This window comes from Triturus cristatus, chromosome 2_1 (genome assembly GCF_964204655.1).
Source record: "Triturus cristatus chromosome 2_1, aTriCri1.1, whole genome shotgun sequence".
Taxonomy (NCBI): domain Eukaryota; kingdom Metazoa; phylum Chordata; class Amphibia; order Caudata; family Salamandridae; genus Triturus; species Triturus cristatus.
The window spans coordinates 232,960,953-233,537,668 of NC_140581.1; the positions used below are offsets into that span (position 1 = coordinate 232,960,953).

A 576,716-nucleotide genomic window follows, 5' to 3' on the forward strand; every position below is an offset into this window, starting at 1 on the left:
AACTGTTTAAAGCTCAACTCATCAACAACGAAAGTCATGCTCCTTGGCAACCCGCCTCTAATCTGGTCAGAGAGCTGGTGGCTGACTCATATGGGTCCTCTTCTGACACCCACAAACAAAATAAAAAATCTTGGAGTTTTCTTTGACAATAAGTTGTCCTTCGAAACCCAGATCAATCACACTACAGCGGCTTGCTTTTTTATTCTCATCATTTTGAAAAAAGTACCTCCATTTATTCCATTTGAGCTAAGAAAAACAATGGTCACAGCGCTAATTGCATCCAGTCTCAACTACTGCAACCACCTTTTCACCAGTGCAAGTAAGCGCAGCTTACATTAACTTCAGTTGATTCAGAACGCTGCAGCTAGAGTCCTCTTTGGGTGCACTCGCTATGACTCAGTCTCCAGGGCTCTCACAGAGCTAAACTAGTATGCTGCAACCAAACCAGTGAAGCACAAACTTGTACAAGAGCTCGAAAAAAACCTTTCATCTGAAGAATTTCAATTCAAAAAGGTGTCCCCATTGAAAACTGCTGTTGTTGTGGACTATATATCACAATTGCGAATGGTCAAGATTTAATTCATGCAAAACGTCTGAGAGGTTGTTTAGACTGTTCTACAGATATCAAAGTCAGTGTGCACCTCGCAAGAACTGCACATTGTCTTTGGCAGTTATCCTGATCTATCTGTCAAAGAGCGTGAGAGAATCAGATGAATATCTACAAGTGGATCAATTGACTTTGCCTGCATCCAAAATTCAACAACTATACATGTGCAACTTGATAAATTCTGGTCATCAACATTGAATAAGATGAACTTAGAGATGTTAACTTGCCAAAACATTGCTGATGCTTCAGTGAACACTGAATTTCCAATTACTGCAAGTGGAATCATTGTCAAAGAGGAGTTGGTGCCTGCAGAGAGATATTCAAAAGGTACGGGCCATATGGTTCAAGAACCTAACAGCAAATTGAAGGAAGCTGAATGGTTCCAATTGAATCATTTCACTGTCAAATGACACAGATGTTATTATTGTGCTACTTAGTTGCAATTTTCATAAGTCAAAGATTGTCAAAGTTATGGATACGTTATGTAACAGGTGAGAAAAGACAATTAAGCTTCATCTTCTCTACATAAAACTTGACCCAGCGATACCCAGTGTTCTTATCAAGGCACATATTCCTTTTGGTGATGAGACTATGAGCAAAATTGGAACACATCTTGGAGCTTTAACTGCTGAACCTGTGAAGTTTCTAAAAGGCTTTGTTGATATAGAAGAAGAATGTGACTTTAAAGACGTAGAAAAATATCTTCTGCGTGTGTGGATAATAAGTTCTGATTGTCAGATATTTGATGATCTTCTGTACAGTGAGTTCAAGAGATCAGTCCCGCTAATTGACTTTCCACCGACGTCATATTCTGTGCCTGGACACATTAAAATAGCGTTCTACTTGATTAGAAGATATATAAATGTTTTGGATCATGCATATGTAGAGAAAAATCTCTGTGAATTTGGTTGGGAAGATATTGAGGGGTGCTAAAACCTATAATTTTTTTTGTCAAAGAGTACGTTTATTAAAGATAAGTTAAGACACAAGTATATAATGCAATACAGTAGGAAATAATCATAAAGTTGAATTTATGAAACAAAATAGATTTTTCAGGGAAAGAGTGGGCTATACATGGTTTAGGATGAGAAAACTCTGGTGTATACATAGAAACATTTAATACACTGCATATAAAAAATCATAATAATAAGCATATTAAGAGATTTCTATTATCAATTAGGGAGAGTTCAAGGAAGTTGAAAACCTCCTGTTGAGCAGGTGTACATGTAAAACAGCACTTTGCATTGTCATCTAAGAACTTTGTAACTGGAGACCACAAGATTAAACGTTTCACAGCAAGAGATACAGGGTGTACGTATGCTGTATCCAGTCTATGTTTATGGCAAACTGTATACCACCATGCTTGGAAAGATAATTTAGTCCTTCAAATCGTTGGTGATCTGCTGAAATGCAACTGATAATAGTAAATCTAAACGTCACACATTAAGTGAGTTTGTTATCCCATCACCAGATAAGCTTCCCAAGAAGAAGTTAACAATTGAAAAAGGTACTATGGAGTGAAAAATTGAGATAATCTGGGACCAAATTTGTTCCCAAAAAAGAAAGGAAAAGTGAAAAGCAAGTGTTTTAAATCAGCATGTTCTAAGGAACACTTTTCAGCTTGTGTCAGGAAGATCAGAATGTATCTTATGTAAGACCATAGGTGATAGGAGAAGTCTATTATATATAAAGATAAGTGTTTGTGTGGTGTTTGCTGCTCTAGAGGACTTCCTAATTTTGGACCAAAATGTATTAGAGAGGGGAATAGACCACTCCATTCCTAAATCATGTTCCCAAGATATTTCTACATTTGTTTTATCTCCATCAGTAATGGAAAAAAGTAGATAAGAAAAGATAATAGATGCTTTAGATTTGTGAGCAGAAGGGTGCGTAATTGATTAGTATAGGATAAAACTGAAGGTAAAGAAAATTGATATTGCCCATATGCAGCGTAAAGAGCATGTTGTGAGAGTAGAAATATATGCTGATAAGAACAAGGAAGGTCAAAGAGAGGAGGAGCTTGTGAAAAAGGTATGAGAGTATTATGGTCAAAAAATTGATCTACCCAAATTAAGCCTTTTGTCCTCCAGGGTTTCCAGTAAATGGGTTTGTTATTAATTAGCATGAATCTATTATGCCAAATGATAGAATTAAGACGTTTTGAGATCTGTGGGAGTATAGGGCAATAACCTACAGAATTTCTAAACCCTCTACATACAGAATTTACACGTGCGTGTACTTGCAAAACATGTGCTGCAAAAAGATATACCTGTCAATATGCTCTTCTCAAATGTGCAAAATTCTGCAAATGTACCATGAGCGATTGGCATAATAAATAAATAAAGTAACATATAAAAATGTGTCCAAAACAGGAGTGATAAACATTAGTTTTTTTCTTATTCAGATCATAAACATTGTTTGATGCATACATAGAGGGATTACAAACATTATTATTTGTTTCATTTCTTGATATGAGTCTCTTCTTCCGCTATTATAACTGTAGTTTTGGAAAATGGCAGAAGAGTTGCTCTGAGGAGTTATTTTCTGTTTCTATCAGACTACTTAATCCCCATAACCTATGTTTTGACACCAAAACTAATTATATGGGTCTCGTAATTTCTGAAATATTACATCATCACTGCAACACATCTGCCATTTTTTTTAAATGATGTCCAGAAAAATTCGGCCTGGAATAGCAGTGTCTACCCACTCCAAATGAGTTCTCTAATGATCCAAAAACACAAATGAAAAATGAAAATCTTTGGATAACAACTTTTTATGGAGTTATAACAGGGGGCCAATTTTATAACCTTGAGAATAGACTATGCAAACTCTTTCTGTCCAGGGGTGCCACCTGGCCTCATCAGCGAGCTTCAGTTGGGATAGAATGCGGCTGCAAGGCAGATTTCTAATGTGCCCAGGCGAGAGCCTATCTCCCCACCTCTCCCCCACCATTGGTTGCCTGTAGGTCAAAGGATTACATTTATATCCCTACTCATCATTTTTAGAGCAATGCAGAACAAAGGGCAGGCTTACGAAAGAACTAAGGTTAGCGGGCATGGGCCAGATGTACAAAAATTATGAATTTCAATTTCCAAGTTGTGATTCGTACCAAAGCACAATTAGCAAATCACAATTTCTAATATAAGAACATTTTGTACTTCTAAACAGCAATTCCTAGTGAGTTACAAATCAACCGAGCTCATGAATATTAGAGAAGTAGGTTGCAGTTTGCTACCCATTAGGAATGACATCTTTCACAGGGATGGTGGCCAGCCTGGGTCAGCAGACCACTGTCAAACAAAACAGCAAATGAATCTTTTAAGTTTCATTTTTAAATAGTAGGCAGTGATCAATGGGACCACTACCTGTTCTTTTTTTTTTACATTCTCAAAGGGAAAAGGGTCCCTTGAGGACCCATTCCCATTGGCAAATGGGTCACCATCCCCTTCGGGAAGGTGGAAAAACATTAATGTTTTGCTACCTGAATTCTGTCGCAGAACATTAATACACCCCACTGCGTTTCTGAAATTGAAAGGTATGCCCAAATCCACCCCTTCCAAATACCAAATGCCAAAACCAAATTGCGATTCAGCAACAGGTTACCAAATCACACTTTCACTTCGGTGCATTACAAAATGCTTTTTTTGTGGTCACAATTGAATGCTTCACTCAGGCAATCAGGGTCTCCTATTTATCAAAATTTCTGGAAAGCTAGAAGAAGAGGCCAGTCCTTGTCTTCTTTTTGGCCACACTTTGGAACGATCCTCCCCTGGTTTTGAGAAATTCTTCCTCTAAATCTTACTGTAAAAAGGCTCGAAAGCCTTTCTTTTTAACCAGGCCTTTGTACGTGTTTCTATCACAGTTAGCAGCACCTGGACAATTCTCTGGGAAGCAGCTGTTGCACTTTACAAATGGCAATCAATCCATCAACCTAGAAGTTCATTGCAAATACCTCAGAAAAGTCCTACGGAGTTTAAGACAGCACTCTATGTCTGATAAACACATATTGGAAACCTTTTTAGGTTTTGTAAATCGAGGAATTCAGATTGGTCCTGACAAAGTAATACGAGTAAATGCGCGGGCTGCTCAATTAAACAGTTCCAGGACTTCTTGGTGCTTGCCAGTTTCTAGTAACACTTTATCAAAAAGTTCTCACAGATTATCAAACTCAAAACCAAACTTTCTACAAATAATCATCCTTTTTGATTGGGAAAGGAGCAGGAAGAAGCCTTCCAGACTTTAAGGACTTATTTCAATGCAGCTGCCATCCTGAGACACCCTGGCTGCCCTATTTGTGTGGAAACAGATGCCCCCTCCTTTGCCATCAGAGTTATTTTATAATCCGAGACCCAAGACCTTCACCCAATAGTATTCTTTTCTCCCAATTTGTCAGGTCTGGACAAAAACAATACCATCTATGGCCGTGAAATCATAGCAATTAAGGAGAGATTTACACACTTTATTTAGAGGGTTTGCCACATCCCATCACTGTCTGCACTGATTATAAAAACTTAACCCGTGACAGCGGTCTCAGGCAACGCATATTACTCTGTGCTATGGAACTGCTGAAGCAGGGCACAGCCCTGTGGCACAGAGTAATCATTTTTTCTTTTCAGAAAGAAAATCCCGAAACTGTATTTTCTTTTTGAAAAGGAAAAATATAATGCTCCCCTCTCCATAGGAGTTGTCTCCCATGGGGGGGTAAGCATTATAAAAATTAGCAGTAAGAAACAGTAAAAAATTGCTCTATGTCCTCCCATCCAAATTGATTGAGCAGTTGGTAGCCATTTCTTCAACAAACTTTACTCCCCAGGGCCGTTGGAGAAGTTTGGCCATGGCGTAGACAGAGTAGTCTCCACATTTAAATCGGGTGGGCGGACAATATGTTTAATGGCGACAGAGTATACATACCACCATTTTATAAATAGGGCCCAAAGTGTCCATATTTGTTTCCTGGGTGAAAAGCTAGAACTAGTAACAGTGAAATCCTATTGCACCGAACACCCCTACCATGCATTGACTCATGGAAAGGAACAAAAACATGGCATAAAGCTTTTCAAGATCTTTCTACAGGGATGCTAGGATACTATTCTTGCAATAATTACAGATGAAGTAAACGTATTGGATGCAATTGGTTTGAATCATGCTCAAGAAGTGTATTTTGTGTCTCATGCCACTGAAGTTAATCAGAAAATTATCACTAAATGTTGTTGCAAATGTAGGGGTCAAAAAATGAGGACATCGACTCATAAATCTCAGCCTAACATTTGAGCAGATTTCTACCTATTTTAGCATTATCAAAATATCAATTAGTCGACCTTGGAAATCTCAAATAGTCGTTGATATCCTGGCTTTTTCTAACTACCTTACAATTACTCCTCCAGGTGTCTGCAGTGCTGAGTAAGAATTGTGGGTGTATTGCCTACATACATTTTTTTCTCCACTGAAAAAGTCTTTTCAATGTGGAGATAATTATTAGGCCTACGCCCCTTGAAAATATTGTGGGGTGTATTACCACCATAATTGCACATTTACCTAAACCTTTATAGAGAAGCAGGATGGTATAACTTTCAAGAATATTTGTGACTACTCTTATGGTTATGATGTTGTATACTTTTCCAGTATCCCCAGTGACCAATTCCACGTAACACACATTTTCTCACTTCTTCACAAATATCACGTCTGTGCAGAATTCCTAAAGATTGGTGGCTTTTTAACCATATTAAGTAGAATTTGGGGACAGAAGATGCTGCACATCCTGAACCAGTGAATCAGTGTCTGCAGAATTATGGCAGTAAAATACCCTTTTCGTGGTCATAACATCACCCTAGTTATCAAGTAAGCTATATGCATGACTGCAAACAGGTTTGCTTATCACGCCTATCATTTTCCCAAAATATACTTATATATCGGTTCATGCTGGATAGCATTGAAGTGTTTTTAAACTGTTAATATTGTGTTAAAATCATTTTAATGGAAAAAGTCCTAAAAACGGAACCTGGAATGTAAAGCATTACTCACATATTTAAATATTTTACATGATAATGTTTGTTGTAAATTCTAATATATCCAGTGAATCTAAACTCACTGTCAAAATCTTAGTTGTGCAAACAACATCTAACATTCTGAAAAACAGTAAAAAAATGTAACAAAACTGAACGCCATTCAGCCAACTAACTTCGAAAAAAGATTATTATTTTTGTGTGAAATGAGAGTGAGGCGACCTTCTGGCTTCAGTAGTCACAAGGCGCTAGAAGTGATCCCGCATAAGAGTCTGGATTTTGAGTTTCATGAAGTAAAGCTATGTTAATACAATCCTGCTTTACTTGTTTTCTAATTAGCCTAATTGAATTGAGATTGCCTGAGAGTGGGAACCACAGCTTGATGAGATGACAGCCTGAGCTCCAAAGATCCTATTAGCTGTAAGAGTGTAAATCCCAGTTACCTTCCATGGCCCCATGTGACAGCCTCAGCCATAGTTTCCTCTTCTCTCTAGCTGCTGCTGGGAATTAACTTGATGCAATGTTTGGTTTTTATATGGAATATGATTAAAGGCTTTCGGTTTTCTTTGTAATTCACAAAGCGGAACAAACTTGTGAGGCATGTGCGTTTCCGAAGGTACATTTTTATTTATTTAGCTATTTTATAGCGCCACTTATCCGAATGTAGGGAGTCAGACCGCTTTACATCACACAGATAAGTATAAAGAAAGGACTAAGTGCTTGCACGCCTTTACTTTGTGAACAAAAAAAGCTTTAAATGAAACAACATTTAATAATAACAACAAAATAAAACAAAAGAACACACAATGGCAATTAGTGGGTAGCACTGTGTGTTTATTTCAGGCTATGACATGCAAACAGCAATACCTCCTAAACACAAAAGAATAAAAAAGCTATTAAAATGTCACGTGTCAACAAAATAAATACATTAAAGAGCACACACTGGCTTTAGTCTAAAAAAGGTATATTGATCACAACCACCAAAACCTAATGGTAATACAATCAGACAAAGCAATTATCCACAAAATGCCATAGCCTTATTGAACCACCCATCTAAGCAATGGCACACCATGAAAGACACAATAAAACTGGTGCCCACTATTACTCTCTGTACTTCTTACTGAATGGTTAATTAATAGCTTACTTTCAATTAATCCATAGACACACCGTGGGTAATATAATTGAAGGTGACAGTATCATTATCTTTATTGTTACAGAGCACCATCGATAGACAATGATGCATTATTCTGCAACGCAAGATAATTTTAATCAAGAATGAAATCCCCATGTATCCACCAGCATGTGAAATAACAAGTTGGAGTATCCTATTCAGGAGAGAAATCTTATTAACTTCCAAGAGCCTCCTTTATTCATGTATATCTATCTGTGCTGCATGCTGAAAGTTCCTAGAGCATATTTCAGCATGCACATGAAACTGCATACATAACTCTTATGCTGACTACCAAACCTAAAAGGGAAACTTGACATTATGGGCCATATGTACAAGGGAAGTGGCGGAGCGTGTCTTTAGCCTCCTTGGCTTAACGCCTCGCTCTGCCACTTCTGAAAAGCAGGGCTGCACCATATTTAAAAGAATATGTTGCAGCCCTGCGCCAGCGCAAGCACCCTTGCACCATAGTGTAAGGGTGCCTTCGTGCAGGGGAAGATTGTTTATGTACAGGAAGGCCCCCCTTCCTGCACATAAACAATCTTGAAATGCCGTTTTGCAACTTCTATGTGTGCTGTTTAATGCAGTACACACAAAAGTTACAAAACGGCATTTTTGGAAAATGATTGTTTATGTGCAGAAAGGGGGACCTTTCTGTACGTAAACAATTATTGGACTTTTGCTGTTTTCATGTGTGCTGCACAACACAGCACACATGGAAACAGCAAAACATTTTTCCTTACTTCGCCAGGTTAAGACCAGGTTTTCCCTGGTCTTAATTCTGGCGCTGCCTCCTATTTATGCCTCTCTTGTAAATAGGAGGCAGCGTCTGGATCAATGGGTGTTGCGGTGGAACGCCCACCGCAACACCCATTGCCCTCCCCTTTCATGCTAAGCACAGCCTAAAAGGGTGCCTTATTTACAAGGCAGCATTAAGCCATGTTAAGTGGCTTAATGCTGCATTGTAAATAAGGCGACGCCCCTATCGTCTCAGGAACGTCGAAAAAAGTGACGTTCCCGTGGCGATAGGGGCTTGTACATATCCCCGAATGTCTCATCCTTGTCCTAAAGCTAGTTCAGTAAGGCACATATACACCTTATAAACAGACACCCTGCTTGCTTAACCTTCCAACCCAAATCATACACACACCCATGTATTTTTCAATAAAACATCTCCATTTCCAACAGGGCCTATAAGCAGGAGCACCATCCCACTGCCAATCTGCTATCTTGTTTGCTCACACCGGCTGCCCTAGTGAAGGAGGCACCTGTAATGCAAGTGTGGTCATAGACACATCAAAGCACTATAACTAAAGTTAAGAAGAAAACAAGGAAAAGAGACTAAAACATTTAACTAGACCAGTGCATCTAAACCTTTTGGCTTCAGTGCACCCTCCCTTAATCATTACTGTAATCCAGGGACCCCCACTGTATTCATTATTGGAATTTAGAGAAACCCAACTGAGTCATGTTTGGAATCTGTGAACCCGGCAATTTAAATAAATTGAACCTCAAAACAATACACAAAAATACGGAAATAAGCATTCATCGAATGAATACACAAATATTGAAATATTTAATTTAAGTTAATTCACAAATAAATATAATAAATCACACTTTAAATTTTGGGAAGTTTGTGGCTTTTCTAAATACATTTGATACCACACATTGTCCATAGTATAACTGTTGGATGCACTTGGTCTGCTCCCATGCAACCAATTACATTTTTAGCCTCTATTTAGCAAATTCCTACACATATACAGACTGGTTTAAAACTTTCAATTTTACATTTAACTTCTTATTTATATACACTTGATTAAGCTGTTAATATGAATTAATTTTCTAAGCAATCGCAGACCCCCCTGCGTAGGTGTCTCTAACCCCCAGGGGTCCCTGGAGCACAGTTAAGAGCTAGGGGTGGGCGGAAAATTCTGTTCCACCTGTGGAAATGGTGGAATTTTGATGACTCCACGCTACTCTTGTAATGCGGATTTCCAGGCAAATTTGTCAATTGGTGTGTGGTAGAATCTTTTCTTACATGAGGCTCCAGAATGGTAAATTGGTGAGGGAGAGCGAGATGTGGTGTCCTTTTGGTTGCTTGAAGGACATCTGTTGCGAATTTTCTAACACGTGCAGTCACAGACGGTTGCGACCGATCATGATCAGAAGGTTGCAGCTCCAGTGCTTAATTTGAGCTGGTGCTTTCCGGTGATGAGCACCGGCACTTAATTGGTTTCCGGTGCTCGACATCGGCACCTTATTGTCAACACCACACTTAGGGCAGTCTGCTACAAGGTGGCGCTGCTCATGTAATTTAGAAATGAGCAGTATAACAGTTGTTCAGGAAAACAATGTACATTAAAAAATTGCTCAGACCTGACTCCCCAGCCATTCCTTTAGCTTTGGGAACCTGGAATAATCTGAACTGTCGCATTTACATGCTGGATAGATGGTTAGTAGTTTTTTGGCAGCAATGACTGGGGCGATGAGGGGTGCAAGCTGCAGTGGCCTCCTGGCCAGAGCCCTGGCACTTCATATTTTACAAATTAAGCACTGTGCAGATCGAGTATAAAATCTACTCAAGCGTCAGCAAAATCAACTCGAGTAGTTGCCCCGTTTGCTGCACTGTGTAGAGCCATTCATGCATGATTTTTCAGTGCTGAAAGTGCTACTAGAGCTAAATTACAGCACGAGCAGCGTGACACACCTATATCTGCCCGTTGACGGATCTCCGTGGAATCTCCCAGAGTTTTGAAGTCATTCTGCAGAATTCCACTGAGTCTAATTCCATGAGTTCCGCCCACCCCATTAAGAACCACTGAACTAGACGAAGGTTCCTATGAGACCCTATCATTTTAAATAGTCTTCTGAATTACCAATCTGTGGAAATTATACAGAAATACATAGAGAAGCAAATGGTTAGAGAAACACTGTCTGGCAGATTCATAACAGCCTGCTGGGTCAAGATGAGAGTTGTAAAAAGCAGATGTTGGGCCACCATGAAGCAGTAAATATTTCTGAGCCATTTAAACACCTGGTTACATTTCTGAAGGCCAAAAGGCATCTACACCCCCATAGTGTGGACCTGTTGCAACTTCGTGACAGTTTGACAAGGGCAGAACCAGGTATCAAGCAAAAGTATGCATCTACCATAGGATAACCCATAACTTGAGGAAAACATGGCAAAATCTTCCTCAAGAGGTGAAGTTGGGGAAAAAGGCATATACAACATGATTAGTCTCCTCAGACAAACAAAAAGCTGGGCTACAACATGTAGCCCGACCTAAAACTAAGAAGCCACAGTTTTTTAAAACAAAAATCTAGAATGCTGTCCCTAAGCACAGGTCTCCGACCAAATAAGACAGACTCCCAGGCGCACTATTTTTTCCTTCACGTAGTAAAATCAAGCTAGTGCCAGACCACTTCAACATGTACTTAATAAATTCCTTTTTCAATTAAAGCACAGACAAATCTTGTCCAATACAATTCAGTGTTACAGCTGTTACTGAGCACCACTGCATTACACGTCACAGCACAAAGATGGATTAAGAATGAAAATACAGGTTAGTCTACCAACATGCGAAGCAACGGGTCGGAGGTTACCTAAGTTCAAAAGTATCCCTTAATAGTAGAAATCTCATTTATTTTCCAAGCCTCTTCATATATGTACCTCAATGTTATCTTTTGGGGGGGCGTGGCCAGCAGCCAAAGGAAAAGGCCGCACACTGGTGCGGCTCCGGAACCTGAACCCCATATTCCCACAATATCCGTACCAAATCCGGACAAAAAGCAACGTACCCAGCGGTACCAGCCCATGAAGTCACAGGCGACAGCGTGGCGGATTGAGATCACCGAATCACCAAGGGAAAGCGCTGAGAGAAGCATTCCTGTCTCGGCAGAGGCAACGAAGAAAATGGCGGCGCCAGGAAAATCGTTCAACAGACAGTGGAGCGAAAGGGAAATTGAGACGACAGCACCCGAGTCAACAAACCACTGTGAGCATAATGCATCATGGTGAGTGCAGGCCGCAGTGAATATGAGCTCAGTGCAGCAGGAAAAGTGCCGGAACAACCCGCAATAAAGAAAAGCAACTGTGGACAGGAGGAAACAGCGCTCAATCAAGAGGACAGCACAAGAACCCACAAACAGCAGCCAACATAATGCGTGGCTGTGAGTGTGGACCACAGTGAATACATGCCCAGCGTACCGGGAAAAGTGCCAGAAAAACCCGCAGTACAGAAAAGCAACGGCGGCCGGGAGGAAACAGACGGAGCTAAAACAAGCCCCGGCCGAGGGAAGGTAAGCGCGCCCAAATATCGCGCTGACACACAGGCGGCCCAAGAGGGAAATTAACAGCAGTTTGCCACAGAAACAATACGGGTAGAGAGGAGGGGGAGAACAGCAGCGCAAAACTCGGCAAGCAGGCCACAAGAGCCACCGAGGCAACAACGAAAGAAAACGCAGGCAGAGGCCCACACTAAAACCAGGCCTGACACAGATAAGGGAGATCCCATATGTGGCTTAGCCCTCCCCCCCCCCCTCAGAGAACAAACGGGCAAGACACCATGCAATTAGCCTGATGGGAAAGTGGAGAAAGCACCATCTGCTTCTAGAACCCCATAAAAAAGACCCACGTAAGGAAGGAATCACTATACAGTGACTGCACAGCTTGTGTGTTGAAGTAGGGAAACCCAACAGGCCAAAAAGGGTGAACTGCTCCAAAGCAGGCAGCGGGGAATACCACGCAAGTGCCACAATCGAACAGCCACTAACAACCCACAGAAAGATGGCAGGTGGAAAAGGTGGGAAGGCCACACTACACATCAAGCTTGATAAATATGCATGGTCAAAAAGTGGGGAAGACCAAGCGACTGCTAATGCGATTGCTTAAGCTCAAGCCCAGACTCCTACCCGGCAATCCAAACTCACCCTCCGAGACATAATGGCGGCCAATAATAATGTACGCACTGTTCTGGAATTGAGACTGGACACAGAAAATGTTGACATTTCACTCATTAGAGCAGATTTGCACAACACGGACGCCAGAGTTAAAGATGTGGAAGAGGCAACCAACGCAATATTCACCGACACAACCAGTCTCAAGCAGCAAATACACGTACTACAAACCAAACACCAACTGATGGAGGCACAACTAGACGACTACGAAGGCAGGGCATGCTGGAACAATGTACGCATCCTAGGAGTGCCAGAACGTGCAGAAGGGCTAGCAACAGACCTCTTCGTAGAAGAATTAATCACAAAGTCCCTTCAACCGAAAGGCCTTTCACATTACCTCACAGAGTACTGGGAGGAAGGCCAAAGCCTGGAGTCCCCATGCCAATATTGGCCAGAGTTTTTAACTTTCGAGACAGACGCCATCTTACAAATGGCCCACAGCACCCCACCAACTAAGATATTGAAAATAACACGATAACATTTTTCCCAGACTTTACAATCAGAGTGCAAAAGCAAAGGCGTAGTTTCCTGGAGGTGAAGAAAGTGCTCAGGAAAAAATACATTAAATATGCAATGCTACTACCAGCTAAACTACGAGTGGAGGCAGAATGCAAGACATGGTTTTTCTCAACCCCGGAAAGACGTGGAATTGATTGGAAGAATGGCGTCAAGCAGAAACTCACAACAAAGATGGACTTATGAGGCAGAAATGGAACCAGCCAAAACAACCTCACAACACTTTTAAAGAATCAGATCCAGGGACTGCAGACTCAGGAACGAAGTGAAAAGGGACTATGAAACTCCAGACACGAAATAGAGCAGATCGGATAAATGTATAGACAATCTGGCACCCCCGCCATTACTGAACTAATATACAATGTTGCGTGGCAGGTGTGATAAACACCCGAAGTACAACCTGAAAACCACACTGAGACTAGCAAGGATCAATAGACTAAGCCACAAAGGTGGGAGAGTGACTCGGGGTTATCGATCGGACTACAGTCAACATCATTGTTGTAAATAAAGGGTATGTAACGGGATCGGGGAGGGTCCAGCATGTCTACGGACTCCTGTACTTTTTGTGGGGTTGACAGGCACTCTGCAATGTTGAGGAGGCGGGTAGTTCAAAGTCCTTCAAGCAGGGAAGCAGGGAAGCAGGGAAGCAGGGAAGCAGGGAAGCAGGGAAGCAGGGAAGCAGGGAAGCAGGGAAGCAGGGAGGGGTATGTTGGGGACTAGGGAGGGACAGTTTCAAGCCTGGGTGGGTTTCGGGTCACAACCCACCAACTTCAATAGTAAAGTTCTTACAGACACTTGCAGATCATGAAACATCTACACCTAAAATGAGGGCCCCATATAGAGACACAGGCACTGCTACCAAGAACGACACCAATCGTACCCCATTTAACAAAGAAACAGGAAACAATAGAGAAAAGGTGATTGCTAGAAACCTCCACTCGAAACTTGATGACAAAATCAGTAGAGAGCACATTTAAAATCCTCACTTGGAATGTCAACGGGCTGGGAGATAAGCTAAAAAGAGGGATAGTCCTGCACTACCTCAAACGCCAAACCCCTGAAATAGTATTAATGCAGGAAAACCACCTAGTAGGGAACACTTGCAGGGCCATATATAGATGGGGGTACAAATTAGTTGTGCATGCCTGTTTTACATCTGGCTCCAGGGGAACAGGCATACTGATGCGTACAACTCTCCTGTTAATGACACAGAGGACATGGGCTGACCCACAGGGTATATTTGCTGTATTGGAGGCAATCTGGAAAGGAAAGCTGATCAGCCTATGCCCCCCCGGCGCTCCATAAATCAGCCCTCAATGACCTAAGTAAACTAATCCTGGAATTGCCACTTGGAATTTTAGCACGATTTATTGTGATCAGCAATTCAGATCCTTGAAGGATACAGCATCACTCTGATCCTGTGCCCCATGGCCTTGGCGGGAAGGTTGCTGCGGAACTTGGCACGGACCATGCCGCTGTTACCATGGGCACGAGCTACCTTTCCCCAGATCACACAAGTTTTGTTGGGTTTGCCACCAGGAGTTACGGTGTTGTTCTTGACTTTGTACACGTATGCGCATTGCTTGCCCAAGTAGAAGTCTGTCTCATCTCGTGCATAAAGCCCCTCGATTTTCAGAAGAGCGGTGTGCTCCCTCTGGTTTCTGAGACCACTTTTGTAGTCAGCAAAAATGGCCTTACTCCACAATCTTCCAGACATTCTGTAACTTTATAGTCCGGCTGTTGACAGTCCGCAACCGGTTTCCAAGATGGAGGGAAACAAATTGCCACTTGGAACCCTAGTGCTGGGAGGAGACTTCAACATGACGCTGGATGACCACATAAATAGGTGACCACCACGAGCATAGCCCCGAGATTATACGCCACCAACAGACTTTCTTGGCACCATGGGCATGACACATGTATGGCGCCATTTCAATTGTGTGGCTGCTTATTCACTTTGATCACTGCCTACTTAGTTATACCTTACTTCAGAATCGAAATCACTCTCACCTCCTTGAGCACGTAAATTGGTCCCCCTTCCTCTTCAATAACCGCCGCTGGCCTTTCTCAGAATGGAAATAAGTCCAGACCCTACAGGATCCAATGCTTTCACTATCAATTATCAGCCTAATCTCTCAAAACATGCGGCAAAAAAACACAAACATCGCCTACTCAAATCTAGACCGGAAGCATTAATCTCCGATGTCAACCACTGCACATAAAAGGGTATTGTATCTAATGACCTCATCTTCTACACCAGAAAACGGACTTGCTGGTGGAATGTCCTATACTCCATGCTTCGAATGAATGACCCTAGGAAAACCTTACATGGTCTCACATTAACAACTGCACCCTCGCTTTTCCTCACAGCTAATGTCACCATCACTCTCTACAATAATGGTATCATTCTAATCTAAGACTCTAAATTCAATCTAGCCAAGATGGATTATATTTTCCCAACCCTCAAGAAAGCAATGTATGGTAAATCTTCTGATCCCTTTCCACACCCTTCTAATTCATTGGACTTATCCAGCTCACCTCCCCCCACTTCCGGGAGTATTCCAAGTTCTCATAATTCCACTCACTCTACAGCGGATTTCGGTGAGATTCAATCCCCTGCAGTAGTCTTGCATTCCAATCGACACATCAGGATGGCGGGCTTAATGTATTACCTATCTCGCAGATCGCAAGCCAGATTCTCGGTGTTTCCCCAATCGGGATGCCCTCTCATGCCTTAACCTCTCTTCTCTCTTTGCATGCTCTCCCATCCAGTGTTTCACTATCTACGCCTTCTCTATTGACAGAGCACAAAAGACCTCCCTCAATGGTATCTTCTCAACCTAACACACTCAACCTCCATGGGAACACCTCCAATACACAACATAACTGGCCCTCCACCCTCCTTCCTTCCCCAGCCACTCCTTCCAAACAAGCAGGGACAATGTAAGATTCTAAGGATGCACCCCCTCCCCCGGACCATCGCATTTCCGCCTCGCTGCATCCAGACATCCCTCGTGGCCCCTCCTCTCCCCCAGATCTCTCCCCTCAGCTTCTATCCTCGAACCAACACTCAGACCTGGTTGCACATCTGGACAAGTTATCTCTCCAATTGCACCTTTTCTTGCACGAACTCCATGAACTGAAAGCCCTCTCACTTGACCATCTACCTCTGCTCAGTTGTCTTATTTTCTTAAGAAACCTACCCACAATTCACGCTAGCGCACCCACTGACCTTGATCAGCACTCCTCGCGCCTTATCTCTAAAACCCTACCCCTCCCTAATGCCCCCTCCTACCCTAGAAGAATGAAGGTCGATCTTGCGACCAGTGATATTGAGGATCTACTCCTTTCTTGCTCTATCACTCTAGACACTGACAAGATTCCGACGGCCCAAATTCAAGCCATTCATGCCAACCCGCACAGGGTTGTCCTCAAGGAAACATGGCTAAATCCCTTTTCCACCCCTATCTTAGAACTCTTAGTGCCTCCTAGTCATGACAAACCATTGAGACAGATCTAAGAAGCAGGGCAGTGGGCTAGCTTGTATAAACCAGAATACATTACCTGTATACCTCATAGAGACCTCCACCTCATCCGCAGTTGAATACCTTTGCCTCAGCATCTCTCGCAATCACCTCCCGGTGTGCAAACTTAATACTTTCTACCACCCACCAGGTGATAACCTCCTCTTCATTGAACAACTAATGGAAATCTCCTCCAATGACGACCCCTCAGTGTCCCAAATCTACCTCGGTGATTTCAACCTTCACTGGTCTAACCCTAAGGACCAAGCGGTAACCTGCCTACATTCATTCTTATTGGATCTGGAACTTACCCAATTCTGTGCCTGTCCAACTCACAACTAAGGAGAACTGCTGGAACTCATCATCTCAAAAGGTAATACCATCACACTGGAGGACATTACTCCTTGTTATTGGTCCGACCATTACAGCATCTCCTTCTTTATTAACAGGGAGGTGATCCAGAAAAGGGACCAACTAAAGAAAATCAAACAATGGAAAAGGAACCTCAGGAATATTGACATGGAATGTCTAGCAATTGAATGTAAATATGCCTTAACTTCCCAAGATTACATGTCTGATGTACATGATCTCACTGACTTCTATTACTCCACTATCTCTGATATTATGGATTCCATAGCACCTCTACAACAAAAAAATGCCTCCTCCAAATTCTTCTAACCCTGGTTCAATGACAACCTAAACTCTGAATGCCGCAACCTAAGGGCAGCTGAACGTTTCTGGCGATCCAAACCTTCCTTAGATCACCTAAAAGTCCTTAGATAGGTGAGGAGCTCCTATATAAAAAAAATTGAAACTGCTAAGGCCGATTACTTCAGATCCCAACTTATTCAAGCCTCAAATCGCCCCAAGAAACTTTTTGAAACTGTCAAACAACAATCTGTGAAAGCACCCAACCACCTTGAATCAGGTGACAACTCTCCTTCATGAGAAGATCTGGCTGCTTTCTTTATGGAGAAAACGAAACTCATCAGTATTGACCTTGAATCTAAGAAGGCCCTTCTTCCATCATATGAGATAGCAGAACCTCCTGCTCTCTTGGAGAGGTTAAAGCCACTTAGTATTAACACCAAGAACAAGGTCACTTGGTACTCTTTCACTCCTCTCAGTGAAAAAGACATCTACAAAACCCTGCTTAGTATCAACCCTTCTAATCACTTCAGCTACTCGTTGCCACTGACTGTCTTCTAAGAAATCAAGGATGCCTTCATCCCTCTTTGGACAAAGGTTGTCAACTCTCCTTTATCACAAGGCAAGATCCCCAAATGTCTAAAAGCAGCTCAGGTATCACCCATTATTAAAAAACCTAATGCAGACAGAACTGATCTCAACAACTTTCGCCCCATCTCCATCGTCCCCACTCTGGCTAAGCTCCTAGAAAAATGCATGCAATCGGAACTTTGCACGCACATTGAGAATTTCAAACTCTTGGATCATCATCAATCTGGATTTCGGAGCGGCCACAGCACTAAATTAGCCCTCACTCACATTATGGATGACATTTTAAAAAGGCTTGACCAAAACAAATCCTGCCTCCTTGACATTTTTTCTTCCGCATTCCACACGGTTAGCCATTCTGGAACACAGGATGGGTCTTTCAGGTCTGGTATTGCAAAGGTTCTCGTCCTTCCTTCACAATAGATCCCAAAGAGTCAACGTGAATGAATCCCTATCCCAGCCTTCTACAATCTTCATGAGGGTCCCTCAAGGGTCTGCTCTTTCTCCCATACTCTTTAATATTTTCCTGGATCCATTAGCGAATACACTTAAACTCCATGAACAATCTTTTTCATATGTATGCCGATGACACACAACTTTACCTAAAAATCACCTCCTCTGAAGACTTCACTTCACTCAACTATACCCTGATGAATACCCAAAATTGGCTAACTGAGAACCACCTACTGCTCAATACTGCCAAAACAGAATTCCTTCTTATATCTCCTCCTAATCACACCCCCAAGATAGACCTCGGATGAAACACCTCACTGCCTTCAACTGCACCCCTCTTATCATTGATTCAGCTGAATCTCTCGGAATTGAAGAATCATAGTAGTAAGATGTGCCAGGGTACTAACTACCAAATGAGGATTCTTAGAAATCTAAAACCATTCGTTCCACAAGAGGACTTCAAGCAGGTGGTTAAAGCACTTGTCCTGTCGAGGCTAGATTATGGTAGCGCTGCACTCTGTGGCCTTCCCAAATATACTTTGGCCCCACTCAGGGCTTCCTTGAATGCCGTTGCCAGATTGATTATGGGTACAAAGAGAAATGCTAACATATCCCCAGCCCTAAGATCTCTAAACTGGTTACCCTACGAAGCAAGAATACAGCTAAAGATTGACTGCTTGACGCACCAAGCCCGCTATTTCAAACCCCCTGTTTACCTGGCTCAAAAGCTAGAACTGTCTGGAGGGGGTAGTCCATCAAGAAGTGCAAATTCCCTCCTATTGAAACATCAGACCTTTTCGCAAAAAGAGAATGAGGTTTAGAGCTTTCTCTGATTTGGCACCAAAGATCTGGAATTCTCTCCCACTGGAAGGCTGCAGAATCCCATCCACGGCTGCCTTCAAACATGAAGTAAAAATAATCCTAATGAACAAGTTCTTGCCTTAAATGGTCATGGCTTGTCTGCTTTCTCAATGACTCTCTGACTACATTCTTCTTGGTCTATCAACTGTAAAGCTCAGGGTTGTCTGTTATACCCTATTAAGTAATGTTTTTTTCATCTTGATACTTTATGGTATTAGCTAAATATGTTATTCTATGTTACCCCCTTTGTCAGTTTCCCTGTACTGTGTTCTTCCCTTCCAAAATGTGAAGCACTCTGATACCCTTTGGGGTCATGTTTGGGACATACAAAACTTTATAAATAAAATAATTAAATCCCTATTCATTACAATTTACATTCCACTCTGGAGCACAAAACAACCTATCCCGCATTGATTGTATACTGACACACACAACAGAAATCAATAGCTATAGAGACGCCCGATGCCTAGCATGCGGTATATCAGATCACTCCCCGGTCTGGGCTACTCTCACTTTCGAAAAATATTGACACAGGACAAATCTAACACTCAATCCACTGCTCTTCAAAATCCCAATTATAAGGGAAAAACTGATGCACCACACAGATCTTTATTTAAAAGAAAACAAGGGCTCTGTCGAATCAGCACAAACACTATGGGAAGCCTTTAAAATGGTGGTAAAGGGCCAAGCACTTGCACTCAAGGTGGGACATAATAAAGAACGGAAGGGAAGAATAGAACAGGATATCACAAAGGACGAAGACGATTACTTACAGGCCTGCAATGAGTCCAACAAACATAAACTAGACATCAAGAAACTCAAATATAATCTAGTGGCAGAAGGCAGCCAAGGCCAAAAACAGAGCAGTCCAACACAAACTATGCGAAACAGGGGATAAAGGGGGCAAACTCCTAGCCTGGTTAGAAAAGCGAGAACAAGCCCAGCGTTGGGTTCCAATGATGAAACTACAATAATCACAAACCCACAAGAGATGTCAGAGGCCTTTGCTGGCCACTTTGAAAGGCTGTACACTTCAGCCGTTGAAACTGCTGCCGAAGACTCCCGACAACTATTAGGTGACATCCTCCTGTTGGCTCTGTCCCCTGACGACTGGGACTCTCTACAGGGAGACCCCACAGATGAGGAAATCTGCTTAGCAATCAGTAATATGCAATCTGGGAAAGTGATGGGACCCAACAGAGTCCCAATTAAATTCCTTAAACTCACGGCATCCCAGGTAGCACCATATCTGCAAGATAGGTTTTCATAAAGCAACAAGAAGGAGGCCCTGCCAGGAGATCAAAGACTAGCCTCCATAGTAGTAATACACAAAAAAGATAAACCCGCCGTTAACTGCAGCTCCTACCAACCGATCTCATTAATAAATGCAGAGGGCAAAATCCTTGCAAAGATACTGGAGTCCTGCCTTGTCCCTATCATTACAAAAATAGTACACGGGGACCTGTCAGGATTCATGCCGGGCTGCAACACGGCCTTGAATATACGCCGGCTACATAATGTCCTAGGTCGAAAAGACACAATCGCTGAAGACACTGTGATACTCTCGGTATACGCAAAGATGGCATTTGGCACTATTGAGTGGCCATACCTCTTTAAGGTCTTGGAGTGCATGGGCATCATCCCTACATTCTTAAAGTGGGTCAGGCTCCTTTACAAAAACCTCCAAGGACAAGTAAGAGTAAATAACCACACCTCATGGACATTCCCACTGAGGAGAGGAACACAACATGGGTGCCCTCTATCACCGCTGATCTTCTCCCTGATGTTAGACCCCCACGCAACCTGGGTGAGAGGTCACCAACTAATTAAAGGGCTAAAATGGACAGAAGGCCATTAGGACAGAATATCCTTATACGCTGATGACATCTTACTATATCTAGCATCACCAGCGAGATCAATCAATAGAATCCTCCACATGTTCATAAACTTCGGCTAATACTCAGGCTATACCATTAACTGGTCCAAGTCCGTAATATATATTCTTCATGGACCGAACCCGAAATTACCATCCGAATGTGCGGTGTCAGCCGTAGTGGAAGAATTACGCTACCTAGGGATCTACATTACCCCCGAACCAGCGCTTTTCTATACCAAAAATCTCATGAGCTCCCTAAACTGATTGCAGAATGATGTGCGACACTGGAGAGAACCACCACTGTCTCTATTAGGGCGAGCAGCTCTGTTTAAAATGCTGGCATTGCCGTGTTTCCTATATATCTTACGGAACAGCCCATTTAAAGTCCCGAAAACAAAACCCAATGCATCACTAAACACAAGTTAACAAGAAGCTGGTACGATGGTGGGATAGCACTGCCTGACATACGGCTATACTACAGGGCATCTCAGCTAGTGGTCATCAACCACTGGGTCTACCACTCGCAGACTGAACACGCATACCTGATGGATAGGCTACTCATAGGAAAGGAAGGTTACAATGGGGCCTTATACTCAAAACCCCAAAAAGGACATTACACAGGCCCTATGGCCCTCACAATTGATATATGGCACCAAAACAACAAAACACTAGGATGACAAGGGAAAATAACTCAAGCTACGCCACTATGGACAGCTCAACAACTAGGCAAATTGGGCACAGAGCCAGTTTTGACAGATGGAACACCATTGACAGCTCCACTGTAGGGAACCTATGGAAAAAAGGAAACATTACCCGCTTCTCAGAACTACAAAGAGTTTGACCTGGCCCATCAGGAAGTGTTCCGATACATGCAAATCCGGCATGCACTTATTACAGCTATTCTCAAAGAGGGTGGGGTGGCAGAGGCATCCCCTCTGGAAGACAGGCTACTGTCAGAATCCATGACAAAGAAAGCAATCTCGATGACGTACCTTTGGTACGTGTGAGATCGGGCCGCTGGAGGACGATGAGCGGCAATCCGCATTGATGTCCCCCTGAGAAGCAGCCATACCGCTAAGATTTTGTCTCGTTGAACCTAAAGTATTACATAGGACATAATTCAGAGGCGCAACTAGAGCCAAATTTTGGGGGGGGGCTAACCAAAATTTCGGGGGGGGGCTGAATCTTTAAGCAATAGGCAGAGTGGAGCTGCAGGGGCTCTTAAAAGGGGTGAAACAACAGCAAGGCCTCATTAACATGCAAATGGTCTTTTAAAGACCTGTGAAGTGCTCGGGTGGGGCTGTGTGTGTGCCCGGGAAGCTATCTCATCCCGGGCTGCCACACACGACGGGGGCGGGGCTGAAACCCTTTGAGTCCAATGGGTGTTGTGCACCTGGGGCATATCTATCAGGGGCCGCACTGACCAAAATGGGACAGAGGGAGGACTTGCGGTATCTTAGAAATTGTACGGAGGAGGGAACACTTCACCATGTGATATGGGGCTGCCCGAATATTGCACCATTCTGGGAAAACGCCACACTACAGATGCCAAAACGCGATCGAAAAAGAGATTCACCTGACACCCAAGCTAGGCCTACTCAACATATGGGACGCCACAGACCTCACAGCCATAGAACAAGAATGGGTCACACTAGGATTTACACTAATCAAACACAGTATTGCCATACCATGGGGGCACGCGAAACGCCAACAGTGAAGGGATGGGCGAATGATATGGCTAAATGTATGATCCCAGAGGAAATTTGGGACAAAAAATGGGGAAAATGGAACATCTACAAAAGAGAGATCTGCATCTCCACAACAACCAAATTAACAGGGGGTGGCTGGGGCATGGGCCGGCCGAGACAAGATGATGTACCGAAAAAAGATCACTGGCAAAATTGTCTGCATAAAAGATCTGACTTGATATACCATGTTATCATGTAAGAAATCATTGTGACCTGTAAGATAAATAATTGAAATGTTTAATAAAAATAATTTATTTACAAAAAAATACTACCTTTTGAAAGTCCATAGAGCCTATTTGAGCATGTATGTGAAACTGAACATGTAATCAAAAGCAAGGGGTCCAACAAAGGAGATGTGACACCTCGTCCCTTTTATTCATCATAATCCGAATTCAGTAAGAAGCATCCGCACCCTAGACACACCCCAACAAGACTTTTTTGTGCAAAACTACTCACTTTACAGGATGCCCTGTAAACAGGACCACTGTCGCAATACCAATAACATAGATACTTATTCAGTACAGCTGCTAACAGCAACGTAGATGGGATACTGAGTGTGATCACGGTAGGATACAGGATAGTTTATCATCATTCAGAATAAATGAGTGTGTTGATTCATATCGTTTAGAGATATAATGCTTTCCAGAGTTGTAAGTCTTCAGATCCTTTCTGAACTGCAGGAGTGTTTGAGAAATTTTGATTCTGAAGTGAAGCTTCCAGTTTGTGGGGACTTAGTTGGTGGAGCTGTGTTTAATTTGAGCACGTGGTTTCCGGTGCTCAGCACCGCCACTTAATTGGTTTGCAGATCTGGCAACGGCCCTTCAATGTCAACACTGCACTTGTGAGAGTCTACCACATGGTGGCGCTGCTTATCTAATTTAGAGATGAGCAGAACGACCAGTGTTTATGAATACAATACACATTGAAAATTATCCATACCTGCCTCCCCAGCCATTCCTTGTGCTTTTGGGACCTGGAATAATCTGAACTGTCGCATTTGCAGGCGGTAGAGATGGTTAGGAGTTGCTTTTGCAGCAATGACAGAGGAAATGTGTTGTGCAAACTGCAGTGGCCTCTTTGTCAGAGCCCTGGCACTATGGTGGAGGCAAGTCTTCCGGCCTTCTCTGTTTTGCAGTTTTTAATTTCTGGTTCGGCAATGTGCTTATTACTGGTGTGGCACCTACTGACTGGACCGCGTGGGTATTTTATTGGCCAGGTATTGCAAACCTTTTTCTGATGGCTTAGCAGTTAGTTTTGTGGGTGATGCAGGTGTGGAGGTAGAGCCAGTGTTGCTCCTTCAGGTTTGTGGTGATATGATCAGCGTGGTTCAGGTCTTTTATGAGATATACTGCAGATTGTTGGATGCCGCTCAGTGTGCCAGTGTGATCTTAAGGTGTCTGTGGAGCAGGGCACTGTACCAGGTTCACAACTCTACTGCAGAGATGTCTGAACTTCAATGCTGCCCCGTCTCGCCCACCTTGTAGGTGGAGACCAGTTTGGCGAAGGCCAAAGGGCTCCCTGACCTTTGTTTCTTTGGGTTCCCCTTGGCTTCATTATGCTGCTTAACTGAGTCTGTCTCAGGGCTGCGGTCTTTGGTCAGAACACAGCAGAAAGGGAAATTGGGAAAGAAAAATGTCACAGTGTAACACCTTTTCTTGTACCTGGTATGGGTTTGTCTCATGTATTTGAGTTCTAAAAGAATAAACAAATAACATATACAATATTGTCTTTTTTTTAAGGGAAAAATGCTTATTTAGAAAATGGTATTTGATATAATATTACATTGCAACTTATACAGGTTGGCATTTGGAAATAAAATACAACTGAAAAAAATCACTTAAATAAATAATATTCAATAATTAAAGAGTATGAGTATGAGCAAGGAAGAGCAATACAAAGTCAAAGAAAAAGAGTTTTGAAGAAAGAAGAGAAAAGAGAAAGGACAGAAGTAGCATGAAATAAATTAGAATAAGAAATAGCATCATTCTTAACAGTATTGGACAGCTAAGTGGTAAGTGGCAATCAAAATCAATTACGTTTGACTGTTACCTGCAATGTGCTGAGAGTATATCTATCTAGCCTGTGATGATTACATACTAGATTCCACCAACATTGAAGAGCAATATTATCTAAGGACTGCCAAACGTAAGAAATAACATGATGGGGGATTGAAATCAGAAGATCGACAAATTGTTCTATTAGAAGGCCAGACATTTTATAGGCTTCCCAGAAAAAATAGTCATGTGAAAGGGGTGTGCGAATCTGAGTGATGTTATTAATGTGTTTCCACACCAAAGACTAGCAAGTGGACAGAGATGGACAGAAAAAAACCATGAAAATATGTTCCTGGATGAGTGTTGCATCACCAGCAAGTATCTTGGTGTGCGAGTTTATCCTTGAAAAGACGAACTGGAGAATAAGAATGTTTATTGTAGAAAAAGTATAATGTTTGGGTGAGACTAGCGGTATGTGCAGTGGAATGTACTTTGCACCAGACTCCATCCCACAAAGATGTGGGCCAAGCAAAGTGTAAATGAGACTCCTATAATGTTTCTGTGATTGTTTTGGGCCTATATGGGTCAGGTAATCTAAGGTGCTTATGGATGAGAGCAGCTCCGGGGTAGATGGATGATGCGATCGGGTGGGGAGAAGAACTAAAGTGGGAGGTCGCAAGAGAGGAGTGATGTGTGAAGGCATTGAGTAACAGGACGGAAAGTTCATTTTACTGGTTGTACATGGTAGATGGGAGGTTCAATGAGGAGGAAAACTTGGCAAACAGAATGAGAGAGTCTAAATGGTAAACCTATCAATGCCGTCCATAGTAAAGTCTTTCCATTTTTCTTAAGCAGCTTAATATGCCAAATTGGGCTGTCCAATAACTAATTGATAGGGGTCAGAGGTGAAATGAAAAAGGGTTTTAATAAGGTGCAGGGGTGAGGCACAATAACATGCAACCAGAATTTAGGAGGGGTGGACATGAACAAAAATATGTTTTTTAGAGAAGGGTGATAACATGGTATGTTCCAGGGAGAACAATAATTTTTGGGGAGAGTGTCCAGAGGTTGGGACAAATAACATTGAATTTGCTTGATGAAAAAGTCTTACGATAGTGTAAGAGCGCAAATTTTACTCTTTGATTTGTAGGGGTGCATCATAATCATGGGTATTCTGCACCTACCTATAGGGGGATATTCTCAAGAACGTGTGATAACTATAACAAAAGTAGCTTAACTCGACTCTTCACAACGCGTCAAATGAACGCGTTAAAATCAACACAAAGTCACAAAAATGGGAAACACCAACACGAAAAAAGTGGCGATTATGCCACTCACGATACAAAAATCAGCGAAAACCAGCCACAGGCCTGCAATCCCCACGTGACATGCGGGAAAATGCACTATAAAAGTTGGAAAAAAAACACATACAGAAGCCAAACAACAGCGAAGCACAATGGAGTCAGCCGGAGTAAGAGCAGAGGACAACCAGAACCCCACAAGCCCTCCGGAGGACCAGCCTGGGACCTCGGGGTCAGGGAAGGAGAAGAAGAGTAGGAGGAATCGGTTCAGTCAGCAGGAAAACAGGATCCTGATAACGGAGGTGATAGAACACCATTAACTACTGTTCAACACCTCCCCTGTGTCACGGGCAACTAAAAATGGAATATGGCAGACCATCGAGGACAAGGTGAATGCAGTCAGAGTGCTGAAGAGGACAATGGAAGAGGTCATGAGGTGCTGGAATGATGTCAAGCGCAAAACCAAGCACAAAATCGCAAACAACCGGAAGGCAGCAATGCAGACTGGAGGTGGAGTCCAGCACCACAGGAGGAGCTGGATGAGATGGAGGAAATGGTGCCCACAGTCAACAGTGGGGAGAGGGTGGCAGGAGTTGGGGGCCCGGACACTGCTCAACATGACCGGACACAACAGGGTGAGTAACGACCAGGGACTGGGGGATGAGGGGAGATGGGCACAATGGCACACATGCACAAGTAAGCATAGCACATCTGTGGACAAACCATGCCCCAGACCCCCAACTGCCACCAAGAGAACAATGCACCCAAGAATGCAACATCCCAGCACTGTATAAGCACAGAAGTCAGAGGCACACCGCATGTAAGGGATAAGGGTCAGCCAAATCAGAGCTGCAGGGGCGACTCCCCCAAAATGCAGCACACACACATTACATGCAGAGCACATCAACAGTGACAACGATGTGGCACAATCCGTAGCACGTCCACAACAGAACAGAGGACACAACTGGTGCCACTTGTGTGCAGAAACTGGCCAATGACATATGGCATGGCAGGGAAATGTGAGTTGACAATGTAGAAGTACAAACACACATCCGTGATGTTGTCAAAATGTCCACTGTTCCACATCATATAGTCAGCTCCCCACAAACAGTCACAATGTACACTGTCATTCAGTCTGCATGTAAACATGTACAATGCATCAACATACATGTGAACACAATGTTAAACTGCATCTCCCCTTCACATTGCAGAGGGAAATTCAACACCTCCTGCAGAGCAGTCCCAACCTCTCTTCTCTGATGACGAAGAGGACCACCACACTTTCGACTCCGACGCCCTCCAACAGCTTGTGGTGAGCCTCCTCACCCCACCACCAGGAGCAGGGCAGCCCAGCTTCTATGAGGAGAACCCACACCCTGCACACTACACACAGCAGGCGGCATCCACCACCACGGCTGCCTCCCAGGACCCCCACGACGAACACACGGCCTTCCAATTCCATGTGTTGGGGTGCCAGGAGAAGCTGGCTGAACAGGTGCAGGTGGGGTTCGACCGGATGGCAGACAAACTAGATGCCATACATGGGTGTCTAAGTCCCATCAGGGACCACTCACAGTCCCTAACAGACACCCACAGTCTGCTCCAGGCCCTCCAATGAACCATGGCTGACATCGCCAGAGTCCTGAGACAAGAACGACTGTCCAGTCAGAGCTACTGCCACGGCTGAACACCAGCGAGAGGTAGCTGGGTCCCTCAATGCCATAAAGACCCTCCCCATGGCATTGCTGCCACAAGGCCTGGCGCCACTGCATGCTGCTGCTACCACTCCATCCATATCTCCGGCCCCTGAGGTGTCACTGACACACAGTGCTGGAGACAGAACACCACTTCCCACATGTGAGGCACATTCAGTAGCAGAGGACGAAGATGCGGATGAATCTGCCTCCGTGGTAAGAAGGACGCAGTAGCATGCATCTCCACCATATGGCCTGTTTCTGCTTGGTTCTGCCCTCTGCATCATCATCTTTCACTGTCCCCCGATGTACTCTGCGACACTCACCTCGGACCTCGACATGGACTGCCATAATCTGTTTGGTCACCAATGACACAGCTGTCAGACTGCGGTCTGCACTCCTCCTCTTCTGATGTACTTGTCATTCCCTGAAGGACTCTGGCAGGCCCTCCACGGGCCAACGCTGCAAGGAGTGGTTTGCATGGCCCTGTACTGCTCCAGCTACAACACTCCATTGAATGTGCATTAAACATTCATTGTCACACCGATGTGTCATGTCTATGATCTTGCAAGTGTGGAGGTATGGATGAATGTAGGGTCAATGATTCTCCCTTACGTCCATGTTGCTCATGTTGTGGGACCTGGGTCACAGGGTGACACATTGCCGAATGCGTTCCGGGTGGCGCCGACACTAGAACGGAGACACACGCATTAGTCACTTCCTTGTCTAGCCCAGTACGGAAGCCCACCCAGAGCCCCGGGGTCATTGTTCACACCCTTACGCTGGACTGGCATACGCTAGGCCAGCCCACTCCGCTTACGCTCACAGGGGGGGAAGACAACGCTACATGTTCCAGGTCTACCCTGTAGGGATCTGCTGCTCACAGGTCTAGTTGTCAGCATGCCACAGCCACTCCCTCATGGCTGGTTTACACCCACACCACACCCATCCAGCACAGCCATCACAGGACATGTGACCCTGCCAATAAAAAGGGCCTGGCGCACGTGCTGGATGCCATTTCCACTCTGCAACTGGGTCTCGCTGTGTGGTTATCATTTCTGCCTGAGGGCCTAGGGCCCGGCCACGGCCATTGCCCGGTGCCAGGGGTAAAATGATGGCGTCCGCACCACGGGACTCAATCATAAAGGGTCCATGTCTTGCGGGGCACAGACTTGGTGGCACCGGATATACTGCGGCAGGCACAGGCACACCGCCACAGGACGGTGTCTTTCAGTGCACTGAGGTAGGGGCACCTTTAGTGCTGAGTGGATGTGCAGCCTGCGATGATGCGCTGTCCAGGTGGTCCGGAATTGTGGCATTATTGTGAGCCCTGCTGGACTGCAGTGTAGGCCTGAGCCATCGGGCAGTGCAGGCCTACCGCCACGGGGCGTCGCCTCGCTGTTCACAGAGTTAGTGGCACCTCTAGGGCTGAACGGGTGTGCAGTCTGCGATGAGGCCGGGTGCACTGATTTGTTCTCTGCCATAGCGAAATCAAGACCCAGACTCAGGTGTGTGACCTGGTGGCCCGCGGTGCGGTGCTGCATGAGGTGGAGGGTGCCATGGTCATGGGCCCAAGGCTTGGAGCTCCCACTGGCACGTGGTGGGCGCTCTTGGAGACACGCCGGTGGCGGCAGGTGAGCAGTGAGGCCTGGTTGCACAGGGGCAGGCAATCTCCGCTGGGTGGCGGGAGGGGCTGGAGTGCAGCTGCCTGTGTGCGCAGTGGCGAGCAAGCGATGATGGCGTGTGCTAATGTATGGACTCAACCATTCATGTCTCTGGCAACTGTTTCAGATGAGGGACCTGGGGGACTGCAGTGTGTGCCGGCACGTGGTTGGAGACACACCGGTGGCTGCAGCTGACCAGTGAGGCCTGGGTCTGCATTGTCGGCACTCTCTCTCCCTCTCTCTTTCTCTCCCTCTCTTTCTCTCTCCCTCTCTCTCCCTCTCTCTTTCTCTCTCCCTCTCTTTCTCTCTCCCTTTCTCTTCCTCTCTCTCTCTCCCTCTCTTTCTCTCCCTCTCTCTTTCTCTCTCTTTCTCTCTCCCTCTCTCTTTCTCTCCCTCTCTTTCTCTCTCCCCCTCTCTCTTTCGCTCTCTCTGTACTTTGATGGGCACATGACACACCTTCTTATCTGTATTTCTGTCTTGCAGGCTGTGACTTACAGAATGCCCAGAGAAGACCCGCCGTGCATCTTCAAGATTGTTGTTTTTTTGTTTAATCTGTAATAAACGTTTTATTTGGATGATATGATATGAATGTATGATCTCCATTTTTCTGGCCACACCTGTATGTTAGGTGTTGTGATTGTGTGACTTCAGGCAATTTTTTTTTTTTTTTTTAATTTAATTTTGTATTTTAAATTTACACAGAGCATACAAAACAAATCAAAATCAAGAACAAAAAAAAAATAACAGCAAATAAAAAAAATAAAAAAACAGTGGTGTGTAGTGGACCTCTCTTGTAATCAGAGCATGTTACAGAACATTTTTCCCAAAAACTTAATCAGCAAAATAGTACACAATAGGCTCAGCGATGCACCATAAAACAGACACAGACGACCTCTGCCGTCTAATAAAAATCACGTAGAACTATACAGATTCTGACAGTACTAGACACTCGATTACCACAATGTCCACATGTAGTGCAAACATGTTACCCCTTTCCAGTACGACATAAGGGACTACGTCCTAGTGCCTGTACACAATAGATCATCCAGGGCCGACAGTGCCTCAAACTTCCGTGTCAGCCACCGAGTTAGTAGATCTGGCACGAGCCCAGTCAATAAATGGTTCCCAAATATCCCTGGGCCTGGAGGTAGATGGCATTAATTCCCAAAATACAGTTAGCTGAGTTTTTCCGTATCCCCCCGAACCCAGTCCTCGACCGTGGGTTTCCTCTTCCTACCCCAACATATAGCTATCTGTCATTTGGCAAACAGCAATAACAGCGCATGGAGTTTGCGTTTTCTGACATGTGTGTCTTTAACATATCCCAACAGACCGAGCAATGGCGATAGGCCCAGTGCCAGCCCCAAGATTTGATTGATGGCTTCAAAAATGTGCGACCAATATTCAGTAACAGCCGGGCAAGCCCACGCCATATGGAGAAAGGAGGCCTCAGGAGCTCCGCATCACCAGCAACAGTCGTCGTCTCTAATGCCCATTTTAAATAAACTAATCAGCGTTCTATAGTAGCGATGAATACATTTGAAGTGGATTAGCCGAAGTTTATAGTTAGGCGACAGTTCCTTCATCTGGGCGCAGCAGTATGCCCATTGGTCATCAGACAAAGGGGGAGCCAACTCTGTATTCCATTTAATGCAAGCATCGGAAACAATCACAGGTGCGTCTTTCTGCATATGAGTATACAGTCTGGTGATCAGTTTACGTGGTGATGGCTTGACCAGTAGATTCTCTAGGGCAGTCAGTGGGGCGGGCTGAGATGGAAAATCAGCGTGTAACTCCCGACATGCCGCAGGTATTTTATGATATAAAAACATCTCTCCAAAAGAAACCTCCTGACCCTCCACCGCACTCGGGGGATCCCGGAGTACTCCGCCTGGGTATAGACTTGCAAAGGTGTGAAGCGACATAGTTTGCGCCACTTTGGCAGTGATTTCATCCCTGACATTGGGAAGCATGGGATTCTGCGCTAGGGGGATGGAAGGTGCGTACAAACACAGCGCGCCTGCCCTTCTACGTAGTCCATCCCAGGCCCATCTGAGAGTCTCAGTAGTATCTATGCAGTCAGTGGGTCGCTTACATTTTTGATACACTGCCACCTTAAGTGGAACAGGTGCAGCTGCATCTTTCTCGACCGCCACATGAGGTTGAAATGGCGTCTGGTGGACCCAGTACTGCAAGAACTTCGCCTGTGCACAGAGCGCATATAGCTTCATGTCTGGGGCACCCAGCCCTCCCTGCCCGGTGGGTAAAGATAACAGCTCCCAGGACACTCTAGCTTGGCCTCCAGACCATACCAAGGAGATTAGCAAAGAGCGCAGTGTCTTGAAAAAGGATTGAGTAAGTATAAGTGGGAGGTTAACAAATAAATACAAAAATTTTGGGAGGACAATCATTTTGGTCAATGCAACTTTCCCCGCCAAGGAAAGTGGAAGCTTAGCCCATAAGTGCACCTTGTCCTCCAGCCAGGCGATGGCTTTGCCATAATTTAACTTCCACAAGTCTTGTAAATCCCTGCTTATCCAAACTCCTAAGTACTTTACAGCTTCATTTTCCCATTTCAACGGGAACTCTGAGTTAACTGCCCTGGTACTGTCAGTAAGTGGAAATATCACCGATTTAGACCAGTTAATGTTTACTCCCGAGAGGCCCCCGAATTTGATGAGCTCCCTTAGCACTACATCCAGATTGTGCTCAGGTCACAGAATATACAGTGTGATATCATCTGCATTCAGCGAAATCAAAAGGCTCCGAGCTCCAAAGCCTATGCCTTTGTCGGTATGGTGCTGCCTAATGCGGGCTGCCAAAGGCTCCATCGCTATGGCAAATAATAAAGGGGACAGCGGGCATCCCTGCCGAGTGCCTCGCGTTATATGGAACAGGGCTGAGAGCAGTCCGTTCACCCTTACCCTAGCCAACGGCTCAGTGTATAGCAATTGTATCCATTTAATGAACAGAGGGCCAATGCCCATTCGTGCCAGAATTCGGAAAAGATACGGCCATTCAAGCGAATCGAAGGCTGTTGTAGCATCCAGGAACACAACAGCCGCCTGAACATCAGGGTGCAGATAATGCAAGACCGAGAAAACCGTCCTTAGGTTGTGGGATGTAGACCTGCCAGGTATGAAACCCGATTGATCCGGTAGCGCTATCATCGGAAGTAAAGGCCGCAGCATATTCGCTATCAGTTTCGCCCAAATTTTGACATCTACATTAATAAGAGACAGTGGTCTATATGAGTCTAAGTCGGTTTCTGGCTTGCCCGGCTTTAGTAAGGTGATAATGATAGCTTTGCGCATTGTCTGAGGCAGAATGCCCGTTTCATGCGCCTTCCCAAATACCGCAAGGAGTTTGGGCGCCAGTTCTTCAATGTATGTTTTGTAAAATGCGGTCGTCAGACCATCTGACCCGGGGGCCTTATCCAAAGGCAGGCTATTAATAACATCTTTGACATCGTCCACTGTGAATGGCAGGTGCATATATTCTCTGTGTCTATCATTAAACCACACCAGTGCCACTGAATCTAGAAATGCCTGCATACCCTCCGGACACGCAGTTTGTGTGGCTGTGTAAAGATTTGTATAAAATAATGAGAACTCATTTAAGATCTCTGATGAGCCCCTGACTACGTCACCCTGTGGACTCCTAATTTCTGGGACAAAGGCCGCGGCACGGGGGGCACGAAGCATACCAGCCAGCGTCCTCCCCGGTCTATCCCCCTCCCCGTATCTCCGGGCTTCCGCGTATTTCCCTAGAAACTTTACCTCCCTCTGTGCTTCCTCTTCATATTCCAGCAGCTTGACCTTCAACTCAGCCAAAAGAGAGACTTCCCCATCCGCTTGTATACGCGCCTCCAAATATTTAATTTGTGTCTCACTACTGCTCAGCGTTCTAATGGCCTTGAGGACGCCCGCCTGTCTAGAGATACCCTGACCCCTAATGACCACCTTGAACGCTTCCCATAGTGAGGCCTACTTATCTACGGACCCCGTGTTAAGTGTGAAGTAGTCCACAATGTCGGTCCGTATTTCTTCTTTGAATGCCTCATCTAAAAGCGCCTGTGAGGGCAGCCTCCAAGCGAACGCCTTCCGTGTAGTGTTAGGCAAGGAGAGGGTCAGCAGGCAAGGCGAGTGGTCCGACAGGGTCCTCGACAGATGCTTAACGACCACCACCCAGCTGGCCACATCCTTCGACATTCACCAATAGTCCAATCTGGACCAGGCCCGATGGTGTTCTGAGAAGCATGTGCCCTCTTTAGTCAATGGATTGCGAAGCCTCCATATGTCCACCATATCGCCTTCGTCCAAAAGGGCATTTAATACCTTGCTTGCCGCAGGATGATGTGTCCTAGCTGTGCCCTGCCTGTCCAGGTCATCGTGAAGAATGGCATTGAAGTCACCTCCCCAGAGGGACGTGGTACATCCCGTGGCCCTAACCTTAGCCCAGACGTCCTGAAAGAACCCAGGGGAGTCTAAATTGGGGCCATATAATGCTACCACTGTCAGTAAAGTGCCACCCAAATAGCCCAGAAGTATGACATAACGTCCGTCAGGTTCAGTATAGGTCTCTCTTTCCCTCCAATCTATGCCTCTCTGCACCAGCACAGCCACTCCCCTAGAGAAATTGGAGTACACTGACACATATGAAGAGCCTCAATGCCTATGTCTAAGTTTCGTTGAGTGCCGAGATCGGAGATGCGTCTCCTGCAATAAACATATGTCAACATTGTGGCGTGCGAGATATGCATGGACCAACCTCGTCTTCTTACTGTCATTAAGACCTCTAATGTACCAAGTTAAACAATTCACCGTAGTCTCGTGATCCTCAACAAAGGTGCATGCGCATCGCTCCCCCACCCCATCTGACAAATAGTTCTGTCTTTACAGCTGGGAACAGTCCTATCAATCGACAACCACACACCAACAAACGCACCCCAAAAGAACCCCCCCTTTTCCCCCCACCCACATCAACCCCCCAATAAGGTTGAAGCATTTCCCCCCCCAAAACATACGCAAAACGGAACATATTAGGGAAACTTCCCATGGGGACGTATGAGTACCGGCTAACTTCCCTACCGTAGCAGGGTGGCCGAGATACTGCAAGAGAGCAAACCTGCACTGCATCAATCCAAACAAAGCATGTGATCTTAAGGCGACATTTTCTAGAACCATCTCACAACATGTGGTTACGATCATCCAACCCACTTAGACTATCTCACCCCGCCAAGTTAAAAAGGCACAAGGTGTGGGCGCGGCAGGTATCTCACATCTCAAACGGGGAAACATCCTTTACCACGCAACCATTACAACGCGGTATGGTTACATCGTGGTTTTTACAACGAAAGTCGTTACACCGACTTGCACTGGAGGGCGCTCTAGACTAAGGAATAGTGTGAATTACTATTCCAACACCTTCCCTACTGTACGTAGACTGGAGTTGGAATAGTAATTCACACTATTCCTAAATCCAGCGCCCTCCAACGCAAGTCGATGTAACGACTTGCGTTGTCAAAACCGCGATGTAACATACCGCGTTGTGATGGTACGCGTTGTACCATCATACATCCCTCAAACGGTATCAACCATGACCAATTCTTAGAACAATATGTAATACAATTCACATTGTGTGTATCATAAAGCAACGTAGCACAGACATCTGGGGTCTTAATATATAGAAGGACAGTTTGCGGAATTAGGAACAGTTGTGCATGGAAAAAAGGAAACACATGTATCAGAAAAAATACAAATGTCTATTAGTTAGTCATTATCACTTAGCTGCTGTTCTTCTGCCGTAGCTGGACCCGGACATTTGTTGTTCAGCTTGCCACCCACATGTTTGGCAAATTTCAAGGCCGATTTGGCATCAGTGAAGAAATGAGCGGATCCGTCGTGGGAGACTTTAAGTTTGGCAGGGTAAAGTAGAGAGTACGGTATCTGTGCCTGCAGTCGGATTCCCTTTGCTGGTAAGAATTCTCATCTAGCAGCCTGCACCGCAACATGTGGTTACGATCATCCAACCCACTTAGACTATCTCACCCCGCCAAGTTAAAAAGGCACAAGGTGTGGGCGCGGCAGGTATCTCACATCTCAAACGGGGAAACATCCTTTACCACGCAACCATTACAACGCGGTATGGTTACATCGTGGTTTTTACAACGAAAGTCGTTACACCGACTTGCACTGGAGGGCGCTCTAGACTAAGGAATAGTGTGAATTACTATTCCAACACCTTCCCTACTGTACGTAGACTGGAGTTGGAATAGTAATTCACACTATTCCTAAATCCAGCGCCCTCCAACGCAAGTCGATGTAACGACTTGCGTTGTCAATACCGCGATGTAACATACCGCGGTGTTTGGCAAATTTCAAGGCCGATTTGGCATCAGTGAAGAAATGAGCGGATCCGTCGTGGGAGACTTTGAGTTTGGCAGGGTAAAGTAGAGAGTACGGTATCTGTTGTGCCTGCAGTCGGATTCCCTTTGCTGGTAAGAATTCTCGTCTAGCAGCCTGCACCGCCGGGGTGAAGTCCGGGTAGAAGGCGATCTGGTTGCCCTGGTGAGTGATTGTGCCCATCGTACGGGCCTGCCTCAGCACCACATCCCGATCCTGATAGTTCAGTATTCTCGATAATATTGGACGCGGAGGAGCCCCCACCGGTGGCCGCGCTCCCAGAGTACGGTGGGCCCTCTCCACCGCAAAGACCGGTGACAGATTTGCTGCGAACAGCTCCCGAAGCAGATCCGTCACATAGACTTCCATTTTCATGTTTGCCGTCGTCTCCGGCACTCCCGTGATGCGTAGGTTGTTGCGACACGATCTGGCCTCTAAATCCTCATTCTTGGCGCGGATCACGTGGAGGAGTTTGTCCATCTGAGACACTTGTTCTTTGGTTTCCACCTGAAATTCGTGTAGGTCGGTATGTCTATTTTCTAATACATCTAGCCTGTGTTCATGCGATCCGATCTGTGCTTTCACTGACTCCATCTGCGATGTTAAGGTATCTAACTTGGCATCAATAGTGCCCAGACTCAAGCGCATCTCCAACATGAGTGCACGCATATCCTCACCCTGATCTTCACGGTGTCCATCAGCAGACCCCCCTGCAGTAGTCTCCGAGTCCGACTCTTGCTGTCTCGTGGACCGACGTTGATCAAAAGTGAGCTTGGTCTGCTTGGGGTCGTGCTTACCCATTGTGAAACGGTCCAGGTAGCCCCACCTCGTACTGCAGGTGCTTAGTAGCTCAGCAGATATCACCTCTTCGCAGGCGTCACAATCCACCCACCACGAGAGGGAAACTCCAGTGACCCAGGGCGACCAGGGAATAACAGGGCCCACCAATGGGTGCCGCAACTATCTTCCTAGACTCCTGTGCCAGGGCTCAGTCAGGGTCCCACCGCAGTCACGCACAACAGCCAAACCCCTTCACGTCAATGAACCCCGCACCACTGCCCCGATGTGCACCTCTTCCGGATCCCAAGTGGAAAGGCAGGGGCTATGTTGGCTCCTAGGCTCACCAGTTATCTTGAGTCAACCTTAGACGCTTCGGGATTCCGGCATTTCAGCCCACCTATCGCCATGTAATCCAACACGGCCACAGGGGACAACTCTGCAAGGGCACCGTGGCTCAGAATCAACAACACCCACGGCGCGGCGTCTGCAGAACTGCAGCGGACCGTCTCCACGCTCACAACCGCCTCCCACTTGCGTCTGCCTCTCCCGCCGCGTTACAATAGTCGGGGCACTTTTCCATCAAATTGAGCGTATGTGCACATCATGCTGACAATGGCGTCCTAAATGTGTACAAACATCAACAGTTTTCTCAAATGACGAATTCAGGCAGTGTTCGTGAGTGCAGCCCTTCAAGTAGCTGCTACTCCCCTCTCATCATATCCCAGCCGGACCCGATTGCTACTCCACAGTGCACCGCACCGGCCCCAGGGCAGACAGTGGATCCGGAGGCCGCAGACTGGCCTAACGCGAGTCTTGCCTCACCTCGCAGATCGCGCCTCCTCCATGTCACCAACAGGCGGCGCGGCTCCGCAGTCAAACCGTCCACCTTCTTCAAGCACCCGCGGAGATCACAGTGCTCCCCCAGGGGGACCGACGTCAGCAGCAGCACTCGGAGGATGTAGGCCCACACTGGAACCACGGCCTAAAGTAATCAGAGCGTCCGGCCGCCGCCTCCAAGCCCAGCCACCATTCACCACCGCATCTCACTCCATAGCTCGGATCTCAGCGAGCGGGTGACCAACGGATCCCAGATCTTCACCGGACTCGACCGTAAGGTAGGCGGCTTCAGAAATACAGAGACTGCAGGAGGTTGTCTCTTTTGATGTGCGGATTAGTAAACGTTTGGTTCTCGGCCGGCGGAGCTCTCTTACAGAGCAGCCATTCCGCAGCTCAGCAAGCCACGCCCCCGGCAATTTGTTTGGTTCATGGATTTGTGGAGTTGATGTGCATTCTCTTTGTCCAAAGGGAGGGGGGTGGCGGTGGGTGTTGTTGCCCTATTGGGGCTCCGGGCTGCATGTCCAGTTGCTCTGGGGCATCTGTTGTTCTTCATGTTTGGCTCTGGGCTGTGCTCTCTTGTCTGCTGCCGGTTGCTGTCCTAATTTACACCAGGTCAGAGCAGGTGTTAGTTTCCTGCAGCCAACTTGCCTTATCGCCTATTTTGTGTTCTTTTCGCCGATCTGGCTGGTCATTGAGAATGTTGTGGAGTGGTGTTGTCGCGGCTTTCTGCTCGGGAATTCCTATTCTGCATCTCATTAGCGATAGTTGCCGGGGTCATCCGTGGCGTTGTTTTTTGAGGATGCTATCGCCGGTAAACTGGTGATATGGGTTGTTAGCACCAGCTTGTGAATGGGGCGATAAATTTATCGCGACTTTGGTTGCGCTAAAGTGCCGATAAGGCAGCGATAGATCCTTGAAAATATGCCCCATAATCTTTTATTGTATTAGTTTAGGCCATTAGAACGTGAACTGTAATAGTGTGAACGGTGATGTGTTCGTGATATTTTCAATGTGAATGTGAAGAAATTAACATTGCAACTACATGTGGTGAGACCAAAACATCAAGATGCAGTATTTGTACAAGTCGCTAACAAGTATTTACACAATTGATGTGCTTATGTTATGCGTTAATTTAGAGATGCTCAGTAATAATGTTTACTTTATATGTGTAACTTCATGAGGCCTTTGTGCTATTTCTTATATTGGCCGATTTCGGTGGGCCTGAATTGTATTTTTCCCCTGGAAGCTCTCGCATTAGACTTCATTGTGACTTTCATGTGCATGCTGGAATTGTTCTTTCTCACATTTCTGTTGCAGGTGGAGAATTAATCCTTGTTAGCTAGAATAATGTCTTTGTTTTAGGAGTTAGGCTTAGGGAGGACAGGATACATTGAACGTTGACAAAACACTGAGATCCAGCACTCCACAGAGTTATTTTATAATCATGCAATATATCAGTCCATTCAGCAGGTGTGATTTCAAAATTATTTCTTTATTATGTTCTTCTTCTCTTTACAAATGTAAAAGACATAAACAGCGTAGCCGACGCGTTTCGTCCCAGCGGACTTCTTCAGGGCCAATTACTCAAGTGTAAAGAAGGTTTCAACTTGTTTCCCTCCAACTTCAAGAAATATAGCTATGCCTCCCTCTAGAAGTCCGAGTCAAATACGTTTCCTTATTTTTTGTTTGATCAGGTTTAGTTCTTCAAGTGTGTTTTTTTCATTAGTATATAGTTAAAATGATATCCGTATGTAGGAGCAGATTCCCTCCATCTAGAGGTCCCGCGGAGGGAATCTGCTCCTACATACGGATATCATTTTAACTATATACTAATGAAAAAAACACACTTGAAGAACTAAACCTGATCAAACAAAAAATAAGGAAACTTATTTGACTCGGACTACTAGAGGGAGGCATAGCTATATTTCTTGAAGTTGGAGGGAAACAAGTTGAAACCTTCTTTACACTTGGGTAATTGGCCCTGAAGAAGTCCGCTGGGACGATACGCGTCGGCTACGCTGTTTATGTCTTTTACATTTGTAAAGAGAAGAAGAACATAATAAAGAAATAATTGTGAAATCACACCTGCTGAATGGACTGATATATTGCATGATTATAAAATAACTCTGTGGAGTGCTGGATCTCAGTGTTTTGTTGACATATTGTGGGATCTTTTGATCCTAAGGGGGTTTAGGGGTATTTAACCTCATGATCCGTGGCACCTGAAGAATATTGATAATTTTGACCTAACTAAATGATTTGGTGCATTCAAGTACCTACCTTATACCCCGCTTCGTTTGTGTATTGTGATTTACATTGAACGTTGATAATGATAATAAAGAACTGTTGTACTTTCTTATCGGAGTAAGCCTGGGAATCAAGGTCCTCTTGCAGAGGCCAGGGAGCATCGCTGCCGATGGAAAGTTACCTACAAGGAGGTGGTTTGACTGGATGGTGTGATTTTGCAATGCATCTTGGGATACTACCTGCAAGTGAAGTATCACAGTTAGGGACAATCTCCAAGGATCTTCTGCCTTGCTGTGAGAGAGAGAGCATCTAAGAACGAGCTCTGTAGCTTTATGCTACTTGACCCATCTACACGTGAATAGACTTCTTAGGAAGACTTGAAGCGCTGACACCTTTTTGGATCTTGCCTTGGGAAATGCTAAGCAGGTTTGTCATGCTAGTGGAAGAGCAAAGATAGATTAATGCTTTATACCTACGAATCTCCAATGAAGGGAAATCTCGACGTTGGTGCAATTATTTTCTGCATCTTGATTCTTGAACTTATTATTCTTTTCATGTTGCACCGCCTTAACTTCACCCGTAGGTTCGGCTTTGTATTAGTTCCGATGTATTTCTACACCCTCATTTTGAGGTGTTAGTATGTCCAACTGTTCTTGGCTTTGTAATAAACTAACTAAACTTTAGTGGGAGTCTGTGATTCTTCGGAGTCATAGTTCATTGGAACTGTGCAGATTGATTGGCTAATAACTTTCCTCCCCTCCACGCTTTCAGGCTGACAAAAAGAGACATCGGCTTGGGGTTCCAGAGTAGATCTAGAATGTGGAACCTGGCCCCTTCAATAGTTAATAAAAATGGGGAAGTTAACACTTAAGGTCTTAGGAAGCTTTAATTTTGACCAAGTGATTCAAGATGTTTTACCATTCTGTGAGCACGCTCGGGAACAGGAACCAGACAAGATTATATACTTACCTGTGACCCGTCGACTGCCTGCTCAGAGTCCGTCTTGCTCCTCCTTCGTCAAAAGAAAAAATACTAAACTACGTTAGGGGAAAACAAAAGACTGGCACTAACACAGGACAAACATAGAAAATGGACTACCATTTTCTCAACAGGAAGTTGTACGTGAGAAAGAAAGATGGAAGTCAGGCAAAGAGAAGCAGATAGAAATGAGACAGCACTGAGAGGAGGCTGAGGAGCGAACCAACGAGGAAACAGAGGAGATGCCACCATAGAGGGAAAGAGCCACCCAAAACCCTGACCACTGTTGGTGGTAGAAGATGTCTCAGTCTCCATAGAGAAGTGGAGACCAAGGGAGCAGAAGGTCGAGCTGCTGGTCTAAGGACCCCAAGGAAACCGAGATGGCAGTGGGCTCCGACACCAGGACACCACTTCATTCTGCAGTTTCTTCCTTGTGCCAGAAGACCGGCACAAGCCAAGCTCACTGGGGCGTGTATCTTGACTTGGTGGGTTCTAACATATGGGAATGGCGAAGGCGTTTTTGGCAGAGAGAGGAGGGAATCATTAAAAGGAGGGCCACTTAGGTTTCTTTTTGCTGAAAACCTACTTTCTTTTGTATTCCCATGAGAGACCAGGGTGAGGTTTTTTTTCCTCATAAAGCTGTGAAAGGTACATTTAAGTTGTTTTGTTTATTGGTGAGTATTTGAGTAAGTTGAGCGAGCAAGATGAAAAAGATAGAAAAGAAAGGAAGGACCAGCTGAAGGTAAAATAAAGCAGGGGCCAAAGATAAGAAGGACAGCAGGAACACTAAGGAAAAAGAAAAGAATAGAAGTACTATAAGAAGGAAGAAAAAATAGAGTGTCACACATACAGATAGGGCACATACCTATGTGTAATTTCCGTGTTCTTGTCCAAGGCATCCGGTCCCGAAGGCAAGGCATCCCTGCAAGAGAAATGAAGAAAAGGGGTCCTCTGACATACCAGAAGCAAATATTAAGACTAGAAGGGGAAAACCACATGAAGTATGAACTGAGATTTTGATTGGGCAATACTGATGTTAAAATAATAAAGACTCCGCTATCCTGGCATTGCCAAAGTCTGGTTATTTTCTTCCATGTATCACATATTCCAAAGAGTTTTAAAAATGATCTGGTCAATAGGACAGAAAGCAAGGACAGAAAGCAGGGACAGAATGTTCTGGGTGTGACATAGGTAAAAGAAAATCATCTGCCTATGCAGTTAATTGTTTGTGAATGTCCTTCATTTTAAATCTGGAAATATTGTCTGAACTCCTTCGTGGGTGAAGGACGAATTCCAAAGCTAAAAAAAACAGCAAAGAAGATAAGGGGCAGCCCTGTTTTGTACCGCTATTAAGAGGGAAATAAGGGGATTGAATACCAGTAACTATAACAGATGAATGTGGTGAGGAGTATAGCAAGGAGATAAATTGTAAAAAATGAGGACCAAATCCATGCCATTGCAGAGCCTTCATTGAGAAGCGCCAATTGACCCTATCAAAAGCTTTATCTGCATCTAGAGATTGTGCCGCAGGAGGATCTTTTATTGTATGAGCTTTATTAATGATGGTTAGGAATGTACGAGAATTATCTGCAACATTCCTGAAGGGATGAAACCAGATTGCTCAACATCAATGAGATCAGGTATTAGAGGAAGTAAACAGAGAGCCAGTGCCTTAGCACATATCTTAAATCAGTGTTGGGGAACCCTTCGCATTTGCGATTACCACCAACTGGAAGTTGGCTGGTGGTAAAAAGCCAATGTTTTGCTACTACATTCACGGTCACAAAACATTCATGCATACCACTTCAATTCGGTATTTGGAAGGGACATCCTAAACACGCCAATTCAAAATACCAAATCGCAAACCCATTTTGCGATTTGGTAACAGGTTACCGATTTGCAAATGAGGGTTTGATACAATGGAAAAACCTTTTTTGCATTCGCAAATGGGCCAATTCTGTGAATCGGCCTGTTTGCGAACACAAAATAGGTTCACACATATGGCCCTCTATTTTAATCAACACATTGTAAAACTGAGACAAACATCTTTTCATTCTGTATTTTTTGGGTGAGTGTAGCCAGTTATTCAACCCTCACCCACGTCCTCCAAATGGAATGAGAGTAATGTTAGTGGGTTGTGTGTTGGTTTACAAATTAAGGGGCTCATTTACTGTTAGTGGGTGGGTGTTGTGGTAGCTCTGCATTGTGGACATTTTTCCTACATGGAAGTGACATACCAGCCGTCCTGTGAAGGAAATATCATTGGCAGTAGATTCACTCTACATATTGTCATGATAAGTCCAGTGGATAGGCCACAAAGGTCAAAGGTAGCTGAGGCTCAGATGTCAGAAACCCAGCGGTTCCTCCGACTCTAAATGGGGCAGGGGAATGGCAATTACCGCAAGGAGGAAGAATCCACCACTTTTTAGCAGAGATCCTACTCTGGTGAACACTATGCGACCCCTAAGTCATGTGGAGCCTCTACCAGGATTTTAGAACTCCAGACACTGCATCACCATTTGGTCCACTGAACATAGACATGCGACGAGAGACTTTTGTTTGTGTATTTACGTAAATAAAATTACAATCACTTTTGCGATCTAAGGTCACGCAGCATAAACATCCTGGAAGGGAGATACACATTCATGCTAGCTCTAGAGCCTTAAATCCTTTAGGTCTTAGTACAGAGAAAGAGTGGACTACTCCATAGGCCCACTGGGTTGTTGTATTGTCAGCAGCCCAGACTAGCCTAACTCCTACTCTCTATAACTTTCCAATTGGACCTTCACAGGTGTTTGTGGCATGACCAAATTTCACAAGAGATTAACTGTACGGGACCAGTGTATCTATGTTGGCATCCATTTACAGACCTATCTGGTGATGCAATATGGCTTGTGCCCAGGCAGTACAGGTGTAATACTATCCAACTCAAAACTTTGCATTATAGTGTTGCTCTCAGGGGGGTCAGATTTACACGCCCATTGCGCCACTTTTGCACCACTTTTCCCATGGTAAAAGTGACGCAAAAGTGGCGCAAGGGGCTTGTAAATTTTCCCCAGGGTCTTTAAGAATTAGCATCCCTATCCTGGGATAATATAAGGTATTTTCTCAGACACATAGTGCTGATTCCCAAAATCATGTGTGAGTATGGGAAAAAGTACTACAGGAGTACTCTTTTATGTACTCTTGCAGGCCATTGTTATTCACTGACCAAAAAACGTCCAATTGCCTAATAGTAGAAGTGTAATGAGGTCACAGTCCTGTCTATTGTACTAAATATATATATGACTATTCCCTAAATATTCCAATTTACCTCATTTGTAGATGTATTTGGGCCAATTCACAAAGACATTTAAGAGTACATAATAAAGTATTATATAGTGCAACTTTACGTACTCCAAAATGCCTTTGTGAATACGCCTCACTAGGGGTAAAATTGTGCAGCTCTCATGAAGGTGCCTTTTTCAGGTAAGTAGAGTCCAACCCTTCAGTAATATGTGACCCATTCTCCGGGACCTCTCAGGACAACCGATGCTTAGCATATTTACAGATTTCCCTGAGAAAATATGCTGTCTTTTTCCAGGCATTGCAGATGAAAGCCATGTAGCTTCAGGGTGGTGAATGTTTATAATATTTACATACCTACCCTTCTATAATTAAAGCTTATTGCAAGGATTATAACTATGCATCTCCCAGTTCGGTCAATCAATCAGGGTTGGTAAAGCGCAACTACTCACTCGTGAGGGTCTCAAGGTGCAGGGGGGGGAGGCGGGGAGCTCCGTTTAGTGCTGGGGTCACCCAAAAAGCCAGGTCTTGAGGTCTTTCCTGAACTGGAGCAATGTGGGAGATTGCCAAAGGTGGAGGGGGAGGGTCTTCCAGGCTTTGGCTGTGATGAATGGTTTGGTTAATGACAGACTACCGTGAGGTAATGTGCTGCCTGTTCCCAGACATTACAAGGGTAAGCATTGCAGCTTCATGGAAGTGATACATAACTATCTTATAGAACTAAAACTTGTTTCCAGGCTTTTAAGAGTACAACCAGGCAGCTGTCACTGCTGGATGGTGACTAATATGTCTATTTATAAACTTACCCTACTGTAAGATAATATGCGCCCAGCTCCCAGGCAATATTAGGTATCAACAGGGCTTTGAGGGTGGTGAATGCTTTGGGTATTTACAGATCTACTCTGATATAATATATGGCCTGCTGCCCGGCATTATATATGTATACCCCTTAGAAGAATTTAAGCATACACCAGGATTTGTCAGGAGGTATCTTTATTTAAAATACAAGTAATTGTAGGGGGGTGACTTTTCTGCAGCCGGTCGGTTTGCCCACCTTTGAACAAAGCCAACTGAAGAGCACCTCAAATCACTAAAGCATCGCTTCACTGAGGGCCCATGCTGCTCTCCTGGTACTGATGCTTTCGGTAATTACCCTCTAGGGCTAGCCAGGGCTTTGAAGCAGTGTGGTATTGTGCTGAAATCCGATTATAGAGGAGGGATTAGAAATACTATAGAATACTCAGTTTTTACTCCATGGAAACAATGTTTTGAAGGTTGTGGTTTTCCAAAAACAGTAGTATATTGCTGAGGCATGGAGGTAAAGGACGGACCCATGGGGATTGAGGGACAGGCTGGTTAGTTGGAAACCGGTTTGGCGAGGGCCAAAGGGCCCCCTGACCTTTGTTTGTTTGGGTTCCCCTTGGGCTTCATTATGCATCTTAACAGAGTTTGGCTCAGGGCGGTGGTCTTTGGCCAGAACAATTTTGTGATATCTAGTAGACGATTGACAATACTGTCGGAAACATGGACCTGATCTCAGTACTGACGTTGGTGAGAAGCAGCAGAAGCCACACCAAGTCTTACTGCTTGTACAGTCGTGTTTAGGTAGTAGGGACGTCTGAATGCAGCTTAAGATACAGCTTACCATGTATGCCTTCAAGGAGGTGCGGTTGCAGGGCCTGAGACACTCATACTAACCAATGATGTCAGTACACAGTGTGAGACCTTTTACCACAGCTGAGTCTTCACTTGGATGGCTCTCTGGAGTTCCTGTGAATGTTTAACAATAACCTTAACATCTGCTCAATGTAATTCTATATGTTATTCTGTATTGAGCAGGCCCTGGAACACTCTACCTCACTGTTGGCCCACTAGGGTGCACAAAGGAATCCTAAACACCACAGCTCTTGCACTTACTTTTCTGATCTCCCTCTCAGCCCTCTAGTGCATTGCTTCAGTGCGCTGAAAGGAAACACCCAGACTCAGTGGCAGGAGTGTCGCCCCACTGCTCATTGAGCAGTAGAAAATAAAAATAAAAGGATAATAACAAGAAGTTATTAGCATTTTATTTTCCTTAGCGACTCCGGGCGGGGCTGGATTGCTGCAGAGAGAGCAGGAGTGGTTTGCAATTCCTCCCTACATTCGCATGTCGCTTTGACTGGCCCTCTAGGGCCGGCCAAACAGTCATGCGTATTTGGTATGTTCTCCATAGGGCTGTGTTGCACAGCCCTGCGGAAAACATGCCCAGCTTCTCCCGGTACTGCCTGAGCGCTCAGACCAATCACGACACTGCTCCTCCAGCGTCATGATTGGCTGGCAGAGCCAGAAGCCTGAGTGCAGCAGCTGGGAAGAAGGCGGAGGGAAGGCATGTGGCACATGCGGCGGCAAAGCAGGTACGTTTATTTATTTATTTTTTAATACTGACTGCCTCACCACCCCGTTCAGAGGCAGCCGCCACTGCCCAGACTTTCACCCCTTTCACCCCTTTCTCCTTCTCCACATCCCACTCTGGGGTTATCACTGTATCGTTAGTTCAGAAGCACCCATTCCACACCTCTCACCTTCAACTGCCCACTATGCGTAACTCGGCATCCTCCTTTGCATCCTAGCGGCTTGTTGTGGGGGAAAATGACCACTGTTCATGGTGGATGATGGAGAGGCAGGCTGGACAAGGAGGTTGGGCTGGACTTTTCCCTCTTTTAAAGTGAACGGCCTGGCCAGGTTCATTTTCAAGTGTGACCTCATTGTTCTCATTGGTTGGAAATATCAGAGAACATTAATGTGACTCTCAACAGCCCCTCACCAGAGACAAAGTAGGATGAACCTTCTCTAAACGCCCTCAGTTTGATGCTATTCAGGGAAGCCCTTGGTATCTCACAAAAGGTGCTTAACATTTGTACCAGTCCTTCCTTGCTAAAGCGACAAAGCAAATTACATTTAGAAGTGGGCACCATTCTTATAATAATGTTCCAGTTTGATGTCTGTTTAATAAGGCAGTTGCTTAGTTCTTATTAGGAGTAGGCAGGTGATGGAGCAGGTAAAACAAAATTTTGTATACCTCCTCTAAATTGCATGAAATTAATTACGTAATCATTCTAAACTTAACTTGCAATAACCGGTTTGCAATGAAATTTTACTAATCAACTTTTGCACCTTGATAAACACGGGATACACCTGGGACTAAAATGCTGATTGCATGGCAGAATAATTAATTAATTAATTATGAAACGCAAACTAACCTTAGATTGTGGTATAATAGAAAATTGCATGATTTATGTTGCTATGTGATTGTTTGTGCTTTCAAAATCATGAAATGGTGAGTATTATCGCTTTAAATGTTGCTATAGCTAGGGAAATACTAATATACATTGGGATTAGTGTGGGTTTAAACATTAGAATCTCCATTTCTATATCTTAATTACTGTTATGTCTGTTTTTGCTTAAGTTGGCATTCGGGCCTACTAGGCCGCAGTACCCAAGATGGAGTCTCTGAAGAAGATGCCACCATGTGAGCGCAATGATTTCTGCGCAGAATCGGTTGGCCCTGGAGATCTCCAAATGACCCCAAATCTCTGACACCGTGTTCCTTGTCAAGGATAGGAACTTGTTTGCCTGCCAACTGATGACGGTGTGGGAACAGTGGGAAGGACAATACAGAACCTGTGGAGAAATGACTAATTGTTACATTTGCAGCTTTCGCCTGGGAGCTAAATGAACATTATAAAATGTGCACCTTCCTATGCCAAGTCTTCACGAAGACCCAGTTTATCCTGGGAAACTTTTAGAAAACTTACAGATAATCCCGAACTGTCCAATCAGAACATTTCTCTACCCCTAAAATGTTGCATGTTAATATGAAGTAAGAGGGAAAAAGGGGTATATAAAGCCCTCATTCGCCAAAGGGGGGTGGACATCAGGTTGATCTTTCATGGCACTGGGTCTGCATTGAGCTGGTGGCATTTTCAATGGTTTGCCTTGGGTTTGTTTGGTTTTCGGGAGAGAAGTTTGCAGTGTATCTTATATTTCGTCTGACGGTTTGATCTATGCTGTGGGTCGGACAGTCTATCCTGGAAATTGTACCAGAGAATGCAGATAACTCTCTGTTTACTCAGAAAGTCGTCGACGCTTGCTAATTGGTAAATAATTAACTGCGCTTTCTAAATTCATGCTTATTTACTAAATGTCTGATTTTGCTTTAAAATAAAACTGAATTTATATTATGAACTGTTGTGCATAAATGCCAACGCAGGGAAATTATTATTAGATAAACAAAGTTTAAATAATACGAAATGAGTTTGTGGTTCTTTAATTAATTACTGAAAATATCAAATGTTTCCTAGGTTTTAATTGTGTTTTAGCTGGTTCTAATTCACCATCAACCAGTCCAACTAATTGGTCCATCGACCAAGTGGTGGAGTGCCTTGATGTTAAGGTCAGGATTCTGTAGGTGCATATGTATAAAATGTACATAATGTAAAGAAGAGTTTATCCTGATAGGTAATAAGGTACCCACATGTCCAGCGCTTTTCTCCTATGTACGGATTCGAGTGAGAGTTATTGAATGACGAGTGCGTGTTGGTGTTATGGGCCTCACCAAGGAATGAGTGTATGGATGAGTTGTCATGATTACGAATCTGTGACATAGGGAGAATATGTACATGTTGCCCCTTGCGCTGCATCACAGGTCATAGGGCAAAGGGGTATTCTCCCCAGAACATTATCACAAGTTACAAATCGTTAATACTCATTGAAGTCAATCATAGACTTGCACCTTACATGGTAGTCATCCTATGAGACCGAAGTAATGAGCGTGCAGGCATAGGCGCTGGACAGCTGCAAACAACTTTCCTGTAACAGGCAGAATTATTGTATTTGACAGAGCTGGGGGCTGGGCATCAATTTCATAGGAACAATACTTATGCCAACTGGAAGCTTGCATGAGGTCACCTACAGTTTTTGACCAAGCTCCTATTTGGCAAAGTCCCAGGATGGTGGCTGAGTGTCTGCTGTTCGGATACCTAAGCCTGGGAGCCCTCAGCTGGATAGAAGGCATTGATCTTATCCTGTGTCTAGTAGAGGTCAGATAAAAATGCAAGGAATGCAAATATGTGTGAGATCAAGGAGAAATCTATTCCACATCAAAGAGCTTGTGAGAAATAGTCACTGCAAAAACTGGGACTTTACGTCAACAAAATTTCCGCTGTGTGTTTGAACCAACCTGTTCAGCAGTAACTGCGAAGCCTGCCCAAGACTCCACACAACGTGTTCAGCTTGGATAGTTTTCATCCTTGTAGAATAACAAAGGCCCACTTTATCGTCCGGGCAGGGGATGGGTGTTAATCCTTTTTCAGGTGGTTAGGGGTTTACCGGTCAAGTATTGCTATACATCACACTTCAGAGTTCCTTTTCCCTTGGTTACGTCACCAGGAAATACATGGCAAAAATTATGAAGTGGAAAAGACCTGAAACGAGGAGAAAGATAGTAGGAACTTGAGCTTTTATTGTTTGTTAGAAGGGAAAACTTGGAATGGTGCTATCATTACTCAGCCCTTGAATAACTTGAACCCTGCGGAATCTGCAACTGAGGCGTTCCCGCAACAGATAGAGGGATCAGTTAAAAAAACAAAGGCACTCGTGCATATTGGAAGTGGAACTACAGCAGCCATCTTTTACGTACTCTTACATGTCTTTGTGAATCTGCATTTGAAAAGTCAACTTCTCTTGTAGTAAAATTAAGGTCACAGTCCTCTCTATTTGTACTAATTTTACATAAGGATTCTAGGAATGTTCCTATTTTATTCAAAGGGGTCCCGTTCAGACACAGCATCTCCCGGTCCAGGAAGGACCGCAACGCCCAGCCTGCTTCACCCCTTGGCGCTGTAATGTTCGGCATGCGCGAGGCGTTCTAGCCTTCCGCGCTGCCGAGGTGCGCTAGCGCTGACGCGTGACGTCAGACGCTAGCTAGATATAATAAAGAGGCGTGGCCTCGGCTCGGCAGTCGGAGCCGCGTGTGTAATCACATAAGACCGGCTCCCGTGTGTTTATTTAGCGCGATCGCGCTGCCATGCTAATTAGGCATTTACAAATATTACACTGGCGACGAGGGGTCAAGTGAGCCCTGCTGTGCTATGTTGGCACCCCACAATGCTTCTGGTGCCCTCTCAGGTTGCCTAAGCCTGTGCATGCTGCTTCCCTCATGGTGTCTCGGTTGAGCCTGCTGGGAGGCCTGGTGAAGACAACTGCAGGTGCCAGGAGGGCCCTTCCTAAGATCTGCTGGGTGTGCCCTGGAGCCCCAATCCACGGCCTGGAAGGGATATGTCTCGCCCAGGTGCTGTCGCACATGCCCCCACGAGGAGTCTGCAGACCACCGTGCCCTCCTCCGATCCAGGCCCATGCCAGGTGTGATCGCCGTGACCCAGAAGCGCCGAAGAGTCCCACGGACGACGTCCGGAGGTAGGCGCGTCCCCGATTGGTGCAGCAGCGCGAGGGAGGTCACCGACCAACGCCCGGGGGAGTGCAGGCCAAGTGGCGTCGACGCAGAGGAGAGGTAGCCAGCGTTCACCGCGTGCTGCGCACGTGCCAAGATGGCGTCGATTCCCGCCATCGAGCCGTTTGTCGTGGATGGTGCCCCGTCGTCCCTCGCCCCGCGATGGAAGGATTGGACAGACCGCCTGCAATTCTACTTCGAGGGGGCTGGCATCGCAAGGGAAAGACGCAGAGCACTGCTGCTCCACCTGGGAGGTAAAGACATCCACCGCATCTACAAAACGCTCGTGGAAGCCACGCCGAAGACGTACCACACATTGCTGAACGCGCTCAACGCCCATTTTGAGCCCATGGCGAACAGAGACTATGAGAGGTTCATCTTCCGTCAGGCCAAGCAAGAGGCGGACGAGTCTCTGGATGCGTTCCATGGCAGGCTGAAGGAGCTAGCCAGCACGTGTGGGTTCCGTGATGAGCAGGAGGAGATCCGAGGGCAGATCATACAGGGGTGCTACTCGTCTAAGCTTCGTGTCACCGTCCTCCAGGAAGAAGGAAAGCCCCTGGCGGACATCCTCACCCTCGGACGGTCAAAGGAGTTGTCGCAAGCGAGAGCCTCGCACATGGAGGCAGCCCTACATCGCCCTGTGAAGACGGAGCAAGTGCAAGTGGCGGAAGCGGTGAACGTAGTGCGGCCAAAAGGGAGGCAAACCGGAGGGAAACGGCAGCCGGAGGCCAAGAAGAAAGACTGTGGGTACTGTGGCGGCCAACCCCACCGCATGCAAGACTGTCCGGCCAGAGGGAAAAGGTGCGGCGCCTGCGGGTGGATGAACCACTTTGCGGCGGTATGCCGGTCCACCAAATCCAAGAAGGAGGCGGCCCATGCGGTACGCGAAGAGGCAGACAGCGAAGACATGGACGACGACACCGAAGAATACCCAGTCCACTACGTGTTTGCAATCCACCAACCACAGAAGAAGAAGCGCAGACTTCCGAAATGTCGCATACTAGTCCAACAACAGGAAGTAAAGGCGACGATTGACACTGGGGCCTCCATCGAGCTGATGGCCGCCAATGTCTACCACCAACTGCGGGCCAAACCCCCGCTCAGAGGGGCGAAGATTAGAGTGTTCGCATATGGCCAGAAGACGCCCATCCCCCTCATTGGGTGCTTCCAAACAGAGATACAACATGGCGAGAGGAGCATCAGCACCACCGTCTACGTCACGGAAGAGGGCAGCGGGATGCTGCTGAGCGGGCAATCGGCCGAAGAATTGAGGTTGATATCGTTCGCCATGGCGGTCCTGGAGGAAGAACTAGACACCATCCTAGAAGAGTTTGGAGAGGTCTTCAACGGCATTGGATGCCTGAAAGGAAAGGAAGTATCCCTACACATCGACCCGTCGGTCCAGCCAGTGGCCCTGAGGCACCGACGAATTGCTTTCCACCTGCGGCAGAAGGTCGAGGAGGAGCTAGAGGCCCTGGAGAGGCAAGGCATCATTGAAAAGGTCAGTGGGCCAACCCCGTGGGTATCCCCGATCGTCATCGCCAGGAAGCCGAAGCAGCCAGGACAAGTCCGCATCTGTGTAGACATGTGCCTCCCCAACGCCGCGGTCAAAAGAGAGTGACACCTGACGCCCACCATTGATGACATCCTGGGAGAGCTGAACGGGGCCAGGTGGTTCTCGAAAATGGACCTACGGTCAGGCTACCACCAGCTACCCCTCCATCCGGACTCGAGGTACATCACCACTTTTTCCACCCATGTGGGCCTCAGACGGTATCGGCGCCGGAACTTTGGCATTTCAAGTGCCGCCGAGGTATTCCAAAATACCATCAGAGAGGTGCTCAGTGGGCTCCCTGGTGTGCTCAATGTGAGTGACGATCTGCTCATATATGCGTCAACCATAGAGGAACACCATCAGCGGTTGAGGGGGGTCCTCAAGAGGATCCAGGAGTCAGGCCTGACCCTGCACCGAGAGAAGTGCCAGTTCCTGCAGAATAAGATCAGTTTCTTCGGGTATACATTCTCGGACCAAGGGGTGGCCCCAGACCCGGACAAGGTGAAGGATGTACAAGACGCCCCAGCTCCGACGAACATCTCGGAGGCCCGGAGTTTCCTGGGCATGGTCAATTTCTGCGGCCGTTTCATTCCGGACCTCTCCAACCTCACCAAACCCCTCAGGGAGCTGACCAAGTCGTCCACCACGTGGCAGTGGGGCCCGGAACAAGAGCAGGCGTTCCAAGCGACGAAGGCGGCCCTGTCCGCAGACACTACCCTTTCATATTTCGACCCGGCCAAGCTCACCAACGTGGCAGTGGACGCGAGTCCGTTTGGGCTGGGAGCGGTCCTGACACAACTCCAGGACAATGAGGAGTGGGCCCCCATCGCCTACGCCAGCCGGTCCCTGACCGAAACAGAGCAGCGGTACTCTCAAATTGAACGAGAAGCCATCGCCATCCACTGGGCATGCCGGTATTTTCACGTATATGTGTATGGACATCATTTCACGGTGACAACCGACCACAAGCCACTCATCCCTCTCTTCCAAGGGTCGTCCTCGAAGCCGCCACCCCGAATTGAAAAATGGATACTCCAGCTACAAGGGTACGACTACCGGGTGGAGTATAAACCAGGGGCCACGAACCCGGCGGACTACCTATCACGACACCCGCGGAAAGCCACGACGGAGGAGAAAGAGGAGGCCGAGGATACAGAGGAGTACGTCCGGTACGTGACAGAGCGGTCACGGCCCCTCCCAATGAGCCTGGCCGCAATAAGAGAAGCCTCAGAAGGCGATGAGTGTGTGAGAGCAGCAGTGGAGGCTGTCAGATCGGGGGATTGGAGGACAATTCAAGCCTCGCTCAACAGACGAACGCCCCAAGCCAAGCTAACACTAGAGTCGTTCCTAAAGGTGAGAAGTGAGCTGTCCATTGACGCCCAAGGATGTCTTCTGCGGGGTCCGAGACTAATCATGCCGGCCAGCCTCGCTCAACAAGCGGTGGACCTCGCCCACAGGGGACATCAAGGAGTGGTGAAGACAAAGGGCAGGCTCAGAGCCAAAGTATGGTTCCCAGGAATGGATGCGATGGTGGAACAGACGGTGAGAACCTGCACGTGGTGCCAAGCCGCAGGACCGCCGGAGCGCCCTCGCCCAGTGGCAACCGAAGACAATCCGCTGCGACCATGGGAGTGCGTGAGTGCCGACTTCGGACATCTCCCCGATGGGCGGTATGCGTTGGTCATCATCGACGATTTCACCAAATACCCAGAGGTCGAGATCGTGGGGAGCCAGACAGCCACGGAGGTGATCGCGAAGTTTGAAAAAACCATCGCCACTCATGGCATATTCGGGGTGGTTAAGACCGACAATGGACCGCCTTTCCAGGGGCAGGAGTTCGCAGAGTATCTCAAGAGCTGGGGGATCGCTCATCGCAAGATAACACCGCGGTGGCCCCAGGCCAATGGAGAGGTGGAGAGGTTCATGAGGACGCTCAATAAAACCATTCGCATCGCTATGGCTGAGGGATCTCCTCTAGAGAGAGCAATCTACAGCTTCCTGCGGGAATACCGTCTGACCCCCCATGTCACAACCGAGGCAGCGCCCGGGTCAGCCACCATGGGGAGAATCGTAAGCGACACGATCCCGCACCACCCTACTTGGGTTCCGGCACAAGCCACCAATGAGAGGACACTAGCCAACCGGAGGCGATCAAACGACCACGCCAGCCTGCGAAGGGGAGCTAAGGAGTCCAGGATACAGCAGCAAGACCGAGTGTACGTGAAGGACCGCTACCCAGGCAGCAAGTTCAGACTTCCTTTTGAACCACAACCATGGGTGGTCACCCGCCGGACAGGCACGATGGTGACCGCTCAAAGAGGTGCGGAAACGGTCACGCGAGATGTGTCCTTCTTTAAGAAAGTCCACCCAGGAACACCGCCGCGTCCCGGGGCCGAGTCTGAGAGGCCGGATCCCGACCAGCTGAGAGAAGATCAGGAGGTGGAGGACGGTCTGAGCGAGGATGGGGGTGCACAACCCGTCCCAACCACCCCAGGGGGTAACCCGCCTGGCAGCTCCCCAGCCCGGGTCGAGCCGAACACCCCAAGGCGCAGAACCCCCGAGGTGGTCCCTTCCAGAGGCGGTCCGTCCCGCTACAACCTGAGGAAGAACCCTGCACCCTCATCCCAGCTGGCGGACTATATGGTGTGACCTGTAAGGACTGGCGAACTGGTAACAGATCCATCGTTTTGTTTTCATGTTGTGCTTGATGTTTTATGAAGGTTGGAAGGAGTGTAATGTTCGGCATGCGCGAGGCGTTCTAGCCTTCCGCGCTGCCGAGGTGCGCTAGCGCTGACGCGTGACGTCAGACGCTAGCTAGATATAATAAAGAGGCGTGGCCTCGGCTCGGCAGTCGGAGCCGCGTGTGTAATCACATAAGACCGGCTCCCGTGTGTTTATTTAGCGCGATCGCGCTGCCATGCTAATTAGGCATTTACAAATATTACAGGCGCCACCTACCACATCATGCCGCAGCGCCTGGAGACGCTTGAAATTTTGCGCGGGCTGCGGGTCCCGTTCAGACACAGCATCTCCCGGTCCAGGAAGAACAGCAACGTCCAGCCTGCTTCACGCCTAGGCGCCACCTACCGCGTCACGCCGTAGCGCCTAGAGGCGCTTGAAATTTGGGCGTGGGCTCCCGCAGCGCGGGTCCCGTTCAGACACAGCATCTCCCGGTCCAGGAAGGACCGCAACGTCCAGCCTGCTTCACTCCTTGGCGCCACCTACCGCCTCACGCCGTTGCGCGGGCTCCCGTCAGAGGCAGGCAGAGGCAGGGCAGGGCAGGGCCAGGTCTCTTTGGTCCTGGTTATTGGGTGTCTATATCTTTTGACGTCTGGCCATACAACACGGGATACCAAGAACAATATCTGTGACTTTCAGCATCCAAGTAAGCATATACATTTTTTCTTAAGTTAATTCATTGGGGATGGCGGCCAACTTGAAACCAGGGGATGGGAAGATGGCCACTCCAAAAACTCTGGCAAATTTCACACTTGATAGTTTTCTTCTTCGGGCAGCCAAAGCTATTGATAAGGAGATTAAGGTTACAGAGCAACGCTTGTCGGTGGGAGGTGGGCCGGTTGGTATTATTACTGACCTATTGACTGTGGCTGAAACTTGAATTACTCAAACGAGTGACATTGAATGTAATAACTCCTCTGTGACAAGAGCTCCAGACATTGTACACACTACCCACAACCCCTGCCTACCATCCCCAGTTCCTCCAGTGTGCGAAGTAGCTGCTAAAAGGAAAAAAAAGGTTAAACACTTCGACCCACCACGCTGTGCATGTACTAGATCCAATAAAAAGGCCAAGGATATAATTACAGAAGTTACTGATGTTTTATCAGAAAGTCAATCCCCTATTATAGGTCCAACTGGCCCAAATACAATTGTAAATCAACACCCAGATGTATCACCCCCCCGAGATGGTGTGGCATTAACTGCCTGCTTAGAAGAAATCCTAGCCAAAATCTTTCTTCCTATACTTACTAGACTAGAGAAACTGGAGTCAACTGTGGCATTACTTTATAATCTAGTCTTGGATAATTCCTTAGGGGCAGGGGTAAAAAGGAAAGAGGGGTGGAGGCACAGGTGAGGGGGTAGATGGAGGTGCGGGCAACCAGGGGGGCATGAACATTGGGACTTTGGCTCCAGGCGCCGATCAACTTTCCCGCATAGCGTGCAATGGCCAACGAAGAAGTGCTACTAGTGTCACTAGAGCAGAGCAGCAAAAACAAGCAGGGCCCACGCACATGAACTATGCAGGGAATTTAAGTTTGCCTCCTGTAATTGCAAGGCCAAGAATACCACATGCAACTCCTGCGGGGGGTTTGGTAGATTGCACTATCACAATGCCCGCTATAACACCATCAATTACACGGCCCAAAAATGATTCAATCAGCCGAGATGACAGGGTAACCTTGCATCTTCCACCAGAGTGTTGCCCTTATGTGGAAATTCTCACTAGTGTTCCCCTGCTGCAGGATGGTCAGAAGGAATCACAGACCGAGTTGAAAAACAAAGTTGGGCATTGGTTAACACAGAACACTAACTTTTCTAACAATCATTATCATGATATTCTGTTCTTAAGGTGGGTAGGCTGGGTTGGTCCGCTCACAAAGTCCCTCAATGGAGACTGTATTGTCATAAATTGTAGATCTCCATCTCTGGCAGGATATCTGGTTGGTAGGGGGCCACAATCAGTAAATCAGAGGCTGGGCCCGGGGATCAAAATTTCATCACTTGGGTTCTTTTATAGACATCTAGACTGCAGAGTAGTGGGTATCCTAGCTAACAGATGTCTACCACACAGATGACCGCTACACATAGGGAGGTTCCCGATCTGGAACTTAGCAACAGATATCAAGTACTGTCTGATTTAGGCTCCCAAGACTCACCACTAATAGTATCTATTACACCATCTATAATCCCTGAGGAGCCGCATGCTACACAGCTGGAGGAAACCCCCGAATATCTTAGTAACAGTGTTGTTCTATTAGGAGATTCCACAAGAAAGAATAGATATTACCAACAGCAAAATGAATCTAAGGAAGAAACAAACAGGTACCCTCACCTAATTTCCAAGATATGAAAATCCTATCATGGAATGTGGCAGGTTTAAAATCTAAGCTAATTGATCCTGACTGGTGCAAATTAGTAGATGATTTTCACATATGCCTACTGCACGAGACCTGGTCTGTAGGGCAAGTGCACAGGGTGGGGTTTACCTCATATAGCATCCAAGCTAATAAGTCAACAGTTGGTCGCACCTCCGGCGGCCTTTTGATATGGGTTAAAAATACACTGGCATGTAAAATTAAGATGCTAAACATCGGCTCTGAAGAAATACTTGGGCTTGAATTGTGTTTGCTGAAAGGGAACATTCAAGTTAGGTTATTTAATATATATAACCGCTTTAGTAGTGCCCACGAGTTTTCTGGGACTATAACAACACTTACTAATTATCTTGACACTCTTAAGGGGAACCACCGATTGATAGTTGCAGGTGATTTTAATATAACATATAACCCTGTTGACTACATACAGGAGTTAATAGCAGAAGGCGATGAAGCTAGAGGGATCACAAAGCTCCAGATACCACCGGTCAAGAAGTGTACTAGGGTTGGACAACATATTCTCTCACTCACTATTGATTATGGGGTATGAGCCTGCAATGGTAGGACATGCTCTGATGAAGAAGCATGTTATACCTTTAAGAGGGGTGATAGCAAAAGTAGAATTGATTACATTCTTGTTGACCTCAAATTATGGGCAAATGTCAAAGACATGGTCGTAATAATCCGGGAAGACAGCGACCACAACGCCTTGGTACTCACACTGTCTGGTTTATCAATATTATATGGCCAGCCCCAGTACAAAAGTACTCCAGTAATTACTAGTAACAAGGACAAAAGGGTCAAATGGCCAATGATACTTACTGATCAAACAGCTCTGCCAAAAATATATTCAGAAGTAGAGCAAGTCCTTCCTGATAATAGTAAAGATGACATTTTGGCCATATTTTTACAATTAACTGCCACACTTAGACCTTTCTTTTATAGACAGTGTAGTAAAGCCCAACCAGCTCGGAGAACTGCTTTATGGTTTCACGAGGCTTGTAAAACAGCAAGGGACGATTTATTTACAGCAGTGAAGTAAAGATCCCAATCTGATATTAGTGATTATAGGAAGCTTTATAAAATCGCCCAATATAAGGGCAAAAGAGACTGAGTATCTGAAAATTGGCCCCTGCTTGTGGAGGCATCAAGACAGAAGAATAGCCAATTGTTTTGGCATCTCCTGTCAAAAGGGTCACCCAGACTGGAAGCAACAAATGACTTCCACATACAGGCCCATGTGCAGGAGGAGTATTTTGAGTAATTCTATGCAGGGCGGGCGTAGCCTCTGATCCGGGTTTACAAAATAGATTTCTAAATCTGACATCAACTGAGGAGACTGCTATTACTATAGAGGAAACCATAACAGCAATAAAATCACTACAACAAGGGAAAGCCTGGACAAACTTCCGGGAGATTTGTATAGGGCTGAGCCGAAAATATGGGGACCCCTACTACAAGTGGTTTTTAATGCCATTTTAAATGGAGGTGAGATACCGGCGTCCTGGAGAGACGCTGAAATGATCCCCATATACAAAAAAGGGGACAAAGGCTGTCCTGAAAATTATAGGCCAATCAGCCCTATAGATGTGTCCCAAAATTATTTTCGTAAAATCGGCCTGAATAGGATCCAAAATTGGATAGAGGACAATATTTTCCTGTCAGATCTGCAGGCAGGCTTTAGGGCATCCACCAGCACAATAGATCAAGTCTTCAGATTTCTTATGCTCATATGGAAGGAAGTGACTGTGGGCAGAGGTCATCTGTACGTTGTGTTTGTGGACTTAAAAAGAGCTTTCAATTCGATCAATCGTACCCAACTGTGGTCTACCCTGAAAAATATTGGTCTCCCACCGTACTTACTTAATATTCTGATTCGATTGCATCATAATACCTTTGCAAAGGTTAGGTGGAATCTGGATGGAAGTCTCTCCAAGGATTTAGTGATAAATAAAGGCCCCAACATTGTTTACCCTTTTCATCAATGGGTTAATAGGGGAGCTGTTCAATTGTGGCAGTGATCCTCCAAAATTAGCAGTCAGTGTATTGCCCTGTCTGCTTTACGTGGATGACACTCTACTCGTATCCAGAACACCAAAAAGGATTCCGAACCTCCTGAACAAATTTGATAAAGGTTAGTCATAAATTGTTCAAAGACCAAATGTATGACATTTAATCCGTATAAATCACACAAAGGTAAATTAATGCTACATACTCAAGCCCTGGAGCAGGTTAGGGAGTTTGATTACCTAGGAGTACGCATTAGTGATAAGCTGGCTTGGTCACCACAAATTGAAAAGAGCACCTTGACCCTTCAACATGCCAATTGTGCAATAGTCCGGAGGGCTAGAGCTTCCCCGTTTCGGCCACTTTTGCCCATTTTAGAACTTCATAGGGCAAAAGGTTTAGGAGCAGCCCTCTGAGGCCGAGCTATGGGGGCTGGAAAATCTGAAATACCTTGTCCTTGCTGAAAACAAATTCATCAGGGCAATACTGAATCTTCCTATAAATACTCCCCTCCTGCTGCTTAGACTCGATCTTGGCCTCAGACCCATCAGCCATTTCGCTATTCTCAGGGCCTTATGTTCTGGGTTAGGATTTGGACTAGCGACACTCGGGTCCCGTTGAGGAAGGCTTTGGAAGATCTAATTGTTCTGCAAAGACAAACAGGTCGCATTCAATGGCTTAATATGATTAAGGATTGTTTTTTAAAACTAGGGTTGGGGCCCCTATGGGAGGATCCAGGGTCTATAAAGAAATCAATGGTCCCCTACTTAAAAAAAGATTTGGAAGTTTACAGACTCGCAAAGTATAGAAAGCTACATGCCTGGCACTTTAACCTCTAGTTTCCTAGACTTCAAAGGATGGGTTGGTTTTCAACCGTTTATGGATGCTATTGAACCACCCCAGGCAAGAGCCCTATATATCCAATTTAGATATGGATCCCTGCCCCTAAATTCAAGAAGAACCACCTGGGAAAATGCATCAATACTGCCAGTATGCCCCACCTGTCATACTTCCCCTGAGACCCTTGTACATTTTCTCATTGTTTGTCCAACCTACGCTGATCATCGGAAAAACTGGATTATACCTGCATGTCGGTAATTATCTTTCACACGTCCAAATGATGCACTAAGAATTTTTATGTCTAATACTACCAGATGGCTGGTTTTTGCTATCTCAAGATACCTATTGTTCGCTTGGTAGAAGAGATCAAAAATAGCCAAAAATGTCACTGCGAACCACTCATGACAATGAATAACAAACGAATCCTATGGAATTGTGCTATGTATTGTTCTTAATATGACAAATACTGATTGTTTCTTAAAACCTATAATGCTGCTACCTATGTTATGGAACGTTTTAAAGCAATTTTATTCTAAATTGATGTATTGCACTGTAATTTTAACTCTTTTACTTATATGATGTGTTTTTGATATCTATGATATAAATGATTATATATTTGATCGAAATGTATATATATTTTATTCAAATTTTAGATGTTTTGGGGCTGATTCACATACGTTTTTAAGAGTAAATAAAAGAGTACTACAGGGAGTATTACTTTACAAACTCCAAACTACATTTGTGAATAGGGGCTTACTCCAATGGCAACTTTCCATCAAGGGCCTTGCTTACCTCCCCACACCCATTCCACAGGGCTGGGTCAGCCTCACATAGTTTCCTATTGGAACTCTGTGAACATTATTTGAATATTTTTATTCTGAAACATTTTTAGAGACATTTTGGATCTGCTCCATTTAGTCCTAGCACTCACTTCTAAATTACTTTGTCCTAAGGGTCTTTACGCATAAACCCCTTTGACTAGTAAACTTTGTTTATGCCAGAGAAGTGTAGCTGTTATTGATTTATTTTGATGGCTCTTATATTTAGTGAAGACTTTATTTCAGCTTTTAGAAACTCATGTCTTTTAGGTTAGGTTTACGAGCACAATTCATAAAGTAGTAGGTGCCTCATTTACAAGAAACTAGCGCAGCACCACAAGCCCTTTTGCTGAGCCACGCTGCAGCACTTTCAAAGCACAGGGATGCAACATATTTACAATAATATGTCGCATCCCTGTGCTTTTCCCAGCGCTGGTGCACAATTGGCTGCCATGTGCTGACGCAGGCACCCGTGCACCATGGTGCAAGGATGCCTGCATCATAGAGATGATTGTTTATGTGCAAGAAGGTGTTCCTTCCTGCACATAAACAATCTGAAATGACATTTTTCAACTTCTTTGTGTGCTGCATTAGCACACCTAGAAGTTGCAAAAAAGTAATTTTTCTAAATGATGGTTTATGTGTAGGAAAGGCCACTTTCTTGTACATAAACAATCATAAGAGGTGATTTCCTCGCTCTATGTGTGCTGCCAAATGCCGTACACATAGAAAGAGGAAAAAACGAGGAGACATGTATTTCTCCTCCTCGTTGCGCCTCCCTTGGGGAGGTGTAGCATTCAGATGCATTTCCAGGTTTGCGATTTCTCATAAATCTGGAAATGAGTCAAGTTCCATAGGTGGTGCGTGGGAACACCCATAGCAACACCCAAGGAGCGCCCCTCTCATGCAAAGTGTTGCTTGTAAAGGGGCCATATTCACAAGGGCTTTTCATGTCCTTGTAAATGTGGGGCAGAAAAATGCGCCGCCGGTGCCTCACAAAAAGCGACTCACCAGTGGCACAAGGGGCTTGTAAATAGGCCCTCAAGATGGCTCTACCGGTTTATTATTTTGCATGGGTGTACATATTCTACTTTCTGGAGTTCACAAAACTTTCCAGAAGTACAACTGGAAAGCTGTGTCACTGTTCCTATGCAGACTTCTAGAAAACAGCTGGGAATTCCCTGTGTCCTAGTGCGCATTGTGGGGCAGATTTACTAGCCCCTTGTGTCGCCGGTGTGTCACGTTGTGTAACGTGCCCCTTCCTGCACCAAAACAATCTCCACACAATGCAGGCATCCTTGCACCATGGTGCAAGGGTGCCTGCACCAGCTCATGGCAGCAATGTGTGCGCCAGCGCAGAAAGAAGCACAGAGATAAGACATATTGTTGTAAATATGTCACATCCCTGTGCTTCGAAACTAACGCAGCGCAGCAAAATGACTTGCAGCACTGCGCTGCGTTAGTTTCTTGTAAAACTGCCCCAGTATCTATTGTGCAGTTACCGATAGTAGCCCTTGAACAACCATCTCTTTTCTCACAGAATAAATGAGAATACTTATCCATAACATTAGCAACTAATATAAACAAATTCGTCCTTTCTTGGTTTCTGGATCAAAGTTATTCTAACACTTTTTTTCACGACACAAACTGATTTAGTGTACATTTCTTTTTTCTTCCACATTCCCTTCTTATCACAATTTATTTATTTGACTTTCTTTCATAGAACATATGAATAATGAGCAGGATTCTATTTTACTCGCAGTTATTATATAACCCCCACACTTTATGCTCATTAAATGCGCTAGCTAGTTTATAGTAATTAGGAGCTAATCTCTTTAACTTAATCCCTCAATCACGTATTTAAATGGCCGGTTCATTCAATTCACTATAAATGTCATACATAAAAATACTGTATGAGAGAAAAAAGCAACAGAAATTGGGTATAAGGAGATATTATCTGGGAATCCGAAACCACTCCTACAGGATGATATCTGTGAAGCTGCTTATCACTATCTGATGATCTATCCAATAGTGAAAAGCATATCTATATATTTGTCATTTTGAAGAGATTCAGTTCCATGCATTTGCTGGCCTGATTAAGTCATGCATCACTCATGCTACCGCCAGGATCACAGCTGCTTAAACAAATGGAAGCAATTTCCTGGTGCCTCACCTCTTGTCCAGTATATTGCATTTGCACAACACGTTCCTGATGGAACACTGGAACACTTTTAATTATACCAGTCCAAATTCTTCCTTGTGGGGTTGATAAGAAAAGACCCTTTCATGAGTACACTTGTGTGTGTGGACTTACAGGACAAACCTAGCTAGGAAGCAAGGCGGGGCTGCAAAATTTAGAGGTGTAGTCAACAGGGACTTATATCGTTCATGTGCTCCTCTTTCTGGAGCCGCTTGACCCTTGGAAAGTGGCTGTATGCTGGCCGGCCGGCCGGCAGAGCAAACCGGCAGCTAAAGCAAAGTTACAAGTCGACACGCTCTCGGGACACAGTACACAAAATCCAAAGCACTTGCTGGAAACTGTTTAGTACATTGCGCTTTCAGCTCTGGAAAGCCTTGATCACATGTAAAGCAACCACCAATTAGTGTCATATTTAAAATGCAAGGTAAAAGAGGAAAAAGGACATGGCGGGACCGCAAATATATGTCTGCCATTTTGTAGGGTGCAAGTTATCAATGAAAAGTTTGCAAGGGCATTCGATGATATAAACCACAAAAGTTGTGCTGTTCGTGAGGAATGGGAGATAGGTTTGTTACATTTCCCCCTGCAGAAGTTTCTGCGCATAAAACTGTTCCTACACGCCTTGCATAATTTTTTGCATGGTGATTTCATAGATTCTACATAGTGGGGACCATCAGACACTGTATCTGAGTTTTTGACAGGATACGCCGGGGCACTTGCCCATCATTTCCGTTTGTTCTTGCGCATATGCAGGTTCCACTTCCCTGGTCAAAAACGAAGATCATCCTGGAGCCATTCTGAAGTCATTCGATGACTTCAAGCAGGCTATTCCTGCAATTATCTGGGGATGTCATCCCAAACCATCCTGAAGTATGCTTATAGGGGGAAATATTTAAATGGGATGACTCTTACTGTAATCACAAAAACTACTCTAGGATGGTGTTCTGATGACTTCCACAGGCAGGGAGTGATTACCTTTTACAACTCCACGAATACTAATTGACAACTTTGGGATGAGTGTGAATTACTCCAGGATGGGCTCCAGACAATTTAAGGATGATTGTGGATTATTCCTGGATAATCCTATTACCGCTTTAGGATGGAAGTTGATTACTCTGGAATGATCCCATGATAATTTCAGGATGAGTGTGGATTACTGCAGGATGATTTAATGATAACTCAAAAATTAGCATAGATTATTTAGGATTATATTAGGACAACTACAGAATGAGCGTGGATTACTAGATAATGACTACATAAGGTCTTTAAGATGGTTATGAAATACTTTTGCAGGATTTTATGCCAACGGCAGGCCAAGTGTAGATAGCTCCCAGGTGATTTAATGAATAAATCAGAGTGGCTGTGGATCACTAATAAATCATTACGGGCTGGATTACACCTTAAAATTTCCATGTTACAAGCACATTAGCTGACTGCCAGTATTCCCTTGCAGGGTCCCACTATTAGTTTAGGAATATGGATGTTCTGGTAGGGAAATATTTAGAGGATCACCTCCTCAATGAACCTTCCTGTCAAAAACAAGCCTCTTGAATGCAATATGCCTTCTTTATACAATACCATGAATTATTTGCAATTCCATGAGTTCTAAAGTAAGACCTAGATTTATAAAAGTGTCACTTAATGCAGCGCAACACCCAAATTTGCTGCGTTGCATCACAAGGTGAGAGCAGGAAAGTGCCATATCTACCCCTCTCCCTTGCAACACTGCACCATTAGGCAGTCGAACACCATGCACACACATTTGCACTATGGTGCAAAGGTGTCTGCGAGAGTCTAGCTTTGGATTTGTACTGGAAGGGCCCCCTTGCAGTTCAAAAAATGCTATGCCTAGAAAAACCTGAAAATGTTTCCCATTGTGGATGAGTGTTGTAACAAATACCGATTTGCTCTGGTTTATAAATCCTGAAAAGATTTTGCGTCAAGTCCGCATTATAAAACTTAAGCAAAACAAAACTTCCATAAATCTGGTCCCAATTATAAAATTCATATTCTCCTACTCTGGAAAGATTACTTTTTAAACTCTACCTAAGACGAGGGCACTGTACAAAATAAATCTCAGAAACATACCTTTTGGCAAGCTTTGTGCTGTAGAAATACCACATGCATACAAAAGTAGTGGCTTCGACAATGTTATACTTTGCATTCAGATAAGATTAACAACTTGTGCAGCTACTCCCATACTCCTGACTCACTGGGACTTGCCTTACTTTGAGGTACAGAGCATTATCTGAAGCTGTTTAATGTGGTGACCAGTGGCAAAAGACTGAAAAAAGTAATAGTTAACACATCCCCTTTGGTGCTTTTTCATTTAACATGTAATTTTATTGATCTAAAACACACCTTTGGCCCCATAGGAGCCAGGATACTGAACAAGAGAACGTAAAGTCCAGGACACTCTTCAAGAGGGGGAAAAAAATGCCAGAATACTACAAAAAGAACAAAAAGGCTCAATGAAAGCCAGCAACTTCAATGTTTGTTTTTAGATTCAGAGTTTTCTTTAGTCCTCTTCCAGTATTGCCCCCTGGCGCATTGTAAATTGGGGGATTAAGTCCCATTGAATCCTGAGTGTCCCTAGGAGCCAACTAGCCCACCAGGTACCTCCAGTAAGCGCCACAGAGCTGCGTTGCAGAGAAGTGTAGAAAGGGGTGTGGCCACAGACCACCTCTCTGCAACGCAGGGCCGGCTCCTGCAGTGTCCCGGGGTACCCACCCATGGGACACTGCTGTTTGCTATGACAGGGCGGGAGCCGCGCTCCCCCCCTGTTATAGCAAACACTGGTTTGGATTTTGTAAGCGAGAGCAGGTTTCCTGCTCTCACTTACAAAATCCAAACCAGATTGCTTTTTCACAAGGGGAGCTGCATGTCAGCAGCTCCCTGTGTGGAAAAGCAATGCTGACTCCCGCTGGAGGCGGGGAGGCAGCGGGACCGTCGGGGCATTGGGGCTCCCCCCACGGATTCCCAACGGAAAGGCCAGGCCCTGGGGGATGGGGTCTCCGGGTCCATAAGTGGCCTAGGAGGGGGTCACGCGACCCCCTCCCTCAATTAGAAAAAAAAAAATATATATAAAAAGAGGCACAGCCCCGGGGGATGGGGTCCCTGGGGCTAACAGAGGCATCAGGAGGGGGCCACACAGCCCCCCTCCAACATTTTTAAAAAAAATAACAATTATGGCCATGCCCCGGAGATGGGGTCCCCGGGCTGAAATTGGCCTCAGGAGGGGGGCCACGTGGCCCCCTTCCCGTTTATATATATATTTTTTTTAAAAAGGGGTCATGCCCTGGGAGATGGGGTCCCCAGGGCCCACCCAATTATTATTATTTTTTTTTTAAAAAAGCCGGCATAGCTGCTAGGCCCCGCCCCCTCCCTGCAGCACTCAGCAAACGCGCCCCCCTGGCGCTTTGTAAGTTGGTGAATTAATTCCCCTGGAATACTGAGGGTCCCTGGGGGCTAACTAGCCCACCACATACCTCCAGTATGTGCCAGAGAGCTGCGTTGCAGAGAGGCCACGCCCCTTTTTACATGTCTCTGCAACACAGCTCTGTAGCGCTTACTGGAGGTACCTGGTGGGCTAGTTGGCCCTCAGGGACCCTCAGGACTCAAGGGGAATTAATCCCCCAATTTACAACGCCCCAGGCGCGTTTGCACAGTGGTGCAGGGAGGTGGTGGGGCCTAACATAGCAAGTGTGCAAACGCACCCCCTGGCACATTGTAAATTGGGGGATTAAGTCCCCTTCAATCCTGAGGGTCCCTGGGCGCGAACTAGCCCACCAGGTACCTCCAGTATGTGCCAGGGAGCTGCGTTGCAGAGAGGTGTTCAGAGGCCATGCCCCTTTTTACACCTCTCTGCAACGCAGCTCTGTGGCGCTTAATGGAGGTAGCTGGTGGGCTAGTCACTACCCATGCACTGACCCATGCACTAACTCTTGCACTGCTACAATACCCTAAGAAGTACCCATGCAGTCCAGCCATTGCCCTGTCACTACCCATGCACACCTCCAATCACCCAGCGAGCACCATGTACTTATCCAATCACTTCGCCAAAACCCAGGTACTTATAAATTCACCATGCACTGTCCTTGCAGTACTCTAACCATCCAATCAGTACCCATGTACTTATGCAATAACCCAGACACTAACACATGCACTGCTACAATCCTCTGAGCACTACCCATGCAGTCCAGCCATCGCCCTGCCAGTACCCATGCACTTTTTAAATCACCCAGCCAGCACCATGTACTTATCCAATCTCTCAACCAAAACCCAAGCACTTATAAATTCACCATGCACTCTCTTTGCAGTACTCTGATCTTCCAGTCAGTACCCATGTACTCATGGAATGACCCAGGCACTAACACATGCACTGCTACAATCCCCTGTGCAATACCCATGCAGACCTCTAACCACCTACACCGTACTGATTCATGCAATGACCCAGGCACTAACTCATGGTAAATGCAGAGGAGGTCATGCTAATTACAGGGGTACCCCAGCGCATAGTGTTCCCTAGTGTATGTAGGTGTTTTCACTGTATTCTAAGTGTCTTTTAGGATAGCACTGGCTCGGGTCCTGGTTTGTCAGTCAGTTACCACCAGTAACCATCACTAAAAAGTTGGGGGCACAGGAGGACTTTCTGCTCCTCCGTTTGATTTGATTTCAGATTTGTAAAGCGCGTAGTTACCCTAGGGCGTCCCAGCGCTGTCGGTCAACCTGTAGCCTTCCGAGAGGGGGAGCTGTATGGGGGGTTTTATGCGAAGAGCCAGGTCTTTAATTGCCTACGGAAGGCCAATAGGTTGTGTTCTCTTCGAATGGGGAGTGGGAGGGAATTCCACAGCTTTGGAGCATTATATGAGAACAGTCGCCCCCCTGAGCGAGCCTTTCTTATTCTGGGGACACTGGCTAGGGAAAGGGAGTCTGATCTGAGCTGTGTGTTGGAATGATGTGGTTTGACGAGAGATCTCAGAATGGGAGGGCCTCTGCCTTGAAGTATTTTGTGTGAGATGCAGAGGGTCTTAAAGGTGATCCTTTCCTTGATCGGAAGCCAGTGTAGTGATCTGAGGGCCGGTTTGGCTGAGCATCTAGATTTGGTCCCGGTCAGAAGTCTGGCTGCGGCATTTTGGGCACATTGCAGTCTGAAGATGACTGATGCGGGAGCACCTAAATATAGGGCATTTCCATAGTCCAGTCTAGAGTTCACTAGCCCCTGTATTAACAGTTTCCTGGACTGAAAGGGGATTAGATGGAGGATTTTTCTAGCTATCTGAAAGAGGCCAAAGCACGTGCCGGCTGTTTTTCTGGCCTGGACTTTAAAATTGAGGTCCTGGTCCAACCAGATACCCAGGCTCTTGACTTCGGTCTTAGGGGAGGGGGTTGCTCCCATGCAGGGTGGCCAAGAGAGGGATGGAGGGAGTCTGCGTGGGTCCCCCAGCAGAAGGATCTCAGATTTCTCTCCGTTTAGTTTCAAACGAGAGTCGCACATCCATTGGGATATATTCTGGAGGCAAGATGACAAGTTGTCCAGACATTTGGTCGACTGGTTTAGAGAGACGACCCGCTGGGTATCGTCGGCGTACATAACAGTTTTTATGCCAAATGGGGTTACGATGTCTTCGAGGGGAGACATGTATACGTTAAAAAGTGTGGGGCTCAGGGAGGAGCCCTGGGGGACCCCACACTGGAGGGGGAGAGCTCTGGAGTTAACTGAGCCGTCGGTCACCTGGAAGGTTCTGCCTTCTAGGAAGGATTTGATCCAAGACAGGGCGGTACCGGAAATTCCTGCCATGCTGAGACGGTGGATAAGGATGGCATGATCCACCATGTCGTAGGCGGCGCTCAGGTCCAGGAGGATCACTACCACTGATCCTCCCGCATCTAGGATGGATCTTGCCTCTTCGACCACGGCAAGGAGTGCGGTGTCCGTACCCTGTCCTGGTCTGAACCCTGTCTGGGATTGGCGAAGAAGGTTGTTGGATTCTAAGAAGAGGGATAATTGCTGATTGGCAATTTTCTCGGCCACTTTGCTGATGGCCGGGAGGAGTGAGATAGGTCTAAAGTTAGACAGGTCAGCAGGGTCAAGGTGGGGCTTTTTAAGAAGCGCACGGACTGTGGCGTTTTTCCAGTTGGTTGGGACGGTGCCTTGTGCAAACGATGCATTAATGAGATTGGTGAAGGGGGAGGAAATCGTGGAAGCAACCAATTTCAATTTGCTCATAGGGGCCGGGTCTGTGGGAGCTCTACTCTTCACTGTATGAAGGATGGTCAAGAACGATTCTGTGGACACCTGGGAGAATGCTTCGAAACACGGGGCCTCCGGACAGGTGAGAGGAGTCGGGGGGTGTAGGGGGATGTTGTGGGTAGGAAGGGTTTTTAAAATGTTGTTGATTTTTGTTGAGAAAAACTCAGCGAGCTGGTTGCATCTAGTGCCAGATGGGTCTGGAATGGTCAGTGGTTCCGGAGTTTTTGTCAGAAGACGGACAATGCGATAGGTTTCTTTGGCAGAGTTAGCTGCAGCTAATATTTTTCCCTCGAAAAAAGTTGCCTGGGTGTTTTTTATGCAAGTTTTGTAATCCTTCACGGCAGACCTGTACTCAGTTTTGCTTTCGTTAGCCCAGTCCTTTCTCCAGAGGCGCTCGAGCTTTTTAAACCTTTTTCTGAGTTCATGTAGTTCCGGGGTGAACCAAGGAGATTTGAAGGTTCCCTTTTTAATGGGGAGAGGTTTGACGGGGAGAACTACTTCGAGGGATTGTTCAATCCAGGAGAGGAGTTGGGCATCTGCTAGGGAGGGATCTGGGTCGAGCTCAGGTGTAGTAGAGGCTAATTCGTGGATCCATACTGCCGTGTCCAGTTTTTGCCAAGGGCGGGCTGGTGCTGGGGGGGGGGGGGATCTATCCGGTGCTTTGCTCGTAAGTTGAAGTTTAAAAGAGATCAAGTGATGGTCTGACCAAGGAATAGGGAGGGGTTAATTCACTACTAGGCTGGGGAGATTAGTGAATATGGGGTCCAGCAAGTGGCCCTTAGAGTGAGTGGGCTGACTGCCTTTTAAATTAATATTGAGGGCAGCTAGGTCTTCCTTAAGGTCTTCCGTTATTTTATTTGAAGAGTCGTCAAAGTGGAGATTTAAATCTCCTAAGACCGTAAAATTGGGTGACAGGCAGGCGAGAGAGGAGATGGTTTCCATCAGGGATTTGCAGAAAAGGCTATGCTGTCCTGGAGGGCGATAGACGAGGATTCCCAATAGGGTTTTTGATGGTGATAAGTGGATGGCGAACCGAACGTTTTCACAGTCCTGAATTGGGCTGTCTTTGAAGTGACAGGACAAGTTGCTTCTGTAGATAATTGCTATTCCGCACCCTGTCCCGGAGAGTCTATCCTGATGTTTGATTAGGTAACCGGGGGGGGAAGTGTTTGAACTATGTCAGGATCTGAAGTGGGGTTGATCCATGTTTCAGTGAGGAAGAGAACCTCAAGTTCGAATTCCAGCAGAAGCATATTGATTTCTGCTCGGTGTTTCGGGAGGGACCTGCAATTGAGTAGAGCCATCTTAGTCCATCGTGTTTTCGGGAGGATTCGAGGTGTCAGCCTGTATGGGCAGACCAAGCAGCAGGATCGTCCTTCCTCTAAAGAGATAATGTTGCGGCAAGGGGTAGGAAAAAGCTTCCCGAGTTGGAGGAGAGTGTCTTGGGAGTACCTCAGTGGGGAAGGTGTTGGAGTTCCAGGGGTTCTGGGCTCAGGGCTCGGCCTGGCGCGGACGGGCGCAGACGGGCTTGCCTTTGGCGCCCGCAGCACGCGTCCGCTGCGCGTCTGACCGAGGCACATCCTTATGGGGCAGAGGGAGGGGGGCGTGGCCTCGGGATAGTGGGCGTGGCCTCGTTACCGGCTAATGGCGGCAGGAATAGGCTAGTACCCGCGGCAGCGTTTACATCGGCTGCGCGGGGGGGTCACTGCTGGTTTGAAGGAAGGGGAGTGCCCAGAGTGAAAAGTGCAACAAGCAGGTAAAACAATTCTTTATGATCTTACACAAGTTTTAAAAAAGCGCTACGCGATCCTCCCGGCTTCCGCCTCAGGAGCGATGTGGTTGGTTCTTTCTGCACATCTCTTGCTTCTTCCTGCACTTTTCTTCATCTTTCTGGACTTCTGTTGCCTCTTTCTGCATTTGGTGGGGCGATGAGGTCCTCATCGCCCCACCAGCAGTGCACCAGAAGCATCGTTTGCAGCGTGGTGTAAAAAGGGATGTGGCCTCGGAACACCTCTCTGCAATGCATCTCTGTGGGGCTTACTGGAGGTAACTGGTGGGCTACTTGGTCAAGATTCAAGGGGACTGAATCCCCTAACTAACTAACAACCCACCAGGGGGTGCCTTTGCACAGTGGTGCAGGGAGGGGGCAGACCTGTTATAACAAGTTATCAATCCTGCTCTGTGGGATTTACTGGAGGTAATAAAAGGGGTAGTTGGCCCCCAAGGTTGATGTTGGGGGCTAACTATCCCTCCTGTTAGTTCCGCTAAATCCCACACAGTGGGGTTCCTAAAAGGTGTTTGGAGGCCACACTTCAAAACGCGACTGGTATGTTATAAATCGAAATTAGCATTTAAAAAACATTTGAAATTCACTGAAAAAACCCATAGGTTTCAGGAACGTTATAGTTAGAAATTAGCATTTAAAAAAGCTTAGAAATTCACTGAAAAAACCATAGGTTTTAGGGACGTTATAGTTAGTTGGATATTTCACTCATACAAAACCTAAGAAATTCCGCTGTTATAGTTAGTTCGGCTAACTATAACTCAGGGGGGCCCCCCCGCAATGCACTGCTGATGACATCACATATTACATCATTCATGACATGGTCAGTGACATCACTGATGACATCACTGATGACAACATCCACATGAAAATCTGATGCACCTCCTCAGACCCTAATATAACTTTTGATACACCCACTCTAAAATACAGACTACCATTTTCGAAACCATAGACACACCAATACCAGTTACTACATATGCACTCACTGATTCCTAGGTCTACACACACATCTACTCATTCACCCATACAGTCACTCATACATGCATTCACTCATCAATACAACACTATCATATGCACTCCTACACCTATACAGACACTCACACACAGCCACTCATCCAGAGTTACTCACGCACCTAGTCAGTCATGCAAAGAATCGATCACACTTCCATTTACTCACCTATACAGTTATACATACACCATCTCACTCATTCATACCAATACTAATGCATACTTGCTCTCTTATACAATCACTGATACACGTACACACTCATCCATACAGCCACTCTCACAATCATTGGCTTTTAAGTATAGTCATTTATATACTCCAACTCTCACATACACTGCCTTTTAGATATGTAGTTACTTATACATGTACCACTGAGACATTCATTCACTCACCAACCCACCCATCTACATACTCTCCCACCCATATAGCTGTTTCCACATGCACTTTTGAACTCATATACCCAGTGACTCAACCACTCACACATCTATGCACAGTCGCACACCTCCCACCCACCCACACACACACTCAGGCACCCCTAAAAATACTCAGGCAACCAATCAATAACCCATATAGATACTCATGTAGCTACTCACCAACCCATGCAGCAGCTTACACAACAACAGACAGACTGATACAGATTCCCACACAGTTTAGTCACAGACCCATGTATTCAGTAAGACACATTTAATCACTAACTTATGCAGTCAGTCAAGCACCTACTAAATCTTCCATCCAGACACTTATACACCCACTGATTCTTCAATACACCTTGGCATATATATAAAACATATTTAAACTTTATAGAAACACACATTCACTGGATGATGTCATCAGTGATGTCATTTGAGATGTCCTCAGTGATGTCACTGACCATGTCATGAATGATGTAATATGTGACGTCATCAGCAGTGCATTGCGGGCGCGCGAGTTATAGTTAGCTGAACTAACTATAACGGGGGAATTTCAATGGTTTTGTTCGAGTGAAAATGTCCAACTAACTATAATGTCCCTGAAACCTATGGTTTTTTCAGTGAATATATATATATATATATATATTCACTGAAAAAACCATAGGTTTCAGGGGTGTTATAGTTAGCTGGACTTTTCACTTTGTACAAAACCATTGAAATTCCCCCGTTATAATTAGTTCAGCTAACTATAACTCGCGCGCCCGCAATGCACTGCTGATGACGTCACATATTACATCACTCATGACATGGTCAGTGACATCACTCATGACATCTCAAATGACATCACTGATGACATCACTGATGACATCCTCCAGTGAATGTGTGTGTTTTCCGAAAATTAAATATGTTTTATATATGTATATCTCAAGGTCGATGGAAGAATAAATGGGTATATAAGTGTCCAAATGGATGATTTGTTTTTGAAAAATTGATTGTGTAACTGACTGATTAAGTGTATCATAGTGAATACATGGCTTAGTGAGTAATGTTTAAATATGTAAATATCTGTATCAGTCTCTCACTTTGTGTATAAGTGGCTGCATGGGTTGGTGAGTAGCTACATGGGTGTCTATATAGGTTATTAGTTGGTTTTTTGAGTATCAGTCTGAGTGTCTGCATGGTTCGGTGGGGGGTATTACGTAGTGCATAGTTGCATGAATGAGTGACTCACTGTTTGTATGTGTTGAAGACAGCATGTGTGCAGGACTGTATGGGTAGATGAGTGTGTGGATGGGTGTGTTAGTGAGTGAATGACTGTCTCAATAGTGTCTTTATGAGTAACTACATATGTTTTAAACTAGTATATGTGACTATTGGTGTATATAAGTGAGTATATGTGAGAGTGAGAGATTGAAAGAGTTCCTGTATGAATAAGTATGTGTTTCTGTTTAAAAGACTAAGTATGTGTAAGTTTCCGTAGAAGTAAGTGTGGTGGTGTGTGTATAACTGTATATGCAAGTAAATGTATGTTTGATTCTTTATTAGCATGAGTGACTATGTGTGTGAGTAACTCTATGGATGAGTGGCATTGTGTAACAGGATGTATAGGTGTATGGGTACATATGATGAGTGAGTACATGTATGAGTGACTGTATAGGACTGTTGGTGAATGAGTGGATGTGTATGTGGATCTTAGAATTACTGAAGAGGTTGTTGTAACTGGTATTGGTATGTCCATTGTTTTTAAAAGTGTAGTCTCTATTTTTGACTGTGTGTATCAAAGGTTATATTAGGGTGAGAGGAGGTCTGCCACTCTATCACAAGGATGATGTCATCAGTGATGTCATCAGTGATGTCATTTGAGATGTCATCAGTGATGTCATGAGTGATGTCACTGACCATGTAATGAGTGATGTAATATGTGACATCATCAGCAGTGCATTGCGGGCGCGCGAGTCATAGTTAGCTGAACTAACTATAACGGGGGAATTTCAATGGTTTTGTACAAGTGAAAAGTCCAGCTAACTATAACACCCCTGAAATCTATGGTTTTTTCAGTGAATTTCTGAGGTTTTTTAAATGCTAATTCCTAACTATAACGTGCCTGAAACCTTTTTTGTGAATTTCAAAGGTTTTTTAAATGCTAATTTCTAACTATGCCTACAGAGATAGGACATGTGAAGAAAGAAGAAAAAATGCACAGAAAGGAAAAAAAGAAGTGCAGAAAGAAGCAACAGAAATCCTCAAAGACGAAGAAAAGTGCAGGAAGAAGGATAACGTGCAGAAAGAACAAAAAGAAGAGCAGAAAGAAGCCTTGTTGCAAAATCATCCTGTACCCTCAACTTTTTCAGACAGATACTGGTGGTAACTGAGTCTGACTAACCAGTCCTAGAGCCAGTGCTATGTTAAAAGACACTTAGAATACAGTGAAAACACCTACATACACTAGGGAACATTATGCGTTATGGTCCCCCTGTGATTAGCATGACCTCCTCTGTAAGCCCCTAGAATATAATAGGGCAGGGGGATTAAAACTACCTCTTAAAACAGGCCACAGGGCTTTTTTTGCACACGTTAACTCAGGCCCCGTCCCCTCCCTTCACCACTGTGTAAACACGCCCTGTGTCCGTTTTTAGTTGGGAGATTAAGTTCATTTGAATCCTGAGGGTCCCTAGGGTCCAACTAGCCCACTAGGTACCACCAGTAAGTGCCACAGAGCTGCGTTAAAGAGAGGTGTAAAAAGTGGCACGGCCTGGACCACCTCTCTGCAATGCAGCTCAGTGGTGCTTACTGGAAGCACTTGGTGGGCTAGTTAGCCCCCAGGGGCCCTCAGTATTGAATGGAAATTATATCCCCAATTTAAAACGTGCCATAGTGCGTGTTTGCACACGTCACCTCATGCCCCGTCCCCTCCCTTCACCACTGTGTAAACACGCCCTGTGGCTGTTCTAAGTTGAGAGATTAAGTCCCCTTGAATCCTAACGGTCCCTAGGGTCAAACTAGACCACTAGGTACCTCCAGTAAGCGCCACAGAGCTGCGTTGCAGAGAGGTGTAAAAAGGGGCTTGGCCTCAGAACACCTGTCTGCAGCGCAGCTCCCTGGCGCATACTGGAGATGCCTGTTGGGCTAGTTGGCCCTCAGGGACCCTCAGTATTGAAGAGGAATTAATTCCCCAACTTACAACTCGCCAGTGGGCACGTTTGCAGAGTGCTGCAAGGAGGGGGCGTCGCCTCCGGCACGATGCCAGTCTTTTATTTATTTTAATTTTTTAAGAAGGGGGGCTGTGTGGTTCCCCTTCTTATTCTAATGTATTGGCCCTGATGACCCCATCCCCCAGGACCTGTCTCCTAATTATATTTTTTTTACCCCAATCCCCAGGGCCGGCCACTGTTTTTTATTATTTTAAATATATATTTATAGACACACCTAGGACATGCTGGACAAACCGTACGTACCTATCACCATGACGATTTGCGTGATATTCATTAAAAGGCGACTATGCATACAATGAATCCACGTGGAATGTATTTACACCACTAGTGAAGCTCTGACATGTCTGATGCCCTACCGTGCCTAATCCCGGTAGATACCCTTGTCGTTTATTTATACAAACATGGGTAGCTATTGACGGGCACATTTAATACACATGCACACCAAGCCATTCAAAGGGGATTCGACAAAAATTCGACCAAAACTATGCAAGAAACCCCCCTCACGATTAATAAAACACACATCCACTGCCGGATGTGTGATACTTTTTATTTTACTCTCTGGAAAGGGGACGAACATCACTTGAGAGTCACAGCGCGCTTCTGGCAGAGCCCAATGCTTTGTTACACCCACCATTGCCTGCTGAGTGCCACACACCTCTGTGTTGTATTCCACTAGCTAGTGCATATGCTATGACACTCTCTAGCCCATGTGCACTGTAACACCACCCCGTGAATATGTCATGCCACACTTGTCTTCGCACAGGTTATATTGCCCCATCTAACGTGCCTTCCTCGATGCCTATGTTATAACGCACAGTGCTATGCCATACATATTACAATCTGGGATCCATATCTTTGTCACAGTGCATATACAACGTTACACTCCCCAGCACATATTTTATATTACAACTTTAGAGACTGGTTAGGTTACACAACACTGCCCTGTGCATATTACACTCCAAGGCACATATCGCATAGCACGCACTAGTGCCTGTGCTATCTCGCGCTCTCCAATGAATCTGTCATTGCGCACAATGTGTTGCATATTATATTTCACGCCCGGTTCATCTTAAATCACACTTTTTGGTGCATAGTTTATACCATACACTATATCTAGTTTTCATTTTCAATCGTGCTCTCAGGACTATGTTCTATATAACACTGTGTTCACCTACCCTTTTCACGGGCATTACATTTTGCGATAGGGGGTGGAGGGTCAGGGGGTGTTTCTGCCAAGTGAGCCCGGAGTCACAGTCACAAACGTCCTCTTCTTCCTGAATAAAAGTGAGATTATGCTGCATACTTGTTCATATTTTAAGTAGTTCGCAAAGACACCCGTTTTAAAAACAATAAAGTTCCTAATACCCGCCTTCTCTGAACAGTTAGCTTGCTGCCCCATCCCCCTCCTCCCTATCCTCTGTTGTGTGAATCCATGGACTAGCCTCCTCCCTCCTGCCATGCATGGTCTGATGTGCTGCCACTGCCCTCAATTTAGTATGATGTACCAGTCCACTCCTCCTGCCCTCCATTGCCCAATTCTATGTCCCATCATTGACCTCCTGCTTAAACTCTGTGCTTAGCTTGCTGCCCCTATTCTCCTTCCCCCTGCCCTCCGATGTCTTTGTGCATGCCCCTGCTCCGTCCTTTTTGCCCACCATGTTCCATGGACCTGCCACTCCTATCTACTCTGAGTGTTCTGTTGAGCTGCCACTCCCCTCCCACCTGCCTAGCATTGTCAGATAACTGTAACCTGTCCCTGCCACCTCCACCCTGCCTGTCCACATGCCATGCCCCTATCCTCTTCCTCCTGTCCACATGGTCCATTGTACTGCCACACCCTTCTGCCCTCCCTGGTCTGTTGTGCTGCAACTGCTCCTCCTGCCTGCCCCGTGCGGTCTGTTGTGAGGCCCCTTCCCCTGAACTTTCTTGTCTGTGCACAGGTCCTGACCCTCCCTTCTATCCTCCATCGTCCTTTGTGCATGCCCCTGCACCCTCCTTCTTGCCCATCATAGCCATTGTGCTGCCATTAACCCTCCCACTTGCCATGTATGGTCTTCTGTGCTGCCATGGCCCCTCCCACCTTCCCTGTGTGGTCAGTTAGCTGCCCCTGACCCCCTCCCACCTTCCCTCCATGGTCTGTGTGTATGCCATCACAGTCTCACTGTTGCTCTTCATGGTGTGTCTTGCTTCTAGTGCCCATCCTGCCTGACCTCCATGGCTATCTTGCTGCTCCTGCCCTGCCCCCTTGCCCCCAGCCCTCTGTTTACATGTGCAGACCCCTACTCCCTCCCTCCTGGCTTGTCTGTTCCATTGTAATGCCCCTGGTCCGTCCCTCCTGCCCTTTATGGTCTGTTATGCTGCAGCTTTCTCCCCTGTCTGTCCATTATGGTCAGCTAGCTACCATTGCCTCTTGCCCCTCTGTTCTCTGTTGTCCATGTGCATGGTCCTGTCCCCTCCCTCTTGCTTTCTATGGATTGTTGTGCTGCACTCCCGTCCCGCATGCCCTGTGTGGTGTATTGTGCTGCTGCAAACCCTGATGCCTGCCCTGCAGGGTCAGTTTGGTGCACCTCTCCATGTCCCTCCTGTCCTCTGTTATCCAAGTCCATGTCTCTACCCCATTTCCTTCCACGATCCAATGTACCATACTTGCGAACATTTTGAACTTGGTAAGAGGGAGATTTTGAAAAAAAAACTGGGGTATTGATTTTCCCCTTTGAGTTACATTGAAAAAGAGGAGATTGTAGACAGGAGACAGATCAAATAAAGCCCATTTGAGCTTAAAAACATTGGACGTTTCCTGGTTGAATCGGGTCTGTTGGCATGTATGGTTGCACTACCATTGCCTCTTCCTTCTGCCCACAATGGTCTATTACATTGCCACAGCCTCTCTTGCAACTCCTGTATTGTTGGTTTGTTGCCCCTGCCCCCCTTTCCACTGCCCTCCATAGTCTGTTGTGCTGCCACGGCCCTTCCTGCCTGCTCAGTGTGGTTAAATTGTTGCCTTTGCACCCTCCTACCTGCCTTCAATTTTCAGAGTCTGTGCCCCTGGCCTCTGCCTCTCAACAGTATCCTAATGAACAACTAGATTGCTAACATTCTATATTTATTACAAAAGTGTGGAACGCCTGACGTCATCTTGATGTAATCAAAACTGTAATACCTAGAGCATTTCCTTTAGAAATTACATATATGAGAGGGTCTTATTGGCATCAAAATTATGGTTAGTGCTCTAAAAGACTAAAATAAGGACATATTTTCTGAGTTTTCAAATAGCGACAAAACACTTTTAAATTATTTGTTATCTTTATGTTTTTTTATCCAGTTGACCACTTGATTAAATGTTGCACTTAGGGGAGAGGATGTGGTGTTACTTCTGTGCTTTATCAGCAACTGGATGAGCTCAAACCATCTGAAGCTCAACCCCGACAAGACCGAACTCGTTCTTGTCGGGGGTCCCCTCAACCCTTGGGATTCTTCTTTTTGGCCTCTCAGCCTTGGCAGTCCACCTAGCCCCGCCAACTGTGTTAAAAGTCTGGGAGTCGTCATCAGTAGTAATCTCTCCATGACGCCCCAGATTAGCGCGGTAGTCTCCTCCAGCCATTTCCAATTAAGGAAAATTAAGAAAATCTCCCGGCTACTTACTTCCGAGGCTCTTACCTTGGCCCTGATGGCGCTTGTAATATCGAGGTTAGACTACGCCAACGCGCTCTATGTAGGCATCCCAGCCTACCAACTCAGGCGGCTTCAGCTGATCCAGAATCAGGCTGCCCGCCTGATCCACTGCCTCCCTAGAGATCATCATGTCCGTCCCCTCCTAAAGAGCCTTCATTGGCTCCCTGTAGCCGCCCGCTGTAAGTTCAAGCTGGGTTGTATCATTTACAAATCTCTAGCCGGCCAGGGCCCCCTCTTTATTTCTTCCCTTCTTCAATCCTACGTCCCTTCCCGCACTCTCCGGTCTTCCCAAATGGTCTTGCTTTCCATCCCTAGATATAAGAGGAAGAAACACGGCGGGCTCAAGTTCTCCTTCCTGGCTCCCACTTTTTGGAACTCCCTCCCCTTGTCCCTGAGATTGACCACTTCGTACCCCAGCTTCATATCTGCCCTTAAAACTTTTCTTTTCACAGAATCTTATCAATAAACGGCCTTTGCGCTATCTTCTGCTCTCTTTACTTTGGCGCCAAGAAACCTAATGGTGTTAGTTGCGCCCCTATAAATTTATTTAACATAACATAACATAACAGAACTGCAGACTTTGCAACTGGGGACCAGGTTGGAGTTTCTGCTTCAGCTCGACATTCTGTGATTCTGGTCAAATCACTTAGTCTCCCCATGTCTACAACCAAAATGAATTTGTTCTTGTGTGATGTAACCAATGCTCGTGTAAAGCACTCCAATACCTGATAAGTCTGCACTATATAGCACTGCAAAACACAAAATAATAAGTGTTTTGCACACTTCTGTCATTGGGCTATATTTGGGCTACATCTGGGTGATTTTGGGCTACATTTGGGCTCTTTTGTCTCCGGTGGCCATCTTGAGAGGTTTATTTGTTATGAAGTTTCCTAATTTCCTCATGTACTGCAGTCTCCTCAGTAGGAAATGCTTTCAGTTTTTTACTTTGATTCCATCATGAAGATATTCAGATATGTCCCACATTTGCCATAAATTCTGAATGTTAGCACTCTAGTTGCTCATTAGATCACTGTAGTAAAACTACTGTTCACCATGGAAGTCTGCTCCTGGTATTAAAAGTGCATGTTTCAGTCTGCATGTCAGATTTTTTTTTAATGAAATAGAAGAGGATTTGAGAAGTCACTCAAAATGTGCCCTCATTTTCTTTCTTCAGCATTAATCATAATTTCTATGGCAAAATGAACCCCCTCATTGTGTTCCTTTTTACATTAAATGTTTTAAGTGTTACCAGTTTATTCCAATCAAGATGGCTTCAGGTGTGCCATACTTTTGTCATAATGAAGACAGTAAGCGCTCTAGTTGTTTTTAAGAACACTCTGGGACATTCTCTCATTGGGCTATACTTGGGCTACATCTGGGTGATATTTGGGCTACATTTGGGCTCTTTTGTCTCTGGTGGCCATCTTGGGAGACTTATTTGTTATGAAGTTTCCTAATTTCCTCATTTACTGCAGTCTCCTCAGTAGGAAATACTTTCAGTTTTTTACTTTGATTCCATCAAGAAGGCATTCAGATGTGTCACACATTTGCCATAAATTCAGAATGTTAGCACTCTTTTTGCTCATTAGATCACTGTAGTAAAGCTACTGCTCACCAGGGAAAACTGCTGCTGGTATTGAAAGTGCATGTTTCAGTCTGCATGTCAGAATTGTTTAATGAAATAGAAGAGGATTTGAGAAGTCACTCAAAATGTGCCCTAATTTTTCTTTCTGCAGCACTAATCATACTTTTTACGGAAAAATGAACCCCCTCATTTTGCTCCTTTTTAAATTAAATGTTTTAAGAGTTACCACTTTAATCTAAGCAAGATGGCTTCAGGTGTGCCATACGTTTATCATAAGTAGGACTGTTAGCGCTCTAGTTGTTCTTTGGAACACTCTGGGAAGCTGCAGTAGAACACAAAGGAATCAACTGACAGTCTCTGCCCTTGTTGGATGTACATGTTTTACTGAGAATGTCAGACTTCATTCTCACAAATGACCCCTAAATAAAAGCGCCGGGACACTCTTTTTGAGTAGCCGTGCGCTCTATAAAAGCCATTTTAACATAACATAACATAACATGACTGAGAAAGATAATGTGAATTTACAGAAAATATGCTCTCAGTTTAGCTTATAGATCACCTTCCAAACCTCTGTGGGAAAAGCATGAGAAAATATTTTTCTCTCAATCATGATATCCCAGCAGAAGGCTTTTTCACATGGTGAAATCACCTTAGAACATACCACAATTCCTAAAATGAGTATGGTACCACCAACAAATGATTTATAATGTAACTAAAGTCTTAAAACCTTCTATTAACTGCAATGCTTTTTAATGAGGTGCTATCATGTATATTGGTCCCAAGATGGCTGCCAACACTGCTTGGATGAAGTGCTGACAGCCAATCAGATCTCAGGATGAGATGTGTGGTTAGGCTCCGCCCACATATATATATGATTTTACTTTTGATTTTCTCAGGAACTACTGAACAGATTGACACCAGACCTGCAAAAGGCACTTCCCTGACCTGAGGACTACCTCTCTGCCAAATTTCAAGTAATTCTGTTCAGCAGTTCGGGCTGTACCTTGGACTAAAGGTCCCTATGGAAAAATGCATGGGGAAAACGCGTTTTGGGACCCAATAGCGACAAAGAACTTTTAAATTATTTGTAATCTTTGTTTTTTTATCCAGTTGACCACTTGATTAACTGTTGCACCTTGGCGAGAGGATGTGGTGTTACTTCCAGAGCTGCAGATTTTGCAACTGGGGAACCAGGTTGGAGTTTCTGCTTCAGCTCAACATTCTGTGATTGTGGTCAAATCACTTAATCTCCCCATGTCTTTTTTTTTATTTTTTATTCCTCATAAACCAAAGCGGGCATTCTAGATGGGGAAACCCGCCCCCTCTCCTCTTCCCGAGTTGTTCCAATCCCGATATTTTAGGGTCTGAGGAGAGATGGGAAGGAAGTACCCCTCTAGTAGCAACTGTTTTCTTATTCCACTCCATTCCGTTCAATCCATTTGTTTTGGAGATAAAGAACCAACAGTGCCCAGGTGAAAATCATTGGAATATACTCATCTGTTCCGCCATGCCACAAGGGCCGCCCAGATCTTATCGTGGCTTGTGCTGTCACAGGCCATATCAAATTCACTTATGTAAATGAGGTACTTCAGACAATCTGCAAAATTGGGGGCATTTTCACTCTTCCAGGCCTTACATATTTCCCGTCGTGCCAGGATGATAACATAAAAAATAAATTTAGAAACCAGATCATTCTGTTCAAAATGCGGTGTTAATCCGAACATAATCATCCCAGTAGTCACTGCTAATTGTCTGCCTAGTACCTCAGCCAGGAACCCTTGTATTTTAAGCCAATAGTTCTTTAACATTGGGCATTCTACAAACATATGCAGATCGTCTGTGGCTAACAGTTTGCATCTCGGGCAATAGTATTCTAAGCTTGTAATTTTAACTAATTTTTTAGGTGATACGTATACTCTATACAATGTAAAAAGGTGATTTCTTTTTAGGGGGGCAGACTTAACCACCATGTGGAGCATCGTGAAGGAATCCACCCAAAGATCTCGCAAAGTGTTAACGTCCGTACCTATGACATTGCCCCACAGCTTTTGGAGTTCGGACTCCGTTACACCCTCCACCTCTATCAAAGCCCAATACCAGTAAGAAAGTTCTTTTAGCCATCTGCCCTTTTTATTTACTAGATCAAACTTCGGGTTTGGGATGTTAATATTCCATGGAATGGTGGCCCACCAACCCGAAAGCTGATAGTATTTGAATCTAGTAAGTGTTCCCCCGGTCAAACTCGAGAGGGATTCCCAATCAAGGAGCTCCGAGTCTCTCTGTACATCACTCCAGTATACTAATCCTGCTGTTTTGAGGGGGGATGAGAGCTTGTCCTTAAGGCAGTCCGGTGTCCCCGGTGAATCCCATATCGGGGCATTAAGAGTGTAATAAGGGATGCCCAATCTTTTCCTAATATACATCCAATTTTTTAATGCCGTACTTAGAATTTTTAGTCTCACCCTTTTGTAGTATTTGGGATCTCCAAATTTGAACAGAAAGCATTCCTGTCCTTGTGGGATACCATGAAGAAGTGCGTGAAACAGAAGACCCAAAGAGGAGGCGTCTGTCTTATCCGCCAGGAGTCTAAAGTTTTTAAAATGAAAGGAGTGGCAGTATATAAGTAAGTCAGGTAAGGCTAACCCTCCCATTTTCAGGGATCTCCTCATTTTCTTCCAGGAGATTCTTGAGGTCTTTGTGTTCCAAATAAAGGAACCTATTTTCCCCTGGAGTTTGGCTATATCTAATGGGCTGAACATTAGTGGAATAGAATTAAACTGGAAAGTGATTTTAGGTAATATAATCATTTTGATTAGGTTCACTCTCCCAAAGATGTTCAACGGGAGGCCTGACCACCGTAGCAAAAGGTTACACACCTCCTTATGGACTCTACTTAGATTTACTTTCGGTATCTCTGAGATATCCTGAGCTAGATGGATTCCAAGATATCTCGTACGTAGTTTTACGTCTGGGGCTGCCACCCCCTGATTCCATTGCATGATCTCAGTCTTTTCCCTATTGATCCTATAACCCGAGATCTTCCCAAAGGACTCTGCCTGGTTGAATAGCCTGGGGATGGCTTCTACCGGGTTAGATGTAAACAATAGAAGATCATCGGCATATAAGGCTAGTTTTAAGGTGAGATCTGCTATGTTGAAAGGTACCGGGTCAACTCTCAGCTGACAGACAAAGGGCTCAATATAAAGATTGAACAATAGGGGGGGAAAGAGGGCACCCCTGTCTTGTTCCCCGCGAGATATGAACCCAGTCAGTAAGTGACCCATTTATCAAGATTTTTGCCCTGGGAGAAAGATAAAGTGATCTGACTGCTGTTACATAATTTTATGGAATTCCAAACCTGGACAGAGCCAACCATAAGTATGACCAATTCACTTCGTCGAAGGCCTTAGCTGCATCGATAGCTACAATAGTCAAGGGAAGTTTTTTTATCTGTAGCGACGTCTATGGCAGCGATAGCCTGAAAGGTTAATTCGTTTAGCTGCCTGCCTGGGATAAAGCCTCTCTGGTCTCCATGTACTATGGATTTTATGACTTTAGCCAGTCTTGCCGCCAGGACCCCTGCAAAAATCTTATAGTCCACGTTCAATAGTGAAATTGGCCTATGCGACTCAATTTTTGCTGGGTCCTTGTCCGGTTTCAGTATCAGCGTGACTGTTGCTTCTGACCAGGTTTGTGGAGTTACCTCACCTAATATCAGTATCTTATTAAACAATAAAGTGAGGGCCGGGGCAACGTTATCTAGACCTAAATGGTAGATCTCTGCGGGAAGTCCATCAGGACCCGCTGCTTTCCCTTTTGCCTTTTTTTTGATCTGGGTATAGACTTCCCCCTCTTGTATTTCAGAGCTCAGGTAGCCTCTATCGGCCTCTGATAGTTGTGGTAGTTCAAGCCGATTTAACCATTCTTCGGCATCGTGTATTGAGGAACCGCTCTCTTCCGTATAGAGATCCTGCATGAACCGTTTTGCCTCCCCAGAAATTATATCATTGTCATGGGAAATGACCCCAGTGTCACATATAGTTAGACCCTTGATCAGGTTTCTGGCCCTATCTGACCTGGCCTTCCAGGCAAGTAGTCGGCCGCATTTTTCCCCATACGAGAAGTTTTGCAGATTACTTGCGTCCCATCTGTCTTTGACTATTTTGTCAACACTAGCCTGATATTCAGCTCTCAAAGCGTCAAATTCATTCTGTATAGTGGCTAGATTAGCCTGATGGTCTAGTGAGGCCTTCTGCAACTGTTGTTCTTTCAGTTTAATTTTGGTGAGGCGACCTTCTTCCTCTCTACTTCGTGATTTGTTTCTCCTGATCATTAAGGAGGTTAAATAACCTCTCAACCAAGCCTTAAAGGTTTCCCAAACCAATTGATCTGTCGCAGTACCACTGTTTATCTTAAAGAACTCAGCAACTTCGGCCTCCAACTCCATTCTCATTTTCTCTTTTAAGAGTATTGACCTATCTAGGGTCCACCTCCTTACTTGATCTTCTTGCTTAAGCCTAAACCTTAACTCCACCATGGAATGATCTGAAAGTATGGCAGGGATATAGGATACGGTGACTACCCCAGATGTTAATGTTTGGTCTAACAGAAAGAAATCTATTCTAGAGTGATGTCTATGTCTACGGCTATAGAACGAATACTCTCTACTACTACCGTTTCTGACCCTCCAGATATCAAGTAAATTGAAATCCTTCATGATATTTTTAAGCTCTGTTTGTGTTTTACGTGGGGGGGGGTAAATTTGACTCTTGAAGTACGATCCAGATCTTCATTGAAGATCAGGTTGAAATCCCCTCCTAAGATAACAGGTGTTTCATAGTTTAGAAGACTCATTTTTAGACTAGAGAGAGCCCCTGGGGAGTCAGAATTGGGTCCGTAGTAAACTGCGCAAGTAAATCGTGAACTATCTATCGCAAGGGATGCGGTCAACCATCTACCCGAGCAATCAGTCTCAGACTTCTCCACCCTAATCCTACTGTTAGCTCGGACTATAATTGCCACTCCCCTAGTGTTTCCACTCTGGTTGGAGCAGCGGAGATCCTGAATCCATCTTTGACTCCTAAGCGCTATCCTACATTCTTGTTGCTCCAGGTGGGTTTCTTCAAGAAGGCAGATGTCGGCCTTTGATTTGTTTAAAAATTCACAAATCCTAAATAGTTTCCTCCTTTCCCTTAATCCATTAACATTCCAATTTACTATTTTTATTATTTTTCTAGCCGTGTCTGTCATGTAAAGGGAAATTCTGGAATGAGAGGGTCAAAGATACCCCATATCTTTTTACTGAAAAAGAGTAGTTTCAAGTTACTCTCAGGTGCTATGGTTACATGAGGAATACTTTTTTCTTTTTTTGCCACCACCCCCCCTGCCCCCTCCCCCCACCCTTGAGGAACCCTCCCTTGTGAGCCTTGGCGATCATGTCGCCATTTGGGAGCCTGGGTCCCGAACGTGTGAGCTACCTCTAAATTCAAAGCGAGAATAAAAAAAAGAAAACTGAATAATAATTAAACCTCCTACAGCTATCTATAACCCCCATATGGATATATATATATATATATATATATATATATATATATATATATATATATATATATATATATATATATATATATATATATATATATATATATATATATATATATATATATATATATATATATATATAATTTATTTATTTTCCCTTTTCCCTTCTCTTCCTTCCTCTTTCAATTTTCTAGCTGCCCTATGTCCTATTTCTTACATAATGGGAATGGGATAATAGAATGGGATAGAGATAGCGCAAAATCCCATTTGCCCCAAATGAGGTCCCAACACCAAATTAATCAAAAACAACTAACATTGGGACTCCTTCATACCAGCCAAAAACGTGTCCACCTCCTGAGGTGAGGTAAAGTTATACGTTTTATTTCTCCAGACCACCCTCAGTGACCCTGGAAATTTCATTAATACTTGACCCCCTAGGCTTCTTATATCAGCCATACGTGACCCCAGCTCCCACTGCCTTTGTGCTGTGACTCTACCTACATCAGAGCGTATAAGGTATTTGGTGGACTCTATCTGCAAGGACGTGTCTACAAGAGCCCTACTCAGTATCAGCTCTTTCACTGCGTAAGTATGGAAGTTCACCAATATCCTTCTAGGCGCTTTCCTATCGGGGTGCTGTCTAAACGGGTCCCTGTGCGCCCGCTGTATTTCACTCTTGATATCTAAATCGGGCTTATCTTTCAATACTCCCTCTCTCAATAGTCTACATACTAGGGACTTTACATCACTGTTTTCCGCCCCCTCAGGAATTTTTAAGAATTTTAAGTTATTCCGCCTGGCATGAATCTCCAATCTTTCCATGTCCATCTGTAGAGACCTATTTTGAGCTTTTAGCTCCGATATATCTTTTATTTGAGCCTGGGAAACTTGGGCAAGAGCGGCTACTTCCCCTTCGAAGGCCTCTGTTCGGGAGCAAATATCATCTAATTTACTCTCCAAATTGGAGCACTTCTCATTGATCTCTTTCTGATTGCCCTCCGAAATTTCAAATCTAGGCAATAATTTTGAAAGAAGATCTTCACGTAAGGACTGAAGGAGCAGCTCAAGCTGAGATTGGCTAGTTCCCTTTTCCGTGGCATGAGTCTCCCGGGCAGATGATGGTGGAATGTCCGAGATTGGGCTGGCTCCTAGCATTATACTTGGACCCTCCTCTACTGCAGACGGAAACTCTGTTTCTGCAACACAAAGGTCTGTCTCCGGGTCTGAGAGCAATGGGGAATATCTATTTACCTGGGTGACCTGGGTACCCGGGGCCTGAGTTATGGGGGGGGGGGGGTCTGTTTGCCTGTCTTAGCCGCCTAACTTCTACAAACGGCAGCATTGGGATTGGTGTTTACAGGGGTCTTTTGAGCCGTCATTTTTTCCATTATCCTAAAATAAGATTTTAGTGAAGGACTGGGCTTGACTGTGCTTGAGCTAGCTTTCGATCTCTTAGCTTCACCAATCTTGCTTTTCTCACTCTTTTTCTGACGGGGGACAATAGGAATAGGTCTCCCTATCCTACCAGAGTGGGAAAGGAGCTGCTCCTTCTCAGGCTGGGAGCGAAGTGAGTATCTGTTTCTCGCCTCTAGTAGAGCTGCTCGGGGCTGAGGTGGTTGTATCTGTGTATTATCTGTCCAGCCTACTTCAACTTCCCCAGCCTCGTCTGCTTTCCCTCCCTGGTGGGGTATTTGCTCCACGAGGCGCTCTTTAGGGGAGATTGATTGGGGCTGGTCCGACACCAAGTCCATCCCTCTACTTCCCCCGCTTCCCTCGTACCTGCATCCAATCTCTGTCAGAGCCCCAGACCGTCCCTCGGGCCCTTTAAACACAAAAACTTTATCCCTTCTAGAGTCACCTCTCCCCCAGCCAGAGACGACTATCTTGTGACCCCTCAGCACCGACCTCGTTTCTGCTGTCCGTGATCCCAATCCAGATCCAAATTCAAAACTGCTTACAACGCCATGTTGGGGCCGAAAGTCGAGCCTTCTGACCGCTGCGCGAACTCTGCACCAGAGCCTTGCACCTCGTCCGCTACAGACGCCGGCTCCTGAGCTCGCTCCAGGCCAGTCCCCTTTCGCTGACGTCGACTGCAATGTCTCAACACCCATCGACAACTCCTCCTCGATCCCCACCTTCTCCGATCTCGCAGGTGAAGCAGTTAGGGGTAGTTAGGGGCACCACGGAGGTTTCAAAAGAAAGAAAGAACGAATACAAAGTAAGCTCATAAATCTATTTTTGTTTTGTTTCAAAACTCCGCACTCTCACCGCATCGTGATAACTGTGCTTCACACGGTCCGGGACAGAGCTCCTGCAGCCGGCGTCTGCCCGCCGCCATGTTCCTCCCTTCACGTCTCATTTTCTTCATATTGTCCAATCTCCCCATGTCTACAACCAAAATGAATTTGATCTTGTGTGATGTAACCAATGCTCATGTAAAGCATTCCAATACCTGACAAGTCTGCACTATATAAAACTGCAAATACTCAAAAAATAAGTGTTTTGCACACTTCTGTCATTGGGCTACATATGGGCTACATATGGGCTACATCTGGGTGATATTTGTGCTGCATTTAGGCTCTTTTGTGTCTGGTGGCCATCTTGGGAGATTTATTTGTTATGAAGTTTCCTAATTTCCTCATTTACTGCAGTCTCCTCAGTAGGAAATGCTTTCAGTTTTTTACTTTGATTCCATCAAGAAGGTATTCAGATATGTCACCAGTAGATACTCGCGGTCGCCAGTAGATAGTTATAGTTAGGACCGAGTTCCCATAGGAAATCTGAAAATTCTATTTTGAATAACTTTGGCGCCGGTTGACTTATTTTCGTGAAATTTTCAAAACTAATGGGGCGCTCAGCTCAGCTCCTAACCTGAAAGTCTCGGGGTGATTCGTCAAGCGGGGGCTGAGAAAAAAGGGGGGTCCCAAATGCGTTTTCCCCATGCATTTTCCCATAGGACTTTTAGTCGAAGGTACAGCCCGAACGGCTGAACAGAATTACTTGAAATTTGGCAAATAGGTAGTCCTCAGGTCAGGCATGTGCCTTTTGCATATATGGTGTCAATCTGTTCAGTAGTTCCTGAGAAAATTGCAGTTAAAAGTACATAAATATCTATATGCGCGCACGGTGCGGGCACCAAATGTCCGCGAGCGTAATTCTGATTGGTGGTTAGATGTCAGTCAACATTCCAATCGGTCGAAATCAGGAAGTGTCGGACGCCATTTTGTGTGTGACAGTGAAAAAGAAAGGTGGAGAACGTGAAAAGGGGGCAGGGTAGAGAGTTCCTGACCCCCTAGCCTTTGTCAGGGGGTCCCTGAAGGACCCCGAAGGGTGAAAAAAACATTTTATTTTTGTTCAAAAAATCACGGGGTGTGCGCACGGTGCGCGCACCGTGAAAAACCCTTAAAAACAAAAAAAAAAACATATTAAACTGTTTAGAAGTATATAGAAGATATTAACTATGCTGTTCAACTTTATCCAAATTCAAAAAAAAAGAGCTGAGCCATTCCATATTACAGGATACAGTCAATCTATAACTATATACATAGGTAGTTTATTGTAAAATAAATATATAAAAAATATAATAATACATACATAAATTAGCATTTAAAAAAACCTTACAAATTCACTAAAAAAACCATAGGTTTCACACACGTTATAGTTAGAAATTAGCATTTAAAAAACCTTGCAAATTCACTGAAAAAACCATAGGTTTCACACATGTTATATTTAGCTGGACATTTCACTCGTACAAAACCATTGAAATTCCCCCGTTATAGTTAGCTGAACTAACTATAACTCGCGCGACCGCAATCCACTGCTGATGACGTCACATATTACATCACTGTATTCACTAAGATACTGTTAATAAGTCAGTTATACAATTAATTTTACAAAAAAAACCATCCATTTAGACACTTATTTACCCATTTATTCTTCCATTAACCTTTAGATATACATATATAAAAAATATTTATTTTTCAGAAAGACACATATTCAGTGGATGATGTCATCAGTGATGTCACTGACCATGTCATGAGTGATGTAATATGTGACGTCATCAGCAGTGGATTGCGGTCGCGCGAGTTATAGTTAGCTGAACTAACTATAACGGGGGAATTTCAATGGTTTTGTACGAGTGAAATGTACAGCTAACTATAACAGGTGTGAAACCTATGGTTTTTTCAATGAATTTGCAAGGTTTTTGAAATGCTAATTCCGAACTATAACGTGTGTGAAACCTATGGTTTTTTCAGTGAATTTGCAAGGTTTTTTAAATGCTAATTCCTAACTATAACGTGTGTGAAACCTATGGTTTTTTCAGTGAATATATATATATATATATATATATATATATATATATCTATATATCAGGCTCTTGCTTGCACCAACGAGCAGGAGGAACTCGAACACGGACACGGGCCTCAAGCTGCAGCCCAATCTTCGATCTAGAAGCTGCCTGCTTGTAAATCCTTTTAGCAGTCCCAGTCACCACTGCCTAACGCTTTTCAAACAATCTTCATCAGAGGCTTAGGAGAAGGAGAAAACACGCCTATGCCAGACTTGCGGTATTTAAACTTTATTGATTGCGCGCCATGAATCAGCTGCTCGTATGAGTCTGCGCATTGCATGTTGGTACCTGCAGTCCGGAGGGATATGGATATCCCCTTTCAAAGTCCGTGAAAATGTTCTGCTGGCAATTGAGGCCCTCCGATGGGCCTTAACAAACAGGTAGGTTCCGCATTCGTTGTCCGTGGACCACAACTGAGGCTAGCTGGATGCACACCTCCGTGGCCCCCAGGTTCTTGGGGTGGTTCTCTCCCAGCGGCATGGCGGCCGCTAATAGATCAGGCTCTTGCTTGCACCAACGAGCAGGAGGAACTCGAACACGGACACGGGCCTCACGGACTTTGAAAGGGGATATCCATATCCCTCCGGACTGCAGGTACCAACATGCAATGCGCAGACTCATACGAGCAGCTGATTCATGGCGCGCAATCAATAAAGTTTAAATACCGCAAGTCTGGCATAGGCGTGTTTTCTCCTTCTCCTAAGCCTCTGATGAAGATTGTTTGAAACGCGTTAGGCAGTGGTGACTGGGACTGCTAAAAGGATTTACAAGCAGGCAGCTTCTAGATCGAAGATTGGGCTGCAGCTTGAGGCCCGTGTCCGTGTTCGAGTTCCTCCTGCTCGTTGGTGCAAGCAAGAGCCTGATATATCTATATATATATATATATATTACCTACTGGCGGTCGCCAGTAGGTAGTTATAGTTAGGACCACGTTTCCATAGGAAATCCGCAACATTCTATTTTGAATAACTTTGGCGCCGGTCGACGAATCCTCGCGAATTTTTCAAAATAGGTGGGGCGCTACGCTCCGCTCCTATCCTGAAAGTCTCGGGGGGATTCATCAAGCGGGGGCTGAGATAAAAGGGGGGTCCCAAAACGCGTTTTTCCCATGCATTTTTCCATAGGACCTTTAGACAGGGCTACAGCCCGAACGGCTGAACAGAATTACTAGAAATTTGGCAGAGAGGTAGTCCTCAGGTCAAGGAAGTGCCTTTTGTAGGTTTGGTGTAAATCTGTTCAGTAGATTCTGAGAAAATAGCCTTTAAATCAACATATATATCTGAGCCAGCTTACGGTGCGCTTACGGTACGCTTACCGTACGCGTACGGTGGTGTGCGCGAGCGCGATTCTGATTGGCTCTTAGATCTTAGTAAACATTCGAATCGGCCGAAACCAGGAAGCGGCGGCCGCCATTTTCTCTCTCGCACTGAGAGTGATGTTTAAAATATAAAGCACAAAAACATGTAAAGGGGCTGTTTAGACAGCTCCCACACACATAGCAATGTTGAGGGAGTCCCCAAAGATCCCCCAAGGCCAAAAACGGAATTTTTATTTTTTCGCTAATTTCGCCGATTACGCTTACCGTACGCGTACGGTAAAAAAATTTAAAAAAAAAAAAATGATCCACACTCTCCCCACCCCGTGTGCAATTGGTGCCCGAAGAGCACCATTTGTGCATGGCTTATTACATATTGAGATAAACTAAAATATTAAAAAAGAAAATAATAAAAAAAAAAAATTATCCACACTCTCTCCACCTCGTGTACAAATGGTGCCCGAAGGGCACCATTTGAGCATGGCTTATAACATATACGAAAAATTAAAATATTACCTTTCAAAACGAAGTGCATCATATGTCCTCCATGTGCGCACGGTGCGCGAAGCGCATCGAACGAACTGCGTTAAGTGGGCGCGCACGCCACGAATGGCGTAAAGTAACTTAGCATTTAAAAAACCTTGCAAATTCACTGAAAAAACCATAGGTTTCACACATGTTATAGTTAGCGGAAATTTTACTGATAAAAAACCAATGAAATTCCCCCGTTATAGTTAGTGCAGGCAACTATAACTCACGCGACCGCAATCTTCTGCTGATGACATATGTGTCTTTATGAAAAAAAAATATTTGTATTATATGTATAGCTAAAAAGGTATGGAAGAAGACATGGGCAAATAAGTGTCTAAATACAGTATTAGCATCAGCAGAGGATTGCGGTCGCGTGAGTTATAGTTGCCTGCACTAACTATAACGGGGGAATTTCATTGGTTTTTTATCAGTAAAATTTCCGCTAACTATAACATGTGTGAAACCTATGGTTTTTTCAGTGAATATATATATATCTGTCTTCCAAACGCTACAGCATGCGAGCAACAGCAGATCCACGAGCCGACTCGATCAGGTAAGCAGAATTATTGTTTAATTCTCGGTGACAAAAATACGTGTTTCAACCACGTCCGTGGTCTTGATCATATATAACCTACTGATGGTCACCAGTAGGTAGTTATAGTTAGGACCTAGGTTCCATAGGAAAAGCATTTTTTGACTTGCTTATAACTTTGGCGCCATATTACAAATCTTCATGAAATTTTCCTAAAAAGAAGTGGCACCATTTGTCTAGCTCTGCATGGAGGGGGGAGGGGGGGAAGAGAGTCAAAAAGTATACTTTTCCCATCCAATTCCCCATAGGGATTTCAAACATGCTTACAGCCCAAACTACTGGACGGAATTACACTAAATTTGGCAGAGATATAGCTCTTGGTCCAGAAAGAGCCCTTTTTGCAATTTGGTGTAAATCCATTCAGTAGTTGTGGAGTTCTTAAAAGAAAAACAAAATTGTGGGATGCAAACCCTCTGCAGATCTCCCACGGTGGATCCGCAATGTCACGCGCCACCAGCAATGCCATGATTGGCTGACCACAACCTGATTAGGAGGTTGCGGCTGTCATTTTAAGTATTGGGGAATGGTCCTGGAGAGTTAAAAAAAATTCTACACAATGGGTAGAGCTATCTGAACCCCATGAGCATTGTTGAGGAGTGTCACAGGGATCTATTTTGGGTACGAAATTGAGTTAAATCATTTCTTTTTTCCACTTTGGAGATCAGCAGACCCTTCGCGAGGCTCAGCGAGGCTACCGTGTAAATCCACAACAGATCCATGAATCTTGACACACGGTCTGAAATAAACACTTTCAGACCCACGCAGACACCCACACAGCCATTAACCGACCCACACAGGCAGCCATGCACCCACTCACAGACCTATGCAGGCATTCACAGCCCAATCACAGAGCCATGCTGGCACTCTCAGGCTCACTCACAGACCTACATAAGTACTCACACACCAAATCCTAGACCTACAGGCATTGACACACCCATTCAGAGACCCATGCAGGCACTCAGACACCTACTTTGTGCCCCACACAGGCACTCACAAACCCACTCACAGACCCTCTCACACACTCACAGACCCACTGACAGCCCAATATAGACATTCACACACCCACTCACAGATCCTCACAGTTGCTCACACAACCACTGACAGACACATACAGACACTCACACACTCACAAACCCACTCACAGATCCACACAGGTGCTCTCACAGCCACTCACAGACCCATTTAGGTGCTCATACACTGACTCACAGACCCATATAGGCACTCACAAACCCACTCATAGACCTATGCAGGCATTGATACACCTAATCGGAGACCCATGCAAGCACTCACAGACCCACTTACTAACCCAAGTAGGCACTCACACACCCACTCATAGACCCACACAGGCACTCACACCCACACACAGACCCACGTAACCATTCATAGACATACTCACAGACCAATGCAGACACTCAAACACCGATTCACAGACCCACTCAGGTACTCGCACACCTAATTACAGACTCATACAGCCACTCACACGGCCACTCACATATCCACTCTTAGACCCACATAGGCACTTTTACCCCACTGATTCACAGACTCACACAGCTACTCGCATACCCACTAACAGACCCACCGAGTCTGTCTCACACCTACTCAGACCCATGCAGGCACTCACTGATAAAACCATTCACAAACCAACACAGACACTCACAGACCCAGGCACAGACCATGCAGGTACCCACACACACCTATTATTTATAGACCCATGCAGGTTACTCACTCACTTATAGACACACAACCACTCGCACACTCACTCACAGACCCACACATGCAATCTAATACCCACTAACAGAACCACAAAGATACCCACAGATCCATGTAGATACTCACAGACCTACTCACATACACACACAGGTACTCATAGACCTATGTAGGTACTCACTTACCCACACAGACCATGCATCCACTTACACATCAACCTATAGATCCACAGACACACTTACACACTCACAGACCCATATACTCACACATCCACTCACACACCCACATAACTCACCAACCCACTCACAGACCCATACAGACACTCGTACACCCACTCACATACCCATAAAACCATTTACCAAACTATACAGCCGCTCACACATCCACTTACAGACCCAAACAGCCACTCACATACCCACTCACACACCAGCCCATACAGCCCCATACACATCTACTCACAGACCCATAGAGTCACTCACAAACCCACCCACACACATACTCACACATCCACTGACCCATAGACCCACTCACAAACCCACTCACACACCCACTCAGAGACCCATACAGCCACTCAGACATCCACTCACAGACCTGAACAGCCACTCACACATCCACTCATGGACCTATACAGCCACTTGGCTGTGTGACTTGTTTCCGTAACAGCACCAAGATGACCCCAGGTGATTTGTGCGCTACATTAAACATAACTCTCAAAGGCTACATGTTACAGTTAGGACCTAATATTTTTTTTAATGTAGATAGTCAATAAAAAAAACAGTGGTTTCAGGGATGTTACAGTTAGGAAATTACATTAAAATACCATAGAAAGTCACTGAAAAAAACAAAGGTTGCAGAGACATTAGAGTTAAATATATATATTTTTTTAACTTAGAAATTCACTGAAAAAAACCCAAAGGTTACAGGGACGTTATAGTTAGGCTCAAATTTCACATGCACAAAACTATAGAAATTCAGCAGTTATGGTCATCTTAGCTAACTATACCTAGGGACACTGGAATTATGCGATTGTGCGGCCGTGATGATTATTTTCACATATTTGTTGATTTGCATCATTTGTCACATAATCCATCACCGGTTGCCGCACATTGGAAGGTTCATTGCAAAGGGTGAATGCTCACTTTTCTGTACCTTATTGCTATATTTGGTTGTTAAACTGGTACTAATGAGGTGCAAATAATGCTCAGACAGTGTAAACAAGTTTGAAAACAGTACATTGGTTGAAACATCACTCCGATACTAATCCAAGGATGTGAAATTGTGGCATGCCTCAGGAGTATCACTCTCTGGCCGAAGAGTGTGATTCAATGGATAAGAGGCAGAGTCTCCTGCATAGGTGACGTCCCCCTGAGCACAGTCCAAATGACAAAATAATGAAGTAATACTATGACAATATGTGTCATATAATGCTGCATAATTTGCCTTTTCTTGCTGCATAAGTTACTCAACTCTGCCACATTATTTGACTCTCTCATGCCACATAATTGCAGTGGCTATAACTTACACCCCAGCAATGCACTGCTTATGACCTCACATAGTGATGACATCACTGAAAACATCTCAAATTACATCACTAATGACATCATGCAGTGATTGTGAGTTTTTTCTAAATGTTTATGAATGTTAAACCTATATACTGAGCTACTATAAAAGTTAAATGAGTGTACTTTGTGTAATACTAATCAATGATACGACTTCTCACATATATTATGTGAGTGGCTGTGTGACTGTATCTTTGTGTGAGTGGGTGTCTGAGTAGCTCTATGGGTGAGTGTGTGGCTGTGTGAGTGACTGTATTGGGGAGTGAGTGGCTGTATGGGTGTGTGAGTGGTTGTGTGAATGGCTGTATGGGTGAATGAGTGGATGTTTGAGTGGTTATATGAAAGAGTGGTTGGGTGTGTACATGGCTGTATGGGTGAGTGGCTATTTGGGTGGGTGTTTGGTTGAGTGAGTTGGTGTGTGAGTGGCTGTACTGGAGAGTGAGTATCTGTGAGAGTAGTTGATAGGAGAGGGAACGGGCATGTGAGTGGTTATATCGATGTGGGTTGGGTATATACGTGGTAGTGTGAGTTGGTGTGTGAGTGGTTATATAGGGGAGTGAGTGGCTGTGTTGCGAGGCTGTATGGTGAATGAGTGGATACGTGAGTAGCTGTATGGGTGAGTGAGTGGTTGTGTGAGTGGCTGCATGAGTGATTGGGTGTTTGAGTGGCTCAATGGATGAGTGGGTGTGTGAGCAGTTTTATGGGTCTGAGAATGGGTATGTGAGAGGTTGTGTGAGTGTGTGAGTAGGTATATGAGAAGTTGCATGGGAGTGTGAGTGGGTGTGTGTGGTTCTGTGGATGATGTCATGAGTGATGTCATTTCAGATTTTATCAGTGATGTCACTGACCAGGTCATGAGTGATGTAATATGGAAAGTCGTAAGCAGAGCATTGCAGGGGCGTGAGTTATAGTCATCTCAGTTTAATATAACTGCTGAATTTCTATGGTTTTGTGTGTGAAATCTGAGCCTAACGATAACATCCCTGTAACATTTGTTTAGTTTTTTCAATAATGTCCATTTATTGTGTGCTCATTTTACTCCGAAATCCCTATTTTCAGATTTTTGACCATATGAGTAGTCTCTGCATGAATTTTCACTATGAATATGGCAAGGGGCTACACATGCATCCAAAATGGACTGTGCCTACATTGGCTTAATACCTGTTGGACTTTGCTTTACATCATTCCATATGTTGAAATTCGTCATTTCTTATTGTGCATTGATCAAGTTTGACAGTTTACATTTGCATACTGTTTTTCTAGTTACACTTGGTATAGAGGCATTTATATGCACAATTTAAGGTTGAACAATACGTGTTGGCCCACTAGGGCTTGATTGAAATGAGGCATTCATGGCCAAATGTGGGTTTCAATTAATATCATCAGATCAGCACTAGGCAATTTTATATTAATTTATTTTTCTCTTCCTACACATTTGGCACTAAGACATTCCTGGACATTAGAATGTTGAATAAGCAGTATGTGTCCTCTAGGCCTTGAATGAAATGAGATATTCATAGAAAACTGTGGGCCCCCACTAATATTATCTAATTTGCACAAGACACTTAAAGTAATGAATTCTGTATGAGCAGCATTTGATTGAGACAGTATTTTATAATGTTCACACAATGTTTGTTTTGCCTGTATTATATTTTATTTTCAGTCTAAAAAATGTTTACTTTTTAATTTTATAGGCACTTACAAACTCTGTAATGAATTATTGGTGTTTTCTGGAATTACTGCAATTATGTACACACAGTATGAGTTAGTGTAGATTTGTTTATATAAACATATATACATATATACACACATATTGTTTTCAATGAAAAACAATGGTTAAAGATTAGTTTTAGTCAGAAAAACGTTATTTATTATTTCTATACAAACCAAACTTAAACAACAAACTTTGGAAATTATGAAGTTACATGTATACCTTTAAATTCTAAGTTATGCACAACCTTCAAATTATTATAACTTGCACAGTGTAGTGAACTCGGTGGCAACACTACATTAGCTATTACGCATCCCTTCACCATGCACTGCTTATTATACCCTTTCAAATTACATCACTTCTACCATCTCAAATTATACCATTCATCAGTACACGGTGCATGCTAGAGTGGCGAGTTATAGTTAATGTAGTCTAGCCACTGAGTTTACTTCACTGTGCATGAAAGTGCGTAAATTATATTAATTTGAAAGTGGTGCACAAATTTTAAATTTAAGATATAACTTTAGAATTTCTAATATTTCTGTAATTTGTTTGGTTAGTATAGAATAATAAAAACAATTTTCCTAACTAAGCTTTAACCATGGTTTTTGTCAGTGAATGTCAATGGTTTTTATATTTTAATAAAAACGTGTTTCAAATCGTAAAGTGGAGTATCGTTTATTGGAGCGTCATTAATTGGAGGTGTCATAGAGTATAATGGAGGAGATTGTCGTAGGGGGAGTGGTGTTGATTAGAAAGCGTAGAGTGAAGTTGTGAACAGTGGCGTAGAGTCGAGTGTCATAGAGTAGACTGGAGTGGCATAGAGTGCAGTAGCGTGGAGTGCCATAGAGTGGAACAGAGTACAGTGGAGTGGCATAGAGTTACTTTCAGTCGAGTGACGTTTACACTATTTCGCTGTACACCATTGGACTGGAGTGGATTGGCGAAACAGTAGAGTGGCATAGAGTTGAATAGCATAGAGTGGAGAGACATACGGTGGAGTTGTGTAGAATGGAGTGGTGTAGAGTCTAATAGTGTAGATTGTGTGGTGTGGAGTGATAGAGTTGCATGGCATAGGGTAGAATGGCATAGAGTGTAATAGCGTAAAGTGGAGCAGCTTGCAGTGCATTGATGTAGAGTGGAATAGCATAGAGTAGATTGACATTGAGTGTTGTAGAGTTGAGTCACATACAGGGGAATAGCATAGAGTGGTGTGGTGTGGAGTGTCATAGAGTGGAATGGGATAGAGTGGAGTGGTGTAGAGTGGCATACTGTGGGATAGCAATCAGTGAAGTCACATAGAGTGGAGTGGAATGCAGTAGAGTGATAAAAAGTAGAGTGCTGTGGAGTTTAATATATTTTCAAGAGACAATAGAACCCAAGGGGTCTGTAAGGGACCTGGGGTACAAGTAATTATAAAGGACCCATGGTCCCTCACAAAATAACTTATGAATAGTAATTAGCAGTAGAGTTGAATAGCATACACTGGAGTGATGTAGAGTAGAGGGGCATAGAGTGGAGTAGAGTGGAATGGTGTAGAATGTAATAGATTAGAATTGAGTGGTGTAAAATGGAGTGGTGTAGAGTGGAGTAGCATACAGTTGAGCGATGTACACTGCAGTGGAGTCCAATGGAGTGGCATAGAATGGAGTGGCGTAGACTGAAGTGGCATGGAGTGCAGTGGTGTAGAGTGGAATAGCATAAAGTGGAGTGGCATAGAGTGAAGTAGTGGGAAGTGGAGTAGGGTAGAGTGAAGTGGTGCAAGGTGGAGTGGCATTAAGTTAAGTGGCATAGAGTGTAGTGGCAAAGAGTGGAGTGGCGTATAGTGGAGTGGCGTACACTGGAATAGTGTAGAGTGGAATAGCATGGATTGGATTGGAGTACAGTGGACTGGAGTGCAGTGGAGTAGCATACAATGGAGTGGCCCACAAAGGAGTGGCAAAGAGTGGAGTGACATACAGTGGAATAGCATAGAGTTAAGTTGTGTACAGTGGGATAGCATAGAATGCAGTGTTATACAGTGGAAGGGCGTAGAGTGGAGTGGCATTCACTGGAGTGATGTATCATAGAATGGCATACAGTTGAGTGGAGAAGAGTGGAGTGACATACAGTGCAATTGCATAGAGTGGAGTGGTGTAGAGTGGAGTTGTGTACAGTGAAATAGCATAGAGTGGAGTGGCATAAAGTGGTATAGAGGTGAGTGACATACAGTGGAACAGCGTAGATTGGAATGGGTGCACAGACGAGTTCATACAATGGAATAGCATAGAGTGGAACAACAAACAGTAGAATAGCATACAGTGGACTGGTGTGTAGTGGAATGGTATACAGTGGAGTGGCACAGAGTGAAGTGGTATACAGTGGGATAGTGTGGAGTGTTATTAAGCGGAGTGACGCACAATGAAATAACGACAAGTGTAGCGGTGTACAGTGAAATGGTATACTGTGGTGTGGCACTCACTGGAGTGGCCTGGAGTCGAGTTTCAGTGTGGAATAGCGTTGAGTGGAGTGGCATACACCGGAGTGGCATAGAATGGAGTGGCATGTAGTAGAGTGGAGTGAAGTGCATAGGCGGTAGTATCTATAGACTTGAATAGTGTTTCGTATAGTAGAGTGGAGGGCCATAGAGTTGATTACTGTAGAGTGGAGTGGCGTAGAGTGGATTGGCTTAGAGCGGAATACTGTACAGTGGAGCGTGTAGAGTGGAGTGGTATATAGTGGAATGGCATAGAGTGGAATCGGGTACAGTGGGGTGAGTGGAGTGCCGTAGAGTGGGATACCGTAGAGTGGAGTGGCATAAAGTGGAGTAGCATACAGTTAAATAGCCCATAGTGCAGTGGCATAGAATGGAGTGTGGTACAGTGGAGTAGTGTGTCGCACAGTATAGTGGAGTGGCATAGAGTGTTGTGGTGTGTCTGTCTTTACAGAACTAAAAGGCAGCCATGTTGATTTTACTACTCTTTGTATGTGTTCTGGGTAACAGTCTTAGATCTAGGTAAGTAGTAGGTTTTATTGTTGTTCCTACCTATTACCACTTTATTTAAGGATTAAAAGAGAAATATATTTATATTTTTATATATGTTTTTTAAAAGTTTATGCACTACTGCGCTAGTGCCTAAAAAGTCCCACAGTACTTAAAATACATTTTTTCAAAGGCCACACTGTCTATCCAGAAACTCTGAGCAAAGCTATTAGTTGTGCTTAGTGCCTTCTTGGGCTGTGTGATAGGACAGAGGCATCATCCTGCAATCATCTACAATTAAAGGACATGCCCCTCGAGCTTTAGGGGCAGGAGTTCCAGAGTACTTGGCAGAAGGTATCATGACCAGGACTCACAGGCTACAGTTGAAGGCCAGGTCATGCTTCCACAGAGTTGAGACAACTGGGCATAGGGTGTGGGTTGAGGCCCCACACTGTGCTACAAGTCTGCTCTGCACAGCCATAGGGCATGCACAGCAGTTCATTTTTTAAAGGGCAATGGGCAAATGCAAGAAGCGTGTCCTCACTGGAGTTTTAATGTTATCACTACAGGGGAAATTATGATCAGTGCATGAGTCGTGATGGCTATATGATACGTAGGTTACTAGCTAGTCTTTGTATTACACATACTGTGGCCATGTTTTTAAAACAAGACAAGTTATTGATTATTGTGCCTCTTTTATTACCATATGATATGTTTCACCCAGATTTTGTAGTTTTTATAATTATTTATATGGAATCTATGTATTTCTATCTTTTGGGGTTTTTGCCCCTAAAAAATGGTTCAATTATTAATTTCTTATATAAATAAAAAGTGAGGCAGAGACACTTCATGTTCTTTGAATTACCACAAAGATTTTTTGTCCTCACCACATCTACCGGAAAAAGAGTACTGTGGTCATTGCAAATGTAACCTAACATATGCATTGCATATCATTCTAAAGCTATCATAATAAAAACAAGAGTCTCTTTGAAATTTCGCAGTTGCCATGGTGAATGAAAACCAATGACCTAGGCAGCTTTGATTGATTTTCAGGCTATTCAGTAGGAGATGAACAACTACAATATATTGCTTTAAAGTGCAAAATAATTAACAATATAATGTGAGCCTTGCATCTTTTACACAAATAGTTCATTCATAGTAAACACAGTTCCATGTTCCTATCTGTTCCCAGCTGGTTTTTGGTCGCATTCTGTTCTGTTCATGAGTCTTCTGACGAGCTTTGTTGCACATCTGATTTTTGAAAATCAATTAGAAAAATGTCTTACAGGATATAAAAAGAATGGAAAGTATCCCTTGGAAGTAGGAGGTATTTTTACTTTTCTGCTTTAGACCCCTGTTTTCGAGGTTTCATTTAATTATTATTTTTATTTATCATTTTTATATTTATGTGTATTTGTGTCATACACTCTACTGCCTTGAATCGCCTTAAGGGGCCTACCTGTCCTCGTCACAGTGACCGGCCGATGCCTAGAAAAGCAGCAATTAAACTTACACGTACAGCAGAATTAATTCATGTATTCATGTATTTATGTACTTCTGAAGTTATAAATAACGCAAACGTGACCCACATGCGTTACAGTGCTTTACGATGAAGAGCACAGACAATATGGAGAAAAAGTAAGGCAAACACAGTTTTGGCACAATGAAAACCTACTGAAAGATTAAAGTGGGCAACAATCACAGAATGTAGCAAAATCGTCACATGAAAGAGAACTTCCTAATCTTCAAAACCTATAAATAGTTTCAAGAAAGAATTGAAGACTAAAATGAATGTGGAGTCCCAATAGGAGAACAGGGAGACAGTAGGAGGAAGGGTCGTCAGCGTCTATAGCGGGAGTAAAATATTGTAGTAGGTGTGGGGTGGGATGAAGAGAAAGGCAGACAAAATTCCAGACATTAACACATTGAAAAGGTTAATTGCGATGGGGGGGGAGGGGGAGGTGGGCAGTTACAGTTAAACGTTGCATACCTACAGAAGTTACCTTGGTGGTCAGCATAGGCGGTTGCTGTGAGAGTGCCCATAGGTGCAGAAGGGTGGTGCGGAAGGAAGTGCTGGGGGTGGCTGGTAGGGTGGGCCCGAGGTGATGATATGTGGGCTAGCTGACAATGCGGTGAAGAGGAGGGAGCGCTAATGTTGGAAAAGGTTTGCCTTGAGTTTGCTCCTAAGCTTAGTGATTGGTGTAATGCTGTGGTTGTTTGTGGAATCAGCCAATCGGTAAATTGAAAACAAATATAGAGACAAATAAAAAAACTTGAGACAAATAGAAGTAATTTGCAACAAAACTAGGAAAGCTTACGCCATTGGAAAAGAATAAGCATGGACACATCAGGAAGGAGGGTAGGGTGAGGTTTAAAATATAATGTATTGTGAAAGGGAAATATAGTATAATGTGAATGGGAATGAGGGGTAGGAAAATCGGTCCAAGTGGAAAAAGGAATCGCAAGTATTAAGGTGGAGAGTTTGAGAACGATGTGTACCTGGGAATATTTTCCTTGGGTTGTAGGTTTCTTTTGCCACAGCCATTGGTTACACAATTCATCAGTTGACTCCAATGCTGACTTCCCATATGTTCTTTTTTCATAGCTATTGTCTCAACCTTGCCTAAACCAATTTTTCCTCCATGATCTCTTGAAATCCACCCTTCGAACACTGGTACCTGTATGTGTTTTTGGATGGCTATTGGAGATTTGACTCAGCTACCAATTTATTGACCTTGCTACAGGTATCGACTGTATTTTGGCTTAGTCAAGTAGGAGCTGGTTTTGTATTTCACGTTTTGGTTTTCCAACTACTATTCAGTTTTCTGGTGGACTGGAACACCACTTATCTTTGGTTCTCAGGCAAGCTTCCGAATTTGCCTTGGGGCTATTTACAGCCAAGCTTCACCTCACATCTGCTAGGTTGCCACTTGCATTTCCATAGTTCTTACCTGACATAAAACCCTTCTTACATTGTTTGATACTTAATGTCTTCTGTTTTCTCTCTTGACAGTGTGTCTCTCTTAGTCAGTTCCTGCTGGAAACGAGTGTTCTCGCTGTCTAATCCCAGAGCTTTCTTCCACTTTTCAGATTCAGGTGCTCCCTACTTTACTGGAATGTTATACAGGAAGTAGGATCACCTAGAAGGGGAGAAGGCAGGATTGACTTTGCTGCCCTTCAGCCTGAGATGGGAGGGTCTATACATATTGCCAGACCAATGATGTGGGTACAGTGGTTAATCCCTCTCAATTATGGTACAGATTAATTCAATGAAAGGGGAACTGGAAACAGTTTGTCTTGTCAAGAGTGTTCCTTTTTGTTAGAGAAACGTAACCAGTTATCAGTTGAAAATATTTAAAACTGAAATCCCACCGCATATGAGGCCTACTACAACTGCAATAATTCAGGCAGGTTTGGCAGAAATTTTATACCAGGATTTCTTTGTTCCCCTTTTGCAACAATAGCTATTGTTGCACCTGCAAGATTTTCTGGAGATCCCGAGCATTTTCAGCATTTTATTGCACAAACAACGCAATCTAAATGTTTTGGTAAAACCACAAAAGGTTGATACTAATCAAGCCAAGGGGACATTTTCTCTTTTCTTTTCGAGTAAAGATGCATTATTGTGGGTGACACCCTTAATACTGAATCAAAGTCCCTGGTTTTCTAAGTTTCAAACATACAATTTATGACTATTTTTGGTTGGATTTAACTCAGATCCTTGTGACTGGGAATTAATGTTTGCATTGTTCAGCACTCTTGACTTGGTAAGAGTATTCTGCATCATTCAGAAGCTCTGTCCATCACCACCCCCTTTTTCCCAAATCGATTTTATCCACACTCAGTGTGGGAGGGTATGCTCAGACGTGAGTCCCTTGCTCATTGCACCATCAGGATTCAGGCAAGCCGGGCCGACAAAGGCTGTGATGCCAGAAACCGGTCCCCGGAAGCTTGTTTCCTTCCCAGTATAAGAATTGGCTTGGTAGTTTGGTTTGCCCTGTTCCCATCATGCACTGGGACAGGTACAGACTAATTTGCATGTAGCCTGGTTCTGAGCTGGGATGGTGCAGTGAGCTAAAAAACGGTGATGGATTAAAACCATGACCTCTTGACTTGGTAAGAGTATTCTGCATCATTCAGAAGCTCTGTCCATCACCACCCCCTTTTTCCCAAATCGATTTTATCCACACTCAGTGTGGGAGGGTATGCTCAGACGTGAGTCCCTTGCTCATTGCACCATCAGGATTCAGGCAAGCCGGGCCGACAAAGGCTGTGATGCCAGAAACCGGTCCCCGGAAGCTTGTTTCCTTCCCAGTATAAGAATTGGCTTGGTAGTTTGGTTTGCCCTGTTCCCATCATGCACTGGGACAGGTACAGACTAATTTGCATGTAGCCTGGTTCTGAGCTGGGATGGTGCAGTGAGCTAAAAAACGGTGATGGATTAAAACCATGATCTCTTGACTTGGTAAGAGTATTCTGCATCATTCAGAAGCTCTGTCCATCACCACCCCCTTTTTCCCAAATTGTTCAGCACTCTGTCCATCATATGTTTCTTTTGTTTTTGTCACCCGAAATTGGAAGGCTATGTCCAAACGTGGGTCTCATGCTCACTGCACCACTGGATTCAAGTTAGCCGGGCTGCTGAGGGGTGATGCCCCAAACCCGGTCCCAGGATGCTGTTTCTGGTCCAGGAAGGAGGACCTGGCTTGCACTTCAGGCTAGATTGTTCAAGGCTGATTTGCATTTGGCTGGGTCCAAACTGGAGTGGTGTGGTGAGCAAAAGAACAATGGATTAAACCCAGATCCTTGTGACAGGGGGTGAATGCTTGCATTGATCAGCATTCTGTCCATCATTTGTTCCTTTTGCTTTTGTTGCCCTAAGTGGGAAGGGTGTGCCCAGACATGGGACCCATGCTCACTGCGTCACTGGATTCAAGCTATCCTGGCTGGTTATGCCCCGAAACCAGTCCCGGGATGCTTGCTTCCGGTCCAGGGAGGACCTGGCTTGGCAGTTCGGGCTGGACTGTTCCCATGAGGAACAGGGTCAAGACTGATTTGCATATGGCTGGGTCCAAACTGGGGTGGCGTGGTGAGCAAAAGAATGATGGATTAAACCCAGATCCTTGTGACTGGGGGTGAATGTTCGCATTGTTCAGCATTTCGTTTATCATTTGTTCCTTCTGCTTTTGTTGCCCTAAATGTGAAGAGAATGCCCAGACGTGGGTCCAGTGCTCACTTCGCCACTGGATTTAAGCTAGCCTGGCTGATGAGGGGTGATGCCATGAAACCGGTCCCAAGAAGCAAGTTTCTGGTCCAGTGATGACCTGGTTTGGCAGTTCGGGCTGGACTGGTCCCATGACAAATATGGTGAAGACTGATTTGCATATGGCTGGGTCCAAACTGTGGTGGCATGGTGAGCAAAAGAACAATAGATTAAACTTAGATCCTTGTGACTGGGGGTGAATGTTTGCGTTGTTCAGCATTCCCTCCATTATTTTTCTCTTTTGCATTAGTCGCCCTTAGTGGAAAGGGTATGCCCAGATGTGGGTCCCGTGCTCACTGTGCCAATGGATGCAAGCCAGCCTGGCTGATGAGGGGTGATGCCCCGAAATCGGTCCCAGGATGCTGTTTCTGGTCCAGGAAGGAGGACCTGGCTTGCACTTCAGGCTAGATTGTTCAAGGCTGATTTGCATTTGGCTGGGTCCAAACTGGAGTGGTGTGGTGAGCAAAAGAACAATGGATTAAACCCAGATCCTTGTGACAGGGGGTGAATGCTTGCATTGATAAGCATTCTGTCCATCATTTGTTCCTTTTGCTTTTGTTGCCCTAAGTGGGAAGGGTGTGCCCAGACATGGGACCCATGCTCACTGTGTCACTGGATTCAAGCTATCCTGGCTGATGAGGGGTTATGCCCCGAAACCAGTCCCGGGATGCTCGTTTCCAGTCCAGGGAGGACCTGGCTTGGCAGTTCGGGCTGGACTGTTCCCATGACGAACAGGGTCAAGACTGATTTGCATATGGCTGGGTCCAAACTGGGGTGGCGTGGTGAGCAAAAGAATGATGGATTAAACCCAGATCCTTGTTACTGGGGGTGAATGTTCGCATTGTTCAGCATTTAGTCTATCATTTGTTCCTTCCGCTTTTGTTGCCCTAAATGTAAAGAGAATGTCCAGACGTGGGTCCAGTGCTCACTTCGCCACTGGATTTAAGCTAGCCTGGCTGATGAGGGGTGATGCCATGAAACCGGTCCCAAGAAGCAGGTTTCTGGTCCAGTGATGACCTGGCTTGGCAGTTCGGGCTGGACTGGTCCCATGAAGAATATGATGAAGACTGATTTGCATATGGCTGGGTCCAAACTGTGGTGGCGTTGTGAGCAAAAGAACAATAGATTAAACTTAGATCCTTGTGACTGGGGTGAATGTTTGCGTTGTTCAGCATTCCCTCCATCATTTTTCTCTTTTGCATTAGTCGCCCTTAGTGGGAAGGGTATGCCCAGATGTGGGTCCCGTGCTCACTGTGCCACTGGATGCAAGCCAGCCTGGCTGATGAGGGGTAATGCCTCGAAATCGGTTCCAGGATGCTTGTTTCTGGTCCAGGGAGGACCTGGCTTGAAAGTTCGGGCTGGGCTGTTCCCATGAGGAACAGGGTCAAGACTGATTTGCAGATGGCTGGGTCCAAACTGGGGTGGCGTGGTGAGCAAGAGAACGATGGATTAAACCCAGATCCTTGTGACTGGGGGGGTGAATGTGTGCATTGTTCAGCATTCCGTTCATCATTTGTTCCTTTTGCTTTTATTTTTGGTTATAAGCAGACCCAAATAGCTGCACATACTGGACTGTTGTTAATGTCAATGTAAGTTTATTGTTTAGTTGATTAAAAAAAAATAACAATTTCTGTGCAAAACAATGTAAATGGTCACACCCATCCAGGTAAGACCGCTATTTTTTGTTTTTCTAAAACTCAAGGTACGCTCTATGATGAACAGGGGGTGAGCTTAATTTAGATAAAATCTTTTGAGCTGCTAAAACTGAAATGAGAGAAGGATAAAAGTAAGGTGCTGAGTGGTTACAGTATGAAGTACAAGGTGTTAGATTAGTTTGAGGAAAAAGAATACCAAATTGAGTGTGCATGCCCTTTGCTAATGGCAGAGCTCCCCCGGTGCCCATGCTGAAAGGTGCCCCTGGAATAAAGTACTTAGGCTAAGGGCAAGAGAGCAGTGTATGAGTTGGTAAGATTGGTGGCTTCACCGCAGGCTAACTCATGAGAGCAACAAGCAAGGACAAAAGACTTTAAAAAAACAACAACATTCGTATTCCCAATTTTGACAGGCCAAATTCCAGGTGAAGTCTACATCTGCAAATATATCTGGGCAGTTAGAATACTTTCTTATACCCTGAGCACTGTGCATGCTCTAAACTAGGAGCACAGGCCCCAAGAAAATCCTGGTTCCTGTAGTGCAATGCTGGGAGGAGGGAAGCTTGCATATTCTTGAGAACTGTTGAGGCACTTTTTCAATTTTCTGCGGAGGCAGATGAGATCAAATGTAATAGTGGCAGCTTTCTTCTTCAGCAAGGCTATGTGAGGCATTGGTTTGGAGTACTCTGTGAACCAAACCCCCAGGTAGTTGTACTTTGTTGCTGTTTTAATGTTCATGGTCCCTTTGCGCTATGTTAGAAATTTCTTGTTCTTGTGATGGCCAAAAATCAGGACTTTGGTCTTATCTTGGTTGATCATAAGGTAGTTTCTTTTGTTGTATGCATGGAGACTATTCAATGCCCGCTGTATGCCTTTCACTACTGACTCTTCAATAAGGGTCAATGGCTATAATTGCATGTGTTAGAAAATATGCTCCTAATTAATTTTACTGGGGTCTCTAAGAAGAATTAAAAGAGTCGGTGCCTCAAGTGAGGAAACGGCCTATCACATCAGTGGCTCTGATAGATGTAATGCTACAAATTTGTGCACGGAAAAGCTAAGACACCAAGAAAGAGCCTTCTAACCTTATAATGTATCTGTAAAGAGCACAGTGGAAGTACTCTGCAAAGTCCCCTGAAGAGACGATGCAAGTTGGCAACATCAGAAAGACCCTCACTCCAGAAGAAAATGAACAAATATGGCACCGAGGATTAGGTCTCAACTGTGGGATCACTGGGCACTTTGTGAAAGACTGTCCTCACTTGGTGGGAAAGTACAGAACCTATTTGTAACATATGAAACCCCACTGGGCCCCCCCAAGATAAGAGGCTTATCCAAAAGACTTAAGAAATAGCAACAGCCCGTTTTCAACTCCTGATAAAGATCTTACCATCAACCTGAAATCTGATACTCTGAAAGGCTGTGCCAAATCGGGTTGTTTCGTGGAACATTTGTTTCACATGCTCAATGAACTCTCAAAACTGAAAAAACAAAAGCCCAAAGCTGTAGAAGGGACTCATGGCAAAACTTTGTTGGTTAGCATAACCTCCAGATTAATTAGAGAGATAAGAACCTTGCTTTTCCTTCCCAGTGAGATGAGCTGAAATGTTTTCCACATGGTCTAAAACAAATTCTGTCCTTAATTTGTGGTGCCTAATAGACGGAATCCCGTGCATTACCTATCCCAAAACCTTACAAAGAGTTTGAAGTTGTGTTCAGTAAGAAGCGGGCAGATTAGCTGCCACCAGAACAGTCCTATGACAGTCCAACTTATCTCTTCCTGAACATAAGATCCGTCATGGTTGTATTTATCGTAGGGGATACTGTACATATTTAAATGAAAATCTATAATATGGTTTGTTTACCATTCTGCCCGTCTGTCTGGTGCTCCCATCTTCCTTATTTCAAAACCAGGAGGGGGTGTCGTCCATGCAATGACTACAGAGAAAATGCCATCACAATACATAATAGATATCCTTTACCACTCATCTCAAGCCAGTTAGACCAAATAAAATCATCCACGATATTTTTAAAATTAGTTTTGAGAGGTGCATACAGTTTGGGGAGAATCAGACAGATCAGGGAAAAACGGATAAGGGTATTTTTTAATATTTAGTCGTTTGGTCTGAGAAACACCGCTGCAGCATTGCAATATTTTGTTAATTACCTTTTTAGAGATATGTTGGATACATATTTTGTAACTTACCTTGTTCACCTTGAAGAGTACCGGAAACATGTAAAAAATGTGTTGAAAATGTTGCAGAAACTCCCTTTGTTTCCAAAGGTTGAATAATATCTCCTTGAGGTTACTGAAGTGGTCATTTTGGGTTTTAAGATCTCTGACAAGGGAATTCATACCGACCAAATGGGCTTTGCCAATTTTTGTACAAGGGTTCTCAGAGGCTGTTAGGTCTATATCATGACTTACACTAAGGGTGTCCAATTTAATTGGCAAAATTAACAAGAAAAGGCATTTCAGAGACTTAATGAGGCATTCCCTACTGACTCCATTTTGAAACATCCCAATAGTGATTTCCCTTTCATCCTGGAGACTGATGCCCCATCATATGTTATTGTCATCGCAAAAAGATCTGGAGACCGGGGTGATACATCCTGCAGCATATTTTTCTCAAACCCTCAATGCCGTATAGATGAATTACACTATCTACAATAGAGAACTATTGGTTATCAAAGATGCTTTGGCCCATTGGCAACATTGTTTGGAGGGCTCAGCATCTGATAACAGTCTGGATTGATGATAAAAATTTAAGTTATCTAATCCAAAGCTATTGAATTTAAGGCATGGTAGGTATTCACTATTTTATTATAGATATAAATATGAAATCACCTATAAACCAAGAAACAGGCACAGAAAAAGCAGATTCTTTCTCTTGCCAAGGAGAAGAAAAAAAACTACTATTAGTTCATCACCAATATTGGTATAAGCAGGAAAGAAACAAGGGAAAGGTTTTCATTCTAGATCCTATATTACGAAGACTTATTCTAAAATGATGACATGAATCCCATGTGACAGGGCACCCAGGGAATCATAAAACACAGGCGTTGATAACCCAACTATTTTGGTGACCTAAATTGAGAACGAGAAGTGGGAATTTTATAAAGCAATGTACCAATCATACACAAGCCAAGATCCCATGAAGAAAACCAGTGTGGTTGATGCAGCCTTTGCCTACATCTTAGCAACCCTGGTTACAAATCTCGATGGACTTTATAACAAATCATAACTGAAGTAAGGCTGTGTTGTTAATGGTAATTGACTATCTCACTGAGAATAAACATTTTCTCATAATAGAAAAAATTCCCACAACCTCCACACTTGCATCAATTTTCCTAAAATTGTCAGATTACATGGACTTCCACATCCAATCATTACACGTAGGTGGTCTAATCCCATAACTAGTGTGAGAAAATGCCTGTTTTTGCGTGTTCACCCTCTGGGACAGTACTTAGGGTATGTGTTATGGCCGATAAAACATGGTGAAACATACTAAACCCCAGCTGACATAATTTTACAGGAAGGACACAGTGTATGGTGTATGAAAATACACCAATGGCTTGGAAGTTCAATATCACAAGTGGGTACTGCATCATGTATTTTGCCATCCACCAGCGTGACAAAGAAAACATGGCTTCAGAGTCCTGCAGCTTTTAAACCGGCAGGGGAACCTGTATAAATACTTCCCAATAATGAGGTGTGAAAACTGCTCAAAGAACAGGAACAATGGCTTTGGCCTTTCCATAGGAAGACCTAGGTGTGAGGTATGTGACAGATATCATCTCAGGAAGGGCAGCTGTAGAGGGTCCAGGAACTTCATTAAATTGAAAGGGACTAGGCTGAGGCCTGCTCGTTCATAGTTAAGGGCAAAGGGAGACTTGGGAAAGAGAAGCCTTTTATTCCATAGGCCCTCTATAGCCAGTTTGGCACCAGTGCAGAGGAAGGGGGAGCTAGTCCCAAAACCAGTTTGGTGTAGCTAAAGAGGAAGGGATTGCTCAGTTCCCTAAACACACCCCTGGCTGGCACACAAGATCCCTTCAGGGGCAGAAAGATTCTACCATGTTGGATTTGCCTTATAAGAGTGCACTGTGGAATTGCTTGCAGTAAGGCAAACAGGACGTGCTGCAAAAGTAGGAAGGGTTAATCCTGGAATCTTTTTTCACATCAGTCAGGGGCTGTCCGGGAGTCACTCACACCAACTAGTTAGTAAATCCTACAAAGCTGGCACCTCACCTAAAGAACACTCCGTGGACCTGTAGAAGAACAGAAGAGAACTGGCCCTGTAGTTTGAGGCCTATGTGTTTTCCACTTGGAGCCAGGACTAAGAAGTGGACTCCAACGGTCAGTTGGCTGACCTACTGAGTGGCTACAGCGGGCAAAACTAGCTGGAAGAGACCTTTTTCCTGAAGTGCTAAGCTGATTAGCAGCAGTGGAAATTAGACTGGGCCCTGCCGGTGACCTCTCCTAGAGTGAGTCCTGTCCTCTAAGTGCTGAGTTTCGAAATTATATGTCTTTATATGTTTAACTATTTAAATACTTTAATTTAACATTTCCTAATTACCTACCTCTATTTGTTTCTATGGGAGGGTGTTGCATTCCCGGTGTTTGGCCATGTGAGTTGCTTAACTTACTGATTCTTTTTTGGCAGTAGTAACTTACAACTCTAAATTTGGCTCCACCACCTTTCCTTTTTCAGGGGAAGGAGACGCGCAAGTCTGCACTTTTGAGTAACTCTACACTAGGATTTTGTGGATAGCCAAAACCAGTAAAAGTACTCAAAAGTTAAGGAGCAAATTATACGTGTAAGTCACCTACAAGTGGAAGTTACCTTTGTAAATAGACCTGTAAGTTATAATTCTGCCTCAAACATGTAAAAACTCTAAAATTCATCAGTTATGGTTGTGAACGCACACAGACCACACCATAACTTGCAGCATCTGCCACATCTAACATGCCTATTTGCCATTGGCAGAGAGACACAAAAACATTCAACATGAGAATAAAATGATGGATGTTGTAAATTAGGCTGTGTAACTGAGGAATTTCAGTGTTTTAACGCTTTTGAACTAGAACTTTAACTCATTTTTAACTGTGGGTTTTCAGTGATACATACATAATCACATTTAGTATGATTTTATATATATATATATAATATATTAGAGTTAGGACCTAATTTCCATAGGAAACTCGTTTATTGTTTTCCCAATAACTTTGGCACCGGTTGACGAATCTTCACGAAATATTTAACACTTATGGCCCGCTCCGGTCAGCTCCTATGCTGAAAGTTTCAGGTGATTCTCCAAACGGGGGCAAAGAAAAAAGGGGGGTCCCAAAACGTGTTTTCTCTGTTATTTCCCAGAGTAACCTTTAGACACGACTACAGCCCGAACTGCTGAACGGAATTACACCAAGTTTGGCAAAAAGGTAGCCCTTTGTTCAGAAAGAGACCTTTTTATTAAATGGTGTAAATCCGTTCAGTAGTTCCTGGGAAATTAAAAAAATGCATTTCCCATAGGAAACTTTAGACACTGCTATGCCTGGGCTAAAATTTCGTTCCGTTCGCGGAAATTGCGATAATTTGACATTTTCGCGTTCCGCGGAAAGCGCGAAAATGTCAAAATTTCCGCATTCCGCAGCTTGGCGATAATTTGTTTCTTGCTCGCGCTGTAAAATAATACATTCTTGCGCGCGCGCGATCGCCTTACCTGAATCCCTGCGTTCGCCGACAAGTTTTCTTGATGCGGTCGCGTTCTCGATGAGATGTTGTATTGTTTTTAGCCATTTGCGCTGTCTCGCGACAGTTCGCGCCCGCAGTGACATCATGCGTCACGCGATCACGTCTTTCTTCTCGCGATCATGCACCGCGAGACAACTGAAAACAAGATGGCCGCGCCCGCGAGCAACCACATGGGTAAGTTGGCGAGCCGTAACCATGCAGAAAATCTTGCGAACATGCGGGAAAAAAACTTCCGCATCTTGGCGATATTTCCGCGTGTTTGCGATTAATTTTTAACATTTTCGCGATAATTTGCGAAAGTGGATTTCGCAAATTCCGCCCACCCCTAGACACTGCTACAGCTCGAACTGCTGAACGGAATTACACCAAATTCGGCAGAAAGGTAGTGCTTGGTTCAGAAAGCGACCTTTTTTTAAATGGTGTAAATCCGTTCAGTAGTTGCTGAGAAAATAAAAGTTTCGATATCTATGGCCGCGGTGAATCCGTGCACCCTCCCGATCACGAGCTGCATTCCAATCGGCTGTCAACACTTCAAACCAGGAATTGTTGGCAGCCATCTTGGGCCTCAGTATATTCTGATTGGGGGGCCCACGGGGGCCACCCAGCCCCGGGGACCACCACCCCCCGCGCTGCCCCCCATCCCGGAGCCTGTGATGGCCCTGGGGACTGACAACCCCCAGGGCCGGCTCCTGCAGTGTCCCGAGGTGCCCACCCCAAGGGACACTGCTGTTTGCAATGGCAGGGTGGGAGCCTGCTCTCTCTTCCAAAATCCAAACCACATTGCTTTTCCACACGGGGAGCTACATGTCAGCAGCTCCCCATGTAGAAAAGCAATGCCGGCTCCCACTCTCGGTTGAGACGCGACGGGAAGCACGGACCTATATGGACGCAGCGCGCCCAACGACTGGAAACGAGATGCCTAAATCAATTCCGTTTCCTCTCCCTTAAATAGAAGGCCCGTGACACTGCATATTTGATTGATTCGACCACTGCAGCTCGACAGCCTGTGGAATTAATCAGACAGGACTGCATACATGTTAACTGAATTATTGTGACTCGTGATCTGTGGTAGAGCTGTACCGGGATTCATAGTAGACACAGAAGTCAAGTCAAGGACTACGTCAGGTTGCTCCAATCCCCTCTGTTGTCCTGAAGAAGACCCGCACGGTCAAGGTCTCAAAATACCTCTGTACCCCAAGACGGGTCGAAACGTCGACACCCCCTTGTTGTCAAGCCTGGTATACGCCATTCCCCAACGTGCTACAATATGAATTAAGTTCTGAGGAAGGAATATCTAGAACTGTTTGTTGATATGTTCAAACGTTACCAGGACACCTTTTACGGTGAATTATAACCGTGCACTCTGAAAAGGTTTTTAAGAATTGCTCTACTGTTTTTCTAATCTTCTGCTTCTACACATTCACTTCTCAGCACTCTCCTTTTATGCACGTTCCCTCTGGAGCAACCATGCGCCGAATATTATGCAATTTATGCTCTTTTTGTAAATAAATAATGATGAATCGTGTACTGGATGTTGCATCGTTTCATGTTAAGACGCCATATTGAATATCCTGAGCTACTTTAAATGATCTCTCTTAGCTCTAAACTTGAAAAGATATAACTGAATGACATTATTGTGTTGCGGTAACTATTGAGTTAGGACCCTTGTTTTTTGTATTAATTATATCCCCAGGTCCCGGACTTTCGGGGTAACCCCATTTTTGTAATGGCTCCCACAGGAGGCGGGGAGCCGGCAGGGACTGTGGGGGCATTGGGGCTCCCCCCACGGTTCTCAAAGGAGAGGGCCAGCCCCGGGGGATGGGGTCCCGGGGCTAGAAGTGGCTCTGGATGGGGGCCACGCGGCCCCCCTCCCCTGTATCATAAATACATTTTTTTTTTTAAAGGAGCAGCCATATTTGGCCTGAGGAGGGAGGTCCCCCTCACAAAAATAAAAGATGGCTTGGTCCCGGGGGATGGGGTCCACGGGGCAAGAAGTGGCCCGGGAGGGGGGCCACGCAGCCCCCCTCCCACCCGAAAAATGTATTAAATAAAGACGGGCCCAGGGGGATGGGGTCCCCGGGGCCAATAGAAGCCTTAGGAGGGGGGCCATGCAGCGCCCCCTTCCTATTAAAAATCAATATGTGTAGCCATGCCCTGGGGGATGGGGTCCCCGGGGCCGGAATTGGCCCTGGGAGGGGGGCCCCACACGGCCCCCTCTTATTGACTTTTTTTATTTTAAAAAAAGGGGGCCAGGCCCTGGGGATGGGGTCCCCAGGGCACAAAAAAGGGCAAGAGAAGGGGGGCCACACAACCACCTTCTTTAAAAAAAAAAAAGCCAGCATTGTGGCTAGGCCCCGCCCCCTTCCTGCAACACCCAGCAAACGCGCCCCATGGCTCGTTTAAAGTTGGTGAATTAATTCCCCTTGAATACTGAGGGGCCCTGGGGGCCAACTAGCCCACCAGGTACCTCCAGTATGTACCAGGTAGCTGCGTTGAAGAGAGGTGTTCAGAGGTCACGCCCCTTTTTACACCTCTCTGCAACGCAGCTCTGTGGCGCTTACTGGAGGTACCTCGTGGGCTAGTTGGACTCCAGGGACCCTCAGGATTCAAGGGGACTTAATCTCCCAACTTAAAACGCGCCACGGGGCGCCATTGCACAGTGGTGAAGGGAGGGGGGCGGGGCCTGAGGTGACATGTGTGCAAACGCGCCCTGTGGTGCATTTAAAGTTGGAGAATTAATTCACTTTCAATCCTGAGGGCCAACTAGCCCACCAGGTGCTTCCAGTAAGTGCCACTGCGCTGCGTTGCAGAGAGATGGTCCAGGCCATGCCCCTTTTTTACACCTCTCTGCAACACAGCTCTGTGGCACTTACTGGAGGTTCCTGGTAGGCTAGTTGGCCCCTAGGGGCCCTCAGGATTGAAGGGGACTTTATCCCTCAACTTAAAACACGCCACGGGGCGCGTTTGCACAGTGGTGAGGGGAGGGGGCGGGGCCTGAGGTGCCATGTGTGCAAACTCGCCCTGTGGCGCATTTAAAGTTGGGGAATTAATTCCCTTTCAATCCTGAGGGCCCCTGGGGGCAACTAGCCCACCAGGTGCTTCCAGTAAGTGCCACTGTGCTGCGTTGCAGAGAGATGGTCCAGGCCATGCCCCTTTTTACACCTCTCTGCAACACAGCTCTGTGGCACTTACTGGAGGTTCCTGGTAGGCTAGTTGGCCCCTAGGGGCCCTCAGGATTGAAGGGGACTTTATCCCTCAACTTAAAACGCGCCACGGGGCGCGTTTGCACAGTGGTGAGGGGAGGGGGCGGGGCTTGAGGTGCCATGTGTGCAAACTCGCCCTGTGGCGTGTTTAAAGTTGGGAAATTAATTCCCTTTCAATCCTGAGGGCCCCTGGGGGCCCACTAGCCCACCATGTGCTTCCAGTAAGCGCCACTGCGCTGCATTGCAGTGAAGTGGTCCAGGTCATGCCCCTTTTTAAACCTCTCTGCAACACAGCTCTGTGGCGCTTACTGGAGGTACCTGGTGGGCTAGTTGGACCCCAGGCACCCTCAGGATTAAAGGGGAGTTAATCCCCCAACTTAAAATGTGCCACGGGGCGCGTTTGCACAGTGGTGAAGGGAGGGTGCGCGGCCTGAGGTGACATGTGTGCAAACACGCCCTGCGGTGCGTTTTAAGTTGGGGAATTAATTCCTCTACAATCCTGAGGGTCCCTGGGGGCCAACAACCCCACCATGTACCTCCAGTAAGCGCCACTATGCTGCGTTGCAGAGAGGTAGCCCAGGTCATGCCCCTTTTTACACCTATCTGCAACGAAGCTCTGTGGCGCTTACCGGAGGTACCTGGTTGGCTAGTTGGACCATCAGGATTCAAGGGTACGTAAAACGGCCACAGGGCATGTTTGCACACGTCACCTCAGGCCCCCCCTCCCTTCACCACTGTGCAAACGTGCCCCGTAGCGTGTTTTAAGAGGTAGTTTTAATCACCCTGCACTATTATGTACTAGAGCCTTACAGAGGAGGTCACGCTAATGACAGGGTACCCCAACGCATAGTGTTCCCTAGTGTATGTAGGTGTTTTCACTATATTCTAAGTGTCTTTTACCATAGCACTGGCTCTAGGCCCGGTTATTCAGAGTCAGTTACCACCAGTACCCGTCTGGAAAATTTTTGGGCACAGGATGATTTTGCAACAAGGCCGCTTTCTGCTCCTCTGTTGGTTCTTTCTGCACATGTCTTGCTTCTTCCTGCACTTTTATTCATCTTTGTGGACTTCTGTTGCTTCTTTCTGTGCGTTTTTCTTCTTTCTTCACATGTCCTACCTCTGTAGGCATAGTTAGAAACTAGCATTTAAAAAACCTTTGAAATTCACTTAAAAAACCGTAGGTTTCAGGCACGTTGTAGTTAGAAATTAGCATTTAAAAACCTTTGAAATTCACTGAAAAAACCATAGGTTTCAGACACGTTATAGTTAGAAATTAGCATTTAAAAAACCTTAGAAATTCACTGAAAAAAGCATAGGTTTTAGGGAAAGTTATAGTTAGTTGGACATTTCACTCGTACAAAACCATAGAAATTCCCCCGTTATAGTTAGTACAACTATCTATAACTCGCGCCCCCGCAATGCACTGCTGATGATGTCACATATTACATCACTCATGACATGGTCAGTGACATCACTGATGACATCTCAACTGACATCACTGATGACATCACTGATGACATCATCCTGTGACTGTGTGTTTCTGTAAAGTTTAAATATGTTTAATATATATCGGGAAAGGCGTATTGAGGTGCCTGAAACCTATGGCTTTTTAAGTGAATAGGTCAGTGCCTGTTTCGTATGCATGGAACCCGGTTTGGAGCGAATATATATATATATATATATATATATATATATATATATATATATATATATATATATTAATAACCATACTGAAAATCTCTAGTTATAGTTTGCGGAGCGGACTATAAACTTTGCCCCTGCCATGCACTGCTTATGACCTCACATATTATATCAATCATAACCTGTTTAATGACATCATTGATGACATCACTGATGACCTCTCAAAGTACATAATTGATGAAACATAATAAACCAGACTTGTGTTCAATGTATAAATCAGTGCAGCCTTTGAATTATGTATATATGAACTAAATGAGGCAGACTCATGTAAAGCATAAATAGCAAACATAAAACCAATAGAATCTAATACCATATACAAAGGCATTCATTATTAATAACACACACTGCAATGTTTGTCAACCAACAATTAGATTAATCATATTAATTCAAAACAAAATTAAATATTGTCAGAGTTTTCCTTTTACACCCTTCAAACCACTTAACGCAGCCATAAGTCCAACCTCAAAAAGTCATGTAATCCTCAACTGAAAAGCAAAAGCTCCAGATCTAGAAATGCTTAGAAACACCATATAACTGGAGGCAAGCTGTATACACTCCAGGAAAGATAGCTTTACTTTTATTAAATGATTATTAGGGGGCTGCGGCACTCCTTGCAGTCTCCCACAACATACTTGTGACATGCTGGAGTTGCCCCTGGAATCCATCAGGACCTGGGGTAATAAGTAGTTTCAAAAGAACAATGATCTCAATGGTAGTAACAATATTTAAGTCAATACCATAAGAAATGTATATCAAAACAATGTTTAATATAGTATAGTCCATAAAATATTATACACAGTTTACCTTGGAATGATGAAAAATACTATGCTCGGTGCTTAAGTGTAGGTGAAAACAATGTGAACTATGTGTGTCACAACATATAAAGCATTGCTACAGCCAGCCTATTTCAGATTAGTATTGTGGAGGTTCTATATATTCTTTTTTCATTAGTCTACTGTAATCTGTGAATATTATTTATGGACTATGTTATATTGAAAATTGATTTTATATATATATTTCTTATGATCCTGCGAAGTTTGGGGCACCACAAAGCAGAAAAACATATGCAAATTCGCCTGTGAAGAGCATAACGGAGCACTCATTATTACTTTGGGCATTATTTGTTTATTTGGGTGCACCAGACCACCCACAACTTGCCTTATTATTGGGGGCCTGCAATGGGAGAGGCCCAAGTCCCACACTACAACACCAGCTCCTCATCCCAATGTGCAGCGGTAGCCGCCCACACTTTGTTTTTTTGTGAGTCTGGCCCCAACACTTGCACCCATAACTAAGCTGCCCATTGGGTGCTGGATGGGGAGGCCCAAGGCTTCTGTGGCTTCAAGCCACCAGCCATCCTTGGGTGCCGGCATGGGAGCCAGTCACATATGTCTCAAGATGGCGACCCTGGGACACCATACCTCCGCAATGCCCCAGGGGATGGTTTCCCTGGGGCTATTACATGGTTTAGGTTTGAGAAACACACGCTTCCTCCCACTTCAATATATATTAACAAAATGTGCCAACCCACAGACCCTGGCCCACTCTTGGGGGGATTTTAATAAAAAAGGATGCCCTGTCTTTTTCCCCCCAATTCGTCAGTCCCATGGAAGTACTGAGGTACAGCGAAATTATCACATTTATTTTTGAGTTTTGGCCCTAAGGGGCATCCCTTACCCCTTACCCCTGTAATGGATGTCGCCACATTTCTGTTCATGTTGCAGCCAGTCATTCAGAGCACTGGTGCAATTTATCCCACTCAGCCCATTAGAAGGCTTGCATTTTTCAACATGAGGCTGATTGTGAATACATTGGTATGACATTGTTCTGCATTCTGTCCATCAACTGTTGTTTTTGCATCCGATTGTGAATACATACATACATACATTTAGAATCTTAATTTCTTCAAAACTACAGAATGGATTTATACTAAATTACAAATAGCACAGTTTCTGGGTAAAGAGCTAGCTTTCTACCAAATATGGTGTAATTCTATTCAGCCACTTTGGCTGTAGCCCTGTCTAATTGTATGGGGAAAAAGCATTTCTGGAGCCCCTGATGCTTGGGTCTTGCTTGATGGCTCACCCCAAAACCTGCCAAGAAGGAACTCAACTGAGGTGGATGAACCTTGTTTTAAAAAGTTTCTAGTGCGAAGACTCCCGAAAGACTGGGGGTCTCCGTTACAAGTGTGGAGGCCCTTCATAAATCAGGCCCTCTATCTATCTATATCTATATAGATATAGATATAGATATAGATAGATAGATAGATAGAGGGCCTGATTTACGAAGGGCCTCCACACTTGTGACGGAGACCCCCAGTCTTTCGGGAGTCTTCGCACTAGGGTGGAATCTCCGCAATGAGAAGGGAGGCCCTTTGTGTATCAGGCCAATAGCATTTAAATTATTTTACATTAAATAAACTGTCATTTTATTAAAAATGTTTTTTGAAAAATTAAGTTGTCATCCTTCTCAACTCCTCTGGATTGTTATGATGATTCCTATTTATGATAAGTCTTGAATATCACGTATTTTATGTTTTAGGTTAACTAGTCTTTTTTCTGTGCCTACCTATCATGTCATCAGTGTGGAGAGAGATTACATCCATAAAGCGCTGTAAGACCCTGATTTAAAAAAAAAAAAAAAATCTTCTCAAATGAAGGATTAGACACATCTGCGGGAATGGAGGCTCATAAATTACTGACTTTTAGGCTTGGACCAATTCATAGATATTTTGTCTTTTGAAACGGGCATATTTGTTGTTGAATTTGAAACTTTGTATATCTGTAACATATGCAAATATCTAGATCTACTCATGAATTTAAATTAATTATTAAGTAGTAAACGCAAACATTCATCAATGAAGCATATGCGTCTGCCGCAGTCTACCTGAGTATGTATTTAATAATTGTCAACAATTGCTAATGTATCTAATTTTATTCTGTTATTGTATTTTTTTGGATATGATGTGTTTCTTGATGCTGCTTTTCAAATTAAATACACCTTTTCCAATTCAAAATAAGCACATTCAAATGTTAAGCTCCAAATATAATCACAAACTAAATAATACCAATAGAAAAATACATGTAACCCTTTTAATTCACAGATTTGGGTAAAATAGTTCCTTGTGTGAATCTCAAAATGATTTTATAGTTCTTTAGACATTATAAATTCTCCTCATGATCCATTCTTAGAATGACAAACAGGAGTTCATTGCTTTACTATCACATAAATGGTTCTAAGTTATATCATTGCATTATTGGTTTCAGATGTGACCCAGAAACAAACTAAGGCTCAACATTTCAAAGTATGTATAGAGTTTAACTGGGTAGATGCAGCAACCTCTGAGTTCTGGTATTTTCAGGTAGACACATTTTTTTCTGTAGAGACCAGTGTCAATTGTATATAATTTCAGATGGTATGAATTTCAATAGCACGTTATTCTCTCAATTTGGGAGACCTACCCAATCTGTGTTTGAGCCTTTAGAGTCTTTCATGTTCTAATTAAATTGGCTAATCTGCTGACATAAATTTACAGAATATATGTTCGAGAGAACACTAACCCTCTGTTATTGACATGTTTTGTGAGATGAGCTTCTGAAGTGAAAGTATATAGAACCTCTTCAGCAAAAGAAACAAATTAGACAAAGAACAGCAGCACCATCTCGAAGTAGGCTCAGTTACACTGATGTGTTCATGGAGTTTTTATAGACCAAATATCTGTGAAAAGTGTTCATAAACCTTAAATGACATGTATTAAGTAGTGCTATTCACCAGACTCATTAAATGTGTCTTTTATGTGCAAAAACTGCTTACCACAGTAGTCATTCTTGCTTGGACTGATCTTGAGACAAATAATATCTTTGACAATCATTAAATGTGTCTTTTATGTGCAAAATATAGCACTGCTTACCACAGTAGTCATTCTTGCTTGGACTGATCTTGAGACAAATAATATCTTTGACAATCAAATGCAATCACCTTTATATATTTCTTTTTAAAATTATATGTTTACATAGATGCAGAATCCATGTTAATATTGATAAAAATAGACAAGTGAAATGAATCAAGAAAATACTCATTGGCAAGCAATGATAATTGTAGGGCATTTCATAAAACATTTTAATGCAACTGTAATGCATGTAACTAGATAACAAGATGGATTTCACGTTAAATGATAATTATGCTCATCTTGATAGTAATGGTCAGTTAAACCAGACACACATTATTTGTCAATGTTGCCATAATAATTCCACATCCTAGGATTAGATATCTCTGCTTAATAACTAGCATATTTTTAAACTGATAGATCGTAAACTCAGTATTTTAATTTAGTTTATGTTATGATATTTGTAGAAGCTGTGTACTTCTTGATTAGTCTAATTTTCAATTGGCCTGAACCTCTTTTTCTTTCTCGAAGATATTACATATAAAGAAAGCTGAGGTTTAATTCATTTATGATTGTTTCAGGTTGTCTCAAATTTCTTCATACATTTGAGAGTACTGGCAGAAGGCTCTCCTCAGTTTTAAACACTCAAATTAAGAGGTTTTTTCTCTGCCCTTAAAGAAAGGATGGATTGTTGGTTCTGAATAACAACTATTTAATCAGAAACAAATGTCAAAACATGAAAAATCTATTTTTTTAGAAGTGCAATTAAGGCAATTTTAATAGATCGAGATGTAATACCAAGGCTGGTTACATATATACATATTATGGATACACCAATTAACATAACCCAAAGCCTATAAACCTCCAATTCTTAGATGAAGTTAATATCGGTGGAGGCCATTTATATTATTCACAGGTTAGATAGGTAAAATAATAACATTAGCACTGAGAAATGTCCCTGGTGTAAAAAGATGGAAGCAGATGATATACATACGCTAGTAACGTGTCAACATGTAAACCAATACTAGTAGCACAAGAGTAAATGTCCATTACCTAAAAAGGTTGTCAGAATCTGGAAATAGAATGTCTGGAAAGGGAAACCATCTAGATTCTGACTCGAATTTTAGTTAATGAAATTACTTTTCATGCTTGATAATAGTCTGGAAGCCCAGTAGCAATATCTGATGGCCTTTACTGAGCATGATAATTCTATAGCTAGACTAGACATTTAGGGGCCGACCAGCATCTTTACATGCAGTCCAACCGCCGCATTATGATTCGGCTGTGGGGCAGGGGGTCAGAAGGACCGACCGCTGCCTATCTGACGGGCTCAAAGAGCCCTTTGGGGCAGCAGGCGGAAAGTAATCCCCTACAATGGGGCGATGCCTTCTCAGGCACCGCCGTAGGGATTGCGATGCAAGTTTCAGACAGCCTTTCAGTGGTGGTCAGTGCTGTCAGAAATGGACTTTGGGGGCCCCCAGCAGGGCCCCGTCTCTCTGTATTCCCTGCTAAAAGGCCTAGGGGGCACCTGGGGGGCCGCCTCAAACACCGATACTCCGCATGCCAGGCACCATATGGTGTTTGGTTCACGGCACATGCATGTTTGTAAACATCTAATTTCCTAATGCGGGTTGTGCAGTGGCCCTTTTCCACCCACTGCACAAGCCACATAAGGAAAATAGATGTATACGACTGCCTCATGTGCGGTCGCATCCAAATTCATCAGATGGAACCGCCGACTGCTAGTCGGTCGGTTTCCATTCCCACACGATGCTGGTCGGACGCTGGTCGGACCCGCATCGCAATTGAGGCCTATGTAGTTTCATAAGTATGTGGAAGAACTGAAGATCACTGAAATCCAGAATTCAGCGACTTCTTCAGCAATCTTATGTGGCTCCCACAGTTGCTCGGCCGAGTGTTCTATTGGAACAAGCTGTCCAAATTAATTTTGGAAAGTCTTACTTGTCAACATGTAAACCAATACAAGTAGCACAAGACTAAGGCCCTTATTACGATGCCGTTCGGACGAGCGTCCAACCCGCATCGTGTGCCCCCTAGGCTTCTTAGCGGAGGCCGTGGAGGGACAGGGGCCCTGCTAGGGGCCCCCAAAGTCTGTTTCCGACAGCCTTTCAATGGCGGTCCGACCGCCATTGAAAGGCTGCCTGAAACGGTCATCGTAATCTCTACGGCAGTGCCTCAGCAGGCACCGCCCCATAGTAGGGGATTACTTTCTGCCAGCTCCTTGAACCTGTTGGATAGGCAGCGGTCGGTCCCTCCGCCCCCTGCCTCCAACCGCTGCATTATAATGCGAGTGTCAGCCTGCATGTAAAGATGTCACCCGGGTCGCAACGGACAGGCTGTTGGCTGCGATCCGACCGACATTGTGATTGGCCTCATAGTGAGTGCTTCAGAATGTCCCTAGTCCAATGATTGCAGACATGTCCCAGCTGATCGTAGTGCCTGTTCTAACACCGGCTTCTGATGCTGCAGCTGGAATCATGAACGGTTCACTAGAGCCTCTTTGGGACGGGCTATGAGACCTTTTTCCTATCAATAAAAAGGCAGTACTCTTGACAAAACTAATTAAAATGTTAACGGCTCAGGTGTAATGTGGCCAACTCTGAGACAAGTGGACTGCTGCACATACAAATTCAGGTTTACCAGTCAAGAGGCTGAATGGCTTGTTCGAGGTGGGTGAGATCTTAACCTGGCCCTAATTCCCAATGAACAATGTAAAACAGCCTAACTACAATACAGATGTAAAGAGGACTGCTTACTGTACAGTGATTTGTGGGTTTTTTCCTAAAGAGCTGTGAAACTGTGCCCATTTTCCCAAGTAGCTATTTACAAACAATTCTTCAATACGTCTTTTGGGAAGTTCGCCTGACTGCTTTTGTGCACATATTTGGGAACATAACATGTAGCAGTGAATTTAAGATTGTTTTCTATACACTTTCTCTGCTCACAGTGAAGCTCTCGAAAGATATACTCTCGTTATTAATATTGCTATAGGAGTACCCTGAAAATACCAATGAATAGTACATTTTGGATTTAGATTACATCTTCTCTTCACCGTTATTTCATCAAAGGCGACCCTGGAAAGATAACTAAATTTGAGCAAATTCAGAATTCTTTAAATTTCTAATGTTTATGTAGGATCCATTTATATACACATATTTATCTGATAAATAATGCAGTTTATGCATTTTCTACAGGTAATCTGTAGGCAGTGCAGTCAGCATACTTTAGAAGCACGCGCTCTCTTCTACATTATAAAACATTTCTCTTCAGCAGCCTGCTTCATTTCTGTAAGTGTTGTTTGAGCCTTTTCTTTAATTGTGTCCAAATCCATATTCTGAATCTGTTGTATATGCCCAAGAATAGAGTTCTTGTCTTCTTCTTCATCCTGATCTTCAGCAACCATTTTCTGAAGGTCTTCTGGAAGCTCCACATCATCTCCAGCCAACTGTATTTGGCTTTCATCTTTCTCACTCTGACCAAACAAAGAAACAAAGAGAAATATGAGCAATCCAGATATAAGACCGTTAAATTATCACACTCTGCAACATATGCATATATATCTGTTGTATTTACAGACTTTGTTATTTGAAACTATACAGCAATGCATAGGATGCAGAAGCACATTGTGAGAAAGTGGATAAATATTTGGGGTAAATGGTAGTCTACCACAAGAAACAATGTAACTATTTTTGTCACGTCAAGTAAGGGTTTCAGTAATTTAACCCTGAGCTCACACCCTGGTAGCTATGGCACAGAGCACACACGCTTAACTTAAAAAAATGTCTAAAGCATTTAAAAGTACCAAAATAGATAAAAAGTCTAAAATAAAACAAAATAAAAATCCCACTCTTATTTTTAAAAATAGAGAATAAGTTAATGAACATGTTGACTCTTAAATGACAAAAATCTTTTAAGGGAAACCAGAGATATTCAATATGGAAATAGCACGAAAAAGTGTTAAGCACCAACCATGGGTGGCTTGGAGTGTCCGGACCCCTCCGTCATCCGCCCAAGTTTGCATATCCATCGGCGGAGAAATTTCACCCTTACAACAACATACTGTCCCGCTGGTACGAACCGCGGCCCCAGGTGGAGTGTGGGATCGACAGACGACCACACGCGACTAGACTCATCCTGAATCTGTGCGGGGTGCTCCAATCAAAATGGCGGTACGGGCTGCTGCCTGATGCCACGGGGTCCCTCAGACCTCTCCTCCCCCTGCTAACCCCCTGCGGAGAGTGACTCTTGTGCCCCGGCATCCTGCCTGTGTCCTCCAGTGTGGTCGATGACCTCCGGTGACCCCTGAGACACAGCTGGACAGAGAGAAAGGTCTCTGGGCTGTGAGAGGAAGGCCCGGTGCGTTCGCCGCAGAACAGAGATGATCGGCGTCTTCAGCCAGGACCTGGAGTGGATGCTGTCAGCCCAGCTTGGCCCCTCTCAGGTGGATTGGTGAGCAGCGGAGCCCAGGAATTGGGGGTGGCACGGCTGCGGTGGCACTGGCCCCCTGGGCAGAGACCCTGTGCCGGGTGCAGCCCCGCCCAGAGGGTGACAGAGTAAATTGCAGCCTGAATGGGGCATCGAGGCATGGGCTGGGTTCCGCCTTGCTGATGACGGATCAAGGGGCAGCTGCTGCCTAACTCCAACACTTACCACGGCTGGGGTGAGAATCCTGCTATGCTACCTGGCGGGTGCTCCCTGGGCCTGGCACATCAGGAGGTGGGGCTTGCTGAGGAGGCGCCCTGGCACTGGTGTGCAGCCCCTGTTGAAAAGAGAATGGGGCCTCCCGATGGCATCGGGCCTGTATGCGGATCACCCCCCTCTGAGGAGAAAACCCTGTGCCCAGCACATCACGGGGTCCCCTGTAGCGATCAAGGACCCCCGGCAGTTGCCAAGGGGCAACCAAGCAGAGGACGAGGTCTCTGGCCTGTGGGGAGTGGGCCCGGGGCCATTGACATGAGGTTGAGCCGGTTGGTGCCTTCGGACCAGCTGGGTGCGGTTGCTTCCGGCCTGGCGCGGCCCCCTTCGGACAGATCAGTAAGCAGAGGGGCCTGGGGCTGGGGCTGGGGCTGGGTGTGGCACGACCGAAGTGGCCCAAGCCAAATAAAATAACTAAAGACCTCACACTGGTGACGGCCCAGCCTGGGGGGGCTAGCGGAACAGACTTGTGGCCTAAACAGTGCACCGAGGCGCGGTCCAGCGTGGTTCATAACAGAGGCGACCCACCCCGACCACCACCATGAGAAAAGACCGAGGGCCCAAACCACCCCCAACACAGACTAAGATGGACCAATATACCACAAATTACCCTGGACCAACCACTGGGGCCGTCGAGAACCCTGCTCCGTTGGGGCTGACCTCACCACAATCCTACAAGCCATTAACTCCTCGCAGGCCTCAGTGGAGAACAAGATCGGCGAGGTCTGGGTGGACGTGCCTCTCCTTTGACAGATCCTACGGAACGCGACAGCCCACACCTCGGAAGCTGAATCCTGCATTTCTTCTGTTAAGGACGATGTAATCCAACTGAAGGCGCAGGTAGCTCACCTACAGACCCACACCAAGGAGCTGCACAAAAGGGCAAAAGACGCCAAAAATAGGTCAAGACGAAATCATCTCCATCTGGTGGGTTTCCTGGGGGGCACAGAGCAGGGACAGGTGGGAGCTCTCATTGAGCAATGGATCGAATCATGGATGCCTAAAAACACTCTGTCCACATGGTTTGCGGTGGAGCGGGCCCACCACTCCCTGGCTCCCAAACCTCCTCCAGGGGCCCCGCATAGACCAATTATTGCCAGGATCTTCAATTTTAAAGACAGAGACTCCATTATGAGAGAAGCCTGTAACCAAAAATCCCTGACCTACCACAACCATACCATAATGATTTTCCCAAATTACACACGAGAGGTCCAGGCTCAGAGACGCTCATTCACCGAAGTCAAGCAGAAGCTGTGCGCTCTTAATCTTCAGTATAGACTACTCTTCCCGGCCCACCTCCGGATTGTGTTTCAAAACAAGACCCTTTGTTTTGATAACCCGGAAACGGCCTGGACCTGGCTGACCGAGGAGAGTCCCCTCAGACCAGGTGGTGCAGTTCCGTCCTCTGGGGCCCAGGCCGGGGCCGCTCCGGCGACATCGCCTAAGACTAGAAGAAGCCTCGCACGCTTTTGCAGGGCCAGAGGTACCCACAGAGCCATGTCGGGCTCACCAACGGGTGCCATCCAGAGCCCAAGAGACCAGGTAATGCCAAGCGACTCCTGCTCCTTGCAACGCTCCGGCTCCCTGGATCAGGCGACCCCCAGAGATGCCCCCCAAGACACTAAGCACTGAACCTACCAACTTGGACCTCTATCACTGTCTGGCGCTCCTGGGATGATCGGCCCAACCAGGAACCATGTAAGCTGAATACACCGCTAGGGTGAATAAGAGACAAACGGTCACATCACAACAGATAACTCTGCTGATGCACCAAAGATATCCTGACTTAAGGAGGGGTCCACCACGCAACTCTGAAGCTAAACGTTCTAGTTTGGCCTGTTAACTTTGGAATTCACCGGGGTGACAGATGCCTCCATTCTTGAAGTATAGGGTGGGGGGGAAGGGAATTGGTACCATTGTCCTATGTTCTTGTTTGACTTGTATTGTTTAGTTCTTGCAGCACTTCATCCTTACACCACGACAGACACACACATAGCCCACATAACAGGAAAGGAGGCACTGCTCCATGATCAGAGAGTATTCCAACCAGTCCCACAACCAGACTGGGCCCTAAGGACTCTCAGGTTCACCCAAGCAAAATATGATACAGACGCGAAATAACGGAGACCCTCTCTGAATACTGTCATGGAATGTAAATGGTCTGCTCGACAGAGTCAAGCAGACCACAGTCCTGCAGTATGCCCAAAGACATGCTCCTGATATACTGTTGCTCCAAGAGACCCACCACATGGGTAATCACTGTCCCTTCCTCACAAGATATGGATAAAACAGGGTTTGGCACTCGGGCTTAGAACGGGGTTCATGCAGGGTGGCAATTATCCTGAGACGTAATCTCCCCTTCGTACTTACTCACTCCACCAACACCCTCAAGGATGCTTCGTGGCCTTGACTGGAACACTGGGAGGGAATGTCCTCAACTTACTGTCCATATACACTCCTCCTTTGAAGCTCACACTAACCCTGAAGCGAACTAGTGACATCATTTCTTCCCTGCCCCTGGGTGAGACAGTGATATAGGGGGTGACTTTAACAAGGTTATGCAGCCGGACCTCAACACCACAGGTATACCCTTTGCCACTAGGGCACTACAGGCCAAACATCTGGTAAACTGGGCAAGCACCCTGGGCATTTGCGATGTCTGGAGGACATGGAACCCCAGTGGCAGGCAGTACACTCACACCTCCGTGGTGCATCACACACACACACACAAGAATAGACATGATCTTCATGCCGGCCCCTGAATTCCAGAGGATGAGAGAGATCACTAGCCTCCCCAAAGGCATCTCAGATCACTCACCTCTGCTCCTGAATTTAGGCAACCCCTCTGACACACTCTGCTCTATGTGGAGGATGAAGGCTCGGTTCCTTCAAGATAAAGACTTCAAGAAAGCAATTGAAGTAGAGCTTCAACAAAACTTCCTCACCAACCATAGCTGCGTTCCCTCCGTGGGTACTCTCTGGGAAGTGGGTAAAGCCACCAACCGTGGCTTCGCTGAAGGCCAACTCAAACGTTCAGCCCAAGATAGCTGGATCACCCTCCTCGAGGCCCAGGTGACCCGCCTAGAGAGGAATACGCCTGAGGCACGGGATACCTCCCCAAGATCGGCAGCTTGCATTGTTGAGAGAAGAGATCAAACAAATCTCTCTGGAGTCTGCTAAGTTGCTATGGAGATCCTCCGTTGCCTGAGTCTATGGTTGGGGCACAAAACTCTGAAGATTTTACACAGACTGGCCACATATCCCCTGGTCAATTGCATTATCCCAGAATTTCAAGACCCCGAAGGACTCACCCACCGCACTCTCCCTGCAGTAGCCTAAACTTTTGCTGACTACTATTCCAGGCTCTACTCGGCCCAAAGACCCGAGATCTCTCTTTCCGAACTGATCAACCTGGAGGGTCTCCACCCTCCCCACCTTAGTGCTGTTGAATCGACCAGAATTGATCTCTCCATTAAACATGAGGAAATAAATTAGGCCATATCTTGAATCGCATCGGGGAAAACACCAGGCCCGACGGCTTTCCACAGGAATTCTATGCCGCGTATCAGGATATACTTGTCTCTCACCTCTCTTGGCCCTAGTGAACCATCAAGCACTAACCCCGAACCTAGACTCCTCCTAATTCACTTCGAAAAAGCCTTTGACTCAGTCGACTGGCACTATCTGGAGGACGTGTTGGTCGAAATGGGCTTGGGCCAGCATTTCCAATGCTTTGTGAAGGTCTTCTATTCCAGATCCAAAACACAGGTGCTCATCACTGGAGCGCTCTCGGAGATGTTCCCGATTGGAAGAGGCATGAGACAGGGGTGCGCACTCTCGTCCCTCCTTTTCGACCTGGCGATGGAGCTCCTAGCCTGCCTCATTCGGTTAGATGACCGGATTCAGAGATGGAAGTGGCAAGGCTCCTACAAGGACAAGATCGCTCTATATGTGGATGATCTCCTGCTTTTCCTTGGTCTGCCCAATCTGGACCTAGGTGCCTCCAAATACTATGCTCCTTTGCACAGGTCTCAGGCCTACACCTGAGTCAACCTTGGTTCTCTTTCATCTGTCAAGGGACTGTTTCGACTGGACACCTACTATACCCATCATGATACAAAAAACAGCGGTCCTTGACCTTCATTTGAAAAGACATAAATCGATAACCCTATTTTGGTATATTCAGCCAATAATTTTATGAGCATTCTTAGGAACAAAGTAATTGCTCATGGTACTTAATACATTATTTACAAAAAAACAAAAAAGTGCAACAAACCGTAATCTAAATCACCATGCATTTTATTTTCATGTCAAATGGTGAAACAATCAGACAGTATTAAATGTACGCTATCAATTTTGCAGGGAAGGTTGCTCCAGAGAGAATGTGCATGAAGTAAGGGTGCTCACGTGTAAGGTGGTGAAGAAGAGTATTCAAAAAGGTGACATAGGAAAGTTTAATACATTAAACAGTTGGACTGGTTTTAAATCACCGCCCTTGAGAGCCTGGCCACGCTTTTCAATACACAATCTCAAGTATATTGCAGTTTCAATTTACATAGAAATCCATTCTAGTGTGGCATGTTGGGGGTAAGTTCGGGGTCCAAGCTAGTTTAAAGGGGCGTCGACGTTTCGACCCGTCTTATGGCCATGAGTGTGCTTTGATCCTCGGCCTTGCGGATCTTCATCAGGACAGGGTGGGGCAACCTAGGAAGGTATGGGGCCTTGTCACCTACCTGTGGAGTGAGTAGGAAAAAACCAGGGGTCAGGATGTTGCACAGGGGGGTAAATTCTATCTGCATATGTTAGAAGTATTCAAGGTAGCTCACCCGCCGTTACTTGCGGTATGCGGATCAGTAGTTAAGGAGAAGGGCCTAGCGCCCACAATTTCTATGGCTAATGTGGGCAATTCTGCTGATGGATGCGCTTAAAACCGGTAGCTTGAAGCTAAAGGAGAGAGGTAGAAAGGTGGGGAGAATCAATATCCCAACTGATACGTTATCTCGAGCCGATAATGCTCGTGCATCTAAGGGGTCTCTTTACCTTGAGGCAGATAGTACAGTCTATGTCCAGTGGTATTAACGAAGTGGGTCCGCATATGTCAGTCTATATCCAGTAGTATTAATGAAGTTCGTCCACGTAGTCAGACGCCCGTTCAATGTGTCTCAGTTAAGCCGGAATCTGATTCCCCAACTAAAAGGAATAAAAGGGGGATAGAGTGAGCCTGACGTCTGGCATGACATCGGCATTTTGGCAACCAACCCCCCAGGGAGTAAAATTTACCTACTCTACCCATCAGGCGGCAATCGTTTAAATATTTGGGAATCTGGGTTGCATTACTCCCCGAGTTAGCATGGTCGCTCAACATTATCCCATTAGTCAGGAGGGCCAAGGAAGATCTCCGGAAGTGGCAAACCTTGCCACTTAACCCCTTAGGGTGAGTCGCCCTTTTAAAGATGATGATTCTCCCCTGATTCTTATATATTATCCAAAACACCCCGTTCCACCTTCCTCAGACCTGGTTCTGGGAATTACACAGTCTCGCTACCAAGTTTCTCTGGAGCGGGAGGAGACCACGAATAGCTCTGTCTCACTGCTAGATGCCACCCTTTGACTGGGGCATGGGCATGACAAACCTATTTTTATATTATCTAGCAACCCACCTACTCACCTTACATGATTGGCTCAATGGGGGATGGTCTGACCCAGCATACAGGGTCGAGCTGAGCGAACTGGGACTTCCCAAAATTCAAGCAATGATGTATGGTGGGCGAATACCCAAGTCTCTGCCTGTGGTGACACGCACTGTTCTGCTGGATTGGCGCTTCCCGGCGCCATACCCAGTGGGCGAACAAACTAACCCAACAAACACCTTTTAAATATTCCTCATTTCGCATCCCCACAGTGCCCGGCTGCGCCTTATGTGAGTACCCTTATTCCTTTTCACCCACAGACGGTGCACACCCCATTATCTGACAGTCATCCCCAGGTATGATTACCGACAATAAATCTACCTTTCTGATGCCTTTCTCTTATTTATTTCCACCATACCCCATTACTGATACCATGGTTATAATTTTTTTTGGTGCCCCTTCATTGATGGGTCCTGATGAGTCCCTACATTGTGAAGTGGGTTGAAATGTCATTGACTGAGTGAAGCGAACCATTTGTCAGTTACTATTATTGTATTAGTAAGCTGCGAGCACACATTATGTATTGATTTAATGGTCGCTTTTGTACATGTTTGATGAAACCTTGATTTTATGTCACAAAAAGTCACAACCTTAAAATATATGTTTCACAATCACTTGGGACACCATGAACTGGATTTAAAATAATGTGATTTACATTATATAAAACAACGTATTTTCATACAAAATTTGTGTTATATGTCTTTTCTCTTTCAGACATCTCTTTGCCTTCGATTATTGTGATTGTGCTATTATATGTTAAGTATCATTTGTTGATTTCCACAGGAACCGTGGTTTTCTGTTAAACTGTAAAGTACCCTGGTTTCGTGTGAGTAGGGTGTCTCTTATTTTTTCATACAGGGCTGTATCTTTAGTCATAGTCATCTGGAGCCCTCCCATCTTCTCCAGAGGTTTTTTTTTATTTGTGGGGGTTTTCCTCTTGTGGCTTCTATTGGAAGGCACTATCTGCTGAGGAGCTAAACGTGGCGGCAGAACCGTCGCTACAGGAAGGGGTAACCCATATCTCTGGCAGACAAGAACGGTCAAGAATTGGACATTAAAATCATCATGCCATCCAAGATCTCAGACCAGAAGCTCTCTAAATGTGAATTTTGACAGATTGCAATGTCCATCCTCCAGACCAAGTTGAGAAACTATGGATCTTGCACAAGGCTTGGGGCAAGCAGAAGTGGTAGATCCAGCATAAGCCTTGGTTCACAGTCTCTGAGGTCCCTCCTATCTCGCCAGCAACTCCCGGTTTTCTGAAGACCCAAACAAAAGGAATTCTTGGATTTGTTCGGGGTATGCATGGCAACTGACACCTCTTAGTTCACAAATGGCATTGTTGTCGAATGGGAGGAGCGGCAGTGTTTTAACTCATGGTTAAAACGAGCACTTTTTGTAACTTCCTCTCAATTCAGTGCTATAATCTTGTGTACTGAGGTGATGCGCTAAAGAAATGCACTTTTTTGAATTCTGGAGAGACATTATCGCACATTTACATGAAGTTTATTGTATGATTAACATGCCAATAATTTTCACGGCTCCCCCACTTGCTCGTATACGCTTGGCTCGTCTCCGGCTGGCTCTACCTGCTAATTAATATATTGGCTCAGGCACCTCTACCAAAGAGAGATGAATGGATACATGACAGTGAGCCCGGTAGAGAAATAGACTGGTGCAGACAAACAGACAAAGTCAGTCTCCATTGCCTCACGTCAGAATCATCCCTTTCAATAACCTGGAAATCTGCCGGCAACTCCTGCATGCCCCAACCTCATCCCCCTCACCTATTCTTAGCAAAAGCAGCAGATTCTGAGCTGTGCCCTGCTGGTGCAGAGGAGCACGGCAGAGTCTGTAGAAGCGCTGGGATCCCTAGCCTCTCCGGACAGGCACCTAAGCCTTCCGGGTGCCTTCACACTCAGGATAAATGAATACATGGAGGATATAAAAACTGCCCTATTGAACCAGGACATGAAAGAATTCTGGACCATAGTTAGAACAGGTACACAGGAAGGCAATTCAGCCTTAGAGCCGAATATTCCAGACCACTTCCAGGCACTATATAGAACGGAATTCGATCCCGGTACCCACACTGGCAGCCACATGGCCACTCAAGGGGACTTTAGTATAGACAGCGGCTGGGTAGCTGAGGTGAGTATTTCCTCACCTAGGCATTCTGATGGGGTTCCTGTTGGGATTACCCTTCTGGAGGTTTATAAAGCAATCAAGAAACTCCCTGCGGGCAAAGCACCTGGATTAGACAGGATACAAGGGGATTTGTTTCGAGAAGAGCCAACAATCTGGGGCCCCTACCTGTGGGTACTATTTAATGCTATAATGAACGGCATGTCGATCCCTGATACCTGGGCTGGGGCAGAGATTGTCCCAGTCTTTAAAAAGGGCTCTCCACTACTTCCTGCAAACTATAGACCGATCAGTTTGATCGATGTCACCCAAAAATTGTTTGCACGGATTCTTCTAGACCGAATCCAGGAATGGATGCAAGATAATGACATTATAAGCCCCTATCAAGCCGGATTCAGGAAGAACACCTCCACCGTTGACCAAATATATAGACTCCAACTTATACTTTGGAAAACGGTGAAAATGGAGGGTGGCAGCCTCTATTTAATTTTCGTGGACCTGAAATCGGCTTTCGATCTGGTGCCCAGAGATAAACTATGGGGGGTACTAAGAGATATGAGGATTCCCTTTTACCTTCTAAGTATGCTTATCAAGCTGCATGAAGCTAATTATGCCCGTGTAAGATGTGGTAGAGGGGGAGAACTAACCTCAAGTCTCCCAGTTGACAGAGGGGTGAGGCAGGGCTGTGTGCTTGCACCAACTCTGTTTTGCCTCTTTGTCAACGCACTCCTCGCCCAATTAACTGAGGTCAAGGACAACAATGCCCCCAAGCTAGCAAACTCAAAGGTTCCAGCATTGATGTTTGCTGACGACACCCTATTGATGTCTAAGTCGCCAATGGGTATCCAGAGGATATTGGACAGTTTCAAAATTTTCTGCAATAACAGGGGGCTGGAGATTAATACTACAAAAACCAAGTTTATGGTTGTTAATCCACCCAAGAAAACATGTCCAAACCCCCATTTAGATGGTATACCACTGGAAAGAGTACCTGTATTCGACTATTTGGGTGTCACCCTTACTGAAAACATGGACTGGAGTCCACAAATGGCCAAAGCTAAGCTTAAATTGGCACAGACTGCCGGAGGGATTGCTAAATTACTGAGGGAATCCACCTTTAAACCAACTGGGCCTATCATTGAAATATATAGGGCACAAGCAAGGGGAGCCACGTTGTATGGGGCTGAACTTTGGGGACATTGTCCATGTAGTCTCCTGAGTAAAGCTGAGAACAGTTTAAGACATATTCTGGGTCTCCCTTCTAGCACTCCGCTAACCCCCCTGCGGCTAGATTTAGGTATAAGGCCGATTGAAAATGAGGTTACTTTTTCAATCAATCAATCATGGAATTTATATCGCGCACTACTCACCCGGAAGGGTCTCAAGGCGCTTGGGGGAGGGGGTTTGCTACTGCTCGAACAGCCAGGTCTTGAGCTGTTTCCTGAAGGCGAGGTGGTCCTGGGTCAGCCGTAGGTGGATGGGCAGGGAGTTCCATGTCTTAGCCGCCAGGTGGGAGAAGGATCTTCCTCCGGCGGTGGCTCTCTTGATGCGAGGGACGACGGCGAGGGCGAGGTTCACGGATCGTAGCTGGCGGGTGGGCGTGTAGAAGGTCAGGCGGTCGTTGAGGTACCTTGGGCCCAGGTCGTGGAGTGATTTGTGTGCGTGGGTGAGGAGTCTGAACGTGATCCTCTTGTTGACAGGGAGCCAGTGCAGGTCTCTCAGGTGGCTCGAGATGTGGCTGCGTCGGGGGACGTCCAGGACGAGTCGGGCGGAGGCGTTCTGGATACGCTGAAGTCTTTTCTGAAGCTTGGCTGTTGTACCGGCGTAGAGGGTGTTTCCGTAGTCTAGTCTGCTGGTGACGAGGGCCTGGGTGACCGTCTTCCTGGTCTCGGTCGGGATCCATCGGAAGATCTTACGGAGCATGCGGAGGTTGTGGAAGCAAGCTGAGGAGACAGCGTTGACTTGTCTGGTCATCGATAGGGAGGAGTCCAGGATGACGCCCAAGTTGCGTGCGTGGTCCGTTGGCTTGGGTGCGGTGCCTAGGGCCGGGGGCCACCAGGAGTCGTCCCATGCGGAGGGCGACGGTCCCAGGAGGAGGACTTCTGTCTTGTCCGTGTTCAATTTCAGGCGGCTAATGTCCATCCATTTGGCGACGTCTTTCATCCCTTCGTGTAGGCTGGTTTTGGCGGTGTCGGGGTCTCTGGTGAGGGAGAGAATCAGCTGGGTGTCATCGGCGTAGGAGATGATGTTGAGGTTGTGTTGGCGTGCAATGGCAGCGAGGGGTTTCATGTAGATGTTGAAGAGAGTGGGGCTGAGCGATGATCCTTGCGGGATGCCGCAGATGACTTCGGTGGCCTCAGAGTGGAACGGAGGGAGGCGTACTCTCTGTGTTCTGCCGGAGAGGTATGAGATGATCCATTCCAGGGCCTTCCCTTGGATGCCGGTGTCGTTGAGGCGTTGGACTAGGGTGCGGTGGCAGACAGTGTCAAATGCTGCGGAGAGGTCTAGGAGGATGAGTGCCGCTGTTTCACCGTTGTCGAGCAGGGCTCGGATGTCGTCGGTGGCTGCGATGAGTGCGGTCTCGGTGCTGTGGTTGGTTCTGAATCCGGACTGCGATGGGTCGAGGGATCCGTTCGTCTCCAGGAAGGCGGCCAGTTGCTTGTTGACGACCTTCTCGATGACTTTTTGACCTCTAGCTTTCTGGCGCAGGATGTGGGTGACCCCGGAACTGGTAGATTATCAGGTAGAAACCAAAGAGCTACTAGGCCTTCCCGGGGCAGAAAAAAAAATCGCCTGGTTTGCACATATAAGTAAGGAGTGCGTAAGGATAGGCAAACCAACCCTCTGGAGCAACCCTGAAGAAACTTGCTCTACAGTTTCACTAACTGAACTGGCGAGAATCTATCGAACTCACAAACTGGAAGTCTTACATAGGAATCTGAATCTAGGTGTTCTGACAGTAGAATTTCTCGCTGTGAAAGACAAGTATAAATTAGAACCCTTTTTGGATGACATTTTACCGTTCCCAGTAAGAAAATTATACCTTCAGTTTAGATTTAGTACCCTCCCTTTGCGGGTCTTCACCTTCAAATGGTTTGCAATGGGTCATAGTGGGTGCCCCGCTTGTAACCATCAGGAGGAGACTGAGCTGCATGTCTTATTTTTCTGCCCTGGCTATAAATTGGCAAGACAGTGTTGGCTTATTCAGATGTGTAGGAATATGGGGTTCGTGCGATGTCTGGAGGCATTTAGAGTTTTGAAGTACGATACCTCCAAGCCCATTGTCTTTGCTGTTTCTCGGTTCTTAAACGTAATGTGGCGCAGGCGTTGGGCCTTCTTAGAAAAAGGAAAAAAGATAATAATAACCAACCCTGCTGCTAGTGTATAGATCATTCTACTGTGCATAATAAGGAGCGAGGAACATTTTTTCTTATTCTTTTAATTATTTTAGACTTTTTTAACCATGAAACGATTATTTCTACATCGAGATATCTTATGTATAACCCTTTCCAGACATATCCTCAATTGTATCGATTTTATTAATTTTTTTCAGCATTGGATGGTTATTGCAATTGACTTCTTTCCTATTGTATTTATGCCTGTGCTTTTTAATTTTTGCTATTATTGCACTTGCACTTTTTCGAACTTACAGGAGTGCTCACTGGTCAGTGCAGCGAAATATTTTTTCGCACTCGAAGATGTAGCACCCTGATTCTTATATCTTTGTTCGATGTGTCCTAACCACATACTGTTACGATTTGGATTACATTGTCACGTTTCCGATTATATTGTATACAAACTTTTAAGGTCATATAGACCAAAACAAAGGTATTTTGAAGATACAAATTTAACTCAATTACTAACGTATGAGTAATTATAAGATTTCTAACGCTGTTTAAAATTAATTAACTGTTTTTGTATTGATTTTATTGAAACTTCCTATATAGTGTTGGTATCTATTAGCTCTTGCCTTTTGCACAGTATACATTTTTTACATGCATTTTATTGGCTTACTGGATTTGGATTTGTGACAGTTTTGAATTTCAGGGCTGGATGTCATTTTACCTTTTTATTCTCTTATTCTAATGAATTGTATGCTGTCTATTTTGTATACTTTTATGGTCATAAAAGACCGAAATAAAGTTTTTGACAGAATACATTTTGTTCTGTGCGTTAGTCAACCCTCTGTGAGCACTGTCTGGTAGATGGAGCTCTGTGTTAATAAACACATTCAGAGAGGTGGTTGTGTACAAACAATCAGCCACAATACCATATGTTTTGAACGTGTAGTTAAATCCCTGCTCATTGAGTACCTCTTTGGCTGATCATTCCATGGCACTACCAAAATTACATTTGGATACATTTGCTAAACTGTAAAACAGTCACTTCTATGGGTCATTTAACAACTCAGGGCTTTGGGATTAGGTAACCTACTTTGGATGCTGTGTAAAAGAGTAAATACAAAAATTAATGCAATGAAACTAAGCAACCAGTACTGTCTAAAACACTGTGAAAACTGACATTCATTCTGGTATTTTGTTTAGTTAATGTCGATTTTCTCATAGATGCGAGTAAAGTACACTTAATATCTTAATGAAATCTGCACACTTTTAACTAATAGCACCGGGCGACCTTTGGCAACTAGGCAATGAATACATTTTCATGTACCCCCGAAGCCCCCCTGCCCCCCTTCTTGGCAAACTTCAGTGCCTCCCAGTGTTTGGAGGATAACCAAGACACCGGAGAGTGAGTCAAATAGTCTAGAAAATGAAAGAGAAGCTGGGATTCGGATTCACATGCTCCGATCCCGATCGCGTTGGTTAGTCTGTAAGCACTACTTTTATTAATGAGTTTCGCATTAGTAAAGCACCACGGTGTGCATGTGTGGCGACACTTCACCCATGAGGTACATGCCAAGCAATTGTTGACACAATCCACATTTTTCAATATATTTATTATGAAATGCAGGAGCCTTTCCAAGGGATTTTACACACTACATACATTCACTCCAAAAATAAAACGTGTAGATAAAAAACATTGCCATTTACAACGTCAATAGCTCTAACTCGCAAATTCGAGACCGATTTGCATTGCAAATGCTTGTTATCTTTTGCACATCTTGCCAGTTTCCAAAAATAATTATGCAGTATTGGAACAGGAACTTCTGGCAATGAAGCTGACATGCAGTGAATGGAAGCAATTTCCAAAGGGAACAAGGGAGACTTTTGAAATTAGAACTGACCACTAAAGCCTTCAGTGTCTTCACAACATGAAATGTAGAAACAGTCACCATGCACGTGGGCCTATTTTTTCAATCACTACGACTTTACCACTACTTGTATATCTGGTTGCAAGATTGTAGTGGCTGATGCCTTCTCTCGAAGATATCCTGAATCTTCCACATCTTTTGATCGAAATAGTCTAGCCCCTCAAATATCATTGGAGCTACACAAACCTTACTGAACAGAGTGTTAACCAGTTATTCAACAGATTCTAATGAAGACTGGAACTGCTTACTTAAACAAGTTCAAAAGCAAGACAAATACTATTTTAAGGGAAAGGCCTTATCCACTCCAAATAAGAAGTTAAAGTTTGAGGTGCTCAAAATGTACCATGACTCCCCTATTTCTGATCCTTGGGGCATCACGTCTACCGGGAAATTGATACTCTGTTCCTTTTGATGGCCGGCCATTCGCAGCAACACTGAACAGTATGTCTCCTCGTGTCCAATCTGTTCCTAAAGCAAGCCAACTCATAACCGGCCTCTTCACTAATTTCACCTGAGCCCTGGAACACCATTTTAACTGGCTTCATTACTGTTTTCCCCCGTCATCTGGAAATCAAGTCATACTGGTAACCGTGGATTCCTTTTCTAAGATAGCCATCAGCTAAAGCTTTAAGTCAAATCTTCTTGACTGACATATTTTGCCTACATGGACTCCCCCAAGTAATTGTGTCAGACGGATGCCCCTAGTACATATCCCATTATTGGAAATATTTCTGTAAATCCTACCATATTGAAGTAGCATTGTCCTCTGGCTTTCATCCCCAAATGGCCAAAATGAACGCCTCAATGAGAGTCTTGAACAATACCTCCAATGTTTCCGCAATTCAGCTCAGAGTGACTGGGCCGACTTCCTGACCCTTGCTGAATTTTCTTATAATACCACAGTTCATAGAACAACCAAGATAACAGTTTTTCTGCTCATGTGGATTCCATCCTCAAGCCTTTCCTTCAGCCCCACAAGGGTTGGTTTCTGCCCCTGCTGCTGCTACTTTTTTCCGCCGTCTCCAGAAATTGAGATGTAAAATTGATCTCAATTTGCAAGATGCCAAGCGAAGAATGAGTCTCCTCGGATGCCCATCAGTGTCAGTCTCCCGTCAACTAAATTGGGAACAAACTATGGCTTTCTTCTAAATATCTACCTGCCCATCTATCATTGAACAAATTCAAACCACGTTTCTATGACCCATTCAAGATTGTTCATGTTATTAATCCAGTAGCTTTCTGGGTTCAACTGCCCCTATCATGGAAAGCACATCCAGCGTTCCATTCGTCCCAGTTAAAACCCTATGTGAAGGATCCTATTCACGTTGGCTTTTCTCAACCACCTCCTGTTTTGGTTAATGACACTCCAAAATATGAAGTCCACGATATTTGTGATTTTCGCTTCTTTAGGAAGCGTTTGCAATTTCTGATTCACTGGAAGGGTTATCCGCCCAGCACCAGATCTTAAGAAGATGCTTCTACTGTTCATGCCCATATTGAGGTCCGACGTTGCTTTCAACAATTTCCTGACAAGCCCGGGGCCTTGGGAAGGGGGCATACTATTCCATCATGTTTCACTGTCCTGGGACGCGTGCTGCTCTTACATGCAGGGCAACAGTATTGCAGGTGGGCAATCACACAAGGCTAATGGCACTTCACATCGGCTGGCCTGCCGATGTGGTATTTGGTGGTCCTCTCCGTGGGGGCCTCAATGGTGGTCACCGTAGTCTCTCTTTTCCTTTCCAGAATTCCTGAAGAGGAGTTCTTGTTTTGTCTTCCCTAAACATTATGGAGACTGTTCCTTGAATCCCTGAGTCCTCTACCCAATTCAGGATGGCAGCAGTAGTTTGCTGATGTAACTTCCTGTTCAGAAAGTTTATAAGGAATGGTTTTTGCTTTTTTACTTGCATTGCAACACTTCTCACTCCTCCAGGTGTGTTTCTGTGCTCCTGTTGATTATTTGCTCCTGCTGGTGTGTTTCTGCACTCTGGCTGATTCTTTGCTCATGTTGGTTCCTCGCTTCTGCTGGTGTCCTCCCTCTCGCATATGTTCCTGGTGGAACTCCTGGGTCCACTTGTCCGCTGGTCTCTGTTTTCAGTCATAGTCATCTGGAATCTTGCCATTTTCTGCAGAACTTTTTTCCCTTTGGGGTTTTTCCTCTTGGGGCTCCGTCTGGAAGGCAGTATCTGATTAAGGGCGAATATGACATACAAATTTTCAGACCAGAAGCCCTCTACCTGTGAATTTTGACAGCCACGAAGAATGCTGATGCACTGTTGTGCAGTACTAGGTACCTCAGAAGGGTAACCCTATGCAGAAATCTGTTTGCAGAGTGGGGAGAGTCGGTAAGCAATCTGCGCTAGGTAGAGTCTCTACCAGATAAGGAAGCACAGGCCTTCAGAAGCAGCTATCTGGATAGAAAGTCGTGTACGGAGGGTGTACAGAGGGTGCATGGAGTTCACTTAACTGCCTGACAAATGTTATGTCCACCAGAAAAGCTGTGGTGAGTAGGAGGACTGGGCTGCTGTGTAGGGGCTCAAAGGGCACATTCATGAGAAATGTTAAGCCCTTATTGAAGCATGATGAATGGCCTTCGAGGGAACAGAAGTGAACCTCTTAAGCAACATAGGGCCAGATGTATCAAGGCTTTTACCAGTCACTGCGAATCGGCCCGTTTGTGAATGGTAAAAAAACTTTTGGGATATATCAACCCAAAAGGCATTAGCAAAATAGGTAGTCGCAATTTTTGCGATTACCTGTTTTGGGAATGCAGTTAGGCAATTGCAATTTGCAATTCCCTAAATGCAATGCAAGAGGCAACTTCAGAATGCGACTTTGCATAAAGGAATCGCAAATTAACACCAACTTCAAGTTGGTGGTAATTTGCAAATCCTTACAAAAATGCACAAAATTGAATTTTTCCAAGTGCCATGTGACGCATACACATGACCTTAGGGCATGTGTGTGTGCCACATATGCACACATGACATTTTTGGGGGTGCATCAGGGTGGCCTTTTGGCCCCCTATCAACCCTGAAATTGCATTCGTAGTTTGCGATTACAAATTTGGTAATCGCAAATTGCGAATGTCTTCCCATTCATTCCTATGGGCCTCTAGGCCTAGAGGCCCATAGGAATGATTGGGAAAGCATTCCTTACTAGCGATCACAATTTGCAATTCGCTATTAAGGAATATGTAGGAATCGCAATTTCTTTTGTGAAACATACATACATTGCATTTAGAGATTCTATGTTAGCGGATCGGTAAAATTTGATATTATAGAATCGTAAGATGCAATGTTGCTACATCTGGCCCATAGTCACAACAGGTGACTTAAGCAAGGAAGGTTGGTCCAGCAACTACAAGAAAGCTGCGATGGCAGACAAATAACCTTTTACAGTGCCCAGAGAAGAGCCCTGGTGGGCCAGAGAAAGAAGAAACAAAACTTGGGAGAGGGGTGCAGAAAGAGGGTCAATGTTCTTGGATGCACACCATGTCACAAACTTGTCGTAACGGCAGGAGTATACTGTCTTGGTGGAGAAACGTTTGGCTGCCAGAATAACATCACCGATTTCGAGGAGGTCAAAAGTTGTCAACTGTCACCGCTCAATCTCCACACATGATGGCGGACGGTCTGCAGGAGAAGTGTGCAAGACCCTGCTCTGTTGCTGCAACAGAAGATCCTCCTGAATGAGCAGCCTGATCCGAGGACTGATACTCATGCTTAGAAGTTTAGGATACCCATAGGCTTACAGGAGGCCTTAACTCCACTCAAGATGAAAAGAGTCTTTGAACGAAGGCTGCCTTGAAAACTCCAGCACTCAGAACTGCTGACATTGCAAGTTCTCTGCAGTGGTGAGCAAATCTAACCAAGGCTCTCCTCAGTCTTGAATTGGACTTTGTCCCAACTCCGGGTGGAGACACCATTTGAGATCCACTAGGCGTAATGGTGAAGTTTGTCACTGGCTTTCAGAGAGTCCTTCACGTGATTGAACCACCAGGGAAATGCCATGACATTCCAGCCATGGCCAGACACAGGGCCTCTTCACAAAGGGTCCATAACCCCACCCAGCCCTGTTTGGTGGTGGTGTTCGTAAACACTTGCACCAGCCGTCCCTTGGTTGAGGAAGAAAGGCTTTCAATGCCAGCCTGATCGTCCCAAGCTCCAACAAGTTGGTGTGTAGCCTGCACTCCGCCAGAGACCAGAGTCCTCTGATCTCTGCCTCTCACAGATGCATCTATCACTACAGTCAGGACTAGTTGGGAAAGGAAAATGGGTCTGCCCCTGACCCAATCGTGGTTTGTCAGCCACTACTGTAGATCTTTTCAGTTCCTTCTGAGATCTAGACCAGGCTGGAGAGATTCCCCTGTTGCTGCACCCACTGGAACTTCAGGTCCTACTGGAGAGCTTGCATATGCCAATGAGTATGTCACAAGCAGGATGCAGGAACCATGAGGCTGAACAGCCTCAGAGTCAGTCTCAAGGAAATACAGAATGGAGGCTGAAACATCAGAATCGTAATCTGAATCTCCTGGACTTGCAGTTCAGGAGAATAAGCCCGAAACTGCACTGTGTCCAGAACAGCTCTGATGAAATGGAGCACTTGAGAGGAAGCAAGGTGTGATATTGGCAGGTTTATTGTGAACTCCAGCAAATGCAGGAGGTCCGCCGTAGTTTGGAGGTGGGAGACGACTGCCTGGAGCGAGTCCGTCTTCAACAATCAATTGTCAAGGTAGGGAGAGACTGAAACCCCTGACCTCCCAGATGTGCTGCAAACACCCACATCACTTTCATGAACTCCTGAGCAGCGCTGGTGAGGTTAAAGTGAAGCAAAGTAAACTGAAAGTGCTCTTGACCCACTGCGAACCGCAGGTAACATCTGTGGGTAGGCATATGAAAATATAGATGCTGCAAGTCTAACGCCACCATCCAGTCTCCAGGATCCAGGCAAAACAGGACCTGAGCTAAGATGAGATTTTTGAACTTCTCTTTCTTCAGGAAGAAGTTGAGAAGGCACAGGTCTAGAATAGGATCTTTTTTGAGCACCAGAAAGTAGCGTGAATAGCAACCACATCCTACTTCTGATGTCAGCACCCTCTCGATGGCCCCTTTGGCCAAACGGGCCAACACTTCCTGATGCGGCAAAGCGAGATGGTCCACCGTCAGCCAGTTGTATGTGGGTGCCATGGTTAGGGGGTTTCCAGAAAGGGGATGGAGTAGCCCATCTGGACGACTTGTAAGAACCACTTGTCTGAAGTTATGGACTGCCAGTGTGGAAGGTGATGGTGTATGTTGCCCCCGACTAGGTTTCCGTGCTGGTTCTCGGGAAAACTAAAGGCGTTTTGAGGCTGAGGTTGCGGGGGGGTTGGCCTGTCTGGACTTCAAGCTGGTGTTCGCACATGGTTTGAGGAACGTGTCCGTAGCCCTGTAAAGGCTAGGAAGTCTGCTGGCCTTGGTGGCCGGGTGAGAAAGGATGTGGTTGGTATCCCCTCCTGTAATTACTGAAGGGGCATAAGGCAGATTGGGGTTGGTGGGGGGGCATACAGAGGCCCACTGACCTGGCCTTAGCCCTGCTGTCTTTAGAGCGCTCCAGCTGAGTCTGTCTTTTGTCCAAAAAGGTGAGAGCCATCAAAGGGCATGTCCCTGAGGGAAGTTGGAACATCCCCTTAAAAGCTAATGGTTGTCAACCACAAATGGCGTTTAAGTACCTCCAAGGACGCAATTGCTCGGACTAGCAAGTCTGTTGTGTCCAGGCCACATCGGATGGTGAACTTTGATGCATCTTGCCTATCGGATATGGCTTGGTTGAGTATGGCTCAGCCATCCTTCAAGACCATAGGCAACACTTGCGCAATTGAAACCCAAACAGTTTGTGTGTGTGTGTGTGTGTGTGTGTGTGTATCAGCTAAAAAGTCACGCAGTGTTCACCAACAGCAGTGCTAGTCTGGCGGAAGAAAACATCCTCTTGCAAAGGTATCCAGCCTTTTGGATTCCCTATTTGGTGGAGTACTAAGGAACACGCAGGGGTTGGTCCTGGAGGTGGAGCCCTGGACCATCAAGCTCTCCAATGTGGGGCACAGGTTGAGGAAACTGGGGTCCCCAGGAGTGGGTCGATGGCAGCAGGCAATTTTTCTAAGCACAGTAGCCCCACTGGAGGGTGTGGACAAGATCCCAAGTAGGACATCTGTGGAGGCTTTGTTGAATGGGAGGAGAGGTGTGAAAGGGGTGACTTCCGGCTGAAGCATCTCTTTCAAGACGTTCGTTTTGATTGTCACCAAGGATCACTGAAGGTCTAGGACACCAGCTGCCTTCCACACCGCCATTGCAAAGGAGGTTCCCTCTTTCAAAGCCATGGTAGGAATAGAGACCAAGTCAATGCCCAGTGAGGTTTCTAACCCCCTAGTATCCACCTCTTCCTCATACCAGTTGTCCTCTGGCTCTCCCAGGGGGTGATGAAACAACAAACTTACCCGATGATTCTTTTCTGCGACGACGATTGGCGGGAGCGGCTTCATGAGTGGTCCCGGGACCTTCGGCCTGACCATGAACAAGAGCGTCACGGGGTCATCCACCGTAGGGCAGCAAGGACCTTCAGGAAGCATTCCCTCAACTCCTTCAGGTTCATGGCACAGCATTCCTCAAAGGCCTTGGAATCATGGTCCCACTCCAAGCACCACAAACAAAATTAAGTGTGGGTCTGTCACAAACATCTGCCTGTGAGTATTTTGGGTGACATCCCTCACACACAAGGAGAAAGGATTCTCAAAACAGATATTCAACAAAACATCAAAAAAGCTCAGTCTAAAAGTGACATGGGGTAGTTCTGCCAGATCTGCACTGACTGGTGTGGAAAGAAAAGAACTGATGTCAGTGCGCTGGGGATGCACTTATACAGGCACCACACATGTAACATCTGACGAAGTCATGCCCCCATGAAGCCAAACAATGACACCTACCAGCAGGGGTACTGCTCTAGAATTTCAGGATCCAGTCTGCTGACTGAGGATAATTTGATTGGTAAGGAATCTGCAGCTAGAAGTCTCTATTGAATATACTCCTATGTGTGCTCTTGGCTTGACTAGGAGCAACAGCATTCCCTGGAGAGACAGACTTAAAATCCTTGCATGACTCCTCACTAGAACTCCTGAATATTCTGTCATTTGTACTGAACATAGAATATCCACTTTTCTCATACAGCTGACCTTTCTTCAAAGGATCTCGTATATGAGATTAGCAACCTGTTCTTCAGCCAGAAGTTTATTAAGCTCTTTTCAAAGGGCATGGCTCAGTCCTCTGCCAAAATGGTTTTTTATAGACCCAATATTTTTTTAATAATCTGTGAATTTCAGGAGCTTTCTTCAACATCTGTCCAGATTCAGTGCCACCCATTTAGTACATTTGTGGCAAGTTCCCCTTTAGCCTTTAAACTTAACTAGCCTTCGTTCCATGTAGACGAAGTGGATTTAATACAGATTACATCGTCCCAGCTTTTATGTTCTCAGACCTTATCCTCCCACCTTTTTTACCCCAACATGGTGGATAGATGCACAGCTTCGTGTTTCCCTAACTGGAAGACTATCTTGTTAAAGGTCTGAGTCCTCCAATGCTGACCAGTATTATACAGACATTGGACAAGAATGTGCAGTTTTACCTCAGATATTCAATTTTACCTGCTAACTTTTGTCAGAAAGCAAAATCTGCTACTGTGGCAAGCCTAGCCAGTGCAGGGCTGAGCAGAGGTCTACACAGTCCTACACATTAATTTTGAGGTCTCACCGGAACCAGACACAGAGACTGATGGCTTGAGGGGACATGCCAGATCGCAATTATCCAATTGCAGGTCTGACAGCTTTCTGAGGTATGCCGAAATAATTACTAGGCTTGGAATAAAGCAGGAAGGGAGATTGTTAATAGCTCAGCCAATATAATAACTATGGGCCTGATAACTACCTCACATTTATTTTTTGTAATACATTTTCCCAGGACTTCGGGACTCCTACAGAAATCTGACAAAATCGTGGCAACTCCCCCCCCCCCCCCCACCCAATTTATTTTCATTTTTTTCAATTTTGGGCCCTGTATCCTCCTTAATGGGTCCCTAACTTGCCCCGTTATATTTTCAAGACATGGGGACCAAGTCCCCGTGCCCTGTAATGGTGGGCACAACACTGCTTTTGAGGTTGCAATCAGAGCACTTGCTGCAAAAAGACACATTCTGCCAATTGGAGCACTTGCATTTTTTAATTCAAGTCCAACTATCAATATACATAAACATTTTGTACCTTGATTTCTCAAACTACAGAATGGATTTACATATAATCACAAAAAGCAATCTTTCTGGATAAGGATCCATACTGATGCCAAATTGTGTGTAATTCTGTTCAGCCGTTTTGCTTGAAGCACATTCCTAAAACTCCCTATGGAAACTGCACAGAACAATGCATTTTAGGCCCCACCCCTTACTTTTCCCCAATTGCCCCCATCTTGATGGAGTACCCTAAAACTTTCCCAGAAAGAGCTGAGGCGGAAAAAAACATTTTTGGGGAAAGGTTTTGTGAAGATTTGTTGAACGGTGCCAAAGTTATCAGCAAAGCAGAAAATGCTCTCCTATGGAAAGTCTGATCTAACTATAACTTCACAGTGATGACTGCCACTGAGTAAAAGATAGGTAGATGGATGGATAGATAGATAGATAGATAGATAGATAGATAGATAGATAGATAGATAGATAGATAGATAGATAGATAGATAGATAGATAGATAGATAGATAGATAGATAGATAGATAGATAGATAGATAGATAGATAGATAGATAGATAGATAGATAGATAGATAGATAGATAGATAGATAGATAGATAGATAGATAGATAGATAGATAGATAGATAGATAGATGTTAAAGTAGAGTTATATGTGAGAAAAGTAGTAAGATTTTAAATTATGCTAGGAAAACGTTAAAATACACTAAAAAGGTCTCATTTAAAAGTATAAAAACATGACATTTGTCAACTATATGTAACTGATATAAGTATCAATTGGACTGCCACAGAACTCAATGTCATCAGTGATTTCATATGTGAGGTCATAAGCAGTGCATTACCGCAAAGAGGGCCAGGCCCTGCCCCCAAACCCATCTCAGGCTGTCCACCCCCAACCGTGGCAAGGCAGAAAAATTATTTGCATTTTCTTTTTGGCCCCTCAAAGGGTTCCTCTGGGGACCCCCAACACCCTGAAACAGGGGTTGGGTGGGGGGCAGGGTATCCATTACCCTGTTCTCTTCTATATGTTTTCTAAAATATTTTTAGGACTCTGGGATTGAGTCCCTAAATCCTGTAATGGCACTATTTCTTTATGTTGTGCCCGCCAATCATATCACTTGGCCCAGTGGGTCTCCAACAAACACGACCAATCAAAAAATATTTTTTGTCCTTCTTCCCATGGGAGTCCTGCTGCAATAGATATCTATAGATTTTTAACCTTAATTTCTCTAAAATGGCTGTGCTGCAATTACACCAAATCACAAATAGTATTCTTTCTGGATGAATTTATAGCTTTCTGTCAAAATTGGTGTACTACTGTTCAGTTGTTTTTTATTTTTTTTCATTGTCTCATTTTTCCTAAGGAAATTACATGCAGAAAATACTTTTTCTTGGCTCCTGCGTGACACATCACCCAAAATCTTTCTAGGAAGGAGCTGAGGAGGATGAACTCTTTTCCTTCTACATTTTTGTGAAGATTCATCAAATAGCACCAAAGTTATTAGCTAAATAAGTGGAAACTCTGATTTACGTCGCCTTGGGTGCCCTGACACATAAATGTATCCATACACTCATATTCACTGTTTCACACTCACAAATGCACTTGCACACACTGACACTTTCACAATCACTGACCCTCACTCATAACTACTGGTGTACAGTGGCTCTAATCTGAACTCCTGGGATAGAAGTGCTCTGCTTTAATAGTGCAGCAGGTGCACCAGGGCCTTTGTGACCTGGTGAAAATACACCTGTTGCACCATCGATAGAGACACCCTTAACTCACCCACACTCACAATCTCCCCTTCTGTCACTCATTCTAATTCACTCACATTGCTATACTCAATCCCTTGCTGTCCCCTATTCATACTCTCTCATTCACTCCTTGATTCTCGAACACATTAAACTAGCACAACTTCTCCTCTCACTCAATCTTATTCTCTCTCAATCACTCACAGACACACTTTCACTCTCACATTCACAGAGAAATAACACTGTTCCTTTGCTGGCACCTCAGAGGCTCCATGGCAGCAGCAGAGCAGGAATCACATGCTGGACATTTGAAGCAGCAAGTGGTGATTCCCAACAAGGAGCCAGACAGAGCAGCAGGACCAGGTTTGAAAGGGGGAAGATCCACCTCAATCCCTCTTCCAGTTTCTTGATAGTACTGGAAGCAGTGTTCCTGGGACACTGATGGGGGTCCTGCCCCTGCTGCCATGTGTGGCTTCTCTTTGACCTCTGGGATGCACTGGTATGCACCCTGACAGCCTCAATTCAGCAGATATATTGTGCTGCCTCAGGCAGGTGCAGTATGTCTGCTAAATAAAAAATATTGTGCCTGTATCAGGGGATCCTTGTTGAACTCTGCCCTCATATGCATAAACCAGACATACATCTACAGAGTGTTGTGTTTTTAAAAAACTCTGTAGTTGGATCGTCGCTCAGCCCCCTCTTGTCATCAGGAACCTGATGGAGAGGCCGAGAGGGCTGACCTGCACACTGCATAGATTGTAAAATAAAAGTTGTGTTTGCGTGAACACTGAATTAAATTATATTACGTGTGTGATCATTACACTTATCAGTGACTCCTTGAGATCACAGGTGGTAGAGCTATGCTCTGGTGCCCCTGAAAGAGTGAAAAGGAGTCACCTCTGCATATAACTGCACAATGGCTACAGCCACTGTGTAAGATACCATATATATCACAGTGGCTGATGGTATTTTGCAATTTTAGTCAGGTCAGAGTTTCCAAAAGAAATGCGTTTTTGCTTAGCTAATAACTTTGGCTTCATTTTGCAAAATCTTCATAAAACTTTTCCCCAAAAAAGTTCATTCAACGTAGCTTTTTCTCGGAAAGTTTTGTGCTGACTGTCAAGTGGGGCCAATAAAAACTGGATGATTCCAAAGCTTTGATTTCCCATCTGTTTACTTAGCCTTAGTGAGCTAATTATGACTTGCGCACCCACCATGTACTGCTTATGCCTTACATATTACATCACTCATGACATGTTAAATCACATCCTTGATCACATCACTGATGACATCTCAAATTACATCATTGATGGCGCCAGTTAAAACATCATAGTCATACACAGGTTTTAAATCATCAAGTGTAGGATGGAAACAGTTGAAGAAAATCACTGGGGGGGTTTCAAGGGGAGTCAAATTCACAAAGCACAATCCCTAAAATTACAGCAAAACACAAAAGATGCTCATGGTCTTTGGGAGGGGGGGGGGTACTAAGTATGCAGGTAAACAAAAGTACTGTGTCTATAGCCGGGTCATTCTGTTTAAAGAATGAAGGCCTCCACTCACCCTAGGATGGCATGCTTTATCATAGGTCCCCTAGCATTGTCCATAAGGCCTGACAGAAGGTGCTTTTACAACATTAAATGTATAACTGTCAACCTTTTGACTTAAAATTGTGGGTATTATGAAGTCCTTAAGAAGGGCATCCCAATAAAGTTCATAGGAATTTTTCCAGAGGTGTAGCATGTTGAATTACGTCAAGTCCACAATCCCCTATAGGACGTGCTACAACGATCGTATGATTTTATCAATGATCTCACCAATTATGTCATTTGAGATGTCATCAGTGATATCATCAATGATGTCATTTGACATATCATGAGTGATGTAATATATGCGGCCAAAGTAGTGCATGTCGGGGGAGCAACGTATAGTTCGCATATTAAACTATAACTGGTGAGTTTCAGAGGTTTTTATGTTTGCTAAACAATAATTTTTACCTTATTTCTTAGGGAAAGTAAGGTTCTGTGATGTAAATTACTTTTATTTTATTATAATGGTTGCTGTTATTACCATAATAATTATACTCATTCTGAGACATGTGCTTTATTTGATGACAATACATAATAATTAACTTTTTACTATAAAATTCCTGTTGTCTGTGTTTATTGTTCCCAGGGCTTTGGGTGAGGGTCTTTGCATAAATATATATTCAAGTATGTACCCCCCAAATAAGAGTTTCTCCGGCTGGGTTATATGGCTCATATTATTCTTAATCTGAATGAGTCTAACTAATAATACAAAAGAGCAGATGTGCCTGTCCATTCTCTTCTTCTCCGAAGAGGGTACAACACACAATATCCACTTGGGAATAATGAGTTCCAAATGACTATGTGTGAGAAACTGGGTTTTTGGTTGAGGGAGAAGTGAGCCCTTCTCAAGCAATAGCCATAATTCATCTCAGAGAGAACTACAAAGTCACCTAATCAACCTGTGCTTAATCCTCTGGCACTTGGCAGAACAGCAGTCAGGCTTACCTTAGAGGATATGTGTAAGGTATTTATGCAGCACACATACAGCAATACAGTGAACACACACCACAAGAAAAATCTCACACCAATTTAGAAAAATAAAGTAAAAGTTAATAAATGATTTGACATCAAATGACAAAAATCCAATCGGTAGAACTGGAGACCTGCAATTTTAAAAGTGTTGAAGAAAAGTAGAACTTAGAAGCAAGAAGCATCAATTGCAGTTATATGGTCTTGCTGGACCGTGTTCAAGTCACAAGTTCGGTCCGACCGGGATGGAGCATTGGCCAGATAAAGGACTGAGTTCAGTCCGCTGTGGAAAATACCTTGTGCCCTGGAGGTGCAAACTCCTTGTGTTGCAAGTGCAGAGCGGGCATTGAGGAGCCATTGGTGGGAGCTGAGATACGAGGTCCTGCGCCAAGATGCGTCACTCTAAGTCAAGGTCATGGGAGCTGTCAACATGAGCGTGCGATGCGGAATCCATTGCCAAGATATTCTTCGCTGAGTCAACATCGATAAAGCCGCTAGTTTTGCGAGGACTTGAGCTGAGATGTGCAGGTGCTGAACTGAGATGCATCAAGCTGGGCAGGTTGTCGGCGTTGTGATGCGTCGCTCTAGGACGGTATTTGCAAAGCCACAAATCAGCTGCGACACGCGGTCCAGAATCAAGGTGAGTTAAAATGCGTTGCGCTGGGCCAGTGCTGCAAAGCTGCCGAACTGGAGCTGTGATGTGCAGTCCTGCATTAAGATGCCTCGGTGTAGAGGAGCCTGTTATGTCCCTGTAGCTCAGAACAGGAGGCAAGCTAACTAGCCCTTAGAGACACATACGCATAAACATACAGTATGGTGCACCAAGTAACATCTATAAGTCAAAGTCAGCAGTCCAATAGAAACAGATTTACGATTCTTGTGCCAATCTTCTTTTTATTTTAAACGTGGATTCAAACGGTCCTCATATATATACCACACTCAAACAGCCAACGCGTTTCATCCAAAGCTGGTCTTCTTCAAGGCAAAATACGACAAAAGCCATGTCACAACTAGTAGTATCAGTCTATATATCAATCCATAGTTCAAAATAGGTTCCAGATCTCAATCTTCACTTCATATGTGTCCGAAGGACAGTATGTTCACACAGTAATACAATGTAGATTAGTTGTAGTACTCCTGTATATGCCAAACACCTCATGTGAAGAATTCCAAAATAAACAAAGGGTATCGATCAGACCCCAACTGCGGCACCGGCGTCAGTAACCCGGAACGGCAACATAGCGGCCAAGTATCAGCCAATCAACAGCACAAGTGAAAAGCACTTGGAGACACTTTAGTGGTCATGGGTTCAAGTTGTAGAATCAATCCTCCTTCCTCAGGCAGGAAGACAGCAGAGCCACACCTCTTGCAGCACAGCAACTGGACAGGAATGCAGCTGGGCAGTCCTTCTTGCAGCAGGGAAGCAGAGCAACAGAGTCCTTCTTCTGAGTCTTCCAGAAGTGACCTGAAGAGTTAGGTTTAGAGGGTCTAGTATTTACACTTGGTGATAGCTTTAAAGTGGGAGGAGCCTCTGGAATTTTCCCCTACATAGGTATGTGTAATTTCCTGCCTTCCTGCCCTGGTCCAGGTCTGTCTGGGGGCACCAAAGGCAAGTGTGAAGTCCTTTGTGTGTGAGCTGAGTCACTGCCTTTGAAATGGCAGTGTGTTAGGTGCAGTTCTGCCCCCTATCAAGTCAGAGATGACCCATCCTGCCAACACACAGACTCTCCTTTGTGGTACTGTCTGGGAGGAATACACAAAGGTCAACTGCCAACCATAGCTAGTCATGTGATCCAGCAACAGGCTGCAGGCACCAAATGGTTAGGGCATGAAAATTCCAATGTTCTAAAAGTGTCAATTTCAGAATTGTAACTTAAAATATGACTTTACCATTAAAGAGGATTTTAAATTACAATTCATCAGACACCAAACATGACTTTCCTTCCTGCTCCCAATCAAAAGCTATCTCTCATTAAATGTAATAAGGTAACCCAATGTTATCCTATGGTAGAGGTAGGCCTTGCAATAGCAAAAAAGGAAATTGAGAGTTTTTCACTACACAACCATGTAAAACCTAAACGTACGTTTCCAACCTTTCAAATACAACACACCCTGCCGTAAGGGCTGTTTACGGGTACCTTAGTGGTGACTTATATGTATTAAAAGGAAGGTTTGGGCCTAGCAAAAGTTTTTTTGCCAAAATTGTAGTTTAAAACTGCACACACAGGTTACCATCGCAGACCTGAGGCATGTGTAAAATGGCTACTTAAGTGGGTGGCACAATGAATGCTACTGGCCCACTAGTAGCATTTAGTTTACTGACCCTATGTATATGTAGTACTCATTTACTAGGTACACCACTGAGTCTCTACCTCTGTGTCAAAAGGGTTAGAGCAAGTTCAACAGAGTAACCTTAACTGCTGGGAATGTCTTCATTAGGCGGACTCGGTACCTTGTCTCCGTTGTCCAGTAGTCAAACTATTTTGAAGTCCCAACTTTGAATTACTTTTCTCTGTTATCCTTGTTGTATCCAAGCTTTTACTTTCACCCATTAGGAAGCAGGCGACGCATTGCAGTGGTCCAAGTGTTCTCCACCCTCTACTCGAATGACCATGGTCAAAAACCCAGATCCAAACTGGACTTCCTGGTTTACTCAAGTGCTTCGCAAATACCTCTGGTCCTCTGCACTCCCCCTTCTTCCCAGCCTTGGTAAAAGATGAGACGCAGCTGTGGACAAGCCTGTATGACTCCAGTACCCTGTTAGGCCTTGTGGGGCTCGAAAGAGAAAAGCTTATGTCCCTGAGAATAAGTTATAGAGTCACAGGTTAGAGGATAAACTGGAGATCAATACTTTTTCAGTCATTTACTAAAGGGTCAAAAATGTATCCACAGGAGTGTTTTCTGTTCTATTATTCACTATTAAGGAAAGCATTACCAACATGTCTCTTATCAAAAACAAAGATTTTGATACCTTCCACATATAATTAGCAGTGGCAGCTTCCAGAACCAGCCATTAATTGAGTTGATGACCTGCTGAGTTCTGACCTCTTGAAATCAAACTTGAATGAAACTTATAATTTTCTTCTTAACCTAATGCATGATCTTATTAAGAATATTGTTCCAAATAATTACTGACAGAATGTAATCATTTGATTGTATTTATTATGACAGCATTCGTATAGAAGGATATACTGGCTACTGATAATTCCCTATCCTGAGCTAATTTGTGCAGTTCAAGGTTTGGAATATTAACCTGCACTGGCACGTTGAAACAGTGTTGTGCAGGGTTACGTTGCACTACAAACAGTTAATTGTGCAATCTGAGATCATTACAAAGTGCAGACTGTAAGATTCAAAATCATTAATAGGCATAATCTCAGAGCTAGCATTACAGACATGTTTATATAAAAATATGTGAGGATGCCAGGCACTTTATATGGCATGCTGGGGATGTTACTATGCTTCAATGTGCCAGAAATTGACAAAACAATTTTTTGTCAGCCTAACAGGATTACTGAGTAAATGCAAAATAATGCTGGTCGGCAAGTAATTGTATATCAAATGCAGACTGGATGATGCCTCTCGGAGTAGAACCTCTATGGCACTCAGGCACACTCCAGATGAGCCACACCTGTGGAAGTAGTAAGGAGCCCACAGCTAAGGAAGCACATGGCTATTCCTTAGACTCCTGTCCACTTAAGAATGGCACTGCAAGTTTAAAATGGATAGATACTTTGGATGTGGCTTTTTTAGGCCTTGTACAACTGAAACTAGATTAGGAATTAACTTAAATTCTTTGAACACCCAGAAGCTATTACGATCCGTAGCTATATGAGATATGCTATTCAGATTACTTGAATAACAATTTGGAAAAATGAACTGCACTCTGGTAGGCGTCGAAAGTCCCAATATGTGGAAAATGCGATATGTGAAGAAGTTAAACTCTACCATTAATAGAATAGCGTGAAGATATTTTAAAAATACTGCTGTATATAGAAACGTCCCCTTCATCAGATCAGCCATCTGCTAACTGAACTCACATCTATTCTAAATCCTTCAACATTCCAATTGATCTAGCATTCTTAGAATATGCTATGTCATGCAGCTAGATGACAAACAAGATGACCATCAAGATACCACACGTCTTCCCCCAATATTTCTCTAAACAAACTCTAGACAAACTTTGGAATAAAAGTTAATAAAGATCTATATATAAGACATCAAACAGATTTCTACTAGAAAATAGGACAATTTTATGATATCTATGCTAAATACAAGTAAAATTTATAAAAACAAGATTATAGTATTACGACTATAGCAAAATACAAGTAAAATAAAACACAACTATAGTATTATTACGACTATAGCGTTGAACAGGCCACACCTCATGCCTCTTTTCTATTTTTTTGCTTTCTTTTTATACATATTCAACCATACATTTTGGAGGGACCACAGTACGTTTCCTCCTCCTAAGTACAGGCTCGTCACTCAAGCTCATTTTCTGGGAACTGTTGTAATTTAATAAATTAGAAAAAACTACAGCAATTCTATTCAAATTCCAGATATGGTTGTCATTCAACCGTACTGAGTTCTGAAATAACTTGACAACTTTAAACGAAGTAGATAATTTTGAAGACCCACAACTCTAAGGGTATTTTACTCTCACAATGTCACCCACTTTAACTTCTGTTTTGGAAGTGGCATGTTTCACATCAAAGTTATGGCTCCTTTTCATTATCTTTACATCTTGTGTCTCTTTCCACCTCACATTATCTGAACTTTCACCTACTTTTTTTTGTATCATCCAAGTAGGAAACATTAGTGTACTGGGCCTCCTGCTTCTGCACAAGTCAAAAACTACTTTGCCTGTGACTAAATGAGGTGTAAGTCTGCATAATCTAACTCTCTCTAGGATCTCTGTTCTGGGATTTTGCAATTTGGATGGACTCTTTCAACAACCTGTTGAACCTCTCTACCATGCCGTTGGTCTCTGGGATGATAGAGAGAGATTTTTTTGTGTTTAACTCCCTTTTTAGATAAGACATCCTCCATCTCCTTGGAGACTAGTTGTATTCCTGTCTTTTAAAATACACTCGGGAAGATCTTCTCTACTGAAAATATCATAAAGGAACGCAATGACGTTGGTTTCTATGCCTTGTGTAACCTGTATTTTTGGCTACCTTGCAAACACATCCATTAAAACCAGTACATAAGAATGACAAGTCCTAAAATATCTTGTCCTACCTCTTGCAAAGCCTGCTTCAGAGTTTCTCTTACAACCATGGGTTGTACTCTAGTTTTACATATTTTATCACTTGTACTACACTCCACACAGTCTCTCACAATCCATTCTACCTGTACATCAACACCAGGACACCAGAAATGTAACCTGATCCTCTCTTTAACTTTCAAAATCCATTGGTGGCCCTGATGGACTAAATGAAATAGCCTTTCCCTGACTAAAACAGGAGAATCAGTTTCATGCCCTTCCAGAGTAAGTCATCACTCACAGATAATTCTTCTTTGACATTCCAGTATTTGAGGATTTCTTCACTTACATTATTTTCTGTACATCAGCCACTAGTGCCCATTTTTATCATTTCCTGTAATACATTGTCATTTTCCAACAGATATTTCCATTCTTCTTGACTGACAACACCTTTGGTGACCTCCTGCACTTTATATTCTTCCGTGTCCTACAGATCTTTTATTACAGCTTCCGTTTCTGTCTGCACAGAAACTAAGCATGAAAGACTAACAGCCACCCTGTTTTCTGTCCCTGGAAAGAACTCAGCTTTAAAATTATAATCCTGTAAATCCACCACCAATTTACAGATTCAAACCGAAATGGTATTGGAGTTCATCTTGAAAAATATGCATTTTAGGGGTTCGTGGTCAGACCTAACCACAAAGGTATCACCCAAGAGAAACATTTTTAAATTTTTTGATAGCCCAGTATATACACAGAGCTTCCTTTTCTAAGACTCAGTACCGATTCTTGGGGCCAACAAATGCCATGGATAAAAACATGATGGTTTTTTCTTTCCCCTCCTTTACTTGTTTGAGTACCACACCTAGACCTTTGGCACTCAAATCGGTGACCAGAATTGATTGTCTTGTGGTGTCAAAACTTTGTAAAGATGGAGCATCATTCAGAGCACTCTTTGTCTAGAAACTCTAAATTACATTGAAGAGACCACAAGAATTTCACACCCTTTTTTAACCCCTTCTCCGCGGCAGGAATTCCGCCGCGGCGCTGGGGTGGGGTTTGGGGGCACAGCGGCGGCGCCGTGCTCATGACGGAACCACTCCGTCATGAGTCACGGGCGAGCTGTGCTCATGACGGAGTGGTTCCGTCATGACTCCGCCCACGGCGCTAATCGCCCGCACAGGCGGGGAATTAGCGCCGTGTGGGCGGAGCAGCCGCCAACGGCCGCAGCATGACGGAACCACTCCGTCATGAGCACACGGCGCCCGTGGCTCATGACGGAGTGGTTCCGTCATGAGCACGGAACGGGTTAAGAGCGCTCTCAATGCATTAGTGCGATTGGAAAATCTTGGTACAAATTTATTATATTTATGTATTTTATTCAAAATATTTATAAAGTGCAACACTCATCCCCTAGAGGATATTGCAGCACTGTACAACTCCCTAACATTCGTCCAAAAGAACCTCAAGAGATATTATGTACAGAATAGCACTAACTTGACAACCAGGTTTTCAGTTTCTTTCTAAACCATAAAAAGTTCTCCGTAAGGCGGAGCTCCAGGGGTAACAGATTCCACTGGGCTGCAACCTGATGCGTGAAGAAGCGACCTCCTGTTCTAGCTTTCTTTCTTCAAATCGCATTTGCTAAAGCTAGATTACGCAATCTCAGATCATGAGATGGTTGATAAAAGTCTACTCTGGCCCATAGATTTCAGGACCGGTGTTATATAAGGACTTATGCGCATAGCAAAGGAGTTTAAAACCAGCTCCTTCCACACTGGTAGCTAATGTAGAGAGGACAAACATGCCGAAGTAGATCCAAATCTGTCTATATTGCAAATTAATTTGGCGGTGGCATTTTGAATCACCTGCAATCTCGTAAATAGGTAATCTGCCAAGACTACAAAACGGGCCTTGCCCTAATCCACGTGTAAAGTATTCAAGGCCTGGACGATGGTTTTCCGTCAAGTTATTGGCAGCCACGTAAACAGCCTTCTCAGCAATCTGAGCTTTCCAAAAAATTTACCGCAGCCAGCTTTGACAGGGAGTCATCAACAATGATTCTAAGTTTCTTTGCTGAATTTTTGGGGGTGGGCTAATCCCTCAGATAGTATGGTCACCAAGAAGCATCCCAAATCAGGTTGGCCTCACCGAATAGCAGGATCTCCGTTTTGTCTGCATGAAGTTTTAGACAATGATTGGTCATCCGTCCTGCCACTTTGGTGAGGCACCCATATAGATTGACTTGAGCTACATAATGTTTAATACATAATACTTGGGCATTCCCAAGAAGGTGACCAAAATGTCTCTGCACCCCAGAACTGGAAGGTTTTCAATAGTTTTCACCAATTGTTCCTTGGGCTTGACACTCTATTTCAGAAATATTGTTTTTATATTTATTCTCTTTTTTTTTGAAAATTTTTTATTGTGCAGAGAAAAGGTTACAAGCACGGGCCTACAACCGCCAGGGCCGGCCGCTAGTGGTTAAAGTGGTCAAGCAGTTCAAAAACAATGACTGGCCCACAGGGACTCCGCTATATTACAGAAGATCAGACTGCACATAGAAGAAGTCAGGATACACACTTTTAACATAAATAACAACAAAAATAAAGAAAAACAAAAAGCAAGGCGAAACGACATGAAATGGGCGTCGAACCACAGCCAGGGGACTCCACACCCGACCACCCAAGGGCGGTCAATAAAAGGAGGCCTAAGAGGGAGGGGGGGGCCACGGGAGAACAAAATCTGTACTCAGGGGGACGAGGCAACCTCAGACGTATCCACCAGGGGGGGAGCACAGATAGACCCACGATACACATTCCACTGCCCCCAAATTCTACCCCATGCCCCCGGTTTACCACGAGCCACATACACAGTTTTCTCCCTGAACATGCACCAGTCCATGTTCTCCTTCCATACGGACACGGTGGGAGGCCGTTGGGAACCCCAAAGCTGCGCTATATATCTCTCTTTGCGATCATGTTCCCCAAGGCCGCCCACCGAGCCTGGGCCGCATTATAGTCATTGGGCTCCCATACATTCAGAACACAGCGACGCACCTCCGGCAGCAGAGCGACCCCAGTGACTCGTCTCGTAACATCATGCACCTGGCGCCAATATTCCGCCACCTCGCGGCACTCCCATAGGATGTGGAGAAAGGTGGCACTGAGCCCGCAGCCACGCTTACAGAGCCCGTCGTCAGAAAACCCCATCGAGACCAAGCGGGGGCCCGTCACATAAACACGATGGAGAATCTTAAGCTGGACCAGACGGAGACGGGCCGGGATGGCCACCTCCTTAGGGGATGACAGTGCAGTCTGCCAGTCCTCGTCGTCCAACTCCACCCCATCTCCCGTCCATGCCTCCCGAAGACGCACCAAGAGGTCAGCCCGATTATTTATCAGTTTTTTGTAAATCAAAGAGATAGTACTGTCGGGACGTGTCCGTCGAGTATGCGGTCCTCGAGAGGCGAAGAGGCAGGGACCGTGGTCCCCTCCCCAAAGACCGAGAGCAGGGCATGCCGAACCTGTGCATAACGGAAGAACTCTCTTTCACTAAGCTCGTGCTCGCTCTGGAACGCCGCAAAGGATTTAACCGAACCTTTAACCCATAGGTCCCCCACTCTGCTGATGCCGATCGTGTCCCAGTGCTCGAAGCCTTTCGTTGTCCAGAGGCTTCCCAAGCGTTCTGAGGCGAATAAAGGAGTAGCACACGTTAAACGCTCACTCCAGCCCATCGCTACGTTCGCCGCCTTCCACACACGTACCGCAATCCTAGTAGGGCCCGTGAGGGTCCTACCAGCGGATCGAGAGTAAAGCGCTCTGTTATAGTTACCGCTGGGAAGCAGGAATTTATCCATCTCATATGCCGGGTTCAAACCAGGAGCGTACGTAGCATGGTTAATGGCAGACAGCTGGGAGGCCCAATAGTACCGTCTAATATCAGGAAGCGCGATGCCCCCGTCATACCAGGGGAGAGTCAGCTTTGCCAAAGCGATACGCGCTCGCCCGTCCCAAACCAGTCTCCTCTGCAAACTCTCCACTTCCCTAAAGTAGGCCGCCGGAATGACATCGAAGGAGTTCTGGAGTGCATAAAGAAATCTGGGAAGGGACATCATTTTAAACAGCGCCGCGCGACCAAGTGGAGACAAGGGCAACTTACACCACCGAGCCGTATCCACCCTCAAACGCCGGAGTGGAGACCGGAGATTCTGCTCATAGCGGACCGCCAGATCCAACGAAACGTACACCCCCAGGTATTTAAAGCCGGACTGAGCTATTTGGAGCGGAAGCCGAGGCGGCAAGAGAGGAAGGCCACCAGAGATAGGATACACGCAAGATTTGGACCAGTTAATTATCAGACCCGAATTTCTCCCGAAGGAAGTAAGGACATCAAAAAGAACATTGAGCGACTTCCGCGGCGAGGTGAGGTACAAGAGAATATCATCCGCATACAACGAGACCCGATCTTCGAAGCCCGGGGCCCACCGGATCCCCCTGATCGAGGGCTCCCAACGGAGCCAGGCAGCGAGCGGTTCCAAGGCGAGAGCAAAGAGCAGAGGGGACAACGGGCACCCCTGCCTAGTACCCCTCCCGAGGGCGAAAGGCCGAGAAACCCGCCCATTGACAACAACCTGAGCCATTGGTCCAGCATAAAGAAGCTTCACCCAGCTAAGAAATCCCTCCCCAAAGCCAAACTTCGCCAAGACGGCCCAAAGGAATGGCCACTCGATGGTATCAAAGGCCATCGTGGCGTCCAAGGAAACCAATATGGCCGGTTCAGAGAAGTACTCCGCCCTAGCGAGGACGCCGTGTAGACGCCGTAAGTTGAGAGCGGTATTACGATGAGGGATGAAGCCGCATTGGTCCGGATGTATCAAGTCACATATAACGCTCAGCAAGCGATTAGCGAGGACCTTAGCAAGGATTTTGGGTTCGGCATTTAGTAGGGAAATAGGCCTATATGAGGCACAGCGGTCACGTGGCTTACCATCCTTGGGAATCACCACTATAGTAGCCAGACGCTGGTCGTCGGGAAGGGAACCCCTCTCGAGCGACTCCTGAAACATACGACGGAGGAAAGGCGCGATTTTATCCGGGCGTAATTTATATAGTTCAATCGGCAGGCCGTTGGGGCCCATAGCCTTGCCCGAGCGAAGGGAGCGAATCGCAGTAGCAATCTCTTCGACAGACAAAGGGGCATCCATCAGCTCACGGTCCTCGACGAATAAGCCGGGCAGGGCAATATCCCGCAGCAGAAGGCGAGAGTCGTCCTCATCTCTATAAGACACCGGGGAGTACACTGCCCGGAGGTGGTCAGCAAAACACTCCACAATCTCACCAGGCTCAGTCACACACACTCCATCCGAAACCCGAAGCTCCGGGACCACACGATTCACTCTCTCCTTCTTATCCAACCAGGCAATCAGTTTACCCGCCTTGTCTCCGGCATCATACAACCTACCCTGCTGCTCCCTATACATGGTCTTGGCAGCGTCAGTAACAAGAGACTTATATTCAAACTGCTTCAAGCTGAGGGCATGAAGCCCATCCTGAGTGACACCCGTCTCCAAAGCTGCCTCCAGCCCCGATATTTCAGTCTCCAGCGTCACCACCGCCTCATTCTTAACCCTCTTAGCATCCACTATCTGGGACAGGGCATGCCCGCGGAGCACTGCTTTGAAAGCTTCCCACAGGGACACTGAGGACAACACCGACCCCTCATTCTCAAGAAAATATTGATCAATCGACTTAACCAGGCTATCACGGATCTTGGGGTCTCGCAGGTACCAAGGGTTAATAGGAGCGATCCGCCCAGCGGACCGCGTCCCAGTGTCAAAAAGCAACCACAGTGGGGAATGATCAGAGATACCCCAGGCCAGGTGTTTAACCTCTCGAATCCGGGCAGTCTGGGCCGCGGGCATAAGAAAATAATCCAATCTGGAGAGACTCCCATGGGCCCCAGAGTGAAATGTGTACTGACACTGTGTCGGATGCATTAACCTCCAACAATCCACCAGACCGAAGGTCTCCAAGAGTCCGCCGAGCCACGCCTGGGCAGCAGGGAGGGCCCTGGGTGGGTGGCGATCCAGGTCACCCGAGACAACCGAATTAAAATCCCCACCCATAAGCAAAAGACTGTCAGGAAGCCCAAGCAGCATACGACCCAAGTCTGAGAAGGTGGAGTTCTGGAGGCCCGGGGGAACATAGACCGAGATCAAGGAAAGGGACTGCCCCTCCCACCTCCCAGTCAGAGCCACATAGCGCCCTCTATCGTCTAGGACTACCCTGGTGATCTCTAACGGAAGTGAAGATCGTAGGAGAATGCCTACCCCTCTAGAGCCAGTGGTGAAACCAGAATGGGCCACGAGTCGGTATCCCCCCCTGTTCATGGCATGACAAACATTACCAACCAGATGCGTCTCCTGTAAGAACACCACATCAGGAGTCAGACGACGCAAATATTGCAGCACAACACCCCGTTTGATACGGTCCCCCAATCCGTTGACGTTCCAAGACATCAATCTCAACCCGTCCCCCCATCCCTTCCAGTAGATCAAGGGTCCCCTAGCAAATAGCGCAACACCCAAAACTGAACCATAGCCAATACATCGCCTTGAGAACAAAAAACACAAATCCAAACAACCCCACCCACCCGCCAACCCCCCCCCGAATCCAACTCCCCCCACCCTGCACCCCTGCGGTCCAAAAAACCACCCCAACTTGCAGTGTGCCTGTCGCCCTACAAACCCCATTCTACGAAAAGACCCCGGAGGAGGAAAGGGACCCGTCCCCGCCCGCCCCCCAAACAGATCAGAATGAAACAAGATGCACAAAAGAAGTAGAACCCAGCCGAACAATACAAAATGGCAAAGTCAAGGACCAAAAGTCACTCCGAAGGAGACCCGCCACCCTCGGTACCGGCAGAGGGCCCAGGCCGGTCACCCCGGTCCGGCAGCGAATCCAGCCAGTCACTCACAGTCGCAGGAGAGTCAAAAAAGGTAGTCCGATCTTCATATTCCACTCGGAGCCTAGCAGGAAAAAGCATAGAGTACTTGAGACCCAGGTCCCGGAGGCGACGCTTCACCCCCTGGAAGCCCATCCGCTGTTTCTGGACAAGTTGGGTGAAGTCCGGGAAAAAGTTAATGGACGAGTTCTCATATCGGACCGGACCATGGACCCGTGAGGCCTGCAGAATCGCATCCCGGTCTCTGTAGTGAAAAAGTTTCGCAACAATAGGCCTCGGGGGGGCCCCCGGTCGCGGCCGACCACCTGGAACTCGATGGGCCCGCTCCACGGCGAAGAACTTACTCAGGCCAGCGGGGGCAAGCTGTTTGAGGATGAGCTCCTCAACCATGAGATCAACCGGGCGGTTGTCGGAGGTCTCCGGAACGCCTATGACGCGGATGTTATTGCGTCGAGCCCGTCCCTCGAAGTCCTCCAGCCGCCGGGCCATCAGATCGTTGGCCGACTTGAGGTCGCCAAGAGTAGTCTGCAGGTCCGACACGTCCGCGCCAAGGGAGGACGTACGCACATCCAGCGACTGAACCCTCTCGTTGGTCTTAGAGAGATCCGCCCGAATTAGCGTAACATCAATGGCCACCGTGTCGATTTTATGGGCCAAGGCCTCGTACTGCATAGCGATGGTCTCCCTGATGCCATTAATGGCGCCCATGATGTCCTGCAGGGACAGATCCGGAGAAACGGACGGGCCACCACTGGCATCATCCGGGGGGACACTGGCCGTCCCGGGGGACCCTTTACATTGAGTGTAGCGGTCCATGTTGTTAGTCTGGACCGGTCCCCCACGTAGGGATGTCTTGGTCTTACGCCTCTCGGGGTCTCCCTTGCCTCCCATGAGAACCACGCTCGCCGAAGGGGACCACCGAGTAAGCGTCGCAGGGGCACAGGCCAAGCAGACGCGGGCCGCACCAGAGGCAGCAATGTGGCGGAGCGAGGGGACCACAGTCGATGGGCACACTGGTATATTTATTCTCTCTTAATGCGAGATCCCTATCTCTAAACTTACCCAGTATGGATCTCAATCTGCAGTTGTGGTCTTCTTAAGAAGAACCAGATATCAAAACGTCATCCTGGTAAACCTTAACTCCAGGTATCCCTCCCAAGACGTCTTCCATAGCTCTCTGGAACACACAGGCAGCTGAATTTAATGAAAAGGGCAACCTAGTGAACTTGAACACCCAAAAGGTATAATGGAAGATGTCAGATCAGTAGATTTGTTTTTCAGTTGGATCTGATGCTATGCAGCTTTGAGGTCTAATGTGGAGAACACGACTGCTCCTTTAAGTTGAGCCAACATCTGTGCTATGTTGGGAAGCGGGTATCTATCCACAACTACAGCTCTTAAATCTACGCAGAGCCTTACATCCTCAGAAGCCTTCCGTGCTAGGACCACGGGAGCAAGACACTTTATAATTTCAGTCTCCACTATGATACCCTCACATTTTAACTTATTAAGCATAAAATGCATCGACTCCATCAGAGCCAAATGCACACCATGCAGTTTACACGCAACAGGAATAGCCTCTTCCTTGAGTACAATCTTGTGAGTATAGTTTGAGATACAACGTAAATTTTCATGACAAACTTGTTTTAACTCATTGCATAGTTCAAGCATGTTATTATCCTCCTCCTTGTTTAAAGTATTTGTTTTAAGTTCTACTTTCTCTTCAAGTACTAACTCTCTACCAGGAAGCGTCTCTTTCAGAACAATACATGGTTCACTGTTGGGATCCAACATTACATTTAGGTGTCTCTAGTGAAAGCAGCTAATGATGCTGTCACCCTTACATGAGATGTAAATCTCAACAGTGGTCAAGCGGTCTTTATACTCAATATCACCTAGAAAATATCCAAGTAACTTTATTGGTTGAATACCTTAAGCCAAATGTTTAATGTCCGGTTTAGACACCTTAACTTTCCCTTTTAAGTTCTTGGTATAAAAATCTTTCAATACTAGAAAAATCTTTGCACCAGAATCAAATAGCATATTAATCACATGACCATTCACTTTAACGCCATCCCCAGGACTTTTACCTCTGTTTTGCACAATTTGGAGTACAATTTTGCCACAATGTAACTCATCATCATAATCACTTTCATTTCCAAGCACAACTTCTTTCACCCATTTGATTTTCTGCTGAGACCTACAATTGTTTTAAAAGAGCCCCACCCTGCCACAACTACAACATTTGGCCAGCAGTGCAGAACAAGATTTGCAATTTGCTACGTGTCCTATTGTACCACATCTAAAACACTTGCCCCTGAATGTCTTCCTAGAATTGTAATTAGTAAAACTAGAGGTGATATGGTGTACACATTTTGTAGGCGCTTTGCCTATGCTATGTATTTTCTCTAAAGCTGGACCTCTATCCTTTTTTATCGCCTCTAAGTAAGTAAGGTAGTGTTCAAACTTTTTGCTACCAGTACCACTTCATCCAACTTTGGATTACTCTTCTGCCACAACTCAGCTTTGTTTTTCTCAATCTTGCAGCCCAGCATAAATTGGTCCTAGATACTTTCCTACAAGGTACCTTTAAAGTTACAAGTGGCACCTACCTTGCATACGTCAGTGATGTATATCTCAACAGACTCCTGTGGTTTTTTAATACTTCTTTCAAAGTGATACCGTTATAATATAGTATTAACTTTTGGAAAGTAGTGGTTGTCTAACATTTTAAACACACTTCAAACGCATTCAAATCTTTAGATTCACCATCCTCTAGGTCAAGGAGGTGTTCGAAAACTTGCTGACCTTCTGGTCCTAAACAGTGAAGAGGTAGAGAGGTCAATGAAACCCACAGATGGGTGCATAGTGTAAGAATACTTTCCTCCATGTAGACCACCCCGGAGAGGACAAATAAAAGTTGGGTTGGAGTAACATTTAGCATTCTTAAGATAAGATATGTGTACTTGAGCACATACTTTAAACTTGTAAATAAATTATTGGAAGGTCCAAGAACATATAATACCCATGTGTGAAATTAGAACAATCGCAAACAATATGTATTACTATGATTTTAACAATAAATGCAACAGTAATATTGTCAAATATATCTGTGATCATTAATAACAGAATAAAGTCAGCGTTTTGAACTGAAGATTGCAACCCAAAACTGAAGATCACAACCCCGGTGTGCGGTAACACACTCCAGACACCACTGTAAGATTGAGGTCAAGACGAACTTGGTAAAAAACAACGGTATGCAATCTCCACACCCGAGAATCCTCTGTAAGAAAATGGGATCAAAGGAAAAAAAGAAACAAAAGATACACACGAACCCCCACTACACTGGACACAGTGTGCTCTTGTTGTTTAGTTCTTGTTGTTGCAGCTGACTGTGAAGGAACGGCTAAATACAGCATCTAAAAAGCCTCTACAAAGCAGTTCTGTGTCTTAATCACAAACAACCGAAAGAACAGCAGCAACCTCCTTCTTTCCATAACAGTTACACAAGCAGGGGTGTGCGTCAGTTGCTTACCAACCAGGGAAACAACTAAGACTTCACTTGGTATAGTCTGTCTGCGCATGAAGAGACACATGCACCACTCTGGTTCCCTCTAATTTTGTTCCTCTGTGTGCGGCAATTAATGATCTCTGTGCACCAGAGCTAAAGCTACGTGCACCAAAGACATGCATCAAATAACTTTGCAAGCGAGTGCAACGCTTCCACTATCAAATTATAAAATGATAACTTTTGATTCACATTGCCATTTCTGTGTCCATAAAAAGGCAAACATCTTGACATGCACTTAACAGCTGCTCTTGTCTCTACACTCAAACAGTGGAATATTTAGGGTCAGGCAATGTAAAAACCTTGGAAGAAAGGTTCTAACCACAATACTTCCCTAATTTCAGTTAATGTCACATTGGCAGAGACTTTTTGACAGAAATCAAAACTTAGGTACACTCTCCTTGCACAAATACGCTGCTTCCAGGTAGATGTTGAGTTTGTCCCGCCATGGACTCAAATCCTGTTTGTGGTTATGGTATCTGTCCCCAGCAATAATATCAGCAGAACTGTGGTGGTGAAAGTGTCCTTTTGGGAGTTCTAAACCTACCTAGTCAAAATCATTATAAAGATAATCAAGCAACCATCTACAACCCCAAGCACAATAAAAAGTGGCTGCCACTGAACACGTGATGCGTCAGGTGTAGGTTATACGATTTAAAAGGACATTTATGCAGACTGAGATGCTATATTTCTTTCATATTCACTTTCCTGCATACGCGCTACTAAAAGGTAACTGCAACATGATTGGTGCACACCTTCAAATCTCACGCACAACACTAAACACTACACATAGGCTATGCTATAAACTAACACCAATTATTCACTGCTGTAGTAATTGAGAAAGTGCTTCAGGGACCCCATGATGGGTATAACACACTTTACAAATACCACAATACTATATAATTCTTATAGTACTTATGCCCTACTGTGTTAAAGGCAAACCCTTTGCTATACTGGAGGCATTAGTGTGGCCATTGAATTCTTTTAAATTAAGTGAGATCACTTGAAATTAAGGTGCATTTCTGATTACTATGGTGAGGGTAAGTAATTCAACATTTGACTGCATTGCATTAGTAGACACAGCTTCAGACAATAATTGTGAATTACATCCTTAAGTGGGAGACAGTGGATTGCTCCACATGCTGTTGATATATGGTCCAAGTTCATTAGCCATTGAATGATGTTCCTTTTGCTTTATGTCCCAAATGAAGACAAAAGTGAACAAAAAGAATACGTCAGTTATTTACTTAGAATTAAACAGTGTCTTAGGCCATCAGACACCAATAGCAAACAAAGTTATAAAAAACAGATTCAGAGATTAACCACAAACTGGGCCCAAACCCCTTGGATGTTCCACATAAATATATTTTCAAATAAATTGTGCAGCCATAATTTTGTGGAATAATATTGAACCCCAAAATATTGACATGGTGAGACTATACAGGTAAGTATATTTACTTAACTTAACTTCACATGTGTGTACCTTGTATTCAGATGTGAAGTTAAGAATAGTAAGTCTATAGCTACCAATGTGCACTTATTGTCTCGATATTTCTGTGATTGATACTTTACCTATGATATTATAAATTGCACTCTACAGCTGCGAGCATGAGTATGGGCATTTCTCCGAGCTTTCTTCCCCTACTGAAGAAATCCCTTCCCTGCGGACTTCTGATTTTTCTAACCCTGGCCTGAACCACGTTTAGACAGCCAGACTACCCGCATTGAACCATGGTAGGTGGATGTAAAATAGCTGCGAGAAAGATACCATCTTATTGCTCATCTGCAGAATGTGGATCCAGTATCACCAAATAATGTGATTCTATTAGTACTGGAAAATAGGAGGAAATCCCGGTTCTGACAGCTATTTCTGGGCTGGATCTGGACGGCAAAGGGAAACATGCTGAATTTGTCCTAATATTATTTTTCTGACACCATGACACATTCAGCACTGGCGGCAAGTTGTCAAGTGGCTTTCTGACTTTAAATTTCAACTGAGCCCAAAACAAAGGACTGATTTAAAGGTCCACCAGCCATCCTTTTATCCATCTATCATCCTAGCTTGGAGCCAACTGGAGCCAAACACCTAGATGCCACTAAAATAGAAGGAAACAAAGGCGCACAACTTGTTACCACTTTACAAGTGCTTAAGAAAAACTATTGGAGACAGATTTTATACTTTTTCAACTCCCTGTGTAAGAGATGGGCTTTCACTGTAAGAATGGATGCTTTATTGGTCTGTATGAGTATTTATACAAACATTTATTTAAATGCCTACTTACTTTTTAAAATAATTATTTTATGGTGCTACTCATTACAGTGTAGAGGGTCATAGCGCTTTACATCACACACAGAGGCACAATAAATCATATAAGTGTGTAAACAATGTACAGAAAATGGTACATAAAAGAATGAGGGTTATTAGTGTAGGAATAACATATTATCCATACTTGTAAACATTATACGTTAAGAATGGATTGTCAGAGAAAAATTATTAATTCACAAACAAACCCTTTTTTCCAACCTTAGAACAGATTGAGAAAAATTCAATAAGGATCTAAACCCATGACCTACATTTTGCATGCAGCTCCTTGATGCCGATAAACATATCACGGTGCCATATTAGAAGGCTTGCAAATTATGAACAGGATGTAACAAAATGATCTCTGCATCAAAAGCAGTAGCCCACTTACCTCTCTAAATAAAATACCAATGTGTGATCTGCATATAATATGCTGTGCATGTACATTAACCCTATATGCTACTTTATGAGTCAAAACTGTGACTAGACAAAACACGAAACTCTCCCACAACTGAGTTAACCACTAGATATATCTTCCCGCCATTACAATCTCTTTCAAATTGCTGAGCACACAATGATCTCTGCAGCCGGTGCTTTAACCTGTCAGATACTTTAAATGGAATATATGACGTTACAATGCATGCAATTACAACGCATGCTTTTACAGCAAGGTCTTTACATCGCGACCACCATTACATTGCATGATTTTACAATGTATGCCATTACAACGCATTTTTAAAAACTACCATTACAACGCATTCCATTACAACGCATACCATTACAACGCATACCATTACAACGCATACCATTACAACGCATAATACTTTTAGGGGAACAGTAAGGTAAGTGTTGGATAGTGTAGGGGTAAAGATTACTATTCCCACTCTAGTGAGTGCAACAGTAGGGTAAGTGTTGGATAGTGTAGGGGTAAAAATTACTATTCCCTCTTCTGTGAGTGCAACAGTAGGGAAAGTGTTGGATAGTGTAGAGGTAAAAATTACTATTCTCGTGTACCCTAAAACCCATACTCAACCTAATACTAAAAAAATCTCCATTACTTACCTTATAATGCGTTGTAATGGCATGCATTGTAATGGCATGCGATGTAAAAGGCAGTTGCGTTGTAACAGTTGTGTTGTAAAGGTAGGTTATTGTAATGACTGCATTGTAATGGATGTTTCCCATTTAAATAAGGCCTATTTTTGACAAGTTATGTAAGCTAAGAGAAATTTACTGTCACATGTGTCCTTGCTGCCAATTTCTGTGCTGCATGAGTTCAGTATGTGCACTGTGCAAAATCCTCTTGTGTGTTGATTTAATAGACTATAATATTGCTCCATGTATAAAAAGTCTAAGCTACTTACTGGATGCACAAGACAAATGACTTGTCTCGTAATTTGTTGTCAGAGTGAGAGACCTAAATGTGTCTAAGCTCATTTTAAAAAACTATCACTTTTAATAAACATCTCTCAGTGCTGTCATTTTTTCCGATGTACCAAACTGAAACTTTAACCCCTTGGCTGCGGCAGGAATTCCGCCGCAGCGCTGGGGGGGGTTTGGGGGCAGTGCGGTGGCGCTGTGCTCATGACGGAGCCACTCCGTCATGAGTCACGGTTCAGCTGTGCTCATGACGGAGTGGTTCCGTCATGACTCCACCCACTGCGCTAATCGCCCGCACATGCGGGGAATTAGCGCCGCGTGGGCGGAGCGGCCGCCAACGGCCGCAGCATGACGGAACCACTCCGTCATGAGCACACGGCGCCCGTGGCTCATGACGGCGTGGTTCCGTCATGAGCACGGAACGGGTTAAAGAAATATACTTTCTTTAATTTTGAAAAGGCTTTATCACATTTCTACCCCGTGTTTGTTGCATTTTTAACATTTACCTCTAACATTTACAATCTCGACTCTTACAGTGAAGCGAGAACATAAGCTTGTCTTTGCTCACTGCTTAATTTATTGGCGCATGCACTTCTTATTGTTATTTAAAGGCACCGCTGCATTTCTTTTGTCTCAGAAGCCGCCCAGCCACTGCCTGCATCTTCGCACCTTCAGTCTAATAGCAAAGCTTGCTCCTGTCACAATGCAGGACATTTCTGCCCCCCTTCCCAGCTGGGTTCCTGAATCTTTGTTGGCGTTCCATCGAAACAAGAGTTAATGCCTTTCACACGTGCGCCTTTCTAAATGGCATGCAGTTAGATACTAAATGCCCATGAATGGTTTCTGCAGAGTCATGCGAGTGCCATAAAAGACTCTGGTTGCTTCAAGTGAGCAGGGTGCGCGTGCGCCCAGGCGCGCACCCTGGATGGCACATAGGTTGTGATTAATTCAAGCATGCCACTCATCACTTACTTTTTTTTTTATGGAGATGCACTAAATATGATCATAATGGCCAAATATCAGTTATTTGCTCACTTTCCCGATGGATTTAAACTGCATTTTTCTAATGGGCCCAAAAATGCTAAAATCAGTCTGTGGTTGCTTGTGTTTCCGTCTTGTAGAGACCTAGCCTGGTGGTTCAAGCTGGTCTGTTCCTATTGGAGAAGGACCACATTTGATTTGCATATGTAGTCTTTGTCTGGAGTGGCATAGCAGACAAAAAAAGATGACTTGAATGCGCCTCAAACATGTACAAGTTACTAATATTCATTTGAGCATTCCAACTATTGCTTTTTTGTTTGTTTCCGTAAGAAGCTGAATAGGTCTCTCAGTTTCTGGTTAACATTCCTGGTGTCCCTGATGGGCCACTTAGCACTGGCCAAGATAATATTAGTTCCAATACAATGCCTACTGCAGCCCATGCCTAAAGAGGCCTGCCACATATTTCAAACACTTTCATTCTTTATCCCTGTGAGTGCTCTGTGGTTTAAGGGGGAAGCACTGTCAATACTTTAATTGCTATGGCAGGACCTGATTTCTGGGCTTACTATGAAACACTAAAGTACAAATAGGCCACTCCTTGGGTCATCCATGAATAAACAGCTCTAATGTAGTTTCTGATCAGTGAACTGAGAGCACTACACTCTCTGCTAGCATTGCTACTGTTGATTGCTGCAAACTGAAACTACCGAAAGCTAATTTCAGGACAGTTTATAAAGTGCAGCGTGAAGTAGTGTAAACCCCAAGATACTCCTGTACGTGGGCTCTCTTTTTAGAGAAGCAGAATACATCTTTACAATTCTGTTGACATTTTTGTGATGGGGCGCTAAACTCATTATTTTCTTTTAAAATATGTATGACGAGACAAGGTTCTTGGGTTTCATAGAATTCTAAAGTAAACGGGAGACAAGAGACTTAGATGTTTTTGACTACGAAACCATGTTTAGGAGAGAAGCACATGCATTTTAGCAGTGGTTAGCAGTGGTAAAGTGCTCAGAGGTAAAGGCTAACAATAAGAATATAGTGAAATGTGGAGGTAAGTAGGCAAAAAGCTTGGGGAAGATCACCCTAAGGCTGTCATGTCTAATAAGGACAAACCTAGGTAGGAAGAATTGCCATAGTCTAGTCTTGATTAAAATCACTTTATGAGCGTATAAAATGTGAGTGAAATTTCTCTGAAGCTGTTTTAAATGAAAGAGGCAGAAGTTTGTTACTGTCATCTTAGCAAAATCCTCCCCAAAGGAGTTCTACCCATCAACAAGATGAATAGGAAAACAGGGGGAAAAATGCTTGAGAGAAATAAACACAGTTATAGAATGTTATGAGGTGGTAGTTCTTTGCTTCTAGGCAATGTTCCATTTTACCTAGACCTTTGAATCCATCAACATCCCCTTCCGCACATAACAAGATTTTAACAACTTAGATGGGTGAAATAATTTTTACATAAGATATGAACTTAACGAATTAACTTATCATGAATCATGACCTCTGGAATGATAAAAGAAGTAAGAAGGCACATTCTGTTTTAACCACATGCCATTTTTGATTAGCCTTAGCTTCTTCGGTTTTCCATGGAGTGACTGAGTGGTCATTGAAAAACGCATAGGGTGTTGTAGCGTTTCAAGAAGACGTCTTAATTTCTGGAGCTAGTTAACATGAACACGATGAGAGAGTGAAACACACAATTTTGGAAAACAAAGGAGATACTCTTAAACCTGACAAAAGCAATGGATACAAATTACCTTCCAATGGTTTGGAACTTAAATGGAGTTTGATCAAAACAAACTGTTGAGGAGTTTAGAGCGCGGACCCCTCCAAGTAGTCCCCCGCCCCAACCCCCATACTCCCACAATCAAAATTGCCAGAACATGAGTGTGGGTAGAAAATGGCAATGTTTAATAACTAACACATTCATAAACATGACAAAATATTTTTTTTAATTCATTTCATAAATTCTAACTTTACATTTTAATATTTACAGGTGTTACCTATGATCATAACCACCGGTTATGAATTATCTACTTACTCCAGCACCAAGGGGCCCTCTGGCTTGCCCATCTTAACTGAGAACCACGCAAGGCGCAACCCACTTGAGTGGTGAGCCCCTAGTCCTCGGTCCTTGTCCGTCCTTTCCGGGGCCCACCCCTCTACCAACAGGCTGCCAAGGAGGCGCTTGTGACCTGGCACCCTTGCCTCCCCAGCCGGTGTCCCCATTCTCTGCGAGGAGCTTACCGTCTCTCCCCTCAGTGCTGGCCTTGGGAGTATGTAAGCAGGCCTCCCGTTACCCTGGAAATCAATGTTGTGTGGTCTCTTTGCCACCACTAGGGTGACCAGGGCCCACAGGTCCTTCACCCTCACCACCAGCAAACAAGTTCTCGACAAAAGACCAAATCCCTTTGATCCATGCATCCGTGCCAAAGTCTGACAAATGTATGCCATCTTGATGAAACATTATGTCCCCTGCGATCAGTCTATGTGGGATGTGACACAAGAGGCCCGAACCTGGGCACAACCTGGCCAATTCCCCATTGAGGCGCCTCACCGACACATTCAGGACGCGAGATCGGACTCCGGTGGCCCATGTCCGGCGAGGCATCATGCAATCTGTGTGTCAGGGAATGTCCTCCCTATCCAGGCAAACTCAAGTCAGTAAGGCTTCCTTGACCGCCAAGCGTCCCAACTCCACCATGTCGTTGCTGCCCAGGTGAAAGATTACCAAATCCTGGGACTGATGTCCCTCGCGTGCCCACGTCTCCTCGATCAACTGCCGCAGCTGCCGGATTCGTAGGCCGCCAACGCCCCGGCATAAGAACGCCGTCCTCTTCAGACCCAGTGGTTTAGACACTCGCTTCTGACGTCGACGGACAGTGGCACGCTGCACGAACAAGTGTCCCAACACCCATACCACCTTCTAAGAAATTCTAGTAACAGGAAAGAAATAGAAAAGTCAGCATGGACAAGTCGCGTGCCTTACAGTAACTCGGGCCGCACATAGCGTTTGAAACACGCTGATGAACAGCGCCCCACCTTCTTGACTGTCTCAGTTGGTAAGCCGGCGCCTGCTGCCAGTGTCGCCGCCCCAATCGTAAATGAATGTGAAGAATAGCCCTTAGAATCCAGCCCCAGACAACCCAGCGCCTGCCCAAATACGGCCCTGAATTGCAACCGTGACACGCAGTCACCCTGTTCATGTATGAACAGGGCCTGCCCCACCCCTGATGGACGAATTTCCAAGTATGTCTTCATCCTAGCAACCGGGCAGATATCTTCCCCAGGAGCCTGGCTCAACCGAATCATGACCCCCTTACCCAATGGGTCCGTCTTGGATTTCCTCAGAACCACTACCAGGCACTCGTGCAACAACTGTGTCTTGCCACTGTAATCCCCTAGAGTGATCCGCTTTGGAAGATCCCACCAGTTCCCCCAATCGAAAAGCCCCATAAAAGGCTAGGGAAAAAAACGCCCTGAACAGGATGCTCTCATAATGGGAAGAGCATACCGTCTGTAGTACCCCCAGAGTATCACCCAGGGTTTTGACATCTAACGGTCTCCTACTATCTTTCCTGACCCCTTCCAGCCTAGCCCAACCTGACCTTGCTTTCCTTACTACAAAGGCTGCGCTGGGGTCTCGCTCGCCCGCTAATTTAGCGAAGAAACCAATCGCTGCCACATGCGCCCTAGCATAAGATGCTGGCCTTCCTTGATTCTTCAGAGCTGATAGAAATTCGCAAAGCACCCCTGTGGAAAAAAGGGCCAACTGGCCCGCGCGTTTAGCAAATATCCTGTAAGCCTTGAACTGTTGCGGGTACGTCCTTCTAGTACGTTCGCTCAAAGAAGCTCCCACCAGCCCTGCTAGGGCGGGGCTCCAATCCTCCACAGAGATGTCGGGAACCCAGTCATCTGCTCTTCTGCCTGAGGGTTATACTTCCGGAAATCCTACAACTTGGAGCGAGAAAAAAGCGTCAGCAGCCTGATTCTCCACCCCAGGGATATGAGCTGCTTTGAAAAGCAGATTGCGCTTCGAGCAAGCTAACACCAGATGTTTCAATAGCCTCAGAACGTGTTTACAAGTAGCTCCCTGCCTATTGATTGCCTCGACCACTGCCATGTTGTCTGACCAAAAGATTACAGGTTTGTTCCTAAAGAACCCTGCCCAGATGTCCACAGCCACTATTATGGGAAATAATTCCAAAAAGGCTATATTCCTGGTCAAGCCGCTTTCATGCCAGGAAGCTGGCCAATCGCCCCAGCACCGGTGAGGCCCCAAGACCGACCCAAAACCAATACTACCGGCTGAGTCAGTGAGCAAACCCAAGTCAGCGCTGGATACCGCGGGTTCTGGCCAAATTACCTTCCCATTGAAATCACTCAGGAAACTGCGCCAGACCCTCAGGTCCTCCCTCACATCAGCCTGCAATCGCACGTGATGTCGCTGTGTCAACCCCACCATAGCCCGGGCAATCGACCTTGAGAAAGGGCGCCTCATCGGGATGATCCTTGGGGCAAAATTCAATTGACCCACCAACACTTGAAGCTGATGCAGCGTGACCTTGGGCCCGGCCAAGGCAGAATCTATTGCTTTTGAAAAGGCTAGTACTTTGTCCCAGGGCAACCTGCATTCCCCCATTACAAAATCTATCTCAATCCCCAGAAAAAACATGCAAGTGGCCGGGCCCACCGTCTTCCCAGGAGCCAGTGGCACGCCCAGCTCCGCCATCATACCTACTAGCTTATTCAATCCCTGGCTACAAACTCCTGACGCTGGGGGGCCAATGATCATAAAGTCATCTAAGTAGTGTACTACATCCCTATGCCCTGTTCTGAAGACAAACAACCACTCCAGCATAGAACTGGACATCTCAAAGTACTTGCATGATACTGCGCAACCCATTGGCATACACCTGTCATAGTAAAATTGGTAATTCAGCTGGAAACCCAGCAAATGATAGTCATCGGGGTGAACTGGCAATAGCCAGAAAGCGGACTCAATGTCTACGCGCTGGGCTCCAGGCCACGCAGCCTCAGCAGTGCTGCGTCAAAGGAAGCATATGTCACAGAGCAAAGGGACGGGTCAATGGCATCATTCACTGATGCCCCCCGCGGCACTGACAAGTTGTGAATCATCCAGAACTGGCCTGGCTCCTTCTTAGGAACCATGCCCAGCGGTGAACACACATACCCAGGCAACGGAGGAGCAGAGAACGGGCCAGCCACCCACCCACCCAAGCACCCTTTCTTTATCGACCTTCTGACTAACCACTGCAGGGTGCATGCGTGCGGACAGTTGATTATTGCAGTAGCCCACTGGGGGCACACCTTGTGCCAGAATTTGGAAGCCCATGGAGAAACCTTCATACAATATCTTGGCTGCTTTCCTATTCGGGTACTGATTCAGCCAGAAAATCAGCTTCCCTAGATCAACTGGCGTGGGCAACTCACTGTTGTGGGGGTTTAGACTCTCTTCTCTTTTCTTTGGACGTCTTGATACATTTAAACTTGGGATGGGAAGGGTGGCCGCAGTAGGCACAAGCGTGTTTGAACTTGCATGCCCCGGGGGGCCTGGTACACGTCTTCTGATTAAAAGCCCAACATGTTCCCTTTTTCTCCCCCATGCCCCCTGGGAAGTCCGAAAGGGCTCCTTCATGGGCACTTTGTTATTGACGCTCTCTAACCACACATTCACCTCAGTTTGATCCCAGCCCATGTCCGGGTCATCTACCTTGGCCCATCTGAAGTCCCTATCATAATCTAGCCAAGCTACACCCCCATACATTGCTTGAACTTTCAAAATCTTATTGGAATAGCAAATCAAGGGAATAGCCAACTCTGGTTTCTTTTCCAGCATCACTATGGAAAAAACATTAAAACCGAACAACCAATTAGTGATTGACTCCTCCATCCTCTGTTTCATCACTCTGAAGGAACCGTCTTTCCCATCCTTCTCCTTAGGCTCCGCCTCCCTCCTATTTGGTCTAATGAAGGAGAATATGTCAATAAAATCCCCTTTCCAGATCTTCTCCCTTGTGTCCTGCACAACGTGCGATGCCAATTTCCCCCGTTTAGATAACACTACACCATGACTACCACTTGGTTTTGACCCGCTGTCTACCTCCTTGGTTGCACACTCTCCTGCCTTACCTGCAGTAACCCCCGTTGTCACGCATAGAGCGGGGGCCGTTTGACCCACCGCCTGAGGGGGCGTGCTTGCATACTTCTCCTGCGCTTTACCCAAAAGGGCCACCTGTTTGTTCAACTCGCGATCACATCTGGCGTGCCAATCGCTGGCGCCCGTGGCGCTACCGTCGCGCCATTGCTACTCGGGCTCCCTACTGGGGGTGCACCCAGTTGCGATAAGTGTCTCCACCGTTGCCAGTATGGCCGCTGTATTCGTTTGCCCTCCCTCTGCTGCTGTCCCCGTTTTTCCTGAGGCTGGGGGCACTATCACACCAGTCACTCCTATTGGCCTTAGGGCTACCACTGTCGCTACCTCTGGTACTGCGATGATTGGTGGAGCAGGTGTTGGTACCAAGGCCTTCAAAGCCCCTCTAATCTCCGCTAAGATTGTACTTACATCGTCCCGCCCTTCTACTGGTGGAACACTTCCTACCTGTGGGGGTACCTCATGAGTAAGTGGCGGGGCCAAGCTGGGTAATGCAGGTATCCCGGGTACTGGGGTAGCAGGCACAGGGCTAGTAAGCCTTGGTGCGGGTGGATCCACCGGCATTGGAAGCGCAAGTTGAGGCGGGTTGAGAACTGGTGTTGGCAACACCGGCTGCTGAGGCATTACCGGAGGGTTAGGTATATCTTCTGATCCCCTACCCCCCTTCCCTTTTTTGGTCACCTTAGGCTTCTTCACTAAAGGTGGAAATGCTGCCTTGGGTGGAACTATGGTTCTCCGGGGGCGGGCCCTTTCAGCTGGCACAGTAATCTCCTCACTATTGGACACTGGAGCCTCCCCCCCCCCCCTGTTCATCCTCACTCTCCTCCTCATCCCTGCCCAACTTTTCCAACACCACTTCAAAAGTTGTGCTATCTCAGACTCGCCCCCTTTCCTCTTTTGATTGCGTTTAGGAGGCATTATTATCCCTCCAATCGGGTGGCAAAACTACTGAAAAGACCCCACTACAGAGATGCTCTATGCTGGCTAGCTGCAACAATGCGCCCTAATCAATCAGAGCGTATGACACACTAATGCAATCAGCAGTCGACTGCGCAAATGATGCTACCCCCCACCGTATGCCCTGCACACCGCAAATCAAACAATATTGCTGTAACAATGTTCCTTAATCAAACAAGAGCGCGTGGCTCACAATTAACAGTCGACTGAGAATCTGATGCCAAACAATCCCAGCTACTCCCCCACGTACACCGCAAATCAAACAATATTGCTGTAACAGTGCTCCTTAATCCCACAAGAGCGTGTGGCTCATAATCAACAGTCTACCGAAAAATTGATGCCAAACAATTCCAGCTACCCCCACCGTATACCCTGCACACCACAAATCAAATGATATTGCTGAAACAATGCCCCTTAATTATTAAGCCCGTGTGTTGCTTTTTATTCTGCATGCGCCTGTTCAAATGTGGAGAAGCACGTACGTAAGGAAGGAGCGTTCGAATTTCCCGCCAAAATGCACCCAATACTGCCCGCTCCGTAAGGCCAGAGAATCACCCCCGCAAAAGCGCGCCAAGGTTCTGATGCGCACTGCCTGATGGTGATGACCCGCTCTGGCCCCCCTGCCCTCGCACACAGCTTGGCTAGATTCAGCGCACTAGCGTGTCTGGATCCCCCGTGGGAGGCGTCGCACCAAGTTACCAAGGGGACCGCAAGCAGCCACCGGCACCCGGCGCGGGGAAAGGCAATTAGTTTACACAACGCTTTCCTCGCGCCAACCACCAGCAGCCACAAAGCGCTCCCCCACGCCCTAGACATCTCACCTCCGGATCCGGACACCAGCAAACTCCGCACCGCCTTGACCTCACTTGCGCACTACCGCCGACCGCTTCCCGAACTCCAAGCCGCAGAACACAACGCCACAATGCCAACGAGGATGACACTGCAGGATACAGGTGCAAGAGAGGGCGCCCAGGGGCTAAATAGCCCCCCACCTCAGCTCCACCCCTTCCGGGCCAGGCCCCGACCAGACATACGTCACAGCCTGACTCGGAAGCACTTTCTCCGGCCAGTAGCCCACCGGGCTACTGGCGTGGACCGTAGGGGGGGGTGGTGGCTTGGGGCCTGGTGGGCCGGGCCCTAAAGACGCGCTCACCGAGGCTCGCGCTTTTCAGCTACCCCTGTGAACAAAGACCAATTTAGTTCCCATGGGTTTGCTAGAATTTTATACTAGATTTGTTCCTATGTGTGCTGAAAAGACCTATAGTCAAGTCAATTATTTCTCTATTCGATCAAAATTGATCATAAAAGCACATGTAAAAACAGAAGCGTAAAATAAAAACAAACACGAAATCCTTAGCGAATATTCATGCATTTCATAATATAAAGTGCATCTGCAATAGTACATCAACAGAGCACAACTCAAGCAATTTTGATGATGTATGGAGAAGGATAGTCCCTTGACTTAACCCTGGCAACAAAAACCTCTAAAAATGGTCTGCTATGTTAGCAGGAAGAATCAGCAACAACACAACATTAATGGACATAGACACAACACTAATGGATATAGACTGAAAGATTTTTTGGCCTGGGTGGTAACTCCACTCCGTTCACTGAGTTTGCAGAGTTTTCCGCACTCCACACTCAGCAGAACACACAGAGTTCCGGAAAACTCTGCTCACTCGCCAACGTTAAGTTGGCGAGTGTGAGCGAGGAAAATCCAGTGCTAGAACACCTCCCAGCGAGATTTCTCTATGCGGGCGGTCGTGGATGGTCATGACCACTCGTGTTGAGAAACCATGCGTTTGCTTTAAGGAAGCTGCCTCTCGAGTCGGAAATCTACTTTAGCGGCAGAAAGAAGTAGCGCCCTCTTGTGTTACGCATGGTGCAGTCCATGCTGATTTTCCAGCGCAGGACAAAGAACCAGTGCTAAAAATCAGCACGAATGGCGTGACCTAACGCACTCCGCCGCTTGCAGAACTCCACGTAGCGCGGCAGAGTTTTCTGGTCACTTACTGTGCCGAGGCCTAAAAAATATAAACAACCTAAAAAAATTAACACATAAAATTAAAAGGCATTAACAATAAGCAGCCTAATTATACAAAAAGTTAAAAAATACTAATAATTTTTACTTTGACTACTAACTTTGTATACTTAATCAAAATGCCGAAGTGTTAGGAGATACAAGAAATTCTATTCAAATTGATAAAATTATAAACCCAAACAGAAATCTATGTTAAAAGAAACATGGGCGTTTGAAACATTCCGCAGCATAGTTTATTGTTATCTTTAATGCCCAACAAATATAACTAATCACAACAAAGAGTTTATAGTTCGGGATTCTAGGCACTTGAGAAATAAAAGGCCATCTTTGTAGAATGAAAAACTCTTGTGGTGCAAAATTGGGTGCAAGAAATGAAATCTCCTGGTACTGTACACGTTACAAAAAAGTATAAAATGGGTTGTTAATTGTAATGAGGTGGAATCACACGGGCAGCAATGCAGTGAGGAAGACCAAATACCCCTTAATGGAAAGGCTGCTAGGATGTGCACTGTACCCAGTCTTAGGCGGGTAAGATAAAATCTGAATTCAAAAACATCGGTGCATAACAGAGGACAGTTTCCAAATCTAGTCCTCTTGCTATTCTGGCTGAATTTCGGGATGTATAAAATATGGTCTTTACATCCTCCTTTGAGTTACTATCAATGTTTGGGGTAAGTTAAAAAAGTTGGGTATACCGAAGTCCTGAAAGGATTGTTTGATGTGTGTGAACCAAGGAATTGCAATTAAGTTATCTTGTCTAAGACAATCAAAGTTTTGTACCTTGGCAATTATGGTCCCCCCGACTGAAAGTTTCAATGGCCGACCATTTTTGGGGCCACAGATCATAGGATAAGATTTTTGGTAGTTCACATTTAAATTTAAATTGCCCATGAAATCATTAAAAGAGTCTAGAAGTGGCTAAAGTCTATTTGCAGTGTGTGTGATTATAACTTCATCATCCTCATAACAGAGGACATGGACTGTGCGCCGCCCTACCATGCCTAAGTCCCTGCCTTTTTTCACCAATTCTGCCTCCAGGGCATTAATATAAAACCGGAATTAAAAAAGAGCTAAAATACATCCCTGCCTTACCCCGCAATTTGACTGGCTGGATTCAGTACATTCCCAGTTTTGGCCAAGATGAACCTCGGTGATTGTACCCCAGTATAGGAGCTTAAGTAGCTCTATCAGGGACGATTTGTCTCCTGCCATCTCCATCAAGCTCCAGAGCTTCCCCCTCTCCACCAAATCAAAAGAACAGAAGAGGTCCATGAAGGCCATGTGCAGGGGTCCTATTCTGTTTCCATTACCAGAAATACATTTAGAGACTGTTCAACAATGCCCAGGCCAGGGCGGAAGCCATATTGTACATCGGAGAACAAAAGCTAGCTTCGGCGCAGTCTTCCAGTTTTTCAAGGATTGCTCACCCCAATATTTGGATGAATCCAATAAAGAAATAGGTGGTAATAGGTCAGGAGATTTTTATCCCCTTTTTTGAAAATGGGATCTTTAAAAGACTCCCTCCATGATTTAATTAGGTTTCCCCTGATTCCAGCTACGAATACATTTGTCGGTAGGGAAGCCCAGAAAGTGAGATTATTTCTAAATGGATAAACTGAGACTGTCGGGACAGGGAGCTTACCAGGGTTAACATCTTAAAATAGCATTTTCGAGATCACAAACTTCTATAGAGTTACGCAAGAGAGTGGCACCCATCAAATTAGGGATGGCGGTTCTGAGGGTAATGGCTGAACAGGTACCATACTATCCGGGTCAATAATGTTTGACTGTCTAGGGCCGATTTATAGTCCTGCCTAGCTAATCTGATCTCTGCAATGTTCGGTGGTAGATTTTTTGTTGCTCGCTTTAAGGGTTATGGTACAATCATGATGAAACCATTTTTGGGCGTGCAGATCCTTTGATGACTTGCTTACAATCAACATGCTAGATGCCAGGTCACATATCTCAAAAACAACAGTTGATGGACAGAATGCAGAACAATGTCATACATTCACCCCAGTACAGCGATCTGGGCCTAAATCCATCGTTTTTTTGCTCACCATGCCATTCCAGTTTGGACCCAGCCATATGCAAATCAGTCTTGACCCTGTGTCCCATGGGAACAGTCCAGCCCGAACTGCCAAGCCAGGTCCTCCCTGGACTGGAAACGGGTTTCGGGGTTTCACCCCTCTTCAACCAGGATAGCTTGATTCCAGTGGCATGGAGAGCACGGGACCCAAGTCTGGGCATACCCGTCCCACTCGGGGTGACAAATGCAAAAACAACAATTGATGGACAGAATGCAGAACAATGTCATACATTCACCCCAGTACAGCGATCTGGACCTAAATCCATATTTTTTTTGCTCACCGTGCCATTCCAGTTTGGACCCAGCCATATGCAAATCAGTCTTGACCCTGTGCCCCATGGGAACAGTCCAACCCGAACTGCCAAGCCAGGTCCTCCCTGGATTGGAAACAAGCATCCTAGGACCGGTTTCGGGGTTTCACCCTAATTCAGCCAGGATAGCTTGATTCCAGTGGCATGGAGAGCACGGGACCCACGTCTAAGGGGGAGCCCGGCCTTGTTCACCCATGGACAGGCGCAGATGGGCCCGCTTTTGGTCTGCGCAGTGCAGCTGGAATGCGACTCGTATTTAGTAGCACAATAAAGGGTTGTCGCCCCGCCTCCTACCAAGCGGCCTCAGGTCTCTGTTTGGTTATGGGGCACGTAGTCCTCCCACTGCGACTGTCTCTCGTCCCGTGCAGCAGAAATGCAGCCGGTGCTTAGGAGCACTATGAAGGGTCGTAGCCCCACCTCCTCCCAGGTGACCTCCAGTCTCTCTTTGGTTATACGATACTTCGTCCCTCCACTGCGACTGTTTCTCATCCCGCACTGCTGGAATGTGGCCGCCGCTTAGTAGCGCAATGAAGGGTTGTGGCGTGCCTCCTCCCAGGCAGCCTCCGGTCACCGTTTGGTTATGGGACGCTTAGTCCCCCCACTGCAACTGTCTCTCATCCCCCTGTAATATGTGCAAGCTTCTCAAAAAGAATAAGCAGGTTGTTGGAGTTTCTTTGTGTGTTCCGGAATTTTCTCTTTTTAAAAGTGACATTTCCCATGCAATCCATTTGAAGCCCTTTGAGACCCATGTTTATAGCATCATTATGACCGATGCCAGTCAGAGGAGTGTTGCTTCAAAGATTCAATGGCAGAAAGGAAGTGATTGCCCTCTCTTTCAGCCGTCTAAGAGTTTTTCAATGTTCTTACTCTGTTAACATTATTGAATGGGAATCTTTGGTGCGCCTGCAGCACTCATTGTGCTAGCCACTTAAGTAGCCCTGTAAAACATATCTCAGGCCTGCCACTGCAGCCTGTAGTGAAGATTTAAACTGCCATGTCGACCTGGGAAAATAAGCTTTTTTTTTTTAATAATTATAAGTCACCCATAAGTTAGGCCCTAAAAGCTCCCAAGGCAAGGTGCATGGTATTTAAAAAGTAGGACATGTAGGTTTGAGTTTTAAATGTCCTGCCAGTGAAAAATCCCTTAAGTTGTTTTTCACTGTTGCAAGACCTATCTGCTACATTGACTAACACTGGGTTACTTTATTACATTAAATAAGTGCTAATTTCAGTTTGGGGGCAGGTAGAGAAATACGTATTTGAGTCTTTCAGATTGGAGCTTAGAATCCTCTCTAATGGTAAAGTTGAATTTTAAGCAGGGGTAGGCGGTAAACTCCGCTCTGCTGGCAGAGTGGCAGAGTTTTGACCTCTTCACCTATAGCGCAGAGTTCCAGAAAATCTCTGTGAACTGTCGCGTTTTTCTTGCATGCAGCTCACTAACATTAAGTTGTCGAGCAAACAAAATGGAGCACTAGTGTTGTGTAGTTCCTATAAAACCTATACAGAATCTGCGCATTCGGACAGCATACACTGTAGGATTGGTGTCGGACTGATTCTGGACACCCCCAACCGAGTATGTTGGCCTTTTGTATCAGTTAGCTCATAGTGCCACTAGAATCTCCTCTTACCAAGGAGAGAATATTCCTGGCAACCATCGAATATAACAACCCTGATCCCTCAGGACCGTGGAAACAATATACCACTTTTTGCTCAGTCACTCATGCTTACTTAGTCTTGTCTTAGAGAGATACACAGAATAAACAGGCTGGGCGTTTTCAATAAGTATTTATTGAATAGTTGTTATTCTGGTGTAAAATAGATGAGTTGCAACAACCGTTAGACAGTAAAAGACATAAATGATTAGCAGTACTATGAAAGCAAACAAATGGTATAGCTCTACCATCTTGCAGCTATCCTGAATACATACGAGTATATAAAAGCCATGACACTAAAAAGATGCATACTCCTACGATGCTGCCCTAACTAGATGTACCTAAGTGTACCTAGCATGTGTGTAGGTGTTAAGCCAAGAATCCCTCTAGGATAAAGTCAACCCCATTACCTGAAGTGAGAGACTGTGGGACCCTGTCCTGGTCTCGAGTTGGACACCCCACAAGGGATGTTTTAGACCATTGTGAGCTGGATTGTCTGCATGTAGGAACCTCCGAGTCTCTGGTCATTGTGTCGGCTGGGAAGTCCTGGTCTCCTCTGTCTATCTTAGCAAGATGTGATGTATATATACCCATAGGTCTCCCCAGGGGTCCTACCTCGCTGTATTACTGCGTCGGCCTGAGGATGACGTCAGGCATGAACTTTATACATAGATATTATACAGGAGATGGTAGTCTCGCTGTGCTTCCAAGAATACTCATGCATAATGTATGAGATTTCGAACTAGGGAAAACCTATGTTCTGAATGCAGTGTCATAGCCAGGTAAATGGTCAGTCCCTGTAAACCGTTATAAGTGTAATGTAGGGAAGAATATAGGTGAAGGGTAACAAAGTTAACTGGGCCTATATTACGGTACCTATATGGAATATAACACTAGGACAAGTCCTGCAGCAATTTCTCAACACACACGGGCGCAGCAGGTCACTCCCGTTTGCAATGAAAATGTTGCTGCTTGAGTGGAAAATCTACTTGCGTGGAAGAAAGAAGCAGCGCCCTCTGGCACAGTGTGTGGTTCCGTTGGTTCTGATTTTACAGCATGGAACAGGCTTCTGGCACTAAAAATCAGCGCGATAAGTGGGATGTGCCAAAATTCCACCATTCGGGGAATCTTGCTGAGTTTTTGCTTAACTCAGCGGAATTCTGCTGAGTAAAACTCAGCAACTTCCACCCACTGCTAATTTTAAGTCACAGTGCTAGAAATGCCACTGTTAAAAAGTTGGTATTTCTGTGCCCAACTCAACAGCGCCTTTCTTCCAGTAGCCAGGGTCACATCCCTATGGCTGCCTGTTAGAGATGGGGGTCTCTAATTGGCAGAGGTATGCAGGGTAAGAAGGGATAAACACTTTAGATAACCTCTGCTCACCCCCTGGGTAGCTTGGCAAAGGCAATGTATAAAATACCGATACGACAAACACACAGTAACACAGTGAAAGCACCACAAATGGACTCCACACCAGTTTAGAAAAATTAAGTATCTTTATCTAAACTACAAAAGACCAAAACGACAAAAATCCAACATACATGTATCAATTTATGACTTTAGAACAGTTATTTAAAAAATAAAACTTGTAGAAACAACAAAGCTCCACATGGGCCTATTACAACGTCGTGACAGGCATAAATACAAAGTACAGCGCCGATCAAGAGGTGTGCTGCATCAGGGACGGAGCCAAACAACAGTACATTAGAAAATGAAGTCTATGGACGATGCACAGCCTCATGGAGGTGTGGCGTCGATGCTGGATACCTGGTTGCCACAGGGGAGGTGAAACGTTGAGTCTGTTAGGAGGCGAGGCATCGAATCCTTGACGAGGGAAGTCCGCTGCATCGGCGGTGAGATGTCAGTTCTGGTGAGGTGACGAGAAGTAGAAGAGTTTGTGAAGTCACTCTCGTTGGTTATCGGCTCTGCGATAACGGGATGCAGGCACTGGCGGTGATGGTGTCGGTGCGAGCGCTGGAGTCGGGAAGGCCGATAACTGCAGGCGTTGGCAGTCTTTGCCCTGCCTGCACCGCAGCTCCGATGCCCTTCAGTGTGTCATGCACTTCACGAGCGATGCCCCCGGCCTCAGTGCAGTTTGCGGCATCACTGGCGCATCTCTGACGACGTCAGAGTTGTTTTTCATGCTTTGCAGCACCAACCACACAATTCTCAGGACCCAGGAACTGGAATTGGCGCCCTTTTGAATGCAGGAGTCCACGCAGGAGTCAGGTGCTGGTCAGTGGGTTGCAGGTGAAGTCTTTGTGTCCCTGACACTTCAGAAAAGGAGGCCAGAACACACAAGCCCTTGGAGATTCTTCTTCAAGCAGGTTCACAGCAAAGTTCGAGTCTTTGTCCATTCCTTGGCAGAAGCAGCTATTGCAGGCCAACCCAGCAAAGCACACAGCAAAGGGGCAGTACTCCTCATCATAACTCTCCAGCTCTTCTCCTTGGCAAAGGTTCCTCTTCTGTGTAGAAGTGTTCTAATTCTCTGGGGTTTAAGGTCCACTACTTATACCCCAGTTTGTCTTTGTTCTCTTTGTGGCAAGGGTCTCTGAGCCCAGTCCAAACCAGTTCTGTCCTCTTTGGGCAGCTTCACTATGGGGGTGGAGACACCATTGTGCAGAGGAGACACTCCCTATTCAGGTGCAACTGAAACTCCTCCCACCACTCTATTTGCAGCTAAGGTATAGTCAGCTCAGCTATGAGTCACCCAGGAAAGGTCGGACACACCTCAACCTCCCTTGTGGCTGTCTACAGTGAATACAGATCCCCAGCTCCTGTCACTCCAAAACCAGACAGTCAATACACAAAACAGCAGAGACACACAGAATGGTTAAATAAGAAAAGCCTAATTTCTAAAAGTTCAATTTTCAAAACCATCTCCCTAAAAAGATGTGTTAATAAATACTGAGTTCAGAGAGCCTAAACTCCATTTCTCCACCTGGTCCCAATGGAAAGTTATACAAGTAAGATGTTACAAAGTAACTGCCATGTTAGCCTATGGGACCGATAGCCTTTCAATAGTGAAACACTGAATCAGGACATGTAACACCCACTAGCACTAGTACATGTCCTACCTTTCACATAATCTGCACCCTGCCCATGGGGTACCTCCGGCCTACCTGAGGGACGCCTTACATGTAAGAAAAGGGAAGTTTAGAGCCTGGCAAGTGGGTGCACTTGCCAGGTTGACATTGTAGTTTAAAACTGCACGCAGACACTGCAGTGGCAGGTCTGAGATACCTTTACAGGGCTACTCATGTGGGTGGCACAATCACTGCTGCAGGCCCACTAGTAGCATTTGAGTGCTACTCAGTGCACTTTACTAGGGACTTACCAGTAAATAAAATATAGAAACTATGGATAATCAATCATAATAGCAATTTCCCTAGGGATCACTTGCACTTTGACACTGATCAGCAGTGACAAAGGGCCAAAAGAATTTAAGCCAGCAAAAACTAAATTCAGCATAGCATACAAAATACAGGAAATAGAGGCAAAACGTCAGGTGAAACCACGCCAAGGATGCCAAGTCTAACACTGCCTCTCCTGTGATGGTTTGTGGATTCTTCCAGACATGGGGACAAAAGGACTTAAGTGTGAAGAAGATAGACATCCTGGCAGGATGGCTGGGGAATGAGTTCTACCCAACTCTTATTACATTTCAAAGGCCTTCCCTTGCTTTTGTCACCCAGACAGTTAGGAGCCAAACCCAGGAAGGACAGGGGAACTGGACAGAACATGTTTTGGAGGGAACTAGGGATTGTTCCTCACCAACAGACTGGCACGGGGGATAAAAAAATAGTCGTCCTTCTCCCTTTAACCCAGGACCACCAGAGTGAGCTTAAGGGCTTGCTGGCTAGCTTCTGGTACGAGCTACAGGGACACACAAGCTTGCAGAGGCATCCCTGCATCTACCTAGCTGACCAGCATCAACTGAACCTGCCTGAGCCCTGCTACTGGGGTCTGCTAGAGTGAGTCCTGATCCCCATGATGTGCACCCCCAGGTCCCAAACCCTTGACTGGCATCAGTGAGAGTTCCCCAAAAGGAGCATGGTGACAATCCTGAAGTTTGGGCTCTTCGTGGCCAAGAATAGACCTGTTCATGCCAAGACTCTTCCATCTATGACGACCGTCAACGTAAAGCCCCAGTGAAGCCTGATCTCCGCATTGACATCGACGACTAGCAATGCGAGAGCTGCAGTTCGTGCTACAGCTACAACAGCCCACAGTGAGTGCCGACTCAAACCTCTAGCAACAACCGTCTGCGACATCTGACTGGTTCTTCATACTACATCAGCGACTGTCCTCAACACTTTTCACACTGGAGCGTTCACCATCCATGACTGGCATGCCATCCTGGTTAGCCTGAACTTGTGATTATCCTTTGGTCTGGTGCAACCAGATAACCGCGAGTGATGATTTGTGCTTTTTTGTGCTATTTTCACTGAAAACTTTAAATAATCATATCTAATTGGATTTTGTTCATTTTGATGTCATTTTATTTATTAAAATGTACTCTATTTTTTCAAAACTGGTTTTGGATTTTCTATTTTGTAGTGTTTTTGTGGTGCAACTTTAATACTGCTTGAGTGCTGCATACACAATTTACAGTTTGCCTCTAAGTTAAGCCTGTCTGTTTTGTTCCAGAGGGTTAAGCACAGGTTATTTTAGTGGCTTTTGTGCTTCACCTTGACAAGGATTGTAGTTGTTGCCTGAGTGGGGCTTTCACCCCCTCAACCAATTACCCAATTTCTTACATGAACATTGTATATTTTATTTTCTCACGTTTCGCCTTGGAAAACATTATAAGATTATAATGTGTAACAATATAAAATAAATTATATAATTGTCGAATTAATACATATACTATTCCCACTACAATTTATACAAAAATAAGCCCATTTCACTACTAAAGATGTATAAACTTTATGACTCCCACTTCATGCAATGCAACAGTAGGAAAAATGTTACATCACACAGGGGTAACATTTACTATTCCCACTCCAGTCAATAGTAGTAGGGAAAATGTTGGATTTTGTAGAAGTCAAATTAACTATTCCCACTCCAGTCAGTACAACATGAGGGAAAATGTTGGATTGCGGAGGGGTACAATTTACTATTTCAGCTCCAATCAATGCAACAATAGGTAAAGTGTTGGATTGCGGAAGGGTCAATTTACTATTCCCACTTCAATGAGTGCAACAGTAGGGAAAGTGTTGGATTGCAGAGAGGCAACATTTACACAATGTTGCCCCTCTGCAATCACAAAATGAATTACACAATTAAGAAAATTATCAATTTAATAATTAATATCTATTAAAATATTAATTATAACTTGAATTAAAATTAATTTACATCCCACCCTATACTCCTACAAAACCTACCTAAAATGTAAATATAAAAAAATGTAATTGCACAATTAACATAGTTAATAATTAATTACATTTTTATTATTAATTCAAAACTGAATATTACTTACTTGTAATTAATTTACTTCCCACTCTATGCTCCTATAAACCCAACCCACACCTAAAATAAAAAAATATATATATTTACACAATGAACATAGTTGATTGTTAACTAAATAATTCATATTCATTAGCAACTAATAATTAACTACTTAGAATTTATCTACTTCCCACCGTGTACCCCTATAAACCTCACAACCTGCACCTAAAATAAAAATAAAAATTATACAATTAACATAATTAATTATCAATGACATAAATAATAATTAACAACAAATTACTTCCCACCTTGTACCTCTATAAACCCCACACCCACACCTATTAAATAAATGATATTATTTAAAACTAATTGATAATTTATTATAAATAAATTACTTCCCACCCTGTACCCCTATAAACCCACAACCCGCTACGGTACCACAATCACCAAAAACCTTTTAGATTTCAGAAATTCTAAAAATGTAACAACCATATTAAAAAACATAAACAATAATTAAACACAAAATGCACATCACATACATTTAAAATATGTACTAAAATAAATAACAATAATAAAAAAAAGATATTATAAACTATACTTTTGTAATTGTACTAATGACTTTGATATTTTAAAAATCGATATTACTTACTTTGAAATTGATATTCTTGCAGACGATATTTCCATTTCGCAATATTTTGGAGACAATATTTTGGTTAGTTGATATTTGAACTTCGATATATTGTCTGAATACCCCGAAAATACAATCAGACCAGAGCACCCGTGAATGATTATAATAGATGTTAATCATTGGTTAAAATATGCCAACAATTACCCAAGCACCAGATCACTATGGGTCTAATTACGATGTTGGGCTTGAACTTGCATCCACCCAACACACCCTAGTGGTCTGGAACCGCCAGACCATAGGTCAGTGGGTCCTACCTCACAATTTGGTATGCATGCGACCACCCAGAGGTAGGAAACATCCATTTTGCTATGGCAGCTTGTGCGGCAGGCCGAAAAGCTGCCATAGCAAAATGGATGTTTGAAAACATCCCTGCACCATGTAGCAGGCACCTCACTGTGCCTGCCATTCGGTGCTGGGATGTTTAGAGGGGCACCAGGCCCCAAAGCAGAGGGCCTGGGGGCCCTGCTAGGGGCCCCCAAAGTAACTTTCTGCCTTCCTTTTCATGGTTGGCGGATAGCCATGAAAGGGCAGGCGGAAAGTGCCATCATAATCCCGCTATCGTTAGGGGATTATGGTGCTTTCCGACGCAGCAACGGGCTCCATGAGCCCGTCAGAAACGCATCAGACTCCCCCTGCATGTTTCACTCTGACCGCTGTCATCCTAATATGGCGGTCGGACTGAAACCTACGATGTCGGGCAGAAAGCCTCCTACAGCTGCCCCATGGCTTTCCACCTAACATCGTAATTAGGGCTAATGTTTCCCAACCCAGTCACCCATTTTCAGCATCCATGTGTCTTTTTCAGTGATGAAGGAAAAATTGATACAAACCTCCCACGTAGTATCCTACAATCCGCGCATGCAGGAATATGACTGTCTGCAGCACACCGTACCCGAGAGCCACTAGTAAAACTTGACGCACAGTGCCTGTTTCAGAAGTGCCCCGCTCAAAGTTAAATTATATTCCAAGGCGGCTCCCACTGTGCACAACAAAAGAAAGACGTGGCCGCCATACTTTACAATTACGGGCCCTATTACGATGTCGGTTGGAGTTGCCTCTGACCGACACCGTCTTGGTGTGGGAGCCGACCAACCGTAGGTTGGCGGTTCCAAACACTGTATTACAATGAAACCGCACATGTTGCGGGCGCAAACTTCCATTTCACTATGAGAAGTTGTGCGGCGGACGAAAAACGTCCGCAGCACAAGCTCCCATAAAGAAATGGGAGTTTGCGTAAACCCCAGCACCGTGTGGCAGACACCTCATGGTGCCTGTCACACGGTACAGGGATTTACAGGGGGGCACCATAGGATTCCACCAGGGCCACGATTGGCAGGCAATGGGAGAAGGGGGCCCTGCTAGGGGCCCCCAAAGGCAGTTTCCAAGAGCAGTTCCATTTCTGAAAGTGTCATCATAATCCGGACAGCGGAAACGCCATTCGTTTGGGATTATGAAGCTCTTCCGACTGGTGACAGGCTTCCTGAACTAGTCCCAACCCAGTTGGATTAACCGGCTGGTTTCACCTCAAACTGCTGTCTTTGTAATAGGGCAGTTGGAGTTTAAATCTTAGATGTCGGTCGGAAAGTATCCGACTTATGGTCAGAGGCTTTTTGATCGACATCTAAATCATGCCTTAAGCCATTTGCAAGTGTGTTCATTTGGGGGTGAGAGGGATTACTGCCACCAGGCACAGTTTGTAAAATGTACTGCAATAACTGAAGAGTTTTAATGTATAGGAAGTGATGGCGCTCAGCAGATATACGTAAAGTGTATATGGATGGACAAGTCGGTATGGTGCCATACAGGAAAAGGGGAAACCCCTGTAACCCCTCAATATGCATAGGGAAAAGAAAACCCTAAAGCAAAACAATACAATGTGATCCTGTGCACACATACAATTCAATATTGCAAAGATGCAAGTGCAGCACACTAGTAATGTATTCAGAGTTCTTGAGTAATACTGTAGTTCCTTTTATTCTTAACAAACAATCCAGCCGACACGTGTTTCATCGGGGAAAAGTAATCCCACGACTCTTCAGGGCTGGGAATGATACAAACATAGGATATAAATACAAAACTTGGGGTGGCTAATGTCTAAAATCATTCAACCTCTTTACTGACCACAAGAGGGTCACACCTAAACCGTGGAAACCCAAAAGAAAAGACCCTATTAAGAGTATGTACCTATAATAAACCATGTTTCATGAGAAGAAATCAGCGTGTTCCATCAAAGAGCTACAAGAGTGAGCAAGGTGACAACCAACATAGGAAAACAGAAATGTATCTGGATATGACAGCAAGTGAGCTGGTAGTGGCATTGCACACCTGAGAGAAAACGAATACTAAAAAGAGCAAATGATAGGTTCAAAGTCATGCTTATACAGGGGTCACATCTGAAAAGGTTGAAAAAGAGAAGAAAGAAGAGCCAAATAAGAATGAAAGGTCCATGCAAAGAGTGGAAAAAGAGAATAAAAAATCATCTAATGGTACCTGAGAGCAGTTGGAATTATCACCGGTTTTGGGGTAAGGATTTTTCATAGTCATGCTTTATTATTCGGTCATACGGTTTATATTAATAATAATTTTTTGTCGTTCTCTAGCCTATGATTAGATCTTATTCTGAGGTCGTTTCACTTTTTCATTTTTGATTTCTGTAGATTACATTGTTCCATTCTACTCCTCTCAGGTACCATTAGATGTTTTTTTATTCTCTTTTTCCACTCTTTGCATGGACCTTTTATTCTTATTTGGCTCTTCTTGCTTCTCTTTTTCAACCTTTTCAGATGTGACCCCTGTATAAGCATGACTTTGAACCTGTCATTTGCTCTTTTTAGTATTCGTTTTCTCTCAGGTGTGCAATGCCACTACCAGCTCACTTGCTGTCATATCCAGATACATTTCTGTTTTCCTGTAAAATGTACTGCCCTTTTACTGCACGTGAAAAGCACTCAGTTAAAGTATGTTGTGCTTTGAGCACATGAAAAGCACTCACAGTTTAAAGTACGTTCGAAGGTGAGCCGCACCGTGCTCTGAGCCTCTGAATCCGTACATGCAGGAATGTGACTGCCTGCAGCACACCGTGTCCGTAAGCTATAAGTAAATGATCATGGGGCATATTATCAAGCCAGACGATAAAATTATCGCCGCTTTAGCGACAGAAAACTGCAGCTAAAATGGCTATAATGGGCTTGATAATATGCTCTATGGAATTCCAATTGAAGCCCATGTTAGATGTGAAGGACATCTAACCTGAGCTTCAATTGGAATTCCATAGAGCATATTATCAAGCCCATTGTTGCCGTTTTAGCGGCAATTTTCTGCCGCTAAAGCGGCGATAATTTTATCGCCTGGCTTGATAATATGCCCCCAAGTGCGGCACCTGCTTCACGAGCGCCGCACTCAGAGTTAAAGTATATTTTAAGGCGAGCTGCACCGTGCAGAATAAAAGAAAGGCGCAGCCACCATATTTGAAAAGAAAGCTTGGCATGCCATGCTGCAATAATTTGTAAACCTAGTTCTCTGAAACAACAAATGAACAATTGAGGAGGAAGGAAACTGAACTTAGGTGGTGCCCCTCTGCCATAAATGGAAGTGACATTTTGCTGCTTTAACCACATAGGAAGCAGCTACAAAGAGCGGCACTGCACTGAACCAATAGCAAACAGCAGGTGGCAGCAAAGTCCTTTATCGACTACAGCATGTCATGGAAACAGCGCATGCGCCCTGCCTAAGGCTTGACCTAAACATTTAGAAATTGAAAAAAAGCAATTTCTGTGATTATCCCTCATTCCAAGAGCTGAAGTTCATAAGTGGGAGGGAATACCACACAAGGGGCATATTTACAAAGAAGAGGCAGAACCAGTGCAGCAAGCAAAGTTACTGTGCGCGTGTTGCATTACCTGAAAAGAGAAGAACTGCACCATATCTTCAAACAAATGGCACAGTTATGCTCTTCCAAGTACTGCTTTCTGCACATAAACTCTCCTTGGAGGATTTTGCCTAGTATATGCATAATGCAGCACACCTGAAAACTGGGAATAACAAGGAGAAATAAAGATATATATCCCCGTTATGCCTACCTCAGGCAGGGGCATCATTTTGGCATAATCCCATGTCTACAACTCTGTAAATATGGATTTGTGTCAAAACCATTGGTGGATGCATAGTAAATTAAATGATACAAAGTAACACATGCAGCGCAATGCTTTTTCTTACAAAGTCACGCATATCAACATTTGCGTGGCTTTGTAGATGCTAAAAAGGATTTTGTGTTAGGAATGCGTCAAAAAAGTGATTCAACCCCGATGTAAAATCTTTGCACATTTTGGTCCAGGTAATTGCAGCACCCTGCTGTTTTTGTGCTTACTAGGAGTAGGATTAGCAAAGTGATACCTACCCAACCTATTGTTCAGCACTTCCATTAAGAGCACGAAGTGAACTGATACTATAACACATGAAGGGGCATATCAACAAAGAATAGTGATAAACATCGCTGAGCGGGCTTAGCGCGGATTAGTTTAATGCCAGCTATCGCCGGATTTAATCGCCGAGATATCGCGTTATTAACAACACATATCTCCACGGTGATATTAAATCCGGTGATAGCGGCGAAATCCGCGCACATCGCTGGAAATCCAGCGCTACAACGGAAGTGATCAGGTAATCCTTGCTAATGGGGAGATCTGGATTAAGCAATAGAATCTACCTCCCATCATATGTATAGCTAAATCTGCTTTTTAGCAGACGTTAGCTTTTGGAGTTATCTGCGGTTAGCGCGGATTCTAACGTCGGTATTGGTGTCCTGGGCCAGCTTGTTGATAGGGAGTAGTGCTGTAACCCCTTGATTCCCGTGTTGTGTTATTAGGAAACGCCCACTTTGCATCTCATTAGAGATGCAAAGCGAGGCGTCGGTAATAAGGTTGCTAACATGCACTAACTGCCTTGAAAATAGGGCGAAAACATTATCTCCGAGATAAGGCCCTTGATAATATGCCCCGAAAAGTTTAAGACTGACTTCAGTGTACTAATGTTGAAGCTTGCCCATGCTTTTGGGCTTCCACCCAACACTTTGTTAAGCAGAGGGTCTGACACAGGTAAATAATCTCTACAGCAAAGCTTTAGACTGTGAGATTGGCAGGGTGAAATCAATCGAAATTTATCATGCCCTCCTTGACCTTTGAGCCACATTCGACCCTTCAGACATGCACAGTATGAGTCACATAGAGTGCTGATATAGACTGCTCTGCTAGTGAGGCACATCTCCACCTGATCTCTGTACATCATTACTCAGCTTGCAATGAGAGGGCCTGCATCACAGAGTGTGACTGCGAGTGCTGGCTTCAATCAGGCATTACAATGTCAACCACACTTAGCATGACCATGGATCACTATGTTAGAATGCCAAGCATTATGCGTCCCTGTATTTACAGCTGAGGATTCTGATAACAGCCTGATCAGAGCATGAGTCAGCCAATCAAAGGTTAGCAAGTATTAAAAACAAAAAAATGTCCTGGGTGTGTGAGAATGTGACTGTGTGTTATTGCCCATGGCAAGAGGGTCCCCACAACAGGTATAATGCAGACGCTAGCTAAATGATGATCAATTCTTCCGAACCTATAAATTCTCCACCACTAGAATAATGCGGATACTAGCATAATGGTGGTAATTCATGGCGTATTGTGGATGTCCATGTCATAAAAAAGATATCCATGGCCATTCAAGACAGAATCAGTGAATGTGTAGCAGTAGTAACAAGCATTCGCAATGCAATATGTCTCGCATTTGCGAGAGTTTAAGCTATTGGATTTGAAAATGACAATTCCTTTTATTTATGTTTTGATAATTAGCACACAAGTAAAAGGCATTGTCATTTACAATGCCAATAGCTCAAACTCTTGTAAATGCAAGACCTATTTCACTTCAAAGAAGCGGCCGCCATTGTTCAGGGCTGCTTGGAAAGTGAAAGTGCGCATGGCACGGTGAATGTTGCAGGAAAGCATGTCGTGCCTGCAGTAGGAGAAACTCATTAAAGAAAATAGTGCTTACAGACTAAACAAGCATTTGCAATGCAATAGGTCTCGCATTATTAAAGTTTGAGCTATTGGCATTGCTAATAATAATGCAACACCAATAGCTCAAACATTCAGTAATGCGAGACCTATTGCATTGCAAATTCTTGTTCTTCTATCTGTCACTGCCATTTAAAACGTGACAGCCAAGGACTGAAAAAAATAATGACCCCACACTGAGGGAAAAAACTCTTTGGGTGTCGGGGTCATTATCTATTTGATGTTCAAAAACAAACTCCCACTTTGGAGTTGTTATTGAGAAAGGTGTCCAGTAGTGCTGCCTTTGCTTTTCAACACATGCCGCCAGGTATGACAACTCAGACTGAAGGAACTAAACAGTGCCTTTAAAGTGAGCACTAGGAAGTTATAACAGCAGGATTTGGAGTGGACCCATCAATTTGGCTAGGTTCCCTGGACAGTGCTGCTCCACAGAAAACGGAAAGCCTGCAGTAGTTGTTGTCCAAGACAGCTCCTGGAAACGAAATACAGCTTGTTATCCTATGCAAGCACTGGGAGTGGCATCAACCAGCAGTTCCACTAAACAGCCACTTCTGTGCCGCTCTCCAGAGAACGACATTTTGTTAGTTGTCCACCTCCACAGCAGGTTATGTCAAACTGTCTTCCTTGACTTGTACAAACAACGTTATGATCATTTTTTTGTTTGTTGCATATTTATATAGCACAAACTCGACCCGAAGGTATTGGAGCGCTTTACATAGCACCGTATTTATGTCACACATTCAGGCACGGGGAGATTAAGTGATTTGCCCAGAATCACAAGATGTGGACGCGACCTCGAGGCTCGAACCCTGGTTTCCAGCACCCGAGGCGGCAGCGCAGCCGACGGACCACATCCTCTGGCCACTCTGGCAGTAGTGACGTAATTCTAACTGCTTGACTACGAGTTTAAAAAAACACTGAAGGCAGAGTGAACAAATACTAGCCAAATGATAACTTATAGCAAGTTTAACATTAACCACCAAATGCCCCTTCTGATTCTTCATTCGCAGAAATCAATGCGTTCAGCAAGATGTGGCCGTCTCTCAGTGGGTAGTAGTACAGCCTGCATGAACCTGCAGAGAGCAGATCATTCCGAAGCAGTGGCCAAATTAAACATTACTATCTTACGTCACAGGTCAGCGGGTCACAGAGGTGGACTGGTCAGTTACATGTCAGAACAAGGATATCATGCTTCAACTAAACCATTCTCTCTCATGTTCACACGCTGTACGTCACGGCCTCACAGGTTCTCAGCAAGCCCTTAATGCTAAAAATAAAACTAGGTTATGCGTTTCTGAAGAGCAAGCCGCTGCCTTCCTCCGACAGGCCTCTTCTGCTGAAGAATGCTTCCAGAAAAATAAGTTAGTCAGCGGCAGGGACGAGGAGCACTGAGCTTTAGTATAACTCGGGAGATAGTTGTAACCAAGATTAACAGTGCCCCGTAACACCCCCCTCCCCCCCCCCCGGCGCTTAATTGCCTGACACTGGAAGACGTGTGGGGAGAAATGAAGGATGATGTATCCAAAAAAGCCATCACTTTCATTCAAGTAATTCACCGGCAAATCTTTATCTGCTACTACATCCATGAAAGGTTCGCGGCTACGATGGAATATTTATCAAATGGTTCACTCGAAGAAAAAAGACAGCGCATTCCACAGCTCTGTTGTTCCTCTGCAGAACAGCGCCGTGGAACCTGCAGGCGGAGCGACAGCCGCCAAGAAGACCTTTGTTTTCGTTGCGGTGATCAGCAGAGTGTTGACACAGCTGGCGGGAGGCTGCGTTTGCCTGGACCCTGGTGCCGCCATTGTATTAAACAAATACCCATAAAAAGAAAGGCATGGGTCACCGTTTCGCGCCGTAAATATTAAAACATTATTATTCCTGCCCAGGCGTGCGTGCGTGCCCGATGCCTAAATAAGACAAGTAGTCCCTAAATTAAACGATAACAGCCAGCAGTGGAACTACATTGTAGTTGGTCGGTGCTGCTTCCTGCAAAACGGCAGGAAAACGGAAGTGACGTTTCAGACCACCAGCCAATCAATGAGCTACATAAAAGGAGCAATGCCAGATTTAACTAATGGCAAGCCAAAATATAAACGCAATGGGTGGAGTTTCACCATACTAATTACTTAATGCCTCGGAGAGGCAGCGCATGCTCTGCCCTTTGCGAGACCTAAAAAAGACATAGGTGCCGATCACGATCCGGTAAAAAATTCCCCCGTGCGACTCGTATCGGGTCTTTTTACCGTACGAATCGTACAAGTGCCGTACGAACTGGCAATCACGATTCGCATGGTAAAAAGTCCATACGACCCGCACCGGGAATCATTCCCCACACGTCCTCGGGTCGGAAAATGTGTCCGACACGTCCTCGGACGATTTACCTTACAAACGTAAAAATCCAAGTCCGACCGAGGAATCACGATCCATCCCGTGCGTCCGAGCCTACAACCGTATGGAAAAAACACCGTCCGCACCGAACACCAATAGCAACCATGGAGACATGTGCCCGCATACGCGCCCAACACTCCCCCCAGCCCCCGTACGTCCGACACGTACCCCCCGTATATGTATACCCCCACCCGTCTATGTACACCCCAGTACGTTCCAGTCGTACCCCCACCCCAGTACGTGTCGTACCACCGTCAATGTAAACCCCCCCACCCCTGTACGTGACGTACCACCGTCTATGTACACCCCAGTACGTTCCAGTCGCACCCCCACCCCAGTACGTGTCGTACCCCCCGTGTACCTACACCCCAGTACGTTCGAGCCACACCCCCACCCCAGTACGTGTCACAGCCCCGTCTACCTACACCCCAGTACGTTCCAGTCGTACCCCCACCCCAGTACGTGTCGTACCACCGTCAATGTACACCCCCCCACCCCTGTACGTGTCGTACCACCGTCAATGTACACCCCCCCACCCCTGTACGTGTCGTACCACCGTCCATGTACACCCCAGTACGTTCCAGTCGTACCCCCACCCCAGTACGTGTCGTACCACCGTCAATGTACACCCCCCCACCCCTGTACGTGTCGTACCACCGTCAATGTACACCCCCCACCCCTGTACGTGTCGTACCACCGTCAATGTACACCCCCCACCCCTGTACGTGTCGTACCACCGTCCATGTACACCCCAGTACGTTCCAGTCGTACCCCCACCCCAGTACGTGTCGTACCACCGTCAATGTACACCCCCCCACCCCTGTACGTGTCGTACCACCGTCTATGTACACCCCCCCACCCCTGTACGTGTCGTACCACCGTCAATGTACACCCCCCCACCCCTGTACGTGTCGTACCACCGTCCATGTACACCCCAGTACGTTCCAGTCGTACCCCCACCCCAGTACGTGTCGTACCACTGTCAATGTACACCCCCCCACCCCTGTACGTGTCGTACCACCGTCAATGTACACCCCCCCACCCCTGTACGTGTCGTACCACCGTCAATGTACACCCCCCCACCCCTGTACGTGTCGTACCACCGTCCATGTACACCCCAGTACGTTCCAGTCGTACCCCCACCCCAGTACGTGTCGTACCACCGTCCATGTACACCCCAGTACGTTCCAGTCGTACCCCCACCCCAGTACGTGTCGTACCACCGTCAATGTACACCCCCCCACCCCTGTACGTGTCGTACCACCGTCCATGTACACCCCAGTACGTTCCAGTCGTACCCCCACCCCAGTACGTGTCGTACCACCGTCAATGTACACCCCCCCACCCCTGTACGTGTCGTACCACCGTCTATGTACACCCCCCCACCCCTGTACGTGTCGTACCACCGTCCATGTACACCCCAGTACGTTCCAGTCGTACCCCCACCCCAGTACGTGTCGTACCACCGTCAATGTACACCCCCCCACCCCTGTACGTGTCGTACCACCGTCAATGTACACCCCCCCACCCCTGTACGTGTCGTACCACCGTCAATGTACACCCCCCACCCCTGTACGTGTCGTACCACCGTCTATGTACACCCCCCCACCCCTGTACGTGTCGTACCACCGTCTATGTACACCCCAGTACGTTCCAGTCGTACCCCCACCCCAGTACGTTCCTGGCGCACCCCCAACACAACCTCCTAAGTACGGAGCGCACCCCATGCCCCAACATCACAACCGCATGTACGAGTCGTACAAAGCCACACACAAGGACCAAATCGTACAACCAAATGGCCCATGTACACACCGTACACACGCTCAAAACGCACGTACACAACAAGGACAAAACAAAACAACTCAACAATACACCATTCGAAAGGCACACAGCCACTAAACATGGCCAACAACCACCAACATAACACAATCACTGACCTGCAACTGTCAAAAACAAACAGAGGCCCAATACACCACCACTCCTTATAACACACCCACCCAAAATTCAAACACTGCCACACCCACCCATGGACCAATAAAAAGGGCCCACACACACAAACCATGAGCCTTTGCAACAGACCCACTGCTGCCAGACACCACAGAACCAGACTACAAGCGACACCACATCTTACACTTGCACACCTTCACACGACCACCCTCACAAACACCCTCTCATCACATTCACACACACACACAACCATCCACACCCCCCCCCAACATCCACACACCCCCCACACCCACACCATCCCCACCCACACCCCTCACCATGCCCACTACCAAGAATCCAAAGTTCAGTCACCGAGAGTTGGAGGTCCTTGTTGATCAAATCCTCAGAGTCGAGCCACAGATCTTTGGAACATTGGTCAGAAGCACCAGCCAGGCAGCCAAAACAGCCATGTGGCAGACCATCGTCGATGCTGTGAATGCTGTTGCGGACACCAGGAGGACCAAGCAGGATTGCCAGAACAGGTGGTACGATCTGCGGAGGAGGGTCAGAGCCAAGAGACAGGAGGAACACGACCAGGCCAACGCCACCGGAGGAGGGCCCTCCCGCAGACCCGTACAGTACCATCCCTGGGAGGAGAGGGTGATGGCCATACTGCCGGTGGAGGCAGTTGAAGGAGTAGAAGGACTCCGAGACCCGGGTGAGTACACAAACAACGCACCTCACATGGGGGGAACTGCAACCACAAACAAAATTAATAACAGGCACGCAAACACCACAAGCCATCGCATCACTCAACCACACTCCATGAGCAGGCACATGCCACTGCTGCCACCATGCCCCATGCACCCAGCTGGACAATGTCAAGTCACAGGCCACAGAAGACAACAACACATGACACGGTAACCCGGATGGCGGGAGTGTGGGCACCAAGAATCACATAGTGCGACTCCAAAGCAGACAACAATGCCCTCTGCCCATATGGCCTAGGTCACAGCCAGACAAACACTGTGTCCCAACACAGGAATGACTTGCCAGCAAATGGCGGATGCCTTGCATCAACACATGGGGGTGAAGGCACTGTTTTGCACATGCCAGCAGCTAATGAACAGCCAACAGTGTGAAAGAGTGGCAGCACACACCACCACAGCAGCAGCGCACAGACACACAGCAGACAAAATGGGTGCCTGGAGATCAGAAACAAACTCACATCAACAGGCCAAGGGCCACTCAAAGATCTGCTAACAGTGTGTGCCCAGGAAGCTGGGCCAAGGTGACAGAGGGTGACACACGGAGGGAGGGAGAGGGGGACACAGAGGGAGGGAGAGGGGGACTGAGAGGGAGGGAGACACAGGAAGATGGACAGAGGGAGGAGGCTGACACACAGAGGGAGGGAGAGGGGGACACAGAGGGAGGGAGAGGGGGACACAGAGGGAGGGAGAGGGGGACACAGAGGGAGGGAGAGGGGGACACAGAGGGAGGGAGAGGGGGACTGAGAGGGAGGGAGACACAGGAAGATGGACAGAGGGAGGAGGCTGACACACAGAGGGAGGGAGAGGGGGACAGAGAGGGAGGGAGAGGGGGACAGAGAGGGAGGGGGACACAGGAAGATGGACAGAGGGAGGAGGCTGACACACAGAGGGAGGGAGAGGGGGACACAGAGGGAGGGAGAGGGGGACACAGAGGGAGGGAGAGGGGGACACAGAGGGAGGGAGACACAGGAAGATGGACAGAGGGAGGAGGCTGACACACAGAGGGAGGGAGAGGGGGACACAGAGGGAGGGAGACACAGGAAGATGGACAGAGGGAGGAGGCTGACACACAGAGGGAGGGAGAGGGGGACACAGAGGGAGGGAGACACAGGAAGATGGACAGAGGGAGGAGGCTGACACACAGAGGGAGGGAGAGGGGGACACAGAGGGAGGGAGAGGGGGACACAGAGGGAGGGAGAGGGGGACACAGAGGGAGGGAGAGGGGGACAGAGAGGGAGGGAGAGGGGGACAGAGAAGGAGGGAGACACAGGGAGAGCAAATCAGTCCTTTGGTGTGTGGGAATGTCTGCTCGTCAGCAGGTGGACTGCGTGCATGTAGACAAGGGTGCCCAGTGCCAGAACCCCCCCTCTTCATCATGGCAAAACGCAGGGCCATGTTACAACCTGTACACGAGCACAAGGACAGCCACCTGCATCATATGAGTGTGTGGATCCACTCCATGTGCACATGTACAGTGCCACAAGGAAGGCGCAAACGCATAGCTCGGCACACATGCACACTCCACTGCTGACTGCAGTCACACTTGACGCAGCAAGTAAGACTGTGCCACACATAGTTAAAGGGGCCAAATTGGTGCCCAAGGGACACACACATGCACAAGTGCACTGTGAGTGGAATGCAAGACAGATCCTAATTCCAAGAGGAAATGTGCCAACTTTGTAACGGATGCAACATGGATGTTGCATGGATCAAAAGTAACATTGTCTCTCTCACACACAGGTCAACGTCGTGCTGCACCCCCCAACACTGGGGGGGAACACTCACAGGACCCGGATCTGCAGGAGACCGATCCCACCGGCAGCGACCACTCTCACCACTCTGCGGACGACCCCGACCGACCTGGCCCCTCTGGTGTCCAACCACCTGCAGCACCTGCGTCAGGTACAACCGTGCCAACCACCACCCCCACTCCTGCCACATCCCAGGAGACACCCAGGATCCCTGCCCCAACACCACAATGCAGCCAGGCTCGCCAGGAGGGACACGGTGTCCCGGGCACCCAGGAGGAGGCAGGCGACAACGCCAATGCCACCCCTCAGGGGTCCCGGAGACCCCATGTGCCCACAAGTGCAGGCCAGACGCAAGTGGGCAGGGGTGGTGGGAGTGGAGAGCGGCGGAGGCGCGAGCCTGACCAGTTGCCTGGGGATCCGGTATTTTCCCATGTCCGTAACATCCTGGACTCATACCGGCAGGACACCACGGGCATGGCCCAGGTTGTGTCCGTCCTCGAGGGGATCAAGGTCCAGCAGGCCCAGCAACATGCGGAGCTAATAGCCTGTCTACAGCTACACCAACGGAGGATGGAGGACAGACAGGCTGAGCAAGTGACGGCGTCCCAGGGGATTCACGCTGAACTCCGTCGGATGGCCGACACCATGGCCGACCCTCCCTGTGCCAGAAGGCGGAGAACATCACCACCCACAGGGAGGGATCATGAGGAGGAGGAGGAAACATCCGACGGAGCATCCCAGACGTCGTCACGGCCTGCTGCTGAGGTTCCCCGCAGGAAGCCGGGTCGTCCACGGAAAGGACCGTGAGGGTGGCTGCTACATCACCATCTCCCAGGACACCTGGCCTGGCACCTGGCCCACTGGAGCAACAGCATCACAGCATCAAGAGACATTCTCTGCCACATGGCCCTGCTGGTCACTGGCTGACCAATGTTGACAAAGACTGTGGCATGGACTCTGAGGATTTCCAATGGCAAGGACACCAACTCCCCTACTGAACTTTGGATTCCCTAATCCCGGAAAGGCCCTCACTTTGCCCCCCCCCCCCAATAATAAATCACACTATTAAGAGTAGATGCCTGCTGGTAGCATTATTACCTAACATGTGTCTTGTACAGTCTAAACATGCCTGAGTCATCTGTTCACTTCAACCATCCACACCCTGGGGCCTGAGTCTGGCACAGGACACATGGGTCACAGTTTTCTAGGCAAGACAGACATGGAGCACCATACACACCCGTGATGGTCAGAACCAGCTGAGGGGGTGGCCGAACAACCGTGCTGACAGACACATTGAGTACAGCAACAGTCATGCGCAGAGGTCAGGGATCCTGGCCCGTGTCCTGGGGGGCACCCAGGTACGTGTAGACAGGTGGCAGAACCATGTCCTGCAAGCTTGAGTCCGGTGGATGCAGAGAATGGGGTCATGGACAACGTTGGATGCATGGGGATGGCACATGTCACAATACCCACACAGTCATGGACATCATGCCCATTACACAGTCTCAGCACACACACACAGCTTGCATCTTGCCACTCGACACATTGACACATAGCCACAATCAGGGAATACCATGCCAGACATGCAGGATGCACCGTGCCAACACACCAGCATTGACTGAGAAGAGGCACCTTGGAGGCATAGGGACACCTTTAATAGTCATGTGTTTGGGATTGCAGAGGCAACTTGAAGTACACATGAACACATCATGTGGAGTAACATGTGGCTCCAACACTGGCACCCCCCTTCTGCAGCACAAATGCGTGATAGCCATGGAACTGGCACACAAGTGTCGGATAATAGCTAAATACCCACAGCTGCTCACGGAGAGCCTGCCATACACCATACATCCGCTGATGTGGAAGTCCCACGCCATGTCAAGACAATGTTAACCGTATGTGTCCGAGGGCAGTGTCACACACATTGATGCCTTCATCACAATCCACCATCCCATCACTGATGACTGACAACCAGGCAGCCCATCTATTCAGGTGTACCCAGCTGCATGTCGTGTCCCATGGGGATGCCACATGTCTGCAGAGGACCCAAACCCCGACCGGGGCAGTGTGCACACATCGTGAACAACTGCCACACCCAATACACCCCAGATGCATCCCTTACCCCATGGAGACTTCCAAACGTGTCCGTGCCTGTAACGCTGAGTCAGCCCACGATGCCATGTCCATGAGGAATAGCAGTGCCACAACAATGCAACCAGCAAACGGCATGCGCAGGTACCTGGGGAAGAGAGACACACAAGAAGTCAGCCACAAGAAGCACAGCCACTTGCATGTGCATGTACTCGACACATGTATGTATGACAACATGCTAAGTCACAATTATGTCTGGGGAAATACTACCATCACTGCCACCATCACTCCAGTGACACACCCACACACACCTCTGACCCACGTGCCATACATGCAGGTGGAGACACACATCACAACGCATGCCACACGGGGACCAATGCGTGCACACTCAGACCCTGGTACTCACCACTAAGCAAAGAAGTCGCGTATGAGCCGAGTCCGGATGTCCTCTTGCGGCTCCACATCCTCCACATCACTAGCCCCATTGCCAAGCCCTTCGTCCTCCACGGGTGGATGGTCCTCGTCATCTTGATCCAGGATGAGGGGCACAGCTCTTTCAACTGCCATGTTGTGCAGCATGCAGCAGACCATGAAGATCTTGCAGACCTTCGCCGGGGCATATGGGAGTGCGCCGCCGGTCTTGTGGAGGCACCGGAATCGGCTCTTCAGCATGCCAAACGTCCTCTCTATCACTCGCCTTGTCCGGCCATGGGCGGTGTTGTAGCGGAGCTGGGCCGGCGTGATGGGGTTGCGGAGAGGTGTCAGCAGCCAAGGCATGTTGGGATAGCCAGCGTCCCCTAAATGGAAAGCACATGGATATCGTTAGAACAGGCGAAGCGGTAGTGCTGCTCGGCCAAACAGAATACAGGACAGACAGACTGTACCCACCAACAACACATGCACGTTCGTTGCGCAGCTGCATCATCATATCAGGCATCCCGCTACGCCTCATGATGTAGGCATCGTGTGCTGATCCTGGAAAACGAGCACAGACATGTGAAATCACCATGTTGGACAGACACACCACAAGGGCATTGATGGAGTGGTAGTGCTTCCGATTGCGGTACGCCACCTCCCGTGCGTGTGGTGGTACCAAACCTACATGTGTCCCATCTATGGACCCAATGACATGGGGCATCCCTCCCAGGGCATAGAAACCACGTTTGACCTCAGTCATCTGTTCAGGGGTTGGGAACTTGATGAAGTCATCCAGGTGAATCAACATGGCCTCCAAGAAATCATGCAGCACACCGCTGAACATGCTCTGGGACATGCCACCAACATGAGCTATGGTATATTGGAAGGTACCCGTGGCAAGGAAATGTAGGGCAGCCATTACCTTCAGCTGGGGTGTCAGTGCCGTAGGATACCTGTGCTGCGGTTGCAGGTGTGGTGCCAGTCTCGCCGTCAGCTCCAGAATCAACGGTTGGGTGAAGCGGTAGAGCCGGATCCTGTCATTCTCCTGCATGGTGGCCAAGTCTGGAATTCTTCGGGCAACAGGAGGCGCTCTGCAGTAATTTGGAAGTGACAAGGAAGAGTGAGTGCACTACGAGAACAACTCATGTCTACTGAGCACATGTAAATCTGCCAATACACACATGCCACATAGGGAGTCAGGCATGTGCTACATGCCCAGGACACGTATGGATGCAAGGTGACACTCCTTCCAAGACCCAGCTACACACGGTGATTGAGAACCTCCCCATGCCACGCCATGGGAATAGCTGTGTCCCAGTGCAAGTGAACAGCCCGACGCAAGACAGAAGTGACATACACCCACACATCAGCAGAAGTAGGATGCCGATTGTAGAGACTGGTAGTGGAACACCGGAGCCACAGGTCACATGACATTACACTAGGCCTGCCCACACACCTTGCCATGAAGGTGCACATGTCATGACTCACCACACATTCCTTGTGAGGATGCTGACATGGCCTTGTCACGCTACTCCGTGTCCCATGCATACATGTGCACCTCACATCAGATACCACATGTGGCATGGTGTGCGGAACAGTGTGCAATGATAATCTACACACAGACACATGTTGGTTGCTGCAACGGCTGCAGCTTTTGAGGGTGCTACAACATCAACCTGATGTAAATCCCGGACACATAAATGACATAGTCACATTGTGCACTGTGGGTAGTGACAAGTCAGGTTTCATGACCCCTGTACCGGCCATCATGGGACACTTCCGTGTGTTGGTGTCCGTGCCATGCCAGTGACGCTCACCCCAAGTGCGCAGTACGACATGCACACATGTCAAAGGAGTCAAGGGCATGCCTGGCACACATTGCACCCTCACACAGTACACCTGTACACATCTCATCATACATCTGGTGCCTCCTCCACTCAGGAGGCATGTTCCACATCACAGCCTGTCACACCTGTGCCCCACACATGTAGTAATGCACAGACGATGCCTTGATGTCCATTCCTGGACAAGTATGTCCATCCATGGACAAGTATGTCCGCCCTATTCCTACCTGTGTGTCGACTATCACCACAGTGATGTGTACAAACCGGCGTACTGCTGCTAAGAGGGCCTGTGTATGTTCCCCAAGCACTGTGGGAGTGCTGCCGTATGTGTACCCATCGTGATGGCGAGCGTACAGGCATTTGTACGGTCCGTACCACAACGAGTACGCATACGCGTGCAGACCCATAGTGATAGTGAGCGTACATGCGAGTGTACGGCCCTCTCACTATGGGTCTGCACGCGTATGCGTACTCGTTGTGGTACGGACCGTACAAATGCCTGTACGCTCACTATCACTATGGTTTTGCACGCGTATGCGTACACGTAGTGGTACGGACCGTACACTCGCATCTACGCTCACTATCACTATGGTTCTGCACGCGTATGCGTACACGTAGTGGTACGGACCGTACACTCGCATCTACGCTCACTATCACTATGGTTCTGCACGCGTATGCGTACACGTAGTGGTACGGACCGTACACTCGCATGTACGCTCACTATCACTACGGGTACACAGACCCATAGTGATAGTGAGCGTACAGGCATTTGTACGGTCCGTACCACAACGAGTACGCATACGCGTGCAGACCCATAGTGATTTTGAACGTAGGCATGCATGTACGGGCCGTTGCCATGCATTTGGGGTGCCCTAGGGCCCGGAAACGCACCGTACCTGTGTGTGATTCTCCTAATTACATAGGGGACAAGTATTAAGGCCTACATGCATGCTGGTTGTCATGGCGACCAGGTTCAAATTTCGATTTTGTTCTGGAAGGTGCACAGCAGAAGTCAGTTGGAATTCTTCTACTTTGTTGCAATGTGTTTGTGGGGCTGACATCATGCAGGAGAATGAAACCGATAGAGAACCCACAGACTGCTAGGTTTGAAGGGATTGGTGGAAACATAGGATGCAAATGTGAGTGACCAATCACTCTGTACTCCTGTGCATGAGACTGGGCAGAAGGCCACATATAAGGCAGCCAGGTCCCATGAGGGATTACTTGCCTGCACATCTTTGCATTTGTCGACCAAGCTGCTGCTACTGATTCCCTGGAACCATGTCAAGGGCTGTGGAGAGGACACAGCCATTCACCCTGGAGGAGAACATGGCTCTGCTGGATGTGATCCTCCCACAGTACCCCATGCTGTATGGGCGACCAGGGTATCAGGTGAGTGCATAGGCCACTGCCACAGACTGTCCCTATGTTGTGACTGTGTCTTCAGGCATTGTGACCCGGTGTGACACACATGCCATGTACTGTCGGGGGGGTACCAGGGGGGGGGTGCCTGATGTCTCCCAGCAGTGCCCTGAGACAGGAGGGGTGTGTGCAGAGTCCTCCCAGCAGTGCCCTGAGACAGGAGGTGTGTGTGCAGAGTCCTCCCAGCAGTGCCCTGAGACAGGAGGGGTGGGGGCCTATAACTCACAGCAGTGCCCTGAGACAGGAGGGGTGGGTGTGGAGTCCTTCCAGCAGTGCCCTGAGACAGGAGGGGTGGGTGTGGAGTCCTTCCAGCAGTGCCCTGAGACAGGAGGGGTGGGTGTGGAGTCCTCCCAGCAGTGCCCTGAGACAGGAGGGGTGGGGACCTATCACTAACAGCAGTGCCCTGAGACAGGAGGGGTGGGTGTGGAGTCCTCCCAGCAGTGCCCTGAGACAGGAGGGGTGGGTGTGGAGTCCTTCCAGCAGTGCCCTGAGACAGGAGGGGTGGGTGTGGAGTCCTCCCAGCAGTGCCCTGAGACAGGAGGGGTGGGGACCTATCACTAACAGCAGTGCCCTGAGACAGGAGGGGTGGGTGTGGAGTCCTCCCAGCAGTGCCCTGAGACAGGAGGGGTGGGTGTGATGCACAGTGTGAGCCTTGATCATTGATTGTGACATTGCCATCATTCCACCTGAGTACCCACTATGGCACGTACTGCCTTTTCCCTCACCAGAGGATGATGTCCCTATGACAGAGGTGCAATGCGTTGGCTGCATTACATGCCATGTAGTAACCAGCTATTATGTTCACATATGTCTCTCTGTGACATGTGGCTGGTGTATTGATGTGGTGTCACTTGTACTTCCTCACAGGTAGGCGCCTCTGCCAAGGAGCAGATCTGGCTGACCGCCGTCAGTGCCGTGAGGCGTGTGGATGGTCGGAGGCGGAGCCTGTCCCAGGTGAGGAAACGCTGGCAGGATATCCGGTGCTGGACGCGGAGGATTGCACGGCTCCTGCTGGGGGACTCACCTGAGAGCCACAAGAACCGCGGCCGCCGCCGTCTGACCCACCTCCACAGGCGTGTGCTGCCGGTGGTCTTTCCAGACCTGGAGAGGCGCTTACAGGCGATGCAGCAGGCGGAAGGGGGTAGGTACATGTGCGTTTGTTGTGTGTCACCGGCATGTGTAAGGGCACAGTGGCATTAATTCACTGGCAGGGTTTAAAGGTGCTGTGCCCATCCAGTTTGCCCAAGTGTAGCGCTGCGCCCCTGCCACCCTTCCCCTCCTTGCAATGTGTTCCCTGGTCTGTGTGTAGTCACTCCTTCACAAGGTAATGTAGGCTGGCGCTTTGTCCACGAGAACAATGACTGTAGCATCATGGGTGGTGGTGGTGGGTAACAGGTTGTGGGACCTTGCCTGTGAACTGTCAAGTTCACTGCATGTGGGTTCCATGTCAGTTGGCACTGATGCTGGCTCCAGACATGGGAGTTGGTCTCTCATGTGTCATGCCTTACAGCGCGCATGTCCTATGTAGTGGCCTGTGACATGATGTGCATGAGTGTGCGCTACGCATAGTGCAGGGATGGTGACGTGTGTAGCAGTCATTCCCATTCAGCCATTCAGTAGCATGTAGTTGCGTGCCCAATACTGTCCCCTGGGGCACCTTATCCTCAGTGTTGTTTGTGTCATCATCAACGTGGACACTCTCACTGTCTACAGCGTAGGTTGTGCTCTGTGCCATTGTCCCCTGTCACCATGTATATAGACGTGCTATTATGTACAGGTGTCCACTGTGCAGCCTGACCTGATTGTCCCTCTTCATACTCACAGTTGCCAGTGCCTGTGTGTCTTGTTATACTCATCTGAGGATGGGCACTGGTACCTCATTATTTGTACAGGCGCACCTTTGCTGTTTTGCGTCCAATCTTGCCTTTTGCCTGCCACTGTGTTTATCACCCAGACTATGAGATGTTGGTGCCACCTGTGTCTCAGCAATTAGCATCGTGTGGGGGTTGCTTGGGGCGGGCAATGCCTATGTGTCAAATCCTGATTCCTAATTGCTGGGTCTGGACAGTGTGTGATGTTACTGGACACACACGCAAGGTGCAGTGACCGAGTTATGTTGGGCATGTTTGCAGCATTACCTATGCAGCATGTGTCTCAAGTTCATGGATATTGTCCCTGGTCATAGGTATTTTCACAAACGCTGTGTGGTGCAGAGGCAGTGCAGGATTGTCCCCAGGGCCTGGGTGCTATGTCAGACTCCGTTTCCTGTCATCAGCTATTGTCTCATGCTCTCCATGGTATTTCAGTGGCATGGTGGCTCAACCAACTGTGTTTCATGCCCTACATCGGTACCTTGTTTTGCAGATGTTAGGGATCTGCCTCTTCAGGCTATGCAATGTTGACTATGTAGATTGGACTCATGTGACAGATGTGTACAGGTGTCTGATTAATTTCTGTCTCTCCACCCTGCCCACAGCATCGTCGGGGGACACAGAGGGAGACATGGACACGGACCAGGCGGAGGGACCGAGCACCAGTGGCAGCCGTGACATCGGGGCTGGCACATCGAGTGGGACAGAGGCGGAGGATAGTGTGGCCGAGGACCTGTCGACTGGCACATCAGACTACGAAGCTGACAGGTCCGAGGAGGATGTCTCAGGGTTGGCGGAGGCTGCACCAGCAGCTGACAGTGGAACAACACCTGCCACCGCCCCCTCAGTTCCCACCAACCGCCTCCCACTTGCTCGTGTCCCTTCCCAGCGTGCCCGGTCACCGCATGTCTCCTTCCTGCCAGGCACCGCACCCCCTGCCCCTGTCTCCACTGCTGCCGCCAATGCTGAGTCTATGGACATCCAGCGGCAAATGCAGGTTGGTCAGGCTGCGATCCTGAATGTCCTCCATTCCCACGGGAAAACCCTCACCAACATCGAGGCATTCTTGGAGGGCATTCATTCTTTGCAGGCTGACCAACGCAACTTGCTGAGGTCCCTAGACTCCACACTGACTGCAGCAGTGGGTCTCCTGCAGCGCGACCTCCCCCCACCTACCCCTGCCCCATCCACACTTCCCACTTCCATGCCTGTCCCACGTACACCCAGACGTCGGCATGCACCCACCACAACAGACACAGGCACCACACCAGCAGGGAAGGTCCACCGCACTCCTCCTGACACGCACACACAGGGTGAGATAGGCACACCCACTGGGTCGGGGGGCAAACGTGTGACACGCAGCCAGAGTGGGAGTCCGCATTCCACACAATCCACTCCCTCCAAATCCCCTCCCCTCAGCTCTCCTGGCCACATCTCCCCCAAGGACTCCTTCATGGCCGCTCTGTCCCTGAGCCCCACAGTTACGCCACCACGCAAGCGGTCAAGGAAGTCCTCGGTCAGGGTGGTTGAGTCTCCCCCCTGTCTCCACCCTCCCCCGGTGGCGCTGCAACCCATCCCTCTGAACCCCCCCCCCTCCTTGGGGCCTGAGGTCACTTCGGGTGCAGGGGACTCCCTGGAGGACCTTGCTAAGGTGTGTAGTGCCATCCTGGCCTCCGCCTTTGGCCATGACACACCCCCTGTGGTTGAGTCCTCCATCCCTGCACCCACAACGCCGCCCCTTTGCCCTGATGTCCCTGCGGTGCCTGTTGCTTCCCCCCCCCTGATGCCCTCACCAGTATGGAAGACGATGGCATTTGACTGTGCAGGCAAGGTAGGGGACACACATCCCACTGTGTCCCCCATGCAGCTGGGAATAATTGACTGCCCTATGGCCTTTGTTGACTTTGAACTGCCGTTGATCCACGGACATTGTGCTCATGCTGATTAAAGCTTATTTTTTTTTTCATTATCACACTCCTGCTATGGTGGTATTGGTGTTGGTGGGGCTGCTACATTGTTTTGGGTGGTGTTTAAGGCTTTGGGTGTGTGGGATTTGTAGTAGTGTTCTGCTCTTTGGGGCCACCCTAGGATCTGTGTGCCATCACAAGGTGTTGGCTAACTTCCTTAGGTCATGTCAGCAGTTACTGCATGGTTCAATTGTCCCAGGGTGTATTCCTTCCTCTGTGTACCCAGTTTCTTCCCTGCAGGGTGTTCCCAATGTTTAGCGCAGAGCTGTGTGTACATGAGCTGTGTGTGTGACGGAGCCCTTCTACTTTGGCCATGCATGCATGGCCATGTCTCCACCTGCAACAATCGTGGCATCCTTGGTGATCACTGTACTTGTGTGTGGAGTCAGTTGACATGAGTTCATGGGGACATGTTCCCTTGTAGGCAGTATGGATGTGGGTAATTGTGGCATCACACACATGTGTTACACCCCTCCTGGGTGTGGACACTGCTGGGAGGACTCTGCACCCACCCCTCCTGGGTCTGGACACTGCTGGGAGGACTCTGCACACACCCCTCCTGTCTCTGGGCACTGCTGGGAGGACTCACCACCCACCCCTCCTGGGTCTGGACACTGCTGGGAGGACTCTGCACCCACCCCTCCTGTCTCTGGGCACTGCTGGGAGGACTCACCACCCACCCCTCCTGTCTCAGGGCACTGCTGGGAGGTCTCTGCACCCACCCCTCCTGGGTCTGGACACTGCTGGGAGGACTCTGCACACACCCCTCCTGTCTCTGGGCACTGCTGGGAGGACTCTGCACCCACCCCTCCTGGGTCTGGACACTGCTGGGAGGACTCTGCACCCACCCCTCCTGTCTCTGGGCACTGCTGGGAGGACTCACCACCCACCCCTCCTGTCTCAGGGCACTGCTGGGAGGTCTCTGCACCCACCCCTCCTGTGTCAGGGCACTGATGGGAGGACTCTGCACCCACCCCTCCTGTCTCAGGGCACTGCTGGGAGGACTCCACACCCACCCCTCCTGTGTCTGGGCACTGCTGGGAGGACTCTGCACCCACCCCTCCTGTGTCAGGGCACTGCTGGGAGGACTCTGCACCCACCCCTCCTGTCTCAGGGCACTGCTGGGAGGACTCCACACCCACCCCTCCTGTCTCAGGGCACTGCTGGGAGGACTCTGCACCCACCCCTCCTGTCTCAGGGCACTGCTGGGAGGACTCTGCACACACCCCTCCTGTCTCTGGGCACTGCTGGGAGTGATGGGCACCCACCCCTCCTGTCTCAGGGCACTGCTGGGTGGACTCTGCACACACACCTCCGATTTCTGGATATGTGCGCTTGGCACATACACGGTGGGGTTACGCACACTGCATTAGAGGTGAGGGTACGAGTCTACTGACACTGGTGTGGTGGGGGTACGCTCCGTACGTCCGCGGGTGGGGGTACGGGTCGTACTTACACTGTTGGGCTGGGGGTACGCTCCGTGCGTCCGCGGGTGGGGGTACGGGTCGTACTTACACTGTTGGGCTGGGGGTACGCTCCGTGCGTCCGCGGGTGGGGGTACGGGTCGTACTTACACTGTTGGGCTGGGGGTACGCTCCGTACGTCCGCGGGTGGGGGTACGGGTCGTACTTACACTGTTGGGCTGGGGGTACGCTCCGTGCGTCCGCGGGTGGGGGTACGGGTCGTACTTACACTGTTGGGCTGGGGGTACGCTCCGTACGTCCGCGGGTGGGGGTACGGGTCGTACTTACACTGTTGGGCTGGGGGTACGCTCCGTGCGTCCGCGGGTGGGGGTACGGGTCGTACTTACACTGTTGGGCTGGGGGTACGCTCCGTACGTCCGCGGGTGGGGGTACGGGTCGTACTTACACTGTTGGGCAGGGGGGTACGCTCCTTGCATTCGTGGGTGGGGGTTCGAGTCGTACTTACACTGTTGGCATGGGGGGTACGCTCCATGCATACGCGGGTGGGGGTACGGGTCGTACTTACACTGTTGGGCTGGGGGTACGCTCCGTACGTCCGCGGGTGGGGGTACGGGTCGTACTTACACTGTTGGGCTGGGGGTACGCTCCGTACGTCCGCGGGTGGGGGTACGGGTCGTACTTACACTGTTGGGCAGGGGGGTACGCTCCTTGCATTCGTGGGTGGGGGTTCGAGTCGTACTTACACTGTTGGCATGGGGGGTACGCTCCATGCATACGCGGGTGGGGGTACGGGTCGTACTTACACTGTTGGGCTGGGGGTACGCTCCGTACGTCCGCGGGTGGGGGTACGGGTCGTACTTGCACTGTTGGGCTGGGGGGTACGCTCCTTGCATACGGGGTGGGGGTAGGGTCCGTACATATCCGTCCCCACGCTATGTGATGTTTGTGCGGCCCGTACCCAGGCCTTTGCCACGTGGGTGCGATCCGTCCCGCCATTGTTGGGGTGACGTGTGTGGGCGTGGTCCGACTCGTACCCACGCTCTTCAGGCGTGGGTACGGGACGTACCTGTCTGGTTGTGTTGCCGGTTCGCGTGGTGACGGACTTCCGTTGTGGCGGTCGCTGGCTTATCAGGACACGCCCCCACCCCCTCGTGGTGACCAGGGCATGGGAGTCAGGTATGTCCAGGCCATGTGTAGTGTGTCACTCATGTGGTTGTTTTGTGGCCTGCCCTGGTCGTGCCACCCCCACCCCACCCCACTTTCCCCCCTCCCTTAGTTATTCTGACCTTCTGCGGCGTCTGCGTCGTAACCTGTAGAGGAGGTGTACTGCTATGAGGGCAGGGATGACTCGTAGGTTCGGGTCCATGTCTGTCCGTCGCGTACTGGTACTCCTTGCTCGCGTCGTCCTGTCGCGTACGGGTCCTCCTTGATCGCGTCGTCCTGTCGCGTACGGGTCCTCCTTGGTGGCGTCGTCCTGTGTGTCCGTCACGTACTGGTCCTCCTTGTTCGCGTCGCCGTCTGTCCGTCGCGTACTGGTGGTCCTTGTTCGCGTCGTCCTGATTTCCCGGCAGTTTTTGGCTGCCGCAAAATATTCACCGTGCGGGGTGACGTCGGTGCGAATCGTGATTCCTGGGTCGTGAATGGCTGGCTGCGTGCGTCCCGACGTCAGGTCGGCGCTTTCCCGGATCGCATTGGTAGGTGTTTTTTGTTCGGTCGGTCTTTTTTACGATTCGTACGGTTGTGGTAAACAAAAATCTTCTTTACCGGACTGAATTTCATACGGGATCTTGAAATAAAATAAAATAGCTCAGAATAACAAGAGGCAGAATCCGTGGTATAAGAGTTTCTAAATGGGCTTTATTCCATCAAAAATGGCCGACTCGAGTCGCGGCCTTCAGGTTCCGTCACCACGAGGGTTCAGGAAGTGAAGTACAATAATTTATTGACAGACATGCATTTTTATAATAAGTACATTACAATGAAACGAATGTAGAAGGCGTAACATTTGATAAGAAAAGTGACAAAACAGGTACGTAATCGAAACTAGGCGTAATAAGGAATAAAAGAAACATGATTGGTTAGGATTATCAGACATAGGTGGATCTATAAGATAATACTTGGCATAGATGCGCGCGCAGCAGCATGACGTGTGATTGACGTGCAACTAGGGGGTGAAGGGGACTTGACATTTAGCTCTACATGTGGAGACGAGAAGTCTGGGGGGTCAAGTCAACCTAATCCCAAATCATATCTAACATCCTATGTTTAAAGAACTATGTTATCCACAAGGAAGGACTCTCGGACAGAATCTAGTCTATACTGACTGTGTGCGTGCACAAACGCCTAAGTGTCTATATGAGATGCGAGGGGCAGAAAACTTTCCATGGCAGCAGGGCTATGAATCACTTGCAGGAGGACGGAAAGGCTGAGTCCTTTGCTTGTGAGCTAAAGGAAATGTTTACCTAAATCACTAGACAGGAATGCATCGGCTGAAGAGCAAAATAGATAATTCGAAGGTGAAATACAGCTTCTTGGCAGGCAGGCGAAAACTGGCCGAGGCAGGCACCGTTAGCTGCACAGGGAGTAGGGCAAAGTTCATGGATACAGATGCGAGCTCAAGCTGAAGCTGTCAAAGACAGAGAGCAGGGAAAGGCTTTGAGGACAGAATCGGGCCTACTTGCCTGAACTGTAAAAATGGAGTAACTTAGCCATATAAAGTCGGTGGCCTTTCATACTTAGGAATCGAATATCCAGCCCATCGATGGCGGATCTGACAGAGAACATGTCGACGGTAGACACACATATGTTTGCGTCTTAGAAACTGGAACTAGAGGGAACATACATGTACTTGTAACATGCATATAGAACCGTTGGGGTCCAAGATAGGGGACATAACTGATCAGGAAAATCCACATTTCCACATTCCCTCCTTGTCCCCTACTTGCCCTTCAAGAGATATCAATCTTCATCATTCCATCGATTTGCTCATGGAGCATCATTTCTTCTTCCTTCTTCTTCCGGCATTTTGAACGAGAACTGTGATATGGAATGCATGATGTGGCACACAGACCACAAATCGCTGGTCCACATTGCAGGCATAAACAACAACTGAAGAGCATAAGAAGGCCAATACCTAGGAAGGATAGAACTCTCCATCCCCAGGCTGATATCACACTCCAAAACCACCCGGACCACGTCCAAGTGCCTGGATTTTCGTGTATCTGGCTTACAATCTTATGAAGGCGTGTTATAGCTTTATATACAGATGGCGAATTTTCTGGTATGAATATGCAGCAGCTGGATCCGATGACCCTGCAAGCTCCGCCCCTATCGGCCAGGATGACGTCAAGGACAAGACGATTCTGGAGAACAACAATTCTCATCACTGATTGTTCCTCTGTCAGATTGCCTAGGGCGGCTATAGTCTCATTTACTACAGCTTCAAGAGTCTTGGTGAGTCTACGTATCAGCTTACTATTTGATATTGTACCTATATAGGGAAAGATACCTTTATTGAAATCTGCATACTTGTCCCATGCCGTCTCAGTATAATCGACAACTGGGAGATCTCTTCGCTCTCTATTGTGTACTAAATGAACATTTCGATAATAATCAGGGGGAGCTAGAAAAACAGGTGGCAGAAGGAATGCTATGTAACAGGTACCATCCCAATCTAGAGGCAAACGCATATATGCAGTCTGACCACATATAAAGTAAGAATGGCGAGAAGCTCTAAATGAAGATTTACCTTGATCACTATATTCTACTGTAGTAACGCATTGGCTATGGCCCATGTGTATGGAACCAACTTTTCTCACACATAATTCACCCTTAACTGGAAATACTGACATAGTGGGCAGAATTAGTTCAACTTCGGATTTGACATTCAAAATCATAAGATTAGGCGTAAAATTACCTAATTTATACACTTCATTTTCTAAATCAGTTCCTGTTCTACTGGGGTGACCCTCCTTATTAGGGTGACAGACTTCGAATAAAACTAGATTCAGATTTCCCCATATCCAATGTTGTTGATAAACTGCTGTGTCTGGGTCTATGGAATTTAATAAACTAAACCATGCTCCACAGGAGCCATTGTGTGTGAACGGATGTGGAAAGAAAGGCAGAACTCCTTTGTTATTCTGATAGGGAGGGAGTCGGCCACACACCCAACAATTGGTGGCATTACTAGTCTGATGGGAATGATGTAACATACTAATGAATGTGTTATTGCGCAGCGCAAGTCTATAGGACAACTCATGTGGGGGGAATTCACTAAAAGAATGTTCATCAGTTATATTGAAAGCACGTTTAGAAACAGGATAATACATATGCAACAATATACTTGCAGTAACTAAAAAACTCAAGAAAAACAAAATTAATAAAGTCACAATACAGTGGTTACGCAGTAATTTACAATAAGCATGTCGTTTCATTATGATTCTGGACTCTACATGATTCAGACCTAAGGGATACATGTCGGGACAGATTCAACCGCTTCACCTTGGAGAGGACTTAAACAATCAAATCGTCCGACAGTTTAGATCTGGACCTGAGTTTCTGCTTGTAAAGTTCGGTGCTACTGGCCTCAGCCAAAGGTAGCTTTGAGTCAATGGGGGAAGACACACGGGGAGTACTGTTTGTGTCAGGAGGAAGTCCATGAAATTTCTTTATATGGCTGGAATGCACCCAGCCTTTTCTCCCTTCGATCTTCACAGCTGTTCTGGTCGTCAGCAGGACCAACTTAGGACGCCTCCACCTTGGCTCCAGTTGGGTTTTCCGATCAAAATTCCTGACGAGAACATAATCGCCGGGAATTACATCATGAGGTTTCACCTCGGTGTTGTCGGGAAAAGCTGCGACTACCTGTGAACGACAAGATTGTAGTGCAGACATCAAGGAAGCCAGGTAATCTGTCAGCATATTACAATCAACATCAGTTATTTTACGGGGTATAGGCGTCCCCCACATATTCGGTGGTCTACCAAAGATCACCTCATAAGGGGATAACCCTGTTCGAGAGTGTGCTACCATCCTCATGTAAAATAGCGCAACTGGTAAAGCTACTATCCAGTCCACACCTTTCTCCTGACATATTTTAGACAGTCTGATTTTTAAAAGTTGATTATGTCGTTCCACGAGACCTGCTGCCTCGGGGTGTCGGACACAGTGGAATTTCCACTGATATCCCAACAAAAGTGAGACATGTTTCATTAATTCGGATGAGAAAGGCTGGCCGTTATCTGAATATACAACACGTGGTAAACCGTACCGTGGGAAGAATTCTCGAACTAGCTGCTTGGCAGTAGTCGGGGCAGTGTAATCTGATACGGGATACGCCTCTGTCCAACGGGAGAGAGCGCAGACAACTACGAGAACATATTTGAATCCTCGACAACGTTCCATCTGAATATAATCCATCTGGAGGACTTCAAAAGGATGGTCAGGAGGCTGAAATCCACCCTGCTCTACGGGAACACTCTTTCCTGGATTAAACTGACAACATATCATACAGGTACGAACCTTTTGTTTAGCTGCTGCTCGTAAATGTTTGTTGAACCAAATGTGCTGAATGCTGTCTAGCATAGCCTTCTCTCCTAAATGTGCTGGACTGTGAACTGTAGCTATAATGGCTTGAACCATGGAATCAGGGAGAAACCATACAGATTTCTCCTTCGTCATCCATCCTTGATCTGTCTGGATCCCTCCTAGTTCAGTCCACTTCTTTATTTCTTCTGCTGTGGCATGTGTCTGTATATCAATTACGTCAAGTGCGGGATCCTTAATTGTCATACACTGTGTTGGTGTCTGAACTATTGGCTTTGTCATGTCTAATGTGCGATTCTGAGCAGTCTGTTTAGCTGTTCTGTCAGCTAAATCATTGCCTTGAGAAATGATATCAGTAACCTTCGTGTGTGCTTTACATTTCATAATCGATATAGCAGTGGGTAGATGTATTGCGTTTAACAAAGCATGAATGAGGGGTCCGTGCTGAATGTGGGCACCATGGGAAGTTAAATAACCTCTCTCTCGCCACAACACGCCGAAGTCGTGTACAACTCCGAATGCATAACGTGAGTCAGTGTATACATTAACTTTCTTATTTGTGGCTTGAATACAGGCTTGTGTTAGAGCAATAAGTTCTGCTGCTTGGGCGGACAAAGTATCTATACAATTTGTCTCAATAACTTCAGTGTCTGTTGTGACTGCATACGCGGCCACTAAATCTCCTGTACTTGTTCTCATGCACGATCCGTCTACATACAACGTCAGGTCTGGATCTAACAACGGAACGTCTGTCAAGTCTTGTCTAGGTTTCGTCTTTATTTCAATGATTTCAACACAATCATGAGCTAGTGGGTCTGTTCCAATTACAGGTAATAGTGTAGCAGGATTCAATGTATTACACCGTCGGATCTCTATGTGTGGTTGAAACAATGTCAATTCATAACCGGTAAGTCTTGCTATGGTCAAGTGTTGTGTTTGTGTTCGGTTCACAAGAACCTCTACTGCATGTGGTACTTGTACTGTCAATGGATGTCCTAATACTATGGCATCGCTTTGTCTGATTGCTAAAGCTGTCGCTGCCACTGATTTCAGACATGCAGGCAAAGCCTGAGCTACGGGATCTAATGTACTGGAAAAATAAGCACATGGCTTGCGTGATCCTGCTTGATCCTGAGTGAGTACTGACAAGGCAGTACCTTCGCGTTCTGTAACAAAGAGTGTAAAATGTTTGCTATAACATGGTGTTGCTAAAACAGGTGCTTGACATAAAGCTTTCTTTAAGCTTTCAAAAGCTTGTGTATGTTCCTGAGTCCAAGGGAGAACAGTCGATGTGGCTGCCTCCTGTGTGGTTAACTGAATGAGTGGTTTTGCTAGAAAAGCGTACTGAGGGATCCACTGCCTACAATATGAAGTGAGGCCTATGAAAGCTCGCACCTCCTTTTGTGTCTGGGGTATTGACATGTTAGCAATTAACTGGATGCGATCTGGTGTAAGCTGCCTTCCCTCCTTGGACAGCGAGTGACCAAGATAAATAACTCGCTGGACACAGAATTGCAGCTTAGAAGGAGACACCTTGTGCCCCTTGTCGGCTAGGAAATGTAAAACTGTCAGAGAAGCTTTTTCACATTCTGGCTCGCTTCTCGCTGTGATCAGCAGATCATCGACATATTGAAGCAGTGCAGTATTGACTGGCATGTGGATACTGTCAAGTTCTCTCTTCAGTGCTTGGCTGTAGATGCTGGGGCTTTCTGTGAATCCTTGGGGAGCGCGTGAGAATTTAAAGCTGCGCCCATTTAAACTGAATCCGAACAAATATTGGCTTTCCGGATCTATTGGGACGCTGAAAAAGGCATTCTTGAGATCGATTACAGTAAAGAATGTTGCTTCGGAATCAATTGCTGTCAACAATGATGATATATCAGGGACCACAGGGAATTGTGGTACAATGCACTTGTTTAGTTCACGCAAATCAATAACCAATCGGTACACTGGTGGGGCAGTAGGATCAGTTCGTTTAAGAATCGGAATTATCGGTGAATTACATACATTGGAGTCTGTTTCTACAACTACTCCCTGGACAATCAGCTCATCAATGATTTTCAGCAAAGCCACTACAGCATCATGCGGTAACTTGTATTGTCGCATTCGTGGTAGTACCACTCCTGCTTTCAGGGTGACTCGATAGGGTGTAATGTTCATGCAGCCAACATCCGTAGGGCCTTGTGCCCATAGATGTACTGGTAAAGTCTGTAGTCGGGGATCCATGTCTCTAGACACATAGTGACCTTTAAAATCACGTAAAAACAACCTTACTCCTTCCGGAGAACAACATATTATGGCTCCTAGTGCTTTCAGAGTTTTAATTCCTAACAGATTTTCTGGGCATGATTTAGTAAGCAATAAATCTGTAGTTCGTGTCAAAGGTCCTATCGTAAGTGGTAGAGGCTGTGATACTTCATTAACAATAGGTTTTCCTGAAAAACCAAGGGAAATATTTTGAGAGCCTGAGAGGGGTGCCCCTGGAACTTCACTACGTTTTATGGTTGTTCGACTTGCCCCTGTATCGAGTAAGAATTTTCTATCTTGACCTAATAATTCACTATGTACATAAGGTCCTTCTTGATCTACAGGAATCTCGATAAGCGGTAAGTCAACTTCCCTCTCTAGGCTTGTTCATGCGTAACGCTGATACTCAGGGTATTCATACTGTGCAGTCTGATACATTTGTCGTGTTGTGGTTTGTGTGGCAGTAGCAGGCAACGGCGGTGCAGCTGGCACAAACTGTATGGGTTGCTGTGAGGCTGGCATGGACTGTTGTTGAACTGGCATGGACTGTCCATGCTGCATAGCTCCTTGTTCATTCTGATCTTGTCTAACTAATCGTGGTCTCTCCTTTGCAATACCTGTAGCTATATTACGTTTCAGGACTGGACAATCGTGTACATAATGGCCCAGTTGTTTACAGTAATTGCAGCTTCCTTTTACAGGAACTGCAGAATCACCAGAATGTGTCACACCCTTTTTGTGACCATCTGCTGGTACTGTCTGAGAAACTAGCATTTTCATTTTTGTATCCTTCATGCGTCTATGCTCGTGTTCTTGTTCATCCCTAATTCTATTGTGATGATACTGTAACATTTGTAGCATTTGTGACGGAGTGTTACTTTGCCAGGTACTCTCGAATTTCAATATTCTATTCTTTACTGGAGGCAATGCATTTTCCACTAATTTTGTCACAAATAAATGTGGATATGAGTCACTACTTGCTTTTATACCACTATTTATACCAAAACATTTTTCAAATCGAGCATAATAATCGCTTGTGTCTTCATCTTGCTTTTGTTTGCAGGCTGTGATTGCACCCCAATCTTCCTTTTTTGTAGTTAATAAACGTGGCAGTACCTGTACTAGTAAACCTGGTAACAGTTTAACTTTATCCCCGAGCCCTGAACCTGCAGTTCGGCCCCTTTCTTCCTCTGCTAATGCTGTCCAGTCTATCTTTTGGTCACCCACTTCCCACTCTTTTTCTTTCAGTTTTTCATAAATGCCAGCAGGCAAAAGCACCTTTAATATCGTCATAATATCAGGAAAGGTGTACTCTCCCATCAGTAACATGTCTTTAATTTCTCGGTGGAAACCCGCTGGGTCTTTGTCATGACTAGGTACTACTTTCTTCATTTCCAATAATTCCATTTTTGATATGGGTGTGTAAACAAATACACGGTGAAACTCATTGTCTTCGCCTTTTATTGGGTGCACTTCTCGTAGGGGATTTTGTCTATCCATATAGTACGGCGCTCTTTCTCTGCGGGGCAGCGAGAGAGAATCCGGACTTACAAAAAGGACATACTGCTTACGTGACACTAATATCTCTTTAATTAGCTTGTTACTAGAACCTCTCCATCTGTTTGTGAGTAGTTCCGTTAATATATCAGGTAAAGGACCAGGGTCAGCATGTTGGCTCTTATATAATATGAGGAGTTGCTGAATCATATAGATTCCAGCTAAACGTTGTTCATCTGTACTGAGATTAAAAAACGTGTGTGCTACGGTCTCATCACCGTATTTCTCAGGACTGTCAATCCAGTGAACGGCTGATCTGGCTAACTCTTGCTCATCCATGGAATCGAGGAAGTGGTAACCCCTTCGTTCTCGTAATATTTTATCTGCGGCTTGAAACGAATGTTCAGGAGACTTCAGATTTATTATAGGCGTCGGATACGTTCTGCTGTTATTTGGGCATACTGAGTGTATGGGATCAGAAAAACATCTAGTATTTTCACAGGATCTTCCTCTGCCTACATAAGCTATGGTCTCTGACTGTCTTGCGGAATTCCCTGATTCGGACATTTCATCTTGCTCAAACTCGTCTGTTCCCAATCTCTCTTCATGAATACGCTCTATTTCTTTACGGATTTTTCGGCACATGGCTATTATACAATTTTGCTTATCGTGTCTCCCTTCTGATATATTCTGACTCCATTTTGTAAGAATAAGCATTGCATTCGGGTCTACCCCCGGGCGGTCTTGATTTCTGATCACACAGTTTATGAGGAAACGTAACAGTTCCCCCTGTATTTCTACTTTCTGGAATTCCATAGCTCTGTTAATACATCCTGGATCTCGTCCTGTTTGAACAAAATGATATATGTTATCTAGATGCGTAGTCATTCCTGGTAACCTTGCTAAATACTCTGCGGCTCGCCTGATACGTAATGATGCCAGGACCATTTCGTCCTCTTTACCAACCACTGGGTCATATCTACAATTTACAAGGAGTTCCTTAAGCGTACGTTCACTTACGAATTTAGGTGTACGTGAATGTGCTGACTCTTGAAAAACAAGTTTATTTATTCTGGGTGGTGTAAAGGTAACGCTAGCACCTCCCGTGGCCCCATCTGGGGCGTCGGGTGTGAATGGGTTCGTTGAACGTGACACAGCAACTATGGGTGTCGATACCCCTGTAGAATCGACTGCGGAGACAGATGCGGAAACAGATGTGCTTGCTGACGCTTGCGTCGGGACTTGCTGTTGCACGGGGACAGATACCTGATCCTGACGTTGAACCCCTACACCAGACGGTCTATGTGGTGCGGCGTTAGCATATTCGGGAGCTGCGTCGTCTAGATATGAGGAAAGAAAAACATCTTCTGCGGTTCTGGGATGCCCTTTTGGATGTACCTTAATTGGAAATAATGGGGGTGGCAAGTCTTTTGGCATTTCTGGAGCAGCCTTAGGTAGTCCTTCGGCTAGAAGGGGATACATACCATTCATAAGAGCATTTCTTTGTCTATTTACTTGTTCTGATTTCACTCGGATACCTTCCTCAATTAATAGACTTTCTTGAGCTTTATTTGAACTTTCTTTACTCCTCTCTTCTTGTCTACGTGCTTTTTCTGTTCGTCTATGAGATTCTTTACGCCATAACTCAACAGCGTCTTTCTGTGACTGTCTGACCTTTCTTTTCCATAACTCTTCCTCCACTTTCATGATGCACTCTGCATCCCAGGTTCCCGCTACGGGCCACCTTTGACTTTCCGGCAATCCCTTGGTATAGTCTACCCATAGATCAAGAAACAATATGGCATCTAAGCCATGCTTATGGTACATAAAATGCCCTGGAGTGTCCCTAGGAGGAATAGGAACTGCTTCTTCAAGCACCCCTTTTCTGGTAGTAATCTGTCTTAACTTCGAGAAGAGCGGCATATTGACAACTGATCTGATACTTACTCTTGAACTCACTTAATACGAAAAACACAATAATGAACAGTGAACAATGAACACTCATTCATACCACAATATTTGGACACTTTAAACATTAAACATTAAACATTTTAACAACGACCGACAATGATGACAGTCTGCCTAACTAATCACCACGCTGAATTCTTGACAATAACTGCATACTTCGGAATACTTGATATACTGCTAAACAGTACATATACACTGCTAAACAGTGCAGACCGGATTTGTGTACCCAAATCCGTCTTGACCGGCACAACCTATGTGCGCGTCAACACGCCTCCCCGGCGATGGTACTCACCGAGTAGCTCCTTGAAACGGAAGGCCTCAGAGAATGGACAGGACTCGATGACTGCGGACAGCGGACCCTCTGGACATCGGGATTTCGAAATAACTGGTGGGCCTCTGTATACCTCGGATCTTGCTCTCTCAGCTAGGCTCTGGTCGGGACACTTCGCACTTCTCACCGCCTCGTCTGGGTTGATCGCAGCCTCAGTCGCCCCCGCTTGACCGGAGGGAGCTTACAGGAAATCCTGCTGGTACGCGTTTATGGTCCGTCCAGCTGTGGCAGGAGACCGGGCCTGCAACGCACCGCCGGCGCGTGAGATGAGAAAGTGTCCCTATTCGGGCGCCATTATGTGGTAAACAAAAATCTTCTTTACCGGACTGAATTTCATACGGGATCTTGAAATAAAATAAAATAGCTCAGAATAACAAGAGGCAGAATCCGTGGTATAAGAGTTTCTAAATGGGCTTTATTCCATCAAAAATGGCCGACTCGAGTCGCGGCCTTCAGGTTCCGTCACCACGAGGGTTCAGGAAGTGAAGTACAATAATTTATTGACAGACATGCATTTTTATAATAAGTACATTACAATGAAACGAATGTAGAAGGCGTAACATTTGATAAGAAAAGTGACAAAACAGGTACGTAATCGAAACTAGGCGTAATAAGGAATAAAAGAAACATGATTGGTTAGGATTATCAGACATAGGTGGATCTATAAGATAATACTTGGCATAGATGCGCGCGCAGCAGCATGACGTGTGATTGACGTGCAACTAGGGGGTGAAGGGGACTTGACATTTAGCTCTACATGTGGAGACGAGAAGTCTGGGGGGTCAAGTCAACCTAATCCCAAATCATATCTAACATCCTATGTTTAAAGAACTATGTTATCCACAAGGAAGGACTCTCGGACAGAATCTAGTCTATACTGACTGTGTGCGTGCACAAACGCCTAAGTGTCTATATGAGATGCGAGGGGCAGAAAACTTTCCATGGCAGCAGGGCTATGAATCACTTGCAGGAGGACGGAAAGGCTGAGTCCTTTGCTTGTGAGCTAAAGGAAATGTTTACCTAAATCACTAGACAGGAATGCATCGGCTGAAGAGCAAAATAGATAATTCGAAGGTGAAATACAGCTTCTTGGCAGGCAGGCGAAAACTGGCCGAGGCAGGCACCGTTAGCTGCACAGGGAGTAGGGCAAAGTTCATGGATACAGATGCGAGCTCAAGCTGAAGCTGTCAAAGACAGAGAGCAGGGAAAGGCTTTGAGGACAGAATCGGGCCTACTTGCCTGAACTGTAAAAATGGAGTAACTTAGCCATATAAAGTCGGTGGCCTTTCATACTTAGGAATCGAATATCCAGCCCATCGATGGCGGATCTGACAGAGAACATGTCGACGGTAGACACACATATGTTTGCGTCTTAGAAACTGGAACTAGAGGGAACATACATGTACTTGTAACATGCATATAGAACCGTTGGGGTCCAAGATAGGGGACATAACTGATCAGGAAAATCCACATTTCCACACGGTAATGGTGTACCCGTGCGAATCGTAATTCCATGTTTGTATATTTTGACGACCGGGTACGCGTCGGACGGAGAATCTGCTCCGTCCGACGGTTCGTACCCGGTTTTTGCCGGATCGTGATCGGCACCATACTGTTTAACAATAGAAGTACAGGGTCAGTCCTCATGGGAGGTTACAAATTAAGACAAGGCGGTGCTAAGGAGGGACTAACAAGCCTATTAACAAATCAGAAGCCATCATTTATGAAGGACATTGACACAAACCAATAACAAATATGGGCGGAGAGTGGGCGGGGCTTCAAGTCTATTCTCGGATACAGCATGTTTCGCAGAGCAGCGCATGCGCTGCCCAGGTTTGACCTAAACATGACAAATTGATTACATGCCTTTGTTTGGGAAAATTTCATCTTAGTTTTCCAGAACAAAAAGCTGGCATTCTATGGCAAAACGAGGATATTTTCATAAACTGGGAAGAGGATGTCTGGGGAATAAATTAATCTAGCTCGATTGTGCGCTGCCAGACATTGAAAGTTTGAGTATTTTCCCTTTCACAGGGAATTTTTGTCATAACATCTGGTTGGGAAACTACTTGAAGGCGCAGAACGGAAAAAGGAAAACTGAAAGAGCTGAAAAAGTAGAAGCGTAGACCGTGGTTACAAAAAGTTACAGGTCGTGCCAAATTGCATTTTTGGAACTGCCTACATATCCAAGGTATTTCTTTAAGAAAATTGTCCTTAAAAATACTATTTTGACACTATTTTATAAAAATGTAGTGTGGGAGGGTGAAACTCCAACATTCCTGGGGAAGGTCAGGACTACTGGGTACATATAGAAAGTACTGCACAATTTCTTGAGTACCTTGAGGAACCTTTGCTTTTGTCCACAAATGTATGTGAGTATTGTGATAAAATGTTCAATTTGGCACCCTTTTTCTAGCCGCCACCGAAGTAACCCGAAGGGATTACAACAACCCCCATGCTTGCTTAACCAATGAATGACATTGTTGTGCAGGAATTATTCAAATATTAAAAGATGAAGACATTTTTCACATTTCAGGAACAGATGGACTGGATGAACTGAGTAAACAAACTTCCAGAAGCAGACATTGGTAAAAGCTTGCATGTGAATAGAGACAGTAATATGAAAATTGGAACAGCAAATTGTAATCAGTGTAACACATAGAGAGGTCTCCCAGTTCAGACTCCTTTCCAGCAAATCCTTGTTCAGAGATTGAGTTCTAGGCCAGAACATATTCTGTAGGGCAGTCACGTGAGGGATTAGCTATCTCTTAATAAGCCAGGTCAAAGTACACCCGATGCTTAGAAAGCAAAATCGCACCGTGCACGATTCAATGTTCAGTTAAACATGCAACGCATGGAAACTTCTGGCCATTCACTATGATTGCAGGGGGCGGAGCATATACAAAACCTTGTGCTGCGCAGAAGCTGTCTAATGCATGGTAGTGTTATAAGCCGAGTGTACTATTAAAAATGTGTGCAACCCACTTCTGTGTAAACACTACTTGTTCTGTTGTGCAATTTTGTGTGCTTCCGAGTACTGGACCTGAGACCCATCCTGTGAGAGAGAGAGAAAAAGAGAGAGAGAAAAAAGAGAGAGAGAAAAGAGAGAGAGAGACACAGAGACAGAGAGACAGAGACACCCCGAAATCTTTAAACAAGAGTCAGGGGCTCAGGAGTTCCACGTTCCACTTCATCTGCTACATTTTAGGACGTTTCTTATCAGTAAGTTTCAGGGCCGGACTGCCTGTTTTTCCTCGGGTATTTCCCTGGGGCGCTTGAGCCTTTGCAGGCCAGTTTATAAACCAGGGAGACCACTGCAGGCGCCTGTCATTGTCTCCAGCTTTCCGGAAAAATTAGAGCAGGCACGATGGGTGGGGGGGAGGGGTGGGTGGGGGTGCCGCTTCAGAAAAGCGAGAGACAAGAGAGCGAGGATGTAGTGACCAGAGCTGGTTATAACATATTTTGCAAGGGGCCTGATAAGTATGCTTCAATGTCCTAGCAAGCACACTCACTGAGGGACATATAAACCAGCCCCTATTGCCACGGGAACGTCACTTTTTGTGACGTTCCCGTGGCAATAGGGGCCTTGCCTTATGTACAAGGCAGCGGCTTAACACTGCCTAAGTTTAGCGTGAAAGGGGCGTGCAGTGGGTTTTGCGGTGGGCGTTCCACTGCAACACCCATTGCCCCCCTATGTACAAGTGTGACGTAAATAGGTGGCAGCGCCAAAATTAAGACCAGGAAAATCCTGGTCTTAAGTTGGCGAAACGAGGAGAAATGCAGTATTTCTCCTTGTTTTTGCTTTTTCCATGTGTGCTGCCTTGTGCAGCACACATGGAAATAGCAAAGTGCCATTTTTTCTTTACGTACAGGAAGGACTCCCTTCTTGTCCATAGACAAACCTTTTTAAAAAATACCATTTTGTAACTTTCATGTGTGCTGCATGAAGCAGTACACATGAAAGTTACAAATGGCATTTTAGGATTGTTTATGTGCAGGAAGGGACACCTTTCTACACATAACCAATCCTCCCCTGCACGCAGACATCCTTGCCCTCTGGTGCAAGGGGGCCTGCGTTGGCACTAAGTTGTTAAACTTAGCGCCATCGAGGGGGAAACGCAAGGCTGCACCACATTCTTGTGAATATGATGCAGCCTTGCGTTTCCGAAGTGGCGGAGTGTGTCGTTAAGCCCAGGAGGCCACCAACACAGTCCGCCATTTCATTGAACATATTCCCCTGAGTTTCCCAAATTCAGCTTCAGATTTAGGCTTCTAGGTAGATTCTTGTCACCATGGGCTGGATGTACAAAGATTAGGAATAGCAAATTTCCTAATCGCGATTTTTTGCAAATCGCAATTAGGAAATCACTATTCCTAATGTATGAAACTCATTGAGTTTAATTTAGCAATGTGTAGTGGGCCGTACAAGACCTATCTCCTGAATATTAATGAGGTAGGTCGCAATTTGCGACCCACGACAATTCACTGCCATCACAGGGATGGTGGTCTGCTGGGGTCAGCAGACCACGATGTCTGTGATTGCTTTTAAATAAAGCGATTTTTTTTTTTGCACTTTAAAAAAAATAAAAAATTAAAACTTTGAAGTTTCTTTTTTTAAGGATAGGTAGGCAGTGGTCCGTGGGATCGATGATGCGGAAGGTCGCTCTCTGCGTCACAATGTGCTCTTGGTTGGTGTTCCAGAGAAGGTGGAAGGCCCCAGTGCGTAACTATTTGTGGAGGACTGGTTTGCTCAAACGGTTCTTCAGGGTAAATCCTCTAAACTCTTCTCTGTTGAACGTGCTCATAGAGTCCCTGCTACCCCACCAATAGCAGGGGCCCCTTCTGATTCTATTGTAGGACTTTTATGGCACTTTAGAGACAGAGACCACATCTTTCATGTTTCACGTTCCCATGGCCATTGGAAACTGGATGGCAATAACGTGAGCATCCTTCCGGATTACACCATTGCTCTGTAAAGACAATGTGGGCCTTTATCCCTGTCAATGGGGCTCAACCTCAAATGTGCTCTGTTATACCTGGCAAAAGTGTGTGTCCTAATCAACAATAAATCATACTTTTTCGTGAAAACCTCTGAGGTATCTGTGTGCATGACTTGCTGCTCAATCAATTGAATCCACCATCATATGGGGCACACTGCCATACTTTGGTTGATACCTTCACTACCAGGTGGCACACAGAGAAGACTAATAGATATATGGGGTGATATGCACCTCTACATGATGTGGTACTTTGAAATTTGGGACCGCGTAGGAGGCAGGGCCCTACCCCTTTCTATTCCGGTATTAGCGAACCGCGAATGGACCATGCGGGATGTACAAGTGCTTTGTATAACGTTTTAGCTATAAATGCACTGTGTATACGATGTTATACATCACTACGTGGGTTCCATCTTAGAGCGGTGGCCATCTTATGGTTGCCCTCACATGAGCTACACATTACGAACAAGTGCGGGCCTTTAGAACACATGCACTTTCTGTTTGACTTCTCTTTGACCTGTGCAGCTTGGCTCCGCTGCCCCAGGTCAGTCCGGTCCCACGAGCTCCCCGTCCTACGGCCACCTGCGATTAGCATCAGAGTTCGACACACCATAAAGCCTTTTCATCCCACACAAGCCTCCGGCTAATCTCTTTCACACCTGACTCTTCCTGCTTTATGGCTTGTTTTCCAAACAGGAGATGCCCGTGTTTATTGGGGCCTATTGATATCTGATGTGGGATCTGAGCCTCGCTGGGTAAATAATTGTGGGCTGGCTTAACTGGAATGTGGGATGGTCATCATGACTCTGCCTTTTCGTTTGTAATGGATACATGTAGATGACCATATCGTAAAACAAGGAATGTGTGCCTGAAGCATGATATTTTGTATTTAAGGAGAAGCCCGTTTCTGTAAGGTTAAGCAGTCTCCTGAGAACATACATTGTGTTGTACTTCTCGGATACCTGTAATTGGTCTGCAGCCAATAAATCGATCTTTGACTTCACCTAGAAGACTCTGTGTTTCTGTTGGTCTGAAACAGGAAGAACCCGAAGTCTTAGGGTGTGTTCCCCTGCACCGCTGGGCTTAAAATTCCCGGTACTTCAGTTGGCGCCCAACTCGGGACGATTTCAGCGGTACCAGTCCAAGCCAGAGGTTCATGAGGAGCTTCGTGTGGAAATTCCGGAGGAAGGATCGATATTCAGTTAAGTATAAGTGGAGCGTCTCCCAGTTTGTTGGTATCCTTCGGGATGTTTTGGTATCCTGCGGGATCATTTTGATTTGGAGCTTGCAAGCGCCAAAGCCAGAGGACTCGTGTATTCACGAGACTATCGTAATCGATAATCCTTTGAAGTTTGAAACTAGACTAGTGAGCGAAGATGCCTGGTTCTAGTGTATTTGGAAGATTGTTTTGTTTGGGTTGTGGAAGGGATTTCCAGTTAGAGGATTCATGTCCGGTTCCTCCAATTGGAACTCCAACTTATGAGCTTTATGTAAAACATGGCATGGGCCCCATTGCATATAATGAAGTATGGATCCGATACACCAGAAAGGACGGTGTTTTAAAATGGCCCCAAAATGGTAGTTTCGATACAGATATCTTAGATAATTTTGAAGTTAAATTGTTTAAAAAGAAAGCCCGGCCGGCGATGTTTGATTCTTTACGCCTATGGCGAAAGGAAGCCAAACAGAAGGAAATTAAGCTAGCGAAAAGGAATAAGAGAGAAAGAGGTATGTCAGTGATGCAAGCGGCTGTGCGATTTAAAGATAATGAGGAGGAACAAATGAATGAGCAGTTACATAGACAGCGCAAACTAGGGATCGATAAATGTTACCCTGTTCTGTCACCCCTTATGCAAGATGAAATAAAAGAGAAAGAGAAAGATTCCCTAATGTCCCATTTGCTGAGTTCACCACCCCCGTATGCGCAAAATGCCACAGCACCTCCACAGCTTGTAAATGTGCAGCCTCCAGTAAATATGCCGCAAGCCTTCCAACATCCGCCAGCTCCTCCTCAGCTGGCTCCTATCCCTGCAGTGCAGCCCTCTCAAGGGCCGCCAGTTGTGTTACCTGTTGCCCCCGCGCTTCCTGCGACTTTGCCTAGCACATCAGCTGCCTCCCCTGGCGCTCTTTCTTACACTACCCAGGTACCTGTATCTGAATCCGCTTTTCTTCCCTCTGTCTATCCCCCCCGTTTTCGCCTCAACTTCTCCTTCAGCACGACAACGACTAGCTAATGTAGTTACTAGTTTAATGTCGCCTCTCTTTGGGTCATCTAGTGCGACTCCTGGTTTACAACGTAAGCAATCGCGCAGTCAGCTGCCCAGTCCTGACGAGAAAGAGGTGTTAGATAATCTGGCGCGTAGGTGGATTGGTTTCCCTTCACTCTATAATGTGGAATCAGTTGTTAACGTTTTCGACCAATGGGATGCCCCAAAACAGAGATATGTCTTTGACAAAATGTGTGAATGCCTCTGTGAGGAATTGGAGGATCATGGTTCAAGCACAATCCCGCAGGAATTGTGTCGAGTACGATTTGATTTCGACAAAGGTATAATTGTGGGTCCCGATGTAGATAAAGCAGTTGCGATTTTACTGTCCTTCAGAAATGGCGATTGTCAGCAATCATTGTTCGAACAGGAATTCCCTGTGGGGAAAAAGGTTAAAGCGCGCCAATATCCGATGCGTGAGGTTCCCCCAGTTTGGAGATCTGCTGATCCAAATGCTAATCCACCTGTCTTAGCACATTTTCAGCGTGTTTGGGTACATGTCCCTTGGAAACGATCTGAAGTAATAGCGCTTAAGCAGACATTACCTGACCCCCGTAAAAACCTTACAGGATATTATAAGGAGTTATCCCAAACTGCAGAATTGTGTGTCATGAATCTGGCTGACATAGATATGTTGTTCGGGAATGTTGTTCCACAGCCTTTATGGGGATCCATCCGTAATACGGATCATGCTGCGGAACTAGGGGGCACATGGGCTAATATCATTGCTGCAGACGCTAGACAAGTTGGTGGCGCGACGCCTGACCCTTTGGTAGCAGAACTCCCTGGTAGAATTATTACATACATGAAAACTTTAATGCCCGCGATGCGCGTAAATTGGGATAAACTATCCGCATGCAAGCAGAAGAAAGATGAGACAGTGTCCGATTTCTATACAAGGTTTGAAGAGATGTTTATCGACCACAGTGGTCAAGACATGAGCACTGAAGGTGGCCAACTGTTATTTGTGGATAAATTTGTGCAGAATCTACTTCCCGAGTTGTGTAAGAAATTAAAAGATTCCGAAAGTTCTTGGGCTGTTTCCTCGTCAGCGCAAATACTGGCTACTGCACAGTATTCTGAAAATAGAGATAAAGATGAGAAGGATAGAACAGATAAGAAAACGAAAGAGCTGAAAACAAAGGTCCTCTTACAGCAGGCTTATCCGCCACGTGGAGGTCAGAATAATTATAGGCAAACCCAAGGTATCTATCAGCAACCCCAACAATTTCAGAGTAATCAGCAAATGAATGGGTATTATCAACCACGTATCCCTGTAGGTCCCAATCAATGCTCATATTGCAGAGAGGAAGGTCATTTTAAGTATAGTTGCCCTAAATTAATGCAGCGTACTAATAATGCGTATGGCTCAAGAGGCAGAGGTGGTCAACAAGCTCCTTGAGGTAGAGGGCGTGGAAATGTACCCCAGAACGCGCGTCCCCTTCCGCCTCAAAATACCATAAATAGCTTTGATCAGCAAGCCAACGCGACTGGAAATACAGCTCAGTACTACAATAATGATTATTATGCAGAAGACGACAACATGGAAGGTAATGATTACTAGGACAGCCGTAGACAGAGAGAGGGAGTTGTTTCAGTGCCAGTGGATCAGAGTGGACCATATGTTAAAGTAACTACAGCGGGTGTAACAGAGCCCTTTCTGCTGGATACTGGTGCTGCAAAGAGTTCAATTATGCATTCAAAACTCCCTGGCGCGCCTTTGTCTGGCGAAATGAACGTTTCAGTAGGTTTTTCTGGCACCCCAGTTAGAAACCCGATTTCTAGTCCTATGACACTTTCTGTTGGACCTTGTGAGCTAAAAGCACCCCTCATCCTAACGACAGGATGTGGTGAAAATCTGCTAGGATTAGATTTGCTAAAAAGATTGCATGCAACGCTATATTGTTCTCCCTCAGGAGTACAACTTACATTAGGTAAAGAAGTGATTTCCCCGATGTAATTGTCTAAAAATGCAATGCCACCCGAATTGTCATCCCTTCCGGATGCCCTTTGGGCTACTGGTCCCAATGATGTGGGTCTCTTGGAAATACCGCCATACGTGGTCACTTTAAAGGCCAATGTCAGATTGCCACGTATTCCCCAGTACAAGGTCTCCAATGAAGGTCAGAAAGCGTTGTTAGCCATTGTTAGCGATTTGATTAAAAAGGGTGTGATTGAAGAGACAAGAGGCAACGTTTGCAATAGTCCTGTTTCACCTGTCTTAAAACGAACGGACCCTTCACAGCCACCTGTTTACAGATTTGTGATTGATCTTAGAGAGGTAAACAAGATTGTTGTGCCACAGTTTCCAGTTGTCCCTGATATAACTGCCTTGTTAACTATGATTCCAGCCTCCGCTGCATGGTTCTCAGTGATCGATTTAAAGAATGCTTTCTTTAGCATCCCAATTGCAGAGGAGAGCAGAGACATTTTTGGCTTCAGTTTAGGCGGTCGAAGCTTTCGCTTTAAACGCGCTCCACAGGGCTACTGTGAAAGTCCATCAATATACAGTCAAGCTTTAAAAGCGCAGCTTGATGCACTTGTTTTACCTAGTGGTGCTACCCTCATTCAGTATGTGGACGATTTACTGATCGCCGCGGATACTGAAGAGATTTGCTAAAAAGCTACATTCTCATTGTTGCGTCATTTGTCTGCCTTTCATCACAAAGTGTCTCTCTCAAAGATGCAATATTGTCGACAAGAGGTGACCTACTTAGGTAATCTCTTATCGAAGGAGGGAAGGAAACTGACCCTAGAAAGAATTCAAGCTATTGCACAATTAAGTGTGCCAAGAACACAGAGAGAAGTGCGTGCTTTCTTAGGCATTACTTCATACTGTAGGCACTGGATACCAAATTTCTCTTTGCTGGCAAAACCTTTGTTAGCATTAACATGTAAAGACACACCGAATCCTATTCCATGGTCTGAAGAGTGTCAGAAAAGTTTTTTGGAATTAAGTGATGCATTTTGTTCAGCTCCTGTGTTGGGTACCCCCGACTACAGTGAGCCTTTTACATTGTATGTTCACGAAAAGAATGGTTGCGCATTATCAGTGTTAACACAGCCTTTTGGCGACAGACCGCGTCCATGTGCATATTTTTCGTCGACCTTGGACCCGGTAGCGAGGGCATTGCCAAGTTGTCTGAGAGCTACAGCCGCCGCAGCTATGTCTATTCGACAGTCTGCTGGACTAGTGATGGATAATACATTGATTGTTATGGTTCGTGTCAGAACACCGGCAATGGTTGTTACCTGATGCATATGTGCTTCCAGTAGTTACTATGGCACATGGAATGGCACATATCAGTATGAAAGGAATTTGTAAGTTGTTGGCCCCAGTATGGCAGAATGCTGGAATTCCCAAGTGTGCAGAGAATGTAGTCAAGAATTGTATGGTATGTTTGAAATACAACCCTGGTAGAGGAACCCCAACTCCAGCTGGTCATTTTGCACCTCCATCATATCCATTTGAAGTTTTGCAGCTAGATTTTATCCACATGGAAAGGTGCAACAACCTGAAATATGTATTGGTTGTTGTTTGCGCTTTTTCAAAATGGATAGAAGCATATCCCCTAAAAGACAACACTGCTTTATCCACAGCCAAAGCCCTTGTGAAGGAATTTTTTCCTAGGTTTGGAATGCCAAGAATGGTGTGGAGTGATAATGGGAGTGAATTTGTGGGTCGAGTGATGAAGAATGTGTGTGAGGGGTTAGGGATCAAGCAAAAGTTTCACGCTGCAAATCACCCCCAATCAGCTGGATTAGTAGAGTGCTACAATGGCACTCTAAAACTCAAGCTGGCCAAAATCCAGGCGAGCTCCGGTCTTAAATGGCCTGACGCTCTGCCTCTAGCACTCCTGTCCACCAGAATGACTGTGCACTCACGAGTGGGACTCAGTCCATACGAAGTGGTTTTTGGCCGCCCGGCCAATGTATGGGGTGTGCCAAGACCGACGAAATTCAGCGAAATCGAACATCCAGTACTGCTTGATTATCTGTGTGAATTGACGGCTAAATTGCGTGTTTTACACCAACAGGTGCATGATACTCTCCCCCAGGCCTCTGAAGCTCCAGGACACCCTATCGACCCTGGCACGTGGGTTCTTGTAAAGAACTTCCAGCGAAAGAGCAACGATGAGCCCCGTTGGATTGGCCCTCACCTCGTACTTCTGTCGACAAGGTCAGCGGTTCGAGTAAAGGGGAAGAAGAATTGGATTCACGGCGCCCACATCAAGAGGATCCCTTTGCCTCTACCATATGACCAGAGGGTCCAGGAGGGTATCGCCGATTCTGAAACAGACACTGTACCTCGTTTTGTACCATTTAGTGATGCACGCGTAAGAGGCACAACTTCAGCACAAGAAAGTGACGATATTTTGCAAGAAGCTGTGCCACCGTCAATTCGATTGGACACCACAGAGCCTGAACTCTTGTTTCAAGACCAGACAGTACCTGGCCGTTTCCGCTACAACTTGAGACCAAGGCCTATGGACAAATAAATATTCCCTTCCCTTTTTGTTTTTGATATCATAGCTCTCCCATCTGAAGGACTTTTCGTGATTTTTGTTTTTCGAACCACCATCCGGGTTCAGCTGCAGGGTCGCGGTGCCAAGACTTTGGGGTACAGGCCGAAGACGTTAGGTCAACGGTTCTGGTTGGTCTAGGGCGTTCCCTGGACTGACAGGCGTACTCCTTAGCAGAAGATACTCACCCGCCGCGAGCGGCACGATTAGAGGATGGAGTTTTTCAAGATGGAGAGACCCGCTGAGGAAATTAACTTTAAAGCGAAAATATGTAAAATAATGAAGAGCAAACGTTTTGTATTTTTATGTCTGTTTATACTATGTAGTATGATAGTGTTTACTGTAGGATTTGTATTCTTCTCCTCTTAAGAGCCCTTTGCACCCACTGTACAGCCTATACCTCCTCCTACTGCCTCCTTGCACTCTTTTCACCCTCTGCCTGAACACGAACAAGCTAGACGATCAGAGTTTGTAAACCACTCATTTATTCAGCTCCTGCACCAGCACCAACTAGTCATGAATACAACCAATTGCTGGGTGCGTGGTTTAATGCCACATACCATTAATAAGGGTATTCCATATCTGGTGCTGCCGTTTAGTTACAATGGATCGTCATGGGCATTCCAGACCATGTTTCTCTTTGCATTAGATACCTACTCCCCGCGACAACCGCGTTCCATCAGACCTAGCACCAATAATAAAGCTTTAATGAAAGGAGTTGCTGATATGAGCAGAGATATCGACGCATACTCATCTATACCCAAGGATGAATTGAGAGCTTATGTAGGGTGGAACGCGACGGGGTATAGTATTAGTCTGAGTGAAAGACAGAGAAAAATGTCATCCCCAATTTGGGTCGTACCCTACATAGGCCGGTTCTGTTTACAAGGTAATGGTCAGAATCCAAGAGCTCAACTGGGATAAAGTGACTGTACTGAAACGTACACTTTTCCATCACAGTTTTCCCCTGCGTTTTTGGCTGCCAAGGGTCTGCAATGACCGAGCATATACATGGTTGCCCCCTGATTTCTCGGGCACATGTTATATTGCAAATCTGCTACCGCCGACATTTACTGCTGCCTCTGACTATCACAAGACCAGAGTTGTGAGAGGCGTGATTAGTAAGGAGGATACTGCCTGTCAGGAAGCGGGAGACTTCTTTTTGGGTTTCCTGCCGTTTTGGGGACCTATGGTCAATAGTAGGAACCTGTGACAACTGACTCGTGTGGTTGAATCCACTGTTAATGTTACGGCTGGTGCCCTTGGTAATTTGACAGCTGAGCTCCAAGCGGATCGCCTCATGACTTTGCAGAACCGTATGGTTCTAGACGTCATACTTGCAGACCGCGGTGGGGTATGTAAGGTTATCCAATCTAGTTGTTGCATTTTCATACCAGATAACGCTCCAACAGTTTATCAAGCCATCTCCAAACTGCATAAAATATCTGAATCCATTCACGTGGATAAAGGAGATTGGTCACTGGTGGGGTGGTTCTGGGAACTGATATCTGCCTGGGGTTGGAAGATTCTAATGGTCATTGGAATGATCTTAGCCATTCTCTTCCTGTATGTGGCCTTTGTGCTACATTATGTATAAGGAAACCTGTATCAAGGGATGAGCTAAGTAATAGGATGATGCTACAGCAACATCTCCATGACTTCGTGAATATTGACCTAGACTCGGACTGATGTGAGTATAGTTATTGCCTATGTAAGGGCAAAAGGAGGGTCTGTGGTACTTTGAAATTTGGGACCGCGTAGGAGGCAGGGCCCTACCCCTGTCTATTCCGGTATTAGCGAACCGCGAATGGACCATGCGGTTTGTACAACGTTTTAGCTATAAATGTACTGTGTATACGATGTTATACATCACTACGTGGGTTCCATCTTAGAGCGGTGGCCATCTTATGGTTGCCCTCACATAAGCTACACATTACGAACAAGTGCGGGCCTTTAGAACACATGTACTTTCTGTTTGACTTCTCTTTGACCTGTGCAGCTTGGCTCCGCTGCCCCAGGTCAGTCCGGTCCCACGAGCTCCCCGTCCTACGGCCACCTGCGATTAGCATCAGAGTTCGACACACCATAAAGCCTTTTCATCCCACACAAGCCTCCGGCTAATCTCTTTCACACCTGACTCTTCCTGCTTTATGGCTTGTTTTCCAAACAGGAGATGCCTGTGTTTATTGGGGCCTATTGATATCTGATGTGGGATCTGAGCCTCGCTGGGTAAATAATTGTGGGCTGGCTTAACTGGAATGTGGGATGGTCATCATGACTCTGCCTTTTCGTTTGTAATGGATACATGTAGATGACCATATCGTAAAACAAGGAATGTGTGCCTGAAGCAAGATATTTTGTATTTAAGGAGAAGCCCGTTTCTGTAAGGTTAAGCAGTCTCCTGAGAACATACATTGTGTTGTACTTCTCGGATACCTGTAAGTGGTCTGCAGCCAATAAATCGATCTTTGACTTCACCTAGAAGACTCTGTGTTTCTGTTGGTCTGAAACAGGAAGAACCCGAAGTCTTAGGGTGTGTTCCCCTGCACCGCTGGGCTTAAAATTCCCGGTACTTCAGTGAGTGACTATTCTTCTCTTTCGCTTGTCCACCAACTGCATACTTCAACATACATTTTCTAATTTCACAGAACTTGTGGTCAAACGTGATGGCCCTGAGTACATGAGCCGCACGTTAGCAGACCACTGTCCACTCAAACTGACATTGGGGGGGGGAGGGCGTGTTGATGGCCATACATGTGTGCTATTTCTGGGTGGAGGCATTACAGGACACCACATGTCAGGAAACCATGCGTCAGAATATCACCAATTATTTTCGCTAAAACAACACAAGTTCTGATGTGCATTTGGAATGGGACTCCTTTGAGGTGGTCCTACAAGGTATCTGCATTAAGACCACCTGTAGGGCCAAATATACCATCTTTGAGTTACTTACCACAGAGGGTTGTATCTGCACTTTAGAGAATGTGGTGCCTGCCCACCCAGAGGCCTCTAAATGTCTGATTAGGACCTCTAATTTGTTCGATTCACAATAATGCAGGAGCAAGCTGTATTACACAGAGCAAGTTAAATAATGCATTTGTGGAGTATTATGAGCAATTACATTCTGACACTCAGGATGTGCAGGTGTCCCAGATCAAAGGTTATTTGGAAGGTGTGCCTATGGAGTCTTTCTCTGCTGAGGAGCATCAGCTACTAGATGCTCCACAAGCAGCTGGGATGCTGAATTAGGCAACTGATAAACTGGCTTGGGCTCCAGGTTCTAACAGATGTCCGATTGAGTGGTATACCAGCTTTAAATCACAATTGGCACCTCAATTGTTGAAGGTATTTTAGGTTGCGATGAAGCGAGGTATAGTGCCCCACTTGCTGGAGGATGCGATTATCACAGTGCTTCTGAAGGCAGGTTAGGATCTGATAGACCTTCGATATTATTACCCGTTATAGCTCTTAAATCTGGACTATAAGATTCTAAGTAAAGATTTGGTGAACAGGCTTTGGACACTGGTGGCAGAGGTGGCACATTGTGACCAAAATGGTTTTATACCTGACCGTAACACCTTTGTCAACGTGCAGCGATTGTTTCACACAATGGACAAGGTGACTGTCAGAGAAGTGTAAATCGGGTGGGCTCATTTGATCTAGAGAAGGCTTTTGATACAATTAGTTGTATCTACAACTAATGTTAACGAGAGTGGGAGTGAGCCCCTCATTTTGGAGATGGCTTGGACTACTATACTCTGAGTTTTTTGCTTGGGTCAAAAGGAGAATATGATATTGGCTCCCTGGGTGATATGACAGTGGATGAGACAGAGGTACCCTCTTTTCTCTATTGCTCTTTTCCCTTGCTATGGAGCTGCTGATGTATGTGCTGAGGTGGAGGGGGAGAATAGTGGATTAGAATAGATGGTCGTGAGCATGTTATATACCTGTACCTGATTACACTCTTTTGAACTTGAAGGGGACCCACCCCCCCATCGGGGTGATGTAATCTAGGTCTTGGAGAGATGTTGGGCTGTGGATTAACTGGGCTAAATCACGTCTCTTTCCGCTTAGCCCACTTGCAGTAGTGGCACGTGATTGCAATATAGTTTTTAAATCCCCAAGTGTCCAGATATTATCACAGCAAGGAGCAGTTGATGGATGGTAACTTAGGATGAGCGTTTACTGCGGTCAAGCAGTCGCTCCCCTTTTTGATCCGGCTTTTGCTTTCCCCATGGGTAGAGTGGCAATATCCAAAATGTTGCTAATCCCAAGACTGCTCTACTATTTTGCATCTATGACACTACTCACAAAAGCAGGCATTTTTAGAGTTACAAGGGATGCAGTCTAGTTTGATATGGGGATATGGTCATAGACGTGTGGCGATTGCTGGGATACAAAGACCTCTCATATAGGGAGGTCTTGGGGGCCCTAATTATTAGATCTACCACCTAGCTGCACAGTTGCAGTGAGTGATGAGACAGACATGTGAAGGTGCAGGGGGCTTGGATGAAGACGAGATACAGACAGTACTGTCACTTTACCATACTGTAAAAACACTTAAGGGCATATTTACAAGGGCATTGCGTCACAGGAATGTCACTTTTAACGACGTTCCAGTGGCGCAATGCCCTGCTCCATATTTACAAAGCGGCGTTAAGCCACTTTTTATGGCTTACCGCTGCTTTGTAAATATGGTACCCTTTCACGCAGGTATCTGTGTGAAAGGGGCGTGCAATGGGTGTTGCTGTGGGCATTCCACTGCAACACTATTGCGTTTTGACACTGCCCCCGATTTACAAGGTTGTGTAAATCTGAGGCAGTACCAACGCCATGCAAGAGCAGGCGTTAGCATGGCGATACGAGGAGAAATACTTTTATTTCTCCTTGGTTTTGCTTTTTCTATGGGTGCTGCATTCTGCAGCAGACATAGAAAGAGCAAAACGTCATGAATGATTGTTTATGTGCAGGAAGGTGTCCCTTCTTGCACATAAACAATCAATAAATAATGACGATTTGCTACTTCTATGTGTACTGCATTCTTCAGCACACACAGAAGTAACAAATCACCAGTATGGATTGTTTATGTGCAGGAAGGGACACTTTCTTGCACATAAACAATCATTCCCTGCAACGCAGGTACCCTTTCACAAGGGTAGAAGGGTGCCTGCGTTGGCGCTAAGCAGCTAAAACACAGGGGTACATCATATTGTTGTAAATATGGCGTATCCCTAAATTTGGGATATTTCGGAGAGCGGCGCTTCCAAATTTGGGGCATTAGCTACATAATTTGTGAAGTGGGCTGTTACACTAGATATTGATTGTTTCCTGTATATCAGGTCTGGTGTTTTTAGTGACAAAGTGTACTGTCTCTCAATACTCTCTTCTTTTCTTTTCTCTTTTTCTTGTTGTATATATTTTTATTTTTTTTATGATTTATCATGTGATTATTTTGTGCTGCTAAGAATTAGCGCATACCAAAGGGGATGATGGACGGAGCGTTTGAGCTAATCAAACACCGACCCCCAGTCAACTGATCTGGGTTTAATCCATCACCGTTCTTTAGCCCACTCTGCCACCTCAGTTCAGACATGGCCATAAGCAAATCAGTCTGACCCTGTGCCTCATGGGAACAGTCCAGCCCGAACTGCCAAGCCATGTCTTTCCTGGACCAGAAACAAGCATCCTGGGACCGGTTTCGGATTCATAACCCTCATCAGCCAGGCTATCTTGAATCCAGTGGCAAAGTGAGCAAGGGACCCACGTCTGGGCATACCCTACCAACTTAGGGCGAACAAAGCGATACCAAAGTGGATGATGGACGGAGCGTTTGAGCTAATCAAACACTCACCCCCAGTCAACTGATCTGGGGTGAATGTATGACATTGATCTGCATTCTGTCCATCAATAGTTCTTTTTTTCATTTGTCACCCCGAGTGGGACGGGTATGCTCAGACGTGAGTCCCGTGCTCTCCATGCCACTGGAATCAAGCTATCCTGGCTGAAGAGGGGTGAAACCCTGAAACCGGTCCTAGGATGCTTGTTTCCAGTCCAGGGAGGAACTGGCCTGGCAGTTCGGGCTGGACTGTTCCCATTGGGCACAGGGTCAAGACTGATTTGCATATGGCTGGGTCCAAACTGGAATGGCATGATGAGCAAAAAAACTATGGATTTAGGCCCAGATCTCTGTACTTCGGTGAATGTATGACATTGTTCTGCATTCTGTCCATCAATAGTTCTTTTTGCATTTGTCACCCCGAGTGGGACGGGTATGCTCAGACGTGAGTCCCGTGCTCTCCATGCCACTGGAATCAAGCTATCCTGGCTGAAGAGGGGTGAAACCCCGAAACCGGTCCTAGGATGCTTGTTTCCAGTCCAGGGAGGACCTGGCCTTGCAGTTTGGGCTGGACTGCTCCCATTGGGCACAGGGTCAAGACTGATTTTCATATGGCTGGGTCCAAACTAGAATGGCATGGTGAGCAAAAAAACGATAGATTTAGGCCCAGATCTCTGTACTGGGGTGAATGTATGACATTGTTCTGCATTCTGTCCATCAATAGTTCTTTTTGCTAAGAATTAGCATCAGTGTATAGGTATATGAATTACATGTGATCAAATGTTTTTTTCTTTTAACTTCCACTATCATACTTGTGTGTTGGCATACTACTTTTGAAATAACAATTGTGTCCCCTTCTGTCGAGTCTGAATGAGAGGCATGATGAGTGAATGAATAAGAGTTCCAGTATTGGTGGTGGACCAAAGGACACATTGTTGTTTTAGGCAGCTCTGTGCTCAGACATTTCCCTCTACATATGCCTCTTGGTTGGTTGCCCACACACAGGATACTCAACTATTGAGTGCAAAATGGGACACACAGATAGACGCGCAAATACATGATGTGTCTGGCTCCGACGCTAAGGGAAGGTACAGATTGCAATGAAGAGGAATTGTGTCACCTGAGTAATGGGATTACACCTGTAACCACACTGTCTGTACATTAATGGATGTCTGGCTTCTCTATACCAGCTTATGTTTGTGTCTTGCTGCTAAGAATATGTCTGAACTGTTCATTAACGCTGACACCTCGCACCGTCTGTGTTCAGTTGAATGTCATGCTACCACTTGGGGGTGCCCTCACAGCTGCATCTGTTTGTTACTTGTTGTTAGAAAAATGCTTTATAGTATTGCCATTGTATTTTGTTTTTCTTTGCCTTTTTATTGCTGGAAATAATGCAGGATGGGTTCTGTCTAAACATAACAAGTGTATTCAGTAACCTTTATGAAAATTGAACAAGGAACTATAAAAAAAAATGGAGGCTCGTGCATGTGAACGCGTGGGTGGCTAATATGAATTTTCTTTTAAATAAAGTGTTACAAAAACAATTTCAGAATAAAAGAAGCATTGGCAAAACTAGAAGGTCTGCATTCAAAGTCAGACCTACTTGCTTTTTCATTGCTTGTTATCTTTGGTTCATCACCTTTGCATCTAACTGAAGCACAGGCCATTACTAGTGTTATCAGTAATTGTGAGGTGAGAATCTAGCTGACTTTTTCCCATTTTCATAATTTCATAACTCTGAGAAGCAGAGAAGGTGGTGTGACTGTTGAAGATGGTGGGGTGCTGGTTAGTGGATTGTGTGTGGGCGTTGACTCTCAACGAGCACCATTTGGAGAGAGGGCATTGCTGGCAATAGTGGGTGAGATGATCATTGGGGATAGGGATTGTGTGGGGGGGTCACTCTGTAGTCACAACCTACATCCACAACCAGCTTGTGTATGCAGGGTTATGTTGAATTGCTTGAGGCTGTGCCAGTCTACTATGATGACCTGCAGAAAATGAAAGACGTTTGTAAACATCAACAAGGAAGAAAATAGCCACCCTGACCACAACCAACTGTGCAGCCAGATGGAAGTAGAGATATTAACATTGCCCTCACTTTAAGAATACTCAAGTTAGCAGTGTGGACATGGTTTTGTGCCACTGTTATTGCATCACCAATGTCTATCACCAGCATGTGGCTTATCACGCTCTCTGTGCACCACAATCTGCAAGAACTAGGAATCTGGGTATAACACAGGTGTGTGCTACCAGATCCCACCCACACGCCTTTTCCCTTCTCGGCTGCTGTTTCACCCTTTGATGCAACAAATCCAACAACCTTCAAAAAATGATCACATTACTAGTCGGGGTGAGATGGTGTAGCAGTCATGAACAGGCAGTTTATTGAAGCACTTCAGTGACCTCCAAGGCTACTGCAATTAAATAAAGGGTTATATTTTAAGCTGTAATCGTTTGAGAATGGAAAATGTGTTTTAGTTATCTGTATGTTCAGGGCAAGTGGTCAAAAAGAAAAAGAAATACCCAACTAAAACAATGGCACACAAAATAGTCAAGGTGAAACGTTTTAAAACATAAAAAGGAAAATATTAAAAAAAAAAAAATTATATATTTTTTTAAATGTACATAGTTACCAAACCACTTTTTATTTTTATACATAGTTAACAATTTGTATACTTTGCATGCTGGGTGTGAGAGCAGAGGTTACTGCAATGGACTCATGGAGCTCTACAGTCCTTGAGGAGCTTCTGTCCATGGATAAGCACCAATGTCTCTCCTTGGACCATCTCTTCAGACACTAATGGAGAAAGTAATGCTGAAAAAAGTTGATATTCGTTGTAAGACGTTTCACTAACAAATTCATTGCCATTGGCAATGTGCTTTGCCTGCACCTTTACCTGATACTGTGAATCATCTTACTGGACCATGTAAAGAGTAACTAAGTAATGGAAACTCCTGATGATGTGCAACAGGGGATAGACCATCTTCAGATGCCAAATGTAGATTCTCAGTCCCAATAATGTGGACACACTAGGTAAGTAAGCATTTTCTAAGTCTTGTGGCTAGATTTCCTCTCATCACATATCCCTTTTAATATAGAGTATCACATAAGAATAGGCTGCATGTAATAGTCTATTCAGATGAACTCAAACCTCAGAGAGCATTACTGGAGGAATCATTAGTAGTCAATAAGAACCTCAAAGCAATTGTTGTCTGCTATTTCCTCCACATGATCAGGTATGCCTTGAGCGGTCATGTGAGCAATACATTGTTGGTCCTCTGCAAAATACTGTGTACATGATTAACACAGGACCTCTGGAACATATGGCTATAAGTCGCACCATATTACAACATCTTGAATGTGGGCTTCTGTCATAATTTTTTAATGTAACAGATACCACACCACAGCCAGGAATCTTCAAATTTCAGTAGTGGAGGATTCTGCATGAAAGAAGAGACAAGTAGTTGCTACTGCTACGGATATGCTGTTGGTGGTGTTCGATGCTTAGTCATAATCCGAACAGCTCTTGGCTGAAGGTGTTGTAGATCCTTGAGGTTCTATCAAGAATGCTGCTACTTTTAACAAAGGAGCTCAAACATGAGGGCATGGTGGGGATGGCTTTGATGTTACTCAACTGGGAAGCAATATGCCCTTCTTAAACTTAATAGTCCATCTTTCAATCTTGTGTAAAGATAGTAGAAATGGTGGAATCAAGCTGTAGTAAAATGTCTTTTTCTGTGTGATCACCTCCATTTTGTTTTTGTACTGATGCTGATGTTGGTTTGACTCAGTGCACTGGGACACTGTTAACAAACACCAGTCCATGTGCTCTGACCCCTAGAGCATGTTGAAATTGGCTATACTCCTAATTGGAATATTCAATTTACCTCCAGGATCTTAGTGTATGGTACCAGGTGCACCTAGGGCCTGTAAGTCAAACGTCGTTAGTGGACTGCAGTACATTTTGTGCCACCACTAAAGTAACAACGCAAAGCATGTATCCAGGCCTCCCCCCTACAACCTGGGTGTGCAATTTCAAGACCGACAATTCAACCTGGCAAAAGATACATTTTGCAAGCCCTAAACCTTTTGTTTTAATACATATGTCACCCCTAAGGTATGCCCATAGGGCAGGCTGCCTGGTATATAAAAAGTAAGAAATGTATGCTTTATGTTTTACATGTCCTGGCAGTGAAAAACCTCCAAAGTCATTTTTCACTGTGGCAAAGCTGGCTCTCCCTTAGGGAGGCACTGGGTTACATTATAACACCTAATAATGCTTCACGTCATTTTGGGAGTAACTAGAAAAATGATTCAAGGACTCATTTTAATAGTAACTTAAAATCCAACGTAATGGTCAGGTCAGATTGTATATTACTATTTTGAAAGGGACACTTTTAGAAAGTTGTCACTTTACTGCCTGATTAAAATGTACCTTTCTACCAGTGTTTAGTGTCACCTGACTGTTGATGGCTCCTTTGTGAGATGTGGATTGCCCCCAGACAGTGGACAAAGGGCTTGGGTGTGAGGAGATATTTTTTCTCCTTGAGCAGACCGGCCTGAGGGCTCTGTTCAGCCCCCTCCTGAGATTCAAAGCATGCCTCTGCTGTCACTTGCAGATGTGGCACACACCTAGGGCCTGCCTCACTTTTGTCTTCATAGCCAATCTGTCTCTACACTCAATAGGAGGGGAAGCTACCCCAGACCTGGTTGGGGTGACCAAGAGTGAAGGTCTTCCTATTATCGTAGCCACACCTATGGGTTGGCACAGGGAGCTCTGCACAGGGAAAGAAAGGTTCTGCCACTTTGGTTTTAGGTAGAGAGTGTAGTGAAGGCAGCGATTTAGATGCATACATTGCTATGTTAGCATAAGCGCGTTAGATGTTAGAAAGCCATCTTGCCACTTTTGCTGCTTTTGCACACGACACTGCAGAGACATGTTAATATTTGAAAACTGCTTGCTTGCCTTTTCTTCACATGAGAACTGTCTGTTGTTCACATCCCTAGACGTGCACTGCGACCTTGGTCTGAACATTGTGTGCAAAACACTCTGAGCCGCCAGACAATGTATGTTTTTGAGTTCAGGTTGATCGGCCGCTCTCTAGCCTTAATATGCACACAGCTGCAAATACCTGAATTTCGAGAGCCTTTAATATTAGTTTGCATGCTTTGGAAACACATTCTGGAGAAGAACATTTCCAGGCGCAGAGCAAAGCTGATCCTGTGATGTGATTCACCTAAGCTGATCTTTACGGTATAGGGTTCCCCATTCAAGCCAAGAGACCTTCTATTAGTATAATAATACTGGCCTACTAGCTAAGGGAAGGTGGCTGTATTCCACTGTCATTTGTAATGTGATTTCATCCTTCATTTTCTACGGTATTGTAACAATGCTGATGGTTTTAATTATAATCATTTGTCTGCTTATGTTAGCCAAAGTACTGCATCTTAGGACACGTAGTTTATAAAATAAACCTTTTAAACTTTACGTGTCTCTGAATACTCTTGTTGTGGACTGATATGAGAATAATAACGAACAGGTCTTTCCGATTCCCACCATTCCTGAGAGTACTCGAAGTCGCTTGTTCTGGGTTGTCTATACATTGGGACCTCCGAGAGAATACGGATAACAAATGGGACACTGATGCTGGTCGGATAGGGGTTCTGGGTACGGAGGTGAGTTTTTTGGTACACCACAATTCACTGAGGTCCTGGTTTCCTGTGCATAGTTCTGTGCATGAGCAGAATCCCTGCAACATGGCGCACCTAACGTTTGGTCTTTTGATTTGAAACGCCTTAGTAGTGCTTATATTAGTCCACAACACCCTCACTCTTGTTTCCGGATAACAGGAGTGACGGATTTCACCTACCTGTTAGTAACCTAATAGGTTCATACAAGCTTTTTAATTAAAAAGGTGTTTTATATTTCTGAACCCTAGTGCTACTGTAAAATCCATTGTTGTTCTTCTCTGTGTCCTTATGGCGGTCGAAATTGCAGCACATAGTCGTACGCCTTTGTGGTGTCATTTGACGCAGTATGGGGTACCGGACGATGGGATGGCCGTAATTTTTGTGGTGAGTGCGGACGCGTCCCACCCTTATGAGTTGTTTTACTCTTGGGTGATGCTGCCGGCAGTGAATGCGGATGATAAGATGTTTCACTTGTATACTCACACACGGGTCCCAGCAAATTATATGCAATACAGGACGCTGGAGATTCCCCTTTCAGCCTTGCAGCATAGCATTTTTGTTTAATGGCGCCCTTCCCCATGCGGTTGCACCGGCTAGACTTGGCCCTTTGTCGATTCCAGGGGCCACATGGCCGGTGCTGGCCGGACTCACGCCTCGCCCCCGCTATTTGACTATTGCGGTGGATGAATTGCGTACCCTCCATACAGCCCTCATTACAGTGTATAGGGCTTTGGTGCAATACGTTTCGCGCAATGTGCAGGTGAGGGCACCTGCTGTTGAGGGACTACCAGCTGGTCACCCTGCGGTTATTAGCCCTGTCATAGTTAATTCGGTGATGGGCAAGTGCCCCCAGAATAAGGACGATTTGCCGTATTGGCTTGCCAAGAAATTTGACCAACTGGAAGCAGTGTTTCCACACTCTACAGCTGTGGAGAAACACAGAATCCTCACCATTAGTTTGCCAAAAGACTTAGTCCCAGAAGTGTCCGATTGTGACAACTGGGGTAAGGTTTTTGCCGCGGTCTACTCAAAGTGCTTTGGCACTCCGTCTATGGCTGTGCTTCCCTCCGTCATTTAAACGTGTTCAAGATAACCATGGTCCGGAGGCGGCTGTAGAGTTGGGAATGTGACTTGTCGGAGTATTCAACGTAGTTGCCTCTCTCGTCCTTGGTCATCTCAAGGGAGATGCGGTACAATTCCAAGTGGCTAATGGCTTCGCCCACGTCTATGAGCTTGATAAGCCCAAAGAGTTGCCTAAAATGATTGTGGAGGCGTATAGAACAATTGGCCGCAGTAGTGTAGGGGTTAAACCAACTATAGTCATTCCTGACTTGATACAACAAACTAAGGTGAGCTAGTCTGTTAAAGACGATCGTCCAACTTTTCCAAAGCAAAATTGGCGAACAAAGAAACAGGGAAAGCAGCAACAGAAACAGGGGTCTCGTCCTGCGTCTCCCGTACAGCCGACTAGTGAACGCACATACGATTTGCGTGATCGCACTAGGATTAGGTCACCTGATAGATTTCAGGTTACTGAACAACGCTCTCCTCGTTCTTCACAGGAAACATCGGCCTCACAGTCTGGTGGCGGAGAACGTGGCAAGGGTCGGGGTGCCCAACCAGGACATGAGCAACCCCGTCAGGCTGACGGTAAAGGCAAGCAAGACGAGTTTGCACATCAGGATTCCCCCATTTCAGAAGAAGAAGGTTGCTGCGCTAACAGCGAGGTATGCCACAGATAGTGCAGACGCAGCTTCGGAACCTGACATGGGCACTAACGCTGCTCGACAGTGCAGCGGAGGTTACAGTAGTGCGGCAAGCACTGCGTCCATTTCTGGAGGCGACAGCAACTGACCCGTTCATTACTGTAGAAACTGCTGACACTAGAGTGGCTCCCCCGACAGATTATATGACATAGTACTCTTAATTGAAGGTGACCTACAATGCACAATACAAGGGATTTTTTGGGATAATCTGACCTCTTCCTATGACGTTCTCTTGGCAGAGGCAGACTGGCCCCCGGCTTTCATTTTAGATGCTCCTAGAGGGGAGGAGGTAATCCTCCCATCCTTTGCGCACACAGTGCCAAGGGAGCACGCTGAAAGGTTTGCCGAAGAGTGGGCTCAGGTGCTTGCACCGTCTTTTTATCGTACTCAGGTAGGCTGGGATAAATTGTCCTCCAGCCATGAGATTCCCTTGCGGTCCATGCCTCAACCACAACCCCAATAACCCATGCGTCGCGAAGCTAGATCTCACGTTGCGGATATCCTTGAGCAATTGGAATATCAGGGAGTTATTGAAACATGTGTGTCACCAATGAATAATCCTTTATTCACTGTAACGAAGCCTGATGGGTCGTACCGCCTAGTTTTGGATTACCGGCATTTAAACTCTCATTGCCGGACGTGCCTGGTACAGAATACCCACAGTTCTGCCCTAGTTGATAGTCTTGTGCGTAAAAGGTTTAAAACCACACTTGACATATCCAATGGCTTTTACAGCCATAACCTGTCCTCTATTAGTAGTCAGTGGACAGCGTTTACTTCTGGCGGCAAGCAAAAACAATTTAAAAGATTGGCCATGGGCTATAAAAACAGCCCTGGCGTCTTTGCCGCATGTGTAGTCTCTCTGTTGGAGAGCATTGACCCAGATGCGTACTCGTATGTTGATGATATCTATTCCACAGATGACGAGTTGTGGCCACATCTGTGTCGCGTTGATCGCATTATTGTTATGTTTGCAGACTTCTGTTACAAATTCAACTTTGCGAAGTCTCACATTGCAGAGTATACAGTGTTGTTTTTGGGCTACGAGCTCAACAATGAGGGTCGAGGATTAGCTCCTCACTTTCTGGAGAAGTGCGCATGTCTGCGTGCTCCTACAACATTGAAAAAATTACAGTCTTTGCTGGGCTTTCTGAATTTCGGTCGTACGTACATTCCTGATTATGCCCAGCGTAGCAAGCCGCTATATGTCTTGGTACAACATACTTTTTCCAAATCGAGATGGCTGCCAGAGCATTCAGCTATTTTGCAATCTTTGCAGGCGGATCTTCTTCCTTCAAAATACTTACTGACACGTGATAACCACACAAACCTGGTAATAAGAATTGTGCGAGGCGCAGTGGGTTTCACGTACTTAACGTTCAATGAGGGAGACACCGTCCCCATTGCATACAAATCAAACCTGTACACTTCGGCTGAACTGCGCTTTTCCTCTGTCGAAAAAGTTTTGACTGCGGTGCAGATGGCGATTCTTAAAGAACGAGCTCTGTCGCAAGGAAAACGCATGTTCGTGGTCACACCCTATCCTGCCCTAGAGGCAGTGACGAAAGCCAGTGTACCCAATTCAAAAGCTTTGCATCCACGTTGGATACAATAGGCCACTTCTCTGACATTGCCAGATGTCACTTATATCTTTGATGCCTCATTACAGACGCAGGAGTACTTGCAATATGAATTCGTTCATCCGGCTCCTCTGTCTTTGCGCCCGATCGAAGATTACCATTGTGTCATTTATACTGACGGTTCGGCGCAACCGGCGATGGAATCAAAGCACGCCTATTCGGCAGTTTGCGCAATTGTTGCAGGTACTTTCGTAAATGGTGAATTCCAATCTGATGTCGTGCATACGCAGTCATTGGGTGATTGTACCGCACAGTTGGCGGAGCTCCATGCTCTGGTGCTTGCACTGGAGTTTGCTGATCCTCGAGTCACTACTCTTATAGTAAGTGACTCGTTTTACTGTGTTCAGTCCTTCAATGACAATCTGTTCTTTTGTTCTCAAAATGAATATCGTGATCCCAAAGGTAGCACAATTAAGCATAAAATGCTTTGGGTTCGAGTGGCAGAACTTAAAGAACATCTGCCTCTCGTGAATGTAATTCACACTGTTGGGCACCAGCGAGTTGGTGTCCACGCTGTCGGTAACAGCTTAGCTGACGAAGCAGCGAAAACAGCAGTGGCGACATATTTAGTAGCAGCAGTTACAAGATCCAAAAGTAAGATTGATGATGACATCTTGGCAGCTATTGCTGCTACAGAGAAGGGAAGTAATTACCCGAGAGGTTTCCCTTCTCGTTACCATTATCACTTAAGTCCTGATAAAGTCCCATTAGTGAGAATTAACAACGTTGGTGACAGGTTGATTCCCAACGTGGACTGCAGACCATCTTTGATATCAGCGGCTCACGAGGGTATGGCGTCTGCCCATGCCGGCGTTGCAGCAACTGTTTCTCTGTTACAACAACGTTACTGGTGGCGCGGGTTATATGTTGTTCTTGATTGTGACAATTGCCAGCAGATTAAACCTTCAACTGCTGCGCGTCCACCACAAACTCAGTTGTACATATCCAATAAACCACTTGGGTGTGTTTATCTGGATCACTGCGGTCCATTCTCCTCTGATACTGCGTACAAGTATATCTTAGTTGCAGTGGATTCGTGCACACGTTTTCTGTGGGTATGGCCACAAAGGAGTGCTGATGCCCATACTGTCATCAGGGATTTGCGTGTCTTTGTGGGAAGTTTTGTGTGTGGTACCTTTCATTCTGATCAGGGCCCTGCGTTCGCCTCTAAGGCGTACAAAGAAGCCATGAAACATTTTGGGGTCCAAGTCAAATTTTCGTCTCCATACCGTCCTAAGGGTAATAGTGTAGTGAAGCGGATGAACCGTGACTTAAAGCAATCCTTGACAGCTAGGGTTTTAGGCACTGGCCGGAACTGGTTAGCCCATTTGTATAACGTCCAACGTGGTATAATAAAATAAGAGAGAGGGGCTCTATGCCGCAAAAAGGGGTAGAGCGCCGAGAGACAGTAGTTCAAAGAAATATTCCCCTTTTTGGCACATGTACAGATAACCACACACACTCATACAGATATCAAACTCAGTCAGTCACCAGAACAAGACACCAGAATTTGAACCCTAGTCCCAAAATGTTGTATGTGTAAAATATTCTATTTTATTAAAAACATTACACAATAAAAATTGTAAGACAGTTACAAAACAATAAAAACAACGTATGACATTGTACTTGTTGTGCAATAAACAAGCAATAAAAATCACAAATAAAAAAACAATTCAAAACAGGGAGAACACAGGTAAAAAAAAAATGTTTTCTAATCCACAATACAAAGGAAGACACCAGACCCAAATCAACTGTTCTCCGCAGTGTTGATACTGCTAACTAATTTCATCGAGAACAGATGTCACTCCAGTCTACAGTCTGCCTTTTGGACTTGCGTCGACGCGTTTCGGTGGAAGGCTAGAGATATAGGACCACCTTCTTCAGGACAATTTATTCTAATCTCCCACGGTACAGATAATCTTCCTTGCTGCGCAAATGTGAATCCTTCGACTGCAGTCGGGTCCGAGGTACCAATCTTTTCTATCAGGCTCACCAAAATGTTAATCAGATATAAATTTACCAAAGTAAATGTGAGATGAAACGTCTGTGATGAGTCGCGGAATGTCTGATCTGCACTGTGGCTTGACAAATGCGAGTTCTGGGAAAACCTCTCAAAAAAGATGTCTTAAACGTATCCAAGTAAACGGAGAACAAAAAGGGTAGATTGCCTCCTATGGTTCTGTCCTATTTAAGGAATTAGTGCTTGTACGTGATGATCCGTTCGGAAAGTCTCAGTGCCGGTTCTCCCTCTTTCGCGATCAGTGTGTATACACACTGATCGCGAGAGAACTCGCGGTGACTGCGGAGAACAGTTGATTTGGGTCTGGTGTCTTCCTTTGTATTGTGGATTAGAAAACATTTTTTTTTTTACCTGTGTTCTCCCTGTTTTGAATTGTTTTTTTATTTGTGATTTTTATTGCTTGTTTATTGCACAACAAGTACAATGTCATACGTTGTTTTTATTGTTTTGTAACTGTCTTACAATTTTTATTGTGTAATGTTTTTAATAAAATAGAATATTTTACACATACAACATTTTGGGACTAGGGTTCAAATTCTGGTGTCTTGTTCTGGTGACTGACTGAGTTTGATATCTGTATGAGTGTGTGTGGTTGTCTGTACATGTGCCAAAAAGGGGAATATTTCTTTGGACTAACGTCCAACGTGCACTTAATAATCTCCCTAGAAGGTCTCTGGGTGGGCGGATCCCATACATGATGCTCTTTGGCATAAAAATGTTTGTCCCGGACCTTGATGGTCTAGACATGGCAGCGTCTGCCACACCCTTTGACGAAGATGATCACTGTGCTGTGTTACAGAGTCTACAAGAGACTAGAGATAGTCTCGCGAAGGAACACTTGTCCTCCACATCTGATGCTGAACTTCAGATTCTGGTAGTCGGCTGGCTACCTCGAGTTGGTGACCTGGTCCGTGAGAAGGTGGAGAACAAGGAGTTCGGCCCCTCTTATCGTGCCCCGGTTCCAGTGCTTGACGTGCAGGGTACAAGAACAGTCATTTTACCTCCACTTCCTGGTCGCAAGGATAACAGGTACATCTCCCTTGACAATGTCAAACTACAGCGAGTGGCCGATTCTTCTTAGTATGACTCCAGCGGTGTCTTGCCCTGCGATGCTGAGAAATTCTGTTTTGGCTCCGGCTCCTGCCACCATGCCTGATGTTGCCATCGAGATGCATTCAGTTACTGATCCTTTGTTGCTACCACCGGCTGGTGGTCTACCTGAAGATAATGAGTATGCTTATCCTGCAGATGTAACATTGCCTGTTTTACAATCAACCACAGTTACCCAGTCACGTTTCTCCTTTGATACTAACTCTATGACTTCCAGGGCCCCATCGAAAGTTTCTATTTTTGCTGTTTGGTTTAAAAGACATTTTTTGATTCCCCCTTGGACTTACATTTGGCTAATGCTCATATGTATTTTTTTATTTATGTCGATCGGATTTGTGGTAGTATTTTTTCGTCTTGTGAACGGACACTACCTGAAAGAAAGATCTACAATTAGACTAATTGATGGAACTTTGGCCCCTCACTCCTCATCACACATCATGAAGAGAGACCAGACTTTTGTGAATATTACTGCCTGGCCTGTGTTAGATGGGATTGCGTGGGATGCTGTTAAATTTCAAATTCATGGACCCACTGAGGTTATTAATGTTCCAAATGTATTTTGTGTTTTCATGGGTGATGTGGTTAAACAAAACATCCGCTCTGATGATTGGGACGTTCAGGCCATAGAAGCACTGTTTTCTGCTTTGAAATATTATGCCGCTTTTGATGCTGAAGATTTGTATTCAGACACTGCTAATTACGGAGAATTGTTTTGCTATCAACATTATGGCAATCATTTCCTACATAAAGCGAATACGTTTCGCAAGTTTGTAAATTATACACAATGGGAACATTGTCCAACGCCAATGTTAGACAGCTCAAGCACATTGGTGAACAAATTTGCCTATTTTACTGATTTCAGTGTTTCAAAACCTGCAGCCTTTTATTTTAAAATGGCAGCGGAGTCTGCCTCGAAGGTAAGGCTGACACACACTAAATTTTTATATTCTGAATCCTTTATGGATGATTTAGCAGTCAGGGGTTATGATCTATGGAAAGATACTATTGATCTTAAATCTGTTTGGGGTTATAAACCATGGCAGGTACAAGGAACAGAAGCTTTGCATCGTGCCTGCCTCATCCCGAACCACATATTATTTTTGAATTTGACTATTTTTCAGACCACCTGTTTTGGATTGGCTACTTCTAGAAAGCGGAATTCCCCCTCTATTCCAGATCTGGGTGCTTATCCAAATTGGGATAATCATACAGATCTGTCCCTTGATGCGTTGCAGTCATACATTACTAATACATCCTTCAATATTTTCAAGTTGCACTCCGAAGGATGATTGACTTGGCAAACGAGTTCAGATTCCTGTCAACATCGTTTTTTGGGCCTGCAGCCTGGGTATACGCAGGTTCGCGTAGACCCCCGCTTTGAATCTTCTCATTCTGTTACTGCCTACTCAGTTGGGAAGTTATGCCAGTCTTGGCTACAACACTCCACCTTGGCATCTGTTAAAGTTCATTTATCTAAATTACATGACAAAATAGATTTGAATGATTTTGTTAAGGGTCCTGTGGGTGGCAGGTCCAAAAGATGGGTGTATGCTATTTATAACGAGGTTTGGAAGTTATCACAAATTGAAGCTGCTTCCAGATTGAGAGCTATTGATCAAGCCAGGAAAAAGTGCTAGCTGTTATAGATAATAGCATTAACACCCTTTCTTCCAGAATTTACACATTGGATAATATTGTTTCATCTGTTGTTGATATCGTGCAGGATGATGTGTCTGTTTTGTATCATGGTCAGAATCAATTGCGTTCTATAATGCAGTTTGCATGGACATTGCAGACGTTAAAAGCTGGGAGAATCCCCTGGGACTACATGAATACTTCATCATTATTCCTTCCTTTTAATCTAACTGCAAAACAACAATTCATGTCCATGAAAGATGCAACATACTCATTACTGCATATTGAAAAATTAGAACCTTTGCCTTTCTCAGTGGCCGAATTGAACTCAGCTGTATGGCTTATTCACGGGTTAATTACATTGCCATTTCCTTTGTTTAAATTCAGTTTGTGCATGAAGCATTCTGCCCTAGGCAGATATGAACCGTTGGGTACTGCTTTCCTGCATGAAGTATGGTCACTCCCATTTACATACAGGTGCATGAGAGAAGGCAAAGAAGTTTATTTGAAGGGTGAGGAATGCTCTTCCACATCTGATCATTCTGTAGTCTGTAGGCACATCCAATTGCATGGCGCGTGCAATGTGCAAGCGCCTAATTTAGCATGCGTCCTGAAAGGGATTCCAGTGCCAGCTATTACACCATCTTTCACGTTGTTAGCTAACGGTAGTTATTTGCTTTTAAATAATGAGACTTGCTGTGGGATGCTAGTGGGAATTCCTTACATTGTGACTGTATCACAGAGAGTAGTCTGCTGTAAAAGTGTCCTTTTCCCACCCCCACATGGGCGGCTGGATGTATCCATCTGGCCTTCCATTCCAATCTTGAAAGCAGAGTTCAACAAGATGAGCAGAATAAGGGCTCTATTGTCTCAAAAGGAAGTCGCTCTGACTTCGTCCCGTGAAACATTAGTCCTTCACGTAGCCAACACCCGTACCGAGGTGCAGGTGCTTTTAAATACTGATCTCCCACTTCATTTTGGTGCCCTGATTCAAATGATATTTAACGCCTTGTCAACAACGGCTTGGCGCATTTTTTCAAAATTGTGGGCTCCGGCCTCGTGACCTCCTTCCAAACTATTTTTGGTGTGATACCGGCCTTTTTTCATTCTATTTTTTCCAGCGTCTTTAGAGGGCTCCCATTGATTCTCACCCTCGCGGCTGGCGTGCTGCTGTTGGTGTGCGTACTGCGCAATGGCTGCACACTTTGTGTCACGCAACAGCCTGTCCCGGCTGCTTCATCTTCGTAACCGGATGCTTGAATACTATGGAACTTTACCACTGGCAACCCTGAGCATAGCCTATGGATTATCCTTCCGGTTTGCCTACTTTACATGCGTACAACCTGTTTTTCATTGCCTAGATTGTCCTTTCGAATGGGCTCTGGATTTGTGCTTGTCAAACTCGGTGTCTCCTGCCCCAGATTATGATCGACTGATGAGTCCATTAGTGGCTCATGAGTTGGACTGCTCTGGTGTTAGGATTATGGCCTGTGGAGCGCCACATGGAGTCCTAGGGAATTGGGACATCGGAACGGCAACGTATGACTTCTGGCACAAAGTTATTTAGAAGAACACGCCAGTTGTCCTCTGAACGTGCTAGAGGCTCCAGTGGCCGAAGAACATGTATGTTTGTTTGCCTTGTTAGACTGGATGCGGACACTTTTGCAACTCGTTCCAATGACTTCCTTTTAGAAGCAGTTGCTACATACTGTGCTTACACGTTTATGGATTAACTTGATTATCGTCCAGCTACCCTTGCACAAACCACACACTTTTTGTGTGTTCCAACATCTAGGCTCGTTGAGCCTTTGCATGATGTATTGACTTACCATTTTCTTTTTTTCCCCTTCATTTTGGTTTTTTTACGTTCTTTTCGTACTTTCACTCCTCTTTATTTGGATTTCCAATACATGCACTTGGTTCCGCTCTGTCGAACTTGAACTCTGCGTTCCTTTTTGTATCCCTATTTGTTCATTGTCCGATCAAGGGGGCGTGTAGTGAAGGCAGCGATTTAGATGCATACATTGCTATGTTAGCATAAGCGCGTTAGATGTTAGAAAGCCATCTTGCCACTTTTGCTGCTTTTGCACACGACACTGCAGAGACATGTTAATATTTGAAAACTGCTTGCTTGCCTTTTCTTCACATGAGAACTGTCTGTTGTTCACATCCCTAGACGTGCACTGCGACCTTGGTCTACACATTGTGTGCAAAACACTCTGAGCCGCCAGACAATGTATGTTTTTGAGTTCAGGTTGATCGGCCAACTCTCTAGCCATAATATGCACACAGCTGCAAATACCTGAATGTCGAGAGCCTTTAATATTACAGTTTGCATGCGTTAGAAACACATTCTGGAGAAGAACATTTCCAGGCGCAGAGCAAAGCTGAGCCTGTGATGTGATTCACCTAAGCTGATCTTTATGGTATGGGGTTTCCCATTCAAGCCTTGGGAGACCTTCTATTAGTATAATAATACTGGCCTACTAGCTAAGGGAAGGTGGCTGTATTCCACTGTCATTTGTAATATGATTTCTCCCTTCATTTTCTATGGTATTGTAACAATGCCGATGGTTTTAATTATAATCATTTGTCTGCTTATGTTAGCCAAAGTACTGCATCTTAGGGCACGTAGTTTATAAAATAAACCTTTTAAACTTTACTGTGTCTCTGATTACTCTTTTTGTGGACTGATATGAGAATAATAATGAACAGGTCTTTCCGATTCCCACCATTCCTGAGAGTACTCTAAATCGCTTGTTCTGGGTTGTCTATATATTGGGACCTCCGAGAGAAAACGGATAACGAATGGGACACTGATGCTGGTTGGATAGGGGTTCTGGGTACTCTGGTGAGTGTTTTGGTACACCAGAATTCACTGAGGTCCTGGTTTCCTGCGCATAGTTCTGTGCATGAGCAGTATCCCTGCAACAAGAGGGGCACTGTGGGATAGTTTAGAATAAAACACACAGGAACTTCTGCAAAACTGGATATATTCACCCCTGGAAACCTTTACCCAATTGACTTTGAAGTGGACAGGAGGTTCCCGTACCCACAGGCTGGCTCTGGGCATAAATGCGGCACTCCCATTTCAGAACATTCTGGTCCTGTGGAAAACTGAAGGACTGCACCCACTGTTTTGACCTGTGAGGAGAATCCTAAGGGCTGGACCTCCTAACACTTCTACCCAGGACAAAGAAGTGGACTACAAGGGTCAGCTAGCTTAATTCCTGTTAAGCTACAGGGACACAAAATCTGCAAGAAGCCCAACTTCCTGAAGAGCCCAGCTGACCAGTTTCAACTCCTGCACTGGACTCTGCTGGTGGCTTCTGTTGGAGAGAGTCTTAACCCCCAAGTGCTGTTCTTGAGTACCTAGAACACTTGGCTGATGTTAGAGTGTACTCCTCCTGTGCAAAATACAAAATCTGAGACTTAGAACTTTTCGTCTGAAGAACGAGGGACTGCCATCGAGCCAAAGTTGCCATTGTCAAATTTCTGGTCAGATTCACTTTGATGGTCTGCTCCAATGAAAGAGATCTGACTTCCAGAAACTTTTCTACATCCAAATGTAGAGGGCTTCACTAAGAGCAATGCCGAGCTGAAGCTAATGTCCTTCCTGGATAGAGACGCCAGATTTCACCTGCTTGGAGCTTCCAACCTTCAGTGATGACTGCACCTGAACTCCGCTTTTCAGCAACCTGCCGTTGTTGAGGCCTGCTTCGGAACCTGCCTGCAGCTTGTCCCACCAATGATTTGGTAACAACCATTGTTTCTCTAGAACAATTTATATGTCCGAAGGTTACTCTTTGTTCATTGTTTTGTTCGTGATTCTTCATTTTATCCAGTGTCTAAAACTGTGTCTGAGACAGCTCGTCTTGATTCTGTGTTACGTATTTGCCTGTCTCCTGCTGCTGTCATTTTCAATATTACTTCTACCTAAAACTCTAACATTTTCATTTTTTCCCCTAAACGTCTTCCAGACACCATTTCTACTTTTTAAATATGTGCTTTATAATGGCTAGAATTGCAGAAAAAAAAGTGGTTCACTTCTGATATTAAACTCATTACATTTGCACCTGAGATATTCTGCTCCCAGACCTACAAACCGAGAGCAGGGGAGAAGCAATAGGAACTTGCACAACACAGTAGAGGAATGAAGTGGAGCCAGGCTGATTATTTATGTTAAATTGAGTAGTGTCACAATTTTGAGGCATGGATTGTCAGGTAAAGAAAATGCAAACAGCACAGTTTGCGATCTCAATGTTTCTGACTCTCTGCAGTTAAGTGTGTCGACCACTGAGGTGTGTGGCAGCATCACTGGCCTGTGTTCGTCAGCGAAAAGCTCTTTGATGTGCTCAGGAGAAAGTTAATGAAAGTAAAGTCAAACTAACAACCTCTCTCAATAACAATTCAATGCAATAAAATGGTTATGGGGTTATAGAATTATCCCAGCTAAGCTATAAAAGATAGCTAAATAAAGATAATGTTAATGTGTTGCATAGGTATTGAGGTGCAAAATGTCTAGTATGGACCAACAGCCATCTACCTCATGTTAGGGGTGGTGTGGACGTGATGAAGACAATAGCTTTGTATAAGATTACTTAGATAATATCACCTTGGCATACGTAGGGTCATGAACTACATAGTCGATGCCACAGGTAAGAAGTTTTAATCAAAAAAGCAGGAAGGGTTCATCATTGGGAATTAAATACTCTGGTCAATGTAGTATTTCTCCTAGCAACCAACCAAATGCATTTCCTAAACCCTAGGAGTCCAATTCTTTGTCCTAGGTACAAGAGAGCTCTTCTCGGGTCACAGTTGCAAGATTCAGTCTTCTTCTGTTATTCCTCAAGTCCCAAGAGTGTTCTGAAGTGGGTGGATGTCTGGAGCTAGCAAGTAGGTAGGAATAAGTCCTGGATACGTTCTAACCAATTGGGTAAACATTCTGGCACCAACCCTACCCACTTTGAGCATTTTCAAGATGGCAAAACACTTTGACCACAATAAACTTGGGCTCTGAGGTCTGGGAGTTTAGGGCTTGTACTACGGCAATCTTAGTGCCATCCCACATCGAACACTAAAATCCAGTTTGTAGCAGCCACTAAATCCAAAGACAGAAGTCTGTTAGAACAAAAGCAGTGTTCTTCAGCAACCAGCCGTTTGATAAAAAAGAATTGCCTTGACACCATAGTTCCTTCCTTTCAAATGCCGAGTGCTATATGTAAAAGCCAGAGACAAGCATCTGGTAGAACAAAAGCAGGGTTCTTCAGCGACCAGACAGTGGGTACAAAGAATTGTCTTGGCTTTCTGTTATCTCCCGTTCATGTGGCTCAGCAGACCTGTCAAGCAGAATTCGATGCTGTGCTGTCAAAATGAGGCCCACAGCCCCACCCAACATATTCTGCTACGCTCAGAGGAGTCATCTCTGCCCATTCAGGTCAGACTATTGTTTGCTCCTGGGGGGAATTTCACACCTCTTTCACATCTATTCAAAGGCTAATTACTGGCTGGGAGCCGACCAAGGGTTATGCTAATTAGCCTTCTGATCAGGCAGGTAAAGGGTAACTTTCTAAAAGTTACTCTGCCTTAATATTTATTAAAAATCGGACTTCATCAATGAATTGGAGTTTTAATAATTATTAAAAATAGTTGTTTTACTATTTTTCTAGCTAGCCCCATTCCTGAGATACAGGTTTAGGATTTTAATTCGAACTCTGGTTTCTACAAAGGACAGCTAGGCTTGCCACAGGGACAAATAGCTTTTAGGTGCTTGTCACTGTAAGGACATGTTAACATTACATTTCTATGTGTCCTATTTTTAAAAACCATGCACCTTGCCTTGTGGGGTACAGGGCCTACACATTGGTGATGTACTGAAATTTACAAGGGAGGGGTTGACCTGTCAAAAAGGGTCAAATTGTGGTTTATACACAGTGGTAGGCCTGAAGCAATGTTTGCACTGTCATTGTAGTGGATGGCACAATAGGTGCTTAAGTCCACTAGTGGCATTTAACTCCAGGCCCTGGGTACATTTTTTACAATATACTAGTGACTTTTATGCAAGGGAAATATTACAATTGGGAGGATGCCAATTCTACCATGTTATAAGGGGGAGCACAGGCACTTTACTACTGGTAGGCAGGGGTACGGTGCACAGAGAGAAAAAGCCATAAAAACTTAAATTTGGTGCTCAAATAGCTTTTTTGCACACTAATTTCATGACATAGCCTACCATAGACTAGGCTGCTTCTCCTCGGTCCACCGTGACAGTGGTCGATTGAATGGAGGGAGTACAGCGCGACCCCCGGTTTTGGGAGGTTGGCATTTTAGCGGCTCCTGCCTCTATAAAACCGGATGTCCGGCCAAACGCGCAGCGGACGCGCGATTGTAACAAGGGTTTTCTCTAAACTGTGCAATTGTGACTGACGATATTTTAATGGGAATTGGGAGTAACTGTTTTTAAATTTACTGCTCAAATTGCTTTTTTGCACTAATTTCATGACATAGCCTACCTTAGGCTAGGCTGCTTCTCCCCTGTCCACCGCGACATTGGTCGATTGAGTGGAGGGAGAACTGCGCGACTTCCTATTTTGGGCGGTTGGCGTTTTAGCGGCTCCTGCCCCTATAAAACCGGATGTCTGGCCAAACGCACAGCGGACACGCGATTGTAACAAGGGCTTTCTCTAAACTGTGCAACTGTTACTGCCAGTATTTTAATGGGAATTGGGAGTAACTGTTTTTAAATTTGCTGCTCAAATTGCTTTTTTGCACTAATTTCGTTACATAGCCTACCTTAGACTAGGCTGCTTCTCCCCGGTCCACCTCAACATTGGTCGATTGAGTGGAAGGAGAACAGCGTGACTTCCAGTTTTGGGAGGTTGGCGTTTTAGCGGCTCCTGCCCCTATAAAACCGGATGTCCGGCCAAACACGCAGCGTCTGCGCCCGTCAGCGTCCCGGAGGCGGCCAGGGTGGGAATTGCTGCCGGTATCACTGCTACTCACGGTAGGCACATCATTTACAGTAGTGCCCAATTAAGGAGTTCCTCTCACATATTGGACTGTCACAGCCGTATTGAGCCGACTAGGGACAGTATCAACCTGCCCTGCAACCGATGCAATTGGACAACTACAACATGCACGGACAGAAATACTGCTGCCAATGCTAAGGGATTGGACACAAATACCCTAATGTCAGGGACTGGAAGGCAAGAGAGTATCGGAGCCTTCTTACTCAATGTACGCTCTCTAAACAAGAACGATCAACATATATCCGACCTAATACAAGAGTCTAAGTTGGACATTTTAATTCCTGACTGAGACATGGCTCACAGAAACATCCAATCCTATAATAGCAATAGCTATACCTGCTGGCTATTGCATCCTGAGATGGGCCCATACCCTGTGGAAGGGGGGGAGGGAGTTGCATTAATCACCAAAAATGACATCTCGGTCAAGACAATCCCCATGGACGAGATAGATGGGGCAGAGTGTCTCAGTTTTCACTGTACACTCGCCGCCCATCAATCTCTGGCGGGAGTTCTAATTTATAGACCCCTTGGGCACGCAGGGACTTTCTTGAGAACTGTTTCCAACGCAATCACGCCGTTAGCCCCCAGATTCAAACACTTCTTGGTCCTAGGAGACTTTAATGTTCATATGGACAATCCAGACAGCTCGGATACCATCTCACTATGCGAGACCCTTGAGACCATGAACTTATCCCCCTATGTGTCTATGCCTACCCATGATAAAGGCCACACGCTAGACAAAATCTTTTACAATATTTTAATACAAACAGAGGAACCCATCCCCTTAGTCTGGACAGATCACTTCTTGATAGGCTTGAAGATACATAAATTAAAGAAACCCACGCACACCCCGGAGAAGCGGCCACCTTTTACATCTAGACCCTTCCATAAAATCACCCCTGATGCCCTGAGCATAGAGCTTGCTTCACATCCCCTCTCCATGAGTGGTAATATAGAGGATGACGCCGTCAACCTTGAGAACTGGATAAAGCAAGGTACCTGGACACTCGTCCCTCAGACCTCGCAACCTTGTCAACCAACAAGAAAATCCTCGCCTTGGTTCAATGAAGCCTTGAGGAAATCCAAGAGCTCTTGTAAACGCTTGGAAAGAGCGTGGAAGAAAAACTTTGGTGCAGATAGTAAAGAGAGATATAAAAAGGCACTAAAAACATACCACAATAGAATCCTTGAGGAAAAGAAAACAAACCTTCTTTTCAGCTAAAATCGAGGCATCCGGGAACAAGAGCAAGGACATTTTTAAAATTGTGAAATACTTCTCCTCTCCCACAGCAGCTGCCACTAAATGCACATTGTCAGATAACTGGATTAGCCAGTTAGCATCTTTCTTCCATGAGAAAATCTCTGGTATTCAAACATCATTTTCAGCTCCTCATGTGGCGCAGGTAATGAAAATCCGGCTCCCCTTCTGACCCATGCCCTGCAAAAACACTGGCTGCTGTAGCTGAGACTATTAATCCGGAGGTCAATGCAGTTTTGAACCTTTCATTGAACAGTGGCAAGGTCCCCTCCATTTGGAAGCGGGACAAAATCCTTCCTTTGTTAAAAAAGCCCACTGCTGATCCTACAATACCATCTAACTACAGACCCATTTCCCTCCTTCCTTTCCTTGCCAAAACCATAGAAAAATACGTGAACTCTGTGACTACCAAGTTCATAGAAACCAACAACCTCCTCCACATGAGTCAATCCTGTTTCCGTGCAAATTTCAGCACAGAGACGGCCTGTTTAGGGCTGAACCGACTGTTTGTGGCCCGCTGCTTCAAAGGGTTTACAATACTATTCTGAAGGGAGGTGCTATTCCAGAGACTTGATGGGTGTGCCGAAATCATTCCCATTCATAAGAAGGGTGATAAAGGGACGCCGGGGAATTATAGGCCCATCAGTCTTCTCGATGTATCGCAAAAAAATGTTTGCAAAATTATTCTAACCAGAATCCAAAACTGGATAGAGGAAAACAGTGTTTTGTCAAACCTACAGGCAGGATTTAGGGCTGCAACCAGTACCACAGACCAAGTTTTTAGGTTCCTCTTGCTAATTTGGAAAGAAGTCACAATCAGAGGAGGTCACCTATATGTAGTGTTCGTGGACTTAAAAGACTGCCTTCAATTCTATTGATCGGTTCCAACTGAGCACATTGGGATTACCACCTTATTTGCTCAGAATTCTTGTCAGGCTACATCAAGACACTTTTGCCGGGGTCAGGTGGAATACTGAAGGCACTCTGACAAACGCCATAGCTGTTCAGAAGGGCGTTCTTCAAGGATGCGTTCTTGCCCCCACACTGTTTATCCTTTATATCAATGGCTTAATAGGAGAACTTTCTAACTGCGGTGGCGACCCTCCAAAACAGGCTGGCAAGGTAGTGCCTTGCCTGCTTTTTGCAGATGACACACGGATTATTGCCAGAACACCCCGTGGTATTCAAAATCTCGAAAATAAATTTGCCTTAGTTTGTAAATGGGCTAAAAACTAAATATATGATTTTTAACCCATATAAATTAAATAAGAGAAAACTTACCATGGGCACGCACAGTTTGGAGCAGGTTAGTTCTTTCGACTACCTGGGTATCCGTATTAACGATAGGCTGGCATGGACTCCCCAGATAGAAAAGAACATCGCGACTCTCCAGCATGTTGACTGTGCTATAGTTCAAAGGGCTAGAGCTTCCCCCTTATGGCCAACATCCCCCATTATTGAAATCCATAGGGCTAAGGGCCTAGGTGCGGCCCTGTACGGGGCCGAACCGTGGGGGCTGGAAATCCTGACAGACTTAATTTGTGCTGAAAATAAATTTATCAGAGCCATTTTGAACCTCTGAGTGAATACACCACTCTTGCCACTTAGACTTGATCTTGGCTTAAAACCTTTAGATCATTATGCCACTTTGAGGTCAATCTTATTTTGGATCAGGGTGTGGCTAAGTAAAACTCAGGTGCCCCTGAGGGAGGCAATGGTAGAGCTGATTGCCTTGCATAATCACACAGGCCGCATCAAGTGGTTTAGTAAGATCAAGCTCTGGTTTTCAAAAATTGGGATGGTGCAACTCTGGGAGGATCCATGATCTATGACCAAACTCACGTCCCCCTTGTTAAAAAAAGGTTTTGGGATCTAATGATCTCAGAAAGGGTTGACCCGTTTGCACATGGCACTTTGACTGCGGGGTTCTTGAATGTTAAAGGAGTATTTGCCTTTGAAGGGATTTTGGATCATATTGAACCGCCCCAGGCACGAGTCCTGTATGTTTAGTTCAGATATGGAACCCTTCCTTTGAATGCATTGAAGAGCTCTTGGGGAAACATGTCTGTAAATCCTTTGTGTCCTCTATGCCATATTTCCCCCGAAACCATCGAGCACTTTTTATTCTGTTGTTTCTTTTTTTTTATGCTGAACTTAGGAAAACTTGGCTGGCCCCTGTATGTCGTATTTTATCTTTTAATTGTCCACTGGAAGCAATACGTATATTTAAATCCGATACTACAAGCTGGCTAGTTTTTGCTGTCTCGAGGTTTTTAATGTTTGCATGGTGGAAAAGGCTAAAAATGAGCAAACATGTTCTTATGCCGTAACTTTAATTAGGTTAAGTGGTATTTCTCAGACGCATGTACATTGATAAAAAAAAAAAAAAAATCTAGTAGCTTGTTTTACTGTATTGTAAAAATATGTAACGGTTTTTATATTGGTGCTCATTTTATTATTGTTCTTAATGATCATGTACTGTATTTGAAATGTGAATGATCATATTTTTGATCATTTGAATAGAAAAAAAATATGCTATTCCTGATGCCCAGGTTGTGGTGGGAGTAACTGGGCAAACCCTTAGATTGTGGAGCTTTTCGAAATTTGGCTTTTTCTTACCTTAGCCATTTGGTGCCTGCAGCCTGTTTCTGAGTCAAATGACTGGGTGTGGGTGACAGCTGGGCTTTGAGTATTCCTCCCAGGCAGCCACAAATGATTGGAGCTTAGGTGTGATTGGATGGGCCATCACTGGCAGGATGGGAGGGAAGAGCTGGGTCCAGACTCATTTACACCTGAATAAGCTGTGTACTGCCTCCCACACAAAGGGCTGCATACCCTGGACAGTTAGTCTGGGGCCAGGGCAGAGACAGCAGGATAATGGAGGACTTCAAAGGGAAACCTCTAAAAGCTTCTCCTCCAACTAGGTATAAATACTGGATCTCAAACACCACCACTTCAGTACACTTCTGGATCTGTGGAAACTCTGCCAGGAAGAAGGACTGCTGTGGTGGTGAAGGACTGCCACTCTGCTGGACTGCTGCTTTGCTGTGCTCACCTGCTGCCCACTGCTCTCCTGCCTGAGTAAGAAGGACTGGACCTGCATCTCTTGAACCCAGAGCGACTCCGAGGGCTATCTGGCTGGCCTCCTGATCTGAAATCTCAGGGACATAACAGGCTTCTGAAAACCTTGCATCTATGCCTCGACTCTACCATTTGTGAATCTACCCTGCCAAGGGGTGCCACCCCAATCCTGGACCCTTGGAAGTGGGCTTAAGGTGCTTTACCAGCCTCTCCTGATCCAGCAGAACTGACCCATGTCCACTGCTGTGCATTGCAATACTGAGCAGAACCGATGCACCTCTGCTGCTGCGGGGATTGTACCTGTGACAAGGACTCGCATCGCTGTCACAACCTGCAACTCCTTTGGAACCACTGCTGCACAGCGCATCCTCGTCATAGGCCCTCATATCTCTCATCGACTGCAGCCTTGATGATGACGCTAGACTCTGCAATGCAGCTTCGCAGTTCTTCAGAACCGACTCATCACCCCAACTGCGTGCCGCATCCCGGACGCCAGACTTGACATCACAAGCCCCATCGAGAGGAACCTCAACATCAACACAGCAGGACTTTCCACTGCATCCTCATTGCATCTCGGAACCGATGCATCGCTTTATGCATCGCTTTGGGTGTGCAGCACATCCTTGACACGGATCCTCACAACACTCTGCAACCAGGATTTTAAGGTACTTTGTTCAGCTGGCCTAACTGGGACCCTGTAGCCAACCTGTTCTCCATTGCAGTCAGCCTGAAGCTTTTACATTGTCCCGATCCTGCACTACCAGTTATCCATATTTTGCGCTTTTTGCTGTTTGGTGGTAATTTCTTCAAAGATTTTAAAAATTCGATATCTCTGGTTTTACTAATTGGATTTTTGTTTTTTTGGTCTTACTTTATTTTTCTAGATTAGTTGTGGGCTTCTTTTGTGATGTGTTTACACTTTGTTACTGTTTGAAGGTTTGCACAAATACTTTACACATTGCTCTAAGTTTAGCCTGACTGCACTATGCCAAGCTACCAGACGGTTGAGCACAGGTTAATTTGGTGTGCTGGTTACCCTGACAAGGATTGTGGTTGTTGCTTGACGAGGGCACACACCCCTGTCAACCAACAACCCAATTTCTTACACCCCAGCACTTACTACTTACTTGTAATGTATAGAGTTGATCAGAAGAGTAGATTTAGCTAACTGGGTTAAAAAGGGTCCTTGTCCCCTACCCCCATCCAGAGGTAGACTGGTGCAGCTGGGCTTGCCTTTGGCATTCCCGCTGCATGTCTGCTGACAGGTGTCCATTAAACAGAGTGGCCGGGAAACAACTAGAGCACCACAAAAAGATGGCAACTCAGGCTGGCCCAGTAATGGCTGTTGACACCCACTTTCAAATCTGGTGTAAGAACATGTGAAAAATGTAAGTGCAAGGTGCACAATAAATTCGAAATAGTTAATTCTCCTTTAAAATTACCCCTCCCCCCTTCACTGAAAACATACAGAATAATCTTTCAGGCAAACAAAAGGTAAAATAACAAATGCCATTAAGAAAAGAATAGGCACTGACAGTAAGGTGCCTGTGCACCAGTGTCCATTAAATAGAGTGGCCTGAAAACAAATAAAGCGCCAAAGATGGCAACTCACACTGGTCCAGCAATGGTTGTAGCCCAACATGGTCTAAAATGGTGTCAGCACGTGAGAAAAATCAAAGGGCAAGATGTAAGATAAGCTCTAATAGTTAAACCTCCTTTGAAATTCTCCCCTCACTGAAAACGTACAGAATAAACTTTCACACACCGTCAAAACAGTTAAAAGCGCAATTAGGACAGATTAGGGACTGATGGTAAGGTGTCAGTGCACTGCCATTTATTAGAGTGGCCGTAAAACAACCAGAGCGCAGAACAAAGATGGCGACTCATGCTGGCCCAGTACTGGCTGTCAACCAACATGGTCTAAACTTGTGTCAGTACTTGAAAAAACTCAAAGTGCAAAGTACAAGATAAGTTCTAAATATTTAATCCTCACATTATGATTTTTCCCCCCTCACTGAAAATTTACAGAATATACTTTCAGGCAAGCAAAATAAGAACAGCTAAAAGCACAATTAGGAACAGAATAGGCCCTGACAGTAAGGCATCCGGGTGTTTGGACCCAGCCATATGTAAATCAGTCTTGACCCTGCTCCAATTTGTATAGTCCAGCCCGATTCATCAGCCCAGGTCCTCTCTGAACTGGAACGCAAGCAACCCAGGACTGGCTTGCCCTGATTAGGGCTAATCAGTCAGGTATAGCTCAGTTCTAGTGACACAGTGTGCACGGGCCCCACATCTGGGCATACCAGTCCCACTTGGGTTGATACACTGTCCCACTGAAACCAAGGTTAACTGCCTGATGAACCCTAATAAGGGCAAAACCGGTCCTGGGTTTCTTGTCAGATTCCAGGCCCCCTACTGTGCCAAGTTAAATACAACAAAGGAATCAAAGGCCTCCTGTTAGAAATGGGTGTCTCTAGTTGGCAGGTTGTCATCCTGCCCAAGTAGGGACCCTTCCTCCCAGTCAGGATGAGGGGGATACACTTCTAAAATAACCCCTGCTCACCCCCTTGGTAGCTTGTCACCAGCAATCAAGCCTATCTCAGAGGCAGTGGGTAAAGCATTTTCACATAACAAACAGTATCGCCTGGATAAAACCAAGTCCAACTCTCAACTAGGCATGAGCACATCCATTCTATCCCAAGATCCGGAGACAGCATCCTTAGGTTATCATAACTGGATTGGGTCAGCAGTTCAAGCAACAATTCCTCAAAAAACAGGGAAAATCACAAGGACGGCCCCCACTGAACCCTGATTTTTAGAAGATCTTAGACTTCTTAAGAGGAGATGCCGCAGACAAGAAAGGCGCTGGAGACACTCGTATGATATAAAGGAAAAAGAACTATACAAGGAACTATTGACTCGTTACAAAGGCATGATCCATAACACCAAGATCAACTATTTCTAAAATTAAAAAAGCAAAGAATAACTCCAGAGAATTGTTCGCTACAGTTCAAAAACTCAGCCGAGTACAAGAAGCTAGACATAATATACCGGACCAAGCCTTTTGTAATACCTTAGCGTCCACCTTTTGTAGTAAGGTAATGAGTATCTATGATTTGTTTGCGGCTCAACCGGTATTGGATAATTTCACCCAGTCCGCACTCCCTGATGTTGGAAGAGGGGATTCTCATGACTCTAGTATGTCCATAATCTCCCATCCTCACTCTTCACTCTCTGATGCAGAAAGAATGTGTCTCCATGACTCCAATATTCCTCACTCTTCACATCTCTTTGAGTTTCCGCCCATAACGAGTGAGCAAGTCATCAAATTTTTTTCTGTCACCAATTCCGGTTCATCACTGGACCCATGCCCTCCCAAGATTATACACTCTGCGACCGAGTTAGTCGCTTGCCATTTTACTGAGTTATACAACCTTGTCCTCAAAACTGGAATCTTTCCTAAAATGTGGAAAAAGACATCCATTTTACCACTTCTACAAAACCTAACCTGGACAAATCAGATCCAGGCAACTACCGTCCAATCGCCCGACTGCCTTTACCAGCAAAAATTCTGGAAAAATATATGAATCAAGTACTGGCCTCATTCATCAACCACAATCATATTCTGGACCCTTCACAGTATGGTTTCCGGAGTGGTCATAGCACTGAGCTTGCTCTGATCACGGCGATAGAAGAAATCAGGTGCTCTGCGGATAACGGGGGCATGGCGGCCTTGATACTACTGGATCTTTCGGCGGCATTTGATACAGTATATCATAGCCTCCTAATGCATCGCCTACATGAAATAGGCATAGCAGGCCCTGCTCTATCTCTTTTCAAATCCTTCCTCGTGGATCAGGAACAATTGTGACACTGCTCACAACTTTCATGCCTGCATGCGACAGGTGAGCAGTTGGATGTCTGAGAACTGCTCAAGCTTGACTCTAATAAGACCGAGGTTCTCCTTTTTGGCAGAGATCCACCCATTTGGTCCTTGGATTAGTGGCCCTCGGAGCTAGACCCCCCCCCCCCACTCCTGCCAATAAGGCAAAGAATCTGGGAGTCATTTTTGACACCACCTTGTCCTTTTCCCATCATGTGAAAGTGATCACTTCATCCACCTGCTGAAGATTCTGAGGAAAATATTTCCTTACATACCGCCAGACCTACAGCAAATGGTGGTTTCTGCATTAGTGTTGTCAAGGCTTGACTACTGTAACAGCCTTCTGATTGGCATAAACAAAGCACTTCTTTTGAAACTGCAGGTTTTACAGAACTCTGCTGCCCGTTTGCTCTTTGGTATGCCAAAATATTCCTCTGCCAAGTTGGCCCTCAAAGCTCTACACTGGCTTCCAGTGGAAAAGCGGATCACTATTAAGGCCCTCTGCATCACCTTATAGGCACTGCATAATCAGGGACCCGCTTATCTGATCGACCGCTTCTGCTGGTATACCCCGCTCAGAAACTTGAAATCCTCCTCACACATGTTAGTTGAGGCCCCCAAACTACGTTTATCAAGCTGGGGTGGGAAAAGCTTTTTAAACATCACAACCAGACTTTGGAATCCTCTGCCTTATAAACTTAAAAACTCGCCTGACTTGATTTCTTTTAGGGAGGGCTTGAAGACCTGGTTATTTACTGCATAATTTCTATCTTTTCAGACTCTAGCCTTTATTTTAATCTCAGTGATGGCTTGATGTTGGATGACAAGCGCCTAGACACCCCAGGCTATTAGCCACGCTAAACAAAAACATAAATAAATAATACAGTGAAACACTACAAAAGGACACCACACCAGTTTTAGAAAAATATCCAATATTTGATCTGTACAAACAAGACCAAAAACAATAAAAATCCACCATACAGTTCTTAGATGTATCAGTCAGCAAAAATAAACTTAAAATACAGTTCTTTGAAGTCGATAGCTCCGTCCGGGGCTATCGCGGCATTGTGAACATCAAATGCAAACAGTTCTGGCTGACCGCATCATCGCGGGCCAGCTACGGTGTCGGGAAGCCCCACAAAACAGTACCTTTAGAAATGCAGGGCATCGGGGACCTCGCAGTAAGTCGCACACAATGCAGATCAAACTCCATGCGTTTCAAGGTGGGGGCTTCTGAGCTGTGGTGTGAAGTGCAGCGATGCGGTGCCATCAGGTTGCGGTGCAGGCAGCGGCTCTGTGACGGTCATCCAGCAGTTTCGGTAAGACCAGGGCTGTGATGCGAAGTGGTGCTGTGCTCGTTGTGGTGCTGGCAGGTCATGGTGCAAGCAGAGACTGCATCGCTGCCGAAGCACTGTCATCGGCTGACGAAACAGAGTCGCTGGCACCGGCATCAGTAGGCCAAGGCGGCATTCTGGGACGGGGTGGTGTGTCGTGTGAGTTACGAGCGGTGCCCTCAAACCATGGTGCAAGCAGCGGTGTCGATGTTGGCTAGGAGCGTCATCGTCGGTGATACCAGGGCAGCAGTGTGAAGCACTGCGGTGCGAAGTGCGGTGCCCACAGGTCACAGTGCAAACAGCGCCTTGGTGGAAGCGGCGGTGATGAGACCAGGGTTGCGTTGCCATGTGAAGGGGAGCCGCCCTCTTCAGTGCCTTCAGTATACTGAGCAGGGAGTGGCATCGTTGACTGTGTTGGGTTGCTTTTTTCTTGTGTCGCAGCACAAAACACACAGTTCCCTGATAGCAGATGAAATTGAAGTATTTGCTATACCTGAGACTTCTTGAACAGGGCTCAAGCTCTACCTCAAGCCCTTGGAGTAACTCAAACAAAGAAGTTAAAGAAAGTTCAGTCCAGTTCTTTCTCTGCCCAAGACACAAGCAGACACTGCAGGCCAACACAGCAAAGCACACAGGGAAGTGGTAGTTCCTCCTCACAGCTCCTCCATCTCTTCTTCTTGGCAGGTTCCATGATCCGAAAGAGTTCTAAAGTTCTGGGGTCTGGGCCCTAATATTCATACCACATTTTCCTTTGTTCTCTTGTGGCAAAAAGTCTCTCAGCTTAGTCCAAACCAGTTCCGACCTCTCTGGTCCAGCTTCCTGGCAGGAGGTGGAGACAGCACTGTGCACAGGAGACAGGGACTATTCAGGTGCAAGGAAACCTCCTCCCACTACTTAGATGCAGCCTGGCCAATTCAGCTCAGCTCTGAGTCACCCAGAAAAGGCAGGACACACCGCAACCCCAGCAGTGGCTGTCTGCAGTGAATGCACATCCCCAGCTCCTGTGACTCCAAAACCAGACAGTCAATACCCAACCCAGCAGAGGCACATAGGATAGCTAAGCAAGAAAATGCCCACTTTCTAAAAGTGTTGTGTACAGAAAATGAGAACAGGATGCAATGCACTCCTTCCCTTTCGTGTCTTGAATTTTTAAACAGTTTAAAATAATGCTCCAAGCAAAATCTTGGTGTGTGCTCAGAATGTGCTTTGTCCCAAAGGCACAAATTGAATATTAAGAAAATATCTAGTGAGTTGTCACAAACCAGTTCCAGGTCGCACTGCCGATCAATCGTCTCAGTAAACCATCCTTAGTCTTACAGGTAATCTTATTCATCAATTGTTGTCTGTTAACTTAATAATTCAAACAGAGGCAATGTGATATAGGTTTACATGCTTGCACTTGTGGGGTTTGTAAAGGGCATTTTTATTCTGGTTTATAGGTTGGGCAATATTTAGGTTGTTTTTTAACAAGCGGCACACCGAAGATGTAGATGGGTAGGCTGACTCCGAGGTGAACTACAACAGACGCTTGTAGTATTATCGAGGTGGGTGGTTGGAATATGTTGTGCAATGTGGATGTTTTTGTTTTACCATTCAAGCACAGGGGCAAGTTCTTTTCATTTGTTTATAATTAGGTTGTATTTCTACTTACTAAATATTGCTTTTGAGATTACACGTAATTTTCAGTGTCCAATCTGTTTAGGAGTTTGAGTTTGTGCGTTGGCATATGAAGGTGATTCTTGGGGTCACATGGTATCTTACGTTTGAATATTGCTGCACAGCAGGTTTAAATGTTTGCACCGGTGGTGCTCGACAAGGTGTTTTTCACATTGGTTGAAAGTTGGGGTTGTTTTATCGATTCTCGAAAAAGCAGTACACCAAAGATGGGGAAGCTGGGATAGAGGTGAATTACAACTGATGGTTGCAGTGTTATTGAGCTGGCTGGCTGGTTTATGTGGTGCATTGTGTATGGTTTGGTTTAATCATTTAAGTATAGGCACACGCTGCTTTTTTGTTTAATATACTTCGTTTATTTTGTTTCTTTGACCGCGGATGAAAAGGCGCACTTTTGAATGATTTGACGTCATCATTGGACAATAGGAATGTACATTTTTTGGTATAAAACATGTTCGGACACAAGATGAGCTGTATTTAATATGTTTGTGGCAAAGCCTAAAATATATTTACATGGCTTCTGATGAGCTGTTTTTAAATTTAAATTCTAGTTATCCCTGTCGAAGGGCTAGTAGCCTGAAATGCATTGGGTGGACTCCCGATTTGGTTACTTGCAATGGAAAGTGATTTACCGAGCTGTTTGAAAAAGCCCGGATGTGCATTCCTGGAGCAATAAACGGTTTTTATATCACATTGCCTCTGTTTGAATTATAAAGTTAACAGACAACAATGGATGAATAAGATTACCTGTAAGACTAAGGATGGTTTACTGAGACAATTGACTATCTGTGCGACCTGGAACTGGTTCGTGACAACGCCTCGGATATTTTCTTCACTTTCTAAAAGTGACATTTTCAAACACACAATTTAAAAACCATCTTTACTAAAAGATGTGTTATTAAATTTTGATTTTAGCGAACCCAAACTCCATTTCTCAATCTTGTCCCAATGGAAAGTTATATTTGTAAGATTCTACAAAGCAACTCCATGTTAGCCTACAAGACCGATAGTGTATTTCGTTTTTCACTATTGCAAGGCTATCAGGACATGTCACACACACCAGGACATGCCCTACCTTTCACATACACTACACCCTGCCCAGAGGGGTACCTTGGGCCTACCTGAGTGGTGCCTTACATGTAAGAAAAGGGAAGTTGCCAGGTCAACATGGCAGTGTAAAACAGCACGCAGACACTGCAGTGGCAGGTCTGAGATACCTTTACAGGGCTACTCATGTGGGTGGCACAACCAGTGCTGCAAGCCCACTAGCAGCATTTGATTTACAGGCCCTGGCACACCTTGTGCATTCTACTAGGGACTTACCAGTAAATCAAATAAGCCAAACATGTAAACACCAACCCATAAACACAATTTACAGTAGGAGCACTTGCACTTTAACACTGAACAGCAGTGAGAAAGTGTGCAAAACGAAGTCCAACGTAGCATCAAAAACAGGTGGCCAGAAAACACAAAGACAGGGGAAACACGCCAAAAGATGCCAGGTCTAACACCTCCCCATACAATAGGACAACTAACAGTGATTGTTCAAGTTCCTCAGAAAGGAAGGGGTGTGAGGGAATCTACACCTGTAAATTTGCTTTTCACACTGCACCTGGGCTGGGACATCCATGTCCATGGTATCAAAGAAGGAGGGCTAGATCTCTGGGGCCAATAAAAGATGAGCTTGCCTTTGAAGTTTTTTCCCAAGGAATACTTGGGGGGGATGGACCTGCTGGGGCACTCGGGATAGTTCCTGTGGACCTTCTGTGGACTGGATCTTGACTCCACCGATACACTGGTGCCCTGGATGTAGCCAGGAGGCTGTGGGACCTGGGTTGCATGGCTAGGAAGATGTGCTGCTTCTTGGCAACTGAGCGGCTGCACAAGACACTCCCACACGGAGAAGAAGAGCACAGAGAGCCAGGCAGAGGACAGGCCTTGCACAGAGAGTCTTAAGAAAACATTGTCTCTGCAAAATCACCTTAAAAGGCCAAGAGGCTTTAAGAGGATGCTCTTGGTTGGCAGAGATTACCACCAGGAGCAAAAAGACCCCATCCTTGTGTGAATAGACCCTACAGGAACCAGGCACAGAACTAAGTGTGTGGTCCTTCACTGTGATTTCAAAGAATTCCCCCAGGGATGGCTAAGACACTCCTGTGGGCAGTGGAATGCATTTCTCCTATTCTTGGGAGGGAGCAGAAGTGGAATTGCTACTGCCGGGGGGAGCAAAACAGAAGCACACACATGCATGTAGCCAGCTAGGTCTGCGCGGGCTTTAGGTCATCCACTGCAACCCCCAACTAATAAAAATTGTCCGTGGGTGCCGGATCCCAGATAAAAAAAAAAACCACGCCACAGTTCAAGGCCTCAAAGTTGAAGCACAAGTGTCACGGAAGCTGCACATTAAGTATATATTATATGGGTGAAGGAGTGCCTCATAATACCCTATTAGTGGATTCAGAATTTACATATTGGATACTATGTTGCCCCAGGAACGGCTTGGACACAACCAAAAATTAATGGAGAGTACTTCGGGGCTGCAGGAAGTGCAGCAGCCACCTCAGGTTGTTGTCACACAAACTAGTGCCAAGTCTCCTGGGGTATCATAATTTAGACCCCGGGAGAGGTTTGCCTGAAATTTAAAGAATGTCTGGTGTTCTTGGGCTCTGGAATGCATGGATCTCTTGTGGTAGGTCCTATGACTACAGAAGCAGCCTAATTGTAGTAAAAGAATGACTCAGACACATGTTTTTAGTTGAAATGCTTTATTGTAAATGTTGAGGTTGACATCGCACAGTTTCCTATTATAATGAAGGCTTCTGAATATTGGCAGTGTGCCCATTGATTTGAACGGTAATGCAGTGTTGAATTATGACGTGATGGTATTCTGACAAAGTCAGTAGGCTTGTCTAATTGCTAAAACCTCCCCCTTATATTCTAATATTGCATCTGATATGGTTGGAGGCTATTGTGGTTATAGGGTTGAGAATCCTGAGTGGTGCCTTACATGTAAGAAAAGGTAAGTTGCCAGGTCAACATGGCAGTGTAACCAAAGGCATTTCCATCTATCTGAATGTACATATTTGTAATTTACTGCATAGTATTTAGAAGTGTGTGAGTAATAAAAATACTTTGGCTTTCCAAAAGGAAATGTCCTGACTGGACTATGATTCATTGTGTCTTTTCGCACCTGTGAACTGCGGTTACTAATACACTCCACCTCCCCTGAGTAGGGTCTTGGACTGCTCTGCAACAATACCCTGAGAAAGGCAAGTGCTACAATGGGGTTTGGCTCACAGTAAAGGGACAGTTGCTGACTTTTTACTTGTGAAGAACTCGCATCGTTTGCAAATAATAACCTAATTTCTTACAATGAGAAATACAGGAAAGTTGAAAAAGAAAACTTCACCCGGACCTACTTTGGTTCCAATTCACCATTAAAAATGTCAAAATATGGGTGGAGAATTTGATCACCACCTGCATGTATTGTTTGGGATCCACAAACATTCACAGTAGTATACCTGGAAAGGTGGGCTAGGGGCAGGTTTCCAAGTATAATTTACACTGTGAAGAATTTTGCAGAAAGGAGAATTGAGCCACCAGTGCAAAAACACCCTTTTTTTTACCCCGTGGAGGAAGCTCTTTTTCTAGATTTGCTGGGGTGATCTGTTTGCCTTCCCATCCTCAAAGGAGAGTTACCTTGACCCCTGGCTTGGGTAAAAATATCTGTCACTTCTAGGTTGAAAATGGGTTGATTTTGTAAATGCCCACAAACATATGTGTGTGGCCATTCCCAGACTTTTGGAACACCTCCTTCCCACTTTTTTGAGTGGGATTTACAACAGAGGATTTCTCTGCACTTGTGGCAGAGAAATCCAAAGTAGTAAATGTATTAAGACCCACCAGTAATCCTTTTGTGAATTCCTGGCAGGTGTAAATGGGGAATTGTTGGTGAAAAATAGATGTTTTAAACAGAATGTTTTTATTTCATGTGCTTCGGTATACACATTGGCTTTCATCACAGATTTTAGTAATCTGTGTGTTATTGGCATGTTCCATTTTTGTTAATTCAAACATAGCTGTTTCCCTCCTTAGCCAAATGACTACTCCTCTACTTAGACACATACGTGGTGGACACATGAAGTTGCACTAAGAGCTTTACAGTATTCGCATAGGAATGTTACAAGTATGAGTAATAGATCAGAGAGCATTCCTAGGAGTTCTCATTAACCACACAGTATAGAAACTAGATTTGAACTCTGAAATACATTTTTCTTTTATGACGGTTTGGATGCAAATATCCTTGGGTAGGACTGCCCCAACCGCCCATGAGGAGGACTCACCATTGCACACAAGATATCCCTCCGACTCACCACCTCCACCATGAGCGACCCCCCCTTCCACCACGGAGCAACTCCACTTCCACATACAGACCAACTCCATATCCACACTATGCAGCATGCTCGCCTACAGGTCCCCTAGTCCACAAACTATGTTTGCCACTACCATCGCCGACCTCGTCACACCACACGCCATCGCCTCCCCTGACTACATACTCCTCGGGGACCTCAACTTCCACCTTGACAACCTCAACGACCCCAACTCCTCCACCCTCCTAGACAACCTCACAAACCTTGGACTGAAACAGCTCATCACCACCCCCACCCACAAGGCAGGACACGCCCTTAACCCTATTTTTGCAGGAGGTAATAACATTCACTTCAGCCACCCCACGCAACCCCTCTGGACTGACCAACACTGCGTACACTTCCACGGCAACAAACCCACTGCCCCCAAACCTGCACCCCATCGACCACGAAGGAACTGGAGCAAAGTCACTGAGGAGCACCTCAACTTCACCCTCACCCGCGATGCCCCCCCACTTCAACCAACGCCAACCTTGCTGCCAAATAACTACACAGATGGCTCTCCAACTGCGTAGACAAACTCGCCTCCCTCCGCAACCCCAACAGTCCACGCCCCAGGAAGGCCACCTGGTTCACCGCCGATCTCCAGGAATCCAGGTGCACCTGCAGATATCTAGAGAAAACAGCAAAATGGCGGAAGACCGCACCGCATATAAGAACGCCATGACAGAATACCACCCTCGCCTCAGATCTACCAGACAAACCTTCATCAGAACAAGATCACCGCCAACGCTGGCAACTCGAAAAAAACCTTCAGCATCATCCAGGAATTCACCAAACCCCCAAGAGAGGCCTCGGATTGCACCCCTTCCCAGAACCCCTGCAAAAAGTCAGCTCCTACTTCCATCTGAAAATCAAGTCCCTCTACGACAATTTCAATGAACGAACCCCGGACTCCGAGACACCCAACCCTCCAACAACACAAACCAACCCACCATCTCTGCCTGGACCCAAACCACCAATGAATACACTGAATCAACCATGAAAGGCATCCATTCAGGCGCACCCATGGATGCCTGCCCTCCACACATCTTCCACAGTGCTGCCGCTGCCATCGCACCGGAACTATGATGCACCATCACCACCTACAAAACCGGCACCTTCCCCGATGCAGAAGTCAAGCCCCTGCTCAAGAAGCCCACGGCAGACCCTTCGGACCTCAAGAACTACCAACCCATCTTCTTCCTTCCCTTCGCCAACAAATTCACAGAGAAGACCGTCAACGCTCAACTCACGAAATTCATTGAAGAAAACTCAATCATCGACCCCTCCCAATCCGGATTCCACACCATAGCACAAAGACTGCCCTACTTGCCGCCACAGATGACATCTGCACCCTCCTCGGCCACCGTGGCCCTGATCCTACTTGACCTCTCCGCAGCCGCCGACGCCGTCTCCACCGCACACTCGCCGCCAGACTCCATGACGCAGGCATACGAGGAACCGCCCTCGAATGCTCTGCTACTTCCTCACCAGCAGAACCCAAAGAATCAGACTGCCACCCTTCCTCTCAGAACACAAAGATCAACTGCGGAGTGCCCCAGGGATCATCCCTCAGTCCAACGCTCTTCAACATCTACATGGCCCCCCTCGCCACCATCGTCAGACAGCACAAACTCAACATAGTCTACTATGCCGACGACACCCAGCTCATCCTCTCCCTCACCAAAAACCCAGCACCACCAGACTCAACTTTCTGGAAGGTATGAGAGACGTCGCCTGAAGCTCATCTCGGAGAAGACAGAGGTCCTCATCCTCGGAGCCTCCCCCACCACCTGGGACAGCACCTGGTGGGCCACTGCCCTCGACAGCCTGCCCACCCCCACTGACCACGGGCAGAAACTCGGCATCGTACTCAACTCCTCCTTTTCCATGACCCACCATGTCAACGCCGTCACCTCCACCTGCTTCAACACCCTCCGCATCCTTCGCAAGACCTTCAAATGGATTCCCCCAAATCAAGAAAGACCGTCACCCATGCACTTAAAACCAGCAGACTGGACAACAGAAACACACTCTACACCGGAATCAACAAGTCTCTGCTCCACAAACTGCAGACAATACAGAACACCGCAGCCAGACTCGTCTCCAGCATCCCTTGGCAGGAGCACATCACCCAACACCTGTGAGACCTCCACTGGCTCCCTATCGAGAAGAGAATAGCCTTCAAGATACTTACCCACGTCTCCAAATGCCTCCACAACACTGGACCCCAATACCTCAACAAGAGAATCTCCTTCCACGTACCCAAGAGAAACCTTCGATCCGCCGAACTTGCCCTCACCAAACCCCAGCGCATCCGCAGAGTCAGAAGGCTGGAAGGGCCTTCTCCTACATCGCAGCCAAGACCTGGAACGAGCTCCTAGTCAACATCATACGTGCCCCCTCTCTGAATATTTTCAGGAAGACACTCAAGACCTGGCTCTTTGACTGAATGGAGCTGCTTACCCCCCCCCCCCCCAGTGCCTTGAGACCCTCATGGGTGTGCATCGCGCTTGCAATTCCCTGATTGGTTGATTGATTGGGCAGAACTATACATGGTGTTAATGTTAAACAAAGATCCTTGGTGGTCCCCACATTACCTACATCAAGAGACTGCCTTATACATATCTCACACTCATTGGGCCCCAATCATTAGTTGAGCAGAGTGGAAATCCAATATGGAATGACTCACAGCTCAACCATGATTTGTGGATTTACCGGGTGCAGGAACAACGGGTTGTAGCCCGACTTCTTCTTCTGCCTCTACCTAGACCAGAGCCCAGTTAGGCTAGCCTACGCAGCCCTACTCCTTTTTTCCCACCATCCTCCTTTGCCCTCACACCACAGCAGTCACCACTCACATTGCCCACCTTTTTACAGTAAGTGGGAAATATAAGTAATAATCCAAATGGGAAAGGGAATACCATGTGGAAACCTACCTGGTAAAAATGGGTCTGCATGGTTATTCCCCATTCCTTATGGGTAAATTCAAAATGACACTGTACTGGCAGCGTTTTACTGCATGGTTCTGTTTTTTACGGGTGTGCATTTACCACCCCACCAGCATCATGCAACTCGCAATCGGGGCAGTTGTGTTCCAGAATCAATAGTGACACCGTACTTCTCCCATGAGGCTACTGAACTACCAGATATTGGGCAATGGACAAGAGTTCTTGGACACTGGCTCCACCAGCCACTAGGCTAATTAGTGATTCTATGGAGCAGAGCACTCTATCTTGGACACCCAAAATATTGGTACTAAGTATTGGTTGTGGTAGAAGTGCTAGCACCAGCCATACATCAAGAGAACACTTTATACATACCTCTCATCCATTGGCTGCCGAATATGAGTTGAGTAGACTAGAAAGGCAGTATGGAATGCCACACAGCTCAATTATGATTTACTGGGTGCAGGAACAAGGGCCGGCCAGAGAACGCTTCCTTGTCCAACACCTTCCCCTCCAGCATCCTCCATTCTTCCCACACCCGCTGCAGCCGGCGCTCATAATTACCACCAGCAGGTGGGTCATGTGACTTGTACAGGGCAGAGAGCTGTATCTTGGACTCAATATATCGGTCACGGAGGAAGTGGGGAGCATTCTGTGATTACTCATCCCAACACTCCTAGAAAGTAGTGAGGTGAAGAAGAGAGCCCTTTGGAATTTTACTCAATCTTCTATGGACAGTTAGGATGTGACAAGAGCCCCACAACAACAACTGATACTCACACTTGTACAATAAACATTGAGTGCAGGCTTGTGGTGTGTCCTAAACAAAATTACTTTCCTTAGAAAAGGTGTGGAGTTTCCAATATTGCAAATTACGGACAGAGGGGAATATATCCTGAAACCACTAGGCCTGGGCGGTAAATTCCGCTCCGCTTGCGGAATTTGGGTAATTTCGCGTTCCGTGGAGACAGTGGAATTGCCAAAAATTCCGCGATCCGCGGCTTTGCGGAATTTTTTGCTTGTTTGCGCTTTTAAAATGCGTGTTTGTGAGATATTTCCCCCCGAGCACGCAAACAGCGTTCGCCAACAGGAAAAAAGCATTGCGGACGGGCGGAACCAGCAATTCCGCGTGTTCGCGGAACTCTGTGTGCTCGCGGAGATTTGTTACCGTTTCGCTGAGCTTTGCGTAGCGCGACTATGCAAATTTTGCCCACCCCTAGAAATCACCACAAATCTGGGGCATATTCTGCAAGAGGACACAACATTATACAGAGTAGGCATAGAAGAGTGAAGGTGGGACAACCTACAGAATGGATATGTAAACTTGTAATGTTTTCCCTAATTGCTGTGACAGTATGATCATCACCCACTGTCCAAAATAGTAAGAGAATATATATCATGTACCATATTGTTGATGCCTTTAAGTCGATAATAATTAAGTTACCTGTTACACAGAAAAGAGGTGACTTGTTCCTTTAAGTAGATAATGATTAAGTCATCTGTTACGCAGAGATGACTCGGCCCAGTAGTTGCTGTATTGCCAGGGCCACTGGAATTATAGGGCAGGGGACCACCGAATTATGTGGAAATTGTGTATTTTTCCCAATATGGCACTAAAGGCTTGTAGTGCATACTCAACAGGACTATTGCTATTACTAAGCTGTTTATTCTGAAAGGACAGCAATTTAACATGGGGAAGAATATGTTCTAGGCAGGCATAGACATTCTTTCGAGATAAATGGCAGCCGGTGAGGAATCGGATAAACGTTATAATGAAATCTGACCATAGTTGTCTTGTGGGAGCCGGTTCAGGTTAACTATGGCACATGGTCAGAATAGGAGATGCTAATTTTGTGGTTTGCTTTCTAATATTAGACACCCTGTAGTGATATTTCAAATTCCGTCTTTCCTTTGTTATTTACATGTGTAATTTTTGTTTGCAAATCCTTCTGAGTAAAAGGTATGCAAGATGTTTGGACCAATCACTCAGTGGAACTGCAAACACTTTGCATTACATACATTCGTGTCTTTTGGATTTAAGGCTTTGAATATTAATAAGTTGCATATATTTTTATTAGAATCGATAAAATGCTGGTTATGTCTCTAAGTTGCTTTTGCTTCACCTGTTTATTCGAATCTCTGCCTTTACACTGTAAATGTAGCAAGAAAATAGATTGTTACAAAAGTGAATACTGTATTCATCAATTTTTAGGAGTCTAATACAAATTAAAATATACTGGTACATCATAAGCAATGCAAAAACATTTAAATGAATTATTGTTGTCTGGATATGGGTTGGTGAGAGAGAGGAACGACTAAGTGACAGCACTACCAGAACACAATATAACAAAATGTCCTCTTATCCAGAAATGAGTATTTTGTAGCTCAGCAATAACAAGCGGACACTAGGTCTGAATAGGCAAATGTCCAAAAGGTCCAGCAATGCATAATCCTAGCTCTACATGTAGCATATTATGTAGGTTATCCTATAGTTTATATATTTCATTAAACATTTTCGAAAATGCTAACTGAACTATAACCTTCTTTATGCTATGACAAAATCATACAAAAATATAGTACAAAAATAGCAACACAAACACTAAAAACACACTAAAAACTTGATGCAGACCATTAATTAGCAAGGCATAAGTCAGCACAGATTCAAGAAAATACTAACATATCAAACAAACTTCACCCATGGATGTCAATTTTGGGTAGCCTGGGGTAGCATCTGCTACACCTGGTTTATCATTTATTATCTCTGGCATTGCTATTTCTAAGATGCAGTTACCGAAATAAAAGTAAACAGGGTTCTTGAATATGTTATTTTAAGTATAAATAAAAATGAACCCCAGCAACTTGGACTGGCAGGAAAGACTAATGTCCATGATCTTAGAACAACTATGCCAGCGGGCAGCACTTTCGGTCATATTCAGCCTCAATAAGATCAAATCCATAATCACTCACATGAAAAGCCTGCATTGGCTTCTATTGCAATCCATAATGGTCTTCATGTTTCTGTACCTCACTAACAAACAAACAAAAACACTCCACACACACCTAGCATCTGGCCTAGATCCAACATTACTAGCTGTCCTGTCGACTCCATACCGCTCAACCACACCTCTTAAAGGCTTCAAGAACCAAGTGCAGGAGCAGGTGAGAAAGATGCTTTTCAACCATTGACCCCCACTTTTGAAAACGTTTCCCAATGAATATCCAAAATGCTCTTAGCCTCTTGCTATTTCGGAATTTCTAAAATCCCACCTATTCTAAGTCCCACCAATAACCAGGCTTGAAGCGGTCCATGAAAAACGAGCAGTGTTTGATTTTTCTAATCTATTTCTTTTCAAATATGCACTATTTATAACCCAGATCACATGTCTACAAAAATGCCTCGTAATTCCAAGTCAGGACTGTATCCCTAACCACTTTTCGTCCATAAGAATAATGAGACCTATGATCTACTGTATCACATGCTGTTGAGAGATCAGTCATGTAATTAGCGAGATCATCTAGACACATCAGACGAACACCTGTCTCCTTATTGTAGTATTGTATTGTAGTACATACACATATAAGTATATACTAAAGTCTTTACAAGAGGTCTCGAATGCTCGACCTAAAAAATTAATGGAATTAATGCATGTATGTTCTATATGCGAACCTAGCCAAAAAGCTGCAGAGCACTGTACATGGTCAAAGACAAGCATAAAGTCAACGACTGTTGGGAGAGGAAGCTGGGTTGTGGACGGTTAGTGAATGGTGATATAGTGTTACTTAAAGAGGTAAGTCGTCAACTCTTTTCTAAATTGGAGCAGAGTTGAGGCCGTCCTGATGGCTATGGAGCTACGGGGAGTTGATATCTTAACTGTTCCAAAGATCTACAAATAGAACACTCCCACATGTGAATTTTAAAGGGCCTTCCACTGAATGATGTCACAGTATATCTCAAAACTCCAGCTGACACCATCAAAGAAAGTACCATTCTGGAATGCCCAGTGATGAGGCTTGTTCGAGATGTATCAGAGGGAAAAGAGAACCTCTAGACTAGTTGTGTGCAACCTCTAAAAGATGTATAGAATTATGGATGGTCAACAGTGTATTATGGGGATGTTTTTCACTGAGGGAGGCTGAATGACATCAATTAGACAACAAGAGTGAAACATCGAGTTGCCTATATCACTCAGAACTCCGAGATATAAAAAAATCTCTGTAATTCACTTTCTACCGATCCATCATTCTATGTTAAGTATGGCCCCCAAAATGATCTGTCAATGCTTTCAGCAGCTCCGCAGTAGCAAAGGAGTAATGGGGGGGCCACAGATGACATGGCCTCTGTTACATATCCCTGTCCCAAAGGTTAAAAAAAATACCTTACCTGTCATCCTTGACCAACTCCTACCACCCTTCCTGCCTCCCTTCCCCCTCCTACAGCTGCACGTTCTGCTTTCATTCACAGCAGACAGGCAGTGCTGTGCTGACAGGCTCTCAAGGAGGCCTGTCAGCCAGGCCTGGAAGGCCTTTATGACAAATCAACAGTGGGTGACCAGTTTCGTTATCAATTGTTGCTATGTCATAGCAGTGGGTTATGAGCTTCAGAAATTGAACTAAACGATAGAGGCTCCCTATGAGAGACATACATTAAGAAATAGCTCAGGTAGGTAAGAAAGTGCTGGTTGGAGATAAAGAGCACACTAAACAGCCTACCTGCATCCATATGCTTTATTATCGTATGCTATATACCTGTGGAAGCCGGTACTTCTCTCTCATGTGAACACGAAGTGTTGCTCTCTCTGCTTTCTTCTGAGCAAATGCTGCATCCCGTTCCATTCTGTAGGTAAAAACAGAACGCTGATACTGTAATGATTTTAAACAGGTTGCAAGACACAGAATCTATGATCCTATTAGAATGGACATTTCAAGAATTGATCTCAAATGATTATGCATAGGCCTACAGCAAACTTTTATTGTAATTTGAAAATTGTATTTATTTGATCTTTTATTGATTTCTCAAAGAATCACAGGCGTACTCATGGAAAACTGCAAAAGTCACAGTTATCCTGAATTATTTAAATGCATAACATTAGGCATGCAGAATTTACACAAGGTAGATAAGTCTACATACTGAAATAAAACGCAAATGTGCATCAGCACAGCTTACATCTTTTGTTTCTCCCCAGGGAAAGTATTTTTCCACATAAATGAACCCCTACCACTGAACTAATTTAGGTATGCTTTCACCCACTTGCACTCTGGAAATACACTTATTGCAGCCCTTGACAAGAGTACATTTGAAAGCATTTCCAGGATAGAACACTACCTGTGAGGGGTATATGAAATCCCACACAGTAGGAGTTCTTTCAACTGTTACAGTGTTTGACCCCATGTCACAGACTTGGTGAAGCAAGTGTGTCAGCTAATATATGGGCCACGTCTCTCATTTCTTTGCATTTCTGTTATTCAAAACCCTTGCTCCTGTAGCTGAAGTGTATAGTGCTTTGAAGTAGCCTCGATGCAGCAGTCATCACTGTACAAAACCCCAATATAACTAAATGAATAATGTACACCCACTGTCACACATAGGACCTTGGTGGAGCTCCCCGAGGCCCATCCCGGAGTTTTCAAAAGGAAACATTTCATCCAGGTGTAATACGGTCATTCCACAATTCCATATTCACAAACCACATTTGCCTGTGTAAAATTCCACTAAACCGGGTAGTGACGCAATCCATACTGGAGGCGTCTTAACCGGGTGTCTCCAACTAAATTGGGAATGATGTGATAGGAGCCAATAACTGGATCATCTATGCACTTGATGTGACTAGTCTGTTAAAATAAACCCCTAGGCAGAAGAATATTCCAGCTAGACCCTGGTCCAGTGCTGCAGAATTATAAACAACTAGAACACGCTTTCAGAGAAACGTACATGACAAATTTAAATACAAAGATGACATTGTCTCTAATAAAAAAAACTTATCAGACACACTCGAAACAAATACCATTGCAATAACATTATTGAGTCATCTAATCCCACTAATCTAGCTTTCTCGAGTAGTAAAGGTTTAGGTACCTCTGTGGCTGACACCTCTGCATTCCGCCCACCAGCATCGAGCTTACTAAGATCATGCATGTGACTGTCCATCAGGAGGGGTCCCTTTGGGCAATCAGGTAGTGGTGGCTGGTTATGGTTTTGACACAACACTAAGCTCAGAGCTGAAGACATTTAGCGAAACTACTGCATATACATATTTACTTCTATATGTTTAATCTAGGACTTTAAAAAAGCATTCTGTGTCACCGTTCAGATACAGCAGAGCACTGCAGGTCAGTAAGAACCTGAATTTTGTACTGATGGGAGTTGGGAGTCAAATCAGCACCAGACAGTCCCCAGTCCAATATATGTCAGTCGTTACCTGTATTTAGTCGGTACCCTCACATGAAAAGAGTTCAGTCCTAGAAATTTAATTTCACCTAACCTAATGCTTTCGCCAACAGTGGTCTTTTTTCCCCACCACCAATAACGAGGCAATATTCTGTCCAAAATCCCTATTACCAGTGCATCTTATTTTACCAGTCTGGAATGATACGTATTTTATTGCGGAAGTTACGTCACAATTGCCACCAATTTTGTAAATAGTTCTGTGTAATACACCCACTCTTTCACACTTTGTCACAAATATTAAAACCCGAGGCAGCAGAGACGTGAATAAGTGGGCATGAAAAGCAACATATATCTATTATGACATGTAAACATGTATTTGTATAAAAGAGTATTCAATTTGTGTATTTACTTGTGTAAAATATTTTCTCATAGTAGGTGCATTCTGACTTCATAGAAGGCAGAATGATGGAAATATTTTATTACATGCCTGGAATAAAATATTTCACAACTACCTTGGAATCATTTATTCTAATCAAGTAGTGGCATCCTGCAACAAGGAATCTCATCCCAAGCAATTTTTGAACAATATGGTTGTGTATTTTGCCAAGTACAATTACTTTTTCAGTTTAAGCAATTTATTTGAGCTTAAAAACACAAAACAAGAAGATACATAGCAAAGACACAATAATATCTAATTGCAAATGTACACAAAAGCATTGAACAATTAGAATCAAGCACATTTTATAATAAAAAGATTTTAAAGAGGAAAAGAGATAACAAAAGTAAGGAGAGAATAGGAAAAAATGGCAAACATGAAAAAGGGAAAAAGGGAAGCAGATTCAAACTATTTTGAAGATATAGTAGAGTTAGAAGTGAAGTGAGAAGAAAGGTAGGGGCATATTATCAAGGACGGCGTTAAAATTGCCGGTTTTGCGGCAGAAAACTGCGGCTAAAACAGCGATAATGGGCTTGATAATATGCCCTGGAGAATTCCAATAGAAGCCCATGTTCACACCAGATAATTTTTAACGCCTTCCTTTATAATATGCCCCAAAGTTTGTAAAAGGTAGCCAGATTAAATCCGATTTAATTTTTGGGGGGAGAGTAAAAGAAACAGTTTAAATTCTACATTTCCACCAAGCAAAAACTGATAATTTGGAGAGATCCTTCCAAAAAGCTAAAATCACTTTAAAGGCAATTGCAATTAGAATATTAAAGAAAGAAAGAACATTAGTGGAGTAATCAGCATGAAAGGATAATGAGCCTAATAAAACAGTGGAAAAAGTAAATAGTAAATCATAACTGAACATTTGGGAACATTTAAACCAAACTGAACTCCAAAGAGATTTACGGTCTCATTTATGAATAGTGTTGCATCGCTTGGAAAAAACAGCGATGCATGACTTTTCATTGCGACACCATGGATGTGCCGTACTTACACTACGGCGATCCATGTTGCAAGGATTGCACAGATACGTTAGGAATCCTGTTGTATCTGGTGGCACAGTAACGACGCATTGCTGGAGTGTGTCGGTAACCTGACGCAACTCCAGCAATGTGTCACTGCATGAGCCCCATGTAAAAGGCACTGCGTCACTCCTTTTGCCTGCTTGAAGCAGGTATAAGGATTGTGGCGGAGTAAAGTTGTAGGTGTTCTACAAGGCTTTTTTATGGGGGAACACCCACCCTGCATACATTGTACCTGACGCAGGTATAATATGGCACAGGGCTTTACAAATTTACCTATCTGCCTAGATGCATCACTTTGTAAATAGGGCGCAGTGTGGCGCATTGATTACGCTACCGTAGCGTCACTGAAAAGTGATGCAACAGCAGGGCAAGGCCTTTATAAATAAGGCCCTTAATGTTTAAAATTAAGGTACAAACTATGGAGCCAATTTCATCAGCACAAGGCCAGTAAAGAGAAGAGACAGATTAATCATATGTATTAATATGAACTGGAATAAGTATAGCTGAATTATAGACAAACAACAGTGATTGAGTAACATTTGCTGCTCTGGGTGTTTTAAAGAATTTTAGATATAACATAACCCAAAGTTCTACAGCAAAAGATACATTCAAATATTCTTCCCAAAGTAGCTCAATGTTAGTCTTAGGTCTAATCCAGGCAGGTTGCAGTAGATTTTTGTATATAGGGGCAGCTTAAGGAAGAGATCCATTCCAATGTTAATAGCTGTACTAGGTAAGGGAAAAATAGAATCAAAGGGCATAGGGAACTATGGGCCAGGTGCACAATCATTCGGAATACCAATTTCCTAATGGTTATTAACACCAAATCGCAATAGGGAAATCGAGATTTCCAATGTATGAATTTGTTTTTCCCGACTAGCAATTCCTAGCAATTCCTAGTAGAATATTAAGGAGGTAGGTCGCAATTTGCATCCCATTAGAAATTGCACCCTTCACATGGATGGCGGCCTGCTGAAGTCAACCAACCACCATGTCAGTGATTGTTGCTTTTTAGCAAAGCAATTTGTTTTTTTAACTCCAGCCCGTTTTCCTTTAGGAAAAACAGGATACATTTAAAAAGAAAATAATGAAACTTTGGAGTTTCATTGCTTAAGAATATGCAGTGGTCTTTAGAACCACTGCATGCTCTTAAAAAATATTTTTTCAACATTCTCAAAGACGTTACCATTACTTTTAAAATGGTGGTAAAGAATTACTGTTTTGGACCTGAATTCAGTCGCAAAACAGTATTACATACCATACTGATTCTGCATTTGAAACGGATGCCCAAAACACACCCCTTTCAAATACCAAATTGCAAATGCAAATTGCGCTTCAGTAACAAGTTACTAAATCGCTTTTTGTACAATTGAAAAAGCATTTTTCTGGTCGCAAACGTCCCAATTCTACGAACCAGGCCGTTGGTGACTGGAAATATGTTTTGTACATCTTGACCTATGTCCATTGAAAACATAACGAAAATGAAATCACAAATAAGATTATATTCAATTGGAAAAGTAGTAATTGATATTTCTTCTGCATAAAAGCAAATGTAGGAAAATCGTTGTTATTCTGAGATTGGAATACCTGTAGAATTACTTTTTCCTTCCATTGTTTAAAGAGAACATACATATTATATATTTTAATACGTATATTGTGCCAAAGAAGAGAATTCATAAAGCATTGCTGAGGTGAAAAATGACCAATTGATTTTTTTAAAGAAAATCAATAAATAGGAAGCGTTCAAAAGACATTTATCGGAGTATAGTGCCATCTTTAAAATCAGAGATCTCCACATCTGTCTGATTAGAAAGGATGAAATCTTACACCACCCACCTCCTGTGGTCTAGATATAGCAATGCGGGTGGGGCTGCTTACTTTTCAAGACAAATGTAGAACACATGGAATAAAGTTGTTTATAGAAATAGTTCAATATCTTAAAGGGAAGCCTGAAAATGGCATATAGAATATGAGGTGTAAGGAGGAAACAAGATGGCTGCATAAGCAGACACACTTCACCGAAGCTTCAGCATGACGCAATTGCTGTTTCCTCTTTGTCTCCCCTTGCTTTTCTTTCAGATGCAAAAGCCAACAGCGGTAGCCTGGGCATTCGTGGGGGTGTGGTTGGTGATGAATGGTGCACCGCGGCGCCTGAACAGTGGTGAGTAGGGCCACAGCCTAGACAGTGGCATGCCCGGGGAAGCTGCCGGGCAGTACTGCACAGAGTAACACGGGCGACCACTGCCAGCCAAGAAGACGGGTGAATTAGGTTCCTGCCAGAGGCATCATTGTTCCTGTCGATGGCGGCATAGAGGATAGAGGATGGCGCCACCCCAGGATAGCGGATGCGTTAAAATACCTAGCAACTCGTAATTCCAAGGTTTACACACCGGATGGAATTTAACAGGCTACTGGTAATCAGGCCCTTTGAAGGCAAAGGTAAATCACTGCACCTTCAACATTCACAGAATGAGGATACATTGAATGTCTTGACATTGTGGTGATGGCTATATCCTAGAATTTAAGGAGAATTAACATGTTATTATGCTCCAAAGGATATGGGCATATCTAAAAAACATGTGAACATAATGATGCTGCATGAAACACATTTGACATCCAGAGAACATGACAAATTGCAGACAAAATGGTGCCTGGAGGCACTGTGGTATATCAGCTTCACATCGACACAAAGGGTGGTATTGTGGGTGGCCCTTTTTGTCCCACTTAAAGTAGACCTCATATTCAGAGATGTCAATGGACGCTATAGGGGTATTGTATGACAATTGTGTGGGCATCTACTGTCCCATTGAATAGCTATGCCCCCAATATAGACTATGTGGATGTCTTTGAAGGTATAGTGCAATTGTTTATGCTGTATGTTCACTATGATATACTATGAGATACTATGGATGGGAGATTTTGATTTTCTATTAGACAGGTGCCTATGAAGATAATGGATAGGCCATTGGGAAGATCCTTTCAGATGCTGCAAGATAATATGGAGACATTGAATCTGACAACATAGGGATAGGAGAGGTTATTCTTTTCCCTAACCACCACGTAATTACTTTTCTTGAATCAACATTGATATTATACATTCTGTTATGTTATGTTATGTTATAATTATTTATATTGCGCACAGCTGCCCCAGCTAAGGGGCGTCCTGGCGCATGACCAGTAAAAACACAACAAACACTGAGAAGGAAACTCTAAGAGAGGGAACAGCTAAATAGCGAATAATAAAACAAAAAAGTTTTTAAGGCTTTACGGAAAAGAAAGAGATCGTCCATCACAAGAATCTCGAGCGGCAGCGAGTTCCAGAGTGCTGCTGCTTTCACCCGAAAAGACCGACCACCTATTCGGCTGAGCTTAAACCTCGGCACTACAGCTAGTGCCTGGCCCAGTGATCGTAAAAGGCGAGTCGGAACATAGCTAGATAGGAGATTCGAAAGAATCTGAGGAGCTACTCCTTTCAAGATCTTAAAAGTCAAGCATAGTACTTTAAAGTGAATTCTCGACTTGATCGGTAACCAATGTAAAGATCGTAAAGTACTTGAAACCGAGCAAGACCTAGGCAAGCCAACTATAGCTCTTGCAGCGGCATTTTGGACACGTTGGAGGCGGATGATCTCTGCCTGATTTGTCCCTACCAGGAGCGAAGTGGCATAGTCCAGACGGGATATGACAGTTGCCTGAACCACCAGCTGCCTGGTGGGAGGGTCAAAGAACTTCAGGACAGATCTTAAGCCCCGAAGAACCCCAAAACAGCACGCTGCGGTCTTCTTGGTGTGCCCAACGAAACTCAAGGTAGAGTCCAACCATACTCCTAGGTTTCTCACTACAGAGACCGGCGATGGAGATGGTCCTAGTTCTGAGGGCCACCATCTGTCCCCCCAGAGTTCCTTACCCTTCCCGACAACCATGACCTCGGTCTTCTTAGCGTTGAGCTGGAGACAGTTGGCACTCATCCAGCTCGCCACTGCCCTCAGTCCATTCTGGAACCTGGGGGCATCCACATCAGCATCCCCGCTGATGGTCACCGCCAACTGAGTGTCGTCCGCATATGAGACCATATTCATGCCCCACTGCTTGACCACATCAGCCAGCGGTTTCACGTAAAGATTGAATAACGTGGGGCTCAGCGAGGATCCCTGAGGCACCCCCAGGCCCAGATGGTGGAATTTGGACTGATATGGTGGCATGGCAACGCAGAAGGACCGGTCGTCGAGAAAGGACCGAAACCATTGAAGGGCTAACCCCCCAATACCTATCTCCTCAAGACGATGTAGAAGGATGCGGTGTGAGACAGTATCGAAGGCGGCGCTCAGATCTAATAGTACTAGCGCCGCCGTCTGTCCCCCATCCAGCACCGACCGCAGATGTTCGACCATCGCAAGAAGGGCTGTCTCTGTGCTGTGCCCAGCACGAAACCCGTTCTGGGTAGCATCCAAGATGTTAGCTCGAGTGAGATGGTCAGAGAGAACCTGATTGACATGAGCCTCCACCAATTTTGCTGGCCAAGGAAGCAAAGAAATAGGCCGATAACTCTCCGGCTTCAGCGGATCCAGAGAGGGTTTCTTCAAAATTGGAGAAACCACTGCACGCTTCCATTTAGCTGGAACCTTGCCCGTAGCCAGCGAGATGTTTATCAAGGAGTGGACCGCGGAGCGCCCCAAAAAAGACTGATCCCTGAAGAGGGCAGGTCTAACCGGATCTAAAGGAGAGCCCGATTTGATCTTTAGGGATAGTCTATTAAAAGCCTCAGGTAGGAGCGGGGGAAAGAGTCCAAAATAAGAGGGACAGGAGAAACATCCACCACCTCCAAAGGCGGACTTGTACAGGAAAAGGCCCGGTAAATGCCCTGCACTTTCTCCAAAAAGAACACAGCTAAAGCCTCACACTGAGAGGTGGAGGTCATGACCGGGGAAGAAATTCGTTTCGACAGAAGATCTTTAAGGGCCTTAAATATGGTCTTCGATGGGTTCAAGCTGTTACGGAATTCCCGAGAGTAGAACGCTGCACGAGCTCTACATATGGCACGATGATAAGTCTTAACAGACAATAGACCATGGGATAGCCGAGTACCTTGATTGTAGTGTTGAACCATGTTGAGTTGCTAGGGAAAGGATGTTATGCATGAGTACTGCAATTGTGATTGCAAGCACGCATGATGCAAGATCAGGTGTTTCAGAAGAAAATCAGAAAAGTCACCATGGAATTCTTTTGAATTAATAATGGATCAGTGAAATAAGCTGGAACTATAAATGAGGCCTTTAAGTTGACCATTGGGGGTGGAGTATGGGGTGTCATTTACAGTGGGGAAATCCCTCAGAGACACGATTGGTAAACTGGAGACCCAAATTGCTGACATAGATAAATAATCTGTGAAGACACCGGATGACTGAGATATCCATCAGGTGGTGCTAGAGGTACTAGAACAAGCACGGGATAGTCTGGGGAAATATAATTACAGATTGTACTCTGAGCAAAAACCTGAGCAAGGGGATAAAGCAGGGTGCTTATTGGCCAGGCTGATAAACCGCGAGAGAGACGGGGTAAGAAGAAGGAGGTAATCAAAAGTAAGGAGGGAGAGGTTCTCACCAACCAGTATCCTATCCTCCAGATGTTTGAGGAGTCCCATCCCAGACTGTACACTAGTCAGCACACAGCAGTTACAGTATGTAATGCTGTCTTGTTGGAGGAGGTACAGTTAGAGATGTTATCTGCAGAACTAAGTGATACTCTTAATGCATCTATAGAATCAACCAATATTAAATGGCCTACTATTGATATAAGAATGGAAAAGGCACCTGGAAATAATGGCCTTCCAGACAAATTTTATCAGAAATATAGTGATTTTGTTGTTTCTGATGATGTAGGCTATGTTCCGAGAGGCTTTGACGAAAGGCATTTTTCCGGAATCTCTCCATGAGTCCCACATAGTGGTATTACTTAGACCTGGGAATGATCCTCTGGACTGTGAGTTATTCAGACCACTGTCCATGATCGATGTGAGCTCAAACATATTGGCGAAAATTCTAGCTAATCGTAACAAATGGTCATCGGGGTCCGGTACTTGAGGGTTTGTTGCAGGCACCAAGCGGGTGTATTGCACTGCAGGCGGTGGGCCATTGTTACTATCACCCCCCTCCCGAGACCCATGATGCAGTTAATGGCTGCTCCTTAAAATAAACTCTGTTCCTCTCACGCATGAGGGATACCACATGATACGCGTCCTAAAGGAATCCTTTTGACACTTTTTATCTTTTTCACATTTACAACCCCAGGTTAGGGTGGGCCTTAGCGCGCCCATACCGCCGGGGTCTACACCTTACGGTCCTGAAGAATGCCTGTTAAAATCACAACACATAGGCAGAAACATGTCGACCACTTCTTAAATTGACTCTGTTGAACAATTTATTCAGCTTGATGTCCTACACTTTGTTTTTACTGTGTCCGATTGGCCTTTAATAAAATTCTTTGCGGGACACAATCGTGATACTTTTAAACTCACGTACTCACTATTCACCACACACTCATAACCAGCTCCGCAGTAACTCTGGCGTTGCAGCACACCGGGGTGGCACTCTGCCTCTCCTGGTGGAGCCCTATGATGAAGCATGTCACAAACCAGGTTGGTGAGTGAGGGCTTTTTTAAAAACCTAACTTGGTTTTTCCTAGTAGTGCTCTACATATCTTGTTTCAAGGCACACTCTTCTGTTGTTACGATTAGACTTACCCTGGGGGACTAAGAGTGTTTCCTGATCTACTTCCCTCCCTCTCTTGTTGTTTAGATCATCAAATTCTAGCTAGACTGTTCTCGAAGGTGGATAAGACTCTGATTCACACAGATCAATAGGGATTTGTTAGGGGACGTAAGACAACCACAAATTTTAAACAAACATTTCTAATCCTGGAACATGCCACGAAAACTGGTGAGGAAAGTAGTGTTGCAAGTCTTGATGCTCAAAAGACTTTTGATACTGTGGATTTGGAATTCATGAGGCAAACACTGGATGCATATGATTTCGGGCAAGATTTTATGAGGTAGGTCGACCTCTTCTATACTGGCAGCATGGCCCCGATGAAGGTATGGAATATAATATCTGGGAAGGACGGCACTGCAGAGAGGCATGAGACAAGGGTGCCCCTCCTCCCCATTGACCTTTGCTGTAATAATTGAACCACTTGCACAATTGATTCAACAGTGGCATGAAGACTATGACATTCAGTTGAATAGCAATGTATGGCGATTACATTTTCTTGACCATCAGGGACCATCAGGGATCCGGTGGCCACAAGAGGGAATATAGAGGACATAGTAACTGAAATAGGGTATCAGTCAGACTTTAAACTCACTATTACTAAGTTTGTCCTATACCCTATAAATTATGGACTCTGGGAAGGAAAGGAGCCCCTTCATTTACACATTCAAACCACTCTGTTTCGATATTTGGGAATTCTGATCTGGATGAAAGATGTACCTGCAACATAGGTGCACTGTTAGCCTGAAAAGCGTATACATAGATGGTTACATTTCACAATGTTCCTAACGGGTCATATTGTGCTTAGTAAAATGATTATGTTACCAAGGGTATTATATCTGCTACAGCACATGCCCATGTATATCCTTGAATTGTGTTACCACCGGCTGGACAAGCTGCTACAGTCATTATACTGGGGAATAGGTAGAGTGAAAATAGCCTTGGACACTTTTAGGCTCCCACATTACAAAAGGGTAATGCAAGATCTGAAATTTAGAGCATGCTATCAAGTGGCACAAATACAGTAAGTAGTACCCTGGTTCGATACTATGGAGCGAAATCCAGTGTGTGAGATACTATGACAGATTGTGCACCCCACTCAATTGTTTACACGCTCTACTGTCCTAGAAAGGAAACATGTGGCTAACTATACCTTTTAGAATGGTTCCCAAAGTGTGAGGGGCTGCACTAGGATTGAAGGGAGTGATCCATATATATGCAACAACTGATCCCATGGTGTATAGAATTGTGTCCGTAGATACCAGGATTTTTACCGACTGGGCATGGGAGAGGTTGTCCCAGAACTTGGGTGATTTTTATAAAGGAGGCAGATTGCTGGTATATGCAGCTTTCTGCAATAAATGGAAGATTGACAATAAACATTGTTTGTTTAATGCTGGATTTGCAGTAGACCTGTGCACACTGTGGCCAACCTTTTCTTGGGAGCCTGACGTACATCCTGTCAACTAGGCTTTGGTAGGGATGGAGGACAAGGGCAGGCTAAATACAAGGATATATGTTCTGCTCCTGCCAAAGAGTTCTGCAAAACTGGACCAGCTCAAGGCACAGTGGGGAAGATATCTGGGATAGAAAATAGGGGAGCGTGCCTGGTGTGACATTTTTATTAACTGCAAAAAAAGTCACTTGTCACAATAGGTTGAAACTTAAAAACTGTAAATGTAATCACAGGGTATATCAAACATTACATGTCTACACAAATTGAATCCAAATGTCTTACAGAGTTCTCCCAAATGTAAAAAAGCAATAGGCCCCTTCACACATATGTGGTGGGAATGATGAGGAATACTGAACTCCAGGATGGAAGTAGTTGAAAATCTCATTAATTTGATGGGTATGGCATTGCAAGCAACAGCACGTTTGGGTCTCCTGGGACTAATGCCTAGTATTAAACATACTAAAGTTATGTCCAAGTTGATCAAATTAGGATTGGTTATTGCAAGCAAATGTATATCAATGCGAAGGATATTGAAACAAAAGCCAACGTAGCTGCAGAGGGAAAAAGAACTGCTTCTTGGATTTTGACTCAATGTAGGGTGAGACAGAGTTGAAATATACAGACAGAAATCAGGGGGAGCAATGGAATAGTAAATGATCAAAACAGAATTAACACATGAAGAAACTGAGGAAGTTGATGAGAGTGCACCGGGGTGAAACTTCTGGAAATTTAATTGCTTAATGTAAATGCTAGACATGACTGTCCCACATAAAAGAAGTACTATGTAACAAGTGTGACTTACTACAATATGATACTTAGTCAAGAGTGTGAGTTCTTCTTGCAGGAATTGTTTAGGGATGGGGAATATGTTGATTAATGCTGTTATTTTGAAATTCAATAAAGTCATTTTAATAAAAATATGAGGGGTAATCATCATTGAAATAGTTTCAAGTCTTCCCCACGGTGATAGGAATAAAGGAGACTAAAGGGAGAGCAAATTTAGAATTTTAGAAAAGATAAAAATAATTATGAGTAATAATTTATCTAATGTTTGGGGAAAACCACATACCAAGAAATGTAATCTTTGAGAAACACCAGAGATTATTAGTGTTACTAAACATATATTGATAACAAATAGTTTACTGGGAGTACTTGGGTTTGCGTTAAATTCAGTGTGTAATTAGATACCCTGGAATACAGTTGAATTTCTTCCAAAAATTGTTTCATAGCTAAAACTATATTTGACATATAGACCAGAATACATTCAGTTTATGCAGATCATTTAGTTTCTTCCTCACCCTGTTTAAAACCAGAATATTTTGAGTTAGATCTAATTCTCTCACAAAAAGGCTCTAAGCATAACACATAAAGCAAAGGGGATAAAGGGAAACCCTGCTTTCTGCCTTTTTCAGATCAAATTTTAAAAAACAGCTGCTATGTAAACAGCAATTTTTGGTCAATACTGGTTTGGAGTAAAGCGGTTTCACAAAATAAATAAATTTGGGAACAAATCCAAACCATTGGAGAGTTTTTAACAAGCATTTCCAATTAATATGGTCAAAAGATTTATCAGTGTCATGTGATATGCAACCATAGGAGTCTTCAAGACAGTAGCTTGATAAATAATATTGGAAAACTTTTTTGTATTATTATCAGCAAATCTTCCTTTAATAAAACCAGACCGGTCAGTTTTAACAAGAAAAGGCACAATATACTGAAAAAGAGATGCCAAAAGGTTTGCAAAATTTGTACAATCATAATTGATAAGAGATATAGGCCTAAAATTCTTTCATTATCTGGCATGTTTATCATGTTTGGGAATAATGGCAATTATTCCATCTAAAAAAGCACCACTAGCAATGAATAATTTGAGCTGAATGAATTATAAAGTTCTAACAATTGGGAGCAAAAGAAGAGTACAATGAGGTTATAAGTTCAATGGAAAAGCCATCAGGTCATGGAGCTTTGGGTTTCTTTCTGAATTTAACATCATGCAATTCTTCTTTTAGTGAGATATCAACTTCGAGACCATCCAATTCATCATTCAGGGAGAAAATTCAAAACAATTTTCAAGCTCAGAGTCACACACGTGCTTTTTCAGAGGACATCTGTTCATAAGAATTGAAAAGACTTGCAAATGTCAGTATTAGTAATTGAAGTAGAATTATCAATTTCATTATAATGACAATAATAGGTTTGAATTCAGTTTCCATTTTCAAATATTTAAAAAAAATCTTTCCACATTTATTTTGACCACCATGGAATTGGATTTAGTTTTAGTAACATACTACTAGCATTAACAGTGGCAATCTTATTTAATTCAGTCTTGGCTTTAATCAAAATCTGCAACATATGAGTGGCCTTAGAGGTAAAATAATTATGTTCAAGTGTTTTAATTTTAACCAATAGAAGTTTATATTTACCATTAATTCTCCTTTTTCTTTTTGAATGTGAAGACAATAGTGGAAGCTCTAAAAGAAGCTTTAAAAGCATCCCTATTATTAATAATAGAATTGTGTAGAGGATTTTTTAAGCTGAAAAAGTCCTTCATTAAAATATTGACTTCAGAGAGGAACTTACTACCAGAAAAGTGCTGATTACTTGAATCTCCATCTTCCAGTTTTTGAGCCAATTGTGGTTAAATTAAGAGAAGCCAAAATAGAAGCATGATCTAACAAAAATAGATTTTAGGCATGGCAATCCTGATTCAGTAACTAAAATACAATCAGTCCATGAAAGTATATTATGAACATTGGAAAAAAGAAAACTTTTATTTATCTGGATTACAAATTCTCCAAACATCAAATATAGGTCTAAAAGAAACTGCAGATTGAAAGGCTCCCCTTTGGGACAAAAACTTACTTAATTCTTATTTTATCGCAAACTTGTGGACAATCTCTGGATCCACGCTAAAAGTTAAAAAAAGGGTTCCTCCTATGGTTCTCAACATTTGGTAATGTTGGAGATGCACCAAGTGAGCACTGGAGCACACATAAAAAAGAAATATAAAAACCCAAAAAATAAGAAATGAGCAACAAGAGCCATTCATCTATGACTCAATGCTCCAAAAAGTAGCGCCCCATAATGCCCTGCGAGAGCTTTTTGAAATTGTTTTTCTTCCTTGTGCTGCCCTTAGAAGGGGCAGGGGTCCCACGAACCATTTTTTAAAATATTGTGGTGGGCTACAGGGCGTGTACAGTCCTCCTAACAACATTAAAAAAAACAGTAAGTGTCCTGAGTCATTGAATTCATGACCACTGGAGAGCTTACTATTTAATCCTAGGTGTTCATTAGCTCCAGGGCAGGGTCCCCTTGTGGTTTGTTCTATGGCTGCACTTTGTGGTCTGAAAATGTTTTTAAAAAGACTTAGAGACGTGTTAATGCTTTAAAAAAACTGGAATATACATTTGATTATAGTTATTGGTGAAATTTGACAAAGACAATAGGTCCACCTTTTATATGTTGATATGCAGGCCCTTTGATGAAGCCTATAGGCCTACTTTTTGGTGTTCTGACTCTTTGATCAAGTCAGTAAGTCTGTCTTCGTTTAAATAGCACCCTTTATACCACATAGTCACCCATGCGCTGCGGGGGTAGTGCACCTAACACCGCACAGGCCCTGCACCCAGGCCCCGCTGCACAAATCCAAAGACAATACGTGGCAGGGAGTTGAGCATCCATGGAGGGATGGGCATAGGTCCTGGCCGCAGGCTCTGTACCTAACCCCATGCATGTGCAGTGGAGCCATGCATCCAACCCCACGCCGCGCTAAGCAATGGACATTTTTACATAAATATAGTTAGGTGAAATGTCAGTTAAAACATACTGTTTAAATTAACAAAACCACTGAAATTCACCAGTTATAGTTATCTCAAGTAACTTCAACTTGTGCCCTAAAGTAACTTTAACACCATGCACTGCTAATTACCTCACATATTATATCACTCATTAAATAGATCTTTGATATCATTGATAATATCACTGCAACATCTGAAATGACATCATTGATGACAACACTGTGCATGGCAGAGATGTGAGTTATAGTTTAGGGCACAAGTTATAGTTACTTGAGATGACTATAACTGGTGAACTTAACTGGTTTTGTTTGTTTAAAACTATACATTTTAACTGACATTATTGCTTAAATATAATGTCGCTTTAACCTTTGTTTCAGTGAAAATACAAATATATATGTAAAGGTGTGCCCGAAACGCGTTGTTTGTGCCCGGAATAAAATGTTCATCTTTAAACCTTGGATTGGTGTGGCTTGTGCTTACTTCATTGTGTAAGCTTGATGGTGGATGTATATATGTATATATGTATATAATATATTAACTGAAAAAACCATAGGTTTGAGGGACGTTATAGTTTGAAATTAGCATTTAAAAAACTTAAGAAATTCACTGAAAAAAACACAGGTTTCAGGGACGTTCTAGTTAGTTGGATATTTCACTCGTACAAAACCAGAGAAATTCTGCCGTTATAGTTAGTTCAGTTAACTATAACTCGTGCCCCCTCAATGCACTGCTGATGACGTCACATATTAAGTCACTCATGACACAGTCAGTGACATCACTGATGACATCACTGATGATAACATTCAGTGACTGTGTGTTTCTATAAAGTTTAAATATGTTTTATATATATACCAAGGTGTATTGAAGAATGAGTGGGTGTATAAGTGTCTGGATGGATGATTTAGTTGGTGAGTGACTGACTGTATAAGTGAGTGATTAAATGTGTCTTACTTAGTGCATGGGTTAGTGACTAATACAGACATTCACACAGTTTAGTTTGTCAATTGGTGTGTAAGCGGTTTCATAGGTTGGTGAGTAGCTAAATGAGGATCTATATGGGCTATTGATTGGTTGTCTGAGTATCTGTATGAGTTTCTGAGTGTCTGTGTGGGTGGGGGGTGTGACTCTGTACATAGATGTGTGAGTGGATAGTTCCCTGTGTGTATAGGTTCAAGACTGCATCTGTGAAGGGCTGTATGGGTGGGTGAGTTTGTGTATGGATGTGTTGGTGAGTGAATGGATGCCTCAGTGGTACATGTGTGAGTAAGTGCATATGTGAAAGGCAGTATATGTGAGTGTTGGAGTGTATAAATGATTAGATGTGAGAGTAAGTGATTGGGAGAGTGGCTGTATGGATCAGTGTGTGCTTGTGTTAGTTATTGTAGAAGAGTGTAAGTATGTGTTAGTATATGTTTGAAAAAGTGAGGTGGTGTGTGTAACTGTATAGGTGAGTAAATGGGAGTGTGATTGATTATTTGCATGACTGACTAGGTGTGTGAGTAACTCTATGGATGAGTGGCGGTGTGTGAGTGTCTGTATAGATATGTGAGTGCATATGATAACGCCGTATTGATGGTTGACTGCATGTATGAGTGACTGTATGGGTGAATGAGTGGATGTGTGTATAGACCTAGGAATTAATGAGTGGGTATGTACTAACTGGTATTGGTGTGTCTAGGAATTAGTGAGTGGGTATGTACTAATTGGTATGGTGTGTCTATGCATTAGATAATCACTTGGATGATGTCATCAGTGATGTCATCAGTGATGTCATCAGTGATGTCGCTGACCATGTCATGAATGATGTAATATGTGACGTCATCAGCAGTGCATTGAGGGGGCGCAAGTTATAGTTAGCTGAACTAACTATAACAGCCCAATTTCTCTGGTTTTGTATGAGTGAAATATCCAACTAATTATAAGGTCCCTGAAACCTGTGTTTTTTTCATTGAATTTCTAAGGTTTTTTTTATGCTAATTTCTAACTATAATCTCCCTGAAACCTATGTTTTTTTTCAGTGAATTTCAAAAGTTTTTTAAAATGCTAATTTCTAACTATGCCTACAAAGGTAGGACATGTGAAAAAAGAGGAAGAAAAGCACAGAAAGAAGCAAGAAAATGCAGAAAGAGGCAACAGAAGTCCAGAAAGACGAAGAAAAGTGCAGGAAGAAGCAAGAGATGTGCAGAAAGAACAAACAGAGGAGCAGAAAGTCCTCCTGTGCCCCCATATTTTTGCCGACGGGTACTGGTGGTAACTGACTCTGACTAGCCAGGCCTAAAGCCAGTGCTATGCTAAAAGACACTTAGAATACAGTGAAAACACCTACATACACAAGGGAACACTATGCGTTGGGGTACCCCTGTAATTTGTATGACCTCCTCTGTATTTGCCATGAGTTAGTGCCTAGGTCATTGCATGAGTGCATGGGTAGTGACTGGATGATTAGAGTACTGCAAGGAGAGTGCATGGTGAATTTATACGTGCTTGGGTTTTGGTGGAGTGATTAGATAAGTACATGGTGCTGGCTGGGTGATTGGAGAAGTGCATGGGTAGTGACAAGGAGATGGAGGACTTAATCTCCCAACTTACAACGCTTTGCACAGTGGTGAAGGGAGGGGGTGGGGCCTGATGTGGCAAGTGTGCAAATGTGCCTTGTGACGCGTTTTAAGTTGGGGGTTAGGTCCCCTTGAATCCTATGGGTCTCTGGGGCCCAACTAGCCCACCAGGTACCTCCAGTAAGCGCCACAGAGCTGCGTTGCAGAGAGGTGTAAAAAGGGGTGTGGCCTCAGACCACCTCTCCTCAAGGCAGCCCCGTGGCGCTTACTGGAGGTATCTGGTTGGCTAGTTGGCCCATAGGGACCCTCAGGATTGAAGGGGAATTAATTCCCCAACTTGAAACGCTCCACGGGGCGCATTAGCAGAGTGTTGCTGGAAGGGGGAGGGGCCTTCAGGGTGATGCCGACTTAAAAAAAATAAATGATTTAGAAGGGGGGCTGTGTGCCCCCCCCCTTCCTTTCCTATTTTTTGGGCCCTGGGGACCCCATCCCCCAGGGCCTGACCCCTGTTTTGTTAAGTTTTTTTTTAAACGGAAGGGGGGCCGTGTGGCCCCCCCTCCCGAGGCCATTTTCGGCCCCGGGTACCCCATCCCCCAGGGCTTGGCCAGTATTTATTTTCTTTTATATATATTTGGAGGGGGGGTCGCGTGGCCCCCCTCCTCAGGCCATTGATAGCCCAGGGGACCCCATCCCCCGGGGCCAGCCTTTCCTTTTATATTATTATTTTTTTTTTATTATTTGGGAAGGGGGCCACATGGTCCCCCTCCCGGGCCACTTCTGGCCCCGGGGACCCCATCCCCCGGGGCCTGACCACTTCATTGGGGACCATGGGGGGAGCCCTAATTGCCCCACGGTCCCGACGGCTCCCCGCCTCCTGCGGGAGACGGCACTGCTTTTCCACACGGGGAGCTGCTAACATGCAGCCCCGCTTGTGAAAAAGCAATTCTGCTTTGGCTTTTGGAAGAGACAGCGGGTTTCCCTACTCTTGCTTCCAAAAGCCAAAGCAGTGTTTGCTATGACAGGGCGGGAGCAGCACGGCTCCCGCCCTGTCATAGCAAACAGCAGTGTCCCAGGGTTGGGCACCCCGGGACACTGAAGGAGCCGGCCCTGAGGGGTGGCGGTCCCCAGGGCCATCGAAGACTCCAGGAGGGGGTCCGCGTGGCCCCCCTCCCAATGTGTGTGAAGCCCTGAGAGGTAGTAGTCTCCAGGACTTGGGGGTCCATAACGGACCCCTGCATTTGCATTTTAGTGCCCCGGGGAGGTGGCGGTCCCCAGGACATGCCCCCCACACAGGTTTTTTTTTTATACAAGCCCCAGAGGTGGCGGTCCCCAGGGCAGCGGGGGGCCGTGTGCCCCCAACGAATATTTAAGAAAAGCCCCGGGGGTGGCGGTCCACAGATTAATTAAAAAGATGCCCCGAGTAGGTTGCGGTTCCCGGGGCTAAGGGAGGGCGCGTGCCCTCCCGCATATTATTAACATAGCCCCGGGGAGGTGGCGGTCCCCAGGGCTGCGGGGGCCCCAGCGGGCCCCTGCAATTTTTAAATTATGAATTTGGCAATGACCCCGGGACCTGGACCACCCGAGGGACTCATTTAAATGAAGCGCTGGAGCCCGCGCTTCATTTTTTTTCTATAACTTTCTGCGGGATTCGCGACCCCAGCGTGAATTCCGCCGAAATATTTGTAAAAAATGCTTTTTTTGGGGCCTGTGGGTCCTTGTGGGACCCCCTGAGCAGCCCTAGGGGGTCAGGGTGTTTTTACCCTGCCCCCTTTTCTTGTTTTTTAATCTTTTTTCTACTGTTTTCTTGTGATTCGGTTCTACCGAGTCACAAGATGGCTGCCAACACTTCCTGGTTCGGACTGTTGGCAGCCAATTAGAATCAAGTTTGTGGTCGGGAGGGTTCGTGAACCCACCGCTGCCCTAGGTATCGATATTTTTTCTTTTTCTAATTTCTCAGGAACTACTGAACAGATTTACACCATTTAACGAAAAGCACTCTTTCTAAAGCAAGGGCTACCTTTTTGCCAAATTTGGTGTAATTCCGTTCAGCAGTTCGGGCTTGGTACAGAAAAGTGAAAAACGAATTCAAAAACTCAACATTTTAAACTTAGCATATTTTATTTAATTGTTCTCCATATCTGTTTATCTAAAAAGGCACACACACGTACAAATGAGACACCCAGTGTTAATAAACCACCTATGATTGTCTGCCCAGAATGGTCTTGCCATTTTTATTTAAACAGTATGTACACAGACTGTCCATGTATTTGCCTAAATAACTTATTTTGTATTACTTATTGCACTCATTTATTAAAACACACATTTTTTAAATTTTGAAATAAAGTGAAATATTTGTTGGGATGGTAATAGTCACAAACTTGTTAAGTCCAGGCAAATAATTTAATCATGAGCTCAACCTATGTTAACTATGGCACTTCTGCACCACCAAAGTCAGAATCAAGCCCTAAATATTTGATATATGTTACTTCAATTTGAAAGACTAAAAGACAATTCTTACTTGCCTCTAAGTTAAAGGGGGACAGGTGGGAACCCAGGCAGCTATCTTATCCTGTTTGGATTTTAGAGATGGAGTCTAGCATGGCTTTTTTTGCCTTTATATATTGCATTAGGTCAACCCAAAGGTATTGGAGCACTTTACATGTGCACCAGTTACATTACACAAAGACACGTTCATTTATCTAGGCACGGGGAGATTAAGGGACTCATTACGATAGCGGTGGGACTGCCACCATCAGCCCGTCAGTGGTGGTTCCACCGCCATCGGACCCTGCCCTACCGCCTGCTGCATTTTGATGGCGGGCAGATGGTTGGCGGTCAGAGAGACCGACCGCAACAGATCCAACAGGCTCAAGGAGCCCGTCGGACCATTGGAGGTAACTGCAATCTCTACAATGGTGGCAGTGCCTACCAGGCACCGCGGTAGGGATTCCGATGTCCCTTTTGGCCAGCCGTTTCATGGCAGTTATCCACTGTGAAAAGGCAGGCTGAAAGGAACATTGGGGCCTGTAGAAGTCCCCTTTCCCTTCTGGCCCGCAGACATGGGACCTGGGGGGCACCTAGGGTGCCCCCGGACATGCATGGTGCCTGCGACATGGTGCAGGGATATGCAAAATGAGTCAGCGTGTGCTGCAGCCCGCAGCGCACACCTCAATACAATAAGTACACTTTGTGACCGCCTTGAAGGCGGTCGCATTGTAATTCCCATGGCAGGACCACCGACAGCAAGTCGGGCAGTCCCATTCCCGATCTGATGGCGGTCAGAGGAAAGTCTGCCATCATAATAAGGCCCTTGGTGGTTTGACCAGATTTGAGACTAAAACCTGGTTCCCCAGTTCCAAAGTCAGCAGTTCTGGCCGTGTAATTGCATCCTGTCCCCAAGGTTACCAGAGAATAAAAAGATAATTTTTAAGACATTTTGGATGGTGCTCAAAACACTTGCTTTCCATTGTCCTGAATAGGTCAGCTCTCAGCTCAGCCATACATGCCCCCTCAAATGCTTTGTTCCTCTTCTCATGCACTCTTAGTAGTGTCCATGCTACATTGCACCAGAAAAAGCTGGCACTCTTTCTTCATTCTCACTCATATTCCCAGTATAGTAGAAAAGAAAGACTGTGCCCATGTGAGTGCAGGGTGATCTGTGTGCCTGTGAGTGTGCAGTGTGCAGCAGATTAAAGCCAAACCTATTGGCATTGCCAACACCTGATTTTGTTTGTGATTAAAGACTGCTCAGCCTGTTCATTTCCCAACAGCTTTTTGCTCACAGAGGCTTTGTGATATCCACCTGTACCCTTGCAGTACCATGTGTGGTGTTCATGGCAGGTACGTTTTAATTGCAAGCAAATGCAGGTCACATTTATGCAGGTGGCATATTTTGTTTTCTATTTTTATTCTTTTAATTTATCTATCACATGCCTGTTGAGTTTTTGTGTTTTATTGTGGCTAGATGAGTGGGTGAATGAAAGAATAAGTTAGTGGGTGGCTGCATGGATATATGAGGGAAGGGATGAGTGATGGAGTGCATCTGCGATGAGATGCAGAGTGCCTAAACTCACAAGTGAGGAGGCAATTTTAGAACATGTTGCTTTTGCCAATGTTTGTCTTATCATATTATCTTTCATAGGAAGAACAATTACATACTTGTCTCTTTCAATAAGCAAGTATGACAGAGTGCTAGATTCAGTACATACATCGGAATCGGCCCCTTTGTAGTAAATGTGAGAGGGACCAGGTAGAGCTAAGCAAAAAAGGGAAATAAATACACAAAAATAGATTGTGCTAAGGAAACTTAAGGAGAGGTTTGGGATGGACACAGTAATACAAAACAATCCCCCACGAAAGAGTAAGAACATTGAAATTCATGACATACTCTTAAAAAATAGTGCACCCCTAAAAGAGTTAAGTGAAACCCTTTTTAAAGGAATTTTCTTGCAGATAAGGGGATGTGTGAATGCGTGAACAGAAATCAAAGTATCACTAATATACTTTACATAATCTTTACTCTAAATGTCAAGATTACGTCCTGGCAATATTTGTACCACTTAAGGGGTCACTTACACTTTGACAGAATAGTGCATCCAGCATTAAATGGCAGATAAACCATTCCACTACACATGTGGTTCCCCCGCCCATTTAGAAGTGAGGTAACCACAGCATTTCAACCCAAGAATACTAAGCTGGCTCATAGGTCCTCTCTTTTTAGGGTGGGGCGACCATCAGGTGTTTTCCTAACCAGAATCTCTATGTGAGACATGGAGGTCCTGGGTAGGAAACTCACACAATGGCCCCCACATGCAGGAAGAACACTCCCAGAACATCCGGTCATCGTTTTTTTATTGATCAAGAACACACCTGCATTCTGGATGTTTGATCCTGCAGACCAAAATACCTTGCCGAGCAGGCACAACAAACATTGTGCAAGCTTTGCAAAGTTCAGGTGCCTTTAATAAAATTGCTGCACTGGAAGGCATTGAGATCCACACCAGACAGGCATGCATCTCTAAATTTTATGTCAGTCCTCCGGCGGGAAGTCAAATCCATAGTCTTTGCTGACCAAGCAGTCCGGCAATCCATAGCCACGATCTAAATCCCCCTGTAAGTCCTTCACATTCTTGACACAGTCCTTACTAATACAGTAAAATGCAGTGGCAGTTCCTCCACTAAGGCTGAGGAGCGTCGCCTCACTACTTCACAGCAGTGAAGTAAAGGAAACATAAAATGATAATAGCTAAGGCTATTATCATTTTATGTTTACGTCTGCTGTGGCAGCGTTCAGGGCGGGGCTGCTCCGACTACAGAGGAGCAGGGGAGGAGTGGTTTGCCCACTCCTACGTGCACATAACTGTTTGCCCGGCCCTCTCAGGTAGGCACAACATTTGTGCGCACTTCGCATCTTCTCCATGCAGGCTGCATTACAGCCTGTATGGAGAACATGCCCAGGCCCCCGTTCCCTGGCTGAGCGCCAATCCACGACACTCAGATTAATCACAACATTGCATTGCAGAATTGTGATTGGCTATTGGGAGGCTGGGAGGGTGCTTCGTTTTGCTTTCTGCATCTTCCTGCAGACTGGAGACAAGAAGAAGAGGACCAAAGAGAGGCGCCGGCCAACTGGCCGGCTGTCCAAAACAGTTATTTTTTATTTATTTATTTAGTTTAATAATGTCTGCAAATACAGTTTCCATTCATATATTTGTGTGGCATTAATTCTAGCTGGATGTTTGAAGGAATCGCTGTGTATGATGTTGATGCATTTGGAAAACCTGGGCTACATCAAGATGATGCAATCATTTTAATTCCTGGGTAAAAGAGCTTGTAAAGTAGGCTGCGCCACAGGCTAGCATGTATGGAAGAAAAGAGTTCACAGTATATTCAAAGAATTAGGTGTAGAATTGCATAGGAAGGAATAAAACTCCCCACACGTGAGCAGCAAGAGCAGCCACAAGAATACAAACTTGATCTTCTTTGAGACCTCTTGTTAGGTCTGAAAAGCAGAGACTTGTAGAGGCATGGCTTCAGAATATAGACTCCAGAATATGGTTTGATCATACTATTGAGTGCAAAATATCTGGAGTACAAAATAGTGGGATTTTACATATAAACGGTACATATAGTGTTTATTTTACTTAAAATAATGTTGGTTTAAAATATTATTATTAAAATATTGTGCAATTTAGTATTGCTAAAATGTGTTTTAGTTTAGGTGTATTTTTGCTATAAATTAATGTAGGTATATATGTTAAATTATTGTTAACATTCTAATTGTTTTAAATATTTTTGTTTGTGGCCCTTATTGGGGGATTAGGTTGACAGTTTTTGAAAAATATATATTTTGTTAAATATTTGATTATTATGATATGATACAATGTACAATAAATGATGTATTATACTTAGTTTAATAAATATTTGTATATGTTTACATCATTCGTCATTTTGTTATATTTTTTCTGATATTTTTAAAGGTTGTGAGTCTCACTGGCTTAGTAGTGGTTTATGTTTTGTTTTTTACATAATATTGTTTTAAATGTAAAATTGATCATAAATGGGATTCAATGTAATACATTAGAATGATACCAAAACAACTTTAAATACTTTTTTGTCAAAATATAAAAGAAATGAATATATCTGTAATTTATTTGTAATTTATTCCATTTTGCCAAACATACATGTTAAAGTTAATGCTAATTACTATATTTTTGAAGCCAATATTTTGGTAGTATATATTTTTAATCATGCTATATTTTTTAATGTTATTGTTTTGGTAGGCAAATATTTTTGTCATTGATATTTAGGATTACGGGCCAGATGTACGACGTGATTTTGCAAACCCATTTGCGCATGCAAAATCACTGTTGGCATGTACAATTCCTAAATAGCGAGTCGCAATTTATTTGCGATTTGCTATTTAAGAATAGCGAGTCGCAATTAGGAAGGGGCGTTCCCTTCCTAATTGCGTCCGCAAATTAATGTACAAATGTTTTGTGACCGCAATTGCGGTCTTAAAACACTCTCAAATTAATAGGGTCGCAAAAGGGAAGGGGTCCGCAGGGGACCCCTTCCCTTTTGCAAACGCAGGGAGAAATATTTTTTAAGGGCAGGCAGTGGTCCCAGGGCCCCTAAAAAATTAAACGAAAACGTTTAATTTTCTTTTTTTTAAATGCATCCCATTTTCCTTTAAGGAAAACGGGCTTTATTGAAAAAAAACCTGCTTTATTTAAAAGCAGTCCCAGACATGGTGGTCTTCTGAGCCCAGCAGACCACCATACCTGGGAGTGCCTGCCATTCACAATGGGGTCGCAAATTGCGAGAGGCTCATATTCATGAGTTTCTCTATTTGCGACCCCTTTGGGAATCGCAAAACAGTGTAATAACACTGTTGTATGTGCATAATAGTGCCTCGCAAATAACGAGTCGCAAAAGACTCGCAATTTGCGAGGCGCTTTTTTGCGCATCGTACATCTGGCCCTACATCTGTGGTGGAACGTCCCCTGACTTTACAAAGAAACATGTAGACATGTACATGCAAAGGAATGGAAATGACTCACCTGTGCCTTCTCACCTCAGATGCCCCAGAGTGCCGTAACTGAGAAATGTTTGAACCTTTAATGTTGATACTAACACATCCCTCCATCACATTTTCTCATGGAAATGAAGAATTTTGTTGTTGTGGCATGGATTAAGGTCCCAATGAAACTAGAACAACAACACAAAGTGGACAGTGATGGGCACCAAAGTGGAGCTGAATGGTCACAACTGCTAAAAAGAGGTGGCCAAAATGAAAACAGGTTCTGACCCTGAAGACCTGGACAGACCAAGGGAGATACCTTATCAGAAGGCGAGAGAGAAGGGGCCAAGCTAAAAGGATAGCCATTTGACAAAAAACGAACCACTAACAGAGCTGCAACATTCTCTACTCCTGATCTTGGGCGGGACATTTGAGACTAGCTGAAATGAGGAAATACATAAGGGAATTCCAGGGCCTCGTGCATGGCATGGCATCCACACCTCATGACTTTAGGTTGCATTGCCTGAAGTAAAACTAATGTATAATGTATAAGATCATCTCTTGCAGGTCAAAATGCTGATAAAGGGGCATACCACCCCTTAAGAAAACCTCTGGGCTGTAGCAACAGCCCCTGGATAACCTGGATAAAGGATTCACTCTGCTTAGCTTTAATATTAATTATTATTATTTAATATTGCCCACTTTAATATTATCCGTCTCAGTGATGTAGACCGCTGACAAGGACGCATGGTCCACTTCCACACAGTAATCAAGTTGGAATGTGATGTCCCAGAGCCCAGGCGCAATCACCCCTTCCCTGTCTCCTGTTGATGTAATCAGAGAACATTGTGCAGTCAACCCTCACTTCAACTGCACACCAATGAATGAGAGATAGAAATATGAGAAGCATCCATTATAGGCTTGTACTTCATCTATTACACCCAGCCGCCTCTTCAGAATCCGAACACACTTGGGTCAAGGACAAATCAAGACGTCAAGTGTAGTGACTCATCTGTTCAGGCAAGTGTCCTTTGTGAACACCAAACAAAGAGTAACTGAGACCTTAACACATATCTCTGGCATGGCCCAGAGTATGTGTGAAATCCAGTTCAAGTGATCCAAGAGCAATCAGATGATCTGGGCCATACATCTACCACTATGGGCTTTTTACCTCTGATGCCTCGTGTCTCAAGATAGTGGACGCTCAAACTGAGGACCAAATACCCCTTTTAGCACATGTCTCTCAGAATAGTGTGCCAGAGCAGTCCAAATCTGACTCAGGGAGGTGCTGTGGTCTAAGAACTCACCAACACACAACATAAACACCCAATTATTCAATATCCAAACTGTGCTTTTAGTTTAAAAATATATATGTGATGCACACACAACTGCATACTACATACAATATTAGAAATATATCCAGAACTGCAGTGGGTAACAAATTTGGAACACCTCCTGGAGAGCTTTACTAAATCAGCTACAGATTTAACAGACAGGGCAACTAACTCTTTCAGTAATCTTTCAGTTTCTATATGAAAAGTTATTTACCAACAGGCTTTAACATAGTTGAACAACAATACTCTTCAAATTTAGTTAAAGATATTTTGGTGTTACTGAGTGCCCAATGCCTCAGGGTATATGCATGATTAAAATAATTTAACACACAAGGTTTGGCCAAGGCGTGATAGCTCAAACCTGCTGGACCATTTGACATGAGTGGAACCGCAAGCAGTTCAGCTCCTTGCACTGAGAACAAAGCAGCATGCCACAGCAATGCTTCTACCCCTCATAGCATCATCAGTCCTTCATATCCTCTGCACCAGTGCCTAGCCCTCGCGGCAACAGCATCTTCACAGTAAGGTCTCTAGCCCCACACTCCTGCCTACTCCTCATGATGCCATGATCTGGGTTCCTTCAGTACTACAGCAGGATCCCACGGGCCCTCAATGCAGGTCACACATGAAGCCATGACACTCTCCAGCCACCCTGGTCTTCAGCTTACGGTAGGGTGACTGTGCTCAGCAGGATGAGTTCACAATACCCATGTCTCAAGGGCATGACAGCAGCTTCAGTCACAACAAGAACCCAAGGCACTACAGAATATCCACTTCTACAAGGCCAGGGAGATAATCGGGGAGCTGGTGCTACTAGACCTAGAGAAATAGCCCAGAAGAGTCCAGGAATACAACTCAGGAATGAGTGCAAACCAAAAGCAGAGTAACCTGTGCTCAAATGTCAGGGACAGGCGCAGACAACGTGCACAATAACCTCAGCTGTCTACAGGCAGCTGATCATATAAGCCTAGTTACACATCAGACCTCTGAGTTGGGTGGCTGTCTGGTAGGATGGAAAATGTGGAGTGAATCTGGCTTTGACCTTGGGCCTCTGCTGGCCAATGACAAACGTATCACAAGCCTACTTGCTGAGGAGTTCCGTTCCTATAATAAAGCTCCTCAAGATTCAGGAAATGTAATATGGCATGACAGAAAATGCATAGTGGGTTCACCCTTACCACTAAACTCCTGTTCCAAGTACCCGCCTGCCAAACTCTAATACCAAGTTCAGCAAGAATGTCATAACCCTGGTCTCGGGTCAAATTTCAGAAATGTGGTAGGCTGCCGACAGAAAATGCAGAATGGATCTGTCCTTTGTGCACGGGAGTCTCCTGATGAAACAATGAAAATGGCATCTAATTATCTTTATTTCTGGGTTGTGGTGGAAGACAGCCGTGTCAGTTCAGAAACTGTTTAATGTCAGTGATAACTGGTAAAGAAACTGACGCTGAAGGCAATCATAGAGCAACTTCACCCTCAACCGACAGATGAGAAGAAGAGTTAGGGCCAGATGTACGACCCTTGTAAATTGTGCCTCGCAAGTTGGGCTCGATCGCGAGGCACAAATTGCGAGGCGCAATTTACAATGTACTACAGTGCCAGAGACACTGATTGCAATTCCCAATTGGGGGGCGCAAAATGCGAGGCTTATGAAATATTTCCCCTGCATTTGAAAGGTGAAGCCCCGCCGTGAAGGATTGCACCGCCATTAAAAGATGAGTCTGCAAGGAGGGAATTGTGCCTGAACCTGTATGCAGCACGAGCATATTCCAAATTGGTAACCGGCCTGACTTTCTGAGGCCCATTGGAGAGCTTTATATTACAATTAAACAACACTTTGAAATAATGAACTGCCAGAAACACGGACCCCACTGAGGGGAGAAAATCTGCTCAGCACAAAGACTCCCATTCCCATCATGCATTGGGAGTTACTCACCTGCAAGTGCAAGGACCATGTGAGGGTCTAATTAAAAGAAAAAAATGTAAAAAGGATGGAAGGTGTGCTGCGCGTTTCCTTGGCTGACAGTTGGTGTTTCCCTCAGAAGAAGAAGCAGTGGCTTTGAAACGCGTCAGGGATGTAAATTATCGGAAAGCTGGTGCCTGGTTGCATGAATAAAAATGGGTTTGTTAACCTTTTCTCGTGGAGTAGCGTCCTTGAGCTCGAGGGCATTTGGGATTGAATATATATATATATATATATATATATATATATATATATATATATTCACTTAAAAAACCATAGGTTTCACACACGTTATAGTTAGGAATTAGCATTTAAAAAATCTTGCAAATTCACTGAAAAAACCATAGGTTTCACACACGTTATTTGAGATGTCATCAGTGATGTCATGAGTGATTTCACTGACCATGTCATGAGTGATGTAATATGTGATGTCATCAGCAGTGGATTGCGGTCGCGCGAGTTATAGTTAGCTGAACTAACTATAACGGGGGAATTTCAATGGTTTTGTACGAGTGAAATGTCCAGCTAACTATAACGTGTGTGAAACCTATGGTTTTTTCAGTGAATTTGCAAGGTTTTTTAAATGCTAATTCCTAACTATAATGTGTGTGAAACCTATGGTTTTTTAAGTGAATTTGCAAGGTTTTTTAAATGCTAATTTCGAACTATAACGTGTGTGAAACCTATGGTTTTTTGTAGTGAATTTGTAAGATATTTAAATGCTAATTTATGTATGTATTATATTTTTTATATATTTATTTTACAATAAACTACCTATGTATATAGTTATAGATTGACTGTATCCTGTAATATGGAATGGCTCAGCTCTTTTTTTTTTTATTTGTATAAAGTTGAACGGCATAGTTAATATCTTCTATAAACTTATAGACAGTTTAAAATGTTTTTTTTTTTTAAGGGTTTTTCACGGTGCGTGCACATGCAATTTTTTTATTAAAGGAAATGTTTTTTTTTTATTTACGAGGTCCTTTAGGGACCCCCTGAGAAGGTCTAGGGGGTCAGGGAGTGTCTTCCCTGCCTCCTTTTCATGTTTTAGAAATCGGGTTAAAAGTAATTCATTTCTGATGCGTGCGCGCACCGTGCGCGCATGCGTGCGAGCACCGTGCGCGCACCGGCAATTTTTTTTATTAAAGGAAATGGGGTTTTTTGATTTATGAGGTCCTTTAGGGACCCCCTGAGAAGGTCTAGGGGGTCAGGGAGTGTCTTCCCTGCCTCCTTTTCATGTTTTAGAAATCGGTTTAAAAGTAATTCATTTCTGATCCGTGAGTGCACCGTGCGCGCATGCGTGCGAGCACCGTGCGCGCATGGCAAGTCATGTGATTGCGAAACAACACTTTTCATTGGATCATAGTAGTTTCTGTTCCAGAATCTTCAAACACCACACCCACTCCCCTCACTATTTCTTCTTATTTCCTGGGACAAGGAGCTGAACAGCTACTCTAGTAAAATTTTCCTGGAAAATGGCAGAACAGCAGTCTACTTCAGGGAGTGAGGAGGAGACCTTTGTGGTACCACCAAGGAAGACGAAACAAAAAGACTCTTTCATCTGGAAATTCTTCACCTTTCCAGAGGGCCAAAAGAAGGTGAATGTGCCGAAGGTGACATGCACTATTTGTTGAACTGTCTTATCCAGAGGAGATCCCAGCAAGAAATACTCATTTAGTATTTATTCAATGCTGAGGCACTTCAAGACAGTGCATCCTGTACCTTATGCTCGAGAGACAACTAGAGCCCTAAGGGACAACCCTCCACCTGCTCAACCGAGCACATCATCTGCGGCCGCAGATTCACCATGTACCAGGCCACTGGACATCCGCCCACTTTTCCAGAAGGTGCACATACATTGTAATGTGTACAATGCTGTTCTTTGCTACAGTGAGAGCAGTATTAACTTGATTGAAAACAGAATACAGCAGCACACATGCTCCAGCCCATAATTTTTTTCATTTATTGTTTGTCCCTGTTGAACAGTTTTTCATTACCAGTTTTTTTTTGGTGCTCTAAAAAAATAAAAAAATAAAAAAAATTGTTAAACTAAAAAGAATTACAAAACAAAAAAGACAAAAAAAAATGTTCTTTTCAGAACTCACTTCACTTCTCCAAGAAGAGCTATATTCCTAATATACTGTGTTGTAATTTTATTGAATGAATGTGTAGTGTATACATGAATGATTGAAATGATTGAAATGACTGAGTGAAGAGGAGGAAAGGACAGACAGAATGAGTGAGAAAAGGAAAGTATGATCAGTCATGAAAGGGAAGGGAAAGACTGACTGCAACAAAAGGATTAAGGGTAGAGGATACAGGTAAGAAGAGTGAATGAGTAAGGGAATGGCAGTGAGTGATGGAGTGTGATGGAGGGGGAGTGAGAAAAGGGGAGTAAGGGACAGAGATAGGAAAAGGGAGTAACAGATGAAGCGGATGAAGTACAGCAGGGTAAAGGGATTGAAAGTAAGAGAAGAGGAGTGATGGTGAGATAAGGGGTATGAGGATTAGAAAAGGGGGTAAGGGAAAGTGAGAGATGGGGAGTGAGGGGATGGAGGGATTTAGGAAACTGGAGTGAGAGAAAGGGAGTCAGGATTTCAATGAGCAAAGGAGAGTGAGGGAGAGTGAAGGAAGGAATGCGAAAAGATGAAGGGGTGTGAGATACAGACAGGAGGAAGTGAAGTAGGAGAATAGGAGTGACTATGAGTAAAGGATAGTGGCAGTTAGGGAAGGTGAGGGAATGAGAATGACGGAGAAGGTTAAAAAATTAACATAGATGGAAAATGAGTGATGGAGAGAGGAGGAGTGGTAGAAACAGAGATGTTAAGGAAATTAAGGGTAAGACAGACAAAGGGAGAGAGACAGAGAGCAAGGAACTGAGAAGGAGTAAGGCAGTTAGAATGACTGAGACATATGGAGACAGGGAGAGAAACATGGTTGAAAAATAGTGATGGAGGCAGTAAACCTAGGGGAGTAGTAGAGAAGGAGTGAGGGAGTTACGAAAGAGCAGTAAAGGTAGAAGAGAGAGGGAAGGGGAATGAGAAAAGCAGAGTGAGGAGAAGTGAAGAAAAGGGAGCATGAAAGTGAAGGGGTGAGAAATACAGATATTTTAAACTTACCTGACCAACAAAATAACTTAATTAGAAATACATGTTTTTTTTAATTACAAGAAAAATGGATTCAATTTCCTAAATTTTCTTTCTAGATCTGAAAAAAAAAGAAAAAAAGTAGTAATATTTAACAATACATTTTAGAATACAGTACACATATTTTCATATTTAACAAAGTAATTTTTTGCCCGTTTTTGCTGTTTTCAGAATATATTGAATTTCACTGAAAATAGTGATATCAATTGTATTCATCACTTAACAGCGGGCAAAAAAATAAACAATCTGAAAGATTGTTTAAAGAAGCCCTGAATCTATCCTCAGTAAAACATACCTTGATAGAAATGTAACATATATATTAAAAATATCTTCTAAGAACAATAACTATTTGCAATAAATAACGTCTGTAAATCTTGTTGCTTAAGCACATACACCAAAATAATATCTGTCAAAGAAGTCCACAATAGAAACATTTACCTTTCCATGAGGCCAAATGGTAATTTTTAAATCCTTTTTAGGTAAAATATACAATGGTAATCCTATAAAATCGAAATAATGGTTTCTTCAGATGCTGCAATTTGTATCTAAAATTTTGGTTTTAGAAAAATTAAGTAGGAATTTGGTAATTCTGCAGGCAAACGTTGCTTGAAAATCAATTGAGAACCATTACACAGTGTCCAGCCGTTTTCACATTTTAGATAAACTGTGTAATGACCAAAAGTTATAGAAGGTCCATCATGGAAAATTATTGCAACTGCAACAAAAGTCTTTCCTGATATTGATAATTGATTTCCTACAAACTTCTTTATTAAAGTGTCCAATTTTGTTCCATCAGCTCTACAACGTTGCATCATTAAAATTATATACAGTTCATATTTCTTTATAAATAACGTTGATAACATTTCTGATTTACATTGAGAACATTCCATGTTGTGATTTGCATCTTTAACTAATTTACTAAAAGTCACTGATTTACTCTCTGGTAATGTTAAATGTATGAACCTTTCAGAATCAACATACAGTTTTCACAACAATGTTCCCATTTATAAGAGAGACCAAACATATTTTCTATTTCTACCCCTTCATCTTCCAGTACCATAAGCATATACATTAAGAATTCCTGTGCATCTTGCTGGACATTTTGTGTAAACTGTGTACATCCAGAACATACATCTAAAAGATTTCTAACATCAGAAGCACTTTCTATTTTAGTTTTATCATTACTCAACTTCTCATAAAGGAAACTCAGCAGAGAACAAAATCTTTTTTCATGATTTAGTATTATCTGCTCTTGCAAACTTTCAAGATAAAATACAACATTCAGCACTACATTAGCATAGCAGTTGACACCAGAGGTATTTTCAAAATGACAACCAACAACCTCTTCAACTTTGTCCTTTTTCTTTTTGCTTGCAATCACGTCACTCTCCTTTTGTTTTCTCTTCTGTACATCCTCATTACAGATATTCTCAATTCTCCTTTTCCGACAAACAACACATTTTTCAAACACAGGATACTGACCTAAATGAGGAGCATAGCTTCTTCTTAATCTATTATACTCCTTTACACAATTTGCATCAGCACTAACTTTTGAGTCATCAAAGTCTATCATGAATAAACCAGACAATTTTTTCACTCGTGACAAAGCAACATATGCCATACCTTCTTTAAACACACTATATCCAATGTTTACAAAAGCACTGTCTACAGTTAATCCTTGAGATTTGTGAATAGTTACAGCATCTGCTAGAGAAAACGGAAACTGCTTCCTACGTACATATAAGTCTTTCACAAGCAAAAAACGAACTGAACAACGACTAATGTCTTTAACCTCTTCAATCTGATCAAATTTTATTTTTAAAAATTCAATTCCATCTTTTTTCTGGTAATTAACAAAACCCACAACTTTACCCATAGGTCCATTCACTAAACCTTTTTCTACATTCAAATTACGTCTTAAAATTACTCGACTGTTCATACATACATAAAGATTCTTTTCTAAACCAGCTGTTTTCGATATGTTTTTCTCTAGAGAATCCAATTTAGTTTTCAATTTGCCTGTCAATATAACAGTTATTCCTTCATGCTGTATTCTATCCACGGCTTCCATTTTCATCTTCATTGAATATAGAGCATTCATGTAGTGTTGGCATAAAGCAGATTACAGTATTTTTTTCTGCAATTTTCTTGTATATTTTCTCTGGAACAATTTGTTCTGTTGGAAACAAATTACATAGCAATCGACTCTGTAAAGCTTTTCTGCCATGTTCTGTGAGTAGTCCAATTCTGATATCTTTGAGAATACTTGCATAATCATCATCATTTGCTTGCCGCATATTGGTAATGAGTTCTTTGTACTCAAAGTAAGACCAAATATTCACATTACCTATACTTCCTAATGACTTTTTCGTGTCTTCATGTGCAAGAGTATTAAATACTGGTTGTCCTTTAACTGGAGTGAGCTGCAGTAGACCCCAAAAACTATATATAACACGTCATAGTCTGTCTTTAGAATTTGCTGCATTCTTAAATGCACAAAGGCAAGCATTAAGTTTGATACCATGCTTACCTCATCAATAATGAGAACTTTCATTTTCTTCAACACTCTTGAAACTTCAAAACATGCTTCTTCTGTTAGCTTGTGGTATTCTATTTTGTTCTCATGCTCTACTGGTAACATTAGCAAACGATGTAAGGTAATTCCTTTTATGTTATATGCTGCTAATCCAGTTGGAGCAGTAACAACACAAGACAAAGTTGAATCCGTTTTTTTCTGTAGGTAGCTTCTAATTACTTTAATTAAGAAACTTTTTCCAGTTCCAGCTTGTCCACTCACATACATTCTGATTGGTTCAAATGATGTGCATGAGCACTCTTTATTTTCATGTAGGAATCCATGATCAATTTGTTTTGCGACTTCTTCATAAATTTGTTGTTGTTCATCATTCAGTTGTTGTTCCAAATTTGGTAAGTCTATTAAATCTTCCTGAGCTTGATTCATAGCTGTTTCCACTTCAGTCATGGCTATTGAAGCTTCATTTTCTACGATTGGTTGTCCTAGGGGATCTTGACTGAGCGTACCAGAACTTTGACTGTCTTGAGAACTGTCTCTAGCTACTTCAGCTGCAATTGTAGCTTCTTGTTCAATTTCTTCATTTAACATTTGTACATAATTTGTGAAAGTACTGCATTCTATGCTCTTTACATGCATTAAAGGAATCTTCATAGCTCTGAAAATCTCCAAGTAGTTCATCCTCTGAACGCCATGGTTTAAACAGCTGTAAAAGTGCTAAGTAGTACAATTCCTTTTTGTCAGTAGTGTCGCAACTCAGCTTCCTGTGATTAATCAAACTTCCTTTTGTTTGTTTCACCAAACATCCTTCCTCACCAATGACTTTATATTTTCCATTGTTGATGTCTTCTGTGGCATTCTGTGTAAAAATGTAGTTCTGCAGCACTTCATAGAGACACATGTTCTCAACATGATGACTTCTGTTTGGGTAATATGTGTCCAACATATTTGTTTTCAAAATGTCTGTACTTTCTGGTTCGTACTCTGCTAAATATTTAATTTCTCGAATAGATTTCAGTACCCGATTTCGCATTCCTGCAAGGCCTAAACTTACCCAAATTATTCTTCTGGATTTGGAGTACAGACTTGCAGATGATAACCTATCTGAGCATTCGTATGACCCAATTTCTCGATGCGATAACATCTTTAAACTGAAACTGTATAGCTTTTTACTGACAGTCTTCTCGTGAGAAATCTCTTCCCACATTTCTTTCAATTCCGTTTTCTCAGATTTAGTGATGTAAGATGAGACATACCGAGCAACAGCAATAGAATTGTCAGCTACATACTGAATATCCATGTTAGCATTCCACATGGATAAAATGACTGGGTTGTAGTCATTTATATATTTTGACTCGTCTTTTCTTCTTAGGTTGTAGGTATTTTTCGGAGATTTTCTTGTAATGGTATGTCGCACAGCTGACATAAAACTGTTTACTCTTCCTTTTGAAAGAACAGGTCGTGGAAATCCAAATCGACATTTTGTGCAGAATTTATTTTTACTCTTGTACTTTCGTCGACAGTATTTTCCACACCGATGACTTTGGAAACGTAAAACTTGCTCTTTTAAGTTTTTTTCTTCTGTGCTTTTAGGTATAGCACATGTTGCATATTCTTCAATGAAAGATAAAACTGCATCATCAGAATCTGTTCCAAATTTTGGGGCATCCTTGATCCACAACAGCATATGAATGAGGAGCACCTCTTGCTTGGTACTCTTTTCTTCAAAAGAAATCCACAACTTCTCCAAGAGGTGGATTCTTTTTATTGCAGATGAAGGACATCATAGCCTCAAATCTATGATTGAAATATCTGCAAACATTAACCGGATCCAATGAGTACAATTCTCCTGCTGTCTTGTATTGGATGTTTTCAATATTTGAATTTGCCTCTCGAAGAAAATCCAGTAAATCATCCCAAGCGTACTCAGCACAGCTTAGGGTAAGGAACCATGTAGGAGTTCCTAAATTCCGTAACATACATTTCAATTCTCCATGGCGTCGGTACCAATATTCATTAGTTCCACGCTGACAAGCCATCAGATTAATCAATTGAGATTCCAAATGATCATCTCGCTGTTGCACTTTGTTCATAAAATCCTTTGCAGACACATTATGTAGATGTACTCCAGTTTTTAAAATGTGATTTACTGCATAAGATAGTGCAGACAAGTCACTTTCAAATAAAAGATGGAACAAATAAGGAATACTTTGACGAAATCTTGGATCTTCTGCATATAATCTTGTAGTCCGATACTCAGAAGCAGGAATCTGTACTGGACGTTCATCATATCGTCCACCTTTTCCTGTAGGAAACAGCTGGGGAAAACAACGAGCTTCCAAGCTCTCCTCCCATACACTCACGGGAGTTCCTTTTGCCTTTTCCATCTGAAACAGATCAATAGTGTTTCCCATAACTTCTTTAGAATGAAGAGGATGTATGCTGAAATGTTCATAAATTTCTTCTTCTTTTGACTTATCCACTTTTTCAATTTGCCCAGTTGGTATTCCTGTGTCTGCTAGTAAAACTTCTTCATCTTCATCCATATAAATTGATTCATAGTACTTATTATTTCTTTTCAAATATACATTTGCTCTTTGTACTTTTCGTACATCTACTAGCTCCTACCAAATGTTCTTATTCTTTGTAGGTACACCATTAACCAGAATAACTAATGGTTCAGTTTCCAAACTATCTGCATCAATTGTTTCAATATTTTTTTTCAAATCTAATTGCAAATAGACAACTCTTCCTTTTAAACCTCTTTGTAAATCTGAAGGAGGTAATTTACCTGTTTTGGGCTCCATACGAACTATAGTCTGAAACGGATGGACACATTGAATGAGTATAGACTCATACGTATTTAAATCACTAAGTTCTGCAGGAATATCAACCAATTCTAAATTATTATGTACAGCTCTAGCTGGCATTTTATTTTCTTCTAACTTGTTATAACAGTATTTACAAATACGCTGATCTTCACCCAAATCAAAACAATTTTCCAGAAACAAATATGTAGCAAAATCCTTCCACTCATAATTATTTTCTTTTTCACTTTTTTTTATAGAGATCAACATTCCTTGTTTGAGTTTTATAATGGCTTCTCCGGCAACAAATAAAAGTGATATTTGGTCTTTCATTAGAGATGATAGTAAATTTTGTCATTTGATCTTCAAAATTTTTACTAACAGTGGGTTCTACATTCTCTTCCACATTTTCTTCAAAAACTGTGTAATTTCCTGCACTTTCTTGTTCTGGACCAAAGTAACAAAACTGAATATCATCAGTAACCTTCTCTACATCTGATACAGATCCACGCAACAGAGCACTATTCAACTCATTTAACTTTAGTGCTGGACTTTTAGCAAAATACAATCTTCTCACAAACTTTCTCATTTCAGTATGATGTACTGCCAGCATCCTAAAATGGTGAAAAACACTTTGACAAACTTTCCGAGAAAGACAAGCCAGAGAATGTCCTTGCAAACCAGTATTCTTTCTCACTCTGCATGGATCTAGTCTTTGAAGCACCTTAATCTTCTGTTTAACACTTTTTTTACTATATTCTCTTAGAAAGTCACGTAATTTATCAATAGATTCTTGTCGTACAGTACAAATACTACTACAATTCCAAGTGTACACTGGGGCTTTAGGACGTTTCCCCATAACCTCATCAGCTAACACTTCTTCCTCATTTCTTGGAACCATTTTCTCCTTTTCCATTACACAACCATCTTTAACTTCATAACTTCGACCACTGGTGTCAACTGCATGCAGCAAACTATTACTTTGAAGATAACTCTCTTCATCAAAAAATGGTTCAGTACTTGAGAACACATTACAAAAGTTGTTTTTTTTCACTACTCTTTTCCTTTTGCTTTTTGACTTCATTACATTGACTATTTTATCTAATGTACGGATCCTGTTCAAAATTGAAATGAATAGTTTTCTTTTTAATTCCAAAGCCTGTGCAACAATTGATTCAATATGTTTCTTTTTCTTATAAAATATTGCTTTCTTCCTATATTTTTTCACATCCTTTAGCAAATTGAACACCACTCTTCTCTGAAACATTTTTTTACGAATGTTTTGAAATTCTGTTTTTCTTTTTAAGTCATTCTTTCTTGCTTCTGATTGTACATTAGCATTTAGTATTTTCTTTCTATTGTCTTCTTGTTTTCTTCTTGAAACACTATTTGCAGTGGATATACTTTGTACATATTTTCTATGTTTGAGGATATTTTAAAAAAAAATTTTAGTCTGCTTACCAGAAGACTTTTTCTTTTTTCCAACATGAGGTTCTTCCACTAATTTATGTTGTCCAGTTGTCTTCAAATATAGATGTTTTTGCTGTTCTTTTCTCTTTCTTGATTTTATAGGCATGTTTAATTTATTTCAGTGTTGTTCAGCAATACCTAAAGGAAACTAAAAAAAAAATACCTTTATGTAATTTAAATATATTACTATATTTTTTTTTGAGCTTTTCAAATCCTATCATGTGAGCTGCCCCTTTCCTACGAGTGCAAGTCTTACAGAACAAGAGCAACACGAATTAAATCTCTGACAACAATTCCTGTGTGCTGACAGACTCATGGTGTGATTCTAGGCAGAAAACGATATTTGATTGGCAATTTCAACGCTCATTTACTACTGTGGTAGAGCAAGTGATAATTACTGTAACAGCCTGACACATTTTCCTTATAGTTTAGAGAGGCAGAAAAGAGCACATGTCCTAACAGCTACTTGAGACCATGAGCATGTGGAACCTGGGTGAGTGATTAGACTAGAGCAAAGGAAATGAGCCTTGGTGATGTTGAATGTGTTAGCGTTACACACTGCTATCTGAAATACCACACAGTGCTGCATAGTAAGCATGGGAATGCAGGAGAAGCAGCTGGCTGTGTGCTAAGAGTGTGTTTCTGGAGACTGTGTATTGTCAGGTGCAAGAGAGATCTGCATGGATGCTTACACAACAGCATGAAGACTGCAGAGATGTATGTAAGATCACCTGTGATAAGGGGTAATTGGAGTTTTGAACATGTAGAAACTACCTCACCCATTGCAGGAGTGGAAGGAAAATCTACCCTGTTGTTTTCAAATGTGTTACCATTTGCCTCTCATCTGTGAGATAGTGATTTGTGCTGAATGCTAACCATCACAGTTCAAGAAAACAAGCTGCCCCTTTCCTACGAGTGCAAGTCTTACAGAACAAGAGCAACACAAATTAAATCTCTGACAACAATTCCTGTGTGCACACAGACTCATGGTGTGATTCTAGGCAGAAAACAATATTTGATTGGCAATTTCAAAGCACCATTACTACTGTGGTAGAGCAAGTGATAATTACTGTAACAGCCTGACACATTTTCCTTATAGTTTAGAGAAGCAGAAAAGAGCACATGTCCTAACAGCTACTTGAGACCATGAGCATGTGGAACCTGGGTGAGTGATTAGACTAGAGCAAAGGAAATGAGCCTTGGTGATGTTGAATGTGTTAGCGTTACACACTGCTATCTGAAATACCACACAGTGCTGAATAGTAAGCATGGGAGTGCAGGAGAAGCAGCTGGCTGTGTGCTAAGAGTGTGTTTCTGGAGACTGTGTATTGTCAGGTGCAAGAGAGATCTGCATGGACGCTTGCACAACTGCATGAAGACTGCAGAAATGTATGTAAGATCACCTGTGGTAAGGGTTAATTGGGCTTATGAACATGTAGGAACTACCTCACCCATTGCAGGAGTGGAAGGAAAATCTACCCTGTTTTCAAATGTGTTAGCATTTGCCTCTCATCTGTGAGATGGTGATGTGTGCTGTATGCTAACCATCACAGTTCAAGAAAACAAGCTGCCCCTTTCCTACGAGTGCAAGTCTTACAGAACAAGAGCAACACAAATTAAATCTCTGACAACAATTTCTGTGTGCACACAGACTCATGATGTGATTCTAGGCACAAAACAGTATTCCTGGGTGATACCAGTACACCTTAACTTATGGTGAAGACATACTCCATAATATCTTACAAGTTCAAGGCAGTTAAATATCTTCCAAAACATAAAATGTAAAACACAACTTTAAAAAAAGAAACAAATTTCTATTATTTATATCAAAATACACCACATACATCCCCTCTCAAATTCATAACTCACCTTTAAAAGTAGTTAGTTGAGAAAGAAATGTGCCACTCACACAGCAGATTATCAGAGCCAGAATCTCTGAGCTGTACTCCTCTCACCAAAACCACTAAATGGCAAAATTTCCCTCTCTTTTTTCACACATATACATGTTAACTTCAAATCACATTGCTTCCCACATTTTTTTAAATGGAAACACACATTTCTATTGGTTGCAAATTTCAACCCTTTTCAAATGATTCCTACCCCCAACATGACTTCTGCCTGCTTCCATAGCAACAGATCATGGAACACTGGTGTGAGCAGAGAGGTCAGAAGTTCAGCACACAATGTTTCTAATCCAAAGAGCAAGAGTGCTTGACTTTTCAAACCTAACAGCATATCCAAAGTAATCTTCTGTGGGAACACATTTTTCTGAACCAATACAAAACATGCTTTTAAAAATTTAAACATACAGCCTAGTTTTTAGTGTTGAATGGTCTGAAACAGCCAATGAGTTCTTTTTATTAAAAAAAAAGTATGTAAGCCTCCATTTTACAACTATCTTTCTTTTCATATTGCCATTCTACTGAAAGACACCTTCTGAGTGCATCCAGATCTCCTTGAAATATGTTCACAGTGTGGATTGTAGGTCATAGCTATGTCTACTGGAGTGAAAAGTATGCGGAAAAAAGAGGTATTGTCAAAGACCTTGCTTTGCCAAATGTAGACATTAAATGGATTGGTCAGAGAGGGTTAAAGTGGCACCAATTAATGCCTTTGGTGAAATCCTTTCTACATCTCCCACAGCCTGACCTTATAATTGTGCACTGTGGTGGAAATGACCTAGGCACTTTAACTGGGGTAGGTCTGGAAATGCTTGTTAAGGACACCTTTGTGCAATTGAGGTCACTTTTTCCACAAACTACCTTTGTATATTCTAATATATGCCAAAGGCAAAAGTGGAACTGGTCCAACTAATATTGTCCGCAGATTGAGAAAGCAAAAAAGCACGTCAATAAGTGTTTCTGCTTTCCTCAGAGACTATGGTATGGGTTCTATATACCACAACAACTTGCGTTACAACATGCAAGGCATTTATAGAGGAGACGGTGTACATTTCACAGACGAAGGGAACAGAGTCTTCCTCTTGAACTTTAGACTGTGCATCAGTACTTACTTGTAGGTACAAAAAAATACTCAATGAACACAACGGCTCTTTTTAGAGCCAACCAACATCTAAACACTTAAACTTGATTTTTAATTCTCTTTTTTATGAATTTTTTGCCGCCGTGCGCGCACCGTGCGCGCACCGTGCAATATTTATAATTTTTTTTTTTTTTTGGGACCTTAGGGGTCTTTCATGGTCCCCCTGAGAAGGCCTAGGGGGTCAGGGACTCTCTACCCTGCCCCCTTTTCACGTTCTCCACTTGTGTTTTTAGCTCTCTTCTGCCTCTAAAACTCAAAATGGCGGCTGGGGGGTGCGCGCACCGTGCGCGCACCCCGCGATTTTTTGAAAAAAATTAAAATGTTGTTTTTTTCACCCTTCGGGGTCCTTCAGGGACCCCCTGACAAAGGCTAGGGGTCAGGAACTCTCTACCCTGCCCCCTTTTCACGTTCTCCACCTTTCTTTTTCACTGCCACACACAAAATGGCATCCGACACTTCCTGATTTAGACCGATTCGAATGTTGACTGACATCTAACCACCAATCAGAATTACGCTCGCGCACATTGCGCGCATATAGATATTTATGTACGTTTAACTGCAATTTTCTCAGGAACTACTGAACAGATTGACACCATATATGCAAAAGGCACATGCCTGACCTGAGGACTACCTCTTTGCCAAATTTCAAGTAATTCTGTTCAGCCGTTCGGGCTGTACCTTCGACTAAAGGTCCTATGGGAAAATGCATGGGGAAAACGTGTTTTGGGACCCCCTTTTTTCTCAGCCCCCGCTTGACGAATCACCCCAAGACTTTCAAGGTAGGAGCTGAGCGGAGCGCCCCATTAGTTTTGAAAATTTCACGAAGATAAGTCAACTGGCACCAAAGTTATTCAAAATAGAATTTTCAGATTTCCTATGGGAACTCGGTCCTAACTATAACTATCTAATGGCGACCGCTTTATCCTCGCGAAATTTTCAAAACTAATGGGGCGCTCCGCTCAGCTCCTACCCTGAAAGTCTCGGGGTGATTCGTCAAGCGGGGGCTGAGAAAAAAGGGGGGTCCCAAAACGCGTTTTACCCATGCATTTTCCCATAGGACCTTTAGTCGAAGGTACAGCCCGAACGGCTGAACAGAATTACTTGAAATTTGGCAAAGAGGTAGTCCTCAGGTCAGGCATGTGCCTTTAGCATATATGGTGTCAATCTGTTCAGTAGTTCCTGAGAAAATTGCATTTAAAAGTACATAAATATCTATAAGCGCGCACCGTGCGCGCACCGTGCGCGCACCCTAACGTGCGCGAGCGCAATTCTGATTGGTGGTTACATGTCAGTCAACATTTGAATCGGTCGAAATCAGGAAGTGTCGGCCACCATTTTGTGTGTTTGGTGTGTGACAGTGAAAAAGAAAGGTGGAGAACGTGAAAAGGGGGCAGGGTAGAGAGTTCATGACCCCCTAGCCTTTGTCAGGGGGTCCCTGAAGGACCCAGAAGGGTGACATTTTTTAAAAAAAATTTCAAAAATTTGCGGGGTGCGCTCACGGTGAAAAACCTTAAAAAACAAAAAAAAAACATTTTAAACGACCCATTCCATATTACAGGATACAGTCAATCTATAACTATATACATAGGTAGTTTATTGTAAAATAAATATATAAAAAATATAATACATACATAAATTAGCATTTAAATATCTTACAAATTCACAAAAAAAAACATAGGTTTCACACACGTTATAGTTAGGAATTAGCATTTAAAAAACCTTGCAAATTCACTTAAAAAACCATAGGTTTCACACATGTTATAGTTAGCTGGACATTTCACTCGTAAAAAACCAATGAAATTCCCCCGTTATAATATATTTAGTTCAGATAACTATAACTCGCGCGACCGCCACTCTATCACAAGGATGATGTCATCAGTGATGTCATGAGTGATGCCACTGACCATGTCATGAGTGATGTAATATGTGACGTCATGAGCAGTGGATTGCGGTCGCGCGAGTTATAGTTATCTGAACTAACTATAACAGGGGAATTTCATTGGTTTTTTACGAGTGAAATGTCCAGCTAACTATAACATGTGTGAAACCTATGGTTTTTTAAGTGAATATATATATGTATATAGCAAAGGGAGATTACAGATGCAAGTACCTGAAAAATATTCAGATTTACTGAATGTATTCAACAGAGTAAAGGGTAAAACATTACTTCCAGACTGATCTACTACAATTTAATTGTTTTACAGAGAAGGAAAATGCATATCTCAAAAACTACATGGATGCCAGTTTAAACTAACATTTACAATGCATCATGTCTCGAACTGCGAATTTTGGGGCTATTGGCATTGTAAATGACAATGCCTTTTAAAAAACTTAAAAGCCATTGTTATTTACAATAACAAAAGCAACACCTATTGCATTGCATAGCACGGCGTCCGTGAAGATGGCACCGCGCTCATTAAAGTAAACAAGCATTGGCATATCCAATATCTCTTGCTTTTGGGACGTTATAAGTATTTACTTATGCAGCACAATATCCTTGGTGCAACAACATCAACTGTTGCATGGCTAAACACTTATAAGATCCCAAAGGCGAGACCTATTGGCTGTGCCAATGCTTTTTTTCTGGTGCTAGCGCTCCCGGGAGGCGATCCAAGCACTGGCTAGCTGTGGGCCGTGGGCGATGGGCGCTGCTGCAACCACTGCTACTGCTGAGGCACCTCTCCCCGCTTACCCTCTCTATAAGCAGGCTCCCCCAACTGCAGCATGCGGATCCGAGCCCCCGCAAACCATTTATCGCATTGAAGATTCTCTTGGACAGTGGTATTTCAATTGAAAGTAAAGAAACTACACATGTTCACAAGAGCATTGTAACTATTTTCCATCAGTGCCCTGTTTGTTTTTAACAATGTACCGTGTGTGCGCGTTTGTAATTTTTTTAATTTAAATACATTCAGCTAAATGACTACTTGAAGTTATTGCGTCAACAAACAGCCTTTTTCTCATGTTACACGTTGTGCAAAGTGAGTGCATGCTGTCTGCATGTGTTTTCTGGAAGCACTCGGGGTTACAGTCGCCATTCTCATGCGAGCTCTGTGGGGGCGTAGGAACAGTGGGATCTCTCGCCAAGACCATGGCTGGGTGGATCTAGCCCGGACATCTGTGTTTTCGTCAACAACATTAAGAGTCATTTGAAGCATTTCAGATGAAAGGGCGACTTTTGAACAGAAGAAAAAATGAATGCAAGAGTATGAAAAAGTTTATGTGAACATTGTACTTTCACTCCAAGGTCCTGCATGCACCCATGGTCACCCCTTGTTGTCTTGGTCACGCTTGTGTCGCTCCTTTAGCTGCGGTAAAGGCAACTATAAATAGATGGAAACTATTCAGCTTCACTCCTACATCTCTGTGCCACCGACACCATGTGTAATAGTGCGCTCCAGTAGAAGCAACTGTGAATGCTTAGAAAAGCTGCAGTTTGAGTCTCAGATCCCGTTGTCAGAGGACACCCGATGTGTTCATGTCCGCCAGAGCTCTCCCAAACTGTATCTGACTAGACGCTTTTGGTAGTTCGTTTCTAATATTTGCATTTGGCAGCACTCCATAAAGTACATGATGTTGCTTGCCGCCCATCCTAGCTGCTTACCGATCGCCGCATCCTACAATATTTAGCTTGAAAGCGCTGCAGACACCGTGTGGTCTTCGGCGCATATTTTGGAATTTCCTTTTTCTTCTGTAAACTACAAATGTGAGCAGCCTAAAAAGCTTTTCTTTCACTCCAAGGTCCTGCTGGCACCCGCGGTCGCTCCTGGTTTCTGCGGTCACAATACTGTCTCCTTGAGCTTCTGTGAAGGCAACTGTAAACAGATGGACGCGATTCAGCTCAACTCCTACATTCTTGCGCCCTGGACTCCATGTGTAATTGTATTCCCTACTCTACCGCTGGGATTTCAGACTCAAACTGCAGCTTTGATACGCATTCACAGTTGCTTTTACAGGAGCAACAAAGGGCGATGAAAGGGCTGACTTGAATGTTATGACAGGGACCGGACCATTGTTGAACACAGCATAAAGCCCCCTGGACAGCGTCACATAAACACTGTTACAATTGTGAGCTCGTCAGGTACATCATGCCTTTGCATAAAAGAAGAATGGCTGGCCACCAATGCATCCCATTTAATGCTGATCCATAGCGTCCCTTTGGCAAAACGTAAGGACTTAGCTGCAGAGAAGCCTGCTTGTGGCCCCAGTCATTGGTTAGAGAAGAGTACTTGCTTGACCTTCTGGTTCACCTACGATGGCTCAGGGTGCAAATTGAACCTGTCACCTTTGTTCCTATCAATCTGCACTATGTGCCGCCCTCCTGTCTTGCTGCACAGAACCTGGCATCCAGTAAAAGGGAAAAAATGGCTTCTCCATATCATCATGATACATTTATTTTTGCAGTTTTATACAGTGCAAGCTTGTCCCAAGGGTATTAGAGCGCTTTCCATGAGCACCAGAGTATGCTACTTGAAAGCACTGTAAAAAAGAGGCATTATTTCTCGTACAACTTAGTAGATCATTTTTAGCATGCTATTTCAAAAGCAGACACTTTTCTTTCTGTCCATTTCAGCAGCATTCAATAAGCTGTATTTCATTTCATTGCAGGTAGTTGTTGGTAGGGCAGTGAGGGTGCCAGGCACCTTGGTGCAAGCACCCACTCTGCTGGTGAGCTATAAAAATATAACCATAACTGGCGTTCAGACTCCTGGTACCCGGTGCCATTGCCCCTTATGCAGTAAATTTAGGTTCGCCTCGGCACGTACGCACACTTGTTCATTACTTTACCACCTGTAACTGACCGAATGTTTCTAAATGCTTGTATTACTTCTTAAAATAGCATTTGCATTGAGTGAGATGGTCAGTAAATTTCTTTAGCTCCTCTCCGAAACAAATGAACTTTAGGCGCTAGTCATCCGAGTAAAGATGCAGCCCAGTGTGTGTCCCAATACTGTCCGGTCCCACCAAAGCAGTTGCCATAGCCAATAGGTCCCAAAGGCAAAACCTGTTGGCTATGCCAATCCTTGGTTGTGGGGATGTCAGGGAACTGGTGCATAAAAAAGGTAATGATGTTTGCATTTTCCTTCCACCTCATTAGAAACAATCTGCCAATTTCACTGGCTTATAAAAACAAATATAATTTATTGGAGTTGTTATGAACACAAGCTTCTCCAGGAAATGTAATCCAACATTTTCCTGAAAATAGATCTTGTGAGATAGCTTAGTGGCTTGAGCACATGCTGCATTGGTCTGTGAGTCATCTAACCCTTGAGAATGTAAGTATTTTGACCTGCAGATTAATTGAGAATTATAATTACTATATTCCGTGCTACTGACTGTATTTTCTTCAGAAGGGTGAAAGTTGTGCTGCTCATGCCCATATTCAAGCCTGTAACAACGGGGTTAAAAATAGATATTAGTCACTTCAATAGAACAAATTTTCTACAGTTTGTTGGTATTTGTTTATTTCGGTGTCCTTTAAAAATCATTGCTTTCAAGTTAACTACCCAGGATAATGTGCTGCATGGGTAAATACTGATAGGGTCCCAAAGGCGAGACATTTTGGCTATGCCAATGCTTGTTAATTATGTTATGCTTACTTTTTCGTTTCGTGCTACAGTGCCGCTTGCGTCTCTATTTGGCATTGCAGCGCATTTGGTTATTCATTAGATCTCGCATAGGCAGCGCATGCGCTTTCTCGTTGAGACATGCAGTATATGCTTTAGTGGGGGAGTCTCTTCTCTGTTTCCCTATTTGTTTTTGAGTGTGTCTTTCAAAATGTTCTACTTGCTATTGGGTAAGTGTGTTTTATGTCCCTCCTTTTTCCCTGTTGGTCACGCCTATGGCTATTGGCCCCTTTACTGGTATGAATGCATTTTTGGGGGGTTTGTTGTTTATAGGGGATCTGTTTTTTAGGTCTCGCCTAGCGTTGCAGCGCAGGCGCTGCTCGCTTTGCGAGGCATGCAGTATACACTATAGCAGGGAAGCTTCATGGAAGCTCCGCCCACTCTCTGCCCATCTTTTTGATAGGCTTAGGTCCTAAATGCTGCCTTCCCATTGGTTCTAGCCTTGTTAGTCCCGCCTTATGACAAGCATGTTGTCATTTGTGTCCTTCCATGGCTACTGGCCCCTTCACTACATAGACTACTTTTCTCCCCCTCCCCTGCCCTCCCCCCCACTCCCGCAGTCCAATGCCTTCTCCCCGGCCCCTCCACCCCCTACCCCTGCTTCCCCGTGCTCGACACCCGCACCTATTGCAGGAAATCACTTCATTTATTTCTGGTTGAAAAAGTGCGCAAGGAATGCTCCAGTAGTCTGATAGAACATCGCTGGGTATTGATAGTAAACCATAATTTAAACAAACGATTAACCAGTTGCCGCCCGACCTCTCTACATCAGGAATACTTCAACTTTATTTCCAGTTGGAAAAGTGCACAAGGAAGGCTCCAGTAGACTGATAGAACATCGCTAGGCATTGATGGAAAAACATAGTTTAAACCAAAGATTAACCTTTTTTCCTCACCTTATTATTGTCTTATAAGGTGTTCAAAGATGGCTACCAGTTTAGCTTCCTGTCACTTGTCGGCTTCCTAGCGGCATCTCACCCGCACTCCTACCCATACTTCCTGTCGGTAGGGCAAGGAGGGGAAGTGACGTGCCTGCTGCATGGGACTAGGAGAGAGAGGTCAGAATCGGAGAGGAGGAGATAGCTAAGGAGGGGTAGGCATCTCGGAGACAGAAACACAACAGAGATCAGCTCACCTGAATTTGCTCTGTTGTAGTGAGTTCCAATCTAATCATGGCTTCCCAGAACATGGACCCCGCCGCTGCCACCAACTCCACCACCGCCCCCGCTAGGAAACCGAGCCTGGGTCCTGCGCCGCAAGCAGGGGCTCCGTTGGCAAAAGGTAAAAGGAGCTGGGGGTGTTAGCAGTGGAAGTTTCCGTCCATGATTTTTGGTGTGCTGAGTGAGAGTCCTCTAAATGGGGACCATGTTAAGGGCTGTAAGGAGGGGCTAGGTTGAGCTTGCCGCAGTACTTCAAATGGAAAAAAAAAAGTGCAGGTACTCTATACCAGAGTACCTGCTCGTTTCTGAGAAGTGCCGGTTCTCTCCAATTAAAAGTATTGCATTTCTCTTGAGAAGTGCAGGTAAACTCTCTCTCAAAATAAAGAAAGTGCCGGTACTCCGTACCGGACAGTACTGGCCCAATTTAAAGCACTGGCTGTAAGTAAAGGGTTGGCTGTGACTCACCCATGTCAGAGGTTGTTTTATATCATACATATCTACAGTTTTTGGATGGCCACTGAGTTTGTGTGGCGAAGTGTGAGTCCTGGTTATGTAGTGGTGGGAAGTTTTCGGAGTTTGCATTGACATGAGTGACTGAAGAACGAGGGGATGCTTTAAAACCATAAAGTTGCGTGGTACTCCGCGGAGCGGCGAGGCAGATTGACCAAGAGTTACCAAAGAGGTAGAGGTCAAGAAACTGCAAAGATGTGACTGGGGAGTATAGTGTGGGGTCGTTCACCATTGTGAGGGCAGTGGGAATGTTGCACTAAACTCTCATCTGAGGTGTAGATACTCCGCAAGTTCTAGAGAAGAGATAAATTGTATTCCAGTTTCTCAGTGTTTTTGGGGTTAGGAGATGGGCTTTCTGAAAGCTGGAGATCTGTTTTTGATTGTATTTTAAGGCATTCATAAAAAGTATTACACGTTTAATTCTAAATAGGTCCTGGGCACTTACTGCAGATTTTTGGAGCCTTTATTTCTTCCTGTTTCCAGCAGACAGCGACAGCCTGTAGAAATGATCAAAGAGTAAGTAGCAGTGACTAGGACAAAGTACAAGGAGTTGCAGGGGCAGCTAGCAGCACAGGCTCACTCTTTGAAGTATTCACCTATAACAACGGTTACTCCCCTGAGGTTGTTGGTGTGGGGCGGGCCTAGGCAGCTTGATTATAAGTGTGTTTGAGTATGCTGCCCAGCTGGAGTTACTCAGTCATCTAGTTGCGGGATTGTTCTGCCCACTGTAATTTAAAGTGAAACACGGACGCAGAATGACGTGGCACTGCATGGAGAGACCCCCCTAGCAGTGTCCAGAAACCTAGAAACCCCGCCAGTGGTTTCAGTGTGATGCAGACTCGGGCTTTTACTAGGTTGCTAATTTCATTAGCGGAGAGATCCTCGCGCCTGGGGATAGCAACAGCGCAAGCCTTCAACGGACGGTAAAGCGGGGAATGGGAGGAGGCATGCGGCTAAGAAGGAGCCGCGTGTGAAGAGCTATCTTGCCCGGTGTACACCCGAACCGCTGCCATGGAGGCCAAACAAAACCTGCAGTTGGTCTACCAGGCCGTGCAGGTGCTGTACCACGACCCCAAACGCAGTGGGGGAGCTTCAAAAATCAGTGAGCGCTGGGGTTGGGACCCAGGTACAAGGGTTTTAAAGGTGAGGACACTGTTCTGTAGAGTTTTCACGAGCATGTCACATCCCATATGTCGGCAGCGCATTGAGTTAAGGGAGAACCATGTGGAACTGGGCAAGTGATTAGCGGCCGTTTTGGTTGTGAAGTTGCACGCGTAAGCATCTTGGATAGTTTTAGTGGGGGCGTTCGGCGAGTTCGTCAGGACAGGCCCTAAAGAGCTAACTCTAGAGAAAATAAAGTCAAGGTCGCTGGCAAGGCACAAGGATCAGGAGGCTGAGGCTCTTAAGCCAATCATATTACTTTATTTTAAGATATGGACTTGAATCAGCCAATAGGTTAATGTCAGGTCTGAAGGGGCGGCAGTCACAGGGCAGTGTGGGAGGAGAGTTGCATCTCTGACAAATGGTTTATTTTTCCCTGTTGTTTAGGTTTTCATAGTTGGTCAGAAAGGCATCTTATAATGCCATTGATAATGGCAAAAAATTGACATGATCTAGAAATCGCGTACGATGATTCTTCCTAAAACACTGCGTGGTTCAAAAATCTTGAGATTATCTGCTTGACTGATTCAGAAATGCCATATTTATTGTAGCTTTATTTAGAGTAGAGGTGGACGCGGCAACATATTAACAGAGTCAGCCAATATTCGGATCTTAGAGCCAGTGCAAGAAAATAATTGATATAACTACACACTTAGTTGAGAAACATAGTTGATTTCTTAGATAACAATTGCTTACATTCAAACACGTTTTAATCACTGGTTAAAGAATGTTCCACTTTTATCAGTGCATTGCAGGGTTAGAGAGCTATCATACTCGAAAAGATAAGTGTGAGGAAGAATTAATACACAGATCTATGTAGTAAGTGCATTAACCTACAGGTCTATACTTGTGCCTAGAATCTGTAGTCAGTATGTCTCATATGCATTCTCCATATGCAATCCCCATTGAGCTGTTTTATTGGGATTGGAATTTGTGTCCTGCAGGATACGCGGACATTTCTGAATAAGGTACATTCACTCACCACAGTTTTCTGAGTGGGCTAACAACAGGGTCGTATTGGGATCACAATTAGGCACTCCTTAAAAAAAGTGGCCCAATTTCCTGGATTGTGGCATGTTAAAGAACAGTAGATGTTTCAGCACCCAGGCTAATGTGCTGCATATCTAGATGCATATAAGGCCCCAAAGGAGAGACTGATGGCATTTCAAATGCTTGTTTTTCATTTACTGTTGTAAAATGGCTATTGGCCATGTTATAGGAGTAAATTAGAAATAGGACAATGGCAACAGGTGTGTCACGATGCATGCTTATCCTAACTACAATGAAAAAAGAGTTTTCCATTCCAAGATGGCTACCGTGTACGCATGTGTATGGGGTGTGCAGCGTGACGCACAGTAGCCAGCTTGCTCTCTGTAATTCACCATTCCAACATACCAGTTGGCAAGTTCAACAAAGTAAATTACAAACGCAAAACTAAAACTGTGCATAAGCGCCAGTGCAAACACGCATTGGCAAAGCCAGTAGGTCAGCATTCACGTTGTAAAGGCGAAAGTTATTGTCTTTGCCAAGGCTTGTTTTGTCTACACCACAGCGGAGACGTGAAGAGCAGGAAAGAACAGAAGAGCCCACAGCCCGAGAACGCATACCTATTTAAAGCAATGCACAGAAAACACACATGGTAGTGAAGTCCTGGCACCAATTTTAGAGACGTTTCTGTTTTAATGTTTAGAGTTTCAGTGCAGAGGCAGCATGAAGTAAGACTGAAATGGTATACTCTCATTTTGTAGCATTCAGAACTATGCAAATTGTGAAACCTATGGCGTTTAAAACTAAATGAATGCTATTGCTGGGTTTATAAAGAGCTTACAGTCATTACCCTTTCACACATAATCTACTTAAACATGGATTTGAATACTCGTCATGCAATTAATCATCACCAAAATAGAGCAGCTGCCACACTGACCTCGCCTTGATAGAATGGAATTATTCACAATGACCTTTCTCCATTCTTACAAATGATACTGCATTAGGAAGATAGGTTGGGATTTTTTATCGTGAGGCCTAGGAGCACCACCATACTTTTATAAGCAGGGCCACTGTAATTAAGCAGGAAGATGGACTAAATTATGTAACAACAAATGGCAAATTATGCAACGTACTGCAGCACGTTAGTTCATTATTACACATATAAACACTGTCTAGGCAAAGTTTCCACCTTATTATTACTAGGTCAACATCCAAGTACAGCAACCAACAACAAAGAAGTAACAGGTAAACACGTCAAAGGGCATTTCTCTACACAGCAACATGTGTCACTCCGTTTTTTTTGTTAACTCTTCCTCAATTTCAGCTAGAAACACTTTTTTGTTAAACTTTGCATATTATGCAGCATATGATGGTATATGTGTCAAATGCAATGTTAGTAATTGGGTTTCTCAAAGACAACTCACAGGGGAAAGGGTCCAAGTCCCAATTTAGCCACCAGAAAAGAGTTTTCCTGACAAGAGTCAGCCAAAAACTCCCAGGTCCTATGTGTCTTTAAAGTATGGGCACCACAAAGAGGATCCTAAGTGCCCAAGAAGAGCACAACCTCCCACTGGACGAGAAGTCCCAGGGGTGGCAAGTGTAGTTCTGAGGGAAGAGTTTTTCCCAGTAAGTGTGGGGAGAGAGGGGGATGGGGGGAGTTCGGTGAGGTTAACCTACTGTCCCTGGGTGACAGTGAGATGGTTCCTAAAATCCTTGTGCCCTCAAATACTGCAAAGTATAGGCAATGGGTAACAATCAATGGGCAAGGTGTTGAGGTTCTGAGGGACACAGGTGCCAGTATGACTATGGTAAGGAGTCAGCTGGTATCCCCAGAGCACGAAATACCCAATGTATTCCACCAGTTTGTGGTGGCTGACAACAATGGCCATTGTTCCATTTGATTTGGGGAGGGGGTCTTAGATCTTCTGAAAGTTGCAGTGAGCTCTGCCATGGCTATGGACTTGTCGTGAAAACAGGAGGCAAGCCAACAAGCCCTTGGAGATCACTGTGGGTTCAAGCAGAGTCCATTTCTTCCTTAGCTGGGTCAGAGCGTTGCAGGCAGGAGGGCAGAATAGCAGAAAATCAATTCTTCCAGAGAAGCAGTCCAGCAGAGTGACAGTCCTTGTAGCAGCACAGAAGACTTTCCTCCTGACAAAGTTTCTTTACAGGCCCAGAAGTGTCTGATTTGGTGAGGTCAGGGACCCAGTACTTATACCCAGCTGTGCCTTAGAAGTGGAGGTGACTTCAAAGAAGGGTCTTTGAAATGCAGCCCTGCCTTCAGATTCACTACATGGGAGTAATCAACCCTTTGTAAGGGGATATGACACTGCCTATCCAGGTGCAAGTGTCATCTCATCCATCCCATCTTGCCCAGGATGAGCCATCAGGATGCAGATGGGCACTCAGACACACCTATTCTCCCTTTGTGTGTGGCTGTCTAGAGGGAATGCACAAAGTCAGCTGTCCCTCACCCCCAACGTGTTTTGGAGTCAGGCTGCAGGCACAAAGAGCCTTAAGAGAAATGACAACTTTCTAAAAGTGATATTTCTAAAATACTAACGTTAAATCCAACTTTACCAGTAAAGAGAATTTATCATTATCATTCCAATGATATAAAACATTACAGGGCTACTCCTTCTCAATCAGGAATTGCAGCATAAAAGTGTAATAAGAAATTCCCAATGTTATCCTATGAGAGGAGTAGGGCTCACAAGAGTGAAAAACCAATAGGGGTGTTTTTCACTACCAGGACAGGCAAAACTTAAAAGTATATGTCCTACCTTATAGTTACACAGCACCCTTCCCTATGGGCTACCCAGGGCCTACCTTAGGGGTGACTTATGGGAGTTTAAGACTTGTGAATGGATTTTCAATGCCAAGTGAACATGACATTATAACTGCACACAAAGGCTCTGCAGTAGCCGACCTAAAAAAAATGTATAGGGCTATTTGTGTGGAAGGTACAATCAGTGCTACAGGCCCATTAGTACCATTTAATTTACAGGCCCTGGCCACAGGTAGTGGACTCTACTAGGAGCCTATAGATAAATTAAGTATACCAATTTTGGATAAGCCAATATTACCATGTTTAGGGGATAAACACATGCACTTTAGCACTGGTCAGGAGTGGTAAAGTACTCAGAGTCCTACGGCCAACAAAAAGAATCATCAAAAAGAGGCGATAAGTAGAAAAACCGTTTGGGGAATACCACCCTAAGGCTGACAAGTCTAACATACAGCAAATCCATAAATCTGCAGAAAACCCTGCAGCTTCAAAATTGCATAATTCTAGTGGCCCTGGTTATGAGGAATACCGTAACAACTCACAAAAAGACTAGCTTTCACCCAGATGTCACAATTCATTAAATAGTATTCCATACTTTCCGTCTTTCGATTGATTCCCTCCAGGAAGAGGCACTGAATCAACACTAATATCTATCTGCATGCCCTTCAAAACACAGTAGACCAGACTGGGGTTGATGCCCTTCTTCTCTTGGACCTTTCAGCAGCCTCTTAGACAGTGATCATGAACCACTAATCCAAAGACTTGAGGAAGCCGGATTAAAGAACCCTGCCACTAGACTCCTCCTACACACAAAGCCACAAGCACACATCTTCCATGCCTTGAGGGCCCCACTCTGGTTATCAGTTGCCAGAAGATCCACCTTCAAGCTGCTTTGTATCGCACACAAAGCAATGCATGGCAAAGCAGCACTCTTCATCAGGAATAAAATCAACAGCTACATACAACAAAAGGAACCTACGCTCGAGAAAGGCTCCCTGCCTCAATATTCCTACAAACAAGAAAAAACCCTATGGGTGGAACTTCTTTCTCTGTTCAATCAGCCAAAATATGGAATTCACTCCGCACCAACATAGCATCCGCTGACAACCATCTCAGCTTCATGAGATTAGCCAAGAGCTAGCTCTTACCCACATGCCAACCATACTGACAACACAACCATGTGCCAGAACAGTAAAATCAGACATGACAAACATTGTTTTTCACAATATGGAGATGAGATTGTTGTTATACATGTGTCATTGTACATAGAAGTATGCTTCCTGTTATAAATATATTTAAATAAGAGGGAAATTGTATATTACACCATAAGATACACGTGTATATCAGACCATGTCGTAATTGCTGCTTCTATGAACATATAGATGCATGTATAGAGGGGTTTATGCCTGATACTCTAAAACATTATGAAGTGTCATACAGATATATGTACGTATGAGTAAATTTTAGTTTTGTTATAAAAAAAGAAATCCCTTCAAACTTTGTCCCATCCCTTTTCCCTGACTTATCCCAAACCTTTCTGCTATGAATTAACCCTGGGCAAAGCACTACGCTACGCTCGCGTAGTTTGTTAAGTTTGCGCTACTTCGCACTACGCGAATTGCACGTAGCACAGTGCAAACACGCGTAGCGCAGTGGTCATTTTTTGCTTGCTCGCGATCCTCAACATCAAGTTGGCGACCGCGAGCAAGCAAAATGACATCCCAGCGAGACTTTCCTCGTTCGCAATCAGCAACATCAAGTTGCCGATCGCGAGCATGGAAAATAAACCTCCCGGCGAGATTCTCAAAGCGGGGAGGTCAGGTTTCTCATTGTGAGTGGTCGCGTATGCTCGCGACCGCTGCGATGAGAAATGACTAGTCCGCGTTGAGAAAGCTGCCGCTCGAGTAAAAATCTCCTTGAGCGGCAGAAAACTACAGTACGCACTGTGCAAGATGCCGTTTTCAATGATTGCACAGTGCCGGATGCTTGTCCGCACTGTGCAATCATTGAAAACGGCATCTTGCACAGTGCGAACAGGGTACTACGCAGTTCGCGAATTGCTACGCATAGCTCGCGTAGTGCGAAGTGCACTTTGCGTAGCTACGCGTAGCGCTACTTCGCGAACTACGCCCAGGGTTACTATGAACTCCAAAACATCTTTCTCAAACTTCTCCCTTCTTTTTAGCCATCTGTTATGATTTCCTTTCTATTACTTTTTCTAACCTATTTATTTACCTGCTATTTATTGCTATTTGTACAATTATACTGTGAGGTGCTGATATATATCTACATATATGTCTATATTATCACATATTGCATTGTGATTATATACTCATGCTAACATACACCCAAAAGCCTTGGGTTTTTTGATTGATTTTAATAATAATAACTCGAAAAAACAAGAAAAGATTTTATGGATGTGTATATCATAAGTATTTTTAAAAAATTAAAAATTGTGTTGCACTTTGTTTATGTTTGCACTATGACACACTAGGCACTTTAAGCACTAATAGGGTAGCTATGAAACACATAAGAACTTTAACTAGGACATTCAGGCTCTATATGCACATTTGATGTTGCGAATGCTCATATTTTGACTTCTTAATGATGGGTTTTAGATATGTAAATATTGAGGACACCATGAATCATGTACTGAAATAAATATGTGATAAGACTATTTGCATTCAGGTAGTAAGTAAGGATATATTATTTTGTCCCAGTCGGTCACGTAGCATGTGTATAGTCCTAAGTTTGATTAATCAAAATGCATCATTTTTTAAAATTCCACCGGAGTATTTATCTATCTATGTATTTATTTAAACATATGTTTTGAGTGTACATGTGGAATTTATATTTATGATTATTGCATTAGAAGTCTGTCTTCACATGGTGGCATAAATTCTGAGCAAGTACGCATTTAAGCTAAAAGTACAGTCTGTTTACTATGTCCGCTGTTAAAGCTATCACATGACACAAAAAGGTTTGTTTCAATGTAATTTGCGCATAGCTTTTCACTGTGTGATCAAGGTCACTTGCTGACCGAAATGCGTAATGACTACGGATTGTGAGAAATAAACTAAACGGAAAAGAAAAAGAAAAAGGGGAGTTCGTACTCTTTGTGTTCGCTCCAAGTAGGTGGAATGGCATATACTGTGTATATATGTATATAGATATTACCTATTGGCGGTCGCCAGTAGGTTGCTATAGTTAGAACCTAGTTTCCATAGGAAAAGCATTTTTTGATTTGCTAATAACTTTGGCGTCGTTTGACGAATCTTCCTGAAATTCTCAAAAAAAAAGTCTATCCAGGTCAGCTCCTATCCTAAAAGTTAGGGGGTGATTCGTCAAGCGGGGGCTGAGAATAAAGGAGGGTCCCAAAAGACATTTTCTCCATGTTAATTTCCATAGGAAATTTTGCGACGAGCTACAGCTTGAACTGCTGAACGGAATTACCCCAAATTTGGCAGAAAGGTAGAGCTTGGTTCAGAAAGTGACCCTTTTTTTGAATGGTTTAAATCCGTTAAGTAGTTTTTGAGAAATTCAAGAAATAAGAGTCAAAAAATAAATTTCCTATAGGAAAGTTTGTGCAGGGCTACAGCCGAAACTACTGACCGGAATTACTCCAAATTTCGCAGAAAGGTAGTGCTTGGTTCAGAAAGCAACCTTTTTAAAAATGGTTTTCATCCGTTCAGTAGTTGCTGAGAAATTAGAAAAATAAAAGTTTTGATATCTGGGCGGAGCCTAAGTTGCGAGCTCGAGCTTCACTGTGATTGGCTGCTAGCGCTCCAAACCAGGAAGTGTTGGCAGCCATCTTGTGGCTCGGTAGAAGCGGGTCACCCGAAAACAGAGAAACAAAGGTATAAAACAAGAGAAGGGGGCAGGGTAGAAAAACCCTGACCCACTAGGTCTGCTCAGTGGGGTCCCAGGAGGACCCCCAGGGCCCAAAAAATTATAATTTTTTTTAAATAAAAAAATCGGAAAAATTCACGCTAGGGTCGTGGGTTCCCTGAGGCCCTTGGGTGGGCTAGGTTGCGGGGGTATTTCTTAAAAAATATAAGCAGGGGCTCGCAGGGGTTGCGGGGGTCCGCTGAGGTCCGCGCAGCCCTGGAGCTTCACTTATGTTGGGAGGGGAGTTGCCCAGCCCCCCTCCTGGAGTCTTCTATGTGCTTGTAACTTTGGTGTCGTTTGACGAATCTTTATCAAATTATCCAAAAAGTTTCTCTTTTTTTGATTGGCTCCTATACTGAAAGTTTGGGGGGTGAATGTTGTAGGAGAGGCTGAGAAAAAAGAGGGTCCTAAAACGTGTATTCTCCATGGAATTTCCATACGAAACTTTACAGAAGACTACAGGTGAAACTGCTGAACAGAATTATGCCAAATCTGGCAGGGAGAACGGTGATGGTCCAGAAAGTACGCTTTTGTTTAAATGGTGTAAATCCGTTCAGTAGTTTTTGAGAAATATAACATTTTACAGATATCGAAATTTTGAGAATTCTGACATGTGATTGGCTGAGGGGTTACAAGCACCAGCTTGTGGCTTTTTGGCTGTGAATGGTTGAAACCAGGAAGTGTTGGCAGCCATTTTGTGATTTACTCCATCAGCTTGCATCTCTCCGTGTAGAAGCCATCGGGTCTGCAGTTTTACCTGTGCGAGGAAACACTGGCATCTGTGTCTGTGTGAGATATGCCTTTCAAGCTGCCTCTCCTCATATCACCAGGTCGCGGGTATGCCTTTAGAAGCCCGTCTGTCGGCTTGGAGCTCTGTGAGTCAGTCTGTTGGCAAGACCCTTTACACTACCCAAAGACTACCCAAATACCACTGCACTGTAAAACTCTAAACACCACCCCAGTATGATCCCCTACACTACCCAAACACCAGTGCACTACCCTAAACCCTGAATCTACCCCAGCACGACCCCTACCCAAACACCACTGCACTAAACCCTAAAATACTACCCGCAGCACAACCCTCTACACTACCCAAACACCACTGTACTACCCGAAAGCATAAAACAGTAGCAGTCCGTCGGCTTGCAGCTGTGCGTCTGCGAGCCATCGTGTCCCTAGCTGTACATGTGCGAGTCAGTCCGTTAGGTGATAGGTGTGTTTTTGCTAGGAGGGCCGTTGGCCCGTTGATGTCCCTTTGCAAGTTAGACCGGAGCTCTCCCTCTGTGAGCCAGCACGCTGGTGTGCGTTTGCGAGCCGACGGCCCGTAGCTCACACTGTGCTAGCCGAGCCGACGGCCTGTAGCTCTCCCTGTGCGAGCTGAGCCGACAGGCCGCCGGTGTCCCTCTGCGAGGCTGCTCGACGGCCCGCAGGTCTCCCTGTGCTGGCCGGATCGCAGCTGTCACTCTGCGAACCGATATTGGGAATATTACACTGTAGATAGTCGTCTTCCTTTACACCAGTTAAAGGCTGATGTTAAATTCTTACTGCTAACTCGGCTTATCGCCTGATTTTTGGATCGCATCGCAGATTTGGCTTGTCGTTGAAAATATGGGGAAGTGTTGTTTTCGTGTTTTTTAGGCATATCATTAGCGTTAGTTGTGGCTCTCATTTTTGGCGATTTTCTTGGCGGAAGATATCGATGGAAAAGTGGTGAGATTTGCAGTTTTGACCAGGTTGAGAATGGGATGATAATTTAAAAACACAGAAAAAAAAGATAGGTTTAATGAACATTATAATTAGAAATTAGCATTTAAAAAACCATTGAAATTCACTGAAAAAACCATAGGTTTCAGGCACGTTATAGTTAAAAATTTGCATTAAAAAAACCTTGAAAATTCACTGAAAAAACCATAGGTTTCAGGGACATTATAGTTAGTTGGACATTTCACTCATACAAAACCATAGAAATTCAGCCGTTATAGTTAGTTCAGCTAACTATAACTCGCGCCCCCGCAATGCACTGCTGATGACGTCACATATTACATCATTCATGACATGGTCAGTGACATCACTGATGATATCAATGATGACATCACAGCAGTACTTTGCTATATATATATATATATATATATATATATATATATATATATATATATATATATATATATATATATATATTATCTACTGGCGGTCGCCAGTAGATAGTTATAGTTAGGACCGTGTTTCCATAGGAAATCCGCAACATTCTATTTGGAATAACTTTGGCGCCGGTTAACGAATCATCGCGAAATTATCAAAATAGGTGGGGCGCTCCGCTCCTTCCCTGAAAGTCTCGGGGGGATTCGTCAAGCGGGGGCTGAGAAGAAGGGGGGGTCCCAAAACGCGTTTTCCCCATGCATTTTTCCATAGGACCTTTAGACACAGCTACAGCCCGAACGGCTGAACAGAATTACTTGAAATTTGGCAGAGAGGTAGCCCTCAGGTCAGGGATGTGCCTTTTGAAGGTCTCGTGTAAATCTGTTCAGTATTTCCTGAGAAAATAGCATTTAAATCAATATATATCTATGGGCGCGCTCCGAGCGCGTACCGTAAGCTTACCGTACGCGCACGCTGCCGTGCGCGAGCGCGATTTTGATTGGTTGTTAGACCTCAGTAAACATTCAAATCGGTCGAAACCAGGAAGTGTCGGCCGCCATTTTGTCTCTCGGAGTCTGAGGGGGTGAAAAACAAAGGTGGATAACGTGAAAAGGGGGCAGGCTGGACAGTTCCTGACCCCCTAGCCTTTGTCAGGGGGTCCCAGAAGGACCCCAAGTGCAAAAATTAATTTTAATTTTTTTTCAAAAAATCGCCGAATGCGCGCAGCGTACGCGCACAGCGTAAACGGAGAAATTCCGCGAGGAGAAATTCCGCGAACTTCGCGTAACTATTACGTGATTACGCGTACCGTACGCGCACGGCAAAAATTTTTTTTCAAAAAGTAAAGCTTAAAAAAAATAAAAAAAATTGTGAGGTAAGGTTGGCTCTTAAAAGAGCCGTTGGGTTAATACAGGGATGGAGGAAAGAAAGAATGGGAATATTATGAGCGTCTACAAACGTGCTGGTCTATCTTATTGTTAATAAGGGAAACACTGGTCTCCCCAAAAACAATAAGACCACAACACGTTGTACACCTCATTGCAACCCTCCCAAATCGAGGGTTAACGTCCAGAGGAGCAGAAGAAGGTGATGCTCCCACCTCAGAGGAAGGGCTCACCTGAGCTGCCGATGATGTACTCGGCTGAGCTTCTGAGGTTGGGCTCTGGTGACTTACTGAAGAGTTTTCTCCAGTATGTCGAGCAAAGGTCCTGGGATGTTTATCCCTAAGGTGTCTCATCATAGAGTGATTTCCAAAGGAATACTTCTTCCTTGGATTTCCTCTAGATAAAACACGGTCACAAAGTGTGCAAGTGACCAATGGAGCATTGACCTTTTTCTGCCCCTCTGGAAAAGTAAAATACTCCCATACAAAAGAATTCTTTTGTTTCCTCCTTCTCTGGATGATGGTGGTGCTGCTAGCCTCACTCTCAGAAGAGGTCTGCTGTTCTGCCATTGTATCTCAATGTCAATTCAGCTCCTTCTCCTAGGGGATCTCAAGCAGTAATGAGGGGAATGGGTGTGGTGTGGGAAGTTTCTGGAACTGAAAGTAGTTTCAACCAATGAAAAGTGTTCTTTGTGGATCACATGACCTACCGTGCGCGCTCCGTAAGCTTACGGTACGCGCTCGGAAACAAGTACGCATGCGCGAACGTGACGCTTACGGAGCGCTTACGGAGCGCGTACGTAAGACGCACTCGCGCATGCGCATTACACGCCCCTGCGTAACCGCGACGTTGTTTCCGCGTGTACGCGTACGTCACGTACGTATCACGTAAGCGCGCTGTAGCGTCAGCTTACCGTACGCGCATCGTATCACGTAAGCGTCCCGTACTTATGACGTACGGAGCGCGTAGCGTCAGCTTACCGTGCGCGCACGGAAAAAAATGCATTAAAAAAAAATTAACCATTCCATAATGCAGGATATAGTACATATGTTATTTTATACATAGGTTTACCAAAAATCTCAAAAACAAATTTGCATTTAAAAAACCGTACAAATTCACTGAAAAAACCATAGGTTTCACACACGTTATAGTTAGGAATTAGCATTTAAAAAACCTTGCAAATTCACTGAAAAAACCATAGGTTTCACACATGTTATAGTTAGCTGGACATTTCACTCGTAAAAAACCAATGAAATTCCCCCGTTATAGTTAGTGCAGGCAACTATAACTCACGCGACCGCAATCCTCTGCTGATGATGTCAGATATTACATCACTGATGACATATGTGTCTTTATGAAAAATAAATATTTGTAATATATGTATAGCTAAAGATACAGTATTAGCATCAGCAGAGGATTGCGGTTGCGTGAGTTATAGTTGCCTGCACTAACAATAACGGGGGAATTTCATTGGTTTTTTACGAGTGAAATGTCCAGCTAACTATAACATGTGTGAAACCTATGGTTTTTTTAGTGAATTTTATATATATATATATATATATATATATATATATATATATATATATATCTGCGATTCCACAGCGTCTCAGCCTTTTCACAGCCACACAGGGACACGGACCACAGATTTGCGCCAATTTTCGTTTTTATTCAGATGCCGCCATAACGCGTTTCAACTCCTTCGAGTCTTGTTCACATGGTAACGTTTCTTAGCGGCAGAAGCATTTTTAAAGTAATAACGTGCTCTGTGATTGGTTCACACAAACCAATGGACATAGTAGAGGTATTCTACGTGGCTTTGTCACGTTTGTCATATATACAAATACATTTCTTGACAATAACAATTTGCGTTTAGATGTTTTTATGATTTGCAATTTTTCACTGTTCATGATAATAATATATTTTGTCATGGTATGCTATAAAATAATACATGCTTAAATGCGGTTTCTGTGTATTTTATAATCATAATAGAAATGTATTTTGTCAGAATTTATTCGTCGTATAAAATACCCACAATTTAACAAAAGAAGACCTGTATCCATAATTGTGCAAATAGTGCTATAAAGTGCTACATTGATGTGAGGTAAAATGTGTAAGTGCGTTTAAGAAATTGTAAATACATGTGTATTTCTCATTGTCACACCGATATTGCTGTTGGAAGGCATTGCCTTTTGAAAATATTATATTCATAGATTGTTTTTTCTCTGATCTTGTCCAGAGTAGTATCAGGTATCGACAGACTAGAAAAATGTATGGGTAAATATGTATATTGAATCATATAAGGGGTATTATATATATATATACATATACGAAAAAAGCAGAGAACTCTGGGTAGTTCTCAAGTTTAGGTGGAAAGCAGCTCCTGTATAGAGCACTAACACCAATGACACTCTAGATCTGGTCACTTCAAATGTCTGCTTTTCTATCAAAGTCTTTAAGCATAGGATTAGCACAGTGCCATCCACGCTGAGATAGAAAGAGACAAAGTCTTTTGCCATGTCTACAGCAAAGTCTTTAAGCATTGGACTAGCACAGTGCTGTCCTTGCCGAGCTGTAAAATGACAAAAGCCAATTACCACTCCAGGCACAGTATTACAGCTTTGAATTGGTAAAATACCAGCCAAGCCAACCTGAAATGAGTGAAAGCAACCCCTGTACAGTGTTTCGCTCTAATTAGAGCTCTCCAGAGAGGTATAGCTTTGTCCAGACACAAGGGAGCACCCAGTATAAATAAAAAAATACCCTTTCAGGCATAGAGTGATGAATAAATGATGCAAAAAAGAAGCAGAGAACTGTGGGTAGTTCTCAAGTTTAGGTGGAAAGCATCTACTGTATAGAGCACTCTCAACACCAGTGACACTCTAGATCTGCTCACCTCAAATGTCTGCTTTTCTATCAAAGTCTTTAAGTATATGATTAGCACAGTGCCATCCATATAACGCTGTGACATATCTTGGTTCATCCCCTTATTCCCCTGCTCCCTAGTGGATTTGGAACATTCCACTACCATTGTCCGTTCTGCTTGACACTTATGGCAGTTACTGTGACATAGAGGTTGTGACTAGAAGAGAGTTAATCTTCTGCTCATCATTACATTGTTTCATCTTATTTACAACACTGGCAACTATTTTATGAAAAACTGAACCAGCTGTGCATGGGGCAACAGCACAACCTCACCCCTGATCGTGTTGCCGCAGTACTTTGCTATGAACCTGGATGCCTATGGTAAAAGTGTGCAGCATAGTAAGCTGCCAAGTAATTGTTGAATGAAATGCATTCACATCAATGCGAGAGACTTTGTTTTCAGCAAAGGCGTGTTTGAAAAGAATAAGCTGTGGCAGCGTATTTGTATGATGTAAATTAAAGTAAGTGTTCGCTCAAGGTGAAGATTGTATGTTCTAAGCCTTAAATGTACTGAATGTATAGGAAGTAGTGGAGAAGTGTGGCTCAATGATTAGAGCGGCAGACCCTGATGCAGAGGTCTAGCCCGGGACCAGGGTTCAATTCCCCGCCTCGGCGGGTCTTGGGCTCAAAAATTCCACGGACCTGATAATTCTCGCCTCGGTGCCATTCCAATCACGGAGTCCCACTCTGCAACTCTTGGCAATAGCTTGCTTAATCTCCACAACGGCCCCCACAACGCTAAGGATGCCTGGCCTCCACCTTGGGGGTGCCCAGGAGTGGACGCGTCACAGGGAAAGCCAGGATGTGTTCCACAGCGGTATTTGTACAAGCGCCTTGAGACTCTTGCGGGTGAGTAGTGCGCTATACAAGTATCAATTTACATTTTTACAGTAGTCCTCACATGAGGTTCTGAGCATTATTATAATTGTTTTTATTTGCTACAAGTACAGTTGCATAAGTAAGTCCTTGTGATTGAAGTTTACTCCAGCAGTAGGGTACAAAGTCCTCCTGAGGTGAAGATTAGCTCTGTAGTCTTTTGTACTTCCTGAGGCACAATAGGTGCTCTTGCTTTAGTCTCAGAGACCCAGACTATCTGGGCTTGTTATGTGCATTTGGCAGCCTCAAAATAACTTGTGATTGCAGCATATGAAATATGCAGTCAGTGAAGCCCGGAGCCATTTGACATACACAGCGAAGTTGGGAGAGCGGCACTGTATACAGCGTGAATTTGGCGATTGAAGTGTGCCGGCACGCTTGGGTGGTGCAGCATTTTAAACTTTCGCCCTGGTGTTATAAGAACAGAACTGTGCCCCATGGGTATGCGCAGCATAATCGAACTTGAGGCCCGAGCGGACTCATGTTCGCAGTACACCATTACTAATCAAAAAGCATTTGTTGAAAAATTTGAAAAAATGGTTACTCACTGATAAATGCAGATATGAAACTGGGGAGTTATAATCAAGATCCCATTCCCCTGTTAGGTATGCTTGATATTTGTGTCACCTTTAAAGATAGAACTACCCAAGGTGTGGTCTATGTTGCGGAGAGGGGTTCTAACTTATTGGGAGGAAACACCAAAAGTATTTAGGCATCAAGTTAGACTCTAACAGTAGTGAACCAGTGATGGCTATAAAGAAAAGAGACCAGAGTAGCAGAATTTCAGAGGAGTTCCCAGAGGCGTTCACTGAGAAAAAGTTTCAACACAAATTAAAATTAAAGGAGAATGCTGAACCTGAGGTACATAAGGTCCGATCCATTCCTAGCTTGATGCGGGAACCATTGAAGATGGAGTTAGATAAACTAATGAGTCAAGGAGTTATTGAAAGCTCACTTTGGTTAGCTCCCATCGTTGTCACCCAGAAATCAGGTGATTGATGTTTACGTTTATGTGTGGACCTGAGGGATTTGAATCACAAAATTTGGGTATACAGGTTCCGCTTACCCATAATCAATTATATGATCAGTATCATTGGGAATGCATGTTTTTTCAGCGTGATTGAACTCCCTTCGGTATATCACCAAATTGAACTCCATCCAGAACCGAGATCTCTAACTTCATTCATCACACCTTTTGGTGCTTTCAGGTTCTGCAGGATGCCACTGGGTCAGGCATCTGTGGCTGCCGTATTTCAGAGGGTGAGGCATCACTTGCTAAATGACACTAATAACGTACTTTCAGGATGATTTGTTGATATATGGTAACTTGGTGCACGATCACAATAGTACACTGAGGAATGTTTTAACTACTCTTAAATATGTGGGACTAGCCATCAAGTTAGACAAATGCAAGTTTCATGTGGAATCCGTAAATGACCTGGGTCCTCACATTTCCAAAGATGGGATTAAACCTAAATTAGATCTAGTGGTGGCAGTCAAAGAGGCACCTTCTCCTGTGTTGAAAGACACATTAAAATCATTCATGGGTGTGGTGGAATACATGGTGTTAGAAATGGGACTTCTGGTTGGCTAAGGCTTGTGCCAAAGCCAGTCAGAAACCACCACTCTAGTCAGGGCAAGGGAGTTACATGCTGAAGATAACCCCTGCTCACCCCCTTGGTAGCTTGGCACGAGCAGTCAGGCTTATCCCAGAGGCAATGTGTAAAGCGTTTGCGCAATACACACACACAGCAGCAACAAACTAGGCACACCACAAAAGAAACTCCACAACAAGGTTATATAAAAAAAAATAGCCTTTGTATTATCATAAACACATTAGAAACCTAATCACACATTTACACTGTGCCAACTGGCACGGTCAATATTCACTGGGGATTATATAAAGGACCAGACCAATCGGGCCATGGTCAGAACCATCAGAACAGGTAAGTAAATGCAAAACACAACCAGTAACTACTGGTACCATAATGACCTAAGCATTATCACATTAGCATTAGACACCCTCCTAAAATATCATAGCATGACATTAGGCATAACCACATTAGCGTTAGACACCTTCCTAAGCATAAACACATTACGCATTAGGCATCACCAGCATGAACACATTATGCAATAACCTCATGAGCATTAGGCCTGGGCTAAAAATCCGTTCCGCTCGCGGAAATTGCGATAATTTGACATTTTCGCATTACGCGGAGAGCGCGAAAATGTAAAAATTTCCGCAATCCGCATTTTACCGGACATTTTTTGCTTGCTCGCGCTGTAAAATAATACATTCTTGCGTGCGCGCGATCGCATTACCTGAATCCCCGCGTTCGCCGACAAGTTTTCCCGATCCGGTCGCGTTCTCCACGAGATGTTGGATTGTTGGTAGCCATTTGCGCTGTCTCGCGACAGTTCGCGCCCGCAGTAACATCATTCGTCGCACGATCACGTTTTTCTTCTCGCGATCATGCACCGCGAGACAAGTGAAAACAAGATGGCCGCGCCCGCGAGCAACCGCATGGGTAAGTTGGTGAGCCGCGACCACGCAGAACATACCGCGAACGGGCGGGAAAAAAACTTCTGCATCTTCGCGATATTTCCGCGTGTTTGCGGAGATTTTTAACATTTTCGCGATAAAGTGCGAAAGTGAATTTCGCAAATTCCGCCCACCCCTAATGAGCATACACATCATTAGAGGCATATATCAGGGTGCATAAATCACATCACATAAATCGCATTAAGCCATAGGCATCACCTTAGGGCCTTGCGCCCTACCACATAAAACTGACCCCAGGCCAACTGGCCTTCTCTAGGGCTCCAATGCCCTACATCCAGAAATGTCAGGGCTTGGCTGCAAATGCAGCAACATCCAAAGACGTGCAATGCGCTGGGGCAGGGCAGGAGTGTACCTCACTGCTTTCTCAGCAACTGAATCAAAATGCCCCCTCAAAGAAAAGAATGGCACTGGCACTCACTGTGCCTCCGGGGTCTCCACTGGGACTTTACACAAATGTGCCCAAACGTTGCAGCTGCCTGCGCTTTTGCAGGGCAGCTGGGACTGGCAATGGCACCACTGTGTCTCTGAGTTCCCAAAAAAATGCCCCCAAACTTTGCAGCTGCCTGCGCATTCGCAGCGCAGCTGTGGGAATGCACAAGCAGGCCTGGCACCACTGTGCCTTTCCAGCCCCCACTGGGACTCTCTGAACAAACCTGCCCCCATTGTTGCAGTTGCCCGCTACGGAACAGCTGGAATGGAGGCACAAGCCCCTCTGGACCCCCACCGGGGCCCTGAAACTATTGTGCCCATTTTTGGATCGGCCCGCAAAGGCAGGACCGCTCAGGCACCAACACTGTGACCATATCGAGCCCCCACTCACCGGAGCTCACTGGTGCTGCTCTTCTCCTCGGCTCATCTGCTGATCTTCTCTGGCCTGCTGGGGCAGGGGAGGAAGGCACCGACGATTATGCCTTGGCAGCCCCCCCCTCTCCCAGGGCTTCTCCTGATTATCGCCGTGTCCTTGGGACCCGTGCCGAAGTTTAGCTGGGAGCCTGTGAGGCTCCGATCTTCAGCCAGCACACGCGGGGCTCTCCTCGTCCACGAGAGCCCCGCATACCACCCGGCAGCAACTTTCCTGTGTTTCGGTGGCTTCTCCACTGTATTGGCCGCATGTCGTCCTCCACCAGCATGCCCCGCCCTCAGTCAGTCTTCTGGGCCGCGGCGGTGATTCACTTCCCAATCTTGGCGGCAATACGGGGTAGACTCCCATTTGGAAAAAGGACCATTCGGGGAAGGTACCTGCTTACACCATTACAGCGCGGGGTGAGCACCCGCTGTTTAGATGTGCCACGAGCGGGGTGGGCACCTGGCAAAAAATCATAAATGCGGGGTGGGCACCCGCCATGCTTAAGCACCCGCTGGAAAGCACAAAATGCGGGGCAGGCTCCCACTAATCAAATATGCATAAAATGTGGGGTGGGCACCCACTCCACGGCATCAATGGGGGGTTGATCCCCACGTTGGGATTCCCTCCCTCCAAGTTGCAGCTCAGCGCTGCCAGGTTAAGCCATCAAATAAATGCTCCTCTTTCTAGGAAAGCAAAACACAGCGCTCATGAGGCGCTAGATGTCCCAAGATTCAAAAGCAAAGTTCAGGGGCACAGCTGGGACCAGGGAGGCCAGCACACAGGGCCCTCCAGCAGGGAGGCAAGCCCCCATGGCGGTATCTCCTGGGCCCCAGCCGCTGCAAGCCCCTAAAGCTCCAGGACCAGCACATTCTCATGGGGTCACAGCCCCAGTATTTATACACCTTTTCCCTTTGTCTGCGCCAGCACAGGGCTTGGGGAACCAGCAGAAACTGGTTCAGGGGGGAAGTGGAGAACTCTGTTGACAGGGCTCCTCTTCCCCTTTGTCAGGTGGGGTGCTCGTCATCAGACACTCCACAGTGGGGCGGAGCCAGTATTCACTAGGGCAGGCACAATCCTATTCAGGGACCATGGACTTCTCCTCCCACTACTCCAAATGCAGATGTCCATTTCAGCCTAGCGCTGACTCACCCTGCCCCTCCCGGAGCCGCACACACCTCACCAACCCCTGTCACTCAAAAGCCAGACATGTAATTCACATCAGGCAGGCAGACACATAGCACACAGAAATGCTAACTTCTAAAAGTGGCATTTCTAAAATAGTTATAATAAATCTGCACACACCATTGCGTAGCATTTATTATCACTAGTCCAAACATACCAAACTGGACCACGCTGCGTCTCTCGTATCAGGAATTACCACTGAAACACTTATCAGGGAATCCCTAATGCATTCCTATGGAAGGGCAGCCCCAAAGTAGTGTGAAACCAAAATGGCTTTTTGTCACTACCAGGAAATGTCACACACTTAAGGTACATGTCCTATCTTTTACCTACAATGCACCTTGCCCATAGGGCTAGCTAGGGCCTACCTTAGGGGTGTCTGACATGTAGTAAAAGGGGGGTCACGGACATGGCACACACTTTAGGTGCCACGTCACAGCGGCACTCACACTGCACACACAGGCCATGCAATGGCAGACAGGCTACTTTGGTGGGTGGCGCAATCAGCGCTGCAAGCCCACCAGTAGCATTTAATTTACCAGCTCTGGGTGTATGAGATACCACTTTACAAGGGACAGACAGTAAATTAAATAGGCCAAACAGGTGTATACCAATCTTACCATATTTAACACAGAGAGCACACGCACTTTACACTGGACAGCAGTGCTAAAGTGCCCAGAGTCCTAAAACCACCAACAACATGTCAGAAAAAAGGCTAGGAGAAAGGCAAAAAGTTTAGGGATGACCCTGCAAAAAGGGCCAAGTCCAACACATGGTCAAATTTGTGAAGAACTTTGCTAATCACAAGACACCTTTTTAAAAAAAGGGGCTCATTTTGAGGCGGATGGTGCGTGTGATATGGTCTTCGAGGGTATCAAACAAGCCATTGTTGAAGCAACATCATTAGGAAATGTTGGCACCTCTTGTAAGTCCTTATTATATACTGATGCTGGTGATAAGGTGTTAGGAGCATCATTAGTACAAATGATGGATGGCAAGCAGAAAATTTAAGCATTTGCTTCTAGAACACTTAAGGATGTTGAAGCAAACTATTCCATGATGATTCCCGTGTTAGCTTGTTATTGGGCTATCACACATTTTAAATTCTTTTTATGGGATCTACCTTTTACACTAAAAACAGACCACCAACCTCTTACATACATTTTCACTACCAAAGGGAGAGAGCACTCTACCCCCCACATAGCCAAATGGTTTCTGGGATTGGAGGGCTATAATTTTAATATAGACTTAATTCATGGAAACAAGAATTCAGTAGCAGACTGTCTATCTCAGTTACCACAAAAAGGGGATTGGTGGAATATGTGATAAATGCTGATGATCCTGTTTTAATTGTAACTCACCCAGGCATTTCAAAAGAGGAGTGGGTTGAGTGTTCTATTAAGGATGCCATTCTTACTATGTTGAAAGACAGGATTATTCAGGGGTGGTGTCCTGAACCTAATGGGCTACATGAGGATATTTGTTGCTTTTGGAAAGTAAGACATGAATTGTATATTTACAAGGACATGGTCATGACATGTGGAAAAAGTGTCCCTCCTAAAGACCTGTGGAAGAGAATTGTGAACCTGGCACATGAAGGCCTTTTGGGGCGCAGCATCACCAAATCCATAGTCACTGCTACATATTGGTTCCCTGGTATGGACAGATTGGTGGAGGAAACAGTAAAGGTGTGTCTCACTTGGTCTTTGAGTGATAACATTAAACATACAGGGCAGGCACCTCTGTCCCCAGTAAGTGTTCATTATAGGTCATCTTAATGGTACCATGTGGTCAGGCAAGTTCCTTATAGTTTTAGTGGACTACTACTCACATTGGAATGTGATGAAAGCAGTCAATCATATTACCACACAGGATATGATTGATTTCTTGTTGGCTTCCTTCATGACAAAAGAGATACCAAGTTTTATCATAACAGAAAACTGTGTCCAGTTAACTTTGGATAAAATGAATGACTTCTTAAAGAACGTATCCATTGTACACCTTAAAACCGCCATGTGTTGTCCTAAAGCTAACAGGCTCGTGGAAAGCGTAAACCATAAGTTAAAATATTGCATCCAATCAGCACAAGTTTCTGGAGTACCTGCTGATACTGCTGTTAAGAAGATGTCGTGGTCATACCACACTGCCCCCAATTCTGTTACAGGAATTTCACCTTTCTTATTGCTTAAGGGAAGACTTCCTGGTACCAAAATGTTTCCGAATTGGATGGGTTGTGGAGAAAGCAGATGGGTGAATTTTGACAGTGTAAATGAGTGTATCAAGGATCACCAATGACTACAAAAGACGATACGCCATCAAACATGATGTGAAAGAAGGAAAATGGAAGGTGGGCGATTGGGTTGTGGTCAGAGTCCCTGATGCAAAGGTCAGTACATTTTCCAAACCTCTTAGAATAACTGAAGTCAGTACCAATGTGGTGACTCTAAAGGATGATAAGGTGCAGAGCATGGACTGAATTGCTAAATGTATAAACTGTACCACTAATTAACCAGCTAATACTGTGCTCCACACATCAACCTTTCAAATACAGTCCGCGTTCACCCATAGAGCTCGTCAACATCATACCGCAGTATGGCACAAAGATTATGCTTTTCAGTAATAATTATAGGAAGGAAATGTGTTGAGATTTCCGTTCTATTACTTTTGTTCTACCTATTTATTTACCTGCTATTTATTGCTATTTATACAATTATACTGGGAGCTGCAGATACATAATGCAGTGTAACATATCTTGGTCCATCCCCTTATTTCCCTGATCCCTAGTGGACTTGGAACATTCCACTACCATTGTCAGTTCTGCTTGACAGTTATGGCAGTTCCTATGACAGTGAGGTTGCGACTTAACGTGGCCTAACGCTGCCTTGTACATAAGGCCCCCTTTCACGCTATGGTTAGAGTGAAAGGGGTGGACAGTGGGTGTTGCTGTGGGCATTCCACCCATTTGTTTTGATCCTGCCCCCTGTGTACAAGTGTGGCGTACATCGCAGGCTGCGCCAAAACTAAGACCAGGTAAAAACTGGCCTTAAGATGGAGAAACGAGGAGAAATGCATTATTTCTTCCCATTTATGCTTTTTCCATGTGTGCTGCCTTGTGCAGAACATATGGAAAAAGCAAAATGCCATTGTTTGTTTATGTACAGGAAGGTGTCCCTTCCTATACATAAACTTTTTTTTAAAAATGCCATTTTGTCACTTTCATGTGTGCTACATGAAGCAGCACACATGAAAGTGACAGAATGGCATTTCTAGGATTGTTTCTCTGTAGGAAGGGACACCTTCCTACACATAAACAATCCTCCCCTGCATGCAGACACCCTTGCCCTCTGGTGCAAGGGTGCGTGCGTTGGCGCTAAATTGCTAAACTTAGCGCCATTGCAGGGGGAAACGCATGGCTGCACCACATTCTTGTAAATATGGTGCAGCCTTGCATTTCCGAAGTGGAGGAGAGAGGCGTTAAGCCAGGAAGGCTAACGACACGCTCCGCCACTTCCTTATACATATCCCCTTAAATCTTCTGCTCATCGTTATGTGTGTTTCGTCTTATTTACACCTTCACCCAACTAACAAGCAAACATGACTACTGATAACAAACACAACTTTCTACTTCTCCTTTCCAATACATTCCCACCATTCTATCCCTTCTCTAAACTCCACTAATCACACAAGACACCAATAGCACCAACCGAACACAAATAATACACAAGAAAAAGAAAAAAAATACCATGAATCTACTAACTATTAAACTCTAATCTTGAGCTCCGGAATAGCGTGCTACTTGCTTTAACACGTCGTAAGGGGTAGCACGCTCTATATAAATACTATTTACATTTGCAATAGACTTATTTAGCCTTTCTCACGGTGGTGATGGCCAGATGGTAGACGTCAATACACTTGCTAGAGATTAAAGAGTAAAACCCTGAGGTGCTCCTAATCACAGCAGACGCCACATTACTCCCAACTACAATTGGAGCTTGCACTGGACTAGCCAAAGTAGTAAAGAAACTTTGGGCCTCATTTATGAGAAGTGACGCATCGCTGCGTGAAAGCAGCGATGCGTCACTTCTCAATGCGCCCTCCTTGCGACACCAATGATGCATCATATTTATAATATGACGCATCATGTCGCAAGGAAGGACAGATACGTCAGTATAACTGACGTATCTGTCGGCGCAAAAAGTGGTGCATTGCTGGAGTTGTGTCGGAAGCCTGACGCAACTCCAGCAATGTTCCTTTCACATGGGGCAAACCCCATGTGAAAGGGCCTGCGTCACCCTTACACCTGCCATGAGGCAGGCATAAGGTTTTGACGCATTGGCGTCCTAGTAGAGGCACAGCGAAATCTCATAGATTTCGCTGCGCCACTCCTACAACCCTTCTTGCGGGGGTACGCCCACCCTGCATACATTATACGTGGCGTAGGTATAATGTAGTGCAGGGGTTTACGAAGAGACGCATCTACCTAGATGCGTCACTTCGTAAATATGGCGCAACACAGCGCATGTTTTACGCCACTGGTGCGTCACAAAAAGTGACGCACCAGTGGCGCAAAATTGACACAGGGGCTCATAAATGAACCCCAAGATGTCCGTCAACTGTTTCTACCGCCGGAGAGTGAGACTCTAGGAGACTTATTTACAAGCCCCTTGCGCCACCGTACGTCACTTTTCCCATGTTAAAAATGATGCAAACGTGGCGCAAGGGACTTGTAAATAAGCCCCTAGATATGTTTCAATATTTACAGGTTAATTCGAAGTGATGCGTCGTCTGCACTAACCGTCTCCATCTTCACACACTCTGCGCCAAGAAACGGCAGGACTGCTGAGCGCTACAAGCACATTGTACCATTGTTGTGCTCCTCACGGAAAATGCAACTAGTGTAAATATTTATCAGTAAGTAGTTTTCAAACTCCAAATGAACTACTCGTGAAACTGTAATGACATTGTGTAAAATGGTAAAGAATTAACCAAAATGGGGATATTTAAATTGGAAGGCAACACAAACATTATGGTGTAAGGAGTTATTGTTTAAACTCCAGCAAGGTCTTGGAAGGAAAAGGCATATTTTGCCAATTAGACGAATCATTAGATTGCAAAATAGATGGGACATTCGTTTAAATGTTTACTCGAGTAGGAACAGTGAACACACGCTGCAAAATCATATCTGTTACCTTTAAAATCCTTAGTCCCACAACACGCTGTTTAAGCCAACGACTAGGACCTATTTTTAAAAAGGTTTACTCGGCACAATTATCCTCACTAGATTACCGTGCGCTGATCCTTGTTTGAAAAGTTACCAACAGAGAAGGCAATTCACTAAATTGCCTCTAATAGTCTCTTCTCTTAACCAGTTGCGCAATAACCAGTGTATTTTTACTGGAACACCCTCAATGAGGTCTCTTTTTAAGATGTATACAAATAAAATAGCATTAACACTGCGATGACAAAAGAGGTTAGACTGTGCTGACGGGTTGCCCTATGCTGCAGGTGGTCAGGGCACCATGCTTCCAGACATTGCCTTTCATAAGAAATCAGTGCATTCTGGTAGTTGAAGTCTTTGAGTTAAAGACGAACCTGATAACAATGGATTGCAGAAGGAAGGTCCAAGTAAAAACATGAGGTGTTTGCTTATATGATTGAGCGTTCTGGCAATCCTAAATGTTGTTTATTGATGCATATAAAGAACAGAACTTGCTTTCGCCTTGAGTGAAACCAAATTTGGCGCCCCCTCCAAACTTTTCTATCCTCCTAAATCATATGGAAACTGCTGCAGGGAACTCCGGCGCCCCTCGGGAGCTCTGCGCCCTGGGCGAGAGCCCAGCTGGCACATGTCACAGGCCAGTCTTGTATTAACCTCCAGAAGACGTTATCAGGCATTAATTAGTTAATGAATGGTGCACTCACTTCTCTTCCACCAGCTGCCTCTGGTACTCTTCGTACTCATCCCGTGTCATCCCTGCGGCCGCGGCTGGGTCAGAGGCCCCTCCCTCGTCCTTCTTCTCTTCGTCTCCGCCACCAAATCCAAAACTCTTCACCTGGCTGCCTATCATGCTTTTCAATAAAAACGACATCTTCTGTCCTCGGAACAAAGCCAGCAACGGGATAAAAACAAGGAGAGTCCAAAGAGAGTGGGCGCGAGGCGACAGTCTCTCCTGGCCTCACCAGCTCCAGGGCATAATGACAGTGAAAAGTAAATGCCAAAAACGGTTTGTCAGCCATAATCTGGATTAAAAGGGTGAACGCCTTAGTGTGCACAGCCAGATGGTGCAGATTACTCCAAAAATCATTGGATGCAGCTACCTACTTTTATAATAATACTTTAAGCTAATTGTGGATCAATTTTTGAGCCGAACTGCAGCACCTGCATGGCTGGTGTTTTATGTATTTACTGTCAGACAGTCTCAGAGATCACAGCTCGCAGAGGTAGAGGGGCGTGCTCGACTGATGAAAGTGGGAAAATGGCGCCTGTGCAGACACTGATGGCGACAGGAAACGACAGTGATTGCTGGCCAGTACAGCCAGAGTGGGAAACCAAGATTGAACTAACCACTGTATTAAGGAATATAAGACACTGATAGATTTGGTGCAGCACAACTTTGCCCACCCTTTACAGGTCACAAATGATGTCACAATTTCATAACTAATGCACGACATGAATGTGCATTTAGCACATGATTCTTTTATATCTAACAATATTAAAATAAGTGTTGCTCTTGAGATTATTACTAAAGTGCATTTACTGTTGGACTAGTGAATTTACTCAAACTATATGTTTAACCGTTTTAAACGAGGAAGTAATAAACCATCCATTCTTTGTAGTCATGTACTCACTATAAAGATGAATGCTATTTCCGTAGTGTGTGCCGTAATACATTGAATGACATTTACTGATTTGATAATTGAATAGAAACCATCCTCATATACATTAGAATGTGATTACTCTAGAAATGACAAAGAGTTTATGAAATGTGTGCACTAATGTTTCATATATTGCCTCAAAATGTAGCTCTTAGACACACTTTCAGGTACAGATTTTACTGTATGCCCTATGCAATATGAATCTAAAGTACTGACCATTCATATTCATTTGTGTTTAAATGTGCACACGCATATTAAATGTGCACCATTGAGTTATTACTTTAAGTTGTCTTCATTAGTCCTAATTAATGTGCTGCATAAAATAGTGTTTACCATTTTCTGCCAACATGACATTTCTTGCATGTATTCACATGCATTGTTATTTGAAGAATAGATACATTACTGTACTATTGATAGAGAGAGAGAGCTTGAGAAGAAGACCTTGACGAAAGAACATGGAGAGACAAAAAGTTAACTGAAAGGCCTATTCAGCAATGTTACACAATCTGGCCTGTGTGTGAGAAGACAATGTTGTTCCCACGTACAGTGTGAGATACTTTGTGAATGTTGCAGTCTGCAATGTGAAAAGTGGAGAAAGACAATATATCACTCATGATGTGCGTAAGGGAGTGTTGCGCAGGAGACTCTTGTGTGTTATAACTTAGTGTTCATACCATTGGAGAGCAGATCCCTTCCAATTCTCTTCAGAACCTTTCCAGACCATCAGAGCACTTGTCCGTTGGACTTTGAGAGGTTCAGACCTCTATGCTTTCTTTGATTCTTTGCTGAGTGTGGCTTAGGCTAACACTTATTCCCTGACCCAAGAAATCTCCTGACGAGCTTCGGAAATGCTAGCACCTTCTTACTTAATCTCCTGCCTGGTTCTTTTTTCCTTTATGGAAATTATTGATTTTTAAGATCCTTTAACCTTTAGAACCATCCTCTTAGCTGGGAGTTTACTTTAGGTGATTTAGATTTACTAATACATAGGCGGGAAAACCTGAGAGACGTCTCTGAGCATCATATTCTTTTGTTAATCTTTTGTATTGCTGTGACTGAACTTCTGGTTTGCCTAACATTGGTCCACCTCAATTTCTTCTCGAGGTTGGGCTTTCCGTTGTTATTCTGTATCTTTATAGTATGGTGCTAAGAGTTGTGTATCTAAATTTGATTGTTAGTTTGTAATAAACATTCTTAGCCATAGTTACTGATTCCTGGTCATTATTGTATAGCCAAATGGGTTACACTGTTAATTGAAATTGATTGATGCAATGTTAACTCCCATCAACTCTCAAGCGGAAAATAAAAGGTACATCAGAGGACCAATGGTAAGAAAGTAGGCCCAGAAAACGCTGGATCAGATTCATAAATGTTTATTAGGAAGCATTAGCAAACATCTGACTGTATAAAGTGAGTTCACTTTGTTGAATAAGTCACATGATTGGTTGGCACATTATTTTAACAAGTACAGATGGTGTCGCATATGAGTTTGGTATGTATCCACCAATTTATTCACATGAAGAATTTGTGCCAATGAATCAAGTTGTTCCATATGTCTCTATGTCACTGTGGTAAAAAATAATAGTGAGCCAGCTGGTACTACAGGCCTCCCATGCACCCCACTGTCAAACATTGGCACTGCAGAGCGACAGTATAGGATATTTGTAATTAAATTTGCTTCTCACAGTGCGGCCACCAACACCTTGCAGATTTGAAATTTACTTGTGAGTGATTGCATTCTGTGGTTGAGAGCATAGTGAATTCTTGTATGGGTGGGTGAGTGAGAGGGGTGGATATGTGAGCGATGGAGTGGTTGTGATGGTCGACAGAGTGAGCATGTTTGTGAGCAATAAGTTACTGACTGATGCTGTGAGTGCATGGAGCAAGTAGCTAATCAAGTGGGTAACTGGTGGTAGTGAAGAGTGAGTGAATGAATGAATGAATGCAAGTTGTGGGCGAGAAGGAGACTGAGTGAGCAAACAATCGCAAGCAATAGGTGAGTGACTGAATGAATGAGCAAGTGATATTTTTCATATGCTGCACCCTGAAATGTGAATTTTATGGCAAGACTGCACGCTACTATTATGTCAGTCTTTTCTTACATTATTTCTATAGTACGCAAGGATACCAATAAAATCCTCAAAAAGTCCTTTGGCCAATGTATTTTTTAGAGGACCGGCAGAGGTAGGAACCGATTTGCCAGCTGCTATGGTTCCAACGCTTTCTTTAACGGTTTGGTCTTCTCCATGTAAGGAATTCAAGCTTTAGTTTTATTCTTCAAAAAGGAATCCAAAGCTTCAGACACAGTGGTATCAAAGCACAAAGAGGAAAACCCAGTTCTGGTAAATCCTTCTTCTGGCCTTCTGTTAATAGGGGGCATTTACAGAGATGTGTGTCAGTTTAAAATAAATCGGAGAGGCCCCAGAGTACAGTGGGAAACGAACAGAGAAGACCCAACGGTACAGGAACCCAGACCCAGCACGAGCAAGAACACTCGGGAATATTAAACCTGAGCACTAGAGTCCTCTCAAAAACACAAGAAGAAGTGTTAAAGAAAGGACTCGGCTTTGTCCCGATGAATAGGTCTAACCTCTTTAACTTAAGAATTGAATTAGCGGAATTTTTTCGTCGACTTCGACTATCTGTGTTCTTTTCGGAAGCAGAGGGACCTGAGGAATTGGTTGACACTGCAGATAAAAATACTGGTCTAAGAAAGAAATCAAAATGTATCCCTCCCAACCACACTATGCCACCAGCACTACTAGCCTTTGAAAAGGCAGTAACATTGGAAGTCGATCAACTAAAAGGCAACAACAATAGATCGTTCAATAATTTTACATCCCTGGAGCGGCATACACTGGCGGAATTCGACAAGATGCAGGACGTCATAATTAAACCAGCGGACAAGGGAGGAGCAACAGTGATCCTACCCATCGAAATGTACAAGAACGAATGCCTGAAACTATTAAATGACCCACGAAATTACTCACGATTGCAAAGAGATCCAACGGAAAATCTGAAATTGGAAATACACGAGATGGTAACGAAAGCAACAGAAGAAGGATGGATTACTACCGCAGAGGAGAAATTTTTTAAAAGAAATGGACCCAAAGACACCGTACTTTTATATCCTCCCGAAAGTACATAAGAACATACATCCACCACCGGGAAGACCTATCGTATCAGGCATCGGTTCGGCACTTGAACCGCTTTCGAAATTTGCTGACCACTTCTTAAGACCAATGGTACAAAAAATGCCCTCGTATTTAAAAGACACACAGGACATCTTGTTAAAACTCCAACTACTGAAGTTCGATCCAACTACCGATTATCTGATGACTCTTGATGTGGAAGCACTGTACACCAGCATCCCACAAGAAGCGTCCCTAACGGTAATAGAGAAACTGTTAAGATCAGAGAATTGGACATCAATAACACCAATAAAGTTTGTTGTCGACTGTGTAAGATTAGCCCTGACTAGAAATTATTTCGAATTCGAAGGAGAGTACTTTCTACAAACCCATGGTACATCTATGGGCATGACCTGCGCACCTAGCATAGCTTGCCTCTACGTTCACGACTTCGAAATGACCTTCATCTATAATGAGACCAATCCATATCAAACCAACTTGTGGGTGTTGAAGCGCTTTATAGATGACATCTTCGTAATCTGGAAAGGAGATGCCGACAGAGCTCAAGGTTTTCTGACTTGGTTGAACTCTAGGGATGAGTACCTGAAGTTCACGATGACCTTGGCGAGAGATTCAACCACTTTTTTGGATTTAAAAATCTGGCCAACAGAGGGGATACTAAAAACAGAAGTGTTTTACATACCCACTGATGTTAACAATCTACTCAGATATGATAGCTTCCACCCAAGGGCTCTAAAAGATAACTTGCCAGTAGGCCAATTTCTAAGATTGAGAAGGAATTGTACAGACAAGGCGAAATATGAAATTCATGCTGAAAAGCTAGTACAAAAATTAAAGACGAAATCCTACCCAAAAAGATTGATCAAACAAGCGTACAAAAGTGCAAAGAACAGCAATCGAGAGGGGCTGTTGGAACCAAAAACAAAAACTGAGAATAAAAGATTGGTTTGTGTTACCTCCTTTGGGACAGAATCCAATAAAATAAAAGGTATTGTCCTACGACATTGGAGAACATTAAATTCTGGGGGCTTGAGATTGGAAAAACCATTATTTGCCTTCAAGAGAGGTAAATCGATCAAGGATGCCGTTGTTCACACTCGTCCAAATAAGAAACAAACCAAAACTGGACAACAAAACACTCTATGGAATCTACCAGAGGTGGTTGGACACTTCCCATGTGGGTCCTGTAATGTATGTAGACTAACAACGACCAGCAAGGAGATTGACGTGGGTTTAAGAACCCCTTGGGAACAACGTACCTTTAGCAATTGCAATAGCCAAAATGTAGTCTACTTGATAACATGTATATGTAAGAAGATATACATTGGCATGACCACACGAAAAGTGAAGATTAGAATAAACGAACATCGGAGCACATTTAGATGTGGTAAAACAATTACCAAGATGATGCGTCATTTCCAAACCCAGAAACATAATGAGAATGATTTCACTTGGACTGTGATTGAAAAACTACCCAACAGCTGCAACGAAGGACAGCTACTAAAATTAGAACAGAGATGGATCTACCGGCTGTCAAGTACAACGCTAGGTCTGAACGAGGAAACCCCGTGGACCTCCCTGACGTAATGCATAACAGAATACACCAATTTGCATTCACTATGTATATTCAGGCTATTGTATTTAGAAATGGCAGAAAAAAGAAAAATCAACAAAATCAACTACAACTCCAGCCTTATACGAATCCCACGTATTACGGTTTAAACAAATGATTGCGATACCACTACAAAATGACCCTCCAATACGCTGAAACAACCGATAGTTCCGCAAATACCGAGACAAGGGAACAGACTGATGTAATATATAAAGGCGCACCCATACAAACAGATCCCCTTCAAACAAGAGAGAGGTTGAGCCCATGAGCTAAGGGCAGATAGCATATAATATTGTTGTATTGTGTTGAAATAACATAATTACAAGAGACTTCAAAAAAACAATATGTGGGGCAATAGACAATTCTGGGAACTAACACATGCCCGACCTTATTGAAGGAACCAGAAACGAATTAATATATAAAAAAGAATCTGGTCCACTAGTAACATTGACATCTTTAAACACATGACTAGGGGCGGAATTTTTATAGCTCCACTAACATGGCGCATAAATACATAACACACCTGAGTTCAGTAGAGTCTTTGGGCAGTGAAGCAATCGCCACTAACTCGTGCTGCAATCGAACCCGCAATGGGTTTCGCTTGCATGCAGGATATCAAGACATGGTGTTCTGTAATCCCCACTGAGAACTCGCAAATCTGGAAACTTGATAAAGTTGCACGCCGAAAATAAAAAAAGTAAGCCAAATGCAAATAAAAAGGAACACCGAACACGCGACACAACAGAACTACACTACCCAAAAATCCTTTGCAGGAACTACACATACGTCACCACACATCCCAGCATCCCCGTGCCCGACCATAGAGAATACCCATGATTGGATAGAGAAACCAATTAGCGAAAGGAAAACGCTCTATTTAAGAGATACAGTTTTTGCAAACTCCACCGACGGCAGACGATGTGTCCCGATAGGTGGATCAGCGGGTGATATCCTTGATGAAGTAAGTGGGAGTAGGGTCTCGCCCATCACGAAGTTTTGAGACATAACCGCACTGGATACATTTGAGATAGTACAGATGTTCATGCCCTTACAGATCCAGGGGAAAGACACGCTGCTCGTAGTTTGCGCGCTCTTAACACATTAACGATCGGGTGGTGGATACGAGCAGCTTAATAATTTTGTAGCAGACTCGCGGTTCCGAGGTATCTTTTCAAATAGAAACTGCACCTAGAGCAAACCCGACACACGGGAGAAATTTAAAGCACATTTGGGAATGTTTATGTAGCGAAGGATTCTAATGGAGTTTAAAAAATGTTATCATGAGTCATGGGGCAGGCACACATCAAACCAAGAAAAATAAAGACATCATTATCCATGTACGTTAAAAACTTGGGTGTTAGATGTATAATAAATATGTCGTTATGAGTCACCAAACAAAGAAGGGTGTGTGTGACTAATACTGTTTATTCAACACAGTGTTTGACTACAGGACATCACCCTAACACATGAGAGCTGCATGGTGCTAGTAGGCATCAACCAGTAGGTGAGAAACAATATGATTTTGCTTGATAAAGCAATACTAGCGAAAACATCTTTCACTTTTTCTAAAAAATTAGGCTATTGAATACACCGGGCTTGAGGTGTTCTAGTAAGCACTATATAGCACAGCATTTAAAGAATCTATAACATCACGTCGAACGTATCCCTTGAGATATTATAGACCGCTGCGAATGATATGTTATACAATGAAATGGTTACGGGACCTACACCTATAGACAAACATTTTTTTTAGAGAGCACGTAGTACGGTGATTAGATATCAGTAAATTGGCATTCCTGATGGATTGATTAGTTTAGTCCACTAAGCCCTAAACAGTGAGCACGCAGTCAGGTGGTGCACCTACACTCCAACTTGATTTTAGCATATAAGAGCACAATATAGGCACAATAGTAATTAGAGACTTACAAATGTTCATAAAGTATAGATGTTTTATTGTCTCCTTGAAATCTCTAATAGAAAATCTACTGGAGTTGGAGTACTAATACCTACAGGTGAGTGCTTTAGGCCTCACTCTTGGGTTGCATGTAGCACATGCACTGATACACGGCAGGGACACTAAATATACGGAACAGAAATATATCGCCCTGACGAAGGCCCCCAGACCCGATTGGGCTACCTATATGGGCCGAAACATGTTGGCACACAATTGAGGGTACATTTGAACGAAATTACGTTCAAAACAACCCCAATATAAAGTTTTAAACGATACCAAGAGTACCCTAGAATAAAGGATTAAACAGGGGTATACTCGTAGGTATTTTTAATTCAAACCTGGTTCCCTGCTTAACCAGTTACTCTAAGCACTCCCATTACATCTTTGGTTGAGTCCGCCCAGAGAGTACCATCTACTCTGGGTGTGGAGTATTTGCCTATGATGAAGCATGTCACTATTACGTGAGTGAGGCTTTTACTTCAATATCTTTGATATTCCATCTGACAAATAGGTATTGGAATAATACTCCATTACAGCTGAAGATTATGAGGTTCTATTCTTCCAACAACAGTTGCTGATTGTGAAAAAAAAGTTTAAAAGAAATAACATTGGATCCTAGGGTGCGGACTATAGTTCAATTCTAGATTATAGAAGTTTATTCAAAACATTTTCTTTATTTATTTATTTATTTTTATTTATTTTTGTAGAGCAGAGCAGGAAGACAATACAAACATTGTAATATAATTGATCGTCAGGAGTAAAAATCGACAATTTACAATAAAATACATTCTTATTCATTTGTCCGATGCAACCTATATAGATTAAATAGTCATACCAATTACTCAAAATACTTAAAAGGACAGCAGGAGTCTAGCTGGACCATACAATGATTTAAAAATACCACATGGTCTTACTGCCAAGATTTTTTCTAAGGGGCTAAAGTGCAAAAAATAATAAAATAAAATAAAGAGGTATCTCCGAATGAGCATGGTTACAAACACTATTTACATTATTACATCCTCAGGATCACCACGAATTGATAACATTGTTCGCTTCTACCCTTGATTATAAAGTGCTAGCGAGCAAGCAACAAAATAGATCCATAAACAAGTGTTGAAAACCTTATATCTATGCTGAAAACGGCGACAATAAAGTGCAATCGTGCCTTCCCTTAGATATAGTAACCTAAAGTGCAATGTGTAAAGTGCTAGGTTTCTATCATTGTTTCCCAATTATCAAAAAACGTCCAAACAGTTGTGAACTTTTTTGTTGCACCGACCCTCTTGGCATATGCTTCTTCGAACCTCCTTGTCCTTTGTATTTTATTTAGCCATTTAGGGTAAGATGGTGCCTCTTCAGATCTCCAATTTTGGAGAATTAAAGAACGAGCTACTAAGGAGCAAATCGCAATATACGTCTCTTCGGCTTTGGTCAGATCTAGCCTCACTTTAGAGATGCCAAAAAGAGCTAATTCGGCCTCGGGTCAAGTTTCTTTTTAATTGCAGAGAAGATTTTGCACCAAAAAACTTCAAGCTTTGGACACGTAAAAAATATATGTAGCTTGTCTCCCTCACCTTGAGCCTGACATCGAAAACACTTATTGTCCACTTCCGCATAACGTTTATTTAGAGTTTTTGGGGTATAGTGAGCCAGCCACCGAGACAGAAAGGCCATACTTTTGAAATTGGTTGCTCTTAGGGCCTTGCTTCCCACCTGAGCTATCGACTGCCATTCCTAGTGAGAGAATATGCAATTGCTTTCCCCGGTTACTTTTCCCAAAAATTCTTCAACCAGGGGCAGCGCCTTGCATTTTCTCAACAGAGAATACCAATTTCCCACCCCCTTTAGTTTAGCTTTATATAAAGCATTAACCTGATTAGTTGGCACACCACTTAACAGTAAATTATATTCATTTATAAATTTTGCAATCTGCAAGTACTCCAAAAACCCGGGCTTATTTCGATTTCCAAAACTATTTTGAACCTCTTGCCAGGAGATTACTTTCTTAGAAATTAAAAAGTGGCCCAGGTCCTCGAGACCACAATCCTTCCATCTTTTAAGCCGGCTAGAATGGGTTTGAAGACCAGAAGTTTTCCATTCCTCAAGCTTCAAAAAGATAAACCCTGAGGAGTCAGCTTGTTTAAAGAACGACTGCAATCTGTCGGAATAGTCGCGAATCGTTTTATGTAGGGACTTTTTCGGTAGTTTAGCTGTTTTAAAAAAAATTGGGATTTGTGAGCCAGACTCCCGAATCATCCTTTAAAAAACAAAATATGTCTAACAAACCATTAGGTTCCAGTAAACGTGCTGTGAGGTCATAATAAGTTCGGATGTTTGGAAAGGCTAGACCCCCCTGATTAATTTCCAGCTGTAGTATGGCAATTTAACCCTGGAGGCCTTCTTATTCCAAACGAATTCCCTGAACATTCAGCCCATTTCTTTAAAATATTTGGAATTGATCTTCAAGGGTAAATTTGTAAAAAGGAATATTAATAGGGGAAGAATAGACATTTTTGAAAGTGCTACATAGCCAATAAGAATTAAAGGTAAAAGGTTCCACTTTAATTTTATTCCGCATAGTTAAGTAATTCAGACTAAATAAGTGTTCTACTTGATTAGAGACGTAGATACCCAGATATCTGATCGGTTTTGCTTTCAGTGCCTGAGTTTTTAGATTAGGGGGTAAAAAGTTGCAGTCACCATTTAATATTAAAATCTCGGTTTTATTTTGATTTATTTTATATCCCCCTATGTGCTCAAATTTACTAAATTCTTCCGGAACCTGTTCCAAATTCTGTTTATCCGGGCGTAGATACAGAATTATGTCATCAGCGAAAAGTTTTAATTTGGCCATTTCTTCAACTGGAGCTTTAATTTGGGGATTTCCGCAGATTCTTATAGCCAAGGGCTCGATAAAAAAGGTGAACAATATAGGCGACATCGGGCAACCTATATTCACTACCCCTATTAAATCAGCATTTATTATGACCTGGGCTTGAGCACCTTGATAGATATTTCTCAACATATTTATAATTTGAACCAGGATACTAATTTTTCCCAATCCAAAAAAAAGTGCGTCCCAGTTAACCAAGTCGAACGCCTTTTCAGCGTCGACTATCGTAACAAGGGTTGGAATTTTATTATTAGTCGAGTAATCAAGGGCCTGGATTAAAAACCCAGTATTAAAGGACATAGATCTCCCTGCAACAAACCCGGTCTAATCACACTGGATTAATGCCTGCGCAATGGGGGTAAAGCACTGAGCCCAGACTTTCATTAAAATTTTAAAATCTGCATTAAGGAGACTAATCAGCCTATATGAATTGATATCTTTACAATTTTTCCCCTTTTTTACAAAGCTGATCAATATAGACTCCATAAAACTCGGGGGAACACTGCCTCCCTGTTTAATAGTATTAAACAATTTCACCAAGAAGGGAGTCAATTCCTTGAAAAAGGTTTTATAAAATTCAATTGGGAGCCCATCGGCTCCGCAGGCATTTGCCCCTGCAATTGATTTGCACCACATTTACAATTTCTAGTTCAGTTATATCGAGCTGGAGTTGTACCGCTAACGGCCCTGAAAGAGTAGGAAGATTTACCTCCTCAAAATAATTAAAAATGTGATCCACTCCTACCTCATATCTGGTAGCGTATAGCTGCGAGTAATGCTCTAAGAAAACTTGGGCTATACCGTCTTTGTCGAATGAAGAGGCTCTAGTCTTGAGGGTCAATAATTTCAGAGATCAGGGCTGCTTCCTGTTTTGTTTTGGTTGTACCGGCAAGCATTTTGCTCACCATTTGGCTCTCCTCATACACTTGCTGTTGATATGTTCCAGAGCTGGTTATCTCTTCAATTGTAAATAACTCCTTCAATTTGTGCTTCACCCTTTCTAGCTGAACTCTGGTGTCCCCTGTCCCATGAGACTGTGTATTTCTCATACTCATTGCGTTTTCTACTGCCTGCTGGAGTTTAGTGATCTTTTCTCACCTTTGTTTGGCCTGGGCAGCTGAAAACGCGATCATCTGCCCATGAAGGGCTGCCTTAAACCCACCCCAGACTGAAGAGATTTCTACCGTATTGTCATTTATCTTTAAGGATTCTGGTATCCATTCTTTGGTGTCAGCCACCCATTGAGGGTCCTGTAGGAGGAGACAATCCATCTGCCACCTGGATCTTAACCTCCTGCACTCCTCAAGCTCCACTTCGAGTTTAATGAGGGAGTGGTCAGAAAATGGATTTGCCCCTATTTTACTACCTGTGTAACCCAAAGATTGTAATATTTTTAAAAAATCAATATGGGAAGCCGTATGAAATTGATTGGAGTAGCAAGTAAATTTATACTTGGTTGGATTGGAACTACGCCAGGGGTCTATCAGAATATGTTCCTGTGTTAGTGCCTCTATGACTTTTTTGGTTTGGGGTTTCAGCTCTTTTTTATTTTTATTAGACGTATCTTTCTTTAAGTCTTGAACGAAATTCAAATCACCTCCCAAAATTATCTTTCCCGGTGCCCCCCTGAGTAGCTCGCTGATGTTGGGTAGGGCTGTAGTGTTGTCTACTATTGGGCCATAGTAGTTGATAAAGTTTAATGTCTCAATCCAGATCCCCCTTCCCAGTGGATTTCTCCAAATTGGTCCAAATTCCCAAGGGAGATCTCTACAGAAATAAACAGCTACTTCACTTCTAGCCAACCCAGCTGAGGCAAAAAAGGCATTGGAAAACAATCTGGGGAGAAATAACTTTGGGGAATTGGTTTTCAAATGAGTTTCCTGAAGAAATAAAACCTGGGGTGAGCAGGAAGCTAACCACCTAATTAATGCTCTGTACTTTTGTTTGTTTAGGATCCCCTTAACGTTAACTGAAATAATACAGCACTTATTTGTCGTTTTTTACAGGGTGTCATCAAAAAACACAAAATACACAAATAGTCGCACAATCCTAACGCTCTTCTGATATATTTAACATGACTCTGCTCATTTTCTTTTTTTTACCGCCACCCTCCCTCGATACCCTAGCCCAAACCCAGACCCTCCCCGAACCCCCTCCCTTGACAAGCCACCCCTCTAGAGATGGAAGCCACCACGCTAACCACCTCTTCCCTCCCTTGACGTCTCTTTGGGGTGCCATGGACCTGCACCCTCGATAACTCACCCCTCCCCCCCCGGCAATAGTGAATTTAAATAATTTTTCTTTTTCTTTACTGAGGTAGGGGGAAAGGATGACTGCGGGGAACCACGCCTCCGCGTAATCCCAAGTGACCGCACCTCCCACCCGACAATGGCAGCTCAGCGTTTTCGCAGCTTGCTCGGTGCAGAGCAGTGATTTGTGGCGGTGATTCCCGGCAGCGGAGAGAGCTTTTTGGCTGATGGCTTGTGGCGAGGCAGCCCCGAGTTGAGTGGGGAACAGGCTGGACTGAACGGAGGGAAAAGGCAGCGGGGAAGGCAGCGCATGGTGCCCTATGTGTTTATCATACTACAGCTGAGCTTAGAGGGTAGAAATGGGGATCCACCGAGAGTGTTGACAATGCTGTTCTTGAGGAGGAGAGGAGAGGGACCAAGATAAGGAGGCGAGCTGTTTTTTGTTTTGTTTTTTTCCTCTGTGATTACAGCGTGATTACAGCGTGATTGGACTTGTTAATCAAGAGCCAGGCTCTCTTCCTCATGCCCTGAACTTACCCTACATGAACCATTTTTAACCAGCAAACAAGTTTAAAAAAAGGGAGGGGAAAGAGGGTAAAAGAGGGTGAAAGAGAGGGAAAAATTTGCTGCTGCTGTTTGGATTTTGAAGGAGAGATAAAAATGGGAAGACACAATAAACACAATAACACGGTTGCCAAAGTCGATTCTGCAGCAGGTTTAAAGTCAAAACCGCGTTTGACGCAGGCTAAAGCACTTTCCTCAACGGCCAGGGGCGGTCATATGGCTAATCGTCCAGGCCTTAGTTCCAGCTTCGAGAGTTCCGAAGAGGAGCAGGTCAAAGAAACGGCTGTGCCATGTCAGGAAGCTGGGGCTTCAGTAGTTCAACCTGCGCAAGCGAATATGGACACTCCTGAGAAAAATATGAGTGACAATCCAACAACAGGAAACAGCAAGGAAAGGGGAAAAAGCTTGAAAGAATTCCCACTTTTTATGAAAAAAGCATCTCAAGTGGCCCCTCTCCAACTCAATGCCCCACCATCTCGATCCCAGACAGTAGACCGGAGAGAAGATATCATAAATAGCTCACTTCTAGCCTCACCTCCACCAATTTTTTCATCTAGATCTATCTCGACACTGGCAACTCCGCAGGCTGTACTTCTTTCTATTCCTACAGAACAAGAACAGAATCAAAGTGGCACGATACTGGTCCCTTCTCACTCCTCTGGGGGTACGTCATCACTTCATACTCAGTTCGGGCAGAATCAGATTATAGTAATAAACGCAACAAGACCGCAACCAGGGAACCAGGAGCAGCAACAGATCCTGTTACACGGTATTAACATGAAATCACCGAGCCAGCCCCAGGAGGGTCTCGAAGGGATAAAGACTCAACAACTCCAGGTTTCAGAATCCTCAGATTCCTCAACGGATGCTTCTTCTGATGCAGCTCTAACAAAATAGATGGCTATCAAGATCTTGGTAAACCTGATTCTTGAGGAAATAAGAGAGATGAAGAGGTCTCAGGAAAATGAAATAGCCTCTGGAAAAAATAGAAGAAGCAGTGGCCTGCCTTCCAGTAAAAATTCAAGAAACCAAGTCAAGGATCATACAGCTAGAAGATCAAATGAGCTCGCTGCTTTTGAAAGTTAACGAAGCCACCAAGGACAAGACTATTTTAGAGAACAAACTCGAAGAGCTTGAAAACCATTTGCGGCACTCAAATTTGCGATTAGTGGGGGTCCCCGAAAGAAGTGAGGGAGCCCAGGTGCTGCAATGGGTGGAAACCTTTATTAAGCAAAAAGTATTGCCTGAACATAGCGGGGATCTTACAATCACAAGGGCGCATAGAATCCCATTTCATCCTCTTCCAAACTCTAACATTCCACTCACCATTGTTGTTAATTTTGCTGACTATCGTATTAAGGAGAAGGTTCTTGCTAAGGCCATACAACAAAAACAATTCCCGATTTATGAAACTTCGAACAGTCGAATCTTCTCCGATATGTCAGCAGCTGCGGCTCGTAGGTGTAAAGAGTTTGTCAAATTGCTTTTTTTTTTTAAAGCTCAAGGCGCGCAGGCGTCTATAGCCCAGCAATCCAAGCTGTGTGTTCTTGTTAGGGGGAAATTCCACATGTTCTCCAATTTGGAAGATGCTCAGGGCCTTCTTAAGAAAATCTCAGCCTCAAAGTGAAATGTTTGTCATAATGCTTTCTCTATTGCTCTAAAAAAGGGAAGGAGAAAAAAAAAGAAAAAAAATATATTTATTCAAAACCTTTTCAAAGTTACCTTCCTCAGCCCCTTCATTTTTCAGAAAACCATAATATGCTAATTTCACAAGAAGTGGAATCTCTTCTGCAAAAAAACAACAATTCAGGAAACTTGCCTTCATGCTTCGGAGTTTCTAAGCAGCATCTTTTTGATTCAGCTAAAGAGCCAAAAGATGTGCCCAGGGATAAATCTAAAACATTTATCTCACTTAGTTATGTATCACCATTTCAAGATTCAAAACCCCCTTCTCCATATCCTTTTGCAAGGATACTGGGTTGCTTAGCTAGGTTTCCAGGATGCCTATTTCACATTTCTTACAAAGACTTCAGAAAATATCTTCACTTTCAATGGAAAGAACAGTTTTAATAATTTCTTTTGTTTCCCGTTCGTTCTAGAATGAGCTCTTTGGTGACACAAAATTAAAGAAACCAGCGTTTTCCTTCTGAGATAGGGAATACAATTTATCGTTTTTCTGGACCACATTCTGTTTCTGACACAGACAAGTTTTTAATTTGACAACATATTTACTGGTAATTTAGCTAATACTGAGATTGGGATTTTTGATAAATTGGAAAAATCCACTCTAATTCCCAAAAACATAAATCATTTCTAGGTTTTCTAATAGACTACACTTACCTCAATCTACCATATCAATAATCCACAACAAAATGAAATTGTTCTATGCAGAGAGATGGTATCTCCCACATCTCTATCTCAAGTAGTTGGTCTATTAGGCTCATTCATTCAGGCAGTGATTACAGGCCGTCTTTCCTATCAAGTGTTACAAAGCTTAAAGATTCATAATTTGAGGAAAGGACTAAGGACCTGATTTATATCTTGGGGGATTAGGTCAGACCATCAAAAATCGAGGTTCCATCCATCTGCCATCATAACTGTTTACATGCCTGATTTATGTGTTGGCGCTGTGACGGAAGAAACGCCGTCAAATCACTGCCGCCTCCATTGTGTGCAGCCTCCTTCATCAATGGGGAAATAGCCAATAAGCAGCTGATGAAGGCATTACAGCCACAACTCCACCCGCCCAATCACAGTGTTGCCTACTGTCGGTGTAATCATGGCGGCTAAACCTCCACACCTGACCTGACAAATTTAAACCTATAGAAGGGCTAGCCCCACTTTACCTACATTCCCAACTCAACTTTTCACCATGAACCTCATGTTGCAAGGTGTTGCTTACCTGCTGCTTGATATGAATGATGACACTCCACATTGCCGCCGTAATAGGAGATAAGTGTACTTAATTTGTTTTTTTGCAGCTTGTTTGCATCTAAGTTACTCGTTCTGATTTGTCATGTAGTCTATTGATTTTACATAAACCTACAATCAAACTAATTAACATAATATATTACATTTAATGTGTGATATATATGTAATTGTATCCTGTACCCTTTTAACGTTATTTATTTTTTACATCCTTATACACATTTTTGTCGTAGACATATTAATCTCAATAATAAATGCAGGGTTAGCCTCAGTCATCACAACAGAAGAGCACATCAAATATTCAATGTAGATTAGAAGTCTATATGACTATCAAATTACAAATCTAAAGTAAACTACAGCAACCATTTGAAAAACACTTACACCTAAATGTAATTGTCATAGTGACCTTATATTGCAGTTGTTATTACATATCTTGAACTTTCACTAATCAATCCGCATATCTCATAGGTCGATTTGCTACTTATGATATTTTTAAAACCTGTTGCACTTTCCCCTCTCTGAAGGGTCACCCCAAAAAAGTTAGCTCTTTACCTCTCCTGTTATCTGAAAATGTCTGTTTGTCTCTAGGACTCTGGTCCCTTTGCCAACACTAACTACTGCTCAAATGATTTAGATCACTTATTTCCCTTACACCTAAATGTTCCATTTCATGTACTGATAAGTTCCCAGTAAATATGCACTTAATGTACCTTGGGCCTGTACATTAAAGGCTTCTAGTGGACCTGCAACACCTGTTGTGCCAACCTCTTAAGCAGGGCTTTTAAAAAGGGCTCTGGCCTGACATTAAAGTCTCTGTGCAGTTTGAAATTTCAAAACAGAATTGGCATAATTTAAATGATTCCAAGCCTAAACTATTTAGTTGCTATTGTGATAAGGATAGTGCGTGTTTCTTGAGTAGGATGTCAATGCCCTCAGGCGCAAACCTAATTTCTGATAACATATGCAACCTCAATTTTATGTGAACTTTAGTTGTCTAAAATCATGTTTCCATGAGATTTCAGTGTTGATGAAAGGCTATATCACAAAATGTCATGTTAATAGCCCAAAACAATTAAGTATGTATTAACTGTTACTGTAATCAAAACAAATACATTTGTATCTTGTGTACCAAACATGGTTAAACAAATATTTTTATTACCAAATGAGACACTTCTCTCAAAACAATTTCCATAAATGAGATAGACTTTTCTTACTGAAAATTAAATAACCAAAAACACAATCCACAGCTGTGGGAGGTAGCATTACAGCTGCATAACTTGCCCCTTAGCTCCATGGCACATAGTAATAAAAACTCCTCCTAAAGAGACTTGTTTCACTCCTCGAGCAGGTAGGAAACAAGGCACCTCAAATAACCATAGGGGGAAGACTTTTTTTTAGGGATTTGGGAGGAGTACTGGTGGGTTGTGAAGGAGGAGAAAGGGTAGATGGGGTGGGTGTAGTGGGTGTTTGATAGATAGAGGGTGCTGGGGTGGCTGCTCTGGCTGTGGAAGTGTGTGTCCTGTAATGAGGTTAAGTGTGTGTCTGATGTCTTTGGATCATGTGTAGTTGTGGATTTAAATGCGTGTTGTACTTCGGATAAGGGTTTGCATTTGGATAAAGGTGCTGCTTTTTGTTGATGTAGTGACTTTGGGTATGTGTTTCTGAGATGTAATTTGTTTGAGTGATTGTGTATGTTTTGCTGACGCTGTCTGCTTCTGGTGTGTAGTTGGTTTGGGTGATGGTGTGTGTTACGCTGAGTGTGTGTTTTGCTCAGGGTATGTGTTTTGTGGATGGTATGGTAGTGGTTAAGGGAGTGGTAGTGGTTGAGTATGTGTTGGTGGTTGAGTGTGTGGTAGAGGTTGAGAGTGCGGTGGTGGTTAAGGTAGGGGTGGTGGTTGAGGTAGGGGTGGTGGTTGAGGTAGGGGTGGTGGTTGAGGGTGTGGTAGGGATTCAGGATGTGATAGTGGTTGAGGCTGTGGTAGTGGTTGAGGGTGTGGTTGTGGTTAAGGGTGTGTTAGTGGTTGAGGGTGTGAGCCTGATTTTAATGAATATGAGTCATTACTACGCAAACCAATACTTTGCATGCTTTTAGTATGAAGTTTTTACTTTGCAAATACCGGTACAACACAAATTTTTAGTGTGCATGCATTTATTTCGCAACTGCTTTTAAATGTAATTTAAATTGCTTTTACTTCTCAATAAAATATAAGGCATACGACTACAACGCATTTTGGTCACTTTTTAATAAAAAAATAATGCTAAAAGTAACCTATCCCCTGTTACGGGATGCCAGGGAAATAGAGGTTTTTGGTGGGGGAGTGTTTTAATTTGCGGTTATTTGTGTTAAGCGCCTGGAGGCTCATCCGGTGAGGGCGGAACGAGATGGGTGCCGAGATGAGGGTGCTGTGCGTGGAGAGGGAGGGTGCTGAGGAGAGGTGGGAGGGGGCCGTACTTGTTCCTTCAGTTGACGTCAAGGGACTCCTTCCTTTCAGACGTGGATAGAATAATCCTCATCTGCTCCTGCAAGTGGAGGCAGCACTAACTGCACCGCAACTTCCAGAGGGGCTGGGAGCGGCCACCCGTGCGGAGCACTCTCTGGACCCGGTCACCAGCCTAGCCCAAGCCAGACCCTGAACAGCGCTGTGACAGAACCAGGGTCCGCATAGAGCTGGAGGATGCCACCACACACCGACAAAGACTAGTCGAGCCTGGGACAGAACCATAGCAGTGCTGAACTCGAGCCTGGTAAACTAGGGACCCGCCACCATAGATTAACCTCCACCATCCAGGAAACTGCCCATCCTGGGGCCAAACCAGACCACTCGCGGATCAGAACCAAGGTTTAACAACCTCCCACCCTGGGACATAAACCCACCAGTACTCGGACAGACCTAGACAGCAGCGTGTTGGTTTGGGACACCTCCCAGAGAGAACACACACCAGCCAATACGATGCAACAACCGAATCTGTGTCACATCCGGGCTATTTTTGAAGCAGGGTGGACAGACTTCAGAGGGTGAGAAGACCACCTGGGGAGTGAGCAGAGATTTGGAGAGCAGACGTAAGTCTTACATTCAAGATTTTTTAAATACATGTGATGCTTAATACTGGAGTTTCCCTGTTTGAAAGTGTTCCATATGTTTTCATCTTGTGGCATCGAAATACGTGCATATTAAGAGATGTGTCGAGGGTCACATGTTTAGTCCAATCAAGAAGCCGGGAAAGATAACTTCAGATTACTAGTTCTGCCGACACACAGACCCAACTTCTGAGAACCGAGCCAGACCTGATCCGAAAAATGTAACTCCCGGACTAACAGAACTGACTTCTGTAGCCCAGAATCGAACTGGGAAAACTACTAAACGGTAGTTGTGTTGTAACGGTGTTTGCATATTAGAAGCATGCGTAGTTAAAGCATGTGTAGTAATGGTACCTGCAAAGTAAAAGATGCATACAAATGGTAATTCGAAGTAGTAGCCCTGTAGTAATGGTATTTTACCCATTTTAATTATTATTGATAGATGGAGGGGTGTATGTGAGTCTTTGTGTGTGTTGGATGCGTTTCTGGTGGGGAGGGTGTGGTGCTATTTTGCATGTCTGTATGTGTATCTTTTTGTGCATGTTTGTGTTTCTTAGTTAGAGTTTCTATGTGGGTGCCTATGTGTTTGTCTGTCTGTATGTGTGGGCGTGAGTGTGAAGCTGGGGTCTGCTGTTGGGGTTGTCAGGACAGAGGTGGTTGGTGGGAGTATGGTGGTGTAAAGATGGAAATGAGAAAAGTAAGGGTCCAGAGAAGAAGGGCAGGTGGTGGTGGGTGTGAGGTAGTGATGTTTGAGGTGAATCTGGTGCATAACATTCCTCTCTGTATAGCATAAACTGCCCTGTGTATGCCATCCTGGAAGGCCAATAACTGTGTCAATTGGTGACTGATATCCTGGACGGCACACAACAGTGCAGTCTGTCCTAGAGAAAGGCTTCATAATTCAAGAGTCTCTTCAGACATCACTGCTGGGTGGACAGGGACAGGAGCTTAGGTGCCTAGGCAGCTTTTTAGGAGCTTGGTGTTGCCCAATATCAAGTGGAACAGGAGGGAGGGTGTCGATCTTACTGGTGGTGGTGGACAATGATGGAAGTGTATAAGATGATGTAGGGTCCAACACCACTTGGTCTGATGTGGAGGCCTCAGAATCTGATGAACTTGTAGACTCCTCTCCAGCCCCTTCACCCTCCATGCTGACATCTGGTTCCATACCTTTGTGACCTATATCTCCTTTTCAACATCTGGAGGACGTGTATAAGAGAAAGAGAAATGCATGAACCTATCTGTGCATTATTTATATAAGATAAAGTATTACTCAAGCCCATGTTCTAAATATACATAATGTAGGTGCAGTATATGCACAAAAACCATCACTTCATATGCAAATAATTACATAGTATTCAAAACAATTAATAATCAAGGACCTCATTTTCTAAGAGACCAACTACAATCTTACAAACCCACAAGAGTTTTAAGATCAGCTACTCTCAGCCAACTGGTCGTCCCTCGCACCAAAACAGTTAGCTGGGGTGACCGACGCTTTTTGGTGGCGGCCCCCAGACTCTGGAACACCTTGCCCCTTAACATCAGACAAAGTGTTACACTGCTTCAATTCCGCAAACTCTTGAAAACCTGGTTGTTCTCTCAGTAACCTCTCTTCTTTCTTCCTTCACATCTGTTCAATTAACTGGTTGTATCCCCTCGCATTTCCTTGTCAATATTGGTTTTAGCGCCAAGACGCCTACGGGTAAATGCAGCGCTTTACAAATATTAAAAATAAATCAATAAATAATAACAGGTGACTGTTTTTTAACATTGTAGATGGATGATTAGGTCACATATGTGCTTGATAAGGTGTTGGTCACTTAATATCTATCATATAATATAAACCACATGTATTAAAGTTGACAAAATATCTGAAACTTTAATGACAAGTGAATGCACCCACCATCATCAGCATCAAGACTAACATTTATGCCTGTAGCAAATTTTCAACAACAGAATTGATTGTACACACTTTCCTAACTATGCACACATAATTTATTGTGCTTTCATTTATGTCTTGTATGTATAGCTGACACATATGCTAGGCTCATAAACACAGGAGGCCACTTAGCATGTTTTCATACATTTATTACACTACCATATAAGTTGTCATCTTCCAGGTGTTCTCTGCCTATTATGTACACATTGCTTGTTTGCCCATCAATCCAACCATCGTGCTATATCATACACCAACCCCATACATACATCATAATAATATACCATTCCTCGTATGGAAAGACTTTTTTTTTTTAGAGTTTTATATAGCGCAAACTCGACCCGAAGATATCAGGTATTGGAGCGCTTTACATGAACACCAGTTTTGTTGCAGATGGACACATTCATTTTTTTTTTTAAGGTGTAGGAAGATTAAGTGATTTTCCCAGAATCACAGGTTGTTGAGCGTCCCTGCCGAGACTCGAACCCGGTTCCCCAGCTTCGAGGTCGACCGCTTTAGCTAAGGCTGCATCCTCTGATGATGTTAGCAATATTATATTGCTTCAGATTGTTAGGTATCACATTTAGGTTATAATTCCGCTTCAAATCTAATAAACATGTACTACATAACATATCATGGTTCTACAGCAGTCAAATTCTGAAAATCTGGATCAGTATGTTTGTTTGCATTTGTATAGGCATGTACCGGTAATCTTCAAAGAATATACATAGAAGGCATTTGAAGATATGGGTTACTTCTTGATTGGATTATGTTATGGTCTCACTATGGGTATCTTTGTTCTTTGACTTTGGTCACTTGTTGTTTCAAAGCCTATTAAAATTTGATACCCCCTACCAACTATACAATGGGCCTCCCTTCAGAATAGTTCATTAAATTAGTGTTATACTAGGTTCCCTGAAAAGCTGATCCAAAAACCTGTTTCTTCACCCCTCCAGTTTTCATAAGCTTTTTAGGTAAGTTGTAATGCATCTGTGAACATTATAAGCACTAACCAGTGCTAAAGTGTTTGAGTACTCTCTTTGAAACTTCCTAAAGTGGTCTTACACACAATTGGCACATGTTATTTAACATACACATTTCTAGTAAAGCTAAATTACGTGTATATAGACCCTCTAAAAATACTAGTAGTGGTCTCTCAGCACATATAAGGCCACCCACTTCAGTAGAATCTTGAACAATATTTCAGGCCTACACGCCGAGCCTATGTGCAGAGTTTTAATGGCAAATCTAATTGGCACATGTTAGCTTTGTCCAAGCATAATCCTTCCTTTTTCATACATTAGTCACACCTGAGGTAGGAAATAAATAGCCCATAGTCCAGGGTGCAGTTTGTTTAAAACATTGGACGTGTAACATCCACATTATTGCTTATTTGGATCTCTCAAAAAACAAACAGTACTTTTTCCTAACCAAATGGTCCTTACAGCTTGTGTAATCTATCAGTTGAGTGGGATAATTTTGTCATGTGTTTTTAGTTTTTAAAATCCATACAGGTAGTGGAATGAGTTTTGTTGCAGATTTGATCATTCTGACTGAATGGGTGTGTTGAAGAATTTTCCGGGGTACAATACCGTTAAAATGGTTGCTTCCAGCACAGTCACAAAGGAACTTAGCACTAGTGTTTTGTGAACCTACAAATCTACTTTGCTGCCAGGTACAGAAATTATGTTGCTAAAACCAATGTGGGTTTATGCTAAATGTTGTGCAATTTTCAATGGCTGACAACATCCATATTTGCAAGGGCCTTTTTAGTAGAGATTACATAAACAACCTTCTGAAACTTAAACAAAGTTTGTTGCTTTCAATCTTTGTACACATTTATCTAATGCCTTCACCACACAATCACTCCTTCATGCACAATTATTTGATTAGATGCAAAACGTCATTGTAATTATCCCATCTTACCATATATATCTGCAACTTTCACATATATGTTGGTTTACACACCTTGTTAACATGTGCATATGGATTAAATCCAATTTACAAAACATTATCATAGTACGGAGCATTTCTATGTTGTTATAATTACACAAACGGATTTATACAGCATTTAAACTATAGCATATAAAATGCTTATACCTTGAGAAAATGTGTTGCCACAGTTACGATGTGAAAACAATTAGTGCTACGTATTTAGTGACTTTAAAAAAAAACATATGAACCATACAATGGCTCATACAGATAACATTATACTTACTCCATTCATGCTGTTCTCTGACCTGGAGCTCGCACAGGGGATAGGACACCGGCAAATGTGGGCAATAGGGGGGGGGTAAGGGTGTACAGCACCTGTTTCCGCTGCTGGGAGGACTTTTCAAGATGGACATCTGCTGTAATTTTAGTCCAGTGATTCAGGTCCTCCCACCATTTGCGACAATGCAGGCTATGGTGCCTTTGGACACTCAGGGTCTGCAATTTCTCTGCAATGACCCTCCAATGGACTTTTTTTGATGGGGCTGACCTATAATAATTGAAAACAGTAACATTTACAAAGATATGTTAGATGTGTTTCCAGAATAATGTTTTTTTCTTAAATATGACACCATATCTTTATGAACATTTTAAACAGTGCTTGCAGGTAGGGAAACCTGTGTTTTGCTTAGAAGGAACAGATTTAAAGCTCCCACCTAGCGACAGAAAACACTAAGTTGGCTACCAGTAGAAGGGAGCATGAAAAAGGTTCACGCCCGCTGGGAGCTAACTTTTCATCTGCAGCGGCAGGGAAACAGTCAAAAAATTGCTCCTGCCTGCAGGGAGCAGCATTTCTTGTTTCTCCCAGCAGGCGGGAGCAATGCTGCCTCCAGCCGGAGGTGGGGAGCCAGCTGGGGCCAAGGGGGCATTGGGGCTCCCCCTCTGGCCCCCAACAATGGTGAATTGGGTGCCCTGAGTGGGCTCCAGGGTACCCACCCTATATTGGCCAGGCCCCGGGGTATGGGGTCTCCAGGGCCAAAATCGGCCAGGGGAGTTGGGAGGGGTGCTGTGTACCTCCCACTTCATAAAGTGGCCGGGCCTCAGGAGATAGGGTCCCCATGGGCAATATTGGCCTGGGGAGGGGGCCTCCCCTTTTTTAATATGGCCCGGAGTTGGGGCCCCAGGACCAGAAATTGTCCCCAGGAGTTGGCTGTGTGCCTCCTCCCCATTTCAAATATGTTCAGGCCCTGGGAGCAGGGGCTGTCTGCCCCACATCTCCATAAATTAAGCAATGGGCCTCGGCTTGGGGACCTTGGGGCCATATACACCCCGGAGAGGGGGGCTACATACCCCCAAAAAACGTGGTGTGCCCTGGGGATGGTTAGCTGCCTTTGGGGGGTTGGCAATTGGTCCTGGCCACAGGTAAGGACCAGTGGCCAACCACGCAGCGCATGGCTGTCGGCAGTGCATGGCATGGTGTTGGCTACATGCAAAGGGTTGGCCGCAGGGCCTCGCCAATGGGTATGCACGGTGGCGGCGTGATTAATGTATGGCAATTACATATTACTTTACATTAAAAAAAACATAGAAATTCTCTGAAAAAACCTAACGTTACAGGGACATTATAGTTAGGAAATACCATTAAAAAACTGTCAAAATTTACTAAAAATAATAAACGTTACAGGGACGTTATAGTTAGAAAATTGAATTAAAAAAACCTTGGAAATTCACTAAAAACCGAAGGTTACAGGGAAATTATAATTAGGTTCAGATTTTATACACACAAAAGCATAGAAATTCAGCAGTTCTAGTTAGAGATAACTCATGCCCTAAGGCAATTAAAACGTGTGCCCTCGCACGCACTGCTAATTTCCACACATTTCCCATCACTCATGATATCTTTTATGACATTATTCATAATATCAATGCAACTTTTGCTGTAAAATTATTGATGAGAAAACTGTGCATATAGGGGGCACGAGTAAGATATAAGATGGGTGTATTTGATGGCTCTTGAAGTATCTGCACTGTATACTAGCATGAGGCTCTCTGACAGACTTAAGGCTACTAAGCACTTTCTTAGGATAAGATCGATCAAGTATGTGAAACACAATGAAATGTTACTCACAATGATGGAGTGGTACCTATTGTAAAACATATTTCTATTCAGCAATGAAATCTATCAGCAGTTAAGAGGGACTGCTATGGGCACCTGCTTTGCCCCCAGCTATGCTAATTTGCATACTGGCTAGTGGGAGGAACAGGTGCTCGGTGGCAACTGTATGGAACAATAGGTTGACCACATTACTCTCCAGGTCACATTCATTCATGATCTTTTTCTACTTCGGAAGGGCACTGAATCTCATACAGATAAATTCATTGAGGATCTCAATAGGAATGATCTCAATTTGAGATTCACCAGTAAAATCATTAAGGCAGAGACCGAGCTTTTAGATGTACTGGTGAAGGTTGAGGAAGACAGGCTAGTTACCATGCTCTGTAGGAAGCCGACTGCTGGCAACACTATTTTGCCCATGCAAAGCATCCAACGATTCCCCTCATAAGAAGCATCCCCTTTGGAGAGTTCTACAGGGCTAGGAGGGTGTGTAGCATGGAAGAAGAGGAATACCATAAGATTGAGGAGCAGATGATCACATGATTGATAGCCAGGGGGTACGCCAATTAAGTCCTGAAAGTAGCATCCAAAAGAGCTAGATCATGTAAAAGGGAGGTAGCCCTTTTTGCACAGAAGAAATGGAAAGAATAATGTATAAAGATTTATAACTACATATAATACAGCCCACAGAAAACTGCGGTTTGCTTTGCAGAAACATTAGCATCTGGTTAAACATGATCCGGTTATCAGACAGGATATGCTGAGTCGTCTTCAATTCTGCTTCAGATGTGCCAGGTCACTACGAGATCAGTTAGTCAAGGGGCTTTAGGCCAAAGTATAGTCAAATGCACATGGCACCAAAGGAAGGCTTCAGCAAATGCACATGCTTTAAAGCATGCAAACGTGACGAAAACCCAATGCAGATCAAATCACCCTTTAACAGAAACATAAAAATAAGAGGAAGACTAACTTGCTAAAGCAAGTTCATAATTTACATACCGAGATGCCCCTGTCCCAAAGCGTGCATGGACAGTATGACTGTGCTTGTACATAAATGCATACTCAAGCACATCAGGGCAGTCCCCAATGAAGACCACAGCTACCCAGTCATGAGACACTTTGAAACCGCATAGTAGTGATGTACCTAGTTAAAATATAGCTGTCTAGCCCAGATCCCCAATGACATGAGAGGTGGGGACAGGGAAACAAAATTATGGCAACTAGAAACCAAATGTATATTGGACATGGACAGCAAAGAACCTCAGAGTCCCAACATAGATGAGGGGTTGCACACATGTTTGAGATAAAGGCTCCTGATTCTCTCTTGGTACAGTCCACGTCATGTGTCAGTTGATTCTGTAATTTGTTATATATTTATGTTTAGCTATATACTTTTTCTGCACTATTTTTGATTGTACAGGGTTGGATTGTTCTGTTTTGCTTTTTCAGTTTTTACATCAGGTTAACTGAGGGAGTGCATAGGTTAAGGCACTCAAACATCTTGAGCCTCTGCTCAATCCAATTATTTTGCTTTAGATGAAAGTCAGAGTCTTTCCCAGTCAAATTGTTTGCAATATAACAGTCGTGACCACCCACCTTGCTTTTTACTGTGCATTGGTGACTATAGATGGTTATGTATACCAGCTGTGCATTGATCTAATTGTGTTTTGTTTTATACATTGGGCTGGAGGGCTCTTTAACATGTCAACATTATGAAGTATGCCCACTTGGGCTCCATGACACACGAATGCAAATACACTTTACATATACAACAATTTTGTTTATATGCACAGCCCACTTGGGAAGTATCATGATCAATGGGGGTCTACATTGCATTTATTACTGTGGTTTGATCTAATTTGGACTCTCTCTGCAGCAACTTGCATAGATTTTCCTTTTATTACATCTTTGTTTAAGGCTTTGCCATAATGCCTTGAGACTATATCAGGGGTATCTTTATATGAGTTACTTAAAATGTACATGGGTTCCCTATTTCAAGTATCTGAGTAATAATGACAATGTTATGAATAGTGCTGTCTGTTGAATGGGAATTGTAGCATTACAACTTGGCACCCATGTTAAACCTGCATGACTCTGTCCTTTTACACTGTCTATGTAGTGCACTGTTAATGTTAGAGTGTTTAAATACTGCATTAATCGAGATGGCATGCTATTGTTAACAAGGTTACGTGAAGATACTGAAACGCAATGATATTCCTCTTGTCAATAAAGAGGGTATGGGAATGCATCTGTCTGGAGTGTCGTGTTCATTCTTCTTTCGGGAACAGAAAACAGTTCATGAAAGTAATGAAGGAGACTGGAGGAAAGTACGATTTTTTGGCATTGACAGAGTACCTAAGCATTCAAGAGGCTGGAATAGGTTACTTCTGGTCCACAGATTACAATTCATATTCATCCACGAAGGCGGTTGCATTGCACCAGCAGGGATGTTTGTTGATGAGGAACTATTTGTGCATTTATGATAAGTAACTAATAACAGAAGATAGCTCCCTGGCCCCATGAAATATGAGGTTGTCCTGTAGTTGGTGTTTTTTTTTAAAGTCTGATACACTTTTGTATGGAAAAATATGTTTTTGATTGATTTGGTTTCTTTAGGTACTCCTCATTCTTAAAATTTGAAGTATGCTTATCATTATTTTTACAGATGAGTCATTTAAGAAGATGATGGGCTGTGTGTAATGAATTCAGTTTGCGATTAAGTATTGTAAACTGATGACATTAGGAGTTCAAAAGGCTACTTTCATCCTCAAACTGTTATAACAACATTAGATATAATTGAAAACATACTACTTGAATTATGTTGAAATATATTCATGCTGATATGATACGAAGATGTAGTGGTGGCCACCACTTTAAAATTAAGGAGCAAGATGTTTTTACCAGTGTACCGATTAGGGGGCATATTAACAAGGCGACGATATGAAATTATCACCGCTTTTGCGTCCGTTTTCGGGCGAAAAGCGGCGATAATGTCATCGCCTTATCAGCAAAGACACGCTATCACGTGTCTTGCTGACTTAGCACCTGTTTGCAGCACGCCTCCGATCGCATCGCTAGTGAGATGCAAAGGAGGCGTGCCTGACAAGACTCCCTTGGGAAAATATCGCGAAGGCAGCTTCGCGATATTAACAAGGGAGGGTAGCGATTTTTAAAATTGCGTTAAGTATGCCTTAACACAGGAATTTAACGTCTGTTAAATTCCTGACTAAGGCATACTTAACATGGGGGGTGGATTTTGTGGCTAAGACCACAGGCCCTATCATCTAGGATATCGCCGTTTTCCACCATGGAAAACGGCGATATCCCAACTATCTCTGGAATTTTTATCGCCTCGGCGATGCACGTTGTTAATAACGCGCAAACCGGGCGATAAATTCCAGAGATAGCCGGCGATAAATATGCAAGCGCTAAGCGCGCTTTGCGATATTTATCGCCGGCCCTTGTTAATATGCCCCCTAGTTTGATAGCCCTGAATAGGTATAGAAGTATGGCTACTAAGCTTATGAAACACTGTTTATACTTCCTTACAACTATGAGGGCAATGATGAGGAAAAACATCCCTTCTCAGATCATTTATGTAATATAACGAAGTCCGGTGCATGATGTCTAAATATCAATTTTGTTTATTTTTTGTCATAATGAGATGTTTAGAAATGTATGAGCTGGAAAGACTACTCGAGCTGACTCACTAACATTTGATCAAGTTGTAACACATTGCTCTAATCATGTTAACTATCCATACATTTTATATCACTTCAAGTCTGAGCCAGTGACAGTCACATGAAACTAGACGCTGAGTTTGTCTATGCAATGAAATGACCATTGCTGTGCATGTAATAATTTTGATTTACTTAATTTATTCTGGTTTTATTTGGATTACCTCTAAAACAAGGTATAAGTCTTTTCTTTCATTTTTCGTGGCGTAACTAAGTTTAAGAATGAATTTAACTGCGCTGCAGGTTATGTGACCAAGACCCATGTGTAGTTGAAACATGTAATCTTGATTATTCAACACTGCAATAAATTACTATCTGAATTATTCCAGCTAGAGAGGCTCATTTTATGGTCCTTGAGATGAGTGTGTGGATCAGATTGGACGTATATATATTTGAATGTATGTATGTATGTATGTATGTATGTATGTATGTATGTATATGAAATGCATTTTTTGTGCTGCTAATAACTTTGACACCATTTTATAAACCTCAATATATCTTCCCAAAAATTGCTAGCTTGCGAATGGATAGTTTTGGGGTGATCTGTCAAGTAAAGGCAGAGAAAAAAGGGGGTTCCCAAAACACAAAATCTCCACGCTGAACGGAATTACACCAAAATTTGCAGGAAGCTAGATCTAGGGATATCCTATCCCAAGGCCTCATGGGGAGGACCCAGAGGGACACCCCTGTGGTCAAAATATCCAAAAAATTGGCAAATTTTGGAATCCATGATCCTGAAGGAGTCCTGCAGGATTGTGGTGAAAAAAACCCAGGAGCCTCAATTTTATAATTTATCTATGGCTTTGGTGTATATTTAAGAGGAGAGGGCACAAGGTCCCTTCCTGAGCTGTTTTCTGCCCCATGGACCTGATTTCCCCAAGGGAGAGAGGCATGCAGCCCCCCTCTCCAAGCCATCTTTGGTCCCGGGATCCCCATTCCCCAGAGCCCAAAGTATTTTTTAGGAGTAGAGGGCCGTGCCTTCCCTAGCCTTAACAAGGCCCTCTGGACCCCATCCCCCGGGTCTGGCTCACTTGCTGTGTCCTTGAGAGCCCAGCCCCAGGACATAGTAGTTTCCCTACCCACACTAGCACTAGCACAGGCAGTGAAACATGTTTGCTCCCATCTGGTGTGAGCATTTTCAAATCTTCTGCTAAATGGTAGCCAACAGAAAGCATGCTCGCAGCAGAGGGAGCTTTAAAAATGCTCCAGCCGGCTTGGGAGCAGACTTGAGATCTGTTTCCCTGTCCGCACTGATGCTGGCAGGAAAACATAACAACAGACCACTCCCCCTGGAGGGAACAGTACAATAGCTGCTCCCTCCGGACAGGAGCAATGCCAGCTCCTGCATCATGCAGGGAGCCAGCTTGGGCCGCAGAGGACCTGGGGGTCCCCCGTGCACCCAACGTGTGCTTAGTGGGTGTCCTGGTGTGGGCCACCTTTAAACGACGCAGGCCTCAAGGGATGGGTTCACTGGGGCTAAAATAGTCTCAGGAAGTGGGGCCACACAGCCCGTCCCCTTTTAGAAAAGGCCGGCCCCGGGAATGGGATCTAGGGCCAGAGAAAGCTCGGGGAGGGGGGCTGTGCAGCTGATTCCCCTTTTAAAAACAACCATCCCGGGGGATGTGGAGGCCACACAGCCCTCCCCCTTTTTTATTGTACTTGGCACTGGTGAATGGGTTCCTGGGGGCCAAAAATCTTGGGGGAATGGGGCAGCAAACCCCCTTCTTTTTAATTGTCTTTGACCTAGAGCTCAGGGAGGGGGGACTGTTAAAGATTGCAGTGATCTGTTAGCATGAGCTGAAAGCCATTTTGTACTTTCTCAGCCATTTTAGTTAGCTATGTGCTAGCCATTTGCTTTCTCCCTCTTCCAGAACCTCGCACATGCTCAGAAGGACCTAGCTAGTAGAATGCACCTGCTCCTAGTATAGAACTGTCAGGCTGTTCTAACTGATGTCAGCAACTCATTACTCCTCCTACTTGTTGACTGTGCATTTCCTGTATGACCATCTATGTGAGTAACTCTTCTCATGTGTACTTGTACCGCCTTCTTTTGAGCCCCTGTGTGGGTATATAAGGCCCCTGTTCTCTGTACTCCTTAGAATGCCTCCTACAGTGACTTGAGGGTACTGTGTGACGCAATCTCCCTCATGTGAGGTTTAATAAATGCATTGTTTTTATATTATAGATTCTGTGCCAATCTCTTCTTTGTTGGTTTAAAAGGACCAGGTGTATCAGTGAAACCCCTGAGAAGGTTTTGATTTCTTCAGGACGTGCAGCTCTCTCCCCTTTTAATCAAAAATGTCCCCCGGGGGAAGGGATGCCTGGGGCCTACGAAGGCTTTGGGAGGGGGGCCTTGTGGCCACCTTCCCTTTTTTATTGGTTTGACACCAGGGGATGGGATCTCCAGGGCCTAATAAGACTTGGTGAATTGGGCTGTGCGGCCTCCCTTTCCTTTTTTATTATAATTAGCCCCGGGGTTAGGGTCCCAGGGGCCAATTAAGATTCGGGGAGAGGGGCTGCCAGCACCCCTCCTCTTAGATTTTGGCTCCGAGATGGAGTCCCTAGGGATCAACAAGGCTTGTGGATGGGGGGCCATGCGCAACCCCTCCAATTTTTTTATTGTATTTGGTGCATGGGATGTGGTGTTCTGGGGCCTATTATGGCTTAGGGAGGGGGGATGCGCACCTTCCTCCTCTGTTTAATTGTATTTGGCCTCAGGAATATGGTTTCCGGGGCCTTTTAAGGTATGTGGATGGAGGCCACACAGCCCCTTCCCATTTTTACTGGAACTGGCCTGGAGGAATGGGGTCCCTATGGCCAATTAATGGTTGGGAGGTGGCTGCATAACCTCCTCCATTAATATATATGTTTTGGCCCCAGGAAATAAGAACCAACCCTATGCTGCACACACCAAATGCTGTGTACGGCGTGGGGTTGGCAACCTGCCTGGAATTTGGCCAAAGGGCTTGGTGGCTGGCTAAGCCCTGTGGCCAACCCCTGCTATGTACAGCCAAGGGCTGTGTGCAGCATGGGCTTAGCTGCCTGTGGGGGGATTGGAAGGAGTGCCTGGCTACAAGACAGGCACTGCACCAAACCCCAAGCCACGCACGACCAAAGGCCATGGGTTTGACTGCCTTTGGATGGCTGCTTGCAGAGAGGGGAACGTAGGGCCTGGCTGCAGGCCAGACCCAGTGGTCAACTCCACGCCGCATGTGGTGAAAGGCCCTGTGCAGCATGGGGTTGACTGCCTGTGGGATTAAAAAAAACACAGCAATTTACCAGTTATAATTATACAACATGTCATGGGTGATTTAATATATGAGGTCGTAAGCAGTGTATGACAGGGGCGAAACTATAACTGGGAAATTTGTGTGGGCTTTTGAGTTCAAAAAATTTAAGTTGTCACTGACATATTCACCTAACTATAATGTTACTTAAACCTTTGTTTTTTTCAGTGAATTTCTAAGGAGTTTTTCAAACAAAAAAGAGCTTGTTATAATACCTAACTATAACAGGACTTTAACCTTTATTTTTTCAGCAAATATATATATCCCTTTCCACGATCATAGATCACACGCAGGGCATTGCAGCATGTCATTACTACTTGAAAAAGAGACCCATAGAGTACTTGGAACACACCAAAATGCTTTTGGAGATGATGTTTTTATGCCTCACTCATAACATTTTCATGTTTAACGGCACCATCTTTAAACAGACACTTGGTACTGCAATGGGCACGTGTTTTGCCCCCAGTTTTGCCAACCTTTTCCTGGGCAAATGGGAGGAGGACATAAGAAATGATGGGGCACTCTCTTCATCTTTTGGCAAAGTCAAGATTTGGCTTCGCTATATAGATGATCTTTTTATAATTTGGACTGACACTGAGGAAATGGCAACCAAGTTTATTGAGAAACTCAATATTAATAATTGTAACATCACCCACACAAGTAACATGAGCAGATACTCCATTGAATTCCTTGACCTACTCATTATACCACAAGGTAATTCCCTTCAAACCAGCCTGTTTAGAAAAACTACAGCAGGAAATACCCCCCTTCACGCTCTTAGCAGCCACCCAGATACCCTTAAATGGAGTATCCCCTATGGGGCACTGTTGAGAGCGAGAAGGAATTGCAGTACCACTTCAGCATTCCAACAGGAACAAGAGACTATGGTCAAGAGATTTCTAGACAGGGGTTATCCTAAGTGGGTCCTCCACAAGGCTATACATAGAGTCAATCAAACTGATCGTGCCCAGACTCTTAACACTGAAAATGAAGAAAATAATGAGTACACTAACACTCAAGAGGAAGAAAACAGAGTTATTCTCACTTACAGTGGAAATTCTGGACAGATACAAAAAATACTTCCTGACAAATGGGACATACTTACTAGTGATCCTATTATTGGCCAAACTTTCCAGTGTAGACCTAGAATAACCTACAGAAAAGGCCATAGCCTGAGGGATATTCTTATCCACAATGACATAACTTCTGTGTCCTCTATGAGCGAACACAGCCTCAAAGGTTTCTATCCTTGAGGCCATTGTAAAGCCTGCTGCAACAGCTATATGACCAAGTCTGTTGCCTTTCCGGGTCACAGACTGCCCAAAACCATTAATCAATTTTTGACTTGCAGCATGACCTATTGCATATACGTGCTGGTATGTCCGTGTAAAATGTGGTATGTGGGCAGCACCACATTTATGGCAAAGAAGAGAATGCTAGAACACATGCGTGCCATAAATAAAAAAGACAATCACTACCCCATTGCCAGACATTTTGACCTGTTCCATCTGTCCAACAGTTCACTTTTGAGTTATTTTGTTCTAGAGCAAGTTCACACTGGCCCAAAAGGTGGCAACAGAATCTTACTACTTCGGAAACGGGAATCCAAGTGGATAATCAAACTCAAAACTAAGTACCCCAAAGGCCATAACCTGGACGAGGAATTGAGCTCACACTTACGAAATGATTGACATTTGTCCTTACCTGTTTCATATTGTTCTGAGTTTCTTCTGTAATATTTGTACCATGCTGACAAAGTAAAATGTTTTAATTTATTAGTATCTACTATGACCATGAATAGTACGTCTAATTGAGATTTTAACATCACTTTTCTCTTTTCTCTTTGCACAAGAGGAAAGGAAGGGTCGTTCCATTTGCGGACTGACTCATCCGTTCTGGCCTCCCTAACCTTTTCTTCCCCGTCCTGTGGGTCCATCTCAGATAAGATTAATTTTATTCTATCTTCACGATTTCGTTCACTTTTGGCACTTTTTTCTTCTTTTTCTTCTAAAGGAGGTCTGATTATGTTGACATTTTTAAAGGTGGCCAGTGCGAGCCACATGGTTCTGATTTTCGCCATATTATGCTCATGTCTTAATGTTATGCTGCATTGAATATATATGATCAACCACTATGGTTCTCACAGTACACATTCTGGCCATTTGTGGTATTTTGGCTGCCATTATGTTGTCAGTAGATTGTGTATACAGGAAATATAAACCCGATGCGGTACACACATCACCATATGGTCTTCAGACTCAACCGTTGTAAGATATAACCCACTACGGGATCAAATATATAATTAGTGACACTAGTAGTACCAGCTCCCCCTGACACTAGGCCGCTTATACGCTTAAACACTGTATCTGCCAGTACACATGTGACTATACGGGTGCATCAACAATACAGCAACACATAGGGCCTATAATGGATAACCGTAATGTATTGACTTTTGGGACCGTTATTAGATATGTGTTATGCCAGTTAAAATAGCATAAGGTTTCATTGGTTTAACTATGCGTTCAATCACAATCTGTATATGTAAAGGTGTATTAACACTCATGAACATCATGTTTTTGCAAACTAAGAAATGGCCGCCATGGTAACTTCGACCACTTGTCCAATTTGAGTCCTTCATTTGTGTCAGCATCTATGTAATGCCTCCTCACTTTGTGGAACACTGTGTGATCAAGACAGCTTGTCTGTCGAAACGCGTAACCTACTTGAATAAACCGTTTGTTTACCTTCTGAGAGTGAGTCCTTCTTTGAAGAAGAAGCTAGTGTGGATTAATATTGCCGGGAGACCTGCCCGGCGTGACTCACCACCTGTCTACGGGCCATAGACTCCGGTAATCTGGGTCGTCTTGTGGAGATATATATATATATATATAGATCTACTGGCGGTCGCCAGTAGATAGTTATAGTTAGGACCGAGTTCCCATAGGAAATCTGAAAAATCTATTTTGAATAACTTTGGCGCCGGTTGACTTATCTTCGTGAAATTTTCAAAACTAATGGGGCGCTCCGCTCAGCTCCTACCCTGAAAGTCTCGGCGTGATTCGTCAAGTGGGGGCTGAGAAAAACGGGGGTCCCAAAACGCGTTTTCACCATGCATTTTCCCATAGGACCTTTAGTCGAAGGTACAGCCCGAACGGCTGAACAGAATTACTTGACATTTGGCAAAGAGGTAGTCCTCAGGTCAGGCATGTGCCTTTTGCATGTATGGTGTCAATCTGTTCAGTAGTTCCTGAGAAAATTGCAGTTAAAAGTACATAAATATCTATATGCGCGCACCGTGCGTGCACCGTGCGTGCACCGTGCGCGCACCAAATATCCGCGAGCGTAATTCTGATTGGTGGTTAGATGTCAGTCAACATTCCAATCGGTCGAAATCAGGAAGTGTCGAACGCCATTTTGTGTGTGACAGTGAAAAAGAAAGGTGGAGAACGTGAAAAGGGGGCAGGGTAGAGAGTTACTGACCCCCTAGCCTTTGTCAGGGGGGTGCGAGCACGGTGCGCGCACCCCCCAGCCGCCATTTTGAGTTTTAGAGGCAGAAGAGAGCTAAAAACACAAGTGGAGAACATGAAAAGGGGGCAGGGTAGAGAGTCCCTGACCCCCTAGGCCTTCTCAGGGGGACCATGAAAGTCCCCTGAGGTCCCCAAAAAAAAAAAAAAATTATAAATATCGCGCGGTGTGCGCACGGTGCGCGCACGGTGCGCGCACCGTGAAAATCCCTTAAAAAAAACAAAACATTTTAAACTGTTTATAAGTTTATAGAAGATATTAACTATGCTGTTCAACTTTATCCAAATTAAAAAAAAAAGAGCTGAGCCATTCCACATTACAGGATACAGTCAATCTATAACTATATACATAGGTAGTTTATTGTAAAATAAATATATAAAAAATATAATAATACATACATAAATTAGCATTTAAAAAACCCTACAAATTCACTAAAAAAACCATAGGTTTCACACACGTTATAGTTAGAAATTAGCATTTAAAAAACCTTGCAAATTCACTTAAAAAAACCATAGGTTTCACACACGCGCGACCGCAATCCACTGCTGATGACGTCACATATTACATCACTCATGACATGGTCAGTGACATCACTCATGACATCACTGATGACATCTCAAATGACATCACTGATGACATCACTGATGACATCATCCTTGTGATAGAGTGGCAGTCGCGCGAGTTATAGTTAACTGAACTAACTATAACGGGGGAATTTCAATGGTTTTTCACGAGTGAAATGTCCAGCTAACTATAACATGTGTGAAACCTATGGTTTTTTCAGTGAATTTGCAAGGTTTTTTAAATGCTAATTCCTAACTATAACGTGTGTGAATCCTATGTTTTTTTAAGTGAATATATATATATATGCAATAGGTCTCGCCCGCGTTTAAGTTAAAGCAATTCTGTTTGTAATTAGGTGGCTTTTTAGCTTTGCTTTTATTAGTGTTTTTCAAACTTTCATGTACATAACATGCTTATGCATGCATATATGTATATGTATGCATGCATTTATATTTGTATTTATATAGATATGCAGATTATATATATGTTTCTATATGTAGGTATATATATATATATATATATACACATACATATATATAAATGCATATATATGCATATATATAAGTGCATATGTGTGCCTGTAGAGAGAGGTAGAGAGAGGTAGAGAGGTAGAGGTAGAAGGTAGAAGCTGGACATTTCACTCGTGAAAAACCATTGAAATTCCCCCGTTATAGTTAGTGCAGGCAACTATAATTCACGCGACCGCAATCCTCTGCTGATGACGTCAGATATTACATCACTGTATTTAGACACTTATTTACCCATGTCTTCTTCCATTAATTTTTAGCTATACATATATTACAAATATTTTTTTTTCAGAAAGACAAATATGTCATCAGTGATGTAATATCTGATGTCATCAGCAGAGGATTGCGGTCGCGTGAGTTATAGTTGCCTGCACTAACTATAACGGGGGAATTTCAATGGTTTTTCATGAGTGAAATGTCCAGCTAACTATAACATGTGTGAAACCTATGGTTTTTTAAGTGAATTTGCAAGGTTTTTTAAATGCTAATTCCTAACTATAACGTGTGTGAAACCTATGGTTTTTTCAGTGAATTTGTACGGTTTTTTAAATGCTAAGTTATGTATTTTTATTTTTTTTTGTAAGGTTTTTCACAGTGCGCGTACCGTACGCGCACGGTGCGCTTCGCGCACCGTGCGCGCGCTGTGGGCGCACGGTGCTCTTCACGCACCGCGCACCCACGTTACGCAGTTCACGGAATCTTTCCGTTTCTACCGTACGCGCACGCTACGCGTAAAAAAATAAAGGAAATTTTGGCCCTTGGGGGTCCTTCTGGGACCCCCTGACAAAGGCTAGGGGGTCAGGAACTGTCCACCCTGCCCCCTTTTCACGTTCTCCACCTTTGTTTTTCACTCCCTCAGACTGCGAGAGACAAAATGGCGGCCGACACTTCCTGGTTTCGACCGATTTGAATGTTTACTAAGATCTAACAACCAATCAGAATCGCGCTCGCACACGGCAGCGTGCGCGTACGGTAAGTTTTACCGTACACGCACGGTGCGCGCTTATAGATGTATATATGCTTTTAAATGCTATTTTCTCAGGAAATACTGAACAGATTTACACCAGACCTGCAAAAGGCACATCCCTGACCTGAGGACTACCTCTCTGCCAAATTTCAAGTAATTCTGTTCAGCCGTTCGGGCTGTAGCTTGGACTAAAGGTCCTATGGAAAAATGCATGGGGAAAACGCGTTTTGGGACCCCCCCTTTTTATCAGCCCCCGCTTGACAAATCCCCCCGAGACTTTCAGGGAAGGAGCGGAGCGCCCCACCTATTTTGAAAATTTCGCGAGAATTCGTCAATCGGCGCCAAAGTTATTCTAAATAGAATGTTGCGGATTTCCAATTGATAATAGGTCCTAATTATAACTACCTACTGGCGACCGCCAGTAGATAATATATATATATATATATATATATATATATATATATATATATATATATATATATGTATTACCTACTGGCGGACGCCAGTAGGTAGTTATAGTTAGGACCTATTATCAATTGGAAATCCGCAACATTCTATTTAGAATAACTTTGGCGCCGGTTGATGAATCTTGGCGAAATTTTCAAAACTCGTGGCCCGCTCCGGTCCGCTCCTATCCTGAAAATCTCGGGGTGATTCGTCAAGCGGGGGCCGAGAAAAAGGGGGGTCCCAAAACGTGTTTTCCCCATGTAATTTTCCATAGGGACCTTTAGTCGCAGCTACAGCCCACCCTGCTGAACGGAATTACACCACATTTGGCAGAAAGGTAGACCTTGGTTCAGAGTTGTGCCTTTTGCTTAAATGGTGTAAACCCGTTCAGTAGTTCCTGAGAAAATCAAAAGTAAAATCACATATATATCTGGGCGGAGCCTAACCACACATCTCATCGTGAGATCTGATTGGCTGTCAGCACTTTATCCAAGAAGTGTTGGCAGCCATCTTGGGACCAATATACATGATAGCACCTCATTAAAAAGCATTGCAGTTAATATAAGGTTTTAAGACTTTAGTTACATTATAAATCATTTGTTGATGGTACCATACTCATTTTAGGAATTGTGGTATGTTCTAAGGTGATTTTTACCATGTGAAAAAGCCTTCTGCTGGGATATCATGAATCATGTTTGAGAGAAAACTATTTTCTTATTCTTTTCCCACAGAGGTTTGGAAGGTGATCTATAAGCTAAACTGAGAGCATATTTTCTATAAATTCACATTATCTTTCTCAGTCATGTGAGAATGAAGTTTGACATTCTCAGTAAAACATGTACATCCAACAAGGGCAGAGTCTGTCAGTTGATTCCTTTGTGTTCTATTGCAGCTTCCCAGAGTGTTCCAAAGAACAACTAGAGCGCTAATAGTCCTACTTATGATAAACGGATGGCACACCTGAAGCCATCTTGATTGGAATAAAGTGGTAACTCTTAAAACATTTAATTTAAAAAGGAACAAAATGAGGAGGTTCATTTTACTATTGAAATTATGATGCAGAAGAAAAATTAGGGCACATTTTGACTTCTCAAATACTCTGCTATTTAATTAAAAAATGTTGACATGCAGACTGAAACATGCACTTTGAATACCAGCAGCAGACTTCCCTGGTGAGCAGTAGCTTTACTGCAGTGATCTAATGAGCAACTAGAGAGCTACCATTCAGAATTTATGGCAAATGTGTGACACATCTGAATGCCTTCTTGATGGAACCAAAGTAAATAAGCATTGAAAATGCAATAGGTCTCGCCCGCGTTTAAGTTAAAGCAATTCTGTTTGTAATTAGGTGGCTTTTTAACTTTGCTTTTATTAGTGTTTTTCAAACTTTCATGTACATAACATGCTTATGCATGCATATATGTATATGTATGCATGCATTTATATTTGTATTTATATAGATATGCAGATTATATATATGTTTCTATATGTAGGTATATATATATATATATACACATACATATATATAAATGCATATATATGCATATACATAAGTGCATATGTGTGCCTGTAGAGAGAGGTAGAGGTGTAGAGGTAGAGGTGTAGAGGTAGAGAGGTAGAGGTAGAGAGGTAGAGAGTATTAGAGAGAGAGGTAGAGAGGTAGAGAGTAGAGGATGAGTAATAGAGAGTAGAGAGTAGTAGAGTGTAGTAGAGTGAGTAGTAGAGAGTGAGTAGTAGAGATTGAGTAGTAGAGAGTAGTAGATAGTGAGTAGTAGAGAGTAGTAGAGAGTGGGTAATAGAGAGTAAATAGTAGAGAGTGAGTAGTAGAGTGAGTAGTAGAGAGTAGTAGAGGGAGAGTAGTAGAGAGTGAGTAGTAGAGAGTGAGTAGTAGAGAGTGAGTAGTAGAGAGTGAGTAGTAGAGTGAGTAGTAGATAGTAGAGAGAGAGTAGTAGAGAGTGAGTAGTAGAAGAGGAGTAGTAGAGAGTGAGTAGTAGAGAGTAGTAGAGAGTGAGTAGTAGAGAGTGAGTAGTGTAGAGTGAGTAGTAGAGAGTGAGTAGTAGAGAGTGAGTAGTAGAGAGTGAGTAGTACAGTGAGTAGTAGGGAGTAGTAGAGAGTGAGTAGTAGAGAGTGAGTAGTAGAGAGTAGTAGAGAGAGAGTAGTAGAGAGAGAGTAGTAGAGAGTAGTAGGGAGTAGTAGAGAGTGAGTAGTAGAGAGTAGTAGAGAGTGAGTAGTAGAGAGTGAGTAGTAGAGAGTGAGTAGTAGAGTGAGTAGTAGGGAGTAGTAGAGAGTGAGTAGTAGAGAGTAGTAGAGAGTGAGTAGTAGAGAGTGAGTAGTAGAGAGTGAGTAGTAGAGTGAGTAGTAGAGAGTGAGTAGTAGAGAGTGAGTAGTACAGTGAGTAGTAGGGAATAGTAGAGAGTGAGTAGTAGAGAGTAGTAGAGAGTGAGTAGTAGAGAGTGAGTAGTAGAGAGTGAGTAGTAGAGTGACTAGTAGAGAGTGAGTAGTAGAGAGTGAGTAGTACAGTGAGTAGTAGGGAGTAGTAGAGAGTGAGTAGTAGAGAGTGAGTAGTAGAGAGTAGTAGAGAGCGAGTAGTAGGGAGCAAGTAGTAGAGAGTGTGTAGTAGAGAGTGAGAAGTAGAGAGTAGTAGAGAGTGAGTAGTAGAGAAAGTAGTAGAGTGAGTAGTAGAGTGAGTAGTAGAGAGTGGTAGAGCGCGAGTAGTAGAGAGAGTAGTAGTGTAGTAGAGAGTGAGTAGTAGAGTGAGTAGTAGAGAGTATTAGAGAGCGAGTAGTAGAGAGTGAGTAGTGGAGAGTGAGTAGTGGAGAGTGAGTAGTAGAGAGTAGTAGAGAGTGAGTAGTAGAGAGTGAGTAGTAGAGAGTAGTAGAGTGAGTAGTAGAGAGTGAGTAGTAGAGAGTGAGTAGTAGAGAGTGAGTAGTAGAGAGAGAGTAATAGAGAGTAGTAATGAGTGAGTAGTAGAGTAGTAGAGAGTGATTGGTAGAGAGTAGTAGAGAGTAGTAGAGTGAGTAGTAGAGAGAGTAGTAGAGAAGTAGAGAGTGAGTAGTAGAGAGTGAGTAGTAGAGAGAGTAGTAGAGAGTAGTAGAGTAGTAGAGAGTGAGTAGTAGAGAGTGAGTAGAAGAGAGTAGTAGAGAGCGAGTAGTAGAGAGCGAGTAGTAGAGAGAGAGTAGTAGAGAGTGAGTAGTAGTAGAGGGAGTAGTAGAGAGAGAGTAGTAGGAGAGATTAGTAGAGAGTAGTAGCGAGTGAGTAGTAGAGAGTGAGCAGTTTAATTGAAAAGAAACACAATGAGGGGGTTCATTTTGCCATAGAAATTATGATTAGTGCTGAAAAAAGAAAAATTAGGGCACATTTTGAGTGACTTCTCAAATCCTCTTGTATTTCATAAAAAAAATCTGACATGCAGACTGAAACATGCACTTTCAATACCAGCATCAGACTTCCCTGGTGAGCAGTAGCTTTACTACAGTGATCTAATAAGCAACTAACATTCCCAATTTATGGCAAATGTGTGACACATCTGAATGCCTTCTTGATGGAATCAAAGTAAAAAACCTGAAAGTATTTCCTACTGAGGAGACTGTAGTAAATGAGGAAATTAGGAAACTTCATAATAAATAAGTCTCCCAAGATGGCTACCAGAGACAAAAGAGACAAAATGTAGCACAAATATCACCCAGATGTAGCCCAAATATAGCCCAATGACAGAATGTCCCAGAGTGTTCTAAAGAACAACTAGAGCGCTAACAGTCTTACTTATGACCAGAAAGATTAAACTTTTTACATATATCTTGACAAATGTGAAAAATATGCCGAATGATCTTAAATCGGACTCTTTTGTAGTAGTTTGGATCTGACATGGTATGTAATAAGAATCCGGTATTTAAACCACATGCCAACTGATACGAAAGCCAGGGTTTCCTCACAGCAGGTCCCTTGAGTAAACACTGAATCCGACTAATAAAGGCGGCCCAAAAGTAGTTTTTGAAATCCGGGAGTTTAAAACCACCTTGCATAAAAGACAGCTTAATGTATCTAAGCGCCCTTCTCGCTCTCCGAAAGCTCCAAATAAAGCCTCCAACAACACTATCCAAACGTTTAAAGAAGGTCACTGGAATTCTTAAAGGGATGGCGCGAAAAAAATATAGAAATTTAGGTAGTATATTCATCTTAACTATATTGCACCTCCCGATAATAGTCAATGGGAGCCTATGCCACCTACGAAAATCATTAGTGACCTTTTTCAACAGCAGTGTATAATTTAAATCAAATATATCATCGATACGAGAGCTAAGACACACACCCAGATACATAGTCGAAGCTGTAATACCTAATGAAGATGGAGCTACTGTCGGTGTAAAATTAAGGATAGACTGTGTCTTATTTAGATTAAGTTTATAACCGGAGAAAGACCCGAACCGCTGCGCCTCTTGAGTTATCGCTGCAATGGCTTCTACTGGCATTGTGGAGAAAACAGCAATATCATCTGCATGCGCAGTGACTTTTAGAGAGATACCATTAAAAAAAACGGTGAAATAAACATATTGTGAAGTAAGTGTTTAATGAAAGGCTCAATATACAACGCAAATAATAAAGGAGAATGTAGACACCCTTGCCGCGTACCACGAGAAATACTAAAAACGGACGAAACGAAACCACTATACTTAATCGTGGCAGTGGGTTTACAATAAAGTTTCTGAACAGCCGAGACAAACCTCTGACCGAGACCAAAAGACCTCATTGTACACCACAAGGAGCCCCAGGCCACTCGATCGAAGGCTTTCTTGGCATCTAACATGAGCATCCCAAGTCGATAATCCAACTGGTTGGCAATGTCAAACGCGGCTATAGCAGTATTAATATGTGCAGCGGTGTCCCTGCCAGGAATAAAACCATGTTGTTTCTCAGACACTAACAGATGCATCAGGGGGGCTAGACGAGATGCCAAAAGTTTGGAAAAATTTTTGGCATCTGAGTTAATTAGAGATATCGGTCTATATGAGCTAAGGTTATCCGGTGGCTTACCTTTTTTGGGGAAGACAATGATGTTTGTTTTGTTCCACGAAGGAGGAGAATCACCTCCAATAAGTATCTCATTAACCAGTTCAAGAAGAATTGGAGTTAAAAGATCCCTAAATGTTTTATAAAATTCAAGTGGTATGGTATCTTCCCCCACTGCCTTACCCGTGGGTAAAGCCCCAATTGCCAGATCAAGCTCTGCTAGGTCAACATTTCTCTCCAAAATTGAAGTCTGCAATGGATCAAGTGAGGGTATATAAGCTATAGCTAATTGTGTGTTAAAGCTACTCACTTCATTATACAAATCCGTATAGAATAGCCTAAACTGCTCCACGATCTCTTGCGGTTTTGAAAAATCCTCACCATTTACCCCGTTAATTTTTTTAATATAAACCTTAGCTCTTTGATCTGCTAGTCGAAAGGCCAATACTCGTCCGACCCGCTCACCATACTCGTACTGCCGAATTCTATGCTTATGAAAGTTACTAGCCACTTTATCTTTAAGCCTTCTACCAAGCTTCGCTCTAATATCGATAATCTGTAGGTATATTCGACTTTCCTCAGAATCTTTTGAAACAATAGATTGGGCATGTTGCTGCTCTAACTCCATGTATTTCGTATGATCGCTATCAAGTTGGCTAAAATAGGACCGATTTTGTTTAACAATATACTGAAGTGTGACCCCCCTTACATATGCCTTTAGACAATCCCAAACCAATGCAAGAGATGTAGAATATAAATTATTAGCTAAATATTCCTTGAGGGCTTCTTGCATATGTGTAATAAAGTCTAAATTATTGAGAAGATGCTTCGGAAACGAAAAATCCCTGGTTTGGGTACCTTCCTCGGAACCAATAGCTAGCGTAAGCATAACAGGGTTATGGTCCGAGGTGATCTTAGGGCATACCACCCTATTAGAGTTCTCCAGCAAATTATATTTAACAAAAATCATATCTAAACGAGAATAATGTTTATGCGGATAAGAAAAAAAAGTAAAGCCTGGCAATGAGGGATATAGCACTCTCCAAGCATCCTCCAATTGGTGAAGATAAAGCAGATCTTGTATTGCTGCCCTCGCCTGGACCATTCTGCTTCTTGCTTTTAAATTTGTAGTGTCAATTTTTTTATCTAGTATACAGTTCAGATCGCCCATCACTATAAGGTCCCGAGACTAATCTAACAATTCCGAACTAAGATACGAAAAGATATCAGGAAAGTCATTATTAGGGCCATAAATCGTACAAATTGTCATGTTGTGACTACATATAGAGAGCTGAGCTATCACCCATCTTCCCTTAGAGTCAGCCAAAGTACGTAAAATTTTGACCACAGAATGTTTAGCCTTCAGCAATGCTACCCCCCGAATGGACACCGGCTGTGACGTGCAAATAATTAACTCATAACCTAACTGTTTCAAGTAGCTTCTATCTTTGAAAGCCACATGTGTTTCCACAAGACCCACTATATCAGGCTTAAAAACCTTCAGCTCTTCCGTAACAAGACGTCTTTTATTGGCTTGATTCAGCCCACAGACATTCCAACTCATAAATTTAACGCTCGGCATACGAAAAATTCATCTTAAATCTACGAGTACCAATTCCAACTGTAAATAAACTACCATAGGAGACTTGCAAAGGAAATTTCATTGCATTTCCAAGTGTGACGTGACCCTTTAACCCCCACCTACCCCTACCAAACCTCCTAACTCTTCCCACCCCTACCAAGACCAACCCCCACCCAGTATCCATGGAAGGGAATCAACCCCCTACTTAGCTGTCCTGAAGTGACAGCAAAAAGAGAACACCCCACCCCACCACCCCACTGAAACCCAGCGCTCACGCCACACCCCTTCCACCTGAACCAACCCATGAAAGCAGTATATTTACCACCGGTAATAAATTCTAACCATCAGTTACAATAATGGAATAATACAATAATAAAAAAAAAAGAGAACAAAAAAACCCCAAAGAAAAAGCCAAGGCATATTATCAAAAAAGAACAAATAGTATGGATCAGTCTTTTGCAGCAGTTTGCCATTTACAGTGAACTTTTCTTGCTTCCTGCTCGTTAAAGAAAAAATGAGTACGACCATCTTTAATAATTTTCAAGCGGGCAGGTTCCTGTAGCATAACCCGAGAGCATACAGCTTTAAGAGGATCCATAAGTTGCAGAAGGAGCCACCGCCTTTCCATAGTTGGCTTTGAAAGGTCTGATCGCACAAATATCGAAAATGAGCCCACTTTAACAGGAGCTGTGGGACGAGCCTTAAAGAAAAGGGCCTGTCGTAACAAAAAGTTGCCCAAAAAACCCAAAATAGGCCTAGCAAAATTCCTTTTAGATTGAGTGTCACGTGAGAGGAACAGTGGTAACCTATGTGCTCTTTGGACTTGAGTGTCCATATCCCAGTCGTCCATGTCCGGAAATGCCTTTTGAAAGAGGCCAACAATAAATGCCCGAGGTTCAGTTCCTTCGCTGCCTTCTGGAACCCCAAAAACCCTCAAATTTGAGCGCCTCTGTCGGTTTTCAAGGTCTTCTATCTTTGATTGTACGGTGGCTAATTGCGACTCATGTATGCTAACCTGTTTCATAGTTAGAGAATTATCCTCTTCTACTGCTGCCACCCTCTTTTGGAGATCAGAAACCTCTGAAATAAGGTGAGAAACCTTAGTAGTAACCTCAGCCAGTGATTTTTTAATATCAATACTATCGGCTCTAACTTGATGGTAATGTTGTTGAGCCTCTGATCTCTGAATCTTAAGTGCCTGCATAATTGCGGACATAGATGGCTCATCGTCCCGCTCTTTATCCTGGGGGGCCGAACGGGACAACTCTCAGCCCCTGAAGCAGCTATACATAATAGGTCCTTAGGTAAACATAGAGAATCGGAGACCATGAATTGACCGCTCATTACTTTTAAAGCAGTTCCAACCTCGTGAGTAGACTCCGATCCCAGTTCCTGAGGTAGACTCCAAAACCCATTCTGAGGACTAGCCGGTGCCAACGCACCATCATTAGACACACTAACTGGATCAGAAACCTGTAGGCACTCAGACATATCAATGAGCAGAATGGGAGCAGCAGAATCTGACTGATCGTTTTGAGTTGGAGTAATTGTAGCAGCTATGATTGCGGGGGGGGCAGGTAATCCTGAGTTAGATAGTCTGGAGATGATTGATCTCACTTCTCCCTTTGTAGAAACCCATTTCCGAAGGGGACTCAGCTCTAAGCTCGATTTAGTGGTATTTGCTGCCCCCTTCAACGTTTCCAATGCCTCCGATAAGTTGGCCTTGGTGCTGGCCCCACCCGCGCCCCCTCGACCTCTGCCGCCTTTCCCAGTCCTGCCTTGTTTGTGGGTTTTTCCCTTCTGGGTCCTCCATCTCTCCGGGGTATTATTACTAGAACCATGAATAGTCTCTTGATTATCTATATGTTGAGTACAACTCGAAGAAGCTTGGATCTGTTCAGCACTATGAGGCGCATGTTCCAACTCCTTGGTATAGCTCCCAATAGCCTCCTCCTTTCCACGAGCAGCATTGTCACCCAAGCTACTCATAACGACCTTGTGCAGGGCTCCATTAAGTGACGACACAGAGCTCTCAACCTCGGAGTCTGACTGCAGCGGGACAAGACCGGCACTGATTTGTGCGGGTGTAGTAGACACGTTTCCAAGGGCTAAGTTGAGAGGGGACGCTACTGTATGTATCTGATTATTTGCCTCGTGAGATGGATTTTGCAGACCCATATCAGCCACTACGGAAATTCCCAGGTTTAAAATAGAATTGCTAATGCTACCACCGTTAGTGTTCTCTTCAGAGGGAGCAATGGGTATTGCTGCCAACTCTTTCAATTCGCCCCAACCCTCGTTAACTGCAGCGTTTAAAACGTCCGCCATTTGATCAGTGGGGGCTACCGAATCTGAGCCACAGGAACGAAGCAGCACCGTTACTTTGCCGGAGCGTAAAGGCTTCAGCATGGGCTTGCCCACCTGGGGGTTGGGAAGTACAACATCTCTTTGTGCACCGTTGTTTACAAAGGCTGCCTCAGACGCAACCCCACAGTCAGCTCCTAAACAAGGAAGTAGCCCATCTGACCTGACCGTATCTGCTCCTCCTGCTGGACTGGAGGCATTCGCTGCTATCTTCGCTGGGACTCCCGCCCGTCCTCGGTGGGCCGACCTTGGGGGCGCCACTGCTCTCAAATGCGGGCACACACCTCCACGATATCTGCACAGGCCCCTGTGATGGTAGCCCCACTCTTCCTGGCCACGTGCACATCCACTGAGCACACAAAGAGAGCGTCAAGGAAAAAGTGTCCACGAATCTGCTAACGGAGCTCCAAATGCAAACCAGCTCGCTGCGCGGACTCCAAACACCGCGCAGCTGATCTCCGTTACGTGGCACATCAACAAAGGGAGCCGACCACAGGAACAGCGGGTAGCTTTACGAAGCGGCAGCCCATTCCTTAATTAGACTCATTTCCAACCCTTTTCCATCTATTTAGACTAAAAGTTTATTTTTTGCTCCTTTATCATTCATTAAATCTTCAGCCGGCCGTCTGGGAGGTGAGTTGAACCAACTAGGTGTTGGCCATCAGTGGAGAGTGAAAGGAGGCGTCCTCAGAGGCGGAGACGATCCGCCATCTTACCTTCCGTTTAATCTTTCTGATTGGCATGAATTTACCTATCTTTGGGGCAATCCGAGGCTCCCCGATATCTTTTCTGACCCAGTTGCGAGAATTTGGCAACAACGGGGCATTACATTGTTGGGGCATGTTTATGACAAACATGGCTTTAAATCTTTTCAATCGCTGTCAGCGGAGTATGGGGATACTCATAATTCATTCTTTAAATACTTACAAATTAGGAACTTTTTTATGCAGGGGGAAGGTTTGCTGGCTCTCTCCCCTACAACAGAGGTTCTTCGGGTAATCTTTAAGAATGGCAATCGAGGTCTCATAGGGAGAGCTTATTGCTGCTTTATAGAGGCATTAGATGACGATGTTATACAGGCTACAGCTAAATTGAATATTATGTTTGATATGGAGGTGACTCCTGATGAGGTTTCAGAATCATTGGCTAGAATTAGCTCCTCTGTTACTTCAATTAATTTAAAATGCATGCATACTTATACATATACATATGCATGTTATGTACATGAAAGTTTGAAAGCTAAAAAGTCACCTAATTACAAACAGAATTGCTTTAACTTAAACGAGGGCGAAACCTATTGCATTTTCAATGCTATATTTATATAGATATGCAGATTATATATATGTTTTATATGTATGTATATATATACACATATATATATAAATGCATATGCATATATATGCATATATATATATGTGAATATGTGTGCGTGTAGAGAGAGGTAGAGAGAGGTAGAGAGAGGTAGAGAGAGGTAGAGAGAGGTAGAGAGGTAGAGGTGTAGAGGTAGAGAGGTAGAGGTAGAGAGGTAGAGGTAGAGAGTAGTAGAGAGAGAGGTAGAGAGTAGAGAGTAGAGAGTGAGTAGTAGAGAGTGAGTAGTAGAGAGTAGTAGAGTGAGTAGTAGAGGGTAGTAGAGAGTGAGTATTAGAGAGTGAGTTGTAGAGAGTGAGTAGTAGAGAGTAGTAGAGAGTGAGTAGTAGAGTGAGTAGTAGACAGTAGTAAAGAGTAGTAGAGAGTGAGTAGCAGAGAGTAGTAGAGAGTGAGCAGCAGAGAGTGAGTAGTAGAGAGTAGTAGAGAGTGAGTAGCAGAGAGAGTAGTAGAGAGTGAGTAGTCAAGAGTGAGTAGTAGAGAGTAGTAGAGAGTGAGTAGTAGAGTGAGTAGTAGAGAGTAGTACAGAGAGAGTAGTACAGAGAGAGTAGTACAGAGTGAGTAGTAGAGTGAGTAGTAGAGTGAGTAGTAGAGAGAGTAGTAGAGTGTAGTAGTGAGAGAGTAGTAGAGAGTGAGTAGTAGAGTAGTAGAGAGTGAGTAGTAGAGAGTGAGTAGTAGAGAGTAGTAGAGAGTGTGTAGTAGAGAGAGAGTAGTAAAGAGAAAGTAAGAGAGAGTGAATTGTAGAGAGTAGTGGAGTATTAGAGAGTAGTAGAGTGAGTAGTAGAGAGTGAGTAGTAGAGAGAGAGTAGTAGAGAGTGAGTAGTAGAGTAGTAGAAAGTGAGTGGTAGAGAGTAGTAGAGTGAGTAGTAGAGAATATTCGAGAGTGAGTAGTAGATAGTGAATAGTAGAGAGGAGAAGTAGAGATTAGTAGAGAGAGAGAGTAGTAGAGAGTAGTAAAGAGTGAGTAGTAGAGAGTAGTAGAGAGTGAGTAGTAGAGAGAGAGTAGTAGAGAGTAGTAGAGAGTGAGTAGTAGAGAGTGAGTGGTAGAGAGTAGTAGAGAGTAGTAGAGTGAGTAGTAGAGAGTAGTAGAGAGTGAGTAGTAGAGACTGAATAGTAGAGAGTAGTAAAAAGTGAGTAGTAGAGAGTGAGTAGTAGAGAGTAGTAGAGACTGAGTAGTAGAGAGGGAGTAGTAGAGAGTGAGTAGTAGAGAGAGTAGTAGAGAGTAGTAGAGAGTGAGTAGTAGAGAGTAGTCAGTCAGTGTCAGTCAGTGTCAGTCAGTCAGTGTCAGTTAGTCAGTCAGTTTCAGTCAATCAGTGTCAGTCAGTCAGTGTCAGTCAGTCAGTGTCAGTTAGTCAGTGTCAGTCAATCAGTGTCAGTCAGTCAGTGTCAGTCAATCAGTGTCAGTCATTGTCAGTTAGTCAGTTTCAGTCAATCAGTGTCAGTCAGTGTCAGTCAATCAGTGTCAGTCAGTCAGTGTCAGTCAATCAGTGTCAGTCATTGTCAGTTAGTCAGTTTCAGTCAATCAGTGTCAGTCAGTGTCAGTCAATCAGTGTCAGTCAGTGTCAGTCAGTCAGTGTCAGCTAGAGCAGCTCTGCTGACCTGGTTCTCTGGCTCTAAAGCAGCTCTGCTGACCTGGTTCTCTCCCTCTAAAGCAGCTCTGCTGACCTGGATTCTCTGGCTCTACAGCAGATTTGCTGACCTGGTTCTCTGGCTCTAGAGCAGCTCTGCTGACCTAGTTCTTAGGCTACAGAGCAGCTCTGCTGATCTGGTTCTCTGGCTCTACAACAGCTCTGCTGACCTGGTTCTCTGGCTCTAAAGCAGCTCTGCTGACCCCGTTCTATGACTCTAAAGCAGTTCTGTTGACATTGTTCCCTGGCTCTAGAGCAGCTCTGCTGACCTGGTTCTCTCCCTCTAGAGCAGCTCTGCTGACCTGGTTCTCTCCCTCTAAATAATTCAATATTTCAGTTTGAATTGTTTTAAACATTTTGATTGCAATTTTCAGAAAAATATATGTTATTTAATGAATACAATATTTATAAATATATAAAAATGGATCATCAGTGATGTCATCAGTGATGTCACTGACCATGTCATGAATGATGCAATATGTGTAGTAGAGAGTAGTAGAGAGTGGGTAGTAGAGTAGTAGAGAGTGAGTGGTAGAGAGCAGTAGAGTGAGTAGTAGAGTGTAGTAGAGAGTGAGTAGTAGAGAGTGAATAGTAGAGAGTAGTAAAAAGTGAGTAGTAGAGAGTGAGTAGTAGAGAGTAGTAGAGACTGAGTACTAGAGAGTAGTAGAGAGAGTGAGTAGTAGAGAGTGAGAAGTAGAGTAGTGGAGAGTAGTCAGTCAGTGTCAGTCAGTGTCAGTCAGTGTCAGTCAGTCAGAGTCAGTCATTGTCAGTCAGTCAGTCAGTTTCAGTCAATCAGTGTCAGTCAGTGTCAGTCAGTCAGTGTCAGTCAGTCAGTGTCAGTCATTGTCAGTTAGTCAGTTTCAGTCAATCAGTTTCAGTCAGTGTCAGTCAATCAGTGTCAGTCAGTGTCAATCAGTCAGTCAGTGTCAGTCAGTCAGTCTCATCTAGAGCAGCTCTGCTGACCTGGATTCTCTGGCTCTACAGCAGGTCTGCTGACCTGGTTCTCTGGCTCTAGAGCAGGTCTGCTGATCTAGTTCTTAGGCTACAGAGCAGATCTGCTGAGCTGGTTTTCTGGCTCTACAACAGCTCTGCTGACCTGGTTCTCTGGCTCTAAAGCAGCTCTGCTGACCCCGTTCTATGACTCTAAAGCAGTTCTGCTGACATGGTTCTCTGGCTCTAGAGCAGCTCCGCTGACCTGGTTCTCTCCCTCTAGAGCAGCTCTGCTGACCTGGTTCTCTCCCTCTAAAGCAGCTCTACTGATCTGGTTTCTCTGGCTCTAAAGCATCTCTGCTGACCTGGTTTCTCTGGCTCTACAGCAGCTCTGCTGACCTGGTTCTCTGGCTCTAGAGCAGCTCTGCTGACCTAGTTCTTAGGCTCTAGAGCAGCTCTGCTGACCTGGTTCTCTGGCTCTGAAGCAGCTCTGCTGACCTGGTTCTATGGCTCTAAAGCAGCTCTGCTGACTTGGTTCTCTGGCTCTAGAGCAGCTCTGCTGACCTGGTTCTCTGGCTCTAAAGCAGCTCTGCTGACCTGGTTCTCTGGCACTAAAGCAGCTCTGCTGACCTGGTTCTATGGCTCTAAAGCAGCTCTGCTGACTTGGTTCTCTGGCTCTAGAGCAGCTCTGCTGACCTGGTTCTCTGGCTCTAAAGCAGCTCTGCTGACCTGGTTCTCTGGCTCTAAAGCAGCTCTGCTGGCCTGGTTCTCTGGCTCTAAAGCAGCTCTGCTGACCTGGTTTCTCTGGCTCTACAGCAGATCTGCTGACCTGGTTCTCTGGCTCTACAACAGCTCTGCTGGCCTGGTTCTCTGGCTCTAAAGCAGCTCTGCTGACCCGGTTCTATGGCTCTAAAGCAGTTCTGCTGACCTGGTTCTCTGGCTCTAGAGCAGCTCTGCTGACCTGGTCCCTTGGCTCTAAAGCAGCTCTGCTGACCTTGTTCTCTCCCTCTAATAGCAGCTCTGCTGACCTGGCTCTCTTGCTCTAAAGCAGCTCTACTGACCTGGTTTCTCTGGCTCTACAGCAGCTCTGCTGACCTGGTTCTCTGGCTCTAAAGCAGCGCTGCTGACCCGGTTTTTAGGCTCTAAAGCAGCTCTGCTGACCTGGTCTCTGGCTCTAAAGCAGCTCTGCTGACCTGGTTCTATGGCTCTAAAGCAGCTCTGCTGACCTGGTCCTCTGGCTCTAGAGCAGCTCTGTTGACCTGTGTCTCTGGCTCTAAAGCACCTCTCCTGACCTGGTTCTCTCCCTCTAAATCAGCTCTACTGACCTCGTTCTCTGGCTCTAAAGCAGCTCTGCTGACTTGGTTCTCTCCCTCTAAAGCAGATCTGCTAACCTGGTTTCTCTGGCTCTAGATCAGCTCTGCTGACCTGGTTCTCTGGCTCAAAAGCAGCTCTGCTGACCGGGTTCTCTGGCTCTAAAGCAGCTCTGCTGACCTGGTTCTATGGCTCTAAAGCAGCTCTGCTGACCTGGTCCTCTGGCTCTAGAGCAGCTCTGCTGACCTATGTCTCTGGCTCTAAAGCACCTCTCCTGACCTGGTTCTCTCCCTCTAAATCAGCTCTACTGACCTGGTTTTCTGCCTCTAGAGAGCTCTGCTGACCTGGTTCTCTGGCTCTAAAGCAGTTCTGCTGACCTGGTTCTATGGCTCTAAAGCAGCTCTGCTGACTTGGTTCTCTGGCTCTAGAGCAGCTCTGCTGACCTGGTTCTCTGGCTCTAAAGCAGCTCTGCTGACCTGGTTCTCTTGCTCTAAAGCAGCTCTGTTGGCCTGGTTCTCTGCCTCTAAAGCACCTCTGCTGACCTGGTTTCTCTGGCTCTACAGCACCTCTGCTGACCTGGTTCTATGGCTCTACAAGAGCTCTGCTGACGTGCTTCTCTGGCTCTAAAGCAGCTCTGCTGACCCGGTTCTATGGCTCTAAAGCAGTTCTGCTGACCTGGTTCTCTGGCTCTAGAGCAGCTTTGCTGACCTGGTCCCTTGGCTCTAAAGCAGCTCTGCTGACCTGGTTCTCTCCCTTTAAAGCAGCTCTGCTGACCTGGTTCTCTTGCTCTAAAGGAGCTCTACTGACCTGGTTTCTCTGGCTCTACAGCAGCTCTGCTGACCTGGATCTCTGGCTCTAAAGCAGCGCTGCTGACCCAGTTTTTAGGCTCTACAGCAGCTCTGCTGACCTGGTTCTCTGGCTCTAAAGCAGCTCTGAGGACCTGGTTCTATGGCTCTAAAGCAGCTCTTCTGACCTGGTTCTCTGGCTCTAGAGCAGCTCTGCTGACCTATGTCTCTAGCTCTAAAGCACCTCTCCTGACCTGGTTCTCTCCCTCTAAATCTGCTCTATTGACCGGGTTCTCTGCCTCTAGAGAACTTTGCTGACCTGGTTCTCTGGCTCTAAAGCAGTTCTGCTGACCTGGTTCTATGGCTCTAAAGCAGCTCTGCTGACTTGGTTCTCTGGCTCTACAGCTGCTCTGCTGACCTGGTTCTCTGGCTCTAAAGCAGCTCTGCTGACCTGGTTCTCTTGCTCTAAAGCAGCTCTGCTGGCCTGGTTCTCTGCCTCTAAAGACGCTCTGCTGACCTGGTTTCTCTGGCTCTACAGCAGCTCTGCTGACCTGGTTCTATGGCTCTACAACAGCTCTGCTGACCTGGTTCTCTGGCTCGAAAGCAGTTCTGCTGACCTGGTTCTCTGGCTCTAGAGCAGCTCTGCTCACCTGGTCCCTTGGCTCTAAAGCAGCTCTGTTGACCTGGTTCTCTCCCTCTAAAGCAGCTCTGCTGACCTGGCATTCTTGCTCTAAAGCAGCTCTACTGACCTGGTTTCTCTTGCTCTACAGCAGCTCTGCTGAACTGGTTCTCTTCCTCTAAAGCAGCTCTGCTGACCTGGATTCTCTGGCTCTACAGCAGGTCTGCTGACCTGGTTCTCTGACTCTAGAGCAGCTCTGCTGACCTAGTTCTTAGGCTACAGAGCAGATCTGCTGATCTGGTTCTCTGGCTCTACAACAGCTCTGCTGGCCTGGTTCTCTTGCTCTAAAGCAGCTCTGCTGACCCGTTCTATGACTCTAAAGCAGTTCTGCTGACATGGTTCTCTGGCTCTAGAGCAGCTCTGCTGACCTGGTTCTCTCCCTCTAGAGCAGCTGTGCTGACCTGGTTCTCTCCCTCTAAAGCAGCTCTACTGACCTGGTTTCTCTGGCTCTAAAGCATCTCTGCCGACCTGGTTTCCCTGGCTCTACAGCAGCTCTGCTGACCTGGTTCTCTGGCTCTAGAGCAGCTCTGCTGACCTAGTTCTTAGGCTCTAGAGCAGCTCTGCTGACCTGGTTCTCTGGCTCTAAAGCAGCTCTGCTGACCTGGTTCTATGGCTCTAAAGCAGCTCTGCTGACTTGGTTCTCTGGCTCTAGAGCAGCTCTGCTGACCTGGTTCTCTGGCTCTAAAGCAGCTCTGCTGACCTGGTTCTCTGGCTCTAAAGCAGCTCTACTGACCTGGTTTCTCTGGCTCTACAGCAGCTCTGCTGACCTGGATCTCTGGCTCTAAAGCAGCGCTGCTGACCCAGTTTTTAGGCTCTACAGCAGCTCTGCTGACCTGGTTCTCTGGCTCTAAAGCAGCTCTGAGGACCTGGTTCTATGGCTCTAAAGCAGCTCTTCTGACCTGGTTCTCTGGCTCTAGAGCAGCTCTGCTGACCTGTGTCTCTGGTTCTAAAGCACCTCTCCTGACCTGGTTCTCTCCCTCTAAATCTGCTCTATTGACCGGGTTCTCTGCCTCTAGAGAACTTTGCTGACCTGGTTCTCTGGCTCTAAAGCAGTTCTGCTGACCTGGTTCTATGGCTCTAAAGCAGCTCTGCTGACTTGGTTCTCTGGCTCTACAGCTGCTCTGCTGACCTGGTTCTCTGGCTCTAAAGCAGCTCTGCTGACCTGGTTCTCTTGCTCTAAAGCAGCTCTGCTGGCCTGGTTCTCTGCCTCTAAAGACGCTCTGCTGACCTGGTTTCTCTGGCTCTACAGCAGCTCTGCTGACCTGGTTCTATGGCTCTACAAGAGCTCTGCTGACCTGGTTCTCTGGCTCGAAAGCAGTTCTGCTGACCTGGTTCTCTGGCTCTAGAGCAGCTCTGCTCACCTGGTCCCTTGGCTCTAAAGCAGCTCTGTTGACCTGGTTCTCTCCCTCTAAAGCAGCTCTGCTGACCTGGCTCTCTTGCTCTAAAGCAGCTCTACTGACCTGGTTTCTCTGGCTCTACAGCAGCTCTGCTGACCTGGTTCTCTTCCTCTAAAGCAGCTCTGCTGACCTGGATTCTCTGGCTCTACAGCAGATTTGCTGACCTGGTTCTCTGGCTCTAGAGCAGCTCTGCTGACCTAGTTCTTAGGCTACAGAGCAGATCTGCTGATCTGGCTCTCTGGCTCTACAACAGCTCTGCTGACCTGGTTCTCTTGCTCTAAAGCAGCTCTGCTGACCCCGTTCTATGACTCTAAAGCAGTTCTGCTGACATGGTTCTCAGGCTCTAGAGCAGCTCTGCTGACCTGGTTCTCTCCCTCTAGAGCAGCTGTGCTGACCTGGTTCTCTCCCTCTAAAGCAGCTCTACTGACCTGGTTTCTCTGGCTCTAAAGCATCTCTGCTGACCTGGTTTCTCTGGCTCTACAGCAGCTCTGCTGACCTGGTTCTCTGGCTCTAGAGCAGCTCTGCTGACCTAGTTCTTAGGCTCTAGAGCAGCTCTGCTGACCTGGTTCTCTGGCACTAAAGCAGCTCTGCTGACCTGGTTCTATGGCTCTAAAGCAGCTCTGCTGAATTGGTTCTCTGGCTCTAGAGCAGCTCTGCTGACCTGGTTTCCCTGGCTCTACAGCAGCTCTGCTGACCTGGTTCTCTGGCTCTAGAGCAGCTCTGCTGACCTAGTTCTTAGGCTCTAGAGCAGCTCTGCTGACCTGGTTCTCTGGCTCTAAAGCAGCTCTGCTGACCTGGTTCTATGGCTCTAAAGCAGCTCTGCTGACTTGGTTCTCTGGCTCTAGAGCAGCTCTGCTGACCTGGTTCTCTGGCTCTAAAGCAGCTCTGCTGACCTGGTTCTCTGGCTCTAAAGCAGCTCTACTGACCTGGTTTCTCTGGCTCTACAGCAGCTCTGCTGACCTGGATCTCTGGCTCTAAAGCAGCGCTGCTGACCCAGTTTTTAGGCTCTACAGCAGCTCTGCTGACCTGGTTCTCTGGCTCTAAAGCAGCTCTGAGGACCTGGTTCTATGGCTCTAAAGCAGCTCTTCTGACCTGGTTCTCTGGCTCTAGAGCAGCTCTGCTGACCTGTGTCTCTGGTTCTAAAGCACCTCTCCTGACCTGGTTCTCTCCCTCTAAATATGCTCTATTGACCGGGTTCTCTGCCTCTAGAGAACTTTGCTGACCTGGTTCTCTGGCTCTAAAGCAGTTCTGCTGACCTGGTTCTATGGCTCTAAAGCAGCTCTGCTGACTTGGTTCTCTGGCTCTACAGCTGCTCTGCTGACCTGGTTCTCTGGCTCTAAAGCAGCTCTGCTGACCTGGTTCTCTTGCTCTAAAGCAGCTCTGCTGGCCTGGTTCTCTGCCTCTAAAGACGCTCTGCTGACCTGGTTTCTCTGGCTCTACAGCAGCTCTGCTGACCTGGTTCTATGGCTCTACAAGAGCTCTGCTGACCTGGTTCTCTGGCTCGAAAGCAGTTCTGCTGACCTGGTTCTCTGGCTCTAGAGCAGCTCTGCTCACCTGGTCCCTTGGCTCTAAAGCAGCTCTGTTGACCTGGTTCTCTCCCTCTAAAGCAGCTCTGCTGACCTGGCTCTCTTGCTCTAAAGCAGCTCTACTGACCTGGTTTCTCTGGCTCTACAGCAGCTCTGCTGACCTGGTTCTCTTCCTCTAAAGCAGCTCTGCTGACCTGGATTCTCTGGCTCTACAGCAGATTTGCTGACCTGGTTCTCTGGCTCTAGAGCAGCTCTGCTGACCTAGTTCTTAGGCTACAGAGCAGATCTGCTGATCTGGCTCTCTGGCTCTACAACAGCTCTGCTGACCTGGTTCTCTTGCTCTAAAGCAGCTCTGCTGACCCCGTTCTATGACTCTAAAGCAGTTCTGCTGACATGGTTCTCAGGCTCTAGAGCAGCTCTGCTGACCTGGTTCTCTCCCTCTAGAGCAGCTGTGCTGACCTGGTTCTCTCCCTCTAAAGCAGCTCTACTGACCTGGTTTCTCTGGCTCTAAAGCATCTCTGCTGACCTGGTTTCTCTGGCTCTACAGCAGCTCTGCTGACCTGGTTCTCTGGCTCTAGAGCAGCTCTGCTGACCTAGTTCTTAGGCTCTAGAGCAGCTCTGCTGACCTGGTTCTCTGGCACTAAAGCAGCTCTGCTGACCTGGTTCTATGGCTCTAAAGCAGCTCTGCTGAATTGGTTCTCTGGCTCTAGAGCAGCTCTGCTGACCTGGTTCTCTGGCTCTAAAGCAGCTCTGCTGACCTGGTTCTCTGGCTCTAAAGCAGCTCTGCTGACCTGGTTCTATGGCTCTAAAGCAGCTCTGCTGACTTGGTTCTCTGGCTCTAGAGCAGCTCTGCTGACCTGGTTCTCTGGCTCTAAAGCAGCTCTGCTGACCTGGTTCTCTGGCTCTAAAGCAGCTCTACTGACCTGGTTTCTCTGGCTCTACAGCAGCTCTGCTGACCTGGATCTCTGGCTCTAAAGCAGCGCTGCTGACCCAGTTTTTAGGCTCTACAGCAGCTCTGCTGACCTGGTTCTCTGGCTCTAAAGCAGCTCTGAGGACCTGGTTCTATGGCTCTAAAGCAGCTCTTCTGACCTGGTTCTCTGGCTCTAGAGCAGCTCTGCTGACCTGTGTCTCTGGTTCTAAAGCACCTCTCCTGACCTGGTTCTCTCCCTCTAAATCTGCTCTATTGACCGGGTTCTCTGCCTCTAGAGAACTTTGCTGACCTGGTTCTCTGGCTCTTAAGCAGTTCTGCTGACCTGGTTCTATGGCTCTAAAGCAGCTCTGCTGACTTGGTTCTCTGGCTCTACAGCTGCTCTGCTGACCTGGTTCTCTGGCTCTAAAGCAGCTCTGCTGACCTGGTTCTCTTGCTCTAAAGCAGCTCTGCTGGCCTGGTTCTCTGCCTCTAAAGACGCTCTGCTGACCTGGTTTCTCTGGCTCTACAGCAGCTCTGCTGACCTGGTTCTATGGCTCTACAAGAGCTCTGCTGACCTGGTTCTCTGGCTCGAAAGCAGTTCTGCTGACCTGGTTCTCTGGCTCTAGAGCAGCTCTGCTCACCTGGTCCCTTGGCTCTAAAGCAGCTCTGTTGACCTGGTTCTCTCCCTCTAAAGCAGCTCTGCTGACCTGGCTCTCTTGCTCTAAAGCAGCTCTACTGACCTGGTTTCTCTGGCTCTACAGCAGCTCTGCTGACCTGGTTCTCTTCCTCTAAAGCAGCTCTGCTGACCTGGATTCTCTGGCTCTACAGCAGATTTGCTGACCTGGTTCTCTGGCTCTAGAGCAGCTCTGCTGACCTAGTTCTTAGGCTACAGAGCAGATCTGCTGATCTGGCTCTCTGGCTCTACAACAGCTCTGCTGACCTGGTTCTCTTGCTCTAAAGCAGCTCTGCTGACCCCGTTCTATGACTCTAAAGCAGTTCTGCTGACATGGTTCTCAGGCTCTAGAGCAGCTCTGCTGACCTGGTTCTCTCCCTCTAGAGCAGCTGTGCTGACCTGGTTCTCTCCCTCTAAAGCAGCTCTACTGACCTGGTTTCTCTGGCTCTAAAGCATCTCTGCTGACCTGGTTTCTCTGGCTCTACAGCAGCTCTGCTGACCTGGTTCTCTGGCTCTAGAGCAGCTCTGCTGACCTAGTTCTTAGGCTCTAGAGCAGCTCTGCTGACCTGGTTCTCTGGCACTAAAGCAGCTCTGCTGACCTGGTTCTATGGCTCTAAAGCAGCTCTGCTGAATTGGTTCTCTGGCTCTAGAGCAGCTCTGCTGACCTGGTTCTCTGGCTCTAAAGCAGCTCTGCTGACCTGGTTCTCTGGCTCTAAAGCAGCTCTGCTGACCTGGTTCTATGGCTCTAAAGCAGCTCTGCTGACTTGGTTCTCTGGCTCTAGAGCAGCTCTGCTGACCTGGTTCTCTGGCTCTAGAGCAGCTCTGCTGACCTGGTCCCTTGGCTCTACAGCAGCTCTGCTGACCTTGTTCTCTCCCTCTAAAGCAGCTCTGCTGACCTGGCTCTCTTGCTCTAAAGCAGCTCTACTGACCTGGTTTCTCTGGCTCTACAGCAGCTCTGCTGAAATGGTTCTCTGGCTCTAAAGCAGCGCTGCTGACCCGGTTTTTAGGCTCTAAAGCAGCTCTGCTGACCTGGTCTCTGGCTCTAAAGCAGCTCTGCTGACCTGGTTCTATGGCTCTAAAGCAGCTCTGCTGACCTGGTCCTCTGGCTCTAGAGCAGCTCTTTTGACCTGTGTCTCTGGCTCTAAAGCACCTCTCCTGACCTGGTTCTCTCCCTCTAAATCAGCTCTACTGACCTCGTTCTCTGGCTCTAAAGCAGCTCTGCTGACTTGGTTCTCTCCCTCTAAAGCAGCTCTGCTGACCTGGCTCTCTTGCTCTAAAGCAGCTCTACTGACCTGGTTTCTCTGGCTCTACAGCAGCTCTGCTGAAATGGTTCTCTGGCTCTAAAGCAGCGCTGCTGACCCGGTTTTTAGGCTCTAAAGCAGCTCTGCTGACCTGGTCTCTGGCTCTAAAGCAGCTCTGCTGACCGGGTTCTATGGCTCTAAAGCAGCTCTGCTGACCTGGTCCTCTGGCTCTAGAGCAGCTCTGTTGACCTGTGTCTCTGGCTCTAAAGCACCTCTCCTGACCTGGTTCTCTCCCTCTAAATCAGCTCTACTGACCTCGTTCTCTGGCTCTAAAGCAGCTCTGCTGACTTGGTTCTCTCCCTCTAAAGCAGATCTGCTAACCTGGTTTCTCTGGCTCTAGATCAGCTCTGCTGACCTGGTTCTCTGGCTCAAAAGCAGCTCTGCTGACCTGGTTCTCTGGCTCTAAAGCAGCTCTGCTGACCTGGTTCTATGGCTCTAAAGCAGCTCTGCTGACCTGGTCCTCTGGCTCTAGAGCAGCTCTGCTGACCTGTGTCTCTGGCTCTAAAGCACCTCTCCTGACCTGGTTCTCTCCCTCTAAATCAGCTCTACTGACCTGGTTCTCTGCCTCTAGAGAGCTCTGCTGACCTGGTTCTTTGGCTCTAAAGCAGTTCTGCTGACCTGGGTCTATGGCTCTAAAGCAGCTCTTCTGACTTGGTTCTCTGGCTCTAGAGCAGCTCTGCTGACCTGGTTCTCTGGCTCTAAAGCAGCTCTGCTGACCTGGTTCTCTTGCTCTAAAGCAGCTCTGTTGGCCTGGTTCTCTAACTCTAAAGCACCTCTGCTGACCTGGTTTCTCTGGCTCTACAGCAGCTCTGCTGACCTGGTTCTATGGCTCTACAAGAGCTCTGCTGACCTGGTTCTCTGGCTCTAAAGCAGCTCTGCTGACCCGGTTCTATGGCTCTAAAGCAGTTCTGCTGACCTGGTTCTCTGGCTCTAGAGCAGCTTTGCTGACCTGGTCCCTTGGCTCTAAAGCAGCTCTGCTGACCTGGTTCTCTCCCTTTAAAGCAGCTCTGCTGACCTGGTTCTCTTGCTCTAAAGGAGCTCTACTGACCTGGTTTCTCTGGCTCTACAGCAGCTCTGCTGACCTGGTTCTCTGGCTCTAAAGCAGCGCTGCTGACCCAGTTTTTAGGCTCTACAGCAGCTCTGCTGACCTGGTTCTCTGGCTCTAAAGCAGCTCTGAGGACCTGGTTCTATGGCTCTAAAGCAGCTCTTCTTACCTGGTTCTCTGGCTCTAGAGCAGCTCTGCTGACCTGTGTCTCTGGCTCTAAAGCACCTCTCCTGACCTGGTTCTCTCCCTCTAAATCTGCTCTACTGACCGGGTTCTCTGCATCTAGAGAACTTTGCTGACCTGGTTCTCTGGCTCTAAAGCAGTTCTGCTGACCTGGTTCTATGGCTCTAAAGCAGCTCTGCTGACTTTGTTCTCTGGCTCTACAGCAGCTCTGCTGACCTGGTTCTCTGGCTCTAAAGCAGCTCTGCTGACCTGGTTCTCTTGCTCTACAGCAGCTCTGCTGACCTGGTTCTATGGCTCTACAACAGCTCTGCTGACCTGGTTCTCTGGCTCTAAAGCAGTTCTGCTGACCTGGTTCTCTGGCTCTAGAGCAGCTTTGCTGACCTGGTCCCTTGGCTCTAAAGCAGCTCTGCTGACCTGGTTCTCTCCCTCTAAAGCAGCACTGCTGACCTGGTTCTCTTGCTCTAAAGCAGCTCTACTGACCTGCTTTCTCTGGCTCTACAGCAGCTCTGCTGACCTGGTTCCCTGGCTCTAAAGCAGCTCTGCTGACCTGGTTCTCTTGCTCTAAAGCAGCTCTGATGGCCTGGTTCTCTGCCTCTAAAGCAGCTCTGCTGACCTGGTTTCTCTGGCTCTACAGCAGCTCTGCTGACCTGGTTCTATGGCTCTACAACAGCTCTGCTGACCTGGTTCTCTGGCTCTAAAGCAGTTCTGCTTACCTGGTTCTCTGGCTCTATAGCAGCTTTGCTGACCTGGTCCCTTGGCTCTAAAGCAGCTCTGCTGACCTGGTTCTCTCCCTCTAAAGCAGCACTGCTGACCTGGTTCTCTTGCTCTAAAGCAGCTCTACTGACCTGCTTTCTCTGGCTCTACAGCAGCTCTGCTGACCTGGTTCTCAGGCTCTAAAGCAGCGCTGCTGACCCAGTTTTTAGGCTCTGCAGCAGCTCTGCTGACCTGGTTCTCTGGCTCTAAAGCAGCTCTGCTGACCTGGTTCTATGGCTCTAAAGCAGCTATACTTACCTGGTTCTCTGGCTGTAGAGCAGCTCTGCTGACCTGGTTCTCTGGCTCTAAAGCAGTTCTGCTGACCTGGTTCTCTCCCTCTGAAGCAGCTCTGCTGACCTGGTTTCCCTGGCTCTACAGCAGCTCTGCTGACCTGGTTCTCGGCCTCTAGAGCAGCTCTGCTGACCTGGGTCTCTGGCTCTAGAGCAGCTCTGCTGACCTGGGTCTCTGGTTCTAGAGCATCTCTGCTGACCTGCTTCTTAGGCTCTAGAGCAGCTCTGCTGACCTGGTTCTCTAGCTCTACAATGGTTCTGCTGACCTGGTTTCTCTGGCTCTACAGCAGCTCTGCTGACCTGGTTCTCTGCACTCACGATGAGCGCACCCGACTTCGCGAAAATATATTTAAAAATAATATAAGTTTATTATAAGTACAAATATCTTATTTTAAAGAATATCTTCGATAATCTCTTGCCCTAATATGTATATTAAAGACACACACAATCATTTTGGAACCTAATTTTTTTTGCAGGAGTTGCGCACCCGGCGCACCCGAGCACGTATATGACATCACGCGGGAACCGCAACCGCGCAAGCATCTCATAACGTAATGCGCATGTGTCGAGAATGCGCGTAGAGTGAGTAGTAGAGTAGTAGAAAGTGAGTGGTAGAGAGTAGTAGAGTGAGTAGTAGAGAATATTCGAGAGTGAGTAGTAGATAGTGAATAGTAGAGAGGAGAAGTAGAGAGAGAGTAGTAGAGAGTAGTAAAGAGTGAGTAGTAGAGAGTAGTAGAGAGTGAGTAGTAGAGAGAGAGTAGTAGAGAGTAGTAGAGAGTGAGTAGTAGAGAGTGAGTGGTAGAGAGTATTAGAGAGTAGTAGAGTGAGTAGTAGAGAGTAGTAGAGAGTGAGTAGTAGAGACTGAATAGTAGAGAGTAGTAAAAAGTGAGTAGTAGAGAGTGAGTAGTAGAGAGTGAGTAGTAGAGAGTGAGTAGTAGAGAGTAGTAGAGACTGAGTAGTAGAGAGTGAGTAGTAGAGAGTGAGTAGTAGAGAGTGAGTAGTAGAGAGAGTAGTAGAGAGTAGTAGAGAGTGAGTAGTAGAGAGTAGTCAGTCAGTGTCAGTCAGTGTCAGTCAGTCAGTGTCAGTTAGTCAGTCAGTTTCAGTCAATCAGTGTCAGTCAGTCAGTGTCAGTCAGTCAGTGTCAGTCAGTCAGTGTCAGTCAATCAGTGTCAGTCATTGTCAGTTAGTCAGTTTCAGTCAATCAGTGTCAGTCAGTGTCAGTCAGTGTCAGTCTGTCAGTGTCAGCTAGAGCAGCTCTGCTGACCTGGTTCTCTGGCTCTAAAGCAGCTCTGCTGACCTGGTTCTCTCCCTCTAAAGCAGCTCTGCTGACCTGGATTCTCTGGCTCTACAGCAGATTTGCTGACCTGGTTCTCTGGCTCTAGAGCAGCTCTGCTGACCTAGTTCTTAGGCTACAGAGCAGCTCTGCTGATCTGGTTCTCTGGCTCTACAAGAGCTCTGCTGACCTGGTTCTCTCCCTCTAGAGCAGCTCTGCTGACCTGGTTCTCTGCCTCTAGAGCAGCTCTGTTGACCTGGTTCTATGGCTCTAAAGCAGCTCTGCTTACCTGGTTCTCTGGCTCTAGGGCAGCTCTGCTGACCTGGTACTCTGGCTCTAAAGCAGTTCTGCTGACCTGGTTCTCTCCCTCTGAAGCAGTTCTGCTGACCTGGTTTCTCTGGCTCTACAGCAGCTCTGCTGACCTGGTTCTCAGCCTCTAGAGCAGCTCTGCTGACCTGGGTCTCTTGCTCTAGAGCAGCTCTGCTGACCTGGGTCTCTGGTTCTAGAGCAGCTCTGCTGACCTGCTTCTTAGGCTCTAGAGCTGCTCTGCTGACCTGGTTCTCTGGCTCTACAACGGCTCTGCTGACCTGGTTTCTCAGGATCTACAGCAGCTCTGCTGACCTGGTTCTCTGCACTCATGTAGCGCGCACCCGACTTTGCGAAAATATATTTAAAAATAATATAAGTTTATTATAAGTACAAATATATCATTTTAAAGAATATCTTAGATAATCTCTTGCCCTAATATGTATATTAAAGACACATACATATCATTTTGGAACATACATTTTTTTTTGCGGGAGTTGCGCACCCAGCACGCCCCAGCACGTATATGACATCACGCGGGACCCGCAACCGCGCAAGCATCTCATGCCGTAATGTGCATGTGTCGTGAATGCGCGGGAGCAAGAGTCGTGGACTTGTCGCATACCAATCGCGCACATCACGTAATATTAAATGTAAATGATGTAACTGAAAAACACGCAGCTGTCGCACACCGTACGCAGGTCCTTCACGACTTTTCTAAAATGGCAGCTAGAATGCGCGCACCCACCGTGATGTGTACGCTTTGAGTGCGTGACGAGAAAATATTATAAATATATTAAAATAAAAAATGAAAACAAGAAAATTAACCAATATTTCAGTCCGAATTTTTTTAAACATTTTGTTTGCAATTTTCAGAAAAATATATAATGTTATTTAATTAATAAAATATTTATATATATATAAAAATGAATGATGTCATCAGTGATGTCATTTGAGATGTCATCAGTGATGTCATCAGTGATGTCACTGACCATGTCATGAATGATGCAATATGTGACATCATCAGCAGTGCATTGCGGGTGCGCGAGTTATAGTTAGCAGAACTAACTATAACAGAGGAATTTCTATGGTTTTGTACGAGTGAAATAGCCAGCTAACTAGAACACCCCTGAAACCTATGTTTTTTTCTGTGAATTTCTATGGTTTTTTAAATGCTAATTTCTAACTATAACATCTCTGAAACCTATGGTTTTTTCAGTGAATTATACATATATATATATATATATATATATATATATATATATATATATATATATATATATACATATACACATATACAGCCATCCTGATCTTACTCGGAGAATCAGGCACCGACACTCTGGAGTATATAATCACAGAAAGTTTACTGAATCAGAAGGCTCAGACACGTTTCGGTGGACGGACCGCCTTGTTCACACAAGTCAGCGCCAGTAAGTAAGAACATTTAAAATGTTGCCATGGGAACCTTGCTGATGTCATGGACTAGAAGAAATATACATATTCTGTATAGGCAGGCGTGTTAGCATCACAATGCCTGTCACACATTATGTTCAAAACAAAATTGTTTTTAAAATAAAATAAATTAAACAAAACTGAGCTTTGGAAATGTTGATTACAGTCTGGGCTGTACATTGCTCAAAGTTTCAGTAGAAGTACTAATCACATGCTAATCATTGAATGTCACATGGCTTCAAAGGTCAGTAGTGCCCTTTAGTATCACATGTACCTATACATTGCACAATATATGAAAAATATACTGTTGTGCTCGGTCACATAAAAGCTGGTAAGTACCTTAGAGCCTGGTGAATGGTAATACGTAATATGTGCCTACACAACCAGCCCAGGTGGGCATGGGATCTCAAATCTAGTTTATACATTACATAACATACTGGGCTCCACCTCAAAAGACCTTGTGCTGGGTACATATGCAACAGGTGTTGCTCTTAAGCACAACCAAGACAAATTCCAAAATTAGACCCAATGCTATTAACACACGGCATACAAAATCATAAAAGAAAATCAAAACAAACACATGCACTGGAAAGGCTGCTATGGAGTGGGTATGGCTGAGCTAGGTTACAAGTATAAAATTTACTGTTCCTCAGAGTTCATCCCGTGTGGGATTTTGCTATTGAGCATGATGATATATCTTGATTCTAGCTTTCTCGATTGTTGCTCTCTATTGCATCCTCTGGGGTTTTTGGAAATGGCGCCAACCACACAGTACACCAGATCTTTCGTGGAACCATGGTGGTGCTCATGAATATGTCTGGCTACAGGGTAGCTCTTGTCATAGTTGGCTATTTCCCTTAGGTGCTGCAGAATCCTGATGTGAACCATGTGTATGGTGGTGCCTACATATTGTTTGGGGCATGTGCATTCCAATATGTACTCAGCAAAATCTGACTTGCAGTTGTATCTACCTTTGATGGTAACAGATGAGTTTCTCAAAGGTGACTGGATGGTTTTCATATTTATTCCATGTTCACAGGCTTTACACCTGAAACATCTCTGAAAGCCTTTATTGCATTTCTGCCACTCTGACCCACTGCTTGGTTTGGGTTTGCTTTGGACCAGTTCATTTCTCATTGATATAGCCCTTCTATATAAGATGAGAGGTACACAGGGTATATCTTTACCTATTACTGGATCACTCTTTATCAACCGCCATTTTATATATAGGATGTTCCGGAGTCTGGCATGATACGTCAAAACACCAGTGATCAGGTGTATCTGACTCGAGTCTGTGTCTCTACGCTTTCTCTTATTAGTCCCAAAGAACAGATTTTCCCTTCTTTTGTTGTCAACTTTGTCTCTAGCTGTGTTCAATATTTCACTCGCATAGCCCCTTTGGGACAAGCGGTTGGCCAAGTCTGTCTGGACCTCTCTCAATGAATTCTCACTGATGTAGTTGTGCTTCATATGCAGATATTCTGCATACAGGATGCTCTGTTTGAGTTTTGTAGGATGAAAACTGCTGGCATGCAGAATAGAATTTCCAGCAGTCGGATTTCTGTATGTTTTGCTGTGCCCTGCAATTGTTTGAATGTCTGCTGTTGGAACATAAGACATTGTTATGGAGACACCACTCAACCATGTTAATCAGCATGTATGTGTGCTGGTGTAAAAGAATGTGTCTCGTTTCCTAAGTAATATGACAGTGCCTTTATCCTAGCAGTGTGTCTTATACTCGTATAAAAGGCCATGACGTGCACGGTCATGAAAATGTGCGAGTCATCCTACATCACATCAAAAATTCCTTGCAAAAAGTCTCCCGTGTCCATAATGAATGAAGGTAGTGCTTTGACATGCTTTTGAAGAAAAAAGTCTATGAGCCTTGAGGAGTTATAGTTAGGACCTATTATCCATAGGAAAATCGAAACATTCTATACCCAATAACTTTTGCGCCGGTTGACGAATCTTCGCAAAATTTTCAAAACTAATGGCCCATACCAGTCAGCTCCTATCCTGCAAGTTTGGGGGTGATTCGTCAAGCGGGGGCCGAGAAAAAAGGGGGCCCCAAAACACATTTTCCCCATGTTATTTCCCTTAGGACATTTTTGACACTGCTACAGCCCGAACTGCTGAATGGAATTACACCAGATTTTGCAAAAAGGTAGCCCTTGGTTCAGAAAGCACCCTTTTTTAAAAATGGTGTAAATCCGTTCAGTAGTTCCTGAGAAATTAAGATATAAAGATAGTGATATCTATGGTCGCGGAGGATCCGTGCACCCTCCCGATCACGAGCTTCATGCTAATTGGCTGTCAACACTCCAAACCAGGAAGTGTTGGCAGCCATCTTGTATCTCGGTAGAACCGAGGCCCAAGATAAGAGAAAAACAAACGTGCAAAACACCAAAAGAGGGCAGGGTAGAAACACCCTGACCCCCTAGGCCTGCTCAGGGTGTCCCACAAGGACCCCCAGGGCCCGCCCCCCGAAATATATATATTTTTTTTAAACGCGGGATCCGCGAAAAAAAAAATGAAGTACGGTCTCCCGCGCTTCGTTATTATTTAGCCCCCGGGTGGGCCAAGTCCTGGGGGCAATCTTTTTATTGTAATGGGGGGCCCGAAGGGGAACCCCAGCCCCGGGGACCGCCACCCCCTTGGGCTTTACAAAAATATTTGCGGGGGGCTCATGGCCCCCCGGCAGCCCCGGGGACCGCCACCCCCGGGGCTTGTGAATTAAATGAGTGAAGGGGCTCAAAGGCCCCCCCAAGACCCAGGGATCGCAACCCCCCTGGGCTTTTCAAAAATATTTGCGGGAGGGCTCATGGCCCCCCCGCAGCCCCGGGGACCGCCACCCCCGGGGCTTGTGAATTAAATGGGTGAAGGGCTCAAAGGCCCCCGCAAGCCCCGGGGACCGCCACCCCCCGGGGCTTTTCTAAAATATTTGCTGGGGGCTCATAACCCCCCGCAGCCCCGGGGACCGCCACCACCGGGGCTTGTGAATTAAATGGGTGGGGTGGCTCAAAGGTCCCCGCAAGCCCCAGGGACTGCCACCCCCAGGGCTTTTCTAAAATATTTGTGGGGGCTCATGGCCCCCCGCAGCCCCGGGGACAGCCACCCCCCGGGGCTTGTGTATTAAATGGGTGGGGGGCTCAGAGGCTCCCCCAAGCCCCAGGGACCGCCACCCCCCCAGGGCTTTTCTAAAATATTTGTGGGGGCACATGGCCTCCCCGCAGCCCCGGGGACTGCCACCCCCGGGACTTGTTTTGAAAAAAAATAAACACCTGTGTGGGGGGGCTCGAGCCCCCCACATGCCCCGGGGACCGCCACCTCCCCGGGGCACTAAGTATGCAAATTGGGGGGTCCGTTACGCACCCCCCAGCCCCAGGGACCACCACCTCCCTGGGGCTTTGTAAATGGTGGGAGGGGGGCCCCTCTCCTGAAACCCTCGATGGCCCTAGGGACCGCCACCCCCCAGGGCCGGCTCCTGCAGTGTCCCGGGGTGCCCACACCCGGGACACTGCAGTTTGTTATGGCAGGGCGGGAGCCTAGCAGCTCCCGCCCTGCCATAGCAAACTCTGGTTTGGTTTTTGGAAGAGAGAGCAGGAAATCTGCTCTCTCTTCCAAAAACCAAAGCCTAAGGCTTTTCCACACAGGGAGCTGCATTTTATCAGCTCCCCATGTGGAAAAGCAATGCCGGCTCACCCAGCACGTGGGGAGCCGGCAGGACCGTGGGGGGATTTGGGACCCACCCACTGTCCCCAACAGATAGGGCCGGCCCCAGGGGTTGGGGCCCCAGGGACAGAAGTGGCCTGAGGAGGGGGGTAACGCAGGGCCCCTCCAGATAAATTAAGAAAAACAAATGGCCATGTCCCGGGGGATGAGATCCCCGGGCCAATTATGGCCTCGGGAGAGGGGCCACGCAGCCCCCAAATAAAAATGGGGTCAGGCCCTAGGGGATGCGGTCCCCAGGGCCAGTAAAATAGGAAAAGAAGGGAGGCCACACAGCCCCCCTTCTTAAAAAAAAATAAAAACAAAAAAAGACTGGCATCCCGCCGGATGCCCCGGCCCCTCCCTGCAGCATTCTGCAAACACACCCCCTGACCACCACCTCCCGGGGCTTTGTAAATGGTGGGGGGAGGGTGCGCGGTCCCCCTCTTGGAGCCCTCAATGGCCCTGAGGACCGCCACCCCCCAGGGCCGGCTCCTGCAGTGTCCCGGGGTGCCCATCCCGGGACACTGAAGTTTTCAATGGCAGGGCAGGAGCCTTGCGGCTCCTGCCCTCCCGTAGCAAACTCTGCTTTGGTTTTTGAAAGAGAGAGCAGGAAACCTGCTCTCTCTTCCAAAAACCAAAGCCGATTGCTTTTCCACACGGGGAGCTGCATCTTATCAGCTCCCCATGTGGAAAAGCAAGCATGAGTGATGTCATGAGTGATATCACTGACCATGTCATGAGTGATGTAATATGTGACGTCATCAGCAGTGCATTGCGGGCGCGCGATTTATAGTTAGCTGAACTAACTATAACGGGGGAATTTCAATGGTTTTGTACGAGTGAAAAGTCCAGCTAACTATAACGCCCCTGAAACCTATGTTTTTTTCAGTGAATTTCAAATGTTTTTTAAATGCTAATTTCTAACCATGCCTACAGAGATAGGACATGTGAAGAAAAAAGAAAAAACCCACAGAAAGAAAAAAAAGAAATCAGAAAGAAGCAACAGAAGTCCTCAAAGACGAAGAAAAGTGCAGGAAGAAGGATAACGTGCAGAAAGAACAAACAGAAGAGCAGAAAGAAGCCTTGTTGCAAAATCATCCTGTACCCTCAACTTTTTCAGACGGATACTGGTGGTAACTGAGTCTGACTAACCAGTCCTAGAGCCAGTGCTATGTTAAAAGACACTCAGAATACAGTGAAAACACCTACATACACTAGGGAACACTATACGTTGGGGTCCTCCTGTGATCAGCATGACCTCCTCTGTAAGCCCCTAGTATATAATAGGGCAGGGGATTAAAACTACCTCTTAAAACGCGCCACAGGGCGTGTTTGCACACGTCACCTCAGGCCCCGTCCCCTCACTACCCCACTGTGTAAACACGCCCTGTGGCCGTTTTAAGTTGGAGATTAATTCCCCTTGAATCCTGAGGGTCCCTAGGGTCCAACTAGACCACTAGGTACCTCCAGTATGCACCACAGAGCTGCGTTGCAGAGAGATGTAAAAAGGGGCCCGGCCTAGACCACCTCTCTGCAACTCAGCAGAGTGGTGCTTACTGGAAGCACCTGGTGGGCTAGTTGGCCCCCAGGGTCCCTCAAGATTGAAGGGGAATTATTTCCCCAACTTAAAACGCGCTACAGGGCTTGTTTGCACACGTTAACTCAGGCCCCGTCCCCTCCCTTCACCACTGTGTAAACACGCCCTGTGGCCGTTTTTAGTTGGGAGATGAAGTTCATTTGAATCCTGAGGGTCCCTAGGGTCCAACTAGCCCACTAGGTACCTCCAGTATGCGCCACAGAGCTGCGTTGCAGAGAGGTGTAAAAAGTGGCGTGGACTGGACCACCTCTCTGCAACGCAGCTCAGTGGCGCTTACTGGAAGCACCTGGTGGGCTAGTTAGCCCCCAGAGGCCCTCAGGATTGAAGGGGAATTATTTCCCCAACTTAAAACGCGCCACAGGGCTTGTTTGCACACGTTAACTCAGGCCCCGTCCCCTCCTTTTACCACTGTGTAAACAAGCCCTGTGGCCGTTTTTAGTTGGGATATTAAGTTAATTTGAATCCTGAGGGTCCCTAGGGTCCAACTAGCCCACTAGGTACCTCCAGTATGCGCCACAGAGCTGCGTTGCAGAGAGGTGTAAAAAGTGGCACGGCCTGGACCACCTCTCTGCAACGCAGTTCAGTGGCGCTTACTGGAAGCACCTGGTGGGCTAGTTAGCCCCCAGGGGCCCTCAGGATTGAAGGGGAATTATTTACCCAACTTAAAATGCGCCATAGGGCGTGTTTGCACACGTCACCTCAGGCCCCGTCCCCTCCCTTCCCCACTGTGTAAACATGCCCTGTGGCCGTTTTTTAAGTTGGGAGATTAAGTCCCCTTGAATCCTGAGGATCCCTAGGGGCAAACTAGCCCACTAGGTACCTCCAGTAAGCGCCACAGAGCTGCGTTGCATAGAGGTGTAAAAAGGGGTGTGGCCTCAGAACACCTGTCTGCAACGCAGCTCCCTGGCGCACACTGGAGATACCTGTTGGGCTAGTTGGCCCTCAGGGACCCTCAGTATTGAAGGGGAATTAATTCCCCAACTTACATCTGGACAGGGGGCGCGTTTGCAGATGTCGTTTATTTATTTTATTTTTTTAAGAACGAGGGCTGTGTGGCCCCCCTTCTTTTTCTAATTTACTGGCCATGGGGACCCCATCCCCCAGGGTCTGCACCCTAATTGTTTTTTGTTGGAAAAAATTAATTTGGCCCTCCCAAGGCCTTAATCGGCCCCGGGGACCCCAACCCCCGGGTCATGGCCTTTTTTTAATTTAAATTCTTTTGGAGGGGGCTGCAGTGCCCCCTCCTCAGGCCACTTATGGCTCCGGGGACCCCATCCCCCGGGGCCGGCCTTTGTTTTTTATTATTTTAAAAATATATATATTTATAGAAACACCTAGGACATGCTGGACAAACCGTATGTACCTATCACCATGATGATTTGCGTGATATTCATTAAAAGGCGACTATGCATAGAATGAATCCACATGGAATGTATTTACACCGCTAGTGAAGCTCTGACGTGTCTGACGCCCTACCGTGCCTAATCCAGGCGCCCCCGCTGGTGGGTACTCTCCAAGTAGACACCCTTGTCGTTTATTTATACAAAACTGGATAGCTATTGAAGGGCACATTTAATATAAATGCACACCAAGCCATTCAAAGGGAATTCAACAAAAATTCGACAAAACTATGCAAAAACCCCCCTCACGGTTAATAAAAAACACATCCACCGCCGGATGTGTAATACTTTTTATTTTACTCTCTGGAAAGGAGACGAACCTCACTTGAGAGTCACAGCGTGCTCCTGGCTGAGCCCAATGCTGTGTTACACCCACCAGTGCCCGCCGATTGCCTCACACCTCTGTGTTGTATTCCACCAGCTAGTGCGTATGCTATGACACTCTGTAGCCCATGTGCCCTGTAACACCACCCCGTGAATATGTCATGCAACACTTGCCTTTGCACGCGTTATATTGCCCCATCTAACGTGCCTTCCTCGATGTGTATGTTATAACGCACAGCGCTATGCCATACATATTACAATCTGGGATCCATATCTTTGTCACAGTGCATAGTCAACGTTACACTCCCCAGCACATATTTTATATTACAACTTTAGAGACTAGTTATGTTACACAACACTGCCCTGTGCATATTACACTCCAAGGCGCATATCGCATAGCACGCGCTAGTGCCTGTGCTATCTTGCGCTCTCCAATGAATCTGTCATTGCGCACAATGTATTGCATATTATATTTCACGCCCCGGTTCATCTTATATCACACTTTTTGGTGCATAGTTTATACCATATACGACATCAAGTTTTCATTTTCAATCGTGCTCTCAGGACTATGTTCTATATAACACTGCGTCCACCTACCCTTTTCACGGGCATTACATTTTGCGATGGGGGTGGAGGGTCAGGGGGTGTTTCTGCCAAGTGAACCCGGAGTCACAGTCACAAACGTCATCTTCTTCCTGAATAAAAGTGAGATTATGCTGCATACTTGTTCATATTTTAAGTAGTTCGCACAGACACACATTTTAAAAAAAATAACGTTCCTAATACCCACCTTCTCTGAACAGTTAGCTTGCTGCCCCATCCACCTCCTCCCTATCCTCTGTTGTCTGAATCCATGGACTAGCCTCCTCCCTCCTGCCATGCATGGTCTGATGTGCTGCCACTGCCCTCCATTTAGCATGATTAACCAGTCCACTCCTCCTGCCCTCCATTGCCCAATTCTATGGCCCATCATTGACCTCCTGCTCAGCCTCTGTGCTTAGCTTGCTGCCCCTATTCTCCTTCCCCCTGCCATCCGATGTCTTTGTGCATGACCCTGCTCCATCCTTTTTGCCCACTATGTTCCATGGACCTGCCACTCCTATCTACTCTGAGTGTTCTGTTGAGCTGCCACTCCCCTCCCACCTGCCTAGCATTGTCAGATGACTGTAACCTGTCCCTGCCACCTCCACCCTGCCTGTCCACATGCCATGCCCCTATCCCCGTCCTCCTGTCCTCCATGGTCCATTTTACTGCCACACCCTTCTGCACTCCCTGATCTGTTGTGCTGCAACTGCTCCTCCTGCCTGCCCCGCGCGGTCTGTTGTGAGGCCCCTTCCCCTGAACACTCTTGTCTGTGCCCAGGTCCTGACCCTCCCTTCTATCCTCCATGGTCCTTTGTGCATGCCCCTGCACGCTCCTTCTTGCCCATCATAGCCATTGTGCTGCCACTAACCCTCCCGCTTGCCATGCATGGTCTTCTGTGCTGCCACGGCCCCTCCCACCTTCCCTGTGTGGTCAGCTAGCTGCCCATGACCCCCTCCCACCTTCCCTCCATGGTCTGTGTGTATGCCACCATAGTCTCATTGTTGCTCTCCATGGTGTGTCTTGTTTGTAGTGCCCATCCTGCCTGACCTCCATGGTCATCTTGCTGCTCATGCCCTGCCACCTTGCCCCCAGCCCTCTGTTTCCATGTGCAGACCCCCTATTCCCTCCCTCCTGGCTTGTCTGTTCCATTGTAATGCCCCTGATCCGTCCCTCCTGCCCTTTATGGTCTGTTATGCTGCAGCTTTCTCTCCTGTCTGTCCATTATGGTCAGCTAGCTACCATTGCCTCTTTCCCATCTGTTCTCTGTTGTCCATGTGCATGGTCCTGTCCCCTCCCTATTGCTTTCTATGGATTGTTGTGCTGCACTCCCGTCCCGCATGCGCTGTGTGGTGTATTGTGCTGCTGCAAACCCTGATGCCTGCCCTGTAGGGTCAGTTTGGTGCACCTCTCCATGTCCCTCCTGTCCTCTGTTATCCGAGTCCATGTCCCTACCCCAATTCCTCCTGCCTACCATGATTCAATGTACCATACTTGCGAACATTTTGAACTTGGTAAGAGGGAGATTTTGAAAGAAAACTGGGGTATTGATTTTCCCCTTTGAGTTACATTGAAAAAGAGGAGATTGTAGACAGGAGACAGATCAAATAAAGCCCTTTTGAGCTTAAAAACATTGGATGTTTCCTGGCTGAAACGGGTCTGTTGGCATGTATGGTTGTACTACCACTGCCTCTTCCTTCTGCCCACAATGGTCTATTATATTGCCACAGCCTCTCTTGCCAGTCCTGTATTGTTGGTTTGTTGCCCCTGCCCCCCTTTCCACTGCCCTCCATAGTCTGTTGTGCTACCACTGCCCTTCCTGCCTTCCCAGTGTGGTCAAATTGTTGCCTCTGCACTCTCCTACCTGCCTTCAATTTTCAGAGTCCGTGCCCCTGGCCTCTGCCTCTCAACAGTATCCCAATGAACAACTAGATTGCTAACATTCTATATTTATTACAAAAGTGTGGAACGCCTGACGTCATCTTGATGTAATCAAAACTGTAATACCTAGAGTATTTCCTTTAGAAATTACATATATGAGAGGGTCTTATTTGCATCAAAATTATGGTTAGTGCTCTAAAAAACTAAAATGAGGACATATTTTCTGAGTTTTCAAATAGCGACAAAGAACTTTTAAATTATTTGTAATCTTTATGTTTTTTTATCCAGTTGACCACTTGATTAAATGTTGCACCTTGGCGAGAGGATGTGGTGTTACTTCCAGAGCTGCAGACTTTGCAACTGGGGAACCAGGTTGGAGTTTCTGCTTCAGCTCAACATTCTGTGATTGTGGTCAAATCACTTAATCTCCCCATGTCTACAACCAAAATGAATTTGATCTTGTGTGATGTAACCAATGCTCATGTAAAGCATTCCAATACCTGACAAGTCTGCACTATATAAAACTGCAAATACACAAAAAATAAGTGTTTTGCACACTTCTGTCATTGGGCTACATGTGGGCTACATCTGGGTGATATTTGTGCTGCATTTAGGCTCTTTTGTGTCTGGTTGCCATCTTGGGAGATTTATTTGTTATGAAGTTTCCTAATTTCCTCATTTACTGCAGTCTCCTCAGTAGGAAATGCTTTCAGTTTTTTACTTTGATTCCATCAAGAAGGTATTCAGATATGTCACACATTTGCCATAATTTCTGAATGTTAGCACTCTAGTTGCTCATTAGATCACTGTAGTAAAGCTACTGCTCACCACGTAAGTCTGCTGCTGGTATTAAAAGTGCATGTTTCAGTCTGCATATCAGAATTTTTTAATGAAATAGAAGAGGATTTGAGAAGTCACTCAAAATGTGCCCTAATTTTTCTTTCTTCAGCACTAATCATAATTTCTATTGCAAAATGAACCCCCTCATTGTGTTCCTTTTTAAATTAAATGTTTTAAGTGTTACCAGTTTATTCCAATCAAGATGGCTTCAGGTGTGCCATACTTTTGTCATAAGTAAGACAGTAAGCGCTCTAGTTGTTCTTAAGAACACTCTGGGGCATTCTGTCATTAGGCTATACTTGGGCTACATCTGGGTGATATTTGGGCTACATTTGGGCATTTTTGTCTCTGGTGGCCATCTTGGGAGATTTATTTGTTATGAAATTTCCTAATTTCCTCATTTACTGCAGTCTCCTCAGTGGGAATACTTTCAGTTTTTTATTTTGGTTCCATCAAGAAGGCATTCAGATGTGTCACACATTTGCCATACATTCTGAATGTTAGCACTCTAGTTGCTCATTAGATCACTGTAGTAAAACTACTGCTCACCAGGGAAGTCTGCTGCTGGTATGCAAAGTGCATGTTTCAGTCTGCATGTCAAAATTTGTTTATGAAATAGAAGAGGATTTGAGAAGTCAAAATGTGCCCTAATTTTTCTTTCTGCAGAACTAATCATAATTTCTATGGTAAAATGAACCCCCTCATTTTGTTCCTTTGTAAATTAAATGTTTTAAGTGTTACCACTTTATTCCAATCAAGATGGCTTCAGGTGTGCCATACTTTTGTCATAAGCAAGACTGTTAGCGCTCTAGTTGTTCGTTAGAACACTCTGGGACATTCTGTCATTGGGCTATACTTGGGCTACATCTGGGTGATATTTGGGATACATTTGGGCTCTTTTGTCTCTGGTGGCCATCTTGGGAGATTTATTTGTTATGAAGTTTCCTAATTTCCTCCTTTACTGCAGTCTCCTCAGTAGGAAATACTTTCAGTTTTTTACTTGGTTCCATCAAGAAGGCATTCAGATGTGTCACATATTTGCCATAAATTCTGAATGTTAGCACTCTAGTTGCTCATTAGATCACTGTAGTAAAGCTACTGCTCACCAGGGAAGTCTGCTGCTGGTATTCAAAGTGCATGTTTCAGTCTACATGTCAGAATTTTTTTATGACATAGAAGAGGATTTGAGAAGTCAAAATGTGCCCTAATTTTTCTTTCTGCAGCACTAATCATAATTTATATGGCAAAATGAATCCCCTCATTGTGTTCCTTTTTAAATTAAATGTTTTAAGAATTACCACTTTATTCCAACCAAGATGGCTTCAGATGTGCCATACGTTTGTCATAAGTAGGACTGTTAGCGCTCTAGTTGTTCTTTAGAACACTCTGGGAAGCTGCAGTAGAACACAAAGGAATCAACTGACAGTCTCTGCCCTTGTTGGATGTACATGTTTTACTGAGAATGTCAGACTTCATTCTCACATGACTGAGAAAGATAATGTGAATTTACAGAAAATATGCTCTCAGTTAGCTTATAGATCACCTTCCAAACCTCTGTGGGAAAAGCATGAGAAAATAGTTTTCTCTCAAACATGATTCATGATATAACAGCAGAAGGCTTTTTCACATGGTAAAATCACCTTAGAACACACCACAATTCCTAAAATGAGTAGGGTACCATCAACAAATGATTTATAATGTAACTAAAGTCTTAACACCTACTATTAACTGCAATGCTTTTTAATGAGGTGCTATCATGTATATTGGTCCCAAGATGGCTGCCAACACTTCTTGGATGAAGTGCTGACAGCCAATCAGATCTCACGATGAGATGTGTGGTTAGGCTCCGCCCAGATATATATGTGATTTTACTTTTGATTTTCTCAGGAACTACTGAACGGATTTACACCATTTAAGCAAAAGGCACATGCCTGACCTGAGGAATACCTCTTTGCCAAATTTCAAGTAATTCTGTTCAGCCGTTCGGGCTGTACCTTCGACTAAATGTCCTATGGGAAAATGCATGGGGAAAACGAGTTTTGGGATCCCCCTTTTTTCTCAGCCCCCGCTTGACGAATCACCCCGAGACTTTCAGGGTAGGAGCTGAGCGGAGCGCCCCATTAGTTTTGAAAATTTCACGAAGATAAGTCAACCGGCGCAAAAGTTATTCAAAATAGAATTTGGGAACTCGGTCCTAACTATAACTGTCTACTGGAGACCGCCAGTAGATAATGTATATATAGTTGACTATGTCAGTGACAACTTATATTTGTTTCGGGGGACAGGGAGCTGCTGATTCACATATAAGCAGCGTGCCCACAGCCCACAGAACACCTCTCTGCAACGCAGTCCCCTGGTGCATACTGGAGGTTCCTGGTGGGCTAGTTGGCTCCCAGGGACCCCCAGTATTCAAGGGGAATTCGTTCCCCATCTGCAAACGTGCCAGGGGGCGTGTTTGCAGAGTGCTCAAAGGAGGGGGCGTGGCCTCTGGCGCGATGCCAGTCTTTTTTTTAACAAGGGGGGCTCTGTGGCCCCCCCTTCTTTTCCAAATATTCTTGGCCCTGGGGACCTCATCCCCCAGGGCCTGCCCCCAATAATTATTATTTTTTTAAATGTTGGGAAGGGGGCTGCGTGACCTCCCTCCCGAGGCCAACATCTGCCCCGGGGACCCCATCCCCTGGGGCATGGCATATTGTTTATGATTTTTTTGGGGGTAGGCTATTTATGGCCCCGGGGACCACATCCCCTGGGATTGTTTTTTTTTTTGTTTTTATATATTTTTTCTTTTGGGGAGGGGGCTGCGTGGCCCCCCTCCCGGACCACTTGTAGCCCCGGGGAACACCATCCCCCGGGGCTGGCCCTCTCCATTGAGGACCGTGGGGGGTCCCCAATCCCCTCCGGCTCCCCGCGTCCTTCGGGAGCCGGCATTGCTTTTCCACATGGGGAGCTGCTAAGATGCAGCTCCCCATGTGGAAAAGCAATTTGGTTTTCCTGCTCTCTCTTTCAAAACTCAAACCAAGTGTGCTATGGCAGGGTGGGAGCCACGAGGCTCCCACCCTGCCATAGCAAACTACAGTGTACCAGGGGTGGGCACCCGGGGACACTGCAGGAGCTGGCCCTGGGGGGTGGCAGTACCCAGGGCCATGACAAGGCTCCAGGAGGTGGACCGCGCGGCCCCCTCCCACAATCTACAAAGCCCCAGGTGGTGGTGATCCCAGGAGGTGCGGGGGGTCATTGTGCCCCCTGCAATCAAAATTAAGTAGAGCCCCGGGGGTGGCGGTCCCCAGAGCTTGGGGGGGCCTTAGAGGCCCCCCAACATTAGAGTAAGAAGCCCTGGGAGGTGGCGGTCCCCGGGGCTGCGGGGGGCAGTGTGCCCCCGCAATCAAAATTAAGTAGAGCCCCCCACACAGGTTATTATTTTTTTTTTAAATCCCCAGGGGGTGGCAGTCCCCGGGGCTGCGGGGGGCAGTGTGCCCCCGCAATCAAAATTAAGGAGAGCCCCCCCACACAGGTTATTTTTTATTTTTAAAAAAGCCCCGGGGGGTGGTGGTCCCCAGGCGTGCGGGGGGGTCATTGTGCCCCCTGCAATCAATGTTAAGTAGAGCCCCGGGGGTGGCAGTCCCCAGGGCTTGGGGGGGCCTTAGAGGCCCCCAACATTAAAGTTAGAAGTCCTGGGAGGTGGCGGTCCCCGGGGCTGCGGGGGGCAGTGTGCCCCCGCAATCAAAATTAAGTAGAGCCCCAGGGGGTGCCTGTCCCCGGGGCTGGGGGGCCACATAAAACATATTGCCCCTGGGACTTGGCCCCCCGGGGGCTAATTAGCAATGAAGCGCAGGAGGATCTGCGCACCCAGCACAGATTTAAAAAATAAAATACAAGAATTTCGGCCCTGGGGGTCCTTGTGGGACCCCCTAAGTAGGCCTTGGGGGTCAGGATGTTTCTACCCTGCCCCCTTTTTGTGTTTTGTGCATTTTGTCCTGTGCTTTCTTGTGCCTCGGTTCTACCAAGGCACAAGATGGCTGCCAACACTTCCTGATTTGGAGTGTTGACAGCCAATTAGAATACAGCTCGTGATCGGGAGGGTGCGCGGTTCCAGCGCGGCCATAGATATATATATGATTTTACTTTTGATTTTCTCAGCAACTACTGAACGGATTTACACCATTTAAGTAAAAGGCACGACTGAACCAAGGGCTACCTCTTTGCCAAATTTGGAGTAATTCAGTTCAGCAGTTCGGGCTGTAGCTGCAACTAAAGGTTCCTATGGAAAATTTCATGGCCCCCGCTTGACGAATCACCCCGAGACTTTTAGGATAGGAGCGGACCGGAGCGCCCTACCTGTTTTGAAAATATTGCGAAGATTCGTCGACCGGCGCCAAAGTTATTGGGAATAGAATGTTGCGGATGTCCTATGGAAAATAGGTCCTAACTATAACTATCTACTGGCGACCGCCAGTAGATAATATATTACCTACTGGCGGTCGCTAGTAGGTAGTTATAGCTAGGACCTATTATCCATAGGAAAATCGGAATATTCTATTACCAATAACTTTGGTGCTGGTTGACGAATCTTCGCAAAAAAATTTCAAAACTAATGGCCCGTTCCGGTCAGCTCCTATCCTGAAAGTTTCAGGGTATTTCGTCAAGTGGGGGCCGAGAAAAAAGGGGGGTCCCAAAACATGTTTTCCCCTTGTTATTTCCCATAGGGAATTTTAGACACGGCTACAGCCCGAACTGCTCAATGGAAATACACATTTTGCAAAAAAGGTAGCCCTTGGTTCAGAAAGCGCCCTTGTTTTTAAATGGTCTAAATCCGTTCAGTAGTTCCTGAGAAATTCAAAGAATAGTGGTGAAAAAATCATTTTTCCATAGGAAAGTTTAGACACTGTTATAGCAAAAACTGCTGAACGGAATTACACCTGTGGCGTGTTTTAAGTTGGGGAATTAAGTCCCCTTTAATCCTGAGAGTCCCTGGGTCCAACTAGCCCTCCATATACCTCCAGTAAGCACCACAGAGCTGCGTTGCAGAGAGGTGGTCCGAGGCCATGCCCCATTTTACACCTCTCTGCAATGCAACTCTGTGGCTCTTACTGGACATACCTGGTGGGTTAGTTGGCCCCCAGGGACCCTCAGGATTCAAGGGGACTTTATCCCCCAACTTAAAACATCCACAGGGCGTGTTTGCACACATGTCACCCCAAGCTCCCCCCTCCCTTCACCAGTGTGCAAACGCACCCCATGGCACGTTTTTAGAGGTACTTTTAATCCTCCTGCCCTATTATATACGAGGGGCTTACAGAGGAGGTCATGCTAATCACAGGGGTACCCCAACGCATAGAGTTACCTAGTGTATGTAGGTGTTTTCACTGTATTCTAAGTGTCTTTTAGCATACCACTGGCTGTAGGCATGGTTAGTCAGAGTCAGTTAACACCAGTACCCGTCTGAAAAAGTTGTGGGCATAGGATGATTTTGTAACAAGGCCTCTTTCTGCTCCTCTGTTGGTTCTTTCTGCACATGTCTTGCTTCATCCTGTACTTTTCTTCGTCTTTGAGGACTTCTGTTGCTTCTTTCTGCATTTCTCTTTTCTTTCTGTGCGTTGTTTCTTCTTTCATCACATGTCCTACCTCTGTAGGCATAGTTAGAAACTAGCATTTAAAAAACCTTTGAAATTCACTGAAAAAACCATAGGTTTCAGGGGCGTTATAGTTAGAAATTAGCATTTAAAAACCTTAGAAATTCACTGAAAAAAACATAGGTTTCAGGGGCATTATAGTTAGTTGGACATTTCACTCGTACAAAACCAGTGAAATTCCCCCGGCTTCAGCTAACTATAACTTGCGCGCCCGCAATACACTGCTGATGACGACACATATTACATCACTCATGACATGGTCAGTGACATCACTCATGACATCACTGATAACATCTCAAATGACATCACTGATGACATCACTGATGACATCATCCTTGTGATAGAGTGGCAGACCTCCTCTCACCCTAATATAACCTTTGATACATACACTCAATCATAGAAACTAACATTTTCAAAACAAAGGACATACCAGTACCACTTACAACACACCTATTCAGTAATTTCAAGATCTACACATACATCCACTCATTCACCAACAGTCCTATATAGTCACTCATACATGTACTTACTCATCATATGTACTCATACACCTATACATCCTGTTACACACCGCCACTCATTCATAGTTACTCACACACATAGTCACACATGCAAACAAAGTATCAAACATCCATTTACTTGCATATACAGTTAGACACACACCACCACACTTACTTCTACAGAAACTTACACATACTTACTCTCTTGAGCAATCACTTATAGAAACACATACTAATTTATATAGGAACTCTTCCAATCTCTCACTCTCACATATACTCACTTATATACACCAATACTCACATATACTTGTTTAAAACATATGTAGTTACTCATAAAGACACTATTGAGACAGGCATTCACTCATTAACACACCCATACACACACTCATCCACCAATACAGTCTTGCACACATGCTGTCTTCAACACATACAAACAGTGAGTCACTCATTCATGCATCTATGCACTACGTAATACCCCCCACCGAACCATACAGACACTCAGACACTCATACTGATACTCAAAAAAACAACTAATAACCTATATAGACACTTATGTAGCTACTCACCAACCCATGCAGCCACTTACACACAAAGTGAGACACTGTTACAAATATTTATATATTTAAACATTACTCACTAACCCATGTATTCACTAAGATACACTTAGTCAGTTATACAATCAATTTTTCCAAAACAAATCATCCATTTAGACACTTACATACCCATTTATTCTTCCATCGACCTTGAGATATACATATATAGAACATTTAATTTTCAGAAAAACACACATTCACTGGATGATGTCATCAGTGATGTCATCAGTGATGTCATTTGAGATGTCATCAGTGATGTCATGAGTGATGTCACTGACCATGTCATGAGTGATGTAATATGTGACATCATCATCAGTGCATTGCGGGCGCGCGAGTTATAGTTAGCTGAGCTAACTATAACGGGGGAATTTCACTGGTTTTGTACGAGTGAAATGTCCAACCAACTGTAACGCCCCTGAAACCTATGTTTTTTTCAATATATATATATATATATATATATATATATGAAAGCCAAAATCCTGGAGCGATCCTTAATGGGATCCAAAAAGCAGGTACGGACCACAACGTGGAAGATAAATTCTTTTTTATTGAGTTTGCAGATTAAAGTGCATAGTGCATGGAAATATCACGCAAGTGCTCAGCCTGACGCGTTTCGACTGCCCCACGGCAGTCTTGATCACATGACGCGCAGGACCAATCAGTGACTATATATAAGGTGACTAATAACAAAACCGCTTAGATAATTGCCAACATAGTTTACGAATGAACATAAACATAGGACTGCGATTTTAAAAATATACAAATATTTTCCTAAGTGATTGCACATTAGCCGATCATTACATAATGAATAAAATTACCACAGTGATAGGCATGGAAATCTGATTGTCAAATAAGAACATAGTGTTCCTATAAGTTCTTTAAAATTTAGAACATCACCAATTTGGCATTTGACATAAGATGCATAGTTTTGTTTTCAACAGTTGTAAACAATCTAAATACTCAATAAGAACATAGTGTTCATTTACGACAATTCACAACTATAAAGCATCACATAGGTAGGAACCACCCTATCTGTTGTCGATAATTATATATTCAGGTATAATGCATTTGTGTTAACATGTAATGACTGGCAAAATTGCCTATGTGCAAATTTACTTCTTTGATACAGTTTTATACACAAGTCCATTAAAATATTTGTCATGTTCTGCGGTCGTTCTAACAAAAGTGCAAAATTGTGCAAATAAAGTGCTAATATTAAAGTGCATAATCATAGTGGACTTATATATGTAAAGAGTAATAAGTATAAAATACATAGCAGCTTATAATAGACGTTTTAAGAGTTTTTCCATGTTTCAGATAATTTGAAATATAATGTTCATACAGATATACGCGTCATCTTCTTCAAAACTGTTTCTTGTTACTAGCATCTAATGAGACAAGGAAATCAAATATTTTTCGGTTAGGATTGAACACAGACCTAAAATGTTTATATTACTATATAGTCATGTAATAACATATAGGTCTGAATAAAACCAATAGTTAGCAGCCAAAAAATCACACACAATTGCACATCTTAAAATGATGTTTAAAAATAGGTAAAATCTAAGAGCTTAAAACCAACAATAAAATCCCGCAAAAACCAAATAAAATCTAGAAACCCACATAAAACACGGTAAAATTAGGGATAAAACGCCAGTCTAAAAGCAAACCAGGAACTCACCAAATCCTCAACATCATTGAATTAAAATAATTCATTATAAAAAGTTGTGCAAATCTTCATTGTTATTAAGACCATTTGGCATCTTGGTATCTAATAACATGATAAATTCAGACTCCACTTGTCTCAGCCTTTTCTCCCTATTTCCCCCTCTGATGTTTTTGGGTATCGCACTAATGACGTAGTAACTGAGGTCATTGAGGTTATTCTTGTGTACTAACTTTAAATGTCGCGCTACAGGATAGGTGGGATCGGAATTAACCACAGCTCTAAGGTGTTGTAAAATCCTGTTAAAAACTTGCAACTTAGTACTGCCCACATATAATAGATGGCAAGTGCATTCCAAAATATAGATTGCATATTCAGTTCTGCAAGTAAAATGTCCTTTTATTTTAACTGGATTGGGACTAAAAGCTGTGACATATTCTGATACATTTTTTCCGAACTTACACGCGCGACAAGAGTTACACTTAAAAAAACCATGCCTGGCTGTTAGCCATGTGTTGGAAGTCATCACCTCAGGACTATTTTTGACTAGAGCATCCCTCATTGAGGGGGCCCTTCTAAATGTCAATAGGGGGAGTTCTGGCAGAATTTGCGACATAGTAATGCCAATTTTTGTATAAAATTCTGCGAACCTGTCTCTCTTGTGTGCAATAATTAGTTATCAATCTGATGTTGCTTATAGATTCCGAAATAGTGGAGCCAGTATCATTAGTACTCAGCCTAGATGGTCCCACAACCCACGAGTCTCCTGAGGCGGAAGCCGGGAGTGTGCTGTCACCTATCTTTTATCTATTGGTGTGATACTGTGTAAAACCTCTTCTTTTAAAACTTATTCTGTTTCTAGAACAGCGTGTTGTCACGCTGCAACGTTCCCCTGTCTTCGCAACCACCGAGGGCGACGCGCGTCATCGGACACGCCCACCTCAGCTGGCCACGCCCCCCTCTGAACTATAAAAGAGCGCGCAGCTCATAGCGCGACTCCCACAACCCACGAGTCTCCTGAGGCGGAAGCCGGGAGTGTGCTGTCACCTATCTTTTATCTATTGGTGTGATACTGTGTAAAACCTCTTCTTTTAAAACTTATTCTGTTTCTAGAACAGCGTGTTGTCACGCTGCAACGTTCCCCTGTCTTCGCAACCACCGAGGGCGACGCGCGTCATCGGACACGCCCACCTCAGCTGGCCACGCCCCCCTCTGAACTATAAAAGAGCGCGCAGCTCAAAGCGCGACTCCCACAACCCACGAGTCTCCTGAGGCGGAAGCCGGGAGTGTGCTGTCACCTATCTTTTATCTATTGGTGTGATACTGTGTAAAACCTCTTCTTTTAAAACTTATTCTGTTTCTAGAACAGCGTGTTGTCACGCTGCAACGTTCCCCTGTCTTCGCAACCACCGAGGGCGACGCGCGTCATCGGACACGCCCACCTCAGCTGGCCACGCCCCCCTCTGAACTATAAAAGAGCGCGCAGCTCAAAGCGCGACTCCCACAACCCACGAGTCTCCTGAGGCGGAAGCCGGGAGTGTGCTGTCACCTATCTTTTATCTATTGGTGTGATACTGTGTAAAACCTCTTCTTTTAAAACTTATTCTGTTTCTAGAACAGCGTGTTGTCACGCTGCAACGTTCCCCTGTCTTCGCAACCACCGAGGGCGACGCGCGTCATCGGACACGCCCACCTCAGCTGGCCACGCCCCCCTCTGAACTATAAAAGAGCGCGCAGCTCAAAGCGCGACTCCCACAACCCACGAGTCTCCTGAGGCGGAAGCCGGGAGTGTGCTGTCACCTATCTTTTATCTATTGGTGTGATACTGTGTAAAACCTCTTCTTTTAAAACTTATTCTGTTTCTAGAACAGCGTGTTGTCACGCTGCAACGTTCCCCTGTCTTCGCAACCACCGAGGGCGACGCGCGTCATCGGACACGCCCACCTCAGCTGGCCACGCCCCCCTCTGAACTATAAAAGAGCGCGCAGCTCAAAGCGCGACTCCCACAACCCACGAGTCTCCTGAGGCGGAAGCCGGGAGTGTGCTGTCACCTATCTTTTATCTATTGGTGTGATACTGTGTAAAACCTCTTCTTTTAAAACTTATTCTGTTTCTAGAACAGCGTGTTGTCACGCTGCAACGTTCCCCTGTCTTCGCAACCACCGAGGGCGACGCGCGTCATCGGACACGCCCACCTCAGCTGGCCACGCCCCCCTCTGAACTATAAAAGAGCGCGCAGCTCAAAGCGCGACTCCCACAACCCACGAGTCTCCTGAGGCGGAAGCCGGGAGTGTGCTGTCACCTATCTTTTATCTATTGGTGTGATACTGTGTAAAACCTCTTCTTTTAAAACTTATTCTGTTCTAGAACAGCGTGTTGTCACGCTGCAACGTTCCCCTGTCTTCGCAACCACCGAGGGCGACGCGCGTCATCGGACACGCCCATCTCAGCTGGCCACGCCCCCTTGACGCCCTCCCTCTTAGCCACAAATTATGTGCCTCGCCAGGAAGCGCAGCGGACGAGCGCAGCGGGAGCGCCGTTTGCGCGCCGAAGGCGCGCCTAAGGCAAGCCCGTCTGCGCCCGTCCGCGCCAGTACACGCCAGGAGCCAGACAAGAGGCCTGAGGTAAGAACTACCTATTCAGGTGATGCCCTTCGCAATCTCAACAAACCTGTTCAATCTCCATGCTCCCAAATACTAATGGGAGACTCTTGCCTCAATCACTGTCCTCACTGTCTTTTTAAATACACCCCCTCTATCTCCAACGCCCCCACGCTGAAGACCATAAACATGGCAATGATTAACTGCAGATCACTACCTAAACACGCCCTCGAAATAAATATGCTTATTGAAGACCGTAGTCTTGATATACTGTTTCTGACAGAAACATGGCTGGCACCCAACTCGGACGCCGATATAGTCCTAGCACTCCCCCCAGGATTTAGTATCCTACATCTTGACCGGCCCAAAGGTAGAGGTGGTGGCATTGCTGTCATCTCCAAGGACTCAATACCTTGCCGCTTCCTTGACAGTCCTCTGGAAGACTGCGAAAACGTCCAATTCACCTTGCAGATCTCCCCTTGTTCCTCTCTCTCCGGACTCCTCATTTACCGCCCCCCTGGTGCTATGGGAAAATTCCTTGACTCCATCCTAGAATGCTCCTTGGCCAGATCTAGCACCCGGACCAATTTCCTCATCCTAGGGGACTTTAATGTCCATTTTGAGGACAGCAAAGACAAGACGGCGTCTGAACTGATTCAAGACTTGGCGACTCACCAACTGCACTTACAGAACTCCCTTCCCACCCATAATCGGGGACACTTGCTTGACCCCATATTCTGTAATTTTCAGGACCTTGTGTCCAGGCCCCCTACCCCTGTGCCATGGTCCGACCATTTTCTGATTCCTTTCAGCTGGCACTTTTACTCTAAACCGCCGCAAAATCAAGCCCCCGGCAGACCATCCAGACCCTGGGCAAAATTAGATGTGTCAAGATGGAAACAAGCCCTCGAGGATACAGTCCCCACCCTCAGTTCATCCATCGACCTTGCAGACAGAGAATTTTCATCCTGGATTACCAACTCTTTAGACCTAGCCCTCCCAAAAAAACCTCATCATAAACCAAGGACAAAAGCCACCTCTCCATGGTTTACCCAAGAAATACGCCTTCTTAAGAAAGCGTGCAAGAGAGCAGAAAGAGTTTGGAGAAAAGACTTCAATCATACTAATAAAAACAACTATCGACTTATGATTCTCAACTATAAAAAAGCCCTGAAAAACGCACAAATCTCCTTTTACAGCGAGAAAATCAGCCAGGCAGCAAACTCGTCAAGGGAGACGTTTCTTACTTTGAAAAAACTTCTAAAACCCCCCACTCCCTCAGCTGCTCGAGACCCCACATTAGAACACTGTAATGAATTAGCCAACTTTTTCGACTCCAAAATCCAAACTATACTCAAACACCTTCCACCTCTCTCTCCCTTAGGCCCATCCCCCCTTCCCATCTCCCCACACCAGAGCAATGGTATCGAACTTAGCACTTTCCAACCTATCAATGCGGAAACTCTGACCCCTATACTACAAGACCTTAAAAGCGGATCGCCCCATGACCCAGCCCCGATAAGACATCTCAAGCAGGTAGCCCCGACTATCCTGCCTCTTATAACCAACCTACTTAATACCTCTTTCGGATCCGGTATAGTGCCCACAAATTGGAAAAAAGCTGTGGTGAAGGCACTCTTAAAAAAACCTAACCTTGACCCGGACAATCTGGCTAATTTCAGACCTATATCTCTACTTCCAGGCATCAGTAAACTAGCGGAAAAACACATAAACTCCCAGCTTTCACACTATCTGGAATCCAACGAGCTGCTAAAAGTCTCTCAAACGGGCTTCCGCCCAGGCCAAGGGACAGAAACAGCAATGGTGGCGGTAGTCGAAGAATCCAGGAAAGTCATCGATGCAGGAGGATCAGTGGCAGTGATCCTCCTGGACCTCAGTGCAGCATTCGACACCGTCAACCACAACATTCTTGCCCAACGCCTAGGAAACCTTGCCATCACCGGGACAGCCCTTAAGTGGCTAAAATCCTTCCTCCACAACCGCTCCTTTCAGGTAGCAGACGGAGATTGTATCTCTAGGGAAACCCCGATACGTTGTGGAGTGCCCCAGGGCTCCTCTCTGAGCCCGACACTCTTCAACGTATACATGGCACCCCTAGAACAAATCGTCGTCCCCTACGGCATTAAACTCCTGACCTACGCGGACGACACACAGCTGGTCGTTTCTCTGAGCCAGTCAGAACCCCCTTCCATCGATCTGTATTCCTGCCTGGAGAACATAGTCAGCTGGATGAGCAACTCCCATTTAAAGCTCAACGGGGAAAAAACGGAGCTTATGGTACTAGGCAACCAGTCCCTTTTCCGCTCGGAATCTCTATGGCCGCCCAGTATGGGCCCACCACCAACCCCCAAAACTGAGATTAAAAGTCTGGGGATTTGGTTAGATGATAAACTCACTCTCAGTACCCAGGCCGAAAAAACCGCAGGTACTTGCTGTGGCTTGCTCCGATCCATTCGCAAAATTCTTCCACTCCTTCCATTCCAGTCCAGGAAACTGGTCATCCAGGGCCTTGTACTGTCCAGACTGGACTACGGCAATGCCTTATATCTAGGATCCCCAAAGAAAGTCATCTCTAAACTTCAGGTGGTGCAAAATGCGGCTGCCAGAATCCTCACTGGCACCAAAAAACGCTGCTCTGCTAAGCCTGCACTTAAAGAACTGCATTGGCTCCCGGTGGAACAGAGGGTTCATTTCAAGGCCATGTGCCTAACTCATAAAATTCTGCACGGAAAAGCACCCCCGGTCCTCAAAAATCTCGTATCCCCCCACACGACAACCAGAACACTACGCTCTACCAATGCCCACCTGACCAAGATACCCAAGTTCCAAAGATCTCGTTCCGGAGGTCGACAATTCTCAGTCCAGGCATCCAAGCTGTGGAACACTCTTCCACCGGCCCTCCGGGCTCAACCTAATCTTTTAACGTTCCGCAAATCCCTGAAGACATGGCTGTTCCCTTGATCCCTCGCTCCCTCCGGCCCCTTCTTGGAGATCTTGGTGGATTCTGTCAGCGCTGGGACGCTCTCGGGCAGCCATGCGCTCTACAAATCTCCTAAATAAATAAATAAATGGTTCTTGGGCCTCGTGAACAATGTGCTGATGAGCAACCAGGGCTGTGCTATTTGCCTTGTCTCGAGCTATGTGCAAATCAGAAGCCTTATAACCCCTGTTTAAGAATCTTTCAAACGTATCATTTTGACAGGTTTTTAGATCTTCCTCATGGCTGCAAATCCGTTTAGTTCTTCAAAATTCCCCATAGGGGATACTACGAATGAGATGGCGAGGGTGAGAACTCTTAGCATGCAGTACAGAGTTCCCGGCTGTTGTTTTTCTGTGTAATTTAGTGTGTAATGTGCCCTCTCTAATGAAGATTTCAACGTCCAGGAATTGTACTTTAGTATTACTTATATCTGAAGTAAACTTAAGATTCAATGTATTTTTGTTAATTTCTTCCACAAAGTTATTGGCTGACTCGATGGTACCTTTCCAAATTAAACAAACATCATCGATGAATCTCCACCAATGGAGCACATGTTGTTCAAATATAACCTTGTGGGTGACCTTTAAAACATGCTCCTCCCACCAGCCCACGTGCAAACACGCGTAACTGGGGGAGAAGCATGCTCCCATGGCCACGCCACGCAGTTGTTGGAAAACTTCCTTATTGAATAAAAAATAGTTATTGGTCAAACAAGTGGTAATCATTTTTACAATCATTTTGTTATACTCATACATCTGTATACTTCTTTTGTCTAAATAAAAGCGAACTGCATTTGTACCATCACTGTGGTTAATGCTGGTATACAATGAACAAATGTCCATCACTATTAGGTAACAATCATTCTCCCATTTGACATTTTTCAATTTAGTTAGAAAGTGTCCAGTATCCCTTATGTAAGAAGGCAGACTTTCCACAAATTCATGTAGAAAGTAGTCTACATATTTCGACATAGCTTCTAGTAGACTCTTTTGTGCTGATATGATTGGTCTGCCTGGAACTGGTGTTATATTCTTATGCACTTTAGGGATAAAATATAAAATGGGGGTCATAGGATGGTCATTCTTTAAAAAATTGTATTCGTTTTTAGTTAGTAATCCCACTCGTTTCCATTGCAATAGTTCGGCAAATACATTATCCTTTATTTGGCGCAATTCCTGGAAGCTAGCTTTCTTATAACAACTGGCATCACTAAGATGATGCCATGCTTCCTCCATATAGAGAGATCTGGGCCACAAAACAATATTACCGCCCTTGTCAGCTTTATTGATGATGACTTCCATATGTTTCTGCAGCTTGTGGATGAGTTTATTATATTGTAGTTCAGAATAATTGTAGCGTCTTTTCTGTTTGAGAGCATTGCAATTCAATTTTTTAAGATCTTCAATCATGCAGTCACTAAACACATCGATCGCATCCCGTGGCATCATGGGGATAAATGTTGACGGAGGCTTAAATGGACTAATCGCTGGAATATTACACATGATACCTGTTTCACTGAGATCTTCCTGTGTAGAATTCCCTATAGGATTGTTATCATTTGCCAGAGAGTGTACTGCTAACATCGTGCCTACATCCGAAGCTTGCAGATTTGAATGTAATCCTTGCAGTGATCTAGTTTGTGCTGCAATATTCACTGCGCTTTTAAGTTGGAAATGTTTTTTCAACTTTAACTTACGGATGAATTTGAAAACATCCACTCTCGTTTGTGTATATTTAAAGCAATTCGATGGACAAAATGATAAACCTAGAGCTAACAACTGCTGTTCAGCATTTGATAAAGTTATTTCTGATAAATTAATCACAGTATTGTCCACAACATCAACATTTACCTTATTTATTTTCGGTTGCTGTAATTCTTCTTGCCTCTTCCTCTGTAGTTTGCTTTTCCGCCTCTGTTTCCTCCGTTGGTTTTTTCTACTTCTTGACCCATTGTTTGGTTGCGTGGTCTCAGAGTTTGCCGGCGGTCTTCGACTAAAAAAGATAACTCTTCCCCTGGTGCAAAGTTGGTGGGAATTTGCGAAGTTTTGCGACCCATGTTGTCGTCTGATCCGATGCTACTATCCACACTGCTTGATTCTACTGAGGAAAAATTGTTGTCGTTAACTTGCATGTGAGAAGTCGATGCTCTGGTGATATCACTTTCATCACTGATTACTGCTCTGCGTTTTATATTGTCGAATTTTTTCGAGAAAGTGAACACTTGCCCAGTCTCGTAGTCTTTTTTGTCCCTTGCAAATTTATAGATTTTCCTTTCTTTTATAGTTTCCTCATGTTTGTTCAGTCTGGATTGTATTTCCTCGCGTCCTTTCTTTATTTGTTCCTTGTTTTCATTTTTTTCCAATAGAACATTGACTTCCTCTATTTCTTTCAGTATTTTTTCTCTGTCAATTTCAGCGTATTTTATTAGAATTAATACCATATTCATAGAGGCATCTAGATTATTTGTTGCCCACTCCTTCAACATCATAGGGTTGGAATTTTCAAATGAGGGCGCAATCATTATTCTCAATCCTCGCGGGACTCTCCCAACCTCTTTATACTTTTCCAACGATTTTCTTTCCCACCATTTAGTCATTTCTGTACGGTGGAGTTTTTCTAGTTTTTTTAGCAAGGATTTGACATCATTACTGTGGCTAAAATTGGTGTCTTGAGTGGTGCGTGTTTCTTCTGCTCTTGAAACATTAGAAAACAAAGCGTCTGCTGCTGTTTCACGGTCCTTCAGTGCATATATATATGTTGGGCACAATCCTGAAACAACAGCGTCCTTACTCCTTCTCAAAGAAGCACGACCAGGAATGGACCGCCACAACAGCAGGTATTTTCAAGTTTCAAATGCTTTCTTCCAAAAAATCCACTGGCATGACGCGCTTCGACCGGGAAACCCGGTCTTGATCACATGACATGCTCTGACCACCCACGTGAATAAATACTGTCATATTGGATGATAGCTCCTCCCAGTGATTATGAACATAAACAACAGACTTTAGATGTTTTTTGTACATATCTTTAGCTCCTCAATATATCCTCTATTGAAAAAATTATTATATTTTTTCTATTTTCATTATTCATTAAATATTATTAGTTGGAAAAATAGGTCTAAAAATAAAATACATAAAACGGATTAATGTATAAATATACATGAACATGAGCAATATTGGGCTAGTGCCCTAAGATGTATCTCCCAATGTAAATCCGCTAAAAAGATCAAGTTAATTTCATCCTCTGTTGTTACTGTACCAAAAAGTAGGCATACAAAATTATGACAGTATTTGTTTTCTAGTGATATTCAAAAATATGTGTATATATAATGTGCAATATTTAATACAATCAACAAAAACAGTTCTATCAATAATTCCATGATTGATTTGCCATATTTTTGAAACATATTGAACTCAAGAGGCACATTGCATAGGTCTGCAATTGTTCACCATTTCAATACTCATTGATGTAAAGTGCTAAGTGCAAAAAAACATTTTGTGCAAAAGTAGAGAGCATTACAACTTAAATTTCATAGTAATATGTGGATTCAACTCCTCGGATTCATTTTAGTCCATAGTAAATTATTTGTTTAGCGAATTTCATGTTTTTGAGTATATCAAAGGATATTCAATATCAATAAAGTGCTTGATAACAATGTATAAATACAGGCAAAAAATCATGTGCAAATAGCAATCAATGGAGCTCCCCACCTCATAAACATCAGATAAAAACTAGTAAAACTAGCAATCCAGTAAAACTAGTTAAAATCCAACATAAAATGAAGCTAAAAACCCACATAAAAACCATCTATACATGATTAAAATATCAGTCCTAAAATTATTATCATAAATAAGTATTAATATTTTTCAATTGATTAATCAAGAGTGTAGCAGCAATTTGGAGGTACAATATTTATAAAAAATTATGTAGATCTTCCCCTGTGTTTAAACCGTTCGGCATTTTTGTATCTAATTGTACAATATATTGGCCTTCCAGTTTACGTAGTTTCTTTTCCCTGTTACCGCCTCTAATGGATTTTGGCACGGCATCAATTACAAAATATTTAAGATCATTTCAATTATTTTGGTGTACTGATATAAAATGCCGTGCCTCAGGGTAACTGGAATCAGAATTAACAATCGCACGTAAATGTTGAAGAATGCGATTAAATACTTGCAGTTTTGTACTGCCAATATATTTTAACTGACAAGTACATTCTAAAACATAGACTGCATAGTCGGTTTTACATGTGAACGGACCTTTGATTTTACAAGTATTTGTGGAGAAAGCATCTAAAAATTCTGTTTTATTAATACTAAATTTACACGCCCTACAAGAGCTGCACTTGTAGAAACCTGCTCTGTTTGATAACCAGTTTCCTTTTTCTTGTACTTCTGGGCTTGCTTTTACCAGGGCATCCCTCATAGAGGGTGCACATCTGAATGTAATTGATGGTGAATCTTCTATTTCTGATGATAGAGAGATGTCAGATTTTAAAATAGGCCAGTTCTTAGTAATAATACGTCTGACCTGTTTGTGATGACAACTATACATGGTTATTAATCTGACCGATGGTTTCTCTTTTTGAGATTCACTATTTGTATTCAGAGGAATGGTATCTTCCCCAATGTGAGTTGTTACTACACTAGGAGGGCTGTGTATTTTGGTTAATGCAGTTTTTAAATCAGCCATATTGTAACCTCTTACTAAGAATCTCTGTACTGATACATTCAGACAAATAGCTAGATCTTTCTCATTACTGCAAACCCTTTTAATTCTAAGGAATTCCCCATAGGGGATGCTCTTGATCAGATGCCTAGGGTGGGTGCTACTTCCATGGAGAATCGAATTTCCAGCAGTTGCTTGCCTGTGTAACCTTGTGTGTATAGTGTTATTATTTATATATATTTCAACATCCAGGAACTCGACCCTCTCTTTGCTGATGTTTGCTGTAAATTCCAGGTTCAAATTGTTAACATTGATAGTATCGACAAATTTTTGTGCGGATTTGATGGTACCATGCCACACTATACAGACATCGTCGATAAAGCGCCACCATCTTACAATGTTCGACATGTACACATCTCCTAGGATGTGGCCCAGAACATGATCCTCCCACCAACCTACATGAAGACATGCATAGCTGGGGGAGAGGCAAGCCCCCATCGCCACACCCCGGAGTTGTTGGTAAACTTCTTTATTGTCTCAAAAACAAAGAGAGGGTGAGGGACTATCACTCTTGTTCCCCCAGATTAAATCAATTAAACAACAAAAGAGTGACAAGGGGATAGGGAGCAAAAAAGAGGCACGGGCAAAAACCAAAAATATTTGTTAAAAGAACCCTCACTCACCAACCTAGTTGGTGACATGCTTCATCATCGGGTTCCCACCAGAGAGGCCGAATGCCTCTCTGGTGTGCTGCGACGCCTGTGTTACAGCGGAGCGGGTTTCTGGTTGTGAAGGGGAGTGAGATTAAAAGGTAAATGATTTTAACCAATGACAAGTTTATTCTTGGCAAATCAAAAACCAATAAAAACGTGAATTGGGCAAGGTCTGGCCAGTGATGTTGACCAGGGCTTGACCAATTTTTAGGTCGACATGTTTCTGCTTATGGTGCCTAATCGGCTAAGCTTTCATCAGGACCAAGGGAGTCCCCACGGCGGTATGCACACTCTAAGGCGCACCCTAACCTGTGGAGATCAAATGGTAAAACTCACGGTTTTACCCGGGAGCCTCCTATTTATCCGGGGCTCAGAAAGTCTGAAATAGAAATAAGACAGACAAACCACATATAAAGAAACATACATAGACAAAACATTGTTGGATTGCAGTTTTTTTTAGAAAAGTGCTTGAGTGAACAAACATTTAATGGAACCGTGCTGTACAGCGAGAGTGGGTGTCTTGGTAGCAATATTAGCTAGCAAGACCGCAGTACGAGTGATTATTCGTTGTATCTAACTTGTGAAAAAGTGGACTGGTATTCACAAGACAAAAAACACTATTTGTGTCTAATTACGATTACTTCAAGTGATGTCAGCACTATTGACAAGGTGCAATCGTAGTGGCTAATTGGCCGGAGTGAATGTCAAATATATAGCGAACTCGTGAAGTGGCAGGCATGCTAAAAACAAGCGTCTGTGGTGTTTGCCAGGCGCCGTTGCTCCAAAGCATGTCTAACATTAAAAAATAGCTGCATGAAAGAACCAAAAAGCCCTCTTACTTATGCTGTTGTTGTAACTAACATCATGGGTCCGGGAGGGGGGTAGTGGGCTATAGTATCTGGCGAGATAAAAAAGCAGATCGTAACTGTTATCATCTGCTTTTGGAATGAAATTTGGAAGGAACCTAATGCGGTGTCTTAGCGGTTCGTCAACTTACTTCCATGCTCGCACACTCCCGCGATCAACCTCGATCTGGCCTCCTCGGCCCGGATCTTGGTAATTGTGCGGGGACTACGGAAGTAAATACTTCCTGGTTCTAATCACGTGATGGTTTCCAAGTACGTATAAACCAATGGGGCGGGTGAATCCGAATGCGGAAAATGCCTTGCCATTGGTTATGTCCTCGTGATTAGTACAGAAGGAGGGGCGGGTAATGACGAGTGTAAGCGTTGGATTCCTATTGGCTCTCCCCAAGAATAGGAGGTTCTTTTGGGTTGGTGCGTTTTATCTGTCAAATGCTACCATTAGAGGCATATACTATCGATGTCTGATCCCCGGTTGTGAATTCTTATGTGCATATGCGAGTGATGCAGATAAACACTCTTTTCTTGATGTTAATATACCCTGGTTGGTATATATCGCATCGTGCGGAAAATCTATGGGCAGCATAAACGGAGGAGTTGGTGTAAATATGGTAATTTATGCTGGCAAAACACACAGAATGCAGTGTGTGCTTAAAAGAACTACACGGAGGCTACTAAGGAGTTGATGTCATGTATGATGGAATCAATTTTTCAATATGGAACCCCATGGAATATTATCATTCAGTCCTTGGAGATGAGTAGATAAGCGGTGAACCCAACGTTGTTCTTTCTCAAATAGCAGTTGTTGGTTATCTGCTCCAGGCCTGAGTTTTTCGATGATCGTCCATCTCATGTCATTTGTGGTGTGGTTCAACTGTAGATAATGTTCAGCCAATTTAGTGCTCAGTTTGCGACATCGGATGGTGCTGCGATGTTCGCAAATTCTCTGTTTTATCTTTCTACTCGTCATTCCGACGTATCTCAGTCCACATGGGCAAGTGATCATATAGACCACATCGGTGGAATTGCAATTGGTGTGCATTCTCTGTATCCATTGTTTGCCTTGTTCCAGTAGTAGGTACTTAGAGGGGGAAGTCAAATGGCAAACACTGCATGACCCGCAGGGGTAGTGGCCCACAATGGGCGAAAGGCCCCACGTACTGGTAATGGACTGATCTTGGTTTCTTTCTTGAACTTTCGGACGGGTATGTACAAGGGAGTCCTTAATACTTCTTGCTCTCTTATAGGAGAATAGTGGCTTCTCCCAATCATGTTTATTACTTGTCAGTATATGCCAATTTTTCTTTATGGACTTGCTCACTGCGTTGGAGGCTGCGTTGTAAGTTGTGACGCAGGTGAGAGGTGTAGTGTCCTGATCACCTTTCTCACAAACTTCCAGAAGAGCTTCTCTGTTCTGGTTGCGAGCTCGTTTGTTACTTTTTGCCAGTATTTTGGTAGGGTATCCCCGATCTTTCAGTTTGGCAGTAAGATCATTGGCTTGTTTTTTGTACATTGAGACCTCGCTACAGTTACGACGGAGCCGTAGGTATTGTCCAAATGGCAGGTTTTCCCTCAATGGACGAGGGTGGTAGCTGGTAAAATGTAATAAATTGTTTTTTGCAGTAGGTTTGTGGTGGGTTTTAGTTTGAAGGATATCGCCTACCCTGGTAATTACCACATCCAAAAAGATCATTTCCTCTTTATTGTGAGAATGTGTGAAATTTAAGTGAGGATCGCATTCATTCACCCAGTTGTAGAAATCAAGGAGGGAATCCTCCGATCCCTGCCAGATGATCAAGACGTCATCAATATATCTTTTCCAAAAGAAAATATTGGACGAAAAAGGGTTTTGTGGCGTTAGGATGAATTTGCTCTCAAAATCAAATACATACAGCCCTGCTACCGAAGGCGCAAAGGTGCTGCCCATCGATGTGCCGGATGATTGTAAAAACAGATTGCCCTTGTATTCGAAGAAATTTCTTTTTAATGCAAGTGTGGCACATGCGATCACAAAATCGCGCGGAGTTGTATGGTTCCACGTGCTGGAATCAAGGGTACTTCTGATTACATTGATGGTGTCATCCTGGGGAATACAGGTGTACAGGCTTTCAATGTCCATGGTCACCAGAAAAATTACTCCATCCGGAAGAGTGATCTCTTGGAGGAGAGCCAGTAGACTTTTCGTGTCTTTCAGGTAGGTGCTAGTAGCCTGTATCAATGGTTTCAGGAAGAAGTCACAATAACGTGACAAAGGTTCCAAAAGAGAGCCAATCCCAGATACTATGGGACGTCCAGGAGGAGGTATCCTGTTCTTGTGAGTTTTAGGGAGAGTGTAAAAGTAAGGTATGATTCCCTCACTGGTAGTGAGGTAAGTCGCTTCTTGTTTGGTGATAAAACCCTGGATTTCCGCGTTTTCTACCAGTTGGTGAATTGTACTGCGGAGTTCATCGGTTGGATCAGTAGCAAGAGGAGTATAGCTGATAGGGTCATTGAGGAGGCGTCTGCACTCCGAGTCATAAGCAGTAGTGTCTTGTATTACTACTCCGCCTCCTTTATCAGCCGATTTTATCACGATGTTTGGGTTGGCTTGTAAAGAATGTAAAGCTTGGAATTCGCCAGTTTTCATGTTCTTGAAGCGATTCGGTTCTACAAAGGCATCAATATCGTTGGATACCGCCTGTTCAAACGCTGTAATCTCCGGTGGAATAGCATAAGGAGGCGGGGTGAAGGTGGATTTTACCTTAAACCCTGTGTCACTTTGTAGCGGTTGGGTGTTATCCAGAGGCTGTTTTTCAAAGAAACTCTTCAGTTTCAGTTTCCTGAAGAAACTTGAGAGTTCACATTTCAGTTTGAATTTGTCGAAGCGGGCCGTAGGTACAAAGCCTAGTCCTTTTTCCAAGACTGATGTCTCATCAGGTGTAAGTACCACTGAGGAGAGGTTCGTAATCAAACTCTTTGGTTGCTGGGGCCTGCTCGTGGTGTCTTGCTCCGCGTGTTGTCCCCCACTGTCTCTTCCTGTTGCCATTGGACTTGGGTTTGTCCTCTTCTCCGTCCGCGGCCTCTTCTGCCCCTCTCTAAAAAAGGGGGGCGGTACTGGTTCTGTTGGTATTGGGGATGCGGTAAGAAGCCAGGGTTCCAACCCATCATAGGGTGGAATGGTGGGGGTTGGAAAGATGGTTGCTGGAAGGGATACCAGGTCTGGTTGTTATATTGTCGCCTATTCCTTCCTCTTCCCCGTTGGCGTGCTTTATAGCTATCACCACTGGAATCACTAGCTGTCGAACCATCAAAAGAACTATCCGTATTGTAGTCATTTCTTGAAGGTGGGGTGTAGTCTGGGCTGGTGTATGGATAAGCCTTTGTATAGGACCATCTTGTTAAATCCTTCTGGAATTTTTGTGCTTTAGATTGCGTGAGGGAATCCTTGTACTCATTAATCTCTTTGTTCAGTTCGTCCAGTCGTTTTTTGTAGCCAGTTAGGGTAGTTCTGAAGTGGGTTTCCGTAAGTTGGATCTCTACCATAATAGCCTCCGAGAGCCTTAGTGCTGTTTTTATTATAAGCACTAACCAATCCCTGGTACAGTGCCAGGCGATCTGTGCCCATTCTTTTCTGAATTGTGCATCATCCAGAAAAATGCGAGGGGCGTTGGTAACCAACAGACCTTTGGGTGCTATGTTGTTTCTTAAGTACTCAGTGAGAATTGTGCCATGGAGAATGGTACGTATTCGCCCTCTTTTTTGTTCGCTCAATTTATCCCACTCTGTGGTTTGTGAGATTGTTTGGGCGATCGAGGGGTCAGAAAAAAGTGAGGGGTCTGCCAGAAGAGCATCCACCTCTTCATTCGAGTAAGAGAGGCCAAGGTTATCCATGCTGCTATAATTAGAGTCGCTAGAGTAAGGCAAAAGGAAAGGGAGTTAGCCCTCGCAGCTGTGCGCTGCAAAATATCTCAAAAACAAAGAGAGGGTGAGGGACTATCACTCTTGTTCCCCCAGATTAAATCAATTAAACAACAAAAGAGTGACAAGGGGATAGGGAGCAAAAAAGAGGCACGGGCAAAAAACAAAAATATTTGTTAAAAGAACCCTCACTCACCAACCTAGTTGGTGACATGCTTCATCATCGGGTTCCCACCAGAGAGGCCGAATGATAAATAGGAGGCTCCCGGGTAAAACCGTGAGTTTTACCATTTGATCTCCACAGGTTAGGGTGCGCCTTAGAGTGTGCATACCGCCGTGGGGACTCCCTTGGTCCTGAATAAAGCTTAGCCGATTAGGCACCATAAGCAGAAACATGTCGACCTAAAAATTGGTCAAGCCCTGGTCAACATCACTGGCCAGACCTTGCCCAATTCACGTTTTTATTGGTTTTTGATTTGCCAAGAATAAACTTGTCATTGGTTAAAATCATTTACCTTTTAATCTCACTCCCCTTCACAACCAGAAACCCGCTCCGCTGTAACACAGGCGTCGCAGCACACCAGAGAGGCATTCGGCCTCTCTGGTGGGAACCCGATGATGAAGCATGTCACCAACTAGGTTGGTGAGTGAGGGTTCTTTTAACAAATATTTTTGGTTTTTGCCCGTGCCTCTTTTTTGCTCCCTATCCCCTTGTCACTCTTTTGTTGTTTAATTAAACTTCTTTATTGAACAGAAAATAATTGTTGGTCAACCATATGTGTGTCATTGTCAACAACATTTTATTGTGTTCATTAAAGTTCACATCCCTACTGCTGAGATATTGTTTTATTGCTTCAAGGCCATCTTCATGTTTGATGCTTGTGTATAGGGAGCATATATCCATTACAATGAAACAGTATTCACTGTCCCATGTAATCTCCCTAAGTTTGTTTAAAAAGTGGCCAGTATCCTTTATGTATGAGGGAAGGCTTTCTACAAAATCCCTGAGAAAGAAGTCCACATATTTGGACATGGATTCCAATAATCACGGTGTGCAGATTTTATAGGACGCCCAGGCACAGGATTCATTTGTTTATGTACTTTAGGTATAAAGTATAAGGTTGGTGTATAAGGGTGATCAGTTTTTAGGAAATTATATTCTTCTTTACTGATAAGACCTACCCTCTTCCACTGTGCTAGCTCCTTAAATACCAAATCTTTTACAACTCTTAATTCAGTAAGTGTTACCTTCCTATAACATAACGGATCCCCAAGATGTCTATTGGCATCTTTTAAGTAAGCATCACGCGGACAAAGCACAATATTGCCCCCTTTTATCAGCATTTTTCACAATTATGTTGTAGTGCTCATTAATTTTCTTCATCAATTTCGAGTACCGTTGTTCACTGTAACTTCTATGCTTGTTTTTACACATTATATTTCTATTCAAGGTTTTTAGTTCATCAATAACACAGTCACAAAAAATGTTGATAGCATCCCGTGGCATAACTGGAATGAAGGTAGATGAGGGATGGAAAGGGCTGATGGCAGGACTAGTACTTATAATCCCCATCTCTCGAAGCTCCTCCTGTGTATTTCTCATTGTTTCGCTTGTATGTCCTGCTAATAAAGACATTTTTTAAAATTGGCACATCTGATACCTGGAATTGAATACTGGGTCGATTTTCAGTGCCTATCACTGTAGCCGTACTGTTAGCTTTGTTAAGTTTGTGAAATTTTATAAGTTTCAATTTTCGTATAAACTTAAAAACATCAATCCGCGATTGTACGTATTTGAATCCTGATTTGGGGCAAAATGAGAGTCCTAAGGCCAAAAGTTGAGTTTCTGCCACATCAAGGTTTAAATCTGTCAGGTTGATTACAGTGTTATTAGTTGTTTGATCCCCCTTTTCTATTAATCCTGGAGAGATTTCCCCCTTCCACTTTTCCCTCTCCAATTGCCTTTTCCGCCTGCGCCTTTCCTTGCGGCGCTTATTTCGTTTGATCCTTTTTGTTTCTGCTGTGTTCTGGGTCTTAGGGTGTTTTTCCGGTCCTCTATGATAAACCCCAATTCCTCTGATGGAGCAAAGCTAGTGGGTTTTGTTATTCCTTCATTGAGAAGACCACCATCATCTGATTCAACACTGCATCTGTGTCAAATAAAGTAAAATTATCTTCGTTTTGCATCTGTGTTGGTGGTGTTTTATGACCCAGAGCTTGTTTTTTTACAGATTCAATCTTTTTTGAGAACGTGAACATTTTACCCATCTCGTAGTCTCTTTTGTCCCTGGCAAATTTGAAAATTTTGCGCTCCTTGATAATGTTTTCATGTTTGTCCAAACGCTTTTTGATATCCTCCTTGCCCTTTTTAATTATATCTTGTTGCTCCATGGTGTCTAGTTCCTGATTTATTTTATCTATTTGTTTTACTATTTCTGCCCTGTCAATTTCAGCATATTTTATTGGGATACACACAATGTTCATTGAGGCTTCGAGATTATTGGTGGCCCATTCCTGTAGCATCAGGGGGTTGGGGTTCTCAAATGATGGTGCAATTAGAACCCGCAACCCCCTTGGAACTCTTCCTGCTTCCTTATATTTTTGTAGGGATTTCCCCTCCCACCATTTCGTAAGTTCTGTATGCTGTAGTTTTTCTAGTTTCTTTAAGAGCGTTTTGACATCATTTTGTTTTTCCCCAATGTTAGTATCATTATCTTTGTCAGTGTTAATGCTCTCTGGTAAATTCAAATATAGAGCTTCCGCCGCTGCCTCGCGGTCACGAAGCACGTCTGCCGCTGTCGCCATTACGGCGTTTATACGTGGAAAATAGTTATGCATTGTTCACTACAACGCCGAAAAGTACGCTTACTCGGCTCGTGTTAAATATATTTTGTTGTTGTGAATCTCTTCACCCTTACAGGTCAATGAAATCAAGACGCTATCGCTGCATAGCAACGGCTCACCTCAGAGTGTCCCGGTTATTCAGTTAGTCCTTAGACTTCATGATACTGCCGCGCCGCTCTCAGTGCATACGCCGCAACAGTCAGCTGTCTTCTTTACCACGTGACTTCAGGGGGGCTGGCTCTCAATACTCCTACCGAGCTTTCCACAAACCGTGAACGCGGTATCCGTTAAGATGAGCCAGCCACTGTCGAAGAGGGGTCCGTATATGAGCGGTTGTAACAGAAACCACCAAATTAATACATTTGGCACCATCCTGATACTACAGCATCCTTTCTCCTTCTCAAAGAAGCACGACCAGGAACGGACCACCACAACAGCAGGTATTTTCAAGTTTCAAGTGCTTTATTCCAAAAAATCAGCTGGCATGACTCGTTTCGACAGGGGAAACCCGGTCTTGATCACATGACATGCTCTGACCACCCACGTGAATAAATACTGTCATATTGGATGATAGCTCCTCCCAGTGATTATGAACATAAACAACAGACTTTAGATGTTTTTTGTACATATCTTTAGATCTTCAATATATCCTCTATTGAAAAAATTATAATATTTTTTCAATTTTCATTATTCATTAAATATTACATACATACATAATAACATCCATAATTACGGATTAATGTATAATATATATTTTATATATATATATATATATATATATATTGTCCACCAAATGCCCTTGAGCTTTTAGAGAGCACTCAACGAAGTCCTGACCGTCCGGTCTGCCAGCCTCACTGCTGCCCGCCTGACTGCTTTACAAAGTTAATCTGCCATGCCCGACGCGTTTCGAGGCCAATACGCCTCTTAATCATGGGCTGTTACACAGAAGCGTTAGATGACTCACCGATGATTTCAACATATCTTTATTACTTTTTTCGTTGAAGTACGCCGCCCTCAGTGGGCGTGGCTTATTCTGCTCCGAGGAGCATGATGGTGCTAGTAGTCCAAAAGGGTGAGTGTAAGTATATCCTATAGTAGGTTCCAAGTCTCTGTGTGTTATTAAAACATTCACAATAATCCTTGAGTAGGACGAAAGCAACATCAAGCGAGCTTACATTTGCAGAAGGACCCCGTGCTGTCCGGCAGGATGATTTCCTCCACAGCCTTTCCATACCACGGAAATGGTGCGTCTCCCCACGGCCAAGGCTGCCGTGTATTCCATTTTGTCCACCAAATGCCCTTGAGCTTTTAGAGAGCACTCAACGAAGTCCTGACCGTCCGGTCTGCCAGCCTCACTGCTGCCCGCCTGACTGCTTTACAAAGTTAATCTGCCATGCCCGACGCGCTTCGAGGCCAATATGCCTCTTAATCATGGGCTGTTACACAGAAGCGTTAGATGACTCACCGATGATTTCAACATATCTTTATTACTTTTTTCGTTGAAGTACGCCGCCCTCAGTGGGCGTGGCTTATTCTGCTCCGAGGAGCATGATGGTGCTAGTAGTCCAAAAGGGTGAGTGTAAGTATATCCTATAGTAGGTTCCAAGTCTCTGTGTGTTATTAAAACATTCACAGTAATCCTTGAGTAGGACGAAAGCAACATCAAGCGAGCTTACATTTGCAGAAGGACCCCGTGCTGTCCGGCACGATGATTTCCTCCACAGCCTTTCCATACCACGGAAATGGTGCGTCTCCCCACGGCCAAGGCTGCCGTGTATTCCATTTTGTCCACCAAATGCCCTTGAGCTTTTAGAGAGCACTCAACGAAGTCCTGACCGTCCGGTCTGCCAGCCTCACTGCTGCCCGCCTGACTGCTTTACAAAGTTAATCTGCCATGCCCGACGCGTTTCGAGGCCAATACGCCTCTTAATCATGGGCTGTTACACAGAAGCGTTAGATGACTCACCGATGATTTCAACATATCTTTATTACTTTTTTCGTTGAAGTACGCCGCCCTCAGTGGGCGTGCCTTATTCTGCTCCGAGGAGCATGATGGTGCTAGTAGTCCAAAAGGGTGAGTGTAAGTATATCCTATAGTAGGTTCCAAGTCTCTGTGTGTTATTAAAACATTCACAATAATCCTTGAGTAGGACGAAAGCAACATCAAGCGAGCTTACATTTGCAGAAGGACCCCGTGCTGTCCGGCAGGATGATTTCCTCCACAGCCTTTCCATACCACGGAAATGGTGCGTCTCCCCACGGCCAAGGCTGCCGTGTATTCCATTTTGTCCACCAAATGCCCTTGAGCTTTTAGAGAGCACTCAACGAAGTCCTGACCGTCCGGTCTGCCAGCCTCACTGCTGCCCGCCTGACTGCTTTACAAAGTTAATCTGCCATGCCCGACGCGTTTCGAGGCCAATACGCCTCTTAATCATGGGCTGTTACACAGAAGCGTTCGATGACTCACCGATGATTTCAACATATCTTTATTACTTTTTTCGTTGAAGTACGCCGCCCTCAGTGGGCGTGGCTTATTCTGCTCCGAGGAGCATGATGGTGCTAGTAGTCCAAAAGGGTGAGTGTAAGTATATCCTATAGTAGGTTCCAAGTCTCTGTGTGTTATTAAAACATTCACAATAATCCTTGAGTAGGACGAAAGCAACATCAAGCGAGCTTACATTTGCAGAAGGACCCCGTGCTGTCCGGCAGGATGATTTCCTCCACAGCCTTTCCATACCACGGAAATGGTGCGTCTCCCCACGGCCAAGGCTGCCGTGTATTCCATTTTGTCCACCAAATGCCCTTGAGCTTTTAGAGAGCACTCAACGAAGTCCTGACCATCCGGTCTGCCAGCCTCACTGCTGCCCGCCTGACTGCTTTACAAAGTTAATCTGCCATGCCCGACGCGTTTCGAGGCCAATACGCCTCTTAATCATGGGCTGTTACACAGAAGCGTTAGATGACTCACCGATGATTTCAACATATCTTTATTACTTTTTTCGTTGAAGTACGCCGCCCTCAGTGGGCGTGGCTTATTCTGCTCCGAGGAGCATGATGGTGCTAGTAGTCCAAAAGGGTGAGTGTAAGTATATCCTATAGTAGGTTCCAAGTCTCTGTGTGTTATTAAAACATTCACAATAATCCTTGAGTAGGACGAAAGCAACATCAAGCGAGCTTACATTTGCAGAAGGACCTCGTGCTGTCCGGCAGGATGATTTCCTCCACAGCCTTTCCATACCACGGAAATGGTGCGTCTCCCCACGGCCAAGGCTGCCGTGTATTCCATTTTGTCCACCAAATGCCCTTGAGCTTTTAGAGAGCACTCAACGAAGTCCTGACCGTCCGGTCTGCCAGCCTCACTGCTGCCCGCCAGACTGCTTTACAAAGTTAATCTGCCATGCCCGACGCGTTTCGAGGCCAATACGCCTCTTAATCATGGGCTGTTACACAGAAGCGTTAGATGACTCACCGATGATTTCAACATATCTTTATTACTTTTTTCGTTGTAAAGCAGTCAGGCGGGCAGCAGTGAGGCTGGCAGACCGGATGGTCAGGACTTCGTTGAGTGCTCTCTAAAAGCTCAAGGGCATTTGGTGGACAAAATGGAATACACGGCAGCCTTGGCCGTGGGGAGACGCACCATTTCCGTGGTATGGAAAGGCTGTGGAGGAAATCATCCTGCCGGACAGCACGGGGTCCTTCTGCAAATGTAAGCTCGCTTGATGTTGCTTTCGTCCTACTCAAGGATTATTGTGAATGTTTTAATAACACACAGAGACTTGGAACCTACTATAGGATATACTTACACTCACCCTTTTGGACTACTAGCACCATCATGCTCCTCGGAGCAGAATAAGCCACGCCCACTGAGGGCGGCGTACTTCAATGAAAAAAGTAATAAAGATATGTTGAAATCATCGGTGAGTCATCTAACGCTTCTGTGTAACAGCCCATGATTAAGAGGCGTATTGGCCTCGAAACGCGTCGGGCATGGCAGATTAACTTTGTAAAGCAGTCAGGCGGGCAGCAGTGAGGCTGGCAGACCGGATGGTCAGGACTTCGTTGAGTGCTCTCTAAAAGCTCAAGGGCATTTGGTGGACAAAATGGAATACACGGCAGCCTTGGCCGTGGGGAGACGCACCATTTCCGTGGTATGGAAAGGCTGTGGAGGAAATCATCCTGCCGGACAGCACGGGGTCCTTCTGCAAATGTAAGCTCGCTTGATGTTGCTTTCGTCCTACTCAAGGATTATTGTGAATGTTTTAATAACACACAGAGACTTGGAACCTACTATAGGATATACTTACACTCACCCTTTTGGACTACTAGCACCATCATGCTCCTCGGAGCAGAATAAGCCACGCTCACTGAGGGCGGCGTACTTCAACGAAAAAAGTAATAAAGATATGTTGAAATCATCGGTGAGTCATCTAACACTTCTGTGTAACAGCCCATGATTAAGAGGCGTATTGGCCTCGAAACGCGTCGGGCATGGCAGATTAACTTTGTAAAGCAGTCAGGCGGGCAGCAGTGAGGCTGGCAGACCGGATGGTCAGGACTTCGTTGAGTGCTCTCTAAAAGCTCAAGGGCATTTGGTGGACAAAATGGAATACACGGCAGCCTTGGCCGTGGGGAGACGCACCATTTCCGTGGTATGGAAAGGCTGTGGAGGAAATCATCCTGCCGGACAGCACTGGGTCCTTCTGCAAATGTAAGCTCGCTTGATGTTGCTTTCGTCCTACTCAAGGATTATTGTGAATGTTTTAATAACACACAGAGACTTGGAACCTACTATAGGATATACTTACACTCACCCTTTTGGACTACTAGCACCATCATGCTCCTCGGAGCAGAATAAGCCACGCCCACTGAGGGCGGCGTACTTCAACGAAAAAAGTAATAAAGATATGTTGAAATCATCGGTGAGTCATCTAACGCTTCTGTGTAACAGCCCATGATTAAGAGGCGTATTGGCCTCGAAACGCGTCGGGCATGGCAGATTAACTTTGTAAAGCAGTCAGGCGGGCAGCAGTGAGGCTGGCAGACCGGATGGTCAGGACTTCGTTGAGTGCTCTCTAAAAGCTCAAGGGCATTTGGTGGACAAAATGGAATACACGGCAGCCTTGGCCGTGGGGAGACGCACCATTTCCGTGGTATGGAAAGGCTGTGGAGGAAATCATCCTGCCGGACAGCACGGGGTCCTTCTGCAAATGTAAGCTCGCTTGATGTTGCTTTCGTCCTACTCAAGGATTATTGTGAATGTTTTAATAACACACAGAGACTTGGAACCTACTATAGGATATACTTACACTCACCCTTTTGGACTACTAGCACCATCATGCTCCTCGGAGCAGAATAAGCCACGCCCACTGAGGGCGGCGTACTTCAACGAAAAAAGTAATAAAGATATGTTGAAATCATCGGTGAGTCATCTAACGCTTCTGTGTAACAGCCCATGATTAAGAGGCGTATTGGCCTCGAAACGCGTTGGGCATGGCAGATTAACTTTGTAAAGCAGTCAGGCGGGCAGCAGTGAGGCTGGCAGACCGGATGGTCAGGACTTCGTTGAGTGCTCTCTAAAAGCTCAAGGGCATTTGGTGGACAAAATGGAATACACGGCAGCCTTGGCCGTGGGGAGACGCACCATTTCCGTGGTATGGAAAGGCTGTGGAGGAAATCATCCTGCCGGACAGCACGGGGTCCTTCTGCAAATGTAAGCTCGCTTGATGTTGCTTTCGTCCTACTCAAGGATTATTGTGAATGTTTTAATAACACACAGAGACTTGGAACCTACTATAGGATATACTTACACTCACCCTTTTGGACTACTAGCACCATCATGCTCCTCGGAGCAGAATAAGCCACGCCCACTGAGGGCGGCGTACTTCAACGAAAAAAGTAATAAAGATATGTTGAAATCATCGGTGAGTCATCTAACGCTTCTGTGTAACAGCCCATGATTAAGAGGCGTATTGGCCTCGAAACGCGTCGGGCATGGCAGATTAACTTTGTAAAGCAGTCAGGCGGGCAGCAGTGAGGCTGGCAGACCGGATGGTCAGGACTTCGTTGAGTGCTCTCTAAAAGCTCAAGGGCATTTGGTGGACAAAATGGAATACACGGCAGCCTTGGCCGTGGGGAGACGCACCATTTCCGTGGTATGGAAAGGCTGTGGAGGAAATCATCCTGCCGGACAGCACGGGGTCCTTCTGCAAATGTAAGCTCGCTTGATGTTGCTTTCGTCCTACTCAAGGATTATTGTGAATGTTTTAATAACACACAGAGACTTGGAACCTACTATAGGATATACTTACACTCACCCTTTTGGACTACTAGCACCATCATGCTCCTCGGAGCAGAATAAGCCACGCCCACTGAGGGCGGCGTACTTCAACGAAAAAAGTAATAAAGATATGTTGAAATCATCGGTGAGTCATCTAACGCTTCTGTGTAACAGCCCATGATTAAGAGGCGTATTGGCCTCGAAACGCGTCGGGCATGGCAGATTAACTTTGTAAAGCAGTCAGGCGGGCAGCAGTGAGGCTGGCAGACCGGATGGTCAGGACTTCGTTGCGTGCTCTCTAAAAGCTCAAGGGCATTTGGTGGACAAAATGGAATACACGGCAGCCTTGGCCGTGGGGAGACGCACCATTTCCGTGGTATGGAAAGGCTGTGGAGGAAATCATCCTGCCGGACAGCACGGGGTCCTTCTGCAAATGTAAGCTCGCTTGATGTTGCTTTCGTCCTACTCAAGGATTATTGTGAATGTTTTAATAACACACAGAGACTTGGAACCTACTATAGGATATACTTACACTCACCCTTTTGGACTACTAGCACCATCATGCTCCTCGGAGCAGAATAAGCCATGCCCACTGAGGGCGGCGTACTTCAACGAAAAAAGTAATAAAGATATGTTGAAATCATCGGTGAGTCATCTAACGCTTCTGTGTAACAGCCCATGATTAAGAGGCGTATTGGCCTCGAAACGCGTCGGGCATGGCAGATTAACTTTGTAAAGCAGTCAGGCGGGCAGCAGTCAGGCTGGCAGACCGGATGGTCAGGACTTCGTTGAGTGCTCTCTAAAAGCTCAAGGGCATTTGGTGGACAAAATGGAATACACGGCAGCCTTGGCCATGGGGAGACGCACCATTTCCGTGGTATGGAAAGGCTGTGGAGGAAATCATCCTGCCGGACAGCACGGGGTCCTTCTGCAAATGTAAGCTCGCTTGATGTTGCTTTCGTCCTACTCAAGGATTATTGTGAATGTTTTAATAACACACAGAGACTTGGAACCTACTATAGGATATACTTACACTCACCCTTTTGGACTACTAGCACCATCATGCTCCTCGGAGCAGAATAAGCCACGCCCACTGAGGGCGGAGTACTTCAACGAAAAAGTAATAAAGATATGTTGAAATCATCGGTGAGTCATCTAACGCTTCTGTGTAACAGCCCATGATTAAGAGGCGTATTGGCCTCGAAACGCGTCGGGCATGGCAGATTAACTTTGTAAAGCAGTCAGGCGGGCAGCAGTGAGGCTGGCAGACCGGATGGTCAGGACTTCGTTGAGTGCTCTCTAAAATCTCAAGGGCATTTGGTGGACAAAATGGAATACACAGCAGCCTTGGCCGTGGGGAGACGCACCATTTCCGTGGTATGGAAAGGCTGTGGAGGAAATCATCCTGCCGGACAGCACGGGGTCCTTCTGCAAATGTAAGCTCGCTTGATGTTGCTTTCGTCCTACTCAAGGATTATTGTGAATGTTTTAATAACACACAGAGACTTGGAACCTACTATAGGATATACTTACACTCACCCTTTTGGACTACTAGCACTATCATGCTCCTCGGAGCAGAATAAGCCACGCCCACTGAGGGCGGCGTACTTCAACGAAAAAAGTAATAAAGATATGTTGAAATCATCGGTGAGTCATCTAACGCTTCTGTGTAACAGCCCATGATTAAGAGGCGTATTGGCCTCGAAACGCGTCGGGCATGGCAGATTAACTTTGTAAAGCAGTCAGGCGGGCAGCAGTGAGGCTGGCAGACCGGATGGTCAGGACTTCGTTGAGTGCTCTCTAAAAGCTCAAGGGCATTTGGTGGACAAAATGGAATACACGGCAGCCTTGGCCGAGGGGAGACGCACCATTTCCGTGGTATGGAAAGGCTGTGGAGGAAATCATCCTGCCGGACAGCACGGGGTCCTTCTGCAAATGTAAGCTCGCTTGATGTTGCTTTCGTCCTACTCAAGGATTATTGTGAATGTTTTAATAACACACAGAGACTTGGAACCTACTATAGGATATACTTACACTCACCCTTTTGGACTACTAGCACCATCATGCTCCTCGGAGCAGAATAAGCCACGCCCACTGAGGGCGGCGTACTTCAACGAAAAAAGTAATAAAGATATGTTGAAATCATCGGTGAATCATCTAACGCTTCTGTGTAACAGCCCATGATTAAGAGGCGTATTGGCCTCGAAACGCGTCGGGCATGGCAGATTAACTTTTTAAAGCAGTCAGGCGGGCAGCAGTGAGGCTGGCAGACCGGATGGTCAGGACTTCGTTGAGTGCTCTCTAAAAGCTCAAGGGCATTTGGTGGACAAAATGGAATACACGGCAGCCTTGGCCGTGGGGAGACGCCCCATTTCCGTGGTATGGAAAGGCTGTGGAGGAAATCATCCTGCCGGACAGCACGGGGTCCTTCTGCAAATGTAAGCTCGCTTGATGTTGCTTTCGTCCTACTCAAGGATTATTGTGAATGTTTTAATAACACACAGAGACTTGGAACCTACTATAGGATATACTTACACTCACACTTTTGGACTACTAGCACCATCATGCTCCTCGGAGCAGAATAAGCCACGCCCACTGAGGGCGGCGTACTTCAACGAAAAAAGTAATAAAGATATGTTGAAATCATCGGTGAGTCATCTAACGCTTCTGTGTAACAGCCCATGATTAAGAGGCGTATTGGCCTCGAAACGCGTCGGGCATGGCAGATTAACTTTGTAAAGCAGTCAGGCGGGCAGCAGTGAGGCTGGCAGACCGGATGGTCAGGACTTCGTTGAGTGCTCTCTAAAAGCTCAAGGGCATTTGGTGGACAAAATGGAATACACGGCAGCCTTGGCCGTGGGGAGACGCACCATTTCCGTGGTATGGAAAGGCTGTGGAGGAAATCATCCTGCCGGACAGCACGGGGTCCTTCTGCAAATGTAAGCTCGCTTGATGTTGCTTTCGTCCTACTCAAGGATTATTGTGAATGTTTTAATAACACACAGAGACTTGGAACCTACTATAGGATATACTTACACTCACCCTTTTGGACTACTAGCACCATCATGCTCCTCGGAGCAGAATAAGCCACGCCCACTGAGGGCGGCGTACTTCAACGAAAAAAGTAATAAAGATATGTTGAAATCATCGGTGAATCATCTAACGCTTCTGTGTAACAGCCCATGATTAAGAGGCGTATTGGCCTCGAAACGCGTCGGGCATGGCAGATTAACTTTTTAAAGCAGTCAGGCGGGCAGCAGTGAGGCTGGCAGACCGGATGGTCAGGACTTCGTTGAGTGCTCTCTAAAAGCTCAAGGGCATTTGGTGGACAAAATGGAATACACGGCAGCCTTGGCCGTGGGGAGACGCCCCATTTCCGTGGTATGGAAAGGCTGTGGAGGAAATCATCCTGCCGGACAGCACGGGGTCCTTCTGCAAATGTAAGCTCGCTTGATGTTGCTTTCGTCCTACTCAAGGATTATTGTGAATGTTTTAATAACACACAGAGACTTGGAACCTACTATAGGATATACTTACACTCACACTTTTGGACTACTAGCACCATCATGCTCCTCGGAGCAGAATAAGCCACGCCCACTGAGGGCGGCGTACTTCAACGAAAAAAGTAATAAAGATATGTTGAAATCATCGGTGAGTCATCTAACGCTTCTGTGTAACAGCCCATGATTAAGAGGCGTATTGGCCTCGAAACGCGTCGGGCATGGCAGATTAACTTTGTAAAGCAGTCAGGCGGGCAGCAGTGAGGCTGGCAGACCGGATGGTCAGGACTTCGTTGAGTGCTCTCTAAAAGCTCAAGGGCATTTGGTGGACAAAATGGAATACACGGCAGCCTTGGCCGTGGGGAGACGCACCATTTCCGTGGTATGGAAAGGCTGTGGAGGAAATCATCCTGCCGGACAGCACGGGGTCCTTCTGCAAATGAAAGCTCGCTTGATGTTGCTTTCGTCCTACTCAAGGATTATTGTGAATGTTTTAATAACACACAGAGACTTGGAACCTACTATAGGATATACTTACACTCACCCTTTTGGACTACTAGCACCATCATGCTCCTCGGAGCAGAATAAGCCACGCCCACTGAGGGCGGCGTACTTCAACGAAAAAAATAATAAAGATATGTTGAAATCATCGGTGAGTCATCTAACGCTTCTGTGTAACAGCCCATGATTAAGAGGCGTATTGGCCTCGAAACGCGTCGGGCATGGCAGATTAACTTTGTAAAGCAGTCAGGCGGGCAGCAGTGAGGCTGGCAGACCGGATGGTCAGGACTTCGTTGAGTGCTCTCTAAAAGCTCAAGGGCATTTGGTGGACAAAATGGAATACACGGCAGCCTTGGCCGTGGGGAGACGCACCATTTCCGTGGTATGGAAAGGCTGTGGAGGAAATCATCCTGCCGGACAGCACGGGGTCCTTCTGCAAATGTAAGCTCGCTTGATGTTGCTTTCGTCCTACTCAAGGATTATTGTGAATGTTTTAATAACACACAGAGACTTGGAACCTACTATAGGATATACTTACACTCACCCTTTTGGACTACTAGCACCATCATGCTCCTCGGAGCAGAATAAGCCACGCCCACTGAGGGCGGCGTACTTCAACGAAAAAAGTAATAAAGATATGTTGAAATCATCGGTGAGTCATCTAACGCTTCTGTGTAACAGCCCATGATTAAGAGGCGTATTGGCCTCGAAACGCGTCGGGCATGGCAGATTAACTTTGTAAAGCAGTCAGGCGGGCAGCAGTGAGGCTGGCAGACCGGATGGTCAGGACTTTGTTGAGTGCTCTCTAAAAGCTCAAGGGCATTTGGTGGACAAAATGGAATACACGGCAGCCTTGGCCGTGGGGAGACGCACCATTTCCGTGGTATGGAAAGTCTGTGGAGGAAATCATCCTGCCGGACAGCACGGGGTCCTTCTGCAAATGTAAGCTCGCTTGATGTTGCTTTCGTCCTACTCAAGGATTATTGTGAATGTTTTAATAACACACAGAGACTTGGAACCTACTATAGGATATACTTACACTCACCCTTTTGGACTACTAGCACCATCATGCTCCTCGGAGCAGAATAAGCCACGCCCACTGAGGGCGGCGTACTTCAACAAAAAAAGTAATAAAGATATGTTGAAATCATCGGTGAGTCATCTAACGCTTCTGTGTAACAGCCCATGATTAAGAGGCGTATTGGCCTCGAAACGCGTCGGGCATGGCAGATTAACTTTGTAAAGCAGTCAGGCGGGCAGCAGTGAGGCTGGCAGACCGGATGGTCAGGACTTCGTTGCGTGCTCTCTAAAAGCTCAAGGGCATTTGGTGGACAAAATGGAATACACGGCAGCCTTGGCCGTGGGGAGACGCACCATTTCCGTGGTATGGAAAGGCTGTGGAGGAAATCATCCTGCCGGACAGCACGGGGTCCTTCTGCAAATGTAAGCTCGCTTGATGTTGCTTTCGTCCTACTCAAGGATTATTGTGAATGTTTTAATAACACACAGAGACTTGGAACCTACTATAGGATATACTTACACTCACCCTTTTGGACTACTAGCACCATCATGCTCCTCGGAGCAGAATAAGCCACGCCCACTGAGGGCGGCGTACTTCAACGAAAAAAGTAATAAAGATATGTTGAAATCATCGGTGAGTCATCTAACGCTTCTGTGTAACAGCCCATGATTAAGAGGCGTATTGGCCTCGAAACGCGTCGGGCATGGCAGATTAACTTTGTAAAGCAGTCAGGCGGGCAGCAGTGAGGCTGGCAGACCGGATGGTCAGGACTTCGTTGAGTGCTCTCTAAAAGCTCAAGGGCATTTGGTGGACAAAATGGAATACACGGCAGCCTTGGCCGTGGGGAGACGCACCATTTCCGTGGTATGGAAAGGCTGTGGAGGAAATCATCCTGCCGGACAGCACGGGGTCCTTCTGCAAATGTAAGCTCGCTTGATGTTGCTTTCGTCCTACTCAAGGATTATTGTGAATGTTTTAATAACACACAGAGACTTGGAACCTACTATAGGATATACTTACACTCACCCTTTTGGACTACTAGCACCATCATGCTCCTCGGAGCAGAATAAGCCACGCCCACTGAGGGCGGCGTACTTCAACGAAAAAAGTAATAAAGATATGTTGAAATCATCGGTGAGTCATCTAACGCTTCTGTGTAACAGCCCATGATTAAGAGGCGTATTGGCCTCGAAACGCGTCGGGCATGGCAGATTAACTTTGTAAAGCAGTCAGGCGGGCAGCAGTGAGGCTGGCAGACCGGATGGTCAGGACTTCGTTGAGTGCTCTCTAAAAGCTCAAGGGCATTTGGTGGACAAAATGGAATACACGGCAGCCTTGGCCGTGGGGAGACGCACCATTTCCGTGGTATGGAAAGGCTGTGGAGGAAATCATCCTGCCGGACAGCACGGGGTCCTTCTGCAAATGTAAGCTCGCTTGATGTTGCTTTCGTCCTACTCAAGGATTATTGTGAATGTTTTAATAACACACAGAGACTTGGAACCTACTATAGGATATACTTACACTCACCCTTTTGGACTACTAGCACCATCATGCTCCTCGGAGCAGAATAAGCCACGCCCACTGAGGGCGGCGTACTTCAACGAAAAAAGTAATAAAGATATGTTGAAATCATCGGTGAGTCATCTAACGCTTCTGTGTAACAGCCCATGATTAAGAGGCGTATTGGCCTCGAAACGCGTCGGGCATGGCAGATTAACTTTGTAAAGCAGTCAGGCGGGCAGCAGTGAGGCTGGCAGACCGGATGGTCAGGACTTCGTTGAGTGCTCTCTAAAAGCTCAAGGGCATTTGGTGGACAATATATATATATATATATATATATATATATATATATATATATATATATATATATATATATATATAGAGAGAGATATATATAATTTATATATTACATATATATAGAGATATATATATAATATATATTCTTCACCAAAATGCCCAAAAGCAATGAGGATGCACTAAACAGAGTGTGCACCATTCGGTTTATTTTTTGAACAAAGCCCGCTGCAGCACTCCAGTAATTCTCTGCCTGACCCGTTTCGAGGCCGATGCTTCTTACTCATAGGCTGCTCCAGTTTCATATGACTCACGGAAGCTCTCTTTTTATTCATTTCCGCCATGTTTCTCATGTTTTCATGACCCCCCAGTGGGTCTGGCTTGTGCGTGAGTAGTTCTGCTGCATGCTGGGACTCGCAGTCCAGAAGAGAGCAGAAATATGACCCTGAGTGGGTTCCATGTAATCATCTTACTTTAGTATAAAGCATAATTATTTCCCTAAGTAGGGTCCAGGGTGCTGATGCAGGTTAGTTTACATTCCGCTTGCCGTGCTGAAATCAGTTATTGGACATAGTTCCATCCGCAGCCTCTCCTTGCTACGGAGATGGTGCCGTCCTCCGCGGCAAGAGCCGCGTACATCAATTCTTCACCAAAACGCCCGAAAGCAATGAGGACGCACTCAATAGTGTGCGCACAATACGGTTTATTTCTTGAACAAAGCCCGCTGCAGCACTCCAGTAATTCTCTGCCTGACGCGTTTCGAGGCAGACGCCTCTTACTCATAGGCTGCTCCAATTTCCATATCCACCATCCGGGGCTGGTGCACAGCAGCATTAGCAGGCCCCGCTTCTTCATGTTAAATGAATCCTTGTGTAAACATAAGTACACAAAAGAAAAGCCAGCACTCCAAGGGTCCTTAATCACCGCTACAGAAAGAGAAGTTCAGTCAAGGACATTTTAGCCCACAGTTATCGGCAACATCATCAGTCCAATGCAGGATCCTGGTTGAGGGAACAATCAGGGTTTTTCAAATGCGGCAACTATAGGGCATGCACACACAGCAGGAACAAGAAAACATACACTCCATTTACGGTTAGAGAGGTTATAATCAAAAATGGTGTGTGTATGTGGTTTGCAATATGTAGGAAGTACAATATTCCCAGTAAAAAAGAGGATTCTTGAACACATGCACGCTGTTAGAAATCAAGATCAAAGTTACCCTTTTGAGAGTCATTGGCAACAGTCCCATTCTAGAGGGACTGAAAGAATCTCATTTTTTGGCACTGACAGGGCAACAGTGACCAAGCGAGCTGGAGACAGAGAGAGAATCCTAAGAAAATTGGAGTCCAAATACATCATATTGCTGAATAGCCTACGCCCTATGGGTCTGAATCAGTACGAAGAAATGCATATACAGCTAGGCTGAGGCGTCAAGGGGGACTGAAACTGAAGCAGATGCCTTATCAAGATTGGGACTGCCCATTTGGATAGGTTTGCTTACTCAATATGCATACATGCACATTTTCCTGTATGACTATCTTCTCCTTCCTCTCTCTCTTTGCCCCTCTGGTCCCCCTCATACCCCCTCCCCTCTTCTTTACCCACGCTGTTCACTCCTCACTGTATCCTGTAATAGTACATTGAGGCCATAGGAAGAAAAAATTGAGGAATTTGTCAGACCAACCATGCACTCTTTCCTTTATTGTACATAGTTGAGTTTCGCAGAGGCGCTATGGACCAATAAGGTTCAGAGAGGAGGACCGGATGTTGAATGCTGGTAGGCTTTTGTTGTCGACCTGCGAAGCAACAAGAAGTAGTGAACCAAGGGTATATGTTGTCTTTTAATGCACTTTAGTTTCTTTTTTTCTCTTTCAATTGAATAAATATCAGATGCTTTTCCTACCTGCGAACTTGAGCTGATGGGCACTGCGTCCTAGTAGTCTTATGATGGGTTGATTTTCACTGAATTTGGAGATTTGGTGGAGGGGCGTATCAGTTAGTGAAGTGAATTCTCAATCTTCCCTATTAAAGAAATGAATGACAATTACTTTTTAGAACTAATTACTGCAAGCTATTCTTTATACAGTTTTTAGATATGCCTTAGCTTTTAAACACTTACTTCCACTAGTTGTCTCCAATATGTTCCATCACTATAAAAAGAAATAATTAAAGAACAACAAACAAACATTTTCCAATATTCTCTAGTAACTCAATTGTTACACGAAGGTTTTAGCGCTAAAAGTCTTTCTCTTTATACAATATGTCCTTTAAATGTTCAACAATATGTCCTTTAAATATCCAAAAAAACGAGTCTTTCTTAAATCGAAAAACCTTCCAAAAATTTAAGGGGAAAGATCACTGTGAAGCTCTAATTAACATTGGTTTCTTGCGATGGGTGCCGTAAATAGAGTCTTATTACTTAACTTTCTTTTGTTTCTTTTCCACAGGTTATAGCTGAAGACTGAAGTTGAGATGCTGTAAAGAAGACGAGATGAAACCGGAAGAAGAACTGAAGACGCGTCAATCTCCAGGTAAGCGTTCCGGACACAGCTCTCTCCAAGGCAACAGACAGAAGGCTAAGCTCCTTCTAGACGATGGGTGTGGCATTAAATAGTAACGCCACACCCAAGATGGCCACTACGCCGACGTGCTCTGCGTGATGCGGCATGCGGCGTTGATCAGGTCTTTCTTTTGCTCTCGCCTGAGCAACAGTCACGAAGCAGACTCAGATTGAGTCAGAGTCATTTTGCCTCCTTGGTGCTATGCTTTTGGCAAGAACGCTGGACACACAATATTCCGAATTATATTCTTTTCAACATTTCAACATTTCAAAACTCAGATGTCTCCTTACTTTGCTTCTATGTATTTTACTATTTGAACATTAATAAGAAACACTTGTGCTTGACTTTAAAACATAACGTTTTAACACATCGTAGTTTGAACAAATGATCATAGTTATATCAAAGTTATATTAAAAACAGTACACATAAAACATATCACAGTTTGTACTGGTTGCACGGGATAGGGGTGGGTTTTTAAAAAAGAAATTGCTCTGCAATTGGCTGAGGACTTAAGATAGTACAAGGGCTCATGACAGTATTTCCCTCTGTATTACTGCAACTTGCATAATATCTTTTTATTGTTTGTTGTTCTTCTTGCTGTTCTTAATTTAGGTTATACTCTCACTATTAAGTTTTGGATTTCTCAAATTGATGGGTCAGTGGCTGCTGACAGGTATACTTACAAGTTAGGTAGAAATCTGCCATTGTTTTTCTTGGACTCCAATTGCAGAATCTAAATGGATCACTGTGTTAAATCATGTATAAAGTGGTGGGGGTTTTGTTATTTTGTCCTTTGCACTACACTCTTTTTTCACTTGATTAAGATAATTGTCAGTAGCAGCCGAAGAAATCACATAAACGTCTATTTATGAAGTATGTTTTTGAGACTGGTACAGGATACGTGAAATTGAGATATAGGTAATAGGCCACTTGGCCGTATTCATTATGCAAAACTGTAGAGATCGACGTGCATCTTTTTCTTACATATTTATCTTGTGATCTTTGACACCAGGCATAGGTATCTGTTTCTAGAAGTTCAATGGCACACCAGCAAACTTGAACCTTATTTTTCTGTCTCAAAAGTACTTCCTGGGCCTTGAGATAAGAAAACACTTTTCAGGACATCCTTTATATCATTGCAGGTTTGCTGTCATAGATTATGTATAATATGTGAACAGGTGAAACTGTAAAGAGAATTACCGACAAGGATATCAATCATGTTGAATAATAATACCTATACAGGTTGCCAATTTTGAAATAATGTTGCTTGTAAAATAAAAAAGTCTATTAGAGATGTGACATATTACAGAGGTGCGCATTTGAAAATTACAAATTCTTTCCAAGAAACATTGACTTTATTTTCAAAAAAGTATTTTTTCTATGTTTATGTGCTACAGCTGACTTGCACTGTTTTTAAAGAAATTTGGCACCATGCACTGTTGATATAGACTTTGACAAAGACCACAAGATCGAAACGCGTCAGCCACCACAATAAATTGAAGCGGTGATTAAGGACCCCTGGAGTGCTGGCTTTGCTTTTGTGTACTTATGTTTCTACACTGATTCATCTAACATATGTATTTTTATATCATCTAATAAATCTATATATATATATATATATACATATATATTACTCAATACTCCTTTTGTTCATTATTTCATAAAAGAAAAACGGAACGGACTCCACTTGATCAGTGCTTCATTATTTTATTCCGTGCTATCTGCCGCCATGACGGGTTTCGGGCTCGTTTGAGCCCTTGATCACATGACATGCTTAGAGTGTTTCTCCCTATTTAAAGTGACAATGTGCATTAAATGGTAATGAACATAAAAAACAGACTTTTTGCTCGTATTTCTGTTTTTCAACAATATATGAATTAATTCCAGGAGATGTAAAATATATATCTATTCATTTAAATAATTATAAATATGTCAATACATACAATATATAATATAAATAAATAAATAAGTACATAAATAACTCACGTTTCAAATATTTACATGTTTGGTACCAACATTGTTTAGACATCACTTCATTTCTGTATAAATACACAAGGCTTTTCTCCTATATTTAGGACATTAATATCCGCATCATACCTTAAAATCCAATGTATTACATAAGAGCGTGGATATATATTCTCTAAACTGGGCCCAATATAATGCTCCATCAATTCTAGTGCATTATATAAATACTTATATGTTTGTATTGTATTCACAATTAGTAGTGATGTTTTGATCAAGATTTTTTGACTAGTTGTACCTTTTTAATTATTACTGTAATACATTCTCCAAAGGTTCTTTTACCATATTCAAAAATAGTGCAAATAGTGCCTAATAAAGTGCAAAGTGTATCATGCTATCCAGCATGTTATTATATATAGTGTCACCGTGCTTAAAAACTTGGTTAGTTGTGCCTTGAGCCCATGTGCACAAACTAACGGAGAATTAATTCTTATAGGGAAGAGGTGGACTTATGATGAAATTTCTCTTTGTATATATATAAAAAATGTAAAGGTTTATGTTAAAATTCATATAAATAAGCAGATATTTTTGCTCTAAAACTTCATCATTAATATATTACACTGAATTCAGAAACAAATGTTGCGATTACAACCAAGTATATAAGTCTTCTGTGGTGTTTAAACCAAGTGGACTTTTGCTATCTAACTAAGATGTGTTTTGTTTCAAGCCGTCTGAGTGTTGCGTCCCTATTTCCACCTCTTCTTAGGAGGGACACATTGTCAATTACGTAATACTTCAATTCCTTTAGATTTTTATTATGGAACTCATTGAAGTGGCGGGCCACCGGATATGTGATATCATTGTTTGTTATGGACCCTAGGTGCTGTAAGATTCTTTTATGGACTCGGAGGCGAGTGTTTCCAACATATCTTAGTCCACATGAGCACTCAAGAATGTAAACTGCATAATCAGATTTACAAGTTAAAAACTTGTCAATTATTACTGGCATGTCACTAAAAGTTGTACTGTAGCTGGTTTTATTTTCACCATTTTTGCATGCTTTGCAAGTCGTACACCTAACGAAATATTTCCATTTAGATAGCCAACTTGTATTTTTAGATACTTCAGGGCTGCTGCTCACCAAATGATCACTGGTACCATATGCTCTTCTGAATGTTATAATTGGTGATGATGTCATTTTCTCCCCTATTATAGGATCGCTTTGTATTAGATGCCAGTTCCTTTTAATTATTGTTTTTATGTTGTCTTTTTGTTTGTTATGCGTTAAAATTAGTCTGAGATTCTGAACTGAGCTCTCAAGATCTGCGTGCCGCTGCTTGTTTTTTGAAGGTTTGGTGAGTAAATCTACCCGGGGGAGTTCGCTGAATTGCATTGTCTATGTTTCTTTCACTATAACCCCTAGCGAGAAAACGTTGTTTGCATTCTTCTTGTGCTTTGTGTGAGTCAGCTTCTTTGCTACAGATTCTACAAATCCTTAATGCCTCTCCATATGGAATACTAGAAATTGTATGTTTTGGATGGAAGCTACTTGAATGCAATATGGTGTTGCCAGCTGTGGGTTTTCGGTCTAGGTGTGTATGCACTGTATTGTCTTCTACATATACTTCTACATCAAGGAAACAGATGCTGTTTGCACTTATATCACAAGTAAAATTTAAGTTCAAATCATTAATATTCAATTGACATACAAACTCTTCAGCACTTTGTTTATCCCCCTTCCAAACAATACACAGATCATCTATATACCGTACCCATTTGATGACGTTGTTTTCCCAATGAACTTTATGTGAAATTTTCACCACTAGCTCTTCCCACCATCCCATATGGAGAAAGGCGTAGCTGGGCGAAAAACTTGCGCCCATAGCCACGCCTCTCTCCTGGTGGTATACCTGCTGTTGAAATATAAAGTAGTTGTTATATAGACAGAACCTAGTGACATCTATGAACATTTTATTGTGGGCATAGTATTGAATGGGCCTTTTGTTTAAAAAATATTCTAAGGCCCTTATCCCATCTCTATGAGGGATCGACGTATAAAGATTTGACACATCCATTGAAATTAACAAATAATCATTCATCCATTCGACTTCATTGATTTGTCTTAAGAAGTCCGTAGTGTCCTGTACATATGAGGGAAGGGCTTTAACATGTTCTTGCAGGAATGAGTCTATATATATCGAGATGTTTTCCAATAGACTTCCTTTGGCAGAAATTATTGGCCTGCCTGGGGGTCGCGCCATATCTTTGTGTACTTTAGGGATTAGGTAAATGACTGGCATTATCGGGTAATCATTTTTGAGAAATTTCAGTTAATCTTGATTGATTAATCCCAAGCTTTTCCATGCTAGTAATTTGTTCCTTAGTTCTTCTTGAGCTGTTTTAGCCATTATTTTTTAGCTCAATTTGTAACAGTCTCTATCCCCCAATTGTCGCTGTGCTTCCTCCATATATTGTTGTTTCTGCCACATCACCACATTGCCTCCTTTATCTGCATTGCGGATTATTATAGAATCATTGTCCCTCAATTTTTTCATTAGTTGGTGATACTTTTGTAAGCGTGGGTTATATATTTTTTTTAGTTTTTGTGTTGTTTTTACATGAAGCTTCCTTATTTCTGTTGTAATAATTTCACTGAATGTGTCTATAGAGTCTCTTGTCATTATAAGCACAAATCTTGATTTTGGTTTGAATTGAGTGCTGGGAGCTGGGTTGTTATACCCATTGTATTCATCATTGATTGTGTTGATCCCAAGCGTTCTCCGGTGTCGGTGTGAGAGATAAATCATTTAATAATGCATTAGCTTCTCGTAAAACCGGGATAAACCGGGAAATCCGCTACTTCCAAATTAACTGACATAGTTGGTTGAAATGTGGAGGACACAGGAGTGGATACCTTGTTCAAGTGATGATATTTTTGGAGTTTTATCTTTCTAATATATTTATAGATATCGACTTGTGTCTGCGGATAATTGAAGTTGCTTTCTGCACAATAATTTAATCCCAATGCCAACAATTGTTATTCTGTTCACAACAGAATTTGCATTTGAGTTTATATTCGTATGCCTTATTTGTTGCGCCACCCTCTCTTGTTCATTTTTTTGTTGCCTTTGTAGGTTTGCGAGTTCTCGCCTCCTTTTCCTTCTATATATATATATATATATATATTCTACTGGCAGTCGCCAGTAGATAGTTATAGTTAGGACCTAGTTGCCATAGGAAAAGCATTTATTCTTTCCCCAATAACTTTGGCGCCGGTTGACGAATCTTCGCAAAATTTTCACAACTTGTGGCCCGCTCCGATCAGCTCCTATCCTGAAAGTTTCGGGGTGATTCGCAAAGTGGGGGCTGAGAAAAAAGGGGGGTCCCAAAACGTGTTTTCTCCATGTTATTTCCCATAGGAAAATTTAGACACGACTACAGCCCGAACTGCAGACTGCAGACTGCCAAATTTTTGCTGCGCTACAAAACTTAACAGAATAAACTTCTTCAATTGAGAAGTTGCTGGGGACTGGAAATTTAATTACACCGTCCAAAAAGCACCAGAGTTCACTTACCTGTATCTTTTGACGATTATTCACCTTAAACAAAAGCTACAGAACGGCGATCGATTTGACATATACGTATCAATTGTATTCTATAATTCTTGAATCTTTGGAAACACCATTCAGGGGTCAACTGTTAAATTTATGATAGTCCTGAATTTGGTCTCATGGACAAATGCATAGAGACTGAAACGCCGACATTCACACTCTCTTCTGGAAAATAATGTACAATGAGAAGAAGTGTTTACAATAGTGACATTGAAGGATTATACAATTGTATTTATTTTCCTCTTGTTACATTGTTTGTATAACTGTGTAGTACTCTTGATAAATATCAAAAGATAAAACCTTTTTCTATATATACCCGTGTTTTGAATATTTATTGTTTTGTGATTGGTTCATTGGTTCTTATGTCCTCACAAGGTACAAAAATATTTCTTAGTTAAAATACATTTGAATTATATCTCTCTGGCGAGTTTATCCATAATTCTTGTAGTTAAAACTATATATCAAAAGCAATAGAACAGAGTATTCCAAATAAATCCCTTGAAGGCGCCTTTTACCCGTTCATTTGATTTGCCCAAGCCCTCAAGGGTAGATTGGGTTTCCCATTATATTCAATGATTCATAAAGTAGCCTTTTTTTCAAATGGTGTAAATCCGTTCAGTAGTTTTTGAGATATTAAAGGAAAAAAATCTTTATATATCTGGGTGGGACCTAACGACACAAGCACAAGCTTGGCTCTAATTGGCTGCCAACACTTCAATCCAGGAAGTGTTGGCAGCCATCTTGGTGCAATGCTTTTTAGGACTCGCCTAGCGACGCAGCGCATGCGCTGCCCATTACACAAACACCACTGCACTGCCCTAAACCCTAAAACACTACCCCAGCATGAACCCCTACAATGCACGAACACCACTGCACTGCCCTAAACCCTAAAACACTACCCCAGCACGACCCCCTACACTGCCCGAACACCAATGCACTGCCCTAAACCCTAAAACATTACCCCGGCACGACCCCTACACTGCCCGAACATCACTGCACTGCCCTAAACCCTGAAATACCACCCCCAGCATGACCCCCTACACTGTCCAAACACCACTGCAATGCCCTAAACGCCGAAACACTACCCCCAGCAAGACCCCCTACACTGCCCGAACACCACTGCACTGCCCTAAACCCTGAAACATCACCCCCAGCAAGATACCCTACACTTCCCGAACACCACTGTCCTAAACCCTGAAACACCACCCCCAGCAAGACCCCCTACACTGCCCGAACACCACTGCACTGCCTTAAACCACCACCCCAAGCATGACCCCCTACACTGCCCGAACACCACTGCTCTGCCCAAAACCCTAAAACACCAGCCCCGGCACGACTCCCTACACTGCCCGAACACCACTGCACTGCCCAAAACCCTGAAACACCAGCCCCGGCAAGACCCCCTACACTGCCCGAACACCACTGCACTGCCCTAAACGCTGAAACACTTGCCCCGGCATGACTCCCTACACTGCCCGAACACCACTGCACTGCCCTAAACCCTGAAACACCAGCCCCAGCACGACCCCCTACACTGCCTGAACACCACGGCACTGCCTTAAACCCTGAAACACCAGCCCTAGCACGACCCCCTACACTGCCCGAACACCACTGCACTGCCCTAAACCCTGAAACACCAGCCCCAGCAAGACCACTACACTGCCCGAACACCACTGCACTACCCTAAACCCTGAAACCCCACCCCCTGCATGACCCTCTACACTGCCCGAACACTGCTGCACTGCACTAAACCCTGAAACACCACTCCCTGTACAACCCCGTTCACTGCCCGAACACCACTGCACTGCCCTAAACACTGAAACACCACCCCCAGCACATCCCCTACACTGCCCGAACACCGCTGCACTGCCCTAAACCCTGAAACACCACCCCAGCACATCACCCTACATTGCCCGAAAATCGCTGCTCTGCCCTAAACCATGAAACACCAGCCCCAGCATGACCCCCTTCACTGCCCGAACAACACTGCACTGCCCTAAACCCTGAAACACCAGCCCCAGCACGACCCCCTACACTGCCTGAACACCACTGCACTGCCTTAAACCCTGAAACACCAGCCCCAGCACAACCCCCTACACTGCCCGAACACCACTGCACTGCCCTAAACCCTGAAACACCAGCCCCAGCAAGACCACTACACTGCCCGAACACCACTGCACTGCCCTAAACCCTGAAACACCACTCCCTGTACGACCCCCTTCACTGCCCGAACACCACTGCACTGCCCTAAACCCTGAAACACCACCCCCAGCAAATCACCTACACTGCCCGAACACCGCTGCACTGCCCTAAACCCTGAAACACCACCCTAGCCCATCACCCTACATTGCCCGAACATCGCTGCTCTGCCCTAAACCCTGAAACACCAGCCCCAGCACGACCCTCTACACTGCCCGAACACCATTGCTCTGCCCTAAACCCGGAAACACCAGCCCAAGCACGACCCTCTGCACTGCCCGAAAACCCCTGCACTGCCCTAAACCCTGATACACAAGCCCCAGCATGACCCCCTACACTGCCCGAACACCACTGCACTGCCCTAAACCCTGAAACACCAACCCCTGCAAGACCCCCTACACTGCCCGAACACCGCTGCACTGCCCTAAACCCTGATACACAAGCCCCAGCATGACCCCCTACACTGCCCGAACACCACTGCACTGCCCTAAACCCTGAAACACCAACCCCTGCAAGACCCCCTACACTGCCTGAACACCACTGCACTGCCCTAAACCCTGAAAGACCCGCCCCAGCAAAACCCCCTACACTTCCCGAACACCACTGCACTGTCCTAAACCCTGAAACACCAGCCCCAGCAAGACCCCCTACACTGCCCGAACACCACTGCACTGCCCTAAACCCCGAAACACCAGCCTCAGCAAGACCCCCTACACTGCCCGAACACCACTGCACTGTTCTAAACCCTGAAACACCAGCCCCAGCGAGACCCCCTACACTGCCCTAACACCATTGCTCTGCCCTAAACCCTGAAGCACCACCCCCAGCAAGACCCCCAGCAAGACCCCTACACTGCCCGAACACCACTGCTCTGCCATAAACCATGAAACGCCACCCCCAGCACGTCCCCCTACACTGCCCGAACACCACTCCTCTGCCCTAAACCCTGAAATGCCACCCCCAGCACGACCCCTACACTGTCCAAACACCACTGCACTGCCCTAAACCCTGATACGCCAGCCCCAGCATGACCCCCTACACTGCATGAACACCACTGCACTACCCTAAACCCTGAAACACCAGCCCCAGCACGACGCCCTACACTGCCCAAACACCACTGCACTGCCCTAAACCCTGAAACACCAGCCCCAGCAAGACCCCCTACACTGCCCAAACACCACTGCACTGCCCTAAACCCTGAAACACCAGCCCCAGCACGACCCCCTACACTGCCTGAACACCACTGCACTGCCTTAAACCCTGAAACACCAGCCCCAGCACAACCCCCTACACTGCCCGAACACCACTGCACTGCCCTAAACCCTGAAACACCAGCCCCAGCAAGACCACTACACTGCCCGAACACCACTGCACTGCCCTAAACCCTGAAACACCACTCCCTGTACGACCCCCTTCACTGCCCGAACACCACTGCACTGCCCTAAACCCTGAAACACCACCCCCAGCAAATCACCTACACTGCCCGAACACCGCTGCACTGCCCTAAACCCTGAAACACCACCCTAGCCCATCACCCTACATTGCCCGAACATCGCTGCTCTGCCCTAAACCCTGAAACACCAGCCCCAGCACGACCCTCTACACTGCCCGAACATCCATTGCTCTGCCCTAAACCCGGAAACACCAGCCCAAGCACGACCCTCTGCACTGCCCGAAAACCCCTGCACTGCCCTAAACCCTGATACACAAGCCCCAGCATGACCCCCTACACTGCCCGAACACCACTGCACTGCCCTAAACCCTGAAACACCAACCCCTGCAAGACCCCCTACACTGCCCGAACACCGCTGCACTGCCCTAAACCCTGATACACAAGCCCCAGCATGACCCCCTACACTGCCCGAACACCACTGCACTGCCCTAAACCCTGAAACACCAACCCCTGCAAGACCCCCTACACTGCCTGAACACCACTGCACTGCCCTAAACCCTGAAAGACCCGCCCCAGCAAAACCCCCTACACTTCCCGAACACCACTGCACTGTCCTAAACCCTGAAACACCAGCCCCAGCAAGACCCCCTACACTGCCCGAACACCACTGCACTGCCCTAAACCCCGAAACACCAGCCTCAGCAAGACCCCCTACACTGCCCGAACACCACTGCACTGTTCTAAACCCTGAAACACCAGCCCCAGCGAGACCCCCTACACTGCCCTAACACCATTGCTCTGCCCTAAACCCTGAAGCACCACCCCCAGCAAGACCCCCAGCAAGACCCCTACACTGCCCGAACACCACTGCTCTGCCATAAACCATGAAACGCCACCCCCAGCACGTCCCCCTACACTGCCCGAACACCACTCCTCTGCCCTAAACCCTGAAATGCCACCCCCAGCACGACCCCTACACTGTCCAAACACCACTGCACTGCCCTAAACCCTGATACGCCAGCCCCAGCATGACCCCCTACACTGCATGAACACCACTGCACTACCCTAAACCCTGAAACACCAGCCCCAGCACGACGCCCTACACTGCCCAAACACCACTGCACTGCCCTAAACCCTGAAACACCAGCCCCAGCAAGACCCCCTACACTGCCCAAACACCACTGCACTGCCCTAAACCCTGAAACACCAGCCCCAGCAAGACCTCCTACACTGCCCGAACACCAATGCACTACCCTAAACCCTAAAACACTGCCCCCACATGACCCCCTACGCTGCCCAAAGACCACTGCACTACCCTAAACCCTAAAAACTACCCCCGCACGACCCCCTACACTACCCAAAGACCACTGCACTACCCTAAACCCTAAAACACTACCCCCGCACGACCCCCTACACTACCCAAAGACCACTGCACTACCCTAAACCCTAAAACAGGACCCCCTACCCTACAAAAACACTGCTGTGCTACCCTAAACCCTAAAACACTACCCCAGCATGACCCCCACACTACACAAACACCACTGCACTATCCTAAAAGACTACCCCCAGCACGACCCCCTACACTACACCAACACCACTGCACTACCCTAAACCCTAAACACTACCCCAGCACGACCCCCTACACTACCCAAACACCACTGCACTACCCTAAACCCTAAAACACTACCTCCAGCACGATCCCCTACACTACCCAAACACCATTGCACTACCCTAAACCCTAAAACACTACCCCCAGCACGACCCCCTACACTACACAAACACCACTGCACTGCCCTAAACCCTAAAACCCTACGCCCAGCACGACCCCCTACACTACACAAACACCGCTGCACTACCCTAAACCCTAAATCTACCCCAAGCACGACCCCCTACACTACCCAAACACCACTGCACTACCCTAAAAGACTACCCCCAGCACGACCTCCTACACTACACCAACACCACTGCACTACCCTAAACCCTAAACACTACCCCAGCACGACCCCCTACACTACCCAAACACCACTGCACTACCCTAAACCCTAAAACACTACCTCCAGCACGATCCCCTACACTACCCAAACACCATTGCACTACCCTAAACCCTAAAACACTACCCCCAGCACGACCCCCTACACTACACAAACACCACTGCACTGCCCTAAACCCTAAAACCCTACCCCCAGCACGACCCCCTACACTACACAAACACCGCTGAACTACCCTAAACCCTAAATCTACCCCAAGCACGACCCCCTACACTACACAAACATCACTGCACTACCCTAAAACCTAAAACACTACCACCAGCATGAACCCCCTACACTACACAAACACCACTGCACTACCCTAAACCCTAAATCACTACCCCCAGCATGACCCCCTACACTACACAAACACCACTGCACTACCCTAAACCCTGAAACACCACTCCCTGTACGACCCCCTTCACTGCCCGAACACCACTGCACTGCCCTAAACCCTGAAACACCACCCCCAGCACATCCCCTACACTGCCCGAACACCGCTGCACTGCCCGAAACACCACCCCAGCCCATCACCCTACATTGCCCGAACATCGCTGCTCTGCCCTAAACCCTGAAACACCAGCCCCAGCACGACCCTCTACACTGCCCGAACACCATTGCTCTGCCCTAAACCCGGAAACACTAGCCCAAGCACGACCCTCTGCACTGCCCGAACACCGCTGCACTGCCCTAAACCCTGATACACAAGCCCCAGCATGACCCCCTACACTGCCCGAACACCACTGCACTGCCCTAAACCCTGAAACACCAACCCCTGCAAGACCCCTACACTGCCTGAACACCACTGCACTGTCCTAAACCCTGAAAGACCCGCCCCAGCAAGACCCCCTACACTTCCCGAACACCACTGCACTGCCCTAAACCCTAAAACACCAGCCCCAGCAAAACCCCCTACACTGCCCGAACACCGCTGCACTGCCCTAAACCCTGATACACAAGCCCCAGCATGACCCCCTACACTGTCCGAACACCACTGCACTGCCCTAAACCCTGAAACACCACCCCCAGCAAGACCCCCTACACTGCCCGAACACCACTGCACTGCCTTAAACCACCACCCCAAGCATGACCCCCTACACTGCCCGAACACCACTGCACTGCCCTAAACCCTGAAACACCAACCCCTGCAAGACCCCCTACACTGCCTGAACACCACTGCACTGCCCTAAACCCTGAAAGACCCGCCCCAGCAAGACCCCCTACACTTCCCGAACACCACTGCACTGCCCTAAACCCTGAAACACCAGCCCCAGCAAGACCCCCTACACTGCCCGAACACCACTGCACTGCCCTAAATCCTGAAACACCAGCCTCAGCAAGACCCCCTACACTGCCCGAACACCACTGCACTGCCCTAAACCCTGAAACACCAGCCCCAGCGAGACCCCCTACACTGCCCTAACACCACTGCTCTGCCCTAAACCCTGAAGCACCACCCCCAGCAAGACCCCCAGCAAGACCCCTACACTGCCCGAACACCACTGCTCTGCCATAAACCATGAAACGCCACCCCCAGCACGTCCCCCTACACTGCCCGAACACCACTACTCTGCCCTAAACCCTGAAATGCCACCCCCAGCACGACCCCTACACTGCCCAAACACCACTGCACTGCCCTAAACCCTGATACGCCAGCCCCAGCATGACCCCCTACACTGCATGAACACCACTGCACTACCCTAAACCCTGAAACACCAGCGCCAGCACGACGCCCTACACTGCCCAAACACCACTGCACTGCCCTAAACCCTGAAACACCAGCCCCAGCAAGACCCCCTACACTGCCCAAACACCACTGCACTGCCCTAAACCCTGAAACACCAGCCCCAGCAAGACCTCCTACACTGCCCGAACACCAATGCACTACCCTAAACCCTAAAACACTGCCCCCACATGACCCCCTACACTGCCCAAAGACCACTGCACTACCCTAAACCCTAAAAACTACCCCCGCACGACCCCCTACACTACCCAAAGACCACTGCACTACCCTAAACCCTAAAACACTACCCCCGCACGACCCCCTACACTACCCAAAGACCACTGCACTACCCTAAACCCTAAAACAGGACCCCCTACCCTACAAAAACACTGCTGTGCTACCCTAAACCCTAAAACACTACCCCAGCATGACCCCCACACTACACAAACACCACTGCACTATCCTAAAAGACTACCCCCAGCACGACCCCCTACACTACACCAACACCACTGCACTACCCTAAACCCTAAACACTACCCCAGCACGACCCCCTACACTACCCAAACACCACTGCACTACCCTAAACCCTAAAACACTACCTCCAGCACGATCCCCTACACTACCCAAACACCATTGCACTACCATAAACCCTAAAACACTACCCCCAGCACGACCCCCTACACTACACAAACACCACTGCACTGCCCTAAACCCTAAAACCCTACGCCCAGCACGACCCCCTACACTACACAAACACCGCTGCACTACCCTAAACCCTAAATCTACCCCAAGCACGACCCCCTACACTACCCAAACACCACTGCACTACCCTAAAAGACTACCCCCAGCACGACCTCCTACACTACACCAACACCACTGCACTACCCTAAACCCTAAACACTACCCCAGCACGACCCCCTACACTACCCAAACACCACTGCACTACCCTAAACCCTAAAACACTACCTCCAGCACGATCCCCTACACTACCCAAACACCATTGCACTACCCTAAACCCTAAAACACTACCCCCAGCATGACCCCCTACACTACACAAACACCACTGCACTGCCCTAAACCCTAAAACCCTACCCCCAGCACGACCCCCTACACTACACAAACACCGCTGCACTACCCTAAACCCTAAATCTACCCCAAGCACGACCCCCTACACTACACAAACATCACTGCACTACCCTAAAACCTAAAACACTACCACCAGCATGAACCCCCTACACTACACAAACACCACTGCACTACCCTAAACCCTAAATCACTACCCCCAGCATGACCCCCTACACTACACAAACACCACTGCACTACCCTAAACCCTAAAACACTACCCTCAGCACGACCCCCTACACTACCCAAACATCACTGCACTACCCTAAACCCTAGAAAAGTAACCACCACCCCATGCCCAATCCCACTTACCTCTCACTCCTCGTGGTTCCTGCTTCATGTCGTCTCTGAGAGGCGGTGCACGTCGTTGTGAGGAAACAGAACAGCCTCTGTTTCCTTACAACGGCGTGGATCGTCTACATTTTTTTAGAACCATGGTCATTCACCGTACATACCTTTACAACAAAATTCGTTGTAAAAGCATGCGTGGTAAATGACCATGCATTCTAAAAAAATGCATAGTAATGACTTCGCGATGTACAACGCATGTGTGGTAATGCATGCGTTGTAATGGTATCGCGAAGTAAAAAAGTCACTGTAACGGCTGTTTACCGATCGAAGCTGGCCCCTGTTCTTCAGTGAGTCATTTATTTGATAAATTAGGAGGAAGGAACGTGTGTTTTTTTACCGAAAAGTGCATTCCCGGCTGTTGTATTGTAAAAGTATCTGCGTGGCCTGGTTTCACTTCCTGTGAGAGAGTGGATGAGCCTGTTTGGATATAAAGGGGTGCTGCTGTTGGGCGGGGCCGGCGCCACACGTCATCAGAAAACACAGCTAATGGAAAGCGAAGTGTGGAGCAGTGCCATGAAAGGTCAACGAGTGTGCATCCCACCGCAGTATAACCGTACTGCGTGACCCATCTGCCGCCTTCAGTGTACGGAAGGCAGAAGAGGCATCCATCGCAGGTCCTCCTGAAGACCAGTGTAGCACTAATTCTACATTTTGGAACTAGGGCATTTTAACATTGTTGTTCCTGCCAGATACAAAGAGAAGATTCTGTGTTATTCAGTGCCCTTGTTACCTTTTCTGTGGGTAGTGGTGCTTGTCACTTCGCTGCCCCGCCGGTGCACACGACTGTGCCATCTGCAGGGCCTCTGCCCTCGGATCACTGGTTTTGGTTTCTGGAGTGGCAACATAAACAGTTGCTCCCAAAGGGCTAGCTTGAACACTTAGGTGAATTTCCCCTGCACCAGCATTCCGTGGAAATTCTTTCCTAGCTCTCCCATGTCGATGACGATGTCATAATAGTACGGCTCCTCTGGCGACAGCGTATGACGTCACAGGAGCTATAAGAGGACCTTGTCGGCGTGCTGATGTCAGTTGCACCCATTTTTTCCGTGCCACCAAGGGAAACAGGTGGACCGACACATTTTCACATGTATACATAGTATACTAAATATATATATGGCTGTTGCTTTTGGCAATAAATTTTAATTAGCACTTTATCGAGGTCCGTGTACACTGTATTGTTGATGTCCGGAGGATTGCCGAGATTCACAGCACAGTAATCAGGACATATATATATAGATATATATACATATATATATATATATAAATACACAAACATAAAGAATAAAGGCATAAAGAAATAGCAACAGATCAAGCATTTCTCACTATTAAAACATAAGCATGATTAAGACATATTAAAAACATTCATGCCAAACAGTAAAAGCATCTTTTTAGTAGAAACAGGTGGACAACGGGGAGGCGGGCGGGACAGTGTGGAATCCACAGGCAGATACTGTAGGCACCAGAAAAAGCGTTACCGAAGGTAAGTAACTTGCTCTTCTGATGGATATTTCTGCCTGTTGATTCACCTTTTGAATAGAATCCTCAAGCCATACCTCACCCGGAGGAGGGTGTCCACCTGACTAGACCAAAAAATCTTGCAAAACAGATCGAGCAAAATGGCCATACCTCCTAACCTCCGAATCTACTAATAATGGAATAATTTTTAGTCGAAATTATACTGAAAACAATACTTTAAAAATACTTTTATTGATACATTTAGACAGACACTTAAAGGAAAACTTTTATTCATAATTAATTTAAAGATATTTCATACTTTACAAATTACGCCGAAGTCGCGACCCCAGCGCGACTTTTCAAAATGGCTACCGGAATGCACGTAGCTATCATGTAGGGTGCACGAAGGGTGCGTGACTTCTGTATAATATTTTTTTTTTAAAAGAATGAATATAGTTTTCCTAACTAAAAATTATTCACAATTTTTTAAAATATATATATGTGTGTGTATATATATTACCTACTGGCGGTCGCCAGTAGGTAGTTATAGTTAGGACCCCTTTTCCATAGGAAATCCGCAACATTCTATTTTGAATAACTTTGGCGCCGGTCGATGAATCCTCGCGAATTTCTCAAAATAGGTGGGGCGCTACGCTCCGCTCCTACCCTGAAAGTCTCGGGAGGATTCGTCAAGCGGGGGCTGAGATAAAAGGGGGGTCCCAAAACGCGTTTTTCCCATGCATTTTTCCATAGGACCTTTAGAACGAGCTACAGCCCGAACGGCTGAACAGAATTACTAGAAATTTGGCAGAGAGGTAGCCATAAGGTCAAGGAAGTGCCTTTTGCAGGTCTGGTGTAAATCTGTTCAGTATTTCCTGAGTAAATAGCATTTAAAAGCATATATATATGTGGGCGGAGCCTAACCACACATCTCATCCTGAGATCTGATTGGCTGTCAGCACTTCATCCAAGAAGTGTTGGCAGCCATCTTGGGACAAATATACATGATAGCACCTCATTAAAAAGCATTGCAGTTAATAGAAGGTTTTAAGACTTTAGTTACATTATAAATCATTTGTTGATGGTACCATACTCATTTTAGGAATTGTGGTATGTTCTAAGGTGATTTCACCATGTGAAAAAGCCTTCTGCTGGGATATCATGATTGAGAGAAAAATATTTTCTCATGCTTTTACCACAGAGGTTTGGAAGGTGATCTATAGGCTAAACTGAGAGCTTATTTTCTGTAAATTCACATTATCTTTCTCAGTCATGTGAGAATGAAGTCTGATATTCTCAGTAAAACATGTACATCCAACAAGGGCAGAGACTGTCAGTTGATTCCTTTGTGTTCTACTGCAGCTTCCCAGAGTGTTCCAAAGAACTACTAGAGCGCTAACAGTCCTACTTATGATAAACGTATGGCACACCTGAAGCCATCTTGCTTGGATTAAAGTGGTAACTCTTAAAACATTTCATTTAAAAAGGAACAAAATTAGGGGGTTCATTTTTCCATAAAAAGTATGATTAGTGCTGCAGAAAGAAAAATTAGGGCACATTTTGAGTGACTTCTCAAATCCTCTTCTATTTCATTAAAAAATTCTGACATGCAGACTGAAACATGCCCTTTCAATACCAGCAGCAGTTTTCCCTGGTGAGCAGTAGCTTTACTACAGTGATCTAATGAGCAAAAAGAGTGCTAACATTCTGAATTTATGGCAAATGTGTGACACATCTGAATGCCTTCTTGATGGAATCAAAGTAAAAAACTGAAAGTATTTCCTACTGAGGAGACTGCAGTAAATGAGGAAATTAGGAAACTTCATAACAAAAAGTCTCCCAAGATGGCCACCAGAGACAAAAGAGCCCAAATGTAGCCCAAATATCACCCAGATGTAGCCCAAGTATAGCCCAATGACAGAATGTCCCAGAATGTTCTTAAAAACAACTAGAGCGCTTACTGTCTTCATTATGACAAAAGTATGGCACACCTGAAGCCATCTTGATTGGAATAAACTGGTAACACTTAAAACATTTAATTTAAAAAGGAACACAATGAGGAGGTTCATTTTGCCATAGAAATTATGATTAATACTGAAGAAAGAAAATGAGGGCACATTTTGAGTGACTTCTCAAATCCTCTTCTATTTCATTAAAAAATTCTGACATGCAGACTGAAACATGCACTTTTAATACCAGGAGCAGACTTCCATGGTGGAGTAGTTTTACTACAGTGATCTAATGAGCAACTAGAGTGCTAACATTCAGAATTTATGGCAAATGTGTGACATATCTGAATACCTTCATGATGGAATCAAAGTAAAAAACTGAAAGCATTTCCTACTGAGGAGACTGCAGTACATGAGGAAATTAGGAAACTTCATAACAAATAAATCTCCCAAGATGGCCACCGGAGACAAAAGAGCCCAAATGTAGCCCAAAATCAACCAGATGTAGCCCAAATATAGCCCAATGACAGAAGTGTGCAAAACACTTATTATTTTGTGTTTTTGCAGTGTTATATAGTGCAGACTTGTCAGGTATTGGAGTGCTTTACATGAGCATTGGTTACATCACACAAGAACAAATTCATTTTGGTTGTAGACATGGGGAGACTAAGTGATTTGACCAGAATCACAGTATGTCGAGCTGAAGCAGAAACTTCAACCTGGTTCCCCAGTTGCAAAGTCTGCAGTTCTGGAAGTAACACCACATCCTCTCCCCTAAGTGCAACATTTAATCAAGTGGTCAACTGGATAAAAAAACATAAAGATAACAAATAATTTAAAAGTGCTTTGTCGCTATTTGAAAACTCAGAAAATATGTCCTTATTTTAGTCTTTTAGAGCACTAACCATAATTTTGATGCCAATAAGACCCTCTCATATATGTAATTTCTAAAGGAAATGCTCTAGTTATTACAGTTTTGATTACATCAAGATGATGTCAGGCGTTCCACACTTTTGTAATAAATATAGAATGTTAGCAATCTAGTTGTTCATTAGGATACTGTTGAGAGGCAGAGGCCAGGGGCACGGACTCTGAAAATTGAAGGCAGGTAGGAGGGTGCAAAGGCAACAATTTAACCACACTGAGCAGGCAGGAAGGGCCGTGGAAGCACAACAGACTATGGAGGGCAGTGGAAAGGGGGGCAGGGGCAACAAACCAACAATACAGGACTTGCAAGAGAGGCTGTTGGAGGGAAGATCTATTACGGGTCAAGGAAGCTAGGGGCGGTCCCCAGATCCCCGGGAGCCACCACAGAACTGAGCAGGAGAGTGAGTCAGGGACAAAAGGGGCACCTTAATTTGAGCCGGGGTGCCTAGGAACGCTTGCTCCAAAAATGAAGAAAACAGACATATGAGACATGGAATTGGAGGCAGAATACAATGGCAGTTTAATGAGAAGATGCAACTTCAAAGAAACCGCAGAATAGAGACATAAAGTACAAAAAACAGAATCCAGATAATCATACAGCTGTCATAATATTCTCTGTATCTCAATTAATGTACTGACAGAGAGAGAGAGAAAACACATCTATAAATGCATCATGAGAAACAAGTTACACCAAGGAAAATGTTACCTAGGAACACTCACGTTTACTCTTAGAGCAAGCATTCCTGCAATTACAATACAAAATCTTTTAAATGCAAAAGTAAAGAGAACAATGGTTAAACATAACATGACATTTCATATAGGTAAAATAGAATAAGATACTTCAAGCAAAGCAGAGCAAGACATTTTAAGCAAAGGAAGACAAGAGCTCCCAGCTCTTGGGGAAAACCTGCACTGCCTGTTAACCTACATACAGACGGCGAGGTAGTCCGTCGATATCTGTGGGTGCTCCCTTTTTATATCATTTTGTGGGCTCCTTTGCACGCTACATCTACCTACGTATGCTACCCAAAAGCTTCGACTGCAGATTTTACCAGACATTTCGTCATTTACCCACTTAATGCTGACAATGGACTGGGTGAAAAGGTCAGTCTCTCAGGCCAATCGCTTATCGTAAGTTCCATAGAGCAAGCAGAAAATAATGGGTATTGTACGGGAATTCAATATATTCATGTATAAAATCTCCTCAGTTCTCCTAACTTGACGCTCTGCGGTTGCCACTTCCTTAAAAGCGGGAAACCTGCCCAGGAAGCAAGTACCAGTCCAGGATGCAGCCTACTGTATGTCGACAGCTTCAGGGGGATGTTGAACTTTGATACCGAGCACGGAGCACTCGGGTAGGGTGGGGGCTACTAGTTTGGATCAGAAGGCCTCGCAGACCTGCCTTCAGACTGCTATACACTAAAATTGCAGAGCTATGGTCAATTTAACAAAGAGGCCTACATATTGAACAGAAGGGCCTACACAGGGGTTTTATGCTGGCTGAGTGGTAAGGATGTCTCAGGATAATTATATAGCAATACAGGACCCGCTGGTCAATTTAATACGGCCTACAAATGCAGCTGGCAGGGCAAGGACAAGGGTCTCATACTTCAGGTGTGGACAGAACGGGCCAGGGGCCCCCTGTGATACAAAATCTACCCTCCTTCAAGGCTGTGGCAATGTAATAGACCATTGTGGGCAGAAGGAAGAGGCAATGGTAGTACAACCATACATGCCAACAGACCCGATTCAGCCAGGAAACGTCCAATGTTTTTAAGCTCAAATGGGCTTTATTTGATCTGTCTCCTGTCTACAATATCCTCTTTTTCAATGTAACTCAAAGGGGAAAATCAATACCCCAGTTTTTTTTCAAAATCTCCCTCTTACCAAGTTCAAAATGTTCGCAAGTATGGTACATTGGATCATGGAAGGAAATGGGATAGGGACATGGACTTGGATAACAGAGGACAGGAGGGACATGAGAGGTGCACCAAACTGACCCTGCAGGGCAGGCATCAGGGTTTGCAGCAGCACAATTCACCACACAGGGCATGCAGGACGGGAGTGCAGCACAACAATCCATAGAAAGCAAGAGGGAGGGGACAGGACCATGCACATGGACAACAGAGAACAGAGGGGCAAGAGGCAATGGTAGCTAGCTGACCATAATGGACAGACAGGAGAGAAAGCTGCAGCATAACAGACCATAAAGGGCAGGAGGGACGGATCAGGGGCATTACAATGGAACAGACAAGCCAGGAGGGTGGGAGTAGGGCTGGGGGCAAGGGGGCAGGGCAGGAGCAGCAAGATAGCCATGGAGGTCAGGCAGGATGGGCACTAGAAGCAAGACACACCATGAAGAGCAACAGTGAGACTGTGATGGCATACACACAGACCATGGAGGGAAGGTGGGAGGGGGTCAGGGGCAGCTAACTGACCACACAGGGAAGGTGGGAGGGGCCATGGCAGCACAGAAGACCATGCATGGCAAGTGGGAGGGTTAGTGGCAGCACAATGGCTATGATGGGCAAGAAGGAGGGTGGAGGGGCATGCACAAAGGACAATGGAGGATAGAAGGGAGGGTCAGGACCTGTGCACAGACAAGAAAGTTCAGGGGAAGGGACCTCACAACAGACCACACGGGGCAGGCAGGAGGAGCAGTTGCAGCACAACAGACCAGGGAGGGCAGAAGGGTGTGGCAGTACAATGGACCATGTAGGACAGGAGGAAGAGGATAGGGGCATGGCATGTGGACAGGCAGGGTGGAGGTGGCAGGGACAGGTTACAGTCATCTGACAATGCTAGGCAGGTGGGAGGGGAGTGGCAGCTCAACAGAACACTCAGAGTAGATAGGAGTGGCAGGTCCATGGGACATGGTGGGCAAAAAGGATGGAGCAGGGGCATGCACAAAGACATCGGAGGGCAGGGGGAAGGAGAATAGGGGCAGCAAGCTAAGCACAGAGTTTAAGCAGGAGGTCAATGATGGGGCATAGAATTGGGCAATGGAGGGCAGGAGGACTGGACTGGTACATCATACTAAATTGAGGGCAGTGGCAGCACATCAGACCATGCATGGCAGGAGGGAGGAGGCTAGTCCATGGATTCACACAACAGAGGATAGGGAGGAAGGGGATGGGGCAGCAAGCTAACTGTTCAGAGAAGGCGGGTATTAGGAACTTTATTGTTTTTAAAACATTGTGTCTGTGCGAACTACTTAAAATATGAACAAGTATGCAGCATAATCTCACTTTTATTCAGGAAGAAGAGGACGTTTGTGACTGTGACTCCGGGCTCACTTGGCAGAAACACCCCCTGACCCTCCACCCCCTATCGCAAAATGTAATGCCCGTGAAAAGGGTAGGTGAACACAGTGTTATATAGAACATAGTCCTGAGAGCACGATTGAAAATGAAAACTAGATATAGTGTATGGTATAAACTATGCACCAAAAAGTGTGATATAAGATGAACCGGGCGTGAAATATAATTTGCAATACATTGTGCGCAATGACAGATTCATTGGAGAGCGCGAGATAGCACAGGCACTAGCGCGTGCTATGCGATATGCGCCTTGGAGTGTAATATGCACAGGGCAGTGTTGTGTAACCTAACTAGTCTCTAAAGTTGTAATATAAAATATGTGCTGGGGAGTGTAACGTTGCATATGCACTGTGACAAATATATGGATCCCAGATTGTAATATGTATGGCATAGCACTGTGCGTTATAACATAGGCATCGAGAAAGGCACGTCAGATGGGGCAATATAACCCATGCGAAGACAAGTGTGGCATGACATATTCACGGGGTGGTGTTACAGTGCACATGGGCTAGAGAGTGTCATAGCATATGCACTAGCTAGTGGAATACAACACAGAGGTGTGTGGCACTCGGCAGGCAATGGTGGGTGTAACACAGCATTGGGCTCTGTCAGGAGCACGCTGCGACTCTCAAGTGATGTTCGTCCCCTTTCCAGAGAGTAAAATAAAAAGTATTACACATCTGGCAGTGGATGTGTGTTTTATTAACCGTGAGGGGGGTTTCTTGCATAGTTTTGGTCGAATTTTTGTCGAATCCCCTTTGAATGGCTTGGTGTGCATGTGTATTAAATGTGCCCGTCAATAGCTACCCATGTTTGTATAAATAAACGACAAGGGTGTCTACCAGGATTAGGCACGGTAGGGCATCAGACATGTCAGAGCTTCACTAGTGGTGTAAATACATTCCACGTGGATTCATTGCATGCATAGTCGCCTTTTAATGAATATCACGCAAATCGTCATGGTGATAGGTACGTACGGTTTGTCCAGCATGTCCTAGGTGTGTCTATAAATATATATTTTTTAAAAATAATAAAAAACAGTGGCCGGCCCTGGGGATTGGGGTCAAAAAAATATAATTAGGAGACTGGCCCTGGGGGATGGGGTCATCAGGGCCAATAAATTAGAATAAGAAGGGGAACCAAACAGCCCCCCTTCTTAAAAAACTAAAATAAATAAAAGACTGGCATCGTGCCGGAGGCCATGCCCCCTCCGTGCAGCACTCTGCAAACGCGCCCCCAACAGGCATCTCCAGTATGCGCCAGGGAGCTGCGCTGCAGCCAGGTGTTCTGAGGCCAAGCCCCTTTTTACACCTCTCTGCAACGCAGCTCTGTGGCGCTTACTGGAGGTACCTAGTGGTCTAGTTTGACCCTAGGGACCCTTAGGATTCAGGGGGACTCTCAACTTAGAACAGCCACAGGGCGCGTTTACACAGTGGTGAAGGGAGGGGACGGGGCCTGAGGTGACGTGTGCAAACACGCACTATGGCATGTTTTAAATTGGGGATATAATTTCCCTTCAATACTGAGGGCCCCTGGGGGCTAACTAGCCCACCAAGTGCTTCCAGTAAGCGCCACTGAGCTGCATTGCAGAGAGGTGGTCCAGGCCGTGCCACTTTTTACACCTCTCTGCAACGCAGCTCTGTGGCACTTACTGGAGGTACCTAGTGGGCTAGTTGGACCCTAGGGACCCTCAGGATTCAAATGAACTTAATCTCCCAACTAAAAATGGACACAGGGCGTGTTTACACAGTGGTGAAGGGAGGGGACGGGGCCTGAGTTAATGTGTGCAAAAACGCCCTGTGGCCTGTTTTAAGAGGTAGTTTTAATCCCCATGCCCTATTATACACTAGGGGCTTACAGAGGAGGTCATGCTAATCACAGGGGGACCCCAACGCATAATGTTCCCTAGTGTATGTAGGTGTTTTCACTGTATTCTAAGTGTCTTTTAACATAGCACTGGCTCTAGGACTGGTTAGTCAGACTCAGTTACCACCAGTATCCGTCTGAAAAAGTTGAGGGTACAGAATGATTTTGCAACAAGGCTTCTTTCTGCTCTTCTATTTGTTCTTTCTGCACGTTATCCTTCTTCCTGCACTTATCTTCGTATTTGAGGACTTCTGTTGCTTCTTTCTGCACTTCTTTTGTTTCTTTCTGTGCATTTTTTCTTCTTTCTTCACATGTCCTATCTCTGTAGGCATAGTTAGAAATTAGCATTTAAAAAACCTTTGAAATTCACTGAAAAAACCATGGGTTTCACACACGTTATAGTTAGGAATTAGCATTTAAAAAACCTTAGAAATTCAATGAAAAAACCAAAGGTTTCACACATGTTATAGTTAGCTGGACATTTCACTCGTAAAAAACCATTGAAATTCCCCCGTTATAGTTAGTTCAGCTAACTATAACTCGCGCGCCCGCAATGCACTACTGATGACGTCACATATTACATCACTCATGACATGGTCACTGACATCACTCATGACATCACTGATGACATCTCAAATGACATCACTGATGACATCACTGATGACATCATCCAGTGATTGTGTGTTTTTATGAAAATTATATATTTTTTATATTTATGTATATCTCAAGGTCAAAGGAAGAATAAATGGGTATATAAGTGTCTAAATGGATACTTTTTTTTGGATTTTTTTTTGTGTAACTGACTGTTTAAGTGTATCATAGTGAATACATGGCTAACTGAGTAATCTTTAAATATTTAAATATCTGTATCAGTTTCTTACTTTGTGTATAAGTGGCTGCATGGGTTGGTGAGTAGCTACATGAGTGTCTATATAGGTTATTAGTTGGTTTTTTATCACTATGAGTGTCTGAGTTTCTGTATGGTTCGGTGGGGGGTATTACTTAGTGCATAGGTGCATGAATGAGTGACTCACTGTTTGTATGTGTTGAATACAGCATGTGTGCAGGACTGTATGGGTGGATGAGTGTGTGCATGGGTGTGTTAGTGAGTGAATGACTGTCTCAATAGTGTCTTTATGAGTAACTACATATGTTTTAAACTAGTATATGTGACTATTGGTGTATATAAGTGAGGATATGTGAGAGTGAGAGATTGGAAGAGTTCCTGTATGAATAAGTATGTGTTTCTATAAGTGATTGTTTAAAAGAGTAAGTATATGTAAGTTTCTGTAGAAGTAAGTGTGGTGGTGTGTGTATAACTGTATATGCAAGTAAATGGATGATTGATTCTTTATTAGCATGAGTGACTATGTGTGTGAGTTACTCTATGGATGAGTGGCATTGTGTAACGGGATGTACAGGTGTATGAGTACATATGATGAGTGAGTACATGTATGAGTGACTGTAGAGGACTGTTGGTGAATTACTGTATGTGTATGTGGTTCTTAGAATTACTGAATAGGTTGTTGTAACTGATATTGATATGTTCATTATTTTGAACATTTTAGTTTCTATTTTTGAATGTGTGTTTCAATGGTTATATTAGGGGGAGAGGAGGTCTGCCACTCTATCACAAGGATGATGTCATCAGTGATGTCATCAGTGATGTCATTTGAGATGTCATCAGTGATGTCATGAGTGATGTCAGTGACCATGTCATGAGTGATGTAATATGTGACGTCATCAGTAGTGCATTGCGGGCGCGCGAGTTATAGTTAGCTGAACTAACTATAACGGGGGAATTTCAATGGTTTTTTACGAGTGAAATGTCCAGCTAACTATAACATGTGTGAAACCTTTGGTTTTTTCATTGAATATATATATATATATATATATATATATATATATATATATATATATATATATATATATAATGCTCCAAATGTCACCCAGCTGCTGAACTCTTATTCAACGAGTGCTGTTGTCCGCCAGCGTGAGGGTGAAATCACGTAAATTATTACAGCTACCAAAATGCGGAGCACTCCCAGGACGATTTCAATGGTATTTATTAGAGCAAATGCATTTCAGCGTTTAGCCTTCCTCAGTGCTCATCAACTTAGCTCCAAGCACATAGCACATTTAAATACAACCAACATTGAAATCATCCTGGGAGTGCTCTGCATTTTGGTAGCTGTAAATATATATATATATATATATATATATATATATATATATATATATATATATATATATATTACCTACTGGCAGTCTATTTTGAATAACTTTGGCGCCGGTCGACGAATCCTCGCGAATTTTTCAAAATAGGTGGGGCGCTACGCTCCGCTCCTACCCTGAAAGTCTCGGGGGGATTCGTCAAGTGGGGGCTGAGATAAAAGGGGGGTCCCAAAACGCGTTTTTCCCATGCATTTTTCCATAGGACCTTTAGACACAGCTACAGCCCGAACGGCTGAACAGAATTACTAGAAATTTGGCAGAGAGGTAGTCCTCAGGTCAAGGAAGTGCTTTTTGTAGGTTTGGTGTAAATCTGTTCAGTAGATTCTGAGAAAATAGCATTTAAATCAATATATATATCTGTGACAGCTTACGGTGCGCTTACGGTGCGCTTACCGTACGCGTACGGTGGCGTGCGCGAGCGCTATTCTGATTGGCTGTTAGATCTTAGTAAACATTCGAATCGGTCGAAACCAGGAAGCGGCGGCCGCCATTTTGTGTGTTTCACACAGAAAAAAAAGGGTGATAATTTGAAAAGGGGGCAAGGAGGAGAGTTACAGACCCCCTAACATTTGAAAGGGGGTCAAAGAAGGACAGAAAAGTACAAAAAAAACATTTATTGATTTTAAAAAAAAATCGCGGGGTACGCGTACGGTAAGCTTACGGTAAGCTCACCGTACGCGTACGGTAGAAAAAAAAAATAAAAAAAGAAATAAAATTCAGATTTATGTGTTTAGATATTAGGGGGCTCTAAAAAGAGCCGTTGTGTTTATGAAGTGATTTTTTAGTGGTACCTACAAGTAAGTACCGATGCAGAGTCTAAGGTTCAAGAGGAAGACTCTGTTCCCTTCATCATTGAAGTGCACACCATCTCCTCTATAAATGTCTTGCATGTCGTAACGCAAGTTGTTGTGGTAAATGGATCCCATACCATAGTCTCGGAGGAAAGCAGAAACAGATTTGTTGACGTGTTTTCTTGCTTTGTCAATCTGTGGACAGAAATGATTGGACCAGTTCCATTTTTGCCTTTGGCATATGTTAGAAAACACAAAGGCAGTTTTAGGGAAAAGTGAAAACAGTTGTGCAAAGGTCTCCTTCATAAGCATTTCAAGACCTACCCCAGTCAAAGTGCCTAGGTCATTGCCACCACAGTGCACTAATATGAGGTCAGGGTGTTGGTTTTGCATGAAGGATTTCACCAATGGCATCAATTGGTGCCACTTTAACCCTCTCTGACCAATCCATTTAATGTCTACATTTGGCAAAGCAAGGTCTCTCACCATATCTGTTTTCTCTGCATACTTTTCACTCCAGAAGACATAGCTGTGCCCTATAATCCACACTGTGAACATCTTCAAAGGAGAACTGGATGCACTCAGGAGGTGTAATTCAGTAGAATGGAAAAAAGAAATGAAAGACAGTTTGGAAATGGAGGCAAACATATTTTTAAAAAAAAAAAAAAATCTGATTGGCTGTTTCATACCATTCTAGAATAAAAACTAGGCTGTATGTGTAAATTTATAGAAGCATGTTTTGTATTGGTACAGAAAAATGTGTTACCAAAGAACAGTACTATGGATTTGCTGTTCGGTTTGAAAAGTCAAGCACTCCTGCTCTTTGGAAATGAAACATTGTTTGGTGAACTTCTGACCTGACTCTACACAGCAGTGTTCCATGAGCTGTTGCTATGGTAGCAGGCAGAAGTCAAGTTGGGGGAAGGGTACTAGGCAGAAGTCAAGTTGGGGGAAGGGTACTTTTTGAAAAGGGTTGGTTTTCAACCAATAGAAATGTGTGATTACATTTGAAAAAAAGGGGGAAGCACTGAGATTTGAAACTTACATGTATATGTGTGGAAAAATAGAGGGAAACTTTGCCATTATCTGGTTCTGCTGAGAGGAGAGAGGTGTAGAGAACAGAGATCCTGGCTCTGATAATCTGTTGTTTGAGTGCCACATTTCTTTCACAACTAACTAATTTTAAAGGTGAGTTTAAGAAATGAATAATAGAATTGGAATTCCTTTTGTTGAAGTTGTGTTTATCATTTTCTGTTTTGGGAGAAATTTAAATGTGAGGAACATGTAAAATAATATGGACTATGTTTTCACGAAAATTTAAGGTGTACTGGTAAAAATAAGGAATACTTTAAGGGTTTGAGGTTGCACTCAGTAATGCAAATACATTCAGCATCAGTGAGGCTGGTTGACCTTGCTGGAGTGTAGTGAGTCACCCAGGTTACACATGTTGCTGGTCTAAGAAAGCTGTTTGGTATTGCTCTGGTGATTTTATTGCCAAAAAAAAGAGTAGTAAGTGTGCTTTCAAATTGGCAAAGAAATTTCGTTTTGTGACTAATGTGGAAACATGACTCTGTGTGTAAATAGGAATTACAGGCAGAGATTTATTGCGTATTGCTCTGGTGATTTTACATTTGCATTGGATGGAAAGGGGGAGCCATTTTTTTGTATGCAGTAGCAGACTCTTAGCACACAGCCAGCTGGTTATCCTGTGGAATCATGCACAGTATTCACAACCGAGTGGGGTTTGAGGTTTCAGTCAGTAATGCAAATACATTCAGCATCACTAAGGCTGGTTGCCCTTGCTGGAGTGTAGTCAGTCACCCAGGTTACACATGGTGCTGGTCTGAAAAAGCAGTTTGGACATGTGCTTTTATCAGAATCTGAAAAGTGGATTCATAATGTGTCAGTCTGTAAAAGTGTTTATCACTTGCCAAAAAAAAGAGTAGTAAGTGTGCTTTCAAATTGGCAAAGAAATTTCGTTTTGTGACTAATGTGGAAACATGACTCTGTGTGTAAATAGGAATTACAGGCAGAGATTTATTGCGTATTGCTCTGGTGATTTTACATTTGCATTGGACGGAAAGGGGGAGCCATTTTTTTGTATGCAGTAGCAGACTCTTAGCACACAGCCAGCTGGTTATCCTGTGGAATCATGCACAGTATTCACAACCGAGTGGGGTTTGAGGTTTCAGTCAGTAATGCAAATACATTCAGCATCACTAAGGCTGGTTGCCCTTGCTGGAGTGTAGTCAGTCACCCAGGTTACACATGGTGCTGGTCTGAAAAAGCAGTTTGGACATGTGCTTTTATCAGAATCTGAAAAGTGGATTCATAATGTGTCAGTCTGTAAAAGTGTTTATCACTTGCCAAAAAAAAGAGTAGTAAGTGTGCTTTCAAATTGGCAAAGAAATTTCGTTTTCTGGCTAATATGAAAACATGACTCTGTGTGCAAATAGGAATTACAGGCAGAGATTTATTGCGTATTGCTCTGGTGATTTTACATTTGCATTGGATGGAAAGGGGGAGCCATTTTTTTGTATGCAGTAGCAGACTCTTAGCACACAGCCAGCTGGTTATCCTGTGGAATGATGCATAGTATTTACAACCGAGTGGGGTTTGAGGTTTCAGTCAGTAATGCAAATACATTCAGCATCACTAAGGCTGGTTGCCCTTGCTGGAGTGTAGTCAGTCACCCAGGTTACACATGGTGCTGGTATGAAAAAGCAGTTTGGACATGTGCTTTTATCAGAATCTGAAAAGTGGATTCATAATGTGTCAGTCTGTAAAAGTGTTTATCACTTGCCAAAAAAAAGAGTAGTAAGTGTGCTTTTAAATTGGCAAAGAAATTTCGTTTTCTGGCTAATATGAAAACATGACTCTGTGTGTAAATATGAATTACAGGCAGAGATTTATTGCGTATTGCTCTGGTGATTTTACATTTGCATTGGATGGAAAGGGGGAGCCATTTTTTTATGCAGAAGCAGAGTCTTAGCACACAACCAGCTGCTTATCCTGTGTATGTAAGTGGACAAGCTGGAACTGGAAAAAGTTTCCTAATAAAAGTCATCAGAAGCTACCTACAGCAAAAAACGGATTCTACTTTGTCTTGTGTGGTTACTGCTCCAACTGGGTTAGCAGCATATAACATAAAAGGAATCACTTTACATCGTTTGCTAATGTTACCAGTGGAGCATGAGAACAAAATACAATACAACAAGCTAACTGGAGAAGCATGCTTGGAAGTTTCAAGAGTATTGAAGAAGATGCAAGTTCTCATTATTGATGAGGTGAGCATGGTATCAAACTTAATGCTTGCCTTTGTGCATTTAAGAATGCAGCAAATTCTAAGGACAGACTATGACGTGTTATTTGGTGGAAAGCATGTCATAGTTTTTGGGGATCTTCTACAGCTTACTCCAGTTAAAGGACAACCAGTGTTTAATACTGTGACACATGAAGACACGAAGAAGTCATTGGGAAGCATCGGTAATGCAAATATTTGGTCCTTCTTTGAGTACAAGGAACTTACTACTAATATGAGGCAAGCAAACGATGAAGAATATGGAAGTATTCTGAAAGATATCAGGATTGGACTACTCACAGAAGTTGGCAAAAAAGCATTACAGAGTCGGCTGCTACATAATTTATTTCCAAAGGAAGAAATAGTTGCAGAGAAGATATACAAGAACATTGCAGAAAAGAAAAGTGTCATTTGCTTAATGCCAACTCTACGTGAATGCTCAATATTCAATGAGGAGCTTTTAAAATTGGAAAAGGAAGATATCAGGAAATTGGAAGCAGTGGACAAAATTGAGGATGGAAGAATTACTATCACATTAACAGGCACACTGAAAAATAAATTGGATTCACTAGAGAAGAACATTTCCAAAACAGCTGGATTAGAAAAAAATCTGTATGTTTGCATGAACTGTAGAGTATTTTTAAGGAGAAATTTGGATGTTGAAAAAGGTTTAGTTAATGGAGCTATGGGAAGAGTTGTGGGTTTTATTAATTATCAGAAAAAAGATGGAATTGAATGTTTAAAAATAAAATTTGATCAGATAGAAGAAGTTAAAGATATTTGTCGTTGTTCAGTTCGTTTCATGCTTGTGAAAGACTTATATGTACGTAGGAAGCAGTTTCCTTTTTCGCTAGCATATGCTGTAACTATTCACAAGTCTCAAGGATTGACTGTAGATTGTGCTTTTGTGAACATTGGTTCAACTGTGTTCAAAGAAGGTATGGCTTATGTAGCTTTGTCACGAGTGAAAACATTATCTGGTTTATTCATGATAGACTTTGATGACTCAAAAGTTAGTGCTGATACAAATTGTGTAAAGGAGTATAATAGATTAAGAAGAACCTATGCTCCTCATTTAGGTCAGTATCCTGTGTTGGAGAAACGTGTAGTTTCTCGTAAAAGGAGAAATGAGAATATCTGTAATGAAGATGTAGAGAGGAGGAAAAAAAAGAGGAGTGATGTAATTGCAAGCAAAAAGAAAAAGGAAAATGAAGAAGAGGTTGTAGGATGTCATTTTGAAAATAGCTCTGGTGTCAACTGCTACGCTAATGTAGTGCTGAATGTTGCATTTTATCTGGAAAGTGTGCAAGAGCAGATAATAGTAAATCAGAGAAAAAGATTCTGTTCTGAGTTGAGTCTCCTTTTTCAAAAGCTGAGTAATGATAAGACTCAAATAGAAAGTGCTATTGAAATTAGAAAACTTTTAGATGTATGTTCAGGACGAACACAGTTTTCTCAAAATGTACAGCAAGATGCACAGGAATTCTTGATGTTTTTTCTTCAGGTACTGGAAGAAGAAGGGGTTCCCATTGAAAATTTATTTGGTCTCTCTTATAAATGGGAACATAGTTGTGAAAACTGTTATAATACATGTGGCTCTTATGTTGATTCTGAAAGGTTTATTTATTTAACATTGCCAGAAAGTAAAACAGTCACTTTTGCTAAATTAGTTAAAGATGCTAATCATAACATGGAATGCAGTGAGTGTCAATCTGAAATGTTTTCAACGTTACTTTTAAAGGAATACGGACAATATGTAATTTTAATGATGTAACGATGTAAAGCTGATGGTTCAAAATTGGATACTTTAATAAAGAAGTTTACAGGACAGCAATTATCAATTTCAGGAAAAACTTTTGTAACTGTTGCAATAATTTTCCATGAAGGACCTACTGTTACTTCTGGACATTACACAGTTTATCTTAAATGTGAAAAAGGCTGGACACTGTGTCATGATTCCCAATTGATTTTCAAGCAACGTTTGCCTTTTGATTTAGCAAATTCCTATCTAATCTTCCTGAAACCTAAATTTTGAGAGACTTGGCAAGATGTGTACAAAACAATTTTACCATTTTATTGGATTACCATTGGAATTTTCAAAAAAAATGATTTTTCAAATTATCATTTGGCCTAATGGAAAGATAACCAATTGTAATGTGGACTTTTTAAATTTTTAATGAAACTTTGGAAAACCAAAAATTTAGACAAAATCGGTAACATCTGCACAATTTAAATTTTGGAATGTTATTGGATTGCCATTGGAAATTTATTCAAAAAAGATTTTTAAAATTACTATTTGGCCATGAGGAAAGGTAACCAATTGTATTGTGGACTTATTTAATTATTAATTAATCTTTCGGAAACCAAAATGTTACAGAGAATCGGTGAGATCTGTACAATTTAAACTTTATAATTTTATTGGATTACCATTGGAAATTTAATCAAAAAAGAATTTTAAAATTACTATTTGGCGTAAAGGAAATGGAACCAGATGTATTGTGGAGTTATTTGAGATATATTTTTGTGATTATACTTCTGAAACAAAAATGTCAGACGGTATTTTAAAGAAATAAGTTTTGATATTAGTTGATATTTTTTTTAGAATATTATGCATTTCTATAATGTTATGTTTAAGTTAAAAGAGATTCTGGGCTTTTTTTATACAATCTTTGAGATTGTTATTTTTTTTTTGCCCGCTGTTAAATGATGAATGCAATTGCTTTCACAATTTATAGTGAAATGCAATATATTCTGAAAACAGCAAAAAAAAGGCAAACATTTTTTGGGGAAAAACATGTAAATTCGTGTACTGTGTAATATATTGATTTATTAAATATTAATACTTTTTTCTTTTTTTTCAGATTGTGAAAGAAAATTTTCAAAAAAAACCAACCATTTTTTCAAGTAATTTCAATTACATTTTAATTAAAAATTAAATTGTTGGGTGGGACAGGTAACTGAGAAATTAGAAGGTCTCTTTCTTCCACTTTATCTCAAAAAGATTTTTAGTATTTAGTTATTAATTCCTCAAGGATCTTGAGATGTGGTAATTGATTTTTAGTGTTTTTAAAAATAAAAAAAAAAAATACGCTTACCGTACGCGTACGGTAAAAAAAAAAAATAATAATTTTAAAGAAAAAATAAAAAAAAGTTGAGAGGTAAGGTTGGCTCTTAAAAGAGCCGTTGTGTTCATGCAGGGACAGAGATAAGGAAGTATGGGAACATTAGCTGGTTGGACATTTGTGCTGATCTATTCTGTTGTTAATGAGGGAAACACTGGTCTCCCTGTGAACAATTAGATCATGGCAAAATGAACACCGCATAGTAACCCTACCAAACCGAGGGTTCATTTCCAGAGGTTCAGAAAAAGGTGATTGTGCCCCCACAGATGAAGGGCTCTGCTGAGCTTCCGAAGAAGGACTCGGCTGAGCTGCTGTGGATGTGCTTGGTTGACTTACTGAAGGGTTGCCCCTAGTATGTCTAGCATGTGTCCTAGGATGCACATCCTCAAGGTGTCTCAACATAGTGTGATTCCCGAAGGAATACTTCTTGTTGGGATTACCTCGCGAAAGTACACGCTTGCACAGCTTGCAAGTCACCAAGGCAGCATTGACTTTTTTCTCACCCTCAGGAAAAGTAAAATACTCCCATATGAAAGAGCCCTTCTGTTTCCTCCTTCTCTGCCTGATGGTGGTGCTGCTAGCCTCACTCTCAGCAGAAGAGTGCTGTTCTGCCATCGTATCACAAAGACAAGTCAGCTCCTTCTCCTAAGGGATCACAAGCAGAAATGAGGGGAATGGGTGTGGTGTAGGAGAGTTCTAGAACTGAAAGTAGTTTCAACCAATCAAAAGTTGTGTTTCATGATCACATGACCCACCGTGCGCGTACGTTACGCTTACGTTACGCTTACGGTGCGCTTACGGTGCGCTTACGGTAAAAGTGCGCATGCGCGTAAAAAAGACACGCGCTCGCGCGCATGCGCAAAACAGTCACTCTACAACACTTCCGCGTAACGTGCGTGTGTAGCGTACACGCCTACGCACCCCACGCACAGTACGCGCGGCTACGCAAATTGCGTAACTATACGCAAACAGAGTAGATAAATTACAAACATTGCGTAAACCGTACGCTTACCGTACGCTTACCGTACGCGTAATAAAAAAAAAAATATATATATATTTTCTATGTTATACTAATATATCTTACCTGTTTGGTAAAAAAAAAAAAGAGAAAACTTGATATATTGCATATTTTTTAAAAAAAAAACATAGTGTTTTAAGAGAATAAAAAGTTACAAAAAACTTGTTTTTTTTAAAAAAAACACATTTAAGATAAGAATTTATAATAAAGAAATCATACAAAATCAATAAAGAAAAATATGGGAATCACATATGTTATAGGTAAGAATTAGCATTTAAAAAACTATACAAATTCACTGAAAAAACCATGGGAATCACATATGTTATAGTTAGAAATTAGCATTTAAAAAACCTTGCAAATTCACTGAAAAAACCATAGGTTTCACACATGTTATAGTTAGGGATTAGCATTAAAAAAACCTTGCAAATTCACTGAAAAAACCATAGGTTTCACACACGTTATAGTTAGGAATTAGCATTTAAAAAACCTTGCAAATTCAGTGAAAAAACCATAGGTTTCACACATGTTATAGTTAGCTGGACATTTCACTCGTAAAAAACCAATGAAATTTTCCCGTTATAGTTAGTTCAGCTAACTATAACTCGCGCGCCCGCAATGCACTGCTGATCACGTCACATATTACATCACTCATGACATGGTCAGTGACATCACTCATGACATCACTGATGACATCTCAAATGACATCACTGATGACATCACTGAAGACATCATCCTTGTGATAGAGTGGCAGACCTCCTCTCACCCTAATATAACCTTTGATTCACACATTCAAAAATGGAGACTGAAATTTTCCAAAAAATGGACATACCAATACCAATTACAACAACCTCTTCAATAATTCTAAGAACCACATACACATCCACTCATTCACCAACAGTCCTGTACAGTCACTCATTCGTGTACTCACACATCATATGTACTCATACACCTATACATCCTGTTACACAACACCACTCATCCATAGAGTTACTCACACACATAGTCACTCATGCTAATAAAGATTCAAACATCCATTTACTTGCATATACAGTTATACACACACCACCACACTTACTTCTACGGAAACTTACACATACCTAGTCTTTTAAACAATCACTTATAGAAACACATACTTATTCATACAGGAACTCTTCCAATCTCTCACTCTCACATATACTCACTTATATACACCAATAGTCACATATACTAGTTTAAAACATATGTAGTTACTCATAAAGACACTATTGAGACAGTCATTCACTCACTAACACACCCATACACACACTCATCCACCCATACAGTCCTGCACACATGCTGTCTTCAACACATAAAAACAGTGAGTCACTCATTCATGCACCTATGCACTACATAATACCCCCCACCGAACCATGCAGTCACTCAGACTGATACTCAAAAAACAACCTAAAATCCAATATAAACACCCATGTAGCTACTCACCAACCCATGCAGACACTTATACACAAAGTGAGAGACTGATACAGATATTTACATATTTAAACATTACTCACTAAGCCATGTATTCACTATGATACACTTAATCAGTCAGTTACACAATCAATTTTTCAAAAACAAATCATCCATTTAGACACTTATATACCCATTTATTCTTCCATCGACCTTGAGATATACATATATAAAACATATTTAATTTTCAGAAAAACACACATTCACTGGATGATGTCATCAGTGATGTCATCAGTGATGTCATTTGAGATGTCATCAGTGATGTCATGAGTGATGTCACTGACCATGTCATGAGTGATGTAATATGTGACGTGATCAGCAGTGCATTGCGGGCGCGCGAGTTATAGTTAGCTGAACTAACTATAACGGGAAAATTTCATTGGTTTTTTACGAGTGAAATGTCCAGCTAACTATAACATGTGTGAAACCTATGGTTTTTTCACTGAATTTGCAAGGTTTTTTAAATGCTAATTCCTAACTATAACGTGTGAAACCTATGGTTTTTTCAGTGAATATATATATATATATATATATATATTCACTAAAAAAAACATAGGTTTCAGGGGCGTTATAGTTAGCTGGACATTTCCCTCATACAAAACCCTAGAAATTCCCCTGTTATAGTTAGTTCAGCTAACTATAACTCGCGCCCCCGCAATGCACTGCTGATGATGTCACATATTACATCACTCATGACATGGTCAGTGACATCACTCATGACATCACTGATGACATCTCAAATGACATCACTGATGACATCATCCTTTTGATAGAGTGGCAGACCTCCTCTCCCCCTAATTGATATAGGACTGGTCTCTACTATGTCCGTATGTGGCGCCTTTTACCCGTTCATTTGATTTGCCCAAGCCCTCAAGGGTAGATTGGGTTTCCCATTATATTCAATGATTCATAAAGTAGCCTTTTTTTCAAATGGTGTAAATCCGTTCAGTAGTTTTTGAGATATTAAAGGAAAAAAATCTTTATATATCTGGGTGGGACCTAACTACACAAGCACAAGCTTGGCTCTAATTGGCTGCCAACACTTCAATCCAGGAAGTGTTGGCAGCCATCTTGGTGCAATGCTTTTTAGGACTCGCCTAGCGACGCAGCGCATGCGCTGCCCATTACACAAACACCACTGCACTGCCCTAAACCCTAAAACACTACCCCAGCATGAACCCCTACAATGCACGAACACCACTGCACTGCCCTAAACCCTAAAACACTACCCCAGCACGACCCCCTACACTGCCCGAACACCAATGCACTGCCCTAAACCCTAAAACACTACCCCGGCACGACCCCTACACTGCCCGAACATCACTGCACTGCCCTAAACCCTGAAACACCACCCCCAGCACGACCCTCTACACTGTCCAAACACCACTGCAATGCCCTAAACCCCGAAACACTACCCCCAGCAAGACCCCCTACACTGCCCGAACACCACTGCACTGCCCTAAACCCTGAAACATCACCCCCAGCAAGATACCCTACACTTCCCGAACACCACTGTCCTAAACCCTGAAACACCATCCCCAGCAAGACCCCCTACACTGCCCGAACACCACTGCACTGCCTTAAACCACCACCCCAAGCATGACCCCCTACACTGCCCGAACACCACTGCTCTGCCCAAAACCCAAAAACACCGGCCCCGGCACGACTCCCTACACTGCCCGAACACCACTACACTGCCCAAAACCCTGAAACACCAGCCCCAGCAAGACCCCCTACACTGCCCGAACACCACTGCACTGCCCTAAACGCTGAAACACTTGCCCCGGCATGACTCCCTACACTGCCCGAACACCACTGCACTGCCCTAAACCCTGAAACACCAGCCCCAGCACAACCCCCTACACTGCCTGAACACCACTGCACTGCCTTAAACCCTGAAACACCAGCCCTAGCACGACCCCCTACACTGCCCGAACACCACTGCACTGCCCTAAACCCTGAAACACCAGCCCCAGCAAGACCACTACACTGCCCGAACACCACTGCACTGCCCTAAACCCTGAAACACCACCCCCTGCATGACCCTCTACACTGCCCGAACACTGCTGCACTGCCCTAAACCCTGAAACACCACTCCCTGTACAACCCCCTTCACTGCCCGAACACCACTGCACTGCCCTAAACACTGAAACACCACCCCCAGCACATCCCCTACACTGCCCGAACACCGCTGCACTGCCCTAAACCCTGAAACACCACCCCAGCACATCACCCTACATTGCCCGAACATCGCTGCTCTGCCCTAAACCCTGAAACACCAGCCCCAGCATGACCCCCTTCACTGCCCGAACAACACTGCACTGCCCTAAACCCTGAAACACCAGCCCCAGCACGACCCCCTACACTGCCTGAACACCACTGCACTGCCTTAAACCCTGAAACACCAGCCCCAGCACAACCCCCTACACTGCCCGAACACCACTGCACTGCCCTAAACCCTGAAACACCAGCCCCAGCAAGACCACTACACTGCCCGAACACCACTGCACTGCCCTAAACCCTGAAACACCACTCCCTGTACGACCCCCTTCACTGCCCGAACACCACTGCACTGCCCTAAACCCTGAAACACCACCCCCAGCACATCCCCTACACTGCCCGAACACCGCTGCACTGCCCTAAACCCTGAAACACCACCCCAGCCCATCACCCTACATTGCCCGAACATCGCTGCTCTGCCCTAAACCCTGAAACACCAGCCCCAGCACGACCCTCTACACTGCCCGAACACCATTGCTCTGCCCTAAACCCGGAAACACCAGCCCAAGCACGACCCTCTGCACTGCCCGAACACCGCTGCACGGCCCTAAACCCTGATACACAAGCCCCAGCATGACCCCCTACACTGCCCGAACACCACTGCACTGCCCTAAACCCTGAAACACCAACCCCTGCAAGACCCCCTACACTGCCTGAACACCACTGCACTGCCCTAAACCCTGAAAGACCCGCCCCAGCAAGACCCCCTACACTTCCCAAACACCACTGCACTGCCCTAAACCCTGAAACACCAGCCCCAGCAAGACCCCCTACACTGCCCGAACACCGCTGCACTGCCCTAAACCCTGATACACAAGCCCCAGCATGACCCCCTACACTGCCCGAACACCACTGCACTGCCCTAAACCCTGAAACACCAACCCCTGCAAGACCCCCTACACTGCCTGAATATCACTGCACTGCCCTAAACCCTGAAAGACCCGCCCCAGCAAGACCCCCTACACTTCCCGAACACCACTGCACTGCCCTAAACCCTGAAACACCAGCCCCAGCAAGACCCCCTACACTGCCCGAACACCACTGCACTGCCCTAAACCCTGAAACACCAGCCTCAGCAAGACCCCCTACACTGCCCGAACACCACTGCACTGCCCTAAACCCTGAAACACCAGCCCCAGTGAGACCCCCTACACTGCCCTAACACCACTGCTCTGCCCTAAACCCTGAAGCACCACCCCCAGCAAGACCCCTACACTGCCCGAACACCACTGCTCTGCCATAAACCATGAAACGCCACCCCCAGCACGTCCCCCTACACTGCCCAAACACCACTACTCTGCCCTAAACCCTGAAATGCCACCCCCAGCACAACCCCTACACTGCCCGAACACCACTGCACTGCCCTAAACCCTGATACGCCAGCCCCAGCATGACCCCCTACACTGCATGAACACCACTGCACTACCCTAAACCCTGAAACACCAGCCCCAGCACGACGCCCTACACTGCCCAAACACCACTGCACTGCCCTAAACCCTGAAACACCAGCCCCAGCAAGACCCCCTACACTGCCCAAACACCACTGCACTGCCCTAAACCCTGAAACACCAGCCCCAGCATGACCTCCTACACTGCCCGAACACCAATGCACTACCCTAAACCCTAAAACACTGCCCCCACATGACCCCCTACACTGCCTAAAGACCACTGCACTACCCTAAACCCTAAAAACTACCCCCGCATGACCCCCTACACTACCCAAAGACCACTGCACTACCCTAAACCCTAAAACACTACCCCCGCACGACCCCCTACACTACCCAAAGACCACTGCACTACCCTAAACCCTAAAACAGGACCCCCTACCCTACAAAAACACTGCTGTGCTACCCTAAACCCTAAAACACTACCCCAGCATGACCCCCACACTACACAAACACCACTGCACTATCCTAAAAGACTACCCCCAGCACGACCCCCTACACTACACCAACACCACTGCACTACCCTAAACCCTAAACACTACCCCAGCACGACCCCCTACACTACCCAAACACCACTGCACTACCCTAAACCCTAAAACACTACCTCCAGCACGATCCCCTACACTACCCAAACACCATTGCACTACCCTAAACCCTAAAACACTACCCCCAGCACGACCCCCTACACTACACAAACACCACTGCACTGCCCTAAACCCTAAAACCCTACGCCCAGCACGACCCCCTACACTACACAAACACCGCTGCACTACCCTAAACCCTAAATCTACCCCAAGCACGACCCCCTACACTACCCAAACACCACTGCACTACCCTAAAAGACTACCCCCAGCACGACCTCCTACACTACACCAACACCACTGCACTACCCTAAACCCTAAACACTACCCCAGCACGACCCCCTACACTACCCAAACACCACTGCACTACCCTAAACCATAAAACACTACCTCCAGCACGATCCCCTACACTACCCAAACACCATTGCACTACCCTAAACCCTAAAACACTACCCCCAGCACGACCCCCTACACTACACAAACACCACTGCACTGCCCTAAACCCTAAAACCCTACCCCCAGTACGACCCCCTACACTACACAAACACCGCTGCACTACACTAAACCCTAAATCTACCCCAAGCACGACCCCCTACACTACACAAACATCACTGCACTACCCTAAAACCGAAAACACTACCACCAGCATGAACCCCCTACACTACACAAACACCACTGCACTACCCTAAACCCTAAATCACTACCCCAGCATGACCCCCTACACTACACAAACACCACTGCACTACCCTAAACCCTAAAACACTACCCTCAGCACGACCCCCTACACTACCCGAACATCACTGCACTATCCTAAACCCTAGAAAAGTAACCACCACCCCATGCCCAATCCCACTTACCTCTCACTCCTCGTGGTTCCTGCTTCATGTCGTCTCTGAGGGGCGGTGCACGTCGTTGTGAGGAAACAGAACAGCCTCTGTTTCCTTACAACGGCGTGGATCGTCTACATTTTTTTAGAACCATGGTCATTCACCGTACATACCTTTACAACAAAATTCGTTGTAAAAGCATGCGTGGTAAATGACCATGCATTTTAAAAAAATGCATAGTAATGACTTCGCGATATACAACGCATGTGTGGTAATGCATGCGTTGTAATGGTATCGCGAAGTAAAAAAGTCACTGTAACGGCTGTTTACCGATCGAAGCTGGCCCCTGTTCTTCAGTGAGTCATTTATTTGATAAATTAGGAGGAAGGAACGTGTGTTTTTTTACCGAAAAGTGCATTCCCGGCTGTTGTATTGTAAAAGTGTCTGCGTGGCCTGGTTTCACTTCCTGTGAGAGAGTGGATGAGCCTGTTTGGATATAAAGGGGTGCTGCTGTTGGGCGGGGCCGGCGCCACACGTCATCAGAAAACACAGCTAATGGAAAGCGAAGTGTGGAGCAGTGCCATGAAAGGTCAACGAGTGTGCATCCCACCGCAGTATAACCGTACTGCGTGACCCTTGTGCCGCCTTCAGTGTACGGAAGGCAGAAGAGGCATCCATCGCAGGTCCTCTTGAAGACCAGTGTAGCACTAATTCTACATTTTGGAACTAGGGCATTTTAACATTGTTGTTCCTGCCAGATACAAAGAGAAGATTCTGTGTTATTCAGTGCCCTTGTTACCTTTTCTGTGGGTAGTGGTGCTTGTCACTTCGCTGCCCCGCCGGTGCACACGACTGTGCTATCTGCAGGGCCTCTGCCCTCGGATCACTGGTTTTGGTTTCTGGAGTGGCAACATAAACAGTTGCTCCCAAAGGGCTAGCTTGAACACTTAGGTGAATTTCCCCTGCACCAGCATTCCGTGGAAATTCTTTCCTAGCTCTCCCATGTCGATGACGATGTCATAATAGTACGGCTCCGCTGGCGACAGCGTATGACGTCACAGGAGCTATAAGAGGACCTTGTCGGCGTGCTGATGTCAGTTGCACCCATTTTTTCCGTGCCACCAAGGGAAACAGGTGGACCGACACATTTTCACATGTATACATAGTATACTAAATATATATATGGCTGTTGCTTTTGGCAATAAATTTTAATTAGCAATTTATCGAGGTCCGTGTACACTGTATTGTTGATGTTCAGAGGATTGCCGAGATTCACAGCACGGTAATCAGGACATATATATATAGATATATATACATATATATATATATATATATAAATACACAAACATAAAGAATAAAGGCATAAAGAAATAGCAACAGATCAAGCATTTCTCACTATTAAAACATAAGCATGATTAAGACATATTAAAAACATTCATGCCAAACAGTAAAAGCATCTTTTTAGTAGAAACAGGTGGACAACGGGGAGGCGGGCGGGACAGTGTGGAATCCACAGGCAGATACTGTAGGCACCAGAAAAAGCGTTACCGAAGGTAAGTAACTTGCTCTTCTGATGGATATTTCTGCCTGTTGATTCACCTTTTGAATAGAATCCTCAAGCCATACCTCACCCGAAGGAGGGTGTCCACCTGACTAGACCAAAAAATCTTGCAAAACAGATCGAGCAAAATGGCCATACCTCCTAACCTCCGAATCTACTAATAATGGAATAATTTTTAGTCGAAATTATACTGAAAACAATACTTTAAAAATACTTTTATTGATAAATTTAGACAGACACTTAAAGGAAAACTTTTATTCATAATTAATTTAAAGATATTTCATACTTTACAAATTACGCCAAAGTCGCGACCCCAGCGCGACTTTTCAAAATGGCTACCGGAATGCACGTAGCTATCATGTAGGGTGCACGAAGGGTGCGTGACTTCTGTATAATATTTTTTTTTTAAAAAGAATGAATATAGTTTTCCTAACTAAAAATTATTCACAATTTTTTAAAATATATATATGTGTGTGTGTATATATATATATATATATATATATATACATATTCACTGAAAAAACCATAGGTTTCACACATGTTATAGTTAGTGGAAATTTTACTGATAAAAAACCAATGAAATTGCCCCGTTATAGTTAGCGCAGGCAACTATAACTCACGCGACCACAATCCTCTGCTGATGCTAATACAGTATTTAGACACTTATTTGCCCATGTCTTCTTCCATACATTTTTAGCTATACATATATTACAAATATTTTTTTTTCATAAAGACACATATGTCATCAGCAGAGGATTGCGGTCGCGTGAGTTATAGTTGCCTGCGCTAACTATAACGGGGCAATTTCATTGGTTTTTTATCAGTAAAATTTCCACTAACTATAACATGTGTGAAACCTATGGTTTTTTCAGTGAATTTGCAAGGTTTTTTAAATGCTAATTCCTAACTATAACGTGTGTGAAACCTATGGTTTTTTCAGTGAATTAGTACGGTTTTTTAAATGCTAAGTTTTTTTCCCTTATAATAAGCCCTGTACATTTGGTGGCCTACGGCCACCAAAAGCACAGGGGGTGGGGTAAGTGTGGATAGTGTTTTTTTCCATTGTAATAAGCCCAGCACATTTGGTGGCCTTCGGCCACCAAAAGCACAGGGGGTGGGGTAAGTGTGGATAGTGTTTTTTTTATTTTTATTTTTTTACCGTACGCTTACCGTAAGCGTACGGTAAGCGTACCCCGCGAAATTGCCGAAAAAAAAATAAAACCGTTTTTGCACTTGGGGGATGTTTGGGGACTCCCTCAACATGACTATGTGGGAGGGAGTTGTCAAAACAGCCCCTTTACATGTTTTTGGGCTTCCGATTTTAAAAATCTCTCTCAGTGCAAGAGACAAAATGGCGGCCGCCGCTTCCTGGTTTCGGCCGATTCGAATGTTTACTAAGATCTAAGAGCCAATCAGAATCGCGCTCGCGCACGCCACCGTACGCTTACCGTAAGCGTACGGTAAGCGTACCGTAAGCTGGCTCAGATATATATATTGATTTAAAGGCTATTTTCTCAGAATCTACTGAACAGATTTACACCAAACCTACAAAAGGCACTTCCTTGACCTAGGGACTACCTCTCTGCCAAATTTTGAGTAATTCTGTTCAGCCATTCGGGCTGTAGCTCGTTCTAAAGGTCCTATGGAAAAATGCATGGGAAAAACGCGTTTTGGGACCCCCCTTTTATCTCAGCCCCCGCTTGACGAATCCCCCCGAGACTTTCAGGGTAGGAGCGGAGCGTAGCGCCCCACCTATTTTGAGAAATTCGCGAGGATTCGTCGACCGGCGCCAAAGTTATTCAAAATAGAATGTTGAGGTTTTCCTATGGAAACGTGGTCCTAACTATAACTACCTACTGGCTATCGCCAGTAGGTAATATATATATATATATATATATATATATATATATATAATGCTCCAAGTGTCACCCAGCTGCTGAACTCTTATTCAACGAGTGCTGTTGTCCGCCAGCGTGAGAGTGAAATCACGTAAATTATTACAGCTACCAAAATGCGGAGCACTCCCAGGACGATTTCAATGGTATTTATTAGAGCAAATGCATTTCAGCGTTTAGCCTTCCTCAGTGCTCATCAACTTAGCTCCAAGCACATAGCACATTTAAATACAACCAACATTGAAATCATCCTGGGAGTGCTCTGCATTTTGGTAGCTGTAAAATATATATATATATATATATATATATATATATATATATTACCTACTGGCGGTCGCCAGTAGGTAGTTATAGTTAGGACCCCTTTTCCATAGGAAAACCTCAACATTCTATTTTGAATAACTTTGGCGCCGGTCGACGAATCCTCGCGAATTTTTCAAAATAGGTGGGGCGCTACGCTCCGCTACGCTCCGCTCCTACCCTGAAAGTCTCGGGGGGATTCGTCAAGCGGGGGCTGAGATAAAAGGGGGGTCCCAAAACGCGTTTTTCCCATGCATTTTTCCATAGGACCTTTAGACAGGGCTACAGCCCGAACGGCTGAACAGAATTACTAGAAATTTGGCAGAGAGGTAGTCCTCAGATCAAGGAAGTGCCTTTTGTAGGTTTGGTGTAAATCTGTTCAGTAGATTCTGAGAAAATAGCCGTTAAATCAATATATTTATCTGAGCCAGCTTACGGTGCGCTTACGGTACGCTTACCGTACGCGTACGGTGGCGTGCGCGAGCGCGATTCTGATTTGCTCTTAGATCTTAGTAAACATTCGAATCGGTCGAAACCAGGAAGCGGCGGCCGCCATTTTCTCTCTCGCACTCTGATGGGGGAGCTGATAAACAAATGCCAAAAACATATAAAGGGGCTGTTTAGACAGATCCCATGCACATAACCATGTTAGTTGAGTCTTCAAAGATCCCCCAAGACAAAAAACGGTAAATTTTAATTTTTCGAAAATTTCGCCGATTACGCTTACCGTACGCTTACCGTACGCGTACGGTAAAAAATTATAAAAAAAAAAAATTCCACACTCTCTCCACCCCGTGTGCAAATGCTGGCCGAAGGCCACCATTTGTGCATGGCTTATAAGGGCACAGCATTTCCCCCAAAAATTTCAACAGATTACCTATCACAAGGAAGCGCATAATATGTCCTCCATGTGCGCACGGTGCGCGAAGCGCATCGTGCGTACATGGCCCATCTAGCGTAACGTGGGCACGGCACTAACTGCGTAAAGTGGGTGCGCGGTGCGCGAAGCGCACCGCGTGCTCACTGTGCGCGCACGGTGCGCGAAGCGCACCATGCGCGCACGGAACGAACTGCGTTAAGTGGGCGCGCACGCCACGAATGGCGTAAAGTAACTTAGCATTTAAAAAAACGTACAAATTCACTGAAAAAACCATAGGTTTCACACACGTTATAGTTAGGAATTAGCATTTAAAAAACCTTGCAAATTCACAGAAAAAACCATAGGTTTCACACATGTTATAGTTAGCGGAAATTTTACTGATAAAAAACCAATGAAATTCCCCCGTTATAGTTAGTGCAGGCAACTATAACTCACGCGACCGCAATCTTCTGCTGATGACATATGTGTCTTTATGAAAAAAAAATATTTGTAATATATGTATAGCTAAAAATGTATGGAAGAAGACATGGGCAAATAAGTGTCTAAATACAGTATTAGCATCAGCAGAGGATTGCGGTCGCGTGAGTTATAGTTGCCTGCACTAACTATAACGGGGGAATTTCATTGGTTTTTTATCAGTAAAATTTCCGCTAACTATAACATGTGTGAAACCTATGGTTTTTTCTGTGAATTTGCAAGGTTTTTTAAATGCTAATTCCTAACTATAACGTGTGTGAAACCTATGGTTTTTTCAGTGAATATATATATATATATTACCTACTGGCGGTCGCCAGTAGGTAGTTATAGTTAGGACCACGTTTCCATAGGAAATCCGCAACATTCTATTTTGAATAACTTTTGCGCCGGTCGACGAATCCTCGCGAATTTTTCAAAATAGGTGGGGCGCTACGCTCCGCTCCTTCCCTGAAAGTCTCGGGGGGATTCGTCAAGCGGGGGCTGAGAAAAAAGGGGGGTCCCAAAACGCGTTTTTCCCATGAATTTTTCCATAGGACCTTTAGACAGGGCTACAGCCCGAACGTCTGAACAGAATTACTAGAAATTTGGCAGAGAGGTAGTCCTCAGGTCAAGGAAGTGCCTTTTGTAGGTTTGGTGTAAATCTGTTCAGTAGATTCTGAGAAAATAGCCTTTAAATCAATATATATATCTGAGCCAGCTTACCGTGCGCTTACGGTACGCTTACCGTACGCGTACGGTGGCGTGCGCGAGCGCGATTCTGATTGGCTCTTAGATCTTAGTAAACATTCGAATCGGTCGAAACCAGGAAGCGGCGGCCGCCATTTCGTGTGTTTCACTCAGAAAAAAAAGAGTGATAACAAGAAAAGGGGGCAAGGAGGAGAGTTACAGACCCCCTAACATTTGTAAGGGGGTCAAAGAAGGACAGAAAAGTACAAAGAAAACATTTATTGATTTTAAAAAAAATTGCGGGGTAGAAAAAAAATAAAAAAAATGAAATGAAATGCAGATTTAAGAGTTTAGATATTAGGGGGCTCTAAAAAGAGCCGTTGTGTTTATGAAGTGATTTTTAAGTGGTACCTACAAGTAAGTACCGATGCAGAGTCTAAGGTTCAAGAGGAAGACTCTGTTCCCTTCATCATTGAAGTGCACACCATCTCCTCTATAAATGTCTTGCATGTTGTAACGCAAGTTGTTGTGGTAAATGGAACCCATACCATAGTCACGGAGGAAAGCAGAAACAGATTTGTTGACGTGCTTTCTTGCTTTGTCAATCTGCGGACAGAAATGATTGGACCAGTTCCATTTTTGCATTTGGCATATGTTAGAAAACACAAAGGCAGTTTTAGGGAAAAGTGAAAACAGTTGTGCAAAGGTGTCCTTCATAAGCATTTCCAGACCTACCCCAGTCAAAGTGCCTAGGTCATTGCCACCACAGTGCACTATTATGAGGTCAGGGTGTTGGTTTTGCATGAAGGATTTCACCAATGGCATCAATTGGTGCCACTTTAACCCTCTCTGACCAATCCATTTAATGTCTACATTTGGCAAAGCAAGGTCTCTCACCATACCTGTTTTCTCTGCAAACTTTTCACTCCAGAAGACATAGCTGTGCCCTCCAATCCACACTGTGAACATCTTCAAAGGAGAACTGGATGCACTCAGGAGGAGTAATTCAGTAGAATGGTAAAAAGAAATGAAAGACAGTTTGGAAATGGAGGCATACATATTTTTTTCATAAAAAAAAGAACTGATTGGCTGTTTCATACCATTCTAGAATAAAAACTAGGCTGTATGTGTAAATTAATAGAAGCATGTTTTGTATTGGTACAGAAAAATGTGTTACCAAAGAACAGTACTATGGATTTGCTGTTAGGTTTGAAAAGTCAAGCACTCTTGCTCTGTGGAATTGAAACATTGTTTGGCGAACTTCTGACCTAACTCCACACAGCAGTGTTCCATGAGCTGTTGCTATGGTAGCAGGCAGAAGTCAAGTTGGGGGAAGGGTACTAGGCAGAAGTCAAGTTGGGGGAAGGGTACTTTTGGAAAAGGGTTGGTTTTCAACCAATAGAAATGTGTGATTACATTTGAAAAAAAGGGGGAAGCACTGAGATTTGAAATTAACATGTATATGTGTGGAAAAAGAGAGGGAAAGTTTGCCATTATCTGGTTCTGCTGAGAGGAGAGAGGTGTAAAGAACAGAGATCCTGGCTCTGATAATCTGCTGTTTGAGTGCCACATTTCTTTCACAACTAACTAATTTTAAAGGTGAGTTTAGAGTTTGAGAGGGGATGTATATGGTAAATTAAGAAATGAATAATAGAAATGCAATTCTTTTTGTTAAAGTTGTGTTTATTATTTTCTGTTTTGGGAGAAATTTAAATGTGAGGAACAAGTAAAATAATATGGACTATGTTTTCACAATAAATTAAGGTGTACTGGTATAAAAAAAGAATACTTTAAGGGTTTGAGGTTGGACTCAGTAATGCAAATACATTCAGCATCACTACGGCTGGTTGCCCGTGCTGGAGTGTAGGCAGTCACCCAGGTTACAAATGGTGATGGTCTGAAAAAGCAGTTTGGACATGTGCTTTTTAAAAAATCTGAAAAGTGGATTCATAATGTGTCAGTCTGTAAAAGTGTTTATCACTTGCCAAAAAAAGAGCAGTAAGTGTGCTTTCAAATTGGCAAAGAAATTTCGTTTTGTGACTAATGTGAAAACATGACTCTGTGTGCAAATAGGAATTACAGACAGAGATTTATTGCGTATTGCTCTGGTGATTTCACAGTTGCATTAGATGGAAAGGGGGAGCCATTTTTTGGTGCAGAAGCAGACTCTTAGCACACACCCAGCTGCTTACCATGTGCAATCATGGACAGTATTCACAAGCGAGTGGGGTTTGAGGTTTCAGTCAGTAATGCAAATACATTCAGCATCACTAAGGCTGGTTGCCCTTGCTGGAGTGTAGGCAGTCACCCAGGTTACAAATGGTGCTGGTCTGAAAAAGCAGTTTGGACATGTGCTTTTTTAAAAATCTGAAAAGTGGATTCATAATGTGTCAGTCTGTAAAAGTGATTATCACTTGCCAAAAAAAAGAGCAGTAAGTGTGCTTTCAAATTGGCAAAGAAATTTCGTTTTGTGACTAATGTGAAAACAAATGTAGTAATATATTTATTTAAAATAAAGGATTTTTTTTTTTAGTTTTTTTCAGGTATTGCTGAAGAGCAGTGAACAAAATTTAAGATGCCTACAAAATCCAGAGTAAAAAAAGACCACAAAAAAAACCTATATTTGAAGACAACTGGAGGACCTAAGTTAGTTGAAGATGCTCATGTTGGGAAGAAGAAAAAATCTTCTGGTAAGCAGACAAAAAATTTTCTAAAGAACATATTCAAAAAAAGGAAAAATGTACAAAATGTCTGTACTGGAAAGAATGATTTCAATCGAAAAGCACAGGAAAAAATTGAGAATTTAGTTAATGCAAATATACCTTCTGCAACTAAAAAGATTAACTTAAACAGAAAAACAGCGTTTAAAGAGATACGTAGAAAAATGTTTCAGGGAAGAGTTATGTCCAATTTGATAAAGGATGTGAAGAAATATAAGCAAAAGGCTAAGTTTTATAAGAGAAAAAAAGAAATTGAAGCCATTGCAGCAAAGGCATTAGAATTAAAAAGGAAACTATTCATTTTAATTTTGAATAGGATGCGTATATTAGACAAAATGGTTAATGTACTGAAATCACATAGCAAAAGGAAAAGAGTAGTGAACAGAACAAACTTTTCTAAAGTGTTTTTAGGAAAATGGATGCATAGTTCAAGTAGTGAACCTTTTTTTAATGAAGAGAGTTATTTTCAAAGTAATAGTTTGCTGCATGCAGTTGACACCAGAGGTCGTGCTTATGAAGTGAAAAATGGTTGCATAATGGAGAAGGAGATAATGGTTCCAAGAGATGAGGTACAAGTGATGGCGGATGAGGCTATGGGGAGACGTCCTAAAGCCCCAGTGTACACTTGGAATTGTAGTAGTATTTGCACTGTGCGTCAGGAATCTATTGATAAATTTCGTGAGTTTCTAAGAGAATATAGTAAAAAAAGTGTAAAACAGAAAATTAAGGTGCTTCAAAGTTTGGATCCATGCAGAGTGAGAGAGAATACTGGTTTGCAGGGTCATTCTCTGGCTTGTCTATCTAGAAAAGTGTGTAATAGTGTTTTCCATCATTTTAGGATGCTGGCTGTTCATCATACTGAAATGAGAAAGTTTGTGAGACGGTTGTATTTTGCTAAAAGTCCAGCAATAAAGTTAGATGAATTGAATAGGGCTCTGTTCCGTGGAACGGTATCAGATGTAGAGAAGGTTGTTGATGAAATTCAGTTTTGTTACTTTGGTCCTGAACAAAACAGTGCAGAGAAGGACACAGTAAATGAGGAAGAAGTGGAAGACAATGTAGAACCCTCTGTAAGTAAGACATTTAATGATCACATAACAAAATTTGCAATAATCTCTAATGAAAGACCAAATATTACTTGTATTTGTTGCCGCAGAACTCATTATAGAAAACAAACCAGGTATGTTGATCTCTACAGGAAGAGTGAAAATGAAGATAATTATAAGTGGAAGGATTTTGCCACATATATATTTCTTGAAAATTGTTTTGAATTGGGTGAAGTTCAGCGTATTTGTAAATACTGTTACAACAAGTTAGAGGAAAATAGAATGCCGACCAGAGCTGTACATAATAATTTAGAATTGGATGCTATTCCTGCTGAACTTTCTGAATTAAATACATATGAGTCTATACTCATTCAATGTGTTCATCCGTTCCAGACCATAGTACGTATGGAGCCCAAAACTGGTAAATTACCTCCTTCAGATTTACTGAGAGGTTTAAAAGGTAGAGTGGTGTATTTGCCCTTGGATTTGAAAAAAAATATGGAAACTATTGATGCGGATACTTTGGAAACTGAACCATTAATTATTCTGGTTAATGGTGTACCTACAAAGAATAAGAAGATTTGGCAGGAGCTGGTAGATGTACGGAAAGTACAATGAGCAAATTTGTATTTGAAAAGGAATAACAAATGGTATGAATCAATTTATATAAAAGAAGAAGAAGAAGAAGATTTACAAGAAGACACAGAAACACCAACTGGACAAATTGAAAAAGTGGACAAGTCAAAGGAAGAAGAAATTTATGAACATTTTAGCATACATCTTCTTCATTCAAAAGAAGTTATGGGAGACAATATTGATCTATTTCAGATGAAGAAAGCAAAAGGAACTCCCGTGAGTGTATGGGAGGAGAGCTTGGAAGCTCGATGTTTTCCCCAGCTGTTTCCTACAGGAAAAGGAGGACGATACGATGAACGTCCGGAACAGATTCCAGCTTCTGAGTATCGGACTACAAGACTATATGCTGAAGATCCCAGATTTCGACAAAGTATTCCTTATTTGTTCCATCTTTTATTTGAAAGCGACTTGTCTGCATTGTCTTATGCAGTAAATCACATTTTAAAAAGTGGAGTACATTTGCAAAATGTGTCTGCTAAGGATTTTATGGAGAAAGTGCAGCACCGAGATGATCATTTGGAAACACAACTGATCAATCTGATGGCTTGTCAGCGTGGGACAAATGAATATTGGTACCGACGCCATGGTGAATTAAAATGCATGTTACGGAATTTAGGAACACCAACATGGTTCATTACCCTAAGCTGTGCGGAGTACGCTTGGGATGATTTACTGGATTTTCTACAAGAGGCAAATTCAAACATTAAAAACATCGAATACAAGACAGCAGGAGAACTGTGCTCATTGGATCCGGTTAATGTTTGCAGATATTTCAATCATAGATTTGAGGCTATGATGTCCTTCATCTGCAATAAAAAAAATCCACCTCTAGGAGAAGTAGTGGATTTCTTTTGGAGAAAAGAGTACCAGGCAAGAGGTGCTCCTCATATTCATATGCTGTTGTGGATCAAGGATGCCCCAAAGTTTGGAACAGATACTGATGAAGCAGTGTTATCTTACATTGAAGAATATGCAACATGTGCTATACCAAAAAGAACAGAAGAGAAAAAGTTAAAGGAGCAAGTTTTACGTTTCCAAAGTCATCGGTGTGGAAAATACTGTCGACGGAAATACAAGAGCAAAGATAAATACTACACTAAATGTCGATTTGGATTTCCTAGACCTGTTCTTTCAAATGGAAGAGTTAACAGTTTTATGTCATCTGTGAGACATACTATCACAAGAAAATCACCTAAGAATACCTACAACCTTAAAAGAAAAGAAGAATCAAAAAATATAAATGACTACAACCCAGTGATTTTATCCATGTGGAACGCTAACATGGATATACAGTATGTAGCTGACAATTCCATTGCTGTTGCTCGATATGTAACGTCTTACATTACGAAATCAGAAAAAACCGAATTGAAGGAAATGTGGGAAGAGATTTCTCACGAGAAAACTGTCAGTAAGAAGCTGTACAGTTTCAGTTTGAAGATGTTATCGCATCGAGAAATTGGATCCTACGAATGTTCAGATAGGTTATCTTCTGCAAGTCTCTACTCGAAATCAAGAAGAATAATTTGGGCAAGTTTAGGCCTTGCAGCAATGAGAAATCGGGTACTGAAATCTGTTGGAGAAATTGAATATTTGGCCGAGAATGACCCAGAAAGTACAGATATTTTGAAATCAAACATGTTGGACACATATTATCCCAAGAGAAGTTATCATCTGGAGAACATGTGTCTCTATGAAGTGCTGCAGAACTACATTTATTCACGGAAAGCCGCAGAAGACATCAACAATGGAAAATATAAAGTCATTGGTGAGGAAGGATGTTTGGTGAAGCAAACAAAAGGAAGTTTGATAAATCACCGGAAGCTGAGTTGCGACACTACTGACAAAAAGGAATTTTACTACTTGGCTCTTTTACAGCTGTTTAAACCATGGCGTACAGAGGATGAACTACTGGGAGAATTTCAAAGCTATGAAGATTCTTTTAATGCTTGCAAAGACAGCATACAATGCAATACATTCACAACTTATCTGCAAATGTTAAATGAAGAAATTGAACAGGAAACTACAATTGCAGCAGAAATAGCTAGAGACAGTTCTCAGGACAGCCAAAGTTCAGGAACACTCAGTCAAGATCCCCTAGGACAACCAATCGTTGAAAATGAAGCATCAATAGCCATGAATGAAGTGGAAACGGCTATGAATCAAGCTCAAGGAGAATTTATAGACTTACAAAATTTGGAAAGACAACTGAACGAAGAGCAGCAACAAATTTATGAAGAGATCAGAAAAAAAATTGATCACAGATTTCTACATGAAAAAAAAGAGTGCTCATGCACATCATTTCATCCAATCAGGATGTATGTAAGCGGACAAGCTGGAACTGGAAAAAGTTTCCTAATAAAAGTCATCAGAAGCTACCTACAGCAAAAAACGGATTCTACTTTGTCTTGTGTGGTTACTGCTCCAACTGGGTTAGCAGCATATAACATAAAAGGAATCACTTTACATCGTTTGCTAATGTTACCAGTGGAGCATGAGAACAAAATACAATACAACAAGCTAACTGGAGAAGCATGCTTGGAAGTTTCAAGAGTTTTGAAGAAGATGCAAGTTCTCATTATTGATGAGGTGAGCATGGTATCAAACTTAATGCTTGCCTTTGTGCATTTAAGAATGCAGCAAATTCTGAAGACAGAATATGACGTGTTATTTGGAGGAAAACACGTCATAGTTTTTGGAGATCTTTTGCAACTTACTCCAGTTAAAGGACAACCAGTGTTTAATACTGTGACACATGAAGACACGAAGAAGTCATTGGGAAGCATCGGTAATACAAATATTTGGTCCTTCTTTGAGTACAAGGAACTTACAACTAATATGAGGCAAGCAAACGATGAAGAATATGGAAGTATTCTGAAAGATATCAGGATTGGACTACTCACAGAAGCTGGCAAAAAAGCATTACAGAGTCGGCTGCTACATAATTTATTTCCAAAGGAAGAAATAGTTGCAGAGAAGATATACAAGAACATTGCAGAAAACAAAAGTGTCATCTGCTTAATGCCAACTCTACGTGAATGCTCAATATTCAATGAGGAGCTTTTGAAATTGGAAAAGGAAGACATCAGGAAATTGGAAGCAGTGGACAAAATTGAGGATGGAAGAATTACTGTCACATTAAGGCACACTGAAAAATAAATTGGATTCACTAGAGAAGAACATTTCCAAAACAGCTGGATTAGAAAAAAATCTATATGTTTGCTTGAACTGTAGAGTATTTTTAAGGAGAAATTTGGATGTTGAAAAAGGTTTAGTTAATGGAGCTATGGGAAGAGTTGTGGGTTTTATTAATTATCAGAAAAAAGATGGAATTGAATGTTTAAAAATAAAATTGGATCAGATAGAAGAAGTTAAAGACATTTGTCGTTGTTCAGTTCGTTTCATGCTTGTGAAAGATTTATATGTACGTAGGAAGCAGTTTCCGTTTTCTCTAGCATATGCTGTAACTATTCACAAGTCTCAAGGATTGACTGTAGATTGTGCATTTGTGAACATTGGTTCAACTGTGTTCAAAGAAGGTATGGCATATGTTGCTTTGTCACGAGTGAAAACATTATCAGGTTTATTCATGATAGACTTTGATGACTCAAAAGTTAGTGCTGATGCAAATTGTGTAAAGGAGTATAATAGATTAAGAAGAAGCTATGCTCCTCATTTAGGTCAGTATCCTGTGTTGGAGAAACGTGTAGTTTCTCGTAAAAGGAGAAATGAGAATATCTGTAATGAAGATGTAGAGAGGAGGAAAAAAAAGAGGAGTGATGTAATTGCAAGCAAAAAGAAAAAGGAAAATGAAGAACAGGTTGTAGGATGTCATTTTGAAAATAGCTCTGGTGTCAACTGCTACGCAAATGTAGTGCTGAATGTTGCATTTTATCTGGAAAGTGTGCAAGAGCAGATAATAGTAAATCAGGGAAAAAGATTCTGTTCTGAGTTGAGTCTCCTTTTTCAAAAGCTGAGTAATGATAAAACTCAAATAGAAAGTGCTACTGAAATTAGAAAACTTTTGGATGTATGTTCAGGACGAACACAGTTTTCTCAAAATGTACAGCAAGACGCACAGGAATTCTTGATGTTTTTTCTTCAGGTACTGGAAGAAGAAGGGGTTCCCATTGAAAATTTATTTGGTCTCTCTTATAAATGGGAACATAGTTGTGAAAACTGTTATAATATATGTGGCTCTAATGTTGATTCTGAAAGGTTTATTTATTTAACATTGCCAGAAAGTAAAACAGTCACTTTTGCTAAATTAGTTAAAGATGCTAATCATAGCATGGAATGCAGTGAGTGTCAATCTGACATGTTTTCAACGTTAATTTTAAAGGAATACGGACAGTATGTAATTTTAATGATGCAACGCTGTAAAGCTGATGGTTCAAAATTAGATACTTTAATAAAGAAGTTTACAGGACAGCAATTATCAATTTCAGGGAAAACTTTTGTAACAGTTGCAATAATTTTCCATGATGGACCTACTGTAACTTCTGGACATTACACAGTTTATCTTAAATGTGAAAAAGGCTGGACACTGTGTAATGATTCCCAATTGATTTTTAAGCAACGTTTGCCTTTTGATTTAGCAAATTCCTATCTAATCTTTGTGGTAAATAAAATACCGGACTGAATTTCATACGGAATCCTAAAATAAAGTAAAATAGCTCAAAATAACAAGAGGCAGAATCCGTGGTATAAGAGGTTTTCTAAATGGGCTTTATTCCATTCAAAATGGCCGACTCGAGTCGCGGCCTTCAGGTTCCGTCACCACGAGGGTTCAGGAAGTGAAGTACAATAATTTATTGACAGACATGTATTTTTATAATAAGTGCATTACAATGAAACGAATGTAGAAGGCGTAACATTTGATAAGAAAAATGACGTGACAGTGACATAATCGAAACTAGGCGTAACAAGGAATAAAAGAAACATGATTGGTTTGCATTATCAGACATAGGTGGATCTATAAGATAATACTTGGCATAGATGCGCGCGCAGCAGCATGACGTGTAATTGACGTGCAACTAGGGGGTGAAGGGGACTTGACATTTAGCTCTACATGTGGAGACGAGAAGTCTGGGGGGTCAAGTCAACCTAATCCCAAATCATATCTACCATCCTATGTTTGGAGAACTATGTTATCCACAAGGAAGGACTCTCGGACAGAATCTATTCTATACTAACTGTGTGTGCGTGTACAAGCGTCTAAGTGTCTATATGAGATGCGAGGGGCAGAAAACTTTCCATGGCAGCAGGGCTATGAATCACTTGCAGGAGGACGGAAAGGCTGAGTCCTTGCTTGTGAGCTAAAGGAAATGTTTACCTAAATCACTTGACAGGAATGCATCGGCTGAAGAGCAAAATAGATAATTCGAAGGTGAAATACAACTTCTTGGCAGACAGGCGAAAACTGGCCGAGGCAGACATTGTTAGCTGCACAGGGAGTAGGACAAAGTTCATGGATACAGATGCGAGCTCAAGCTGAAGCTGTCAGAGACAGAGAGCAGGGAAAGGCTTTGAGGACAGAATCGGGCCTACTTGCCTGAACTGTAAAAATGGAGTAACTTAGCCATATAAAGTCGGTGGCCTTTCATACTTAGGAATCGAATATCCAGCCCATTGATGGCGGATCTGACAGAGAACATGTCGACGGAAGACACACATATGTTTGCGTCTTAGAAACTGGAACTGGAGGGAACATACATGTACTTGTAACATGCATATAGAACCGTTGGGGTCCAAGATAGGGGACATAACTGATCAGGAAAATCCACATTTCCACATCTTCCTGAAACCTAAATTTTAGAGAGATTTGGCAAGATCTTTACAAAACAATTTTTCCATTTTATTGGATTACCATTGGAATTTTCAAAAAAAATAATTTTACAAATTATCATTTGGCCTAATGGAAAGGTAAGCAATTGTAATGTGGACTTTTTCAATTTTTAATGAAACTTTGGAAAACCAAAAATTTAGAAAAAATCGGTAACATCTGCACAATTTAAATTTTGGAATGTTATTGGATTGCCATTGGAAATTTATTCAAAAAAGATTTTTAAAATTACTATTTGGCCATGCGGAAAGGTAAGCAATTCTATTGTGGACTTATTTAATTATTAATAAATCTTTCGGAAACCAAAATGTTACAGAGAATCGGTGAGATCTGTACAATTTAAACTTTAGATTTTTATTGGATTACCATTGGAAATTTAACAAAAAAAGAATTTTAAAATTACTATTTGGCCTAAAGGAAATGGAACCAGATGTTTTGTGGAGTTATTTGAGATATATTATTGTGATTATACTTCTGGAACAAAAATATCAGACGGTATTTTAAAGAAATAAGTAATGATATTAGATGATATTTTTTAAGAATATTAAGCATTTCTATAAAGTAATGTTTAAGCAAAAAGAGATTGTGGGCTTTTTTAAAACAATCTTTGAGATTGTTAAATTTTTTTTTGCCTGCTGTTAAATGATGAATGCAATTGCTTTCACAATTTATAGTGAAATGCAATATTTTCTGAAAACAGCAAAAAAAAGGCAAAAATATTTTTTGAAAAATATGTAAATATGTGTACTGTATTATAAAATGTTTTATTAAATATTAATACTTTTTTAGTTTTTTTCAGATTGAGATAGAAAATTTTCGAAAACTAGAACGATTTTTAAAGCAATTAAAAAAAATTTAAATGAATAAATCTTTTTTTGAGTGGGTATGGTAAGTCAATAATGTCTTGGTCCCTTTTTTCCACTTCTCTACAATCACATTTTCAGTTTTTAATTGTAGTCTCTCAAGGACCTTGTAATTTGATAATTGATTTTTAGTGTTTTAAAAAAAAAAAAAAAAATTACGCGTATCGTACGCGTACGGTAAAAAAAAAAAAAAAAAAGTTTTTAAAAACATATATAAAAACTAGATGAAAGGTAAGGTTGGCTCTTAAAAGAGCCGTTGTGTTCATGCAGGGGCAGAGGAAAGAAAGATTGGGAATATTAGATGGTACGACAAGTGTGCTGATCTATTTTACTGTTCACTAGGGAAATACTGGTCTCCCTATAAGTAATTAGATCATGACAAGTGGCGCACCGTACTTCAACCCTCGCAAACCGAGGGTTAATTTCCAGAGGACCAGAAAAAGGAGATGCTCCCCCCACAGATGAAGGGCTCACCTGACCTGCAGAAGAAGGACTCGGCACTGCAGATGATGGTCCAGGCTGAGCTGCTGTGGATGTGCTTGGTTGATTTACTGAAGGGTTACCTTCAGTAAGTCGAGCATGTGTCCTTCTGTGTACATCCTTAAGGTGTCTCATCATGGTGTGATTCCCAAAGGAATACTTCCTGTCAGGATTCCCTCTTGAAAGTACACGCTTACACAGCTTACAAGTCACTAAGGGTGCATTTACCTTTTGCTGGCCTTCTGGAAAAGAAAAATACTCCCATACGTAAGAGGTCTTTTGTTTCCTCGCTCTCTGCCTCAAGGTAGTGCTGCTAGCCTCACTCTCAGAAGAGCTCTGCTGTTCTGCCATCGTATCACAAAGACAACCCAGCTCCTTCTCCTAAGGGATCACAAGCAGAAATGAGGGGAATGGGTGTGGTGTAGGAGAGTTCTAGAACTGAAAGTAGTTTCAACCAATCAAAAGTTGTGTTTCATGATCACATGACCTACCGTACGCTTACGGTACGCTTACGGTACGCTTACGGCAAAAGTACACATGCGCGTAAAAAAGACACGCGCTCGCGCGCATGCGCATAACAGTCACTCCCCAACACTTCCGCGTAACATGCGCGTGTAGCGTACACGCGTACGCGCCCCGCGCGGAGTACGCGCGGCTACGCAAATTGCGTAACTATACGCAAACAGCGTAGATAAATTACGGACATTGCGTAAACCGTACGCTTACCGTAAGCTTACCGTACGCGCACTAAAAAAAAAATAAAAAAAAAAGGAAAAAAAGTTTTGCTAATAAATTTTACCTGTTTATTTGATTAAAAATTTAAAATAAAAACATATTGTAGAATTTTAAAAATTTAACCATACACTTTAAAAAAAGGATAGAAAATTAAAATTAAAATATGTAAAAAAAAAAGAAGAAAAAAAAAAAATTAGCATTTAAAAAACCTTGCAAATTCACTGAAAAAACCATGGGTTTCACATATGTTATACTTAGGAATTAGCAGTTAAAAAACCTTGCAAATTCACTGAAAAAACCATGGGTTTCACACACGTTATAGTTAGGAATTAGCATTTAAAAAACCTTAGAAATTCAATGAAAAAACCAAAGGTTTCACACATGTTATAGTTAGCTGGACATTTCACTCGTAAAAAACCATTGAAATTCCCCCGTTATAGTTAGTTCAGCTAACTATAACTCGCACGCCCGCAATGCACTACTGATGACGTCACATATTACATCACTCATGACATGGTCAGTAACATCACTCATGACATCACTGATGACATCTCAAATGACATCACTGATGACATCATCCTTGTAATAGAGTGGTAGACCTCCTCTCACCCTAATATAACCTTTGATACACACATTTAAAAATAGAGACTGAAATTTTCAAAAAAATGGACATACAAATAACAGTTACAACAACCTATTCAGTAATTCTAAGATCCACATACACATCCACTCATCCACCAACAATCCTATACAGTCACTCATACATGTACTCACACATCATATGTACTCATACACCTAAACATCCTGTAACACAATGCCACTCATTCATAGAGTTACTCACACATAGTCACTCATGCTAATAAAGAATCAAACATCCATTTACCTGCATATACAGTTATACACACACCACCACACTTACTTTTACAGAAACTTACACATACTTAGTCTTTTAAATAATCACTTATAGAAACACATACTTATTCATACAGGCACTCTTCCAATCTCTCACTCGCACATATACTTACTTATATACACCAATAGTCATATATACTACTTTAAAAAATATGTAGTTACTCATAAAGACACTATTGAGACAGTCATTCACTCACTAACACACCCATACACACACTCATCCACCCATACGGTCCTACACACATGCTGTCTTCAACACATACAAACAGTGAGTCACTCATTCATGCACCTATGCACTACATAATAACCCCCACCGAACCATGAAGACACTCACACACTCATACTGATACTCAAAAAACCAACTAATAACCTATATAGACACTCATGTAGCTACTCACCAACCCATGCAGCCACTTATATACAAAGTGAGAGACTGATACAGGTATTTACAAATTTAAACATTACTCACTTAGCCATGTATTCACTAAGATACACTTAATCAGTCAGTTACACAATCAATTTTTAAAAAACAAATCATCAATTTAGACACGTATATATTCATTTATTCTTCCATCGACCTTGAGATATACATATATTAAACTTTTTTAATTTTCAGAAAAACACACATTCACTGGATGATGTCATCAGTGATGTCATTTGAGATGTCATCAGTGATGTCATGAGTGATGTCACTGACCATGTCATGAGTGATGTAATATGTGACGTCATCAGTAGTGCATTGCGGGCGCGCGAGTTATAGTTAGCTGAACTAACTATAACGGGGGAATTTCAATGGTTTTTTACGAGTGAAATGTCCAGCTAACTATAACATGTGTGAAACCTTTGGTTTTTTCATTGAATATATATAAATATATATATATATATATATATATTCACAAAAAAAACATAGGTTTCAGGGGCGTTATAGTTAGCTGGACATTTCCCTCATATAAAACCCTAGAAATTCCCCTGTTATAGTTAGTTCAGCTAACTATAACTCGCGCCCCCGCAATGCACTGCTGATGACGTCACATATTACATCACTCATGACATGGTCAGTGACATCACTCATGACATCACTGATGACATCTCAAATGACATCACTGATGACATCATCCTTTTGATAGAGTGGCAGACCTCCTCTCCCCCTAATTGATATAGGACTGGTCTCTACTATGTCCGTATGTGGTTTCCAGGCAAAAACAATGGCCATATGAATTGTATAATATTTATAATACATAGTTTGTTGTATGTAAACCATTGATGAATAATAGTGTCAAAATGGCCGCCACAGTGTACACTGCTGCAAATCACTTTGTATGGGTGAAGTCCTTCTTTTATTTTTTGTAGAAGCACTTAAAATGTCAAACGCGTTGTTTGGTGTCCTTAAAACGTAATTGAAGCATGCTGGAGTGTCCGAGTACTTTCTGCTAACAGTGTAGAAGAAGCTGTGTATTTTTCATTACCTGGTAGCCCGAACTCGGACCGCCCATGTGACAGCCTCGGAACTAAACCAGGATTGTTGTGATGCATATATATATATTCACTGAAAAAACCATAGGTTTCACACGTTATAGTTAGCTGGACATTTCACTCATTCAAAACCATTGAAATTCCCCTGTTATAGTTAGTTCAGCTAACTATAACTCGTGAGCCCGCAATCCACTGCTGATGACGTCACATATTACATCACTCATGACATGGTAAGTGACATCACTCATGACATCACTGATGACATCTCAAATGACATCACTGATGACATCAATGGTGACGTCGTGTCATGAGAAAAATTACCACATCTTCTCACACCCTAATATAACCTTTGATACACCGACTAAAAATTTAAGAGTTCCATTCTCAAAACCATATATACTGCAATACCAATCATTACATACCCACTTATTAACTCTTTGGTCTTCATATACCTCCACTTGCTCACCTGTACAGTCACTCATACTTACAGTCACTCCATACAAAACTATAATATACATTTAAACACTTATATATACACTCACACACTAACAAGTATCCATAGAGCTACTGTTACACCAACTCAGTCATGCAAATAATCACACTCCCATTTTCTTACCTATGCAGTAAAACACACTCAAGTTCACTTACTCATAAAAATAGTATCACATTCTTACACTCTTATAGAATCATTGATACAAGCACACACTCATCCATACAGTCACTTTCACAATCACACACTCTCATATCTACTCACTTATATACTCTTACATGCACATATACTGCCTTTCACATATGTAGTTAGTCACAAATGTACTACTGAAATATATATTCAATCCCTAACACACCCATACATACACTCACTCAACCATACAGTCCATCACAGATGCACTCCTAAAACCATTCACCCATAGAATCACTTACTCACACATCTATGCATAGAGTGACACACACCATACCCACACAAACATTCACAAACCCATACAGATACTCAGACAACCAATCAATTACCCATATAGAGACTCATATAGCTGTTCTCAAAACCATGCAGCCACTTATACACCAACATACAGACACATACACACATTTACACAGTTTAGTCACTAGTCTGCAGTAAGATACATTTAATGACTTACTTAAAGAATCATGTTATGCACCACAGAAAATCATCCATTTACACACTTGTACACCCACTCATTCTTCAACAGGTCTTTCCCTATATATATAAAACATATTGAAATTCTTGAGAAACACATACTCACTGGATGACGTCATCAGTGATGTCATTTGAGATGTCATCAGTGATGTCATGAGTGATGTCACTGACCATGTCATGAGTGATGTAATATGTGACATCATCAGCAGTGGATTGCGGGCGCGCGAGTTATAGTTAGCTGAACTAACTATAACGGGGGAATTTCATTGGTTTTTTATGAGTAAAATGACCAGCTAACTATAACATGTGTGAAACCTATGGTTTTTTCAGTGAATTTGCAAGGTTTTTTAAATGCTAATTCCTAACTATAACGTGTGTGAAACATATGGTTTTTTCAGTGAATTTGCAAGGTTTTTTAAATGCTAATTCCTAACTATAACGTGTGTGAAACCTATGGTTTTTTCAGTGAATTTGCAAGGTTTTTTAAATGCTAATTCCTAACTATAACGTGTGTGAAACCTATGGTTTTATCATTGAATTTCAAAGGTTTTTGAAATGCTAATGTTTTATTTTTTTATTATATTTTTTATATATTTCTTTTTCAAAAATTTCCCTATGTATATATTTATAAATTATCTGTATCCTTTAATTTGGTGTGGCTAATTTTTTTTTTACTTTGAATTTGGATAAAGTTGAACAGCATAGTTAATATCTTCTATTAAGTTATGTCCACTTTTTTTTTTTCTCTAAATTCTTAGGGTGCGCGCACCTAGTACGTTTGCGTACGTTTTTCATGTATGCAGGCGTACGTTATCTACGTACGCATACATACGTTTTAGTGCGCGCGCGCACCCAGTACACATGCGTACGTACGCATGCGTGCGTCGTACGTGCTCCACGCGGTACACTTGCGTATACGCGGAGAGTACGCGCGCTGACGTTCGCACATAATACGTATGCGCATGCGCGCGTACGCGTTCGCGCATGCGTAATTGCACGGTGCGCGCTCTGAGCTTGCTCCGTGCGCGCACCTCGGGTTATGTGATGAATAAAACAACACTTTTAATTGGTTTTCATTACTTTCAGTTTCAGATTGTTTCAACACCACACCAAATCCCCTCATGGCAAGTCATGTGATCAAGAAACATCACTTTTCATTGGTTCAAAGTACTTTCAGTTCCAGATTCTTCCAAAATCACACCCACCCCCCTCATTGTTAGTTCTAATTCCCTTGGAGAAGGAGCTACTCTGTTTTTGTGAGACAATGGCAGAGCACCAGCCACCTTCTGAGAGTGAGCAGGACACTCTTGAGAGACAGAGGCAGAGGAAGCAGAAAGACTCCTTTATATGGCAGTTTTTCACTTTTCCTGAGGGACAAAAGAAGGTGAATGCACCAAAGGTCACCTGCATACTGTGTCAGCGCACTTTGTCACGTGGGAATGCTAATAAGAAGTACTCTTTTAGTATTCACACTATGATGAGGCACGTTGAGGCAATGCATCCTGTGACTTTTCGTCAAGCTTCTGGAGCAAACCCTCCACCTGCTCAGCCGACGACATCTGCAGCAGCTCAGCCGAGCACATCTTCGGCAGCTCAGGCGAGCACTTCTTCTGCGATGGTGCCTTCACCTTCTTCCACACCTCTGGATATTCGTCCTTGTTTTGGGAGGATGAGTACACACTGCATGGATTGTGGTACTCTTATTACTTTGGGTGAGAGCAGTATTGATCTCATTCAAAGAAAATTTGAGGAGCATCTTTGCGAAAGGCCATAATTTTGTTATTTTTTTTTTTCGTTTTTCTCTTCCTCTGTCCCTACATTAACTCAAGGGCTCTTTTTAGAGCCACCTAAAATCAAAACACAAAAACTTGTTTTTTGAATCTGTTTCTCTGTTTTTTTATTTTTGGGTGCGCGCACCCTGCGCGCACCCAATGGAGTTTTTAAAAAAAAATTTTTTTTCACCTTTAGTAAACCTTCAGGGACTCCCTGACAAAGAGAGGGGAGTGGCAAAGTAATTAAAAAAGAGATGGTGTACATTTCACAGATGAAGGGAAGAGAGTCTTCCTATTAAACTTTAAACTCTGCATCAGTACTTATGTATAGGTACCCAAAAAAGATAATAGCTCATTTTAGTGCTGCATTTGAATTGGCTGTATTTACAAGGAGAGGAAAAGACACACAGAGAGGCTTATCCTCTCCTTGTAAATATGGAGGAGCACCCTGCGCCACTAGTACGTCAAGAAAAGTGACGTAGTGGTGGCGCAGGTGGCTTGTAAATGTGCCCCAGAGATGTTAAGGAAATTAAGGGTAAAACAGACAAACCGAGAGTGACAGATACAGAGACAGAGAGCAAACAACTGAGAAGGAGTAAGGCAGTTAAAAAGACTAAGACATATGGATACAGAGAAAGAAACATGGATGAAAAATTAGTGATGGAGGTAGTAAAGGTAGGGGAGTAGTAGAGAAGGAGTGAGGGAGTTACAAAAGAGTAGTAAAGCAGGAAGAGAGAGTGAGAAGAGAAATGAGAAAAGCAGAGTAAGGAGAGGTGAAGAAAAGGAAGCATGAAACGAAAGCAGTGACACATACAGATATGTTAAACTTACCTGACCATCAAAATAAATAATTTAGAATTAAATGTTTTTATTTAATTGCAAAGAAAACTGAATTACATCTTCTAAATTTTCTTTCTAGTTCTGAAAAAAAGAAAAAAAGTATTAATATTCAACAATACACTTTATTAAACAGTACATGTTTTTTCATATTTAGCAAAGCAATTTTTTGCCCTTTTTTTGTTGTTTTCAGAATGTTTTGATTTTCACTGAAAATAGTGAAATCAATTGTATTCATCATTTAACAGCGGGCAAAAAAAAACAATCTGAAAGATTGTTTAAAAAAGCCCCAAATGTATCCTCACTAAAACATACCTTAATAGAAATGTCAAAAATACCTTTTAAGAACAATAACAATTTTCAAGAAATAACGTCTGTAAACCTTGTTGCAAAAGAACATTTTCCAAAATAATATCTGTCAAAGAAGTCCACAATTGTTTGTTTTACCTTTCCTTGAGGCCAAATGGTAAGTTTAAAATCCCTTTTGAGTGAAATATCCAATTTTAATCCTTTTAAATTTTAATAATGCTTTCTTCCGATGATGATGTTAGTATTTAAAATTTGGGTTTCAGAAAAATTAAGTAACAATTGGGTAAATCATAAGGCAAACGTTGCTTGAAAATCAATTGAGAATCATTACACAGTGTCCATCCTTTTTCACATTTAAGATAAACTGTGTAATGACCAGAAGTTATAGAAGGACCATCATGAAAAATTATTGCAACTGCTACAAAAGTTTTTCCAGATATAGATAATTGGTTGGCAACAAACTTCTTTAGTAAAGTTTCCAATTTTGTTCCATCAGCTCTACTGCGTTGTACCATTAAAATTACATACTGTCCATATTTCTTTAAAAATAACGTTGACAACATTTCAGATTTACATTTAGAACATTCCATGTTGTGATTAGCATCTTTAACTAATTTACTAAAAGTCACTGTTTTACTCTCTGGTAATGGTAAATATATGAACCTTTCAGAATCAACATTAGTACTGCTTGTGTTCATACAGTTATCGCAACAATGTTCCCATTTATAAGAGACACCACATACATTTTCTACTTCTACCCCTTCATCTTCCAGTACCATCAGGATATACATCAAGAATTCCTGTGCATCTTGCTGGACATTTTGTGTAAACTGTGTACGTCCAGAACATACATCTAAAAGATTTCTAACATCAGAAGCACTTTCTATTTTAGTTTTATCATTACTCAGCTTCTCATAAAGGAGACTCAGCAAAGAACAGAATATTTTTTCATGATTTAGTATTATCTGCTCTTGCAAAGTTTCAAGATAAAATACAACATTCAGCACTACATTTGCGTAGCAGTTGACACCAGAGCTATTTTCAAAATGACAACCAACAACCTCTTCCACACTGTCCTTTTTCTTTTTGCTTGCAGTCACATCACTATCTTTTTGTTTTCTCTTCTGTACATCCTCATTACAGATATTCTCAAATCTCCTTTTCCGACAAACAACACATTTTTCAAACACAGGATACTGACCTAAATGAGAAGCATAGCTTTTTCTTAATCTATTATACTCCTTTACACAGTTTGCATCAGCACTTACTTTTGAGTCATCAAAGTCTAGCATGAATAAACCAGATAATTTTTTCACGCGTGACAAAGCAACATATGCCATACCTTCTTTGAACACAGTAGACCCAATGTTTACAAAAGCACTATCAACAGTTAATCCTTGAGACTTGTGAATAGTTACAGCATATGCTAGAGAAATTGGAAACTGCTTCCTACGTACATATAAGTCTTTCACTAGCAAAAAACGAACTGAACAACGACTAATCACTTTAACCTCTTCAATCTGATCAAATTTTATTTTTAAGAATTCAATTCCATCTTTTTTCTGGTACTTTACAAAACCCACAACTTTACCCATAGCTCCATTCACTAAACCTTTTTCTACATCCAAATTGCGTCTTAAAATTACTCTACAGTTCATACACACATAAAGATTCTTTTCCAAACCAGCTGTTTTTGAAATGTTTTTCTCCAGAGAATCCAATTTAGTAGCCAATTTGCCTGTCAATATAATAGTTATTCGTTCATGTTGAATTTTATCCACAGCTTCCAGTTTTATGATCTCTTCATTTTCCAATTTCAAAAGTTCTTGATTGAATACAGAGCATTCATGTAGTGTTGGCATTAAGCAGATTACAGTATTTTTTTCACCAATTTTCTTGTATATTTTCTCTGGAACTATTTCTTCTGTTGTAAACAAATTACTCAGCAATCGACTCTGGAATGCTTTTCTGCCATGTTCTGTGAGTAGTCCAATTCATATATCTTTCAGAATACTTGCATAGTCCTCATCATTCGCTTGCCTCATATTGGTAATGAGTTCCTTATACTCAAAATATGTCCAAATATTTACATTGCCTATACTTCCTAACGACTTTTTCGTGTCTTCATGTGTAAGGGTATGGAATACCGGTTGTCCTTTAACTGGAGTAAGTTGCAAAAGATCCCCAAAAATTATGACGTGTTTTCCTCCAAATAACACGTCATACTCTGTCTTCAGAATTTGCTGCATTCTTAAATGCACAAAGGCAAGCATTAAGTTTGATACCATGCTTACCTCATCGATAATGAGTACTTTCATTTTCTTCAATACTCTTGAAACTTCCAAGCATGCTTCTCCTGCTAGTTTGTGGTACTGTATTTTGTTCTCCTGCTCTACTGGTAACATTAGCAAACGATGTAAGGTAACTCCTTTTATGTTATACGCTGCTAACCCAGTTGGAGCAGTAACAACACAAGACAAAATGGAATCCATTTTCTTCTGTAGGTAGCTTCTAATTACATTAATTAAGGAACTTTTTCCAGTTCCAGCTTGTCCACTTACATACATTGTCATTGATTCGAAAGATGTACATGAGCACTCTTTATTTTCATGTAGTAATCCGTGATCAATTTTTTTCCTGACTTCTTCATAAATTTGTTTTTGTTCTTCATTCAGTTGCTGCTCCAAATATGTTAAGTCTACTAAATCTTCCTGAGCTTGATTTATAGCTGTTTCCACTTCATTCATGGCTATTGCTGCTTCATTTTCTACGATCGGTTGTCCTAGAGGATCTTGACTGAACGTCCCAGAACTTTGACTGTCTTTAGAACTGTCTCTAGCTACTTCAGCTGCAATTGTTGCTTCTTGTTCAATTTCTTCATTTAACATTTGAACATAAGTTGTGAAAGTACTGCATTCTATGCTGTCTTTGCTAGCATTGAAGGAATCTTCATAACTCTGGAATTCTCCAAGTAGTTCGTCCTCTGAACGCCATGGTTTAAACAGCTGCAAAAGTGCCAAGTAGTAGAATTCCTTTTTGTCAGGAGTGTCACAACTCAGCTTCCGGTGATTTATCAAACTTCCCTTTGTTTGCTTCACCAAACATCCTTCCTCACCACTAACTTTATATTTTCCATTGTTGATATCTTTTGTGGCATTCCGTTTAAAAATGAAGTTCTGCAGCACTTCATAGAGACACATGTTCTCAAGGTGATGACTTCTTTGTGGGTAATATGTGTCCAACATGTTTGTTCTTAAAATGTCTGTACTTTCTGGTTCGAACTCTGCTAAATACTCAATTTCTCGAATAGATTTCAGTACCCGATTTCGCATTCCTGCAAGGCCTAAACTTACCCAAATTATTCTTCTGGATTTCGAGTACAGACTTGCAGATGATAACCTATCTGAGCATTCGTAGGATCCAATTTCTCGATGCGATAACATCTTTAAACTGAAACTGTATAGCTTCTTACTGACAGTCTTCTCGTGAGAAATCTCTTTCCACATCTCCTTCAATTCCGTTTTCTCAGATTTAGTGATGTAAGATGTGACATACCGAGCAACAGCAATAGAATTGTCAGCCACATACTGTATATCCATGTTAGCATTCCACATGGATAAAATGACTGGGTTGTAGTCATTTATATATTTTGACTCTTCGTTTCTTCTTAGGTTGTAGGTATTCTTAGGCGATTTTCTTGTAATAGTATGTCGCACAGCTGACATAAAACTGTTTACTCTTCCTTTTGAAAGAACAGGTCGTGGAAATCCAAATCGACATTTTGTGTAGAATTTATCTTTACTCTTGTACTTTCGTCGACAGTATTTTCCACACCGATGACTTTGGAAACGTAAACTTTCTCTTTTAAGTTTTTCTCTTCTGTGCTTTTAGGTATAGCACATGTTGCATATCCTTCAATGAAAGATAAAACTGCTTCATCAGCATCTGTTCCAAATTTTGGGGCATCCTTGATCCACAACAGCATATGAATATGTGGAGCACCTCTTGCTTGGTACTCTTTTCTCCAAAAGAAATCCACAACTTCTCCAAGAGGTGGATTTTTTTTTATTGCAGATGAAGGACATCATAGCCTCAAATCTGTGATTGAAATATCTGCAAACATTAACCGGATCTAATGAGCACAATTCTCCTGCTGTCTTGTATTGGATGTTTTTAATGTTTGAATTTGCCTCTCGCAGAAAATCCAGTAAATCATCCCAAGCGTACTCAGCACAGCTCAGGGTAAGGAACCATGTAGGAGTTCCTAAATTCCGTAACATACACCTCAATTCTCCATGGCGTCGGTACCAATATTCATTAGTACCACGCTGACAAGCCATCAAATTGATCAATTGAGATTCCAAATGATCATCTCGCTGTTGCACTTTGTTGAGAAAGTCCTTTGCTGACATATTATGTAGATGTACTCCAGTTTTTTAAATGTGATTTACTGCATAAAATAGTGCAGACAAGTCACTTTCAAATAAAAGATGGAACAAATAAGGAATACTTTGACGAAATCTTGGTTCTTCTGCATATAATCTTGTAGTCCGATACTCAGAAGCAGGAATCTGTACTGGACGTTCATCATCCACCTTCTCCTGTAGGAAACAGTTGGGGAAAACAACGAGCTTCCAAGCTCTCCTCCCATACACTCACAGGAGTTCCTTTTGCTTTCTTCATCTGAAACAGATCAATAGCGTTTCCCATAACTTCTTTAGAATGAAGAGGATGTATGCTAAAATGTTCATACATTTCTTCTTCTTTTGACTTATCCACTTTTTCAATTTGCCCAGTTGGTATTCCTGTGTCTTCTACTATTTCTTCTTCATCTTCATCCATATAAATGGCTTCATACCATTTATTATTTTTTTTCAAATACAAATTTGCTCTTTGTACTTTTCGGACATCCACCAGCTCCTGACAAATTTTCTTATTCTTCGTAGGTACACCATTAACCAGAATAACTAATGGTTCAGTTTCCAAAGTATCTGCATCAATTGTTTCCATATTTTTTTTCAAATCCAATGGCAAATAGACAACTCTTCCTTTTAAACCTCTTTGTAAATCCGAAGGAGGTAAATTACCTGTTTTTGGCTCCATACGCACTATGGTCTGAAACGGATGGACACATTGAATAAGTATAGACTCATACGTATTTAAATCCGAAAGCTCTGGAGGAATTTCAACCAATTCTAATTTATTATGTACAGCTATTGCTGGCATTCTATTTTCTTCTAACTTGTTATAACTGTATTTACAAATACGCTGATCTTCACCCAAATCAAAACAATTTTCCAGAAATATATATGTTGCAAAATCTTTCCACTTATAATTATCTTCATTTTCACTTTTTTTATACAGATCAACATTCCTTGTTTGAATTTTGTAATGGCTTCTCCGGCAACAAATACAAGTAATATTTGGTCTTTCATTAGAGATGATAGCAAATTTTGTCATTTCATCTAAAAAATTATTACTAACGGTAAGTTCTTCATTCTCTTCTACATTTTCATCAATAACTGTGTCATTTTCTGCAGTTTCTTGTTCTGGACCAAAGTAACAAAACTGAATCTCATCAGAAACCTTCACTACATCTGATACAGATCCACGGAACAGAGCATTATTCAACTCATTCAACTTTAGTGCTGGACTTTTAGCAAAATACAATGTTCTCACAAACTTTCTCATTTCAGTATGATGAACAGCGAGCATTCTAAAATGGTGAAAAACACTTTGACACACTTTCCTAGATAGACAAGCCAGAGAATGACCTTGCAAACCAGTATTCTCTCTCACTCTGCATGGATCTAGTCTTTGAAGCACCTTAATTTTCTGTTTAACACTCTTTTTACTATATTCTCTTAGAAAGTCACGTAATTTATCAATAGATTCCTGACGCACAGTACAAATACTACTACAATTCCAAGTATACACTGGGGCTTTAGGACGTCTCCCCATAACCTCATCAGCCATCACTTCTTCTTCATTTCTTGGAACCATTTTCTCCTTTTCCATTACACAACCATCCTTAACTTCATATGCTCTTCCATTGGTGTCAACTGCATGCAACAAACTATTACTTTGAAGATAACTCTCTTCATTAAAAAATGGTTCAGTACTTGAACTATGCTTCCATTCTCCTAAGAACACTTTACAAAAGTTATTTTTTTTACTTCTCTTTTCCTTTTGCTTTGTGACTTCATTGCATTGACTAATTTATCTAATCTACGCATCCTGTTCAAAATTAAAATGAATAGTTTTTTTTTTATTTCTAATGCCTTGGTAACAATACTTTCAATTAATTTCTTTTTCTTATAAAATTTGGTTTTTTTCTTATATTTTTTCACATCCTTTAGCAAATTTAACATCACTCTTCTCTGAAACATTTTTCGACAAATGTTTTTAAAATCTATTTTCCGTGTTAAGTCACACTTTCTTACTTCTGAGTCTACATTAGCATTTTGTTTTTGCTGTCGACTCTGTTGTTGTTTTGTACTTGAAACACTGTTTGAATTTATCTTTCGATAATTTTTTTTTTTTGGAAGATATTTTTTACAAATTCTTTAGTTTGCTTACCAGAAGACTTTTTCTGTTTTCCAACACACGCTTCGCCTCCTATTTTTTTTTTACCAGTCGTCTTCAAATATAGTTGTTGTTTCTTTTCTTTTCTCTTTCTTGACTTTATAGGCATCTTTATATTTTTTCAGTGTTGCTCAGCAATACCTGCAAAAAACTTTAAAAAAATACCTTTATGTAATTTTAATTCATTACAATTTTTTTTTCAACTTTTCAAATCCTATCACATGAGCTGATCCTTTCCTACGAGTCCAAGTCTTACAAAACAAGAGAAACAGGAATTAAATCTCTGACAACAATTCCTGTGTGCACACAGACTCATGGTGTGATTCTAGGCAGAAAACGATATTTGATTGGCAATTTGAAAGCACATTTACTTCTGTTGAGGAGCAAGTGATAATTACTGAGACAGCCTGACACATTTCCCTTATATTTTAGAGAGGCAAAAAAGAGCACATGTCCTAATAGCTACTTGAGACCATCAGCATGTGTTACAGGGTGAGTGATTAGAGTAGAGCAAAGGAAATGAGCCTTGGTGACGTTGAATGTGTTTGCGTTACACACTGCTATCTGAAATACAACATAGAGCTGAGTATTATGCATGGGAGTGTAGGAGAAGCTGCTGCATGTGTGCAAACAGTATGTTTCTGGAGACTGTGTATTGTCAGTTGCAAGAGAGATCTGCATGGAGAATTTTACAAGTGCATGAAGACTGCAGATATGTGTGTAAGAGTACATGTGTGGTAAGGGTTAATTGGAGTTTTGAACATGTAGGAACTACCTGACCCATTACAAGATTGGAAGGAAAATCTACCCTCTTGATTTCAAATGTGTTAGCATTTGCCTCTCATTTGTGAGATAGTGATTTCTGCTGAGTGCTAACCATCACATTTGAACAAAACAAGCTGGCCCTTTCCTGATTTTTCTCTACCAATCCAAAACATGCTTTTAAAAATGTAAACATACAGCCTAGTTTTAACTGTAAAATGGTTTGAATCAGCCAATGAGTTCTTTTTATTAAAAAAAAAGTATGTATGCGTCCATTTTTCAACTGTCTTTCTTTTCATATTGCCGTTCTACTGTAAGACACCTCCTGAGTGCATCCTGTTCTCCTTGGAAGATGTTCACAGTGTGGATTGTAGGTCATAGCTATGTCTTCTGGAGTGAAAAGTATGCAGAAAAAAGAGGTATTTTCAAAGACCTTGCTTTGCCAAATGTAGACATTAAATGGATTGGTCAGAGAGGGTTAAAGTGGCACCAATTAATGCCTTTGGTGAAAACCTTTCTACATCTCCCTCAGCCTAACCTTATTATTGTGCACTGTGGTGGTAATGACCTAGGCACTTTAACTGGGGTAGGTCTGGAAATGCTTATTAAGGACACCTTTCTGCAATTGATGTCACTTTTTCCACAAACTGCCTTTGTATATTCTAATATATGCCAAAGGCAAAAGTGGAACTGGTCCAACCAATTTTGTCCGCAAATTGACAAAGCAAGAAAGCACGTCAATAAGTCTATTTCTGCTTTCCTCAGAGACTATGGTATGGGTTCTATATACCACAACAACTTGCGTTACAACATGCAAGACATTTATAGAGGAGACGGTGTACATTTCAATGATGAAGGGAACAGAGTCTTCCTCTTGAACTTTAGACTCTGCATCGGTACTTACTTGTAGGTACCGAAAAACACTCAATAAACACAAGGGCTCTTTTTAGAGCCACCTAATATCTAAACACTTAAACGTGATTTTTATTTCTGTTTTTCTTTTGGTTTTTTTTCGGGTGCGCGCAGAGTGCGCGCACCTCGCAATGTTTTTTTAAAAAATTAAAATCTTTTTTTTTGCCCTTCGTGGTCCTACTGTGACCCCCTGACAATGGCTAGGGGGTCAAGAACTCCCTACTCTGCCCCCTATTCACGGTCTCCACCTTTCCTTTTCAGTGCGACAGACAAAATGGCGGCCGACACTTCCTGATTTCGACCGATTCGAATGTTTACTGACATCTAACAACCAATCAGAATTACGCTTGCGCACGTTAGGGTGCGCGCACAGGGCTTGCACAGTGCGCGCACCCTGCGCGCGTATAGATATTGATATGCATTTAAATGCTATTTTCTCAGGAAATACTGAACAGATTTACACCAGACCTGTGAAAGGCTCTTCCTTGACCTTATGGCTACCTCTCTGGCAAATTTCAAGTAATTCTGTTCAGCCGTTCGGGCTGTAGCTCTGTCTAAAGGTCCTATGGGAAAATGCATGGGGAAAATGCATTTTGGGACCCCCCCTTTTTCTCGGCCCCCGCTTGACGAATCACCCCGAGACTTTCAGGGTAGGAGCTGAACGGAGCGCCCCATTAGTTTTGAAAATTTCGCGAGGATTCGTCAACCGGCGCCAAAGTTATTCAAAATAGAATTTTGAGATTTCCTATGGAAACACGATCCTAACTATAACTATCTACTGGCGCCAGTAGATAATATATATATATATATATATATATATATATATATATATATATATATATATATATATATATATATATATATATATATATATATATATATATATATATTACCTACTGGCGGTCGCCAGTAGGTAGTTATGGTTAGGACCCCTTTTCCATAGGAAAACCTCAACATTCTATTTTGAATAACTTTGGCGCCGGTCGACGAATCCTCGCGAATTTCTCAAAATAGGTGGGGCGCTACGCTCTGCTCCTACCCTGAAAGTCTTGGGGGGATTCGTCAAGCGGGGGCTGAGATAAAAGGGGGGTCCCAAAACGCGTTTTTCCCATGCATTTTTCCATAGGACCTTTAGAACGAGCTACAGCCCGAACGGCTGAACAGAATTACTAGAAATTTGGCAGAGAGGTAGTCCCTAGGTCAAGGAAGTGCCTTTTGTAGGTTTGGTGTAAATCTGTTCAGTAGATTCTGAGAAAATAGCCTTTAAATCAATATATATATCTGAGCCCGCTTACGGTATGCTTACCGTACGCTTACCATAAGCGTACGGTGGCGTGCGCGAGCGCGATTCTGATTGGCTCTTAGATCTTAGTAAACATTCGAATCGGCCGAAACCAGGAAGCGGCGTCCGCCATTTTGTCTCTCGCACTGAGTGTTGTTTATCAAACCTGATGGCCAAAAACATGTTACGGGGCTGTTTTGACAACTCCCTCCCACATAGTCATGTTGAGGGAGCCCCCAAACATCCCCCAAGAGCAAAAAAGGTTTTATTTTTTTTTCGGCAATTTCGCCGATTACGCTTACCGTACGCTTACCGTACGCGTACGGTCAAAAATAAAAAAAAATAAAAATCCACACTTTCTCCACCCCGTGTGCAAATGGTGGCCGAAGTCCACCATTTGTGCATGGTTTATTAGAGCACAGAAATTCCCCAAAAAAAGTCAACAGATTACCGATCACAAGGAAGCGCATAATATGTCCTCCATGTGCGCACGGTGCGCGAAGCGCATCGTGCGTACATGGCCCATCTAGCGTAACGTGGGCACGGCACTAACTGCGTAAAGTGGGTGCGCGGTGCGCGAAGCGCACCGCGTGCTCACTGTGCGCGCACGGTGCGCGAAGCGCACCGTGCGCGCACGGAACGAACTGCGTTAAGTGGGCGCGCACGCCACGAATGGCGTAAAGTAACTTAGCATTTAAAAAACCGTACAAATTCACTGAAAAAACCATAGGTTTCACACACGTTATAGTTAGGAATTAGCATTTAAAAAACCTTGCAAATTCACTGAAAAAACCATAGGTTTCACACATGTTATAGTTAGCGGAAATTTTACTGATAAAAAACCAATGAAATTGCCCCGTTATAGTTAGTGCTGGCAACTATAACTCACGCGACCGCAATCTTCTGCTGATGACATATGTGTCTTTATGAAAAAAAAATATTTGTAATATATGTATAGCTAAAAATGTATGGAAGAAGACATGGGCAAATAAGTGTCTAAATACAGTATTAGCATCAGCAGAGGATTGCGGTCGCGTGAGTTATAGTTGCCAGCACTAACTATAACGGGGCAATTTCATTGGTTTTTTATCAGTAAAATTTCCGCTAACTATAACATGTGTGAAACCTATGGTTTTTTCAGTGAATATATATATATATATATATATATATAAATACACAAACATAAAGAATAAAGGCATAAAGAAATAGCAACAGATCAAGCATTTCTCACTATTAAAACATAAGCATGATTAAGACATATTAAAAACATTCATGCCAAACAGTAAAAGCATCTTTTTGGTAGAAACAGGTGGACAACGGGGAGGCGGGCGGGACAGTGTGGAATCCACAGGCAGATACTGTAGGCACCAGAAAAAGCATTACCGAAGGTAAGTAACTTGCTCTTCTGATGGATATTTCTGCCTGTTGATTCACCTTTTGAATAGAATCCTCAAGCCATACCTCACCCGGAGGAGGGTGTCCACCTGACTAGACCAAAAAATCTTGCAAAACAGATCGAGCAAAATGGCCATACCTCCTAACCTCCGAATCTAATAATAATGGAATAATGTTTAGTCGAAATTATACTGAAAACAATAATTTAAAAATACTTTTATTGATAAATTTAGACAGACACTTAAAGGAAAACTTTTATTTATAATTAATTTAAAGATATTTCATACTTTACAAATTACGCCGAAGTCGCGACCCCAGCGCGACTTTTCAAAATGGCTACCGGAATGCACGTAGCTATCATGTAGGGTGCACGAAGGGTGCGTGACTTCTGTATAATATTTTTTTTTTAAAAGAATGAATATAGTTTTCCTAACTAAAAATTATTCACAATTTTTTAAAATATATATATATGTGTATATATATATATATATATATATATATATATATATATATATAATGCTCCAAGTGTCACCCAGCTGCTGAACTCTTATTCAACGAGTGCTGTTGTCCGCCAGCGTGAGGGTGAAATCACGTAAATTATTACAGCTACCAAAATGCGGAGCACTCCCAGGACGATTTCAATGGTATTTATTAGAGCAAATGCATTTTAGCGTTTAGCCTTCCTCAGTGCTCATCAACTTAGCTCCAAGCACATAGCACATTTAAATACAACCAACATTGAAATCATCCTGGGAGTGCTCTGCATTTTGGTAGCTGTAAAATATATATATATACATATATATATATATAAAATTCACTGAAAAAACCATAGGTTTCACACATGTTATAGTTAGCGGAAATTTTACTGATAAAAAACCAATGAAATTCCCCCATTATAGTTAGTGCAGGCAACTATAACTCACGCGACCGCAATCCTCTGCTGATGCTAATACTGTTTTTAGACACTTATTTGCCCATGTCTTCTTCCATAAATTTTTAGCTATACATATATTACAAATATTTTTTTTCATAAAGACACATATGTCATCAGCAGAAGATTGCGGTCACGTGAGTTATAGTTGCCTGCACTAACGATAACGGGGGAATTTCATTGGTTTTTTATCAGTAAAATTTCCGCTAACTATAACATGTGTGAAACCTATGGTTTTTTCAGTGAATTTGCAAGGTTTTTTAAATGCTAATTCCTAACTATAACGTGTGTGAAACCTATGGTTTTTTCAGTGAATTTGTACGTTTTTTTAAATGCTAAGTTACTTTACGCCATTCGTGGCGTGCGCGCCCACTTTACGCAGTTAGTGCCGTGCACGCACGGTGGGCACGCGGTGCGCTACGCGCACCGCGTGCCCACGTTACGCTAGATGGGCCATGTACGCACGATGCGCTTAGCGCACCGTGCGCACATGGAGGACATATGATGCACTTCGTTTTGAAAGGTAATATTTTATTTTTTCATAAATGTTATAAGCAATGCTCAAATGGTGCCCTTCTTGCACCATTTGCACACGGGGTGGGCAGAGTGTGGATAATTTGGTTTTTTTTTAGATTTTTTTACCGTACGCGTACGGTAAGCGTAATCAGCGAAATTAGCGAAAAAATATAAATTCCGTTTTTGGCCTTGGGGGATCTTTGAGGACTCCCTCAACATGGCTAGGTGTTTTGGAGCTGCCCAAACAGCCCCTTTAAATGTTTTTGACCTTTGTGTTTTAATCAACACTCTCAGTGCGAGAGAGAAAATGGCGGCCGCCGCTTCCTGGTTTCGGCCGATTCGAATGTTTACTAAGATCTAAGAGCCAATCAGAATCGCGCTCGCGCACGCCACCGTACGCGTACGGTAAGCGTACCGTAAGCGCACCGTAAGCTGGCTCAGATATATATATTGATTTAAAGGCTATTTTCTCAGAATCTACTGAACAGATTTACACCAAACCTACAAAAGGCACTTCCTTGACCTGGGGACTACCTCTCTGCCAAATTTCATTAAATTCTGTTCAGCCGTTCGGGCTGTAGCCCTGTCTAAAGGTCCTATGGAAAAATGCATGGGAAAAACGCGTTTTGGGACCCCCCTTTTATCTCAGCCCCCGCTTGACGAATCCCCCCGAGACTTTCAGGGTAGGAGCGGAGCGTAGCGCCCCACCTATTTTGAAAAATTCGCGAGGATTCGTCGACCGGCGCCAAAGTTATTCAAAATAGAATGTTGCGGATTTCCTATGGAAACGTGGTCCTAACTATAACTACCTACTGGCGACCGCCAGTAGGTAATACATATATATATATATATATATACATATATATTACCTACTGGCTTTCCGTACGCGTACGGTAAAAATATTAAAAAAAAAAAAATTATCCACATTCTCCCCATCCCGTGTGCAAATGGTGCCCGAAGGGCACCATTTGTGCATTGCATATTGCAGCTTAGAAGTTAACAAAAGAATACATTTCACAAAGATGCGCAAAATATGTCCCCCATGTGCGCACGGTGCGCGAAGCGCATCGTGCGTACATGGCCCATCCCGCTTAACGTGGGCACGCGGTGCGCGCAGCGCACCGCGTGACCACTGTGCGTGCACGGCACTAACTGCGTAAAGTGGGCACGCGGTGCACGAAGCGCACCGCGTGCTCACTGTGCGCGCACGGTGCGCGAAGCGCACCGTGCGCGCACGGAACGAACTGCGTTAACTGGGCGCGCACGCCACGAATGGCGTAAAGTAACTTAGCATTTAAAAAACCTTGCAAATTCACTGAAAAAACCATAGGTTTCACACATGTTATAGTTAGCTGGACATTTTACTGATAAAAAACCAATGAAATTCTCCCGTTATAGTTACTGCAGGCAACTATAACTCACGCGACCGCAATCTTCTGCTGATGACATATGTGTCTTTATGAAAAAAAAATATTTGTAATATATGTAAAGCTAAAATTTAATGGAAGAAGACATGGGCAAATAAGTGTCTAAATACAGTATTAGCATCAGCAGAGGATTGCGGTCGCGTGAGTTATAGTTGCCTGCAGTAACTATAACGGGGGAATTTCATTGGTTTTTTATCAGTAAAATGTCCAGCTAACTATAACATGTGTGAAACCTACGGTTTTTTCAGTGAATATATATATATATATATATATATATATATATATATATATATATCATCTACTGGCGGTCGCCAGTAGATAGTTATAGTTAGGACCGGGTTCCCATAGGAAATCTGAAAATTCTATTTTGAATAACTTTGGCGCCGGTTGACTTATCTTCACGAAATTTTCAAAACTAATGGGGCGCTCCACTCAGCTCCTACCCTGAAAGTCTCGGGGTGAGTCGTCAAGCGGGGGCTGGAAAAAAGGGGGTCCCAAAATGGGTTTTCCCCATGCATTTTCCCATACGACCTTTAGTCGAAGGTACAGCCCGAACGGCTGAACAGAATTACTTGAAATTTGGCAGAGAGGTAGTCCTCAGGTCAGGCATGTGTCTTTTGCATATATGGTGTCAATCTGTTCAGTAGTTCCTGAGAAAATTGCAGTCAAAAGTACATAAATATCTATATGCGCGCACCAAATGTCCGCGAGCGTAATTCTGATTGGTGGTTAGATGTCAGTCAACATTCCAATCGGTCGAAATCAGGAAGTGTTGGACGCCATTTTGTGTGTGACAGTGAAAAAGAAAGGTGGAGAACGTGAAAAGGGGGCAGGGTAGAGAGTTCCTGACCCCCTAGCCTTTGTCAGGGGGTCCCTGAAGGACCCCGAAGAGTGAAAGAAACATTTTATTTTTTTTCAAAAAATCGCGGGGTGCGCGCACGGTGCGCGCACCCCCCAGACGCCATTTTGAGTTTTAGAGGCAGAAGAGAGCTAAAAACACAAGTGGAGAACGTGAAAAGGGGGCAGGGTAGAGAGTCCCTGACCCCCTAGGCCTTCTCAGGGGGACCATGAAAGACCCCTAAGGTCCCAAAAAAAAAAAAATTATAAATATTGCGCGGTGCGCGCACGGTGCTCGCACGTATGCGCACACGATGCACGCACGCATCAAAAATGAATTACTTTTAACCCAATTTCTAAAACATGAAAAGGAGGCAGGGAAGACACTCCCTGACCCCCTAGACCTTCTCAGGGGGTCCCTAAAGGACCTCGTAAATCAAAATAAACCATTTCGTTTAATAAAAAAAATTGCCGGTGTTTATAAGTTTATAGAAGATATTAACTATGCTGTTCAACTTTATCCAAATTCAAAAAAAAAGAGCTGAGCCATTCCATATTACAGGATACAGTCAATCTATAACTATATACATAGGTAGTTTATTGTAAAATAAATATATACAAAATATAATAATACATACATAAATTAGCATTTAAAAAACCTTACAAATTCACTAAAAAAAACATAGGTTTCACACACGTTATAGTTAGAAATTAGCATTTAAAAAACCTTGCAAATTCACTTAAAAAACCATAGGTTTCACACACCTTATAGTTAGGAATTAGCATTTAAAAAACCTTGCAAATTCACTGTAAAAACCATAGGTTTTACACACGTTATAGTTAGGAATTAGCATTTAAAAAACCATGCAAATTCACTGAAAACACCATAGGTTTCACACAAGTTATAGTTAGGAATTAGCATTTAAAAAACCTTGCAAATTCACTGAAAAAACCATAGGTTTCACACATGTTATAGTTAGCTGGACATTTCACTCGTACAAAACCATTGAAATTCCCCCGTTATAGTTAGTTCAGCTAACTATAACTCGCGCGACCGCAATCCACTGCTGATGACGTCACATATTACATCACTCATGACATGGTCAGTGACATCACTCATGACATCACTGATGACATCTCAAATGACATCACTGATGACATCATCCTTGTGTAAGAGTGGGAGACCTCCTCTTATCCTAATATAAACTTTGATACACACATTGAAAAATACAAACTAAAGTTTTGAAAACTATAGAGATACCAATACCAGTTAGAACAACCTATTCAGTATTTCCAAAATCTGCATACGCATCCACTCATTCATCAACACTTCTATATAGTCACTCATACATGTACTCAGTCATCATATGTACTCATACACATCCTGTTACACACCTACACTCATACATAGAGTTACTCACACACATACTCACACATGCAAATAAACATCCATTTACTTGCATATATAGCTATACACACACCACTACACTTACTTCTATAGAAACGTACACATACTTACTCTCTTAAACAATCACTTATAGAAACACATACTTATTTATACAGGAACTCTTCCAATCTCTCACTCTCATATATCCTCACTTATATACATCAATACTCACATATACTAGTTTAAAACATATGGACTTACTCATAAAGACACTATTGAGACAGTCATTCACTCTCTTACTCACCCATACACACACTCATCCACCCATACTGTCCTGCTCACATACTGTCTTCAAAACACATACAAACAGTGAGTCACTCATTCATGCATCTATACGCTAAGTAACATCCCCCACTGAACCATACAGACACTCATACTGATACTCTAAAAACGAACTAATAACCCATATACACACTCATGTAGCTACTCACCAACCCATGAAGCCACTTATACACAAAGTGAGACACTGATACAGATATTTAAATATTTAAACATTACTCACTAATACTTGTATTCACTAAGATACTGTTAATAAGTCAGTTATACAATTAATTTTACAAAAAAAACATCCATTTAGACACTTATTTACCCATTTATTCTTCCATTAACCTTTAGATATACATATATAAAAAATATTTATTTTTCAGAAAGACACATATTCACTGGATGATGTCATCAAAGATGTCATCAGTGATGTCATTTGAGATGTCATCAGTGATGTCATGAGTGATGTCACTGACCATGTCATGAGTGATGTAATATGTGACGTCATCAGCAGTGGATTGCGGTCGCGCGAGTTATAGTTGGCTGAACTAACTATAACGGGGGAATTTCAATGGTTTTGTACGAGTGAAATGTCCAGGTAAATCTAAAACATGTGTGAAACCTATGGTTTTTTCAGTGAATTTGCAAGGTTTTTTAAATGCTAATTCCTAACTATAACGTGTGTGAAACCTATGTTTTTTTCAGTGAATATATATATATATATATATATATATATTACCTACTGTCAGTCGCCAGTAGGTAGTTATAGTTAGGACCTATTTTCCATAGGAAATCCGCAACATTCTATTTGGAATAACGTCGGCGCCGATTGACGAATCTTCGCGAAATTTTCCAAACTTTTGGCCAGCTTCGGTCCGCTCCTATCCTGAAAATTTCACGTTGATTCGTCAAGCGCGGGCTGAGAAAAAAGGGGGGTCCCAAAATGTGTTTTCCCCATGCATTTTCCCATAGGACCTGTTGACGCAGCTACAGCCCGAACTGCTGAACGGAATTACACCAAATTTGGCAAAAAGGTAGTCCTCAGTTCAGACTCGTGCCTTTTGCTGAAATGGTGTAAATCCGTTCAGTAGTTCCTGAGAAAATTAGAGTTAAATAAATAGATATATCTGGGCGGAGTCTAACCACACATCTCATCGTGAGATCTGATTGGCTGTCAGTACTTCATCCAAGAAGTGTTGGCAGCCATCTTGGAACCAATATACATGATAGCACCTCATTAAAAAGCATTGCAGTTAATAGAAGGTTTTAAGACTTTAGTTACATTATAAATCATTTGTTGATGGTACCATACTCATTTTAGGAATTGTGGTGTGTTCTAAGGTGATTTTACCATGTGAAAAAGCCTTCTGCTGTGATATCATGAATCATGATTGAGAGAAAACTATTTTCTCATACTTTTCCCACAGAGGTTTGGAAGGTGATCTATAAGCTAAACTGAGAGCATATTTTCTGTAAATTCGCATTATCTTTCTCATTCATGTGAGAATGAAGTCTGACATTCTCAGTAAAACATGTACATCCAACAAGGGCAGAGACTGTCAGTTGATTCCTTTGTGTTCTACTTCAGCTTCCCAGAGTATTCTAAAGAACAACTAAAGTGCTAACAGTCCTACTTATGACAAACGTATTGCACACCTGAAGTCATCTTGATTGGAATAAAGTGGTAACTATTAAAACATTTAATTTAAAAAGGAACAAAATGAGGGTGTTCATTTTGCCATAGAAAGTATGATTAGTGCTGCAGAAAGAAACATTAGGGCACATTTTGAGTGACTTCTCAAATCCTCTTCTATTTCATTAAAAAATTCTGACATGGAGACTGAAACATGCACTTTCAATACCAGCAGCAGACTTCCCTGGTGAGCAGTAGCTTTACTACAGTGATCTAATGAGCAACTAGAGTGCTAACATTCTGAATTTATGGCAAATGTGTGACACATCTGAATGCCTTCTTGATGGAACCAAAGTAAGAAACTGAAAGTATTTCCTACTGAGGATACTGTAGTAAATGAGGAAATTAGGAAACTTCATAACAAATAAGTCTCCCAAAATGGCCACCAGAGACAAAATAGCCCAAATGTAGCCCAAATATCACCCAGATGTAGCCCAAGTATAGCCCAATGACAGAATGTCCCAGAGTGTTCTAACGAACAACTAGAGCGCTAACAGTCTTACTTATGACAAAAGTATGGCACACCTGAAGCCATCTTGATTGGAATAAAGTGGTAACACTTAAAACATTTAATTTACAAAGGAACAAAATGAGGAGCTTCATTTTGCCATAGAAATTATGATTAGTGCTGCAGAAAGAAAAATTAGGGCACATTTTGACTTCTCAAATCCTCTTCTATTTCATAAAAAAATTCTGACATGCAGACTGAAACATTCACTTTGAATACCAGCAGCAGACTTCCCTGGTGAGCAGTAGCTTTACTACAGTGATCTAATGAGCAACTATAGTGCTAACATTCAGAATTTATGTCAAATGTGTGACACATCTGAATGCCTTCTTGATGGAACCAAAGTAAGAAACTGAAAGTATTTCCTACTGAGGAGACTGCAGTAAATGAGGAAATTAGGAAACTTCATAACAAATACATATCCCAACATGGCCACCACAGACAAAAGAGCCCAAATGTAGCCCACATATCACCCAGATGTAGCCCACATGTAGCCCAATGACAGAAGTGTGCAAAACACTTATTTTTAGTGTATTTGCAGTTTTATATAGCGCAGACTTGTCAGGTATTGGAGTGCTTTACATGAGCATTGGTTACATCACACAAGATCAAATTCATTTTGGTTGTAGACATGGGGAGATTAAGCGATTTGACCAGAATCACAGAATGTTGAGCTGAAGCAGAAACTCCAACCTGGTTCCCTAGTTGAAAGTCTGTAGCTCTGGAAGTAACACCACATCCTCTCCCCTAGGTGCAACATTTAATCAAGTGGTCAACTGGATAAAAGAACATAAAGATTACAAATCATTTAAAAGTTCTTTGTCGCTATTTGAAAACTCAGAAAATATGTCCTCATTTTAGTTTTTTAGAGCACTAACCATAATTTTGATGCAAATAAGACCCTTTCATATATGTAATTTCTAAAGGAAATGCTCTAGGTATTACAGTTTTGACTACATCAAGATGACGTCAGGCGTTCCACACTTTTGTAATAAATATAGAATGTTAGCAATCTAGTTGTTCATTGGGATACTGTTGAGAGGCCAGGGACACGGTCTCTGAAAATTGAAGGCAGGTAGGAGAGTTCAGAGGCAACAATTTGAACACACTGGGCAGGCAGGAAGGGCAGTGGCAGCACAACAGACTATGGAGGGCAGTGGAAATGGGGGCAGGGGAAACAAACCAACAATACAGGACTGGCAAGAGAGGCTGTGGCAATATAATAGACCATTGTGGGCAGAAGGAAGAGGCAGTGGTAGTACAACCATACATGCCAACAGACCCGTTTCAGCCAGGAAACGTCCAATGTTTTTGAGCTCAAATGGGCTTTATTTGATCTGTCTCCTGTCTACAATCTCCTCTTTTTCAATGTAACTCAAAGGTGAAAATCAATACCCCAGTGTTTTTTCAAAATCTCCCTCTTACCAAGTTCAAAATATTCGCAAGTATGGTACATTGGATCATGGTAGGCAGGAGGAATTGGGGTAGGGACATGGACTGGGGTAACAGAGGACAGGAGGGACATGGAGAGGTGCACCAAACTGACCCTACAGGGCAGGCATCAGGGTTTGCAGCAGCACAATACACCACACAGGGCATGCGGGACGGGAGTGCAGCACAACAATCCATAGAAAGCAATAGGGAGGGGACAGGACCATACACATCGATAACAGAGAACAGAGGGGAAGAGGCAATGGTAGCTAGCTGACCATACTGGACAGACAGGAGAGAAAGCTGCAGGATAACAGACCATAAAGGGCAGGAGGGACGGATCAGGGGCATTACAATGGAACAGACAAGCCAGGATGGAGGGAATAGGGGTCTGCACATGGAAACAGAGGGCTGGGCAGGAGCAGCAAGATGACCATGGAGGTCAGGCAGGATGGGCACTAGAAACAAGACACACCATGGAGAGCAACAATGAGACTATGAAGGCATACACACAGACCATGGAGGGAAGGTGAGAGGGGGTCAGGGACAGCTAGCTGACCACACAGGGAAGGTGGGAGGGGCCATGGCAGCACAGAAGACCATGCATGGCAAGCGGGAGGGTTAGTGGCAGCACAATGGTTATGATGGGCAAGAAGGAGGGTGCAGGGGCATGCACAAAGGACCATGGAGGATAGAAGGGAGGGTCAGGACCTGGGCACAGACAAGAGAGTTCAGGGGAAGGGGCCTCACAACAGACCACGCAGAGCAGGCAGGAGGAGCAGTTGCAGCACAACAGACCAGGGAGGGCAGAAGGGAGTGGCAGTAAAATGGACCATGGAGGACAGGAGGAAGGGGATAGGGGCATGGCATGTGGACAGACAGGGTGGAGGTGGCAGGGACAGGTTACATTCATCTGACAATGCTAGGCAGGTGGGAGGGGAGTGGCAGCTAAACAGAACACTCAGAGTAGATAGGAGTGGCAGGTCCATGGAACATGGTGGGCAAAAAAGATGGAGCAGGGGCATGCACAAAGACATCGGAGGGCAGGGGGAAGGAGAATAGGGGCAGCAAGCTAAGCACAGAGGCTAAGCAGGAGGTCAATGATGGGCCATAGAATTGGGCAAGAGAGGGCAGGAGGAGTGGACTGGTACATCATGCTAAATGGAGGGCAGTGGCAGCACATCAGACCATGCATGGCAGGAGGGAGGAGGCTAGTCCATGGATTCAGACAACAGAGGATAGGGAGGAGGTGGATGGGGCAGCAAGCTAACTGTTCAGAGAAGGTGGGTATTAGGAACTTTGTTTTTAAAATGTGTCTGTGCGAACTACTTAAAATATGAACAAGTATGCAGCATAATCTCAATTTTATTCAGGAAGAAGAGGACGTTTGTGACTGTGACTTTGGGCTCACTTGGCAGAAATACCCCCTGACCCTCCACCCCCATCGCAAAATGTAATGCCCGTGAAAATGGTAGATGGGCGCAGTGTTATATAGAACATAGTCCTGAGAGCACGATTGAAAATGAAAACTAGATATAGTATATGGTATAAACTATGCACTAAAAAGTGTGTTACAAGATGAACCGGGGCGTGAAATATAATATGCAATACATTGTGCGCAACAACAGATTCATTGGAGAGCGCAAGATAGCACAGGCACTAGCGCGTGCTATGCGATATGCGCCTAGGAGTGTAATATGCACAGGGCAGTGTTGTGTAAACTAACTAGTCTCTAAAGTTGTAACATAAAATATGTGCTGGGGAGTGTAACGTTGCATATGCACTGTGACAAAGATATGGATCCCAGATTGTAATATGTATGGCATAGCGCTGTGCGTTATAACATAGGCATCGAGCAAGGCACGTTAGATGGGGCAATATAACACGTGCGAAGGCAAGTTTGGCATGACACATTCACGGGGAGGTGTTACAGTGCCCATGGGCTAGAGAGTGTCATAGCATACGCACTAGCTGGTTGAATACAACACAGAGGTGTGTGGCTCTCGGCGGGCACTGGTGGGTGTAACACAGCATTGGGCTCAGCCAGGAGCATGCTGTGACTCTCAAGTGAGGTTTGTCTCCTTTCCAGAGAGTAAAATAAAAAGTATTACACATCCGGCGGTGGATGTGTATTTTATTAACCGTGAGGAGGGTTTCTTGCATAGTTTGGTCGAATTTTTGTCGAATCCCCTTTGAATGGCTTGGTGTGCGTGTGTATTAAATGTGCCCGTCAATAGCTATCCATGTTTGTATAAATAAACCACAAGGGTGTCTACTTGGAGAGTACCCACCGGCAGGGACGCCGGGATTAGGCACGGTAGGGCGTCAGACACGTCAGAGCTTCACTAGCGGTGTAAATACATTCCACGTGGATTCATTGTATGCATAGTTGCCTTTTAATGAATATTACGCAAATCGTCATGGTGATAAGTACATACGGTTTGTCCAGCATGTCCTAGGTGTTTCTATAAATATATATTTTTTTTAAATAATAAAAAACAAAGGCTGGCCCCGGGGGATGGGGTCCCCGGGGCCATAAGTGGCCTGAGGAGGGGGGCAACGCAGCCCCCCTTCTAAAGAATAATAAAAAAAAAGGCCATGACCCGGGGGTTGGGGTCCACGGGCCGATTAAGGCCTTGGGAGGGCCAAATTAATTTTTTTCAACAAAAAAAATTAGGGTTCAGGCCCTGGGGGATGGGGTCCCGAGGGCCAATATATTAGAAAAACACACAGCCCTCCTTCTTAAAAAAATTAAATAAATAAAAGACCGGCATCACGCCGGAGGCCACACCCCCCTCCTTGCAGTACTCTGCAAACGCACCCCCTGGCCAGTTGTAAGTTGGGAAATTAATTCCCCTTCAATACTGAGGGTCCCTGAGGGCCAACTAGCCCGACAGGTATCTCTAGTATGCGCCAGGGAGCTGCGTTGCAGACAGGTGTTCTGAGGCCACGCCCCTTTTTACACCTCTATGCAACGCAGCTCTGTGGCGCTTACTGGAGGTACCTAGTGGGCTAGTTTGACCCTAGGGACCCTTAGGATTCAAGGGGACTTAATCTCTCAACTTAGAACGGCCACAGGGCGCGTTTACACAGTGGTGTAGGGAGGGGACGGGGCCTGAGGTGACGTGTGCAAACACGCCCTGTGGCGTGTATTAAGTTGGGGAAATAATTCCCTTTCAATCCTGAGGGACCCTGGGGGCCATCCTGCCCACCAGGTGCTTCCAGTAAGCGCCACTGCTCTGCGTTGCAGAGAGGATGTGCAGGCCGTGCCCCTTTTTATACCTCTCTGTAATGGCGCTTAGTGGACGTACCTAGTGGGCTATTTTGCCCCTAGGGACCCTCAGGATTCAAGGGGACTTAATCTACCAACTTAAAAAAACGGCCACAGAGCATGTTTACACAGTGGGGAAGGGAGGGGACAGGGCCTGAGGTGACGTGTGCAAACACGCCCTATGGCGCGTTTTAAGTTGGGGAAATAATTCCCCTTCAATCTTGAGGGCCCCTGGGGGCTAACTAGCCCACCAGGTGCTTCCAGTAAGCACCACTGAGCTGCTTTGCAGAGAGGTGGTCCAGGCTGTGCAACTTTTTTTTTACACCTCTCTGCTACGCAGCTCTGTGGCGCTTACTGGAGGTACCTAGTGGGCTAGTTGGACCCTAGGGACCCTCAGGATTCAAATGAACTTAATCTCCCAACTAAAAACGGCCACAGGGCGTGTTTACACAGTGGTGAAGGGAGGGGACGGGGCCTGAGTTAACGTCTGCAAAGAAGCCCTGTGGCGCGTTTTAAGTTGGGGAAATAATTCTCCTTCAATCCTAAGGGACCCTGGGGGCCAACTAGCCCACCAGGTGCTTCCAGTAAGCGCCACTGAGCTGCGTTGCAGAGAGGTGGTCTAGGCCGTGCCCCTTTTTACATCTCTCTGCAACACAGCTCTGTGGTGCTTACTGGATGTACCTAGTGGTCTAGTTGGACCCTAGGGACCCTCAGGATTCAAGGGGACTTAATCTCCCAACTTAAAACGGCCACAGGGCGTGTTTACACAGTTGGGAAGGGAGGGGACGGGGCATGAGGTGACGTGTGCAAACAGGCAGGTTTTAAGAGGTAGTTTTAATCCCCTGCCTTATTATATACTAGGGGCTTACAGAGGAGGTCATGCTAATCACAGGGGGACCCCAACGCATAGTGTTTCCTAGTGTATGTAGGTGTTTTCACTGTATTCTGAGTGTCTTTTAACATAGCACTGGCTCTAGGACTGGTTAGTCAGACTCAGTTACCACCAGTATCCGTCTGAAAAAGTTGAGGGTACAGGATGTTTCTGTAACACGGCATCTTTCTGCTCTTCTGTTTGGTCTTTCTGCACGTTATCCTTCTTCCTGCACTTTTCTTCGTCTTTGAGCACTTCTGTTGCTTCTTTCTACATTTCTTTTTTTTCTTTCTGTTTGTTTTTTCTTCTTTCTTCACATGTCCTATCTCTGTAGGCATAGCTAGAAATTAGCATTTAAAAAACCTTTGAAACTCACTGAAAAAACCATAGGTTTCAGACACGTTATAGTTAGGAATTAGCATTTAAAAAACCTTAGAAATTCACTGAAAAAACCATAGGTTTCAGGGGCGTATATAGTTAGCTGGACTTTTCACTCGTGCAAAACCATTGAAATGCCCCCGTTATAGTTAGTTCAGCTAACTATAACTCGCGCGCCCGCAATGCACTGCTGATGACGTCACATATTACATCACTCATGACATGGTCAGTGACATCACTGATGACATCACTGATAACATCATCCTTGTGATAGAGTGGCAGACTTCCTCTCCCCCTAATATAACCTTTGATACACACATTCAAAAATAGAAACTAGAATTTTCAAAACAATGGACATACCAATACCAGTTACAACAACCTATTCAGTAATTCTAAGATCCAAATACACATCCACTCATTCACCAACAGTCTTATACAGTCACTCATACATGTACTCACTCATCATATGTACTCATACACCTATACATCCTGTTACACAACGCCACTCATCCATAGAGTTACACACACACATAGTCACTCATGCTAATAAAGAATCAAACATCCATTTACTTGCATATACAGTTATACACACACCACCACACTTACTTCTACAGAAACTTACACATACTTATTCTTTTAAACAATCACTTATATAAACACATACTTATTCATACAGGAACTCTTTCAATCTCTCACTCTCACATATACTCACTTATATACACCAATAGTCACATATACTAGTTTAAAACATATGTAGTTACTCATAAAGACACTATTGAGACAGTCATTCACTCACTGACACACCCATGCACAAACTCATCCACCCATACAGTCCTCAACACATGCTGTCTTCAACACATACAAACAGTGAGTCACTTATTCATGCACCTATGCACTACGTAATACCCCCACCGAACCATACAGACACTCAGACACTCATACTGATACACAAAAAACCAACTAATAACCTATATAGACACTCATGTAGCTACTCACCAACCCATGCAGCCACTTATACACAAAGTGAGAGACTGATACAGATATTTACATATTTAAACATTACTCACTAAGCCATGTATTCACTAAGATACACTTAATCAGTCAGTTATACAATCAATTTTTCAAAAACAAATCATCCATTTAGACACTGATATACCCATTTATTCTTCCATCGACTTTGAGATATACATATATAAAACATATGTAATTTTCAGAAAAACACACATTCACTGGATGATGTCATCAGTGATGTCATCAGTGATGTCATTTGAGATGTCATCAGTGATGTCATGAGTGATGTCACTGACCATGTCATGAGTGATGTAATATGTGACGTCATCAGCAGTGCATTGCGGGCGCGCGAGTTATAGTTAGCTGAACTAACTATAACGGGGGCATTTCAATGGTTCTGTACACGTGAAATGTCCAGCTAACTATAACGCCCCTGAAACCTATGGTTTTTTCAGTGAATTTCTAAGGTTTTTTAAATGCTAATTCCTAACTATAACGTGCCTGAAACCTATGGTTTTCTCAGTGAATATATATATATATATATATATACACGCCCTCCAACCACAGCCTGCAATTCTTATCACAGAGACCAGGGCACGGACCACAAAATGAATGCTTGAAAGTTTCTTTATTCCATTTCAGCCATTACGCGTTTAAGCCCTGACGGGCCTATGTGTATGTATGTTTGTATGTATGTATGTATACATACAGACATATATATATATTATCTACTGGGTGCGCGCACCTCGCGATTTAAAAAAAATAAATACATTTCACGGTGCGCGCACGGTGAAAAACCTGAAAAAAAAATATATTAATAAATACATAATTTAGCATTTAAAAAACTGTACAAATTCACTGAAAAAACCATAGGTTTCACACACGTTATAGTTACGAATTAGCATTTAAAAAACCTTGCAAATTCACTTAAAAAACCATAGGTTTCACACATGTTATAGTTAGCTGGACATTTCACTCATAAAAAACCAATGAAATTCCCCCGTTATAGTTACTGCAGGCAACTATAACTCACGCGACCGCAATCCTCTGCTGATGACGTCAGATATTACATCACTGATGACATATGTGTCTTTCTGAAAAATAAATATTCGTAATATATGTATAGCTAAAGATTAATGGAAGAAGACATGGGTAAATAAGTGTCTAAATACAGTGATGTAATATCTGACGTCATCAGCAGAGGATTGCGGTCGCGTGAGTTATAGTTGCCTGCAGTAACTATAACGGGGGAATTTCATTGGTTGTTTACGAGTGAAATGTCTAGCTAACTATAACATGTGTGAAACCTATGGTTTTTTAAGTGAATTTGCAAGGTTTTTTAAATGCTAATTCGTAACTATAACGTGTGTGAAACCTTTGGTTTTTTTCAGTGAATATATATATACACATATATATATATATATACATATATACATACAAATATACATATTTAGAAACAACTTCCCAACTCTTCCCGCTTCCCATCCGGCAAACAGCGAAGAGAGAGTCACGGACACCTCGTTTCTTCGTGGCAAAGTCAGGTCTTTATTTTAAATTTACAGCTTTCGACGCGTTTCGGATATCACAGTATCCTTGTTCACATGCGGAAATGCTGTCCGCCAACAGTTTTTATACCCGTGTACCTTTTTTTTGGTTGTGAAAGTTTCAGTGCAACATCACGTGATCATAGACATAAACAACATCCTCAATAGTGTTACTGCCTTCTCCTTTGGTTTGTTCGATATGCGGTTAAAAAGTTTAAATACACATTGTATGACAAGAAAAATTACAATTACAAGTTCCATACATAATTACTGTGTCATTGCATAAATGCTGTGTATAGTCCCCTAAAAGCGGGATGAATCCCATAATTTGCGAGGGAAGCCGATTTTGGCTATGGACACATTCCTTTTGACAGCATAAATGCTGATTCACAAACAATAGCCTAAAAAGATGACTTGTATGAAAATGATTCATGACATAAAGACATGAGCTAAAAACCTTTGTCACCTGTCAAATTTGTGCAAATTACGCATATATGTAAACCACTGGAAGCTCCCATATTGTCTAGGGAATGCTGAAAACAGTGCATAAACGCTCAATCATGTGAGGTGCTGGAAGCGTAGTGCAAATAGTGCGATTATTTATAAAATCATTTACTTAATAAGTGCCTAAAAAAAGGGAAAATTTA

At 44.2% G+C, this 576,716-nt stretch overlaps 1 protein-coding gene and 1 pseudogene across 1 annotated transcript; both read right to left on the reverse strand.

Annotated features, from left to right (window-relative positions):
• Positions 1-14,612: 14,612 nt before the first annotated feature.
• Positions 14,613-15,012, reverse strand: LOC146864014 (large ribosomal subunit protein eL33 pseudogene; annotated as a pseudogene).
• Positions 15,013-122,015: 107,003 nt separating this feature from the next.
• On the reverse strand, positions 122,016-365,561 carry CPLX4 (complexin 4). The gene is made up of 3 exons (XM_085640703.1): positions 365,305-365,561; positions 290,354-290,441; positions 122,016-126,299 (listed from the first exon to the last, which is right to left on the reverse strand). Exons 1-3 carry the CDS (start codon positions 365,469-365,471, stop codon positions 126,072-126,074), a joined length of 483 nt encoding a protein of 160 aa, XP_085496829.1. The 5' UTR covers positions 365,472-365,561; the 3' UTR covers positions 122,016-126,071.
• Positions 365,562-576,716: the final 211,155 nt, after the last annotated feature.

Bases quoted from the DNA above. Each gene is read 5' to 3' on its own strand.
- CPLX4 (XM_085640703.1), bottom strand. From the start codon at position 365,471: ATGTCGTTTTTATTGAAAAGCATGATAGGCAGCCAGGTGAAGAGTTTT. The intron at 290,442-365,304 runs GTGAGTGCACCA...TTTTACCTACAG, and splicing joins AGGCAGCTGGTGGAAGAGAA to AATGGAACGGGATGCAGCAT. The intron at 126,300-290,353 runs GTATATAGCATA...TTGTTTGGTCAG, and splicing joins AGAAGTACCGGCTTCCACAG to AGTGAGAAAGATGAAAGCCA.